Genomic DNA, 458848 nt, shown 5'->3' with positions numbered 1-458848 from the left:
ACATTTCAACAGACATTTATTGAACCTAGCCTCCTTTAGGCTAAGTTCTGTGTGCTCAATGGTTATCGATAGTGCTAATACTTTTGAACTCAGGTTTCTGGATTTCATTGTCTTTTTCGTTGCAGTGTGATTTATGTTTTCTGGAATAGTGGGAAGCATGAAACTATGAGCAGGATACTGCTTATACATAAGGACTACAACATTGTAGTTGGAAAGAACTACAACAAAAAAGAAAAATGATTGCTGTTTTTAATCTTTTAAAAACTTTTTTATTGATTATGTTTTTGTTTTTATACCATCTTCTCAAATATATCCTTCCTCTGTTCCCCACATAGCTATTACACCAAAACAAAGATATATATAGTAAAGATAAAACAGAAACAACCCAGTTCAATGACCCTGTGATAATAACAACAGGTGAAACATAAAACAGAGATGTATGATCGCTGAAGGTATTTACAACTGTTTTTTTTTTTTTGGTAGTATTTTATTTTAATTTCCAATTACCTATATAGATAGTTTTCAACATTCATTTTTGTAATATTTTGAGTTCCATTTTTTTCTCCCTCCTTCCCTCCTCCTGCAGACAGCAAGCAATGTGATATAGGTTATACAGTACAATCATCTTATGCATATTTCCACATTAGTCATGTTGTAAAAGAAGAATCAGAACAAAAGGGGAAAACTACAAGAAAGAAAAAATAACAACAAATAAAGTGAAAATAATATACTTTGATCTGCATTCAAACTCCATAGTTATTTTTCTGGATGTGTAGAGCATTTTCCATCATAAATCCTTTGGAATTTCTAAGAAGAGCCAAGTCCTTCACAGTTGATCATCACACAATGCTGCTGTTACTGTGTACAATGTTCTCCTGGTTCTGCTCACTTCACTCAGCATCAGTTCATGTAACTCTTTCCAGGTTTTTATGAAATCCACCTGCTCATCATTTCTTATAGCACAATAGTATTCCATCATATTCATATACTACAATTTGTTCAGCCATTTCCCAGTTGATGGGCATCCCCTCAATTTCCAATTCTTTGACACCACAAAAAGAGCTGCTATAAATATTTTTGTACATGTGGGTCCTTTTTTCCTTCTTTATGATTGCTTTGGGATACAGACCCAGCAGTGGTATTGCTGGATCAAAGGGTATGCACAGTTTTATAGCCCTTTGGGCATAGTTTCAAATTACCCTTCAGAATGGTTGGATCAGTTCACAACTCCACCAACAATGTATTAGTGTTTCAATTTTCCTACATCTCCTATATTTCTCATTTTCCTTTTTTTTTTTTTTTTTTTTGGTCAAATTAGCCAAGGTATTTACAATTGGGATGAAATAGATTCAGCAAAGAGTCCAGAGTAAAGAGGAATTCTCTACAGTTGTTGAGGTCCTCTAGGTATTCCTGTTTGTGAATGATGTTATGCTGATTGAATCAAACCTTTATAAATTGCAGAAGAATTGAAAGAAATCTGTAATCACTCAAAGTACTTCATCCTAGCCATCCATACAGGAAAGATCCGGTGTAGGAAGAATATCTAGTGCCCAAATTTCAACCTACATTTGGATTGACTCACTAAAGAGCTTGTCCAACAGGATGTACATCCGGTACAGTAGAGATGGACAATAAATTGTACCCAGAACTGAATAGGAGGAAGAAAGCCAAAACTTTGATTGCTTATGGGAAATTGCAAATCTCCTTTAATGAATCCAGGTTTCCCATGAAAGCAAAGGCCCACCTCTTTAGTAATACCATTTTGCTGATGTTAATTTATGTCAACAAGACATGGAATGCAACTCCCTTAAGCTAACCACCTCTATGCCATTCCCTATTTATATCCTTTTCCATTTCCATTTGTCTCTTCAACAGACTTCTTGACTCACATCTTCAACCTCAAGCAAAACTGCAAATGAAATTTCTCCCACTGCAGTGCAGTACCCCAGTTTGAAAAATCTCATCCTGAGCCTCCTCATTCAGCCCCTCCCACTTTTTGTGATGTTTCCCCTCTGATGTGAGGAGGGGGGAAAAAGCAATGTTGTCCATTTAATACTCAACTCTTCTTTAGTTCATAAACTGTGAAATACCAAATGATTCTATTCTATCAGCACAACTTTGTTCCTTAGTATGCCTTCCTTGTGTCTGACTAGTACTATAGGTTATACAAATATACATGATGCAGGTCTTGCTTTCAAGTGTCTTATAATCTAATGGGGAGGACAAGGACAAATATGGCCAAAATATAAGGGAGAATGTGATTAGTGTAAAGGAGAAAGTTAGTAAAGCTATAAAAAATTAAAGGAGATAGAGAATACCATCACATGTAGAGAAAATATTGTGATACCTTATAGGTGTCATGAAGTAAATATAAGAGAGTTGGACCTTGAAGAAAAGAAGGGACTTAATCAGAAAAACTCACTGAAGCAATTAACAACTTAAGCAAAATTGTAGGATGTAAAATAAAACCCCACATAAATAATCTGCATTTCTATATATTACCAACAAAATCTATCAGGAAGAGATAGAGAAATTCCATTCAAAATAACTATAGACAATATATAATACCTGCCAATACATCCACAGGAATTTTAAGAACACAATCACAAAGCACTCTTTACACAAAGGCATAATAGTAATAACGGGAGAAATATTAATTTCTTGTGGATAGGCTGAGCCAATATAATAAAAATGACACTACTACCTAAATTAATTTGTTTATTCAGTGCATATCAATCAAACTATCCAAGGACTACTTTATAGAGCTAGAAAATATAATAACAAAATTCATTTGGAAGAATAAAAGGTCATGAATATCAAGGGAATCAATGAAAAAAATTGGAAAGAAAGAGACTTAGAAGTACCTGATTTCAAATTATACTAAAAAGTCATAATTGTCAAAACAGCTTGGTAATGGATAAGAAATAGAGAGGCTGATCAGTGAAATAGACTAGGTACACAATATACAGGACCAAATGAGCATAATAACGTAGTGTTGATAAACCCAAAGATTTAAGTTACTAGAGCAAGAAAACACTATTTCATAAAAATTATTGGGAAACCCGGAAAACAATCTGGCAGAAATTAGGTGTAGACCAACATCTCACACCATATCATACTAAGATAAGCTCCAAATAGGTACATGATTTAGATATAAAGGGTGACATCATGAGCAAATTAGAAGAATATGGAAGAAATTATCTGTCAGATCTATGGATAAGAGAAAAGTTCATGATCACATATGAGGTAGAGAAGTTTACAGGCAGTAAAATGGGTGATTGTGATTATATAGAATTAAAAACATTTTTTTTTGTACAAATAAAACCAAACAGGAAATTATTTGCAGTAAGTTTCTCTGATAAACATTTCATTTCTAAGATATGTAGAAAACTGAGTAAAATTTATAAAAATAAGAGACATACCTCAAGTAATAAATAATCAGAGGCTATGAATAGGTAATTTTCAGAGGAAGAAATCAAATGCTATCAATGGCTATAAATAACCTAGTGATATCACTGCTAAATCTATATCCCAAAGAAATCAAGGAAAGGACCCATATGTACAAAAACATTTATAGCAGCTCTCTTTGTGGTAGCAAAGGATTGGAAACTATAGGTATGCTTGTCAATTAGACAATGCCTAGCCAAGATATAAGGGGATATAAATGTGAGGGAATATTGTGGTTTTACATGTATAACCTGTATCTGATTGATTGCCAGCTCAGGGAGGGGGGGAGTAGGGAGGGAATGAGGGATAGGATTTGGAACTCAAAACTTTAAATTAAAATGTTTATTACCAAAAAACAAATCAGGATGTTTTGCTTGCTTTGATCATATTTTCTTTTAATGTTATTATTTTTTGCTTTTCTTCTAGATTGTTGTTTGTTTCTGTATATTTGCATTCATTGTTTTTGCTTGTTTCTTTGGTGAGACTTGCTATCTCTTATTCCAGGTTTTCTACTCTACCCATTATTTTTGTTGTGCATACAGAAAATTCTGATTTCATATTTCCCATTTATTTTTTTAACCAATCAGGAACAGTGTGTGTTGGTATTCCATATTTCCAACACATTACTCAGGGTCCTTTGTCTCTTCTAGTGTTGGCTCATTTCCCTTTGTTTTGTAGTAACAAACTCATTTGCTAGATCTGGAAGCCATATTTCCTTCTTTTGTTAATGTTTCCCTGTTGCCTTATCAGCTCATGTTAAAGGTCTTTGCATTTTCTTCTTTCTAAGATCTTTTGTACTTTCAATCTTTTTTTCCTTTCTCCTGCTTTTCCCTTATTCACTTTTTAACTTTTTTGCCTCTGATGATGGTTTCCTTGGGAAGTGGATTTCAAAGTGTCTCAGCCTCCTCCCCCACTGGACAATTCATGTCTCAGTAGCATAGGCCTTTGCTCCTAATTGATTTTTGTTTGTTTGTTTGTTTGTGTTTTTTTGCAGGGCAATGGGGGTTAAGTGACTTGCCCAGGGTCACACAGCTAGTAAGTGTCAAGGGTCTGAGGTTGGATTTGGACTCAGGTACTCCTGAATCCAGGGCCCGTGCTTTATCCACTGCACCACCTAGCTGCCCCTTCCTAATTGATTTTTGAGTGGTCAGAACTAGCCAGAACTAACTGGATGCTCTGCTCTTTCCCTCAGGCTTAGTAGAGTGCTACACAGTTTCCCCTTCCCCATATAGTGTCCTGTCCTGGTGTTCTGTCCCACTCTTTCTGTTCCTTAGTTCTCTGGCCTGGCACTAGCAGTTCGGAAAGCTGCTGTGCTGGTGTTAGGGGGCTGTCTACCCTGGCAATCGGTAGTTCAAATCTTTGTAGTGCTGATGTAGCACTAGTGCTATGGGGTTGCAACCCCCAAAAGGTTATTGCTCCAGAAGATCTGCAGCTATGCTGGTTGTTTGTTGTGGCCCAGGTAAACTTCTGTGCCTTAGACCTGGAGGTTCTATGTCACTGGAAAGAGGAAGGAGAGGGCAAGACATAGGGGTGGGTTTTGTTATAAGTCTTTGTCAGGTCCTTGGGTTTCCTAGTGCAAAGAGGGGTGCTGAGTGAGCTTAAGGTCAGTGAGTATCAGTTCATGTTTTAGCTTTATTTAACCTTTTATTATTATTATTATTATTATTTTGTATTCTGCATTTCCCAGACCATGAAGACACCTGAAATTGTTTTATCTTTGGTGGATAATTTGTTCTGGAGAGATTCAAGAAGTCATGGGGATGTCAGCTTGATGAAACTGGCCTCTAACCTATGGATAGCTGGAGTTGAACAGAGCAAGCTTGAGACAGGAGAGTCAGGAATCAAACAGAAAGTTTAATTTCAAAGTGAAATTAAATTGAATTAATTAAAATTAAATTAAATTAACTAAATTAAACTTTCTCTCAAAGTGAGAGAAACAACTTTCAAGCAAGGAGGTACTATAGACACATGTCCTGGGACCCTGACTCTAATGGAGGAACCTGAGGAAGTGTGGGGAGATCTTGATACTTATACCAATGGCTACTCGGTGAGCTGTAGCCCTGACAATGAGGGGTAACAGCAATAATGAGACAAATTAGATATATAGCAGGACTTCATGACCAAAACATGGGTACTTGTTTGAACTTGTCTGATGCTTGTCTGAGCTCAGAGAACACCTGGTGCTGGTCAAAGCAACACAATAATTGTGTGATATTGTCATAGGGTGAGATCATCCAAAAGCACAAAGGATTGTTGTCATGCCAAGCTCTGGGCACTGCTTGCTTGATGATTTTTAGCTCTGGAAAACAGGATGTCTCCTAATAGCTTGATAAAGAGCAGAGAAACTGCCTAGCCCTCCATCTTGTTATTCATAGAATACAAAAGACTCTCGCTTTCTCAATGGGTGGAAGGTGGGGGAAGGGGAGGATATGGAAATGAAAAGAAAACATTGAAAGAAAAAGAAAAAAGAAAGGAAGGGACTTTAATAGATGGAGATGGTGTCTATAGGGAATGGCTAAGAAAATTGTGATACATGAGGGTAATTGATATTACTGAAACAGTGAATATGAAGAATACAGAGAAACATGGAAAGATTTACATAAATTGATGCAAAGTGAAAAAAAAAACAGGATCAGGAGAGGCTTTGAACCTTCTCCCCTTTGAGGCCTACATGTGGCCCCCTAAAACAGGCTTTGGTCTTTTGATTCAATGCTTGTTTTTTAAATTTGTTTTAGGTAAAGGGATTAGAGATTCCTATTTTGTGAATTTTAAAAGGGTAGAAGAGGAGCTTCCAAGTGTCTTAGTGCCTGGGTTTTATAACCAACTCAGCATCAATGCCTAGAGGAGCATGGAATGACCTTTAGGACGCAGCCCAGCAGTAGCTAAAACAAGGATATGAGCAACAATGCAGCATTTGTACATGAACTCAATGGAATCAATACTATGCAGGAACTGAACTCAGTCTTCCCAGAGACTAAGATGGTACAGGAATGGGTGTATCCTTCAGGTATTGGAGGGAATTATTTATATTTCTGTTTTTCCTATGTATTCTAATTAAATATTCCATATAAAAGCAAAACAAAAGCCAAAAACAAAAACGAAAAACAAATACCCACAGATCTTTACACGATATCAGAATGGTTTGTTGGTCTGATCAAATGAGATAATATATGTAGAGTACTTTGCAAACTTTATTTTTAAAAAATAATAAACATTTTTATTTATAGTTTTGAGTTTCAATTTTTATCCCTTCTCCCCTCCCTCTCCTTTGCCCTCCCTGAGGCAGTAAGCAATCAGATATGGGTTATGCATGTCTTTGCAAACTTTAAATAAATGCTCTACATTTCTGGTATCATTATCACCCAATCAAGAATTCAAACTTCTTGAATGTAGGGACTATGTCACTTTTATCTTTGAATCACTAGTACCTCGCATGCTGACTGGCACATTTCCATTAAATAAATGAATGATTTTGCCCAGCTATATCACCCTTTTCTAGACCTCTAGAGAGGTTTTATTTGTCTTCCAATGAGAGGCAGTGTGATGTGGTGGAAAGCACAAACCTAGGAACTAGAACACCCAGGTTCTACTGTTGGCAACTAGATGGCACAGTGGATAGAGCACTGGGTTTGGTATCAGGAAGACTCATCTTCCTGCGTTCAAATCTGGCCTCAGACACTTACTAGCTATGTGACCGTGGGCAAGTCACTTAACTCTATTTGCCTCAGTTTCCTCATCTATAAAATGAGCTGGAGAAAGAAATGGCAGACTACTTCAGTATCTTTGCCAAGAAAACTCCAAATGTGGTCACAAAGAGTTGCACGCAGCTGAAGCTGCTGAAGAACAACAACAATTAAGAGTCAGAGGATCTAGGTTCTAATTCTCGTTCTGCCTTATTATCTGTGTAACCTTGGGTAAGTTATCATGAAGAGTCTGACATAACTCAACAACAACAACAACAACAACAAAGCTTGTATGTTAGAAAAGTCTTTTTTGCTTTTTGGGTCTTAGTTTCCTTGTCCATAAAATGAAGAGGTTGGAGTAGGTGATCTTGAAGAGCCCTTCCAGCTATAACATTATATGGTTTTAAGGTACCTTTCAATTAATAAGATGATTATTTATTTACAGCATTCTTTTCTTTTTAAACTTTGAATTTCAAATTCTCTCCCTCCCTCCTTCCCACTCTTTTTCCACCAACTGTGAAAGCAAAAAATATAAAATCAATTTTACATATGAAATCATGCATAACATATTTAAATGTTAGGCATATTTCAAAAAAAGTAAGAAAGTGAGAAAATTATACTTCAATTTGCATTCAGAGTTCATCAGTTCTCACTGTGGAGGTGAAAAGCATTTTTTTTAGCATGAATCCTTTGAAATTGTTTTGGATCATTGTATCAATCAGAGTAGTCAAGTCTTTTATGGTTGATCATCATTATAACATTGCTGTTACTGTCCACAATGATCTCCTGGTTCTTCTGACTTCACTTTGCATCAGTTCATATAGACCTTTGAAACCACATCATCTTGTCATTTCTTATAGTAAAGTAGTACTCCGTCTCAATCTTGTTCAGCCATCTCCCAAATGATGAACATCCCCTTGATTTCCAGTTCTTTGCCACCACAAAAAGAGTTGATACAAATATTTTTGATGTCTTTGACCTATTGGGAATACAGACCTAGCAGTGGCATTGCTGGGTCAAAGGGTATGTATAGTTTTATAGCCCCCTGGGCATAGTTCTAACTTGTTCTCCAAAATAGTTGGGCTGGTTCATTATTCTACCAACAGTTCATTAGTGTGCCTATTTTCCCCTAATTCCTTTCAGCATTTGTCATTTCTGATATGTATGAGGTGGTACCTCAAAGTGGTTTTAATTTGCATTTCTCTCATCAATAGTGATTTAGAGCATTTTATATGATTATAGATAGTTTTTGATTTCTTCTTCTGAAAACTGCCTGCTTATATCCTTTGACCATTTATCAATTGGGGAATGGCTCTTATTTTTATACATTTTTATAAATTCAACTTAGTTCTATACTCAGTATATATTTGAGAAGTGAGGTCTTTATTAGAGAAACTTGATTTTTTGATATTACTTGTCTATGGTACTTTTTAGCAAAATGTAGTTTCCCTAATTATCTCTTTTAATTAAGCCTATTTTTGCTTTGTTTGAGATCATAGTGGCTACCCCCCTTTTTTACTTCAGTCAAAGCTTCTGCTCTAGCCCTTTATTTTAACTTTCTGTTGTATGTTTCTGTTTTAAGTGTTTCTCTTGTAAACAACATATTGTTGGAATCTGGTTTCTAATCTATTTTGCCAAGTTACATTTCTATATACAACTGAGTACACATACACACACACACACACACACACACACACATTCTTCTCCTTCCTTCTTTGAACCAATTCTGATGAGAGGGAGGTTCGAGCATTGCCCCCCCCCCAAACTTCCCTTCCCATTAAAAAACCTCTTCCTTGTCCTCTTTTATGTGAGGAAAAATTTCCCTATTCTGCCTCCCCCTTCCCAATTCTCCCAGTGCACCTCTCTTTCTCCCCACTTATTTTTTTTTTAGATCATTCCAACATATCAACAAATTTATGCTCTCTGTCTATGTAAACTTCTTTTAACTGCCCTAATAATGATAAAGCTCTTAGGAATTATATGTATCATTTTCCCACATAGGAATATAAACAGTTTAACTTTATTAAGTCTCTTATGATTAATCTTTCATGTTTACCTTTTTATGCTTTTCATGAGTCTTCTGTTTGAATGTCATATTTTCTATTCAGCTCTGGTCTTTTCATCAGGAATGCTTGAAAGCCCTCTATTTCATTACATATCCATTTCCCTCTGCAGGATTATGTTCAGTTTTGCTAGATAGATGATTCTTGGTTGTATTCCTAGTTCCTTTGCCTCCTGGAATATCATATTTTAAGTCTTTCACTTATTTAATGTGGAAACCACTAAATCTTTTGTGATCCTGACTGTGGCTCCACAAAATTTGAATTATTTCTTTTTGTATGATTGAAGTATTTTCTTTTTGACTTGGAGCTCTGTAATTTATAATATTCCTGGGAGTTTTCATTTTGGGATCTCTTTCAGAAGATGATCAATAGATTATTTCAATTTCTATTTTACCCTCTGGACCTAAGATATCAGGGCAATTTTCCCTAATATTTTTTTTTTTTTAGTGAGACAATTGGGGTTAAGTGACTTGCCCAGGGTCACACAGCTAGTAAGTGTTAAGTGTCTGAGGCAGGATTTGAATTCAGGTACTCCTGACTCCAGGGCTGGTGCTCTATCCACTGCGCCACCTAGCTGCCCCTTCCCTAATAATTTTGAGCAATATTATGTATAGGCTTTCTCTTTGATCATGGATTTTGGGTAGTCCAATAATTATTAAATTATCTCTCCTGGATCTATTTTCCAGATCAGTTTTTTTTTTCTGATATTTCACAGTTTCTTCTCTTTTTTCTTTTTTTGAATTTTTTTCTTTCTTGATGACACTTGGAGCCATTAACTTCCAGTTGTCCAATTCTAATTTTAAAGACATTTTCTTCAGTGAGATTTTGCACCTCTTTTTCCATGTGGCCAATTCTACTTTTTGAGTTCTTTTCTTCAACATTTTTGTGCCTCTTTTACCAGGCTGTCTACCCTCTTTTCATAATTTTCTTACATAACTATCATTTCTTTTCCCAATTTTCCCTCTATCACTCTTATCTCTTTCTTTAATGCTTCCAGGAATTCTTGTTGGGCTTGAACCCAATTAGCATTTTTATTTGAGGCTTTTGGGGTAGCTGTTTTAATATTTCATATTTCTTCTTCTGAGTTCATACCTTGGCCTTACCTGCCACCTTATTAGCTTGGGCGGGGGGGGATGTCAAATCACTTTTTTGTTGTTTGCTTATTTTCTAGCTTATTTCTTGACTTTTGACTTTATGTTAAAGTTGGACTCTGCTCACCTGGGGGTGGGGAGGCACTGTGCCAAACTTCAGGCATTTTTGTGCTACTGTTTTCAGAGCAGGTTCTGAAGGTTTGTAAGTTTTTGGGGATTCCAAGGTGATATGATCCTGGAGAGGTGTGATCACTGCTCTCCTGGTTTTTGCTCTGGTCTTTATTGAGGAAAGGCTCTTGGTCCCCTGCAGCTGCATGCATTAACACTTCTCTCTGCTTTGGGACTGTGACCAGGGCACGTGCTCCCTTGTGACCTACCCTCAGCACTCCTCTCTGCCCTGAAACTGCAGTGTGACTCAGAACTGTGTATGGGCAATAGAGTTGCCAATCAACACCAGCTATACTCAGTGCCAGGACAGGGTTCCCTGTAATCTCTTTCTGAGTAGTCTGATCTCCTCACCATCTCTTGGCTGAGACCTCCTGAAGCAGCTGCCACTGCAGCTTCTGCTACATTTGTGAGCTCTAGACACTCAGTACTAGACCTTAACCAGACCTCCACACCAGTATTATGGACTTCTGCTTACCTCTTAAACTTTCTTAGGCTGGAAATATATCTTATTCTGACTTTTTTTTGGCTCTGCCACTCCAAAAACTGATTTGAAGCATTTCTTGGGAGTATAAAAGTGCTTCAGAGGCCATTTCTGCCAGCTTCAGAGAGACAAGGCATGACAAGGAGAGGGAGGATTGCAGAACACATAGAGGGTGCTTTCCACAGTATATTATTTAAGGATGAATTGGTAGAAATGTAGAATCAAAATAAAAAGGCTTACAAGGTATCCTGCTCTTATGGGCAGGAGATATGTTTCATGAAGTGCTCTTGACTTCTGGAAAGAGCACTGGATTAGGAGTCATGACACTTGCGATCAAATCTTTCCCATGCCACTTATTATATAACCATAGGTAAGTCATTGCATTTTTCTGGACCTCATTTTTCTCCTTTATGAAATGGGGGACAGAAAATACTCTACATAGCTCACAGAGTTTTGAAGATCAAAGGTTGTCAAGGATCAAATGAAATAGCATACAGGAAGAACTTCAAAAATGTGCTATACTAATATTAGGGACTATTATTTTTATCCAGCAATGTTCTGCTAGAAGAAATCTGTAACCACTCAAAGGAGTTTAGCCTGTCCATCCATACAGGAAACCCCATGTGGATAAACAATGTTTTGTGCCTAGATTTCAACCTGTATTTAGATCTAGACAAATGTATTTTGATCTGCACAAATGAGCTAGGTCTAGAGTTGATAAGGAGGAGAAGAATTCTCTGGATTGCTTATGGAAAATTGCAAAGCTCTTTTTATTTTTGCAGGGCAATGAGAGTTAAGTAACTTGCCTAGGGTCACACAGCTAGTAAGTGTCAAGTGTCTGAGGCTGGATTTGAACTCAGGCCCTCTTGAATCCAGGACTGGTACTCTCTCCACTGTACCACCTAGCTGCCCCTTGCAAAGCTCTTTAACTCACTCTAAGCTTCCCACGGTGATAAAAGCCCATCTTTTCAATACTAACATTTGTTTATGTTGCTAAAGGTCAACCCCATTGCCAATGGAGAACCAACAATGAGAATCTTACATAGAACAGTGGAGAGGCTCATGGTGGGTGTGAGTATAACTAATGAAGAACCCCAAGGAAAAGTGGGAAGAAAGGACATCATCAAAGAATTGTATGGTAGGACTGGAAGATGGGGTGGTTAAATAGTAAGAACAAGGGGAGATGAGTGGGCAGCTAAAGTATTCTATTGGTACCCTTGCTATGTCAAGAGAGAGTGAGGAAGGCTTCCATAATATTAGATGGGTTTCCTTGTGGTGAATTTTTGGGAGGACAAGGATGTGGGACAACAGTCACACAGGATGGAGAGTCATAGATCAGTTTCAATTTGTATCATTGGAGGAACCTTCCAAATCAGTGGGATTACAGATCCAATTGAGTATTTGAATGATAGAATGGAAAGAGCTCTGGATTTGGAGTTAGAAGACCCCAGCATGCTTCTGCCACTCTCTGTGTATGTGAAAGGATCACAAGGAATGAATGAGAAGGGGCATTAATAACCAATTAGTCCAACTCTGTCATTTTAGATATGAGAAAATTGTGTCCCAGAGAAGTTGTGACTTGCTTAAGGTTGCATAATCAATCAACAAACATTTAATCAAGTGCCTACTATGTGCAAGGCACTGTGCTAGGTGCTGGGCTTACAAAGACAAGTCCTTCCCCTCGAGGAATCTGTGAATTTAGCTTGTTAGACAACACATAAGTAACAGATAGTAAGCGGCAGAACTGGAATTTGAACCCAGTGCCTCTGACTTTCAAGTTTAATTTTCATTCCAGAATATTCTGTCTCCCTCTTGCACAGAACACTAGGGTTCTAGTTCACAGTGTGAAGCACCCTAACATTTTTGCAGTAATTGTCTCATGCTCCACAGCACAATGGTTGACTTTAGGTCTATGCTTCATGTAACTCTGTTAACTGAAAGTAATGAGCCTTGGAAATGGATAGCCAAAGTTGACCTTTCTTCAGTCATAGACTAACTCTTTTATACCCTTAAAGGTATAAAAGTAGTCTCCTGAGGGAGATGTGGTCTCGATACTTTGAAGGATCTCTGATTTCATCTGTGTGGATCCTTAGATTTCCACAGAATCATGGGACTACAAAGGACCTTAGGGGCAGCTAGGTGGCACAGTGGATAGAGCACTGGCCCTGGAGTCAGCAGTACCTGAGTTCAAATCTGGCCTCAGACTCTTAACACTTACTAGCTGTGTGACCCTGGGCAAGTTACTTAACCCCAATTGCCTCGCTAAAAAAAATAAAAAATAAAAATTAATTTAAAAAAGGACCTTAGAGATCATTTCATCTAATGCTCTTGAAACCTTTTATTTAAAGCCACAATCGTTTCTAGATATGTCATTGCATTTCCCTCTCTCCAACCCCTCCCCCCCCCAAGTAGTCCCATACTTCAACAAAAGGAAAGTAGAACATTTTCTCTTCTTTCTGGATGAGATTGGTCTTTAGAATTACACATTTTTGGCCTGTATTTATTTTTAAAATTTCCATTATTGGGGGTCATACTATTTTCCTGATGCTGCTTACTTCACTTGGTATTAGTTCATGTAAATCTTCCCATGTTTTTCTGAATTCCTCAAGTTTGTCATTTATTATGGTTCAATACTTTCCCATTACATTCATATATCATAATTTTTTCAGTTTTTGCCCAATCAGTTGGCAACCCCTCCATTTTCTAGTTCTCTTCTACCATAAAACTTGCTGCTGTGAATATTTCAGTACATTTGCAACTCCCTTTTACAGAGCAGGAAACTGAGGCCCAGAGAAGGAAAGTGAATGATTCAAGGTCATAGAGTGGATCTGTATTTCAAATCATGACTCTCAAATTGAGAACTACTGCTCTTTTTCCTGCCTCAGGTGGCCTCCAAAGTATTTTATCACGTAGTGACTGTACTTGTGGTGTTGAGTCCCTCTGTTCATAGCTAGGCTGATCCTTGAAAGGCAGGAACACAGTCAGTTGACAGGGCCATTTTTGATGTTTTTCCATCTTGTTAGAACCTGCCAGAGCTTATACTTTGTTGATATGGACTTTGAGGACGGAGGGTCACCTCCAGAACATAATTAGCATGCCAGATCTTTACAGAGAAGGATTTTTAACCAGCTCAGATTCTTTACTCATGCCCCCTAATCTGGTAATTCTTCTAGAGTAGAGGGGATAGTCTCTATATAGAAGAGATAATGAGTAACTTTATGTTCTAGTTACCCTCTTCTAACCCTGAAAAGTAGAGACAGTTGGAACCTGTGGAGTTGGGGAGGGATCTGTGTACCTAATTTTCTCCCTGTAGCTGGAGATAAGGGGAGCAAACCTGAAGCTGGCTCTGGAAAGCCTTTTGAAATAGGCCATCTTGTACACACAACTCACTGAGGCTGGCTCTCTCCTCTTTAATATCATGAGATGGGCATTCATCTGTTGGCTCCCAGGGGAAGACTTTTGTGTGCTGCTAAGGTGAAGGGCAGTGATTGGTTTCAAAAGACTGGATTGTTTTCTCTGGATCCTTAACTTCTGAATTTTTTCTTCAACTCCATGATATTCTTTAATTTCCACTTCATTGGTGGTAACATCACCCTTTTCATTTTTGATACTGGTAATTTGGTTTTCTTCTTTCTTTTTTTTAATCAAATTAACCAATATTTTATCTATTTTATTGGTTTTTTCATAAAACCAGCTCTTAGTTTTATTGATTAATTCTATAGTTTTTTTGCTTTCAATCTTATTGATTTCTCCTTTAATTTTCAGGATCTCTAATTTAGTGTCTAATTGGGGATTTCTAATTTGTTCTTTTTCTAGCTTTTTAAGTTGCATGCCCAATTCATTAATCTCCTCTTTCTCTTTCTTATTCATGTAAGCATTTAGAGCTATAAATTTTCCCCTAAGCACTGCTTTGGCTGCATCCCATAGATTTTGGTATGTTGTCTCATTATTGTCATTCTCTTGGATAAAGTTATTGATTGTTTCTATGATTTCTTGTTTGGCCCATTCATTCTTTAGAATGAAATTATTTAGTTTCCAATTGATTTTCATTCTACTTTTCCCTGGCTCTTTCTTACATGTAATTTTTATTGCATCATGATCTGAGAAGGATGCATTTACTATTTCTGCCTTTCTACATTTGACTATGATGTTTTTGTGCCCTAATACATGGTCAATTTTTGAAAATGTGCCATGTACTGCTGAGAAAAAGGTATATTCCTTTCTATCCCCATTCAATTTTCTCCAGACATCTATCATGTCCAACTTTTCTAGTAATCTATTCACCTCTTTCACTTCTTTCTTATTTATTTTTTGGCTAGATTTATCTAATTCTGAGAGGGGGAGGTTCAGATCCCCCACTAGTATAGTATTACTATCTAATTCCTCTTGTAACTCATTTAACTTCTCCTCTAAGAACTTGGATGCTATACCACTTGGCGCATACATATTCAATATTGATATTACTTCATTATCTATAGTACCTTTAAGTAAGATGTAATTTCCTTCTTTATCTCTTTTAATGAGATCTATTTTTGCCTGCACTTTGTCTGAGATAAGGATTGCTACCCCTGCCTTTTTTACTTTCGCTGAGGCGTAATATATTCTGCTCCAGCCTTTTACCTTTACTCTGTGTGTATCTCTCTGCTTCAAATGTGTTTCTTGTAAACAGCATATTGTAGGGTTCTGTTTTTTAATCCACTCTGCAATTCGCTTCCGTTTTATAGCAGAGTTCATCCCATTCACATTCACAGTTATTATTACTGACTGTCTATTCCCCTCCATTCTATTTACCCCCTTTGTACTTTTCCCCCCTTCTTTCACCCTATTCCTCCTCACCGACGTTTTACTTCTTACCCCTGCCTCCCCTGATCTGCCCTCCCTTTTTATCACCCCCCTCTCTTTTCTTTAACCTTTTCTCCCTTGCTTTTGTCCTCCCTTCTATCAGTCCCCCCCCTTTCCCTCCCTTTTGTTTCCCTAAAGAATGAGTTAAGTTTCTTTATCCCAATGAATGTATATGTTATTCCCTCTTTGAGTCAAATCTAATGAGAATAGGGTTGAAACCATGTTCCCCCCTCCTTTCTTTCCCTCTATTATAATAGGTTTTTTCCCCCCTCTTCATATGATATAATTCATCCCATTCCACCTCCCCTTTCCTCTCCTCCCCATAGACTCCCTTTTTATCCCCTTAATTCTTTTGTATCATCACATCAAAGACAATTTATATTTATACCCTCTACATAAAGTCCTTCTCTCTGCCCAAATACATTTACAGTTCTTAAGAGTTATGAGTATTATCTTCCTGTGTAGGGATATAAACAGTTTAACCTAATAGGGTAACTTTTTTTTTCCCCCTCTGTTTACCTTTTTAAACTTCTCTTGAGTCTTGTATGTTGAGATCAAATTTTCTATTCAGTTCTGGTCTTTTCACCAGGAAAGATTGAAAGTCCCCAATGTCATTAAATGTCCATCTTTTCCCCTGAAAGAAAATGCACATTTTTGCTGGGTAATAGATTCTCGGCTGCAATCCAATCTCCTTTGCCTTCCGGAATATCATATTCCAAGCCTTGCGGTCCTTTAATGTTGAAGCTGCCAGGTCCTGAGCAATCCTGACTGTGGCTCCATGATATTTAAATTGCTTCTTTCTGGCTGCTTGGAGTATTTTCTCCTTCACCTGATAATTCTGGAATTTGGCTACAATATTCCTTGGAGTTTTCCTTTTGGGGTCTCTTTCAGGAGGTGATCGATGGATTCTTTCAATGATGATTTTATCCTCTGATTCTATGATATCAGGGCAGTTCTCCTTAATAATTTCCTGGAATATGGTATCTAGATTCTTTTTCTGGTCATGGCTTTCAGGCAGTCCAATGATTCTCAAATTGTCTCTCCTCGATCTGTTTTCCAGATCAGTTGTCTTTCCAATGAGGTATTTCACATTTTCTTCTATTTGTTCATTTTTTTTATTCTGCTTGACTGATTCTTGGTGTCTCATGGATTCCTTATCTTCCAACTGTCCCACTTTAATTTTTAAGGCATTGTTTTCTTCAGTGAGATTATGCACCTTTTTTTCCATTTGGCTAAGTGAATTTTTTAAGGTATTGTTTTCTTCAGTGAGATTATGCAGCTTTTTTTCCATTTGGCCAAATGAGTTTTTTAAGGCTTTGTTTTCTTCAGCTTCCTTTTCCAAGCTGCTGATTCTTTTTTCATAGTTTTTTTGTTTTGCTTTCATTTCTCTCCCCATTTTTTCTTCTACCTCTTGCAATTGATTTTTAAAATCCTTTTTGAGCTCTTCCAGGAAGGCTTTTTGTTCTTGCGACCAATTCACCTTCCCTTGTGAGGCTTCAGATGTAGACAATTTGAGGCTATTGTCCTCATCTGAGTTTGTGTTGGCTTCTTCCCTATTGATACAGAAGCTCTCAATGGAGAGGGCTCTTTTTTGCTTCTTACTCATTATTGCAGCTTATTTATTTATTCTTTAAGTTGAGGTCTGCTCTGGGGGCACCAGGGTCCCTGTTTTGGGCTTCTTGTGCAGATGTATAGGTGCTGTGTGACCGGGCTTTTACTCTGAGGCCTTTATGGTGTGTGGAGATGCCCCGCCCTGCACTTCCTGTATGATTGTGCTCGGCCAGCCAGGCGCCAGACCCCGGCGTCTGATCCCGCCGTTCGTGGCCCTCTCGGCCGGTGCAGGTACGTTTTTCCACTGTCCTTCTTGGCCACCAGATTTTTGAACCAGGTTCCGGGAGCCTCAGTTGTTCGGCTGTGGCCCACAGCTCCTGCTGACTTGCCCCGACCCCCTCGGCGCTGGGTTGCTGCCCTGTGCTGGGCCTCCCTTTTGCCCGAGTCAGACCGACCTTTTCCTGAAGTCTTCTAAATTATCTCTGGTTGGAGGACTGTGTCTCTCTGTCTCTTTGCAGGTTCTGTAGTTTCAGAATCCGTCCAGAGGCTTGATTTAATGTTCGTTTTGAGGGAACAGAAGGAGAGCTCAGGCAGCTTGCTGCTTCCTCTCCGCCATCTTGGCTCCGCCCTCCCATGATATTCTTCTAGTTTCCAAACTGAAATCCCAGCAGTGAGCTTAGAGTTACTTGTTCGAATATTTCTGTGATTTATGAGCTTGCAGAGAGTAGGAGATCATTATCTTTCCAAAATAAACCTCACAGGGAGCTTGGGAAACTCTTCCTGGGTTTGGAAAAGCTGACCTTAGGGGCAATTGTAGAAGTCTCTAAATCCTACCTTAGAACCTTTCCGCATGCCCAGGATGAAGGTCAAATAGTCAGTTAGTTAACAAGTCTTTATTAAGAGCTTACTATGTTCCAGGCACCTTGCTAGGTTTTTAGCTACAAAAGAAAGGCAAAACATTGTCCCTGCCCTATAGGAGCATATGTTCAAATGGGAGGAGATGACATATAAATAATTGGGACCATATAAGAATTGTTGCTTGCCCTTCATTCTCAGTTGAAATTTTTTTTTTGGGTGAGGCAATTGGGGTTAAGTGACTTGCCCAAGGTCACACAGCTGGTTAAGTGTCAGGTGTCTGAGGCCGGATTTGAACTCAGGCCCTCCTGAATCCAGGGCCAGTGCTTTACCCACTGTGCCACTTAGCTGCCCCTTGCCCTTCATCCTCAAAGAGGACCACGATGTTGGGGTGATGTCATGACTTGCACTCAATTGGATTTAAGTGAGGGAGGACTGTGTGAGATCACCAACCTCACTTTCTCCCCCAGAGCCATCTGGGTCCAATGCCAAGATATACATCAAGATGACTGGAAATGGCCCTGGATGTTTGAGGCAATTGGGGTTAAGTGACTTGCCCAGGGTCAGCCAGCTAGTGTCTGAGGTGAGATTTGAACTCAGGTGCTCCCAACTTCAGAGCCACTGCTCTGTACAATCTAACTTCCCTTTACTCATCTTTTAACCCAGGGTCCAAGGAGTCTGTGATTAGATTTCAGGATACCTATAAAGTTGTACTGGAAAGAAACGACATTTATTTTGACTAACCCCTACTGAAATTTGTCATTGCCTTCAAATATTTAAAAACATTATACTGAGAGAGGATTGATGGACTTCACCAGACCTCCATGGACACAAAACTTCTATGACACAGAAAAGGTGAAGAATCCCTCATGTAGGTAGCAGGTAATCTGAGAAGGCAAGATTAGTATTTGGGAGGAAGGCTTCCTACAGAAGGTGGCACTTGGGCTGAGTCCTGAAGGAAGCTTGGAAAACCAAGATTTGGCCATGAAGGGGTCAAACATTCCAGGCCTGGGTTCAGTCAGTGCAAAGCCATACAAAACAGTGCAAACAGACCAAGGTCACCACGAGTCTGAGGCTTTGCCTTTGTCTAACAGGATAGGGAGTGATTTTATAGCTGCTAGAACTCCCCTCCCCTAATATTTATCTCCTCCAGGAATTCCACTGATTCATGAAATTCTCCTAACTTGAGATTCATTCCTTTCTTTCAGGTCAAAGGAGAGTAGTGTACTGTAGTGGGAAAAATACTAGACTAGGAAATAGATGGTCAGGGAGAGAACCATAGAACCTCTGAACTGGAATGAACCCCAGTACAACCTGTGCTTGAGTAAAAATCTCCTCTGTTGGGCAGCTAGGCGGCGTGGTGGATTCAGGAGGACCTGAGTTCAAATCCAGCCTCAGACAATTGACACTTACTAGCTGTGTGACCCTGGGCAAGTCACTTAACCCTCATTGCCCTGCTCCCCCAAAATACTAAGAATCCCCTCTGTCATCCTTGATGAGTGGCTTTCTGATCATCTCTTTAAGACCTCCTATTAGGCTTCCGCAGAAACTCTCAGATATTTACAGTGTTAGTAAGTGTCTCTCCACTTTAAATCAAAATCAAACCTCACAACATTCTATCTCTGCTGTCTAGATCAAAGCTTCTGAAACTGTGGGTTGTGATCCCATGTGGGGGGGTTGCAAAATATTTGGCAATAGTAAAAGGTTATCCCTGGAGTCAGGAGGACCTGAGTTCAAATCCGGCCTCAGACATTTGACACTTACTAACTGTGTGACCCTGGGCAAGTCACTTAACCCCAATTGCCTCACCAAAAAAAAAAAAATAGTAAAAGGTTATGCATACCTATTTTATATAGCTATATCCTGGGGTTGCATAAACATTTCTTGGATGTAAAGGGGTTGCAAGTTGAAAAAGTTTAAGAAGCTCTGGTCCACATTTGTTCTCTGGAGTCAGATAGAAAAAGTCTAATCTTTCCTCTACATAAGAGGCCCCCAAATACCTGAAAGATTTGATGTCTGCCACCATTCTCTACTGAAAGCCAAATCTCTTCAGTTCCCTCCTTGGATCCTGGAATAATTCATAAGCTCTGGATCTCCTTTTAACTCACTCGCTAGATTAATATTTTGGTTCTCTCAGTAATAAGTAAGTCTCTTTGGATCACTTATGCCCCTATCCAAATTTAAAAGTCCCTGAGAAACATCTCTAGTTATCTTGCTTCTAGTGTCTAGCCCATCTTCTTCTTCCTAAAGTAATTTTAGGGACTCCAAAGGCACATGACTTGCATAGGAAAAACTTGGGCAAACCATCTCTGCAATCAGAGTTCGAGATGGGAAACTTCGCTAAAGGCATCTTCTGCATCTCTGCTTGGATGTAAGCATGTCTTGGCATCTCTTTGAAGATAAGAATGTGGCCTTGCTCTGTGGCCTGAGGGATGGAACTCTAGCATTCCATCTGGATCCACACATTTTTGTCTTTCTCGATTCCCATAACTCTATGTTTCCTCTATCAGTTAAAAGCTATGCCATGAACAAATGAGCTCATGGAAAATGTAGTTCTTGTTTTTTTGAGAGACAGCATTGAGTAATGAATGAATATTCATTGACATAGTGTCAAGAGGACTTGAGTGTAAATCCTGCTTCAGATTATTGTTGTCCTTCATTCTCAAAGAGGACCATGACATTGGGGTGATGTCATGACTTACAGTGGACTGGATTTAAGTGAGGGAGGACTGTGCAAAGTCACAAACCTCACTCTCTCCTCCAGAGCCATCAGACAAGATATACACCAGGACGACTGGAGGTGGCCCTGGATGTTCAAGGCAATTGGGGTTGACTTGTCTAGGGTCACCTAGTTAGTGTCTGAGGTGAGATTTGAACTCAGGTCCTCCCAGCTTCAGAGCAAGTGCTCTTCTGTGCAACCTAGCTGTGTAATCTTGCACAAGTCATTTAACTGCTCTCAGCCTTTGGTTCCTCATTTGTAAAATGGGGATAATAATAGCATATAACTCAAAGGATTGTTGTGAGGATAAAATGTGATAATTTATGTAAAGTTCTGTGAAAACCTCCAATCTCTATGTAAATGTGAGCAATTATTCTTATCTCTCAAACGAACACTTCTGCCATTGGGTCCAGGCATCCTGGGAGATGTAATCCTTCCCATATAAGACATATCTGCAGGGCTTTACTTGAGTTAGTTCATAGTACCATTACATCAGAAATCAACAAATGGCACACATCAGTTAGGACTTGATTTGTTGTTTTGTCCATTCTCTAAGCTTAAGAAAACAAGAAATTGTTAATAATACTGATTAAGCTTTAAAAAGCATCATGTGGGGCAGCTAGGTGGCGCAGTGGATAGAGCACTGGTCCTGGAGTCAGGAGTACCTGAGTTCAAATCCGGCCTCAGACACTTAACACTTGCTAGCTGTGTAACCCTGGGCAAGTCACTTAACCCCAATTGCCTTACTAAAAAAAAAAAAAGTAAAAAGTGTCGTGTAAGGGGCAGCTAGGTGGTGCAGTGGATAAAGCACTGGCCCTGGATTCAGGAGGACCTGAGTTCAAATCCGACCTGACACTTGACAATTACTAGCCATGTATCCTTGGGAAAGTCACTTAACCCTCATTGCCCCCCCCCCCTGCCCCACAAAAGAGTCATGAATACATTCCTCCCCCCACCCCCAGGCTTGTTGTTAAACATTTACTAGCATACCCCTGCATCTCTGTTACATCTATGTAATATAGTTGCTTTGGCCCCACTCAGAGGGACAGCGGTGTTACATGTTATCCTGCCTTAGGTTTCTTGTACACTGAAGGGGCCAGAGATTTTCTTTTCTCTGCTGTCAGCTCCAGCCCCCACCATTTGTGTTCCTTAAATTTTAGGGGCCCAGTAATAGCACAGTAGTTTCATTTAACCATTTCACATCAAATTACCTTTTACAATGGGAGGTTTACTTCAAAGATATATCAAGAACTGACATATAAACATTTTCCTCAATACTTTTGGTCTTATAATTTCCCTACCTCCGCCCCCCACCTCTGTTTCTGGGGATGAGAGGGCAGTGGGATCAGGCTCACAGCCCTGTCTTGGACTCTTTAAAATTTTTTTTTTTTTGGTGAGGCAGTTGGGGTTAAGTAATTTGCCCAGGGTCACACAGCTAGTGTCAAGTGTCTGAGACCAGATTTGAACTCAGGTCCTCCTGAATCCAGGGCTGGTGCTCTATCCACTGCGCCACCTAGCTGCCCCCTGTCTTGGACTTTTGATCTCTAGGGTTTTGTTGCTAGGTGGGCTGAATTGCCTGGCCTTGATTTCTGGACTCCTGGATCTCCACTACATGGAGACCCAATTCTGTGTACCTAGAATGGAAGGAATGAAGGAAAAGGACAAAATTCCAGACCCAAATAGCCTAAAGAGGCTGGAAGGAGGCAGATCTCCTTTCCTTACAACATGATATGAGTATCTGGGAGTAAAAGAGTCCTTTACCCTCAGACATGAATGTAGGAAAAATCTCTGATGGTGCTAAGTCAGGCAGTTTTAAAGACTCAGACAATTCTGGCTATGTAGCCAATGGAAAAAGTATGCTCCCAAGTACTTGGTAGGCCAACATAGACTGTCCACACAGGCACTAGACAAATTCAGTCTCCAGACATCAGATCACCCAGCATTTTCTATGTGGGTGATGCCATCTTAAGTAGTCCAGTTGTTACTGTTCAGTCATTTCAGTTGTGTCTGACTTCACGACTCTATTTGGGGTTTTCTTGGCAGAGATACTGGAATTGTTTGCCATTTCCTTCTCTGGCTCATTTTACAGATGAGGAAACAGGGTTAAGTGACTTGCCCAGGGTAACACGGCTAATTAGTGTCTGAGGCCAAATTTGAACTCATGAAGATGAGTCTTCCTGATTCCAAACCCAGTGCTTTATCCACTGTGTCACCTAGCTGCCTTAGATAGTCTAGGCAAGTGCCAAAATATGCTGTCCCTGTTAGAGTGAGAAGTAGTGGTGCCTTTTGCATACATTATCCATATGTCCCATCCAGAACAGTCCTCTGGGGGTGGGGCATAATTATCATCTGTTCACTTCCCTATTGCCAAAGAAGAAACCTCAAAACAGTCTGTGGTCTTAGTCCTACATATACAGGTGAAAACTACAACCATCTCCAAATACAAAATTTTGCAGATTCAATTAAAAAAATACATTTCACAAAGTTTACTAGAAGTTGCAGCTTGCTTAGTACTCAAAAGGTTCCTGACCTAGTGTTCTCATGGCCTTCCTCAAACCACAAGCAAAAAGAAAAGAAAAAAACCAACAAGAATACCCTCTACCCCCAAGGGCAGCTAGGTGGCACAGTGAATAGAATATGGGGCTTGGAGTCAGGATGATCTGAGTTCAAATTCAGACTCAGACACTTACTAGCTATATGACCCTGGACAAGTCACTTCATCTTGTTTGCCTCAATTTCCTTATGTGTAAAATGAGCTGGAGAAGGGAGCACTGTGATATCTTTCATGAAGAGTCAGACATGACTGAAAAGAACAACATCCCCCCCCACCCCAATTTCCTGTCTCAGACAAAAACCTGGTCCACAAAGAACCTTCCAAACCACATGGTGCTCTCTCCACAGATTTAGGACCTGGGGTCAAATAGACATCACACCTTCACTTTCAGATGAGAACATTTTCCTGAGTGAAGACTCTTCTATGACACACTCAGTAAGTACATTGGGCCATCTAGCTGGACAAAATATTATGAAGTGTCCCTATTCTATGCAATGAACATCACAATTTCTCTGAGGGTTCCTTCACATTTCTTCTGGATCTTTATTCCAAAGGCTACCTCAGAGTTTCCCCTAATGGATCTCTGCTACTGCAAAGGTAATCCAAATGGAATCACAAACTCACCTGAAAAGATAAATATGCTCAGTTAGAAAAATTTGTTGTTCAGTCGTGTCTGACTCTTCCTGATCCCGTTTAGGGTTTTCTTGGCAAAGATACTGGAGTGGGGGACAGGTAGGTGGCAGTGGATAAAGCACCGGCCCTGGATTCATGAGGACCTGAGTTCAAATCCGAACTCCAACACTTGATACTTACTAGCTGTGTGACCCTGGGCAAGTCACTTAACCCTCATTGCCCCCTCCCCCCCCCCCAAAACGTTACTGGAGTGATTTTCCATTTTCTTCTCCAGCTCAGATAAGGAACTAGGCAAATAGGATTAAGGGACTAGCCTAGGGTCACACAGTCACTTAGTGTCTGAGGTGACATTTGAACTCAGGAATGGAAGTCTACTGACTCCAGGACCAGCACTCCATCTACTCTGCCACCTAGTGCTTGTTAGAAAAATAGCAAGGGAAATAAAATATTTGGAGGCAAACCTTATCTTATGAAGTTTCAGGGCTTATTGTTCTTACAATAAGGCTAACAATCTAAATCTATTTAAATGTAAAAAAAGAGAACATTTCTCAGTAATGCAGTAGTGTTCCAGTGATGTAAACTCCATATTTTTAAATTTTAGACTAATATAGAAAGTATCAATATCTAAGCCTTCAAAGAATCAACAAATGCAAAGTTTGCATAATTGCCTCAAATGAGCTGACTTGTGAGGCAAAACACACTAAGAAACAAAAGTTGAATGTATAATTACAACCTTTTTTTTTGGGGGGGGGGAAGAGAATTTCTCTAGGATTTTGCAAAGTAGACTATCCAAAATGTCAAGTTCAATATAGAGACTCTCTCTAGGGGATCTCTGAAAATGTGAAGGGTATAATTTTATCCCAGACAAAACCCCACATGTAACATGGATTGCTCTGGCCTCATTCTCTGAGGGCTTGTGTTTGGGGATTCTCTTTTCTCTGTCTGCCAAAGCACCCAAAGACTGTATTCCCAATATTTTTAGGGGCCCAGGAAGTAGCACCTGACTTCCATTTAACCACTTAAAAATAAGATTAGCTTTTACAAAAGGATTTTTGCTTCAAAGATACAGCAAGAACATATACACAAACATTTCTCACAATAGCTCAGGGACATAATTGCCCTCTCCCAAACATTATCTTGGGTCTCTTCATTAACTAACATTAAGTCATGGCTTAGGTTAAGTTCCTACATAGCATTAGTTCCATCAAGTTCCAGTACAAAGCCTGAGTGGGCTAATGACTTAGACCCTTATTGCCAGGCCTTTGCTGCTGGGCTGGCTTCAATACCCTGCCTGAATTCTTGAACTCCTGGATCCCCATGGCTTTTGTTCCTTTGCTCCTAGAATTGAAAAGAATGATGGAAAAGGCTAAAACCCCAAGTCCATTTCTCAGAACCACATGACCTAAGTGTGGGGGAGAAGGTAGCCCTTAGCTCCCTTCCCCCTCCAAACCCCACCCCCCCAAAAAAACCCTGAGACCTGGGAAAGACATCAGTTTAAAAAGTCCAAGGTCTCTCAGTGCATCCTGGACCATCACCAGTCTTGTTGACTTTGCTCTTGCTAATGGACTTTGATGACTCTGGGGGAGAGAATAAGGCACAGCACTGCCTCACTTAAATACAATTTACTTGGGAATCACTCTTCTGATGTTATTGGCCCTCTTTGAGAAAGATGAACATCAACAATAATAATTAGCAATGGGTAAAAGTAGTTCTTTACCCTCAGATACAAAGACAGGAAAGAACCCTGATAATGTTCAGTCGATCAGTCAGTTTTCTTTTTCTTTTTTTTTTTGTGAGGCAATTGGGGTTAAGTGACTTGCCTAGGGTCACATAGCTAGTAAGTATTAAGTGTCTGAGGCCGGATTTGAACTCAGATCCTCCTGACTCCAGGGTCAGTGCTCTATCCACTGTGCCACCTAGCTGCCCCTCAATCAGTCAGTTTTAAAGATGCAGATAGTTCTGGCTATGCAGCTAATAGAAAAAAGACTGCTATCAACCATGTAGTAGGTCAGCAGAGAATTTACAGCAATTCTCCAAATTCCTATTACTTGGATGACATGATTTCCACTCCCCTTATTATCGTGGTTTCTTTCCTCTGGACAAACTCTAGTTGGTCAATGTTCTTCCTAAAATGTGGTACTCAGTATTGATAAGTCCATATGTGGTCTGACTGGGTAGGAACATGGCAGGATTATCACCTTTAACTTTGGATGTATGGAGATGAACCTGACAGCTGGGTAGCACCATGGCTAGAGTGCTAGGCTTGGAGTCAAGGATATTTAAATTCAAAGCTGGCCTCAGACACTTACTAGCTGTGTGACCCTGGGCAAAACACTTAACCACTATCTGCCTCAGTTTCCTCAACTGCAAAATGGGGATAATAATAGCACCTACCTCCTAGTGTTGTTGTGAGGATCAAATGAGATAATATTTGTAAAGTGCTTAGCAGAGGACCTGACACATAGTAGGTGCCATATAAATGTTATTACTATCATCATTATGATCATCATCAAAGTCTGTGCCAGCAGAATAAAAACTTGTAGGGATCCACCAAGCTAGAAAGCGTTCTGTTCCTTGTTCCTTGGGTAAGTCATTTAGCATTTCTGAAGTGAGTATAGTAATTCTTGTCTTATCTACTAAACAGGATTATTGTGAAGAACAGATAATACAATGTCTGTGAAACCATTTAAAAAACTGTGAAGTACTAAAAAAAAAAGTATAACAGGCCATGTACCAGGGTCTTGAGTCTATAGTCTTCCTAGCACTTCCTGTTTGTTACTTCAAATGGTAGTTGACTCTTGGCTTAGCCCCCACTCCCTATACCATTCTTCCTTTTAAGTTAGATTTATCTATTGGGGCAGCTAGGTGGCAAAGTGAATAGAGCACTGGCCCTGCAGTCAGGAGGATCTGAGTTCAAATTCGACCTCAGACACTTGACACTTACTAGCTGTATAACTCTGGGCAAGTCACTTAACTCTGATTGCCCTAAAACATGCAGGGCCATCTCTGGTCATCCTGATGTGTCTTGCAACTGGACCCCAATGGCTCTAGAGGAGAGAGCAAGGCTGGTAACTTTGCATAACCCTCCCTCACTTGAATCCAATTCACTGCAAGTCAAAACATCACTTCCCAATGTCATGGTTCTCTTCAACAACAAAGGATAAAGGACACACAACATCAACAAATTATTGTTGTTTGGTCATTTTTCAGTCATCTAACTCTTTATGACCCTGTTTGAGATTTCTTGACAAAGATACTAGAATGGTTTTCCATTACCTTCTCTATCTCATTTTACAGATAAGGAAACTGAAGCAAAAGGTCAAATGACTTTCCCAGGGTCATATAGTTAGTAAGTGTCTGAGGCCAAATTGGAACTCAGGAAGATGAATCTTCCTGACCTCAGGCCTGGCACTCTATCCACTGTACATGATACTGTAGTGAAATAAAACAGTTTAAATAGGAAAACCACACTATAATGCAAAGAAACTGACAAAGGTAGTATGAACTTCAGTAGACATAATTCCTTTCCCAAGATAAAAATTGTCAAGGGAGTCAGCACAGTTCATAACTTCTCATAAACTCCATTCTCAGCTTTCACATTAACTAACAATTGTAATCCTTTCCATTTCTTTCCTCCCCCATACCCTCTTCCCATGTGGAATCTGACCTTTTTACTCACCCGACTGCAACTCCTGGGTGGCAGGAGCAGAAATCAGGACTTTCTCTGCCTTCATAAACTTTGTGTCTGTCTCTCACTGCAATGGGATTTAATAATAAATACTCTTTAATTGAATCTCAGTCGCTTATAGCATGGTGGAAACACAGGAAGTGGGGGCTACACTGCAAAAGTTTCAGAGATTTTTCTGTGCTCAGCTAATGGCTGAATAAAGCATAAAGACTAGCTCTCTCCCCCTCTTCCTTCATGGTCTTAGAAACTTGGACTCTCCCCAGCATGCCCCAACCTTGAACCTTTGCAACACTAACAGGTGAGACCATTAGTGCCAGGGAAATAGGAGACTCAGAAAATATGCCTTGTTCTTAAGCTGAGGCTAAAGAAGACATTTTCCTGGCTTCCTGTGTCCATTTACTTCTCTCATTTCAAGTTTCTTTTCGGTTTCCACAGTTTAACCTTGGTGTGCCTTCCTCTGTCCTCTGCCTGACCAACCTTTCTAGGCCCTACCAACACTGATGCTTAATTGGCAACGTTCTCAGGAATGATAGTAACTGGAGAAATACCACCCACAGGCCCCAGGGCCACCTCTAAAAAAGACATTCCTCGTCCATAAACATGAAGCATTATGATTCTTATAATTTATAAACATTCTTTTCATCTGCAAAAAGAATGTCTAATTACGTAGTAAGCTTCTCAAAGTGCTTTCACATTGGGCTGGGAGATGGAAAACCTAGGTTTTTATGTAACTTCTGACATTTATTCTATAACCTTCGTTAAATTGTTTCCTGTCTGTGAGCCTCAGTTTCCTTATCTGTGAAGTGGGGATCATAATAATTGCATTATCTTGCAAGACTGTTGTAAACAAAATGTTTTGCAAAACTAAATACAGTTGTTTTTATTATCTCCACAAAACTGAGTTGGCTTAAATGCATATTGTTAATTCCCACTGTAACCCTTGTATCAGAGGCTCCTGCATGACATAAAGGGTCAAGTTACACTTCGGAGGATTTCTCACTCTTTTGCTTTGCTATCTCTCTCCCCCCAAACCCATATTCCCCCAAATCTGAGATCTTTTTCATCTGACACCCCCTAGTATGTCATTATCAATTCCCTTTGCAAGCACATAGTTTAAAAGACTCAAAGAAGGTGAGAAAGGTTTATTTGTAGGTCCAAAGAACCAAGTAGGGATCAAAACAAGAGTTGTGGGGGGCAGCTAGGTGGATCACTGGATAAAACTCCGGCCCTAGATTCAGGAGGACCTGAGTTCAAATCCGATCTCAGACACTTGACACTTACTAGCTGTGTGACCCTGGGCAAGTCATTTAGCCCTCATTGCCCTGCAAAAAACCCCCCCAAAACAAAAACAAAAATAAAACAAACAAAAAATCCAAAAAACAAGAATCAGGGAAAGTCACATCTATCTGTGAGGAACTCTCCCTCAGAGGCCTGTATAGTCTCAACAACTTGGAGTCATTCTCTGGGTAGGTATCCCAGCAGATGGGGTAGTTAGGTGGCACAGTGGATAGAGCATTGGCTCTGAAGTTGGGAGGACCTGAGTTCAAATCTCAACTCAGACAGTAGTAGTGTGAGCCTGGGCAAGTTATTTAACCCCAATCGCCTTAAACATCTTGCCAGTGGACTCAGCTGGTACCAGAGGAGAGAATGAGGCTGGTGACCTTGCACAGCCCTGCCTCACTTGAATCCAAATCCCTCTAAGTCATGACATCACATCTGATGTCATTGGTCCTTTTCAAGAATGAAGGACAAGGGGCAGCTAGATTGCGCAGTGGATAAAGCACTGGCCCTGGATTCAGGAGGACCTGAGTTCAAATTCAGCTTCAGACACTTGACACTTATTAGCTGTATGACCCTGGGCAAGTCACTTAACCCCCATTGCCCCACAAAAATCCCAAAACAAAACCCAAGAATGAAGGACAAACAATATCTCAGCAGATGTGATCTCAAGGGCAAGCAGGGTACCTTCTGTAGAGTCTCTCTGCAGCCCTAGTAGAGGCACTTGTGGTTGCTCCTTGCTGGCATTCTATTCCAGGCTTCTGGCTGGTTGTGTAGTACTTCGTCACTCTACCTGCTTTGCTTCAATCATCACTCCTGTTGTTGCCACCCCTTGCAGTTTCTTTAGCTGTTTGGGGAGTGTGATTTTGGAATGAAAGCCTTCCTGCCTCAGAAGTACCCCTGCTGGAGAGGTTACTCCAGATCTCCCTTGTCTTGACTGGAGATACTTAGCCTTTTGCTATCAAGCTCTAACTCAATGCCAAACAAGGGATTGCAATCTGGGTTTCTTTCTTGCACTCCTCTGCTGACCTCTGGCCTCACAGAAACTTTCCATGTGATAAGAAAGAGCCTTCCTCTCTTACCTTCTAAGAGAGTCTGTCAGAAATATGGCTTTCCTTTCTGGGCTCCACTCTTGATTCTCCAGACTTCTTTCTTCACCATGACCCAATATCTTGCTCCATTTGCCCTTGTTAACCCTTTTCTCTGATTGGTCTCTTTCTCTTGGAATCTTCACATGGAGGAGAGTGTCTAAACTAGGCCAAGTTTTCTCCTTCCTTCCTGTCTGGCCTACACTCCTGAATTCTTTCTCTACTCTTATCTAGCAGTCTTTTTATTTTGGAAGTTCACTGTGTCACAGAAGCCTTCCCCTCCCTACCTTTGAAGCTTCTTTTTATGTGTTGCCTTTTTGAAGGCAGGGAAAGTCTTTCTTTTTGCTTATATTTTGTATTCTAGTCCTTAGCATGTCTGGTAAATAGTAAGTGCTTAATAAATATTTATTGACTTGTCCATCTTTGGTCAGTGTGACTTTTATATTTGGATATCCTGTTGCCCCTAGTACCCAGGTGGTATACCTCTGCCCTATTTTCATGAGCTTAGAGACTAACAGCTATTGATTTCACCGTTCCTTCCAGCTATCTCTCAGGGTCTCAAGCTCCCTTGGGGCAAAATGGATGGGAATATGCAAATTACTTTCATAAGGAAGGAAGGAAGGAAGAAACTGGTTTCCTGGTACATTGGAACCAGAGAAGTCAAGCATAATATCTCTTGCACTTCTGTTCCAGAGAGAGAGAGAGAGAGAGAGAGAGAGAGAGAGAGAGAGAGAGAAATCGTTCTCTCCATACCATAAAGGCATAAAAGGGGTCTTCTATTCCAAAGCTTCTTAAATTGTAGGTTACAACACCATATGGCATTGTGTAACTGAACATGGGGATTGTGAAAATTTGGCAACAGTAAAAGGTTGTGTACAACCTGTTTTATACACCTATATACCCTGGTTCACATAAAAAATTCTTGGGTGAAAAGAGATCGCAAGTGGAAAAAGTTTAAGAAGCCCTTTTATATTCCACCATATTTCACCCATTGCTACTCTAATATTCAATGTGGTAGAAGAGAAATATAATAATAGTTTGAGCCTCCATACAGTGTAAACTACTCATAGACCTGGAAAATCATCAGATATCAAATAACCAAATAAATCTGTAATCTCATCTTTATGGATGTTACCTCCAACAATGCAAATAATAACTCATCTTGTTATTTCCGTCCATGTTTGCCTCTGTATTTATCATAGGGACTCCTCCCAATGTGCTAGGTATCCTTACTCACTTTTTCTTGATATCACAGAGTTATCAGTAGAACATGTAGGCCATCCAACAGTTATTCCTCATTCTTCCCATAGGACAAACTCATCTTTTTCAATAATACACCTTTTTACTTTGGTTCTTTTTCTTTTTCTTTTGTCAGGCAATTGGGGTTAAGTGACTTGCCCAGGGTCACACAGCTAGTAAGTGTTAAGTGTCTGAGGTCGGACCTGAACTCAGGTACTCCTGACTCCAGGGCCGGTGCTCTATCCACTGCGCCACCTAGCTGCCTCCTACTTTTTGGTTCTTTTTCAACACATATTTGTCATGTGTTGCAGTCTGCTCACATATGCCATAAGCATTTCCATTACCATGTGATTTATATTCAATCTTAATTCTTTAGAGGTTGTAGTATTTTACCACTTGTAATCATATAACAACACTGAAAGGATATTGGACTTCATTTAAGGTAGATATTTGGGGATCATTAAAGGAGCTTTACAATTCCCTATTAGCAATCTAACTGACTTTCCTCCTAGATCCAACTTTTGCCCATTTAACGCATTTATGCTGATGGATGATGAGCTCTATAGTTTATCCATCTAACTGCATGTCATGGCCTGTACAATAAGCATTCTCCATCCACTTTGATTTTCATCTGAGTGAGTGTCAAGGAAATCACAGATCCAACCTAAAAAATAAATTAAAAAAGGATCTTGTGTATTAGACTCTGCAATGTTCTGGGCTTGATGAAACCAGCTTTAGGTCATCCATATACAGGAACATTTGGAGAATTTTACCATCTAGGATTCTCCCTGCATTTCAGACTTTGCACTGAATTTCCTCATGGCTGTGGCAAACACTTTTGGACCTTTGGTGAATCTCTCTCTCTCTCTGTATACATACATACATATACATATACATATACATATACATATACATATACATATACATACATACATATATATATATACATACAAATACATACACACACACATGCACATTTCCATAGGAGTAAATGAAAGATGATTTTATTTTTTTTTTTTTACTGATTTTACTTCCTACTACTTACAGTAAATCTTTATCTAAAATGAGTGATTTTGTTGCAAACAGTATCCACATAACCAAATAAAATTTATGAAAGGATTAAAAAAAATATCTGGATGGGCTCACAGAAATGCCTGATATGGATTTTGTAATTTTTTAAGTCTGAGGTCCTTTCCAGTTTTAGATTTATTCTATTATGATTTTGATGTGACCATTTAGTAGCTGCCCATGGTGTCTGACCATATGGGGATAAGGAAAAGCCATGTGACAAAGAAAGATGGCTTCCAAGCTTTCTTTTTTTTTTTTTTTAGTGAGGCAATTGGGGTTAAGTGACTTGCCCAGGGTCACACAGCTAGTAAGTGTTAAGTGTCTGAGGCCGGATTTGAACTCAGGTACTCCTGACTCCAGGGCCAGTGCTCTATCCACTGCGCCACCTAGCCGCCCCTCTTATTTTTTTAAAAAAGGTCTTATTTCTTGATGAATGTCAATGGTTTAAAAAAAAATCTGTTTCCTGGGGCAGCTAGGTGGTGCAGTGGATAGAATACCAACAACTTGGAGTCATTCTCTGGGTAGGTATCCCAGCAGATGGGGTAGTTGGAGGACCTGAGTTCAAATCTGGCCTCAGGCACTTGATACTAGCTGTGTGACCCTGGGCAAGTCACTTAACCCCAATTGCCTCACCAAACAAACAAGCAAACAAACAAAAAAACCACCAAAAAAACAAACAAAAAAATCTGTTTCCTTGCTTCTCAAGATTTATTAGGCAGCAAATAATGGGAAAGCAAGGTGTTATTGTTATTATTATTATTTGCCCCCAGTTCCAAATTTTTACTTTGGAATCTTTGAGCATTGGAATAGTTTGAGGGGACCAAGGAGGGAGAAAAGGAGAAAAAGATTCACCTATGGTTAACGCTACAAATTTGTTGGGTCTGTTTTCATAGAAATAGGGCGTTGTTCTCATGGTTTTGGCTGGACTTTGTGAAACATTAATTTGTAAATTTCCCAGAGTCTAGAGACTTACACTGCCCCTCCTCCCCCACAATGGTGGCTGTTACCTCATAGAGGGCTTTATGGTAGCACAATGTACAAAGAATCTTTTCCTCTCTGTGATAAGAATTTGGAAACAGAATTTTCTAATCTGTTTAAAAATGTTCCAAATGAAGAGTTTCAGTGATTTTTGAACACATTTTTAGAAAACATAAAAATGTAACACCTGATTAGTTGGTAAGAACAATTGATTGACATGAAGGAAGATGGACATTTACTAGCTGAATTTCAAACAAAAACCTTTGCATAATTGGTGGATGTGAATGAAAAATGGATATCGAGATTTAATAAGTACAGCCAATTATACACTTTCCCCATTTGTAGCTATGTATTTTTGTTAAGGTATCTTTTTCAAGCTATGTTACAGCTATTAAGATCAAGCATGGCAATAAATTGAACCTTTGAATCACTGTATCACAAAATGTTAAATCAAGATTTCAAAAAATAATGAAGCATATTCAATTACATTGATGTCACTAAATTTTATTAATACACCTTATATAATCATTAATTACAAGCTATTAGTAATAAAATAGTGACATTAAAATATTTATACCATTACTAAATAAAATATCATGTTGAAAATATTATTTCATCTTTCTCTCTCTTTTAAATTTTCATTTTGTGTATGTTTTTTAATGTACATAGTTATTGGTATAGTGGTACATGTATATAATTTTAAAGTAAATATGCATATATTTGAGGTGTTTGCTATTTTTTTTTTTGGCAAGGCCATTGGGGTTAAGTGACTTGCCCAGGGTCACACAGCTAGTAAGTGTTAAGTGTCTGTGGCTGAATTTGAACTCAGGTCCTCCTGAATCCAGGGCCGGTGCTCTATCCACTGTTCCACCTAGCTGCCTTGCTAATTTTAAAAAACTGTGGTGTGTGATCAAAGCAAACTGGAGACCATTGCTCTAGACCCCCAAGTATTGCTATCTGATTTGCTAATATACTCTAAGGACTTCTGGCCTTGGTTATCCTCCCTGACAAAACACCATAAAGATCACCAATCTCACTTTTCTATGGAATGTCCCAAAAGCCTCTGTGCATTTTTAAACTTTAACAACTTCAGATGTATTAAAGGTACAAACTTACAAAAGATATTGGTTGAAATTTTTATTATTCAAGTTTTCTCTATATTTTATGTTGTGAATTTTGAATAATATAATTTAAATTTAATATTAACAAGGCTAGGTGTCCAGGAAGTTAAAACTGTTTTCATAACGATACTAAGACATTATTTGCCCATTAAAATATCCTTCCCTTCTCCAAGTACTCATCTGTGTGAGGCCAGATTTTTGTTATATACTTCAACCAAAACAGCATATCACAACAGACTGAAAACAGAAGCAGATGTGAGAATCCAGCTGTCTTCTCTTAAGCCAGACATTAAAGAGATTTGCGAAAATATGCAAAACAATATCACGCTTCTTACTAAATTTTTCTGTTTTGGAAACATTTCATAAAAATATGTTATTGATGTTAACAGGTTATGGGTTTGTTATTTTTAAATTAATAAATAAATATTTTAAAAATTATCTGTTTTAATTTTTAATGTGCTAAATTTTAATAGATAGTATTGTTCAGTCATTTTAGTCATGTCTAACTCTTTCCTGACTCTATTTGGGCTTTTCTTGACAGCGATACTGGAGTGGTTTGCCGTTTCCTTCTCCAGCTCATTTTACAGATGAGAAACTGAGGCAAATTGGGTTAAGTGACTTGTCCAGGATCACACAACTAGTAAGTATCTGAGGCCGGATTTGAATTCATGAACATGAGTCTTTCTGATTTCCAAGACCAGTGCTCTCTCCACTGCGCCACTTAGCTGCCCCAACAACAACATAGTCACAAAAACTTATTGGAATCCTCAATCATTTTTAAGAATATAAATGGGTCCTAAGACCAAAAAGTTTGAAAACTTTAGGGTATTCTTGAATTGTTCTCCCTCTTCATCTGAAACAGATATTGGTACATAAAGCTGCACTTGCTTTCACGTGATCTTTTTGCAAATACTTATCACAGGAACTACAATATAAGATAACCAAATGTCCCATGAAACATTGCTTTTTGCCTTTGGGTGCACTAGAAAACCAATGATGCCAACTCTTTTATTCGCATCTCCAAGAAGAATCTATGAACTATCTTTCTATTTAGTTACAATTTTTCTTGTGGTTTTGTTTAGAGTTAGAATGTTAAAATTGATACCATTTAGTTCCTCCAATAGTCTTTCAATTTGGTTATTCTTTGGACAAGGATTTCACATTTAGCATACATATAGCAAGATAGTCTAAAAAACTAGTGATACTTAGTACTCCCTGCCTGCTTTTCTATTACTCTGCCACCATTGTTGCAGATACAAAAGGGGTTCCACACAGGATGGACTGCAGGCCAGTTTGAGTTTTTGTCTCGTGGGTTGCCACAGCCAAAGAATTCATCATCAAATGTCCAGCCCACTGGCTTATTTATACTTAGCTAAGGTCCATTCTCAGAAAGCAGACTTAGTCTGTTGCTGGGATAACTGAAGCCTTCAGCATGGAAGAAACTACTAGGGCTTTTGATTGGCTGGAATAGCCTTTGAGAAACTAGGATCACTTCCATGCCATAATGAAGCATTGGGGCAGGAATCAGAGAATTGTGACAACTGAACCACGCTAAAAAACAAAAACAAAAAACAGAACCAAACCAAACCAAAATCAAAACAAACAAAATATATTCAAAAAAACCCTTATGAAATAAAATCATTCTTAAACCCTCATAGATGAAAGGAAAACAAGGTTCTCCACAGCCTTTCAGACCTGTAAGGGAAAAGTGAACAAATTCCAGAGATATGTTGGAAAACTGGGGGTCCTGGGGGTGGAGAGGAGAGAAAGAGGCAAAGTTTAATCTAGCATTTTAGGGCTGTTGCTCAGGGAGCTATATTTTCACAAACCACTAGGTGGTGATCAAAGCTTGGGCTTTGCCAGTCCAAATCTTGCTTAAATATGTGCAAGATGTAGGAATTCATGCATACTACTAGCCTTCTTCTCTTGGTGTCTTTCTGGATTCAATGTTCCAGTCTAGGGATAGGGATATTCCAATAATAACTCATAATTCACTCAGCTCTTTTGTTCCTTCTCCCATTTAGGGCCCCAGTTTTGAACTCCCTCCTCATTCAATGGGCATTTAAATTAAATTTGCATTTCCATAAGTGAGATTGAAAGGGTTTTTTGTTGTTGTTTTTTTAAAGTACAACTCTAGAGTGATAGAAACCCCTGCACCTGGTAAGGTTTGAACTCCTCATCCTATCTCTTGTTTTTGTGTTTGCAGACATACTCAAAGAACAATTTTACCAAGTATTGTTTAGTCTAAGAATCACAATAAAAGAAAGGGAAACTACCACAATCATTTTGGCAAGAATGGTATAATAAAATGATTTTCAAAAATTCTTCAGCTTAAAAAAATGAAAAAGACTTGAGAATGGTCATGGATAATTGCCTGAAATAATTTCAACAATTAAATTTAATTTTCTTAATTTTTGTCTTTAACATTAAAAAATATTCTTTGTTGATAGAAAAATATATAACTGCTCTGAAGAAAAAAATGTACTAGAGAAGCTGAAATTTGTAGAAAGATAATAGGGGCAGCTAGGTGGCACAGTAGATAAAGCACCGGTCCTAGATTCCAGAGGACCTGAGTTCAAATCTGGCCTCAGACACTTGACACTTACTAGCTGTGTGACCTGGGGCAAGTCACTTAACCCTCATCACCCCACAAAAAAATGTTTTTTTTTTAAAGAAAGATAATAGAGATAGTTTAAGTGGAGAAAATGGAAAGAATACAAAGTAAAAGATCCTGATCTAGAAAATATGATCCACTGAATTTATCACTGTGATTCACAAATACTATTGTTGATGGAAAGAAAAGATCATTTTATTCTTAGTTGCAATTAAGTGTACATGCAGAATATTTTGGCAGATGGTAGAATTTTTCAAAGGAAAAATTATGTGTTTTCAATAAGAAAAATACATCAAAAACTAGCTGTGACACCAAAAAGTTGGTTGCATCATATAAATTTTTCTTACAGAACGGAGATGTGTAAAAAGCTTTATTTGATAAAAGAAGTGCTGATGCTGCCTGCTGCTAATGATGTGGTTGAAATCATGCTTAGTGAATCATATACAAAGCAGTTTCAAGTGGTTCCATTGTAGTTAATATGGTAATAACGATAATTGTCCATGTCTGAAGACCTCTTGCAATTGACACAATATGAAACCAAGATGAGAAATGGGTCCACTTTTAATATGGAATATAACTAAGTAGTGCAAGGTGTCAGATTGAAGTACTACCTCCTTTCTCAGTTCAGAGAGAGTGAGTGTTGATAAACTATAGGACTAGTTCCCTTGTGAATTGTGAAAAGCAAACAGTGTTATTCGGTGCAGTGGTTTACAAATTTTATGTAGTTATATCCCCATCTTTTAGGGAGAAATTGTTGCACACACATTCTCCCTCACTCCAGGTACCACTTAGTCACCCAGAAATTGACATACTATAGTGGAAAAAACCACTGAATTTGGAGTCAGAGGACCTAGGTTTGAGTCCCAACTTTATTGCCTACTCTCTGTGTTGTTGCTAAGTTTATTGGATTCTTAAGGGTATTAGTTTCATTTTCTCCAAAATAAGTGTGTTGGGCAAATAATCTATATTTCTTTGAAGTTCTAACATCCTATTATCTTGTTAAGTGAAGACTGAATTTGAACCATTAATTCTTTGCATGCTCTTATTCTACTACCCACTTCCACATTAATGGAAGTGGTTACCCTCCAAGTTACATTAGTATTGAGAGGAGATGAGATTCTTTAATGCCAAATAGAGAAAGAATTATGCATTTATGTTGTAGAAATAGAAGTAGATTTTGAGTTAGGAGACTTACTATCAAGCTCTGTCTTTGCGACTTACCATTTGACTGCAAAGGCCCTTTCATTTTTCTTAGCCTCAGTTTCTTCATCTGTAAATTGAGGATATTTCCTACTTTACCCACCTCAAAGGAACATGGGGAGGATCAAAGCACTTTGCAAGCAATGAAATGCTTTCCCCATGTGAGCTATTCTTGTTGCTGCATATGGTGGGTCAGGCTGTGGGTTGTCAGACAGTGGCACATCTGAACCTGAGCTTGGCCAAAGTCTCTGCTCCATATAGCACCTTACCCATCACTGGCACTTAAGCAAACTTTAATAGTAGCAATAGAGCACACTCTGCTGCAAAGGACCAGGGCTTTTAAAACAAAGGCTTTCCTAAGTAAAGGAGATCATAAAAAACATCCTTCTCTTCTGGAGCCTCATAGTCAACTAAGTAAATAACCCTGTGGCTGGCCCACCAGGAAATCTAGAATTCCCTGGTTCACTCTCTTAGCTGATCTCCTCCAGCATCAAGGCTTGACATTTACAGTCTGAGCATCTAAAGCAATGAAGGCCACAGGTCTTGTAGGTGTGGTGGTGCATCTTAAAGGGCAAGAAATGCAGGAGGCAAGCAGCTAGGTCTAAGAGCCACAGTGGTCAGTTTCTCTGAATTTTGGTCTCTAGCAGGGCAGCTAGGTGGCACAGTGGATAGAGTGCTCTCCCTGAAGTTGGGAGGATCTGAGTTAAAATCTGACCTGAGACAGTTACTAGCTGTGTGACCCTGAGCAAGTCATTGCCTTAAAACATCCTGGACCATCTCCAGTTGTCTTTTTTTTTTTTTTTAGTGAGGCTGTTGGGGTTAAGTGACTGGCCCAAGGTCACACAGCTAGTAAGTGTTAAGTGTCTGAGGCCGGATTTTGAACTCAGGTCTTCCTGACTCCAGGGCCGGTGCTCTATCCACTGCGCCACCTAGCTGCCCCCTCCAGTTGTCTTGGTAACATCTTGCCACCAGACCCCGATGGCACTGGAGGAGAAAGTGAGGTTGGTGACTTTGCACAGTCCTTCCTCAATTAAATCCAATTCGTGGCAAGTCATAACATCTGCCATGGTCCTCTTTGGAATGAAGGACAAACAATGATTATGAATGAACAGTGTCTAGTAGAAGGGCCCCTTCCTTAATGGGGCAAGTATTCATCTACCTCAAGAGGGAGTATACCTAGTATTCACATTCCTCTAAAGCTTGAAAAAGGCTTTTCTCATAGCAATCCAGCAAAGAAGACTGCATCAGTGTTTTTATTTCCATTCTGGAGATTGGGGAATTGAAATTTATTGAGGTACAGTGATACACAGAAGGTCCCATAGATAGCGGATGCTAGAAACATGAACCCACTTCTCCTGATTTGAAATATAGCACTCTCTCTTTTTCCACCAAGAAAACAAGGGAAAACAATTGTTGCAAATTTACCCGTTAATCTCTCAATTTTCCCTAATCTACCTATATCTTCTCTATATAACCTATCTATACCCTCTTGTATTGGATATTATAAATGTGAATCTTCCAAAAGTAACCAAGTCCCACCGATGGAGCCTTTGGAGGAGGCCTGGAAAGGTTAGGGTTTGTGTTTTGAAAGTACATTCTGCAAAGATAAGAAAACTCATCCTGACTGGATAGGAATTGCAGCTGCCCCTTGGATAACCCAGACTTTGGAGGTGGGCATTTGAGAGAGGGAAACCCCTACTCAAGTCTTTCTTTTCCCTCCTTAGCTCCCAAGCACCAAACCATTGTACTTGAGGGACTGCTAGGGAGTCCAGTGGATAGAGTGCCTGCCCTCTAGAGTCAAGATCTGAATTAAAATTTAACCTCAGACATCAGCTGTGTGACCTTGGGCAAGTCACTTAATCTCTGTCTGCTTCAGTTTCCTCATCTGTAAAATGGGGATAATAATAGCACTGACCTCCCAAAGGTGGTTATGAAGATCAAATGAGATAACATTTGTAAAGCTTTTTTTTTTTTAGTACAGTCCCTGGTGCTATATAAATGTTAGCTATCATTATCATTAATGATGGGACAGGGATAGGCATCCTTATTCTCAGCTTGAAGTAAGCAGGGAAGTTTGCCCAACTTTCAAATGAATAAGCCTGAAATCAAATGCTAACAATCCCTGCAAGGATTTGGCTAAGCTACCTGAACTCCTGGATTTATAATTCTTTCCAGTTTAGGAAAAAAGGAAATTAACTAAGATGAAGGCAGGGAGAAGAGGGGTGGGGTATGGGGGTTTTCCCTGGTGGTGAGGAGAAGGAAAGGGTATCAGTTCTCCTATATGGCAGCAGCACAACTGTGGGAACCAGTGACCAAGATACCTGCATTTCCTTTCTCCAACATCATGAGAGGTGACCTCTACATGGACAAGCAGACAGGTGTGTTGACTTTTTTTTTTTAATATCAGACTCTTGAATGCTGAGAGAAAAACCAGTCTAGGGAAAAGGACAACCCCTACCCTGCTTCTTCCCTATTTCCACTTGTGTTTTTAAAAATTCTGTTAAAAGACTACATTTTCCAGATTTAATATCAATTTTCATGAACACAAATGACTGTGCCAGAGAGAGAGAGAGCGAGCGAGAGAGAGAGAGAAGGAGATCTGATGTAGCCCATGGTTAGGAAGTTTTGCTCTCTAATTGGGGGAATGAACAAAAACCATTTTACAATTATCCTTCTATGTGTAGAATTCCTATGAATAAAAACATGTTTTATAAATCTGCTTCAGAGTCCAGAGCTGAGGTTAAAAAAACCAACTGAATTTTGGTAGATTTAGAGCAGGTGTAGGCATGCAATACTTGGCTCATTTATATGACAGAGTTTAGACCTGGAAGGATTATTATAGGTTTCTTTAGTCTAATTTCCTCACTTTATAAATGAAGAAAGTAAGGGCTAGAGAGACAAATTGATCTAAGATCATGCAGATATTTTAAGTTGAAAAGTCAGGATTTAAATCCCATTCCTTTGCCTCCCTAATTAGCCCTCTTTCAACTACTTTAACTCTCTCTGGCTACTTGCTACTGTAGGACAGCTCAGTCAGGAGACTTGTTACCAGATTATCTATATCTATATCTATTACCAGATTATCTATATCTATATCTATATCTATATCTATCTATATCTATATCTATATCTATATCTATATCTATATCTATATCTATATCTATATCTATATCTATATCTATATCTATCTACCTGCCTAACCATCCATCCACCCATCCACCCATCCATCCATCCACCCATCCATGTATCCATCCATCCACCCATCCATGTATCCATCCATCCACCCATCTATCTATCCATGTGTCCATCCATCCATCCACCCATCTATCTATCCATCCATCCATCCATCCATCCATCCATCCATCCATCCATCCATCCATCCATCCTTCCCTCTATCTCTCCATCTATAGGAAAGAATTTAGAACAAAGGATAAGGTAGAAGACAACCACTCACTGTGGTTGCATCTTGCCTCCTTTCTTCATTGCCTTCCCTTTCATAAGCATGGATACCCAAAGAATCTTGAGGGATGAGCAAAAACAACAATCTCATGATCCAGACATGCAGGAAGCCTTTGAGATTTGTTGAAAGGCAGCAGATGTTGAGGGGGAGGTGGGCAATCAAAAATTGATGGAAGTTAAAAAAAAGACTTCCTATTTGACCTAAGTCAAATAGAGGCTTGGAAAGTGAGCAGGAAGGAGGTTCAAAAAAATGACTTCTTAGTTAATTGAGCTAAGCCAGCATATAAAATAGTCTTTCTCCTCAAGGAGCTAATATAAGAAGATGAGACATAGAAGACTCAGTGACTCAGTTTCCCAAGTTTCATTAAAATACTGTGAGGCTGCAGGGAGAATCACCCAAAGGTGTCTCGAATAAGGAGAGGAAAAATGATATATTTATAGTGAGAAAAGTAGGTTATCTCCTCATTGTCCTAATCTCCTCCTTCTAGGAGGTTCACATCCTATTTTGGAATTCCTGGGGTCCTAAGATGTCCTCCAAGGAAGGTACCTTTTTCACTAGGGGTGTATTTTGGGGGTTTAAACATTATAAGGTGAACCTAAGGACACATTTGGTCCTTCTGCACATGTTCCTAAAGACATATTTAAATTCACCAGACCCCAAGGGTCTCTCTGTTTATGATATCTCTTTACTTTAAGATCTAGTTTCTAGGTACAGTTTCCATTTCCTGTCATCTAGGAATATTAATGGCTATTAATGGTTAATGGTCCCTGGTTACCTTCCCTAAGCTTCTGTTGATAGTGTTGGTCGATAGGGACTCAGACCCTCTTGTTACTGTTAAAAACAAACCTTAGTTTCTCTGTTAACCCTTTTAGCTACTATTGATCAAGTCTTAGGTTGTCTGTTAACCCTTTTTAGCCTTGTATGAGATGATTATGGATTTGAGTCAGATTAAACTCTGAGAATGGGGTCTGGAAGATACCCAGCCCTGCCCCAGTATAGTTAGTTTAAAAGTTTATTGCTTGTCAAATTCTCACTATCTCCTTTAAGTTTTATTGCCAATTAACAGTATTTTTACTTCTGCTCAGTCTCCCCACTTGTCAGCTACATATTAGTTTTTTTCTGGAATCCATCATGTGTCAGAACTCCAGTCCCTGTTGAGTGGGTCGGGGAGTTTGCCCACCAATTCAATACTCAGGACTCAAGAAGAAAGGACAGGGCTTGGTACAGGATGCAGCAATTAAGTTGAGACCAGATGTTAGGTGACATGTCTCTTTTTCTCAGAGCAGAATCCCCTTGACCCTAGGGTCCCAACAATGGATTATAGGGGCTGGGAGAGGGGAGTCAGTGGGAACTGTGAGATCTGGAACATCTGACTGTCACTCCCCCATTCCCTCTTCCTTTGGTTTGACCTTGTTCCTCCTCCCCTTTTCCCCCTTGCTCCTGGAACATGTATGCATGTCTCCATACATAGATCATGAGCTAAATACGCACCCTGGGTGAGACAGGATTGGATGTTAGATTGTGAGCTCACCCTAGTGTGCGTGGGGACTTCCCCTCTGACCAACATTCCTATAAAAGGTCAAGGCATGTATTAGCTATTGCGACTCAGGCATTGAGTTTGCCCATTCCTGCGGGAATGTAATAAATCTGTCTCTGCTTGACTTGGTGGTCTCCTCAAGTTATTTTGGTAAACTGAGGCAGTTTGCCCCAAACAGCCTCTTCCATCACCCTGACCACATGTGATCTTTACATTTCTTTTCTGAGCACTCACAAGCCAGCCTTTTAATAATTATTTCTGGAATATTACAAGAAATTAATATCAAGCTCACCAGCTTTGAAATATTGCTTTCTTCCCTTTGTTGAAAATGTATAGATTATGAGAATTCACTTATTTCCTTAGTGGGTAAAAGCACTAGATTTGGAGTCAGGAAGACCTAAATTCAAATCCCACCTCAATCATGGGCTACTAGGTGACCGTGGGCAAGTCACTTAAACTGTTTCAGTCTCCATTTCATTATCTGTAAAATGAGAATAATAATAGCATCTACCTCACAAGGCTGTTGTGAGGATCAAATGAGAGAATTTTTGTAAAGCACTTTTTAAACCTTAAGGTGCTATGTAAATCCTAGCTATCATTATTCTCAGATCCACAGGAGTGAGCCACAGCCATAACTACTAGGTAGAGTAATGGGGCTGTGCCCTAGGATGTGGTAAATTAGAGGGTGAAAATTGCACCTGTATTCCTTCTTATCATTTCTTTTTTTAAATTGTTTTTTGGTTGGGCAATGGGGGTTAAGTGACTTGCCCAAGGTCACACAGCTAGTAAGTGGTAAGTGTCTGAGGCTAGTTTTGAACTCAAGTCCTTCTGAATCCAGGGCCAGTGCTTTATTCACTGCATCATCTAGCTGCCCAACCTGTATTCCTTCTTAACCAGATGGAAAAAACCTGAGCTAAGTCCTGTGAAAATGGATACTTTGATTTGCTTGAGTCCCCCAATTATCCAGGTAACCAGAACAACTGTATAAAGACTGGTTGCATTGGCTAGCATGCCAACAATCCTTTGGTGGGAATCAGTAACTCTGAAGCCAATCAAATTGACCTGACTGCAGGATATGCGACTATGGACATATCCTGTTTATGGTCTTTTTGGAGACAACCTTGTCCCTTAAATTTGAAATAACCTTTTTTTTTTTGGGAGATCTTCTTATCAAGACATCTAATAAGGCCTTGAACTGAATTGCTTTGTGTATCAAGGGCCACATCCTTGATGCCTGTAATTCCCCACTCCCTCTTCCTTCGGGAATGGGACCCATTGACATTCCCTTCTATGCCTACTTTTCCCTCCGAATTCCTTACCTGCCTTTGTTTAAACTGTATATAAACCCTTGTAATCTGTTACCTAGCATCCTATTTGGCAATAGGCTATGGATAGTACTGTGAGTGAGATTTTCCCCAACCCTTAGAGATAAGTGATTTAACTATGGTAATAACCAGTATTTAGACTATAACTTGTGATTTAATATGTTTAGGTATTCTTTGGTAGCTTAAGCAAATGATAATAGAATAAGTAAGACAGATATTAGTAGATCTTATTTACATGCTATATGGTAGATGAATGCAGAAACCACATAAATGAAACCATTAGCTTAATCCCTTGTGGTTAGATATTCACCAATTAGCTTAAAGGTCATTTACTAAAAATATACTTGGGACCAATCAGAACTTGCGGAAAGCCATCATCAAATGGAAGTTAGTAGTTTCCAATGGTTTTGATCAAAATAAATTACAGTGGAATTAAGCAGTTAATACTTTTGCATTATGATGGATCCACTAGTTGGATTATATAATTTTGCATGACTGAGGTTTCCAATATTCAATGAGGATTTGTTGTACATACATCACTTGAAATGTATAGTGTAAATGGTGTTTCTGGGAGGAGTCTGTCTAAAAATAGTATGTATAAATACTTTTGAGCCCTGATTTGAGTATAAATACCATCTCCTGGTACTGCTCGGGGTCTTGGGGTTCTAGACCTGAGACTGGCTTTATTGTGAGACAGGTTTCCTCTCTCAACAATAAACCTATTTACCTATGGCTTGGAGACTTCGCTTTTTCTTGTTCTTCCTTGGACTTATAAATTATCATGACAGTACGTATGATCATGTCAAATTTCCTTCCCTGCTTCATAAAGCCTTTCTTTATTTTTCACAGGCATTGTCTTTCTCTGGTTTCCCTTTCTGTTTTTTTTTCCTCTGGTCTTCTCTTTTAGGAAGAATGGATTTTAAATCTCCAGGACTGACCTTTGTGTTCTCCAGTCTTCTGGAGAAAGAGAGATCTAAATTCCATGAAGAGAGCGTTTGTCTTGGTTTACAGCACATAATTAGAAAGAATAATTAAAATAAATTCCTAGTGAATCATGTATGTTCTCCTTCATTCTGTACCCCAGGTAAACTTTTCCCATGTCTAACCCAGCCCTGCTCCCTCTCTTAGTGGCAGTTTGTCCAGCAGTGGCCTCAATGCATCTCAGAGACTGTATGTAGAGTCTTGTTTCTTTACCATGTTTCCCTACCCTCAGCAGAAACACTCTTAAAAAGTGGATTTAAGGGTTCCTTTTACACTAGTGCCCAGGGCATGTTTTGTAATACTTACTTGTGCCAGAATTGCTAGTGATGACTTGAAAGCCTGTTTTTATTGGCTTCCTTATTGATTCTAATCATTGTATGTACTCATCAGCCTTGTTCATAGTCAATGGATGAGAAATCTCTTCCTATAGATAGGTACATTATTGCTGTGTGTCCTGTTGCTATCGAAAGGAATCAAGTTTTTTGTCACTGTTCTTTTATCCAGTGGTACTGTAAGGGCTAAAATTCTAGTTAGTCTGTCTAAAATATCTACTTGGGGGCAGCTAGGCGGCACAGTGGATAAAGACCTGGCCCTGGATTCAAGAAGACCTGAGTTCAAATTCAGCCTCATACACTTGACACTAGCTGTGTGACCCTGGGCAAGTCACTTAACCCTCATTGCCCTGCCCCTCAAAAGTGCTTAACAAATGGTGTTTCCATTCATTCATTCATTTGTACATTTGGGCTTCCATGGCATGCCAGTAATAATGTAATAAAATACAGACTTTCTTAGCCTGGCATTTAAGGCCTTCGATAATCTGACTCATTCTACCTTTTCAACCTTATTTCCTGCTGGTGCCCTATGTGTTTTCTACTCATCAGCCAAACTGGTCTATTCACTTCTGTGCCTTTTATTCTGCTGTTCTAGCCCCTTCTCATTTTGGTTTGTTGAAATTCTAAACCACCTCTATAACTCAGCTCACTCACATGTTATCATTTCCCCAATCCTCTCAGCCAGCCATGGTCTTGTCTTCTAGATTCTGACAGCACTTTATTCCCACCTCTCTTTCTTGCACATTTGCTTTTTATTGTTACTGTTAGAAAATTCTCCTTTCCCTTGCTAGATTGGACATCCCTCTGGAAGTATGTTTTCTGTTTGGTTCCTTTGTGTGGTCTTTCCTGGGCCACTGCTTAGTTAGTATTGACTCTCCAAGTAAAAGGGTTCATCTCCAGGTGTATCCCAACTTTTTATCAGAGACACTCATTGTGTGATGGAGGACCACAGATTTCAAGATGTAGGTCCAACTCTTTAATTTCACAGATTAGGAGACCAAGGCTCTGATCAAATAAATGCCTTGCCATACTCATATGTGAAATAAGTGGATGGGCTAAGATTGGAGCACAGGTCATTTGGTTCCAAATCCAGTGTGTTTTGGAGTTCTGGTGGCTAAATAGGAGAAATGTAACTGGATTGGAAAGCAACCGAAGGAAAAGACTTTTGAACTTCACTAATTTCATTTAATTAACCAGGTGAGATGCACCTGGTTAACCCTTAGTCTGGCTATTGAACCCATTAGAGTTAGCATAAGGAAACATGAAGTTGTTGTTGTTGTTGTTGTTGTTTTTTTGGTGGGGCTATGGGGGTTAAGTGACTTGCCCAGGGCCACACAACTAGTAAATGTCAAGTGTCTGAGGCCGGATTTGAACTCAGGTACTCCTGAATCCAGGGCTGGTGCTTTATCCACTGCGCCACCTAGCTGCCCCAAAGTTGTTGTTTGTCCTTCATTCTCGAAGAGGACCTTGACGGATGTCATGACTTGCAATGAATTGGATTTAAGTGAGGAAGGGCTATGCAAAGTCACCAGCCTTATTCTCTCTTCCAGGACCATCTGGGTCTAGTGGCAAGATATATTATCAGGAAGACTGGAGATAGCCCTGGATGTTTAAAGCAATTGGTGTTAAGTGACTTGCCCAGGGTCACACAGTTAGTAAGTGTCCAGTGCTCTATCCACTATGTTATCTATCTGCCCAAGGAAGCATGAAGTGTGGTAGAAGTATTTCTTCCCATATCTCCTAAAATTATTTGGAAGAGCGCCTAAGAAACAATGAGAGGTATTGGATGCTGCAACAATTCAGTGTCAGAGCTTGAAGGGTCCTCAGAATATAGAATCTAGAATACCTGTGGGAAATAGGGGGGATGATCTTCTTAGAGAGAATTTATCCAGCCCCCTCATTTTACAGGGGAGGAAACTGAGGCCTAGAGAAGTAATGACTTGCCCAAGGTCACCCAGCTAGTTAGTGGCAGAGCCGGGACAAGAATTTGGGTATTTTCATTCTCAGCTTCTCAGAGATGTTTTTATACCACAAATGCCCCTCAGGGACATCTTAGAAATAGTATCGATGATCCAAAGGTGGAAAGGGAGAGGTTAGCATTCTAGGCACCATCAGAGTGGGATGGGAAAGTGCATTTGGTGCCGGCCCCCCTCTCTGAACTGAAGGTGAGTTCCCTCTCTGGGTCCTCTTCCCACTTCTCCACTACCAGCCCCCTGTGAATGAGGCAGCTTGGCTTATTATCCCTTTCCAAGGGTGGAAAAAGGGACTTCCTGTGACTCAGTCTAACATTCCCGATCGGTCACACATCTGTTGAAAAACCTCTGGGGCAGTTCTCCATGTGTATGACAGGAAAGTTCCTCAGCAGTCCTGTTACAGGGGTGTGAAGGGTGGGGGAGCTCCTTAGCTAGAGGCCAGCTTTCTCAAGGAAGGACCACATTGTCTTATGTCAGATTCACAGGACATCTGGTCAACATCATTCACCCTGGTTCAGGTAGGCTACTCTACTTTATTCATAGAATACTCTATGACTATTCATAGAGTACTCTTCTAATTATTTTACAAACTTATGAATCCCCAAAGGCAATCTTTTAAGGGAGGAGATTCTTGACAGGAAGGACCTATATTCTAATTTATTCTAATTATATATATATATATAATCCACATAGATATATAAAATCTATATACATTATATAAATATAAAATATATTATAAACTAATATGTAATATTTGATAATAAAGACATATAATTTATTATAATCAATAATATTCTAGATAATATAATTTATTATAATAAATAATATTCTAGTTTATAATATAGTAGATATGACATATGTTATATAACATATGACAAAAATGTTTACATTGGTATTGTAATTTATATTTTAGTGTGACACAGTGGATAGAGAGCCAATCTCGAAGGGAGGTATCATACCCTTCTGGGTGCTTTAGGAGATATAGAGGGAGATAGAATAATGGGTAAAAAGTTGGTCTTAAGCCAGCAAGACTTGGGTTCAAGTTTGCCCTGAAATGTACTAACAGTGTAACCCTGGGCAAGTTACTTCTCAGTGCTCTAGAGATAGAAGGAACCTGATGGGCCATGAGGTCTAACTCCTTCACTTGGGATGAAAGGACTTGCTAGTTAGGGGAGGTAGACTGTATTAGAAGCCAGGCCGCCCAAATCCTTTCCATTCCTGTCCTATACTGCTTTTCTGATTCCTTTTGCTGGAGCAGAAAGATGTTTTTACCCAAGACCGATTCCCCAATTTATTATTTTCCAGGAAAGCTGACTATTTTTTGGCTTTTGAGAGTCTTTCTTTAGGTATCCTAACTTGTTGACTTGTGCCAAGCTTTAGGAGGGTATGGAGATTTTATGCATCTTAAATTACTTGCTTGAGGCAAGGAAGGAAAGAGTTTTTGGACCTCCTGGTTCTTGGGTAGGTTCAGAGGCTTGAGGCAGGGAGCTTGCGGAGTGGGCAGTCTAATAGCAATTTCCACCTGGGGGACCGTTATTTTGCTTATAAGGGCTTCAGGAGGAGCTCGAGATGAAATCCTGTCTGTTAACTTCCTTTTGACTGGTCCTTGAATCTTCTGCGGGCAACTTAGTATGGGTTCCCCATTCCACAATATTCGAGATTCAGCTAAGTTTTTGGTCTTCATTTTATCCAACATAAATTCCTGGGAGTGAAAAAGAAAGATCTCTCTCATAGGATCTCATCCATGTATGGTTTTCTCTGTGAAATCTTCCCTAGTTACTCTAGCCTATGCTCCCTCTTCTTCCTTTCCCTTAGAACTAAAAAAAAAAATTATAGGGACAGCTAGGTGGTGCAGTGGATAAACCACTGGCCCTGGATTCAGGAGGACCTGAGCTCAAATCTGGCCTCAGACACTTGACACTTACTGGCTGTGTGACCCTGGGCAAGTGATAAAATGGTACCACTTTAGATTTAGAAGAGATCTTGGAACATAGAATGTTAAGGATAGCAGGGACCTTAGAATAAAGAATAAGGCACCTTAATATAGCATGTTAGTGTTGAAAGTGACTTTAGAATATAGAAAGTTGGAACATAGGATATAAGATAGTAGAATTGTAAGGGGTCTTAAAAAATTCTAGTCCAGACCTGATGCTTTGCAGATGAAGAAACTGAGGCTCAGAGAGGCAAAATAATTTTTCCAAGACTAGGAATAGAGCCTATCTTTTCTAAGTTTAATTTTAATGCTTTGACTTAGAAATTAATTCAGTTCAAATCATTGATATCAACTCAAGCCATTTAAAATTTGATGTTCAGGGGGCAGCTAGGTGGCACAGTGGATAAAGCACCGGCCCTGGATTCAGGAGGACCCGAGTTCAAAGCCGGCCTCAGACACTTGACTCTTACTAGCTGTGTGACCCTGGGCAAGTCACTTAACCCTCATTGCCCCGCCAAAAAAAAATTTGATGTTCAGCTCAAATGTTTACTTCTAAATTAAGATTTTGAGGTCCTGGCTCTTGCATTTCATTTCTTATCTCTGTCCTGGGCTAGGTGGCACAGTGGATAGAGTGCTGGGCCTAGAGTCAGGAAGACCTGACTTCAAATTTGACCTCAGACACTTTTACTAGCTGTGTGACCCTGGGCAAATCATTTAACCCTGTTTGCTTCAGTTTCCTCATCTGTAAAATGAGCTGGAGAAGGAAATTGCAAACTACTCCTGTATCTTTGCCAAGAAAACCCTAAATGGGTTAAGGAAGAGTCCGAAGTGATTGAACAACAACAAAAAAGCCTCAATTTCTTCATCCACAAAATGGAGAATCATAATACTTTCTCTGCCTCCCTCCAAGAGTTTTTGTGAAAATCAAATGAAATTAGGGCTACCAAATGCTTTTTTGCACACTGGAAGTTGTTATTATTGTTATTTTTATTAACATCATTACTTTTCATCTTTTTTATCTTTTTTATGGGATTCAGATAGAAATGGTCCAATGATGTCATTATCCTATTTTTATTCTTTTATATTATGATGTTTGGCAGAAGGATAAAATTACTGCTTTTTGCAATTGATTTAAGACCATTAAGGTGCAAGAGCATTACAAATTAACAAGTATTTATTAACTGGATACTATATTCCAGGCATTGTGATAAACATTGGCATCATCATCATCATTATGAATAACTTTATGTGACCTTGGGCAAGTCATTTAACCTCTCTGGGCTGTCAGTTTACTCATCTGTAAAATGAAGCAATTGGGCTAGATATATGCTCTGCTAGATGGTCCTATGATTTCCCCCAAATGGAAGAAATCTCTTCTACCTCTCAACTCTCAATAGTACCTCATTTATACCTCTTACATTAATATCTTATTTTATATGGTTCTTATTTATATCCATGCCTTAGCTTCCTTTCTAGATTATTTGGTTCTTGAAGGCACTTGGTCCTCAAGTCTTGTTTATCTTTCTGTCTCCCACAGGTTTAACAAAGTGTCTATCCTGCAGTAAATGTTTGTTGAATTGAAATGAGGTTGAATTACAAGGGGAGGTGAAGGTGGGGTGGGGAATATGGGTCCTCAGAGCCTTTTGCCCAAGCTGAACCAAACAGAGGGAGGAGAGAGAAAATATAACAATACCGTCTAGGTAATAATGTCTTGTGACTACAAAGCATTTTCTGTGTATTAGATCATTTGATGATCAGTTCTCCTATGAGGAAGCACCTGTGGTTCCTTAATGTCATTTGTGCTATGACATTCTATGTTTGATGGTTCCAGAGATTCTTCCCTTTGGTCTCCTCAGAGATTGTGAGAAGCACGAGTGGTTGTCAATCAGAGCATGCTAACTCTAGTGTTGGAAGGATTATAGATTACTTCTGGTCCAATCCTCCTCATTTTGCAAATGAGAAAACTGAGACCTAGGGAAGTTTGTTGACTTGCGCAAGGTCTCACATGGACTATGTGATGGAGGTGAGGTTTGCACTCTCTCTCTCTCTTTCTCTCTGTCAAGCTTGTGCTCTTTCCAATGTACCACTTTGCCTCCTTTTGGGGGTACCTATTATATATCCAAGGCCCTACTGACATCCTTAAGGGAAATACAAAGATAATAAATAAGATGTGATTTCTGTGCCCAGGAGCTTATTTTTGCATGTTAGATGTGAATTGATAAGGGGGTGCACCATCTGACTGAATGATGGATGGTGGGGAAGCAACTGCTGGTATACCTTGGGCACTTTGTCACAGTCTGAAGATAGTTGCAAAGCTCACCTTTATATATAACTTTCACATTTATTAATCTTGTGCTTCAGTCAAAACAAACTGATGAGATAGCAACATGAGCTTTTTAATCCTGATTTTACAAACAAGGAAACTGAGGTCCAGAGAGGAGAAGTGGCTGGTCCATGGTTATCCTGCTAGTGGGTGAGAGCTGGGATTCGAACCCAGGCCTTCTGAATCCATTATCCACTATTTTTATTTTGTTACTTTGCCTAAAGGCAGATTGTATCTCACTCACCTGAATCATTTCCAGTTTGCAGCCCAGGTCCAAATGCTTTAGAGGGCCATAGTGTTGCATCTGGCACTGCTCTGCTAGCTTGGTGATGGCGGTCAGCACGCTCCCTAGATCTTGGTCCTGTGAGGAGAAAAAAGAGATGTAATACCTGGGTGCAAAGGGTACCTTTCCTAAACTGTTCGTTTAAATGACCATATCAGAGTCACCTTTCTCTAGCACCTTATAGACTATAAAACTCTCATCAACGCAATTAAATCCATGGATTAGATGGTACAAGTATGGTTATCCCCATTTTACAGATGAAGAAACTGAGCCTGGGGAGATAAATGACTCACCAAGTAGAAGAGACGAATAACCTTTCCCCTCAGCTGTTTTTTGCATGTGCATCTTTTTTCTGCTCACTTACATGGCAAAATAGAAGAGGTTTACAGTTGGAACATGGGATATCTCAAACTCAGAGCTGTTTGGTAGTTATTAGGTAAGGTTGTTGCTGTTGTTATTCTTGTTATCCATCCTTCCTTCTTGACAGGACCAATGACATCATCAGGTTGATGACTTATGCGTGAATTGGATGAGTGGAACAGAGTTGCCCATAGTCATGGGCCTCACTCTCTCTGCCAGTTATTGAAGTCCAGTGGCAAGACAAAGGTCAAAATGACTGGTGATGGCCTGGGATGCAGTGGGTGACCTTGGTCTTTCTAAATTAAGGTCTTTCCTAGGTCCCAGTTTATCTGAGACCATGTCCATTCAATGACTAAAGGCTGGGTAAGGGTTGAGACAAAAGATGGTTTAATTTTCCATCACAAAGATCTTAACCTGGGAGAGGAAGACCCTCTGACTTTATGGACAGAACAGAAAACAAGTGCTATTTACACTAATTTTAAGTCATCAAAACCTAAATGATGAGCAACAGAGGCTTAGGCTGGGGCTATTTTTGACCATTCAATGGAAGCTGAGTGATTTGGGTTTTAAGGTGGAATCAAGTAACTATTTAAAACACAATGGGCAGGGGCAGCTAGGTGGCGCAGTGGATAGAGCACTGGCCCTGGAGTCAGGAGTACCTGAGTTCAAATCCAGCCTCAGACACTTAACACTTACTAGCTGTGTGACCCTGGGCAAGTTACTTAACCCCAATTGCCTCACTAAAACAAACAAACAAACAAACAAAAAACCACCACAATGGGTGGGAGCCAAGATGGAGGAGGAAAGGCTTTGGAGCTCCCTGTGATCCATCCACATACCTTTAAAAAATGCCATAAGATATTCTTAGAGCAGCAGAACCCACAAAAGAATGGAGTGAGATCATTTTTCAGGCAAAGACGGCTTCAAAGGGAGACAGAGAAAGTCTGCTGTACTGGGATGGGAGAAGAGCACAGCATGCAGCATAGATCCAGCCCCAAGCAGGCCATGCCTCCAGAGCCTCAGAATCATTAGCGTCAGCAGCTACTTCTGAAACTTGGTTCATGGACTGATGAGGGGGTCCAGAGGTTGGCCAGGAGGAAATAGTAGGGGGTCTCTGCAGGAGCAGAGGCAGAGTACTCAGGAATTGGACTTGAGTAGCAGCTGCCCAATGGGGGAGGGGCACAGGCATGCCATGCTTGCAGCTACAGAGGCTGCAATCAAATTTCAATCAGATTTCTGCTTCCAGGTTAAAGAGCAAGCTGGTCTGTGGCTACAGGACAGGCCAGCTGAGAATGAGCCTCTCCTTAAATTGTACCACCTGAGACCTCCTGAAGCTTGGGTTTCATCCTGGAAGCAGTGCCCCATGTTAAGAAGGAGTTAAAACCCAAGAAATAGGTGGGCAAGATGAGCAGGCAGAAAAATCAGTGGACCATTGAAATTTCTTTGGTGACAAGGTAGATCAAAATATGATCTCAGAAGAAAATAACAAAATCACAGCTCCTGCATCCAAAGCTTCCAAGAAAAATATGAATTGGTCTCAGGCCATGGAAGTACTCAAAAAGGACTTTGAAGATAAAGTAAGAAAGGTAGAGGAAAAAATGGAAAGAGAAATGAGAGTGATGCAGGAGGGTCATGAAAAAAAAAAAGTCAACTGCTTGAAAAGCCAAATTGGCCAAATGGAAAAGGAGGTTCAAAAGCTCTCTGAAGAAAATAATAGCTTAAGAATTAGGATAGAGCAACTAGAAACTAATGACTTTATGAGAAATAAAGACACAATAAAGCATAATAGAGGGCAATATGAAATATCTCCCTGGAAAATAGATCCAGGAGAGATAATTTGAAAATTATTAGACTACCTGAAAACCATGATCAAAAAAAGAGCTTAGACATCATCTTCCAAGAAATAGTCAGGGAAAATTACCCCGGTATTCTAGAAGCAGAAGGTAAAATAGAAATTGAAAGAATCTGCCAATCACCTCCTGAAAGAGATCCCCAAAGGAAAACTTCCTGGAATATTATAGTCAAATTCCAGAGCTCCCAGGTCAAGGAGAAAATATTGCAAGCAGCTATAAAGAAACAATTCAAATATTGTGGAGCTACAGTAAGGAAGCACAAGATCTAGCAGCTTCTACATTAAAGGACCAGAGGGCATGGAATGTGATATTCCAGAGGACAAAGGAACTGGAATTACAACCGAGAATCATCTACCCAGAAACACTGAGTATAATATTTCAGGGGGGAAAATGGAACTTCAATGAAAAAGAGGACTTTTAGGCATTTGTGATGAAAAGACCTGAACTGAATAGAAAATTTTACTTTCAAATACAAGACCCTAGAGAAGCATAAAAAGGTCAACAGGAAAAAGAAATCATAAGGGATGTTAAAAGGTTAAACTGTTTACATTCCTACATGGGAAGATGATACTTCTAACTCATCCAAACTCTCTCAGTATTAGGGCAGCTGAAAGGAATGTACTTAGAGGACACAGGTGTGAATTGAATATGAAGGGATGATATATGTAAAGCATTTGTTTTTTGTTTATCCTTTTTTTGTGGGGCAGGCAGGGTGGAGTGGCTTATATCTGGGGCCAAATTTGGGCTTGGGGCCTCTTGGGTCCAGGGCTGGTGCTTTGTCTTCTGTGTAACCTAGCTACCCTATGATGGCATCTTTTTTATGATGACATGTTTAAAATAAAATTAAGGGGTGAGAGGAATGCACTTGAAGAAAGGGAAAGGGAGAGATGGAATGGGGTAAAGTATCTCACATAAAAGAAACAACAAAAAGCTTATGGAGTGGAGGGGAAGATGGGGAAGGAGTGGGGGAGTGAGTGAGCCTTACTCTCATCAGAATTGGCTCTAAGAGGGAATAACATAAACACTCAAGTGGGTATAGTAATATATTTTGCCCTGCAGGAAAGGGGGAGGGGAAGGGGATGAGGGGGGAGAGGTGAAGGAAGGGAGGGCAGATTGGGGAATGGAGCAGTAAAAAGCAAAACACTTTTGAGGAGTGATAGGGTGAAAGAAGATAGAAAATAGAGTAAATATCAAGGGGAGGGAATAGGCTGGAGGGTAATACAGTTATTAATAGTAACTGTGAAAGAAATGATAAACTGGATGCTATCAGAAGGACTCATGAAAATGCAATCCATCTACAGAAAAAGAACTGATGTTATCTGAATATGGACTGAAGTATGATTTTTTTTGTTAGTTCCTCTTTCTAAAGTTATTTTGTCTTTTTTTCTTTCACAACCTGACTAATGTGGAGATGTTTTGCATGACTGAACATGTATAACTTATATTGAATTCCTTGATTTCTTAGGGAGGGGTGGAGAAGGCTGGAGGAAGCAAATTTGGAACACAAAGTTTAAAAAAAATCAATGTGAAAACATTTGTGGTTTTTTTTTTTACATGTAACTAGGGGAAAATGCTAAATAAATAAATAAATTAAAAAAAAACACAATGGGCTTTTAAAAGCCTGTCTTTTTAGATCTATATTTCAAGAAATCAAAAATGAAGAGCCCTGGCATGGATAATGATAGTCTTGGCTTCAGAGATTTAAAGCAAGAGACATAGAGAATGGTCACTACTAAGGGGAGTAAAGTCTCTGACAGACACTCAAGTCTCTGGCCAGGAAGTTGAGTCCAAAGAAAAGATTAATCCTGAGGGTGTTAGCTGGCATGAGGACCCTGCTCTCTGTCCTGATGAACTTTGCACCTGGGATGAAGAAACCCCCATTGGAGGTGAAATGCCTTCTGGTCAAGAGCCTAGAAATAGGCAGGTGCTTTCATAAAAGCAAAAGCAAGAAGGATTTTCCCCCCCTGAGGATTGTAGCTGGTCTTACAGTTGTGGGAAGTGTGTCTTTTTAAAAAGGAGTTATAAAAAATGTTCCTGACTTCGAAGGAAAAGAGTATCACAGAACTCATTCTTTTCACGAGGAAGAGACAGCTAACAACTTCAAATGAAGCCAGGGCTGGAAATCAAGAGATGCCCTATAACAATCCAGGGTCGGGGTGGAAGTGTCAATATGGCAGACATTGCTTGTCCAACAAAGCAGTTTTCAGTAAAAGTATGTGTAAAAATGATTGTGCAGCCAGTGGGGGCAGTGAACAGATAATCAGAGGAGATAAAATGGACAGTTTTGATCACATAAACTTAAAAAGTTTTGTACAAATAAGTGAATGTGGCTGGAATCAGAAGAAAAAAAATTGTTGCAAATTTATGTGATTAGGGTATAGTAGTAGGCCTCCACCAGTTGTGGACGACCATGGATCAGCACCTTGAAGAGCCACAGGCTACAGTGTGGCTATGCAGTCCAATACGGGAGGCACAGCTCCTGAGTGACTTATAACTGGTAACTGCTGCATCGTGTGTTGTATCTACCCCATGAGGAGTAGCTGGAGTGTCCTCTCCAGGGCGCTGGCCTGGGCGGATCAATATGGAAAACAAGCTGTTGCCCATGCAGCAGGTTTTCCTTCTCCACGACATTGGTGGACCCAAAGGAGAGGCAGAGCCAATACAGTTTGGCACCAGGGCTGCCGCAGGAATTGTCAGAGGGATGTGATGTCCAACATCCAACTGCCTAAGGGACTCCGACTCCTGATTTTTCCTTGGGGTTAACTCCCAAAGGATTTTATTAAAAATATATAGGAGTTAGTTCAAAGATATAATAACAAAATCATTCACCAACAGATAATTGGCCAAAGGATATGGATACTTAGTTCTCAAAAGAAGCAAGCTATAGAAAAGATGCACCAAATCCCTAATATGAGAGATATAAATGAAAACAGTTCAGAGGGCCCACTTTGTACACATCAGGTTGGCAAAGATGAGAAGAAGGGAAAATGACAATTGCTGGAGAATCTGTGGAAGGATAGACATGCTGATGGACTGACAGTGACACTGAATCATTCTGGAAAGCAGTTGGTATGACACTCAAAAAATGTTCAACTGTGCCTATTTTTTGATGCAGTGATATCACTGAGCTTATATCATAAAGAGCAAATAAAGAAGGAAAATAAAACATTTTTTGTTCAAGAAAAAAAGAAACTGGAACAGTATGAGTGCCTATCAAATTGGGTATATGAGTATAATGAAATGTTATTACACTGTAATAATGAAAAGAACAGATTCAAATAAACCCAAGGAGACTTGTATAGTGAGTGAAATGAGCAGAATCAAGAGGACAATTTATCAATGACTATAACATTGTCATGAAAGACCACTGTCTTCTTGATGGCCAATCATGACTCCAGAAAGACTGGTAAGAAATATGCTGTCTACTTCCTGTCAGAGAAGTGATAGATGAGTGGGACAGAATGAGACACACATTATAAACACAGCCAGTGCATGTGTTTGCTTTACCTTATTACATTTGTTTAAAGGGAGGCTTTTAATTTGGATTTATAAAGCAGGATTCGGGGAGTATTGAAAAAAGAAAGGAGCATCAGTGAAATATTTTTTTGTTTGTTTTGTTTTTTGTTTTTTGCGGAGCAATGGGGGTTAAATGACTTGCCCAGGGTCACACAGCTAGTAAGTGTCAAGTGTCTGAGGCCGGATTTGAACTCAGGTACTCCTGAATCCAGGGCCGGTGCTTTATCTACTGCACCACCTAGCTGCCCTAGTGAAATATTTAAAAAAAATATACAGAAGAAAGCAGAACATTCAGAAGGAGACCCTGACATGTAGGGCAATGTTGGAACTACCATGTTAAACTTGATATATACTTAAAAAAGCAAAACAAAACAGAAAAACAAATAAACAAACAAAAAAATCCAAACTCTATGCAACAGAGTTTCTTCATTCTTTTCATTCTTCTTTGCAAAAGAAAATAATCATGTTTGTCAAATTTATAATAATAAAAATTGTTGTTGTTTAGTTATTTCAGTCTTGTCTGAATCTTCATGACCCCATTTGGGGTTTCCTTGGCAAAGATACTGTAGTGGTTTGCCATTTCCTTTCCTTTTCTTTTTTCTTTTTTTGGTAAGGCAATCGGAATTAAGTGACTTGCCCAGGGTCAAAAAGCTAGTAAGTGTCCGAGGTCAGATTTGAATTCAGGTCTTTCTGACTCTAGGGCCAGTGCTCTATCCACTGTGCCACCTAGTTGCCCCCTGCCATTTCCTTTTCCAGCTCATTTTATAGATGAGGAAATTGAGGCAAATTGAGGCCCTGTGCTCTATCCTCTATCCTCTATACCACCTAGTTGCCTTATGTAATAAAAATACCTTTAAATTTTTTTTAAAAAAGAACTACTCTTGGGGCAGCTAGATGGCACAGTGGTGAAGCACCGGCCCTGGATTCAGGAGTACCTGAGTTCAAATCCGGCCTCAGACACTTGACACTTACTAGCTGTGTGACCCTGGGCAAGTCACTTAACCCTCATTGCCCTGCAAAAAAAAAAAAAAAAAAAAAAAAAAAAAAAAAAAAGAACTACTCTTGGCTAAGGAATTAGGAAACCAGAGTTGGAATTGTAGCTCTGCTGCTTCTTCTCTGTGTGATTTTTGAGCAAATTACTTAGTCTTCCTTGGACTCAGTTTATTCATTGGAAAAATGGGAATAATAGATCTTTACTCTGCCTTCCTTACAGAGTTATTATGAGGATAAAGATATGATAAGGCATATGGAATTGCTGTGAAAAGTTAAAAACACGAGGCAAATGTAAGGACTATTTTTATTTAACTTGCAATGGCAGTTTGATAGGGATTTCAGAGGACTATATGGAGGGAGAATGTTATAGTGGAAAATAATCCAGAGTCCAACACAGGAAACCAGTATTTGAATCCCATGAATCCTAGTTATATGAATATGAACAAGTTGTGCTGTTTCTTTGAGTCTCAGTTTCTTAAAATCTGAATAAAATTTGCACTATGTGCCTTATATGGAGTATCTCTGAGAAAAGTGATTTAGAATTGCAATCTATTTTATGGGTAACCCACAAACTGCATAGACTTACTTCATCTTTTGAGATACTTTTCTTCAACTGTATATCCATTTTCATCTGTTTGTTTTTTTCCTTGATTTCATCCAATTTCTTTTGCAAAGTTGAGAGCTCAGTAGTCAGGGCCTAGGAAATGCAAATGAGAATGGGTTCATCCCTAAGATGTCTAAAAGTTATACAAGGTGCTTAGCATCTAGCAAAAAAAAAAATCTTTAGTTCTCTCCTCTAGGAATCCCTTTTACCCATTTGTGCTTTATATCAAGGCCCAACTCATTTGCTTTTACATCCATTAAGCCTTTCCTGATTCTCTCCAGCCAGATACTGTAGAGTCAGACAGCTTCAGGGCTGGAAGGGACCTCAGATCATTTAGTCTAACCTGCATTTGAACAGGGATCCCTTCTCCAAATCCCCTGCAAGTCATGGCCTACCCTTTGCCTGAAGGTATTTTAGGTAGGTCACATGAGAAAGGTTTAAGTGTAAAACAGAAGATTTTGCTTATGTTGGGTTCAAATCTGCCTCTCTAATTTCCTCCTATTGGGCCTAATTTGGCCCTCTGGGACCACAGAACAAATTTAATCTGCCATCCATGTGATCTCTATACTTCCCTAGCCCTTTGGTTATATCCTTCTTCTTCTTCTTCTTCTTTTTTTTTTTTTGGTGAGGCAATTGGGGTTAATTGACTTGCCCAGGGTCACACAGCTAGTAAGTGTTAAGTGTCTGAGGCCGGATTTGAACTCAGGTCCTCCTGAATCCAAGGCCGGTGCTTTATCCACTGCGCCACCTAGCTGCCCCTGGTTATATCCTTCTAATGTTACTATCATCTATCTTTATCTATCTATCTATCTATCTATCTATCTATCTATCTATCTATCCATCTATCTATCTAGTTACCCATCATCTATCTGTATACCTATCACTATCATCTATCACCTATCCGGTTATCTATGATCTATCTATCTAGTTATCTGTCTATCATATATGTATATATATATATTTATCCATCATCTATCTATCTAGTTATCTATCATCCATCTATCATCTATCTAGTTTTATCTATCTATTTAGTTATCTATCATCTATCTATCTGGTTATCTGTCTGTCTGTCTGTCTATCTATCTACCTACCATCATCTCTCTCTACCTACCCATCTACCTATTTTATCTATTAATTCATCTATTTAGCTATTGTAAAGAATTAATTGTTATTTGAGGTTTTTATGACCCCATCTTTTGGCTAGAATTTAAAAAAACCCTGGCGGGCACACTGGCCTAGGGCTCAGGCACAGCGCCTCCACCCACTGGTTGTAGCCATCACCATGGCACTGGCACCTCACATCATCACCACTTGCTGACACTTACATGGGCATGGCAAAATTATAATGACTGGAAGCTCAGTGAGGGCAGTCATGTGACTGCTAGTCAGGGCTGCCAGCCAATTGGCTTGGGGCTGTGTGTGGTCAGCCTGGGGTCTGCTGGGAAGAAGAAGGGAGGAGTTTCACCATTCTAGCTTGAAGCTGGAAAGTGATAGGACACAGCCATGTGTTCTTAGCTGATCCCTGGGTGGTGGTGTTATTCAGGTCGTATCCTTTCCCTTCCACCATTTTCCCCCTTTCCCTTAATTCTACTGACCTTGCTTGTGTTTTTAAGTTCATTCTTGTTAATAAACCCTGTTCTGTTTTTGAGGGAGGCTGTTGGTCTCCTTCCTTGCCCCAATATTGTGGGGAGCTGCCTCGCTAACATTCCCCAATTAAAATTTGGTCCCTACACTATTTATCCATTCATTCATCTATTTATCTAGTGGTTCATTTATTTATTCATTTATCTATTTATCTATTAATTAATTCAGGGGTTTATCCATTCATTCTCTATCTATACCTGATTTAGCTATCCTATTAGGATCTTGGCCTAGTGGATAGAAAGCCAGTTTGGAATTAGGAAGATCCGAGTTCAAATGAGTCCTGTTTCTGACACCAAGTAAATTATTTAGTGCTCCAGGCAACATTCTAAGACTATAAACCACAGGGTTGATGCTGATCTGTATTTGTTAGAAGGAATCTCAGTAGAATAGAATTTTGTTGAAAAGAATTAAACTCTTAATTCCAGCCTGTGTATTGGGCAAATTCCCTCAACTTTTCTAGGGCTTCATATCTAGGCCAAGGCATGACAAATAGAAGTGGTCCTGGTCACTTATTTTCCCAAGGTCACCATTTAATGGCTGTCTGCTCCACAGGCTTGGCCATATTCATGGAAATTGCAGATAGCCACATAAATGGTCTCACTGAGTATGGGAGAACTCTTTCCAATCTTAAATTATCTCCCCCCCACCAACTTCTCCCATGACTGCAATACTCTCTGCTAGCATAAAACTGATGTGTAGAATTGTAGAAAGAGCCCTAGATTTGGAGTTAGAATTTTTTGTTGTTGTTCAGTCATGTCCAACTTTTTGTGACCCCATTGACTATAGCACACTTTCTATCCTCCATTATCTCCCAAAGTCTGTTCAAAGTTCATTTTTATTGCTTCTCTGACACTATCTATTCATCTCATCCTCTACCATCCCCTTTTGGAATTAGAATACTTGGACTCAAGTCCTGGCCTTGCAACTAACTCTCTTAATGATTTTGGGCAAATCACTGTCTTTTTGGCCTCGGTTCCCTCATTTGTAAAATGAGGGCACTGGCCTTAGATTCTTTCTAAGGTTGTTTTTGGCTCTGAGATTTAACAGACTGTTAAGCTTACTACTTAAACTAGCTTTGTGCCCACTGGCAAGTCACTTAACCTCTGTCAGTCTCAGTTTCCTCATCTGTAAAATGGGAATAATAACAGCACTTATTTCACAGGGTTGTTTCGAGGACCAACTGAGACAACACATGTAAAATGTTTAGCAAATCACAAAGCACTATGTTATCATTATAATAATTATTATTAACCTTAAATAAGATGAGAGGCCATTAGATTTAGTGGACGAAGACTTGGCCTTGGAGTCAGAAATAGCATATTTAAATACCCTTTGACACCTACTAGCTTTGTGAACCTGATCAAGTCATTTAATCTATGAGCATCCAGGGAACCTCCATAAGATGATACATTAAAGAGCAATCTGCCATTCTGCACCGGTAGAGGGAGTTTTCTCTCTTGGAATTCTCTGTACCAATAAAATCACTTCCCTGATGCAAGATATATACAAAGGGCTTTTCAAACTTTAAAGGACTATATAAATGAGAACCATTTTCACTTCTACTACTACTATCCATATTGATATTTTTAAACTTAATGGAGCCTGCATCCCTATGAACAGTTAGCATAAGCTCTGCAGGCATTTGTTTTTTTATCTATAAAATGAGAAGGTTAGGTTAAATACTTTTAAAGTACTCTTTCCAGGAGTGTACTGGTAAAAGTTTAACAACTGGCCATATGACATCCTTTTTTCTTTTTCTTTTTCTTTTTTTTTTGGCAGGGCAATGGGGGTTAAGTGACTTGCCCAGGGTCACAGAGCTAGTATGTGTCAAGTGTCTGAGGCTGGATTAGAACTCAGGTACTCCTGAATCCAGGGCCAGTGCTTTATCCACTGCACCACCTAGCTGCCCCCTTTTTTCTTTTTACTGTCTACTTTTCCATTTAATCTGAATTATTAATATTTTCTCCATTACCTTCTTAAGTCTAGGCAATTAACAAAACAATAGATCAAACTCTGATTTGTAGCATTTGCCCATTTCTGGGTATAAATGCTCACACTGAAGATTTAACGCTCAGCTCTTCAGCTGGTTTGAACTGGCCCCCAAACACTGTCTGACACTATTCCAACACATATTGTATATGATAACATTCCTTCTAGCCCTATTCCTCTAATTCTCTTATTTCAAGGACCCCCCTCTAGTCCTATATTCCATGATACCACTAAAGGTTGGTGATGATTATCATAATGTAGCCCAGGCTTCTTCTAGCAACTGAAATTCACACATTTCTTTTAAATACCCTGGCCTGGGGTGGGGGGTGGGAATAAATGGTCTCTGAAGGTCTCTTCTAGCTCTAGATGTAAGAAACTATGAAAACTTTCTGACATGAAATTCAAAGCATTCTGCACTCAATACTTCACATTTGCTCATGGTCAATGGCGGGGGGAGGGGGAGAAGAAGGGCACATATTGGGTCCCCATTTAAATACCCCAGCTCATTGGAAATAATATGCCCAGGCCCCTGCCTGTCATATCAGGATGGCATTACAAGTGAGCTGTTGGTATGTTCCAGCTTCAAAGCTTCAAGATTTTTCTGGGCTTTCTTGAGGGCTTCTGAGAGGCTGGACACTTGCTTTATTAAGCTAGTGTTGGTTTTGTAGAGCATCTCATAGTGGTCCATGATTTTCTTTATGGAAGAATTCAAATCCCAGCTTCTAAAACCTGCAATAGGACAGAGAATCAAAGGCTCTATCAGATAAAAGAATCATTTTCATGGTGAAGGAAATGCAAGCATTATTCTCTTTCCATAAAAAGGCCTGATATTTACCTGCCATGGTACCTTGTCTCAGTCTGTTCCTTCTGCCTAAAATACCCAACTTCCCTCTTTCCCTTCTCTATCTGTGTAAATCCAACCCATCTTTCAAGACCCTTGAATGCCATGCTAATTCTGGAAATTCTTCTGGTTTTCCATGAGTGGAAAGGAGACTGGAAAAATTCAGAAGCCCAGAGCTTAAATCCTAGTTTGGGTCTAACCCATCTTTCAAGACCCTTGAATGCCATGCTAATTCTGGAAATTCTTCTGGTTTTCCATGAGTGGAAAGGAGACTGGAAAAATTCAGAAGCCCAGAGCTTAAATCCTAGTTTGGGTCTAACCCATCTTTCAAGACCCTTGAATGCCATGTTAATTCTGGAAATTCTTCTGGTTTTCCATGAGTGGAAAGGAGACTGGAAAAATTCAGAAGCCCAGAGCTTAAATCCTAGTTTGGGTCTAACCCATCTTTCAAGACCCTTGAATGCCATGCTAATTCTGGAAATTCTTCTGGTTTTCCATGAGTGGAAAGGAGACTGGAAAAATTCAGAAGCCCAGAGCTTAAATCCTAGTTTGGGTCTAACCCATCTTTCAAGACCCTTGAATGCCATGCTAATTCTGGAAATTCTTCTGGTTTTCCATGAGTGGAAAGGAGACTGGAAAAATTCAGAAGCCCAGAGCTTAAATCCTAGTTTGGGTCTAATCCATCTTTCAAGACCCTTGAATGCCATGCTAATTCTGGAAATTCTTCTGGTTTTCCATGAGTGGAAAAGAGACTGGAAAAATTCAGAAGCCCAGAGCTTAAATCCTAGTTTGGGTCTAATCCATATTTCAAGACTCTTGAATGCCCTCTCAATTCTGAAATGTCTCCTGGTTTCCCACAAGTGGAAAGAACAATGGGGAAGAAGTCAGAAGCCCAGAGCTCAAATCCTGCCTTGGATGTTTTCCTATTGGGCAAGTCATTCAGCCTGCCTTAAGTATCACCAACTCCCAATTCCTCAAGAATTTTACCCTCCCCTTCCTCCTCATGAATTAGCACCAATCCTTTAACCTAGGTGCAGTTAGGTGACAGAGTGGATAGAGTACTAGACTTAGAGTTAGAGTTATCTCCCTGAGTTCAAATCCAGCTTCTGACACTTACTAGCAGTGTGACCCTGAGCAAGTTACTCGACCCTGTTTGCCTCAGTTTTCTCATCTGTAAAATGAGCTAGATAAAGAAATAGCAAACCACTTCGGTATCTTTGCCAAGAAAACCCCAAATGGGGTCACAAAGAATTGGAGACAACTGAACAACAAAATTCACCTACTTCATTTGCAGGGTTTATTGTGGAGCTCAAACAAGATAAATGTGCATAGAAGCATTATCAAGCTATACATAAATAAGTATCCCTGGGTAAAGCCATTATAATTTAAAAAACTTAGTGGAAAGTACATTTGATATACTAAGACTGTTCTAAAATTGTAGATGAAGTACCACAGAAAAGGAATTCAGTATTAGCATTTCTTTTACAAATAACCTAAGTATAATAATCAGACTTTGTAGTAGGTGTTTTCTGTTATCTGAAAGGAAGGGAGGAGAAAAATCTTCAGAAAGAAAAGGTGGAAACAGCATGACACCTCTTTAAATGTAATGATGCTAATGGGAAAAGAATGTAGGGGACAGACAGAATTTTTTCCTTATGTCCAGACTGTTTGTATAGTCCTGATTCCAATGATGGCATATATTACCATATGCATAGATATGTGGATGAAACATTTTAGAAGCAAATCTTACTGTGGATGCTTTGTTTGGATATTCTTCAGTGAATTCAATTGTTAGTTTAAAGATGACATCTTTAAACAGGGTCCCTTTGGCTTGAAAATGACCCTGTGCCGCACCATAATGTTATTCTCCAATGGGCCTCCACTGACCCTGGCCGGGGTGGGGTGGGAAGATTCATGGAGCTTCTTGAAGTCCTTCATGAAGCACCACTGGGCAGGGGTGGACTGTTGGGGGCTCAGGAGTGGCCCATAGATAGGAGGAGTAAGGGGGTGAAAGGGGGAGAGGGGGAGAGGGAAGATTGGAGGGGGAGAACAGGAGAAGAAGAGGGGGAGAAGAAGAGGGGGAGGAGGAAGGGGAGAAGGAGGAAGAGGAGAAGGAGGGAGAGGAGGGGAAGAAGGAAGAAGAGGGGAAGAAGAGGGGGAGAGGAAGGATGGGAGGAAGGAGAGGGGGAAAGGAAGAGGGTAGGGAGACAAGGAGGAGGAGAAGGGAGAGAGGGAGGGGAATGAATGACTGGATAGAGACACAGCTGCTCAGACTCCGACTTACCCGATGGGCTTTTACCATTTTACTCCTAGAGATTGTTTCTGCCTCCTTCATGAAAAAAATTCCCATTTAAGGAAAACTGTGAATCTCACAGTTACAAGCCAATACCACTAGGTGGCAGGGATTCCACTAAACTTTTTATTAGCTTCAGTATCATGGGCACAGTAACAGTAGTAAACTGACATTTAAATGCCTTATGATTACAGGGAACTTTTTACATACATTATCTCTTTTGATTTTAGCAGCAATCCCAAGGAGGAGAGGGATGTATTGGAAAGAACTTGCAGTCAGAAGACCATAGTTCTGGCTCCAGTTTTGCCATTTACTGGTGGTTTTTTTTTTTTTGCCACTTACTGTTAGCTTGATCATGTTACTTCCTCTCCCTCAGGATCAGTTTCCCCATCTGTAAAATGGGGATGATAACACTTATACCACCTGCCTCAAAAGGGTGTTGTGAGGAAGGCGAATTATAAACTTCAGAGCATTAAGTTAAATAATTTAAAATAGTTATTATTCATCTTTTTACGTAGATAGAGGTACAGTTCAAAAGCTTCCCTGATTAGAAATTATCCTGTAGCATCTTGATAGTAATTGTTGTATTCCTCCCTCTCTCCCTCCCTCCATATCTATATATCTGTCTATACCTATATATCTATATCTATATATCTGGGACAGCTTAGGTGGCTCAGTGGATAGAGGGCTGGGCTTGGAAGAGGGAAGACCTAAATTCAAATCTAGCCTCAGATACTATTTGTGTGACCCCGGGCAAGCCAAAGCCACTTAACACTGTTTGCCTCAGTTTCCTCATATGTAAGATGAGCTGGAGAAGGAAATGGCAAACCACTCTAGTATCTCTGCCAAGAAAATTGCAAGTTGGATCATGAAGAGTCAGATATGACTGGACAACAACAAAATATATCTACATATGTATATATTATATTTATATGCACACATGGTATAAGGTGATTTTGAGGGGAAGACAATTACAGCTGAGAAGATCAGTAAAAGCATCATGTAGGTGATACTTGAGCTGAGTCTTGTACTAAATTAAGAATTCTGAGAGATGGAGGGGAGGAGGAGATGCATTCCAAGGATGCTGGATGGCTAATACCAAAGTATGGAGGGAGGTGATAGAGTATTATGTATGAGCAATAGCAATAAAACCAGTTTACTTGAATTCCAGTGTATGGGGTAGAAAGATGCAGTAGATCTAGAAAGATGGGTTGTTAAACACCAAATGAAGAAATGAAGGAAGTATTTATTAAAGGCTTACTATGTTCCAAACATTGTGCTAAGTACTTTACAAATATTATTTCATTTAAGCCTCATAACAACCCTTGGAGGTGGGTGCTATTATTACCTGGATTTTATTGTTGAAGAAAAATGAGGCAGGCAGAGGTCAAATGATTTGCCCAGGGGCACACAACTTGTAAGTATCTAAGGCTGAATTTGAACTCAGATCTTCCGGTCTCCAGGTTCAGTACTCTAGCCACTGTAGCATGTAGATACCCAATGTACAGGGTAGTAATGTGTTGTATGTCTGGGAAATTAGGTTGGGGCCAGATTGTTAAATGCCATAGGAGTTTAAATTTGATTGTGAGGGTAATAGGAAATCACTGGAGTTTACAGTTACATCCTGATTAATGTGAATAATGAATCTCACGAATTGGTTGCCTATATTAGAATTTGAACTATTTGAGTTTATGTTGTTGTTGTTAAGTCGTTTCAGCAGTGTCTGATTCTTTGTCAGATCCATATTGGGAGTGGTTTGTCAATTCCTTCTCTGGCTCATTTTACAGATGAGGAAACTGAGGCAAACAGGGTTAAGTGACTTGCCCAGGCTTACACAGCTAGTAAGTATCTGAGGCTAGATTTGAACTTAGGGTCTTCCTGCCTCCAAGCCCAGCACTCTATCTACTACCTGGCTGCCCCTTATACTTATGTAAAATATAGTTATTTGTTCCAGCCCAATGGAAATAACCCATACAAATTCTAATACTTACTACTTCATGGGATTCATTAAATACTCTATTTGGGACCTAGCTGAAATTGAGTAGGGGAGTTACACAGTCAGATTTGTATTTTAGGAAAATCATTTTGGCAGCTGTGTTAAAGATAGATTGAAGAGGGGAGAGTCTTAGGGCAGGAAGACCAGTGAACAGGTTATTATAATAGTCCAGATGACAGGTGACTGATATCACCTGGCTGAGCCAAGGCTGTGTGAGTGGCAATGAGGGTGGTATTGTAGGGGCATATGTGAGAGTGAAGAGTTGAGGAAAACATGGTGGTTGCAAACCTGGGTGACTAGAAAAGACAGAGCCTCAGGGCACACTCATAGTTAGGGAATGGACAGTTAGGGCAACGCTCTGGACAAAACCAGGGAAGTTCAAAAAAGGGAATGGGTTCAGGGGGAAAGATACTGAATCCAGTTTTGAGATATCTGAGCCTCAGTTTCTTCATTTGTAAAATGAGAGTGCATTGGACTGGATATTCTCTAAGGTTCCTTCTTGCTCTATATCTGGGGTCCTCTAACTGTTGACTGCTTTTTTTTGTTTGTTGCTCCTTATTGTTCAGTAGTTTCAGTCATGACTGATTCTTCATGACCCCATTTGGGGTTTTCTTGGCAGAGCTAGGTTCTCACAGTTTCTAGTGCAAGCACACCTTTGCATCTGGGAAAAGGGAAATGCTTAGAAGGAATCTTCAAGGACATAGCTTTTACTGACCTTTTGACACATAGTCATCCTAGCCCAGCCCTTTGGTGTACTCTGTACCTAGAATTTTAGGTAGCCTCCTGGAAGTATGCTCCAAAACACAAGACTTTCCCAGAGATAACATCCAACAACAGGTACACAGAGAAAGCTAGCTAGGTAACTGGATTCCCAGGATCATAAGGCTCTGCCACAAAGAGGCTCACCTATACTCCCTCCTTCCAATGTAATTAGCTCTATCAACATGGGATAAAAGCCAGTTTGAGAAACTACCCAAGATACCTGGTTGCTCTCCATTGTGGTGGGAGAGAAGCTTATGCCATCCTTTCTTCTTGACATTAAAAATCTCCTAGAAAATGAGCCTTCACTAGCCCTCCTAGTACTTCTCAGTCCCCTTGAAATCTTGTTTCTGACTCATTCAACTGCAACTGTTCTCTCCAAGGTTACCCACCAAATCTGATAGATCCTTGACCTCTCTTCGACATTTTAAACTGACCACTTCTTCTTCTTCTTGGATACTTTCTCCTCTTTGGGTTTTCCCAAAGAGGACACTTTCCAAAGACACTGCTCTTTGTTCTCCTACTTGTTTTTGACTACCTTCTCAATCTCCTTAGCTGTATCATACCTCATACATGTTTCACCCCTTAATTATAAGTGTACCCAAGTGCTCTGTCCTGGATGTTCTTTTCTCTGCTCTCTATACCTTCTCTTTCAGTGATCTTGTCAGCTCCCATGAATTTGATTATCTCTTTCCAGATATTTACCATAAGTATATATCCTGCCCTAGTCTCTCTCCTGAGCTCCAGACCCACATTACTATCTATCTATTGGATATTTCCAATTGAATGTGCTATAGATTTAGAGGTATGAAACATGGGGCCTGTTGTTGTTCAGTTGTTTCAGTCCTTTTCAATTCTTCATGACTCCATTTGGGGCTTTCTTGGCAAAGATCCAGGAGCAGTTTGCCATTTCCTTCTCCAACTCATTTTACAGATGAGGAAACTGTGGGAAACAGAGTTAAATGACTTGCCCAAGGTCACACAGATGGTAATGTCTGAGGTCAGATTTGAACTCAGGAAGATGTTTTTCTGACTCCAGACCCAGCCCAGTACTCTATCCACTGCACCATCTAGCTGTCTCAGCATCTAGTGGGTACTTAGTACATCAGTGTTGATGGGTTGACTTGATTGATTAGTTGATTAGGGTTAGGGTAGTTGCTATTTTCCTTCTCCCTCAACTCAGCTGTTCTGACTTTAATAACAATGTGAGCCATAGTTTTCTTATCTAGGTAGCTAGGTGACATATGGTATAGATAGTATGAAGGCCTTGGTTTCAGGGAGACCTGAGTTCAAATCCTGCCTCAGACATTTACTAATTATGTGATTGTGGAGTAGTTAAGTAACTTCTCTGTGCCTCAGATTTCTCATCTGCAAAATGGAGATAATTATAATACCTACCTCTCAGGGTTATTGTGAGATAATATATGTAAAGCAGTTTGCAAACCTTAAAGGGATATTTAGATGTTAGTTGTTATTGTTTTTAGGCAGCTGGTTGGTACAGTGGATAGAGTGCTGGCACTGAAGTCAGGAAGTCAAATCCTGCCTTAGACACTTACTAACTGTGTGAACATGGGCAAGTCACTTAACCCTATTTGTCAGTTTCCTCATCTGTAAAATGAGTTGGAGGAGGAAATGGCAAACCACTCCAGTATCTCTGCCAAGAAAATCCCAAATGAGGTCATGTAGAATTAGACACAAGTAAATGATTAAACAACCACAACAAAATTATTATTACTATCTGCAAAATGAAGGCTCATATTTATACTTCTTCATCAGGCAGCTTTGTAAAGTAAAATGAATGTTTTTTAACCTCTCTCTATACATTGTCCAAATAAATATAAGCTACTTTTATTATACTTGTTTTTTGCTATTATTTCTTCCTAATAGTAAATTCTCTAGCCACTAATTCCAGGGTCTGTTATTGTTTAAGCAGCATAAATGCAAAATATTAGCCTGAGGTTAAAAAAGGCTGTGGTTTAGGGGGTACAATAACTTACAATTAGGTAATTTTTCAAGGACTTTGACCAGGAAGTCTTCAAATGGTCTGTACTTCTCCATCTTTTTCTTTATTTTCTGCTTCCTGCAGTAATAGGTCCAAGATCAGTCATCAGTCAATAAACTTTTTAAGGGCTTACTATGAGCCAGGCAGCGTGCTAAATGCTGAAGCTACAAAAAGAGGCAAAAGATAGTAACTCCAAGAATCTTAGAATCCTAAAGTTGAATGGGGCCTTAAAGTTCATTTTCTAGCTTAATCACAGATAGACAGACAGATATAGATGGCTAACAAAGCACTTATTAGTGATTACTATGTGCTAGGCACTATCAGCAGTGATGGGAATATACATACAAATGAATAAGACTGTTCTTACCTAAAAGTCTTATGATTTAATGGGGGAAGATAATACATTTTCAACATATGGCTATTCAGTCATAGTTTGAAGACCTCTACTGAGTTATTCAACAATAGAGCTTTAATCTCAGAAGGGAAGAAATGACTAAGTAATTTTTTGGCTCAAAAGCGAGTGAATGAGAATGTAATGCCTATGTGAAGGCATATCACTCTAATACCTAGCATCTTAAATTGTTGGTTGTAACTCCTTATAGGGTAATTGAATGTGGGGGGTCAAAAAAAAATTTGGCAACAGTAAAAGGTTATGTATACCTATTTTATAGACCTACACACCCAGGGTTGTATAAAAATTTCTCAGATGAAAAGGGGTCACAAGTGGAAAATGTTTAAGAAGTCCTGTTCTAATATATCTTTGCAGAGAAATCAAACACCAGCTCTTTTCAGGGACTCTTTTATCAGTATAGACTGGGGCATTGGAAATCCACGAACCAGCAGAGCTTCAATCTACCCCTATTTAGGAGATGATAATGATGACAATGATAACAACAACAGTAATAATAGCTACTGCTTAAACAGTACTTTTAGGATTGTAAAATAATTTGCCCATATAATGTTATTTGATCTTTCCAACAACTCTTTGAGGTAGGTGCTATTATTATGCCTAATTTACATATAAGAAAATTAAGGCAGAGAGAGAGAGAGAGAGAGAGAGAGAGAGAGAGAGAGAAAATGACTAGCCTAAGGTCACACAGTTGGTAAATATCTGAGGTAGGATTTGAACTCAGGTCTTCTTGACTCAATGCCCATCTGATTAAGCCAAGCTATTATGAGGATGAAATGAGATAAAATATTTGAAGTTCTTTGGAAACCTTGATGTCAGCTACTGCTGTAATAGTACTACACACTACTATTAATAATAGATACTTAAAGCATTTACATACTGCCAGAAAGCATTCATCTGGATTATTTTAGTTTGAGGTCTCCAATAGGTCATGACCAAGTGACAATAAGAGAGCTCCTTGTAGACAAGGACTGTATGATTTTATCTTCAAATATCTGGTTCCTAGCATAGTGCCTAATACATAGGTGCTTAATCAATGCTTCTTGGTCAAATATCTGTCAAGCTCAATATTTGTCAAGATTTGGCCACTGAGTGGCTATGTGGAACATGTGAAAGGGAGGATCACATTGAGTTACAAACCAGAGTGTCTTGGTCTTGAATCCTCAATCCACCATTGTGTGACCCTTAGTCAGGTCATTTAAATTTTCCAAGTCTCAGTTTCCTCATCTACAAAATGAGGCTAATAATAATTGCATGACATAGGTTCTTGACTTTACCATTCACTAGTTGGTGCAGACTTCAACAAAGCACTCAAATTCTATGAGCCTCCAGCTTCTTCATCTCTATGATAGGCATGATAAGGCTTACATTGCCTATTTCATGTGGTGGTTGTGAGGAAAGTGCTTTGTAAACTTTAAATTATTAAATCCCTGTGAGCTTTTGTTGCTTTCATCCAACTCATTATACACTAGTGTCCTTAATCTTCCCCATCCTCTCCTCTCTCACCTCCTCCCCTGCTATTGATAATCATAAAGTACTGTGGTTGTAAAGGACTTATGGGTAATATACACAGAAAGAACTTAGTTAATCTTTGCCCCCCCTCCCCAAAGCTCATGTCTTAGACCAGCCCTGCCAATGAAGCTTCAGAAAAAAATCCAAGAATAGATGTGCCTACTAAGCTTTAGCTGAGGTGGTTATCTCTCGCTAGAAATGATCTTAGATGTGACTAATGCAATATTGAAAAGGACCAAGGACAGAGATCATCAATCTGCTGTAGAGAAGTATTAGCAAAAAAACAATGCAAATAAAAATAGTATGTATTTACTTGGGCAACATATAGGGTTACAAAACATTTCACTCTATTTTATATAACTGCCCATTAAGAAGCCTTTGGAATCAATCAATCAATTAATCAAGTATTTATCAGGTATCTACTTTGTAACAGGTCTTATGCTAGACCCCAGAAATACAAGTACAAAGGATAATGAAACAGTTCCTACTTGCAAGGAATTTATATTCTAATAGGCCAAGACAGCAAGGGTGTGGGTCAGTAGGTATATGAAGCATATAAAAACAGGGAAGATATTGGGGGCAGGGGATCTCATTGAATGGCTTCATGCCGATAATAAGGTTTGAGGTGTGTCTTAAAGGAAAGAGAGGAAATCTACAAGACTCCTCAAACTTACTGGTGCTATGAGACAAGAGACAAGTCACTGCAGCCATCCCTGAACACAAACCTGGCTTGGAGCTCTCTGAGTTCTTGGAGCAGACGTTCTATCTCTTCCTGTTTGATTTTGTTTGTTTTTACATCTGCTTCCCACTTTTCCAGGGCCTGTTGCTTTTTGACTCTGCTGTCCTTCAAAAACTTGTTCATGAGTTGATTTCTCTGGAACCCCAAAGGAGACAAACTTTAGAAAAACAGTACTGCCCTTTTCAAAGGAAGAGAGATGCAGTATTAGCATCAGCTGTTGAAGACCCAAGTTGGCCCAGGGGAGAGAGCTACCTTTTCCTAATATGTGCCTATACTTGACATGGCAGTAGAGTTGGGGGAGAGGGGTGAAACTTTAAATGAGTGATCCTGGATTGGAATCAATGAGCAAGGCACATCAGAACACCTCAGTTGGGGGTCAGAAAATCTGGGTTCAAATTCTGACTTTGCCACTTACTAGGGGCCCTCAGGCAAGTTGTAGGATTATAGAGTTAGAACGGGAAGGTAGCTCAAAGATGATGGAGTCCAACTGATGTAATTCTACTTATGAGGACACTAAGATCCAGAGAGGTGAACACATCTCCACACATGAACAAAGGTACAGAAGCAAGATTTGACCTTGGGGTCCTCTGACTCCAAAAATCAGTGGGTTTTCCACTGTACCAAGTTATTTCGTCTTGATACTTCTCCTCCTGAACTCACAGAGTTACTGGTAAGTGGCCCAAAGGGATAATGTATATAAAGTGTTTTGTAAATTATTATAGAAACTTCTATTATTATTATCATCATTACTATCATTATTATTGCGTAACTCTAGGCAAGTCTAAGACTATAAGTTTCAAAGAAGGTGCCAACCTGCATTGGTAGATAGGGCTTTCTCATCTGGAAGGTCCTTATGAAATCACAGGTATAGTTCTGAACCCCTAAACTCCTATTACTACTTTTTCCCCTTTCAATATCAAAGGTTTGATATTTGTGATTTAAGTTTAATTAATGCCTTTTTAAACATTACAATCTTTTCTTTTAAAAAAGATTTTATTTCATTAAATATTTCCCAATTGCATGTAAAAAATTAACACTAATTTTTAAAAATATTGAGCTCCAAATTTTCTCCTTCTTGCCCCTCCCTCATCTTTGAGAAGGCAAGCAATTTTATATCGATTATACATGTGAAATCAAGCAAAACATATATGTTCATAGGAGCCATGTTACAATGAAAACAAACAAAAAAGCCCCAGTAAAAATGAAGAAAGTTAAAAAAATATGCTCCACTCTGCAGTCAGAGGTCCTTAGTTCTCTCTCTGGAAGCTGATAGCATCTTTCATGTTGGGTCCTTTGGAATTCTCTTGGATCATTGTCTTGTTCACAGTAGCTAAGTCTTTCACAGTTGACTATTCTTACAATATTGCCATTACTGTGTACAATGTTCTTGTTCTTATTACTTCAATTTGTATAAGTTCATATAAGTCTTCCCAGGTTTTTCCTATAACTATTTCCTAAAACTTAAAATAATTTTTTTCTTAATTTTATTTTTGTTTTGTTTTGTTTTTTTTTAGTGAGGCAATTGGGGTTAAGTGACTTGCCAAGGGTCACACAGCTAGTAAGTGTTAAGTGTCTGAGGCTGGATTTGAACTCAGGTACTCCTGACTCCAGGGCCGGTGCTCTATCCACTTAATTTTATTTTTAATTGGTAGAATAAAACAAGCACTTCCATAATCTAGTACAATAAAAAAGATAATTGCCCGTGAGTGCACAACTTGCTATTCAAATATACAATAAAATTATCATGTAAATTTCTTTTGTTTTCTTCACGTTCCCTGCTCCACCCTAGAGATGGTTACTATTAAACCCAAATAGATGTGTGTATAAGTGTATGTATATATACATACATATGTAAAATTATATATATTTCTATTTATCAGTTCTTTCTCTGAATGTAGATAGCATCTTTCTTTATATGTCCTTTATAGTTAATTTGGGTATTTATAATATTCAAAATAACTTATTCACTCAGTTTTTCTTTTTTTGTTTAGTTATCATAGGATTTTGAGTTCCAAATTTTTCTCCCACCCTTCCCTCCAAGAAGGAAAGCAATCTGATATAGGTTATATATGTAAAATCACATTAAACATATTTCTGCATTATTCATATTGTGAAAGAAGAATCAGAGCACAAGAGAAAAACCTCAAAAAAGAAGGAAAAACAACCCAGCCCCAAAGTAGAAACAATATGGTTCAATCTGCATTCATAATCCACAGTTCTTTTTTCTGGATGTTGAGAACATTTTCTATCATGAGTTCTTTGAAATTGTTTTGGATCATTGCACTGCTGAGAAGAGCCAAGTTTTTCACCATTGTTTATCACACAATGTTTCTGTTACTGTTTACATCGAAGTTGTTCTCAAAAAGATTTGATTAGTATTGCATGTACTTCTCCCACCAATTCCAGATTACAACCTTTATAATTCAATCAATAAACATGTTAAGTGCCTACTATGCACCAGGTCTGTGCTAAGTGCTTGGGATAAAAAAAGAGGCAAAAGCCAGTCCCTACCCTCAAGGATCTTACAATCGAACTAAATACTTGAGTTCATAGGTTTTTATATACAAAAACACCTCATTAACCAACTGGTGGCCAAGCTTCTGGTGATGAGCTCTTCACTGAGAGAGGCTCATTCTTAGGCAATAGACATATAATCCATCTTGGGGCTAATACCCAAAGTCTTTCCAGCTTGGTAAGACTTGTCAGCCTTGGTGTTCTGCTGGAATAGCTTCAAGAAACTATGGTGCACTTAAATTCATGATTGGGGAAGGACTTTAGTGGAAGTGGTTTTATTTTCATAAGGGGTTACTATCTCTCTCTGGCTTGACACTGTAATCATGGCCTAACCACTACAGCATACTGGCTCTCAATAAATATTTATCAATCTCATAGAACCATAGTTTTAGAATTGGAAGGAACCGGGGCAGCTAGATGGCGCAGTGGTTAAAGCACCGGCCTTGGATTCAGGAGGACCGGAGTTCAAATCCGGCCTCAGACATTTAACACTTACTAGCTGTGTGACCCTGGGCAAGTCACTTAACCCTCATTGCCCCGCCAAAAAAAAAAAAAAAAAGAATTGGAAGGAACCTCAGAGACTATTACAATTACAGAATAATCACATGTGGTGATTGAAGATCACTTCGGCCTCTGTCTTCTCTTTCACCATCTTAGACAAGCCCTTACAACAGCCTCTTTCCAAACCTTGCCTATTGCCATGCTGACAAGCCTCCTGGAGCCAGTTAAAAATAATCATGATAATAACAAATGGATCTTTTAAAAACCCCTGTGAGTTAGGCACCAATAAGTATTATCTTCCTGTTTTGCAGCTGAGAAAACCAAGGCTCAGAAAATTGAAGTAACTTACCCATGGTCATGAGGGTAGTAAGCAGCAGAGCCAGGCCATTGACTTTAGGAAAAAAAAAGAAAGTATTCTCTCCACCCCATTGGACTTCCTCTCTAAACTTTTATTTGTGGGTTCCTTGAACTAGAGAATCTTTTATATTACCTTTTGTCCTATTTGGAATCATGTAGGACATTTTTCATGGGTAAAAATTTTTTTTTTTTTTTTTAGTGAGGCAATTGGGGTTAAGTGACTTGCCCAGGGTCACACAGCTAGTAAGTGTTAAGTGTCTGAGGCCGGATTTGAACTCAGGTACTCCTGACTCCAGGGCTGGTGCTCTATCCACTGCGCCACCTAGCTGCCCCAGGTAAATAATTTTTTAAAAATTTAATTTGGGAAATAAAACAAGAATTTCCACAACATAGTATAAAAAGATGATTGATTTTACATGAAACTGCAAATCTACTATGCACAACTTGCTATTCCCTTCAAATATATAACAAATTTATTGTGTAAGTTTATTTTTTCTCTCCCCTCCCAGAGATGGTTACCATTAGACACAAATAGGTGTGTATATGTGTAAAATTATTCTATTCATACTTCTATTTATTAGGTTTTTTTCCTCTGGGTGAAGATAGTATCTTTCTTCATATGCCCTTTGTAGTTAATCTGGGTATTTATAATGGACAAAATAACTTATTTGCTCAAAGTCATTCTTAAAACAATATTGCTATTACTGTATATAATGTTCTCTTGGTTCTGCTTCTTTTGCTATTCATTATTTTGTGCAAATCTTTCCACATTTTTCTAAAATCATTAAGTTCATCATTTCTTATAGCACAGTAGTATTCTTTTTTTGGGGGGTGGGGTGGGGCAGTGAGGGTTAAGTGACTTGCCCAGGGTCACAGAGCTAGTAAGTGTCAAGAGTCTGAGGCCGGATTTGAACTCAGGTCCTCCTAAATCCAGGACTGGTTCTTTATCCACTACACCACCTAGCTGCCCCAGCACAGTAGTATTCTACCACAGTAATATTCATGGGTAATTTTTGATTAGCATTCACCTCTAGAACAAAGGTTTCTAAGTTTTTGTATCATAGACTCCTCTGGCAGTCTGGTTGAAACTCATGGGTTCTTTTTGAGAAAAATATTTTAAATGCATAAAATAAAATAACATAGGATGACAAAGAAAACCAATTATGTTGAAATTACAATTATAATTTTAAAAAGTTCACAAACCCTAGGTTAAGAACTCTTGCTATAGAGCAATATAAGAAAAAGCCAGCTACTTCTGGATGACGCATGCATAGTTGGTATTTTTTAGGAACAGGTTTTTATACTTATGAATCATTTGGAATTTGGGCACTGTCTGTATTTGTTCTAAGTTGATGCATTGGGAGTATGTGGGGGTTGGCACTGGGACAATAAAACTTTCAGTAAACCAAAGCCAGCTCTTCCTGACTTTTGTAAACCCACATGGGAGAGATGGAGCTTCCTAGGATGAAGGCAGGTTCATAGAGTGTCTGGGACATTCTGGGGGAAGGTGCTTACTCACATATTTTTGTCCTTTTAATAGTTCAGTCTTTCTTTTTACCACGATTTCCATCCGTTTTTTCCACTCTTGTCTCTTTGCCTCCAGCATCTTAGTCACTCGGACCCATTCGTCATCAGCCACAATCTGGGTGTTGAGGACCAGAGCATTTTGTAGTGTGCTCACACTATTCTGAGGGCTCCAGGTCCAACGATTCCCATGGATCTGGATGGGGCTGTTTTCATGTTTCTCTTCGGTAGTGCTGCTTTCACTACTGCTGCTGATGCTCTCTTGCTTCTTTTGCCTGGCACTGGTTTCATGCATCTGATAGGACTCCTGCAATCACATCATCATAGAATGTTAAACCTGGAGAGGAACTTAGAGCCCATCTAATCTTATCTTCATCATTTCCCATGTGATTTGTTTTATGCTAAGTGTGATTAAGAATTTTATACAAGTCAAATTTAGCTAAAAAAAAAAGGACCAGCAATATTCAGACCAACATAGTATTTTAGGATTTGATGAAGCATTCTTTGTTTACTTCCTCTATGCCATTGTGATGTTCATATCTTGTCTCAGTCTTTGCCTCTTCAAATTTAAAGTACAGCTAAGAGTTGCTGTGATTGAACAAATTCATCCCATGTGGCCAGCACTCTGGTGATGAATTCCCCTCACATTTAGCTAGGTTGATTCTCAGGTTCCCATCCCTGGGTGTACTTCAAGTATTTCCAGCTTGGTATCATCTGTCCAAGGTTTCATTCCACATTCATAGAACCTAAGGACACCACTCATGGGAGTAGATGCATATTAAATGAAGGGTTCCCCCCACCACCCCTTCCTCTTTCTCCTTGATTATAGAGAAAATTACAAAAGATGAAACAATTCTTGTTCCAAAGTGGATTGAGTTTCTGGGCAAGAAAACTAACATCCCCTGCCTGGCTGAAGAAGGCATAGCTCATTAAACAGTGATGAGTACTTCCATGGGAAGAGTGTCCTCTAATAAAACCCAGAGTCCTTGGAAAATGAGGAATAAGTAATAAATGAATGACCCGACCTCATTAATGTTGGGGAAATGCATGGAATCTTCATTATCTTCTTCTCTAGAAAAGAAAGACGAGAATGAGTCTGAGGAAATTAAGGAGTTTCTGTTTCCAAAGCATTCATCTAGATCCATTTGAGTTAAAAAACCAACAACACACCACCATATATTAAAAGTGCCTATTGTCTGTGATGTGAGAAGCAGCATGATTTGGTGGATCAAGGGTCAGATCTGAAGTCAGGAAAGGCCTAGGTTCAAGTTCTTCTTCTGACATGGAATTGCAAAATCATAGAATTTGAGAGTTGGATGGGATGTTAGTACCATTTTGTCCTTCCCACAGACAAAAGGAGTTCCCACTCCATACTAGCTAGCTGTGTGACCAAAGGCAAATTACTGAACTTCTCAATGACCTGGGCCACATTCTACAGATGACTGGCCGACCTGCATTTGTGGAGAGTTTCTACACTGGGAATTTACTATATTGATGAAATACCAGGTCTAAACAAAACAAACAAACAGTACCTGGCAATGTTTTAGTCTCTGGAAGGAAGGAAAGAAGCATATTATTATTATTATTATTATTATTATTATTATTATTATTATTATTTGGTGAGGCAATTGGGGTTAAGTGACTTTCCCAGGGTCACACAGCTAGTAAGTGTTAAGTGTCTGAGACTGGATTTGAACTCAGGTCCTCCTGAATCCAGGGCTGGTGCTTTATCCACTGTGCCACATAGCTGCCCCCATTTTATTTATTAAATGCCTACTATGTACCAGGACTGTGATGAGTGCTTTACAAATAAATATATCTCATTTAACCCTCACAACGACCTTATGAAAGAGATGCTATTATTATCCCCATCTTAGAGTTGAGGAAACTGAGGTAGACAATGGTGAAGTGACTTGCTCAGGGTCACATGGTTAGTAAGTGTCTGAGGCCAGATTTGAGCTCAGGTCTTCTTGACTCTAGGTCTGACGCTATTTACTATGTCACCACTGGGAAATGCAAGGGCTAAAGTAAAGCCATTTCTGCCATCAGACAGCTTAAATTCTCCAGGGTAGAGGGGGGAGGGGAGGAGGCAGGGTTGGTACATGTTTAGAGGCAAGTATTTAAATTCAAGGTAGTCTGAAGAGGGAGAGAGACTTAACAACCAAAGAGATCAGGGAAGGCTTCAGAGAGACCAAATCTGAGCTGATCCTTGAAGGAAGATGTGACAGCACATTGTATACGTAGGTGTAGGTATAGGTATATGTGTATGTATATATGTATGTGTGTAGTATATGTATATGTATATGTAGGTGTAGGTATAGGTATATGTGTATGTATATATGTATGTGTGTAGTATATGTATACATAGGTGTAGGTATAGGTATATGTGTATGTATATATGTATGTGTGTGTTTACAGAGATCGAGAGTGAGAGAGAGGATTTAGAACAGATGCTGTGGATGGTGTGATATAATAAGGAGTCTGCCAGATAATAATAGAAGGTTAGATAGCATGAATTTAGTGGACCCAATTAGCAGCATTTTAAGACTTTTTTCATCAGTGCTCAGAAGCTTCAGATTAGAAATAAAGAAAGCATGTGTAGGGTTGGCACAGAAATAGAAATTAGATAAGGACAAAAAGGACAAGGTGGCAAGAGATTTGATGTTGGGAGGTGTTACCTTGTTGAAATGACTTATATAGGATCATGACTGTATGGGGAAGGGAGCGAATATAGGATAGAGATGTTGGTCTGGAGTATAACCCCACCTCTGTCTAAGCCTAGGGTGGTTTTCTGGGGCGATAGACCTATGGTGGTTCATTCTGCATATAAGAAAGGAGACAAGACGCCTGATTGGCTGAAAGGCAGCTGAGCTTGATTAGAAGAATAGGAGAGAGAAAGTTGAGAAAGGCAAATGTGTGTTATTGAATAGTGGTCTGGAGATCTCAGAGTTGAAAACATGAGAGGAAGCTGGCCCCCAGAATGTTCCTTGACCCCCATCCCCTAGAGACTTTTAAAAAAATTCAAAGTTTTATTTATTTATTTTTGTGGGGCAATGAGGGTTAAGTGACTTGGCCACAGTCACACAGCTAGTAAGTGTCAAGTGTCTGAGGCCAGATTTGAATTCATGTCCTCCTAAATCCAGGGCCCGTGCTTTATCCAATGCACCCTAACTGCCCCCTCCCCCCAAGAGACTTTTAAAAATGTGCTTCCCTTGGTGTTCTCTTTCTGTGTTGGGGGATCTGAGATCTTTTCAAGAAAATGTGGAAAGGAAGGGAATAAAAAAGAGGGAAAGAGAGAGAGGGAATAAAGGTCACAGTGAGGTCAAAGAGTAGGTTCAGGAACAGTGAGGTGGTGGGGGAGGTGGAAGGGCAAGGTATAATCAAAGAGGGAAATTTTAGACTTCAGGATCTTGGAAATGGAGCAGTTTGAGGTGATAGTGAGGACTAAGCTTCATATGATCAGTCCTGTGAGTAAGTGAGATAGAGTGGAAATGGAAGACATGGTGTTGAAGGGATGGAGGAACTGAGAGACCTCGGTGTTAGAAGGAATGGTAAATATTTGGTAAGTATGGTAAGTATTGAAATTATTTGTTATTTATTATCAATTGCATCATGTAAATCCATAATATATTAATTTATAACATAACATCGTGTTAATGTAATATATAAACTATCCATTACAAATGAAAATTGATTAATTATTTAAATTATTATTGTAAATATTTAAAGTATTTAAACACTGTAAATATTGAAGTCACTGAGGAAGATGGCAGTAGCTGGGATAGAGAGGAAAAGTATAATACAGATGCTACAGTCATTGAAGAAGGTAGGGCAGTGTCTTGCAGGTGACAAGGCAACGGAAATGACTGGAACAGGATGATCTAATCAGATGGCATGAAGTCAATGGAGAAGTTGTTGAATAACAATGGCTAAAGGAGGATTCAGAGAACCAGTGGAGAGCAGGGAGCATACCACCTCTTCTTCTAGGCTCTGTGAGTTGGGCTGCATAGGAACCAGCTTTGGGTGGTAAAGGGATGGAGCGGATTTGAGAAAAGAGCCAGCTTTCTGAGCTGCTTCTAGGAAGCAAAAATGTTGTGGAGGAAGAGGTTTGAAGGTGCAAGGATGAAGAAGAATTTAACAACAGAGCCAGGGTTCAAGAGGACACAACAGAATTAGGGCTGAGGGGGACAGGGACAAGGGAGAGAAAAGGCTGAAGTGGAGGAGAATGGGGAGAAGCAGAGGTAGCAGGAGAAAGTGTTTTTTGTTTGCTTGTTTTTGGTATAAGCAGGAGGTGGCTCTGAATGATTGGTATTGGGGTAGTAGGAGGTTGGGGCTTGATAGTCACAGGGAAGTCTGAAGAAAAAAATCTACCTAAAGGCTGTAAATAGAATTGTGGTGTGTAGATTCTGCCTTTCTGGTAAATTTTGCTTCCTAGGTGAATCTTTTATGTTTGATAGTATCAGGGAAGTAAGAAATGATATGGGAAAGACTTAGGAAAGAGGCCTTTTCTATTTCCAAACTCCCTGATGACCTTGATGACATTGTTAGGGGTTAGGGATTTTGTCCTTTTTCATTATGTTATTATCCTAGTACTTAGTACATAGGAGATGCTGTGTACATGTTTGTGGAATTAAATTAAATAAAAAGCATCACTGTTTCATTTTACAGATGACAAGAGAGTCGCATGGAGATGAATTGGTCCAGATGGAAAATGTGTAGAGATAGAACTAAGGGATATGAGATGTTCTAGGCCCATTCCAATGGGTTATGTATTAGACCAATTTCCCCCCTTCTCTATCCTTCCTGGTGCTTAGTATATACAGTGAGCATGTACTCAATGAATGATGCTGGCTGACGCTATGTGGAAGCCTTTCTATATGGAAGGGCAGAATTTTTTTTAATCTAAAAACTTTCTTTTAATGTATTTCAATTTAGAGCTGGAAAGAGATCTTTAGAATCAAAGATTTGTAGAAAGACAGAGCTAGAGGAGATGTTAAAGTTAGAACGCAGAATGTTAGGGCTGAAAAGATTTTAGAATGTGAAGAATAGGTTATCATGTTCTCAGAGCTGGAAGGGACCTTAAAGGTAATTTATTCCAACTCTCTTATTTTTCAGTTGTGGAAACTGAGGCCCAGAGAAATGATTTGTCCAAAGTCACACAGATTTGTAAATGGTGGGTCCCTTGACTCCAAATCCAGCAGTCTTTAGAACCTAGAAGGCAAGAACTAGGAGAGACTTTTGAGGTGACCTCCTTTTCAGAGGTAGAAAATGAGGCCCCAGAGAGAGAAGGGATGTGGCTTTTCTTAAGTCTCGTGTACCTCTACTTACTGACGGAGACTGTATTAGAGGTTAGACTGCTTTATTCCCCCATCCACTGCTTCTTTCCACTCCACTATACCATACACCAAAAATATATTTGCTATTTTGTAGGGGAAAGACTAATTAAGATGGAATGACTGGTTCAGTGGATATAGCAATAAGTCATTGGTGAAAAGAACAGTCAGACTGAGTGTGTGTATATTGGGGAGGGAGGATGTGATGGACACTTACTTGAAGGAGGCCTGGTAGATTTATTTCCATACTGGGAAGCATATGATACCTGTAGGTGTTGAAGTCATGACCTCATAATGGTGGCAATTGTCAATACACTACTTGACAGCCAGCTCCACCCAAATCTTGCCCTTGTCATCTGGAGCCCCAACCTCTACCACAAACTTTCATTTGTTACTCTTCTGTGTAGGAGGAGCAGAAATCTAGGAGAAACTAATTGTTCAGGGGATTTGATCTGTGTACTCGTTTTTTGCAAGTCTGTTCCCCACTTCAATTCCAATAACAACAGTTTAAGGACCTATTAAGAATTCTGGCAGGCTTTTCTCAAGGCACATGGTCCTAAAACTATCTCTGCTCTTTCCAGGGCTGATCTCATGAATAGATGTGATTTCAGGAGCTCTGGAAAATGTCTTCTATCCTCAAAAAAAGGTTGTTCCTGATGTTGGTGCTATGAGAACACTATTCTCCAAGGGACTAAGGATCTCATTCCACATGAGACCAGGGCTTGTGTACCCTGAGCCCTAGTAGACTCACCTAAGTACATCACTTGAGAGAGATGATGATGGTGACTGTGACATGTTCAGTTGGCTGGGAGGGGATGGTAGAGAGCAGACCCCACCTGAGACTCCTTTCTCCCTGAGACACTGTGCAGTGTAGTGGCAAAAGTCATACTGGCATTATAGGAAACTTGTGTTTGAGTACTGGCACTGTACTTAACTAGCTCTGTGACCTTGGACACTTGGTCTGTTTAATTTATATTTAAAATACAGAGAGTAGGCCTAAAAGCTTTTTTTTTTTAAATTAGGCTTGTTGATATTTTTTTAGATGACAGTCATTTTTGATAGTTCCCCCCACCCCTAAAATGGAACCGATCTTGTAGCAAAGAAAACAGTTAAGCAGAATCAACCGATATGGTGACTTTGGTAATATATACAGCATTTTGTCCCCATGGTAATACATCTATCTCTCTGCTGAAGAAAATAATTATTTATTCTTCTTCTTCTTCTTCTTCTTATTCTTCTTATTATTCTTCTTCTTCTTATTATTCTTCTCCTAATACTCCTCCTCCTACTCCTCCTACTCCTCCTACTCCTCCTACTCCTCCTCCTTTCTTCTCCTTTTTCTCCTCCTTTCTTCTCTTCCTCCTCCTCTTTCTCCCCCTTCTCTCTGAGACCAATATTGGATTTTTACAATTGCTAAGAGACTAGTAGTGTTTTTTTCATTTACTTCTCTATAGTCATTGTGCATATAGTTCTTTGGGTTTTGCTTATTTAACTCTCAATCAGTTCATACAGACTTCTCATGTTTTTCTGAATTCCTCATATTTATCTTTTTAAAAATAAGTTTTATTAACAGATAAAGTAGAAAATTTTGATTATATGAGATTGAAAAGCTTTACACAAACAAAATTAGTGCATCTAGGATAAGAAGAGAAACAGTCAAATATGAAAAAAATAATCTAATTTCTCAAAGTTTGGCATTCAAGAAGACAACTAACATATATGTATGTATGAATATATGTATGTTTATATATTTATATAGATGTTTTATATATACAACCACATATACATATATATGCATACATACATATATGTATATCTATAACCAAAAGCCATTCTCCAATAGATAAGTTATCAAAGAATATGAACAAATAGTTCTCAAAAAAAAAAAAAGAATTGCAAACTATTAAGAACTACGTGAGAAGGAATGCTCCAAATCACTAATAAGAGAAACAAAAATCAAAGGATTCCAAGGTTTCACTTCATGCTTAGCAAATTGGCAAAGATGACAAAAGATGGGAATGGTTAGTGTTGGAGGGTTGTGGGAAGACCAGCAACCTATTGTGTTGTTTATGGAGCTATGTGTTAGTACAGTCATTTTGGAAAGCAATTTGGTATTATGCAAATGAGTTAAATATATCTTTGTTCTTTGACCTAGAGATTTTACTACTAGAGCTATATCCTAAGTGATCATTGATTTAAAAAAGTCTCCATTGACACCAAAATATATAATAGCAACAACTTTTTGTGGTAGCAAAGCTTTGTAAACAAAGTAGATACCCTTTGGGGAACGACTAAACAAACTGTGGTACATGAATGTGATGAAATATTACTGTGCTGTAAGAAATAACAAATACAGAATAGGACAGAATGACTTATATAAACTTATGGAGAGTGAAGTATGAAGAGCCTAGGAAACAATATACAAAATGACTACAACATTCTAAGTGGAAAGAGCAACTACTGCAAAACAAATGAAAGTGAATGTTGCAAAATTATAATAAATAATCATAGTCACAAAGAAGGGACATAAGAGTCTTGCCAGAGGTGGGAAGATCCATGGTTGTGGAATGTACCATAAAGTTTTAGATTTTTGGATAGATTAGTGTTGCTGATTGTTTTTTCTTTTTTCCTCCTCCCTTCCCCCTCCCCCCGCTCCCTTTCCTCCTCCTCCTCCCCCTCCTCTTTCTTCTTGTAATATTTTTGGTTTTCTGGAACAGTGGAAGAGTGAAGGACACAGTCAAGTCAACAAATTCACTAAGTGTCTACAGTGTGGCAAGTCCTGTGCTAAGCAAGCAACTGGGTGGAAAAAATTCTTACTGCATGGTAATATTCCAACGCATTCATATGCCAAGTTTGTTCAGATATTCCTTAAGTGATGGGCACCTACTTGGTTTCCAACTATTTGCTACCACAATTTTCATTAAATATAGGACCTTTCTTTTTGTCTTTGACTTCTTAGGAGTCCTAAAATGCTTTTTATTTTTAACTGATAGCTTGTAGTCTAATAATATTATACCCCTTTCATTCCTACTTTTTTATTATTTACCTTCAGGTTTTAGATCATCCAAATGAATTTGTTATTGTTTTTATTAAGTTATATTAAATTTTATTAAGTTTATTAAGTTCTATAAAATATCCTTTGGTAGTTGGGTATAGCACAAAGTCTATATATTAATTTTTCTAGGGTTAGTTTTGTTATATTGACATAGTCCAACCATGGGTTCTGTCTATCCAGTTATTTAAATCTTTTTATCTTTGTCAATATTATAGCAGTATTTACATAGATTGGTAGTTTTTTTTTTATAAATTAACCCTCAGATATTTTTGCATTTTATAATTTATTTTAATGGAATTTCTCATATAATTTCTTGCTTTTTGTATCTGTAGCTATATAGAAGATGACAACTAGGTGGTGCAGTGGATAGAATGTTTGGCCTAGAGTCAGGAATGTGAGTTTTCCTGAGTTCAAATCTGACCTCAGACATTTAAGAGCTGTGTGACCCTGGGCAAGTCACTTAACCCTGTTTGCCTCACTTTCTTCATTTGTAAAAAGAACTGGAGAAGAAAATGGTAAACCACTTCAGCATCTTTGCCAAGAATATCCTAAATGGGATCATGAAGAGTTGGATACAACTGGAAAACCACCGAACAACTGTACAGAAATGCTAATGACTATTATTTTTCTTTCCCTCTTGGCTTCTTTCATGACCTAGCTCAAATACTTGCCTTTTGCAGGAAGGTTTTACCTGTCTCTCTCAATGTTAATGCCTTCCCCTCTGAGACTATCTTCCATCTTGCAAATACCTAGTTATTGACATGTCTCCTTCATTAGAATGTTACCTCCTTGAGAGTAGGGACTCTTTTGTCTTTCTCTTTGTATCCCTAGAGTTTAGCTAAGTGTTTGACACATGGTAAGCACTTTTAAAATGTTTATTGAGCATGATGGTACACATCTGTAATCCCGGCTCTTGGGGAGACTGAGACTGGTGGATCACTTGAGTTCAGGAATTTTGTCCTGCAGAAAGGCTAAAGCTAATGGATGTACACACTAAATTAGGGGCCAGTATGCTAAGCCCCAAGGAGGAGAAGGGCTGTCAAGCTACCTAAGAAAGGGAGAATAAACCCAGAGGAGAAATAAAGCTTCCACACCAATTAGCACTGTGGTTGGTCCCATTAATGGTTGTTCTATTTCCAGCTTGGGTGAAATAGGGAAACCCAGTCTCAAATAAAAAAAGCTGATTTCCTCAGTGACTAACTGATTTATTTGTATACTGCTGTTTTTGTTTTTGTTTTTGTTTTTTTTGCGGGGCAATGGGGGTTAAGTGACTTGCCCAGGGTCACACAGCTAGTAAGTGTTAAGTGTCCGAGGTCGGATTTGAACTCAGGTCCTCCTGAATCCAGGGCTGGTGTTTTATCCACTGTGCCACCTAGCTGCCCCCTATCCTGCTGTTTTAATGGAGTTATTGATAGACTCATTTTGTTAATTCTCTGGGGTTTTATAAGTAAATCATCATGTCTACATTCGTTCCTTTTCAGTTCAAACATTTTAGGTCTGTTAAGGCTAAAATTCTAGCTAGTCTGTCTAAAATATCTAATGAGTGGTCACCAATAAATTATAAGCTTTAGCAAGAGTTAGGCTTTTAAGCATTTATTAAGGAGAATAAGAATTTGGTAAATAGAGAGAGAGAAAGGCCTACATTCATGTATCTATTAAAGGGAGAGCACATTTCTAGCTCCCCTCTCTGCCAGAGTCCCCAGGAAAGAGAGCGAGACAGAGCACCCGGCTCCCCCTTCCTCCTCCCACCAGCAAACGTCACTTCCTGACGCTAAAGAAAAGATGCATGGTCCTGCCCTCAGAGACCTTCCTTTCATGGCAGAACTTTCCTATAGTAAGTCTCCAGTAGGTGGCATCATTCTAATCATTACAGGTTCTTAGTCTTCTCTTGGGTCAAATGTTTTATGTTATATGTTTTAGTACTCTATTCCTTCCATCTGTATAAATCTGTTATAAGTTTCTTTCTAGCTCTAATATTCTATCATTGCCTATTCATTGGTTGGAGATTGGTTTGGTTTCATATTTGGAGTAGGAGGGTATCTCTAGGTTCAATTAGTTTATTTATTTATTTTTTGTTTTGTTTTTGGTGGGCAATGGGGGTTAAGTGACTTGCCCAGGGTCACACAGCTAGTAAGTGTCAAGTGTCTGAGGCCGGATTTGAACTCAGGTACTCCTGAATCCAGGACCAGTGCTTTATCCACTGCGCCACCTAGCTGCCCCTAATTGGTTTATTTTTATAGCTATCTTGACAAGGACACAAGCTTAGCTAAAAAATGAATCAACCTAATTTCTTTGCATGCCAGTTATCTGTTCGGAAGATCATTTGTAGTAAATCTATCCTCCTTTTTTCTTTCCCTAAGGTATTTTATGGACAAATTACTCTTTGGAATTATTCATACACCTGTCTACCATCCTTCATCAGCTTATGTAAGATGCTTGGAGAATACTAAATTAAGCTCATTTGGGGGTGGAGAGGGAGATTGGAGTTTTGTGGTGAACCATATATTCTGTAGGTTCTTAGCAGATAATAAAATGTTTAAGATTATTTATAGAACCTTCTTGGAAACTTCAAAGATGACAGCATTGCATAATCGTAAGAGCACTAGACTTAGCATCAGGAGACCTGGGAAAATCCTGGCTCCAATACAATTTTAAGCTTTAATAGCTTCAAACTGCACAAAGACATTTGGGACAACCTATAGTTATTAGCTGTATGATGTTGGTCAAGTCACTTAAAAACCTCTCTGAGCTTCTGTTTCCTTATATGTAAAAGGGGATAATGATATGTATGCTACTTAACTCACAGGATTGTAATGAGGACAGTGCTTTGTAAATCTCAAAGTACTATAGAAATGGAACCTATTATTTCTCTTTCATTTGAGTGGATAATTGAAAGGTGATTATATCTTTCTTTGTCTCAGGATCCAGGTAGCTCTAGGATAGCGTTTATGGGAAAAGCAAGAATTTGGCCAGAGACTGTTCTAATGTCAACAGATAAATGACCTGGTATCTTGGCATCTGTTTCTGGTCTTGTTCAACATAGTATTCTTCTTTCCAGCTCTGAACTGTGACACAGTTTTCTGTATCACACTTATGTGTATATGTCATGGTAGAATGGGGGATAAAAGAAAAGGGGAAATGAGTTTTTTTCAGATTCTGATTAACTAAATGGTCAATGTGTCACTTTCTTGCTCGGAAATCTTTTTTTTTAAATAAAATTTTATTTTTTCCTAATTGTGTGTAAAAACAACTTTTAACATTCATTTTTTAAACATTTGAGTTCAAAATTTTTTCCCTCCTTCCCTCCCCTCTTCCTGAGATGGTAAGCAATCTGATATAGGTTATTACATGTATAATCATGTAAAACATTTCCATATTACTCACTTTGTGGAAGAAAACTTAAACCAAAAAAAATTAAAGAAAGCAAAAAATAATATGATTTGCTTTGTTTTCAGACTCTATCAGTTCTTTTTCTGGAGGTGGATAGCATTTTTCCTCATGAGTTTTTTGGAATTGTCTTTCATTGTATTCATGAAAATAGCTAAGTCATTCACAGTTGGTCATCATACAATATTGCTGTTACCATGTACAATGTTCTCCTGGCTCTGCTCACTCCACTCAGCATCAGTTCATGTAGGTCTTTCTAGACTTTTCTGAAATCATCCTGCTTGTCATTTCTTATAGCATAATTGTATTTTATTACCAATTGATGGACATCCCCTCAATTTCCAATTCTTTGCCACCACAAAAGAACTACTATACATATATATATATATGTATGTATGTGTATATATATATTTGTACAAATAGTTTCCCCCCTTTAAAAATCACTTTGGGATATAGACCTAGTAGAGGTGTTGCTGGAAAAAAGAGTATACACAGTTTTATAGCCTACAGTTTTATAGGCATAGTTCCAAATTGCTCTCCAGAATGTTTGGATTCAGTTCACAACTGCACCAAAGGTACATTAGTGTTCCAATTTTCCCACATCTCCTCCAACATTTATCATTTTCCTTTTCTATCATATTAGTCAATCTGATAGGTGTGAGGTAGAATCTCAGAGTTGATTTAATTTGCATTTCTCTAATCAATAGTGTTTTAGAGCATTTTAATATGATTATAGATAGCTTTGATTTAATCTGAAAACTGCTTGTTTATATCCTTTGACCATTTACCAATTGAGGAATGAATTATATTTTTATAATTTTGACTCAGTTCTTTATATATTTGAGAAATGAAACCTTTATCAGAGGTACTTGCTTTAAAAATTCCCCCCAGTTTTCTGCTTTCCTTTTTATCTTGGTTGCATTGGTTTTGTTTGTTCAAAACTTAAAAAAAATTAATATAATCAAAATTATCCATTTTACTTCTCCTAGTGCTCTCTATCTCTTGTTTACTCATAAATTCTTTCTTTCTCCATAGATCTGATGGGTAAACTATTCCTTGCTCTTCTAATTTGTTTATGGTATCACTCTTTTTTTTTTTTTTTTTTTTGGAAGGCAATGGGGATTAAGTGACTTGCCCAGGGTCACACAGCTAGTAAGTGTCAAGTGTCTGAGGCCGGATTTGAACTCAGGTACTCCTGAATCCAGGGCCGGTGCTTTAACCACTGCGCCATCTAGCTGCCCCTATGGTATCACTCTTTATGTATGAATCATGTACTCATTTTGACCTTCTCTTTATATACAGTGTAAAATATAGTCTATTCCTAGTTTCTGCCAAACTATTTTCCAGTTTTATGAAAAGTTTTTGATAATAGCAAATTCTTATCCCAGAAGTGTGGATCTTTGGGTTTATCAAACATTAAATAAATATGGTTATTTACCACTGTGTCTTATGTACCTATTCCACTGATCCACCACTCTGTCTTAGTCAATACCAGATAGTTTTGATGATTGCTGCTTTATATAGTTCCAGATCTGGTATGGATAGACCATCTTCCTTTGCATTTTTCCCAGTAATTCCCTTGATATTGTTGACCTTTTGCTATTCCAGATGAATTTAAAAGTTATTTTTTCTAGTCTTACAAAATATTTTTAGTAGTTTTATTGGTATGGCATCCTATAAAGAAATTAATTTAGGTAGAATTGTCATTTTTAATATGTTGGCTTAGCCTACCAATAAGCAATTGATATTTTTCCAATTGTTTAGATTTGACTTTATTTTTGTGAAGTATTTTGTAGTTGTGTTCATATAGTTCTTGGGTTTGTCTTGGCAGGTAAAGCACCAAGTATTTCACATTGTCTTTTTAGTTATTTTAAATGGAATTTCTCTATCTCTTGTGCCTGGACTTTGTTGGTGAACTCCATGAGAGTTTACTGGGGAAACTTTGTATTCTCAGTGCCTAGAAAAATTCCTTTTTTAAAAAGCACAATATAGATTCTTTTTTTCTTTTTTTTTTTTTAGTGAGGCAATTGGGGTTAAGTGACTTGCCCAGGGTCACACAGCTAGTAAGTGTTATAGATTCTTAATAAATGCTTGTTAAATTGAATTAAGTTGGGAGGGAGATATCAGAGGACTACCAGAGTAATATTTCAGAACTTTAAAATATCTTTACTTTCATTGAAGTAGATGCTTCCTCCATGGACAGAGATCCTCAATTTTGCACTCCTTTTTAGACAGTTGAGTGTGTTGCAGTGATAACAAATTTTATTACCTGGTAGTCAAAGGTTGGATGATGAGGCTCTCCATACATTGCTTGGCAGATACTTGCATGACAGACATACAATCTTTTGCTGGACCACTACTTAGAAATGTAGAATTTCAGAGTTGGAAGGTACCTCCCTGGTAATCTAATTAAAGTCTTACTTGAATGAGAATCCTCTCCCCAATATCCTTATCAAGTGGTCATCTAGTCTTTGATAGAAGACTTTTTGGGGAGGGAGAACTACTTTCTATCATAGCCCAGGCATTTTCCTTCTATCCAGGATAAATCTGCCTTTCTGCAACTCCCAAATAATATTCTTAGTTCTGCTTTCTGGAATTAAGCAAACTGAGTCTAACTCCTCTTCCATATAACAGACCTTTGGATATTTGGTAAGAGCTATCATTGCCCCCATATAAGTCTTTTCTTTTTTAGGTTAAACATCCCTCATTATTTCTCTTCCTTCCTTCCTTCCTTCCTTCCTTCCTTCCTTCCTTCCTTCCTTCCTTCCTTCCTTCCTTCCTTCCTTCCTTCCTTCCTTCCTTCCTTCCTTCCTTCCTTCCTTCCTTCCTTCCTTCCTTCCTCCCTTCCTCCCTTCCTCCCTCCTTTCCTTTCTCTCTCTCTCTCTCAAGTGTCAAGTGTATGATACCAGGTTTGAACTCAGGTCCCCCTGACTCCCGGATCAGTGATCTATCTTCTACATGACATAGTTGCCCCATCCCTCATTATGTCAGCTGACTTTTGCCACCCTGGTCACCTTCCTCTTGACATTCTTCATTTTATCAATGGCTTTCCTAAAATGGGATATTTAGAAATCAAATATATTTCCAATTTCATAATAGATTTAGAACTGCAGGTCTACAGTTGAAAGAGGCCATCTAGTCAAATCTTCTCATTTTTCAAATAAGGAAAATGAAACCCTTGGAGATTAAGTGACTTGCCCAAGGTTACACAGGCAGTAAGCATCAGAGACAGCATTTGAACCCAGATTCTTTTGCTGCAAAGTTGGTGCTTTCCCTTCCACAGTACCACACTTAACCAGACAGAACTTGAGTTCTGTTGGTATAGCATCTTGAAAACTCATATTCATTTCCAGGCCTTGATGAAGCATTGGAGTAAGACTTTAGCAGAGAAATAACAAATAATAGAAGCTCATTTCTTTATATAAATAATGCAATGTCCTTTCCTCATTTCCTGAGAGAATGGTACAAGTATTATTATCCCCATTTTGCAGATGAGGAAACTAAGATTCAGTGAGATTAGTGATTGGGCCACAGTGACATAGTAAATTAGTATTAGGGTTAGAACTTGGACTCAGGTCTTCTGCCTCAAAGTCTGATACTTTTCTCCCTAGTGCATGATGATTCTTACTTCACAAATAGTGTTTGAGAGGACACTGGTAAGTGCTATAGTTGGGAGTAAGGGAGAGGAAAGAATACTCTCTAAGGTATAAGAGGGTCTTGAGTACTATTCATTCATTCATTTCATTTATCAAACACCAAGTACCCATTATCTTCTAGTGACTATGCTGAGAACTCAAGATAAAAAGACAGTTCTTGCTCTAAAGCGCTTATATTGTATTCTTGATATTTGGGGCCTTGTGCCACAGGTTAAAAACAGGGAGTTTTTCTTGTCCTCCCTTCCCCATCAATCCTCCTAAAACAGGCCATGATGACACTGTCATTTTTGGCTGTGGCCATTTACATCTTGGAGGTCAGGTCTCTTCTTGGGAGACATGAAGAAATCTGTTCCTCAAGCCAACATAGATTGATGCAGTAAGAGGAGAAATAAAAGACTGAGACTTTCAATGAGCCCAGTGTTTATGAAATGTAGTATGGGATAGTGTAAAGTACACTTTGAGCCACAGGTGACTGGGTTCTAGACCTTCCTGCCTTCACTAACTAGTCATATCCCTGGGCCATCATTAGCCAGTCATCTTGATTTTTGTCCTGCCACTGGACTCTGATAACTCTGGAGGAGCGAGTGACTGATGACTTGTGCAGCTCTGTCTCATTTAAATACAATTCATGAGCAAGTCAAGACATCACCCTTGTGATATCATTATTCCTCTTTCAAGAATGAAGGTTGAACAACAACAATTAGTCATGTCACTTCTGACAAGTCGCCTGGACTTTAAACTGAAATATGAGCATAATAACACCTAACCTGACTGTAGAAATGGAGGACCAGAGGGCATTTTAGAACACACATTTTTAGAGCTGGAAGGGAGAGACCAGCTAGCCCAGTTTGTTAGCCTGATCACAGATGAAGAAACTGAAGCATTGGGAGAAGAAGAGACTTTCTCTAAATTGCAGAACCAATAGACAGAAGAGCCAGGATTAGAAGCAGGTGTACCAACTGACCTTGTGCTTTTTCCATTATATTATGCTGCTTAATGTCAGGGAGTTAGATGAGAAGTCTTCTTGAGGTATCTTTCCAGCTTTAAGATGTATAAATATTTGCAGAAAAAGATATATAAATACTGTATAAGAAACTGCAGAAATTCAGCTCTTGCAAAGCTATGAAAACATCACCCAAAACAATCACATAAAAGAGGAGGGGTAGTGGAAAGTATTTGCATTCTGTAAGGATTTTATTCTTAGCTCAATGTGCTTTACTTAGTACCCAGATAACTCAGTGACAAGTCTCTGAGCTGGTCTGTGTGAAAGACAAGAAGAGGGGACATTTAAGAGATGGGGAAAATTGTTTGGAGAATGGCTAAATTAATTGTGATACATGGTAAATTCAGAGAAGCATGGGAAGACCCATGAACTGATTCAGAGTGAATAAATCAGAACTGGGAACAAAGTATAAACAATGACTGCAAAGTATAAAGCAAATTGTGTAATGATAATGACTGGATTTGGCTCTGGAAAAGAGATGAGAAAAATCACCTCCTTCCTTGCAAAGCTGGAGACTACTGATGTGGAACTTTGCCCACATTGTCAGACTCAGTTGGTGTATTGGTTAATTTTGTTCAACTGTTTTTTAAAAAAAATCTTTGGTACAAGGGATCACTTGATTTGGTTTGGATAGGGCAAAGAGAGATATATTCAGAAATTAAGATAGACATTAAGATGTAAAAGACATAAACTATAAAAATATGGATATAAAATATAAAAAAGATAAACTATAAAATCCTATCAGCAAAACTTTCAAAAGAGAAAGTGTCATTTCTGTTTTTGGGATTTTTTTTTTAGCTCTCTTCACATAATATTTGGATAATTGGGAAGCTATAAGAATCTGCTCTCCCTTCCTACCATTATTTCCTCTTCTGGTGTGCATTTATTTAGAAAATTCAAGTCGATGCTGAAACCTGGCTACTAAGTCTGACAACGGAGTCAATGTTTCTCTGGGGTAAGACTGTACCCAGGGAGGTCCACTTACCTTCAGAATCCTCTAGACTGCTCAATGGTTCAAAGCCTTGACAACTTAGCTAATGGAGTCAAAACCTCCCTCCAGAAAGAAAAGCAAAACAAAACAAAAGGAGTTTGTCTTCAGCACTTGTCTTTCTTATTTTTTATTTTATTTTTTAAAAATTTTAGTTATTTATTTAGAATTTCTCCCAAGTTACATGTAAAAAACAAATTTTCACATTGATTTTTAAAAATTTTGTGTTCCAAATTCTCTTCCTCCCTCCCTCCCCACCCCTCAAGCAATTCAATATGTTATAAATGCAGCACTTCCCTTTCTGTACTATCTTTCACTCCTGATGGTCCCATATAGCCCCATTCCTGCCTTCCCCATCCATGTCAAGATCTAGAAAAGGTCAAATATTCATTGGCCCTCAAATCTTTGTGTATGCATTTATTTCTTCACACATAGGATCCTCCATTTAAATTTTTTTTTTTTTTGCTGGGCAATGAGGGTTAAGTGACTGTCTCAGGGTCACACAGCTAGTAAGTGTCAAGTGTCTGAGGTCGGATTTGAACTCAGGTCCTCCTGAATCCAGGGCTGGTGTTTTATCCACTGCTCCACCTAACTGCCCCTGGATCCTCCATTTTTGTTTTTATTTCAGTGATTCTTCATCACCCCATTTGGAGTTTTCTTGGCAAAGATACTTGAGTGGTTCGCCATTTCCTTCTCCAGCTCATTTTACAGATGAGAAAACGGAAGCAAACAGGGTTAAATGACTTGTCCAGGATCACAGATCTAGTAAGTGTCAGAGGTTGGATTTGAACTCATGAAGATAAGTCTTCCCGACTCCAGGCCATGCACTCTCTGGCCACTGTGCCACCTAGCTGAATCCTTCATACTTACCTCTAATTGTGCATAAACTCCTTGAAGGCAAGAACTTTCTTTTGTTTTTGTTCCTTCAGAACCTAGCAAAGAGCCTTTGGTAAATACCTTTTCAAAAATGCCAGTGCTTTAAAAATAGGTGCTTAAAGATACCAAGGTCTTGCGTCATAGGCATTTGAAAACTGACTGGCATCTTGGGATTCGTAGTTCAAAGGGGCAAGCTTTCTCAACATTGGGAGTGATTTGGAACTATTAATATTTTATTTTAGCTCCAGAGGGCAGAATTGAATAACACTTTGGAGATCACACACACCCAGCCCCATCTCCCACATACATAATTTCTGAGAGACAGATTGAGAGGAAGAAGAGGGACCCAAAGAGCTAAGACAGAAAGAACTGGCAACAAAGGTGAGAGGGGGAAAGACAGAGTAGAGATGCATAACAGAGAAGGGAGAAATTCAGGAGGACTATAGATCCCTACAGGAATATAGGAGCAGAAGACTCAGGCAGAAGCTATCAATTTTACCCACTTCTTCAAGGACTAGAAGTCCCAAGAAAAGGTTTGCCCTTTCTTCGGGTTTCTCTCCCATTGCCTATCCAGTAACAAAGACAATATAACATACGTTGTTTGTTTCTTTACCCCAGTGTTTATGGTAACCTGAATTTTTGCTTCAAACACGAAGAGGTCAGGGGTTACTTAGAGGAAACATAAATTCACATTATGGCTGGGAGCCAAATCTCTGTATAAAATGTTAGGAATTTTACTAAGTGGGGGCTCTGAGCTATTGTGGTTGTAATGCTAACTTCATTGAATAAACTCCATAAAACAGTAGAGGACCGTGTGGACCAAAAGGGTCCCTACGTTACCTATAGGCTAAAAAAATGAGCTGATTGTTATAAGAGTATGGCTGATTAAGTCCCTAGAAACAAAGTGGGTAGGGAGGAGAAGGCTATGACAATGATCTGGCTGCCCAACTGCAGTCAACACAGCAACATAAACAATCACCAATCTTAGACCCGCATAGGACTAACGTGGCAAGAGCAAGACAGTAGGTTCATAGAATGGGCAGCTTTATTGTTGAGAGAAGCCCAGAGACCAGTATAAGTTTGAGAAGAAAGACAACACAGTAGTAGTACATATAAAATATTTGTAGAATTGGATTATATTTTTAAAATGAGCAAACATATTATGTACCTACTATGTACAATGGAAGAGAGGCTGCATGGTCTAGTAGATAGAGAGCTGGCCTTAGAGTCAGGAACACCTGGGTTAAAGTCTGACTATTGACACATATCTGCTGTGTGACTGCAGGTATGTTAATTAACCTCTCAGTTCTCTAGGCCCAAGATGTCAAACTCAAATAGAAACAGTCACCATCAAGCTGTATATAAGGATACCTGTGGGCTGCATATTGACTTAGAAAACCACATATTAACATTATGTTTTATTATATTTATCTTTTGGGTTAAATATTTCCCAATTAAATTTTTTTTGGTGAGGCAATTGGGGTTAAGTGACTTGCCCAGGGTCACACAGCTAGTAATTGTTAAGTGTCGGATTTGAACTCAGGTCCTCCTGACTCCAGGGCCGGTGCTCTATCCACTGTGCCACCTAGCTGCCCCTCCCAATTACATTTTAATTTGGTTCAGGCTGCACTTATGAATGCTATGAGCCTGCTTTGGGCTGCATGCAGCCTGCAGGCTGTGGGTTTGCACCCCTGCTCTAGATTATTAGTTTCAGAGAAGGTGTTGATATGCCTTGGAGAGGGGGTTGCCTCACCAGGGACTTCCCTACACAGTAAAATTACTACTCCTATGAACACCAAAGCATTTAAGTTCTGCCTTTGATATAAATTCTTTATGGAAACAAGTCACTTAACTTCTCAATGTACTACGCAATTCTGTAAGAATGTTATAATCGGGGCAGCTAGGTGGTGCAATGGATAAAGCACCGACCCTGGATTCAGGAGTACCTGAGTTCAAATCCGGCCTCAGACACTTGACACTTACTAGCTGTGTGACCCTGGGCAAGTCACTTAACCCCCATTGCCCTGCCAAAAAAAAAAAAATGTTATAATCAAGGTGTGGCATTGCATGGGGAAGGGGGTTTCCACATCAGGAATTCTCTACACCAATGAAATCACAGGTCTGGACCCTCTCTCTGTTCTTGGTAAATACCCCCCCAAACAAGCATACAATGTAGCTCTACTACAGTTCTCTTCTGACACCCATCATACCATTGGAGTTGACCCTGGGTTTTTAAAAGCTATACTAATAAATTCTGGAAGGTTCCAATGTTTTGGGAAAGCTTTAAGGACAAGCCTGTCAACACACTGTGTGTGTGTGTGTGTGTGTGTGTGTGTGTGTGTTTTCTAGGAGTCGTCTAGCTAAGCATCCAGAGGGTCATCAGAAGGGTGTTTGCCAGCTGATGATATTTTTTAGCTCAGCTCCTTGTGAAAGGAACAGAGGAGCTAGGATTTACATCCACAGAGAGAGTACCCACCATTCCTGACAAAATAACAGACCCTTGTGGAATAGATATATTGTTGTTTGTCCTTCATTCTTGAAGAGAACAATGGCATCAGAGGTGATGTCATGACTTGTAGTGAAGTGGATTTAAGTGAGGGAGGGCTGTGCAAGGTCACCAACATTACTCTCTCCTCCAGAACCATCTGGGTACAGTGGCAAGATATGGATCAGGATGACTGGAGATGGCCCTGGATGTTTTAGGCAATTGGGGTTAAGTGACTTGCCCAGGGTTGCACAACTACTAAATGTCTGAGGTGAGATAGATTAGAATAGAGAACTGGGAAGAACCAAGAGGTAATTTGTTCTAACTCTCCTTTAACAGGCAAGGAAACTGAGGCCCAGAGAAGATAACTGATCAAGAGTGAGTAAGAATTTCTGGAACAGAATCTAATTCTCTTGATTACCTTTTTTGCCTTTCTTTGGATTTCTAGCACTTGGCAAGGTGCCTGGCACACAGTAATTGGTTCTCCTATTTCTTTGATGTCAAGAAATGAAAACTTCTTCCCCAGAATTTACTTGGCAACATGGTGGAATGGGGAAAGAAAGAAAGAAAGAAAGAGAAAGAAGGAAAGAAAAAGGAAGGAAGGAAGGTCAACTGGCATTCATTAAATGCAGTAGGACTCCCTAAGGTCCAAGCTGCAATGACATAGTCACATGACTGGGAAGAAGACTAAACAGAGAAATTATGCAAGCCAATATTTTCATCCAGTCTTATAGTAAAAAGCAGCTCTGCTTTTAACTTGTCCTTGCATTTGCCGTTCCCAAAGGGAAGCTAGCCCTACCACATGGGTTCAGGTTGAATAACCAAAGTTATGATCCTGTGAACATTAATCAGATTTATTTTTGAATTTTATTTATTTTCCACCTCTTTCTCTGTTCCCCTCCTCCCATCCAAATACCCTCCCTAGATTCTACTTTAAATCCCTTTAAGAGGTGACAAAAACTTTCATTCCATAGAGTTGAGGCTTAAAATGTAAATAGTACTAATTAGAACTGCCATTTCTATAGTGCTTTAGGGTTTAAAAAGACCTTTTTTGCAAGGTGGTATGGTATAAAGTTTATTGACTTCTGTGTCAGAGAATCAGGATTTAAGTGCTTAATGCTTAATCTCTCTAGGTTCAGTTCCCTCAACTGTAAAATGAGAAGATTAAACTATATGACATTCAAGACTCTAAATCTATGTTATTATGATTCAATGAACAACATTGTGAAATAGGTAGTGAAAATATTATTCTCTTTGTTCACATAGAGAGAGAGCTGTAACTAAGGTAAGGTCATCTGTACTTTGCCCCAGGTGCTGAACTAAGAGGGCTTTTAGAGTGCTTATAATGTTTTATCTGGGTTGTAGGGTGTTCAGGGAAGAGTAGTAATTGGTGTGAGGTGAGAAATGTGAAATGTGCAAATTTAGAGACATCTCCACTCCAAATGTTTATACAGACTATTTGTGGCTGACCTGTGGTAGAGCCTCCTGAGTTTGTATTGATCTGATAGGCTAGTCAGACACTTGTGTCTGACCCCAACATAGTGCTGTCATTTCAGTCCTCTTTGAGAATGAAGGATAACAACCAACCAATATTTTATCAGTGTAGAAACAAAGGCACTTAGCACCTACTTATGAAAATAATTAGTAGAAATAAGAAACTACTAGGTATTGGGGCTGGAGTAAGTTCTTCACTTGCCACAATCCCAGACACTTCTGCGTAGCATCCTTGTGAGGTGTCTTGCAGTTTTTAAGTCTTGTATTGGGGTGATTTCCTGATATACCCTACTCCCATTGTGTTTCCTGCTGCTAGTTCCAGGGTATAGTCTGTCATACTTTCCCTGGGTGCAAAAATTCCTAGTTTTTGGCTCAGTAAAATGCCTTCAGATAAACTAGTAATGTCTTATATTAATATTCACATATAACTGACACCAAAGCCTTTCCTGAGAACATATTTGCATGGTGGTATGGGAAAAGACCATGAGTGTCTGAAGGGAATGAAGCAAAGAAAGGAAAATAAAGAAAGGAAGGTTAGAAGCCTGGAGACAAATTCTAAGAGCACAATTTTATTAAGGTGTCAGAAAAGTGAAGGGATTTTTTTACTCAAGATCACATGGCTATCAAACGGCTGAATCAGTGCTTCTAACACTATGTAGTGCTCTTTCTATATGATACAATTTCTCCTCCTCTAAGCTCATACTGGGCTGCAAAGTCAGCTAGAACAATTTTTGCTGGGTTCTATCACTTTCTATTTCTGAAGCTCTCTATAAAATTGTCTTTTCATGTTTACCCCTTCACTTAAATTGCTGCTAAGCTCTTTTGAAACTCATTTCTGGCTTGGGTCTAAGAAGGGAAGAGGGGCCTCTGTGGGGGCAGGGATGGTGGAAAATGGACTCTTTCCCCAGGAGGTTTGGAGGGAGCGTGGTGCCAGCCAGAATTTTCAAGGTTACAGGAAAAAGCTAGAGAGAACAGCTTGTTCCAGGTGGGATTTGGGACTTGAGTTTGTTCCTTTTCCTCTGCCTGGGACTCAGCAGCCCACTCTCTCTCACACATCCCAGCCAAAAACAATGGGACTGTTGGAGCTGTTACGTGAGAAAGCAACTTTAATTCCCCTGAGCTCTCATCAGGCCTTGGTATATCCTTGTAAGAATCCCAGCCTTGCACAGTTGTTCCTTCCATAATCTCAGATTTGAGTAGCCACACAGTGCTTACTTGTTGTCTGCTTTTGAGTTAACATAATCCTGTTTCAATGGCAAGGGGAGATCTTGGATCCAGAGCTTTGTGGGACCTTAAAGATAATTTCGTTCAATCCATTCACTTGAGGGAAGAGGAAACCCAGGCCTAGCATCGTTAGACAGTTGGTGGCACAGTGAATTAAGTCCAAGGGCCTGAATTCAAATCCTGCCTTTGATACTTACTAGCTATGTGATCCTGATCAAGTGACTTAACCTCTTTGCCTCCATTTCCTCATCTGTAAAATGGGGAGCAATAGTAGCACCTACCGCCCAGGGTTGTTGTGAGGATCAAATGAGATAAATACATGTAAAGTGCTTTTTGAATCTTAAAGCACTATGTAAATGCTAGCTATTAATAGGAAAGGTGAGGAAGCTAGGTGGTGAAGTGGATAGAGTACCTGCCCTGGAGTCAGGAGGATATGAGTTCAAATCTAACTTCAGACACTTATTTAGCTGTGTGACCTTGGGCAAGTCACTTAACTCTATTTGCCTCCCCCAAATAGTAGAAGAAACCTTCAATATGGAACCAGAAGAACCAGGTTCAAATCTTAGCTCTGCCATTTACTTCCTGTAAGACATTGGACAGATCAGATTGCTGCAGTTTCCATAAAGCCAATGGGTTGGACTGTATGATTTCTAAGGTCCTCCCCTAGTTCTAACTCTTATGACCTACCCCACATTAACTGAGCATTAGGAGAGAAAGCCAGGGTTTAAATCTACATCTCTTGATTTCAGATTTCTCTAAGACTGCCTTTTGATTTCCTTTCTTATCTCCGAAATTCATTGGTCTTTATTGCTCAATATCTTTGGCCTAGGTCCTATTTTGGGGCCTCTGCTTATAGCACTGTCTCCCCAGGAATGATAAGAGATAAGCCTGGGGCTGATTATGTTTTCTTGAGTGTCACACATGTCCGTCATCGCCCGGATGACTGCAGGACACTTTATCAGCATATGTCACTGTCTAAGGAGGAGGCATTCCAAGGGACACACACATAAGGTATAAGGAGGCCCACTTTCAGTTTGTGTTCTGGGCTGGGTGTGTTCCAAAGAGATTTGACACAGTTGCTACTCCTAGATACTAGGAAGTGAGTGGGCTAGGGATCCTCACAGTATGCAGGTCAAGTCCTGTGGATAATTCTGGGTGCTCTGAATTATTTTCAAAGACTCATGTATTTAGAGAATTTTAAAACTACAAGGGACCTTAGGGATCATCTAGTTACTTTAAAAGTCAGTTAGGTGATGCAGTGGATAGAGCGCTACAGCTAGAGTCAGGAAGACTCATCTCCCTGAGTTCAAATCTGCTCTCAGACACTTACACAGACCCTGGGCAAGTCACTTAACCCTGTTTGCCTCAGTTTTCTGAGCTGGATAAGGAAATGGCAAATCACTTCAGTCTCTTTGCCAAGAGAATCCCAACTGGGGTCATGAAGAGTCAGACATAACTGAAAAATGACTAAACAACAAGAGTCACTTTAAAGAAGATGCAATTGAGGACTCAACCACCTCCTGAGAGAGGCTGGACACAAGGCTTTTGGCCATTAAATGCTCATAATAAATCAGTTTAGAGACAAGAGTGATGTCATAATCATTGTACTTGATTTGAAGCCAGAACCTGGAATTAAATTACTAACAGGGGCACCGTGGAACAGTGGAAAGAGGGTTGGCATTTGGCATACAAGGACTCAGTTTCAAATCCCAGTTATGCCACTGTGTGTCCTTGGACAATTTGCTTAACTTCCCTGGGACTCCGTACCTTATGAAATTAGGGTGTTGGACCAGATCGTATCTGAGGTTCCCTTTAGGATCCACCCTATGATTTCTCAGTTCCTTCATCTGTAAAATGAGGTGAATGTGCTAGATGCACTGTAAGGTCCCTTTCAATTCTAAGTCTATGATGCTATGAAAGAGAGAGACAGAGACAGAGACTGACAAGGAGAAAGGTCGAGAACTGTCATCTCTTCATCAGAAATTGGAGTAAAGAAGGAGATAACGGGTGAATAAATGCCAAGAAATGGAGTAGGAAAGAGGAGAGAGGTCATGGCAAATGTCTTCTGTTTTCTCCATAAAGTAGGAGGCAAGGATATTGCTAAGAGAGGGGCTGGGGAAAAGTGTTGGGGTTTAAGTGAAGAGGAAAAATCTTGTAAGAGCTTCTGAGGAGAGTAGGATAGAAAATGAATCAAGGAAGAATATTTTTTTCTGGTCATCAACAAAGGCCTGGTTGAGATCAGATGATATGAATTTGTTGTACATATCGCTGCCATGATGCTGTGACTTTTTTCAGAACCACTTAGTAGTATGGGAGTATGAATAGTGAAGGTGGATGGGGAGAATTATTAAAGTTTGAATGATGGTAAGATAGTAAGATAAGAGAAAGGGCAGCTAGGTGATGGATAGAATGCCATACCCAGAGTGAGGAAGACTCTTCCTAAGTTCAAATTTGGCAGCAGACACTTACTTGCTGTGTGACCCCAGGAAAGTCACTTTACCCCGTTTGCCTCAGTTTCCTCATTTGTAAAATGAGCTCTAGCAGGATATGGCAAACCATTCCAGTATCTTTGCCAAGAAAAACCCAAACTGGGTGACAAAGAGTTGGATATGACTGAAAAATGACTGAAAAAAGATAAGGGAGCCAGAGAGTCAAGGGTGTAGGACAGTATATAGGTGAACTATAGGGTGAACATCGAAAAGAAGATTGGGAAGCCAGAGCAGGAAGTGATGGTCTGGGGAAAAACCCAAAAAACCAAAATACCTAAGGGTGGTAGGACTGAGGGGTGAGGATGAGGACAAAGATATAGGTTCAAGAGTGAGACAGGGAGAGAGAGAAGTATAGGAGATAATGGTCAGAAAGTAGAGTTTCAAAATTCAAAATCTCCCTGATGGTAAAATTACGGATGATTGCTTAATCTAAGAATAACCATTCCTGAAGATAGCTGAATCAGAGTAAATTAGTTGTAGGTCACAGGAATTGCTTCGCTTGATGAAGTAAAAAAACTATACATATATGGTCAGGGTTTGGTTTGGAGGAGATGTCTGTGAAGTCAGGCTCTGCAGTCCTTGAGAAAGGAGGAGCTGTGAAAAGATCCAACCATTCTGGAGAACAATTTGGAACTATGCCCAAAGGGCTATAGAACTGTGCAATACCATTGCTAGGTTTATATCCCAAAGACATCCCCCCGAAAAAGAAAAAGGCCTATTTGTACAAAAATATTTATAGCTCTTTTTATAGTGGCTATGAATTGGAAATCAAAGGAATGCCCATCAATTGGGGAATGACTAAACAAGCTGTGGTATATGATGGTATGGGAATATCATTGTGCTATAAGAAATAACAAGTAGTATGATTTCAGAAAGTCCTGGAAAAAGTTGTATGAATTGATGTATAGTGAAGTGAGGAGAAAAGGACGTGGAAGGGACCTGGAGTTCAATAGATGATAAAAACAGAAATTTGCTGTGTTGGGTGACGTGGAGTAGGGGTTCCTAAACTGAGGTTCACTGACTCCTAAAGGCTCCATGGACAGATTTCAGGCATCTGTGAACTAAAATGAGCAAAAATGACTTCTTTATTTTCAGTGATCTCTAGCTGAAGTCGAACATTTCCTGATCGTGGGCAACAAACATTATGTCCAGAAAGGGGTCATGGGCTCCATCAGACCACCAAAGGGGTCCATAACACACAAAAAAATTAAGAACTCCTAATATAGAATGTTAAGAACAAAAGAACATAGGATCATAGATTGAGAGCCAGAAGGAAACTTTGAGTTCATCTAGTCAAGGGTCTGAGAAAGAGGCATCTAGGTAGCAGTGGGTAGAGTGCCAGGCCTGGAGTCAGAAAGATCTGAGTTCGAATCTAGCCTTTGACACTTACTAGCTATGTAAGTCACTTAACTTCTGAGCTCCTCAGTTTCCTCATCTCTAAAATGGGAATAACAACAGCACCAACCTCCCTGGGTTGTTGAGAGGATCAAATGAGATAATAATTATAAAGCACTTAGCACAGTGACTGGCACATTGTTAAGTACTAAATAAATGTGAGCTCTATTATTATAGTGGTAGATCAGGAGTCAGGAAATTGTTATTGTTGAATCATTTTCAGTCCTGACCCTATTTGGGATTTTCTTGGGAAAGGCACTGGGGTGGTCTGACATTTCTTTCTCATTTTATAGTTGAGGAAGCTGAGGCAAACAGGGTTAAGTGATTTGCCCAGATAGTAAGTGCCTGAAGCCAGATTTGAACTCAGCAAAAGGAGTCTTCCTGATGCCAAGCTGGACACTCTGTCCTCTGTGCCATTTTTCTGACCCTATACCAAGTGTTACCATCTCATGTATTGCATTAATGTTGGGTGTTCATTTCAAGCTCTGTGTTGACCTTGATCTCCATTTATATTAGTGATATCAACTTTTTTTCAAGTTGTGAAATCTGTTCTTGGGTCACCAACATGGAACATTCTGGCCTTCATCAAGGATGATCTCTTTTCTTAATTGCTAAAGCATCTGCCTGGGTTCTTCCTTCTACTTATTATTTTTTTTTTAGGGGAAGGAAAATTAGAGAATATCTAGTTCAATCCTCTCATTTTACAGAGAAGGAACAGTAGCACAGGGGGGTTAAGTGTCTTGCCCAAAGTCCCACGGGCCTTAGAACTATCATTTGAACTCATATCTTCTGACTCTAACTCTGATTTTCTTTTCACTTTTCATTCCATCATTATGGGTAGGGAAATGAAAGAGGTATTTATTAAGCACCTATTACATGATCAGCACTGTGCTAAGCACTTTACAAATACCTTATTTGATCTTCATGACAACTCAGGGAGGTGGGTTCTGTTACTATCCTCATTTGACAGATGAGGAAATTGAGACAGAGTGAAGTGACTTGCCCAGGTTCACACAGCTAGTAAGTGTTTGAGGTAAGATTTGATCTCAGGAAGATTAGTATTCCTGACTCCAGGCTCAGCACTCTATCCACTGGGCCACCTAGCTGCCACTTTGTGATCCAGCAAGCCATTGTAGCTTTACACCAAGTCTTAGAGGATTTTCTGACTTTAGAAACTCCCATTGATGATGCAAATACCTTTAGGCTATATTAGGCCTTAAATGGCTTCCCCAACCCCTGGCATTTATATAGCACTTTAAGGTTAACAAAGCACTTTACAAATATTATTTCATTTTATCCTAACCTGGGAGGAAGATGTTACTATCACCCCCATTTTACAGATGATGAAATTGAGGCAGACAAAGTTGAAGTCAGACGCTAGTAAGGGAAGGGATTGTAGGAGATGATGGAGGTAGCAACCATATTCTTTTCCAAAGTCCTTCTTAGATGTCCCTCCTCCAAGTATCAGGACTCCCATTTATCCCCACCAGAGTCTCATCCATAGAGATGTGTTGGGGAAGCTGATAAAATGTTTAGACTTGATCAAACACTTCAATAATCAATTTTTGAACTTAATCTTTTGATTAGTCTGCTTAGTTAGGGACATTTTCCTCTCCCTTCACTTCTGTAGCCCTACCTTTTCTTGGTTCTACCTCTTTAACTACTCCTTCTCTATCACTCTCAATGGCTCCTCATCTTCTGCTCCACAGAAGTGGAAGCTAAGACTAAGGAATTGGCCATCTTCCCTTCTATCCTTGGATTCTCTCCCCTGGGAATCACATCACTTCCATGGCTTCAGTTTTGATTATCTACTAAAATGTCCAGATCACCCCCACCCCCAACCCAATTTCATTTTAGCTGATTAGATTATAACTCTCTGTTTTACAACAAAACTCCTAGAAAAGATCATTTGGGATCATTACAACAACATTTGCACTTTACACTCATTTCTCAGCTCAGTTTACAATGTGATTTCTGCTTCCAACATTTGATTGAAACTTCTCTCTTTGGCAGAGAACCAAGATGGCAGAATAGTAGGAAGAAAGGGTCAGCTTGGTGGCACAGTGGATAGTGCAACCGGAGTCAGGAGGACCTAAGTTCAAATCCGGCCAAAAAAAAAAAAAAGTGAAGGTGAAGCCAGACACTAGTAAGTGTCTGATGTTGGATTTAAACTCAGATCTTCCTGACCTCAGGCCCAACACTTTTAGCTACTGGGACACCTAGCTGCCTGTGTTGTTGTTGCTGCTGCTGTTGTTCAGCAGTTCAGTTGTATCTGACTCTTCATGATGCCACGAACCATACTGTCTATGGGGATTTCTTGACAAAGATATTGGAGTACTTTGCCATTTCCTTCTCTAGTAGATTAAGGCAAACAGAGGTTAAATGACTTACCCAGGGTCACAGAGCTAGGAAATATCTGAGGCGGGATTTGAACTCAGGTTTTCTTGACTCCAGGCCCAGCCCTCTATCCACCGAGCCACCTAGCTGCCTCTTCCTGCCTATACTTTAGCAGTTTATATCTTAGTGGACAGGGAACTAAAACAGTGTTTTTTTTATGCCAATCAGTTCACTATATATTCCCCTCTCCCCATCTCCAACACACCATTGAATCCTCTGGAGTAACAAAGAAAAATAGATAATGAAAACCAAACAATGTCAAGGTGTCAGTATCTGACAGCCCACACCCATCATCTTTTGTACTTCTTTACTAAGAGGAGGAAATAGTGCCTTGTTGTATCCTTTGTTCTCCAAGAATGAGTTTGTTCATTACAACTAATCTGAGTTAATCTGCCTTTAAGTGTTCTTTCTTTCACAGTCACAGTACCATAACTCTAGAGTTGGGAGGAACCTGAAAGGTCATTAGGTCCATATTACAGATGAGGAAATAGATGCCCACTAGGTGAATTGGCTTGTAACTTAATGCAGGGAGTAAGCATCAGCGCAAGGTTACCATCTAGTTCTTCTTATAGCAGTGACTCAGACTGTATACTCTTTATAAGACAATTAATAATGACAAGTGGAATAACACATACTTTCAAAGGAAAAATTCCCCAGTAATCTTGGTCAAACATTTAAAGTATGACCCTTAATTTTGTTGTTGTTCAGTCATTTCAATTGTATCTGAGTCTTTATGACCCCATTTGGGTTTTCTTGGCAAAAATACTGGAGTGGTTTGCCATGTCCTTCTCCAGCTCATTTTACAGATGAGGAAAGTGAGGAAAACAGGGTTAAGTGACTTGCCCAGGGTCACATAGCTAATAAGTGTATGAGGCCATATTTGAACTCAGGTCTTCCTGACTTTGGGCCTAATACTCTATCTACTATGGCACACAGCTGCCCTGTTAATATCAGGCCCCCTTCATTTCTACTTTTTTCATTATTTTCCTTTATACTCTATACTTATTCCTCTAAACACATTTTGTTATTATTTTGTCTAGTCCCTCAAAGTAACTTGGTGGCTTGATTAATAAAGTACTAATCTGTAAATTAATTAGTGTCATTTTTATTATATTAGCACAGCCTAAACATGAATAATGAATATGCCATCAATTATCTGTGTTTCTCTATTTCTGTAATGGGGGTTTGGTCCATGCCTAAACCACCTACGATTGCATCACCCATGGGGAAGACAGTCTGGGACTTACTTCCAGGAGATTTGAGAACTGGAGCATGCATAGACATTCTGTGTTGGCCTACAGGGCCATCTTCAGTCATTCTGATCTGTATCTTGCCATGGACTCAGATGAGTCTGGAGGAGAGAGTGAGGCTGGTGACTTTGCACAGCCCCGCCTTACTTAAATCCAATTTACTGAAAGTCATGACATCACCTTCCAATGTCATGGTCCTCTTTGAGAATGAAGGACCACTACCAACAACAACAATGAGGTTAGGAGCAGCCCTTTTCCACTGGCTATATGGCCAGAACTGTCTGCATCTTTAAACTGATTAAACACAGTTGGATTTTTTTCTCTTCATTCACACCCGAGGGTGAAGACTCCTTCACTCACAGCCAGGTACACCATGTAGAAAAGGGAGGGTGGGCCTAAGATTTGCCTCGTTCCCATCCCCCATCCCCTACTTCTCACCCCTCATCCCCCATCCCTTATCCCCCATCCCCCATGAGACCATGTGGTTCTGAGAAATAGGCCTGAAGCTTTGGGTTTTTTGTAATGCTTTTCTATTCTAGGTGTGGGGAGTGGAATGAGCTCTATGGAGATCTAGGAGATCCAGGCTAGATGTTGTAACCAGCTCTGCAGCAAAGCCTTGAGTAGGAGGGGATAGGGTTGTGAACTCAGAAGCACTGTGGTTTGGACTTGAACTTGGTGGGACAAAGGATAAATCAGAGAGGCAGGTGCTATAGGGAGAATTATGTCCTCAAAGACTTGAGGGGAGAATGTTTTTGATATATCTTTGAAGTAAATGTCCCTTTGTAACAGCTAATCTAAAAAAAGTAGTTAAATGGGTGTGGGGTGCTAGGGATGTATTTGGCCCCTAAAAATGGAGGGAACACAGTAGGTGGAGGCTCAAGTCAATAGCAGAGAGACTTCCCAACCCCTTCAGGGTACTAGAGAACTCTATAGATGGGAAAATTATAATAGGCCTGGCCCTTAGACAGCAGGGCCAGAGCAACTGGGTTACATTTATGAATTATTTTTTTCCTCTTTTTTCTTCCTTTAAGTCAGCACTTGGTCCCTGCAATTCATTTTGTTTACACTAATTGGATCCCATTCCCCTCTTAGAGGCTATACCCTAATCAGCCCCACTATCCCTCCTTATCCTAGTTAACTTTATTAATTGGTCTCTCTTAATTTTTTTCTTTTTCTTTTTTTTTATCCTCCTCTTTACCAACCCAGATAAAAATATGTTTCATCATTTCCCCAGTCTCCTCCCTACCCTATCCTCATCTATTCTCTTAACTTGAGTAACATTCATTTGTGGTACCCCTTTCTGAGAAATGCTAGTTTACTTCTCTCCCTTCCTTGTTCATTTCCTCTTCTAGGACATTCTGAAATCTATTCTTCCATTCATTGGCTTTACATGTATCCAGTTTTTCTTTCTCTTTGTTTCCCCCATACAAAGTAGGATTTGTTGAAGCCAGAAACTTTCCTTTCTCCCCTGTCCAATTGTCCTAAGAATGAAGTTACAGATTTCGACTACTTCTCCCTTTCTCCTCATTTTTTTTTGCAGGGCAACAGGGGTTAAGTGACTTGCCCAGGGTCACACAGCTAGTGTCGAATGTCTGAGGCCAAATTTGAACTCAGGTCTTCCTGAATCCAAGGCCAGTGCTTTATCCACTGTGCCACCTAGCTGCCCCCTTCCCAATTTTTAAAAACATATTCTCAGTATCTTTATTCCCAGAAATGATAATTAATAAAGAAAGTGGTGTGATATTCCTTGCCATGGGGCCTGGTAAGACAATGTGCCTACTTTTTCTTTCTTTCTTTTTTTTTTAGTGAGGCAATTGGGGTTAAGTGACTTGCCCAGGGTCACACAGCTAGTAAGTGTTAAGTGTCTGAGGCCGGATTTGAACTCAGGTACTCCTGACTCCAGGGCCGGTGCTTTATCCACTGCGCCACCTAGCTGCCCCCTGTGCTTACTTTTTCCATTCTTTACTGGCCCATCTTAAGGACATCACATTCTGTCCCTAGGTCTGTATTACCTGACCACTTCCTTTCCATGTGGGATGCCCTTCTAGGACCAGTAGTACCCTCTCTTGAAGTGGGATGATGTCTTGGGAAGAGGCAAGCAGTTGGTACGGTGAACAGAACACAGGGCCTGGAATAAGGAGAGATCTGAATTCAAATTTGACCTCAGATACAAGGTCACTGTGTGACCTAGGGCAAATAACATACTCTGTCTCAGTTTCCTCAACTATAAAGTGGAAATAATAATAACACCTCCCTCCTAGAGTTGTTGTGAGGAAGAAATTATTTAGTATAATGCCTGGCACTTAAGAGGTGCTCTATAAATGGTATATATTTTAAAAAATTATTATTAAAGTAATAAATATTTTTATTTAAAACTTTGAGTTCCAAATTTTATCCCTCCTTTCCTCCCTCCCCTCCCTTCTCCTTGAGGTGGTATACATGTGTAATTATGTAAAACATTACTGTATTAGCCATTTTGTATAAGAAAACTTATTGAAAGAAAAAAATGAAAGAAAGTGAAAAACAGCACATTTCAGTCTGTGTTCATTCAATATCAGTTTTTTCTTTGGAGGTGGATAGTATGCTTCATCATGAGTCCTTTGGGATTGTCTTGGATCATTGTATTGCTGAGAATAGTTAAGTCACTCATAGTTTTTCATCAAGCAATACTGCTGTCACTGTGTACAACGTTCTCCTGGTTCTGCTCACTTCATTACACATCAGTTCATATAAGTCTTTATAGGCTTTTCTGAAATCATCCTGCTTGTCATTTCTTATAACACAGCAATTTTCCATCACCATCATATGCCATAGTTTATTTAGCCATTCACCAATTGATGGGCATTCCCTTGATTTCCAATTCTTAGTCACTACAAAAAGAGCTGCAGCGATTACTTCTATCTTGGTCTTTCTGCTATTTGCCTTTCTCTTTTCATAGAGATAGTCTTGTATCAGCCCCCCCCCCATAATTTGCTCTTTTTCTCATTTATAAATGCATTTTCTCCCCTATTTTGACTTTGGGAGGGGGTGATTTGAATGATAGTGTCCTCTTGGAGCATTTGGGGATGTAAGGTTGAATCTCTATTATGTTGAATCTCCAAGGGGAGATAGCCAGATTAGGTTAATCTGTACAGCACCCCCCACACTCCCACCATGAACCTGAGGGTACTTTCCATTTGTAGTGAAGTTCCTTCTCTTCCAACCAGCTTTTTACTATTGGGTCTCTCTCCATTCCATAGTTGCTTATATTTTCTTCTGCTAGGATTAGGTGATTTCAGTGTCCTCCTCTGGTAAATAGTGGATTTGTCAGACTGGCTCACTGTTGAGAGACAACTTTGAGGTGATAAGACAAGTTACTAAAACCAGGGATCAAAATTTGGGTGGACCTGTATGTAAGAACAGTCACACTGGGGAAGGGAGTGGGTTAATCAAGCAGCTTTCTTTCTTTCTTTCTTTCTTTCTTTCTTTCTTTCTTTCTTTCTTTCTTTCTTTCTTTCTTTCTTTCTTTCTTTCTTTCCTTCTTTCTTTCTTTCTTTCTTTCTTTCTTTCTTTCTTTCTTTCTTTCTTTCTTTCTTTCTTTCTTTCTTTCTTTCTTTCTTTCTTTCTTTCTTTCTTTCTTTCTTTTTCTTTCCTTTCCTTCCTTCCTTCCTTCCTTCCTTCCTTCCTTCCTTCCTTCCTTCCTTCCTTCCTTCCTTCCTTCCTTCCTTCCTTCCTTCCTTCCTTCCTTCCTTCCTTCTTTCTTTCTTTTTTCTTTCATAAAGTTCTATATTTTGAGGTAGTTTTGTTTCATCTCCTAGGAATTTTAATGACATTATTTGGTGCATTTCTTATTGTTTTGAGATGGGTGGGGTTGGAATCAGAAGGAAAAGCAAACTCTTGTTCTACCACCTTGTTCAAGTATTGCCTGGACTATTGTGGTAGCCTTCTATTTGTTATCTCTGCCTTCAAGTCTTTCCTTCTTCTAAACTTTTTTTTTTTACTTGTCACTGCTAGATTTATTTTCATAATGCACAGTTCTAATCATGCCATTCCTCTATTTGAAAACATACAATGATTTTCTACTGTCTTGTAAATAACATTTGAAATCTTGAGCTTGTCATTTAACCCCCCCCCCATTGTTATTGTTCAATTGTTTCAGTCGTGTCCAACTCTTCATGACCCCATTTGGGGTTTTCTTGGCAAAGATACTGGAGTGGTTTGCCATTTCCTTCTCCAGAACATTTTACAGATGAGGAAATTGAGGTAAACAGGGTTAAGTGACTTGCTAGGGTCACACAACTAGTACATGTCTGAAGCTGGATTTGAACTCGGTCTTCTTGACTTCAGGCCCAGTACTTTATCCACTGTGTCACTTAGCTGCCCAAGACCCTCTGTAATCTGACTCAAATGTTTATTTCTGGCCTTATTTCACATTACTCCCTATTAAACTGGACACAAATGTACCTCTTGTTATTTTGACACTTTTAGCCTTCTTCCTACTGGAATATGTGTATTTCTTTTCTCTTTGATCCCGTTGAAATCCTACGCAACCTTGAATACCTAGACTAGGTGCCACCTCCTCCAGGCAGTCTTCCCTGATTGCCCCAGAATTGGCCAGCTATCAAAGAACCACAGGAAGTTTATCCAAGCATCCTCTATTGTTGGATAAAAGCACCAACGTTCAATGGATTCTAGCAAGTGACCAGTTCATCCTAATGATTAAAGGATAATAGCTTGAAGAGATATTTAAGGTGTTGGTTTTTATTTTTTGGGGGGTTATTTTTTAGGGTGGGAGAGACCTGAGTATGCATCTAGGCAGCAGGGATGAGCTAGTAAATGAGAGAAATCAGAAGATGGGAGCAAGGGGATAATCAAAGGGGCAAGCTCTGGGAGATGGAAGAGGATGAATACATAAAGAGAGAGAAGAGAAGGTATGGAATAGCCACTTTGGGAAATATAATAGAATCAAGCAAGAACAAAGGATTACTCTCCATTAGTGAAGGCTCAGTTCTGATTTGATGCCAGATTTGTTGCAAATCCAGTTAGCATGATTGTAGGATTTCTTCCCCTTGTGTGGGCAAGGTGTGTGATGGACATGGATTTGTGGAGATGTGAATGATTATAGGACATGGGGGTAGGGGATTCATATGCAGAATATAGCATATCATTGAATCAGTGGTCCAAAGGGTCAAGACCACAAAAGGAGTTAAAAGTGAACCAGAAAAAAAAAGAAAAATGGAAAGATACAAAAAACAAACAAAAAAAGAAAACCACACTAGTAACTTTGAACAATAAAATTATGATTTGTAAAAAAAAAAAAAAGTGAACCAGAGTGGGCAGCTAGATGGTGCAGTGGATAAAGCACTGGCCCTGGATTCAGGAGGATTCAGGAGTTCAAATCCAGCCCCAGATATTTGACACTTAGCAGCTGTGTGACCTTGGGCAAGTCACTTAACCCTCATTGCCCCGCCCCCCAAAAATTAAAAATTAAAAAAAATTAAAAGTGAGCCAGACCAGGGTCTGATGGATAAAGAGGTAGGGTAACAGGAGATACTATGAGGAAGAATAGGTTTTGAGGTTTCAGGTATAGGAAGAACAGAGGAAGACTAGTAGGTTGTGATCAGAGTAAGCAATTTCAGAATTCTACATTGTGGAGGCAGGATCCTCATGGATCATGAGATCACAGGGATGACAGAGCATAGATATGGAGCGCAAAGGAAACTTGAGAAGCCATCTAGTCCAACCCACTCATTTGACAGTTATGGAAACTGAAGCCTTGAGTGACTTGCCCAAGGTCACACAGGTAGCATCAGAGGTGAGTTTTAAACCCGGGACTTTGCTGTACCATGCTGCTGCTGCGATTGTTGATGGTGTGCGTGTGTGTGTGTGTGAAGTCGACTGAAGCTGTAGGTCGTGGAAGCTGAGGAGATAAAGACATAATTGAAGTCCCTGTGTATGAAGGCAGGAGTTGGGGAAGAGAAGGATATTATGATCCAAGTTCTCTTGTTGTTGCTTGTCCTTCATTCTCAAAGAGGACCCTTAAATCAGGGTGATTTCATGACTTGCACTGAATTGGATTGAAGTGAGGGAGGGCTGTGCAAGGTCACCCATCTTACTCTTTCCTCCAGAGTCATCTGGGTCCAAAGGGAAGATACACATCAGGACGACTGGAGATGGCTCCGGATATTTAAGGCAATTGGGATTGAGTGACTTGCCCAGGGTCATACAGCTAAGTGTCTGAGGTCAGATTTGAACTCAGGTCCTCTTGACTCCAAGGTCAGCGCTTTCTCCACTGTGCCACCTAGTTGTCCCTCCAAGTTCTGATCTTCTCAAGAAAGGAAGAGGAATAACCTAGTGGTTTAGTAGCTGATGGCAGCCAGGATCTGGCTTGGGTGTCATGGAAGGCTGGGGGGTAAACCTCAGAGAAGAGGTTGTTGAGTGATGGCAACAGATTTGGAAGTAGAACTGGCAAGCAAGTCATAGGCCTCTTCCACCTCCTGGCTCAGTGTGCCCTAGAGGAGAGAGGATGAGCTTAGTGCCCAGAGTTCAGCATATTAAACCCAAATCTGTGTCTTTGTAATGCCCACCCCATTATTCCTTGTTTTGCCTTCTTGGGCCAACAGAATACTTCTTCCACATGGCAACTTTTCCATTTAAATATTTGGGTTTTTTTGTTTGTTTGTTTGTTTTTTGTGGGGCAGTGAGGGTTAAGTGACTTGCCCAGGGTCACACAGCTAGTAAGTGTTAAGTGAGGCTGGATTTGAACTCAGGTACTCCTGAATCCAGGGCTGGTGCTTTATCCACTGTGCCATCTAGCTGCTCCTCCATTTAAATATTTGAATGTGCCTATTTGAATATCCCTGCTTCTTCCAGTTTTCTCTAAGAAGAACCTTTCTAGGTTTCCCTTTCTAGTTTTAATACTCTATGATTATTTTCCTTATTCTCCTGGACTTCATCATTATCTCCAGAAAATCATCTTTCTGAAAGATGGAATCAATTCTTACACCTCTTTGGTTCCCCCTACCTCTGGGGCCCCTCCTTTCTCTCTGATTGGAGAGGGTGGAAGGTGAACTTCAGAGAGCTCCTCTCAGATCCTCCCCTTAAGGAGGGGTCCCAAGGTACCATCTAGTTGCCAGACTTCAGTACGTGTCTGGATTGCCTGGATACTCACTGCTTCCCCACCCCCAGGAGCTTTTCAGATTCTCTTTGTGTGTTGTCTTCCACCCATTAGACTGTGAGCTTCTTGAGGGCAAGAGCTGGCTTTTGCCTTTCTTTGTATGCCTAGCACTTAGCACAATGTCTGTTACATAGTTGGAGCTTAATAAACATTTATTGATTTACTAGATGGTAAACAACTTGAGGGCAGGGGCTTCATTTTATTGATCTTTGTTTAGGTAATCTCTAGTACCTAATAGGTATTGATATGCAATAAATATCTATTGAATGAATGATGATCCCTAAAGTGGGTGTCACCATGATAGTGTTACGTCTCACATCTGTTCCCTACAGAGTTTTTTGTTTTTATTAAAAAAAAAACTTTCAAAAACCTTATTTCATTTGATCCTCAACATTATTCATTTCATCTTTATCTCATCCTTTTAAAATTTATATTTTATATGTCTATTTATAGAATTGCTTTCAAAGCCAAGCAGACAGAGTTTAAATCTTGCCTCTGACATTGGTTGTATTATTCTGGGCAATGACTTAACCTTTTAGTGTTTTAGTCAATTCTCTAAGACTATAGTTTTCAGAGAATGGTTGATAGATGACATTTCCTCACCAAGGAGTTCTCTGTGTTAATGGAATCTTAATTTTATAGTATATAAATTATATAAAATATTTTAGTATTTTATGAAGTATATATATAAATTTATGAAGTACATATAAAGTATATAATATGTAATTTATTGATATAATTTACAAAACAATCAATCCATGTTGATGCTCCATCAAACACTCTAACCTCCCAATTTTTCAATTTCCTTAAATATTATTATCTATTCTATCCCTTTATTCTGCCTCAGACACACGAAGTAATGATCACACCCCAGATCTCATGATCACAAACAAGTATTCCATTTCTTTAATAAAAAAGATTACATTTGACCATAATGTCTTATCATTCTATCTCTCTATACCTCACCTCCCTCCCAAACCTATTCTGTGACTTCATCGACACCTCCAATCCCTCTTGCTCTTAGTACTTTTTTAAAAAGCCATTACCCCTATTCTGATTTCACTTTTTTCCCTTTCCAATTATTAGCTTTTAGTTAAGCAATTCAATCTCATACCTTTTTTCCCCCCAAATTTGGAACCCCTCAACTCATGGTCAGTCAATAAGCATTTATTAAGGCACTATCTACTCATCCCTTGCCAAAACCCACCTTCTGCCTCCTCTGCTCCTACTTGCATTCTACTAAATGAAGATGGAGAAAGTAAAAAAAAAATGATGATGAGGAGATATACTATAAATTCACATTATAAACTCCAACTGATTGTGAGCAGCAAGGCAATCCATTTATTCCTTCCTATTTGATTCCCCAGCCCACTACCTTCAGAAGCTTTTCCTTCCCTTTCTTTCTCCCACCGTTTCAACAGAAAACCTTATTTTATTGTGAAAATTGAGGCCATTCACAGTGAGCTTCCGCTCCTTTCCTTCTCTGTTTTCATCTCAAAATCTTTTGATATAGTCTCCAACTCTCTCTGCCTTTTCTCCAGTCTCTGATAATAAAGTGGCCATTATCCTTGGCAAAGCTACCCCTCTGTATCTGTGCTTGATTAGATCCTCTCACATCTTCAGTAGATCCCAACTTCAGTCATCTCCCGTCTGTCTGTCTGTCTCTATATAATATAATATACTATATTGTGAAGGGAGGTCTATAGAAATTTCATTTCAGCTAAACTATACTCCATTATATTCAATGGTTCTCTATATTCTATAGAATAGAGAACCACAGAATATACATATATACACATACTCTCTCCCCTTCTCCCTCCTCTCTCTTCACATATATGTATACACACACATATACATATGCTGATTATATATGTGTGTGTGTGTGTATATATATAAAACTGCAATATGACCATATACAGAGAGGGAGAGAGTATATGTATGTCCATATATTTTGTGGTTCTCTATAGAATATATATTCTATATATGTATTCTATATATTCTATATATGTATTCTATATATTCTATGTATGTAGAATATATATTCTATGTATGTAGAATATATTTTCTATATATAGAGAGAGTTTATGTATATGTACAGAGAGAGGACTCTCTTTTTCTGTCTCTCTGTCTCTTTAATATTCAATCCCTCCATGTCTACTGGTTCCTTCTCAACTGATGTTAGGTGTGCTTGTCTCCCTTATCCTTAAAAAAATTCATTATGTTATCCTCAATCTATTGTTCTATATTTCTCCTCTTTTTCTCTAGTAAGCTCCCTGGAAAAAACTGTTTCATTGTCTCCATTTTCTCTCCTTTTACTCATCCCTTTGCAATTTGACTTCCAGCCTCAATATTCAACTGAAATGCTTTCTCCCAAGTTACCAATGATTTCTTCATTGCCAAATCTGATGTCCTCATCCTTCTTGACCTCTGTGCTCCATCTGACACTACTGACCACCCTCATAGATAGTCTCTCCTTTCTGGGTTTTTGTGATATTGTACTTCCTTGTTTTTTTCTTCTTCCTTGTTTTACAGCTTTTCAGTTTCATTTGATAGATTTATTATCCATATAACAAACCCTAAATGTTGAAGTTTTCCAAGACTCTGTTCTGGGTCATCATCTCTTCTCACTCTAGGAACTCTCTCAGGGACCTCGTCAGCTTCTCTGGGTTTAATTTCTATGCAGATGACTGACAGATCTGTAAATCTAGCCTCAAGCTCTCCTCTGAACTTCAGGTCCTATCACTAATTACTTATTAGATGTTTCAAACTTGATGGCCCAGAGACATCCCAAACTCAACATTCCTCCAGTGTTTAGCACAGTGATTGGCACACTCAATATCTATCTATCTATCTATCTATCTATCTATCTATCTATCTATCTATCTATCTATCTATCTATTTATCTATCTTCATTATCATTATCTGTCAAAGCAAAATATAACTCATTCTCTTCCTTCTAAACCCTACCTTTCTTTCAAATTTCCTTTTTTCTATCGAAGGAACAAAATCCAAAACCTTAGGATCGTTCTTGACGTCTCCCTCTCACCTACTGAATTTATTCTAATCAGTTGCCAAATCTCACCATTTCTATTTCTACAACATCTCTAGAATCCTACTCCTTATCTCTAATCATATAGTCACAACATTAGTTCAGAGCCTTTTCACCTTTTGCCTAGATAATTTTAAGTCTTCTCAAGCGGTTTTCATGCCTTGTCTCTCCTTACTCGAGTCCATCCTTCAAATAGCCGCCAAACTGATTTTCCTGAAGGACAGATGTGACCATGTCACTTTCCTAGTCAACAAACTCCACTGGTTCTCTTACCTCTAGTATAAAAAAATCATCTGTTTATATTTACAGGTTTTCACAGACTGGGCCCAACCCATCTTTCCCGTCTTATTAGGTGTTATTCCTCTTCCTGTATTCTGTGATCTAGCAAAAAGACATTATTTCCCTTCCAGCATTCCATGATCCAGCACCTTTCTATTTTCCACTAATAGCCACCCATCTCCCATCTCCATGCCTTTGCATGCACTTTCTGTCCCTCATATCTGGAAGGAATTCCCTTCTCATCCCTGTTTCACAGTATTCCTCTCTTTAAAATGCAACTTGAGCATAACCTCCTACATCAACGTCACTGATCTTCACAATTGCTAGTACACTCCCTCTGTAATGAATATTTATTGTTGAGTCAGGGGGATGTCTAGCCCAGGCATGCGAAGACTTTCCCTGTTAGAATATGCAAAAAGAAAAGGTCTCTAAGGTTCTGTCCAATTCTTATTTCTATGAAATCATTGCTCTCTTGCCTCTATCTTTGTACTTCGCTCTGAGTATGGTACATTGCACATTTTTGTTTACTATTTCATGGCCTGTCAATTTCATCTTTGGAACATCTCTTATATATGCCCCCTTCTTCCCTCTGACAATGTAGGACAGGTGCTCATCACCTCATGCCTGGACTATTGTAATCATCTGCTGGTGGGTCTGCCTGCCTCAGATCTCTCCCAACTACAGTCATCAGTTCAGTCACTAAAGTGATTTTCCTAAACACAGGTTCCATCATGTCATCTCCTCCACACCCTCACTCAATAAACTACAATGGCTCCCTATTGACTCCAGGAGCAAATACACCTCACTCCTTGACATGTGCTCTGTGACACTGGCTTCCTGCCTGTTCCATGAACAAGAAATTCCATCTCTCTCTTCTGGGCATTTTCTCTGGCTGTCTCCCATGCCTGGATCATTCTCCTACCTTTGCCACATATGCCAACCTCTCTGGCTTCCTCCAAGTTCCAATTAAAATCCTATCTCTTACCAGAAGCCTTCCTCAACCCCTCTTAATTCTAGCGCCTTCCCTCTGTTAATTATTTCCTATTTATCCTGTATGTACCTTGCTTTGTACATATATTTTGTTTGCGCATTGTCTCCTCTATTAGATTGTGAGCTCCTTGAGGGCGGGTTTTATCTTTTGCCACTTTTTATATCCCCAATGCCTAGTACAGTGCTTGGATATAGTAGGTATTTTGTAAATGTTTATTTATTGATTGAAATTAGTGATTTCTTTAATGTTGCCCTCCCTCCCAAGTGTGCAGATTGTGACTCAAATAGCCGGGAGGGAGCCTTCCTTTCGTTTTTGGTTTTTTTGGTTTTTTTTAGTGAGGCTATTGGGGTTAAGTGACTTGCCCAGGATCACACAGCTAGTTGGGTGTTTTTTTTTTTTGTTTGTTTGTTTTTTTAGTATTCTTCACTCTTACAATATGAGCTGTTTACCTCCTTTTGGAACCAGACATCTACTGGATGCCACTTATCACTCTTGTGGATTTCTTGTGTATAAGTCATCATCAGCAAGATATGGAAGAGTGGATAGAGTGCTGGGTCTGAACTCAGAAAACCTGAGGCCAGAAGATCTGGCCACAGACACAACTGTATAACTCTGGGCAAGTCACTCAACCTCTGTCTGCCTAAGTTTACTCAACTGTAAAATTGGATTAATAATCTCTCTCCCAGGATTGTTGTGAGAGTCAAATGAGATATTTTAAAAACTGAGCGCAAAGTCTAGGTGCTTGATATATGTTAATTCCCTTCCCCCATTGGTAATGTGCTACTGCTTATTCATATGCCTCTCCATTGACCCATAATTTCAATTCTTTGGAGACTGTGGCCTTTTATAATTGATAGCCTTTCTCCAGCAGATTTTAGAAAAAGCAGATGGTGGGGGCAACCCAGAACTGAGGTTAGATAGGGCTGGGGATGGGGCATAATGGAACTGAGCAGCCATAGGGTCAAGATTTTGTAGGAATTACATGATCACTTTATTATATATTTAAAAGGAATAGCAAGTTGTACATATTAGACTTGCAGTTTGATGTGCAATCATCTTTTTTATTATACTGTGTTATGGAATTGTTTTATTTCATAAATTAAAAACAAAACAAAATAGTTAATAAACACAGACACACAAATTGTGCAGGGATGAAAGCGAGATCAGAGCGTGAGTGATGAACTAGGACAAGTAGAGGGACACATTGTTGACACTATTCTAGATAGCCAGCTTATGAGTATCAGAGTTTTATGAATTCCATAAATTCAGGGAATGTGTCTTATGTAAACTTCATATCTCTATGAGTGCCAGTGCTCCAGACACAGAGGATGCTTAATAAATATTGTTTGAATTGAATATGTGCAAGAATTGCAGAAGCCCAGAAATTTAAAATTGGAAAGGACCTCAGGGGCCAATTGGTCTAATTCATGTCCACAAGGCACAACCACTGTGACAGATATGATAAGCTATCAACCAGCTTCCACTTGAAGTCCTCCAATGCAGGGGAACCCACCACCTTCTGAGGCAGCTCATGCACTTTGGACAGCTCTAATTATTAGGAATATATTTGGGTATCAGGCTTAAAATGTTCTCTTTGCATCTTCCATTCATTGCTTCTTGTTCTGTCCTCTAGGGTCAAACAGAACAAATCTTTGTTCTTCTTGATAACTTCAAAACTTGAAGACAGGGGGCAGCTAGGTAGCGTAGTAGATAAAGCACCAGCCCTGGATTCAGGAGGACCTGAGTTCAAATCCGGCCTCAGACACTTGACACTTACTAGCTGTGTGACCCTGGGCAAGTCACTTAACCCCCATTGCCCCACAAAACAAAAACAAAAACAAAATAAAACAACAAAACTTGAAGACAGCTATCATACCCCCACCTTGCATCGGTAAATATTCTCAGTTTCTTTAATTAATTCTCATATGACGTACACTAAAGGCCCTTTGCCATCCTAATCACTCTCCTCTGAACACTTTCCACATTATGAAAACCTTCCTTAAACTGTGGTGCCCAGAACAGGAGGTAATACTCCTGATGAGGTATGAAGAGGGCAGGATACAGTCACTATCATCTCTTCATTCCTGGAAGCTATGCCTCTCTTAATGTAGCCTGAGATTGCATTACCTATTTTGGCTGCCCTATTGCACTGCCCATGGTGCAGTGGATAGAGTGTCAGGCTTGGAGTCAGGAAGACTCGTTTTCTTGAGTTCAAATCTAGCCTCAGACACTTACTAGCTGTGTGAACCTTGGCAGATCACTTAACCTTATTTGTCTCAGTTTCTTTATCTGTAAAATGAGCTGGGGAAGGAGATGGCAAATCACTCCAGTGTCTTTGCCAAGAAACCCCCAAATGGGGTCACAAAGTCAGACATGACTGAAACAACTAATAACAAAAGAACCTCACTAAAAGACCCCAATCTTTCCCAAGACAAACTGCTATTTAACCATGCCTCCCCCTATGGTACTGATGAAGTCGATTTCTTGAACCTCAGTGTAAGACTTTCCATTTATTCCCATTGAATTTCATCTCATCTGATTTAGCCGAGTGCTTCAGTGTATTAATATCTTTCTGTGTCTTGTCTTTGTCAATCAATGTACTAGCTGTATCCAGTATATTTTGGATCTTGATTTTGTCATGCAGTCTATTTCTTCCAGCTTCATGTTATCTTCAAATTTGGTAAGTTACAAATGACTTTACCCATTATTGATAAAAAATATTAAATAGTTCAGATCCAAAGATAGATCTGTATGGCATGTTACTCCTGAGTTAACATTGAATCATTACAACTCTGAATCTCATGATTCGATCAGTTCCAAATCTATTCATCTATTACACATCTCTCAGTATTCTTCCATGAGAATGGCATGAAATACATTCATCAAATGCTTTGCTAAAATCTATGTAAACTCTAGCTATAACTTTCCACTGAGCTACCAGTTTAGTAACTGGTGAAAGGAAAGGAGAGATAATACATATATACACACAACATACATATGTGTGTATGTATATATGTATTATGTATACATGCATACCCACATACATATATGACAGGGTAGAGAGCCATGAAAGCAAAACAGATCCTGACAAAGCTCTCTAGGAAAATTTGTTTTTGTTTTTGTTTTTTTGTGGGGCAATGGGGGTTAAGTGACTTGCCCAGGGTCACACAGCTACTAAGTGTCAAGTGTCAGAGGCCAGATTTGAACTCAGGTACTCCTGAATCCAGGACTGGTGCTTTATCCACTGTGCCACCTAGCTGCCCCCTCTAGGAAAATTTGAAGAGGAAAAAAACACTTTTAACTGTTATTCTTCATACTTCATTCTCAAAGAGGACTAATGGCATCAGGAGGGTGGTGTCTTGACTTGGAGTAAATTGTATTTAAGTGAGGCAGGGCTGTACAAAGTCATCAGCCTCACTCCCTGCTCTGTCAGCGTCATCAGATTCCAGTAGCAAGTCATAGGTCAGGACGACTGGAGAGCGCCCAGGATGCAGTTGGAGACAATGGCCTTTTTAAGCTAAGGTCTCAGTTTGTCTGAGGCAAAGCCCATTCAGATAGATAGATAGATAATTGATAGATAGATTGATTGATTGATAGATATTAAATTTTATTTTAACAAATGTAGAAGGAAAGCAGAAAATTGGGGAAAATATTTATAGACTTTCTCAGATAAAGGTCTCAACTCAAATACATAAAGACCTTTGTAAAATCTATAAGGCAATCAGAACAATGTATAGTCATATGAAAAATGCTCTAGATCATTATTAATTAGAGAAATGCAAATTAAAAGAGCCTTGAGCTATCACTTTACCCCTCTTGGGTCCTTTGATTATGAAGCCAATGCTTTTTCCACTATACCATCTGCCTCTACATTATTTGACCTGTTAGAATGCAAGGTCTACATTAAAATATTTAGAGTCTCAAGATATCTTTTCCCTTTCAGGGAACAGAGCTGAATTTTCACTGTGCATTAAATACTAAAACTTCTCTTTTCAAAACATAGTAGTAAATGATGAAAAAGTGCATGCTCAGAAGACATATGGGGACAGAATGACATTGGAGACACCTGTGGCTCCAGGAAAGGTCAAGATGGAACACACACACCCTTCCTTCAACATATCAAAATGTTCAGGGATATTGGGGTCCAGTAAGGGTCTTCTAAAGGCCATATAATATCAGCTTTTCCTGTTGCTTCCAAGGAGTTCACTGCAGCTATTATATCAGCTTTTCCCCCTGGGGATAATATCGTTTCAATGAGATCATTAACATCATTCCAAGTGAGCTGATATCCTCTAAAAATGGTCCTAAACTGGCTGATAACTGCTGTGGAATCCTCATCAAATTTAGCAATTTCTCATCTCCATAAACTTAAATCTTTGGGGCCAAAAGGTATATAGCACCTGAGCTTCACTACAATACCCTTTTTATCTTGGGTTGGGATCTCTTGAAGGGGAAGAATTTTTATCCTCTCTGTCTCCTCTACAGGTGAATTTTCTCTTTTCTTTTTTATTTCCATGGTTGCCATTTCAGCCTGAGAGACAGGCTTGCATTCAAGTTCAGACTCGGATTCCCCCTCTTTCCTCCTCTTTTTGGTTAATTCCTTACTTGCTACATCCCAGAGGTTCCAATAAGTTAAATCTTTGGGGAAATCAAAGTGCAGGATCATTTGTAGAGTTTCCAGTGTTAAGTGGTCAAAAGATCATTCTCTAACCATTTGTTTTCTAGTAAGCTAAAATATTTTTTATGCCACATAAAACAGAATTTGATAAGCCTTGCTTTTTTTCATGCCTAGCTGAATCGGTAGCTTATGAGAGTCCCATGCTGCAATTATTTTCTCAAGAGGAGAACCCTGTATTATATGGTATGTAGTATCATCAGTCCCCTTTTGGTAATTCAAAAATTTCCTTGGTATAACACAAATAAAAGTAAGAATAAAATTAAAATTCATAAGGACTAAGCGGAAACATGAGGTCAATTCTGGCATGGGTGAACAACCAGGAAAAGAAGCTCACAAGGCTAAAACTCAGGAGGCTTTTTTGATCCATTGGAAAAGGTAAAGGGAGAGACACTGGAAATAGGAGGCTAAAATTAGAAAAAAGGGTACGTAAGAGGTAAAGTATATACTTAGCAGCTAATTTAAAACTTAAAGGGACAGCACATCGGAAAATAGGGGGAAATTCCTTACCTAACTGGAAGATCAGAAGATTGAAGGGTTCAGCATTCTCCTTTGTGGTCAGCCAAAACTGTAAAGCCTAAAATTCTAGCTGTGATGTTTAAAATCTAATGTGTGGTCACCTGATCTGACTCCAGTGTTGGGGAGAAACTAGCTAAGATTTACTGATCAATTCAGCAAGAGTTTAGGCTTTTAAGTATTTATTAAAATGTATTAGAAGTTAGTGGAGAGAGAGAGAGAGAGAGAGAGAGAGAGAGAGAGAGAGAGAGAGAGAGAGAGAGGAAAACCCTAGCTTAGATCTATGCAGGATAGCCAGAGAGCCAACCTCCCTTTACCTCACAGCCCAGTGAATTTCTGCCACCACAAGCCAGTTCCAGATGAAAAGAGGCCTCTTTTCAGCGGCTTCTCCCAGAAGCCCTCTCTGAAACAGGAAGCACAGCCGTCCACACACACAGCTCCAAGCTAATTGGCTGTTAGCACTGATTGACAATACTAACAGGCGGTAACTTCCGGACCCCAGGCCACTAAGTCACATGTTTTCTTTTCAGGTCTGGTTCTCACAATGTTCCTCTCAGCAGGGGGTAGTGTTCCAATTCTCACACTATGAAACATTGGGAAAATCGCTTGGCTTGGCTTGGGAGTCTCAGTTTTTTCACTTGTAAAATAAGGGGTTGGTTTAAATGAACTCTAGGTCTCTTATGGCCTTAAAGTCCCATGGTTTTATGATTCTATGACCTAAATTTGAGTTTTAAATATCTTAGTTACCCTTGAAGCAATCTTGGGCAATGTCACTTCTTTTAGCCTCAGGCTTCTCATCTGAAAAATTAAAGGGTTGAACTAGATGTCCTTGAAGGTCTGTTCCAACTCTAAAATCCTAGGACCTCAATTTGAATTCTAGTTCTGAATCTTGGGTAAGTTATTTATACTCTCTCAGCCTCAGTTTCATCATCTAAGGAGAAGGTTAAGCCAGACTACCACTTGAGAATATATTTAGTTGATAACGTTTGCTTTTACATCACTTTTATTTTCCAATATATTTTTCCCTCCTCCTCCCAGAAAACTGTCTCTTATGTCAAAGAATAAAAAAGTGGGAGCAGAACAGATCAGCAAAATTAACTGACCTACAGGAAAAAGTCTGACATTACCTGCAATGTTTCACATCCAGAGTCTTTACTTCTATAAAGGATCTTGGTGAGTGAGGCACCTCTTCATTTCTTCAAGGCCAGGCTTGATGAACACAATTTCACAGCCTTTGGTATTGATACTTCTGTTGTTCTTTCCATTTCCATTTCCAATCACTTTGTTTTCTTCGTTCTGCTTACTTCACTTTGCATCCGTTCATTTGTCCTCTCATACTTCATGGTATTCAGTTATATTTATTGTTTCTGAGAGTATATTAGTCATGTATTCTCTTCTTTCTTTTTTTTTTTTTGTGAGGCAATTGGGGTTAAGTGACTTGCCCAGGGTCACACAGCTAGTAAGTGTTAAATGTCTGAGGTCGGATTTGAACTCAGGTCCTCCTGAATCCAGGGCCGGTGCTCTCTATTCACTGTGCCACTTACCTGCCCCTATTCTCTTCTTTCTTGGCTCCACTCCTGACTGTCTGGACTGCCCCACCCCCCTACCAACAGCTTTGTCACCCTGGAGATTGCACTAACTCTGTGGTCCCCTCCTCCCACCTATAACTACTATTTTGGGAAGTGCCCATGCTATCAGTGCTCACTTCTCTTCTGGCTCCACTCCTGACTCCAGACTTTTCCACCTTGTTCCATTGTGCAATATACTGCCACTCCCCTTCTCTCTCCCCTTTTATGTATTGTTTCCCCTATTAGAATGTGCTATCTTTGAGAGCAGAGGTTGCCTTTCTTCCCTTGTGTTTGTATTTCTAGTGCTTAGCCACAGAGCCTGGCACATAGTAAGAACCTAATAGATTCAATCTTTCTCTGTCTGTCTCTCTGTGTCTGCTTCTCTGTCTCCCTCTCCCTCCCTCCCTCCCTCCCTCCCCCTCTCTCTCTCTCTCACACACACACACACACACACACACACACCTTTATCTAATATTGTATTATATTAATGTACTACAATTTATTTAGTCATTCCCCAGTTAATGGACATCTATTTTGTTTAAAGTTCTTTTTTACTTAAAAAAGTGCTGCTATAAATATTTTGGAACCTGTCTTTTGTCATTGACCTCCTTGGAGTACATGCCTTCAAACAGGATATCTCTGGGTCAAAAGCTAAGGACATTTGGGACTGGATGATCTTAGTGGCACCTCTCGCCTTTTACCCTTATACACTTGGTACCTGGGACTTGGTAAAGTTTTTTTGAGACATAATCAGGGCTTGGGTCTCTTCAACTTGACGGTTATTTTTGAGCACACTAATATTCCCCCTTCCTGTAACATGTTGTGCAATAGACAGACTCAGGGGACACATGTTCCTATTCTGCCTGGACACCTGGACTACATATATCTTCTTACCACCACAGGAGGGCCAAAGAATTAAATGTCAGTCCAATGGGGGCAAACTCTGGCCACTTATTCTTCAGGCTAAAAATAAAGAAAAATGTAATACTTGTTAGCTTGGGTACAAATTGGCTGAGGGATTGTGTCCACATGCCAAGTTAGCTGTACCAGGGGGACTTATCACTTGATCTGTCAGAGCCTCAGATGTGTTTACATTTGGTCACAGGATATTCTCCAGTGAGCCGAAACCTCATGACAGCGCAACTTGGGAGGGACACAGAGGCACAACTGTCCAGTGGATTTATGTTTCCCCTGGGACAATGGAGTCTTTTGTATGCATGCATATATGCATGCATGTATGTACATGTGTATACATGTGCACATGTGTATATGCACACATAAATCATACATACACACATACATAATTGCACACAAATACTTGGATCTGAAGCTCAACCAACCTCCCAGTTCACCCTGCATCTCTCATCTTACTTGTGCAAGGCAATGTCAGGTCAAGGATTTGGGGTCACAGGACCCTAGTTAGATTCCCAGCTCTGCAGCTGTAATTAGCAATTTTTGCATGGGGCAAATGGCATCAAATGAATCCCTAGGGGGGGTGGCATGACATACACTGGGAGATCATGTGGGGTGCAGCTGCTATGGGTAGAGGTAGGGAGCCTCTCCTGTCTAGGAGCTTCCTGTTTTAATTATTTTTGCTAACTAGGTGCTAAGTTTGCTCCACTGTGTTGTTGCTACTCCACCACTGAAGGACTTCAAGCACTGTCAACACCCTCTAAATTTCGGTGTTGAAGGACAGAGACCCCATCATCCCACCCTGGTCATCCAGGACTCCTCATTATATCTCACCCCACCTGTTGCAGAGGTCTGTTGATTTCACCTTTGCAGTATTTCTTAAATACTCCCCCTGCTCCTCCAGGACACTGCCACCACTCAGGTGCAGGCCCTCATCACCTCACGCCTTGATTTTTGCAGTCACTTGATGGGGGGTTGGCCTGCCTCACGTCTCTCCCTGCTGTAATCCATCCTCCATCCAGCCACTAAAGTGATTTCCCTAAAGCACAAGTACAAACATATCACACACACACACACACACCCTACCCCCAACTTAATAAACTCCAGTGGCTCCCTCTTGCTTCGAGGATCAAGTACAAAATTCTCTGTTTGGCGTTCAAGGCCCTTCATAACCCTGTCCCCTCCTACCTTTTCAGTCTTCTTACACCTTCCTCACTGATAAGTACCCTTCAATCCAATGACACTGGCTCCCTGCCTGTTCCACGAACAAGAAACTCCATTTCTTGGCCTGGACATTTTCTTTTTCTTTCTTTCTTTTCTTTTTTTTTGTGAGGCAATGGGGGTTAAGTGACTTGCCCAGGGTCACACAGCTGGTAAGTGTCAAGTGTCTGAGGCTGTATTTGAACTCAGGTACTCCTGAATCCAGGACTGGTGCTTTATCCACTGTGCCACCTAGTTACCTGCTCTGGGCTTGGACATTTTCTCTGGCTGTCCCCCATGCCTGGAATGTGCTCCCTCCTCTGTTCCAACTACTGATCTCCCTGACTTCCTTTAAATCCCACCTTCTACAGGAAGCCTTCCCGAATACCTCTTAATCCTAGTGCCTTCCCTTTGTTAAGTATTTCCTTTTTATCCTGTATATGGCTGGCTTTGTATATATTTGTTTCTTCTTGTATCCCTCATTGGATTGTAAACTTCTTGAGGAAAGGGGTGAATTTTTGCCTCTTTTTTGTATTCCTAATGTTTAGTACAGTGTCTGATAGGCAATTAATAAATGTTTACTGATTGATTGATAGTTACAGCTCTGCCCAACTCTGTTCTTTCCTTAATAATAATTATGACAATAATAGCTAACATTTATATGGCACTTACAGGTTTACAAAGTGTTTTGCAGATATTATCTCAGTTGATTCTCACTTCAATCCTGTGAGGTATAGGTGCTATTATTATTCCCATTTTATAGAAGAGGAAACTTGATGCCAAGAGAGGTGGTCTGCTCAGGATCACTTAGGTAGGAAGTGTTAGAGGCATAGGTCTTTATGATTTCTCATTCAGTGCTCTATCTGACATGCCACTTAAGATTAGTGTTCTCATATGTAAAATAAGGTGGTTGGACTAGAGTAGGGGTTCTTAACTTGGAATCCATGGAAATAATGCCTCCAAGGGGTCATGTATAATGTCAGGAGGTCCTTGATTTTTTTCAAACATTTTTTCTAACTATATTTTGATAAAATTGGATTCTTTGTAATCCAAAGTATTTTATTTTATGCACTAAGGAAAAAAGAATGATTCTGAGAAGTGGTCCATGGACTTTACCAGACTGCAAAAGGTGTCTGTGACACACAACATAATTAAGAATCCCTTGATCAGATGACTCTTTCCTGTTTCCAATTCTAGTTTGAAGTATCTAGAAATGTCATGAAAGAAAGGGAGTAAGAATGAGGAAAAGAGTGGATCTCTTAAGGTCCCACTCCCTCCCCTTCCTTCGAGAGAAAAGATAAATTGGGTCCTTGTCTACATATACAAAGATGTCACCATCTTCCTAGTTTCACTTATACTGAAAGCCTCCTGCTTTGGACCTCCAGTAACTCTTTCTGGGGCCACCGTCATAGGCTCCTAACTGATCTCTCCCCTCTGCACTCTATCCCTCATCATACTGTTGTCAAAATAATCTTCTTAATACAAGGCCTGATCATGTCATTCTTCAGATCAAAAGTCTTTGGTGACTACCTGTTGTCTGTAGGATCCGATATCAGTTCCTAGCCCCCTTCCCCAAGGCTCTCTGGTTCCTCCCAGCCTCATTTCACTCTGCTCTCTTTTGCACACTTGACATTCCTGCTAAGTGGTCTTCCTAGCTAACCCTCCATGTTGTCTGCCTGTCTTCTGCATCCGTGCATCTGTATAGCATGGGCTTGGAAAGGCTCCCTCTACCTCTTCTTTTGAGGAAATCTCTATTTTTATTTCCAGGCCCAGCTCCACTGAACGGTCCTCCCTGAATTCTCCCAAGTAAAAGTGATTTCTCTCTTCTCAAATTTCCTTGTGCTCCTTTGTCTGGATGATTCTCCTTTCCTTCTCCTCATGTGACTTTCTATCTTGAGCAATTGTGTACATTGTGTATAATCTCTATTCTTCTTGCTAAATTGTGTGCCCCATGAGGACAGGGACTGTGTCTTTTTTCATTGCTGTACCTATAGTGTCTTGCATCTTGTTATTCAGTCATTTCAGTCATGTCCAACTCTCCCATGACCCCATTTTGGGGGTTTTCTTGGCAAAGATGGTGGAGCAGTTTGCCATTTTCTTCTCCAGCTCATTTTACAGATAAGGAACCAAAGCAAACAGGGTTAAGTGACTTGTCCAGGGTCACACCACTAAAAGTATCTGAGGCTGAATTTGAAATCATGAAGATGAGTCTTCCTGATTCCCAACCCATTGCTCTAACCACTGTGCAAACTAGCTGACCTTCTTTTATGTAGATGGCATTAAATAAATGCTGATTGGGTCAAATTAAAACTGGACTAGTAGAAAAACAGGACAGCTGAATTCCATCACAGGAATGGCTATTTTGAAACTAAGGGTAAACCAGGATGAGAAATGCAATGGAAAGAAGATGGGAGTTGGGATCAGACAATATGGGTCCAATTCTAGCTCCATGAATTTCTAGCTCTAAAGCAGGGCTTCTTAAACTTTTTCCACTTGTGACCCCTTTTAGCCTGAGAAATTTTTATACTATCCCAGCTATTTAGGTATATAAAACAGGTATACATAACCTTTTATCACTGCCAAGTTTTTCAGTTTTGGGGTTTCTTTTTTTGGCGGGGGGGGGATAAGGCAATTAGGGTTAAGTGACTTGCCCAGGATCACAGAGCTGGTAAGTGTCAAGTGTCTGAGGCTGGATTTGAACTCAGGTCCTTCTGACTCCAGGGCCAGTGCTCTATCCACTGTGCCACCTAGCTGCCCCACCACTGCCAACATTTTCACAACTCCCACATTCAGTTACTTAAGAAGCTTTGCTCTAAAGGACCTTGGACAAATTATTTAACTTCTCTTTGCCCTGTTCTCCTCAACTGCAAAATGGGGATTATAACAGTGCTACCTTCCAGAGCTGTTGTGAGGATCAAATGAGACCATGTATATCAATAGCAATATAAGATGTGAAGTCATTGTATGTGTAGGGATCTGAATAATAATTTTCAGTAAAACAACTTAGAGTATATAGTACTTCTAATGGAATTATACTATGATGGATAATAATTATTCAAATATCAAAACAATATAATTTGAATAATATAGAAAACAATTAATAATGACAACTATCATTAACAATAGTTTATATCAATACTGTTGAACTCAAATAGAAAAGGATCATTGTGGGCTGCATGTTGACAGAAAATTACAAATTAGCATAATCTATTTTTTATTATATTTTAATTTATTTTCATAAACATTTCCCAATTACATTTTAATCTTATTCTGGGAGTTTTGCAGGCAGAACCTTATGAAGCTGACCAATGTGACACCTTTGGCTTACATTATGTAGTGCTTATATTGCAAAATAATTCAATTACAATGTATAAAATGAATGGCGATTATTTGACTAGTACTACGAATTGAATAGTATAACAAATAATGTATAAAGCTAATTATCAATAACAATAATATATAGCATTTTGGTGCTTATATTACAATAGAATGTTATCATTAGTAACTAATAGTAAGATGCTAATAAATATAATAATCAAAATAATAACATGGTGGATAATTATTAGATTTCATTATTTAGTGCTTACAGCATAATGTAATTATAGTATAACTAATAATATTAATAATGCTAATTATAAACATCTTAATAATAAATTAACAATTCATTATAATAACAATAAATAATTTATTATTAATAACATTATTATTGGGGGCAGCTAGGTGGAACAGTGGATAAAGCACTGGCCCTGGATTCAGGAGTACCTGAGTTCAAATCCAGCCTCAGACACTTGACGCTTACTAGCTGTGAGACCCCAGGCAAGTCACTTAACCCCCATTGACCCACAAAAAACAAAAAAACAAAAAACAAACAAAAAATTAAAAAATAACATTATTATTAACAATAATTTCCATTATGTAGTACTTACATGATAATATGATTATATTGAAATGTATAACATGTGAATCATAATTATTTGAGTAATCTTATAACATAATATAATAATAATAACATAATGAATACTAAATAATAATTAGTAATGGTAGAATACATTATATAGTGCCTTAAGGCTAGCATTGTATTTGAAATACATTTTCTCTTTTGATTCTCATAAGTACCATGAGGTAGGTACCACAGACCTTTTTTCCTCATTTTACAGGTAAGGAAAGATGACTCAGGTAGCAAATTACAGGATAGGGATCTGAACCTAGGGATTCTGAGTGATTTGATTTGGATACTCTTAGCCTATGCTGACTTTGTTTCTGTTACTCAGTAATTTTAGAAAAGATCTTTAATTTTTGAAAAAGTCAGACATGATTGAACAACATTAAGCTTAATTTATACCTTTGTGTGAATGAGTTTATTGGTTCCTTACAGAGAGCAAAAGAGAAAGCACACATTATAAAGAAGGAGAAAGGGCTTGAACTGCAAATGGCAGCTAGGTGGCACAGTGGATAAAGCACTGGCCCTGGATTCAGGAGGACCTGAGTTCAAATCTGACCTCAGACACTTGACATTTACTAGCTGTGTGACCTTGGGCAAGTCACTTAACCCTCATTGCCCTGCGTGCCCCTCCCCTCCCAAGACTGGAAAAAAAAAAGAGAGAAGATAGGATAGTCTGCATATTATAGTCTATTGTTTGGCAGAGTTCTAGAATTCATTATTAAAGGGATCAGTGAAAGCCAGGAAGGCTTCACAAGGACAAATCAGGCCAGAATTACCCCTTTTCCTTTTTGCATTTATTTTTCTATGTTTGTGTTGTATCACCTCAGTAGATTGTAAGCTTCTTGAGGATAGGGACCACTTTATAATTTTGTATTTATATCTCCATCACTTCACATATAGTAGGTTTGAGAAAAATATTCTTTGAAGAAAAAGTAAGTGGTTTTTATTTTTCCTTTAGACTAGTAGGTAAGGGGAATGTTATAATTATACAGGATGTCCTAAAAGTCTTAGTGTGGTTTTAAGCTTTAAAAGCAAAAATACTAATTATTAATATAATTTGAGTAATAATATAGTGAATAATGAATCATTATTAACAATAACTTCTATTACATAGTATTTATATGATAAGATAGTTATATAAAATAATTATTATGATTATTTCAATATCATAAATTGAATAATAGTAACATGTTCCTAACATACTATTACACAATGTATTATTATTTTGTAATATTTATAGTAGAATTATAATGTGCATTATAACATACATAATACATCATAGCAATACACATTGATATTAATTTGATACTTCTATAACAAAGGGTTATATGGGACATTATGGGGTATTCAGGGAGGACTAGCACTTCTGGTATGAGGGCTTGCTGAGCCCTTTTCAGGGCTGCTCATCCACCTTTGGTGTCCAGCAGTCACCCAGTTCTCACTTGTGGCTTCAAGAAGCTATAGCATACTCAATGGCCACATGCCATTAACTGTCTTGGCAGACAGGCTAAACCAGGTTGAAGGTAACCAATAGGCCTCAAACCCATTGGTGAGGTAGGGGGATATTTCCCATGAGCACGTGAAGACTTCCCTTTGTGTAATGGGTAAATGAGAACAATTTGTTCCAGCAGCCATTAAGGCAGCTAAAGCAGGCTCTGTGCAGTGCTTAGAGCTTGGGCATCCACTGCATCCTGGACCATTAACAGTCATCATGATTTTTGTCTTACTGCTGGACTTCGATGACTGGAAGAAAGAGTGAGGGTAATGACTTTGTGCAGCTCTGCCTCACTTAAATCCAATTCATGCCTAAGTCAAGACATTACCCATGATGTCATCGGTCCTCTTTGAAAATGAAGGAGGTGGGCAGCTAGGTGGCTCAGTGGATAGAGCACCGGCCCTCGATTTAGGAGGACCTGAGTTCAAATCTGGCCTCAGACACTTGACACTTAGTAGCTGTGTGACCCTGGGCAAGTCAACCCCCATTGCCCCACCAAAAAAAGAAAAAAAAGAAAAGAAAATGGAGGAACAAAATAATAGCAAGAGCAGAATCTTTTTTTTTTTTTTTTGGTGAGGCAATGGGGGTTGACTTGCCCAGGGTCACACAGCTAGTGTCAAGTGTCTGAGGCCAGATTTGAACTCAGGTCCTCTTAAATTGAGGGCCGGTGCTCTATCCACTGCACCACCTAGCTGCCCTGCAAGAGCAGAATCATAAAGACAGTTCCTTAATATGTCAGAGGCATACTTTTCCCCATTCCACCTCAGTCAGTCTTTGGGGAGAGCGGGCCCAAATTAGGTCAAGTTTCTACAGGGTATTGGTTCCACCAAGTTGACATCCAAATGTGTCACATGGGATATGATGAGTCCTTGTCTCAGCTACCATTGGCCTGGATCTTGAAGGTCACTCTCAAAAGTCACTCTTTGTTCCTGCATGCTGGGATACTGGGATTCCCAGAGGTTCATGCTCTTGACCTTTAGAGTCTTACAAGGTCAGAGGATCTAATCAATTCATTGAAAACTGAAAAGAATAAATTTGGAAGCCAAGGACAGAAGCTTCTTTCACAGGGCCATATGTTGGCCTCAGGAGGGAGGAAGCCTTTTCAGGCCTCTCTTCTTATATAGCACTGCTTCTTATTGGAGAAGCAAAGAGGTCAAACTAAGAGAGCACCTGAAGAGAAAACGGCCAAGTGCCTGATTGTTATTGTCTTTTGAAAGGCATCTCCTATTCTGGCTTCCCAGCAATTTAGAATGTTTCTTTGGTTAACAGACTGGAACTAGTTATAGCATATCTACGTATGCTATAGACCTCTTCAAGGCACCACTCTCCCAGAAGTAGGTACTTTAGCCTTTTCCACATGGTAAGTAGGTTTGAGTAGTTCTGTGCATGTGCCAGACCCCTGTTACATAAAATTCTAAAGCTTTTGCACAAACAAAATCAAAGCAGAAAGAATAAGAAGAGAAGCTGTTGACTGAAAAAAAAAAGTCAACTATTTGAGATGTTTAGTGAATTAATACAAATGTTTGAGAATAGGAGTTATTCCTCAATAGATAAGTGGCTAAAGCAGTTTACAAAGAAAAAACGCAAAGTATAAACACCTATTTGAAAGAATGCTTCAAAGCACTAATATAAATAAATGCAAGTTAAGATAACTGTGAAGTTTTACCTCATACTCATCACATTGGCAAAGATAAAAATGGTACGTGTTGGAAGGGGCTATGAGAAGACAGTTATTTAATTCACCTTTGGTAGGTGTAATTTGGTGAATTTTGCTTTAGAAAACAATCTGGAACTATAATAGAAAAGTCACCACAGAGAGTTCTTGCTTTATGTAAGTAGACCGTTCTATAGACTTCTACATAAAACGATTTTTATGTGATGCAAATTTGTCCCTACCCACCTACTTCATTTAGCCTATATAACAAAAGTATAAACAAAATAATACCAATGTGCAAGTCATAAAATGTAGTAAAATGCAGACATTAACTACAGTTCTATGATAATAGAATTATGAATTGAAAGGTAAAGTTAGTGATAAAGTGTGCTCAGTACTATATAGTAAAGTTAACATAAATGTGTAGTATGTTGTTCCTTTCCCACCCACTGCACCTAGATTTTATCACTAGTGGTTGGCTGTGCAACTTTTTAATGAAGCTACTGAGAGATGTTTGGACAATGGCTCTCTTTTTTCTTCATATATTTTACAATAGCAAGCAATATTATCCTCAAATAGTCTTTGAACTTTAAAAAATCTTGAAGTATTTGGATCCATCTTTTTACTACAAGAAAAAATATTCACTCATGATGAAATGCTTTTGACAATTAATTTCATTAGGAACCTTTTTGGTTCAATCTCTGGTTGCAAAGATTCTCTTCTTCTTCTACAATCTTTGCAGCTAACAGCTCAATCAGATTCTCATTCAGAATCCTCATTCATATTTCCATCAAGATTCTTTAAGTAAAGCCAGATTTACCTAATGTGAATTTATGTAAAATGAGAACTGTCTGTATTCTAGAAATGTCAAAGATGTATGCTAACCGATTGGGAGAATTAACTACTTATGTTGTATTTTATGTCTGATTTTACTCTGTAAATTATTTTATTTTGTAGTCCCTTCTCTGTCTCTAAGTGAAGAGGTTCATGAGTTCAAAAGTTCCATCTTTCTCTCCCAATGAGATGACAAAGGTTAGGCTTTCCCACAATCACTGTTAAAGAGAAACTCTGGCCTAGAGTTTAGAAATACAGTTCTCTCATAAAACATTCTACTTCTGTGGGAATTGTTATCTCAGAACCACCTGCAAAGTTTGTTGTCATCCCACATAACCTAAGCTGTTGAGACACTCCAAGCTTTTGTGTGTTATCCTTGAGAAGCAGACTAGTTGACCTTGCCCCATCTTTAGTCTCATCCTTGCCAGTTAAAAAAAGTGGTCTTATCTGATTCCCAGGGGCCAGTGAATCTACATTCCTGGTTTCCTATCAATGACCTTGGGATACAGCTGGGCCTCATAAATTTATAAAGTATTTCTTCAAGATAGGGAGGGGTGGTCTGGGGTCACATGTGTATAAACCCACTTTCCTTAATGTAACCAATTATAATCCCTCACCCTGGTGATGCCAGACAATTATGTGATTTCTGTGCTTTTTTCTATGCTTATAAATAATAATTTACATCTTCTCTTCTAGGTCTTTGGCTAGAAACAGAGGCAGTCATCGACCTCTTTATTAATAGCTGTGGAGTCCTACTAATAAACTGTTATCCTTTTCAGAGAAATGTGTCTCAGCTTACCTTTTTGTTAAATGTCATTCATGACACTATACATACCTTTGTTTCTGATGGTACAAAAATAGAGAGAAAGGTTCTATGTATAAAAAATGTGTATAGCAGTACTTTTTTGGTAGCAAAAAATTGGAAAAAATTACTCATCAGTTATGAAATAATCAAACAGATTGGTGCATATACATATAATGCAATATTATTGTCATAAGAAATAATGAATATGAAGACTTCAGATAAACTTGAGAAGACTTGAATTTATTGATACAGAGAAAAGTAAGTAGGCCCAAGAGAAAAAAAATTATAGCACATCCACAAAAAAATGTAAAGGAAAACAATATGGAAAAACTTCACACTTCTGATTAATTCAGTGGTCAATCTTTATTCCAAAGGAATGAGAGTAAAACACATCCTCCTCTTGACAGAGATGTGGTAGACTAAATAGGTGCAGCATGAAGCATACATTATCCTACTTGAAGGAAATATGGAATCAATCATTTATTAAGTACCTACTATGTTCCAGACACTGTGATAAGTATTTTACAAATATTATCTCATTAGCTTCACAACAACTTTGGGAGGTAGGTGCTACTCTTACATAGATTTTATAGTTGAGGAGACTGAGGCAACCAGTGGTTAAAGTGACTTTCCCAGAGTCACACAACTAGTATGTGTCTGAGGCAGAATTTGAACTCGGGTCTTCCTGACTCCAGCCCTAGTTCTTTATATATTATCACCTACCTGCCTCTTAACTGACACATTCAGTTTGTTTAACTAATTTTTTTTTACAATACAGGGTTCTGCTGGGGATGAAGCTAACCATTGTAGGGTACATGGAATTTTCAGGGAGGACTAGCATCTCTGGTGAGTGGGCTTGCTGAGCACACCCATCACCCAACTCTCATATGTGGTTCCAAGTAGTTTTAGCATGTGCAGTGGCCACATCCTGGTAAACAAGCCTTAAACCCATTGGTGGATTAGGGGGATGTCTACCCCAAGCATATGAAGACTTTCCCTTGTGGAATGGTGTGTGACAACTGTGGAGAACTTAGAGCTTGATCAGACATCAAAAATGCCAAGGTTATCCACTGCATCCCAGGTCATTACCAGCTGTCCTGACTTTTATCCTTCTATCAGACTTTGATGACTCTGGAAGAGAAAGCAAGGCTGATGACTTTATGCAACTCTCCCTCACTTCAACCCAACTCAAGGATATCACTCAATGTGATGTCATTGGCCTTCTTCAAATATGAAGGATGAACAAAAGCAATGACAACAGCTAACCAATGTAAGACCAGATTTGTTGCTGGAACTATTTTCTATAGGAATCAACTAGTTAAGTGCTTGGATAAGAGCATTTTATTTCCCTTTGTATTTTGGGAAACCTTCTCATGTTCTGGATCAGTGCTTTGGATCAATGCCCTTGCTTTAGCCAGCAGGAAAAACAAAACAACACAAAAGAAACCATAGGGATGTATATTAAACACCTTTCCCTTTGGGGATTACTCACTGCTTATTGTTTGACAGCATACATATTTGTATATGCAAGGCTCCTGATCTTTGGCCTCCAATGTATAATTATGGCCAATGCATTCTAGAATTCCCAGCCCTTTCCAGTTACAAGAAAAACAATAAATCATCCCAATCTATACTATGCCACAAAAGAACAGAATGTTAGAGCTGGAAGGGACTTTTTTCCAGGGCAATGAGGGTTAAGTGACTTGGCCAAGGTCACACAGCTAGTAAGTGTCAAGTGTCTGAGGTCACATTTGAACTCAGGTTCTCCTGAATCCAGGGCTGGTGCTTTATCCACTGTTCCACATACATGCCCCCTGGAAGGGACTTTATGACATAGAACACAGACTGTCAAAACTGAAAGGGACCCAAAAACCAAAAACAAAACCAAAAAAACCTGAAAGGGACCTTAGAACATGGACTATAGAATGTGAGAGCTGAAAGGGACTTTAGACAATAAAATATTAAAACAGAATGCTAATTATGGAAAAGACATAGAACATAAAATTAGAGTCAGAAAACTGTAGAACCTTATATCTCAGAAAGATCTTAGAGATTTAATCCAATCCTCTCATTTCACAGGGGAAAAACTAGGGACTGAGGGACAGAAAAGTGCTTGCCCAAGATTGCAAAGTCATGGTCCCATTCACATAGTCTAGTCTTATATATAGTTGGGACTAGAAATCAAGTCTCTCCCTCTACCTGCCTCTCTCCTCTCCTTTCTCCATTCCCTCTTCCATTTTGTCTGGGTTTATATCAGAGGGATGGCTTCCTCCAAAACCATAGCATATGTTGGCTATTTGGCAACTCTTTCTCGGATACATAAAAATAGTAGAAAGAAAGCAAGAATACTGATTGCAAACAGATCTTCGTTTGTAATCCTCATTGTGATCCAATGGTGTATGAAAAGATGGCAGCAGAGAGAAGTTGCTTAAACCAGTTGCGCATTGAAAACTTTGTTAAGAGTATTTTTCAGTTAAGGCTTGCTGTTTCTCCTTCATTCTCGAAAGGGACCATGACATTGGGGTGATGTCATAACTTGCACTGAACTGGATTGAAGTGAGGGAGGGCTGTGCAAGGTCACCAACTTCACTCTCTCCTTCAGAGCCATCTGGGTCCAGTGGAAAGATACACATCAGAACAACTGGAGATGGCCCTGGATGTTTTAAGGCAATTGGTGTTAAGTGATTTGCCCAGGGTCACATAGCTAGTTAATGTCTGAGGTGAGATTTGAACTCAAGTCCTCTTGATTCCAAGGCCAGGACTCTAACCACTGCACCACCTAGCTGCCCCAGTTAAGGCTTAGGGACAATAGAATATGGGGGTCTTAGATGTTTGGTTTGGATTGTGAATTTCCAACTTTTGCCCAGTGAGGAGCTGCCTTGCACCTCTTCCAAAGACTCAAGGTAACAGGGAAGGTAGGGGAAAAGAGAAGAGTTTGACTGGGATACTGGCTAATATCCAGAATTATACTCTTGGTTGTTTCTGGCAATGATCCCTCCAGGCAGCTGCAAGGAAGAAGACATGATCAGAGGTTTTAATTTTGTACCTCCTTAGATCAGATCTTACTTAGATCAGAGTCCCTGAAGCAATAGCTTGCTTGATTTAAATGTTCTGCTTGGGACCTTTTGTTTTTTATATATTTTTTTCCATTTTAAGAATATGTTCAGAAACCACTTGTAGATAGCACTAGTGACGAGTGATTAAAGAGGGTAAATAATTTGGTCATTCGCGAGTCCATTTCTTAGCCAATGATATCACTTCAAATTGATGAAGAGTACCATTTTAAGACTGCAGCTGAACCCACTGAGTTACTTAGGTGTATGAACTCAAAGAATTTCAGAGCTAGAAGGGACCTGAAAATATTGAATGTCGGAGTTGGAAGGGATCGTAAACACCATCCAATCTTAAAGATTAGGGTTATAGGTTTAGAGGTAGAAGAGATCTTTGAGATCATCTTGTCCAACTTTGCCATTTTGCAGATGAGGAAACAGCCCCATAGAAGTTAAATGACTTGACCCAAATCACACAATAAGTGGCAGTCAGAACTTGAACCCAGATCCTTTATAGCATCAGTACTCTTTGTTCTATTGTTATTGTTGTTTAGTCATTTTCAGTCATGTCTGACTCTTTGTGACTCCTCTTTGGGGTTTTCTTGGCAAAGATACTGGAATGGATCACATAGCTAGTAAGTATCTGAGGCTGGATTTGAATTCAGGTCTTTCTGACTCCAGACCTGGCGCTCCAGCCACTGTACTACCTCACTGCCCAATTTTCTACTCTTTATTATACTGATAAAAACCTCTCATTTTAAAGGCAATTGAGATCTAGTGCTGAGAGGTAGCTTGCTACAATTAATGGCAAGAGCCCTCTCTACATGCAGGGCAGAGCCTCTAATTTAGATAATTGTCAATTTCCTCCCCCCTCCCAAATCAATCAACTGTTCAAGTGTTCAACTGAAATGACCAATCAGTAGTCAAACACTTTCCTTAGCCCTGTGATTTAGTGAGAAGAGTGCTGGATTTGGAGTTAGAGGTAATTATTGTTCAGTCATTTCAGTCGTGTCTGACCCAGTTTGGGGTTTTCTTGACATAGATACTAGAGTATCTAACACTAGAGTGACTTGCTGTTTCCTTTTCCAGCTTATTTTACAGATAAGGAAACTGAAGCAAACAGGGTTATATGACTCACCCAGGGTCACACAGCTAATAAATCCTAACTGTCACTTAGCACCTTTGTGAGCTCAGGCAAGCTTCTGTAAAAGGAGGGGGTTGGACTATATTGACCTCTAGTGTGCTTCCTGCCTTTAAATCTCTGATCCCACGGCCCATTTGCTGTTCCTTGCCTATGGAACACAAAAGTCCGTCTCCATGCCTTCTCACTACCTGTCACCCCATTGCTAGAATGCTTTTCTTCTTTACCTTAGGGCTTCCTTGGCCTCCTTTAAGACTTGGGTCAAATTCCACCTTGTAAGAGGCTTTCTTGCTCCATCCTTACTAGTGTTTACCCTCTATTACTCTCTACTTACACTATAACATATCTTGAAAGTAGAGTTGTTTGAATATTGGCTCACCTGTTAGTGTGGAGCTTCTTGAGTGCAGGACCACATTCTTGCCTTTTTTACAAATATCCCTAACACTTAGTACAGTGTCTTATGCATGGCAAGCACTTAATAAAATGCTTTCCCACTAACTGGTTGAGTAGTTCAGAGATCTGGCCCCAGGATGTCAGGGGTATGCTAGAGCCAGCTCTTATTGGCTCAGGGAGCTGATTGTTAAATTTTCATTGTAAGCAATACCATCTTGGAAATTGACAAATGGTGCAAATCAGAGCTTGATTTGTTGTTTTATTGATTGTCTATAAGTAATAAAGTGAAGAAGAGAATATTAATAATGCAGAGAAGTATGTCCTGCATACATTACTCCCCCCCCCCCGCCCCCGAAGCTTGTTAAATGTTTACCGGTACAGCACAGGGATGTAGTAATATGTTAAAAAATCTTATATCACTATCGACACAAATAAATGTAACATCCCAGCCAACTTAACTAGCAGAATTCCTGGAAACAATGATTTAAGCTCATATTAATGCCTCAGGAACTCACATCTGCATTCAGCTTTGTACTTGGCATGGCACTTTCGTATCCTTTATTTCATCTGATCCCTACAACATTCCAGTGTGGGAGCTAGGGCAGCAATGCTTAGCTCTATTTTATTAATAATAGCTTATGATCATCATTTAGCATTTGATGGTTAAAAGGTGATTTTGCTTTCATTTTTTTTCATTTGTCACTACAACCCTGTGAGGGTGGTAATTTAAATCATATTACTCTCATTTGAAGGATGAGAAAACTGAGATGCCATAACTTGCATGATACTGCATGTCTAATCAGAAGCAGGGTCTAGACTTGAACCCAGGTCATGTAGTCATTAAGTACCTACTATATGCTAGGCTAGGGCAGCCAGGTGGCATGGCAGATAGGGTGCTAGGCCTGGAGTCAGGAAGACTCATCTTGAGTTCAAATCTGGCCTCAGACACTTACTAGTTCTAGGACCTTGGACAAGTCACTTAACCCTGTTTGCCTCACTTTCCTCATCTGTAAAAATGAGCTGGAGAAGGAAATGGCAAATCACTCCAGTATCTCTGCCAAGAAAACCCCAAATGGGGTCATGGAGAGTCAGACACGACTGACAAATGACTGAAAAACAACATATGCAGGCACGGCACTAAGCACGGGGATACAAAGAAAGGCAAAAGACAGTCTTGGCTCTTGAGCTCACAGTCTAAGGGGGAGGAGAAGCAAACAACTACATGACAAATTTATTGTATACTTTTTTAAAAAGCAAGAAATATGAAATGAAGAGTCACAATTTCATATGTAATCCTCTGTGTTCTGTTTTTTCATGTTTAAAGCCAGAATAAAAATTAATTTTTAAAAATTACAGTACAACATGGTCAAATACAGATGAGGAAATAGATGCTTAATAGTGATTTGCCTAACATTACAAAGTTTTGCTTTGAAGTTGAAATTTATTTATATTCAGGTTTTCTGATTCCAAGTCCAGGGCTCTTTCAGAAGATGTAGGTTCAAATGCTTACTACCTATGTGACTTTGGACAAGCTACTTATTCATTTGCCTCAGTTGCCTCATCTGTAAAATCAGATTAGCTTAGATGGCCTCTAAGATCCCTTTTAGCTATGGATCTGTGATCTTATGTGATCCATTATACCATGAAGTACAAGTGCAAACCCAACAAACACCCCATGGGTAGAGGTGGTTACCAGAAAAGAATGGTTTCATATGTCTTAAAGAAGAGTTATTCCAAATTGAGAGTGAACTAAGTAGTTTCATGACCTGAAGATCCTCACTTGATCTATTCATCCCTGCTTACTATTATGCCATGTCTCTTCTCCTTTTTGTGGTTAAACTTCTTGAGAGAGCCATCTACAATAGGGGGCTACACTTCCTTTCCTCTCATTCTCCTCTTAACTCTCTACAATCTTGTTTCAGACTTCATCATTCAGGTGAAACTCCTCTCTCCAAAGTTACCAGTGCTCTCTTAATTGCCATATACAATGGCCTTTTCTCAATATTCATCCTTTCTTGACCTCTCTACATCATTTAACACTGTCAAGCACCCCTTTTTCCTTGACATTCTCTTCTCTCTAGGTTTCTATGACATTACCCTATCCTGGTTCTCTTACATTTCTTTCTTTCTTTCTTTTTTTTTTTGTGAGGCAATTGGGGTTAAGCTACTTGCCCAGGGTCACACAGCTAGTAAGTGTCAAATGTCTGAGGCTGGATTTGAACTCAGGTCCTCCTGAATCCAGGGCCGGTGCTCTATCCATTGCACCACCTAGCTACCCCTCTCTTATGTTTCTAATGCCTCCTCACTTTCCTTTGCTGGATCTTCATTCAGGCTATGCCTCTTATTGGTAAGTGTTCCCTTAGTCTCTGTCCTCAGCCTTCTTTTCTCTATACTATTTCACTTGATGATCTCCTCAACTCCTACGGATTCAATTATGGTCTTTATGCTGATGCTACTTAGTTTAGTTATCTAACCCTAAACTAACTTACTTAATAACTAACTCTCTCTGTCTCTGTCTCTGTCTCTGTCTCTGTCTCTGTCTCTGTCTCTGTCTCTGCCTCTCTCTCTCTCTCTCTCTCTCTCTCTCTCTCCTCTTTCTCCATCCTTCCAGTCTCACATCTCCAATTACCTATTGGGCATTTTGAACTGGATGTATATAATTATCTTAAACTCACCCTGTCCAAAATTAAATTTATAATCTTTCAGCAAAAAAAAAGTCAAGCCAAAACAAAAAACCAGTCCCTATTTTCTAACTCCCATATTATTGTTCACCTATCTTCCCAGTCAATCAGGCTTAAAACCAAGGCCATCCTGGGGGCAGCTAGGTGGCGCAGTGGATAAAGCACTGGCCCTGGATTCAGGAGGACCTGAGTTCAAATCCAGTCTCAGACACTTGACACTTACTAGCTGTGTGACCCTGGGCAAGTCACTTAACCCTCATTGCCCCGCAAAACAAACAAACAAAAAACAAAACAAAATAAAAAACCCAAGGCCATCCTGTGTTACTTACTCTGTCCCCCCTGCATATCTAACCATTTACCAAGTTCTATCAATTTTACCTTCAAAGCATCTATTTTGTATGCCTTCTTCTCTCCTATGACACTGCTAACCCCATGGTACAGATTCTCATTACCTCATGTAGATTATTGATTGTCCTGTGTTCTCATTGAGGACCAATGGCATCAGGAGGGTGATGACTTGCAAGTGAATTGGATTTAAGTGAAGCAGAACTGTGCAAAGTCATCAGCCCCCCTCTCTCTCCAGAGTCATCAGGGTCCAGCAGCATGACATAGGTCAGGACAACTGGAAATGGCTCGAGATGCAGTGGGAGACCTTGGCCTTTTTAAGCTAAGGTCTTTCCCAGGTCTCAGTTTGTCTGAGGCAACACCCATTCAGTGATTAAAGGCTAGGTAAGAATGGGGGCAAAAGACGGCCTGGTGTGCCTTTACCAAAGAGTCAGTCTTGGAGGGGAAAACCCTCAGAATTTCTGGTCAGAACAGAAATAATTGCTATTTACACTCTGAGCCATCAAAACCAAAACAATAAGCCTGGGGCACCTGGGTGGTGCAGTGGATAGAGCACTAGCCCTGGATTCAGGAGGACCTGAGTTCAAATCCGACCTCAGACACATGACACTAGCTGTGTGACCCTGGGCAAGTCACTTAACCCTCATTGTCCTCCAAAAAAAAAAAAAACCAACAAAAACCAAAACAAGACAACCCCTCCCCCCCAAAATACCAAACTCAACAATGAGCCTTACCTTATGCCTGAACTATTTCAATGTCCTGCTGTTTGGTCTCCCTGCCTGAAGTCTCTTCCCTCTTCAATCCGTCATCATCTTAGTTGTTGAATGTCATCCCTCTATTCAACAAACACCAGATGCTTTTTTATTTAGCATTCAAAGCCCTTCATAATTCGGCCCCTATCTACATTTCCAGTGTTCTTATACCTTCCCCTGCCTTCTCTATACTCTGAAATCCAATGACAAGGTCTCCTAGATGTTCCTCAAACTGGACACTCTGACTCCCAACTGAACGTTTTCCTTGGCTGTCCTTCCATGCCTAAAACTCTCTCCCTCCTCACCTTTTCATCTCAGCTTCTCTGTCTTCTTTCAAGTCTCAGTTAAAGTGTCACCTTCTGCAAGAAATCTTTCTTGTTCTCCTTAACCTCAGTGCCTTTCCTTTGAGGTTCTATTTAACTTATCTTTTGTAGAATTTACTTGTACATGTTTTTTTTTTTTCATTATAAAATCTTCCATTATACAAAGAACTTCTTGAAAGCTTTTCTTTGTAGCCAGTGCTTAGCACGGTACCTGGAACATAATAGGTGCTTAATAAATAATTGTTGACTGATGTCATAAATCCAGATCTGGAAGGGAATTAAGAGGTTATCTAATCCAACCTAGGCATTTTTCACCTGAGCAAAGTGTGGTAAACGAGCTGAAGTGATTTGCACAAGATCAACTTTAGGGTCTACAGTTATCCCTTCCACATCAAGACTTTCCCCATCATGGTTTTGCTATATCATGAGTCAACATAAGAAATTAAATGGGAGGTTTTGGGGAGTTTGGCAGAAGCTGCAGACTACATGTGAAGGACAGCAGATGATGCAGAAAAAGTTTAGAAACTCAGAAATACATTAAATATAGGTATAGTATTGTACAATATCAACCTTTTATCTTTTAATACCATCATAATTCATACTTCTTCTCTGGTACCAAGGGAGGGCCAAAAAATTTTACACAGATTTTCCAGGTCTTGGGGGTGTCACTCTCCTAACCCCCACAATGTAGAATGGATAACCGGACTTGGTATTGTGGAGAAGATTACTGACTTCAGAATCAGAAAACTTGGGTTTGAATCCCAGCTCTGGTGCTTATTTCCTCTGTGACCTTGGGCAATCGTTAAAACAACAAGTATTTGTTAAGTACTTACTCCATGATAGGTACTATACTGCTGGTGGTAGCCAACCACTAACCTGGCTCTGGACCCCTACATTTCCCTGAGGCTTGTTCAGGCTTCTGTAGCCTGAGTTTGTAGCCAACATAGATTTCCTCTCTCCCTATACAAATTCGTTTCCAGGAGTGGCTCATGTTTCTACAGTTCTCTGCTGTTTATAAAGCATTAGCCTCACAACAATTTTTGTAAGATAGGTAGTGCATTATTGTCTCCATTTTTACCAATGAGACAGATAAATAATCCTTAGAGAGATCATAGGATCATGGAGAGAGAGCTGGAAGAGACCTCAGAGGTCACCTAATGTGAACTGCTCATTTTACAGATGGTAAGAATGAGGCCTAGAAAGATTAAGAGACATGTTTTGAGGCAACACTGGTAGGAAGTAGCAGAACAGAAATCTGAGCCCAGATCAATGATCCAGTTTCCATATGACTGCACCACACTGTTTCTATAAAAGTTAATTTGCATTGGGTAACAATAATATTGTATGAGAATGAAACAATCCCCTGCTACTTTGAATTTTTCTACATGAGAGGCAGACAATTGGGGTTCAAATTCTACATCTGCTATTACAATCCACATGATTTTTTGTTGTTATTCAGTCATATCTGACTCTTTGGGACCTCATTCTGGGGTTTTCTTGGCAAAGATACTAGTGTGACTATTACAAATTTGAGATACATGGTTTTGGGGTAATTTAATAATTTTATTAATGAGTTCAACAGGTTATTAATAAAAGCATGGTCATTTGGCCATCTGTCTCAGACCAAAGATAATCATGGTGGTGGGGCACAGAGCCTATATATCCTTGAAACAGTAGGTGGTCAATAGGGCCAAGAACTGACCCTTGCACAGAGAGATTATCCAGCTGTGGGCTAGTAACTCAAAGAATGTCCTCCTCTTCAATGGGGTGGGCTGAATGACACTTCCCTGGACCTGCCTCTATCAAAAGAGGATAAAAGCTGAGACCACAGAAGGCTCCTGGTTGTTGCCATCTTGGATCACACTCTTGGCTCCGATTGCTGTCTCGTGGTGCTCAATCTCTTCTTAGGACAGAGTAGGTAATGTAGGGCTTCTGAACCCTGTTTGTAGGCCATGTGCTCTCTATTTAGACAAACAGATCTGTCTGCACCCAAGCTTGAGTAGAACACAATAAGCTTCCCTAACCTAGATTCCTTGCAAGCTTGGGATGGGTCTGACCAATATGAAGAGATTCAATTCAATCTTATTATCAAGGAGAAATTGGATCTCTAAAAGTCAGGGCTTTGAAAGAAGAGGGGAAGCTCTGAATCTCCCCAAGATATCAGTTACTGATAGTCACTTTTCAAAATAGAATAGTTTGCCATTTCCTTCTATAGCTCATTTTATAGATGAGGGAATTGAGGCAAATGGGGTTCAATGACTTGCCCAGGGTCACACAGCTAAGTAAGCATCTGAGATCAGATTTGAATTCAGGTCTTCCTAACTTCAGGTTCCCTCTAGCCACTGTGCCACCTAGCTGCCCTATATGAATTTAGGCAACTCATTTAACTTCCCTGGGTCTCAGTCAGTGTTGTAGGGGCAAGTAGGTGGTACAGTGAATAGAACACCAGTGCTGGAGTCAGGACTTGAGTTCAAATCTAGTCTAAGACACTTATTAGCTGTGTGACCCTGGGCAAGTTACTTAATCCTGTTTGCCTCAAAAAATGCTTTTAAAATGAGAATGTTGAGGGGCAGCTAGGTGGCGCAGTGGATAAAGCACCAGCCCTGGATTCAGGAGGACCTGAGTTCAAATCCGGCCTCAGACACTTGACACTTACTAGCTGTGTGACCTTGGGCAAGTCACTTAACTCTCATTGCCCTGCCTTAAAAATCAAACTGAAAACAACATTAAATTAAAATGAGAATGTTGGACTGGACTAGATGGCCTCTTAGGACCCTTCCAACTCTAGCTCTATGATCCTAATCCATCCATATTCTTCTCTGTAAAACAAGCAAGTAGGCCCACATACCTCTGAGGTTCTTTCTAGTTCTAGTTCAATGATTCTAGGTGCCCCCTAAGCAAGAACTTATCTGTGTCCTGTGACCCCGGAGGGTAGTGTATTCTGGCTCCCAAAGAGAAAGGGATAGAAATGAAATTTTGCTCCTTCTTAACAGTGGAATATGAGAGAATAATTATTAATAATGGAGTTTTGGAGGGGACCCAGATCAGTTTTAGCCCTTTCCCCCTCCCCACCCCCCTACCTCCCACCCTTACTTCAGAGAATTCAATTATTAGGAGGAACTTTAACTGGTTTTGGGACCAGCCTAAGGGTAAAATAAAAATGGAGATTGATTCTTTTGTTTAGCTCTGTGAACCAATGGGATTATACCACACCTAAAGACTGGCCTTCACCCTTTGCCCAGGGTCCCTCCCCTTAGGTCATTACATCATGATGTCATCTGGGAGAGCTCATTTTAATTTGGGTCACCCTCAAGTCATGTCAACCAATGGAATTGAATGATGCTAGCCAATTAACTTTGATCAGTGTATAGTGACCCGCCTCTATCAAAAGAGGATAAAAGCTGAGACCACAGAAGGTTCCTGGTTGTTGCCATCTTGGATCACACTCTTGGCTCCGATTGCTGTCTTGTGGTGCTCAATTTCTTCTTAGGACAGAGTAGGTAATGTAGGGCTTCTGAACCCTGTTTGTAGGCCATGTGCTCTCTCTCTCTTAGAGACATGGTGCTGGGGTTTTTCTGCTTGTGTTAAATGCCACATGATCAATACTTTACTGATATTAATTATTTATTTAATTAATTGATTAATTATTTATTAATCAATTAATTATTACTTACTTACTTAATTAATTATTTAATAATGAATACTGCCAAAACGGGTAGACTAGCCATTTCTATATAAATAGCCATTAATATAGTAGCAAAAATAATTTAAAAAAACCCCAGCTTAGCCCCAATAATTCAAAAAACACAGGAATGAGAGCCCAGTTTTGTGTGGCCTTGCTCTTTCAGTCTTTAAGGAAAGTGTCCCAAGCCACGTAGCTCATAAATGAGTAAGCAAATAACTAAGACACAAACCTGGATCCTTTGACTCTGAGTCCTGACTTCCTTGGCCACCTTTGTTCCATGGCTACTCTGTTCCTGACCAACTGTTGGATAAATATACCCTGTTGGTTCAGGACCAGCCTCATTCAAATATAGAGTGGGCAGCTGCTTGCTTACATAATATTACTTGGGGGGGGGTACTGAAAAGATAAAGGCTGAAAGAAGGTGATTGCTGTCTGCTGTCTTCAAGTATTTGAAACACTAGCCTATGGAAGAAGATTCCTCTTCGTCTAGAGGGAACAGGACTGGGAGCAATGGATGGAAATTGTTGAGAGGAAAATTTTGGCTCCTCAGAAAAAGGGGGAAAAAATCCTAAATTCAAAGTAAAGTAAATATCCTGAAGTAAAATAAGTTGCCTTGAGAGGTAGTGAGTTTACCACCATCGGTAGTTTTCAAGTGAGGTCTAGATGACTAAAATGGCACAGTGGATAGATAGAATGCTGGACTTGGAGTCAGGAAGTGATGAGTTTGAATCCTTTCTTAGTTAGCTGTGTGACTCTGGGCAAGTCACTTCACCTCTCTGTATTTTATCTCTATAAAATGGAGATAATAATAGTACTTACTTCCCGGTAGTGAGAAACAAATGAGCTAACATACATAAAGGGCTTTACAAATCTTATTGTTGTTTCATCCTTCATTCTCAAAGATGACCATAACATCAGGAGGTACTGTCATGACTTACAGTGAATTGGATTTAAGTAAGGGAGTACTGTACAATCACCACCCTCACTCTCTTCTCTAGAGCCATCTGGGTCCAGGGGCATGATATATATCAGGACCACTAAAGATGACCCTGGATGTTTAAAGTACTTGAGATTAAGTGACTTGCCCAGGGTCATACAGCTAATAAGTGTATGAGGGCAGATTTGAACTCAGGGCCGGTGCTGTATCCACTGCACCACCTAGCTACCCTAAAAATCTTCAAGCATTATTATGAATGGTAGCTACAAGGGTGATGATGATAATGATGGTATCACAGATCCATTTTTATATTAGCTATTATTGCTGGTCAGGAACATTGTAGAGGGGATTCCTGCTTAGGCATGGTTTGAAATAGATGGCTTCTGAGGTTCCTTGCAGCTCTAAGTGTTTGTGATTTTATGCTTCATGTTCATCCTTTAATTTTCCCATTCTATAGAAAGTACAGAAATACTTCAGTTGTTTCAGTCATGTCTAACTCTTCATTACCCCATTTGGGGTTTTCTTGGCAGAGATACTGGAGTTTTTTGTTGTTGTTTTTGTTGTTGAGGCAAGGAGGGTTAAGTGACTTGCCCAGGGTCACACAACTAGTAAGTGTCATGTGTATGAATCTGGATTTGAACTCAGGTCCTCCTGACTCCAAGGCCAGTGCTTTATCAACTGCACCACCTAGCTGCCCAATACTGGGAGTTTTTGTCATTTTCTTCTCCAGCTCATTTTACAGATGAGGAAACTGAGACAGACAGTCTCAGTTGCCTAGGGTCACACAGCTAGTGAATTGAATTGGACTGAGGGCTTCCTGACACCAGGCCTGGTGCTCTATCTATTGCATCACCTAGCTGTCCCATGGTAGTAATAATAATAATAATAATAATAATAATAATAATAATAATAATAATAATAAACAACTATCATTTACATGGTGCTTTAATATCTGCCAAGCACTTTATATACAGGTTAACTTTTTTTATCCTCACAGCAACCCTGTGAGGTAGGTGCTCTTATTATCCTCATTTTCCAGGTGGGGAAACTAAGGCAGACAGAGGTTGAAATGACTTGCCCAAAGCTAGACCATTCCTTAAGCATCAGAGGCGGGATTCAACCCCAGGTAGAAGACAATTATGTCACTGCAGGTCTTCAGAAACATTCTCCGTCGCAGACTTTGCCACAACTCCCGCTAGACTGAAAGTGTGAGTTGTTTCCCGGCCATCAGTATTCATCTCACACTTTAATTAAACTCTTTGTGAACCCTGTGCTCAGAGTTTGGCCAGACCTGTTTATTTATTCTGGGAGTAAAAAAAAAGACAAAAGCGAGAGGTCTTGCAAAGCAAGCTTCAAATGGAAACAAATGCTCATTTTTGAGGAAATAGAGCAAAGGAACTAGGCCTCTGTGGGCTTGGTTTCTGTTTTCATGTTTGTTCCTTTCTTCCCCTTTATTTGAACTCGCTTTCCTCTTTACACTTGAATGTATATGATCTCAGGAGTTGGCAAGAGAGCCCGGGCCCATTTTCCCCGAGAATTGTACAGGGAGGTTTGGACGACTGTCTCTTTTGTTTCCTTATGTTTAAACTAAAACAAACTGAAATAACGACTCACATTTATGGAGTACTTTAAGGTTTGCTGAGTGATTGCTTTACTGTAATCCTGTGAGGTAGGGCAGTAAAATTAGCACTACTCCCCTTTTATAGATAAGCAAACAGGTTCAGAGAAATGAAAGGTCTTATATTTATATGGGGTTACAATGGGGCCTGACTTAAGGAAGAACCTGCCTTTGGATGCCAGATTTGATTCTCAATACCTGTGTGACTTTGGAGTTCACCTCTCTAGGCCTCAGGTTTCTCATCTCTAAAATGGGGGTATTAATAATTTCATCCTGAAGAACCATGACTCATAGCTCAGAGGATGAATACTGTGGTGTTATAATAACAGTTTACATTTCTAGAGTGCTTTTGTTGTTGCTTAGTCAATTAGTTGTTTGTGGCTCTTCCTGACCCCATCTGGGGGTTTCTTGGCAAAGATAACGGAGTGGTTTATCATTTCCTTCTCTGGCCTGTTTCACAGATGAGGAAACTGAGGCAAACAGGGTCAAATAGCTCGCCTAGGGTCAAACAACTAGTGTCTGAGGCTGGATTTGAACTCAGGTCTTCCTGACTAGGCACAACGCTCTACTGTATCAACTTGATCCCAATAGATAGATATTTACATACATAGATAAAAACATAGATAATGTATTTAAAAGTCACTATGCTAAGTGCTAGAAATACAATGATAAGTACCCAACACAACATATAGAGTGAGGAAGGAACCTTCCATGTTGGGACAAGGCAGTAGGTAAATGGAAGGAGAAGAAAGCCAGAGAAAAAATCCAGGTAGGAGTGAGGTCAAGCAAAGCTTGGGTCTTTCCTGAAAAATGGTGGTTCCTGTGAAGGAATCACCAATTAGGAGAGTGAGGTCTTGGGATAGAGATTTCTTCAAGGTGGCAAGAAAGCACATGAGGAATAGGGAGAGAAGTCCAGAGATTGAGTCCTTCTGAGATTACCTGTGTAGTTATAACTTTCAGAACTGTTTTGTGATGAAAATTAATTTTAATGTTGTATTGATTGATAATTAATATTAATTTATAATATTCCCTTCTCTGTCAAAAGGCCATCTCTTATACTAGCTTAAAGAGAAACCCCTCCCTGGTCAATTTTAGCTAAAGAATGCCATAGCAAGGTATCCTTAACTGGGTTGGGTTGGGCCCCAAATGACTGGGAACCTGAGTTTTGTTTACTCTATAAACAGGACCCAGCTTGAGCTAGATCCCTCCCCAGAGAGGATGAGCTTTCTGTCCTTGCTCCCTTCATTAGAGTTTGGAGCCGTCTGGCTCATGAAGAAGAAATAAAATCAGAGAGAACCTGATCAGGGTGGTCAGCTTTCTAGAGTGGGTTCAAAGCTCATGACCAAGCCTCATTCCTCAGCTGACCTTCCCTCCTTGACAATGAAGTAATAGGGAAGGGCTGAGTTCTCTTAGCCCACCTCCTCATTAAATGTCTACCAATCAGGGTTGCTTTTTGCTTATCAGGGGAGTTTCTCGTTATAAGGAAAACATCTGATTTAATGTGTTTCAGAGACTTCCTTTTTGTCTTTAGTCACTGAGAGAAGCCACTGACCATCAATTTGTTGTTTTGGGGCTAGACTAATAAATTGATTTTTAATACCCAGAAACTTTGTCTCTCGGAATATTATTCATGGCATTTGTTGGGGAGTGGCAAAATGCCCTTTTATACTTTGACCTACTTCCTCCCCAACATACATAGAGACACAGTATATTTGTATTCAGATGAACTTCTACTTCAATGCATCAAGGAATTTGTGATCTCATAAATATGGGAATTCTTTCCATTGTTGCAAATAACAAAGGGAATTTCACCTCTACAATTCCTGTCTATGTTCTTTCATAGATCTTCCACCAAATATCTACCTAGTATTCTGGAAGTCTTCCTCTAGGTCTTTATACATTTTGTGGTCATTTGTAGACAATCAATACACTGTCCATTCCTTGCTCTTGCTTCATGACTGGCTCTCCTCCTTCTCCAATCATACATATCTTGAATGATATCCTTTATGCCACTTGTACACACACAAATGATTTTTGGAAATGTGTTGCCTACCATTGCATCTTTCTATTGACCATTGCACCATTTATAACTTAGTGTTGTTGTTTTCTCAGGGAGTTCTGTGCTGCAAGATTCACAACCCCAAAGCATCACTAGGTAGATAGATAAAGCATTTATTAATACAAATCTACATAAGCAAGATAGTTCCTGCCCTCAAGGAACTTACATTCTTTCAGAAGATAATACATAAAGTGTATGGGTGGCAGCCTAGTTCAGAGAAGGATGGAAATGTGTTGGAGGCTTGATTTGGAGCAAAATAAGTTGAAAGTTCACTTCTCACAGACAACCCCAGGGGAGGGGTTTCCAGGTTCTTAATGGGGAGATTCATATGATGACCAGAATACAACAGGAAGCATGGACTTCTGATTAGGAGAACATGTGAGTTAAAAATCTAGAATTTTTCTCTCTCTTTCTCTTTCTCCATTCATTCATTTTTCCATTTATTCATTCATTTTTATTTATTTATCCATCCATCTATTCATTTGCTTATTCACCTATTTGTCTATTCATTCTTTTATTCATTGGTTTGTTTATTAACTAGTACATCAATCAATTAATTAATTACATTTTGACCAGGAACAGCTTGGAAACATTAAAAGCACTGCCATTTCCCAAATGCAATGCACTTAGCTCCCTCCTTCCAGTTCAGTTCTGGGCTAGGCCATTGTTCATATGCCATACCTACCTCACTTATCTATTACGAGCACAGTACCATCCATTAATAAGAAGATAAAAAGCATGCTGCCCAAAGGGAATCTAGGGAATCTTTCTTCTCTTTGGACTCTATGAAGGATATCATTCATGACAGTGACAAACACCTTTGGTCATATTACACTTCCTTGTTTTATTCTTCCCTTGGCATTGAAAATCTTGAATTTTCAAGACCATTCTGCCTCTCCTCACCCCACCCCAGCATGCCTAGCTGGCATTCCAGTTAAGTGTCTAGAAACTTGGAGTTTGCCTACTTTTGGACCTTCATGATGGAGAGACTTTTCTCCTTTCCTCCTCCCCCACTTTAGAGCAGGCACAGACAACCTCTTCCTGCCAGCCTTGACATAGGACAATTTTCTGAGCTCTGAGTGGGGTGGGGGGAATCCCCTTTCACCACCCCCTTCCTACCTAGCCTCAAGCCTTGAGCTAGAGCCTTTATCTTGGGGTTGGGACTGCTTCCCATTTGCATCTTCTTTCCTTTGGGTATGGAGCCTTGTGAAATATTGAAAGATAGCTGGTACATGCCCATTTCCAGGCATCAGGGTAGCAGCTAACAGAACAGCTGTGTAGACAGATCAACCAAAAGGGGTCGTCACTACCCTCCCTGCCCAGAAGGAGGGAGGGAGAAATGGAGAGAGACAGAGACAGAGAGAGACAGAGACACACAGACACACAGACACACAGACAGAGACAGAGAGACAGAGATACAGGGAGAGACAGAGACAGAAAGACAGAGAGACAGAGGGAGAGAGAGAACACTGAAATGAAAGAGTCCACTTGGTGCTGATTGGGCTGTGCCCAGAAGTGGTAAAATAAAATCGCAAATTAACAACCCTTGTAAAGAAGTTTTGTCAGTGTCCCAAAGAGGCCTATTAGCCTCTCAACTATAATCAATTTAGTATTCTTTATTGTTTACCGTTCCCTTTTTTCCATGGGAATAAAATTGCCCATTCTGTATTCCTTGTACCTTATGCCTCCCTCACATTCTTTGCCATCCAGTGACATTGGCCTCTTTGCAGTTGCTTGAAGAAGACAATGCATTTCTCTACTTTGGGCATTTGCACTGGCTGCCCTTCATGCCTGGAATGCTCTGCCCTTCCTGGTTTCTCTGGTTTTCTTTAAGTTCCAGAGAAAATCTCACCTTCTATAGGAAGCTTTTGTTGATTCCTCTTAATTCTAGTGCCTCCCCTCTGTTAATTATTTCAAATTTATACTAATTATATTATAATTATATTTAAACTATATTTGTTATTCGTTAGTCTGAACATAGTTATTTGCATGTTTTCTCCCCACTAGACTGTGAGCTCCTTGAGAACAGGGGCTACCTTTTCTCTTTCTTTATATCTCTGACACAAAGCATAATGTCTGGCACATAGTAGGAGCTTAATAAACATTAGTTGATTGATTGACTTTTCAACTTCTCCTACTCCCTACCCCTTTTCTGAGGAGGATTCCGTAGACTGGGATCAAAAGTAGAAGAGTTTCTCAGGAATTTGAGGTTGGGGGTTGAACTGGAGCATCTAAGAACCTAGTTAACCCTGTTGAGAAGACAGGCAACCCTGGAGCAATGAACTCAGGTTAACCCATAAGGACAGGAAAATGACATAAAGGGGTGAAGGTCACCAGCCTCTCTGTAGCTTTAGCCTACTGATGCCTAGCTAGCCCCCAGGGCTCTGGCTGAGTCATTGAACCCTGTGGTTGTATTGTATTAATCAAGTAACCTTATGTGGTCTTTACGTACACATAAGAGAGATTTGAAGGCTCTTTTTTATTCTATGAAATCAAGTATTTCCCTCTGCTCCACTAAACCATAAACTGAACGTACCTTTCTCTGCATTGCCCCTTCCAATAACTTGTGTGACTAGAAAGATGTGAAAAATGATTTTCAAAACCCTCCTTTGTTTTTATCTAATATTTTCATTCACACAGATCCTTCTCATAAAGGTTGCCTGAGGCATATCATTTGGTAGTAATTTATAGCTTCTCTATTGCCTTCTAGGGATAATAATATCATCTATAGCATTTTCTAATTATCAGTGTCTTCCTCTATGTGAGCTATCTCTAAGACAGACCCTCAGTGCTTTCAAAAGGGTGTTGTTGCCTCCAGCATGAATTTACATCCTCCCTGAATTCATCTTCTAAAGTGATAATTCTACTTCCCCATAAAACACACTGAAGAATGAGGTGCTAGGGACTACAAGTGGTGGTTCCACTGTCATTGTCATCGATTGTTTTAGAACTTAGCCATAAATGCGTTCTGTTTTCCATTTACTTGTGCTACTGCCAGCATAATTTATGAATACTCTTGGTGTGACTTAGTTGGTTCTGCCACTGACTTGTTTTCACCTCCAATGCTTTTCAGTGTTTTATGAATTGATTTTTCTCAAGATCTTCTGCCATCCTCTTCCATAGTGATTTTTTGTTTTCTTTTTTCAAATGAATTTGTATTCAAAACCATCATTTTCCTTGGCTGCCATCTTTCCCTGCTTGGCAAAGAGATGAAGTGTTTTTTGACTAAGGAGGCTTCTGAGCTTTGTTGGCTTCCTCATTGTGGTAACTGCTCTACATCAGTTAAAAATCTGCAGGAAATGGTGATAATCAAATGTTTGCCTTTTTCCATTTTTCATCATTGGCATCACTGAGCTGGGGAAAACCAGTTTGAATGGTATGATTCTATCCCCCAAGATGCATGTCTGTTAGGGCTTAACTGACCTGGAGACCAGGCATTGTCCCCTTTTCCAGCTCCTTGCTCAAGTTGTTTCCTGGATCCCTGCCCCTCATTCCTCCTTCTTTCTTCCTTATTAGGTAACTCAGAAAATACTCTGATTTTAGTGGTCCAGACTAGCCCCCCTGTCTTTGGGCCAATCTCCTTTTTGAGCCATGTCAGCTCTTTGTCTAAGAGCTTCTATAGGGGCAGCTAGGTGGTTCAGTGGATAGAGCCCTGGATTCAGGAGGAACTGAGTTCAAATCCGACCTCAGACGCATACTAGCTGTGTGACCCTGGGCAAGTTACTTAACCTGAATTGCCTCACCAAAAAAAAAAGTAAAAGTAAGAGCTTCTATAGAAATTGGACCCTTGATGACTTGAGGCCTTGTATAGGAGCGAGCAGCTTGTTGCATGTCTAAGCCAATAGCCTATCCATGGAGCTACAGACAGTAGGAGAGGGCATCCCCCTATGCTGTTCCTCATTGCCATCTTCCTCAGCTACTATCCATTTGGGGCAGTGTGATTCTTTGGGAACAATTCCCTACCCTCTTGCCTGGCAGAAAGCTTGTTTTAACAGATCATCCAATGCTTCAATTGTCTTCAGTATGTTCTCATTGTAATTCTTTTTCTAATAACCTGTTGGTTTGTGCCTTAACCAGCTGATGGTCTGACTGTGTAACTGACTCAGATATGAAGCCCATGTCAATAACTAGTCATTTCTATCCTCTTAAGCTATATTCATTTTTTCAACATAGCCAGTGCCAGCCAAGTCCATTGCCAATTGTGCCCAATGTCTCCTATTCTCTTCGTAAAGAAAGTACTCATTATCCATAGATATGAAGCCTTTGAATTATCTAAAAGCCTTTGATTGCTTTCATTTCTGAAACCTGAACCATATTTTCTATGCTTTTTGCCACCTTCCTCTGTGAATTCCTTTGCATTGAAGTCACTAAGTATTGAAACATTTGTTGATTTAGTTTGGAGGATCTTGTCATAACATTTCTTTACCTTTTCCTTTCTCTAGAGCAGACGTTGGTTTCTAAGCAGCAATTAGCTCACTCATACTCTTTAAAAAAAAACCAACAAAAACTTATGACCACCAGGAACACTACAAAAACAGATGACCACATATTCTATGAAATGATGTTTCTAATTGCTTTTTGGTACATAATGAAAATGATTCTGCAAACTCTTTTACCTCTCCAAGAGCATTTGAGCCATTGACTAAATGTGACAACTTGGGTAAGTCACTTCACCTCAGTTTGCTCCTCTGTAAAATGGCAGGTTGAGCTCAAACATCTCTTCCAGAGCTGTATTCTATGATCCTATGTAGTGCACATCAATTTCATAGTTGATGGGTATATGGTAGATCTACTCTTTGTATGGATGCTATATCTATTCATCTTATGGACGAATGAGTGAAAATGAACTTATATGCTTCTCCATGTACTAAGCACTATGCTAAGTAAATCTCAGGTATATAAATAGAAAAGTAAGACAGTCTCTGCTCTAAAGGAGATTACATTTTTTTTTTGCTGGGCAATGAGGGTCAAGTGACTTTCCCAGGGTCACACAGCTAGTAAGTGTCAAGTGTCTGAGGCTGAATTTGAACTCAGGTCCTCCTGAATCCATGATTGGTGCTTTATCCACTGTTCCACCTAGCTGCCCTGGGAGATTACATTCTAATAGAGAGAGGAAACCCCCATAGGAGGTTTCAGTTGCAAATTATATGAAAAAGCCCAATGGTCCTTAGGGTTGTAATGATTGGAATGATGCCACCTACTGGAGACTTACTGTAGCAAAGCTCCGGCATGAGGAGAAGGCGTCTGAGGGCAAGACCTCCAGCTCTTTGGCATCAGGAAGTGACGTTTGCTTGTGGGAGGAGGAAGAGGGGGCGAGGCTGGGGCTCTCGCTCTTTTTCGTCAGGACTCTGGTGAAGAAGGGAGCTAGAAATGTGCTCTCCCTTTGATAGATAGATAAATCTAGGCCTTTCTGTTTCTCTTTACCAAATTCTTATTCTCCTTAATAAATGCTTAAAAATCTAACTCTTGCTAAAGCATTTAATTTATTGGTGACCACTCATTAGATTTTTGGTAGTATAGCTAGAATTTTAGCCCCTTACAGGGCGTAGCAACAAGGCAGATGGGAAAGCACCTTTTTTTTAGTGTCATTTCCATCAATAAAACCATATCATTGTGGGCAGCTAGGTGGCGCAGTGAATAAAGCACCAGCCCTGGATTCAGGAGTACCTGAGTTCAAATCTGGCCTCAGACACTTGACACTTACTAGCTTTGTGACCCTGGGCAAGTCACTTAACCCTGATTGCCCTGCAAAAAAACAAACCAAACCAAAACAAAAGCATATCATTTTCTGATACTGAACCATATATCACATGGTATAAAGGACTTTTATATCCTAAAAGAGTTTATGGTCTTTTAAGAGTGGTCTCTGAGGCACTAAGGCTCAAAAATAAGGTGAGTGGAAATCAGTGCTGAGGATAATAAAAGAACTGGATTAAAAAAAAAAAAAGGGTATGATGAAGGAAAGAGAAGGACCAAAGCTCAGGGTGGATGGGATGCCAGTGAGAAGGTAAGAATCTTCAACTTTTATTTTGCTTCCCTTTTCTTACAAGGATAACTATCTTTGAACTGAGGAGAATAGAACAAAATGATTAGAGGATGTGGAAACTTAAGATAAGTGAAGAGATGCTCAGGCAACATGTAGCTGCTCAGAATAGTTATCACACTCTGTTGAGTTATAACCTAGATTACACTATTCAAAGAACAGGCAGATGTGACCACTGAGCCACAGTGGTCAGTGGTCATAGAAAGTAAAGGGAAATATTAAGAGGGTAGAATTTGCAGGCAGATCTTTATTCATGGTAAAATTTTAGAACATATGATTAAGTAAATCCTTTATTAATGTAGGGTATCCCAAAAGGCACAGGGGATAGAGCACCAAGCCTAGAGTCAGGAAGACCTGAGTTCAAATCTGGTCTCAGACACTTACTAACTGGGTGATCCTGAGTAAATCATTTAACCCTGTTTGCCTCAGTTGCCTCATCTGTAAAATGAGCTGGAGAAGGTAATGGCAAACTGCTCTAGTGTCTTTGCCAAGAAAACCTCAAATGGGGTCATGAAGAGTCGGATATGACTGAAAGTACTGAAAAAACAACAAGAAGTTTTTAGAGGTTAAAACCATAGTATTACTTTTGGGAAACCCAGTGTAAGTTGTTATTAATTATTAATTAATAACTTATTGATTTTACTAATTGAAGAGAGACATTTTCTTAAATAATACGTTCAGGAATTTTGTCTGGAAAAAAGGTCTGCTTGAAAACTCTTCCCTATTTTGAAATCTGGGGCAATAGTTACCCTTTTCTTTCTTTTTTTCCCATTTTTTTGGGGGGGGTTGGGCAATGAGGGTTAAGTGACTTGCCCAAGGTCACACAGCTAGTAAGTGTCAAGTGTCTGAGGCTGGATTTGAACTCAGGTCCTCCTGACTCTAGGGCCGGTGCTCTATCCACTATGCCACCTAGCTGCCCCCTCCTTTTTTTTCAAAGATCACTAATTACTATGGCTCAGTGGTCACATCTGCCCATTTTTTCAGTATTCTGTCCCAGGATGTAGGTCAATAGGGCCTGGTAACTTAGATCTGCAAGAACTTCAAAGAAGAAGCAATGATCACAGAAGCCCCAGGATTTCAGAGCTGGCAGGTACCTCAGAGACCCTCTAATATAACCTATTTCAGAACCAGAATTCCTCTCCAGTATACCAGATATGTGATGATAGAGCACTTGCTTGAAGATTTCTAGAGAGGGGAAAGGCTCACCACCCAGCAGAGGTAGCTCATTCCATTTTTGGACAACTAATTTTTAGGAAGTTTTTTTCCCCTTACATACAGCCCAAGTCTGCCTTACTACAAAGAGCTAGGACTAGGAAGGAACGATGTAGTTCATATTGTACCTGACTGTGAGCATCCATTAGACTGTGAGGTCTTTGAGTTCAGGGATTGTTTTTTTATCCCTACCTTTCTTTATCTCCTCAGCACTTAACACAGTGTCTAGCACAGTTTGTTGTTGTTGTTCAGTCATTTCAGTTGTATCTGATTTCTTCATGACCGCTTTTGGGGTTTTCTTGGGACAGATACTGTAATGGTTTGCCATGTCCTTCTCCAGCTCATTTTACAAATGGGGAAACTGAGGCACAGGGTTAACTTGCTGGTAACTTGTTAGTTAACTTGCTAGGGTCACGCTGCTAGTAAGTATCTGAGGTCAGAATTGAACTGAGGTCTTCCTGACTCCAGACCTGGAGCTCTATCCACTGTGCCAACAATAGGTCCTTAATAAATACTTTTGCTGGGGCTAGGTGGTACAGTGGATAGAGCACTGGCCCTGGATTCCCACACCAAAAACAAACACCCCCACACACACACACACAAACTTTTGCTGACTTGACTTGACAAAAATCCCCTTTATGCCGTCCCCAATGAGTCCTTGTTCTTCTTTTTTCGCTTGAAGCTCTCATATGAGAAGCCCATTATTTCCTGAGGCACCCCTCAAAAGGAAATGATTAGTCATGTCAAACTAACTTTGTTTCCGTTTTTGACAAGGTATCTAGACTGGTTATCAAGGAAATGTAGTTACAGCATAAGTAGATTTTGGTAAGCCATTTGACAGTCTCCTGAGCTATGCCTGTGGATAAAATAGACAGATATGAGCTAGATGACACAGTTCATTTGAGGGCAGTTGTACCTGGCTGGATGACCAAGTGAGAAGAGTGGTCATTCCTGAGTTAATGTCAACCTTGAGGGAGGTTTCATGGGTATGCTTTCATTCTCTTTTGCCTGGAGCCAGGTCTCCCCATCACTTCCTGCTCATCACCCCTGCTTTCTAGCTCCCTTTTATGTACTGTCTTCCTCCATCAGGATATAAATTCCTTGATGACAAGGCCTGTCTTCATTGTTTGTATTTGTATACCATATACTTAACAAAATAATTGTTGTTTTTGTTTAGTCATTTTCAGTCATGTCTGACTCTTTGTGACCTCACTGGGGTTTTCTTGGCAAAGGATGGTTTGCCATTTCCTTCTGCGGCTCATTTTGCAGATAAGGTAACTGAAGTAAACAGGGTGAAGTGACTTGCCCAGGGTCACACAGCTATTAAATGCCTGAATCCAGATTTGAATTCAGGGAGATGAATTTTCCTGACTCTAGGCCTGGCACTCCATCCACTGCATCACCTAGTTACTCCAGCAAAGTACCTAGCACATAGCAAGGGCTTAATAAATGTCTTTTCATTCATTTATTCTCTTTCTAGGAACAATAACATTGTTGATTTAATTATGACTCCAAAATTAGAAAGGTGTGTGTTGGGAGGGCAGGAGTATGAGTTCAATACAGCAACACATTAGCTAGTGAAATATCAGAGGCAAGGCATGAACCAAATTATGGCCAGAGCCAGGAACCTTGGGAAAAAGGGATTCCCATATTTTATGCCTTTTTTGTGGAGAGGAAAGCTATGGTCATAGCTAGTTTGACATGCTCCCCCTGGATTTGGGCAGAATGGATTTCATTGGCTCTCAGGTTTGTCACCTCCCAGAAGGATGTGGGAAGAGGTCCAGGCTCTCCTGTTAGACAGTTCTTCCTGGTCCAGAGCTGAGTTCCCTCAGTGAGGGATCTCACTCTTAAGGCAATCATCCAGTTGGATTGACTTTGTAGTCACAAAGTTCATGAGAGAGTCTATGCTCTGCATGTTCATTGTCTTTGCAATATATACAATTGAGTATTCAAAGCCTCAGGGCAATAACTTGGGTGTCCCCTTCCTCCTTTTCCCAAATGCCCACCATAGGTGGCCCTTAAACTGAGTTTTGAAGGAGATCAGGGATTTCAAGAAGTAGAAATTAAAGAGGGAGAGCATTCTCCATATGGGAGACAGTACAAAGGCATAGGCATGAGAGACTGAGAGTTACGTGTGAGGAACAATAAACAGGCCAGTGTGACTGTACTCCTGAGTGTGTGGAGTAATGTATGAGAAGACTAGAGAAGTATAAAGAGAACAGGTTGTGGAGAGCTTTAAATGTCATAGGACAATTATAAATGGAGGAATTTATATTTGCTCCTAGAGGCTATAAGTAACCTCTGGATTTTATTGAGTTGGAGGTGAGAATGGATGACATGGTCAGACCTAAGCTTTAGAGGAAAACATCTCTTCGTGGCCGAGTGGAGGTAAAACTGGAAGTAGGGAGAGTTTCAAGGTAGGAAGATCAACTAGGAGGCAATTGCAGAAGTCCAGGAAAGAGATTAGGTCCTGAAACAATGTACTGACTGGGAGCAGAGAAGATAGGATATATTTGAAAGATGTTATGGAGATAGAAATGACAAGATTTTGCAACAGTTTGTGGGGCAAATGAAAAATCAAGGATTACAACAACTAGACCCAAAGAGGGTTGACTAAAAGATCCATGTCAACTTAGAGGGAAATCTCTAGTAAAATTCTCTAAAGCTCTGTTCTGCTCAATATCTTTATTAATAACTTGAACGAAGGCAAAAGTAGCATGCTTATTAAATATACTTATAGTATAAAGCTGAAAGAATAGCTAATACATTGGATGACTGGAGTGAGATACAGAAAGAAATTGACTAGTTGAAACTATATCATTAATCTGTGATTTCTTCAGTGTGGGTACTCCCTTCACCAATTAAAATAACTTAGTAGACAAATCTTAGAGTTTCCTGATGCCCAAAGAAGTTAAATGATTTGTCAGTGGTCAAATTGCCCAATTATTATAGCTAGTACTTGTCAAGGGCCTTATTTGGTGTCTCAGCTGGACAAGTACTAGAATGAGGCAGCTAGGTGGCATAGTGGATACAGTGCTGGACCTCAAGTTAGGAAGACCTGAGTTCAAATTCAACCAATATAGAAGTTTTATCTGATAGTGTAAGTGGTATTTGGGACCTATAGACTCTACCACTCCACTGAGAGGAGGTAGGGTACTTTATCATCTTTCTCTTGGAACTGGTATTTATCATTCTCTTTAATCTGAATCCAGCTGAATTCTGATGTAATTTTCACTTATATTACTACAGTCATTGTGTATTTGGGTCTCTTGTTTCTACTTTCTTTGTTCGGTATCAGTTCATACAAAATTTCTCATGCTTTTCTGAATATCTCTCATTGTTCCAGAGTCCAGAGAGGTGAGGTGATTTGTTCAGAGAATTATATATCACTGAAATGACTGAATGATTTCTAAAGAAAAATGAGTTCAAATCTGGCCTCAGACACTTACTAGTTGTGTGGCCCTGGGCAAATTACTTAACTCTGTTTGCCTCAGTTTCCTCATCTATAAAATGGGCTGGAGAAGGAAATAGCAAAACCACTCCAGTATCCCTGCCAAAAAAACCCAAATGGGGTCACAAAAAATTGAACATGACTGAAAGGACTGAACAACAACAATAGCTAAAAAGACAAGGAAAACTGATAGAAAAATGGAGTAGGCACACTTTCCTTTTCCCACCCACCTACACTGTGCCATCCTCCATTCTTCAAATCATTAATTAAAAAAAACCTCCTTTAAACCAGACTCATTTATAGCCCCATCCTCCCTCCCCCATCTTCCCTCCCCCATCTTCCCCCCTCTTCCTCTCCTCTCCTCTCCTCTCCTCTCCCCTCCCCTCCCCTCCCCTCCTCTCCTCTCCTCTCTCTCTCTCTCTCTCTCTCTCTCTCTCTCTCTCTCTCTCTCTCTCTCTCTCTCTCCTTCTCTGTTCTTCCACCTCCTCCCTCTCCCCTCTCTCCCTCTCTCCCTCTCTCGCTTTTTTGGATACTTCCAGAAACATGCCCATATATGGCCTACATGTCAAGGATCACAAATGATGTTGTAACACGAGGCCAACGCCGTGCCATTTAGCTACAGGATACTTTATGAAGAGTTCAACAAATTAATGTAACCAAGGGGGACTGAAAGATGGATAAAAGCTTCTGTAGGGTAATCTTCAGACAGGAAATCTGAGATTCATAACGACTTATATTTTGGCTTGTCATCACTGGTCATGCGGTGGTCCCGAAATAAACTCAGCTTGAAAGAGAAGTGTTTCAAAGCTGCACTGTAATACATCAAGACACTCAGGGAAAGGAGAGAGATGAAAAATTAGGGTTTTGGGGAGGAGAGGGGAAGGGAAGGAAAGGGATGAATATCTGAAGACATAACCAAGGAAGTAATTCTTTCTGGGGGCATCATTTTCGTGTTTCAGAAACTACCAGGTAATGTATGTTTTTAGCTTTCTTTTCTAGAACTTGCAAAAAAGATTGTTTTGCTAATTACCAAAATCTGAACTGCTGGTGGTAAAGGGTGGGTGACTGAAGTATTTACCCCAAACTTCTTGCAAATCAAACCAGGTTATCTTTTCTTTTTCTCTCTTTTCTCCCCTCTCTCCTTCCCTGTGTCTTTAGTCCTAATGTTTGGGGGATGATTTAAATCTAATTTGGGGGAAAGTGGATGGAAGATGAAATGTTAAATGTAGTTACATGAATGCTTTTGCTCAGACTCTCACTTAAGTGATCAGCTTCTAAATCTGAAGAAGCAGGAGTAACTGTGATGCTTTGCCGACTCTTATTTAACTGCAGGTGTTAGTAGACAGTATACAGAGGACTTTAAGGAAAGGATTTTTATTCATTGAGCATAAAGGTTTGTTCATATAAATGTTGCCCATACAGAGAGACAACATGGCAATAAAAGGTAGAGGGTGGGCTTTGGAGGCAAGGGGATTTGAATTCAAGTTCTGCCACTGACACAAACTGGCTGAGTAACTCTGGTCAAACTATTTAACTTTTCAGTGCTCCAGCCAATTCTCGAGGATACCAATGTGTTGCTTATATTCATTAGTGGAGAGACTTTCCACATTGGGAATTCTCCACATCAGTGAAATCTCTCTCTGTCTCTTTTTCTCTTTGTCTCTCTGTTTCTCTCTGTCTCTGTCTCTGTCTCTGTCTCTGTCTCTGTCTCTCTCTCTCACACACACACACACACACACACACACACACACACACACACACACACACACACACACACACACACACACACGCGCGCGCCCGGCTCAAACAATGCTTTCTATACCTGGGTTAGATGATCTGGTCAAATACACTTATTTTATAGGCTAGGAAACGGGGGTGGGGGGGCTGGGGTAGCCACATGACCTGCCTAAGGTTGCACACAGCAAGTTAGTGGAGGAGCTGAAACTAGTTCCCAGAGATTCTTGATTTGTAGTCCTTCGTGCTTTTTTTTTTTGGGGGGGGAGTGGATATTGTTAAAAAGTCACATGGATTTAAGTTAGCAATTATATTTTTATAAGCACCTTTGAATTATGGTAAAAATGACTACAGCTCTATGCCCGGATAACCTTTCAAATCAGTGACTTGCTGCAGAATCCCAACTTGACAGTATTATTAGACGTTGCAAATGTACTTCCAGAACATTTGGATGAGTCTGGACAGCTGGGGCAAGGATGGAATTATTTACTTGCAGGAGGAGGGGGAGGGAAGGGGGTCTCCACTAGAGACCTCTTGCTTCTTCCTTGGGCACCAAGCCGGCTTGCATCATCTGTCATTGCACCATGATTCTGAGCCACAGGAACCCTGCTTAATTATCCTGCCCAATAGGTATCTGGAAATGACTTCTCCAGAAGGGCATTGCTATTAAAATTGATCATCTGGGGCTTTACTTTAATGTGAGGAGGATGGGTTAGTTGTTACAATTCGTTTTTCCTTTCCTTTTTTTTTTCCAATGGGGTGGGGGTGGTGGTGTCAGAGGGAGAGCAAATAGATTTCTGTTAAATTAAAAAAAATACATTTTAATTTTTAAAAGTGTGAGGTCACTAGTAGAAAGTAGGAACTTTTTTTTTCACATGAAATGTGGTGAAAGTGATCAGATACCATAAGGCGGAAGTAGAATGCCTATGCCTCTGGGTTGGGCACAGGTATTGGGAAGGGATAATATTACAGTGGTAAAATAACAGGAATTAAAGTCAGAGAATCCTGGGTTCAAGTCATATCTCTGCCACTCACTGTCTGTATGGCCCTAGTCAAATCATCTCACTGGGTCTGTTTCCTTATTTGTTTAATGAGGAGATTGAACTAGATCAGGGAAATGTGAACCTGTTTTAAAAAATATATTTTGAGGGGCAACTAGGTGGAGAAGTGGATAGAGTACTGGCCCTGGAGTCAGAAGGACCTGAGTTCAAATCCGGTCTCAGACACTTGACACTTACTAGCTATGTGACCCTGTGCAAGTCACTTAACCTCAATTGCCTCACCAAAAAATAATAATAATAATAAATCTATTTTGATAGCTGGATTTCAATATAATCAGTTTCCTTTGTAATCCTATTTATTTTGTTTTATGCATTTAGAATATCCTGAGAAGGGGCCCATAGGCTTCACCAGACTGCCCGAGGGGTTCATGACACAGAAAAAGTTAAGAACCCCTGGACCGAAAGGATTTCTAGGTCCTATGGTACTGCGAGCCAATGAAAACGCTTAACGCATTAGTTTCTATGCAGGGCTTCTAAATCTGGGTGCTTGAGTTTTTCCGTCTGGAGGCCAGAGGAGCATCACATCTGCCAGGTCCTTCCCACATTTGCCTACTTCTAGGAGTCTCCAGGACCCTTGTGCATGCCCCTACCTCCTAGACACAGCGAGTTAATTCCCCACATGTGTCTTTTGGGTACAGACTGCCAGATCACCGGGCTGGGGTTGGGGGTCAACAGCTGTTTGAGTGAATTCCTGGGGAGTATAGGAATCTACACAAAAACTGGGAAAAGCCAACTTTGTTTTTGCCCTGTGACCTCCTGAGTGCCTTGCAATAGGAACAAATGCTTTACTTTATGGAAAGCTCAACAGCAGAAACTGGGTCAAATGTTCCACTGATGCCTTGTACTTTCAATGGGGATTTCAGACAGATGCATGCATACTGGAACTTGTCCTGAAAGGACAGTGCAGGATGTCAGTCAAAGAGGTGTTAAAGGGCGGCTAGGTGGCGCAGTGGATAGAGCACTGGTCCTGGAGTCAGGAGTACCTGAGTTCAAATCTGGCCTCAGATACTTAACACTTACTAGCTGTGTGACCCTGGGCAAGTCACCTAACCCCAATTGCCTCACTAAAACAAAAACACAAAACACAAAGAGGTGTTAACTAGGATATGAGCCCTGTCCACAAATCAGGGAGATTGGGCAGATGACCTCCTAGAGATTCTTAGATATTCAAGAAGGCCAGGGTGAATGGTGATTGGATCCTTAAGGTTTAGAAGAAGTATTTTGTGACAAATTAATAATAATAATATCAATAATAATAATGAAAACAAGTTTACATTTTTAGAAAACTTAATGGCTACAATGGGAGGTAGGATGTTGTGGTACCATCTAGTGTACTGGGGTTTGGAATCAGGAAGATGTAAGTTTGAATCCTGCCCCAGACACATACTGGTTGTTAACCTTGGGCAGTCATTTAAACTTCTCTCAGCCTCAGTTTCTCTCATCTGTAAAATGCAGGTAATAATAACTCTTGTGAGGTTGTAAGGATCAAATAAGAGACTATGTGTAAAGTGCTATTCAAATGTTAACTATTGTTATTAATTTATTTTCACAACCATTTTCTAGTTGGATACTCATGACACCCTTGTGAGGTGGCAGGGTAAGGAGGAAACTGAGGTTATGGTGGGGTGGAGCAACTTGGCCAAGATATCTAAATTACTTTGTCTATTTCTCAGCATGTTTATAAGGTATATAATTATATAGATTGGGGATTTGTGCACATGGGATTTATCACACTGTGGCACCAAGTTTTCTATTAAATGCATGCAACTCTCTGTCCTTTTTGTATGCTTTTTCCTCATCTTGACACCCTTTTTCTTCCTTTTCTCTTGTTTTCTCTTCCTTCCTTCCTTCCTTCCCAACCACTAGGGTTTATTTGTTTTTGTTTTGGTGGGGGTGGGGCTCTTCTCTCCCCTTTCTGTAATTCTCTCTATTCCTTTCTTCTTTTTCCTTTTTCCAGTCTCTTCATCTGCCACCCCCCTCCGCCAATTTTTCCTCACAATATCCTTTCCTTATCAACCACTTACCCTCAAATATCTTTTCTTAATGACTTACTCTCCTTTGTTCCTTTACACAGTTGACCTACCCACTCACCTACCACCGCCACATAGGCTTCAGTCAATCACCTACAAATTCTTGGGTCATTGCTCAGTCTTTCCTCATATTCTCTTCTGTTTCAACAACAAGAAACATTTATTTCATGCCTACCATATGTATGATACTGCTATGGGTGCTAGGCTGCATAGTCTACTTAGGTAATATAACTATAACCATAGAAGTCAATGCAAGGTAATTTGAAGGGGGAGAGAGCTCTGACTGGTAGGAAAGATCCAGAAAGGCTTGCCATAGGATATGCAACTAGAGCTGAGCCTTGAGGGAAGCTAGACATTCTGAGATGGGAACCTAAGGAGGGAGCAGACATTGCAGGCATCGGGGAGGCATGTGAAAGTAAGTAATGTGAAGTATGTCTGGAGAGTTAGGTTGGAGACAGCATGTGAATGGCTTTAAAGGCCAAGAGGACGACTCTGTATTTTAGTCAGGCATCTAGGAACAACTGAAGATTTTTGAGCGGTGGAGTAATGTAGCCAGTTCTGTGCATTAAGAAGATTATTTTGGCTCTGTGGAGCCCAGAAACAAGGCGTTCAATTAGAATACTATTGCAAAAGCCCAGGAGAAGGAGACTAAGGCCTAGTTAGTTTTGTGACTGTGAGAGCAATAAGAAAGGAATGGGTATAGGAGAGGTACAATGACCGGCTAGATTCCACAAGGGGATAAAACACCTACTATGAATCACAGAGTATGCTAGGTGTGAGATTTACCAAAAAAAGAGTAAAATAGTCTCTACCCTTAAGGAGTTTACACTATATTTGAGTAAAAAACATATCTATATACTATGTGCATATATAGATATATTTGTATATATCTACAGATATATCTGCGTATGAATGTTTATAGATACATTTTACATGTTTACATATATTTACATTTATATACACACATATATGTATACCATACATACATATAAATATATATATATACTAGTGCCTTTCCCGAAGTTTTTCTGTATCTATTATGTATTTAGGTAGATTATATCTATGTATTAGTTATCATATCTAAAATTAGATCTAGATATATATTTTATATAACTATATATAACATGATTATCATATATAATAGAGATATCTATTATATATCACATATAAAGTATATATATATATATGTATGTATATATATATATATATATATATGATATATAATAGAAGGGCAGGTAGGTGGTGAAGTGGCAGGCCTGGAATAAGACTCATCTTCCTGACTTCAAATCTGGCCTCAGATATTTTCTAGCTGTATGACCTTGGGAAAGTCACTTAACCATGTTTGCCTCATTTCCTCATCTGTGAAATGAGCTGGAGAAGGAAATGGCAAATCACTCTAGTTATATTTGCCAAGAAAACCCCAAATAGGGTCAAGAAGAGTCAGACAAGATTGAACAACAATATATAATAGATATAATATGCCTATTATGTATTATATATAACAGTCTATTTAATTATATTTAATTAATCTAATTCTATAACAAATATTACACATACATTGAATATTAAATATAAGAGATATAAACCAAAGAAGGAAAAGGAAAACCACTCAAGTGTCTCTACCAAGAAAACCCAATGGACCACAGGGTCACAAAGAGTGGGACACAACTAAACAATAGATATATAGGTACTATGTAATGAACATATTATATATTATTAGATACAAACAGTTCTTGTTTACCATAAGTGGACTATTTTGCCCCACTTGGTCCTGCCCCCTCCCAGGCCAAGGGGCTTCAGTGCCTGGGGCTCCCCCACGGAGGGGGGGGTCCAGTGCCTAAAGCAGAGGACCCCGGGCTAGGGGCTGCACTGTGCGGCTCTACCACCGCCCCAGCCATTGCTCCAGCCATTGCTCCTGTTATCACCTTCCAAGAGCCTGCCTGGCTTCAAGGGGAGCCATATTTGCATAACTCATATTTATATGACTTGAGAACTGTTTGTATATGGTGTCTACATATCTATTTATTTTATATAATAGATATTTATCTATATAATAAATACAGGGAAACTGTGGAGGATGAAGACTACTAAGCAGGAAAAGCCTCATGTATAAGGTGGTACTTGAGTTGAGTATTAAAGGGAGCTAGGGATCCTAAGAGATGATTACACTAGTCATGGGACACAGCCAGTGCAAAGGCAGGGAAATAGAGGCCATGGGTCAGGTATGAAGAATGGTAAGAAGGCCATGGACTGGACTGTAGAATTTGTGAAAAGGAGTTCTATGTAATGAGTCTGGAAAGGTAAATTGGACTCAGGTGGCAAAGGACTTTAACTGCCCAGCAGAGCAGTTTATATTTGATTCTGGAAGGAAAAGCGACCTACTGAAACGTTGTGGCACCAGTGGGGAGGATTGATTGGAGAGGGGAGAGACTAAAGCAGGGAGGCCAGTTAGGAGGTTACTGCAAGAGTTCAAGCAAGAGGTGATGAGGGCTTGAATGAGGGAGGTGGCTGTGTCAGTGGAGAGAAGGTGTCACATGCAGAGCAAGTGGTGGGGTAGAAATGGCAAGATCTGTCAACTGACTAGTGTGTGGGATGATCAAGAGTGAGGAGTTTTGAGGATGATGCTGAGGTTAAGAACCTGGACAATACCTTGACCCTTGACAATATTAGAGAAGGTCAGAAGAGAAAGGAGTTTTTTGGCAAAGATAATGAGTTCTGTTTGAGGTATGTTGGATTTGAGAACCTTGTAGGCAGTGGATAGAGAGCAGGGCCAGGAGTCAGGAAGACCTGAGTTCAAATCCAGCTTCAGATACTTGCTAGCTGTGCGATATATAATATATACATATATAATTTATGTATATAATACACACATATTATTATATACATGCCTATACACACACACACACACACACACACACACGTGTGTGTGTGTGTATGGGAGTCATCAGCATAGCGATGGTCATTGAGACCAAGAAAGCATAGAGAGGGGCAGCTAGGTGGCACAGTGGATAGAGCACTGGTCCTGAAGTCAGGAGTACCTGAGTTCAAATCCGGCCTCAGACACTTACCACTTACTAGCTGTGTGACCCTGGGCCAGTCACTTAACCCCCATTGCCTCACTAAAAAAAAATAAAGAAAGCATAGAGAAAGGGCAAATAAAATGAAGGGCAGAACTTCTGGTATACCTACAGTTAGTGGGCATGCCATGGATAATGATGCACCAAAGGACACAGAAGAAACTGTTGGAAAAAATAGAACCAAGAAAGATGGGTGTCATGAAAACCCCAAAGGAAGAGATTATCTAGAAAGACAACAGTGTCAAATGCTGTAGAGAGGTGAAGAAGAATAAAGATCCAGAAAAGGCCATTTAGATTTGGTTAGTTGAGATCATTGGTAACTTTGGAGAAAGTAGTTTCAAGTGAGGAAGAAGGTTGGCACCCGGGCTGTGAAAGATTGAGAAATGAGTGAGAGGAGAGGAAGTGGAGACAACAAGTGTAGACAGCTTATTCTAGGAGTTTGGATGAAAAGGTGAGAAAAGATCCAAGATCTTGAGGGGAGAGTAGGATCTAGAGAGGATGAAGAAAGTTTGAAGGTATTTGTAGTCAGCAGAGAGTCACTAGATAGGGAGAGGGAAGGGTGGGTTTGAATCCTAGTTAATAGACTTACTAGCTTTGTGATTGTGGACAAATTACTTCACCTTTTTGAGCCTCAGTTACTTAGTTTGTAAAATGGGGTTAATAATCCTTATACCATTTACCTCCTGAGGTGAGTTTGAGGACAATGCTTTGTAAATCTTAAAGTGCTTAAAGAAATGTGTTGTTATTACTGACTCGTTCATTCAGCAAATATTTATTAGGCATTATGGGTCCATAAAAATTCTATTCTGATGCCCGCTTGATAATGGCAGGGACATGACCAGGGGCTCTCACATGTTGTGCCAGCAGAGCTCAAGCTCTGACAGGTCCTTTCTAGAACAAAGCTTTGGGTATGGTACTGGTGACATAAAGAGTCTGCTGTCCAAGCACTAGCCTAACTAAAGGAGAGGCTCATCATCAGATGGTTGGCCAGTTGAAGGGTTTCACACTGTTCTAGGAGCTATGAGAGACAAACAATACAAATCATTGCCCTCAAGGAGTGGGAGGAGATATGTGAGGCACAGACACAGACAAATATAATAAACATTGAAATATGATAAGTTCTTAAGAGGAGTGTAAAGCATTATGAGTTCTGGCAAGGTCAAAGGGGTCCAGTCCTACATTAGAGACTGGGGACTCTAGGGCACTAGTATTTAAGTGCTTGGTTGGAAGGGCCAAGGGAAGCTTTTTGAAAATCTTTGTACTGGGGAAGAGGCTTCAATACCCTGATGGGCTGATCCCCAAAGAGACCATGAAACTGGATACCTGAAGCAGTGAGTGGCCATGGGACCAGACAGTTTGTCAAAGCTCCCACGCTGAGAGCCACAGTCTGGGCATCTCAGCCAGAGAAAGGGAAGAATCTCTCCCATCCAATGAGGTCAAGAGTGACATGGATAGATTTAGAATGAATGACTTAGTGGCCTGCAGTGTCCTTTCCAAGCAGTAGGGGAGGCTGATGATATGATGTGACTTAAGAAGGGTCAAAAGCTCACTTTCCTCACATCAAAACATCCATCTCTCCCACCATGTTGTCTTCAAGGCTTTAATCTTTCCAAGTTTTTTGGAGCAAGATACTGAAACAACTTCTTCTTCTTCTTCTTTAGGGCAATGAGAGTTAAGCGACTTGCCCAGGGTCACACAGCTAATAAGTGTCAAGTGTCTGAGGCTGGATTTGAACTCAGGTCTTCCTGAATCCAGGGTTGGTGCTTTATCTACTGCGCCACCCAGCTGCCCCAACATTGTAACTTCTTGATCTAGGAAGAGTACCTCTCTAAGACCTGTTAGGAGACAGGATGGGTATAGTGGAAAGATCCCAGGACTTATAGTAAGGACACTTGGGTTCATATTTGTCTCTGACATTACCTCAAGCACATCACTAATCTCTCTGACCCTCGATTTTCTCATCTGTAAAATGGGGAGAATGGATAATGAGTTGGTGTACGTAGAGTCTTCGTAGACCTTGAAATGGTTGGAATGTGAGCTATGATGATAAATCGTTAAGAATAAAATGTAGGGGCAGCTAGGTGGCGCAGTGGATAGAGTACCAGCCCTGAAGTCAGGAGTACCTGAGTTCAAATCTGGCCTCAGACACTTAACACTTACTAGCTGTGTGACCCTGGGCAAGTCACTTAACCCCAATTGCCTCACTAAAAAAAAAAAAAGAATAAAATGTAATGGCTGGAAGTCATTAATATTTGAGCTTGAATCAATGGTTTAAAATATTTAGTCAGTCACCCAGCTATGCCCTGAGGGAATGGTTTTAAGACAATAGATGTTTGTGGGGAGGAAAGAAGTAGAAAAGTAAGAAGGAGAGGAAAGGTCCAATTTCCAAAGGACTTGCTGCCAAGGAACCTGGGGCAGCTTGTTGTACTGGATAATTAGGAGAGGGTATCTCTAATTTAGCAAGCCAATTGGCAATCACTAAACTGACTTTAGAACCATAGAATATCAAGGTTGGAAGGGATCTTAGATACCCTCTAGTCCAATTCCTTTATTTTACAAAGGAGGAAATTGAAAGTCTAAAGAGGTGAGGTGACTTGTCCAAGATCACTCAGCTACCAAGTGGCAGAGTTGGAACTAGAACTAAGGTCACCCAGTTCCCAGTCTAGCGTCCTGCGTACCCCACCAGGCTACCTTCTTGAAAACCAGTCATGCAAAATTTTTGGAAAATTTTGTGCAAAGTGTGATGGAGCGTACAAGTATGATAACATCTGGTTCTTCATAGAGGGAATCAGCATGATGTAGAGGAAAGGACACAATGCTGGCAATGAGGAAGCTTAGATTATGAATTCTTTAATTGATTCATCCCAGTTCTGACACCACCTAGGTGGGTAACTTTGGTCAAGCCATTTTCCTGTCTTGGTATCTGTTTCTTCCTATTTGAAATGAAGAGATTGAACATGCAAAAGAGTTCACCTTTTCTGTCCCATAGGCCCATTTTGGGGCAGTCTGGTGAAACTTATGCTCCCCTTCTTGGAATCAAGTTTTCAAACGCATAAAATAAAATCCACAGAATTACAAAGGAAACTGAGAATTAGTAAAAACAAAGACGTGATTGTTTTTCCCCTTTCAATATCACAGATACCCTGGAATCTCTCTAGGGATCCCTTGGAGGTCTCTGAAACCCAGGTTCAGAACCCCTGGACTAAGAGACCTATAAAGTACTTTCTGGATTTAATGTTCTGTGTTCTGCATTCTAAGATTATTTATTTCAAGATCCCCTTCAGCTCTATCATTTCATGTTCTCTATTCTCACATTGTATGTTCTGAGGACCTATAGTCTATGATTCTGATCTCATGGGAGAGGATACATGGTCAGTAATAATGGCACAGGAGGATTTTGGGGAAGGGGTGGAGAGGAAGACTTTCCTTGCATAGGTGAGGCTTGAACCGGGCTCTGAAGGAGAGAAAGAATTTGGATGGGGGTGGAGGAGAGGGCTAGAGGGAGGACAAAGGGTCCTGGGGAATAGAATGTTATCATTCTCCCAACCCACTTAGAGACTGTTGACAATATTTGGTGATGATTTGAACAATATCCAACCAGTCAGATTAGGAAAAATAATACTCCATTCCTACCCTACGGCAACCTGTGAGTGTATTATTGACATTTGAAAGCACTAAGTCAGGAGGTTGCCAAGATTTCATTCCAATGCCCCATGTGATTCCCATGTGTCATCATCCCGAGGGAGTCTAAGGGTGCTGAGAATCACAGTGTTATTTTTGACCGCAGCTGTACCAGCCAGCAGCCGAAATAAAGACAGGGCCAGGTCTGGCAGGGGGGAGATCAAAGTCCCTTAGGCTTTGTCATGTAATGATGAAGATCTGAATTGCTTCCAAGGAATGAGCCCTGTCAGGACTTTTGTGACATGTGACCTTGGTCAAGTCAATTGATTTCTCTGGATCTCAGTTTCTCAATCTGTAAAGTGGATGCAGTGATGGCTGTTGTGTCTACTATGTCTAGTGTGGTAATATAGACGAAGCAAATTTTCCACATATAAAGTTCGGGGCTATTAGTTAGTGACAGACTCCTTTCCTCTCAACCCTTCTCTAAAGATCTTCCTGGGGTCCTCTCAAGATTTCACCCAAATGTTAATTCTCAGTTTTATGGCCCTCCCTTTGGGGCCTGGTTTTCATTGTCCATAGTTGATGAGAGGAAACAGGTGATAGAAAACAAGTAAGGGAATGCTATTGTAGGATTGCTTAGGCTCAGTCTCTAGCCTTCACCCACCACAACAAACATCCATATGCTCAAATGCACACATAGACAATTAATTAATCAATGAATCATTTATAATGAGCTTACCATGTCCCATGTGCTAAATGCTGGGGATACAAAACAAGACAAAAACCAATCCTGGCCCTTAATAGGCTTACATTCTTTTTTTTTTGGTGAGGCAATTGGGGTTAAGTGACTTGCCCAGGGTCACACAGCTAGTAAAGTGTCAAGTGTCTGAGGCCAGATTTGAACTCAGGTCCTCCTGAATCCAGGGCTGGTGCTTTATCTACTGCGCCACCTAGCTGCCTCTCTCATCTAGCTGCCCCTCAATGGGCTTACATTCTAATAGAGGAGACAACATGAGGATGAATGAATGAATGAATGAATGAATGAATATACACACAAAATAGAGAGTAGATAGAAGGTAATCCTAGAAGGGAAGACTTTAGCTGCTGGAGGAATTGGGGAAGGTCTTCTTCAGTTGGTAGGGTTTGGGTTTTTTGTTTGTTTGTTTGTTTTGCAGGGCAATGAGGGTTAAATGACCTGCCTAGGGTCACACAGCTAGTAAGTGTCAAGTTTCTAAGGCCAGGTTTGAACTCGGGTCCTCCTGACTCCAGGGCCAGTGCTTTATCCACTGTGCCACCTAGGTTACCCCCAGTTTGCAGGGTTTGAGTCGAATATTGAAGGAAGAGAGAAAGATTCTAAGAGAAGGAGATGAAGGGAAAGAACATTTTATAAGAGGGAGACAGCCTGTGCAGAGGCTCTACATATCTATATGCCAATATGGAGACCCCCATATATATATATATGTGTGTGTGTATATATGTATGTATATGTACATATATGTATGTGTGTGTATATATATATATACACATATACACAGCCATACATACACAGATATCTGTGTATATACATATATACATACAGAAACACACATACTTTGTTGTTGTTCAGTGATTTTAGTCATATTCAATTTTTGTGACCCCATTTGGGGTTTTCTTTTTTTCTTTTTTTGGTGAGGCAATTGGGGTTAAGTGACTTGCCCAGGGTCACACAACTAGTAAGTGTTAAGTGTCTGAGGCTGGATTTGAATTCAGGTCCTCCTGACTCCAGGGCCAGTGCTCTATCCACTTCGCCACCTAGCTGCCCCTATTTGGGGTTTTCTTAGCAAAGATACTGGATTGGTTTGCCATTTCCTTCTCCAGCTCATTTTACAGATGAAGAAACTGAGGCAAACATGGCAAAGTGATTTGCCAAGGGTCACCCAGCTATTAAGTATCTGAGGCCAGATTTGAACTCAGGAATATATATTCCTGACTCTAGGCCCAGCCCTCCATCCACTGCTATCCTTAGTCAGCTCTCGCTCTCACACACTGCTTGCCCAACTGTTGGAACTTCACGCCACCTGGAGGACAGCCAGGTTGTCCAGGGTATGCTTTTTCAAGTGTGTATTAGTTCATGGGGTCTCCCCAGAGATGAAACTTCCATGTTAGTGAAGGCATTTTGCAACCTTCCTGAGCAAATGTCAAGAGGACTGGTGGTGGCCCTGGATGCAGTGCATGACCTTGGCCTTTCTAAATTAAGGTCTTTCCCAGGTTTCAGTTTGTCTGAGGACATACATACCCATTCAATAACTAAGGGCCAGGTAAGAATTGAGACAAAAGATGGCCCAATTTATCATCACAAAGATACCAGTCTGGGGGGGGGGAAGACCCTCCAAAGTTTCTATTTTCTAGTAGCAAAGAACTGAAAATTAAGGGGATGTCCATCAGCTTGGGGAAATAACTAAATAAGTTTGTGGTATATGACTGTGATAGAATACTATTGTGCTATGAGAAACAATAAGAGGGATGGGTTCAGAAAAACCTGGGAAGACTAAGATGAACTAATGAAAAGAGAACATTGTATACAATAACAGCAATATTGTAATGATAATCAATTGTGAAAGATGGAGAAAGGGAGGGTAGGAGGAAACAAAGAGACAAAGGGAGAAAGAAAGGGAATATTAAGTGTGGTGCTTTGGAAAATGTGATGGATTTTGACTCAGGGAATCTGGATTCAAATCCTGCCTCTATTGTCATTATTCAGTTATGTTCGATTCTTTGTGACCCCCATTTAGAGGGACTTTTTTTGTTCAGTCATGTCTGACTCTTTACGACCCCATTTGGGGTTTTCTTGGCAAAGATATTGGAGTGGTTTGCCATTTCCTTCTCCAACTCATTTTACAGATGAAGAAATTGAGGCAGATGGTGTTCAGTGACTTGCTCAAGGCCACATAATTAGTAAGTGCCTGAGGCCTGATTTAAGGTAGGATTTGAACCCAGGTCCTCTGATTCAGACTTGGTGCCTTTTCAACTCCCTCACTTTATCTCTCAGCAGACTTGCCTTCACATCCTCATTAGTAGAGTGGCTAAATATCCCTGCCTGTGACAAGGAAGGCCTTAAATTTACGGGAGGCAGCATGGCACAACAACACTGGTTCTAGAGTTACAGCACCTGGGTTCAAATTCTTCCTCTATGACCTTGGAAAGTCACAACCTCTCTGGGCTTCATTTTCCTGATTTGTTAAATGAAGAAGTTGAACTAGATATCCCCTGAGGTCTCTACCACCTCTTAGGTCCTAAGTCTTCCCTCCCATGCTTCCTAAGCAAGTCACAAACTCTCTGAGTCTCAATTTTTTTGTGTGTGTATAAAATGAGGATAATAATAATTGTCCTGCCTACCTTGTGAGGTAAGTGCTTATATAAATATGAGTTCTTATTATTTCTTGGACTTAATCCTCTCCCCTTCCCGGGAGTTCTTGAGAAAGTTGTCCTTAAATTAGATACTTAATACACTCTAGCCTCTTTGCAATGCTCTCTTCCCGATTGACATACTATTATAGGCCCTCTAGTGCTGTGGTAAACAAACCAGTCTGGATGGGATCCAAGATGGGCTGACTTCCTTTCACATTCAGCCCTTTGGCTGAGGGCTCCAATGAGCTGCCTGTGTAGGCTTGTTGAGCCTCTCTATGACTGAGATATGGGGCATGGATATCTTGCTCTACAAGTGAGGTCAGGGAAATTCCCATGATCTGTGGACCACTACATCAGGCAGAGGGGTTTTTTTCTGGCTTGGTTGGCCACTTATTTTCCTTTCTCATCCCTGAAAAGGACTAGGTTTCCTCAGGGGGAATCTCATGTATCTCCATCCCCACAGGCCTTTGTGAGGGAGAGTCAGAGGATCTGGGTTTGAGTCCCGGTTCTATTAATGTTAGTCATCTGCCCTTCTCTGTGCCTCAGTTTCCTCCTTTCTAAAATGAGGAGGTTGGAAGAGTTGATCTGTAAGGTTCCTTCCAGCTTTAAATCCAATGAGTGCATTCATGTGAGGGCAAAAAAAAACCCCCATCCAATCCCAAAACCTCACATAAAATCTTCCAATCTTGCTGCCAGCCTGTAAATATGACAGTCTTTGGCCGCAGTCCCACTGGCAGGGAGTCTCAATCTGAGGATTAGCTCTGGATAATTCATCTTAATGTGAGAAGGATCTTTTAAAAAAAAGACTCTGTTTGTTTGGTTCCCTTCCACCTCTCCTTATTAACTTGTAAGTGACTTGAAGTGGTCTTCCTTCTCCTCTCTTAACTTTTCCCCCACTTTTTTTGTAAATACAATCCATTCCTCTGATCTATTATCATCTCAGACTTGGGCGGGGGAGACCAGACATCCCAAGAAATCAGGCTGGTTTCTAATGACCAATGTCTTTTTCTATCTGGGTGTCTTAAAAGGAAGAGGTCACTGGCTTAGTGGACAGAGAACAATCCTCGATGTCAGTAAGACTTGGGTTCAAGATCCACTTCTCACACATCCTGGCTCAGTGTCTCAGGCCATCTCTTAAGACTGCTTTTTTTCCATTCTAGTTACAAATCTAAGAGAAAGGGATTGGACCTCTGATTTTCTACAGTATAGGGATCTCCCAAGTGAGGGAATGCCATCTACCGAGGAAAGTTATCACCTTCTCTGCCTCTTATAGTCATCTACTGCCTCCTGGGCCATCTCCAGTCATCCAGATTTTTTGTCCTGTCACTGGACCTGGATGACTCTGGAAGAGAGATTGAGACTGATCACTCTGTATAACTCTTCCTCACTTAAATCCAATTCACACACAAGTCAAAATGTCACCTCATGATGTCATTGGTGTCCTCTTCAAAAATGAAGGACAAACAACAACAGAATTCAGGCATTGATGCCTGCATTGGTAGAGGGAGTTTCCTCACTGGGAGCATCCTATATTAATGAAATCATGTATCTAGGTTCAATTTTTTTTTTTTTTGGTGAGGCAATTGGGGTTAAGTGACCTGCCCAAGGTCACACAGCTAGTAAGTGTTAAGTGTCTGAGGCCGGATCTGAACTAGGTTCAATTTTAAAAAGGGAGCAGGGGAGAAGGACAGAAACTCAAAGCTTTTATTCTTTATTTTATAGGTGTGGGAGAAAGAACATATTAAATCACAGGATTTAGAACTGGAAGGGAACTTAAAGTGAAATGATCTAGTTTTAACTTCTTTATCTCAGCCAGGAAGAGACCTCAGAGATCATCTGGTTTAAAGGCAGCTAAGCGGCACCATAGTGCACAGAGTACTGGGCCTGGAGTCAGTAAGACTCACCTTCCTGAGTTCAAATCTGGCCTCAGACACTCAGTAGCTGGGTGACCCTGGGCAAGTCACTTAACCCTATTTGTCTCAGTTTCCTCATCTGTAAAATGAGCTGGAGAAGGAAATGGCAAACCACTCTAGTATCTTGTGTGTGTGTGTGTGTGGGGGGGGGGACAATGAGGGTTAAGTGACTTGCCCAGGGTCACACAGTTCATAAGTGTCAAGTGTCTGAGGCTAGATTTGAACTCATGTCCTCCTGAATCCAGGGCCAGCGCTTTATCCACTGTGCCACCTAGCTGCCCCTCTAAATATTTCTTAGTTACATTTTAATCTGGTTTGGGCTTACTCATAAGTTTTATGGGGGGAGGATTGGGCCATGTGTTTGATGCCTCTGACTCAGACTGTAGTCTTCCTTAAGGGAAATCCATCACCAAGTTAGGCCCCTTATTCTATATTGTCACATCTTCAGTTGTTAAGCAGTGTCTCCATTCGGACAGCCAAGGACCAGATCACCAGGTCAGTACTTGGTAGCCCTTCCTAAACATCTTCAGCTAGAAGAAGCATCAATATTTGAAAATCTGTCCTTTTCATTATTCAAACCCAATGCTTCATTAAATTGTAATATAGGAGACGGCTTCTACATACCTGGATGGACTCGATAGTCCTTCCCTAATGCTGCCAGGTGTGGTAACACACAAGGCCAGAGGGTCAGAGCTAGAAAGGAGCTTTCACAAGAGAGGATCCAGTCCTGGGGTTCTTGAAGGTTTTGTCTGAGGACCCCTTTACACTCCTAGAAATTATTGAGGTGCCCTTAAAGAGCTTTTGATTTTTACTATATTAGAAATTTTAAAATCTTAGTAATATTATGAAAATGGTTTTGACCTCACAGACGCCCTGACAGGGTCTTAAAGACCCCCCCGGGCATCTCTGTCCCACCCTTTGAGAACCACTAATTTAACATTCAGTTTATAGATAGGAAAATGAAAGTCTAGGGAATTAAAGTGCTTTGCTTAATGTCACATACTTAATAAATGGCAGATCTGGGGCTTTAACTGAAGTCTTCTTATGTCCCCTCTCCCTCCTTCCCATCTTAGTACCTCAAGCTTTGCTCCCCCTCTGCCTCCCAAAGTATAAATAACTGAGAACAGCTTGAAATGTGCCTCCCTTCTTTTGCCTAACAGGATTTGCATTTAGTAGGGAGTTAATATCTTAAACTAAAGGTATGAATTAGTCTAAAGTAATTAATTAGGAGGCAGTTAGGTGGTTCAGCAGATAAACCTCTGGGCTTGGAGTCAGGAAGACCTGAGTTCAAATTAGTCCTCAGACATGCTCTAGTTGTGTGACCCTGGGCAAGTCACTTACTCTCTGTTTGCTTAATCCCCTAGATAAGGCAAATGGCAAACTACTCCAGTATCTTTGCCAAGAAAACCCCATACAGGGTCATGAGTTGGACCTCACTGAACGACAACATTAGTCTCTGATGGAATGAAATTACAGACACCAGCAATCAGATTGCAGAAGATATTTGAGGGAGGAGGAGTATGGATTCCTGTAGCCCCTGAAATTCCCTCCCCATAGACTACACCCAGACTAGCAGTAAGGAGTAAGACTGGCCTTGTCACTGCCAGCAGGTGGTGAGGGGAGACAGAGACAAAGGCATCCCAGCAGACCCTTGTGGGCACCGCAAGGCTGATTCCATATGGTCAGCACTTCAGAGGGTTAGAGAAATCTCACTTTCCCATGAACTTAATGGAGTTCTCTTTTGTAGTTACCATTCTGTGCCAAAAAACCAGCCCATTACGTTCAGTGCTGCCCACTGGCAAAAGGACATTTCTCTCCCAGGGTACAGGGAGGTGGGGCAGACTGTTCCATGAGGAGATGATACGGAGAGAGCAGCTGCAGGGTAGGCTGCTCCATCTGGAGGGAGCTAGGGGCTCCCAACCCCCTGACACCACCCTTCCCCTCTCCCATCACAAGTCCTTAGCCGTGTTTAGTCAGGCCTTCCATATAAACCTCATCCCATCTGGGCCTGTATTTTTTTCCCCCTTAAAATACAATTTCTCCCTCTCTAGTCTCCCTGGGGTATTATTATGTATAGAAAAGCCTTGGTGTGTTGACTTGGGAAATATTCATTATTCATCACAATCCACTCTTCTACAGGGTCACTTTCTCCATGGAGTCTGTTGATACATTTTTTCCCCTGCTGCCCTAGGGTAGAACAGCTGTGAGATCAGGGGACCCTGGGGAGAGACTCCACAGAGAGGCTCAGCTAGACAGCTAGTGTTTGTGGGGTACAGGAAGGCGGGGGAAGCTTTAGAGGGACTTTTAAGTTCCTCTACAACCTCTGCCTCAATTTTTCAGATAAACTGAAAGCCAAAACAATTGAAGTGATTTGTCTATGGTCCCATTGCTGGTGGTAGCATTTGTGACTCAGGTCTGGGTCATCTTGGTCCTTTGACACTTTGTTATTGTTTAGTCGTTTCAGTCATGATGTGTTGGCAAAGATACTGGAGAGGTTTGCCATTTTCCTCTCCAGCTCATTTGACAGATGAGGAAACTGAGGCAAACAGGGTTAAGTGACTTGCCCAGGGTCACCCAGCTAGTAAGTATCTGAGTCCAGATTTGAACTCAGGAAGATGAGTATTCCAGACTCTAGGCCCAGCACTCTATTTACTGTGCCACCTAACTGCCCCTTTCGACACTTCTGACTCCAAAATTCAGTTTTCTTTCTTTCTTTCTTTCTTTCTTTCTTTCTTTCTTTCTTTCTTTCTTTCTTTCTTTCTTTCTTTCTTTCTTTCTTTCTTTCTTTCTTTCTTTCTTTCTTGGCGGGGCAATGAGGGTTAAGTGACTTGCCCAGGGTCACACAGCTAGTAAGTGTCAAGTGTCTGAGGCTGGATTTGAACTCAGATCATCCTGAATCCAGGGCCGGTGCTTTATCCACTGTGCCACCCGGCTGCCCCCTTCAGTATTATTTCTACCTGAGACCAGATGACCTAAGTTTCAGTCTTTTCCTCCACAACTTACTATTTCCGTGTCTCTGGACAATTCACTTTTATGAGCCTCACTTTCTTCACCTGAAAAATGAGATTAGACTAGACTAGATGGCCACTAAGATCCCTTTAATTTTATGGTCCAATGAGCTCAAAGGTCCCTTTCTGAGTCTATGATTCACTGATTTAGGATCTTTTTTCACCTTTTCCATGAAATTCTTCTTTTTTTGGGTGTGGGGTGTGGTAGGGCAATGAGGGTTAAGTGACTTGTCCAGGGTCACACAGCTATTAAGTGTCAAGTGTCTGAGGCCGGATTTGAACTCGGGTCCTCCTGAATCCAGGGCCCATTCTTTATCCACTGCACCACCTAACTGCCCCAGCCATGAAATTCTTCTTTGTGTTTGGGCAAACTATTAAGTGCTGAGCTAAAATTTTAATTCTACTGCCAACAAGCTCTTTGACCTTGGGCAAGTCAAGCCCTCTCTCTGGGCCTGTTTTCATCTGTAAAATGAAGGAATTTGACAAATGATATTGAGAATCTCTTCTGGATATGGTGATCTATTGTTGAAAGTTCTCCCTTGGGGCAGCTAGGTGGCACAGTGGATAGAGCACTGGCCCTGGATTCAAGAGTACCTGAGTTCAAATCCAGCCTCAGACACTTGACACTTACTAGCTGTGTGACCCTGGGCAAGTCACTTAACCCCCATTGCCCCACAAAAAAAAGAAAGAAAGAAAGAAAGTTCTCCCTCATCTCCAATATTCTATATTCTATGATCCCTTCCAATGCTAACATTCTATGGTCTAAGGTCTCTTCAAGTTGTAACATTTTATAATATATATATATAAATATATTTGATATATATGTGTGTATACATACATACATACATATATACACATATACATATATACATGCACGTACAAATGCACGTACATACACATGTGTGTATATATGTACATGGTGTTAGAATAGCCATTCTTAGGCATAGTATCTAATGCCCCAGAAGCTTTTGGATCAACCATGGGGTGTATGTGTCGGGGCAGTAGTGGTAGTAATAGTATGAAAAAGGTGTGGTTTCCCTCTCAGTTGAAGATCTGTTTCTTGGGTAACTGGAGAAAAATGGGCAGAGATTAAAGTTTACATTGCTGAAAATTTTATATATACTGAAAATACATATAGCTATTACACAATTCAAAGATCAGGACAGTGACCCACATCCATGTATGTGTTTGGTTAGAGACTGGGAGAGGAAAGGAGAGGAGAGGAATTATGAGGAGTAAAGATGGGAGGTCAATCTTTTAAAAACATTGGCTCCTATTTTCTAGGTCTGTTTGTAAGTTCTTTCCAAAGCTAATTCCTTCTATTGTTTTCTAATTTTGTTTCCTCTCATGTGTTCAGTTCATCTCCCCATTGGGGTTTAAGTACATTGAAGGCAGAGACCAAGTCTTGTGTTGTGATGTATGTTCTTACAGTGCTAAGCACAGGTCACAGAATAAGGCTTAAAATATGTAGGAAAGGGAAGGGAAAAGGAGGAAGGAGAGAAGGAAAACATTTTTGGTGATGATATAGGATCAGAACCTGACAGCCAGAGAAATTCAGTCTTCCCTGGTCCCTGGCTCAGCCACCAGCTAATGTCTTACTTTCATAAGTCTTTGTTTTATCTTCCCAGAGAGATCATAAATAAGAGGGTCAATTCTACCACATACTAGCTGTGTGACCCCGTGCAAGTCCTTTAATATCTCTGAGCCTCAGTTTCCCTATTAATGAAAGAATGAAAAAGCGTTTGTTAGTCTCTTACTGTATACAAGTATTGTGCTAGGCACTGGAAATATAAAGTGAGATAGCTCCTACCCTTGAATAGTGAGAATTTGTATAGTACTTTATGATTTGCAAGCACTTCGCAAATCTTTAGAGCACTTTACAAATATTGGATTTTGACCCTTCCAACAACTTTGTGAGGTAGGTACCATTATTATTCCCATTTTACAGATGAGAAAACTGAGGGATTGGTGGTGGTTGTGCAGACATTTCAGTCCTATCTGACTCTTTGTGACTCCATTTGGGGTTTTTGTGTCAAAGATATTGGAGTGGTTTGTCATTTCCTTCTCCAGCCACGGAGGTAAAATGCTTACCCAGGATCATACAGTAAATGTCTGAAGGATTTGAACTCAAGTCTTTCTCCCTCTAAGCCCAGTCATCTATCCACTGTACCACTGAGCCATTGGCCTAGTGGTAGCTACAGAAGGATGTTTTGGTCTGGGAATTTACCAGGAGAGTGAGTAGAATAATAAGCAATCCATTGGTGTGACCTTTCCTGAGCCAATGGTGGTATTACCTTGATTGCAATTCTTAAAGCAAGATATAGAAAGCAGGGATGAAACAGGGAGGAATGTGGCAGCCCAGGCTGAATGTAAAGCCTCATTGGCCCAGGGAATTCGTATCAAAGTTTCATAGTTCCTACAGGCTTGGCATCTAGAGGCCTCTCTTTTTTGTTTTCTGTTTTTGGTGAGGCAATTGGGGTTAAGTGACTTGCCCAGGGTCGCACAGCTAGTAAGTGTTAAGTGTCTGAGGCTGGATTTGAACTCAGGTCCTCCTGACTCCAGGGCTGGTGCTCTATCCACTGTACCACCCAGCTGCCCCATTTCTTTCTTTCTTTCTTTCCTTCTTTCTTTTTTTGTAGAGGTCTCTTTGGAGGGTAGAACAACAGTAGTAATCAGGGTGGGAGGAAGATGAGCATTCATGGACTTAGAAAGTTTGAAGCATCTATAAATGGAGGTAATAACACCTGCAGTACCTACATTGTAAGGCTGAGGTGAGATCCAAATGAGATTATAAACAATATGTATATATATTTATGAGATTGTGTATATATACAGATATTATTATATAAATGAGATTATATACATATAAAAGTATGTTTGTATATATTATATACTATATAATGTGTGTATGCATGTATGTATGAATTCATGTGTGTATGCATGTATGTATGAATTCATGTGTGTATGCATGCATGCATAGATGGATGTGTGTAATGTGTGACAGTTAGGTGGGTGCAGGGTGCTGGGCCTGGAGTTAAGAAGACATCTTCCCGAGTTAAAATATGGCCTCAGATACTTACTAGCTGTGTGACCCTGGGCAAGTCACTTAATCCCGTTTGCCTCAGTTTCCTCATCTGTAAAATGAGCTGGAGAAGGAAATGGTGAACCACTCTAGTATCTTTGCCGAGAAAAATCCCAAATGGGGTCACAGAGTGTTGGACATAGCAATGTGGAGGATAGATTGAAGAGAGGGAGGCTGGCAGCAGGGAGGGTACTCAGGAGGCCATTGAAATAGCCCAGGTTTGGAGTGGTAGGGGTGGTGGAAGGTAGGTAGAGAAAGGGAAAGGAATAAACATTTATATAGTACCTACTGTATTCCAGGTACTGTGCTAAGTGGTTTACAATTATTATCTTATTTGATTCTCACAACAACCCTGTGAAGAAAGTGCTGTTTTTAAGTTTTATAGTTAAGGAAACTGAGACTCAGAGTAGTTAAATGCTTTACCCAGGGTCACATAGCTAGTCTTTGTCTGAGGCTGGCTTTGAACTCAGGTCTTCCTAATTCCAGACCCAGCACTCTTTATTGAATTACCAGCTCCCTGGTGAGAGGGAAATGTCGTAGGAAAAGAACTGACAAGACATGGCTGCAGGAAATAAGGAAGAATGAAGAATCAGGAATAACTCCGAAGTTACCTACTTGAGTGACTGAAAGGATGGTGGTTGCCTCAACAGGGAGAATTTTGGAGGAGGGGAAAGATTTACTCTAACAGCCCAATTCCTCTGTGTGTGTGTGTGTGTGTGTGTGTGTGTGTGTGTGTGTGTGAGAGAGAGAGAGAGAGAGAGAGAGAGAGAGAGAGAGAGAGAGAGAGAGAGAGAGAGAGAGAGATTCTATTTTGGATATATTGAACTTGAGGTGGTAATAGGATCATAGATTTAGTGCTAGAAGGGATCTTAGAGGACATGGATTCCAACTCCTTCATTTTATATATCAGGAAACCAAGGCCACAGTTAAGTGACTTGCCCACTAGTGTCTGTGGCTGGATTTGAACCTAGGTCTTGCTGGCCTGAAAGTCCACTTGGCCACAATACTTCCTCATACAGGTAATGTCCAATAGGCACTTGGTAACATTGGACTGGAGCTTAGAAGAGAGATTTAGGCTATATATATATATATATATATACACATACATATATATAGATATACACATACATATATATAGATATACACACATATATATGCATATAATCACCATATATATATATATATATATATATTTGGTGATTACATGCATAGTTGTGGTCATTGAACCCACAGGAGCTGATGAGATCATTAAGAGAGAAAATATATCAAGGGAAGAGGGTCCAGGACAGAGCCTTAAGTGGGGGTTGGAGGACACACAGTTGGAAGGTGGAAGATGGATGATGATTCAGCAAAGGAATGTAGGAAGAAGGTGGTCAGATAGAAGGAGAACCAGGAGAGAGTCTATCATGGGAACCAGGGGAAAAGAGTATCTCAGAGGAGTAATTGCTCAAAACCTGAAGAAAGGTCAAGAAGGATGAGGCCTGAGAAAAAGGCCACTGGCTTTTGCAATTGAGAGATGGTTGATAACCTTAAAAAGGGAAATTTCAGCCTAGTGGGGCCACAAACCAGTTTACAAGGGGGTAAGGAGTAGGAGGCGAGAATGTGGAGATAATAAGAGTACATGTCTTCGGGGAATTTGACAGTGAAAGGGAAGGCAAATACAGGCTGATAGCTTGAGGGGATGGTAAGGTCAAGTGACAGGGTTTACAAATGATTTACTCATAACAATCCTCTAAGGTAGGGTAGCTCAAGTATTATTATTGTTATCATCATCATACCCATTTCACAGATGAGGAAACAGAAGCCCAAGGAGGATAAAGTGACACATAGCTAATAAACGTTAGATTAAAATTTGAACTCAGTAATAATAATAATTAATAATAATAATAGGAATTGAAATTGGAATTTATATACAACGTGCCAAACACTTTACAAACCACCCTGGGAAGGAGGTACTATTGTCACCATTCCCATTTTATAGATGCGGAAACTGAAGCAAATAGAGGTTAGATGACTTGCCCAAGGTCATATAGATATAGTGTCTAAGGTTGGATTTGAATTCACATCTTCCTGACTCTCTGTCTTCTCCATTACCTAGCTGCCTTGAGTACCCACCTTCCTTCATTTTCTACTATAACCTACAACTCTAAGTTATCTATGTATTGTCCATCCTCCCATACTATAAGAATCTTGAGGGCATGAGCTGTTTCCTACAAATTCCCATATCCTCTTAGAACCTAGTGTATGCATACACAAAAACTGACCATGTATTAGGGCATAAAAACGTCACAGATACAGAAAGGCAGAAATAGTAAATGCATCCTTTTCAGATCATGATACAAGAAAAATTATGTGTAATAAAGGGTCATGGAAAGATAGACCAAAAATGAATTGGAAACTAAATAATCTCATCCTAAAAAATGAGTGGGTCAAACAACAAATCATAGAAACAATCAATAACTTCATCCAAGAGAATGACAATAATGAGACAACATACCAAAACTTATGGGATGCAGCCAAAGCAATTCTTAGGGGAAACTTTAAGAACCTAGTGCATGACCTTGTAAATAAATGGGCTCAGTATTTTTCTTTTAGTTGAAAAGATATTTTCCTATGGATGAAATATCACTGTTTAGTTCATCCTCACAAGGGCCCTGCAGAAGCCACACTAGCGATTAAGGGACTTTTCTTTTCCACAAAGCTTTTCAAAGTTTCTTTTCTTTACCCCCTCATTGAACTCTCTCTTCTTAGTCTAGGATAACAGCTGGGGGAGGATGGCCATGGAGATCACCACACCGAGTGCCCAGAGAGCTATTGGGCACGAAGAGTACAGTCTGTATAGCAGTATGAGTGAGGATGAGCTTATCCAAATGGCCATTGAGCAGAGCCTGACGGACAGCTCCCCTGGGCAGCCAGCTGCCCCAGGCTGTCAGAAAGTTCGGTCAGCAGGGAGAGAAACAGCTGCGGCCAATCGCTCCAACAGGCCACCTGCTCATTTTTACCCATGGACCAGGTAAGAGAGTGGAAAACTGTGCGTGTGCACGTAGGGGTGGGGTTGGGTGGGGGTGGGGACTTGGGGAATAGTTGGAAGGGTGAGAGGAGAGGGGGTGGTTAAAAAACCAAGCCCTGCTTTGCCTGCCAAGAGTTTGGCCAAGCACAAAGGGAGGCAATGTGAGGAAAATCTGCTGGATTTGAAGTCAAGGCGGCCTTGGTCAAATCCACACTGATATTTATGAGTTGTGTAATCATGGTAAATGACATAATTTTTCAGAGCCTCAGTTTACTCATTTGGAACATGGCAATAATGCTTACCTTGCTTACCCCACAGGGGTGTTACGGGGAAGGTGTTTGTAAAGTGTAGAAATGTGAGCAATTCTATATTACTAATTTTCAATTTTCTTTACAAATGGTGGTGGAGCAGGGATGAGTGGTGTGGACAGTCTAAAATGCTGGTTAATCCAAGAAAGAATTTGCATTTATCTTCATAATGCTTTTGGGTGATTTGACTTTGGATATGAGAGATCGAACAATGCAATGAGGAAAGGGCCAGCCATGCAGTCAGGAAGATATGTCTAACTCACAATTCTATAGCTCCTTAAGATTGATGTGTTTTCTCATGATAATCCTATGGTGGTATTGTAATCCCCATATTACATTTCAATTTGATTCAACAAACATTTATTAGATTCCCACTACATGCCAGTCACTAGGTTAGGCCCTTGGAATGCCAAAGCCAAATCAAAGCCTTCCCTGATGTCAAGATACATACATTCCACTGAGTTCAAATCCTGGATTCAAGATCTATCTTTGGAACATATTAGCTGTGTGAGCCTGAGCAAGTCTTGAAACTTTTCTGTGACCCAAAGAACTCTGTAATACAGACTATAAAATAGAATGTAACTGTTTCTTTTCCTTTCTTTGGTCTTTGTGTATATGAGTGTGTGTGTGTATGTATGCATGCATGTGTATACATATGCACACAAAGACATACTCATGCACACACATGCAGTCACATACATATAGGTATATATGCATAAACATACACATGTGTGTATCCTGTGTGTATGTGTGCTGTATATAGGTATATATGTACATGTGTATGTGTATGTATACATGCACATGACTTAGCAAGGTGGCCGGCACATCAGTCTTTAAAATAAACCATTGTTTAATTAAATTGAATGAAATACAGTTATAGATGACTTGCTTATTCTGAGTTGCTGGAGGGAATGTATAGGCTTAGTCTTCCCTAAATAGGAGGGTTTTATACATTTAACATTTCTTCATAGATGTGATGAAAATGTATTCTTGAACAGGGTGTCCCAAAAGTTTTAGTGCATGGTTAAGGTTTTTTTTTTTTTTTTAAACAGCACAAAGGGAGGTCCTTTTCTCAAGAATAATATCTAGCATACATTTTGACTTTAATAGTTTAAAAATACACTAGAACTTTTGGGACATACTGTCTATGTGTCATAACTGTCTATATTTATATATGCATATATTATACATACATATTCATGTTTGTATTATATATTATTATGCATAGTCTTAAACACCCAGTCTAATGTGTATGTGTGTATATATATATATATATACACACACATGGGTGAATGTATATAGATAGAATACACACACACACACACACAGACAATTATATAACATATAATATAATCACAGGCAGCTAGGTCACACAGTGGATAGAATGCCAGGTCTGGAGTCAGGAAGTCTCATCTTCCTGAGTTCAAATCTGGCCTCAGACACTTACTAGCTGTGTGGCCCTGGGCAAGTCACTTCACCCTGTTTGCCTCAGTTTCCTCATCTGTAAAATGAACTGGAGAAGGAAATGGCAAATCACTCCAGTATCTCTGCCGAGAAAACCCCAAATGAGGTCATGAAGAGTCAAACAAGACTGAAATAAACGAACAAAATAATCTCACACACACACACACACACACACATACACACATATATAATTAGACCTTTTGTTTCATTGGTATAGGGAGCTCTCAGGGAAAAAATTTCTTCTACCAATACAGATTGTCACCTTCTTTTAAACAGATAATTTTAGAAAATTATTTGAATCACTAAGAACTTAAGTGATTTTCCTGAGGTCACATAGGCAGTATATGTCAGAGGAGATTTGAACCCATGTGTTCCTGACTGAAAGCAGCTCTCTATTCACTGTCATATTTCCTCTCTTTCTCCCAGGCACATAGATACACACATTCATATGCATATGAATATATTCATGTATTTCTGTGTGTATACTGGAGATTTTGTGTATTCACCCCACTTACAAATAAAACAAATTAAACTATACTCTGGAAAATCTGATTTAAGAGTCATTGGAAAGCTACCTAGTTTTCCCATCCTCATTTCTCCAGTTTCAGCAGCAACCTGGTCCATGCTAGAAAAAAGTAGCAGCATCTGTTAGTGATATAATAGTAATTGGTTATCTGGGTGACTCGTTTTTACTACAGTGTGGATGCTTCAGGAGTGATTAAGTATTTTGACTTACAAATACTTATCTAAGGGACAGCTAGGTGGTGCAGTGGATAGAGCACTGGCCCTGGATTCAGGATGATCTGAGTTCAAATCCGGCCTCAGATACTTAACACTTACTAGCTGTGTGACCTTGGGCAAGTCACTTAACCCCAATTGCCTCACTTACAAAAACAAAAACAAAAACAAAAAAACAAAAAACCGAATACTTATCTATATGGTCAAACCAAGTTGGAGGAGGGGAAAATTGCTTCAGTAACTGAAATGATTTGAGATGCACACCTCCCACTCCATCAAGACCATAGTTCAGGTGTGGAATCAGCTAGAAGAAAGGTGAGAGAATGAGGAAGATTCCAAATCCCAGTGGTTGGGCCCACAGGTAAAAATAAAGAGAATGACTATTTAAATACTCTGTGCTTTTAGATGTAAAGGTAATATTCATTGCATTAAAAGCTAAAAAGAGACTTTAAAAATCAGCTAGTTCGGGGCAGCTAGGTGGCGCAGTGGATAAAGCACTGGCCCTGGATTCAGGAGGACCTGAGTTCAAATCCAGCCTCAGACACTTAACACTTACTAGCTGTGTAACCGTGGGCAAGTCACTTAACCCTCATTGCCCTAAAAAACAAAACAAAACAAACAAACCAAAACAAAACAAAACCCAGCTAGTTCAAGGGGTTCTTAACCGATTTGCGTGTGTGTGTGTGTGTGTGTGTGTGTTGTCATGCTGCTGCTTTGATGAAATCTATGGCCCTATCGATTGAATAATATTTTTAAATGACTTAAGGAAATGCTAAATTTCATTTAGATCAGGGATTCTTAACCTGGGCTTCACAGATTGATTTCAGGAAGATCCATGAATATGGATGGGAAAAATTACATCTTTATTTTCACTAACCTTTGGCTCTTGTTTTGTAATTTTTTATTTTATGCTTTTGAAAACATTAAACTAAAAAGGGTTCCATGAGCTTCATCGGACTACGAAAGGGGTTCCATGACATTGAAAAGGTAAAATGGGGGCAGCTTGGTGGGGCAGTGGATAAAGCACCGGCCCTGGATTCAGGAGGACCTGAGTTCAAATCCAGCCTCAGACACTTGATACTTACTAGCCGTGTGACCCTGGGCAAGTCACTTAACCCTCATTGCCCCACATCAAAGAAAGAAAGAAAGAAAGAAAGAAAGAAAGAAAGAAAGAAAGAAAGAAAGAAAGAAAGAAAGAAAGAAAAGAAAAGGTAAAGAAAAATCCCCTGTGTTAGAAGTTAATGCAAATAACAATGTGATTTTCCCCCCATTCAACTTCATGGACCTCCTGAAATCTCTCCTCACACCCTTTAGGGCCCAAGGAAAAGAAGCCCTGACATTCTATCCCAACCCCTTCATTTAAGAGAGAAGGAAATGGAGGCTTAGAGGAAGGAAGTAATTTGTTCAAAGTCAATTAAGTAAAATAAGTGGTAGAGGCAGGATTCAAACACAGGTTCTCTCATATAAAATCTGACACCCTGAGCTGTCATCATTTCTTTCCTTGCTCAGCCCCTAGATGGGAAAGTTTATAGAGTGCTAGACATGGAATCGGGGAGACATGAGTTCAAATCCAGCCTCAGATACTTACTAATTATGTAACACTGGATAAGTCATTTGACTTCACCTGCCTCAGTTTCCTTAGCGGTAAAATGCAGGTAAGGGTTCGTTGTGAGGATCAAAGAGATGCTATTTGTAAAGTGCTTCCCATCGTGCCTGGCACATAGTAGGTACTTAACTGAAGCTTGTTTCCTTCTTCCTTCCTTGCTCCTCATTGTAGAACATTAGCAGATCCATAGTTTTAGACTTTTTTTCTAGTCCAGGAGACTGAACCCATATTTTGTTCCTCCCCTGATCGATACTTTCTGAAGTCCTGACAAAAATAAAAACAGAATAAGATAGTAACATCTACACATTAGTTTTCTTTGACCTAAAATAAAGTTTTTGCTTTTCAATTCCCACCTGGGGGTGGAGGGGAAAGCTTCCTTACAGTTCTTTTCCCTATTATAGTCCTTCTTTTCTATGACAGACTTATTTGAACCTCATGACAATGCATGAGGAATTATTCTCCTTATTTGACAGAGAAGGAAACTGAGGCTCAGAGAAGTTAAATAACTTGCCCTCGCTCATACAGATATTAAATATTAGCAGTGGGATTTAAATCCAGCTCATCCTAATTCCAAGATCATTTCTCCATTATGGTGTCTCTCAAGAACTCTCAAATCTGAGAGTAGGAAAATTCTGGGGATTCGGGTTAGAGTCACAGGGCTTGCGAGGGAGTTAGACAAGACAATTTTATAGGTCCCTCCCGGCTCATATGTTCTGGAGATCAGCACCAGATTTAGAGAATGTTTTTGCAAGCACACCAGATCAGAAGCAACATGGCAGAGTGGGGAGAGGCTGGGGTCAGGCTCTGCTTGTGTGACTAGGCCAGGGTTTCTTAAACTTCTTCCACTCTCAACCCCTTTTTGCCAGAGAAGTTTTTATGTGACCCCAGGTATATAGGTATATAAAATAGATATACATAACCTTTCACTGTAGCTGAATTTTTCACGACCCCAACATTCAGTTGTACAACCCCATTTGGGGTCACAACCCACAGTTTAAGAAGCTTTGCTCTAGGGGAAAATCTAAGACAAAAGGTGCCCACCAGCATTGGTAGAAGGAGTTTTCTCACTTGAGAATTCGATATGAAATCTTAGGTCTAATCTCAATTCCTAAATAAACTCTCTCTCTCTCTCTCTCTCTCTCTCTCTCTCTCTCTCTCTCTCTCTCTCTCTCTCTCTCTCTCTCTCTCTCCCTCTCTTTCTCTCTCTCTCCCTCCCTCCCTCCCTCCCTCCCTCTTCCCTTCTTCCTTCCCTTTTCTCTCTTCCTCTCTCTCTCCCCTCTCTTCCCCCCTCTCTTCCTCTTTCCCCTCCCCCCTCTCTCACTTTCCTTCCCTCCCCTCTCCCTCCTCTTTCTCCCTCTCTCCCCCTCTCTCTTCCTTTCTCCCTTTTTCTTTCTCTCTCCTCCCTCTCCTTCTTCCTATTCCTCTCTTTCTACCTCTTTCTCTTCCTCCCTCCCTCTCCCCCTCCCTTTTCCCTCCCTCCCTCTCTCTCTGTCTTTGACTCTCTCTTGTGTGTATGTTCTGATCCAGGGAGCAAAATAAATGAAACAAAACAGCGTGAGCTTTATCAAAAGATGGGACATCAGAAAGCTTGTTCTTCGACTCTTTATCTTTTTTCAATTTGGATTATAGGTTCAGACTACCACAGGAGTCCAGTCAGAGGCATTGTGGCACAGCAGAAAAAGCATTACTTCTGAGTTGTCATTTAGTCGTTTTTCAGTTGTGTCAGACACTTTGTGACCCCTTTTGGGGGTTTTCTTGGCAAAGATACTGGAGTGGTTTGCCATTTCCTTCTGCAGCTCATTTTACAGATGAAGAAACTGAGGCAAACAGGTTTAAGTTACTTGCTCTGGGTCACACAGCAAGTAAGTGTCTGAGACGACAGGTTTCACCTTGGGCAATTTGTACAACTTCTCTGGGTCTTAATTTCCTCACGGGTAAACTGAGAAGGTTGGACTAGCTGGACACTAAGGTCATTCCTTCCAGTTCTAGCTTTGTGATCCATGAAATTTTCCCATCCATAGGAGGGCTTAATCTGCACCGTCAACAATTTTGTGAGGGGATAGTCACATATTCCTTCTTTGCTTGCAAACACCACCCCAACCTGAGAATGTCCTCACTGGACCAGCCCTAACAGGCTACAAAGTAATTTGGTGAAAACAGTATTGGGAATGTGGGTGTACACTTTGTAATGTAGTTTCAAGGACTTCCCCCTCCCATTCTGTGCAAATAGCATCTTTGTACACAGATGATGTAATAGTCACCCTGGCAAAGTTCCCGAGTATTTCATGAGTCACCTCTCCAATATCCGTGCCTTGGATCAGAAGAAGAGGATCATATACACACTTAGGCCCTGAAATAAATCCATGTGGCCTTTAAACCTTTACTAATAGGTTGTGTTTAAAAGCTCAATTATTAATGTTAGGATGATCACAGTATATGGGTCTTCAGATTGCATTCTTCTTGTATATGAGAAGATAAGCTGGGTCCTATAGCGTGTAAACTTGAACTCATAGAATCATAGAATCTTAAAGGGGGAGAGTCTTAGGAAAATATTTGATCTAACCCCTTCCAGTCTCCACAATATTCTCAACATAGGATTATCCATTTGTCACATATGCCTGAATACTTGCAGCGAGAGTTCATTATGGATGAAGGATAGAGGTGACATAGTGGATGGAGTCCTAAGGGACTGGGAATTTGGAAAATATAGGTCCAAATATTCCCTCAGATTCCTACTAAACTGTGACACTTTTCTCATCTGTGAAATAGGGATAATAATAGCATTCACTTCACAAAACTATGGCAAAGATCAGGTAGGATAATGTAGTTAAAGCATTTTGCAAACCATAAAGTACTATTTTTTTAAATTATAAAAGTATTTTATTATTTTCCAGTTATGTGTAGAGATAGTTTTCAACATTTTTTATAAGATTTTTAGTTTCAAATTTTTCTCCCTCCCTCCCCAAGACAGCAAGTAATCTGATATAGGTTATATATGTACAATAACATTAAACACATTTCTGCATTAGTCATGTTATAAGAGAAAAATCAGAGCAAAAAGTAAAAACCTCAAAAAAGAAAAACAACAGCACCAAAACCAAAAGAAATAGTATGGTTCAATCTGCATCCATATTCCACAGTTCTTTTTTTTTCTGGATTTGGAGAGCTTTTTCCATCATGAGGCCTTTGGAACTATCTTGCATAAAGTACTATTTTTGTTGTTTAATTGTTTCAGTCATGTCTGACTCTTTGTGACTCCATTTGGGGTTTTCTTGGCAAAGACACTGAAGTGGCTACACCATTCCCTTGTGTAACTCACTTTACAGATGAGGAAACTGAGGCAAACAGCATTAAGTAACCAGATTTGAACTCAGGTCCTGCTGACTCCAAGACCAGCACACTAACTTCTGTACCACCTAGCTGCTCCAAAGTATTATATAAATACTTATTGCTGTTGTTACTTCATGAATCAGCCTATATCATTAGTGAATTACTTGAATTGTGAGGACATTTTTTTCCTTGTATTGAATTGAAATCCACCTCCTTGTAGCTTCCACAGATTGATCCTTGTCCTGCCCGTTGAGGCCAAGCAGAATAAAGCTAATCCTTTTTACACGTGAGCCAAGGAAAACAAGTTTGTACATATGACTTGTTTTGTTTGAAGACAGTGACAACATTCCTCCCAAGAACCCTCCATCACTTCTCAATGGATAGTACCTTAGACATAGTAATAGATGTTTGCTGACTTGAATTGAAGGTTCTACCTATTGCCATTGCCTCTCTGAGCTCTCTTCAAGTGACTCTGATCAAGCTTGGGAGAAGAAAATTCAATTTGTCTTTTGTGGATTTTTCCCATAATACTTCCAACCTAAATTTAACCTAAAAACCAAAAAAACTTAAAATACACCAGAATATTATGAACAAATGTATAGGGAAGATGACATGTAGTTTTGTTTTTATTTTCAAAAACATTTATAAGCCATTCTGCAGCAGTAAGGATTTAAGTGGTAGCAAACCACAAACTAACAGAGCTGAAAGGAACCTGAGAGATCATCTCTTCCAATCTGTACTACCTACGAATGATGGGGAAGCTTGCTACCTCGTGAGGAATCCTATTTCATTTTTGGACCCAGCTAGGTGGTGCAAGAATACCCCAAATGGGATCATGAAAAGTTGGATATGACTGAAAAAAACTGAACAACAAACCTTATTCAGTGAGCAAATTCCATTCCCAGTCAGGTACCCAGGTATTTAACATTTGGGCCTTTGTTTTCTCCAAAGACTTCTTTACTCATTTCTGGTGATACTGAGGTAATTTGCTAACAGGACTATTTATGGATCCTGGGAAAGATGCAACTGAGAACTTTCAAATTTACCACTGACAATCATCATGATCCCATAAAAAGAACACTAGATTTAGGGTCATATCACCTAGTTTGAATTCCTACACTCATGCTTACTACTTGTATGTGTTAAGGCTAAAATTCTAGCTAGTCTGTCTAAAATATCTAATGAGTGATCGCCAATAAATTATAAGCTTTATCAAGAGTTAGACTTTTAAGCATTTATTAAGGAGAATAAGAATTTGGTAAAGAGAGAGAGAAAGGCCTAGATTCATCTCTCTATTAAAGGGAGAGCACATTTCTAGCTCCACTCTCCGCCAGAGTCCACAGGAAAGAGAGTGCGTCAGAGCGCCAGGCTCCCCCCTTCTTCTTCCCACAAGCAAAGGTCACTTCCTGACGCCAAAGAAAAGACTCATGGTCTGGCCCTCAGAGACCTTCACCTAGGGGCAGAGCTTTTCTACAGTAAGTCTCCAGCAGGTGGCATCATTCCAATATTTACATGTGACAATGCAAAAAATCACTTAAGTAACTTGCCTATTCACTTAATTAGGTCATTCAACTAAGAAATATTTGTGGTAGGCAAAAGGGAGGTTGCCAGTGGAAAAAGTTTAAGAAGCCCTGGTATAGTGGATAGAGGACTCTATGGGCCTTGATTTCCTAATCTATAAAAAAGAAGAGACTGGACTAGATATGAGCTAGAGAAGGAAATGGAAAACCACTCTAGTATCTTAGACAAGACAACCCCAAATAGGGTCATGAAGAGTCAGACTAAAACAATTGAACAACAACAACAATGATAAAATACTTAATATATGTTTGCACTTAACATATATTTGTTGGGATCCGCTGGACTGTATGTTAAAATATAGAACACCTGAAAGGTATTCTAAAAACCTGAAAAGGGCCTTAGACCATAGAATTAGATATCCAAACTAGACTACGAAAGCCAGAAGTTTTCAGAGGAGTATAGATTCAGAGCTTAATAGGATCTTAGAAAATACTCCTTGGTGCAGTGATGTGTTGGTAAATGTTTAAAAACTGGATCTCTGGGGGAAAAAAGAAAGCACAACACACTTTTAAGTTAAATTTGCATTATTCATATTTTCTTCATAACTTTCTTAAGTCTAGATAATCAATAGAATAATAAATCAAGAATAATAAATCACTATTTGTAGCATTTGCCAATGTCCACGGTTTAAATGGTCATACTGAAAATTTAAAACTGGCTCTCAAGAGTCAGTATAAACTGGCTCTAGCAGACTGGTACAGCCCATTCACTTGATCATGGGAGAAACTGAGACCTGAACAGGGAAATTGACTTATTTGAAGTCATGCTAATAATCAATTTTGTTCTTTTAAAGTCCATCTACTTGCATTGCTGATAAGAGAGCAGATGAGAATAATGTTTGAGGATCAGGGTCAGGCGTGTATCAGGGCTTGAAGTCAAAGGTAAAATGAAAAGCAAAAGGAAAACATTTTCTCATCTATTTCTACTATCTCCCCTACCTCATCTACCTATCTTAATTACTCTCAACCTTTCTTTCTTTCTTTCTTTCTTTCTTTCTTTCTTTCTTTCTTTCTTTCTTTCTTTCTTTCTTTCTTTCTTTCTTTCTTTCTGTGCAGAGCAATGAGGGTTAAGTGACTTGTCCAGGGTCACACAGCTAGTAAGTGTCAAATGTCTGAATCCGGATTTGAACTCAGGTCCTCCTGAATCTAGGGCTGGTGCTTTATCCACTGTGCCACCTAGCTTCCCCCTCAACCTTTCTTTAAATGGGAATGGATATTAAAGCACAGGAAATTGTAAAATGACTTTCACCCACTCAAAGTCATGTGAAAATAGTTCAGGAACAAAAGTGCCATTCTCCACATCCCATCCTACTTTAAATCTGGGTCAGTTCTGAGCACCAAGGTAGCTTAGTGGGTAGAGTGCTGAACCTGTAGTCAGAAAGACCTGAGTTCAATTCCTGCCCCTGACACTTATCTCTGTCAACACTTATCCCTGACACTTGACCTCTGTTGACATCAGTTTCCTCATTTGTAAAGTCAGATAATAATCTCTTCCTCACAGGATTCTTGTGAGGATCAAATGAGGTGATGTATGCAAAGTACTTTTTCAGAACTGAAGGCAGTAAATAAATGCTTGTTGTTCAGTTGTGTCCAACTCTTGGTGACCCCATTTGGGGTTTACTTAAAAAAATTAAATAGTATTTTATTTTTTCCAACTATATATAAAGATAGTTTTCAACATTCATTTTTGTAAGAATTTGAATTCCAAACTTTTCTCTCTTCCTCCCTTCCCTCCCCCCTCACCAAGACAGCACGCAATCTGATCTAGGTCATACATGTACAATCATGTTAAACATATATCCACATTAGTCATGTTGTGAAAGGAGAATCAGAACCAAAGGGAAAAACCACGAGAAAGAAGAAACAATAAAACAACCCAAGAAAGTGAAAATAGTATGCTTTGATCTGCATTCAGATGCCATAGTTCTTTTTCTGATGTGGAGAACATTTTCCATTATGAATCCTTTGGAATTGTCTTGGATCATTGTACGGATATTTCTGAGAAGAGCTAAGTCTATCACAGTTGATCATCACACAATGTTGTTTATACTGTTTACAGTGTTCTCCTGGTTCTGCTCACTTGACTTAGCATCAGTTCATGTGAGTCTTTCCAGGTTTCTCTGAAATCTGCCTGCTCATCATTTCTTACAGCACAATAGTATTCCATTACATTCATATACCACTACTTGTTCAGACATTCCCCCATTGATGGGCATGCTCTCAACTTCCAATTCTTTGCTATTACAAAAAGAACCACTATAAATATTTTTGTACATGTGAGTCCTTTTCCCTTTTTATGATCTCTTTGGCATATAGACCTAGTAATAGTATTACTGGGTCAAAGAGTATGCACAGTTTTATAACCCTTTGGACATGGTTCATTTGGGGTTTCTTGGCAAAGATACTGGAGTGGTTTGCCATTTCTCCAGCTCATTTTGTAGATGAGGAAACTGGGGCAAACAGAGTTAAGGGACTTGTTGAGGTTCACACAGCTAGTAAGTGTCTGAGGTTAGATGCTTCTTCCTGATTCTAGCCCAGTGCTCTATCCATTATACCACCTAGCTGCCCAAATCAAAGCTAGCCACCTATTATATATAAGAGCAACGACGATAAATATTTTTTCAGTGCCTACCTGGTGTAAAGAACTATGCTAAGTACTGAAAATACAAAGACCACCCCCCAAAAAAACCCCAAAACCCCAAAACCCAATCTGCTCCTACTAGGTAAGGGGTGATAACAATTCCGCTGGGGGAATGTAAGATATACTCTGACCAGTAAATATAAGATAATCTGAGACCAAGGGCTCTAACAACTAAGGGGATCAGGAAAATCTTCCCCCTACTAGGTGCCATCTGAGTTGAATCTTGAAGGAAGTTAAGAATTTTTAAAAGGTAGAGGTGAGGAAGAAGGGGAACAGCCAGAAAGCTTGTTTGGCTTGTATACAGAATGTGTGAAAGGAAGTTGTACAAAATATGTCTGGCAAGTCACAATCTTGTGAAGGGCTTAAAATGGCAAGTTGAGGACTTTGTATTTTATGGCAGAAACTTTTAGGAAGACATTACAAATTCCTGAGCAGGGCTGTGGTACGATCGGACCCATGTTTCAGGAAGATTATTTTGGCAGTTTTGTGAAAGAGACTGAGGAGGCGAGACAGTGGAAGTGGAGAGACCAATTAGGAGGTGATTTCAATGATCCAGGTATGAGGTTAGGAGGGCCTGAACTAGGGTGGCAGCTCTGTGATTAGGGAGGAGGGGACAGATGGGAGAGATGTTGTGGAAGTAGAATTGATGAGACTATGAAACTGATCTCAAAATGGAAGTTGGGTGGGGAAGAGTCAGGGATGACTCCAAGGGTATGACCTGAGTGACTGGGACAGTTTAGAAGGTCGTAGATTATGAGTTCCATTGTAGACATGTTGAGTTGCTGCTGAGTCATGTAGGGAGAGATGGACGATTGGAATTCTGGAGGAAGCTAATATGCATATGTAGATTTGACAGTCATGTAGAAAGATGAGAAACTCTTGAGAAGACCACCAAGAGAGAAAGGGTGTAGAGAGAGAAGGGAGCACAAGACAGACCCTTGAAGAATACCAGCAGTTAGTGGGTAGCACACAGATGATGGTTCAGCAAGAGAGACTGAGAAGTGGTTAGATGGGTCGGAGAACCAGGTGTCTGGAAAACCCAGGAAGTTGGTTAATGGTGTTAAAAGCTGCAGAAAGGTCAAGAGGACTAGAGACTGAGAAAAACTATCAGATTTAACATTTTATATATTGTTGAAAATCATTGAATGGTAGTGTTTGAAGCCAAATCACAGGGGTTGAAAAATGAGTGTGAGATTAGGAAATGGATGCAATAAGTGTAGACAGATTTTTTTTCTAGGAGTTAGATTAAGAAAGGGAAAAGAGACATAGGATGCTATCTTGAGGAGATGGTAGAGCCAAATGAAGGTTTGTTATTTTTAAGGATGGAGGAGAGTTGCCTTCTTTGTAGGAAACTGGGAAGGATTCAGCAGATAAAGAGAGCTAGAAGAAGAGTGAAGTAGAGAAAGGATGATCAAAGGTGGCAAACTCCCTGAGGAGAAAGAAGTACATGGGATCAAGGGAACAAGTAGAGGGGTTGGCTTTGCCAAGTAGAAGGATTGTCTCTTCATCATAAACTGTAGTAAAGAAGGACATAATGGGATATGATGTAAAAGGGTTTTGAGATTTAGAAGAGGGGAGAAGAGCAGGTACTTAGGGGCAGCTAGGTGGCACATAGATAGAATGCCCATCCTGAAGTCAGGAAGACCTGAGTTCAAATCTGGATTTAGATGCTTATTAGCTGTAAGACCCTGGGCAAGTCACTTAACCTCTATTTGCCTCAGTTTCTTTATCTCTAAAATGGGGATAATAATAACTTCTTCCCAGAGTCATTGTGAGAGTCACATGAGGTGATAATTGTATAAATGTCAGTTACTATTACTTAGATTTTTCTCATTAAAATATGTTTGAGGTCCTTTACTGAGAAGGTGGTGGGAAGGGTTGGCATAGGGGGCTTGAGGAAGGAAGAGAAATTTTGGACCAGCCACTGTGGAGGATGTGGTAAAGGGACACAGACATCATTCATATATTCACAAAATGTTATAACTAAACTTAACCTTCTAGTCTAACCCTCTCATTTCACAGATGAGGAAACCAAGGGTGAGGCAGATTAAGCAACTTTTCCCAAGTTCACAATCTGTTTCATCCAGGAGTTATTAACCCTTTTACACAACAAGGCATGGAACCCTTTGGCAGTCTGGGCAAAACCCATGATTAAATATCAGAATAATGTTTTTCAATGCATAAAATAAAATACACAGGAGTACAAAAGAAACAGATTATATTGAAATGCAGTTGTCAAAATATTTTTTAAAACAACACAATAATAACAAGAAATTCATGGACCCCCCCAGTTAAGAACCCCTAGTTCTGGGGTTTGGAATTAGGCCTCCTGATCCTCAGGGCTTTCAATTATACAAAACAATCTCTACTGGCATAGGATTGAGCAGGAGGTGGAAGCCAAATGCACTTTTTTTGTCTTTTGGAAACTCTGAGCACCAGTTAGATCTCAGTCAGCTTCAATTTTAACCCCAAAATGATGGGTAAAGGAGAAGATATCATCACCATATGCCTTTCTCCACACACTCTGTACTCCACTTCTGTCCCTTAGCCTGAGCACGTCCTGAGTTATCTTGTCTTTCTTTGCTCAGGCAAAGCTCTCCCTGCCTGAAAGACTCACTCCCTTCTCCTGCTGAATTGCTACCTATCATTTAAAGTCTAACAAAAGTGCCACCTCCAGTGGGAGGGCTTCCATGATTCATAGTGAATCAGTCAATAAAAATTTATCAAGCACCTACTATGTGCTTGATCCCCAGGCTAAGGGGGTACAGCTATACATAGAAATAGAAAGACAGTCTTTACTTCTCAAGGAGCACCCTACTTCTACCCCTTGCTTTTTTTGTGGGGTAATGAGGGTTAAGTGACTTGCCCAGGGTCACACAGCTAGTAAGTGTCAAGTGTCTGAATCCAGATTTGAACTCAGGTCCTCCTGAATCCAGGGCCAGTGCTTTATCCACTGCACCACCTAACTGCCCCACCCCCTTGCTTTTAAAAAATGTTTGGTCTTTTGCCATAATGTCAGTGGATAGGTTTCTTTTCATTTTTGACTTTATTATCATTTACTGTTGAGTCATTTTTTTCAGTCCTGTTCAACTCTTTCTGACCCTATCCATTTCCTTCTCCAGCTCATTTTACAGTTAAGGAAACAGAGGCAAAGAAGGTTAAGTGACTTGCCCAAGGTCACACAGCTAGTAAGTATATAAGGCTAGATTTGAACTCAGGAAAAAAGAGTCTTCCTGACCCCACGTCTGGTGTTCTATCCACTGCAACACCTAGCTGCCCTGTTCTAAATCCTTCCATCTATGTTGTCTGTCCTTCATTCTTGAAGAGGACCAATGACATCATGAGTGATGTCTGAATTTGCGCATGAATTGGATTTAAGTGAGGCAGAGTTGTGCAAAGTTGTCAGCCTCACTCTCTTTTCCTGAGTAATTGAAGTCCAGCGGCAAGACAAAAGTTAAGACAATCGGTGATGGCCTCAGTTGTAGTCAATGACCTTGGTTTCCTCAATGTTTGACCAATCTCTAAGTGCTCCACAGCACCTGCTTCAACCACCTTCAGGGCCATTGGGAATGAATTGTTCTTATCCACCCATTCCACCAGGGAAAGACTTACATGCTTGGGGTAGACACCCCCCTCCCAACTACCACTGGGTTTGAGGCCTGTTGGTTATCTTCAACCTGGTTTAGCTCAAGATGCTTTATTGGAGATGTCACCACTTGCACATGCTACAGCTTCTTGGAGCCACTAGTGAGAACTGGGTGAATAAGGTGGACACCAAAAGTGGATAAATAGCTCTGAAAAGGGCTTGGCAAGTCCTTGCATAAGAGGTGCTAGCCATCGAGTTTCAGAAGCTAGCTAACAAGTTCCAAGAAAATATTGGGTTTTTTTTTTGTTTGTTTTTTGTTTGTTTGGGTTTTTTTGCAGGGCAATGGGGGTTAAGTGACTTGCTCAGGGTCACACAGCTAGTAAGTGTTAAGTGTCTGAGGCCGGATTTGAGCTCAGGTACTCCTGAATCCAGGGCTGGTGCTTTTATCCACTGTGCCACCTAGTTGCCCACCAGGAAAATATTGTAAATAATTCTGATGAATCACAACAAAAACAAACTTCATTCTCCCATTGACTACCATGTACATGTGGATACCTGCATTCCAACCCAAGAAACTGTCCCTTTCAAATGGTTTTCAACATGATTTAAAGACCACGTCAGTGGACTAAAAGACACTGGTTCTCAGAGTACAATTGCTCATATAAACAAACTTATGGTTTTGGGGGACTTCAGAGACTACCTGGGCCAAATCCCCAGTTTTCTAGTTGAGGAAACTGAGGCCAGAGAGGTTAAGCAGTTTTCCCAAGGTCACACAGATGGTAAGCATCAGAAGCAGGGTTTAAATGCTGGTCCTTTGATCCTGCTCATTTCTCTTTCCACTATACATGCTGCCTCCCTGAAAATAATTTCCTTCTCTCTAGACCAGATATGTCAAACACAAAGCTGAGGCAACCACATGTAGCCGATGACACTCCAGAGTTAGGTCTGAGCTACATTAAAATGAAATTGGGAGTGGATAAAGCACTGGCCCTGGATTCAGGAGGACCTGAGTTCAAATCTGGCCTCAGACACTTGACACTTACTAACTGTGTGACCCTGGGCAAGTCACTTAACCCTCATTGCCCCCCCCAAAAGAAATTGGGAAATATTTAACAAAACAAACAAAAATATAGTAAAACAGGGAAAAGGTGACTAGGCTTTCTAAATAACATGTGTCTGCAAGGATTCTTATGTATCATTTAGTGATCCTTCCCTTTTCTATCTGAATTTGACCCTGCTGGCCTAAGCTTTTATAGGACAATTTATTTCTAACTCTTTCATGCACTTATTGTGTATTAAAATCTTTTCTGTTTGTGTCCTATCTTAATACCAAAAGTACTACTGGAATTTGTATAGCTGGTAAAGGTTTGCAAAGCACTGAATAAGTTTTCTCTCATTTTATTCTTAAAACAACTTTGTGAGGTGGATACTATTATAATCCCCATTATTTTACAAATGAGTATCTGTAGGAAAAGCTTGGGCAGCTAGGTGGCACCGTAGATGGAAGGCAGGGCCTGGAGTTTGAACGTGGCCTCAGACCCTTAGTTAGCTGTGTGACCCTGGCCAAGTCACTTAACTCTGTTTCCCTCAGTTTCTTCATCTGTAAAGTGAGCAGAAGGAGGAATTGGGAGAAAGCTCCAGTGTCTTTGCCAAGAAAACCCCAAACAGGATCACAAAGACTGGGACATGACAAAAAAAACTGAACAACAAATGGAAATATTTAGGATAACATGATTTCAAAGCAGGGACCATGAGGACAGGGTCTCAAACTCTATGTCCCCTAGAGCAGGTGCTTAAATAAAAGCTTGTCGAATTAAATAAAGTTGTCAAAGAACAGGGGAGGAAAGTTTGGAGGACTCAGCATTCCTAGAGGAGGCACTTCTCAGCCCAGATGGGACCTGGCTAGGCGGGCACCAAAAGGTTGGGACAATTTCATGACCTCAGCTTGCAGCTAACCACTCTAACCACTTTTTCAAATCTTCCTTGGAGGTGGAGAATATCATGTCACTTCATATCTTCCTTCTGTGTGGTTAAGGTTTTTTTTTTTTTAAGGGGGGGTGTGAACCTCATTGTTGTCTTATATGGTCATTCAAATCCCTTGGTGCTTCCTCAGAAGGCCAAAAATAATCCAGAGCTGAGAACAGCTGAGTCCAGCCCAGAGCAAGCTGTGGCCATCTGCTTTCATTCAAAGTCCCAGTGCCCAGTGTCAGCCTCTCTCTCTCTCTCTCTCTCTCTCTCTCTCTCTCTCTCTCTCTCTCTCTCTCTCTCTCTCTCTCTCCTTTCTTTCCTCCCCCTTTCCTTTCTCTTTCCTTCCCCACCCTCCCTCACATCCCCTCTTTGATCCTGCCTCCAACAATCCCTGGATATGACCCGATTCTCTTACTCTGAGTATTTTTCCTTGTTTCACTCATGCCATCACCCCTCCAGGTCTGCAGCTCCTTCGGGGACCCAGCCTCCGCCTTCCAATGTGGGCTTGTTTCAAGGGGTCAGGCAAAGATACAACGGCAGCCTGTTCAAGACCCCCCAGCCTGTGTAAGTGACTCCTTATATCCCCTCGTCCCAGGCTCCCAGTCACCTTGTTGTCTGTCCGAACTAACCCAAATGGCATTTGTGGCATAGAGGGTGGGCAGGGGCTATGTCAGAGCAATAAGGAAGGCGACTTGGAAGGAATTCTTGCCTCCCCTCACTTCTTTCCTTACTCCCTCTACCTTGTGGTACCTTACACACAAATAGTCATTTCAAGGGTTGGACCCAGACCAGAAGGTCCAGTCTCTCCTGATTCCTCTGAACTCATGAATCACCCAATGGGGAGGCAAACAGGTCCTTGCTCATGTTTGACTGCTAATTCACTTGTCAGGACTCTAACCGAATTAGCCTCATGCTGTTTTTAACTCTGAGTGTATTAAGATGCTCCTCACATCCAGGAGAACAAACAGTAAATGAAGGTGAAGAGACAGAGGTAGAAATGCACTGAGAGATACATAGGGAGATGCAGTGGGAGGAACAGGAGAGAGAGAAAGAGGTGAATGGGAAACAGGGAAAGGCAGAGAGAGAAACACAGACAGACAGAAGGCAATGCTAGAATCAGGGAATCATTATTTAATGCCAGTGTGTCTGGGAATAGCTACCAAATAGGAATGCCTTTTTTCCCCAACCCAAATTAGGTTAATATTTGATTTCTCAAAATTTTCTTACTTTTTTCCCTTTTGAAATGAGGAATGATTTCCACGTCTGCAATGAATTGATAGTCAGTGCAAACTCCTCTGGGTAAAGGGAACTACCTTCTTGATGAGTGGGTCAGCTGGATCCCCAAATCCCCAGCCATGGTGCAAGTTCAAAAGACATTCGATGATGTAATTAGATGATTCTGTGAGTTCATTGGAGTGGGAGTTTCTTTCATAACCATCATTCATCCATGCCTTCCCATGCCGAATGGGTTGTATCCATGGTCCCTCCTCTCACCCCCCCTTTACCCCTTTAGAAAGTCATGAGACTATAGACTCAAAGCCGGACGAGATCTTGGAGACCAACCTCCACCATTTTATAAATGAAGAAATTAAATACAGAGGGCTTAAGTGACTTGCTCTAAATTACAGAGGTATGAGGTGGAATTTGAACCTTGGTCCTTTGATTCCAGATTGAACACGAATTCTGCAGTAGCCTAGAAGATTCTTTCTCTGGTGCTTTTTAACATCTCTGGAGAATATCACTGTGTCAGCCCATCTGTTGTCTCTTAAACCCCATTTCCGATCATCTTTGTCCTCGATGATGTCTTTTATACCAGTCTTCTCTGGTGACATGCCTGCTTACAGCCAGCATGCGTATCTCTTTGGGTTTCTTGTCATTTTGATCTATGTGAGACTGTGATGGTCCTTGAGTTATAACTGTTTAGCATTACCTAGAGACTATAGGTTTTAAAGAAAATCAATACTTTCAAAAAACTGATCATTAAGCCTCAGAGATAATAACTATGTAGAGAAGGATTCTGGTTTTCAAAAATCAAAAAGTTTTGCTCCTGTTTGAATGTTTAAAATGAGTTGTTTCTAATCATTCATCTCTAGACTTGCATTTAGAGGCCCTGGAGGTCAGGTCAGCTTACAGGATCTCTTGCAGCTCCATTATATCTTTTCTTCTCAGTCCATGCAACTATACTTTGGAGAAACAATCCCATATGGTTCAAAAAAAAGAAAGAAAGAAAGGAAGAAAGAAAGGAAGGAAGAAAAAGAAAAAAGAAAGCAAGCTACGAGGTGGAAATTGAGAGATCCTGGGTTCTTGTCTCTGTCTTGCCAGTGACTCACCTTGTGACCTTAAGGGAGTCACTTCTCTCTCTCTCTCTAAACCTCAATTTCCTCTGTAAATTGAGTGGTTAGGTGATCTCCAACATTGTGTGTTCTGTATTCTGACTTGCTCTGTTTTTAAAGGTCCCTTTCAATTTTAGCATAATACGGTTCTATGATTTTAAAGTCCCTCAAAGCTTTGATGGTCTTTCGCTCTTGTTTTAAGGTCTCCTCTCATCCCTGATATTTTATATTCTAAGGTCCCTTTTAGAAAAAATATTTTCCAGTCTGTGGTTCTAAGATACCTTCCAGGAGCAGCATCCCATGTACTAGGATTCTGAGAGCCCTTCCTGCTTTCATGTTCTTTGTTCTACATTGTAATTCTCTCCTTCCAGGTCTAGAATGCTCTATTATTTTATGATACTAGGAAAAATTGATTGAGGGTGAGAGAAAGAGGAAGTAGGAGGATGAATGAAATTCTGATTCACTTTGTGAGCTTTCCTTTTTCTTGTCAGTGATTTCCTAAGGATAGTCCTGGGGTGGGGGGGGAATACTTATCTCACTTTCCCCAGCAACCCTTGGAATGAGGCAGTAGGACCAAGGACACCCCCTAGCCCAGGGAAGACTCAGCAAAAGGCCAAATGAACAACCACGTTCTGTTTACATCAACAACTACTCCAAAGTGCCAGTGCTTGGTTAACTAAGATTGAGCTGGACCATCCCGGGAAAGTAAATCTTCTCAAATCTGCCCCATTTTACAAAGAAAGAAATAATAATAGCTAGTCATGTATATAGCGCTATAAAGTTATTTCATTTGATTCTCACAACAGTCCTATGGTGTAGAGGCCCTTATCATTTTTATTTTACAGATGAAGAAACTGAGGCTGAGAGGGATTAAGCCACTTGCCTAGAGTCACCTAGCAAACAAGTATGGGAGACAGAATTTGACCTCAGGTCTCCCTGACTCAAAGGCCAATGCTCTACTGAGCACATTCAGACGGTTTCACCAGAGTCAACGGCAGATTCCTGATGAGAATGGAGAGTTCTCAGACCCTGCTTCTCCCAAGACCACAGTTTCCTCTGTTCTCAGCCTTCCTGGGTTTTATTCTCAAGGAAGAGGGGAGAATGGGGAAGATCAGGAGGGGCCATGTAAATTGGATACCCTGGGGAAAAGATGTTTCCTTTCCTTTTGGCTAGTGCTGTGTGCATGTGTGTGTGTGTGTGTGTGTGTGTGAGAGAGAGAGAGAGAGAGAGAGAGAGAGAGAGAGAGAGAGAGAGAGAGAGAGATGCCTGTTTCTTAACATAGAATTTCTGCTTTCTACCCCAGCTGGAGTTCAGCAGCACACTCAGCAAGGTTAACCAAAAGGAAGAAGCGTGAGGGGAAGAGAGGAGACGGGAAATGTACACTGTGGTTTTAGTCCTTCTGAATTTGAGAAATATTCTGATGAAGGATTTGAGCAAAACTCATCCTGGTAGAGGTGGGTGGGTGGGAGCAGTTTCTAGTTTGCCTGACTCAGTTCCCCCTGGCCTCATCCACATTTAATTCTATATGCATCTCATATGTATACAAAGTTATTAACACAAGCCTAAGAGACTGAAACAGGAGGAAATAGCCAGGTGGGTTTATGGGCACATTTGAGAACTCTTCATTTTGATCCTGGCCCTGCCATTGAACTCTGGTCTTATTGTGGCTCATTTTCTACATCTCAAAAATGGGGACATTCATGTAACTGCATCAAGTAATTAATTAATCAATTCACTCATTCATTATCAATGAATGCCAACTGTGTGCAAAGGACTCTACTAGACATTGTAATATGGTGGAAAGATCACTGAAGTTGTAATCAGAAGCCCTCAGCCTTGACTTTGGGCAAGTCATCGAACCTCTCTTGACCTCAGTTTCCTAATCTATAAAATGGGGGAATTGGAGTAATTGACCTCTAAGATTTTTTTTTTTTTTAACTTCTTGTTCTGTGTATATATGTGAGGGACACATTGGGGAAATAATTCAGCAGTACTGGGATCATCCTCCTTTTTCCCTTCTCTTTTTTTCCTTCATAACTACCCCCCACCAGCAGCTGCCAGGTCTTAGAAATTCTATTTCTATAACATCTCTCTTATCCATTCCTGTCATTTACTCAAACAACCTCAACCCTGCTTCAGGCCTTCATCATTTCTTGCTTGGTTTATTGCCTCCTAACTGTTTTTTCTGCTTCCAGTCTTTCCTCTCTCCAATTCATACTACCCACAGCTATAAAATTGACATTCCTAAAGTCCACATATGATCATGCCACTCTCCTGTTCAAGAAACTTCAGTAGCTCCCTGTTGCCTCTAAGATAAAATAGGAATACCTCTTTTTGGCTATTAAAGCCCTTCACAGTGAAACCCTATCTTATGTTTCTAGACTCACTTTTAATACAAGTACGTGATAGAATATAAATGCCTCAAAGTATCGAAGTCAGGGACTGTTTGTTTTTTGTCTCTATATTCCCCAGTACCTTGGATCATACTTGGCACATAGTAGAGCCTCAATAAATGTTTGCTGAATTTAATTATTTGCTAGGGTCCCTGGCCTTCTGGAGCTCCTGGTCTAGAAAAGGCATAAGGCATAAATAGAGGTAACTATAATAAACATTGGAGGAATTGCTCTGGAGGCTTTCCAAAAATGATGAACATATGATTGCTAATCAATGTTAGTTTTGTGTAGTTGTGTAGAGAACAGAGTCAGCAGTGGCAAATGGCTGCCTCTCTTTGGACCTCAGTGTCTTCCTCTATAATATAGTGGTATAGGACCATTAGATTAAAACAGGATGTAAGAATTGGGGCAGCTAGGTCTGGAGTCAGGAAGACTCATCTTCCTGTGTTCATATCCGGCCTAAGATATTTCCTAGCTGAGTGGCCCTGGGCAAGTCACTTAACCCCGTTTGCCTAAGTTTTCTCATCTTGTAAAATGAAGTTGGGAAGGGGGCAGCTAGGTGGCACAGTGGATAGAACACTGGCCCTGGATTCAGGAAGATCTGAGTTCAAATCCGGTCTCAGACACTTAACACTTACTAGCTGTGTGACCCTGGGTAAGTCACTTAACCCCAATTGCCTCACCCAAAAAAAAAAAAAAAACCAAAAACCAAAAACCAAACAAAACAAAAATTGAAGTTGTGAAGGAAATGGTGAACCACTCCAGTATCTCTGCCAAGAAAACCCCAAATGGAGTCATGAAGAGGCAGAAATGACTGAAATGACTGAACAACAACCAAAAGAATTGGGTATGTTAAGAAGCACCATGTAAGAAATGTTGGAAACGGGGAGAATGGTCTCTTCCAGCCATATAATACTTTATTTTGATTTAATATTTGCTGGTTTAATGTCCCTTCCAGTTTTTTTGGTGATCTTTTTAAAGGTAAGGTACATGGGAAGTAAGGATGATAAGAGTAGCCATATAACCTTAATTTCCTAGAGGTAGAGAAAAACCGGTGAAGTGATTCAAAGAGGAACATAGTCTGAGGTGTAGAATTGCTTGTTCCAATATTCCCAAATAACTTGCATTATAACATTCAATGAGAGGCAGTCTGGTGGTAGACAGAGAGCCAACTTTAAAGCCAGGGAGACCTGAGTTCAAGTCTTGCTTGTGACAGCTACTACCCTTTCCTGAACTGCTGAAAGGGCACTAACCTGCATTTGTAGAGGGAATTTACCTATCTGGAAGCTCCTTAGAACATGGGTCACCCAAGTCTCACCCAAACCAGAGCCATTTCATTCTATCAGCTTAAAAATGTACTCCTACGTTTCTCAGAGTGAAGTAGAGACAGATAGAGTTTAATTTTAATGTCCAAATGATCTTTTTTTTTTTTTTGCAGGGCAATGAGGGTTAAGTGACTTGCCCAGGGTCACACAGCTAGTAAGTGTCAAGTGTCAGAGGCCAGATTTGAACTCAGGTCCTCCTGAATCCAGGGCTGGTGCTTTATCCACTGTGCCACCTAGCTGCCCCTAAATAACCTTTTAAAAAAATATACTACACCCTTCTTGAAAATCCAAAGAAACAAGTATTTCTTTGAAATAACACTGGTTTATTAGTCATGAGACCTGGCCTTGAATCTGAACTCTCACCCTAAGCTGGTTAACTTTGGGCTTATAATCTTTAACATCCTCATTAGAATATAAGCTCTATGTTAGAGAGGAATATTTAATTCTTTGTACTTATATCCCCAGTACCTAGCACATAGTAGGTGCTTAATTGAAAAGCATAGTAGGTGCTGATTGAAAAGACTCTGGTGTTGGGAAAGATTGAAGGCAAAAAGAGAAGAGAATGGCAGAGGATGAGATGGACAGATAGTGTCATGGGAACAATGAATATGAACTTGGACAGACTTTGAGAGATGGTGGAGGACAGAAGGGCCAGGTATGCTCTGGTGCACAAGTGAAGCGTCAGACACTACTAAACGATGAAAAAGAAATCGATTTATTTCTTTGTTAGAGGAGGAGGTTGGGCAGGATAATGTACAAGTTCTTTTCTACTTTAACATTTTATGTTCCATCATCCAACCTATTTTCTAAGGATTCTTCTAATTCTAACATTCTCTGTTCTGTGTTCTAAGACCTTTCTCCACCTTTAACATTGTATTAATGTCATGGACTGTCTCACATTTGCATTTTGTATGTCTGACACTTAGCACAGTGAGTCACATACTAGGTACTTAATAAAGCAGGAATTCATAACCTAAGCTCCATAAACTTAAAAAAATGTTGTTAGCTGTATTTTAATAAAATTATGTTTCTTTATATTCTTATAGATTTTATTCTATGCATTTAAAAATAATAATCTGAGGGGCAGCTAGGTGGCATGGTGGATAGAGCACCGGCCCTGTAGTCAGGAAGAACTGAGTTCAAATAAAGCCTCAGACACTTGACACTTACTAGCTGTGTGACCCTGGGCAAGTCACTTAACACCTATTTCTTCACTAAAAAAAATTTTTTTAAAATAATAATCTGAAAAGGGGTCCACAAGCTTCACCACATTGCCAAAGGGTTCCAAACCCCTATAATTTTTTTATATCATAGTTAATGATCTTTCCATCTCTGATATCCCATTCTTTCTTCTAACAATGCCACCACCCTGGTGCAGGCCCTCATCACTCAAGCCTTGACTTGTCAATCTCTTTGCCTCAAGTGGCTTCTAGCTACTCAGCTGTCAAATTGACCTTTCTAAAGTGTAGGTCTGATCATATTATCTGCACCCCCCTCCCCTGAGCTCCACTTCTCCTATTAAGTAAACACTAGTGGTTCTCTATTATCTCCAGGATCAAATATAAAATCCATTGTCTAGTGTTCAAAGCCCTTCATAACCTGGGTCTTTCTTACCTTTCCATTATTTCTTTAATTTTTGGTGGGGCAGTGAGGTATAAGTGACTTGCCCAGGGTCACACAGCTAGTGTCAAGTGTCTGAGGCCAGATTTGAATTCAGGTCCTCCTGAATCCAGGGCTGGTGCTTTATCCACTGTGCCACCTAGCTGCCCCCCTTTCCATTATTTTTATACTTTACTCCCCACCCAACCCCACCTTGGATGATCCAATGACACCAGTCCTTTTCTTGTTTCTTGTATGATACATTTCATCTCCCAACTCCAGGAATTTTGGCTGACTCTCCCTGATGCCTGGGATTCTCTTTCTCCTCTTCTCCACCTCCCACCCTTCCTGTTTTCCTTCAAGTTCCAGCTAAAATGTCACCTCTACACAAACCCTTTCCTGATCTCCCTTTATACTACTTCCTTCCCTCTGTTAATTATCATTAATTTATCATGGATAGAGCTTGTCTGTGCATAGTCGTTTGCATTGTCTCCCTCATTAGACTGTGAACTCCTTGAGAGCAGGGACTGATTTTTCCCTTCCTTTGTACTCCCCACATGGTGCCTGGATCACAGGAGATGCTTAATGAAAACTTGTTGACCAATTGACCAACCATTGAGACAAGCCAATATTAACTAGCATTCCTTATTCTTAAAGAGTCATAGATCCTGTGGTGAAGGCCATCAAGGATGGTGATGAGAATACCTTAACTTCCATGATCCAGTCAGGCAAAAACCTCTCAGAGCCCAACAAGGATGGATGGCTCCCTCTGCATGAAGCTGCCTATTATGGCCAGTTGGGTTGTCTGAAAATATTGCAGAAAGGTAAGTTGGAAAGAATGATGGGGGCAGCTTGGTGGGGCAGGGGATAAAGCACAGGCTCTGGATTCAGGAGGACCTGAATTCAAATCTGACCTCAGACACTTGACACTTACTAGTTGTGTGACCTTGGGCAAGTCACTTAACCCTCATTATCCCACAAGAAAAGAAAAGAAAAAGAATGATAAATATGCATTAGGTAAGGGTGTGGGAAGATAGCAGAAAATGGAAGGAAGAAAAAGAAAGGTTGGAATATGTGACAAGGAAAAATCTGTTTCGTAATTTCATAATCCTACATTAGGCGGTGCAGTATATAGAGCACTGGACTTGGAATTTGGAAGACTCATCTTCATGAGTTCAACTATGGCCTCAGATACAGATTAGGTGTGTGAACCTGGGCAAGTCACTTAACCCTGTTTGCCTCAGTTTCCTCATCTGTCAAATGAGCTGGAGAAAGAAATGAAAAACCACAAACCACACAAAATGACAAAGTTAGTAAAGCTTAAAGCTGCAGTAAGATTTTTGGACATCCTGAAAATATGTGTTGTTGTTCAGTCATGTTCGACTCTTTGTGACTCCATTTGGGGTCTTCTTGGCAAATGTACTGGAGCAGTTTGCTATCTCCTTCTCCAGATAATTTTTACTGATGAGGAAACTGAGGCAAACACACAGTTAAGTGACTTGCCCAGGGTCACAGAGCTAGTAAGTGTCTGAGGCCAGATTTGAACTCAGGAAGTTGAATCCTTCTTTGCCAAGAAAACCCCAAATGGGGTCATGAAGAGTCAGACATAACTGAAAAACAACTGAACAAAATATATAGAGATCTGATGCATAGCAAATTAACATTTGTTACCTTTTTACTATATATATTTATACACATGTGTATGAATGTCCATATAGAAATATATATTAAACATACATACATGCATGCATGTATACATATATGGAATTTGCATGTGAAGGAACTCACTCTACCAATGTAGGTTGGCAATTTCTCTGCAATTTGTAGTCTTAGAGCAGGCATTTGTAAATTTTTGGGGGGGATCATGGACGCCTTTGACAGTCTGGTGAAGTCTGTGGATCCCTTCTCAGAAGAATGTTATTTGTTTTTTTAATTAATTAAGATAAGTGATGTGGTGCTTGTAACCCCAGACACTAGAGAAGCTAAGACGGATGGAGATTTTGAACTTGTGAGTTCTGAGCTGCCAAGAAGGTGTCAGCACTGTTTGTCACTAATATGGTGAGCCTGGAGAGAGTAAGGACACCAGGTTACCAAAGGAGGGACAAACTGACCCAGGCTGAAAGTAGAGCAGGTCAATGCTTCCCTTTCAATCAGTCAAGGGATTGTCTGGTCATTAGCTCTTGTGCTTTCAACCTGGAGGAGATAGGGAGATCTAGTATGTTTTTGTTTTTAAATTAAGCTTTTTTAATGGAAGGAAGTGCTAAATTTCAGTTAGAGGTTGGTGAAGGTAAAGTTTTGTGAAAATAAAGTTGTATTCACTATATTCACTGACCTCTTTTAGGCCCCAGGTGAAGAACCCACATCTTAGATATTTACCTAGACCATTAATGGATTAAATAACTTTCCCACAGTCAGAAGACTTAAGCAAAAGTCTTCCTGACTTTGAGGGGCATCTCTATCCACTACACTGTGTCTTGTTTTAGGAAGAAAGCAAACATTTATTAAGCACCTACTATGTGCCAGGTGCTGTATAATTATTACCTTATTTGATTCTTGAAACTATCCTCAAAAGTAAGTATTATATTATTTTTATCCTTATTTTAACAGCTGAGGCAGATAGAGGCTAAGTGACTTTCCCAAGGTCACACAGCTAATAAAAATCTAAGGGTGAATTTGAACTCAGTTCTTCCTGATTCCAGGCCCAGTGCTCTATCCATTTTGCCACCTAGATGCCTCTGCTTTAGCAATATGAGTTATTATTATTATTAATTTAATTCTCTTATTTGTCAAATTCAGGATGATTGCATTACCTTCCTCTAGGGACTAGTATGAGACGATATCAAACAATCTATATGAAAACATTTGAATTGTTAGAAGCATCAGACAAATATTAATATAATATGTTGGTTCATTTCATGCAGTTTTATAAATGTTCTTTCTTGAAATCCAAGTCATTAATTGATAAGTAGCATGCACTGTTTTCCAGACATTCAGTTTAGAGTGCCCCAAAATTCTTAATGCAGTTTAAAGTTAATAAAGCTTAAAGCTGCACTAAGATTTTTGGACATCCTGTAAATATGCATGTGTGTGACATTGTTCGGTCATGTTTGACTCTTTGTGATTCCATTTGGGGCTTTCTTGGCAAAGATACTGGAGTGTTTTGCCATTTCCTTCTCCATCTCATTTCACAGATGAGGAAACTGAGGTAAACAGAGTTAAGTGACTTGCCCAGCGTCACACAGCTAGTCAGTGTCTGAGGCTGGATTTGAACTCAAGAGGTTGAATCCACCTGGTTCCAAGCCCTGTGCTCTATCCACTGTGCCACATAGGGTGAGTTTATTAATAATGATCTTTCAAATGGTCTTTCCTCTAGCGTATCCTGCTGTTATTGATCAACGCACCCTTCAGGAGGAAACAGCCCTTTACATAGCAACCTGTAGGGGAAACCTAGATTGCTTACTTACACTTTTACAATGTGGAGCTGAACCAGATATTTCTAACAAGTCCCGAGAGACTCCACTCTATAAAGGTGAGTACCTAAAGTACTATAAAGCAATGAAAATGATGTTACAATGAACACCCCAGAAATCGAACTTCCAAATACATGTTGTTCCCTTCAAAGAATGACTCAGTTTAATAGTGGCTCTCATTGCTTAAGGACATCCTGTGCTCCTTAGGAATAATTAACTTTTACATGTATTGATCCAGGAATTCCTTTTGCAACATCTCCCCCAAGTGGCCATCCAGTCTTTGCAGAAACACTTCCAATGACAGGCAGCTCACTCTCTCACAAAATACTTTCAGCTTTATCATTTGTTCTGAACAATTTGATCCAAATTTTGCGTTCTAGGAATTTTCTACCCTTCGGTTCTGCTGCTGCCCTCTGAAGCTACACTGGGTACATATAATCCTTTCTCCAGTGATAATGGCCCCATAGATAACTACCATGTTACACTAAGTTTTTAGGGTTAAACATTCAACTGCTAGGTGGTAGATTAGCTAGATCGTTAGATCTGGAGTCAGAAAGATCTGAGTTAAAATCTAGCTTTATACACTTACTAAGCTGTATTAACCAGGACAAGTCATTTAACCTCTCTCAGCCTCAGTTTCCTCATCAGTAAAATAGGGTGAATTCTAACACCTAACACTTTTTTGTGTGAAGAATAAATAAGATAGCAAAGGAAGGTCTTGGCAAACCTTAAAGCACTCTGGCAATTATTATTCAAGTTCCATCATCACTTTGAGACCCTTTACCGTCCCGGTCATGCTCCTCTGGACATGTTATAGCCTGACAATGTTCATGCTAACATCTGATGACCAGAAATGAATGCAATCCTCCAGATGTGGTCTCACTTTCCTCATTTTGTACACTACACATCTACTAGTGCAGGGTAAGGTCACTTCACTTTTTTGCCTTCAAAGCCACACTGTTTACTTTTATTGACATTTCAGTGCTCAGTCACGTATACCCCCATCCTGAAGTTGGATTTTTGGAGCCCAAGTATAGGTCTTTAACTTTATCCTTATTGAATTTCATCTTGTTAACCCTAGCCAGTCATGTAAAACCATCAAGCATTTTAGGCTTGCAATTTTATTATTTTATTTCTAAGCAATTTTATAGAATAATATTATCAATAAAATTAATAACCATACAATATATAATATCAATGATATTAACATGAGGTGATATTAATCATGATTCTTAAAATAATTACAATGTGATTAACAGTATTAATTATAATAACTAATCATATTGATATTGTTCATATGAATATTATTGAACATAAGATTATAATGATAGATACTATTATTTTCTAAGCTTCATGATTATGTCATCTATATCCATATCATTGATACAGATGTTGAATAGAATATGGCTATTGATGGATGCTTGCAACATGCCATTAGAGATCTTTCTTTAGGTTGAAATCAATACCCTTTGATTAAATTGTGCACTACCTATGAACCCAGCCCACATCTCTTCTCCTTGTTCACAAGTATACTGATATTTTAGTCCCCATCTGCCAAATGCCTTAAAGAAATCAAATTATACTATCTTTCAGTATGTCTCTGGTTCATTTGCTCATTTATGCTTTCATACACATATTCCTTCATGAGACATTCATTAAATGGCTGTGTTTGATATAAAGTGGTGGTGGTGGGGCAGCTAGGTGGTGCAGTGGATTCAGGAGGACCTGAGTTCAAATCCTGCCTCAGACACTTGACATGTACTACTTGTGTGACCCTGGGCAAGTCACTTTACCCTCATTGCCCTGCAAAAAAATTTTTTTTTTAAATTTAAATTAAATGGGGGCAGCTAGATGGCGCAGTGGTTAAAGCACCAGCCCTGGATTCAGGAGGACCTGAGTTCAAATCCGGCCTCAGACACTTGACACTTACTAGCTGTGTGACCCTGGGCAAGTCACTTTACCCTCATTGCCCTGCAAAAAATTTTTTTTTAAAATTTAAATTAAATGGGGGCAGCTAGATGGCGCAGTGGTTAAAGCACCAGCCCTGGATTCAGGAGGACCTGAGTTCAAATCCGGCCTCAGACACTTGACACTTACTAGCTGTGTGACCCTGGGCAAGTCACTTAACCCCCATTGCCTAAAAAAAAAAAAATTTAAATTAAATGATGGGGACTATTCAAAGAAAACATAGTGTGGTCTCTGCTTTTAGGAACTTGATTTCTAATTAAGGTGATAAAACAGGGAAATGAGTAAACACAATAAAGCAGCAGGACAACGTGTATAGGGTGCTGGATTTGGAGTCTGGAAGACCTGGGTTCAGATGCCATCTCAGTAATTGTGTGATCCTGAGGAAATCCCTTGATCTTTGGGCCTTAGTGGCTGATGTTTAAAGTGAAGGGGTTGGGATTAGATGGCCTCTGAGGTCCCTCCAGCTCTAAATTTAGGGTTTTATGATGCTCAAAGGAAGGGAGGAAATAGGAATTGATTAATCACCTACTGTGCTGGGCACTGTGCCAGGTGCTTCACAATTATGATCTCATTTGATCCTTACAATAACCCTGGGAGGAAGGTGCTATTATTATTCCCACTTTACAACTGAGGAAATTTAGGCAGGCAGAAGTCAGGTGACTTGCCCAGGGTCACACAGCTACTAAGAGTCTGACATCAGATTTGAAACTAGGTGTTCCTGACTCCAGGCCCAGCATTCTATCTACTGTGCCTTCTAGCTACCTCTGGGAAGAACAAGAAATTCCTTCTACTTGTGCAGGATGGTGAAAATCAAGCAGGCTGGTAGCATTGCCTCCCGCACCAGCCACTCCACCTTCTGGAATTATAGAATGTTAGAGCTAGGAGGGACACGAGAAGTTCTCTTGTGCAACATCATTTTACTAAGGTCCAGAGGGGAAGTGCCTTGCCTAATGTCACAGAGTGAGTTAATGTCAAAATCAGGATCTCCTCACTCCTAGGCCAGTGCTCTGTTCTTGAGGCCAGTCCAAAACTTGCCTATCACAGGGGGCAGCAAGGTGGTGTAGTAGATAAAGTACCAGCCCTGGATTCAGGAGGACCTGGGTTCAAATCCGGCCTCAGACACTTGACACTTACTAGCTGCGTGATCCTGGGCAAGTCACTTAACCCCCATTGCCCTGCAAAAAACAACAAAAAAAACCCTTTCCCATCATTTGAGATCCAACTTAAATCCCATCCCCCTCCACAAAGTCATTAAGTGTTTATTAACACTGGGGAATATAATATTATTATAATATAATATTAACACCTGGGGAATATAATGAAAGGGAAAAAATAATTCCTGCCCTCAAAGGGCTTACAATCTAGTATGGGAGACAACATGAAAACAACCGTGTATAAACAAGACATATACAGGATAAACTGGAGATAATTAACAGAGGAGAGGCATTAGTGTTGAGGGATATTGGGAAAGGTTTCTTATAGAAGGCAGGACTTTAGCTGAGTCTTGAAGGAGCCCAGGAAGCCTGGAAGTAGGGATGAGAGAACAGATTCTAGGCATGGGGGACAGTGAGTAAAAATATACAATCGAGGGCAGCTAGGGGGCACAGTTGATAAAGCACTGGCCCTGGATTCAGAAGAACCTGAGTTCAAATCAGCCTCAGACACTTGACACTTACTAGCTGTGTAACCCTGGGCAAGTCACTTAACCCTCATTGCCCCACCCCAAAAAAATACACAATGGAGAGACAGAGTGTCTGTGATGCCTATTGGCTCACAGTTGTTCTCTGATTTCTTTGCACTTTGGTAATTATGTACTTTTTTGTGATTTCTCTTGAACTTTTATCTAGTATTATTTAAAAAAAAGAACCTCTTGAATTGTTACTTTCCTTTTCACACATTTACATCTGTCTTCCCAAGTAGATCATAAACTAATCAGAGTTGAGGACCACAGTGTCATGCTTCTGCAAATATTGATCCTAGTACCTGCACAATAGACTTAATTAACAATAAAACATTTGTTGGGAGCAGCTAGGTGGCATAGTGGATAGAGCACCAGCCTTGGATTCAGGAGTACCTAAGTTCAAATCCGGCCTCAGACACTTAACACTTACTAGCTGTGTGACCGTGGGCAAGTCACTTAACCCCAATTGCCCCTCAAAAAAGCCCCAAAATAGAAAAAAGAAATAAAAGAAAAAAGAATAAAACATTTGTTGAATGAAATGGAATAAATACTTTTTAGAGCTTCTGTTTTAGTGAAACTTGTAATTGTGTTAGGCAGCCATAATGGTAGGGGTAGGGATGCTCCATAGATACTTAATTCTACTAGATTATAACCTTCATGAGGGCAAGGAGAGTGCCTTTTTTGGGGGGGAGGGCAGGGCAATGAGGGTTAAGTGACTTGCCCAGGGTCACACAGCTAGTAAGTGTCAAGTGTCTAAGGCCAAACTTGAAGTCAGGTCCTCCTGAATCCAGGGCTGCTGTTTTATCTACTGCGCCACCTAGCTGCCCCCAGAGAGTGTCTTATCCAAAAATCTCTTTCTCTCCCAGCACATAGAGCAGTGCTCTTCACACATTAAGTGCTTAATAAATGTTATTAATTTGAGAAAATGTATGAACAGGATGAAATTAATCCCAGGGCTAAATCTAGCCCCAGAGCCAGTGGTTCCCAAGTTCTATAATTATATAGATAGTATTAGAATATAAACATTAAGATTATTGGAGACTATCGTTTAGATCACTGGGAGGACTCTCCTGGACACCTTGTGGCCTCAAGTTACCTTATGAAATTAATTTCCTCAGGTGACTAATCCTTTCCCATCAGACTTTGTTTCCAGGTGACAGGCCCCTATCCTATGTTCATCACTCTGCTGAATGACTTGCATTTTTCCTGGTACAGCTTGTGAGCGGAAGAATGTAGAAGCTGTCAGGATGCTGGTGCAGTACAATGCTGATACTAACCATCGATGCAACCGAGGCTGGACTGCTCTCCATGAATCTGTGGCCCGGAATGACCTGGAAGTCATGGAAATTCTGGTGAATGGAGGTGCCAAGGTGGAATCCAAGAATGCATACGGCATAACCCCTCTATTTGTGGCTGCCCAGAGTGGACAGTTGGAGGCACTGAGATTTCTGGCTAAGCATGGTGAGTGGAGGCATGACCTGAAATAAGAGAATCAGATCATTTCAGAAATGAGAGGGACATTAGAACAAAGAAAGTTAGAACTGGAAGAGGTCTTCAAGTCATAGAATTTGAGACATGGAAGTCACTTAGGTTGCATGGTGGATAGAGTGCTGGGTCCGGAGTCAGGAAGATCTGAGTTCAAATCTGACCTCAGACTCTTCCTAGCTATGTGACCCTGGGCAAGTCATTTTACTTCAGAATGCATGAGTTTCCTCAACTGTAAAATAATAAAATAATATAATATAATAAATAAAATAAAATAAAACAATAGCACCCACCTCTCAGGGTTGTTGTGAGGATCAGATGAGATAACATTTGTAAAGTACTTTGCACGGTGCCTGGCACATAATAGGTGCTTAACTCATGTTGGTTTCCTTTCTTCTTGAAAGTAACAACCTTTTAAAGCTTTTGTAACCAGCAGGTGTTGCTATCTGGCAAGGTTTGGAGGTTTGGAGTAGGAAGCAAAAATAAAAGTAAGAGACCTAGGGGCAGCTAGGTGGAACAGTGGATAAAGCACTGGCCCTGGATTCAGGAGGACCTGAGTTCAAATCCAGCCTCAGACACTTGACACTTATTAGCTGTGTGACCCTGGGCATGTCACTTAACCGTCATTGCCCCACAAAAAAACGTAAGTGGTCTGGGCAGATTCTTTCCAGACCATACCTTTCTCTGTCCACTAGGTAGCGTGACTTCTCTGTCCACTTTGGAAGCGTGACTTTCCTTTGGGCTATACATCTACTCCACTCCTTGGTGATGGATAGTAGATTTCATGAAGTGGCTGCATTCAAAGCCACATCTGAATCAGGTTCAACAATGAGCTGGAGAAGAAAATGGCAAACCTTACCAGTGTCTTTGACCCCAAGTGGGGTTGCAAAGCGTTGGACACAACTGAAAAATGACTGAACCAATGTAATAAAGTTAGGTCAAAAGAAACCTAGTACTATTAGAATGTAATCTTCATGAGAACAGGGATGATGTTTTATCCAAAATATCTTGGTGGACTAGATCTTTTCGGTCCTAATTATTCTAAAGTCTATGAAACTAAGAATCTTGGGAGATAGGAAAGAAACTAACAAACGAGGAAATTAAATTATAGGAACACAAGAAACTTGCTCAATCTCATATGACTAGTAAGTGGTGGAGCTAAGATTTGAACATGGATTTCCTGGATTCTTGAGTTCAGGGTTCTAAGTTTCCAATGGTGGAAAAACAAAGCAAAACAAAACCTCAACATGGGCACAAATGAATTCTCAGAGGTTAGGTTTTCAGTCCAGTATTCCATAAATCATCAATTCTATGATTTTCCTTCTTAATAAAATAGCTTTCTCTTCTCATTGCCATCCCCATACTATTTCTAGCTATGACATTTTAAAATTGCCAAACATGGCCCGGGCATTTTGGGTCAAGGGAATGCAAAAGTTGGCAGGAAGCTTTTATGCTCAGATAAACATCTGATGGGTTTAGCAAACATCTGAGCAGAGAAGAGAGATTTGTTCACTGGTTTAGGACAAATATGTACTGGCCAGCCAGAGACAGAGGCTCAGGAGTGGGTTCCCAGAGCTAAGGAGATAGGATTGTGGAGGACAGAGACACATGTTAGATGATATCAAAAGTCAGGTCTATTCCAGACATACTGCCTGTCGATCCTATATGTGTTTCTCTCCCCTCCCCGCCCCCATGCCTTCATTTTCTATGTTCATTTATAAATAAAAGTGTTTTTCTTGGGTGTGTGAACAGCTTGTCTGACACGGATGATGCTTTTAAGGGAAGCTGATAGAGAGCCTTTAACATTGTGTTTTCAGTTTTAAAGTTGGACGGGCCATCGAATTAAATTCAAATTCAATAAGTATTTATTAAGTGCCTATTAATCATGTTGTTCAATTATTTTTTCAGTCATGTCTGACTTTTTGTGACTCCATTTGGGGTTTTCTTGGCAAAGATACTGGAGGGGTTTGCCATCTCCTTCTTCAGCTCATTTTAAAGAGGGGGAAACTGAGGCAAACAGGGTAAGTGACTTGCCCAAGGTCACACTTTCACTAGTAAGTATCTGAGGTTGAATTTCAGCTCAGGTCTTAGTGACTCCTGGTCCAGGGCTGTATCCATGGAAACAGCTATTAAAAGACCCAGAGACAGGAGATTGAATGTTGTGTTCTAGGAACGGTAAGTGGATTTGATCACAGAGTATATGGAAATGGGATGGGACTATGTTGTGAAGTGTATTAAATGTCAAAGAACTTTATATTTGATTCTGAAGGTAGCAGAAAAACATTGGATTTATTGAGTAGAAGGATGAGTTGCTGAGATCTACTCTTTGGAAAAGTCACTTTGGCAAATGAGTAGAGATTGGAGGGTGGGGGGGGGACTCAAAGCAGGAAGATCATTTAGAAAGTTATTGCTAGAACCCAGGGGGTAGGGACAGCTAGGTAGTACAGTGGGTAGAGCACTTGAGTTTAAATTTGGCCTCAGACACTTACTAGCTGTGTGACTCCAGGCAAGTCACTTAACCTAGATTGCTGACAAACAAATGAACATATAAATAAATAAATGATTGAAGGATTAAATAAATAAATAAACCGATCTGGCCTCAGACGGGACACTTGCTAGCTGTGTGACCCTGGACAAATCACTTAATCCTGATTGCCTCCCCCAAACCCCCAAAACAAAAAAGTCCAGGGGATAAGACTTGAGAGTCTCAACTAAGATAGTGGCAGTTTGAATCAAGGGGGCTTATTTGAAACAAAAAGATTGGGCAATTTATGGCATAGGTGGGGTGAATGACAGTGAGGAACTAAAGGGGACGCTAAGCAGAACTGTGATCTGAACCTTGGTTTTGTGGGTTCAAATTCAGTGTACTTCTAGTTCAAAGGCCAACATCCCAGGGGAACTCCCAGTAAAGTAAGAATGTGGGGCTGTAAGTTGCTAGCATTATAATGTCCATGCATTCATCAGATGGGAGGGACCTGGGAGAATAAGGAAACCCTGGGAACCTGGCAGAGAGAAAAAGCTACTGAGATAAGGGGAACAACCAAGTGCAGTACCCCCAAAAGACTTCCCCCCCCTCCACAATTTTGCTGAGGTCTTCAGAGCACTAGACTGATCCTTTTGTTCTTGGCTAGGTGCGGACATCAATACTCAGGCCAGTGATAGCGCCTCAGCTCTCTACGAAGCTTGTAAAAATGAGCACGAAGATGTGGTGGAGTTCCTCTTGTCTCAAGGAGCGGATGCCAACAAATCCAATAAGGACGGCTTGTTACCTCTTCATGTTGCCTCCAAACGAGGCAATTACAAGTGAGTTTACCTCCCCCACACCCCTATCCCTACCCTCCATCTCCCTTTCTGCAGTTCTGCCTTTAGAGAGCTGGTCATTGATCTGACAGAGAAATAGAATTCTCTCTCAAGTCCGAATAAGGGGGAATTATTGTTACTGATTCTGTTATGCCCTAAATTTCACATACATGAGAACCCTCTCCCTAGGGAACAAAATAGTACTGAGTGTCCTATGTGGGTAGGTTGGCAAGGATCATTTGGAAGATCATGGGATCTTAAGAGAGAGAAGAAACCTTAAAAATCTCAGGGGCTCTTAACATTTTGTGTGTTGTGGACCCCTTTGACAGTCTGATGAAGGCTGCGGACCCCTTCTCAGAATAATGGTTTTAAATACATAAAATAAAATGTATAAGATGACAAAGGAAATTAATTATATTGAAATACTGTTATTAAAATTTTTTTAAAATGACTTCATGAACCCCAGGTTAAGAACCCCTGATCCTGGGGCCAGGCCCCCACATTAGCCTGCCACTACTGGGGACCTAAGCCAACACTTCCCAGACATCCTGGTCTCCCACTGTGGAGGGATTCCCCAGGTACTAAGATGGGTGGCTCTGTTCAAGAGCCCAGGAGGAAGGACGTGGTGGCCCAGGAGTTGCGGAGGTTGGGAGATGGTGTGTATAATACCTTCATGATATTAGGTGAAACTAAATGTGCACCTGGATCAAATATAGTCTATAACCCTTTTGAACTGGCTCTTCCCAGAGATGTTGTTGTTGCTGTTCAATCATTCAGTCAGGTCCAACTCTTTGTGACCCCGTCGACCATAGCACACCAGGCCCTTTCGTCCCCGCTCTCTTGAAGATCATCCAAGTTCATGTTCATCATTTCCATGACACTACACCATCCATCCATCCTCTGCCATCCCCTTTTCTTTTTGGCTTCAATAGTACTACTAAAAAACTAAGAACAAAAGATCATATTCAGCCAGTCCCAGATGGAGGTAACATTAAGGTGGAACTGCTATTTCAGGAATTTGACAACAGGAGGGCCAATACCCTTCATTCCACAGGAGCAAATGTCTCTGAAAAGTATCCTCTCACTGTTTCTCACTCTTTTAAAAGTTCAGACACTTTGAACGCTAGCATATCTAGTAATTCATAAAAAGTGGTACCTCTGACTTCCTAAACAAATACTAAAGTATAAGTGTCAACTGACTCCTTATGAGAAGCTAAAAATCATCAATTATCTTGAAGTTTATGTGAAGAAAAGGCATAGCATTATTGAGTTGCTAAGTGGGGCTATATTCATGTACCTGGAGACCACTTGGCATATGGATATGAGGTGCTGAAAATCATTGGCAAAGGCAGCTTTGGGCAGGTAGCCTGAGTGTATGGCCACAAACGTCCCCTGAAGCTGGTTCACAATGAAAAGTGCTTTCATGAACAAGCAGCTGAGGAAATGAAGAAACAGGAGAAAACAGGCAGCATGAAGGTTATTCACATGCTAGAAAGCTTTCTATTCCAGCACCAAGTCTGTATGACCTTCAGACTGCTAAACATAGACCTCTATGAGTTGATTAATAAAGCAAGTTTCAAGGGTTCAGTGTGCAGAAGGGGCACAAATTTACTCAATCGCTCTTGCAATCCCTGGATGCTCTCCACAAAAGCAAGATTTTTTACTGTGGATAGAGCACCGGCCCTGGAGTCAGGAGGACCTGAGTTCAAATCCGGCCTCAGACACTTAACACTTACTAGCTGTGTGACCCTGGGCAAGTCACTTAACCCCAATTGCCTCACTAAAAAAAAAATTAAAAAAAAAATTAAGATTATTTACTGTGACCCGAAGCCAGAATACCTTCTAAAACAGCCTGGCCTCAGTGTAACCAAGGTTATTGACTTTGAGTCCAGCTGTTTTGAGTACCTGAAACTCTATACATGCATCATTTTTCCTATAGAGCACCAGATATCATCTTGGGAAGTCTGTACAGTACACCCATTGTTGTCTGGAGTTTTGGCTGCATCCTCACATAACTTTTGACTGGGTAGCCTCTCTTATCTTTAGAGGATGAGGGAGACTAATTAGCTTATATAATGGAGCTTCTAGAGATGGTGTCTTCTTGAACTTCTTGAACAAGCTAAGTGTGTCAGGTACTTTATCAGCTGCAAGGGATCTACCCATGGTAAGAAATGAGGTCCTTTACCCAGCAAGGGCTGGGTGACAGCACTAAAAGGGTGTGATGACTATTCCTTCATAGCATTCTTGAAAAGATGTCTTCGGTGGGACCCCTCCAACCTCTTGACCCCAGCTTGGGCTTTAAGGCACTCTTGGATAAGTGACCTGTGCACAGATCTTTCACTATAGGCAAAATGTCAGAAGAATGGATAGTAAATCCTGTGAATTCTTTAGGGATCATATTCCAAATTGCTTCCAGTCACTGGAATAGCCAACAAACTTAAAGCTAAGTTAATGTCAAAAACTAATGTCAGTTTACCTCTATGTCATGTGCTGCCCAGATGCTGTAGTGGATAGAGTTCTGGCTATGGAATCAGGAAGACTCACTCATCTTCTTGAGTTCAAATTTGGCCTCAAATACTTCCTAACTGGGTAAACCTGGGCAAGTCATTAACCCTGTTTGTCTCAGTTTCTTTATTTGTAAAGTGAGCTGGAGGAGGAAATGACAAAACACTCTACTATCTTTGCCAAGAAAACTTCAAATGGGGTCATTGAAGAGTCAGGCACAATTGAAAAATGACTGAACAAGGATGCTGCCCAAATTTATTGGAACATACAGAGTCCTTGGGTTTTTTTTTAAATCAGACAAGATTTTTTTAAAGGCAAAACTTTTTATATGTATGGAAATGAACTTTTCAAGGGCTAATTACCTAACTACATTGTTTCAGCCACATTGGAGTACCTATTAAATTATTTTTATAGGTTAAAAAAAATAAAGAGCCCCTGATACTAAGGCCCAAAGAGATTAAGTGAGTTCAAAGGATCATAGATTTTAGATCAGGAATGGGTTTATATAGTGCTTACTATGCCAGGCACTATGCTAAGCACTTAATAAATATTATTTCATTTGATCCTCCCAACAACCCTAGGAAGTAGGTGTTATTGTCCCCATTTTGCAGATGAGGAAACTGAGGGAAAAAAGCAGTTGCCTAGGGTCAGAACACTGCTACTACTGTTTCTGAGGTCAAATTTGAACTCAGCTCTTTCTGACTCGAGGCCCAGCACTCTATCCACTCCATCACCTGGCTACCTATCTTTATAGATAAAGAAACATCCCTCTATCAGTGCTGGTTGGCACTCTCTCTGCTCCTTACTGTCTTAAAAGAATTTTCTGCTTATCCATAAGCCTGTCCTTACTCTCCATAAATACTTTTGAAGACATCAAAGCTCTGTATAAATATATTAGTAATAACAAAATTAATACTCATCTAGTCAGATCTGCTCATTTTGTAGATGAGGAAATTGAAGGCCAAATGAATTAAATGACTAGGCCAAGGTCACACAGCAAGTTAGTGGTAGAGCTAGCTAGATGCTCTTTCTGCTATCCCTATTCTAAGCCCCTGGACTACTTATGATACTTGGGTTTAAATGGTCATTAGCTGTGCAACCCTGGGAAAGTCTGAGCCTTGGTTTTCCCATCAGCAAAATAGGGATAACAATACTCATACTAACTACTTGTTACAAAAAGCATTTTGTAGACCTCAGAGTGTTACAGAAATAGGAGTTAACACTGGTCAGCAGAGGTTCCTGGGGGAAAATTGTAGATATTACTCACTTTTTCCAATTGTTCTATTACCTAGCCTCTCATTTTTGTAGAGAAATAAATGCATTGCATCATATCTCAATTATCTGTGTTACTGAAGGCAGGGATGGTGGGATGGTGCAAAACAAGAGATGATGCACAAGGTTTTGAAATGCTTTCAGTGACAGATTTGTAAATTCATTCCTGCATTCCTTCAGACTCTATGTTGCAAAGCAGATTATATTCTGTTTTGGCAGAAGGAATCCCTCCCTACCCTAATGAAGTTACAGATCCATTAAAAAATAATAATAACAACAACAACAACACAAACAATTCAAAAGTGCAGAACATCTTGCTGAATACTGAGGGATATACCATGTTCAGATAAGACAGGTTCCTTATTCCTCATGCACCTTTGAGCATGGCCTCAAATACCTTCTAATTTGACCCCTATGCTGATCCCCTGACAACACACAGAGGCTTTTTAAAAAAAAATAATTTGCAAAATGAATGATGGACTCAGATTTTATTCTATGGTATCTCAGTTTCCACCTATAAGTTTTCTTTACTTTAAACAAATTGGATACATAAAAATCCACATACACACAAAATATATGGTCAGGGGCACAATTCTTTACATGTGTGCCCTCTGCAGGGTTCTTTTAAATTTCAAGATCACTTAGTGTGTTCATGATCTGATTCAACTTATAAATACTTGTTTCACAAAGAACTTTGGGGACATTTCAGTTATGTAGAGTTGACTGTATTGGGCTGGATGGAGGTGGCATGGCTTAGTGGATGGACTGCTGGACTTGAAATCAGGTCTGATCTGCCTCATAGACTTGCTAGTTGTGTGACCTTGGGCAAGTCACTTAACCACTCTGAGCCTCAGTTTCTAGTTCTGTAAAATTAAAGGGTTGGATTCAAGGCCCTCTAAGGTCCCTTCCAACTCTAAATATATGAGCCTATGAATCAACAGACAAGCGTGACTTATGTGTTCTTCTTAGACTCATTCTTGGTTCGAAGCTCTTTCTATAGCTATAATTGATATAATTAATGACAAGGTCCTATTTCTATCACAGCCCAGAGGTCACGTACAGACCTGACTTTTTTCCAGTGGTGTGAAATGAAGCATTAACACACTGTATCCCCTGAGCAGCCAGAACCACATGGTTTTAGAAATGACTGGTCCTTATGCCAAATGGACAATCATTATTAACAGCTCTGGTATTTGGAAGGATATCCTTCATGGTGACCCCTCAGGAGTCACGCAAATTTAGTGTGTAATTTTATAGGAATGTCCCATTCGGACTTTGAGCATGAAGGCCCTATAACATGAAAATGATGACAGTATGTTTGCTGAGGTCAGCGTTCTTTTGATTTCTATGGTGTCAGCTGCTTTGTACGCACCCTCCCTGATCATGGTGTGGGATAATGACTGAACCTGGATTTCATTGGTCCAGGGAACTCCTGTGATGAGGAAACTCCTTCCACTGGCACAGGTTCAGCCAGTCAGTCAATCAAGTGAGTCAATAAACATTTGACAGTAGCAGCATTGGGGATACAAAAAGAAGCAAAAGACATCCCCTGCCTTCAAGGAGTTCACATTCTAATGTGGGGAAAACAAGCAAACAAAATACAAACAAACAAGCTAGAGAAAGGAAAAAGATGGAAAGATGAAAAGAAAGGATTTTCAAAGTTGTTAAGTGGTTTCAGTCATATCTCCATTTGGGGTTTTCTTGGCAAAGATAGTAGAGTAGTTTGCCAGTTCCTTCTCCAACTCATTTTGATGTAAAGAATTACTTGTTATTTGAGGTTTTTATGGCCCTATCTTTTGGCTGGAGTTTGAGAAGACTTCAGTGGGCACACTGGCCTGGGGGCTCCGCGGGAGGCACGGTGCTCCACCCACTGGTTGTAGCCGTTACCATGGTGCTGGCACCTCACATCATCACCACTCGACAATGCCTACATGGATCTGGCATAATTATAATGATTGGAAGCCTAGTGAGGGCAGTCATGTGACTATCAGAGTGGCCAGTCAATTGGCTGGGGGCTGTGTGTTCTCAGCTGATTCCTGGGCGGTGGTGTTGTTCAGGTTGTATAATTTCCCTTTTCCCATTTTATTTCCTTTCCCTTAATCCTACTGATCCTGCGTGTTTTTTTTTTTAAGTTCATTCTTGTTAAATAAATCCTGCTCTGTTTTGAGGGAGGCTGTCTCCTTCCTTGCCCCAATATTGTGGCAAGCTGCTTAGCTAACACTCCCCAATTAAAAATTGGTCCCCACATTACAAAGGAGGAAACTGAGGCAAAAAGCATTATAAGTGACTTGCCCAGGGTCACAAAGCTACTAAGTGTGTGAGGCTGGATTTGAACTCAGGAAGATGAGTCTTCTGATTCCAGTCCTGACACTCTATCCACTAAGCCACCTAGCTACAGGTATTTCTGCAACTTTTAGTCTTAGAAAGTTGCTCCCCAAAGTGAGAGATTAAGGAATTCACCCAAGTTTGTGTCAGAGGCAGGACTCAAACTCAGGTCTTCCTGATTCTAAGGTGCTTTGTCGATCCATTAGGCTACACTGCTTCCCACTGAGTGTGGGTCCTGTGGATAACACTGACAAAGAAGCCTTGTCATTTCAAAATTCCCAGTGCCTTTGACATCACCCACACCTTTGTATTCCAACAAGTAAATTCTTTCCCTTCTCTAGATCTGTTTCCTCATCTATAAAAAGAAGTTAGACTTGTATCAGGATCTTAACGTTTTTTGTTGGTGAAACCCATGAACCCTTCCTCAGAATGTCTTTAAATAATTGAAAGAAATGCTCAATTTCAGCTAGCAGTTAGTGAAAATGAAGATGTAATTTTTGGTTTTAGCATTCAAATTCACGGGCCCCCTGAAATCCATCCATGAACCACAAATTAAGCACCCGTGGACTAAATAATATTGAAGACCCCTCTCAGTCTTGACATTCTTTTTTCTACATTCTGTAGGGCCCTTCCAGTCCCAACCTCTGTTCTCATCTTAGCAGAGATCAAATGAGATATTTGTAAAGCTCTTAGCACAGTGTATGATGCTTTGTAGGTGCTTAATAAATGCCTTTTGAGCCTTCCCTTGTTCTAAGGTCTCTTCCCATTCTAACTTTCTATATATGGTTCTATTTTCCCACATTCTATCTACAGGTGCTTTTTCCTCGAAGCCAACTGATTTATGAAAATCCATATTCGCACAAAAGATTCATTAGGGTCATTCTTTCTATGTTTTCCCACAGGGTTTCTTTAAATCTCCATGGTGCTCCTCCAGTATGCTTGCAAAATGAATCGTTTTATAAAAATTTAATTTATACACAGCTTCCTTCATCTATTGCTGTCCAGTGAGGTCCTTCCATACGTGCAAAACAAAGACAAGAGCATTACTTACTGTCAAGTACTCCAAATAGCTAACAGTGAATGGAGACCTAGAAAAAAGAGAGAGAAAGCATGGGTCCTCCCTGCTCATATCTCCAGAGGTTAAGAGAAGGCCAGGCAATATTTACTTGGGAGAATGCTTAAGGACTAATTATTCTATGTATACAGATAAGCTTCTAATGGGAAACTGTGTTTTTGTTTTATTTTCCCTAGAGGGGAAAAATGCTGAAGGTTTGCAGGGGGTATACCATGTCATTCTCCCATTTAAGGCACTGAAAACCCTAGCAACATCCCCTCCCTCTCTCCAAAGAAGAGAAAGGAGATGAGGGAAATGTTTCCTCTTCTGAAGAAAGTTTCTACATCTACATAATGGGGAGAATAATACTTGTCCTATGTACTTAATATTTATATATATATATATGTGTGTGTGTGTGTGTGTGTACACACATACACATATGTATATATACATACATGTATACACACACACACATATAAATTCTGAGAATTCTAAAAGACCTTAGAGGACCAGTCTCCCATAAATTCCCACAAATGTGGAAATGAAGGTTCAGATAGGCAGAAATGACTTGCCCACGGTCATACACATATTAAGTGGGATAACCAGGATTAGACCTCGGGTCTGTTGAATAATCCTTTGAATATGAGATGTTGTGGATATAGCAGGGCACTTGAAGTCAAATAGACTTTGGAGCAGCCAGGTGTCACAGTAGGTGGAGCACTGGACTTGGAATCAGGAAGACTTCTCTGACTCATAAGTTCAAATCCAGCCTCAGATACTTATTAGCTGTATGACCCTGGGCAAGTCACTTAACACTGCTTGCCTCAGTTTCTTAATCTGTAAAATGAGCTGGAGAAGGAAATGGCTAAACTGCTCCAGTATTTTTGCCAAGAAAACTCTAAATGGGGTCATGAAGAATTGGCCGAGAGAAAAACTCCTCAACAATGAGTGATAATAAACTCACAACTGAACAGTAACAACAAAGGCCTTGGTTTATATTCAACCTCTGATATTTGACCCATGGCAAGTCATTTTGTCCTCGGGTTCCTCATCTACAAAGTGAGGGAGTTTTCTGTGTTGGTCTCTAAGGTGCTTTCCAGCTTTGTCTCTATAATCCTCTGATCCTTGCTAACCCCTGCCTGGGTAGAGAGAGAGCCCTTTGGCCCCTGAGCAGTAGGTTTTTGGGGAATGTTATGGCTATGACAAAGTATTTGTTAGGGATGGCTGAGGGCCAGGCCCACAGCACCCAGCCCTCCCTCCTTTGACCGCCACCTTTGCGGGTCTAGAACAAACCTCCTGAGCTTGCACAAACAGAAATTATAAGGCAATGAGTCCCCCTGGGTGTGTAAATTTCCTTTGTAGGTTTTAAAGATTGATTTGTAAAACAACAGCCCGAGATCCCAATAATAATACTTTCTGCTGGTGTCATAGTGGGAGGCTTCGTGGTGTAAGATTTCAAGGGGACCATAGAAAATTCAGTTTGCTAGGACTTGGGTAAGCCGGGAAATTGTTTGCATGGGCATCTGCTCTGTGAACTGTTCCTGCCCTCCACTGAAATGTGTGAAAGGATGTGGTCACCTGTGAAGATTAGGGTCTGCAACTGAATCTGCGTTCCTCAGTTGGCCCCCTGTCTGTGGGCTGAGGGCATAGAATCTAGAATTATAGAATTTGATTGCTAGAGTCATATAATCTAATAATCATGGAGTTTTTAAAAATTGGATTGATAATCTTATCTTTAAATCAACCTTCTTTTCTCAGTTTATTCCTTTCTCCCTCCCCTTCCCTATCCAGAAAGCTATACTTTTAAAATGAAATAAAAACATCAGGTGATGCAGTGGATAGAGTGCTAGCCCTGGAGTCAGGAAGACTCATCTTTCTGAGTTCAAATCTGGCCTCAGATACTGACTAGCTGTGTGATCCCGGCCAAGTCACTTCACCTTGTTTGCTTCAGTTTCTTCATCTGTAAAATGAGCTAGAGAAGGAAATGGCAAAGTAGTCCAGTATCTTTGCCAAGAAAACCCCAAACGAGGTTAAAAAAAGAGTTAGTTTCACAACTGAACAACAAATAAACATAGAGAGTGACTCTGTAATTCCAGTGGTATAGAGAACTCTATCAATGTAAGTCAACACTTTCTCTGCAACTTATAGCCTTAGAGAGTTATCTAAAACACTGAGAAGTTAAATGACTACAGCAGGGTCACACATCCATGAGGTCTCAGAGGTGGGATGTAAACTCAATTTGTCCTGGCCTGAAGGTTAGCTTTCTTATCTACTCTATCACACTGCCTTTAACTAAGCATAAAAAGAGTGGGGAGAAAAACAGTCCATTAAAACTAATCAACTTAATAACCAATTTATATACCCAACAGTCCTCCACTTCTGCAAAGGAGGTCAGGAAGACTCATTTTTCTGAGTTTAAATCTGGCCTCAGACACTTACTAGCTTGTGTGACCCTGGGCAAGTCACTTCAGGTCTGGTGCTCTAGCCACTATACTATCTAGCCACCTCTATTTTTACAGACAAGGAAACTTGTGGGTCAGATAGATTATGTGACATTGCATAAAGTCACTGGGTGAATTAGTTGCAGAATTGGGACTAGAAACCAGGTTTTCTAACTATGACTCCATTGCTTTTTCTTCTATACCAGAATAATACGACTCTAGAATCAATGCTACTGCATCTTCCCTATTCTGAGTAAAACAGTCTCTGCGATGCCAGGTAACTTATTTCTATCTTGTTTCACAGGATTGTTCAGATGCTGCTTCCTGTGACCAGCCGCACGCGTGTCAAGCGAAGTGGTATAAGCCCCCTTCACCTGGCTGCTGAGAGGAATAATGATGATGTGTTGGGGGAACTCTTGGATGCTGGCTATGATGTCAATGCCACCCTGTCCCCTGAGAGGTCCCGATTGTACGAGGACAGACGGAGCACTCCCCTCTACTTTGCTGTTATCAATAACAACATCTATGCTACAGAAATGCTCCTGCACGCTGGGGCCAGCCCCAACCTGGACATCATCAACCCTCTGCTCATCTCCATCCGCCATGGCTGCCTCAAGACTATAGAACTCCTGCTGGACCACGGGGCCAACATCGATGCCTACATCTCCAGCCATCCCACCACCTTCCCAGCCACTATCATGTTCTCCATGAAGTGTCTTTCGCTTCTGAAATTCCTCATGGACCTAGGCTGTAATGGTGACTCCTGCTTCACGTGTCAGTATGGCAACGCCCCCCACCCAATCACACAGACTACATCAAACAGGTTCAATGAGATGCCCTTGGACAAATCACCTTCTGTTGTCCAGGTAAGTAAAGAAACCCAAGTGTGAGGGTTGGAATAACACCCCCTGCTGGGAGGAACATTTTGTGAGCTCTGGCCTGAGGACATAGCCCTGTGGCCTTGGCGCCAGGAAGTGATGTTTGCTCGTGGGTATTGTCCATCAAAGCTATCAGCCAATTAGCTTGGAGCTGTGTGTGTGTGGACAGCCCTTTTTCCTGTTTCATGAGAGGCTTCTGGGAAGAGGAAAGGCGCATTGGCCTTTTCGGTTCCTGATCTCGCTATGGCAGGTTGGATGTTGGGGTCTCTTAGAAATAGTTAGATTTTTACCTTTCTATCTGATCATTAAATTCTTATGCTCCTTAATAAATACTTAAAAGTCTAAACTTTTGCTAAAGCTTATAATTTATGGTGACCACTCATTAGATTTTTAGACAATCTAGCTAGAATTTTAGCCCATTACAGATAGCAACTTTACACAAGACTAGTGAAAAAAATCATAGAATCCCAGATCTGGAAAGGATCTCAGGTGTCATTGAGTCTAGCTTCTACCCAAATAATGAATCTCATATATAATATTCCCAAAGAATGGTTATCCAGCCTCTACTTGTTGGAAAGTTTTTCCTTATATATAATCAACGAATAGGCATTTATTAAGAACCTACTATGTGCCAAACACTGTGCTAAGTGCTAGAAATAGAAACATAGAATATAAAAATAGAAAGAAATAGAAAGACTGTATGCAGAGTGCCAGTGATACTAGATCCTGAGGAAGCTGTGAAGATAAAACAAGATACATACCTTGTACTCTTGGAATTTCAACTCTAGTACAGGGGAAAATTCACACAGTTCTTGTCCTCATTGGGCTTATGTTCTAATAGAGATAATGCATAAATATATACATCTAGACATAACATATGCAAAATGAATATAAGGAAGTTTGTGGAAGATAGCATTAGCAACTAGGATGAAGGGGGATATATCAGAAAATGTTTCAGGTAGAATGGGGCACTTTACTTGAACCTTGCGGGAAGCCAGGAATTCTGAGAGACAGAGGTAAAATTACAGGCATGGGGAACAGTGAGGACAAAGACATGGAGATGGGAAATGGAATGTCATGTATGTAGACCAGCAAGTAAACCAACATGACTTAATTGCAAAGTGGCAAGGCATAATGTGTAAGAAGTCTAGAAAGGCAGAAAAGGGACAGGTTGTGAAGAGATCTAAATGCCTAATATTCTTTTCTGTGATTTTTATCCATGTCTCCTTATTCTGTCTCTTGGGATCAAGAAGAACAAATCTAATCCTTCCCTATAAAAATGTTATATATCCAAAGACAGTAATTATGGTTCTCTACCCATCTCCACTAAAAAACAAACAAAACAAACAAACAAACAAAAAACCACAAGCAAACCCAACCCAAACAAGTCTTCTCTTATTTGGGTTAAGAATTCACAATCAGGAGGTGGCTAGGTGGCACAGTGGATAGAGCACCAGCCCTGGAGTCAGGAGTACCTGAGTTCAAATCTGGCCTCAGACACTTGACACTAGCTGTGTGACCCTGGGCAAGTCACTTAACCCCCATTGCCCTGCAAAAAGACAAAAAAAAAAAGTTCACAATCCTTTCATGTGATTCTCACTTCATAGTCTCTAGTACCCTTCCCACACCAATCGAGCTGCTCTGGATAGGATCTAAATTGTCAATATCTTTCCTAAGATGTGATGCTCAGCATGGAGCATGGAACAGTAGATATGGCTTCATCGGGGCAGAGGCCAACAGAACTATGACGTTTCCCTGTCTGGACTCTGTTCTGGTCAACCCTACATTGGTCACATATGGGTTATTAATTGCAAAGTTTTTGATCAATTCAATTCAACTTAATAAACATTTATTAAATTCCTACTATATGTAGAGCACTAGTGATATCAGATACTGAGGAAGCTGTGAAGATGAAACAAGATACATACATACTGTAAGGGGCTAAAATTCTAGCTATGATGTCTAAAATCTAATGAGTGGTTGCCCCAAATTAGAAGCTTTAGCAAGAGGTTAGACTTTTAAGAATTTATTAAAGAGCATTCAGAAGTTGGTGAGGAGAGAGAGAGGTAAAAAATCTAACTATCTTTAAGAGACCCCAGCATCCAACCCGCCATACTGAGGTCAGGAACCCAAAAGACCCCAACACTTCCTTTCTCTTCCCAGAAACCTTCTCTCCAACAGGAAACAGAACCATCCACACACACACACAGCTCCAAGCTGGTAGCTCTGGTTGACAAGTCCCACAGGTGGTTTCTATAGATATAAGTTCCGGACGCCAGACTGACCTTCGAAACCCTAGAAAAGGTCACTCCTGGATGCTAAAGTCACATGGCTTCTCTTCACATGCTCTCTCCTCATGGTGGAGCTTCCCTGCAGTATCTCTCCAGCAGGGGTGCCATTCCAATTCTCACAATGCACTCATGGAATTTTAAATCTAATGCAGAGGAAAAGATCTGTGTTTGGGCAAATCACTTTATCCCTTTGGGAATTTGTTACTTTATCTGAAAAATGAAGGGGCTAGGCTATGTGGTCTCTAAGCTCTATTTAAATTCCAAACACTATGGCTCACTTTACTTCAAAGACAGAATTATTCTATGGTTAAATCAGCTTGGGAAATATTGACTAGATCTTGGGGCTTTCTTCTCCCTAACCTCTAATATACCATCAATTACCAAGTCCTATTAATTCACTTCACCAACATGTCTTATATCTGTCGCCTCCTTTCTATTCCCACAGCTACCATGCTATTATAAGTACACATTACAAGCTACCTAAACCACAGCAATAATCAATCAATCCATAAACATTTATTAAGTGCCTACTATGTGCCAGGCATTGTGCTAAGCGCTGGAGCTTCAAAAAGAGGGAAAGAGTCCCTGCCCTCATGGAGTTTACAGTTGAATAGGGGAGACAACAAGCAAACAAATATATTCAAAGCAAGCTGTGATATACAGGGTAAATAGGAAATAATGAACAGAATGAAGGCACTAGAATTAAGTTAATAGCCTTCCTCTTCAAGGGAGATGAGGAACATACATTTGCAGGATATGATGAGGACTCATCAACTTTTGCAGGGTTGCCTCCCGAGCTTTCTCCAGAGGGCTGGCTTTTAAATCACCCAGATCATGGACCAAGGAAATAATTGAATGAGCTCTGGTTATCTCTGCCTTAAAGCTTTTCCTATTTAAATCCATCTTGAATATACAAGATAATCTTAATTATGCATAGATCCAGTCATATCACTTCCTTTTCAAAATAATTCATTGTTCAATATTGTCTACTCAGTAAAGTTCAAAATCCTCTCTGCCTGGCATTTAAGGCTTTCTATACTTTGACATCAGCCTACTTCAAATGAGATCATTCTCTACTTCTTGCAAAAGTATAGTCTTGGTGCTTTTGTTTACACAGTTCTCTATACCTGGAGTACCTTTTTTGTTTTTTGGCAGGGCAATGGGGGTTAAGTGACTTGCCCAGGGTCACACAGCTAGTAAGTGTCAAGTGTCTGAGGCCAGATGTGAACTCAGGTATTCCTGAATCCAAGGCTGGTGCTTTATCCACTGAGCCACCTAGCTGCCCCCTGAAGTACCCTTTTTAACTGGTTTAATTCTTGCTTATTCTTTCAAACCTACCTTAAAATGCTACTTCCTCAAGGAAGCCTTCCTGGATTCCCCTTGGAACTCACATAGTACTTCGCTTTGCACCTTTCTTATGTACTTGTCATATCATATTCTGCATTCTCTTCATGTATATTTAACCCTCTACTAGACCAGGACTTCTTAAGCTTTCTACACTCATGATCCCTTTTTGCCCAAGAATTTTTTACACTACCCTGGGCATATAGGTATATAAAATAGGTATACATGACCTTTTACTGTTGCCAATTTTTTGCGACCCCTCCATTGTTCCTTGATCCCATATGGGGTTGCAAACCACAGTTTATTTGGTATTAGATTATGAGTTCACCAAGGGATTCTATTTTATCTAATCTGTGTTCTGCACATAGATTAGTGAATTTCTAGGGCAGGAATTCTTGACTTTTTTGTGTTATGGGCACCTTTGATTGTCTGTTGAAGCCTAGGAGGCTAGATGATTCAGTAGATAGAGAAATGGACCTGGAGTCAAGACGACCTAAATACAAGTCCAGCCTCAAACACTGAGTGACCTTGGACAGGTCCCTTAACTTCTGCCTCAATTTCTTTATTGGTAAAATGGGGATAATAATAACACTTACCTCTCAGGATCGTTGTGAGGATAAGTTAAGATAATATTTGTAAAGTACTATTAAATACAAGCTATGATGATGATTGAGCAGCTAGGTGGTGAAGTGAATAGAGCACTGGGCTTGGAATCAGGAAGACTCAACTTCCCAAGTTCAAATGTGGCCTTGGACATTTACTAGCCATATGACCCTGGGCAAGTCACTTAACCCTGTTTACCTCAATTTCCTCATCTATAAAACAAACTGGAGAAGGAAATGACAAAACCGTCCAGTATCTTTGCCAAGAAAACTCCAAATGAGGTCACAGAGAGTCAGACACAACTGAAAAACAACTCAACAACAATGCAATGATGATAGACTTTTTCTCAGAATGTTTTTAAACACAGAAAATAAGATATGTAGAACTATAAAGAAAACTAATTATATTGAAACAAATTTATCAAGCTATTTTTAAAAGCACACGTTTATAAGGGGGCAGCTGGTGGCACAGTGGATAAAGCACCAGCTCTGGATTCAGGAGGACCTGAGTTCAAATCCAGCCTCAGACACTTGACATTTACTAGCTGTGTGACCCTGGGCAAGTCACTTAACCCTCATTGCCCTGCAAAAAAAGATTATTAAAAGCACACGTTTATGGATCCCAGGTTAAGAAGCCCCTGTTCTAGGGCTTCCCTCAATTCGCCAAGTCTCTAATTCCAGAAATAGGACTAAACTGTAATTAATCTTTGTGCCACTAGAGGGCAGTAATGTCAGCACCAAAATGAAGTAAGGAGATCCGCTTAGGCCAGGGAAGTCTCTGAATGAGAAAAGGGCTGCCCTTGAAAATACTTTTAGAACATTGCCAGGCTGAGAAATTTGACTAATAACTTGAAAGGGAAAAAAAAATCAAGTTTCTGTAGCTCTGTTTAGTGTACTGTAGAGATTGATGTCCCCATTTAAAATGTCTTTTAACTCATTAAATTATTTCCCTGGTCCATCATCTTGGGTGATTTAAAAGTCTCCCCCCAGGGGCAGCTAGATGGCGTAGTAGATAGAGCACTGGCCCTGGAGTCAGGAGGACCTGAGTTCAAATCTGACCTCAGACACTTAACACTTACTAGCTGTGTGACCCTGGGCAAGTCACTTAACCCCAATTGCCTCACTAAAAAAAATAAAAAATAAAAGTCTCCCTCCAGGGAGAAAGATTGGCAGGCAATTCTCTAAAAATTGATGAGGTTCATCATATCCTGCAAATGTACATTCCTGATCTCTCTTGAGCAAAACCATTGACTTAATGGGATCGTTTATTTTTGTGTGTACCTGGAAGGGAGCCACCTGGTGGTGTATGATCATATAGAGATGTCCAGGTAAAGTAGTAATGCTTCTGACACAAGGGTGAGATGCTTTGATAGGTAATGAGCTGCCTGTCCCTGGAAGTATTTAAACAGAGGTTAGAATATTGTTAAGAAGATTACTGCTTGGGGCAGCTAGATGGCGCAGTGGTTAAAGCACTGGCCCTGGATTCAGGAGTACCTTAGTTCAAAGCCGGCCTCAGACACTTGACACTTACTAGCTGTATGACCCTGGGCAAGTCACTTAACCCCCATTGCCCTGCAAAAAAAAAAAAAAGAAGAAGAAGAAGAAGAAGATTACTGCTTTAGGTGGTAGTTTGAACCAAATGACTCTAAGCTTGGAGAGCCCAGTGACAGAGAGAAGTTACTAGGTTCTCTCACAACATCTCCTAAGGGGAATACTATTAAACACAGGAAAGAAATAAGGAAGAAGGGAAAGAAAACAATCATTTGTTAAGCACCTACTATGTTCCAGGCACTGCCTGAGCACTTTATACAACAACATTATGAGGGAGGTGCTATTATGATACCATTTTACAATTGAGCAAACTGAGGCAGGCAGTGTTCAGATTTTGTGCCTAGGGTCACAGAGTTAGGAAGTATCTGAGGCAGGATTTGAACTCAGGTCTGCCTGAGGCCTAGCACTCTATCCACTGTGCCACCTAGCTGTCTCTAGAATCCTGGATTGGTTGGAGCAGAGTTAGATATTGGACTTGGTGTGGCATTTTTTATTATTGTTAAGTCATGTCTGACTCTTCATGACCCCACTTATGGGTTGTTGGTTTTTTTCAGGACAATGAGGGTTAAATGACTTGCCCAGGGTCACACAGCTAGTGTCAAGTGTCTGGGGCTAGATTTGAACTCAGGTCCTCCTGAATCCAGGGCCAGTGCTTTATCTACTGTGCCACCTAGCTGCCCCCAACTTGGGGTTTTCTTAGCAAAGTGGTTTGCCATTTCCTTGTCCAGCTCATTTTATAGATAGGAAAATTGAGTTAAATAGGGTTAAGTGACTTACCCAAGGTCACACAGTAAGTGCCTGGGGCTGGATTTGAACTCTTAAAGAGGAGTCTTCCTGATTCCAAGCATAGTGCTCTATCCACTGTGCCACCTAGTTGCCCAAGAATTACATTATGTTAGTTAGCACATTTGATTTCCACAATGAATCTGAGTTAAGTATTACAATGGCATGCCCGTTTTACAGAAGAAACAGGTAGGCAATGGGGAAGTAACTTGGCTAGGAAATTGCATAGTCCAGACCTGACTCCAGGTCTTTGAACTTCAAGTCCCAAGGTCTTTCCACTATATTATACTTCCTTTCTCATAGCCCAATGGGCTTTGAGCAGGAACCTTGATCTAAGGATATTTCCTCCTAGCATCTGCAGACTATAATAGGGAGATAGTAATAAATTGTCAATTGATCAATGGATTGATTGGTTGAAATCCTGAATTGCCTCTGTTCTTTCTCTCAGTTCTGTGAAATCATCTCTGCCCCTGAGGTCAGCCGTTGGGCAGGGCCCATCATTGATGTTCTCCTGGATTACGTTGGGAATGTGCAACTGTGTGCCAGGCTGAAGGAACACATTGAGAGCTATGAAGACTGGGCCATCATCAAAGAAAAAGCAGGTGTTTATGGGTGATGGGTATAATCTACTCCTGGCAGGGTATTTGCCCACTCAGTCTTTTTGCACTTGATCCCCTTCATGTACAGTGCAATCTAGCTATGCTGGCTTACATGCTGTTCTTCTTAGAGGGCACTTCATCCCCTGCCCCAATCAATGGCTATCTGCCATGTCTGGAATGCTCTCCCCTCACCTCCATCTCTTAGTTCCTTAGAAGCTAGCATAAGTCGCATGTGAGGAGGAGTTAGGATATTGCTCCCACCTCCCCTCCCCCACTCCCCATTAGTATGTGAGTTCCTTGAGAGCTTGGTCATCTCTTACCTAGGTGACCCTGATGTTATCTAACTTTTTTGAGTATTAGTTGCCTCATTTAGCTGGTGGGGATAATAATAAATTCACTACCTGTTCATAGGGTTGCAAAGAAAAGTGTGTGTGTGTGTGTGTGTGTAGATAGATAGTGTGATGATTAAAATCTAATGTGTATGTCCTTACCGCCCCCCCACCCCATATGTGTGTGGGGAAACTAGCTAGGAATTACTTATAAATTAGGAGTTTCAGCAAAAGTTTAGGCTTTTAAGCATTTATTAAAGTATATTAGAAATTAATAAAGAGAGAGAGCACGTCTCTGAAAGAATGGAAAAACCCTATCTTCGATCTCTGCTTAGAGAGAGATTAAAAAGTTCCTTCCCCTAGCTGCCCACGTTTCCAAAAGAGAGAGTCCCACTCAGTTCCCCTGGAAGCCCCCCTGTCAAACAGAAAGAGGGACAGTCCCCACACACAGTTCCAAGCAAATTGAGTTGTTGCATTCAAGTCCATTGATTGACATGACTTAAAGGTGGTCTATTATGAATAGAGGCAACTTCTGGGACGCCAATCTGACCTTCAAAACCTAAGAAAGGTCACCTCATACTTTCTCACCAGGGGGTAGCACCCTGGTTTCTTCATGAAGAAACATCGTTTCCTTACATGAAGCAATAACACTACAGATACTTATGACTAACAAAGTAAAGGGAATGAAAAGAGAGAAAAGAAATTGAGCGACACATTGACAAAAGCTAAAGGGGGCAGTCCCCTTTAGCACGCGGACATTATAAATAGTGTATGTAATGGGGACAAAGAAAAACAGGAAAATGTCCTTTTAAGTCTTTGAAAGTATTATCTCAGATGGTTCTTGGGATGTCCTCTGGGTGTAGTTGTGGGGTAAAAGTCAGGTGTGGATGCTGATGACCAACTAACAAGTCTCAGCTGTAGAGTTTCGGGTGCGATTGTAAAGTCTCTCAGGTGTTTCAGATATTGGTAATCAGCTGGAAAGTTTCCTACAAAATTGATCTTAATACAACTTTAAATAGCTTTACCAATGATCAAATTAAACAATGAGAGTTCTCAAAAATATGTCTAAGAAAATTCAGAATCTTTTAGAGATTTTTCAATCATTGTCCAGTTGTTACACAAGAAACATATAATAAAAACAAAAATTGAAATATTCTCTAAAACTTAATATTTCTACAATAGATAGATGATAGATATAGATACATACATACATATATTTATATTTATGTTAATATATACACAAACTCACATATACATATAAAATAGTTTGTATATATACACATACATATGTATATACATATATACATATATACACACACATATATGTATATATATATATATATATATATAGTATTATTACAAGATTATTGACCCTTGTTCCACTAAAGTTCTAAATCAGACCTGATGTTTTTCTCTGATAAGTCCCTGACTAGATTTACTTTCCAGGCAAAGAAGGTATGGATGGGTGTCTCTGCATAGTATGAATTGAACTGGAGATCTGAACCCAGTCTGTAGCATTGAAGATCCCCAGAGTTGGAAGGAACCGTAGAGAAAATTTAGTTTGGCCCTTACTGAAAATAGGAATTTTTCTGTAATATCTCTGAGAAGCAGTTATTCAGTCCCTGCTTAAAGATCTCCAAAGGGAGAGAGCTCATTCTTTTCTATGGGCATTCTGGAGCAAGAATAGCCACTAGAATGTTTTTCCAGATGTTGAGTCAACATCTACTTCGATGTAGAAGGATCTAGTGGCACAGTAGATTGAGTACTAGGCCTGGAGTCAGGAGGATTTGAGTTCAAATCCAGAATCAGACATTCACTAGCTATATGACCAGGGGTAAGTCATTTCATCTCTGTCTGCCTCAGTTTTCTCAACTGTAAACTGTGGATAATAACCCTACCTACCTCCAGAATTGTCGTGAGGATCCAGTGAGATAATATTTGTAAAGTGCTTACTTAGCACAATAACTGATGCTTAATGGCACTATATAAAAGTTATTATTATGATGATGATTATTATTATTCCCTCCTGGATCATTGCCTTATGGTGGTAGAGGGGCTTGTGTAGCTCAATAAAACTATGAGCTATGCTATACAGGGTTACCCAAGAGAGACAGGTGATAGTGGAGAATTCTGACAAAGGGTCGTTCATTGGTGAATGAAATAGCAAACCACTCCAGCATGTTTGCCAAGAAAATCCCATGGGCCCTTGGTCCACAGGGTCCTGAAGAGTTGGACACATAAATGAACAACAAATTACTATTATTAAAACTATCATCCTTTCAGATCCTTTCATTCTATTTCTGTAATAGTTATGGTAATGAAGAGAAAGCATCTCTGGGCGACCCTCTGCCCAAGCTCAGTTTGACTCATATCTCTATTAAAAAACCGTTTTTTGTTTAGTTCCTATTATGTGCTGGATACATCTTTAGGCACTAGGAGAGATGGAAACACAAGACTGAATCATAGATTATTAGACTTTCAGAGCTGGAAAGGGACCTTAGGACATAGAATAAAGAATGTTAGAACTACAAGGCTCCTTAGTTTTATCCAAATCCTTCATTTTACCAAAGAGAAAACTTTCTTTATTGAAGAAAAGTGACTTGCCCATATCACGTAGCATATCTCTAATAATAACACGTTTACAGAGAACCTTAGTGTTTATAAAGTTCTTTCCTTCAAAATAAGCTCAGGAGGGGGGTAGCTAGGTGGTGCAGTGGATAAAGCACTGGCCCTGGATTCAAGAGGACCTGAGTTCAAATCTGTCTTCAGATGCTTGACACTTACTAGCTGTGTGATCCTGGGCAAGTCACTTAACCCTCATTGCCCTGAAAAAATAAATTTAATTCAAAATAAGCCCAGGAGTTCGCTAATGTAAGTATCTTTATAACCCCTTTTATAGATGAGAAAATGAGGCTCACCAGGTTAAATGACTTGTATAGTATCACACACATACAAGCGTCAGAGCCAACATTTAAACCTTGGATTTCTACTTCCAAATTCTTTCCACTTTACTGCCCAGTTTTTATCCTTTACATATACTCTTCCTCTATCACTTAATCATTCTAAGAGACATCAAGGTAAGGTTGGGTTGATCACAGAGGTCAAGATATATCCATGAAGGTCAGTTCAACAATTATAAAGTGTTTGCTCTTTACAAGATGTCTGATTTAACTGAGTTCAGAACGCACTATCCCCCTGCCCTTAATCTTTGGTACTCCATTGCTATGGCTAGAATCTCCAGGTGGGGCTAAGGGGTTGAGTCTGTCTGAGCTTCTCAAGCCTTCAAATAATAAATCCTTGATTTCAGTCTTTTTCCTTCTGTTCTAGAGCCGCCAAGGCCCCTGGCTCACCTCTGCCGTCTGAGGGTTCGAAAGGCCATTGGGAAATACCGCATCAAACTCATAGACACTTTGCCACTTCCTGGCCGGTTGATCAGATATCTACAGTATGACAATTCTCAGTAATTTGGCACACATTTGGAGGAAGGTGGAGCCTCCTCCTGAGGTTTTACACAGCACAATGATAAATACCAGGATGATGAAGGCTTCCCAGTGATGATAGTCATCTGACAGGACAGCCCTCAGACTCACGAGACTTACAGCACTGTGGCATTGATGGAGCCACAGTCCAAGAGCAAAGAGGGAAAAGAAAAAGCTAGGTGGGCTGGGGGAGGGGAAAAGGGGAGGGAGCAAAAGAGACTTACACAAACGCCTCCATGACTGAATTTCCAGATTAGAAGACAGGTTTATTGAGTTATCACTAATTCCAGACCTTGTTGGCACAAGTGGAAACTAGTATGAAAGAAAACCTATTTCTTCACAGGGTTTTCAGGCCTTTGAGGTGCAATCAAGATGAAAGGAGTCTCAAGAAGTCCAAGAAAGGTAGAAAATACAAATGCAACATTTGCCTGGTATGCCGTGACATAGTTGCTAAAGATTAGAACAACCCATTAGTCTCTCACAGTATCTCAGCAGATTTCCTTAGATTAATTTAGCTTCATTTTCCCCCTTTCCCCAATTCCCCAATTCTTTGTTAAATATTTTACTTTACTTCAAGAATCATCAGATCTCAGAGAAGGAAAAAGATACCAGAAGGTATCTGATCTAACCTCATAAGCTGTGCACTAATTCTTTCTGCAAGGTCCCTGATAAGTCCTCAGGTGATAGAGATATAGATATGGCCCCAGAATGGAAATGAGAGCATGGGCAAGTCATTCCCTGCTCTGAGTCTCAGTAACCTCCTTTGTAAAATCAGGGGTTGGCCTTAATGCTCTGTGAGGTTCCTTCCAATCTTTGCATCATATACTTCTCTTTTAAATTTAGCACATTTTTTTCCCTCCAATCCAAAACCAATGATCACCTCTACTTTCATTTTGATCACCACCTAGTGGTTCCTTGTTGTGGTGCAGGCATGTCTGACCCTCTTAAAAGATCCAAGAGCATTGGAAAAGAGGACTCCTCCCTAACAGGACTTAATCCCTCCACCTCATATTCTGTGCCCACTGTTTCTTCCTTTTCTATACTCATCTTTTTCTCCTTCTCAGCTTTCTTCCAAACATATTGTGATTGGAGATTGATGACTATGGTGGGATTTTTTTTTATCTAAAAGTTTTGGTAAATACAATGCATGCCTCCTAGGTGAGACCTGAAACCTTCTGTCAGCAATTCTCCCCCCTGCCGAACATTATATATATACATATATATACATGTATATATATATATATGTATATATATGTGTATATATGTATATATATATATATAAAATGTGTTATAGATAAATATTTTATTGATGTTCTTCATCACTGTCCCTTACCAATGATTCACTCATCTTACCCCTCAGAACTCCCCTTTATATAAAAGAAGCATTAGATATTAGGTACTAAAGAACTCAACTTCTGGATCAGAGTGGAGCTAGATGGTGGGAGTCCAGATTTACTTCAGGAAGCATCATGATCACTGTTTGATTTCTGTTTGTAAGAAAACCAAGGACACACAACAAACCCATCAAAAGGCAACTCTGGACACACAAATCACACCCATTTTCTACTCCTGATACAGGGATTTATCCTTTTGACTTGTTTCCCACAGTCTACAGACCAGCCAAATATGATAATGCATCATAGACAGAGTCTATGGGGGTCACATTGTGTACTGAGGTCACCTCTGGGATCCTCTTAAACACTTATTCTTAGAGACACTCAGTCTTCATACCCACACATCTGTTTTTCTACAGGAGTCAAGACACTGGAAAAAAATAAGACATACACTTAACACTTAGTGTGTGTTATTAGCAAACGTACTGTGATGATGACAGCTTTCCTAGAGCTTTAACAATGATAAAAATTCTTCAAGGTTTACAAAGAGTTTTCTATATGTTAACTCATTTGATCTTCACAACAATTTTGTGAAGTAGTTACTATTACTACCCCGTTTTACAAATGGGGAAACTGAGGCTGGGGGAAGTTAAAGTAACTTGCCCAGGGTCACACAGTTTTTAAGCATCTGAGACTGAAATCGAACTCAGTTCTTTCTCACTCCAATGCCAGCACTTTATCCACTGTCCCCTAGATTCCTAATCTCACGCAACACATATACTGGTTGGTGAGGCCCATGTCCATTGCAGTTATGTCTCCTTATCAACCCTGCCTTTGCTCATTCTCACAATGAATGAATGAGCCCAATTAATCCACTCCTTGTGCTGTTTGCTCTGTTTTGTCCTAAAATTGCTTGTATTTGCATAGATCTTTCTTTAATTTATCAGAGAGATAAATACTTGTTTTATTTGTATGAGACTCTTCCAAGTTGTCAGGGGAAAGGAAATGGGGTCATCACAGTGTCATGAGGGGCAGTGTGACATTGTAGAAAGGGCACTTGCCTGGAAATCAAGAAATTCCAGGTTTGGGTTCCAGTGCTGCCTGACACTAGAGATTCGTGCCTGTCTTCTGTCTGGTCCTTTCTTTCCTCAACAGTAAAATGAAGAAGTTGGAGGAGATGATTTATCTCTAAGATTTCTTCTATCTCTGATATATTAGCAGTCTCTGAAGTCTAGTGTCTCTCTGGGAAGAGAAAGAAACTTTGATTCTGTGATAGGTTAGTAATATTTGCTATTAAACCATAAGTTGAAACGCATGTATAAAGTATTTGTTTTGAATCTTTTAGTGGGAAGGGACTTTAGAGGTCATCTAGCTCAGCTCTCTTATTTTACAGATGAAGAAACTGAGACCTAGGGGGGAGATGACTTGCCAAAGGTCCCACAAAAGAGTTGAAGCAGAAGCTACAGTCTAAGTAATAGATTTTTTTTGGTGAAGCAATTGGGGTTAAGTGACTTACCCAGGGTCACACAGCTAGTAAGTGTTAACTGTCTGAGGCCGGATTTGAACTCAGGTCCTCCTGAATCCAGGGCCGGTGCTCTATCCACTGTGCCACCTAGCTGCCCCAGTAATAGATTTTTTAAAAATTAACTTCCAAACCAACTTTTTAAAATGGTAACATTTAGTTCACAGGACTCTATTAGATTATCACCTGTCTAGTGACTGTCATCAGCTTGTAGGTGAGAAAACAGTGCCTATAAAACATCCTTTATCAACATCGTATCTTGAAGGAATTAACTTCCCTGCTATACAGAAAAGCGACAACAACAATTAGGAAGGTAAAAAGTTCTGACACCAGAACCCAGGAAGGATAACTCAAGAATTGTCTTATGGGATATATTGTTTGGTGGGGAGGGAGAAAGAAGGCCTTGTTGAATCATGCAACTCATTTAGAACTATGGAATTTCTCAGAATAGAAACCTTTTGTAGCATCTTTACTTTAAAATCCTGAGAGACTGTCATGTTCCATATCTTACACCAACAATATTGTTATTAAAAAAGACAGACTTTTGTTTTGAGGAAAAGTTTGGACTCATTAAAAAAGTTTTGTAATTTCCTGAAAGTAATCCACTCTCCTCCTTCTGTTTAATTCTGGACTCATTATCTATTTGTATTCTTTGTCCTAGGTACATTAGTAAACACTATAGGTTGTCTATCCAACTGCATATCATAATTTGAACAATAGACATTTTTCATCCATTTGGTTTTTCCCATGTAAATTGTTAGACAATTCAAATCCGAGAGAGTTTTAGTATTAGATTTTGTATATTGAGTTAGGTAAAAGTTGCATTTTTTCAAAATTAAGAAATAGAAACAGATTAGAAAATAAAGAGCCTCTCCAATCTGAAGGCAAGAATCCCACTTCCCAGTGTTTCTTCACACATATGTCTGTGCCCTCAGGGAGATAGACACAAGGGAAGATGATGATGGTGGTGGTGGTAGTGGTAGTGGTCTTGAAATTTTTCTTGCCTTCTGATCACTTTCTTCTGCTCATGTGATCATTAAAAATTAGAATGAAAGGAATTTCTTTTTTTTTTTTTTTTAGTGAGGCAATTGGGGTTAAGTGACTTGCCCAGGGTCACACAGCTAGTAAGTGTTAAGTGTCTGAGGTCAGATTTGAACTCAGGTACTCCTGACTTCAGGGCCGGTGTTCTATCCACTGCACCACCTAGCTGCCCCTGAAAGGAATTTCTTTTCCAGTGGTTTCATTTGACAAATGAGGAAACCCAGCATGCTTCTTTCATACACCTACTTTAAGCTCATCTTTCCTGGAGATACAGGAAGAGCTCTTCATGAATTCTTCCTAACATCCTGAGATTTATAACTGGAAGATACATTAGGTATTACAAAAGCCTACCTTTCCATTTGTCAGATAAATAAACTGAGGCACAGGGCAATTAAATGACTTGCCCAAGACCACAGGAGATCTAGGATTTGAACCTATGTCTCCTCACCCCAAAGTTGGCCCTCTTTCCATTACAACACATTGGCACTTGCTGTTACCAGTTATGAGAGGTAGTTTTCTTCCACAAAGACATGATGACAGGTAAGTCCCATGCTCACTAAAGTTCCAGGGGATCAGCAGGACTCTCTTTGTGGAGGGTTCATTTCCCTTTCCAAGCTATATGAAGCCTTGAAAAGGCTATTGCGAGTAGCAATTTCATTGTATTCTAAAGATCAGGGATTTAATTAGTGGTAGCTATGCAAACCTGTGAGTATGCAATGATTCATTAGCCATGCTAATATTAGAACTGCTGTATTTTTTATATACCAAAGAGATGCACTCACTTTTGGGGTGGGAGAGGTGCCTGGGGGCTTTGGCAGATACAAAATCTCTTCTAAATTGCTTTTCATAACTTTCTCTCATATGATTTATACGTGTGTTCTGTAATGTTGTAAATTTGTACAATGGGCTAATAAATAGTACTGCTTTAAAACACTATTATTCTTTTGGTCTTTGTATTAATTGATCATAGAGTTGTTGAGTCATTTTTTTTAGCCGTGTCCGACTCTCTGTAATCCCATTTGGGTTTTTCTTGGTAGAGATACTGGGAGTGGTTTGCTATTTCCTTTCCAAGCTCATTTTACAAATTAGGAAACTGAGGCAAACAGGGTTAAGTGACTTGCCCAGGGTCACACAGCTAGGAAGTGTGTAAGGCCAAATTGAACTCAGGTCTTCCTGACTCCATAGTCTGCACTCTATCCCCTATGCCACCTAATGGCATTGATCATAAAGTATCATATAATAAGATTTACAGCATGGGGAATTTAAACATAATCCAGTACAACATTTTTAGGAAGAAAATTAGGGTCAAAGAGGTTAAGTAATTTATTTGAAGTCTCAGAGTTGATACTTAGCAGAGCTTGTATTCAATTCTGACATCCATGAATCAGAATCCACTGTTCTTGCCACTATATCAAATATTCCTCAGAAAAAGAAGAACCTTAAATAGTAACAACTCTTTTTTTTTTTTTTTAGTGAGGCAATGGGGGTTAAGTGACTTGCCCAGGGTCACACAGCTAGTAAGTGTCAAGTGTCTGAGGCCGGATTTGAACTCAGGTACTCCTGACTCCAGGGCCGGTGCTCTATCCACTGTGCCACCTAACTGCCCCACAACTCTTTTTTACTATACTAGTAACTATGTGGTACAGCGCACTGGACTTGGAGTCAAGAAGGCCTGAGTTCAAATCCTGTCTCAGGATACTTATTAGTTATCAGGGCAAGTCATTTAACCTCTGTCTGCCATAGTTCCTTCATCTGTAAAATGGTAATAATAACATCTATACTCCAGGTTTGTTGATATTTATAAAGTTTTTTGCACACTTTAAAGAGCTATATAAATGCTAGCTCTCCTCCTCCTCCATTTTCTTGATGGTAACTGCCAAGGGACCACATAAGACATTCTAGAACAAATATCCTTAGAGTTAGGCACGATTGCTACTACTCTTAGCTAATATTTCTATAACTTCTTGAGATTTTAAAAGTGAGTGTTTCGGAGGCAGCTAGGTGGCACAGTGGATAAAGCACCAGCCCTGGATTCAGGAGGACCTGAGTTCAAATCTGACCCAGACACTTGACACTTACTAGCTGTGTGACCCTGGGCAAGTCACTTAACCCTTATTGCCCCACAAAAAAGTGAGTATTTTCCTGACGACTGGACTATAAGCTAACCAGTACAAATGCCATTTTCGCCATTTTATAGATGAATCAATGAATCAATAAGCATATATTAAGAGCCTATTATGTGCCAGGTGCCAGAAATATAAAGACAAAAGTGGAACAGACCCTGCATCTTAGAGGAGCCTTATAATCTTTCAGGAAAACAACATGTATATGTGTAAGTACAAAAATATAGGGTGTCCCAAAAATTTCAGAGCAGTCTTAAGCCATTAAAACTTTAAAAACACACTAAGATCTTTAGCATATCCTGTATATACACGATATTTCCAGGTGGGGAGAAGCTAACAGAGGCAAAGCGAGGGGAGCAAGAGAGGCCTCAGGTAGGAAGTGGAGCTTAGACTGAACTTCCATGGAAGCTCAGGATATTCAAATTCAGCTGGTCCTGGTAGAATCTTAAGGCCTTACACTATACTGGTAACTATGTCCTTCCTAAAATGTGATGCCCAGATGGAACACAACATTCAGAGATTGTCTCACAACGGCAGGGTAGAGAGGTACTGTCACCTACCTCTTTTTTAATTTGATTGCTGCTCTCTGTGAAGCTTAAACTGCATTATCTTGGAGGGGAAAGCAGCATTGTTGTGAAATTTGGCGGGGGGGGGGGGGGGCAATGAGGGTCAAGTGACTTGCCCAGGGTCACACAGTTAGTAAGCGTCAAGTGTCTGAGGTTGGATTGGAACTCAGGTCCTCCTGAATCCAGGGCTGGTGCTCTATCCACTGTGTCACCCAGCTGCCCAGATTATGGATGTGAATTTTTTTTTTTTAGCAGCATTGTTGAATCTGCATTCTGTAGTGAACCTAATGGTGTTGTGGTAGAAATCCTGAGAGACAAAGTTCTGAGCATGATCAATCAATTTATTAGTTAGCCTAGCTTGTTTTTGAGTCGTTTCAGTCTTTTCTGACTCTCCATGCATCCATTTGGCAAAGATACTGGAGTGGTTGGCGTATTTCCTTCTCTAGCTCATTTTACAGATGAAGAAATTGAGACAACCAGGGTGAAGTGACTTACCCAAACTCACACAACTTGGTGACTGAGGTCACATTTGAACTCAGATACTCCAAACTTCAGGACCATTGCTCTATCCACTGCACCACCTAGCTGCCCCTAGTTAGTCTAGCAGTAACCAACACATTGGATCATTCATTGGCCTTGATCGATTACCTGGAGTGAGGGCCAACAGGGCCTTTTAAACCTAGTGTGTGTTCCCTCTGTTGGCCTACAGTCATTTAGTTGGACCTCCTCTGGCAAAGTTAAGGCAATCCCAAGTTATATATATTTTAATGGAAGGGGGGTTAAGAATTCTCAGCGCTTCCTTATTACTTCATCATATCCCCTCTCACTCCTCTCCCACTAATACCAGGTGTGATAGGAGCAATTTGCAGCTGGGGGATAGTGGGGCTGGCCTTCAGATATTCTTGATTACCCTCTCTCTGATGCTTAAGGAATGCTAGCTGTTTTTATGAGACCCAGCTTCCTCTAGCAATCTTGGCTAGAAAAACAAAAGCCATCTCGATGAGGTTCCCCCCAGTTTGGTTTACCCCATGTAGACGGTCACCCTAACTTTTGACTTGAAAGTAAGGGCAGGAGACTTGTCTCCTAGGGAGGGCCTAGTTCAAACTGGATTTTTGTCTACAAAGTAAAAAAATTGAGAGTCCATGAGCAGATGTTTTGGGGGCCGGGATTGATCACATCACTGGATCAGGCCCTTCAGAAACTTCTCACCCTTTTGACAAAATGAGGAAAAGAATGGATCACGGAGTAGTATTGATTATTAAATAATGCAGCATATTAATTTTCTTCAATGGCCAGTGTATTTGCGCTATATATGGTTTTAGCTTTGCTGACTAATCCAGTTTGCCCTTATGGAATGCAAAACACCTGAATCAGATCAAATAAAATGGATTCCCTTGTTTGCAATGTAAGGTGTTTTTTTTTAATGCCAAATGATTTATTCTTAGTATTGAGAGGAAAGAGGTATAAGGACATATGTTCACCGAATATATCTCAACTATACAACTCTGTTAAAAAGAAAGGGCTGAGAAAATGTTTGATAATTATTAGAGGCAATAATAATGATGATGAAGAGGGTTATTACTCATTCACAATTTAGTCCTAGAGAGGCAGATTTATTTGTTATGACATTTGGAAAATCATAAATCTTGGAAAGAACTATAAATGATAAAAAGTATTATGGGGCAGCTAGGTGGCGCAGTGGATACGGCACCAGACCTGGATTCAGGAGGACTTGAGTTCAAATCCGGCTTCAGACATTCTATAGGTACTAGCTGTTTGACCCTGGGCTAGTCACTAACCCCCATTGCACCACCAAAAAAAAAGTTTAATTTGAAAGCCATTTGATGAAAGGTTAATTGAAGTAGATATCCAGATCAATAAAGCATAATTTCCGAGCCTGATGAAGCACAAGCATTGTTGTTGTTCATACCCTTCAGTCATGTCTGATTCTTTGTGACCCCATTTGGGGTTTTCTTGGCAAAGATATTCTCTGGCTCATTTTATAAATGAGAAAACTAAGACAAAGAAGAAGAGTCTCTCTGACTCCAGACCTGAAACCTATCCACTACGTCACCTAACTGCGCTAAGCATGACCATTATCAAATCATATCTTTGGGCATTATTCTTGGCAGGCAAGAGGCCATGAAGGCCTAAACTTGATTGGTGGTCATTTGAATGGAGAGAAGGGACATATATGAGAGGTGGGTAATAGTAGAATTGATAAGACTTGGCAAATGGTTGCATATGGGTAAACTGAGGCTGGGTCTCTATATTACCCAACCATATTATCCATTATGGGTCATCATCCAAGGCTATCCCCTCAGTCAACAGCTCATTTAGCTGATATAGCAGACTGGGCAGATCATTGTTATGAAGGATCCCATCCAAGAGACTGAAAGCAACTATGCAGACACTAACCCTTTGGTATGTTAAGAAAAGAATTGAGAGGCATTGTGATACAGTGGATAGGGTAGGGCAGTGGACTTGGAATTAGGAACATCTGGGTTCAAATGCTACCTCATGCTCCATGATACTAGGTAAGTCACTTAAATCATCTCTGCCTCCGTTTTCTCATCTGTAAAATGGGAGAGGTTGGATGTGATGGCCTCTAAGGTCCCTACCAGCACTAAATTTGTGGCCTCATGATCCTTTGAAAGGAGGGCTGTGTGCCATATTATCTCCTCGAAGCAGCTGCTCATCACAGCCCCACCAGAGTTGTACTCATTAGTTGTCGGAGTCAATATTTGGAGATAGAGGGGACTTAAGGATTATGTAGTACAGCCTCCTTGTTATACTGATGAGGAAAATGATAATCAGAGAGGAAAAATAACTTGCCCAAAGTTACAGAGAGAGTGAACAGCAGAACCAGGCCTCAACCCCAGCTCCTCTGTCTTCAAATCCATTTCCCTTTCAGCAACACCATACTCATTCTTAGTATTAACCATAATTTTCCTGATGGCGACAGAGGCAGCTAGGTAGTGAAATGGATAGGCCCTTGGATCTGGACTCAGGAAAACCAGAGTTTAAATCTGGGCTCAGATAGTTATTAGCCCTGTGACCCTTGTTAAGTCACTTCCTCTCCTCCTACCTCAGTTTTCTCATCTGAAAAATGGGGATGATAATAGCACCCACCTCACAGGGTTGTTTCAAGTCTCAAATGAGATGATAATTTTAAAAGCATTTAGCAGAGTGCCTGGTACATAGCAGGTTCTTGTTCCCTCTTCTGGCAATGGAAACTGCCAAGGACTTCACATAAGACAAATGGGCCTCCTACAGGCATTCCTTATGTGCAAACATTTCCCCTAACAGCCCACAGACTCCTTTGGGTTCATCTGGAGTCAGGTTCTAACCAATAATAATAATAATAACTCATCAGGGGCAGCACAGTGTAGTGGATAGACAGAGTCAAGAAATGGATTCAAACCCTGTCTCTGATGCATGTCAACCAATCACAACCCTCTACCCAAGCCATTCTCTAAACCCGCAAGTTGGAGAGAAGGTGCCAATCTATCTGCATTGGCAACAGGAGTTTCCACACTGAGAGTTCTATATCCTAGTGAAATTGTGGGACCAGTCCAAAGACAACAATCTCTCTCATTTCTACAGTGATGTAAGGTTCACAAAATGTTTTTTTTTATATCACAACCTCTGTGAGGAAATGAATACAAGTATTATTAGCCTCTCTTTTCAGATGGGGAAACTGAGGGCCAAGAGGGGCAAGTATTTTATAATAGCTAAGATTTATATAGTATCTACTATGTGTTGGGTACAGGGCTGTGTTTTGCAATTAGTATCTCATTTTTATCCTCACAACCACCTTGGGACAGGGTAGGTGCTATCATTATCATCCTTTTGCAGATGAGGAAACTGAGGCAAACAGGTGATAGGAGCTGCCCAGGATCACACAGTAAGCATCTGAGGTCATATTTAAACTCAGGTCTTCCTGACTGCATGCCTAGCACTCAATCTACTTTGCCACTTGGCTGCCCCAATCACACAGCTAGTATGTGGTAGAGGTGACACTTGAATCCAGAGACTAAATCACATACGAGGGCTCATACAGTAGTAGTGGTGCTGGTGGTAGCAGTAGCAGCAACAGCAGCAGCAGTAGCAGTAGCAGTAGCGGCAGTAATAGTAGTAGTATTGGTGCTAATGCTAGTGCTGGTGGTAGCAGCAGTAAGAGCAGCAGCTCTAAGGTTGCAAAGTGTTTTACATGTTATTTGTACCTATGGCTAAGAATGACTTTTTTACATTTGCAAATTAAGTTTTAATGCATTTACAAATATAAACAAATATTCTTCGCCTCCTAGACATTCTAGTCAATCAACAAAAGATCAAATTAAGTCCTGATTTGTAGAATTGTTGATTTCTAAGGTGTAAAGTTTACACTGAAAATTTAACAATTGACTCTCCCTAGCAGGTAGGTAGGTGCTAACTTCAGCACACCCCTGGACCTATCTTTTCCTTCTTGGAAACTTTTATCCATTGTCCCCTAGTTCTGTGCTCTGGGATCAAGAAGAACAAGTCTCACCATTCTTCCACAAGATAACCCTATGAATACTTGAAGACAGTGATCAATGAACCAACCCATCTCCACCCTTGCTTCTCTTCTCCAGGTTATTGTTCGTTGATGGTTATTTTTAAGCATAGCCTCTAATTCCCTGATACATCTGATTCTTCTGAAAGCACACAGTCTTATCAATGGCATTCCTAAATGCATTGCCCAGGATGAATACAATATTGTAGATGTAATGTGACCAGATCAGAGTAGAGCAGGAGAATCAGCAAACTGGCCCTGAATCCCCATCACTTCTTTAAAGAAATAATAATCCTCTTGATGCAGTCTATAACCTTTTTGGGCATTATGTCCCACTATTGACTCATATTAAGTCAAACACAATCCATAATCCCAACTCTTTTTCACAGGAACAGTCATCCAGATATATCTCCCTGCCATTTACTTTTTACTTGAGACTTGAATTTTAAAAAAATTAGCCTTTATGTTTATTGCTATTGAATATTGCCTTGTTCAATTATGGTCTGTCATCCTCGACTTTTTTACACTCCTGACTAAAAGTGTCAGCTACCCATCCCTGCTTTGGGCATCACTTCTGCATTCCACTGTCCTTAAGTTTACTCCCCTTTCAGCCTTCCCTTCATCCCAGTCCATATCACTCATCCCCCAAAAATTTCAATCCATTTCCTTCTCCAACAGAATCACTTCATTTTCAAATCTTGACCATCTTGTCCAACCCCCTCTCTCTTTGACAGAAGAGGAAACTGAGCCCCAGAGAAAGGAAATGTCTCGCTCAAAGTCATATGGCGAGTTAGTGGCAATGGTGGGATGGACCCCAGGCATACCAATTCCTAGTCTGACGTTCCTTCTACGGTTGATGCTTTGTCCCCTGTACAGACCAGGACATGGACAGTATCTGCCATTGGTTTTTACAATTACATTTTTGTTTGATGACATTTTAGCCATCTCTGCAATGAAATTAAGACCCCATATTCAACAAATGTCTTAATAAATTATCTGAATATTTTAAGCTAAAACTAATTTGGGACCTTAATTAATCTAGGTCATTGTATCATTCTCTACTTCATTTTGCAAAGGGAGGCACAGCCAAAGGCTACTTGTCACTTCAAAAGATGAAAAGTTAATTGACCAAAAATAATTATTTTATCTTCATGTGCTAACTCCTGGTGGACTGTTTCGTTTTGTCCCCAACCTGGCAAGATGCATAGTCCACAATAGTGTGGATACAGCCTACCTCAGTCCTGAGTATCTTTTCAAAGACAGAACACATCATTCTCTAGAGCTTTTTCAAATAACTAAGCTCATACTAAGGCACCATAGAACAGGCTGAGTGCTGCTTTTCTTTTTCCATTCTCAAACTCAACAGGGACTATACGTACCTAAATTGCTTAACATTTCCCATTCTTTTCTACTGAAATAGCTAACTCATCAGTGACTATACTTACCTAGATTTGCCTACCTTATGGCCCGTGCTCTGACCTTTGACCCTTTTGTTCAGTCGATAAACTGACCTGCTTCCAGACTTCTGAAGGATGAGATCGTTTGTGACTGGCCTTTGGTTTTTTGTTTTGATTAGGCTTCTCTGATGATGAAGCAACCAAACTTAAGCATGTGAAGCCAGAACTGAACCTTGAGAATCGCCTAGTTAAATCTAATCATTTTAAAAGTAAGGTCTAGGGAAGGAAACAAGTATATAACAGAATAGGGTATTCAATTTAAAGAGATCTGAGAAATAGAAACTAAAAAATTACTTTGCTTTATTCTTTAAACCCTTGATATTTTACAAGGAAGAAAAAAAAATGAGACTGGCTTACAAATTCTTGGCAAACGAAGAGGATATTGCTTCCATGAGCAATCTATCAGATAAAAGTTAGCTGCCCTCCCACCCCAGCTGCTAGAACGGCTGTTTACAGTACAGATGGAGTTATCTGGTTCACAATTGTCTTCTGACTTGCTGACTGGTTGATCAACCTTGGCTCCAGATCTCATTGATGCTGACTGGGAAAATAGCCTTCAACCCCTCCCTTCCCCTCCCCATTCCCTCGCATGACAATAATTACTTAAATACCACCATTGAGCCTCTGAATGTGCTTTTCTGTAATATGCAGAAGTCAATCCTTTCAGTGTTTCTCCTGGCCTTTCTAGGCCATCTCCCCTACAGGGGATGGGGTGGGAAGCTTTCCTCTCCAAGAATCCAGAGATCTGGTAGAAGGTACCTTCACTAAATAGGGGTCCAGTGCTTTCCAAGGGTCACTCACCTGGGGCTAGATATAGCTGAAAACATTAAAAATGGGAGGAGGAACCCCTGGCTTTGGTGGGGATGGGCTTCAAGACCACTGGTCTGTAAACTTTCTGGCTCGGGCCTGCCAGGCTCCTTGCAGAAATGGGCCCATTTCCCCTGGGTAAGATGGCCTTTTTCGCTCCAAGCCCCAGGCCTGGCACAGGAGACTGAGGCAGACCTCCTGGGCTCTGGTAGATGGGTTGTCCATGGTACTGGAATGGACAACAGACTCCAGGCACTCATTCGGCCCATGAGGGAGGCTGAAGGGACCTTGGGGGATTCCTTCTCTGCCCTGGGAGAAGCAGATACAGTGCAGTCCTCTGAACCCAAGGTCTCAGTTCCTCTTTTTTGCTTTTTTTCCCCGCATAAGCAGGAACCTCCCTACGGCTTTGAAAAGCCCATCTAGCCCTCCAGAGTAGCTTTGGCAGGGCCGGGTTCTTCCCAGAAGGAAGCAGGCAGCTGTCTTTTTCGCATGGGTTACTTGTCTGGCCTTGAGGCCTCTGGGATTTGTTCTTTGCAGGACTTGCTCTTCAAGAAAATTCTCTTCCATCCCCGGGGAATTCCTGGGCCCTTCTCTGTGCTGCCATTAGAGGGGGTGCGACAACGGCTATCCTCAGGCCACCCTTTTTGGGTGAGATTCCCCGATCTATTGGGATAGCATCTTGGCAGCCGGGAATATTTCTGAGAAAACCGCTTGAGCTGTTTCTGCAGGTACTTTCTGTGGTCCACGGAGCGGCGGCAAGGGGCAGACTTGTCCAGGGCAGCTTTGATGTCACTGGAGGCCAGGTTCACGAAATTGAGCAACATCTTCACCTCACTGTCGGATGCCATCTCCCCGGGTGCACCTCCCGGAGATTTCCATGAAGAGCCGATATTCCCTGGTCTACAATTTAGCAGATGGACAAGGGGCAGACCTAAGAAGAAGACGATAATACCAATAATAATAGCGATAAGCAGTAGCTGGCATTTCTATAGCTCTTAAAAGTTTGCAAAGTACTTTACACGTATTGTCTCCTTTTATAAACAAACAAAAAAACAAAAAAACCAACACCAAGGACATTGATAACTAGGGGAAACATATGACAAACCAGTCCCGGGAGATGCATTTGCCACCTCTAGCAGGAGCCCACCCACCATACACACTTGCTGACTTCCCTGGTGGGCTAGCACCTAAAAGCCTAACCAGCAAACTTTTTTTTTTTTTCAGTAGCGTTAGCATCTGCAACATTCACAATTTGTCTTGGCATTTGAAAGCAGTGCACCTCACCCCCCACCCTCCACCCCCGCCATTCTCCTTTCACTCCCCTTTCAAACCGCAACCTCATCCCCCCTCCGAAACCCCACCTCTTATTCTCACTCCCCCCATTCGCATCTCCCTCTTACAGTACACCAATTAATTTCTTCCACTCCACAACAGTCCTCCATCTTCCTCCAATTCTCTCATCACAGCCCCAGACTTAGATCCGCATTCACAACACCCTCTTATTCTTCCTGTCTCCCCTTCATTTCTTTATTTTTTCCACCCAACTCCCTACATCCCTATTCTCTCGCCTCTCCCAGACCCCATTCCTTCTCACTTGCCCTACTCTCTACAACCCCAATTATTCTTTCTCCATCCTCTCACGACACCCTTCTCACTTCTATTATAACCGCCCCCTCCCGTCCCCCCCCCCCAACCACCCAGTCCTCCTCCCTGTCCTCTACTGTCCTGAAAAGGTGCCTCAACTTCTATTGCCTCTGAGTTAGGGGAGGGGACTGCCCTGTTCTTAGCTCATCTGGTTACATAGGTAACAGTGAACTCGGTAAAACATCTGCAGCAATTTCATGCCTTCACAAGCGCCCAAATCCCCTGCATCCCCAACACACGCATGCAGGCACTCATCCCCCTCCCCTCTCTCCTTTCCTCCCTCCCTCCTTCCTTCCCTCCCTCTCCTTCACCCAGCCCACTGTGGGCCAAGCTACCTCCCAAATATTGACTGTTACTGTATGCGGCTGAGGAGGGACCCGGCGGCGGGCTAATCTTGTTATGCAGGTTATACACGACCAACCTTTGGAGGAGCTACCAGCGGCTAGGAGTGTTTAGAAGCAGTTTAGCGGCACTTGAGTAGTCTGAATGAATATCAACTCCTTCGAGCTGGGGGACTTCTCCGGCCAATCAGGAGCCACTCTGCAAATACAAAGACTCCCAATCAGGCGTCGGGCCCCCTGTTCCCACATTCTTTGCCATCACAAATTGTTACCATGGGGACCATCACAAAAAAGACAGCTAATAAAATACCATCATTTCCCGGCAAATTTCTGCCCCCTCATTCTCCCCCCTCCCGTCCTCTGCCCCCCCCCCCACTTTTCCTTCCCTCCATCCTTTCTGTGTCGGGGATGGGTAGGGGGTGCATGGGGACGGTTGAGGGCGGGGAGCGGGGAGGGCGGTTCTCAAGCGCCCAGGACGCGGGCTCTGCTGATGCTGAGTGAGTGGGGAAGAGAAACTTGAAACTCCGTATTGAAGACAGCCCAGTGAGGCCTGGAGACGTGGGCGGCCATGCTCCAGTGCGGCGGGACAATTAGGGAGGGGGTAAGCTGATGAGGCTGTCTCCTTTTAAGAGAGGCAGAGGAGCTGGTCTCGAACCTCGCCACTGACGCTTAGTAGCGGTGCGATCCTGGGCAAGTCACTTCATCTCCTTGTGTATCTCAGTTTCCTCACTTGTAACACAGGGGATAATAATAACACATACCATACTGGATTGTTGTGGGGATTAAATGAGATAGCACGGGTAAAGTGAAGCGCCACACCAATGTTAGTTGTTATTATTTACTAAGTGATCCTGGGCAGTCACCTCATCTCTCTGCTCTCCGATTTCCTTATCTCTAAACTGAGGCTAACAAATCATTTCGCTTATCCGTGCCTCAGCTTCCTCTTCTGTAAAATGAGGTTAATAAATAGGTCTTGTCTGAATTTTTCATTTTTCTTAATGCTTCTCTGCATTTAATAAATGTTTGTTGAATTGAATTTGATGTTGAACCTGGGCAAGTCACTTCGCGGGCCTCTCGGGTCTAAGGGTGCCTTATCTGTGAAATGGGGATTGTGGTTCTCGTGAAGAAAGTACTTTGGAACCTCGATGTGCTCCAGAAATGTTTACTTTCGTTATTATTATTATTTTTATTCTTAAAAGCTCCCCCCCCCATCTTTTTTCTTCTTCTTCCTTAAAGATGATTGGGGGGGGGGAGGAGAGGAGGAATGATGTCAGAAGAGCTAGGTAGGAAAGGACCCGGCGCTCTAAAGAGTTGCGGGGATAGATATCCATGGAAAGGCCGGCCTGAGCGTTGAAGAATCTTGTCTTTTATGTTTGCCCCTCAATTGAGGCGCACAAAGGCTGAATTACCCCATTCAAACTGGCCGGACAAAGGGATGGAGTTGGATAGCCCTCTTGCATTGTAGTCAAACAGTTAGAGACTTAAATCGAGTCGTCATGATGGAGAAAGAGTTAGACAAAGCCCTAGAATTACCATCAGCAAACATTTTCCTGTGTCATATTAGCGAGTCGCCATGGCTCCCCCTGGCCCGGAGACAATAGCAGCAAGTTTGCACCTTGGTCACAATCACCCTGCCAACGCTGGCGAGGAGCGAAAACAGGGCGATCTTTGAGGGGAGCGAGCATGCCCACTGCGGGGCCGGGACCGTGAGGGGGAAGAAAAGCGTGTGAAATGCTAATTGAGCTGCTTCCTTTATTAACCCGGAGCTCTGGGAGGGAGGCTTCCCCCGCGGCTGTGGCCTCCTCCTCCTCCTTCTCGTCCCCCTCCTGGTCCTCTCCCCGGCTGTCCGAAGCCGGTGGCAATAACTCAATAGCCCGAGAACCCAGGCATCTCACCGAGCGCCCGCCCTTTGGGAGAGGCCAGGAGAAATCCTGACCCAGTAAATTCAGAAAGCCGGCAATTCCTGTAGGTGGTGGCTCATCCCCACACTCGAGGGAGGGCAGGTGGAAATGCTGAAGGCAGGGCCCTCCCAACTGTTTCACGTGGCTTCTTTCTCTGACCTTATGGGAATTCCCTTTCAGGCATGGTGGCTGGTCTTCAGTTAAAGAGAGGGTCCCCTTCTGCTCAAACTGTGTGAACTTGGTAGTCACTTCCTTTCTTTGGGACTCAGTTTCTCTATCTGAAAATCGAGAGAAGTTGAACTAGATAGATCTCTGGGGACCCTTCCATCTCTAAATCTATGATCCTATGATCGGGATTTCTTAACCTGGGGTCCATAAACTTTAAAAAATTAATAACTATTTCAACATAATGAATTTCCTAATAATAGTTTGAGGATAAGGTGACCAGTCTGTGTGCTCTCTAAGGTTCCTTCCAATTCTAAAATACCTTCTGTGTTCTTATATTCCATGTCCTAAGGTTTCTTATTGCTCCCTCATTCCGTGCTCTAATACTGTGTTCCAAAATTCCTCCCCGTTGCAATATCCTATGATCGTCCAATCAGTTCCTTTCAATTAAATTCAAAAGGAAACATCTTTAGGCCAATTAGTTATTGAAAGCCAACAGGTGTGAGACTAGGGGGTCCTTTCCCCTTCACTACAGTAAGGGAACTCGAGGCTGAAGACTTGTCAGTAGGATCAAATAAGTTGGGGGGGGCGGAATGAAAACACTTGTTTCTTCAGACAAAGGCCAGCTAAAATCTCCAGACGGTGAGTCTTTCCAGAGGGGAATCTTTACTGTTAATCACTGCGGGAATAATAATGATTCTGAGCGATTAAAGGATACCTAAGTAGCAATGTAGTACCATACGATGGAAAATTCGCTGGATTTTGGAGATGGAGGAACTGTGTAGATGGAAGAACGGTGTAGACAGAAGAACTGTGTTCAAATACTTCCTTTTGCAACATTCTACCTGTGACCTTGGTCTCACTAAACTTCTAAAGAGACTTCATCTGTACCCTCACGGGATTGCCCTAGGTCATTTATAAGGTTCTTTCCAGTTCTTAATCTATGACGCTGTGATGATGAGGGGATTCCTATTCTGGGGAATGTGAACTTTAAAAAAAAGTTGACAACTGTATTCTGGTATATGGTGCTCCAAATTCTTAATGCGATTTAGCTTTAATAGCTTAAAACTACACTGACTTTGGGGATAGCCTGTGTGATTTTTAAATCCTTTGTAATCCTATCGATTTTATTTTATGCATTTAAAAATAATATTGGAGGGTTTCATAGGCTTCTCCAGATTTCCAAAGGGGTCAGTGACAAAAACAAGGTTAAGAATCCTGATCTAATGAACATTTAAATATTATTAGCCCTTATTCCCAGCTTGTCTCCAGACTACCAGTATATTCAGAGAACCAAAAGGCCTTTATAAAATTCCTATCATGTTCTAAACATAGCACTAGATGTAGGGATACAAATATTAAAATGAAGCTATGGGGAGGGCAGCTGGGTGGTGAAATGGATAAAGCACCAGCCCTGGATTCAGGAGGACCTGAGTTCAAATCCAGCTTCAGACACTTGACACTTACTAGCTTGTGTGACCCTGGGCAAGTGACTTAACTCTTATTGCCCCACAAAACAAATGAGTGAATGTATGAACAAATAAAAGAATGAAGCTATCCTTGTCCATTCTGAATACAGTGACATACAACCCTAATATTTTTAGGATAATGCTTTCATCACAGAGTGACAATTTGATATACAAGAAAGAGAAGCAGATGGGGAATGCCATTTAGAATCATAGAATATTTGGAACTGGAGTCCTAAGCTTTGTGTCCTTGTGCCTTATTCACTTTGAATCTCAGGGTCCTTAATATGTAAAATGTGGATGATAACACACAAGGTACAGAATAATGTCAAAGCTGGGAGGGACCATTTAGTCCAGTTGCCTCATTTTATAGATGAGCAAACTGAGGCCTGGACATGTGCCTAGAATCACACAGCTAAGTAATTGGAAGATTTAGGTCTTGAACCTGCCTCTCTTGACTCCTAATCTACTGTCCTACCTACTACATTTCTGTTTGAAAAGTGTTGTTTGGGGGCAGCTAGGTGGCGCAGTGGATAAAGCACTGGCCCTTGGCCCTTGATCCGGGAGGATCTGAGTTCAAATCCGGCCTCAGACACTTAATACTTACTAGCTGTGTGACCCTGGGCAAGTCACTTAACCCTCATTGCCCTGCAGAAGGGAGGAAGGAAGGAAGGAAGGAAGGGAGGGAGGGAGGGAGGGAGGGAAGGAAGGAAGAAAGGGAAGGAAGGAAGGGAAGGAAGGGAAGGAAGGGAAGGAATATTTACTTGGTTGTGGTATTTCCACAGAAGCTGGGGGAAGGTAAATGGTACAGTGGATAGAGCCAGGCCTGGAGTCAGGAAGACTTTTCTTCCTGACCTCAAACACTTACCAGCTGTGTGACCCTGGGTAAATTTCTTCACCCTGTTTGCCTCAGTTTCCTTATCTGTAAAAATGAGCTGGAGAAGGAAATGGCAAACTATTCCAGTATCTTTCCTGAGAAAACCCCTAATGGGGATCACAAAGAGTCAACTACACACGAAATGACTGAACAACAACAAAGTGAAGGTTTTTCCACTGCGTCACAACCAACTCTACAGGGTCTCTGGGAAGATCAAATAAATATATAAATTCAATTAAATCCAACAAACTTTCATTAAATGTTAATTTTGTGCAACACCCTGGGCTAGGTAGAAGGAATACAAAATAAAAAAACAACACAGTCAAAGCCAGGTGTAGTGGGATGCTGAAGCTGGTGGATTACTTGTGTTCAGGAGTTCTGAGCTGCAGTTTGTCTGCATCAAGTTCTTCACTAAGTCTTGCACCAATACAGTGAACCCTTAGGAGTAGAGGGTCACCAAGCCACCTTGGGAGGGGGTGAACTGATCCAGGTCAGAAAAATTTAAAAAAAAGGAAAATAGTCCTTAGGTTCAAGGGATTTAAAATATGATTAGGTAGACAAGATCTCTGCACAATTCAGCATGATAGAAAGTAGCCTATAATGGCAACAGAGGAGGGATATAAGACCAATGAGAAAAGGGAGAGAACTTTGAGGAGGCAGTTGGGAAAATGAAGGACAATTTCAAAGAAGAGAGAGAGCCAAATACGGGCATTATAGAAGGGAATGATTTCAACAGGGAGAAGACATTTCAGACAGGGAGGACAGATCACAAATCCATGGAGGCACAAGAGGACAAGACATAATTAGAGCTCAGTTTGACTGCAGTATAAAATGTAGGAAGGAAGAATGTGTAAAATTAGATAATAAAGGCAGGTTTTAACTAGATATTCAAAAGTCTTGAATGTCAGGTTAAAGAATTGCAGTGTTAGTGCTTTGTAACCACGAAGCAGTAGATAGGTGGAACAGCTAAGTGGCAGGGTGTCGAGAGCCATTTCTGGAATTGGGAAGACCCAAGTTCAAATTCAGCTTCAAGCACTAGCTATGTGATCTTGGGCAAATCACCTAACCCCGTTTGCCTCACTTTCCTCATCAGTAAAATGAACTGGAGAAGGAAATGACAAACCTTTCCAGTATCTTTGCCAAGAAAACCCTAAATGGGGTCACAAGGAGTTGGACATGACGGAACAACAACACCATTATCATGGAATCTCTACTCAAGGACCTGAAATGACTTCATTTTTCCTATTTTCGCAATGCCACGTTCTGTGGTCTTGCATTCCAGCTCTCCAAAGAGCACTGGGTTTAAGAGGCAGGAATGATGGCTTTGAATCTCGGCTCTGCTACTTAATTACCTGTCTGACCTTGGACAAGCACTTTAACTTGTCTAGGCCACAGTTTTCTCATTTGTAAAATGAGTAGGTTGGAATAATCTGTCTTGAAGCTAAGGTTCTATTCAGATCAGATTAGGTCCTATGATCCTTCTCTCTGACATGAACCCAGGACTCAACAGTTCATTCTCTTTGCTGCCCCCACATCACATCACATTCATGTCCACCTGTACCCTTTGGTGCATCCTCTGGCCTTTCTTTGGAATGTCTTCTTGGAAGATACAAATACTTCCTGACCGCCTTTGGTGCTGCCTCCTCCAGGAGGCTCTACTCTTTCTCCAGGTCACTCTACTCTCCCCCTTTTTTTCACCTAAATTACAGGCTTCTGTGGTATGCTGAGGAAGAATATGAGCTCTGGAGTTAGGCAGCTGGGGTTTAGATCTTGTATCTCACCCTGACTGTGTCACCTTGGGGCAAGTTAATTCTCCTCTCTGAGCTTCAATTCCCTCATTTGAAAAGGAAGGGTTATGTTGTTGTTTGGTTGTGTACGACTCTTCATGACCCCATTTGGAGTTTTCTTGGCAAAAAAAATACTGGAATGGTTTGTCATGTCCTCCTCTAGCCCATTTTACAGATGAGGAAACTGAGGCAAACGGGTGAAGCGATTTGCCCAAGGTCACACAGCTAGTAAGTATCTGAGGTCAGTCTTCCTGACTCCAGACTGGGCACTCCATCCACTTTGCCACTTAACTGCCCAAGGGTTAGGATGCCTATTAACAGATTTATTGGGATCACCAATAAAGTCAAAATTGTCAGCCAAGTATCCCATAATTCAGTGCTTGATTATTTTACTCCTTGTATTAGGTTTCTACTTATTCTTCTCCATAAGTCATCTCCCTGGATATATCATACATTTCCCTGGCCACAGGGACCATGCCTTACACCTTTCATACTTCCCTACTCTGGCTCTCAGTTCCTCCTTTGTTTTTTGTTTTTGTTTTTGTTTTGTTTTTTGCAGGGCAATTGGGGTTAAGTGACTTGCCCAGGGTCACACAGCTAGTAAGTGTCAAGTGTCTGAGGCTGGATTTGAACTCAGGTCCTCCTGACTCCAGGACCAGTGCTCTATCCACTTCGCCACCTAGCTTCCCCTCAGTTTCCTCCTTTGTAAAGGATACAAGTTCATGCTTCATAGGAAACATTAAGTACCTACTATGTACCAGGCACTGTGCTAAGCGCATTACAAATATTTTCTCATTTAATATTCATGATAACCCTGAGAAGAAAGTGATATTAGTATCATCATATTACAAGTTGAGTTAATTGGGGAAGACAGAGGTTACATGACTTTAAGTGAATTGTCCAGCACCACTTAACTACTAAGTATCTGAGATGAGATTTGAACTCTGACTCTAGTCCCAGGAATCTATCTGCAATGCTACCTACCTGTCTATGATCATAAGATTGTAGACCCAGACACAAAAGAAACCTGGGTCATTTATTCCAGTTCTCTCACTTTACAATTGAGGAAACCAAGATAGTTTAAATGACTTGCCCAATGTAGTTAGTGTCAGAGTGAAGATTTGATCCCAGGGACCTTGATTCCAAATCTAGCACTATTTCAACTGTACTTTCTTGTACTTCTCACTTCCCGACATAACATTCTTAGATTTACACGGCACTTTTTAAAAAACGACACAGGATGGTCTTCTAAACCTTACTATTTCTACTTCAAGATGAAGTTTTGGCCCAAAGCCATACAGGTAGTAAGCAATGGAGCCTGGGACCGAGAACCAAAGCCCAAACCCAGATGGCTGGATTCCTAGTCCCATCTTCTTTGCGTTAAACCACAGCTATTATTAGGTAATGTGACAGTTTTCATAAGAAGATATAAAGTGTTATGAGAGTAGAGTAGGGACATAGACTTGAACTGGAAGGGATTTTTACAGGTGAGGAAATTGAGGCCAAATGAAGTTAAATGACTTACCCAGGTCATACAAGTAGTAGGGAGGGACCCTTTCTGATTGGTGGAAGGATAATAGGGGTAGTGCTTAAGCGGGGCCTTAAAGGATATGGAAGGGATTTTGAAAGGAGCAGCATGAGGCGAGGATGGAGTGGCAAGACAGGGCAGAATATGTTCATGGATGGTGAGTAATCCTATTTGGTTGGACAATAGAGGAGAGCACTGTGAAATAACCACTAAATCTGATGTCCTTTTCTCAATGTTCATCCTACTTGACCTCTGTGCACCTTTTAACCCTGTTCACTACCCCCCTCTTCCTGGATGATCTCTCCTTTGGATTCCATGACACCACACTTGGGGTTCTTCTCTCACCTGTTCCTCATTGCTCCTCATTCTGTTTAGTTGGATTAACTTCTATCTACTGTCATCTGAACTTGTGAGTTTTTTTTTTTGGGGGGGTGAGGCAATTGGGGTTAAGTGACTTGCCCAGGGTCACACAGCTAGTGTTAAATGTCTGAGGCCGGATTCGAACTCAGGTATTCCTGAATCCAGGGCCGGTGCTCTATCCACTGCGCCATCTAGCTGCCCCTGAACTTGTGAGTTTTAAGAAGATTCTGTCCTGAATCCCATGTTTCTTTTTTCTCTCTTCTTCCTTGGTGATCTCATCTGCTCCCTATTAGATTATCATAAAGAATTCATAAATTTAACTTTAGTATTTGTCCTAAATTCCAATTCCTTGTTGTCAGTTTGCCTGCTTGAACGCCTACTCTTGAATGTCCCTTTGGAATTTCATTTGTTGTTGTTGAATTGTTTCAGTTGCAGCTGACTCTTTGTGACTCCATTTGGGGTTTTCTTGGCAACGATACTGGAGTGGTTTGCCATTTCCTTCTCCGTCTCATTTTACATATGAGGAAACTGAGGCAAATAGGGTTAATTTATTTGCCCAGGGTCACACAGCTAGGAAGTGTCTGAGACTGGATTTGAACTTAGGAAGATGAGTCTTCCTGACTCTAAGCCCAGAACTCTATCCATTGTGCCATCATCCAATGCTCCATTGGTATATCATAGAATTTTGAAGTGGAAGAGTCACCAGAAGCCATCTAGTGTAACTATGATCAAAAAATCCCTCTAAAACATTGCTAGTGGGTTGACATCACTTGAAACCCCTTAGTGAAAGATTTCTTAAAAGGTCATCACCCACCAACCTGATTTCACTTTTGGATAGCTCTAATTATCAGGAAGTTTTTCTTTGTATTGGCCCCTAGTCTGCTTCTCTGCAATTGCATTCAGTGATTGTAGTTCTGTCCTCTAGGGCCCAGCACATGATAATCCTTCAAATACTTGAAAAATAGATCACCTCTCAATCTTCTCTTCTCCAGACTAAATATTCCCAATTCTTTCAAATAAATCTTCACATCATAGGGACTCAGGGCTCCTCGCTGTCTACAGTGCTTAACTTTAGACATTCTCCATGTTATCAGTGGTCCTTTCTAAAAGAGGATGCTTAGAACTGAACTCAATACTACAGTTGTGGTTTGACCTGAGACAAGTACAGTGGATTATGATCTTCCTTATTTTTTGTCATTTTTATTTTAAAGAGAGGAATATAGAAACATTATGTCAATTAAAAGGGAGTTCTGCTATTGACTCATTCACATCAAATCTTTTTCAGATGAACTACTTGTAGAATTCAGTGACTATCTCATGAAGCTGATTTCTTTAACTTAAGTGTGAGACTTTTACATTTATCCCCATTAGATTTATCTCAGTGAATCTGGTCCAATGTTCTAGACTTTCAAACTCCATATGTCCAAAATCGGTATTCCTTATCTTTACCTCTAAACACACCAGTCCATAAAACTCTTCTGTTTTTGTGGCGGGTACTCATCTTCCCAGTCATCTTGGTTTGCAAACTTGGAATTGTCCAAGCTTCTATAGTGGATAGAGCACTAGACCTGGAATCAGGAAGGCCTCTATCTTCCTACAGGCCAATCCATCAATTTACTGAGTGCTTACTATGTGCCAAGTCACATACTTACCAAGGCATACAAATGGGGGGGGGGCAGAATTTGGTCCTTGCACCCAATAAGTGTATAGTCTAATGGGAAAGACAACATACAAAAGGAAGCTGAAAAGGTACCAGGTTATGAGCCTGGAGAAGTTCAGAGAGTTCAAATCTAGCCTTAGACCCTTACTAGCTAAGGAAGTCACTAAATTTCTGTTTGCCTCAGTTTCCTCATCTGTAAAACGTGGACAAAAATAGCTCTTATCTCCCAGGGATGTTGTGAGGGTCAAATGAGATAATTGTAAAGTGCTTAGCACAGTGTTTGGCTCATGGCAAGCCCTATATAAATGTTAGTTTTATTATTATCATCATATCTTGACTCTTCCATCTGTCTCACAACCCTCTCCCATCTAATTAGTAGTCAAGTCTAATTGATTCTACTTCTACAACCATTCATATCTGTCCCTTTCTCTCCACTCATATGATCTCTAGCATAGTTTAACATCTTTTGTTTGAGCACTTTAATAGTTCCCCAATTAGTCTCCCTGTCTCAAGTCCCTCCCCTTTCCAATCCAGCCTCCAGACAGCTGCCAAAATTGTTTTCCTAAGGGACAAACCTAACCGTGTCATTTCTCTGCTTAGTGGCTACCCATGCTTTTGGGGAAAATATACAAATTTCTCATCCTGGTAATTAAAGTCCTTTGAAATCGACTCCAAAGACTTTAAAAGCCTAAATTCATATTGCTTCCATTCATTTCCTGGCTATATTGGATTTTCCCAAATTTGACATCAATCCCCTTTCTCTCACCCCCATCACGCCCATGGCTGTCCTCCATGTCTGTAAAGAATGCCCTCCTGCCCCTTCCCTTCAGAATCTTTATCTTCCTTCAAAGCTGAGCTTTTGTGATACTTCCTTTCTTGTCCCCCCCATTGTTACTGTTTTCTCCCTCCTCAAATTGTGTTGCATTTATTTATCAATATCCATATTGTTCTCCCCTGGTGGAATATAAGTTTCTTAAGGACAGAGACTATTTATTTATATCCCCCAATATATAGCATAGCGCCTTGTACCTAGTAGATGCTTAGTAAATATTAAATGAATTTAATCCAATGGACTGAATTGGAACAGGTTGCAGGAAAATAAGTTAGAATCAAATTGTGAACAGTCTTGTCAGGCACTGGGGAGCCACTGAGGATATTGAGCAGAAGACTATCATTGGTACTATTCATCCTGAAAGTCCTGAACTCACATTCCATTAGAACTCTCTGCCTCTGGAGCTTCTCCCTCTGATTAGAGGGTAGAAAGCCTCTTCCAGGGCCAGCTATCTCTTCATTTCCTGCCTGGCTACATTATCTGAACTTCTCCAGCCTCCAGAGCCTGGTACCTTTTCCGCTTCCTTTTGCATGTTGTCTTTCTCATTAGAATGTAAGTTTGGGGGCGGCTAGGTGGCACAGCGGATAGAGCACCGGCCCTGGAATCAGGAGTACCTGAGTTCAAAATCCAGGCCTCAGACACTTAACACTTACTAGCTGTGTGACCCTGAGCAAGTCACTTAACCCCAATTGCCTCACTAAAAAAAAAAAAAAAAAAAAGAATGTAAGTTTATTGGGTGCAAGGACTGAATTCTGCCCCCTCTCCATTTGTATGCCTTGGTATGTATGTGACTTGGCACATAGTAAGCACTTAATAAATGTTTATTGATGGATTGGCTGTAGGAAGATAAACCTGTTGGCATGTGAAGGTGTGGGGAGAGAAAAAAAAGAACAAAAATGGAAAGTTAATTAGGGTTTACTGCAATTATTTAGGACTAGCAGAGTGTTACTGGAAATAGAAAGGAATGGCTGTAGATGGATGTGATTGGAAGTGGAAGAAATCCTGGGAAAATAGATTTAAGACTTTTCAGTTGATTGAAATAGGGATGGTGGTGAGGAAGGGGGAAAGAAACCAAAGTTTCTGTAACTATGAGATTTCAAGTCCTGGGTGATAGGAAGGATAGCATTTCTATTTTTATTTTATTTTATTTTTCCTATTGCATGTAAAATAAATTTTAACAAATTTAACATTTAAAAAATTTTGAGTTCTAAATTCCTCTCCCTCCACTCCCTCCTTCCCTGAATGGTAAGCAATTTGATATAGGTTATACATATGCAATCGTGCAAAACATATTTCCGTATTAGTCCATGTTGTGAAAGAAAGCGCAGGCAATAAAAAAAAAACCATGAAAAAAATAAGATGAAAAAATAGTATGCTTCGATATGCATTCAGACTCCATAAGTACTTTCTCTGGAGGTAGATAGCAATGTTCATTATCAGTCCTTTGGAATTGTCCTTGGATCATTGTATTGTATTGCTGAGAATAGGGATTGTAGTTCTATCATCAAAGTTAGGAGGAGGGGGTGGTTTGAGAAAGCTAGACCTTCCTAGCTCAGATGACTTTCCCAAGTCACACAATGAACAGCAGAGCAAGGTCCTGTGACTCCAGAGCCACTGCTGTTGACATTACAATGCCACTGAATCATTTCATGTCTTGTTTCCTTCTCTGCAAAATGAGAGCTGGATTAGATGATCCCTAGACCCCCCAGCTCCAAATTATCTTTCTTCCCCTGGCATTTCAAACATGAGCATTTAGTCCAAAGTAATATTTGGAATTATCCCTCATTGAATTCTGCAAATTCCACCCTGGGCAGCAGCCTATCTCCCCTGCCCCTACGTCCCAGCGCTGCTTTCCATCCTGCATCTGCTGAAGCATCTATAGTAGGAAAAGCCACAACCTTACGGCTCCAGCTAGTTACGTTTGCTGTCCCTCACACCGAGTATTTCATCTTTTAGCTCCATCCATGCATGCTTTTCCTCATGCTGGGAATGTGCTCCCTCCTCATCTCTGCCCCTTAGAATCCCTAGCTTCTATCAAAGCTCAGCTTAATTTCCTCTACCCTGCAGTTGCTGGCCTCTCCTGAAATTACCTTGTATTTATTTTGTCTATATTTTTTGTATTACTTTTTTTTTTTTGCACAGGGCAATGAGGGTTTAAGTGACTTGCCCAGGGCCACACAGCTAGTAAGTTGTCAAGTGTCTGAGGCCGAATTTGAACTCAGGTCCTCCCGAATCCAGGGCTGGTGCTTTATCCACTGAGGCCACCTAGCTGCCCTTGTATTACTTACTCAACACTCATATGTGTGCTTATGTATGTTCCTATGCCCCTCCCCTCCCCATACACACACACAGAGCCCTCTTACTGCTGAATGTAGCTCTTTTAGGGAGAGATGATTTCATTGTTGTCCTCACCGGCTCTAGGATCATGGGGACATAGCTGGAAAGGACCTTAGAGGTCATCGAGTACAAACCCTTTCATTTTACAAATGAGGACATTGATGTTCAGAGAGCGTTAAGAGACTTGCCCACGGTCCACACAGTTATTAAATAAGTCGGGATTCAAACCTAGATTTTTGAGTCCAAGAACCTGGGATAAGTACCTGGGCACATAGTTGATACTTAATAAATCCTGTCGACCAATTATGTTCTAATACCCTCTATTCTAGGTCCCTTCCAACTCCATGTTCTGTTTTCTAATATCATGTATTCCAATATACTTTATTATTTTTTGTTTGTCTGTTTGTTTTTGCAGGGCAATGAGGGTTAAGTGACTTGCCCAGGGTCATACAGGTAGTAAGTGTCAAGTGTCTGAGCCTGGATTTGGACTCAGGTCCTCCTGAATCCAGGGCTGGTGCTTTATCCACTGGGCCACCTAGCTGCCCCCCCAATATACTTTATTTATTTATTTATTTTGAAGAGAATTTTATTTTCCAAAATATATGTAAAAACAAAATTTTAACATCAATTTTTAAAACATTTTGTGTTCCAGTTTCTCTTTTCCTCTCCATTGCCACCCCCACCCACAAGAACTCAAGCAATTCAAAATAAGTTATACATGAGTAGTCATGGAAAAATTCCCATATTAGCTAGTTGTGAGAGAAAACAGTAAAAAAAAACAACAACACAAAACTTCAGATTAAGGAATTGTCAAAGAGGAAAAGAAAAAAAATTAAAATTGTGTTTCCATCTGTTTTCAGATACTATCAGTTCTTTCTCTGCAGATGGGCTGCAATCTTCATAAGTCCTTCAGGGTTATATTGGATCATTGCCTTGCTGAAAGTAACCACATGCTTCCCAGCAGATCATCCCCCACTATTGCTATTATTTTGTATACAGTACATTTCACTCTGCTTCAGTTCATGTAGGTCTTTCCAGGTTTTTCTGATAGTATCCTGTTCATCATAACCTGTATATAGTACCTTAAGCTTGACAGAGAATTTTCTTCATAAAAGCCCAGCAAAGTAGATAGCATATGTTTTGCCATTATAATCAATCATCATAACTATTTCCCTCCATCCCACTCCCTTCCCATGACATTTACTCTATCTTCTTTTTACCTATTCCTACTCAAAAGTGTTTTACTTCTGACTATCCTCTCCCTCACCCTGCACTTCCTTTTTTCACCCTTCCTTCCTTATCCTCTTCCCCTCCTACTTTCCTGCAGGTTTAAATAGATTACTCCTCCCAATTGGGTATGAAATCTATTTCCTCCATGAGCTTTAAATAGCTAACAGACTATGGTTCTGTGAAATTCTAGTGCCAAGTAGGTTATATTTTTCAGATCATATACTAGGATCTGTTTGTTTGGGGTTTTTTGTTTTTGGCAGGGCAATGAGGGTTAAGTGACTTTCCCAGGGTCACACAGTATCAAGTGTCTGAGGCCAGGTTTGAACTCAGGTCCTCCTGACTCCAGGGTTGGTGCTCTTTCCATTGCGCCACCTAGCTGCCCCTAGGATCTGCTTTTCACAGGCTGTGAAAAGGATCCAGAACCAAGATTCAGCCTAGATTTGAACCACTTACAAGCCCTCCATGGCCAATGAAAGGTGCAGCAATAATCTTTGGGACCCGTTCTACATGGGAGCTAGCACTCCTGTATATCCAGAGAAAGAGAGAATCCTTTTCACAGCTGGATGAGTTTTCTGTCCCTCTGCTTCCAAGCCAGGCCCACAGGTCCTAATAGAAATAGCAGCAAAGCAGAAAATGCTTCTCAGACTCTAAATTCAATGTTCTCAATCGAGAGTCACTTCATCTGCTCCTGTTCCCTTCTCTATCAAATAAGGGGATTGGCCTTGTTGAGCTGTAAGGTCCTTTCTAAGGTTGGACTTCTAACCTTCTGAGGTTTCTTCTAGCTCTAACACTCAGTGTCATCAAGTCTCTTCCAACTTCAGCATTTTGTGTTGCTTTGTCAATTATCTCAGTTCTCTTTATTCTGCTACAAAGACCTGAACATTTGGTTAACTTCAGGGAGTGGGAGGAAAAAGAAACTTTCGTCCATGTTTGGGAAAAAGAAAGCTTTTAAAAATGGGATGATGGTGCAGAAATGACAAAAGGGGTGGCTTCAAAGAAGACTGGGAAGACTTGTAAAAACCGACGCAAAGTTAAATGAGCAGAAAAGGGAGAATAACTTATATAGGGTGGACCAAAAGTCACAAATATTTAATAACTCTTTTGTTTTTTGCTTTTAATTTATAATACCTATGCCATAGCATCATATATGGTATATATAGGACATGAATTTGCATTATGTGTGAAAAATCAAATCTCATAAATGGTGAAAAATAAGAAAACAATAATTTTCAAAAAGTTATTAAAACATCAGACCCCTTCATGACTTCGGGCCCACCCTGTACAGAAGCAACATTGTAGAGACAGACAAGTTTGAAGACTTAAGAACTCTGATCAAAGTAATTACCAATCAAAATTCCAGGCGACTCATGATGAGGCACACTACCTGACTCCTGACAGAAAGGTAGTGGACTCAGGGAGCAGAAGAAAACATATGTTTTTGGACATGACCAATGCAGGAATTTGTTTTGTTAGTCTATGCAAATTTGTTACAAGGGTTCTCTCCCTCTCCCTCTCTCCCTTCTACCTGCCTTCCTCCCTCTTTCATTCCTCTTTTCTTCCCTCCTTTTTTCTTTCCTTCCTCCCTCCCTCACTTCCCCTCTTCTTCTTAACTTCCCTCTCTTCCTTCCTCCTTCCCTCCCTCCCTCTTTTCCTTCCTTCTTCCCTCCCTCCCTCCCTTTCTTCTTTCTTTCAATGGGGTTGGAGAAATTGGAGGAAAAGCACATGCTTATTAATTGAAAAAATAAATAATAAAAAAGAAAAACAGGCCTATTGCATTTGGTGATAGATTTTTTCCCCCTGAATCTAGCAATGTACAGAAGATAGCTGCTCTTGTTTTCTTGTGATACGGTCAAGGATATCTGCCTTGGTGCAGACACCATTCCACAAAAGGTGTTTCTCTTTAAGATAAGGAGGTGACAATATGAAATCTCTCTCCTGTTAAGATTTCAAAATGGAACAAGTCAGATTGGGAAATTCCCTCCACATTAATGTATGTAACCTGGAATCTACTACTATCGATTTATACATGGGATACTGTATGATATTGCCCTCTCAATGGTTCTTGTCAACCTATAGAATCTTTGAGCTGGACAAGGCTATCAGTATTTGGATGGGAATCCTCACTATGGTTTACACCTTTCTGAACACCTCTAGTGAGAGAGGATCCATCACTTCCACAGGCAGCTCATTCCACTGTTGGTTAAGTCCGTTCTTATTGTTAGGACAGTTTTTGATTCTGTTGGCTCAAAAATGTCTCCAGGTGCCTCCCCATTGGTTTTGTCTTCTGTCTTCTGCAGTCAAGAAGAACAAAATCAATATATCTCTATTATATGACAGCTTGCAGACAACTCTCATGTTTCCCCCAAAATTTTCTCTTTTCTGAGCAAAACATTTCCAGTTCCTTAACCAATCCTTACTTAGTATGATTTTGATGTACCCTCTCCCATCCTAATACTATCCTTTGAATTACCTCCAACTTGTCGATATATTTCCTAAATGTGACTTTCAACACTGAACGTAAGACCCAGATGATGTCTGGACCATGGCAGATGCTAGCAGGGGTGTCTCCTCCTTTATTCTTAACACTTTATCAATAATTTATTTAATAATAAATAATAGAGAACATTTTTATAGCACTTTAAGGTTTGTAAAACACTATATTATTATTAAATATATGATCTCATTTGCATAAGTATAAAAGGAGAAGAAATGATGGGTGGGAAAGGTCGCGATAGTTGTCTTCACAATAGCCCTGTGACAACGACATCATCATCATCGTTATCCCCATTTTGTAGAACAGGATACTGAGGTGAAGAGAAGTTAAGTGACTTGCCCACAGATAAAAGGGAAAGGAATAAGCATTTCCAAAGAGCCTACTGTGTGCCAGATATTGTGCTAATTATTTTACAAATATTATTTTTATATTATTAATACAATATATAATAAGTAATACTTAATATATACAACAAGTAAAAGCAATACTAATAAATATCTGAGTCAGGATTTGAACCCAGGTCTTCCTGACTCAAAGTCCAGAGCTCTATTCAGTATATTACACTGCCTCTGATTATATTTTGTTTGTATTTGTCCAGACCCATTTTTTTTTCAGACCCATTATTTCATTAGTGTGGAGAACTCCTTGCATGGAAATTCTCTCCAAAGATGTAGAGCGGCAAGTCATCTGTAGCTTATAGCCACAAAGGGCACTGAGAGGATAAGAGACTTACCCTAGGGTCACAGGTAGAATTGGACAGAGGCAAGACTAGATAGAACCCAAGCCTTCTTGACTCCGGCCTATTCCACCTTTGGAAAGCTCTAAACATTAAGAAGCTTTTATAAATAAAGATTGCTTTATTTTTCTATTATAAATAATAATTTATTTTAAAACAATTTTATTTAATAATAAAATTTTAAGAATAGAAAGTGTCATCAAACTGAAATTGGGGCCTTTGCCACTTCCTCCCATTGTTCCAGGTTTTGTTCTCTGGAGGAGTGGTGTCAAACTCAAATAGAAATGAGGCCACTAGACATTACATAAGGATCCCTGACAGCTACATAGTGACTTAGAAAAACACATATTAACATTTTCTATGTTGTATTCCATTTTTATTTATTTTGTTAAATATTCCCCTATTACATTGTAATCTGATTCCAGTAGCACTCTGGAATGTTGTGGACTGTATGTGGCCCATGAATCTTGAGTTTGATGCCTGTGCCAAGTAGAACAAGTATAGTACCTCTTCTATATGTTATTATTGTCGGTCAGTTGTTTTAGTTGTAGCTGACTCTTTGTGACCCCATTTGGAGTTTTCTTGGCAAAGATACTGGAGTATTTTGCCTTTTCCTTCTCCAGCTCATTTTACAGATGAGAAAACTGAGGCAAACTGGGTTAAGTGACTTGCCCAAGGTCACACAGCTACTAAGTGTTTAAGGAAGGATTTGAACTCAAACTGGTGTCTTCCTGACCCCAGGTCTGGTGCTCTAACCACTGTGTGACCTAGCTGCCTCCTCCATATGACAGCTGTTCAAATACTTGAGAATAGCTATCATATACCCTAATCTCTTCTCTCCAGGTTTATCACGGATTTGTTTTTGGTGAGGCAATGAGGGTTAAGTGACTTGCCCAGGGTCACACAGCTAGTAAGTGTTAAAGTGTCTGAGGCCGGGATATTGAACTCAGGTCCTCCTGAATCCAGGGCCAGTGCTTTATTCACTGTTCCACCTAGCTTCCCCTACCACTGATTTTAAAGCTAAATGTAGGATCTCAGATTCTTTCAGTAAATAAAGATTCTTTCCTCTCTCTCATGTCACCTTTTTATCATGCACTTATGTATTATTGTGTTATTCATATTTCTGTCCTCTTCTTCATTTGACTGGGTAGACTCCATGAAGGTAGACACTGGGTCTCATTTAAGTTTTGTATCCCCTCTGGTTCCTAGCACCATGGACTTCTTAAACTTTTTCCATTCATGACCCATTTTTCCCTGGGAAATTTTATGTGACATATTTTATATAAGTATATAAAATAGTTATACATAACCTTTTAATGTTGCCAAATTTTTCATGGCCCCCACATTCAATTATGTGACCCCATATGGGGTGGAAACCTAGAGTTAAAGAAGCTAAGCTCTATACAATAGTAGGTGTATACAATAGTGGTGTTTGGGGTATTCAAGGAGGACTAGCACCTTTGATGAGAAGGCTTGCTGAGCCCTTTTCAGTGTTGCTCACCCACCTTTGGCATCCACCTATCCCCTAACTCTCACCTGTGCCCTCAAGGAGCTATAACTCGTGCAGTGGCCACACCCTGGTAAAACTATCTTGGCAGACAGGCTAAACCAAGATGAGGGTAGTTGACAGGTTTTAAACCCACTTATGAGTTAGGGGGAATGCCTACCCTAAGCATGGGAAGACTTTCCCTGGGAGAATGGGTGTATGAGAACAATTTGTTCCAATGGCCATGAAGGTGACTGAAGGTAGGCACTGTGGAGGGCTTAGAGCTTGTTCAGACATCAGCCAAGGTTATCCACTTCATCCCAGGCCATTGCCAGTCACTCTGACTTTTGTCTTACCACTGGACTTTAATGACTCTGGAGGAGACAGGTGAGGCTGATGAATTTGTGCAACTCCATCTCCCTTAAATCCAAGTCAAGACATCACCTGTGAAGTCATTGGTCCTCTCAAAAAACAAAGACAAACAACAACAACATTAAGGATTTAATTAATGTTGATTAAAGTCTAATGCTGATTCCTATTTGATTTCATCTTATTAGATTCATCTCAATTTTCTAGTTTACAGAGATCTTTGTGGATCCTCTTACATGCTCCTTGACATATCTACTAACATCAAGACGTTGCTTTTTTTTTTAATTTAAATTTTATTTTAGTGAGGCAATTGGGGTTAAGTGACTTGCCCAGGGCCACACATCTAGTAAGTGTCAAGTGTCTGAGGCTGGATTTAAACTCAGGTCATCCTGAATCCAGGGCCAGTGCTCTATCCCCTGCACCACCTAGCTGCCCCCAAGACATTGTGGTTTTTTAAAAAATGTAATGAACATTTTTATTTATAGTTTTGGGTTCTAATTTTTATCCCTTTGTCCCTCTCTCCCCGCCCCCCCCAAGTGACAAGCAATTAGAAATGGGTTATACATGTATAATTATGTAAAACATTACTATATTTGTCATTTTGTACAAGAAAACTTGATTTAAAAAATGAAAGAAAGTGAAAAATAGAATGCTTCAGTCTGTTCCATCAATATTAGTTCTTTCTTTGGAGGTGGATAGTATGTTTCATCAATAGTCCTTTGGGATTGTCTTGGATCTGAAAAACTTGAGCTGGACCCAGACTAATAAGAAAAAGATTTAAAAACCTTTCAATAAAAGCAAAAAAACAGGGTTTATTGATGTGGAACAAACTTAGAAATAAGGACAAAGAAAAGAAAACTATATGACCTATCTATCCCCTGCATCTTCTCCTCCTCTGATAGCTGCTCTGTGGGTGTGGCTAGCTGCTGCCGCCACCAGCACTCCCCATCTGCCCTCTGCTCTACCACCGGCCACTCTGTTCTCCTCTTCACCCTTCTCTGGTCACCCCTGTAGCTCCTTCACTCTATGTCCCCCCTCTCACTACTCCCGCTGCTTTTTAAAAACCCTTCTCTATCAGAAACCTTGGGCCGACTGACCACACACACCAAGCTAATTTGCTGGCACCCCCAGGGGCCATGCCCAAGGCCAGCCGAGGGCACGGAGATTCTGTGCACACCCTCACCTACCGGCCTGGGGCCTCGATGTGGCCCGCATGCTCAGGCTTGCGTGCCAGGGGGCAGAGGGATTCATGGGGAGCTTTCTAATTTTAGCCTTTTACAGATCATTGTATTGTTGAGAATAGTCAAGTCATTCACAGTTCTTCATCAAACAATATTGCTTTCTCTGTGCACAATATTCTCTTGGTTCTGCTCACTTGACAAGTCTTTCCAGGCCTTTCTGAAGTCATCCTGCTTATCATTTCTTATAGCACAGTAATATTCCATCACCATCATGTACCACAGCTTGTTTAGCCATTCCCCAATTGATGGGCATTCCTTTGATTTACAGTTCTTAGCTACCAGAAAAAGAGCTGCTATGAATATTTTGTACAGATAAGTCTTTTTCTCTTTTGGGGGAAGGACATTGCTTTTCTGATGAACATAACATATATAACTTCACCCAAATCCTTGATGAACATTTTGAACTAACCATAGAATTCTGTAGCTGACTCACCTTGAGACTACCTATTACTAGGGAGAGAATACTGACTGGAGTCAGAGCACCTGGGTTTGAATCGTATCTCTGATGCTTATTATCTCTGTGACCTTAAGCTCCCTGGCCTCAGTTTTCTGATCTGTAAAATATCCTCCTTACAGTCCCAAACTGCATCTAGGATGATAGAGAAGTTCTCCCTCCTTTGTCCAGCATTCTACAGTGTCTGGTTCCTTGCTGTTCCTTGAGGGAGAGAATCCATCTCCAGGTGTTTTCGTTGGCTGTACCCCATGTCTAAAATGTTTTCTCTGCTCGTCTCAGTTTCCTGGCTCCCTGGTTTCCTTTGAGTTTCAGCTAAAATTCCAACTTCTTCAGGAAACCTTTTCTGATCTCTCTTAATTCTAGTACCTTCTCTCTGTTGATTATTTCCATTTTAACTGGTCTGGACCTTGTCTGTTACATAGATTTTTGCTTGTTGTCTTCCTCATTAGACTGTAAGCTCCCTGAGAGCAAGGACTGTCTTTCACCTTTTCTGTATCCTCAGAAATTAGCACAATGCCTGGTGCATAGTAGATGCTTAATTAATGTTTACTGACTGGACGACTGACTTGCAGAGTCCTTGGCTGATACCTTTCCTTTTTACCCTTATAGGAATATGAGTGGGTTCCCAAACCTGTAACCTATTCAGTCTGCTCCTTGTCTATCTGGGAAATGTGTATGGGGTGGGGGCAGGTAGAGCAGGGAAGGGAGGTGAGACAAACCTTTTTAGCCTTCTGATAACTCTTATTGTTGTTCAGTCATTTTAGTCGTTGCTGACTTTTTTTTCAGGGCAATGGGGGTTAAGTGACTTGCCCAGGGTCACACAGCTACTAAGTGTCAAGTGTCTGAGGCCGGAATTAAACTCAGGTCCTCCTGAATCCAGGGCCGGTGCTTTATACACTGTTCCACCTAGCTGCCCCTTTGCTGACTTTTTAAGACCCCATTTGGAGTTTTCTTGGCAAAAATACTGAAGTGGTTTGCCATTTCCTTCTTCAGCTCATTTTACAGATGAGGAAACTAAGGCAAACAAGTTAAGTGACTTGCCCAGGGTCACATAGCTAGGGACTGTCTAAGGTCATATTTGACCTCATAAAAATGAGTCTTCCTGACTCTAGGCATGGCACACTCTCTATCCACTGAACCACATAGCTGCCTTCTGATAACTCTAGGTGCATAATAAAAGCATGCTAAATCATAGTCCAAGAATTACAGAAGATTAGGGCTATAAGAGTCCTACCTGAAGCAGCAGGAACTGCTAGTAAATGGAATAGGACAGTGGGAAGAGCAAGTTCTGGTTTTGGAGGCAGAGGACCCAAATTAAAATCCTAGCTCTGCCACTACCTGCATGAACTTGGGTACATCACAACTTCTCTAGACCTCAGCTGTCTGCAAATAAAAAGTATAATAGAAATGCTGCCTCAAAGATAGAAGGAATCCTTCCCTTCAGAATAATAAGCATCACTCACTTCTCTATTCTTCTACAATTAGAAAACTTTTTCTCTCCATTCTCTCACTTGATTCTCCCATCAGCTTTGTGAGAGTTGAAGTTCCTCTTTGAGGAAAGATGTATTTTTATTCTAATTTTGTCCCTGAAGAAAATGAGGCTCAGATAGTTTTGTGACCTATTCAAGGTAGCAGCTTTCACTGAACCCCTTTCAATGGCCTTTCAAGGGCCACTGGGCCTGAACAACAGGACCTCCCATCATAAAAAGGCTTTCTTACCTTTAGGAAGTGAGATTTCTGAAAGAAAAATGGTAGCCAGTAGGTATTTGCTTCTCTTTTGTTCCCTTGCACTGAAAATTTCATTAGAAATGATGCAGTTAATGGGGCAGTGGATAAAACACCAGCCCTGGATTCAGGAGGACCTGAGTTCAAATCCAGCCTCAGACACTTGACACTTACTAGCTGTGTGACCCTGGGTTAGTCACTTAACCCTCATTGCCCAGCAAAAAAAGAAAAAAAAGAAATTATGCAGTTGGGTGTCACTGATTTTGGCTTCCTAAGAATCCTTTCAATTTTACTTGTGGCTTCACTACTACAAAAAATAACTGGAGGTTTACAAAGTGTTTTCCTTACAACTTTGTGAGGTGGGGATTATGAATATCAGTCACCCCATTTTACAGAAAAGGAAACTGAGGCTAAGAGAAGTAGCTTTCCAGGGTCATACAGCTGTGTTAGTGTTAGATGGAGGATTTGAACCTAACTCCTCTGTCTATTTGGCATGCTACTTCTCTTTCTTATCCTCAAGAGAAACATCCAGTTTTGGGAGTTATGACATTTCACTTTTCCATATTTTCTAATTCTTATGAACAACTATCCTTTTAAGACCATGGCCCCAATATTTATTTTGATCATTTACCAGAGACTTAAGATCTCTCCTTTTTAAATGTTTCGTGACCTCAGATTCCAACTTGATGCATAGTACAGACTTTTTTTTTTAACCCCATGAAAATATTGTCTGGAACCTTTTCCCTTTGGTGGGGACCATTTACATAATCAGCAAATGGCCCATTCAGCCATTGTTTATGCAGTTTCCCAGCTTCTCAAAACATCTTTCCCTTGTCAGGTAGGGAGGACTATTGGCTTGCAATATGAAGAGTTATTACACCTAATTAATTCTCTCCCCCTCCCCCTTCCCATTCCTTGCCCTCAACTTAGGTTATTTAAGGGGTGAACTTCTAAGACAACTACCTATCCCCTTGGATATTGGTCAGGTTGCCCTGAAATTAGGAAGCAGCTTCATAGCTATTTGATTAGTTGCCTGGCTACAAAAATGCATCTTCAGAAACAATTTCAGAACAATTCAGCACTGAGGGCTAGTTTGGGGCTTCTGATGAAGAGTTGGATAAAGAGACAGATTAAAATTCAGGGATGAATCGTTCTAGTGTAAGGAGAGTCTGCTGACTCCAGGGGCTCTGTACTAAGGAACCCTTGGCGCTGGGCCGGACTAGTTGCTAGTGGAAAGTCATCAACAGGAAAGTGAATTCTCTACCTTATGCAAACAAAAGAAGAGAGCTCGAGACAAACAAGTTTATGAACAAGCAGATTTGAGAGAAAGCTGTCACCAGTGTTTCAATGTATCCCCCTTCCCCCTCCCAAAGAGATGGAAGGAGACTAAAACAATGATATGCAGACTATGTGTAACCTTCCCAACATGACAGAATCCCACAATGGAAGAATGTTAGAGTTTGATGGAACTTTGGAACAAAGAATGTTAGAGCATAGGCTCCTGCCATCAGACATTTTCACTGGTGGTCCCCTGTGTCTCCTCATCTCTGCCTCCTAGCTTTCCTTCAAGTCTCAGCTAAAATTCCAGCCCCTACAAGAAGCCTTTCTCAAACTCTCTTAATTCTAGCTCCTTCCCTCCATTGATTATCTTCAATTTGAGAAACTGAGGGTCTTCCCCTCCTAGACTGACTCTTGTGTGAAGACAAACTAGGTCATCTTTTGTCTCAATTTTTACCTAGCCTTTAACTATTGAATGGGCTTTGCCTCAGATAAACTGAGACCTGGGAAAGACCTTAGCCTTTTAAAAAGACCAAGGTCTCCCACTGCATCCAGGGCCATTTCCAGTTGTCCTGACCCATGTCTTGCCACTGGAGCCCATTGACTTTGGAGCAGAGAGTGGGGTTGATGAGTTTGCACAGTCTTGCCTGACTTAAATCCAATTCACTTGCAAGTCAAGACATCGTCCTCTTTGAGATGAAGAATGAACAACAGTCTTCAATTTATCCTATATTTGGCTTGTTTATATGTGATTGTTTGCATATTGTCTCCCGCGTTAAGATTCTTGAGAGTAAAGACAATCTTTTCCCTTCCTTCTTTCCTTCCTTCCTTCCTTCCTTCTTTCCTTCCTTCCTTCCTTCCTTCCTTCCTTCCTTCCTTCCTTCCTTCCTTCCTTCCTTCCTTCCTTCCATCCATCCATCCATCCATCCATCCATCCATCCATCCTTCCTTTCTTCCTCTCTATCTCCTAGGACTTAGCTTGTTGTCATTGTTGTTCAGTCACTTCTGACTCTTCATGAGCCCATTTGGAATACTGGAGTGGTTTGCCATTTCGTCCTCCAGCTCATTTTACAGATGAGGAACCAAGGTAAACAGGGTTAAATGACTTGTCCAGGGTCCCACAGCCAGTAGGTGTCAGGTCAGAATCTTTCTGATTCCAAGCCCAGTGTCTTATCCACCTTGCCACCTAGCTGGCCTGTCTGGCATGTAATAGGTCCTTAATACATTTTTACTGATTGACTAACTCTCCAGCCAGATTGTCTCCTGTATATATCTAGTATTTTATTTCCTTGCCTTTACTCACTTTGCTTCCCACATCTGATATGTTTTCTTTCTTCTTCTTCTTTTCATGTTAAATTCCTACCTATACTCCAAGGTTCATCTCAGATGCTACCTTCTCCAGAAAGTCTTCCCTAATATTCCTGATAGATAATGGTCTTTCACATTAGACTTCACTAAGAACTTTCCAGTTTTCTTTCTTTTAAAAAATAAACTTGTGTGGATTTCCAGGGCAGAGCCAAGATGGCAGAGGAAAGGCAGTAAGCTCTCAGAACTCACAACATGATTGCTCCAAAAAACCGTCCAAATAATGTCATAGGATAATTCGTGGAGCAGTGGAACCCACAAAAGAATGGACCTGAGAACATTTTCCAGCCAAGGACAGCTTAGAAGGTTGGAAGGAGGGGGCTGCTGTGCTGGGGCATGAGTGGAGCCCAACCCTGAGGTCATGCTGACACAGATCCAGTCCCAGGCAGGCCTCGCCAGAGAAAGATACCCCCAGAGCCTCTGAATCAGCTGCAGCACCAGTGTCTTCTGGAACTAAGCTCACTGTCTGGTGAGAGGGCTGAGGCCCTTGACTGGGGGGAGATTACAGAGGTTCTATTGGCACTGAGGCAGAACTTGGGTGTTTCACCCCTGCTGGGAACCAGGAAGTAGGCTTGAGTGGTGGTGGCCCAGGTAGGGAGGTGTGCAGGCTCTTTGGAGCTATAACCACAGCACACAAAGTTTTGCAATTGATCGGGGTTATCTATGGACCAGAGAACAGGCCAAGTTAGTGAAAAACCTGCCCCTCCTTAAATTGTACCCCCTGGGACCCCCCTGAAGCTTGGGACAGTGAAGCCTGGAAACAGTGCTGAACCTTAAGAAGGAGTTAAAAGTCAAGTAAAAGACAGGCAAGATGAGCAGACAGAGAAAAATGAGGACCATAGAAAGTTTCTTTAGTGACAAGGAAGATCAAAGTGTACCCTCCAAAGAGGATAGCAATGTCAGGGCTCCTACATCCAAAGCTTCCAAGAAAAATATGAATTGGTCTCAGGCCATGGAGGCACTCAAAAAGGACATTGAAGATAAAGTAAGAGAGGTAGGGGAAAAAATGGAAAGAGAAATGAGAGTGATGCAGGAAGGTCATGAAAAAAAAGCCAACAGCTTAAAAAGCCAAATTGGTCAAATGGAAAAGTAGGTACAAAAGCTCTCTGAAGAAAATAATAGCTTAAGAATTAGGATAGAGCAACTAGAAACTAATGACTTTATGAGAAATCAAGACACAATAAAGCAAATCCAAATGAATTAAAAATAGAAGGCAAAGTGAAATATCTACTTGGAAAAACAGATGACCTGGAAAATAGATCTAGGAGAGATAACTTGAAAATTACTGTACTACCTGAAAACCATGATCAAAAAAAGAGCGTAGACATCATCTTCCAGGAAATTGACAGGGAAAATTACCCTGATATTCTAGAAGCAGAAGGTAAAATAGAAACTGAAAAAATCTATTGATCACCTCCTAAAAGAGATCCCAAAATGAAAACTCCCAGGAATTTTATAGCCAAATTCCAGAGCTCCCAGATCAAGGAGAAAATAATGTAAGGAGCCAAAAAGAAACAATCCAAGACCTGTGGAGCCACAGTCAGGATAGCACAAGATCTAGCAGCTTCTACATTAAAGTATTAGAGGGCATATGGAATATGCTATTCCAGAGGACAAAGGAATTGGGATTACAACCAAGAATCATATATCCAGCAAAGCTGAGTATAATCTTTCAGGGGAAAAATGGGACTTCAATGAAAAAGAGGACTTTTAGGTATTCATGATAAAAAGACCTGAACTAAATAGAAAATTTGACTTTCAAATACAAGACCCCAAAGAAGCATAAAAATGTAGACAGGAAAAAGACATTAAGAGGGATGTTAAAAGGTTAAACTCTTTACATTCCTAAGTGGGAAGATGATATGTCTAACTTACAAGAACTTTCTCAGCATTAGGACAAAGTGAAATGTACTGTATACAAAATAACAGCAATACTATAAAATGATCTTCTGTGAATGACTTGCTTATTTTCAGCAATGCAATGATCCAAGACCATTCTGAAGGTCCTATGAAAAATTCAGTCCATCTACAGAGAGAGAACTGATAGTGTCTGAATACAGATTGAAGCATATTTTTTTGTTAGTTCCTTTATCTGAAGTTTTATTTTTGTCTGTTTTCTTTCACAACCTGGCTAATGTGGAAATGTTTTGCATGACTGATCACATATAGCTTATATTGAATTGCTTGAGTTCTTGGGGTGGGGGGAGAAGGGAAGAAGAGAATTTGGAACACAAAGTTTTAAAAAATTGATGTCAAAATTTGTATTTACATGAAATTTGGGAAAATAAAACTTAATGGGAGGAGTGATTGACAAAATAAATTTAAAAAAAACAAAATAAGATCTTAAAAATAAACTTGTATTAATATCTGTTGCTTATCCCCCAAAAGAGAAAAATATTTATTTGCACAAAGGTATTTCTAGGAGCTCTTTTGTGATGGCTAAGAATTGGAAATCAAAGGAATGCTCATCAACTGGGGAATGACTAAACAAAATGTGGTATATGATTGCAATATTTTAATATGTAATATTGTAATGTGATTGTAAAATGGGATACTATTGTGCTATAAGAAATGATAAGCAGGACAATTTCAGAAAGGCCTGGAAAGACTTATATGAACGGATGTATAGTGAAGTGAGCAGAACCAGGAGAATGTTGTACATAGTGACAGCTGTATTATTTGATCAAAACCTGTGAAGGACTTAACTATTCTCAGCAATATGATGATTCAAGACAATCCCAAAGGACTAATGATGCAACATACTATCCACCTCCAAAGAAAGAACTGATATTAAAGGAACACAGACTGAAGCATGCTATTTTTCACTTTCATTTTTTCCTTTTATTCAAGTTTTTTATACAAAATGACTAATATGGAAATGTTTTACATAATTACACATGTGTAACCTATATCTGATTGCTTACCACAGTGAGGGGGAAGGGAGGGAATGATAGAATTTGGAACTCAAAAATTTAAATAAAAATATATTTTGTTTATACATCACCTACATTTTTCTTTTCCCTCTAAGAAAGCTTATCTTGAAGAATTTAAAAAAGGGAGAGAGATAGGGGAGGGACCAAGGAGAAGTTCAGCAAATCTAATCAGCATTTGAAAAAGTGACATTTTTATACAGTGTTTCATACCCATGACTCCCCCCACCTTTGTAAAGAAGTAGGGGGTGGTACCTTCTCATACTTCTTCAGGGCCAAGCTTAGTCACTATAAATTTCAAGCATTTTTTGTTCCTTCCATTTACATTGTTGTAACCATTGTTCACATTGTTTGGTTCTATTTACTTCATGTCCTTTGTGACCCCATTTGGGGTTTTCTTGGCAAAGATATTGGAAAGATTTGCTATTTCCTTCTCCAGTGGATTAAGGTAAACAGAAGTTAAATTACTTGTCCATGGTCACACAGTAAGTGCAGGATGCCAAATTTGAACTCAGGGCTTCCTGACTTATGGCTTGATGCTCTATCTACTGTAGCACTAACCCTATGACCCAATATAATTAGAGTTATAGTACTTGTAATTGAGTTTTAGATCTGTCCTTTTTGTGTAGTGGGCAGATACAGGACCATGTACTCATCTGGAAAGAGGAGCATCCAAGCTCTTGGATAAGCTGATATCTGATAAAGAGGACATTGGTGACTAAATAAATTACCTTGGGCATATCACTTCACCTATAAGTCTCTGCTCATCTGAAAAACACGAGTAATAATGCCCGTCATGTTCACTTCAGGATGCAATGATGGGCAAGTTACATGAACAACATAATGGTTTTTGTAATGGTAAAGTATAATATAAATAGAAATTTGCTATTAACCAATAGTGGGCATCGGTGTGCATAATTCTGCACAGCCTGATGAATTTATGAGAAAGAGGGAAGGAAAGGTGTTAATCCTTATTTCTATGGCATTTCATGCATTTCAAAGCTTTTGTAAATTGTAGGATTTCACTTTATCTTTTTAAAAACATTTAAATTTAATTTAATGTAATTTAATTTTTTATCATAAAAGTATTTTATGATTCTCTAGTTACATGTAGGGATAGCTTCCAACATTTGTTTTTATAAGATTTCTAGTTTCAAATTTTTCTCCCTCCCTCCCCTCCCCAAGACCACATGCAATCTGGTATAGGTTATATATGTACAATTACACTAAACATATCTCTGCATTAGTCATGCTGTGAAAGAAAAATCAGAGAAAAAGTGAAAAGCCTCAAAAAAGAAAAACAAAAAAGTAGAAATAGTATGGTTCAATCTGCATCTAGATTCCACAGTTCTTTTTTTCTGGATTTGGAGAGCATGAGTCCTTTGGAACTATCTTGGACCATCATATTGCTGCAGAGTCAAGTCTATCACAAGTTGATCAACACACAATGTTGTTGATACTGTGCACAGTGTTCTCCTGGTTCTGCTCATCTCACTCAGCATCAGTTTGTGTAAGTTCTTCCAGGTTTCTCTGAAATCTGCCTACTCATGATTTCTTACAGCACAATAATATTCCATTACATTAATATACCACAACTTGCTCAGCCATTACCCAATTGATGGGCATCCCCTCAATTTCTAATTCCTTGCCACCACAAAAAGAACAGCTATAAACATTTTTGTATATGTAGATCATATTCCCTTTTTTATGATCTCTTTTTGTGAAAAAGACCTAATAGTGGTATTGCCGGGTCAAAGGGTATACACAGCTTTATAGCCTTTGGGCATAGCTCCAAATTGCTCTCCAGAATGGTTGGATCAGTTCACAGTTCCACTAACAAGGCATTAGTGTTCCAGTTTTTCCACAGCTTCTCCAACATTTATTATTTTTGTTTTTTGTCATATTAGTCAATCTGATAGGTGTGAGGTGGTACCTCAGAGTTGTTTAAATTTGTGTTTCTCTAATCAATAGTAATTTAGAGCATTTTTTCATATGGCAATAGATAGCTTTGATTTCTTCATCAGAAAACTGCCTGTTCACATCCTTTGACCATTTCTCAATTGGGGAATAACTTGGATTCTTATAAATTTTGATTTAGTTCCTGATATATTTTAGAAATGAGGCATTTATCAGAAATACTGACTATAAAAATTCTTTCCCAGCTTTCTGACTCCCTTCTAATTTTGGCTGCATTGCTTCTGTTTATACGAAAACTTTTTTTTTTTTTGGTGTGTGGTTTTTTTGTTTGTTTGTTTTGTTTTGTTTTTTGTGGGGCAATGGGGGTTAAGTGACTTGCCCAGGGTCACACAGCTAGTAAGTGTCAAGTGTCTGAGGCCGGATTTGAACTCAGGTACTCCTGAATCCAGGGCCGGTGCTTTATCCACTGCACCACCTAGCTGCCCCTGTACTAAACCTTTTTAATTTAATGTAATCAAGATCATCCATTTTACATTTCATAATATTCTCTATCTCTTGTTTGGTCATAAACTATTCTCCTTTCTATAAATCTGAGAGATAAACGATTCCTTCCTCTCCTAATTTACCTGGATTTCATTTTATCTTTACAATAGTCCTATGAATTGAGCTATATGGATACAGAGTCACATATCTTAAAGTTAGATAAGAAGTCAGAGGTCTGAGGTCATTGGCTCCAAGCTTAAGAAGAGTCATTCCCAAATGGTTATCTACTCTCTGTTTGAATACCTTCAACAAAGATAAATCACTTCATCACAACACATCCTATTCCATTACTGGACAACTCTAATGGTTGGGAAGTTATCCTCCATATCAAGCTGAAATTGACTTTCCTGTAACTTTGACCAACATCTCTTAGTTTTATCTTCTGGGGCCAAGTGGAACAAGCCTAATCCCTTCCTCCACCTTCTACCTTCTTCTTACAGACCTTTTAATAGCTAATGTTGCTGTTATTGTTTTATGTTCAATTGTGTCTGACTCTGTGACCCCATTAAGGGTTTTCTTGGCAAAGATACTGGAGTGGTTAACCATTTCCTTCTCCAGCTCAGTTTCAACAGATGAGGAAATTGAAGCAAACAGGGTTTAGTGACTTGTCCAGGGTCACATAGCTAGTTGGTGTCTGAGGCCAGATTTGAATTTAGGAAGATGAGTCTTCCTGACTCCAGGTCTGGTGCTCTGTGCACTATGGCGCCACCTAGCTGCCCCAATATGGCCTACTATAGAATATAATTTGTAAAAGATAGTCTTTCTTCTCATATTTTCATCAAGGAGGACTTTGATTATATGTTGATTGTTTTCATTCATAGAGATGAAAATGAAGACATGGGTTCCAAGTAAACTAGTTGTTTATATCTCTTTTAAATTTCATCTTATGGGATTCCATCCATTCCCTTGGCAAAATTAAGATAATCCCCATTGGTAGACATTTTAATGAGGAGGTGGGTTAAATTTTGACAAGACAGAAGGACAGGAGAGTTGTCCCCTGTGGAGGGCTTAGCTCAAGGGGGATCTCTGTTAATAGAGACAAGGATCCCAGTGATCACATTACTCCTGAGCTAGACTAAGTGATGGGATTTTGTTTGTTTGGGGTTTTTTTTGGTGAGGCAATTGGGGTTAAGTGACTTGCCCAGGGTCACACAGCTAGTAAGTGTCAAGTGTCTGAGGTCGGATTTGATAAGTGATGGGATTTTGATAAAATGGGGGGGAGATTATAAAGTAACATATGATACAACTTAATATTAATTTTCCTCTTGTGTTCTTAGCCAATTAACATTAATTTTTAGTCTTTAAAAATATCACAAGAGATGCCATTCTTGTTATCCTTTATTTTAATAATCCTGTTAAGAAAGGAAAGCTTACTTTGGAATGAGCTTTTCCTGTTGAGCCCATGTGGGCTCTTGGTGATCACTGCTTTACTTTCAAAATGCTCACAAACAATCTCTTTATTGGCAGGGATTGAGGTCAAGCTGACCATTTTCTAATTTGAAGAATCTGGTTCCTTTTCCATCTTGAAAATTGCAACATTAGCCTATCTCCAGTCCCTTGTCCTATAGCAACTCTGTTATTCTCCATGATTTATAAAAAGATCACTGGCAGCTACCCAGTAATCACACACACACACACACACACACACACACACACACACACACACACACACACATTCTTTTTTTGGCGGGGGGGGGGGGGGGGGGGGGCAATGAGGGTTAAGTGACTTTTCCAGAGTCACACAGCTAGTAAGTGTCAGGTGTCTGAAGTTGGATTTGAACTCAGGTCCTCCTGAATCCAGAGCCTGTGCTTTATCCACTGTGCCGCCTAGCTGCCCCTCACACATTCTTTTAGTACTCTGGGATACAGTTCAGTCTGGTCTAATGACCTGAACTCATTGAGGACAACTAGGTGCTCTCTGATCATCTCTTCATTTATTTTGTTAGAAATTGTTTGTTATTTCTGTTAGAAATGTTTGTTCTAACAAGTCTGAGGATCGTTCTCCATGGTAGAGAAAACAAAAGCAAATTAGGAATTGAATAGTTCTTTCCTCTTTCTGTCATCTATTATTATTTTGTCTCCCTCTTATTTTTCATCAGTGCTCATTTCCCCCTCATTCTATCCATCTGCCCTGGGGCTTGCTCTCCTGATTGCTGGATCCCTAGCTGCTCCTGCCATCCCATGAGGGCCCCAAGTCATGCTCGTATCACTCCCAGCTCAACTCACTCTCCAAACTGTTCAACTTTCTCACCAGCAGCCTTGCTTCCATGCGGATACCTCCCACCACCCCCCTTTTCAGTTCTTTATGTTTTATCTTTCTATAGTAGATCGATGAGAACAGGGACTGTCCTGTTTTCTTGTTTTTTCAGTACTTACCAAAGTACTTGGCACATTTTGTTGTTGTTCACTTGTTTTTGCTTGTGTCCAGCTCTTCATGATCCCATTTGAAATTTCCTTGGCAGAGTATTGGTGGGGTTTGCTATTTCCTTCTCCAGCTCATTTTTTTTTTCTTTTTTTGCGGGGCAATGGGGGTTAAATGACTTGCCCAGGGTCACACAGCTACTAAGTGTCAAGTGTCTGAGACCGGATTTGAACTCAGGTACTCCTGAATCCAGGGCCGGTGCTTTATCCACTGCGCCACCTAGCTGCCCCCCTCCAGCTCATTTTACAGATAAGGAAACTGAGGCAAGCAGGGTTAAGTGACTTGCCCAGGGTCACAGGGCTAGTAAGTGTCTGAGGTGGGATTTGAACTCAGGAAGATGAATCTTCTTGATTCCACGTCCACATAGTAAACATTTAATAACACTCTATCCATCTTTCATGAAGAAAACAAGGCACAGTTCCAGGCATATAGTAAATACTTGATAAATGCTCCTTGACTGTGTGATTGAGAGATTAAATTATTTTCCTTAGGCTACTCAATGATTCATGGGTGCAGGTGAATTAGAACCCAGGTCTCCTAACTGTTATTTCATTCATTTATTCTTAAACTTTTTTTAGGGGGCAGGGCAATGAGGGTTAAGTGACTTGCCCAGGGTCATACAGTTAGTAAGTGTCAAGTGTCTGAGGCTGGATTTGAACTCAGGTCCTCCTGAATCCAGAGCTGGTGCTTTATCCACTAGCTGCCCCAGCTCCAGATGATTTTATATGCATGTGTATGTATATATGTGTGTATAGATATGCAGATATACATTTCCCCTAAAGTTATATATTTATTAGTTCATCCATTTATTTATTTGTTTGTTTATTTGTTCATTCATTCATTTGTTTATGTGGGCTCAATCTCTCACCCAGGCTGGAGAAACAGGAGCTACTCACAGGCCAAAGATACTGGAGTGGTTTGTATTTTATAGATAAGGAAATTGAGGTAAACAGGATTAAGCAACTTGCACAGGGTCACATAGCTATTAAGTGTTCGAGGTCAAATTTGAAATTAGTAAGATGAGTTTTCCTGACTCTGGGTCTGGTGTTGTAACCACTGAACCTCCTAGCTGCCTTATTTACTACTCCCTTTTTATCCAGTCTCCGGCATAGTCAAATCGTCCTTCTTTCTTTTTCCAGTTCATAACATTCTGTCCATTTCCCTGCCTTAGCACAAGCAGTCCCCCCCAGGCCTGGAAGATGCCCCCTCCTCACATAGAATCCCTAGCTTCCTTAGAGCCTATTATGATTCCTTTAGTAGTTAGGGCTCTCCTTACTAGATATTTCTTTGTACTGTATGTATTTTATAATTAATTTATAGTGTACATTCTGTTTTCTCTGATACAATGTGAGCTCCTTGAGGGCAGGGGACTATTTTGTTTTAAATTTTGAATTCTCAGGCCTGGCACAGTACTTGGTACATAATGGGCATCTAATTAGTGCTTGTTGAATGGATGGATAGATCAGTAAGATACACTCTCTGCCTTTAATGACCATATAATCCAGTGGGGAGTTAAATTAGCAAATGAGAGTGGTTGTACCAATTTTTTGGCTCATGGTTTCTTTGGGTTTCTGAAGGGAAATACACAGATGTTCTCCCATCCTTTTGCCCAGTGTAATGTAGTGGGAAAAGGATTAGATTTTCAGTTAGAGGAATGAGGATAAAATCTTGGCACCCTCATTACCAATCTCTGTTACCTTGCATGAGTCTCTTTCCCTCATAAGATGCACTTTCCTCATCTGTAATGAGGGATGTTTGGGCTAAATGACCTCCAAGTGCCCTTCTAATTCTAAACCTTTCCTTTCCCCTGGTTTCTCTTCCACTGACTCCTTCCTCTCTCTTTCCACTATACCAAGGAAGTGACAGGAGAGTAGTATCAGAAATAAAAAGGAGGAAAAAGTTAGAGAAGGGAGAGAGAAAAACAAATGTTTCATTATCTGATAAGCAGTAGAGGGCTGCTAGCAATGGTCCCCAGGCTATAAATCATGATTGCATAACCAAGCACCTAATTACCAACACACTAGATTTATCTAAAGAAAAGTAAACTCCTCTGGCCCAGAGACGAGAGAGAATGAGATTAGGGGTACAAGTAACAGGGGTGGTGTTGCCTAGAATGACCATCTTTTCCTCCAAGACTGAACCAAATGGAGAAGAGATTAGAAGAGTGATGTCAGTGGTGATCTGGAGTGTAGAATTAAGGAGAAGGAACTCATGATGTGTGGCCTCAATTTTTCAGTGAAGTATGAGGTAAGGTAGTCTACTGGAAGAGAGAGGGAAGAGAATAAGCACCTACTATGTGCCAGACACTGTGCTAACTATATATTTTTTTGGTGAGGCAATTGGGGTTAAGTGACTTGCCCAAGGTCACACAGCTAGTAAGTTGTCAAGTGTCTGAGGCCAGATTTGAACTCAGGTCCTCCTGACTCCAGGGCTGGTGCTCTATCCACTGCGCCACCTAGCTGCCCCCTGCTAACTACTTTTTAAAAAAAAATTATGGAAAATTTTATTTTTGCTAGGGAGACAGGAATAGAGAATGACATTTAATTTTTCATATATGATTTTCATTAACCATTGACTTGAAATTTAGTTCAGTATTATTAATAATTCAATTTAGTGAATCATAGGATCATACTCCTTTGAGAGAAATGACTTTGTACTATCCTCAAGGAACTAACAATGTAGTTTAAAAGAATATCTGTGTTCAGCATTATAGGTGACCAAAGGTTGCTAACCACTTTTTTTGTTTGTTTGTTTTTTTGTTTTCTGCAGGGCAATTAGGGTTAAGTGACTTGCCCAGGGTCATATGGCTAGTAAGTGTCAAGTGTCTGAGCCTGGATTTGGACTCAGGTCCTCCTGAATCCAGGGCTGGTGCTCTATCCACTGTGCCACCTAGCTGCCCCACTTTTTACAAATATTATTTAATTTGATCTGGAGGTGGATGGACATGAGCAGAAAGGCATGGTGTAGGTGGTTTAGGGAGGGAAGGTTTGAAATAAACATAGCACAGTACCTTGGACATGATAGAGGCTTAATAAGTATTTGTTGAAAGAATGAATCAAGGAATTATTGAGTAAATCAGTGAATGTACTAACAGCTAGAAGGCTTGGATTTTATCCCACCTGTGGTCATGAATCTTTGTATAGTTTTATCACTCGACAGAGCATTGCAGAGTTGAAAGGATCATCAAATCCAATCCCCACCTAAAGCATGAATTAATTCACTCCTATGAGGTAAATTCATTGAAAGAAGGGATTATTTTATTCATCATATTTGTGTCCTTTACCCTTAACACACTAACCAGCACAAAAATTCATCACTTAGTAGTCTACCTAGTGATGAACATCTCCAGCCTTACCCAGGCTGGTCTATAGATGTTAGGCATAACATTTCTAGTGGGCCTATTCTTGAAGCCTTTCCAATATGTTAAGTCCTGTTGGAGCTTGGAATCAACTGGAATAAGCTTTGAAATCCAAAGGTCACCTCTACATCATGATGAGGCATTGAAGTAGGACTTTTGAAGAGTCTTTTCCCTCATAACTATAGAATAACCTTCTAATAAAATCAAAAGCACACTAATCCCTTTTTCTGTTAGTCCATATACTTCCTTTAATGTGGGAATTATTGGACAGGTGGAGATCAAGATGTCTAAGAAATGAACTAGTAGTCAGAGATGTCACATAGTGGACAGGAAGATATTCAGAAGGTAATAGGTAGGCTGGGATCTGTCCTCTTATGGACAAGAAGTAAGAGTGTAACAAGAAAGCTAAGGATCTATCCCCTAATGCTCATGAAGTAATAGAGGGATATCCAGAGGGTTCAGGAAAGATCATGGTGGAGATTAAGGGGATTGGAATTGGCATTGCAGTCTCATTATCTGCAAAGAGGTATAGATACTTTGGTCAGGAAATTCAACATCTCATATAACTTATTCGTGATCAGTTGGTTGGTTAATCAAAATCAGGGAATCCCATACTTTTAGCTTATAATCTGGCAAAATTCTTCAAAAATAAACTATCTTTTTTTCTTTCTTTTTAAAATAAACTATCAAAAAAAAAAAATAAAAAGGGGCGGCTAAGTGGCACAGTGGATAAAGCACTGGCCCTGGATTCAGGAGTACCTGAGTTCATATCCGGCCTCAGACACTTGACACTTACTAGCTGTGTGACCCTGAGTAAGTCACTTAACCCCCATTTTCCCACTAAAAAAAAAAATAAAAAAAAAATAAAATAAACTATCTTTTAAAAGAATTACATTAATAATAGCAGCACCATAGATTTTCTTCTAGTCCAACAAGCACTTAGGTGACTTGGAACATTCGGTAAAAATTGCAAAGAGGTCAATCTCCACACCAGCTGAGAAACAAAACAAGAAAACAACCTTCCTAACATTTAGAACCATACAAAAGTAGAATTGGTTGCCTTAGGAAACAGTGGGTTCCCACTTGCTCAAGGTCTTCAAGGGGGATGTCCTCTTGTTGGGGATATTGTAGAGGGGATCCTTTCTCGTTTTAGTGGTGGGACTAGGGGGCCTTTGAAGGTCCCTTCCAAAGTTGAGATGCCTCAATTGGGGGACATCTAGGTGGTATAGTGAATAGAGCACTGGGCTTGGAATCAGGAAGGCTTGAGTTCAAACCTGGCCTCAGACACTTACTAACTGTGACCATGGGCAAGTCACTTAATGCTATTTGTCTCAGTTTCCTCATCTGTAAAATGAGCTGGAGAAAGAAATAGCAAACCGCTCCAGTATCTTTGCTAAGAAAATCCCAAACAGGGTAACGAAGTGTCCAACGTGACTGAAACGACTGAACAATGACAACAGTCCCAAAAGATTGCCCAAGAAATCTGTGGATAAATATTAGCACGCAGCGAAGAGAGAAAATGATGTCTCTGAACTCTGAATATTAGTTGCTTCCGAAGGCAAATGTTTCCTAGTGGAGTGGCTCCTCTCTCTTCTCTCTTCTGCTCTCCATCTCTTATATTTTCTGTCTCCTTCCTCCCTCTTTTCCCTGTCTTCCTCTCCGCTCTCCTTTCTTTCCCTTGCTGCTGGGGCTCAGCAGGGAACAGGAGAGATTCCAAGAGGAAAAGAGCACCAATAGGAGGAGGTTTACAGCTTAGCCCCTCCTTCCCCTACCTCCAACCCTCTTCAAGGTCAGGGCCAGGTTGTGCTGCCCCTGGGGGCCTTTGTCTCTCTCTGCTCGAAGCTTGTTCATCCCTATGTACATGTGAAAGGGAGCATTAACAATAGGGCCTTCCGCCTGTCCTCCTCCAGTGCTCCAAGCCACTGGGAAGTGGTCTAAGAGGAAAGGCCCCAGGAATGATATATCATTTTCTACTGTGAGCATGTCAAACCGGGACAGCCACTGAAAACTTGTCTCCGCATGATTTCCCAGCATGCAGACAGGGACCAGCTGGGGGACCACTCAGCTTAGGATGGCTCAGCCCCTGACAGCTCTCTCTGGGAAAATCCATGATAACAGGTCTGCCTATGATGGGTTTGTCCCCTAGAATGAGGGGACATGGAAAGAGTTTAAAACCAGAGACAAACAAATACAAAAGGTTCTCTAAGCTTTCCTTGATTCCCAAGAAGAACAATACAATTTATACCTAAATTATAGAGCTTGAAGGCCCTTAGTCTACTATTCAGTCAATCAATAAGCATTTATTAGGGGGCAGCTAGGTGGCGCAGTGGATAGAGTACTGGCCCTGGAGTCAGGAGTACCTGAGTTCAAATCCGGCCTCAGACACTTAACACACACTTACTAGCTGTGTGACCCTGGGCAAGTCACTTGACCCCAATTGTCTCACTAAAAAAAAAACAAAACATTTATTAGGAGCTTACTCTGTGCCAGACATTTTGCTGGGTTCTGGGAATACACAGAAGGGCAAAAACAGTCCCTGCCCTTTAGGAGCTTGCATTCTTATAGGGGAGACAACTTACAACAGTTGTTTCAGTAGTGTCTGACTCTTTGTGACCCCATTTGGGGTTTTCTTGGCAAAGATATTGGAGTGGTTTTCCATTTTCTTCTCATTTTACAGAAGAGAAAATTGGGTTAAGTGACTTGCCCAGGGTCACACAGCTAGTAATCCTCTGAGGCTGATGTGGGATGGAATTTGGGGTCAAATTGATTGTGAGTCGTCCCAAAAGAATTACAAGACTCAGTGACTCAGTTTTCCAAGTTTTATTGCAATACTGTGAGTAAAGATAGGGAGAAAACCAGAAAAGTGGAAAGGTATCTCTTGAATAGTGAAAGAAAATACAGTCATATTTATAGTATGGATAAATTTTTTTTTTTTAGAATTTTTTTTTGGGGGTGCAATGAGGGTTAAGTGACTTGCCCAGGGTCACACAGCCAGTAAGTGTCAAGTGTCTGAGGCCAAATTTGAACTCAGGTCCTCCTGACTCCAGGGCCGGTGCTTTATCCACCGTGCCACCTAGCTGCCCCCAGTATGGATAAATTGATTATCAGTCTCATAATAATCTCCACCTTTGGGAGCTACAGGGGAGAGTTTATCCTAATTTGGAGTTCCTGGGGTCCTGAGCCAACCCCCAAGGTGGGTACCTTTTTCTGTGGAGGTGTGTTTTGGGGGTTTACACATTATAAGGTGAATCTGGGGACAAATTTGGCCTTTTCTGCACATCTCTTTCTGATTCCCATGGCTAGTTTCAAAACATTTTCATTTATCATTTATTCCTGGTTTAAATTTCTAAAGTCTGTCATTTTATCATTGTTATATGACTTGCCCCTTTATGTTCCTGTTAAGGGTACTGATTACTGTGGGTAAGAGAACTTAGCATCCTGACTTGTAAGTTATACATTAACTGGGGTCTGAATCCCTCTTAGAGCTCATATCTGAATTAGACCTTGGATCTTAGGTTTTTCTGTTAACCCCTTTTTTGCCTCCTACATCAAGGCCGGATTTGAACTCAGGAAAAGGAGTCTTCCTGACTTCAGCCTCTGCACTCTATTCAAGGCCACCTAGTTGTCCCTATAGAGTGTGGGATGGGGAGTAAATTATCCAGTCAGGCTGGAACGATAGGTTGGGGTCAGGTTATAAAGGGCTTGAAAACCTAAACAGAATTGTTATTTTATCCCAGAGGCAATAAGAAGTCACTAAAATCAGTTTGAATAGGGGATCTGTATGGCCAGAGCTCTACTTAAAGAAAATTATTTTGGCAACAATGCATAGGGTGGGAGAAGCTAGGTGGCGCAGTGGATAAAGCACTGGCCCTGGATTCAGGAAGACCTGAGTTCAAATCCGGCCTCAGACACTTGACACTTACTAGCTGTATGACCCTGGGCAAGTCGCTTAACCTTCATTGCCTTACCAAAAAAAAAAAAAAAGAAAGGAAAGGAAAGGAAAGGAAAGGAAAGGAAAGGAAAGGAAAGGAAAGGAAAGGAAAGGAAAGGAAAGGAAAGGAAAGGAAAGGAAAAAGAAAAAAACAATGTATAGGGTGGACTAGAGTGGTGAGAGATTTGCAAACATCCAGGTGAAAGGTGAAGAGGGACTGAACTAAAGCAGTACCGATTTGAGTGGAAAATAGTTGGCTGTGTTGTGAAGGTAGAAACAGCAAGATTTGGTTACTGAATGGATATTCGGAGTGAGAACGAGGAGTTCAAGGTAAAGTCAAGGTTACAGCCTGATGTGTGGAAGGACAATGATGCCTTTGACAGAATTAGGGAAATTTGGAAAATAAGAGGAAGAAAGATAAAGATTTAAGTTTTAGACATTCAGAATTTAAGATGTCTCTAGGATATCCAGTTTGGAATCTTCAATAGGCAGTTGGTGATATAGTACTGAAGCTCAGGGGAGAGACTGGGGCTGGACATGACAACCTGGGAGTTATTTGCAAAGAGGTGATAGTTAAACCCATGGGAGCTAATGAGGGGTGTGTGTGTGGGGGGGAGACAGAGACTGAAAGGGGCGGGGGGAGGAGAGACAGAGAGAAGTCAGAATAGTCCCTTCACTCAGGTTGGTCCAAAATGGTTATGGTTCAGGACTGAAATTTAATGAGATACTCATAGCTAGACTAATATTTAACAAAAGAAGGTTTATTTAAAGGTAGCATAAAAAAGATATTCAGCAAGGATTGGTTCAGGTGGGCCAGCATGGGCCCAGGAGGATGCAGCTCCCTTCACTTCTGAATTTGCCATCATGGTGTGTAATTTAAGATTCTAAATGTGGATTCTAATGTGTTCCCTCAGTTTGGGGGAAACGGACTAAAAATCACTGATAAAACGAGTTTAGGGTTTTAAGGGTTTATTGGAAAATAGAAAGAAAAAGATTGAGAACAGAATTCTAACAGCCTGGCATTCCTATCTTTCCTCAAATTTCCTGTGAAGTCCTCTGCCGCCACCACCATCAAGTCAGGAACCCAAAAAGCCCAAGAGCTCCACGCGCAGGCTCCCTCTCCTCCTTCCTGTCTCCTCCCAGACCATAGGAGGTTCCTCAAGTTGATTGGCTGGTAGCCTTGATAGACAGCACCCATGAGCAAATGTCATTTCCTGACGCCAAGGAAAAGCCACAAAGCCTCTGAGGCATTTTCCTCATGGTGGAGCTTTCCCACAGCAAGTCTCCAGTAGGTGGCGTCATTCCAATCATTACAATGGCCTACCTAATCAGAAGACTTTGTCAAACCTAAGAAACACCAGCTTTATCTGAGCTGGACTTTTTACACTTATAGTAACCAGGAAGTTACACCAATGATTTGAACCTTAGTCCCCTAGACCAATTAAATCTTTTTTTTTTTTTTTTTTTTGCGGGACAATGAGGGTTAAGTGACTTGCCCAGAGTCACACAGCTAGTAAGTATCAAGTGTCTGAGGTCGAATTTGAACTCAGGTCCTCTTGAATCCAGGGCCGGTGCTTTATCCACTGTGCCACCTAGCTGCCCCTAGACTGATTAAATCTTGAGAATAAGCCTTTTTAGAGGGAGAGACTAGCCTGGCCAATGGGAGGTATATATAGCTCCTACCATACCATTTGTCAGGGTTCTGTAAAGTAGATGCCTGCCCTGGTTGGAAAGTCTGGCTAGTCCTCTGAGGCCTTTTTACCAGATTATGATTCTATGAAGTTCTGGAACAGGGCTGCCTAGTATCAGACAGCTCCTAGAAATTGCTTAAAGTCTGGTTTTTCACAGGCAAATGCCTGTTCTGTTTTGGGGGAGGTTCTATGTTCCACTGCATCATGATTTCCTCCTCAATTTTTTTTCCACTATGAATTATTTGCTCTTTTTCTAGAAGGCCACCAAGAATGAGGAAGGTATGTGGGGCCTCTCCCGCAAAGTGTCAGCCAACAAATCTAAACCCGACATGCTTTCCATGAAGCCTTTCCTGATTTATTAGTTACTAATAACCTTCCCCTCTGACCTCACATAACATTTCCTTAATTACTTAACGCATATAAATTTATAATGATATTCAGGTCATATGCTCTATTTCCCTTGAGTTTCTGGGGGTGGGGTGGGGAGGGGAGACTGTCCTCTAATTTAATTTTTTTTTTTTAGTGAGGCAATTGGGGTTAAGTGACTTGCCCAGGGTCATACAGCTAGTAAGTGGAAAGTGTCTGAGGCCACATTTGAACTCCGGTACTCCTGATTCCAGGGCTGGTGCTCTATCCACTGCACCACCTAGCTGCCCCTTAATTTAATCTTTGTATTTATCCCAGAGCTCTATACAGAGTATGAATCATAGAATTTGAGGATTTCAGAATTGGAAGGGGCATCAGAGATCACCTGGCCCAGTCTATGGAGACAGCTGCAGTAGAGTAGCAGGAACCACGGCTTTACAAGCAGATTACCTGGGTCTTAGACTAAATGATCTCCAAGGCTTTGTTCATCTCTAACCCTCATGATTTCTTCCTACCCAAAGCATGAATCTCCTTTACAATATTTCTGACAAATGGCCACCAAGCCCTTGTTGAAAGACCTCTAGCATAAGGAACTCAGTGAATTTGGGGAGACCTTTCTTTTTTTTTTCTTTAAATGAAAGCACTGTGCCTTTATTTATTTATTTGTTTGTTTGTTTGTTTGTTGAGGCAATTGGGGTTAAGTGAATTGCCCAAGGTCACATGGCTAGAAAGTGTCAAGTGTCTGAGGCCAGATTTGAACTCAGGTCCTCCTGAATCCAGGGCCAGTGCACTGGCCCACTGTACCACCTAGCTGCCCCTGGGAGACCTTTCAACGTAGAAAGTACTTGGGATCATAGTTTTAGGGCTGGAAAAGACCTCAGGGGTCATCTAGTCTTTCTGTCCTTGTCATGTCCAAAGTTGAATGGGCCCATCATCTCAGATAGGTGCTATATCAAAGATACAGAAAGTCTTTATTATCACAGGTTCACATCCTAGAAGGTTAACCCATTTCATCAAAGGAGACATATCAAACACAAAATATTGGAAGCAGGAGGAGGGGAACACAAACACACACGTACTTGGCTCCCCAGGCCACCTTTCCACAGGTTATATACTAGTAGAGACACACAAAGACCTGCCCATATATCCAGGGGACCCCTCAGTTTATAGATGACGACATGGAGACCCAGGGAAGTTAAGCGACTTGTCTAAAATCACACAGCTAGTAAGAGTTGGTGGACATAGGATTTGAACTCTGAATCCAGAATCAATGATCTTCTACAGGGTCCAAAAGCAAATTTTTATTGAGGTTTATTGTTGAAATTAAGCTTCCTTACTCGAAATAATTCTGGGGCTATGAATGATCTTTGAATCCAAGTCAGGTTTGTTCCTAAGGTAACCTAGAGAAGCCAGGTAGATCTGTATGCCTTCTTACAATCACATCACCCAGGGAATCGATTCTCCCTTCAGCTTGGCTACTGTTGCTTTGTCATCCTGAGTGTCTCTTCACCAAGGTAGCTAAGGCTGGGCCAATGAAAGCGGTGGGATGCTTCTCTTTTCCTTTCTGTAGTGTGATCACCTCCCCACCTATGGTGCATGATTTAGCTTAAGTTGTTCATTATCCCCCAGCCTTGGGAGCTGGTGGGTTCTCCATCTCTAGAAGTCTTTATTTTTTTATTTAAAAAAAAATTTTTGCAGGGCAATGAGGATTAAGTGACTTGCCCTAGTAAGTGTCAAGTGTCTGAGGCCAGATTTGAATTCAGGTCCTTCTGAATCCAGGGCCAGTGCTTTTATCCACTGCACCACCTAGCTGCCCCCTCTAGAAGTTTTTAAACGGAGGCTAAGTGATTGTTCATTGGGATCATTGTAGAAGAATTTAGGTTGATGCTCAGATAAGTGTTGAACTACATTACTCAGAAACACTTTCCAACAATGAAATTCTCTCGACCCCGGCTAACATAGGTTTCAAAAGACTGTTCAATTCCCAAGTAGTGCAAAGGGAAATGTATCTTTAATTGGTTATGGCAATTTGCCCAGTGAGTGAGGGGCTTATTCAGGTTCCAGCTTCTAAAGTTCCACCTTCAGCCTTTTTGTCCCCATCTGAGAATTCTAGTGTTTCCCTCCCATCCCAGGTGGTCTCCTTCCTTTAGGCCCAAACCTACAGAGTCCCTTAAACAATCACCTGGCAGCCTCAACAGCCCTGCTTTTGTCACTTGTGGGTTGCTCAGACTTTGACCATTTACTAAGCACAGAGGCCTGTGAGTGAAGAGGGGAGAGGGGGATCTGCCTCAAGGAAGCCTGCCATTCAGGCAGATGGCGGAATGATTGACTATGAATAGACGCTGTCAGTCTCAGAGAAGGCCTTTCACAATGGGACTACGTGTCAGCCAGCACGTGACACAGGCCATTCTTCTGCAGGCTGCAAACACCACCCAGCTGTTTCTTCAAGAGTAGATTGGATGGCATTTTTATCTGGATTGGGTGGGAACTCCTACACTGGTTAAAATATTCTAAGGGACCAGAGCCCTTTCTAGTTTTGAATTGTGGCAAATTGAACCCAGTGATGTTCTTTTTCACTAACTCAATAAAAAATATACTGAAGACGGCCCCCCAGCCCATTCTCTCTCTCTCTCTCTCTCTCTCTCTCTCTCTCTCTCTCTCTCTCTCTCTCTCTCTCTGTGTCCATCTCCACTTCTATTTTTGTCTCTGTGTCCATCTCAGTTTCTCCCTTATCTATCTCTCTGTCTCTTTCTCTCTCAACTTTCCCATACTTTGTATCTCTTTGTCCATGCCTCTCTCTCTCTCTGCCCATTCATTTTCTCACTAACTGCAGTCCCCCTCCTCCCCTTCCATATTGGGAGAGGGCTTAGATTAAAAAAAATTACAAAATAAACTGATGAAGAACTAGACTTAGTTTAAGGTCCAACAAATCTGCTAGAGAGTTCATGCTTAGCTCCCCTTTCTAGCATGAGCTGTTCCCAGAAATATTTAATGTTACCATTTAATGATTATAACTCATAAAGTATTATTACACATAATCAAATTATTGTTAATAACGATGGCAACAACAACCTTGGAGAGTGACTAAGCAGCAGCCTGATAGATTTTCTGTGCCTCCCTAGGGCTGAGGGAGGAGATGGCACCAGTGAGCTGATTCTTTTACCATCTTTACCTACTTATCTGCTATTTGTCTGGATGACTTTAGAGAAGCTTTCCCACACTCATTAAGATGAGATCCCTGTTGGGATGGGGGCAGGATTAGGTTTTGTTGAGGAGGACATACTTTAAAACCATAGGATGCCATACTTGTAAGGGCATTACTGTCCTTGTCATGTCCAAAGTTGAATGGGCCCATCATCTCAGATAGGTGCTATATCAAAGATACAGAAAGTCTTTATTATCACAGGTTCACATCCTAGAAGGTTAACCCATTTCATCAAAGGAGACATATCAAACACAAAATATTGGAAGCAGGAGGAGGGGAACACAAACACACACATACTTAGCTCCCCAGGCCACCTTTCCACAGGTTATATACTAGTAGAGACACACAAAGACATGCCCATATATCCAGGGGACCCCAAACAATGCAACTATGATGTTCTTGAAAAGCGAAGACTCACCTGATCTGAATCTCTTCAAAATTATGCAATCACAACCAGTCAATAACTATTGGCAAGATGACTTATATTTCCTCTTCCTTAAATTCCCCTCCTCCAGGCTTTCCCAATACACTTATTTTTTTTTAATTATTTTTTGGGGGGGGTGAGGCAATTGAGGTTAAGTGACTTGCCTAGGGTCACACAGCTAGTAAGTGTTAAGTGTCTGAGGCCAGATTTGAACTCGGGTCCTCCTGACTTCAGGGCCAGTACTCTATCCACTGCGCCACCTAGCTGCCCCCAATACACTTATAATGGCAGTACAGTGAGGTTCAGCTTCCATTGGTTCACTGCTCTCTCTCCCTTGGGCTTACTACTCACCTCTTCTAGCTTTTCTGAGACCCCTGGCCATGGTCCTGACACTTATGAAGATAGAATGTCAAAGCTAGATGGAATCTTGGAGGTCACATCCCTTTTTCTTCATTTTATAGTTTAGGAAAACCGAGGCTTAGAAAAATGACATATTTAAGATTACAAAGCTCATTGGTGGTGGAATAATATTATAATCCTGATCCTTTTCCTCTGAATCTAGTGCCTAGCATCTGGCTTCAGTAGGTTCTGTGACTTCCTACCTGTGTGACCTTGGACAAGTCACTTAACCTTTTCCCCAGGATCTTATGGTGATTTCCGGAATACTGAAAATACTACTCTATCCTTCCAGGTCTAAATTTATTATCCTATAATCTTATGCTTCCATCTGTCCCCTTTTCCCCAGTCTGGTACATTGATTGGTCTTCCAGGTTGTGGAATAATAGATATTCTCAGGGGCAGCTAGATGGCGCAGTAGATAAAGCACCGACCCTGGATTCAGGAAGACCTCAGTTCAAATCTGGCCTCAGACACTTAACACTTACTAGCTGTGTGACCCTGGGCAAGTTACTTAACCCCAATTACCTCACAAAAAAAAAATAGATATTCTCACATGATGGATAGGGCAATGTCTAGCACCCTATCTTCAAGGTTTGGGTGACCAGCATTTTCCCCTTCCCTCAGCTAGCCCATCTTTTATAATCTGCAACCTCTCTCCCTCCTTCTGCCCTGGGGATAATTGCCCCAAAGCAGTCTGAAACTCAACAGAAATCCAATTATTTTCTATTTCAATGCGCGACACAATTCTACAAGCATAGATTAAGTATTTATTTTCTTGGCCAGGCTCTAGGGACACTGGGATTACACTGGGGATTTTGTAGAGCAGATTCTTGCTCAGAAAGAAGTTAGACTTGGTGGCCTCTGAGATCCTGAGATTCATTGAACTTAAATTCATTAAATTTAAAGAGATTCATTAAATGAAATTCATTAATTGCCCAAGCGATCCTGACTCTGGGCTATGGTGGGTGGAGCTACATAGGAGCACAGCGCTATAGTTGGTATGGCATCAGAAACCGTCCAGTCCAACCTCTGATTTGACAGATGAGGAAACTGAGACCCAGGAAGTTTTGTAAGGTAGTAAATATTAGAGATGGGATATGAAATGAGGTCCTCTAATTCAGGAGCCAGGGCACTTTCCATTATATACCAATACTTACCATCTCTAACCAAGACTAGAATTCCCACATTTTGAATCCCCACCCCTCTGTTTCCTTGAGATTATCCCTTTCACTTGTCTCAAACACAAGCATTAACAGCTGAGATCTAGTGTTCTCAGGGCTGGCTTATCTTGTTATAGCCTAAAGAGGAGAACTTTGTTAGAAATGTTCAGAGAGTTCTGAGACAGTTACTGAATCATCTACTACCTCTGAGGGACTTTTAAAGAAAGTAAATCAAACATCTAGAACAACCTTGATAGATCATTCTTTCTGTGAGATTTAAAATTGGATATTAGATCATAAATCTCCCCTCTTTAACCTTTCCCTTAATTTATCTCCCAGACTAGTAAATGGAAGAAGCTTCTGGTTTTCTAGTTAGAGCTTTTATTGTACGGTAGTCACAAGGTGATGTTGATTAGAAGGATAGGAAAGTAGAAATACAATACAAATCGTCTTAAGTCTAAGCTTAGTCTATATTCCGTATAAAACTCACCTAAGCCGAAGGCCACCTTTGGGGAGAGAGAGAGAGACCGCGTCAAGCGCGTGCTGCTGCTAACTGCGAGCCGGGCCGAGTCGAACTCCAGTCCGCGTCTGTCTGTGCAGCGCAGTCAGGAGACCAGCAGAGCAGGAAAAAGAGGCCCCACTTCCGTTCTCTCCTTGCCTTTTAAGCTCGCACCCTGGAAGTTGAGTGCCTAGCAGGCAGTCTGACGTGCGCAGCAGGCGCACTGGTGTGCGTAGCTCATGCCGTTGGTCTCCTCCCCGAAACGGTGGTCCTTCAAAAACTGGCGTCTTTCAGTTATCCTAACCGACTGTTAAAAAAACTTTCATTTTTTTTTACCACATTTCTGACTAGAAATCAGTCACAGAGGATTTTCTTCCTAGAAAGATCATATGGGGCAACAGTGGAATCTGGGTGGGTAGCACCATATTTGTCTAGCCCTTCCTGGCTCTTCTCAGGGTGGGGAAGAAGCAGCCTTTTGTCTGCCTATTAACACTATTAGATATCATCTTGCAACCTTTTGTAAACCATCCCAGAGCCTTCCCTCAGGGATGATGTATGCTACCCTCCAGGCTACCCTGAAGAGTGGGCTTGATTTTTGTTGTCTGTCTTCACATTGATTCTTCATGACTGTCCCCACTTGAAACTGAGGCTAAGAATTATACAACATAGTAAAGTGCCAGAAGACCACCTGTGGTAAGAGTTTATTAGATACTCGAAGCACTAACACCCCACCCCACCCCCCACCAAAGTACCTCCCATCCAATTCCAAATTCCATTTTGAATTTTGGAGAAGACATTCTCATATCTACCATGTATAACTTGCTTTTCCCTCCAAGTATACAACACTTATCATGTAAATTTCCTTTTTTCTGCCTTTATTTCTTCCCTCCCCTTCCCCTACTCTAGAGATGGCTGCCATTAGACACAAATAGTGTGTGTATGTATATACACACATATATGTCCATCTATATGTTTATATATATATATACACACACACATATACACAGGTATACATGAAAATCATTTTATACTTACTACTATTTATCAGTTCTTTTTCTGGATTCAAATAGCATATTTCTTCACAGGTCTTTTATGTTTAATTTGTTGTTTGTTTTGTTTTTTTTGTGGGGCGATGTGGGTTAAGTGACTTGCCCAGGGTCACACAGCTAGTAAGTGTCATGTGTCTGAGGCCAGATTTGAACTCAAGTACTCCTGAATCCAGGGCTGGTGCTTTATCCACTGAGCTATCTAGCTGCCCCCTAATTTGTGTATTTTTAACAGTCAAAATGACTTAGTTGCTCAAAGTCATTCTTTTTAAGAAAAATAATTTATTTATTTATGCAGGGCAATGAGGGTTAAGTGACTTGCCCAAGGTCACATAGCTAATTAGTGCCAAGTGTCTGAGTCCAGATTTGAACTCAGGTCTTCCTGAATTCAGGGCCAGTGCTTTATCCACTGTGCCACCTTGCTGCCCCCTCAAAGTCATTCTTAAAACAATATTGCTGTTAAGTGTACACATTATTTTCTTGGTTCTACTTACTTTACTTTTCAGTGTTTCATGCAAGTCTATCCATGCCTTTTTTGTGTGTGTGTGTGGGGGGGGGCAATGAGGATTAAGTGACTTGCCCAGAGCCACACAGCTAGTAAGTATCAATTGTCTGAGGTTGGATTTGAACTCAGATCATCCTGAATCCAGGGCAGGTGCTCTATCCACTGTGCCACCTAGCTGCCCTCTATCCATGCCTTTTTAAGATCATCAAGTTCATCACTTCTGATAGCACAGTAGTATTCCATCATAACCCTCTATTCTTTAACTTATGGGAAGCAACATGGTCCAGTAGAGAACTTGACTTGGAAAGAGAGGCCCTGAGTTCTAATGCTAGCTCTACTGCTTAGTACCTATGTGACACTGGGTGAGTGAATTAGGCTCTTGGAGCCTCATATCATCATGTGTAAAATGACTGAGTCGGACAAGGTAGCCTCTAAAGTACCTTCTGACTCTAAATCAGGACTTCCTGACTTTAACATAAGCAAACAAGACAGCCCGAGCCCTATAGGAGCTTATACTCTAATAGGTGAAAATAATACATAAAGAGGAGCCTGAAAGGGCTAGGAATGGGGAATGATAGAATATTGGCATTTCATTTCCAATGGATCTTTAATGCAGATCAAAATTCCTTTTGCCACAAAATTCCCAGTGTTCTTTTTTGTTCTCTCCAAGAAAAGAGTCTTTCCCTATTACAACTGGCACCACTAACCCAGGATCAGTAGAAATGAGTACTGAGTATAGAGAAAAGTACACTCATCATGATACCCAGAGGGTGTTTTTGGCCGTGATTTCCATAAACCCAACATTCTTTCATTCCACCATTCATTTAAACGACAGTAGGAGAGGACTCCAATCCACCCAAGGCAGAAAAAAATAAGGCTAAGATCTTACTAGGACATGCCAGGCCTTTGAAAAACCTCCAAAATATTTCAATTTGTTTTGTAAATAGCTCTAGGATAATGTTAAATATTCTCCAGATCATGGAGCTGGAGAGAGGCTTTTGCAAATTAATCTTGTCTTTCTACAAAATGAGTAATGTGATTACAGAGTTGCTTCTATTTTTAGTGGCAGGCTGAGAAATACTCCTTCTGAGGCAGGCGGCCCTTGGCCTCTGGGTGGGTCTGGGGATGCCATGGGCTCACTCTCCTTGCCCTCATAAATAAAGAGACAGAACAAACACAGTCCACAGAACCTTAGAATCTAAATATAGTCTTCATGTTTGTTGAATTGATTAAAGTACAGTTCTGACAATGTTACTCCGGGCTTCACAAACCTTTGAAGACTCCTATCTGCAAAAGGGTATAAAAGACGAACTCCTGAGTTTGCTATTTAGGGTCTTTCAGTCTGTCTCCAACCTGTCTTTACAGACTCACTAAATACTTGTCCCTTCATATAGTCCATATTTTACCCAAACTAGACTATTAGCTGTTTGCCAATATTGTTCTGTTCTGTCCCTCCCTCCCTCCCTCCCCACTCCCCTCTCTCTCCTGGCCCCTCCACCTCTCCAGTGCCTGAAAAACAATCCTCTTCATCTGTGATAGATCCTTTCATTCCTTCAGGTGCTAATTCCTCTATCAAGCCTTGTATGACCCTGCCTAGCTAAAAATGATCTCTTTATTCTAAAATTTCATCATCATCATCATCATCATCATTGTTGAGTTGTTTTAGTCATGTCTGACTCTTCATGGCCCCACTTAGGGTTTTCTTGGCAAAGATACTGTAGTGGTTTGCTATTTCCTTCTCTAGCTCATCCGTGAAATCTGTGAAATCACAAATGGGGAACCTGAAGAAAACAGGGTTTAAATGACTTACAGTAAGTGTCTGAGCCAGTGAACTATGCTGTGAAATTTTTTGCTTCAGTTTCAGTTAGGGGAGAGTGAGGAAGAATCAATGTGATGAAATCAGTGAGATGAATCTGCCTGACTCCACGCCTGGCGCTCTATCCACTGTGCCACCTAGCTGCCTCATAAAACAAATCTAGACACTATGTCTGATGGTATTGCCTCATGTTGTTGCTTGGTTGTTCACTCATGTCTGACTCTTTGTGACCCCATTTGGGATTTTCTTGTCAATGATACCGGAGAGGCTTGCCATTTCCATCTCCAGTAGATGAAAGCAAACAGAGGTTAAGTGACTTACCCAGGGTCACACAGATAGTGGATATCTGAGGCAATATTTGAATTCAGGTCTTCCTGAATCCAGACCCAGAGCTCTTTTCACTGAGCCATCAAATTTCTTATGGTACTTTAAAAATTATTGCCATCTTCTCTTAAATGTTTTTCCTTTCACCATATTTGTGTAACCTTTGCATTAGAGATTAGCACATGACATAACGAGCCCAGGTATACTTTAGGAGATTTGTTCTCTGACTTGTTAACTCAAGTGGAAAAAATTGAAGACTACACAGAGAAAAAAATAGTCATTTTTGTTGTCACCAACTCTTGTAAACAAACAGTTTCATAAAGCTCAAGGAAGGAAAAAGGCTATTTAGGTTCATTGATTTAGAACTGAAGGGAACTTAGACACTACCTCGTCCAATCTCCTCTGTTTACAGTTGAGGAAAGTCGGGCCAAAAGACATTAAAGAAATTACCCACGGTCAGATTGATTCAAGCTTCGAGTTCACCTTCTATCCCTTGAACCACACTTCCAAGAGAGCAAAAAGAACTCTTACTGTAGTTCATGAATAATATCCCTACCTGCCAATGAGCCACCCTTTTCCAGAGACCTGAATGATTGCCTCAGTCATTTGTAGGCATGCAAATGTAGGTAGGCATTACTTCTTTTTTTTATTTATTTCTTTTTTGGTGAGGCAATTGGGTTAAGTGACTTGCCCAGGGTCACACATCTAGTAAGTGTTAAGTGTCTGAGTTCATATTTGAACTCAGGTCCTCCTGAATCCAGGGCCAGTGCTCTATCCACTGTGCCACCTAGCTGCCCCAGGCATTACTTCTTATAGTGCTATAGTATATGGCACCAAGTATAACTTTTTTTTTCTGAGTTCGTGTTTTATTTCAAGAACTATAGATCACATGTTAAGTTGACAGCAGGTCCTTCAGCCAGGGAACTTGATGATGGACAAAATATACACATACATACACACACATACTGGACTCCATTTATGTTGCTTTCACAGCTGTAATTTTTTTAGACCTTGCCTTGAAGTAAAGTATGAGCAATGCAATTCCTTTGTAAGTGGCCAGCACATAATTCTTTCTGCCATTAAGGGTATATGAATTGAAGTATTTCTTGTTCTTTTCTTTCTTTCTTTTTTTTTTGGCAGGGCAATGAGGGTTAAGTGACTTGCCCAGGGTCACACAGCTAGTATGTGTAAAGTGTCTGAGGCCGGATTTGAACTCAGGTCCTTTTGAATCCAGGGCCAGTGCTTTATCCACTATACCACCTAACTGCCCCCCAATTGAAGTATTTCTTAAAACCAGTGAATTGATACTGATTGACAGATTATGGACCTGCCATAATTGAAATCCTGACTGTAGAATCCCAAGTGTAACTTTTGACTGCTTTTAGCAGATGTCTTTTATCTTTCTTCTTCCAGAAGCTCTCTACAATTCCTAGCCAACACAAGTGGTATCATTCTTGTTACTCTTCCAGAGAAGAAATCCCACAATTCTCTGAAGTGTCCAGAAGGTGGCATAATTAAGCCTTTCTCTGGAGGAAAAGCCTCTTTTCTTCCTCTGATAATAGTCTGGTATTGCAGAGGAGAGGACTTCAGAGTTTCCTTGTCAGATGGAGTGTCACGGGTGTAGTTCAAATGCATGACTGCATCTCTTCCATAGTTGGCTCCTAATCATTGGATGTTTTTGAGGAGAGGCAAAATGGCCACTTGTCAGGGATGGTGTATATGGTATTCTGTTCAGGTGAGAGAGGTGACCTCTGAAGTTCCTTCCTTACTGACTGAGAGTCTGTGGTTTTTACCTGCACATTCAATTCAACTTAGTAAACATATATTAAATACTTTCTCTGTGAAAGCACTATCCTAGGTGCTGGGGATACCAAGACAGATACAAAACAGTACCTCTTCTCAAAGAGTTGCATTCTTTGGGGGGTGGGAGGTGGGGGAGGAAGAGAACATGAAGCATACACCAATATGTAAACACAAGAGAATTTGAGGACACAGAGAGATAGCTCTTTCTCGCCTTGTGTTCTTCCAATAACTTCCCAGGCACAATGAGAGCATCTGGATAAACTAGCCCCACCACAATTTGGATAGCCCATTCATGAGCTGATCAAAAGGGCTTGTGCCCCAGGAGTCCCTTTTATGTACACAAATTGGTTGATCTCCACTGGATAAATGAAGGCTGTTTTTTTCATTATCTTTCTCTGCTGTGGAGATTTGGTAATAGCTATTGTGGGGCTCTAACATAGCAAACCATCAACTGTCCAGAAGCTAGACTAAAACACTCTGAACTCAGAATGTTTTATTAGTGTACATTGTTTTTTCTTTTATTCAACATTAATTAGTTGACTTGAATTCCATTTTCCCCAGTCTTCTTTTCCACTACTACCAAAGGTGATACTCTATTAAATTTTGGGTATTTGCACTGGGATTAAACTGCCCTGATTGGTGGGTGACTGAATGAAAATTCACCTAATTCTTTATATTTCACCAACTGCAGAACATTCTTCTAGTTTCACCTATTCATCCACCAAGACACCAAGTGCTACCCATTGTAAGTATCTTACCATCAGTACACATAACCTCTGCCCCAACCCTTCCCTTCCCATATTTTGCTCTTGTTCTGGAAACCATAAGCAGATCAGTACTACTATGATCGAAGGAAAGGACATGGCAAACTACCATTTTGTGGGTCCCCATTCAATGCCTGTGACTACCTAGACCAAAAACTCTTTCCTTGCCACCACTTTCCCATATGCATTGGATGCCCCATTAGAATGTAAGCTTCCTAGGGGCAGCTAGGTGGCACAGTGGATAAAGCACCGGCGCTGGATTCAGAAGGACCTGAGTTCAAATCCAGTCTCAGACATTTGACACTTACTGTCTGTGTGATCCTGGGCAAGTCACTTAACCCTCATTGCCCTTCCCTCCCCCAAAAGAATGTAAGCTTCCTGAAGGCAGGGACTGTCTTCCTTTTGTATTTGTACTCCCAGTCCCTAAGTCCCTAGCACCTGGTAGACACTAAATAAATATTTGGGCTTTTTACATAAAATGTTTTATATCTTTTGTTTTTATACCACTTTTAATATATCCCTCCTCTCCTGCATAGTCACTTCTCATTTTAAAAAATGAGAGAAAACTTATTTCAACAACACATCAGTGGAATCTAATAGTGTATGTGATATTCCATAGTCGTAATTCTCCACCTTGGCAAAGAAAGGAGGGAAGTGCATTTTCTCTTTTTTTTTCCCCGTGGGCAAGCTTGGTCGTTACAATTAACCAGTGTTCTATTTCATTTTATTGTGGTTGTTATCCTTTTCATTGACATTATTATAGTGACTGCATAGATTCTTTTGCTGGTTTTGCCTGCTTCACTCTGCATCAGATCCTATACATGCTTCTCCATATTCCTTATATTCATTAATTTTTCTAGGGAAATAACGTTTCATTATATCTGTATACTATAATTTGCTTATCTAGTCTGCAATCAGTGGGCATCTATTTTCTTTCCAGCCTTTTTCTACTTGAAAAATGCTGCTATAAACATTTTAGTGAATGTGGGACCCTTTTTCCCTATCTTTGACCTACCTGGGGATATATGCCAAGAAGCAGGATCTCTTATGGTAAATGATTGTTGATTGATGGATTAACTAGTTAACGCATAAGGGTTACTGAGACTCAGTGAACACCATCATCATAACTAATATTTATATCATGCTTACTATGTGCCAAGCTCTATGCTAAACCACTTTACAAACGTTGTGATCCTCACAACAACCTTGGGAGTTAGATGCTATTATTATTTTCACTTAACAGATGAAAAAACCGAGGCAAATGGAGGTTAAGTAACTTGCCCAAGGTCATATAGATAATTGGCATCTGAGGCTGGATTTGAACTCAGATATTCCCGACTCCAGAACTGGCACTCTATCCACTGTGCCACCCAGCGGATATCATAATATCATTATTAGAGGCTCTCTAGATCCTCCATCTCAAAGGAGATGATTTTCCAGGACAATTCTTAAATGTTCAGTTATCAAAGAGATGAGCAGTGTATGTCCTCCTACATGCCACTCATGAAATAAAAATTCCTCAGAACTAGTGTTGAGTTTCTTACTTAAATGTTCCTTCCATTTCTCATGTTCAAATAGACTCCACCCTTTGATCTCAAACATTTTCCGATTTCTGGGTGGATTAGGTGTCCTTGGGCACTCTCACTTCCCTTTGAACACTATGGGATAGCATACAAATCACCATCCCGGCCTATTAACAATCTGAGATTGCTCTGTGGGAGATTAATATTAGGACTTAACATGCAAACCCTCTCCAAGTCTGTTCTGGTACTCACTTTTTCCATGTTCCAGGACATATCACGGATCCATGCCCCAAATCAACTCCAGTCAATTTATCACGAATTTATAATATTCATTCATTCATGTTTTCTACTTTCATTCTCTTTGTTCTGAACTCTTCTCCAGGGCTAAATTTGGTCACGATAATGATATAATATTCCATTTCATTTTTTCCCTTTCTGTCTGCATTATTATAGTTATTATATATATTGCTTACTTGGTTCTGCTTACTACTATATGATATCATTTCATGTCTTCCCATGCTTCTCTGAATCCGTCACATATGTTCATTCTTTATAATACTATAATATTTCATTAATATATAATGATTTGTCAACTATTCCTCCTCCAATGTTTTCTTCTTTTCAAAGTACTTCCTTATCTATTATTTGATCCTCAAATAATAATAATGAGGATCAAATAATAGATACTCAAATAATAGATATGGTGCAGTGGATAGAGAAATGGCCGTGGAGTCGGGACACCTGAGTTCAAATCCAGCCTCAGACACTTACTAGCTGTGTGACCCTGGGCAAGTCACTTAACCCTGCTTGACTAAGTTTCCTCATCTGTAAAATAATCTAAAGAAGTAAATGGCAAACCACAGTGTCTTTGCTAAGAAAACTCCAAATAGGGTCATGAAGAGTCAAAGATGACTGAACCATGACAACAGTAACTGATAGAACTAGAAGCAATGAGTAGAAGTTATTGAAATTCACATTTTGAATTCATAAAAAGAAAAATGTCTTAAAAGTTGTCTCAAGGTGGGACGGGTTTCTTCTTAAAGTAGCAAGTTCTGATCACTGAAAGTTACCAGACAGAGGCTTGCACGAATACACAGCAGTGGAAGATAGCAAATTCTGTACTCTTCCCTATTACTCTATGGGTAATAGAATATTTACATTCCATGAAATCTAACCCATTGGACTTTCTTCTTATACTGTTGCGCTATCAATAGGGCCACTAGAGGGCACTGTGAGCACCTCTTTAGATTCTGAGGGTGCTTTTGAATTCCCGGTCTTAATGAAATGTGTAATCAGTGATTGTTCTGTGTTTAGCTACTTTTCCCCTTACCAACGCTTCCCTCTTGCTCCCTGCTCTGTGCTCTTGAGGCTAGAATATAGGATTCCCATAATCAGGCCTTCTTCCTTCTCCCACTGTCAGACCTTGCTCCTTCGCCTTTGGACTCTCATAGATACAGGGCATTGGGACTTGGAAAGCATCCCTCAAACATAGACTGTTAGACTTTAAAAGGACTTTAGAACACATAACACAGGATACTGGGGCTAGAAAGCTACTAGAGGATAACTAGTTCGACCTCTATTTGAAAAAAAAATTCTTTTTTTCTTAGAAACATAATCAACAACCACATTCTAAGTGAACCAAAAATATTCTATATAAAACGAATCCTCTGTGATGTAATTTGTTTTTAATGTATATTAAATGTAACAGGATTAACAAAATTGTCCTATTTGTCTCTTTTTGAATTATTTTCTTCTGTGTATTTTTTGTTTCATTGATGAGCTTTCTCTTAAAAAAAATTATTTCCCAATAATTCACCCCTATGAAAAAATATCTCCTGCAGCAAAATATTCAAACAAAATGTGTCAGCACATTGACCATGTATGAAAATGTAGAGTATTATCTCATTTTGTACCTTTAGTCCATTGTTGTTATTCAGTTGTATTTCAGCTGTGTGTGACTCTTCCTGATCCCATTTGGGGTTTTCTTGGCAAAAATACTGGACTTACATCCAATCTTACAGCTGAGGAAACTGAGTCAAATGGGATTAAGTAACTTGCCCAGGGTCACACAGCTAGTAAATGTCTGAGGGTAAATTTGAACTCAGAAAGATGAATCTTCCTGACTCCAGGCTCAGGACTCTATCTACTGCACCACCTACCTGCCCCTTTAGTTCATTACCTGTCTGCCAAGAAGTGAGAAGTATGCTCTATCCTCCTCCTCCTCCTCCTCCTCCTTCTTCTTCCTCTTCTTCCTCTTCTTCTTCCTCTTCTTGTTTCTCTTGTTTTTGTTCTTGTTCCTCCTCCTCTTCTTCATAACATACTTCTTCTTGGCAATGGGAGTTAAGTGACTTGCCCAGGGTCACACAGCTAGTAGCTGTCAAGTGACTGAGGCCAGATTTGAACTCAGGTATTCCTGAATCCAGGGCTGGTGCTTTATCCACTGTGCCACCTAGCTGCCCCTATCATCATTCTTCTAATCATAACTCATCAATGTTTAACCCCCTTGTTTTATAGACAGGGAAACTAAGGCTCAAGTGAAGTGATTTGCCCAAAGTCACATGGTTGGTGGTAGAATAAGCATTAGTACCTAAGTCTCAGTACCTCTTTCTGTGCTTTTTCTACTAAACCTTGCCACTTTTCTTCAAATCTTTAGTCTTTCTGATATCAGAAGTTCTGGGTTTGAGTTCCAGTTTCACCATTTACTGGATGTATGACCTCTGGAAAATCACTTCCTCACTATGAGCTTCAATTTCCTCACATATGAAATAGGAATAATAATCCTGGTACTATTGCTGTACAGGGTTGTTACAAGGGTTGAATGAAATGATGGATAGGAAAGTGCTCTGGAAATATAAAATGATTACATAAAAAGATAATGATTAGATGATAAGATATTATTATATCCTTCCTCCTAGGAGTTAGCTGGTTATATGAAGGGACCAGATAAGATACAGTCTAAGGTCTCTTCCAACTCTAATATTCAATGCTTTTATCTCTAAGTATTCAAAGCCTCTAATTCTTCTTCTGCGCAGATATGTATGAAAGATCACACTGTCCAACACTTCCTTAACGAAAAGCGAAAGAAGAGGGATTAGATTTGTTCTGGTTGGTCTCAGGTGGTAGAAGGAGGAGCAATAGTTTCAGACATTCAGAATTTGTCCTAATAACTATGTAGAAGACATGCTCTGAGATTACTATCCTATGCCCTATTCACCATGGTAGGTCAGATCCATAGAAGATACCTGGCAACTTCTCTTTTCAATGTTCTAGGGGTCACCCTGAGAGGTTGGGAAAAATCTTTAGTATTCCTGAGACCTTATTAGTGTGCTACCTTTATTGATTATATATTGCCATAAATTACTCAGCCAAACTTAGCTTTTAAAAATATTAATTTACTAAGGTGGTATAGTAAGAACATTGGGTACAAAACATCTCCCCAGATGAGAGTCACACTCTCTCACAAGTTCATATAGAGTCCAGGGGAGAGAAGACTCGCTCACATGTCATGGAAGTCATTTTGCTAAAAAAAAGTTCTGTTCTTTTCCTGGGGTCATCAAGATCCCCTGAGGTTTAGCTTTCTGCTGGACTCCTTGTAATTATGATTCTCGGATCTATCTATTTAGCTCTAACCTCTCTCTTTGACCTCCCTTCTCAAATCTCTATCTTAAACTGAATTACTATAGACATCTTAAACTCAACATGTCCAAAACTGAACTCATTATATTTCCTCCCAAACCCTCCTCTCTAGCTGTTACTATCAAGAGCACCACCAACCTCTCAGTCACCCAGGATTGACATATAGTTGTTATCCATAACTACTCACTCTCCCTCATCCCCCATATACAATCTATTGCCAAATCCTGTCAATTCTACATCTACATGTAACATCTCTTATATATGTCCACTTAATACCTATGTTGTTGTTGTTGTTCAGTCATCTGACCCTTTGTGACCCTGTGGACCATAGCATGCCAATTGTTTATGACCTCATTTGGGGTTTTCTTGGCAAAGATACTGAAGTGGTTTGCCATTTCCTTCTCCAGATCATTTTACAGATGAGGAAACTGAGGCAAACAGGGTTAAGTGACTTGCCCAGGGTTATACAGCTAGTAAGTGTATGAGGTACTCAGATCTTCTCGACTTCAGGCCCAGGGCTCTCTCCACTAGCTGCCTCCAGAAAAGGAAGCACATGAGCCACCAAAAACTACTTCTTTCTTTCTTTCTTTCTTTCTTTCTTTCTTTCTTTCTTTCTTTCTTTCTTTCTTTCTTTCTTTCTTTCTTTCTTTCTTTCTTTCTTTCTTTCTTTCTTTCTTTCTTTCTTTCTTTCTTTCCTTCTTTCCTTCTTTCCTTCTTTCCTTCTTTCCTTCTTTCCTTCTTTCCTTCTTCCTTCCTTCCTTCCTTCCTTCCTTCCTTCCTTCCTTCCTTCCTTCCTTCCTTCCTTCCTTCCTTCCTTCCTTCCTTCCTTCCTTCCTTCCTTCCTTCCTTCTTTCCTTCTTTCCTTCTTTCTTTCCTTCTTTCTTTCTCTTTCTCTCTCCCTTCCTTCCTTCCTCAGCACTTAGCCCAGTGCCTGACACATAGCAGTAGCTTAATAAGTGGCTACTGATTTTACTTGACACTTAAAGTCCTGAAGCTCCCTTTCCTTAATGTATATAGTATGTGCTCAACATAAGCTGCTGATATTTTGAGTATACTGCTAGGATGCCAATCAGAAGTCCACATCTTTTGGACCATTCAAAATTTGTAAGGTCTTCCCTTTTTCAAAGGATGAGGGGAGAGACTCTTTTTTTTCCCAACCTCCCCCATTCCTGAGAGGTCCCCTCTCAGGGGACCTCAGCTAGAACTACTCTCTCTTGGATCACTCCTGAATGAAAGAATCCAAACTAACTTGCTATTTTTATAAAATCTACAGGAAATGATGGGGTACCCTCAACCAATTCTAACATAATCCCTCTGTGGCATCATTTCATTTCATCTAATGGATAGAAGTATGCTTTTCCTTCCCAACTTGCACTTAGTTCAATGCCCTTTGACAGACAAATTGATTGATGGAATGATCTAATCTATATGTTCTCAGTTGATAAAGGTATTAATTTAGTTGAAGAAGGGGTAATTGAATGACTGATTGATTGCATCAAACCCCACGCTTTTATAAGGAAAAAAGTTCCTAAATGCTACTCCAAAATGGAGGAGGCTGCCTATCATGATAGAATTCTCTATTATTGGAGGGATTCCAATAGAGGCTTTATGAACTGGCTGTTGGAAATACTTTACAGAGGACTCTTTCTTCAAGCTGGAGTAGGTATAGTGGGAAAAAGGACTGGATAAAGAACTAGAGGACCTAGGTTAAAATCCTGACTGCCACTAACTTATGTGTATGACCTTGGGCAAGTCACCTCCCTAGGCCTTAGTTTATTTAGCTCTAAGGTTAGATTAGATGATTTGGAAAGTACCTTCCAGTTCTAAATATATGATTCTATGATTCTGGCTAAATGGCTTAGTGGCTAAAGTACTGAGCCTGGGGTCAGGAAGACCTGAGTTCAAATACAGCCTTGGACACTTACTAGCTATGTGAACCTGGGTAAGTCATGTAATTTCTGTTTGCCTTAATCCACTGGAGAAGGAAATAGCAAACCACTCTAGTATCTTTATCAAGATAACATCATGGAGGGGCAGCTAGGTGGCACAGTGGATATAGCACCAGCCTTGGATTCAGGAGGACCTGAGTTCAAATCTGGTTTTAGACACTTGACACTTACTAGCTGTGTGACCCTCATTGCCTTGCCAAAAAAAAAAAAAAAAAGATAACATCATAGACAGTATGGACCATGTGGGTCACAAAGAGTCAGACACAACTGATATGATTAAACAACAAAATGATTCTAAGACCTTTCAGGTCCCTCCCAACTCTGAGATTCCGTGATTTGATGAATGGGTCTTTTGAGAAGGAAGGCTCTTTCCTTTCCTTTTCTTTCTTCTTTTCTTTTTTTGCAGGGCAATGAGGGTTAAGTGACTTGCCCAGGATCACACAGCTAGTAAGTTTTAAGTGTCTGAGGCCAGATTTGAATTCAGGTCCTCCTGAATCCAGAGCCAGTGCTTTATCCACTGTGCTACCTAGTTGCCCCCTCTCCTTCCTTTTCTATGCCAACTGGGCAGCTGGTCCTGAGAAAGAGCCTTTCTTCTTTTTTTCCCTTTTCCTTCACTTTGGATGTCTCTGAGTCACTTTGAATCCTTAAATACCAAGGAGAGGTATGTTTTTATCATGTCTAATAGAATAAAAATAGAAAGGAAAGCTAGTGAAATATGAAGACAATTGCCACGCTCCAAGAAGAGTTAATGCTGAAAGAATGCCTCCCATTCTACTGTTGCCAATGTTTTCCCTTGGTATCTAATGCAGTGACCAGAAAGATTATTTCACTATTGGGTTAATAAAGCATAATCTTATCATAATGGCCAAGATAATGCTTTTTCAGAATCATAACAATAGACAAGCTGCTTCTGATGATGAAATACTGTTCTCCAAATGAGCTCACTACATCACAGGTATACAGGGTAACCAGTAATGCCCAATCACATTCATTTGCTCCTCATTCTCAGAGGTATTCTGATATACAGTAAAAAGAATATTGTACTGGGTGCTAGGAGACATCAGGTCAAATCCTGGCTCTGTCAATAAGGTATTTCATCTAATTTACTAATAAGTTACTTCTCCCAGTCCCCCCTCTGCCACCCAGAACTTTGGTTTCTTTCTGTAAAATGAGAAGTTTGGAATAGATCATTTCTCTTGTACAGCATATAATGTACATGATCATAGGAACCTAAGTGAGGACAGAGAAAGGAATATACAAACTCAGAGAAGAGAACCAGAGAGAATCATCCAGGTAATAAGATTCTCCAATCGGGGGGTGATTCTCTCTTCTTTGTTGTTGTTGAGTCATTTTCAGTCATGCCCAACTCTTTTTGACCCTATTTTGGGAGTTTTCCTGGCAAAGATACTGCAGTGGTTTGCTTTTTCCTTCTCCAGTTCATTTTACAGATGAGAAAACTGAGTCAAATGGGGTTAAGTGACTTACCCAGGGTCACTCAGTCAATAAGCTTCCTCTTAGGACTAGTAATCTGACTAGTCAGTCAGTGAACATATATTAAGTGCTTACCACGTACAAGACACTGCTAAGTGCTGGGGAGACAAAGAAAGGCAAAAGATAGTCCTCTCAAGGGCTCATAGTCTAAAAATCAGCCAGTTAATAAACATTTATTAAATGCTTACTATGTGCCAGGCACTGTTCTGAGTGCTGAGGATATAAAAAGAAGCAAAAGACAATCCCTGCCCTCAAGGAGCTTACAGTCTAATAGGCGGAACAACATGCAAACAACTATGTACAACTAAGCTATATACAGGTTAAATAAAAAATAACCGAGTGATGGCACTAGCATTAAAAGGGGGTCTGGGAAAGACTTCCTGTAGAAGATGGGATTTTTGGCTGAAACCCGAAGGAAGCCAGGATATAGCTATGAGGAGGGAGAACATCATATGGGTTGGCTACAGAAGCCCTTTCCAGTGATCATGTTCTGTGTTTTTTTCAATCTGACCTGGCCACTTGTCCTCTGTTCACTCCACTTAAGGGAATATTAAGGGAATAGGATGAGTTGCTCAAGAGGAACACTTGCAGGACTGAGAGAGCCTGGGACTTCCTTGCATGCAACACTGGGAATCCTCCCCCTCAAGTCAGCTTGTATGAGTCAGGGTTATTCCCACAGAAGCTGACCCTTCTTGTACAGGGCCCCAGAAGGAAGTCTTTCATCTCCGGGTTCCTAGAGAGCAGAGATCTTGGGTCAGGACCCTCTTTATTTGTGTCTCTCAATGGGTATAGATGGGAGGAAATAGGGTCTCAGGTCTGCGAGACAAACTATAACTCATGAGAACTTGCTGCAGGCTGGATTACTTTTTTTCTTGTCTTGAGAGGGAAGCTTTAAACGTCTCATTTTTTTTGATCCAGACCTGCAATTCCATCAGTAGAGAGAATCCTTGGTGTATTCCCATGTGGAAAGAGTTATCTGTCATTGGCTTAGTGTCACTGCTAGTATACTTCAGCATCAAGACTTGACCCTGGGTCTTTCTGACTCTAAGGCTGTCTCTTTGTCCACCACACCATGATGAGGGGAAAGAGTCAGCACTGTAACACTGGTAATAAAAGAGGCTTGAGGTTCTCCTAAATACAACTCATAAATATCCCAATTTGCCAAGGTCAACTCAGTGAGATAATTCCTCCATTCTTGAACGTAGACACATCAAGCTATCTTTCCTTATTTGAGTATTTATTTTATTTATTACATTATTTATTATTTTATTTTAATCTGTTTATTGAGGATGTAAGTGTTGAAAGGAAATAGCTACTGTTCCCAAGCCCACAGTCCCCTAAAGTGAAAGACTACCTTGATGTCATGCCCACCCCCTGCCCACCATACTCCTGCAGTATATTATCAAAGTAGTGTACATTTTTGTATTGCTCACAGGATTGACAATCATTGTCCTTAATGGCATTGAAGTACTAGGAGGCTGGTAGTACCAAGTTTTATCAGAGAAGGAAACTGAGGCCCCTAGAAATTAAACAACTTGACAAATCTCACAACTAGTAAATGAAAGAGCCCACACTTGAACCTAGAACTCCTGAATCAAGGTCTCGCCTTTGTGATACCTTGCCCCCTGCTTCTATGTGAGGCCAACTGCAAGGATCATTTCTGATGACTTTTCCCACAAAATTTTCCTCTAAAAGTTCCTGAATCTGGATAGAAGCCAGTAGGGGGCACCATGAGCTTTCCCTTTCTCAGTCCCTCAAAGAGGTTTAACCAACCATTGAAATATACAACTAATTGAAATATACAACTGCAGCCTGGAAAGAGAGGGTTTGTCAGATGAATGAGCTGGAAGAGATCTTGAAGATCATTTAATCTACCCCTGTTCATCTTCCTGGAGTCAAACCTATAAAATGTAAAAGATGGAAGGCACCTAGGTCACACAGGTAGTTGGTAGCAAAGATGGAATTTGAACCTTTGTCCAATGCTCTTTCCACTAACCAGAGTAAACCAATACCAGCTCAGCTCATAAGAACCAACTGAGAGCTGATTGGGGCTAGATGGATTGTTTTGATTGTCTAAGCTTAAGAAAGTGATGGAGAATGTGTTGATTCAGATTTAACTTAAAAGTGCGTTCTGTGTACATTTCCCCAGAAAGCTGATTTTTAAATATTTACTTCTGCTATCAACTCCAAAATTCTGCAATTCTATGAAATAAATGTGTTAATATCAAAGAAAAAGGGAAAAACCAAACCAAACCAAGAACCAGTTGTTCAGTTTTTTGTTATTGTCATTGTTGTTTTGTGATCATTTACACCTTGGAAATTGACAAAAGCCACAAATCAAAATTTGATTGTTTTGTTGATTGTCTCAACTTATGAAGCAGATGAAGAAAACATTCATAATGTGGATTAAAAACTTAAAAGTTTGTCATGGTTTCAGAGAACTGCTTGTTAAACATTTACCAGCACACTCCTGCAACTAACCTCATGGTACTATCTCACCCAAGAACTAGTTGTTGAATTTTAGCAACTTATCTATGCACCAGTTAGAGGTTTGGGATTTTGTGAATAATTATTACAGTTCAAGTCAGAGAAAAAGTTAGATTGACTCAGCAATCAACTGTTCTTCTCTCTCTCTCTCTCTCTCTCTCTCTCTCTCTCTCTCTCTCTCTCTCTCTCTCTCTCTGTGTTGATCAATCAAGTATCAACAAGTATTTATTAAGGACTACTATGTGACCAGCACTGTACTAGGATATTAAAGATAATAATCAGAATCCCTACCATCCAAGGACATTATTATTAATCTAAAGCATAATTCATAGATTTAGAGCTGAAAGGGGCCTTAAAAGTTATCCAGGCTAGCCCTTTATTTTTTTAATATTTTATTTTTTAATTACATGTAAAAACAATTTTTAACATGTATTTTTTTAAATTTTGAATTCTAAATCCTCTTCTTTCCCCCCTTATTGAGAAAGAAAGCAATTTGATATAGGCTATACATGTGCAGATTACAAAACATATTTCCATATTGTGAAAGAAAATAACTGCCCCCACCAAAAAAAAAAAGACCAACCCAAGAAAAATAAGGAAAGTTAAAAAGGAATACTTTGATCTGCTTTCAGTCTCTATCAGTCCTTTCTATGGAGGTGGATAGCATTTTTCATCATAAGTGCTTTGGAATTATCTCAGATCATTGCATTGCTGAGAATAGCTATGTCATTCATGGCTGATCATCATACAATAGTGATGTTCCTGTGTACAGTACACTCTTCTCCCGGTTCTGCTTACTTTGCTTTGCAATTGATTTCTGTAAGTCTTTTCAGGTTTTTCTGAAAGCATCTGGCTTGCCATTTCTTATAGCACAATAATATTCTACCACTTGTTCATCCACTTCTCAATTGATGGGCATCCCCTCCATTTTCTATTCTTTTAGGCCAGCCTTTCAAACATTCAGATACATAAACTGAGGCCCAGAGAGGTGACATGCCTAAAGTACACAGGTAATAAGCTGCAGAGATAGGATTCGGGCCCAGGATTCTTTCCATAGCCTCAATCTGCCTCTTGATCTTTCTCTATTTCCTGTTCCTTGCCTTCCCATGTTCCTACTTTAGCATCTAGGTATCTTTTCCAGAGGTTCCTGGACCTTTGAGAATCAACAAAGTGTAAGAAAAGTGGACCCAACTTAAGAGTTAAATGACACAGAGTGTCACTTATTGGCAGAGTTATGGAGAGCAAATAACTTCATCTCTGTGCCTGTTTGTTCATGTGTAAAGGAGGACAATCCCACTCATACTGTCTACTTCATAGGGTTATTGTGAAGAAGGCGCTGTGAATATCTTAAAGTCTTATAGAAATGAAAGTTCTAATATTGCCATTTTCATTTTTGATACTTACTTGAGAATATCTCCCTTCATGTTCCAAGAGTGGGACTTCTGGCACCCATTAAATTTTCTAGACTGGATTTACAAATAAGTAATAACAACAACAATGATGACACTTAGTACTTATATAATGCTTTAAGATTTGCAAATTTTAGCTTATTTCATCCTTACGACAATCCTGGGAATTAGCTATTAGTATTGCTGTTTATTTGATTACTTTGTTTTGTTTTTTTGGCAAGGATAGTGGAGTGGTTTGCCATTTCCTTCTCCAGTTCATTTCACAGATGAGGAAACTAAGGCAAGAGGGTGAAGTGACTTGTTTAGGGTCATACAGTAAGTGTCTGGGGCTGGAAATGAACTTAGGTACTCCTGACTCCAGGTTGGTAACTCTATCCACTGTGCCACCCTAATTCCCTCCAGTAATTAAAAAAAGCCAGCTAAAATGTGCTCTCACCTTGGATTTGTGTTATGATTCAATAACATGGGAAATATCCTAAAAAGAACAGCCTTTGTCATTTACACAATGCCCAAATGGTGCCCCAAGGCCTTGGCTGGGCCTAAGGTGAGGGAGTGGGGTATAGTGAAAAGAGCCTTGCTCTCTGAGTCACATGCTAGGTTTAAAGCCCAACTCTGCCTCTTATTAGCAGTATGAACCTGGGTAAGTCATTTCCAAAGGTGTGATAATAGAGGAGATCATGCTGGACGTCAAAGTTAAAAAGACTTGGCTTCAAATTCCAACTCACATACTTCCTAGCTGGGTTATCTTGGACAAGCCATTCACTCTCGGAACATGTTTCTCCATCTGACAAACGTGGATGACAATAGCAGGCACCCACCTCATCAGTTTGTCGTGAGGATCAGATGAACCAATGTGTGTAAAGTGGGTGGCACACCTGAAAGTGCTAAATAAAGTCTGCCTATTAGAATTTCCCCTTCTCTGGCCTGAGCTTCCTTGTCCATAAAATGTGGGGGTTGGACCAGATGGTCTTGGTGATGCCTTGCAATTCTGACATTGTGGTCCTCTAGCCTTTGCTAGGATATTCTCAGTTCCATTTTGCTGCTGGATAGGATCTGAAGACAGTGTCTCATAATAATTGGACAAAGAATAGAGAAGGGAAAGAGGGGTGTGGCTCAGAAGATGTTAACAGGAAGATAGCTTTGTGATAATGTAAGGAGCTCTATGGTTAAAGCCTAGTAAGAGTCAGAGTCAGAATACTGCCTGTGCTTTTTGGAAGGAAGGAAGTGAGAGAGGAAGAAAGGGAGGAAGGAAGAAAAGGAGAGAGGGAGAAAGGAAGGAGGGAGGGAGGAAAGGAGGAAGGAAAGAAGAATAAAAGGAAGGAATGAAGGAGGGAGGGAGGAAAGAAGAAAGTGAGGGGAAAAGGAAGGAAGGAGGGAAGAAAGAAGAAAGTGAAGGAAAAAGGAAGGAAGGAGAGAGGGAGGAAAAGAGGAAGGAAGGAGGGAAGGAAGAAGTACTTGTTAAGTGTTTACCATGTGCCATGCACTGTGCAAAGCTCTTGGCATAACAATATATGAAAAAGGAAGACAGTCCCTCACCTCTAGGAACTTACATTCAATTGGGGTAGACAACACACAAGAAGGAGCTGAAAAGCATGTTTGTGGAGAGGCAAGGTGCTCTCAGCTTGGGATATGGCTTTGAAATCTGGAAACCAGGAACAGAGCAGGCAGGGCAATGGAAAAGGAACCGAAAACGGAGTCTCCAGGAAGAACTCACCAGTGGGAGAAGGGAGTGTGTGCATATGTGTGTGTGTGTGTGTGTGTGTGTGTGTGTGTGTGTGTGTGTGTGTGTGTGTAGGATGTCATTTTAGAAGGCCCTAGGTTCTGAGGGAAGTTCCAGGATGAGAAAGTGACATAGGAGAGCCAGGAACAGGACTGGGAAGAGAACGATTAGCTGTATGGCTGTGCATTAAATCCTCACCCCTTTGCCAGCTTCCATGGTGTCATGGTTGTGCACAGCACCCAGCATGTTGTGGATGTCCAGAAAATGTTTAAGCACCAAGAATGATACTTACTTGCATTTTAATAACATTTTAAATTGAATTGAATAAAACAACATTTTAATAACTGATAAGTTCTAAAATCCCAGTTCTACAGATGGAAACTGAGTAGCATGGAGATTAAATGACTTGCCTGTTTGTCACATAGCTGGTCAATTTTAAACATGGGATTCCAACTGAGGTCCAATGGTCTTTTTGACTATTATACTGCTATATTGGGGTTTTGTCTAAGAATTACTTCATACCATAGGATTATAGATTTAGGGCTGGAAGGCACCTCAGAATCTATCTAGTCCATCTGCCTCACTTTACAAGTGAGGAAATTGAGTTCCAGAGAGGTTAAATGGACTGTCCAGGGTCACACTGGTAAGAAGTGAAAGAGGCTGAACTTGAATCCAAGTTGTATTAACATGATGCTGTTCAATTGTCTCAGTTATGTCTGACTCTTCATGACCCCATTTGGGGTTTTCTTGGTAGATAAATTTCAATGGTTTGCCATTTCCTTCTCCAGCTAATTTTCCAGTTGAGGAAACTGAGGCAAAGAGGGTTAAGTGATTTTCTTAGGGTCACACAGCTAGTCTGAGGTCTGAGATTTGAACTCAGGCCCAATATCTACTCTGTCATTGAACTGCTCTGATGCTATACTACAGCTGTGAAATTAAAGAAACCTTGATCACAGGATGTCAAAATTGGAAGTTGTTAGTATGTTAAAATTGTTAGTCAGTCAATTAGCATTTATTGAACAACTACTATGTATCTGGCTTTGTGCTAAGCACTAGAGATACAAAGAAAGGCAAACCCCTCTCCCCAAACCCCAAAACAAACAAACAAATGTCATGGGAGGATTATGGGCCCCGGTCACCCCAACAATTCTCTGGAGGGTTCAAGGAACCTTTTCCTTGAAACCTCAGGGATTTTCCCTTGAAATCAAGTAGGCCTCTCCTTGAACACAATCAAGGACACACACACTCACCTAACGGAGATAAGCGGCACAGATTGAACTGAGCATGCTCCAGGACCATCACCCCACATTCCAGTCCTCCTAAGCATCTGGATGAGGTAATCCAGGAGAAGACCACCTGGAACGGCCCATCAGCAGACTGCTTAGACCCATCAGGACAAAGTTGACACCCACCACCAGATCTCTCACGAGGGATTCTTCCTACCACAGCGCAACGCGGGAAGACCACCAGCCCCTCACCCAATAAGAGACTCTTACCCACCCCTCATCGAAACCCTATAAAATGGCACCCCACAAGTCAGTTGGGGGGAAGCGTTTTGTTCTGGCAAACCCTTCCTCCCGGCCGGTTTCTCTTGTACCCCAATAAACCTGTTCTCTTATTCCTGATTAGGTCTTGTGCGAGAGTGTAATTCTTTACAGAGGAATCCTAAGGACCCACGTGCTTTCTCCTATCGGCTCTCCCCATATCATTTGGCGCCCCACGTTGGGCGCCAGATGTTATAGTGGGAAATGGGGTACGGGTTGGGGTTCTTAGGAATTCCTCTTTAAAGAATTACACCCTCTTGCACACAAAACTTAGTTAGAACAAGGTGATAGTTTATTTAGGAGCAAGGGAAGGGAAGGGTGGGGGGAGGGAAACCATGAAAGAAATCCTTAGACTTTTCATGGGGAGATTTGGCATAAAGCACATGGCTCAGAGGTACCAAATCTCCTCGAACAGGAGACCGGAAGGTACTTTTATAGAGGACTGATGGGGGTGGACCATCTGCCCGTGAAAAGTTCCTTTAGTGAGAGAGGACCATCCCCCACTGGTGGTAGCTGGGGGAATTGGGTGAGCAGTGGAGGACCATCCCCCACTGGTAGTGACTAAAGGAATTGGGTGAGGGGTGGCTATGGATCCCTCTTCAGAACACAAAGGCCGAAGCCACACCCAAACTTATCTCTCCAGAGTAAGGGAGACCAGAATGAAGGGTAGGAATCCGAAGCTAGCTCAGTCCGGTTTGGTTCAGCTTATCTCTCTAGGCGTTATCTGTTCTCTGGTTTAGTTTCTCAAGGAGAAGATTCCTCGGTGTGCCCCAGAGAAATTCTGGGGTGCTCTGCGCCCCATGACACAAACAAAAAACAACTCCCTGCTCTTAGACATGGGGAAAAATAATTGCCCAAATCTTTGAGGGAGAGTGGGGAAGACTTGATAATTCATATTGCTAAAGTAAGTTAAGATATAGATACCCAATCCTATAAATAATTCTAAAGCATCATGGCAAGCGCAGCTAGGTGGCACAGTGGATAAATCACCGGCCCTGATTTTAGGAGTACCTGAGTTCAAATCCTGCCTCAGACACTTGACACTTACTAGCTGTGAGACCCTGGGCAAGTCACTTAACCCCCATTGCCCTGCAAAAAAAAAAAAAAATCTAAAGCATCATGGCTTAGAATCCTTTCCTTAATTGTTGGATCATTCCAACAACTTCCTGTGAATTGATTTGTAATTTATTGCAATTGCAAGAATAATCCATGGAACTTTCAGGTTAGAAGGGACTTTGAGGCAATCTACTCCAATCTTTATCTAGAGAAGTATCCCCATTCAAAGAGTCTCTGATAGGTGGTAGTCATTAAGCTTTCCCTGGAAGAAGTTCAGGGACAGTGATTGTTCCTTCCTGAGGCAACCATTTTTGGAAAGCTTTTCCCAGGAAGTTCCTAGTTATTTTAATCCCCAATCTCCCCCTCTGTAGCTTCTACCCTCTTTTCCCAATTAGACCAGAGGATTTTAGGATTCTAGATTCAAACTCAGGTCTTCCTGGCTCCAAGTCCAGTTCTTTATTCATTTACTAAACTAATGAGAAATGATAATGTCATCCAGGGAGTGTAGAGAGAGGAGAATGCCCAGAATAGAAACTTGGGGGTGCACCCATTTGGTGCACAGAGACTGAGAGAGGTGGAATGAAAACCCAAAGGGGAGAGTGTACACAAGAGGAGAGGGTAGTCAGAGTGTCAAATGCTGCAGAGAGAATGAGAAGGATGGAAAAAGCCACTGCATTTGGCAATTAAATAGTCATTGATATCTTTAGATAGAGTAGTTAGAATTGAGTGATGAGACGAGTTAATCAATACTCTTAGGGGGTCTGTAACGGTATGACTTCATTTTAGAAGATAGGTAATTGTTGCTTACTGATCTACTAGCCTTGACTGTATGTTTTTGTTTTATTTTGTTTTTTGGGCGGGGAGGTAATATCTATTCTTGGAAGGGAGGATGGTGCATGGCCACAAGGCAAAAACTCTAGTTGAGCTCAGCTCAATAAACAGTTTCTGCTCTCAACACCCAACACACACACACATGCACATGCACACTCTTTGCAACCCTTAATTCAAAGACCATTTATTTGCCTGGGACTCTCCTTCTTGGTGGAGATTGATTATTTGATGTTCTGTGCCTGCATGAGGGGCAGAGTTGGTGCCAGCTTGAAAGAAGAGATCTTGGTTTTCTGACTTCTGACTTTGAGAGAGAAGACATATAGTTCTCTTTAGGTCCCTGAAGAGGGATAAAGAGTCTAGGAAGAAGCCTACATGTAGAAGAGCAAACACCTTAATCACGTTCCTATCCTCAGCTTATGACTTTGGGGAATTTCCCCAGTTAAGATATAAGGTTGATTCTCTGTCTCTGTCTCTATCTCTGTTTCTCTGTCTCTTCCTGTCTCCTTCTCTGTCTCTGTCTCTGACTCTCTGTCTCTTTCTGTCTCTCTCTCTCTCTCTCTCTCTTTCTCTCCCCAGCTGAGTTATCTTGCTCCCAAACAGGGAGCTCACTCACTCTGCATATTTTCTGGTATATTCTCTTTTATATATCTTATCTGATTTCTGTTTGCCATTGGAATGGATAAATGAGTTTATTTGCTATTTGCCATGTGTATTCATTGTGGAACTGTCATTTGTTGGGAAAGGGACCAAACCTTGGATATGTAGCCTAGGGCACTCCTTCCCCATTAAGAGGAAATGGGCAAGAGTTCAGCTTGAACCTAAAAATTGTTTCCCCTAGACTTACAATATTTAGGTGGACAGATAAATATAATTCTAGTCTTTTACCCTTTCTCTGAGGAAAGCACAGTGGCCAGTCTCTGGTGCTAACCTCCTGACTCCCCTCCTGGCAGGAATAAAAGTCTTCCTTGGAGAAGTGTGGGTGGGGGAGAGTCTGGAGATATCTATCTATTCTTGTCTCCTTGTGAGCCACATCTATACAGACCCATCTGGATGCATAATCTACACAGGCAGAACACATACAACATACTATTTATGTTTGAGAGAAATCCCTTCTTCTGCAAAGCTCTCACTGTTTACCACCACACAGATGCCCCCTTGGAAATGGGTAGCTTGTAGAGTCATGATATTTATTGCTTTGATTCACTCTGGGCTTGTTTCCTCCCAGAAGAGAAAGTGGAACCTCGATCAAGGTGGTTTTTCCTGCCCGTTGTCTTTTCACAATTATCCTGCTACCACAATCAGGGAAGCAGGGCAGTCGATTTGTTAGGGCAAGAAGAGAACAGTTGTAACTTCCTGTATTCTGAAGGAAGGCACCAGCCACTCTCTCTGCCTCCATTGTGACTTGAAGTCAATTTACAAAAGCAGAGAAAGGCCAAATCTTATATTGCAACTGCAGGGGATGCTATTTTGTTGAGAGAGGGGGAAGGAGAGCCAAGGGAAAAGTCGCTGGCATAGCAGAGCATCTCTGGGGAGTCTGGTTACCTCGCTAGATTTCCCTGTGTGTCTGCAGTGGGGATTCTTTGGGATTTGTGTGAGTGTCCCTGGGGAAAGCTCTTCATTCAGTTGTGCTCCAAGTCACTTGATGGCTTAAGCACAGACTATACCAAATGGCCAAGCAGTAATGACTATCACAATATCAGAGATATATGTGTCTTTGATGATACTTTCTGAACCAAATCCTTCCCATTTCTCTTGGGTGTACCCCTGATAGAACTTGAGGTACCCTGGCATTCAGAGGCCTCAGGCCCATGACATAACCTATTCATAACAACACATTACATGGTGACTAGATACAAATGCATGTAAAATTCAATCATACCTCTTTACCTTTGCTCATTACTAATAGGCCTATCTCATGGCATGTATATACAGAAATTATAATAAATTGTCATAATTTCCAGCAAACACCTGAACCTTGTGACCCCCTTCACTCTGTACACATTTGCAAAGCTGATGATTCCCATGTATCTCCCTTATTGTCTGTTATCCATGACAACCTGGTCTTTTAGCCTAGATAGGCTTCTTTTTTGTGGGGCAATGAGAGTTAAGTGACTTGCCCAGGGTCACACAGCTAGAAAGTGTCAAGTATCTGAGGCTGGATTTGAACTCAGGTACTCCTGACTCCAGGGCTGGTGCTTTATCCACTGTGCCCTAGATAGGCTTCTTTATCACTCTCTCTCTCTCTCTGTTGGGTTTTGTGGCTCTTTATTCCTGTTGCCCAACTCCCAAAGTCCTTTGGCTTGGGACCTTCTCCTCACTGGTAGATCAACTTCCCTTGCCCCTCACACAGGCATGTGTGACCACCACTAATGAGGAGAAAGTTCTATGCTAAAGGACCTTGGGTTTAGGCTTACATTCTTCTGCCATTTTCCACAGCTAGTTTTCTTTCAAAATACCAGTATGCTGACTGGGAAGCAACCTTTGGTCAGCTGTTTAGAAGGTAACAACATACTGCATGTGTACAAGTTGGAGGACTTTTATGAAATAGACCTAGAGGCTTAAGGGGACAGAAAACTCAGTTATAGTTATCATTTTTTTTTCTTTTTTTTTCTTTTTCTTTTTGGGCAGGGCAAGGGGGGTTAAGTGACTTGCCCAGGGTCACACAGCTAGTAAGTATTAAGTGTCTGAGGCCGAATTTGAACTCAGGTCCTCCTGAATCCAGGGCCGGTGCTCTATCCACTGCGCCACCTAGCTGCCCCTCTAGTTATCATTTTGAAGTGACTGCCACAGCCCCCCAAATAAACAAAAACCCTATCTAACATGATTTTTAGATTTAATCATAGAAGCAAGATGTCCAGAATGAGGGTAGCAATAGTTCTGCTGTTCATTGCCCTGGCTAGACAACATTTACAATATCGTGTTTGATGCTGGGTAACATATTTGAGGATGTACATTGACCAGCTGGAGCATGTCCATAAGAGGGCAATCAAGATGGTGAGACAACTCAAAATCCTGCCATATGAGGACTGCCTGGAGAACATGGGAACATTTAGCCTGGAAAAGTGAAGACTAATTCACATGACAGATGTCAGTCAGCAAGCATTTATAAAGTGCTTACTATGGGCCAGGCACTATGCTAAGCTTGAAGATCGCCTCAAGTATTTGAAGGATCCTATATTTAGAACTGGAAGATATCTCAGATTATGGAATCCAATCCTTTCATTTTATAAATGAGGAAACCGAGGAGCAGAAATGTTAAGTGGTTTGTCTAGTATCACACAGAGTGCACGTACTAGAGACTGGACTTAAACCCCCAGGTGTAAGTCCTTTGACTCTAGATCCATGATCTTCTTTTATGCTATGCTAGGATTCAAGTCAATTCAACAAACTTTTAATAATTCCTAGTATTTACATTGAGAGTACAGAGACAAAAATGAAACTGCCCCTGTTGTCAAGGAGATAAAGATTAGTTTTGATCCAACTTGGTCCCAAAAGGCAAAGGCGGGAAAAATGGATAGAAATTGAAGAGAGGGAGACGTCAATTTCATTCAAGGACTATAATGATGATGATAAGAGGTAAAATTTACAAGTGCTTTAATATTTTCAAAGCACTTTTATCAATATTACTCCACTTAATAAGAACACTTTCCTAATAATTTGCATTGTCTAACAGTATAATGAACTGCCTCGTGGGGCCAGTGAGTTCTTCATCAGTGGAAGTATTCAAGGGCATCCATTTTTGAGAATGTTGCATTGGGTATTCCTGATTTGAGTAGCTTTTGCAGATAGTGACTTATGAGTTTCTTTTCAACTATGTCTATGATCTGATTACTATCAACCAGGGTCTCCATTAGATCCTGTTGTTCCAACATTTAGTGGTCTCTCCCAGAATCATGATGGGTGGTAGACACTGCTCAGTTTCTGAGAAGGGAAAGATGAAAAGGAAAAATTTAAATGGAAAAATAAATGACTAGACAAATTATAACAATTGAAGGAGAAGCTCTAGGACAATCAACAATGTCCTGGTCCTGGAATGGGACAAGAGGGGGAATATCCATTTCAAGTTTGTAATCTCTGGTGATTCAGTGGCTCTCATGATATCATCCATGTGGTTACTCTCTCCCCTAACTTCCATGAGTGTTGGTTTTTTTTGGGGGGGGGTTGGTGGGTTTTTTGCAGGGCAATGGGGGTTAAGTGACTCACCCAGGGTCACACAGCTACTAAGTGTCAAGTGTCTGAGGCCAGATTTGAACTCAGGTACTCCTGAATCCAGGGCTGGTACTTTATCCACTGCGCCACCTAGCCACTCCTTTATGTGTGTTGCTTTTTACTATTCCATTTTTTTTTTTATCCTATAAGAACCTTGTCAATGACTTTCCTGAACATTTCACATAATAATTAATGTTAGCATTGCCCTATTGACTGTGTTCTGCTAGGAAGGAGGGCTAGACTGTGGCTTGGTTTTCCTTTGGTGGTGATCTTGGTCCAAGCACTCACAGTCACACTCTTCATTAGCTAACTGGTTGGAAGATAGAATGAGGAAGAGGAGCAGGCCAAGGAGAGGTCTATTAAGGAGGTGATCTAGATGAAATATATGAGTTGTAGAATTCATCCAGAATCTCCTTTTAGATTTTATATTTATTTACATGGGTACAAGTTGCTAGAATGTAAGATCTTTGAAGTCAAGAACTATCTCCTTATCTCCACTCTGTAGCACAGTGCCTAGCCCTTAGTAAGCACTCAATACATGCTTGTTGAATGAGTGATTGAGAATCCAGGTGATAGGCAGTCCAGCTTTTTATATTTGCAAGCAGTCAGTATTTGCTGAGGTTGTATGAAATTAAAAAATGGTTGCCTTTGCCAAATTTCAGAGGAGGTCTCATCATAATTTCATTATATATTTTAGATTCTTTAGCTACCTGCCAAAAATGAACTAAGCAGGAACTGATGAATCTTGTTTCCTAGGTTCTCCAAAAGACTGTACTGTTCCCCTTGGTCTTGGCCAGGAATGGGACCAAGGGGAAGATCTGCCAGGAACTACAGCCAGGAATCCTATACTGAGTGAGGTGAGGTGAGTGTGGGGAGGAGGTGACAATTTCAAGTCATTTGGTCTTTGTAGTCCCAATACATAGCACAATGCCTTTGTATATAATAGTTATTTAATAAATGCTCTTCATTTTCTCTCACTTCACAGATTCATTCAGTCACCAAATCTTTCTGATTCTACCATCACAATATCTCTTGCATTCATCCTTTTCTCTTTTCACATAGCTGAACCTAATTAAGGTTTTCATTGCCCTTTATCTGCAATATTTCAATATACTTTGGGGGAGTGGGGCAATGAGGGTTAAGTGACTTGCCCAGGGTCACACAGCTAGTAAGTGTCAAGTGTTTGAGGCTGGATTTGAACTCAGGTCCTCCTGACTCCAGGGCCATTATCCACTGTGCCATCTAGCTGCCCCTACTTTTAAAAGATAGTTATTTTGAGCTAAAAATCATCAATAAGCATAGACATTTTCATATCTAAGGAATTTCAGAGTAATAAATAAGTAATATTTATTCAAAACTATATATAATTAATATAGATATATACTCCATTACATACTTTAATGTAATTTAATATATAATTAAAGCTATGTTATATACATGTACACATATAATATACATACCCACACAATAGTGTGTACATATATTATTATATCTTGTTAATTATTCTATTATATTAATATATCACTGAGGTTGCAGCAAATATTAAGAAGGTGATCTAGCTAGATGAAATTGAAGAGTTGTAAAATTCATCCAGAATCTCCTTTAAGATTTTATATTTGTTTATATGGGTAAAAATTGCTTTCCTAATAGAATGTAAGATCTTTGAAGTCAAGAAGTATCTTCTTATCTCCACTCTGTAGCACAGTGCCTAGCCCTTAGTAGGGATACATACATACACACACACACACACACACACACACACACACACACATGTTTATATATATGGATGGATAGATGGATGGATGGAAGGAAGGAAAAGCCATTGTGGTGAGTGGATATTAAGAGATTGTATAGCTACAATGTAGGCCCAGTTGAGATAATATAACTTAAATTTATAGTAGACCCAGTTGGTATGGTTTTGTGATTTTCTCCAGCACTTTTGCAGCTTATGAGTAAGAGTGAAAGCAGCAAAAGATAGTGAGAATAAAGTATGTATTTAATGTTTCTATGTTTAATGTATTTTTGCTTATGAGATTTTAATGAACTGAGAGATATGTATATTCCCTTAATTTCCATTCAGTAATTGCCAAATATATAGCATCTCTAACTTCTATACAATTGTATTTAGGTCCTTAATTTTTTTCTTGTTTATATTTTTGTTAATTTTTTCTAGTTCTGAAAAGGGCTTACTGAGTATCCCTAATATTATAATTTTGTTGTCAATTTCTCTTTCTAATTTTATTAATCTTTCCTTTAAGTACTTAGGTACTTAGATTAGTGTTGGTATTATTTCATCATCTAAAGTTTCATTATGCCTTCAAAATTAATGTGGCTCCTCTATTTGTCTCTCTTTTTAATAACATTTCTATTTGTATGTTGTCTTATCTGAAAATCACATTTTCTATTGTTGCTCTCTTGAAGAATGAGATTCTAAAGGTGTCCTCTCTCCTTATCCCCTACTCCATGTTTTTATATTCTTCTCACACAAGTCCCCATTTTAAATTATGTTAAAATATTAAATACTCCCCCAAAATATTAAATATGAATACATCTAATTCTTCCTCATTTCATCCTTTTTTCTACATTTTTGTTCCCTTCTAAAAGCGTATGTGAAAGCCATCCCCAGACCCTCAGTTTGTTTTATTTTCTCTCTGTGATCCTAGAAGACAGTAGAATCCTGAATCTATATTTGTTTATTCTCCCCCACATGCACTTCAATATTATTTAGCTCTTTCAAATTGCTCAATTGTATTCTAGGTTTCTCTTTTCTCCTGTTTGAATTTTCTCTTCTTTGGATACTCTGTGTCTGTATTTCAAAGACTCTACCTAGCTCTGAATTTCAATTTTCTATTCCAATATATTTCTACTTCATTAGAAATATTGTAAAATCCTAATCCTGTTAAAAGTCCATTCTCCCCCTCCCCTTTAAGGATTATCCTTATCCTCATTTTTTTGGCAGGGTAAGTTATTTTTGGGGTGTAGATCTTTCTTTTTGCCTTTTGGAATACTGTAAAGATGTTCTCTTCTTTATGGTAGTTGCAGCAGAGCTTTGTATGGTCTTGACTGTGGTTCTTTCTTGCTTGAACTCTTTCTGACTGCTGGCAGCATTTTTTTTTTTTTTTTGCCTTGGACGCACCATATTTTAGCTATGACATTCACAGAGATTTTCAATGTGCAATTTTAGGCAGTGATCAGTTGATTCTTTATATTTTCGTATTGCCCTCTGGTTGTAATGTTGTTATTGATTTTTGTCCTTCACTCTTGTAGAGGACCATAACATCAGGGTGATGTCATGACTGGCAGTGAGTTGGATTTCAATGAGGTAGGGCTGTACAAAGTCACTAACCTGACTCTCTCCTCCAGAGCCGTCTATGTCCAGTGGCAAGACATACATTAGGATGACTAGAGATGACCCCGGAAGTTTTAAGGCAATTGGGATTAAGTGACTTGCCCAGGGTCACACAGCTAGTAAGTGTTAAGTGTCTGAGGCTGGATTTGAACTCAGGTACTCCTGAATCCAGGGCCAGTGCTCTATCCACTGTGCCACCTAGCTGCCCCCGAGATCAGTTGTTTTTAATATAGTATTTTTTCCTATTCTATTCTTTCAGTCACTTAATTTTGTTCTAGTATTTCCTATTTTCTCCTGGCATAAATGAGTTTTGTTTGCACCAGTCTTTTTGTCAGGGACTCCATTATTTGCATAAGATTTTCCAACTTCCATTCTGAACTGTTTATTTTCCTTCTAATTGTTTCCACAAGAGCACTATTTTCATGTATTGTTTAATTTTTTAACAAAATATCTTGCTTCATTTCTTCTAGCCACTTTTGGGGTGGCCTAGTCATTCTTTTCTCTGAGGTTCCTCTCTTCTTATTACTCTCTTCTTTTGGGTTTACCTCGTGAACTTGTCAACCAAAAACATTTCTTCAATACATTTGGCATTTTCTTCTGTTTCCTTGTTGTCTTCAGCCTTAGTTTCTGAGTTTGTAGTTTTGCTACGGCTGTTCTCCACTCTCTCCCACACTTTTGGGGTAGACAGGCCTTGCTTGGTTCTGTTCCCCTTTGTGGTCTGGATGCCAATGGCAGTATAATTCTGACTTGACTGCTAGGATTAGGCCCAACTCCTCTATAATCCCTGGCTACTGAGACTGTCTCTTGCTAGCCCAGTATCAGTTTTGGCCTTGGCCTTTTTCTGTTTCTTTCTTCTTGACAACCCCCAAACTAAGAGCCGGCCCCATCCTGTGCTATGGCCCTGATAGGCCCCAACCAGATTCATAAATTACATTGACCACAGGCCTCCTTTGGGGTTCCTGTGTTAGGGCCATCTAGTTGCTATTAGAGCCCTGTATCTTACTCCTCCTCCTGCATAGGTTTCCTGGGCACTGAGATGCCCCTCTCTCTGGCTAGACCTTTCTCCCACTGTGGTTCTGGCATTGGTTCCATTTTGGTTTTGTCTTTTGCTTTGGCTCCAGGGAAGACTTCTCAGGTGCTGCAGTGACCCCGTCATAGGTTTTGGCTCTCCTACAGGTTGTTGAGAAACTGTCTTCAGGCACTATATGTTGCCTGGGTACACTGCCTGGCCCTGTCTCCCTATGCAGTTGACAGGGGGACAGGCTCTTTCCTTTATTGCAACAACAGGCCAGGGCTGAGATCCTGCCATCTTCAAGCCCTAACTGGAGTTGTCTCCTCTGAGAATACCTGCAGGCTTCTAGCAGCCTTCTTACACAACACTGGATTAGCATGCCTCTTTGGTTTTCCTTTTGGTACATTTTTAGAACTTTGCCAGAGTGTTTGTGGAAGACCTGAGATCCCCCAGTGCCTTTCAGGTTGACGTCTTAACTGGAAGTCACCCCAACCCCTTTACAATGGCTCTCTTTGACTTTGACTTCAGTCTGTTCCCTCTACAATGTTTTAGACAGCCGCCAAAGTGATATTCCTAAATTACCATGCCACACACCTACTCAGCAAGTTCTGCTGGCTCCCTCTCATCTCTAGGATCAAATACCAACCTCCCTGTTTGGCATTTGCAGTCATTCACAACACATCTTACAATCTTAGTACGCATTACTTCCCCACTGTCAATGATCCCTCCAAACTGGCCTTCTTGCTATTTCTCCCACGTGCTATTTCATCCACCGCCTCCGTGCTTTTGCTCAGACTTTGTCATGTCTGACACATAATTCTTCATTTCAATCTCTTAGAATCCCTAGCTTCTTTCAAGATTCTCAGTTCCTATATAAGGCTTTTCTCAATTCATCATCCTCCTACCTCAAGGTGCTAGTGTCTCTCCCTCCTCCTCCCCAGCCCCCACTTTGTTGTTAGGATTGTTGTTGTTTGTCCTTCATGCTCGAAGAAGACCATGACATCAGGCGGTGATATCATGACTTGCAATGAATTAGATTTAAGTGAGGGAGTGCAAAGCTATGCAAAGTCATCAGCCTCTCTCTCCTTCAAAGCCATCTGGGTCCAGTGGCAAAATATACATCAGGACGACTGGAGATGGCTCTGGGTATTTGGGGCAATTGGGGCTAAATGACTTGTCCAGATTCACACAGCTAGTAAATGTCAAGTGTCTAGGGGTGGATTTGAACTTGGATCCTCCTATCTCCAGAGCCAGTACTCTATCTACTGCACCACCTAGCTGACCCACCAGCCCCCAGTAAAATCATCCTATATATGTTTTACTTAGTCTATGTTTTGAATATAGTGATGTATGTACAAATTGCCTTCCCCTAAATAGTAAATAATAAATAATAAATAAATAATTCCTTGAGGGAAGTGACTTTTTCCAATTTTGTTTTCATATCCCCATTGTTTAGTACAGTGGGTAGCATTGATAAATGCTTATCAATCGATTACTAAATCACATTGCATTGAAGGAGCAAAAAAGCAGGAGTCTGAGTAGCAGACCAAAGCCCAAGGTAAATACTACCAAGCAGCAAGCAGCCAGAGGTGGGAATCCAAGGGTGAAGAGAAGAGACAAAAACTATATGAGAAAGGAGCTGGATTCAGAAATAATCTCCTCACACACACTGAAAACATGAAAATGAGAAATTTCACAGAAACACCTAAAACCCAACCCCACACCTAAAATCCCTGAGGAATCTGAGCCAGCTTCTCTTTGGAAAACCTTGCTTTAAGACAGCAACACCTCTAAGTAAATGATAAATATTCATTTTATCTAGCTTTCATATTTGCAATTTTTTCCTGTTTCTAACAGAAGCATTTTTTCTTAAGGGAATGATATTGATTAAGAGGAAATCAGGTAGGGGCAGCTAGGTGGCACAGTGGATAGAGCACTGGCCCTGGAGACAGGAGTACCTGAGTTCAAATCCGGCCTCAGACACTTAACACTTACTAGCTGTGTGACCCTGGACAAGTCACTTAACTGCAATTGTCTCACTAAAACAAACAAACAAACAAACAAAAAACAAAAAGAGGAAATCAGGTAATTCTTGGACTTTAGGTTAGATCATGTCATACCCCCCCCCCACTCAACAAACTCTATGGGGCAGCTAGGTGGTGCAGTGGATAGAGCACCGGCCCTGGATTCAGGAGGACCTGAGTTCAAATTCGGCCTCAGACACTTAACACTTACTAGCTGTGTGACGTTGGGCAAGTCACTTAACCCTCATTGCCCAACCCCCAAAAAACCAAACCGAAACCAAAAACCCAAAACAAACTCTATTGGCTCCTGGTTGCCTGAAGGATTAAATATAAACCCCTCAGCTTAACATTTAAATTTCTTCAAAACTTGTTCTCCTATTACCTTCCTAGATCTTCTTACACTTTCCTCTCCTCCTTGACACACTGCCCTATTTGATGATCCATCTCTCATCTCTGTGCCTTTTTCTTTGTCTGTCCTCCATGCATTCCTTCCATGTCACTTCCAATTCTTGGAATTCCTGGTTTCCTTCAAAGCTCAGTTCAAGTGCCTCTTTCCTGAGGCCCTCTTCTAGAGTTTCTAGTGTTCCCCCTCCCCAAACTCCCTTGTCTTCATTTTGTATATACCCCTATGTGCACATGTAGTCTCCTCAGTTAGAATGTAAGCTCCTTGAAGCCAGGAATTATTTTCCTATTGTCCTTGTATCTTCAGGATTTAACACAGTATCTGGTATATAGTATGTACTTAATAAATAATTGTCAATTTATTGGTCACAGACTTAAAAGGAAATTTGAGGAATCATTGTATTAAACTATCTCCCCCGGACCTGAAAACCTATGGGAGCAAGATAGCCTTCCACCATCAAGGTCTATCTCTGATGACTTTGATCTAGAATGAGAAGTCAGTGGGATAGCTGAATTCAACTGTTTTGACACAGTGTCACTGACCTAAAAATACATAAGAGGCCTTCTGAGACATCATGAGTTGGAATGTAGAGACCCAAAGGGCATGTTCTGATTATTCACCACCAGAGTTAAGCTAGTGCATTTAGAGCTAGAAAAAACATTAGAGGTCACCTCAAGTAATCCCTTCAGTTTTACAGATAAAGAACCGAGACCCAGAGAATTTAAGTGAATTGCCCAAGGTCACATGGGAAGTGAATGACAGAACTAGGAGGTGAATTAAGATTCTTTGACTCCAAATTCCTCACCATCAACTTCAATCCTCCATAATATTATTGATTTAAAATGAACATTTTCTGATGACTCACACCAAACTATTTTCCATCTGGATAATTTAATCCCCAGAAAATATATAAATTTGTAGAGTTTATATCTGCAGGTACAATGGAAAGAGAAGAAGAATTGTAATCAAGGGCCTATATCTACATCCTAGATAGGCTAATTGCCTGACCTTGGGCAAGTCACTTAACCTTTAACCAGTAAAAACCTTCAGTGTCTGCTTATTGGATTCTTTGTGACCCCAGTTGGCAGAGATGCTGGAATGATTTGTCATTTCCTTTGCCAGCTTATGTTACAGATAAGGAAACTGGGGCAAACAGGGTTAAGTGACTTGCCCTGGGTCACACATCTATTAAGGGTCAGAGGTCAGATTTGAATTCATGAAGAGTCTTCCTGATTTTAGGCCTGGCACTCTATCCACTGTGCCACCTAGCTGCCCCTAATATTTAAGTCCTTTTACAATCTGTCTTGTACCTACCTTTCTGGCTTTATTTCATACTAGACTCCTTCCTGAACTCTGTTTCAAACTGCACGGTCGCCAAATTTCCTCCTTTTCATTTCCATGCAGTCCCATAAACTGCCTCCCTCCTCATCCATGTCTCTCAAAACCTTGTCTTTCTTCAAAGATCAGATTAGGTGCCCCTTACTAGATGAAACTTCCCTAATTTTTCAAGACCTTCTCTCTCCCTTCTCAATTCTTCTTCCACAGATGTCTTATTCTACAGTTTTGTTCCTCTCTTATAGAATATAAACTCCCCGAGGGTAGGAATTGTTTCATTTTGACTTTTTGTAGTCTCAGTGCTTACCACAGTGCCTTAATAAATACTTGTGGTTGAATTAAATTGATCACAAAGTTAAACAATTGAATTCTAGTCTTGATTCTACACTAACTATAATTTTGATGTCTCTTCAGTAGCTCATCTGTATCACTATAGTTTATCGATGCTAAATTGTGATACCCAGAACAGAACAAAGTACTTCAGAAGTCTTACCAGGCCAAAATACAACAGGGTTATAATATCCTTAGTTCTAGGTACAATGAATTTCTTTTTTTTTTCTCCTGGGGCAACGAGGGTTAAGTGACTTGCCCAAGGTCACACAGATAGTAAGTGTCAAGTGTCTGAGGCCGGATTTGAATTCAAGTCCTCCTGAATTCAGGGCCAGTGCTTTATCTACTGCGCCACCTAGCTGCCCTACAATGCATTTCTTAATGCCAGCTAAGATTTTTTTTTTTTTGGTCTGGACCTGTAATTTCATTGATGTAGAGAATTTCTGGGGTGGCAACGGTGGCATAGTAGATAGAGGGCTAGGCTTGGAGATAGGAAGACACATCTTCCTGAGCTCAAATCTGTCCTTAGACACTTACTAGCTGTGTGACCCTGGGCAAGTCACTTCACCCTGTTTGCCTCAGTTTCCTAATCTGTAAAATGAACTGAAGAAGAAATGGCAAACTGCTCCAGTATCTTTTCCAAGAAAAGCCTGAATGGGGTCATGAAGAGTTGGACATGACTGAAAAATGACTCAACGAAAGGGAATTTGGATGTGGAAACTTTCCATACAAAGGAGATTAACTCATCTATATCTGATAGCCATAGGAAATTGCCCAAAGCATTTAGAGGTTTAGTGATTTGCTCACTGTCATACAACTGGTAAAATGCCAGAGAGAGGACTTGAACCCAGATCTTTTTGATTATAAGACAAACCTTCTTTCTACTTCTTTATGGCATAATTTGGGAAAAGCTGCTTTAGAGGCTTTGCTGTTAACTACTCAGAGGCAAGATTTCATGTAACACTTATGCAAGCTACTTCATACCTGTGTTACCTTAGGCAAATTATTTCTCTTTGGACCTCAGTTTCCTCATCTCTACAATGATGGGTTTGGAACTAGATCAGTGGTGTCAAACTGAAATAGAAATAGAACTCTATGGGCCTGATATTGACTTAGAAAATCACAAACTAACATTATTTATGTTTTATTGTATTTTTTGCTAAACATTTCCCAATTACATTTTAATCTGTTTCTGGTGGAACTCAGGTGTTTTGTAGACCACAGTTGCCTTGAGTTTGACATCTTTGGACTAGATGACCTGTAAGGTCCCTTTCATCTCTAAATACTTTGATCCCATGCATGGGATAGAAATTTGCCTAGATGATAAATCTTCATGAACAACTCTTCTCCCAATCTTAAACACCAAACCCCTCTCTAATCTTCTCTGAATCTTTTCCGTTAAAGGTCTTTCACTCTAGGCAAGTCATAACTAAGTTGTATAACTAAGTCATGGAGCTATATAGAACAAGTTTAAGCCTTTTTCACACAACAGGCCTTTGTCATCCATCCATTCATCCATCCATCCATCTAACAGAACACTGTGCTAGGTACTGGGTGATATATACAGTTTCAATAAGACACAGTGCCTGCCCTCCACACAGCTTACAGTTTAGTTTGAGGATAAGATACAAACACAAATACTTATAATGCACATTATGTAATAATACATTGCAGATCACAGAACAAATTGCTTCATAAGATCTAGAAATTATAATTCCTCACTACTCCCCCCTCTATTTTTAAAAGTGGGCTAAACAAGCACAGTTCCCTAAAATATTCCTCATTCATGATTTCCAGTCATTTCCTCCTGCGTTGCCACCTCTCGACCTACTCTGGCTTGCTAATGTTTCTTCTAGAATGTGGTGTCAAGGAATGTACACAATATTCCAGAGGCAGCATGATCCGGGCAGAGTACAGGAGCCCTATCCTCTCTGTTGTTCTGGGCACTTGGCTTCTATCAATGCAGCCCAAGATTGCATTAAGGTTGTCTTTTTTTGTTTTTTGTTTTTTTGGCAGCCACATCACACTGCTGCCTCATATTGACCTTGCAAGTCAGTAAATTCCCCCGATCTTTCTCATGCGACCCTCTGGAAAACCAGGTCCCTCATCCTGGATGGGCACCATTAAGAAAAATTAAATGCAAGATGTGCAGGAAAGTACAGATTTATTCAAGAGGACTGAACAAACCACAGAATCTCCTTTTCTTAAGCCAGAATGGAACTCCCTGTGGTCAAACTAGTACTTACCCCTGCCTCCAGTAAAACTCACAGTGAACCTATCTTGGAAAGTTGTGTTATCTCCTTTCTTCTTTAAAAGAAACAAAGAAAGAGACATCTTGCCTAGGAATAGAACTCCAGGGCGATGATCTAGAGAGAAACCTGAGGAATCTGACATCTACTTCTCCCATTCCTTACCCCGCACATCTTCCTGAAGGCTCTTGCTAACCGAGGGCTAAACTTGTACTGTATATAAACATTCTGCTGGGCCACAAGGTATTTATATCTCAGGTCATGAGTCATGACAGCTATTTTTAGCTTTCTTATTGAGGACATTTGTGTTTTCCTTTCCATCTCCTGTCTGGTCGGGAGCCAATATCTCCCTGCCCCTGACAGAATGAGTGACCATCTATTTGAAGCTAACTACACATGATAGCATGAGGCAGGTGCTCCACCAATCCATTGTCTGGGTGTCTATGATGTGGGGGGGGGGCAGCCCACAGAGCAGCCAGATCTGGCCAATCCCAAATCACAGAGACACCCTCTCTCCTTAGGTTTCCCACATTTCCCATCTTGGTTGTTTTTTAAGTCTCTAGCGGTATTGCAACCCTCCCTGCTCCCTGTATTTCCCTAGTCATTCAATTGAATACAATGTCAATCCTATTTTTATGACAGCTTCTATGTGCTGGCATACAGAAGCACTAGAATCATAGAATGCAGAATTAGTTAGATGGGACCATAGAGCAAAGAATGTTTGAATATAGAACATAGAATGTTAGGGCTATAAGCAGAGGTATGTTAGAACTACCTCGAGCCAGCTCCTGAGAGCTGATGGTTAAATTTATGTTGTGAGTATTTATACCTCAGAAATTGGCAAAATCTACCCGTCAGCTGATTGTTAAAACTTAAGAAAGTGATGGTACATGATTGCACATGTATAACCGATATCAGATTACTTACTGTTTCAGGGAGCGGATAGGGGAAGGAGGTAGGGATAGAATTTGAAACTTAAAACTTTTTAAAAATTGTTTTTACATGTAATTGGGGAAGGATTATATATATATATATACATATATGTAATGTAAAAGTGATGAGAAAAAATGTTAATGTTGCTGATTAAACTTAAAAGTGTATCAAGGGTTTAGCTCCCCGCCTCCTCTGCCGAGAGCTGGTTGTTAAACATTTACTGTCAGGGCAGCTAGGTGGTGCAGTGGATAAAGTACTGGCCCTGGAGTCAGGAGTACCTGAGTTCAAATCCGGCCTCAGACACTTAACACTTACTAGCTGTGTGACCCTGGGCAAGTCACTTAACCCCAAATGCCTCAGTAAATAAATAAATAAACATTTACTGTCATACCACTAATTGGAAGGAACCTTAGATGAAAGATCATAGAACATGTTACAACCAGAAGAGAATTTTGAGTAAAGAATTTTAGAACATAAAACATAGAATGTTAGAGCTGGAAGGTCTCTTAGAGAGCCTTTATTGCAGCACCTTAATTTTACATGAAACATGCCAAGATCATCACTGCATCCTGGGTTATCGCTGGTTGTCTTGACTTTTGTCCTGCCACTGGAATCTGATAACTCTAGAAGAGAGAAGGAGGCTGACAACTTTGCAAAGTTCTGCCTCACCTAAATCCAGTTCATGAGTGAGTCACTACATCACCCTATGTTGTCATTGGTCTGCTTTGAAAACAAAGGACAAACAACAACATGCATGGACTCAATTCAACATTCATTTGCCTACTACAAAAATAGCAGAGATGCCCCAATAAATTCCCAGACCCTGCTTTCAAGCATCTTAACATCACAGTAGGAAAAGATCTCAATACTTCAATGGATTAGTGAACACAGAGTGGGGAACTTGAATCAGTGAGGGTAGTATTATAGGTAGGTAAAGATTGCAAGGGGGTAGTAATGTAGTGAAGTGGTCAAAGCCCTGGGGCCTGGAGCCAGGAACATCTGAGTTCAAACCCAGTCTCAGATACTTCCTAGATGTGTGACCCTGGGCAAGTCACTGAGCCCTTTTTGCCTCAGTTTCCTCATCTGTAAAATTAGCTGGGGAAGAATATGGTGAACCATTCCAGTATCTTTGCCAAGAAAGGCCCAAATGGGGTCACAAAGAATTAGACACAACTGACCAACAAAATAAAAAAAATTACAACTCTTCCACTCTTTCTCATCATCCTCTATGATCCCTGCCAAAGTCATTATATTATAAATCTTCCATAAGAGAACTACACCGAGGGACTTCCTTTATGTCTTATGATGTTTCGTGGTTACTAGTATAATTTTAGTGTTAATAATTAGTATTCATTACCTCTTTTTTCCATACATTGGATTAAAAGATCATAGCTATAGATCTAGAGGAAGTGATGTATAGTAGAAAGAACACTGGATTTTCTATCCGAGCATCTGGGTTCACCTCCTCCTTTTGCTATTTACTCTCCATATGACTTTGGGTAAACATTTCACCCATATGGGCTTTGGTTTCCCAAACTGTAAAATGAGAGAGTTGGTTTAGATGACCTCTAAGGTTCTTTCCAGTTCTAAATCAACAACGTTCTCCTAGTCCAATTCCTTCATTTTTCTTGTGTCTGACTCTTTGTAACCCTATGAACCATAGCTCACCAGACCCTTCTATTTTCCACTATATCTCGAAGTCTGTTCACACTCATGTACATTACTTCCATGATGGATGCTATCTCTACTTCTGCTATTCCCTTTTCCTTTTGCCTTCAATCTTTCCTAGCATCAGGTTCTTTTCCAATGAGTCCTGTCTTCTCATTATGTGGCCAAGGTATTTAAGCTTCAGGATTAGCATTTGACCTTCCAGTGAATAGACTGAATAAATTTCTTTTAGTGACTGATTTGATGTCCTTGTTCAAGGAACTCTCAAAAGACTTCTCCAGCACAATTCAAAAGCACTGATTCTGTAGCACTCAGCTTTCCTTATAGCCCAACTCTCACAGCCATACATTGCTACTGGAAAAATCATAGCTTTGACTATATGGACCTTTGTCAACAAGGTGGTGCCTCTGCTTTTTAAGTATGCTTTCCAGATTTCCCATAGCTTTCTTTCCAAGGAGCAAGCAACTTTTAATTTCATGGCTTCAGTCACCATCTGCAAAATATAAAATCTGTCACTGTTTCCATTTCTTCTCCTTCCATTTTCCAGGAAGTGATGGGGCCAGTTACCAAGATCTTAGTTTTTTTATGTTAACCTTCAAGTTAGATTTTATACTCTCCTCTTTCACCCTCATCAAGAGACTTTTTTTTTTTGGCAGGACAATGAGGGTTAAGTGACTTGCCCAGGATCACACAGCTAGTAAGTGTGAAGTGTCTGAAGTCGGGTTTGAACTCAAGTCCTCCTGAATCCAGAGCTAGTGCTTTATCCACTGTGCCACCTAGCTGCCCCCATCAAGAGACTTCTTAATCCCTCTTTCGTTTTTGCTTCAAAGTGGTATCAGCTGAATATTTGGAAGTGTTGATATTTCTCCCAGCAACTTTAATTTGATTTATCCAGCCTGGCATTTTAATGATGTTCTCTACATATAAGTTAAGTAAGTTGACAATATACAGCTTTTTCATATTCCTTTTCCAATCTTAAACCCATCAGTTGTTCCATATTCAATTCTAACTGTTGCTTCTTGGCCTGCATACAGGTTCCTCAGGGGACAAGCAAGATGACCTGGTACTTCTATCTCCTTAATGACTTGCCATATTTTGTGGTGATCCACACAGTCAGTGGCCTTAGTGTAGTTAATGAAACAGAAATAGATGTTTCTCTGGAACTCCTTTGCTTTCTCCACAATCCAGTGAATCCTGGCAATTTGGTTTCTAGTTCCTCTGCTTGTTCGAAAACCAGCCTGATCTTCTAGTAATTCTCAATACACATATTGCTGAAGTCTAACTTGCAGAATTGTAAGCATAACCTGGTTGATGTCTTAAATGAATTCAATTGTTTGGAAATTTGAACATTCCTTGGTATTGCCCTTCTTTAGGATTGAGACATAAATGATTTTTTTCCAATTCAGTGACCACTGTTGAGTTTTCCAAATTTTCTGGCATATTGAGTGCAGCATTTTAACAGCATCATCTTTTAGGATTTTAAACAGCTGAGCTGGAATCCAATCGCCTCCACTAGCCTTATTGTTAGCAAGGCTTCCTAAGGCCCACTTAACTTCATTCTCCAGGGTGTCTGGCTCTAGATCAGTAAACCATATCATTTTTGGCTGTCATTGATATTAAGATCTTTCTTGTATAGTTCTTTTGTGTATTATTGCCACCTCTTCTTAATCTCTTCTTTTTTCTGTTAAGTCCCTACCATTTTGGGGGTTTTTATCATGCCTGTTTTTGCATGAAACATTCCCTTGAATTCTCTAATTTTCTTGAAGAGCTCTCTTGTCTTTTCCATTCTATTGCTTTCTTCTATTTCTTTGCATTATTATTTAAGAAAATCTTATCTTTCCTTGCTATTCTCTGGAATTCTGCTTTCCTTTCCTTTGAAGAAGAGGAGAATGAGTTCCAGTGAAGTGATTTATTCAAGATGATAAAACAATATATGAGAGTCATTTATAAGGAATCCTTTTAAAATTCCTACTCTGTTCTAGGCATCCTCCAAAACACCTGTTTTATGCCTCTCGGGCAGCCAGGTGGTACAGTGGATAGAGTGCTGGAATAAGAAAGACCTGAATTCAAATCCAGACCCAGACACTTACTAACTATGTAAACCTAGGAAAAGTGCTTAACCTCTGCTTCTATTATTTCCTCAACTATAAAAGGGCGATAATAATAGCACCCACCTTGCAGAGTTATTACAAAGATCAAATGAGATAATATTTATAAAATGCTTAGTACAGTGCCTGGCACATAGTAGGTACCATATCAATGCCATTCCCTTCCCTCCCCTCCCATTTCAATCAATGTTATTAAGTGCCTACTCTGCATTAGGCACTGTGCTAAGTACTGGGGATACAAAAAGAATCAAAAGACAGGCCCCTGCCCTGCAGGAATTTATAATATAATGGGTATAGATTATCAGAAAATATTGAACCACATTATTTCCTTAATGTATGATCTTAAGCTATGCCATCTTTTTAGAAGAAGCTAGGTGGTGCAGGAGACAGAGCATTGGGCTTAGAGTCAGGAAAACCTGAGTTCAGCTTCAGACTCAGACACAGACCCTAGCTGTGTGATACCCCCCACCCCAGTCAAGTCACTGAACCTCTGCTTGCCTCAGTTTCCTTAACTGTAAAATGAGGATAATAACAGCATACACCTCCCAGGACTGTTGTGGAGATCAAATGAGATATTTATAAAGTACTTAACCCAGTGCTTACCACATAGTATGTCCTTAATAAATGCTTCTTCTCTGTCCTTCCTTTTTTGGAATAGATGCTTTAAGATCCCCTTTTCATTTGCTGAGTCAAATATGATTTTTATTTCTTTAATTTTTAGGGATTTCTTTTGTTAATCAACAAACCATAAGCATAGTGTAATCAACAGGGACAGTTTTGTTCCTGTCTCCCAGAGCTGCTGTGAAGAAACCACTTTGTCAACAGAACAGCACTAGAAGGGAGACCTTGAAGCTGTGCTTGAAGTAATAAAAGCATCACAAATAGGCAATGGGTTGCCCATGGTCACTTTTTTATGCCTTTGCCTACTGATAGCTTTTAGGTAAAGAAGAAAAATCTTTTTTTTCCCCTTAAATGTTTAAATCACTACAGGGAGTTGTCTGAATGCAGGAATGAGCCTAAACAGCAGTCATTTACCATGAAAAAAAAAGTAGGCTGGAAAGTGTCAGAGCTACAATGAATGAACTTCTCTTGCTAATGGCTGACTGGTCTTGTTATTAATACAGATGTAATGCTATTAAGCTTCCCTTATTAAGTCAGCAGCTCTGGATCCCTGTTACCCTTTATGCCTTAGTTACAGGCTCATTTTTCAATTATATTTTAATTCACAACATCTTCAAAAAATGCCTGGTGTACACAAGGGAACACAAGGGAAGGCTGCTGAGTTTCATCTGAATTGAAACACAAGAAGAATCAAGGATCTCAAACCTCTTGTTTGAGTTCCAGGAACTTTCAGCTTTCAGGGAAGGATGGAAAAGTGATCAAGCCATGATATGTCCAAATAACCTAGATCTTCTCACCTGTCCTGGAACCAAGTCTTCTAAAAAAAAGTATTGGGTTTATAAATATAGAATTCTAGAGTTGCAGAAAAGGAGGCAGAGTAAAATGGGAGAACTAAATACAAAATAGGGAAGGCTGGAGTTGTCTTGTCTCAGGCTCCCTTTCCTTTAGCTTTTACAATATACAGCAAAAATATACAGCAAATATACAGCAAAATATACAGCAAAAATAAAAGTACAGACTTTCCCCCTCCCAAACACGTAGGGACAACACTCTCCCCTTTACCGCCTCAGTTACTGGGGTTAGTGAGTTCAAACTCAGAACACTTACTAGAAAGCATTAGCTTCAGCTAGTTCTGAAAGCAGCATGGCCAATGGACAGAGTTATGTAAGACCCAACATCTTGGTTGCAGGGTCAGTCTGCTGCCGGCCTGAGTCCTGGCCATTCAGGCATGGAAGCCGGGTCCTGGACCTCTGCTTCATCTCCTACCCTTTTGAAACTCACAGGGTTGCAGCTCAGCCTGTTCCAGATCCAAAACTCCTTCACCTCAGGTATAGTCACAACTGGGGCAGAAACATCGACAAGGATATGAGCTCATGGCCCCATATTGACATGAGAGGGGAGAAAAGACTACTGCACTAACTCTATCTTCACATCCAGAGGCTTCCACTTTGTCTCTTCACTAAAGCACAGACACCTGCCTCAGATTACTTTTAGTTGTGATACTGGGGAAGTCATTAAAGCTGAATCTCAAGTTCCTCAATGAGAAAATGAGGGGGGTTAACTTGATGGACTCTAAGGTCCCTCCCAGCTCTAAATCTATGATCCTATAAAACTAGAGGAAAATGAAATGGATCAGTTCAACAAGATGTACAAGACACTGTTCTAGGTCCTAGGGACATGAAAACAAAATAAAACAAAAAAACTTCCTGCTTCAAAAGAGATTACATTCTTCTGGCTAATACAACATTACACAGAGAATTATCTTTAGATAATCTGAGAAAGGAAAGGGTGCTGGCAAATAAGTGGATTAAGAAAGGCTTCACAGAAAAGGTGCTAACTTACTTGGACCTCTAAGGAAGCTCCTAAGAGTCAGAAGGGCAGAGGGGATACATTCTAGAACTGCATGAAAACCTATGTAAAGGCATGAAGGCATGTTACAGTGTCCAAGCTAAGTCTGCCACCAACATGGTGAGCCAGGGGCAGTGGAGGGGGTGGAGTGCCAAGGTGAGGGTAGGGAATGACCAAATTCCCCAAGGAGTGAACTGGCAAGATTGGAAGTGGAGCAGGTCAAAGCTTTTATATTGATCAGCAGTAGGGTCACTATACTTCCAGGAAGGAAGGAAGGAACGAACGCACAAGGAAGGAAGGAGAGCAAGGAGGCATGAAGGAAAGGAAAGGAAGAAAGGAAGAGAAGGAAGGAAGAGAGGGGAAGAAGAAAAAGAAGGAAGGAAGGAAGGAGAAGTAGTAGGAATCGGTAAAGCTGAGCTCCTCTCCACAAAACTCTAAACAGATCTAGAAAATATGTCAGACCAAATTCTGATGGGGAAATCCAGAAAAATTTACAGTGAGTCATTTTTCTAGCCTTTCTAGGCATAGGGATATAGACAGGGAGGCCTTCAGACACTGAAGACTGGCATAAGGGCTGGAGGATCACTCAAGTGCCCAGGACTATACACCAGAACAAGAGAAGTTTCCACCCATACTTGGGCCCCATCAGACCCACCATACTAGGGCACTGTGACAGGGATAGCTGTGGACTGGCATCTTTGCCACTCATTACATAGTTCAGGGGCCAAAGGCCCAAGGTAGACTGAGGAACAGTGTGCTTTCCCCTGTAGGAAGATCCTGGGTGGTGTATCAAGAAAGGAGTATGTTCAAAGCAAGCAGCAGTCGTGAAAACAGTCAGTCCCCAGGCAGAGCAGGGTCTCATTTCCAGCATCTAGCCTAGCCAGCAGAAGAATGTTGTTGTTCATCTTTGGAGGGTGATGACTTGCACATGAATTGGATTTAAGTGAGGCAGTGCTGTGCAAGTCATCAGCCTTACTCTCTCCTCCAGAGTCATCAGAATCCAATGGCAAGACAAAGATCAAGATGACTGGTGATGGCCCAGGAAGCCGTGGGTGACCTTGGCCTTTCTAAAGTAAGAGCAGAAGAATAATATAGGATGGGAATCCCAGATTGAAGAGGAGCCTACTATTTTGCAACTCTGAAACAACAGAGCTTTCTGGCTGATACAGGCTGAGTCCAGTCGAAATCTATTCCTGCTCAGACCCAAACCCAGGTCAGGAACTTGCAGAGCTCAGAGCAGGGAGGTAGTGAACAGACTTTGCCCTGCATCAGACCACTCTGGGAACCCTGAAAGACTGCAGATCCCCAGATTGCCCCTGCCATCCTGGAGTAAAACTGGACTTAATACCTCAAGAAAGCAGCAACAGGATCATCTCAACCCAATCCTGAAATCAAGTCCAAGTCAGGATGTAGGCCAGAAGAATGACAAACACATATAACAGAAGAATCCGAACAAAAAGAGAAAATCAATGGAACTAATCCTACATCCAAAAAAAACAAAAGACATATGAAATGCTCCACACCCAGGGATGCCCTCACTCACTCTGCAGGGGGTTGGAGGAGATATCTTCTCATCTCTCTTTGGACCAAGCTTGTTCTTCACAATTTGCAAAATTAATTTTTGATTATTTTATAGGGTTATGATGAACTTCCAGTGAGGATGCTTGTCAAACACCCAGTAGGCAATTTGTAGTCTCTAAGAGCTGCCTGAAGTACAGAGGGATCAAATGACTTACCCGGGGATCACACAAATATTGGCGTCAGAGTCGGAAGTAGAACCACATTTCCTAACTCTGGGGTCTCTTCTCAGCCCACAATGGCATACCACCTCTTGCTCATGATAAATGTTTATTCAGTGGAACTGAGTCATAGACCTTCACAGTGAGAAGGGATCTTAAAAGTCATCTAGTCCAGCCACAACGTTTTGTTTTGGTTTTTGTTTGTTTGTTTGTTTTAGTGAGGTAATTGGGGTTAAGTGACTTGCCCAGGGTCACACAGCTAGTAAGTGGTTAAGTGTCTGAGGCTGGATTTGAACTCAGGTCTTTCCGACTCCAGGGCCAGTGCTTATCCACTGCCCACCTAGCCCACAACGTTTTAAAGGACAATGAGGCCCAGAGGGTGAATGTGACTTGCCAAGGTCGCACAGTTGGTAGGACAGTTGTGAAGAGAGCCCAAGTGCCTCAGATTCCCAGGCCAGGGTCATGTTCTATCTCCAGAGAAAGAACACCTACATATTTCTTGCTGGAAGCAAAAGAAGCCTGTTTTATGGAATTAAATCTCTGATGTCCCTGAGGCAATAACTGACCTTCTTGTCTAGAGTTTATGCCAAAATCCAATCACAAAGAAAATAATTGAGTGTCAGGGTGCCCTGACTTGCGATGGTCCTTACAACCATTTGCAACTGTGTCCCCAACCTTCTCTGGGTCACCACAAACCCAGTGTATGCTTTAGGTTGAAATTCTGTGATGCTAAGGTCCTACCTTTAGCCCTGAATCAAAAATTACCCCCCTCAAGCCCAGGAGATTTGCTCCTGTACCGGAAGCTTTTCTCTTACTTAAAGAGATTTCTTCGACCTAAGTGAGAACTGACTACACAAGTCCAGCATTTCCTCTGTCTGCCAATGGAACATTAAGTTGCCAGATTAAATGGATGGTTTTAAGTGGTGCCTGATATCCAGGTAGCTAGGAGGAAGTTTCTTTTATTTTTCTTTCTTTCTTTTTTAAAGAAAGACTTTTTTACTACCATCATCCCATGCACTTATTCAGTTGAGTACTTGGATTGACTGGTACCCCATCTTATGGCTTCTGAATTCTGGCCTCCTTTTCCCTTATTGTTTTGATCTTAAGTAAAATCTACATTCCCTTGCTGCCTTTCCTCTAACACTCATCACTTTCCATCTTATTGCTTGCCATCCTCATTTTATCAACCCACATTATTGCCATCTCAATAGTCTCATCAGGATGGTGAGAGTACTATAATGAATCCAGGGGTCTCCCCACTCAGCTAAAGAAAAAAAAATCCCGAGAGAAATTCAAAAATCTCCAAGTGGCCTCGTCAGGGTAAGATCAGCCCTAATGGCTCAGAACCCATGTTAGAATATCAACTAACCACCAATTCCCCAGGAGTCTTTCTCTACCCTTGCCAGGTGATCTGCTGAATCTTCCTAAGACAATTCAAATGGAATGGAGTGATTCAGTTTCATTGCACGGCTCTGGTATCCTGTCCAGGTTTCACAGGCTTACAAAATGAGGTCATCACAACAACTCTGTAGACCTTCACCTTGGGAAATTCACTTACTTCAGCAGTATTCTTTCCAGGATGTCCACATAGATGATGAGTTTGATGCATGCATTGCCAGAACTAGTTTCGTTTTAGAAGGCTGGGAAGGAAAAGTGTGAGAGAGAAGAAGTATTCAAGCATCCAAAGTGCTGTTGTACCAAGGAAGGATGAGGGCTTGTATTGTTGGGCTCCAGTGAGTGGAACCAGAAGTAAGACTAAATGCTACAGAATGGCAGACTTAGCCTTGATGTAAAGAAAAAATCCTAACCATTATGAGCTCTTTTCAAGGCTTCCTTGGGAAGTAGTGAGTTGCCCATCTCTGGAGGATTTTGAGGGGAACCTAGATGGCTATCTGTTGAGTGTGTTTAGATGGGATTATTTTTATGTTAGAGCAGATGACTCAAATTCTGTGATCTCATTTTTTTCTCCAAAGGATTTCACATTGTATATGTCTGACCTTCCAGGGAAGGGTTGTTAAGTAATGATCAGGGCTCTGAATTACATGGGTCTCTAGGAGAATAGGAATGAGACAGATAGACTTTTGTTTGTTCTTGCTGTCCAAAGACTTTAAAACAATATCCATAAATCAGTAGTGTTGTCTAGATGTAGCAGGGACTGGGAGAAATGAATCTCTTTTTTCCAAATGAAAGCTTGGTGCTAAACAGACCCAGGGATTAACTTCAGGGACAAAGAGGATAGTAGAAGTCTGTCTGCTTAGGCACTCTTGTAAATTATAATTACAGATAACGCTCTTACTTTTCAGTTGTTTAGAATAAGTCACAGGGGCAGGTAGGTAGCACAGTGGATAAAACACCCGCCCTATATTCAGGAGGACCTGAGTTCAAATCCAGTGTCAGACACTTGACACTTACTAGCTGTGTGACCCTGGGCAAGTCACCTAACCCTTCATTTCCCACAAAACAACAAACAAAAAAAACCCCAAAGAATAGGTCATAGAGAATGGGTAGACTAACCCCATCCCTACCTCCCATCAATTCCAGCTAGAACAATAGGTCTCAGGACAGTAGATACCAAAAATTAGTAATGAGGCTGAATTGAAGAGATGGCTTTTGGTTCAACAAGTCATGACTTCCTTGATTAAAACTGACTTATTCTGTTAGAGAACAAGGTCAGATACCTTTCACAATTATGGCTTGGGGGAGAGTTCATAACTAAACAAAGATAGATGTGACCATAAAAGTTAAAGATAATTTCAATTACATGAAATTGAATAGCTCTTGTACCAACAGAGTCAGTGCAATAGGACAAAAAGAGAAGCTGTTGATTGGGGTTAAAAAAAAAAAAAAAACCTCTCTGTGTCAACTATCTCTGACAGGGGCAAGATATGTAAGATATGTAGGTAATTAATGTACACATATAAGACCAAGAACCATTCCTGATAGATAAATGATACAAAACTATAAACAGTTCTAAAAAAAAAAAGAATTGCAAGCTTTTAACAATTGTATGAAGAGAATCACTAATAACAAGAAAAATGCAAATTAAAACATCTCTGAGGTTTTGACTCATACTCAACAAATTGGCAAAGATGGTAAAAAATGGAAATTCTCAGTGTGGAGGGATTGCGGGAAGAGAGGCACATTAATAATATGTGTATTATTGGTAGAGTTGGGAATTGGTCTAATTATTCTGGAAAAATTGGAAATTATGCCCCCCAAACTGATTTTAATGTCCATAGAAATACAAGATTTACACTGGTAGTCATATGTCCTAAGGAGGTTAACATAGAGATTAAGATCTTATCTATAATACGACATTCCCATCAGAAGCAAATTCATCAATTGTGGAAGAGTGAAACAAGGTATGGTCTGGGAAGGTAATGAAATATTTCTGTGCTATAAGAAACCATGAACATGAAGAATACAGAGAAATATGAGAAGATCTATATGGACTAATGCAGAATGAAGTGAGAACCAGGGAAACAATATATACAATGACTTCTAAAAATGGAAATGGAAAGAAAAACAATCAAAGCCCAACTGAACCCTCTGCAAATATGATAACTAAACTGGGCCTCAGAAAATAGATGAAAAAAATGTACCTCCCTACCGTCTTTTTTTTCCCTATTATTTATTAACTATTCTTTGCCTTAGGCACATTGTTCTAAGCACTGGGAATACAAATACAAATGAAAAGAGATACAATTCTTGCCCTCAAAATGCTTACAATCTAACATACGAAGACAACTTACAAAAGGAAGCTAAAAATGGAAGGGTGGGGAAGGTACCTGGCTATGGAGTGTGATGGAGAACTTTAAAGAATTCTAAATATAATGCATCTGATAACCTTCCTACCTTATTTGCAGAGGCAGGGAACATGACTGTGGAGCATTGCATTTACTATCAGACTAGTTTGATGCAATGGTGACTTTGTTGAATTATCTTTTTCCTCTTTCTTTTTTTTATTCTTTGTTTTAAAGTTTGTCACTGGGTGGGGAAGGGAGGGATATATTTGGAAATTAAAGTGATGTAAAAACAAAAGTTATGAGAAGATTTTTAGGGAAACTGGCTTGTCCTTAAAAAGAGACACCACCACTGACCTTCAGATCCAGAACAACACTAGGGATTCTGCTACATGGGGAAAATTTAGTTGAGCTGGGGGATGAATTGGGGAGAGCCTAAGGGGGAGGTACAAAGTATAATCATGCCTGAGAGTAGTTGAGTAGTTGATTGGTGGATTACAGAAAGAGAGAGAGACAGAGCCAGAGACAGAGACAGAGACACACAGAGAGAGACACAGAGAGAAACAGAGAGACCGGACAGAGAGAGTGCGAGTGAGTCTTCTTGCAATTAAGGAGGTCAAGGAACTGAGAAGGCAAGATGTTCAAAATATGCAAGAGGTTGGGGTGGAGAAGACTCATATGGACCTTAGTGGTGAAGAGGGACATGGGGATCGATAGATGACAGCAACAAAGATCTAAACTAGTCAAGTCAACTTTAAAGGATGAGAGGTGGTTGCTGAGTGATGGGGGCAGAAAGAGGGTCTGAAAGTACCAATGGATAGGAAAGAGTATTTATTATGACTACTTTTCAATCCATTGACTGCTTCCCCACTGCCTACAAACATACCCATGTTGGGAGGCAGCTAGGTGGTACAGTGGATAAAGCAACAGCCCTGGATTCAGGAGAACCTGAGTTCTAATCGGTCCTCAGACACTTGACACTTACTGGCTGTGTACTCTGGGCAAGTCACGTTAACCCCCCATTCTCCTGAAAAAAACCCCAACATACCCATGTCTCCCCTGTCCCCCCAAAACCCTAACTTCTTGTGTTCATCCCCACTAACTATAGTTCTATATTTCTCTCCCTTTCCTGGCCACCATCTACAATAGGGGATCCCATTTCCTTTTTCCTCACTGTCTTCCAAACTCTCTTGCAGTTTGGCTCTGACCTTACCATTAAATTAAAATTGCCCACTCCAAAGTTTCTGATGATCTCTTTCTTAGTTGCCAAAACAAATCATCTTCTCAGTCTTTATCCTCAATCTCTCTTCATCCTTTGACTCAGTGAATTACCTTCTTATCTTTGATCCTCTCTTCTCTCTAGGTTTCATAACACTGCATTCTCCTGGTTCTCTTTCTACATATATAACCACTTTTTTCTGTCTCCTTTACTGGATCTTCATCAATGATCTTTCAGTTCCTATGGCTTCAAAAATCATCTCTACACAGATGATTGCTACCTCTACTTGTCTAGTCTTAATTCCTCTCCGGACCTCATCTTATATTTCCAACTACATTTAGATTTCTCAAACTGGATGTGCAATAGACATCTTAAACTCAATGTATTCAAAACGACTCATTATCTTTCTTCCCCAAATTCTCCCCTCCTCCTAACTTCGTTCCTACTGTTGGTGATACCACTATTCCCAGCTAGAAACCTAGATGTCATTGTAGACTTCTCATTTTCATTTCTCCTCCCCCATATCCACCAGTAGTCAAATACTATCATTTCACCCTTCTAGGAATCTTTCCTGCTAGAATCTACATCTCTCATATATGTTCTGCCATGTTCTTTTGATTCTGCCATCACCTGGTGTAGTTCTCATTACCTCATACCTGGAATGTTGCAATATTCTTCTGGTTGGCCCTACTTCCTCGAGCCTCTTCCCTGTGCCACTCCATCTCCATTTAGCTGTCAAGTCAATCTTCCTAAAATACAGATCTGTACATATCACCCCTTTTCCTCATTCATAATCTCCAGTTCTCCATTTGGCTTCCAAAGAGCCCTTCACCAAACCTGCCCCCTTCCTACCTTTCTAGTTTTCCTTGCATTTTTTTTAGTGAGGCAATTGTGGTTTAAGTGACTTGCCCAGGGTCACACAGCTTGTAAGTGTTAAGTGTCTGTGGCCAAATTTGAACTCAGGTACTCCTGACTCCAGGGCTGGTGCTCTATCCACTGTGCCACCTAGCTGCCCCATTTTCTTGCATCTTACTTCCTTTTAGCTACTCTTCCATCTTGTATCCCTCACCTCCTCTGCTGTTCCTTGCACCTGACACTCCATCTCCTGACTACATTTTTATTGACTCTCCTATGCCTGGAATTCTTTCCCTCCTCATCTCTGCCTTCTTTCCTTAGTTCATCCCACTTCCTGCAGGAAACCTTTCTCAGTCCTCCTTAATCATCTCTTTGAAACTACCCCTCCCCATCTTTTAAGTACATAGTTGTTTGCATGTCTCTGCCTTGTTAGACCATGATCTCCTCCAGACAGGAATTGATTTTTGCCTTTCTGTGTATCCCCAGAGTTTGGCATGAGTAAGTGTTTAATAATAGCTAGTTGTCTGAGCTACCAGGTGTATTATCCCTGGCAAGTACATAGTCCCTGGCGAGAGTGCTTAAAGGACAAACGGTTGTGAGGCATACTAGTAGAAGGACATGTGGCCAACATTGGGCGCCTCCAACTCCTGCTCTTGAAAGTCCTTCATGATAGAGTTTGATGTGGCCTGAGACACTTCTCGCTCTTGCTCTCTCTCTCTCTCTCAGGCAATGAGGGTTAAGTGACTTGCCCAGGATCACACATCTAGTAAATATCAAGTGTCTGAGGCTCCTGAATCCAGTGCTCCATCCACCTAGCTGCCCCTACCGATTCTCTTCTGGGCTGGGTTGCTCTGCTTCCTTATGCTTGAGTGTCAGAGAAGGGGAAGGTGCCAGCTGTTGTTGCTGCCAGGTGGCTGTGCTGATTCTTCTTCAGAGTGTGCAATGTCCATGAGGTCATTCTGGTCATGTCCATCTCAAGGTTGCTGCTCAGTCACCTTTTGATTGCTGTGGCTGCTGATGCTGCTATCACCTCCATGGGTCTCTGTTCATGACTGACCCTGGTTGCTGAGGAGATCCCTGAAGAGGACTCCGTGGCTCTCTTAAGCTCCCCAAGCCAATGCCTGGACACTCCCATTCCAAAGTATTCAGTTTGTATTCAGTTCTGGCTCAGCAACTTCTGACTCTGAAGTCGATTAGTTGACTTTTGGTCATCACACAATGAAAACCCCCTAAGTTGCTTATAGACAGAAATCAGCGCTCCAAAATTCTCATGTGGTTGGACTGGAAGCAGGCAGAGAATATCTTTGTGTGTTTCAAGGACTGCCTCCACCTCACATTTGCTTAGTCTACCCAGGCTACACGTGTAACTGCTCTTTTGGTGTCCTAGGTCCACCTTCATTTCTCAGAAGGCAGAATAACAGCTCTCTGTCTAATTGCATAATTAATTTAGACCTGCAGAAGACCTTAGTTAGAGATTTTCCCTCATTTTATAATTGAGGTGGCTGAATCTCAGAGAGGTTGTGACTAACCCAAGGTCACACTGAAAATAAGTAACAGAGCCAGAATTCAAACCAAGTTTCTCTGAACCTAAATTCAATGCTCTTTGATTTTGTCTTTAAGTTCTACTTCCAGTGATTGGATCACACACTGGTCTTTACTGTTACCCTTCTCCCTCCCTCCCTCCTTCCCTTATTCTCTGCCTCCCTCCCTCTCCCTTTCCTCCCTCTCTCTCTCCCCCTCTCCTTCTCACTCTCCTTCTCCCTTTCCCTCTACCTCTCCCTTTCTCTCTCCCTCTCCCTCTTCTTCTCTCTTTTCTTCTCCTTCTCCCCCCTTTCCCTCTCCTTCTTCCTCTCCTTTTCCCTCTCCCTCTCCCCACTTCCCTCTCCTCCTCTCTATTCCACACAATGGAGTTTTTTGGTTCTTTCAGTCAGAGGCCTTCCTGTAAATACAGTGAAAGTAGTCATTCATTCAGTCAGTCAGCCAACAAAAATTTATTAAGCTCCTATTATATTCTAGGCACTGTAAGCACCGGAGATACAAATAAAGTCAAAAGACAGCCTCTTCTCTCAGGAAGTATACAATTAAACTGGGGATATAGCATACAAATAACTACTTACAAACAAGACAGAGACAGGATAAATTAGAGATAATCTCACAGGGAAGGCACTAGCATTAAGTGGGATCAGTAAAGGCTTCTTGCAAAAGGTGAGACTTTAGCTAAAACTAGAAAGAAACCAGAAGATGGAGATGGGGGTGGGGGAAGAATTCCAAGCATGATGGGAGGGGGGGCAGCCAGTGAGAATGCATGGCATTGGAAGATGGAATATTTTGTATGGAGAACAGCAAAGAGTCCAGTAGGTAGATGAGATGTTAGCCCTATTTGGTGGGTAGAAAAGCCATCACCTCTCTGTCTTAGTCTCTTTCTGTTCTTCCTCTTTCCCTCTTCCCTCCTCCTTGCCTCTATCTGTTTCCCCTGCCTCTCTTCCCTCTTGGCCCTTCCTCTTTCCCCCTCACTCCAGGCAAGCCCCAAAGAGTACACCCCCACCCTTCTTTTAGGAACCTATACATGTCTTGTCTCCTCTGGGTTTCAGTTAAGAATTATATTCTCAACTCAGTGAAATCATTTTAATGGATTTGTATGTTTGTATTGTGCTGGAAATATCCCTGAAAATCCAGGGACTTGATAGTTCTTATTAAATCTCTCTCTCAAACAAAATTGTTTGTTTATTCAGTATGGTTCAGCCTGCCAAGTATTCTATTGTTGATTGCTCAAAAGATTCTGAGGTCAAGAGAGCCCTGCCTGGGAACATTTTCTAGTGGAAGAAATTCTGCAATAGAGCTCATCTTTTACAGGTGGTTTTTGCATTGTTTTTTCAAAATGTTTTGCTTTATTTGGTTTGGATGCTATGGACGCTTTTCAACAAACACCACAATAGATCCCATTCAGAAGTATATTCAGAACCCACTAAAATCACTGATTCCTCATAGCCCATAATTAGAAAGGAACTCAACAATTTGCCATGATCTGGAATCCCCACAAAAATATCCTCGACAAGAGGGCATCTTGTCAATCAGTCAGTTATCTAGCATTTTTTTTAGTGAGGCAATTGGGGTTAAGTGACTTGCCCAGGGTCACACAGCTAGTAAGTGTTAAGTGTCTGAGGTTGGATTTGAACTCAGGTACTCCTGACTCCAGGGCTGGTGCTCTATCCACTGCACCACCTAGCTGCCCCTAGTTATCTAGCATTTGTTAAGCATCTACTATGTCCCAGTCTCTGTGCTTAAACTCAAGGGAAACAATGAAAGGCAAAAAGCAAGTCCCAGCCTAATGGGAGAGGGCATGTCAAGGAGGCCTAGAAAGGATAAATTGGAATTTATCAACAGAAGGAAGGCACTACCAATAAGGAGGATTGGGAGAGAATTCTTCTTCTAAGTCTAAGCTTCTAGGATATGGGAGAACCTGGTCTGGGGGCATAAAAGTTTCCAGCCTTGGATAGTCAGGGTCTCTCAGACTTGGTATGTGCCTGAGTCCAAGTGAGTTGCCATATCCTGATGACTGACTGATCAGATGGGTTTCCAAATGGAGACAAGATGGCGATGGTGGTGAAATCCAGAAAAGACAAGTGGATCCTTGTTGCATAGCCTTGCCCTGTTGGAGAAAAGTCAAGCTTCTCCTTTGTTAAATGTTCAGTGACTTGCGAGTGCCTCATTTCATCTCAACATCAGACCTGAACTTAGAGAGTGCTGATATTAGAGCCACATCTACAACATTGGGGATGCCATAATACTAATACCTAGTGTTTATACAGTGCTTTAAGGTTTGCAAAATATTTTCTTTGTTATTTTGTTTGATACAACAACCCTGGGAGGTATGAGCTATTATTAACCCCACTTTTACAGATGAGGAAACTGTGGTATCTAGGTGGTGAAGTGCATAGAGTGCCAGGACTGGAGTTAAGAAAAATGATCTTCCTAAGTTCAAATCTGGCCTCAGACACTTACTTGCTGTGTCACCCTGGAGAAGTCACTTCACCCTGTTTGCCTCCAGTTTCTTCATCTTAAAAATGAGCTGGAGAAGGAAATGCCAAACCAATTAAGTATTTTTTCCAAGAAAACCCCAAATGTAGTTATGAAGAGTTGGACATGACTGGAAAATGACTAAACAACAACAAAAACTGAGGCAGACAGAGGCTACATGACTTGCCTAGGGTCACAAAGCTAGTGTTTTGAGGCTGGATTTGAACTCAGTTCTTACTGACTTGAGTTCTAGTGTTCCCTCCAAGTATCAACTTGGCTGCTTTTCTTTGATGTTTCTGTTGGCAGGAAACTTAGTGCTTCCTGACTTTATGTACTTTATGTACTCCCATTTTGAGAACTGCTGTCATTGTTTGTTGGCAAACAAGTTCTTTGTTTTTTATATTCAGATGAAATATTCTTTCCTGTATCTGTAAACCACTGGTCCTGGTTCTTCCCTTTGGGAACAAGCACATGACCGCCCTTCAAATGTTTAATGATCGCCCTCGTGTTCTTCCATGTTTTTTCTCTTCTCTGTCTAAACACTTACATTTCCTTTGATCTAATATCAGGGTCAATCACATCACAAGCATGTATCAAACATTTACTATGTTCCTAGCACTGTAGAAAGGATTATCCCTCCCCCCAATCCAATTCATTTTCTCAAAAAGGTTGCGTGGTAAGATATTGAAGACAATGAGGTCATCTGCTGAATCCTGGGCCATTGCCAGTCTTGTGGACTTTTGTCTTGCCACGGGACTTCAACGACCCTGGAGGGGAAAGAGTGAGGCTGATGACTTTTTTGCAGCTCTACCTCACTTCAATCCAATTCATGATCAAGTCAAGACATCATCCTCTTCATGTCCCTGTTCCTCTTTGCAAAGGAAGCATCAACAGCAACAGAACAGCAACAAGAAGAAGCGAGCCAGCCTTAGAACTAGGAAGGACCTGAGTTCAAAGCTCTCCTGACTGTGATTCTGGTCAAGTCAATTAACATCTATAGTGCTCTAGGTCCTAGCTTTCTAAATTGTGGGGGCACTGTCCCATATGGGATCTCGTAACTGAATGTGAGGGTCACAAGAAATTTGGCAACAGTAAAAGGTTATACCCTATTTTATATACTTTTATACCCCAGGGTCGCATAAAAATGTCTGGGATGAAAAAGGAGTCACAGATGGACAAAGTTTAAGAAGTCCTGCTCTAGGCCACTCTCTGAGATTAGAAGTTTTAGGGGCAGCTAGATGGTGCAGTGGATAAAGCACAGCCCTGGATTCAGGAGTACCTGAGTTCAAATCCGGCCTCAGACACTTACTAGCTGTGTGACCCAGGTAAGTCACTTAACCCCCAATTGCCTCACCAAAAAAAAAAAAAAAAAAAGAAGAAGTTTTAGAGAAAGTGTCCAGCTACATTGGTAGAGAGAGTTTCTTTGCCTGAGAATTTTTTCCCTACCAGAGTAAGACACAGAAAATTGCAGGACCCTTCTGATTACTAGACACGTGGTAATGTGTTCAGTTTCTTGGTGGTCCTATGTTTTGAGAAAATGTAAGGGGCCTCAAGTAGATACAAAACAGAGGCCCTCCAAGCAGGGACTTTCAGAAATGGGGAGGGGTGGGGATTTCTTCTAAAGTTCAAAATCAAGTACAGAAATCCCGGAAAGGGAGTTCAGGTAAAAAGAGCCAAACTTGACAGTAAATGCTTAACAAACTTCCTCCTGCTGGAGTGTTCACTTAAAACATTTTAGCAGCAGCTGGCAGTCTGCAACGATTCAGAGTAATCTCTATGTAAATGATTTATTTACACGTAAAAATGAGACATTTCCAATAGCTAGACGACAGCCCCTGGAGTGGGGCTCTCTTTGGATAGCAAATACCACTGAGGCTTGGAAGCCGTCACAGCTCCATGCTCTTGGTAGCTCCACAGGGGGTGATTACCCCTCTATAATGGCAATGTTGCCAATGTTATTGCTCAGAAATAAATGGTCTAGGAGACTTTCAATGTGAGAGTGAACTTGAAGTACAGTAAACAATTTTGATTTCAGGAATGCCATGAGCCCCTGCTGGAACACGAGAGTCAAAATGGCAGCAGAGAGGCAAGGGGGGGAGGGGGTCCCCGCTGTGCCCTGCCACTTAGGGTTCTCTTCTATGCTGTCTCACACTCTAATTGGCTTTAATTCTTTTTTTTTTCTCCCTGACAAGTTAATAAGCTCAAAGAGGAAGAGAAGTGTGTTCAGTGGGAAGAACACCAAACAAGGAGTCAGAAATCTTGGCCATGCCTTAATATACCCATTAATTCATCATAAGATCCTTGGAGAGAAATCTCTCTGAGTCTCTAGTTCCATCTTCTTGAAATGAGGGGGTTAGGATGAACTGACCTCTCTGCCTCTTTTAGGGCAAACATTCTGCATGGTCTGTGTGCTACACTCTGGATTTTAGGTTCCATCTATCTTTTTGTTTGTTTTCTTTGGCAGGGTAATGAGGGTTAAGTGACTTGCCCAGGGTCACACAGCTAGGGTCAAGTGTCTGAGGCTGGATTTGAACTCAGGTCCTCCTGAATCCAGGGCCGTTGCTGTATCTACTGTACCACCTAGCTGCCCCAGGTTCCTTCCTCGGTCCTTCCATCTTGAACATTCTATGTTCTTATATTCATTATTTTCTGTAGGCTCATAGGATTTTAAATATATTTATTTTGAACTTAGCAATTATTGACAAACATAAGCATTTCAATATATAAGGAACAAAAAAGGAGGAATGTATATGAAAGCAAGAACTTTTGATATGTATTTTAAAGTGTACATTGGGTTTGTACAAAGTAGTGACAAAATTGCTGTTTGTGAAGTTTTTTGTTCTTCCATTTAAAAATATTTTGTGTCTTCTTTCTTTCCTTCCTCCCTGTCTTCCTCCTTCCTCCCTCCCTTCTCTCCTTCCTCCCTCCCCTTTTGCTCTATCTTTCCTTCCCTCCTTCCTCCTTCCCTCCCTTCTTTCCTTCCCTCTCTTTTCTTCCATCTTTCCTTCACACCCCTCCTTCCTTCTCTCTTCCTTCCTCCCTCCCTTTTTCATCCTTTCCTTCCTTCTCTCTCCTTTTCTTTCCTATTCCCTTCCTTCCCTCCCTTCCCTTCTTCTCTTTCTTTCTTTTTGTTTCCCTCTGTGCCTCCCTTCTCTCATTTCTTCTTCCCTCCCTCCCTCCTTTTCTTTATTTCTTCCTTCCTTCAACTCCCATTAAGTCTCCCACCTCATCTTCCTTTATAACAATATAGACAAGAAACAGAAATCAAAACACTGGTCACTGTCTGAAAATCTCAGTCCAATTCTGTCTCTCTTGTCCTTCACGTCTCTGCCAAGAGGTGGAAGACATGCTTCATAGTCATTCCTCTGAAAGGATTGGTTTACTGCTGTTGATCAGAATTCTAAAGTCTTAGAGAATGTTCAGAACTAAGAAAGATCTTAGGACATAGAATATTAGAGCTAGCAATGAACTTGGAACCTAGAAAAAAGAACTACTAGAACTAGAGAAATCTAGAATGGCCTTCTCAATGTACATGTAAGGAAGCAGAAGCCCACAGGGAGAGGGGAAGTGACTTATATAAAGTTACATAGCTAAGTAGAGACTGAGCCAGAACTGTAATCCAGGTCTCTTCATTCCCAGGCTTTATCATATTTCTTGGCATCCCCCTTGCATCTCCCTGCCAAGGGCATTAAGCACATAGTAGGTTTCCAATCAGTTCTTTCCAATGGAGAAGAGATACCTGCCAACCATAAATGATCATCCTTTAGGCATCAATTCCATTATGCCATTAGGACTTCCAAGGCAGATGCTTCTCAGCAGGGTGCCAGATAACAGAGTAGAAAACATTTTGGAAGAACAAGACAATCAATTACTAGGTTTCTTGTGTACACAAAAATACCTTGCTTACCATTCTCTGAAAAAAAAATAGCAACTTGCTTAGAACAAATAAGTGGCTGATATGAAAGTTTGATTCCCAGCCTAGCCCTTTTATGCCATAGTTTATAAATCAACATCATCAGACCTTCCACAGAGAGGCAAAGTCACTGCTCCTCCTAATCCCCCCCCCAAAAAAAACCCCTTTTATTTCTGGAAATGCCCAATTCTTGGCCAATGCCAAGGCACAAACTTCATCTAGCAACATATCTTCACATAGACAGTATGTTCCAAAAGTTTTAGTTCAGTAAGACTTTGAAATATATTGCTTTATCGTTTGCTTTGCAACCCACAATCTTCCTTCAAACCTGAGCTCAAATATCAACTCCTACATGACAGCTTTTCTGATCTCTCCTTTAGTTCCTAGTTTAGGAGTGATCTCTGCCTCCCAAAATGTCACAAAACACATTTGCATGAGCCTCAGACATATAGTAGCTGTGTGACCCTGGGCAAGTCACTTAACCCTGATTGCCTCAAAAAACCAACAACCCTAAAAAACTCATTTATAAGTGCTTTATAACCCATTATTTCAACTCATTCTCACTACAAATCCTATGAGACAATAACAGTAATAATTCATAATTCTCAAAGCCTTAATGTTTACAAAGTCTTTCCTCTTAAGCCTGTATGGTAGGCCTAAGATTATAAAATATATGAAAGTCTATCATTATATATTCAAATACATGAATTTATGCAAATATGATTCTATTTTGCAGATGAGGAAATAATGACAACAAAATATGACTGATAATAACAAATGACTAGTCATGACTTAATGAAAGAGCATTTATTGTGAGCTTATGATATGCTAAGCTCAGTGATAACAAATAGAAAAAGTGACAGTCCCTGCCTCTCAAAGAGCTTACGCTCTAATCTGGAGAGATATCCCATAAAGGATCATTCAGCTGTAAGGTGGCTAGAAAGACCTAGAAGTCCTAAGGGGACATTAGTGGGACAGATGACAAGGCTTTAGGGTACAACAGCAGGATGAATGGCTGATGGTAAAGGCCTAGGAATGCCTTAAGATGGAGACAGATGCAAAGGTATGATGATCCACCATAGTAGTTAGTGATTCCCAGGGCTCTTTGCTTTGGAAATCATGCCTCCAGTAGCAATGCTTCCCTCCTGATGGCTGCCTGGGTAGCTGGGGTCAGGGAGGAGTCGAAGGGAAGGCAAGGAGAAGCCCACCTCCACTTGAGTTTCCTTATGGAGGAAAATGGAGATTTCCTGGTATATTGGCTAGAGAATCAAAGTCACCTTCAGAATCACTGTGACTTGGGTTCTAGCCCTTCCTCAAACTGAAAAACTCTTAGTGTCACAGGCTATAAATTGCAAAAATAGTCATGGATCTATATTTCTAGGGGGCATTTCCTCACTGGAAACTCCTTTTTGCTGTTAAGTAGTTTTTCTATTGTTTGCCCAACTGTTTAATGACCCCATTTGGGATTTTCTTGGCAAAGATACTGGAGTGGTTGGCCATTTCCTTCTACAGTTCATTTTATAGATGAGGAAACTGAGACAAATAGGGTTAAGTGACTTGTCCAAGGTCAGACAGCTAGTAGTGTTTGAGGCCAGATTTGAACTCACAAAGATGAGTTTTCCTGACTCTAGGCTGGGCATTATCCACTGTGCCACCTAGCTGCCCAGAAACTCCCTAATGCAGTGAAATTACAGTTTCAACTCCACCCCCCCCCAAAATGTCTCTAGTACTGGCCTTATAATGTCATGATGAGAGACACAATGATTTTTTAAAGCACTTTACAAACCTAGAAAATGTTAGTAAATGCCATTTATTCCTCCCATCCCCCAATGCAATTCAATGTACAGGGATTTGAAATCAGGGAATGTTTCATTTTGTCTGTATTTCCAATGCCTCATACAGCCCTTTGCACATAGTAAGTGCTAAATTAATGTGATAAGCTAAAAATAGTTTGAAATTCATTTTCCCAGTTCTATCCTACCTGTCATATCTCTTGATCCTCACATCTTTGGTGATGTATTAACATTACATATTACCATTTCCATTTTACAGATGAGGAAACTGAGTCTCAGACAGGCTAAGGAACTTTCTTGGGAGCTGTGACTCCAATGGAAGTTTTCAGAATTAGAAAGAGAGAACATGTTAGAAATAGAAAGTACCTTGGAGATCAGACTTACAGTAGTTCTCTTTCCAGCACACATGCTTCTTCTAGCTTTTTTTTTAAAACCACCTTGTTCTTTCCACCCCTCACCTCCCCGCAAAATGATGGGTGGAATTGCCAAAGCCAAAGGCCTTTTCACAGTGGCTGGTGACTGTGACAATAGGGTCAATTCTAATAGTCACAAAGTACTACTGACCCACCACCAGTAATGATGATGATGATGATGACGACGACCCATATTTATAGAGCATTCAAAGGTTTACAAAGCCTCATGAAGTAAAGTAGTGCAAGTGTTATTATCCTCATTTTACAGATGAAGAAACTGAGGCTCATGAAGAAGTTCTGGCCACCAAGTTCTTGTATTGTCAAAACAGTCCATTGTCAGAAATAGATATAGTTTCATTGATTGCGATGGCACTGAAGAAGATGTATTTGCACATCGACCTTATCTCCCCCTCTAAATTCCAGCCAAACTGGATTACTTGTCATCTGGATTACTAGGCTTTATCATTCACTGTCCTACTGCTCCCTAAAGGTCACTGGATCTTCCCTGCCGCTACAACCTAAGGACCCCCAAATGTTAACCATATATCACCAGCCCTTTCCCATGACACTGTAGCCAAACCCTTCCCTTTATTAGGACGTGAGCTCCTTCAGAATGGGGACTTTCTTGCTTGTCTTTTGAATCTCCAGCTCTTGGCACCACACATTGTACAGGGTGAGGCAAAAGTCACAGTGTTTTAATAACTTTTTGAAAATTACTTTTTCTTTATTTTTCCCCATTTACGAGATTTGATTTTTCACATGTGATATAAATTCATTTCCTCTATATACTGTATATGATGCTATGGTATTAGAAATTAAAAGCGGGGGCAGCTAGGTGGCGCAGTGGATAGAGCACTGGCCTTGGATTCAGGAGGACTTGAGTTCAAATTTGGCCTCAGACACTTGACACTTACTAGCTGTGTGACTCTGGGCAAGTCACTTAACCCCAATTGCCTCACCAAAAAAAAAAAAAAAAGAAAAGAAATTAAAAGCAAAAAAATAAGCGTGTTATTAACTATTGAAACCCCTTTGTGACTTTTGACCCACCATGTGCATAGTAAGTTATTCATAAATACTTTTTCTTTTATTTATTCATTTAGTCATAGAACTGAAGTGGCTTGCCTGTGGTCACATATATACATGTCTGAGACAGGTTGGTAACCACATCTTTTGAGATTGCAATCTCATTCCTCTTTCCTCTTCAACACTCTATAGCACACTGTACCTTCATAGTATGCCACACACTCTGAGATGTTTTTCCTCCTAGTGATGGAACGTCTTTGTCCCTAGCTCACCATCTTTCCTTGTCTGACCTTGTGATCAAGGACAGGTAGTTATGAAACATTTGGCCATGGCAAGGGAACTATAGTCTATGACTGGGAGGCAGCAGCCAAGTGGACTTCAAGAGCTCAGACCTTTATCTTTGGCTTCAGTCCCATGATACTCTTATTTTTTAGCACGGTTATTGAGTTCTTTTTTTTTTAAGTGAGGCAATTGGGGTTAAGTGACTTGCCCAGGGTCACACAGCTAGTAAGTGTTAAGTGTCTGAGGTCGGATTTGAACTCAGGTCCTCCTCAATCCAGGGCCAGTGCTCTATCCACTGTGCACCTAGCTGCCCCCAGTTATTGAGTTCTAAGGGATAATTCAGACAGGTAAGAGGTGCAGCAGATAGCTCGCAGGCGTGGAGTCAGGAAGACCTGAGTTTCCATCTGGCCTCAGTCACTTAGCCTGTTTAACTCAGTTTCCTCATCTGTAAAAACATGAGCTGGAGAACGAAATGGCAATTACTTCAGTATTTTTGCCAAAAAAAAAAACCCAAATGGAGTCACAAAGAGTCAGACATGAGTGAAAATGACTGAACGACAGCAACAAAAGTGATGATTCAGCAATAGTACATCTACATTACTTAGATGGATCTGGCACTGTGAATACCAAGACACAGTGTATGATTTTAGCAAAGATACCACCCCAGAGTCTTAGCCATTGAATAAAATTAAATCTCAAGAATCCCCATGCAACTATAGAGACTGTTGATAGTAGGTATCTATCATTCTAATGTATTCCATAGGGAAGTAAAGGTCAGCCTCAATGACTTAGGACAAGATAGGGTCAGAATGAGCTGCCTGTCCCACTAGCTAAACATTTCAAAGATTTGGAGGTAATATGGGATGCTAAAGAGGAGGAGGAGGAAGATACAGATACAGCTACAGATATAGAAAGGTTATTCTTAATCAACCAAGACTTACTGATCTATGTAGATTAAGCAAAGAAATGGTAGAAACTATACAACATTACTGCAGGTTGAAAAAATTTAGTGCCTACTGAATACCTAGGAAGACACAGCTTGGTGGCTAGAATTATACTTCAGAAGCTTAATATCTTTCCTAAATAATGCTACAATAAATCCCCATAATATGAATATAGAATTCAAATTTTTTTCTTGAAAATCCAACCAAAAAATTATATGGAAACCAGACAAATATCCCAGATAAACTTGTTATGCCCAATTAATTGCCTGGGCTTAAAAGTGACTGATAATAATTTTAAAACTATGTTTTTAAAATATGTTGTCACACCAAATACTTATTGTATAGAGGGCATGAAAAGTTTTCAAAATATAGAGACCTAAGAGAAGAAAATAAAACCATGTGGGAATAGGATGAGATACATATCATATTCATAAGACTTTAAAATCCATATAAAGAATTTCATTCTCATCTTTTTCAGTGGAATTCAGATAGAAATATCCTGGGACATGTGACTATCCTGCTATTATTCTTTTATATTTATGTGGCTTTTAAAGTCTAATGAAACACTTTCCTCACAAATAATAGCAGCTTACACTTAAATAGCACTTTTATCACTAAAAAAAAAGTATTTGGCATTGATTCCATTGTTCCTCAATAACAGCTTGAGGTAGGTTATTATTTCAATGAGGATGACTCCTAAATCTATATATTCGGTGTCTTTCTCTTAAGCTTGAATTCTTACAAATTGTCAAATGGAGATCCCACAGGCACTTCACATTCAAAATAGAATTCAACATCTTTGTCCCTCTTCCCTCCTTCTTCCAAATGTCCTTATTACACAAACTCAGAACCATCCAAGACTATTTACCCTCCTTCAACACACATGTCCAATCAATTCCCTTGTCTTGTCAGTTTTACCTTCATGATATTTCTTGCATTGGTCTCCATCTCTCCACTCATATAGCCACCATCCCAATTCAAGACTCATTGCCTGTCTACCTAGTTTATTGCAATAGCATTCTAAATGGTCTCATTGCTTCAAGTCTTTTCTCCCCTCCAATCCATCTTCATATAGCTACCGATGTGATATACACAAAGGACAGTTCCAACAGTGTCACTCCCCCATGCACAAACTCTAACAGTTTTCTTTTGCCTCTAAGATCAAATAAAAATTTCTTTGTTTGGAATGTGCAACCTGTCACAGCCTGGCTCTAAACCATTGAGGAAGAGGTGGGAGCAATGTCCATAAATGACAGCGATGTAAAAGCAGAAGGCGTCAATAATTTTAAAATGCAAATTCATGTTATTTCCTCCATTAATTCTTCCTTGCTCTTCTCTCTTTTTTTTTTGTTTTACTAATGTCTTTTGCCTCTACATCACATTGATTTCCAAACACATAGGTACTACTTCTTCTGCACAGAGAATCTTTTCTTATTACAAAGATTAAACACACTGAAAAGTATTTCAGCAAACCCAAGCAACCAACACATCTACTCAGTTTGACATCATGATCTTTCTCCAGTTTTGAAATGATCTCTTCCCTTCTCACGCAACTCATTTTGGCTATCTGTTCATCACTGCCTAGTCACACTCCCTGATGTTTAGAGGAACTAACTTTCTATAATTTGGTAAACTGTGCAACAAATGTCTGTTACTTTAAAGTGAATTTAAGAAGATTCAAAGAGTGAGACACTGCAAATTGCCTCTGGTGAGACAATGCAAAGAAGAAATACCCTGAGCTGTTTTCATTTCATTTTATACTCTCCCCTTGGGAGCTGTGCTTTTGATAGGATTCATTTTCTGCCTATAATTGGAGGCATAGTGTGTAATATACCACATACCTATAGCTGAATATGTTTTCTCTAAATTTCCTGTCACACAGGGTAACTGCTTTCAATTTACAAGCATTAATTAAGCCTTAAAACACCTCTGGGAAATATGTTTGATAATCGTGTTGCAAGTCAGCAAGCCAACTCCTAGGCAGTTTAATATAAGGCTTATTTTAACAAAGTAACAGAGTTAAATTTGTGTCTACTACAAAGAAAAAAGTGGAGATTTGCAAACTATCAAAAAAGTTTTATTGTTATTAAAATAAGTACTCAAATCCCTCAATGCTTCAGTGATCTTACCAATGTAGGCATTCACTCCATTGCTACAGTTGGCAGCCCATGTATGCCTATCTATCCTGTATGATATTTATCCATGACCTCTCACAAGTTTATTATAGGTAGTTTACACAACATGGAAGAGAACTTCCTTGAATTCTGTTGAATCACAAGGATGTCAATAGAACCACTGGACAACCCATATGTGGTTTAGTTATTCCTTGCTCTCTTTCTGTGACCAGCCCTTCTTCATTTATGATCAAAAATTTCTTTTGTGATGGCCTTTCCTGTACCCTTTCTTTATAATTCCATATTTCTAATAAGTAGTCTGCTCTTGGCAGCCATAGGCTTATTTTTGTGGGGCAATGAGGGTTAAGTCACTTGCCCAAGGTTACACAGCTAGTAAGTGTCAAGTGTCTGGGGCTGGATTTGAACTCAGGTCCTCCTGAATCTAGGGCCAGTGCTTTATCTACTGCACCACCTAGCTGTCCCAGATATAGACATTTTTTTCCAGTGCAACAAATATATTTTATTTTTTCCACTTATATGTAAGGATAGTTTTCAACATTCATTTTCCTAAGATTTAGAGTTCCAAATTTTTCTCCCTCCCTCCCTTTCCTCCACCCTCCACAAGACATCAACCAATCTGATATAGGTTATATATGTACAATCCACAAGTGCTCTTTTTTTTCAGTTCTTTCTATGGGGGTAGATAGTATGTTTCATCATTAGTCCCTTGGGATTGTCTTGGATCATTGTATTGCTGAGAGTAGTTAATCCATTCGCAATTGCTCATTAAACAATATTGCTATCACTATGCACAATGTCCTCCCGTTCTGCTCACTTCACTATAATCAGTTCAAATAAGTCTTTCTAAGTTTTTCTGGTATCATCCCGTTTGTCATTTCCTAGAGCACAATACCATTCCATTACAATCATATACCACAGCTTCTTCAGTCATTCCTCAATTGATAGACATTCCCTTGATTCCCAATTCTTAGCCACCACAAAGAGTTGCCATAAATATTTTTTGTACAATTTCCCCCCCTTTTCTCTTTTTCAGGATTACTATTGTTAACTGTTTCCCTCCATCCTATTCCCTTCCCCGTGATATTTACTCTATTATCTATCTCCTTTCACCCTATCCCTCTTCCAAAGGGATTTGCTTCTGTCTGTCCCCTCCCCCAATCTGCCCTCCCTTCTTTTGCCCCTCTCTCTTTGTCCCCTTCCACTCCTATTTTCCTGCAGGGTTAGAGAGATTACTCCACCCTACGGAGTGTGTGTGTTATTCCCTCCTTGAGCCAATTCTGATGAGTGTTAGGATCATTTACTACCCAGATTAAATATATTACTCCACCCAGTTGTGTGTGTGTGTGTGTGTGTGTGTGTGTGTGTGTGTGTGTGTGTGTTAGTCCCTCCTTATGTCAACTCTGATGAGTTTAAGGTCTTTGAGCCTTTTCTGATAAGTGTAAAATTCATTTACTGCCCTGCTCCTCTTCCATCTCTTTCCCCACTCCATAAACCTTTTCCTATTTCTTTCATGTAGGATTTCACCTCTGTCCTTCCCCCTCCCCCAGTGCATTCCCCTCACTCCTCAATTTAACCCTAAGGATGTCATCATGGGGCAGCTAGGTGACACAGTGGACAAGCACCACCCTGGATCCAGGGTGATCAGAGCTAAAACCAGGCCTCAGACACAAGACAGTCACCCACTACACAACCCCAGGTATGTCCCCAACTCCAATTTTTTATGCTTCTCTAGGGTCTTGTATTTGAAGTCAAATTTGCCATTTAATTCAGGTCTTTTCATCATGAATACCTGAAAGTCCTCTTTTTCATTGAAGTCTATTTTTCCTCTGAACGATTATACTCAGTGGATGTGTGATTCTTGGTTGTAATCCCAATTCCTTTGCCCTCAGGAATATCATTTTCCATGCCTTCCAATCCTTTAATGTGGAAGCTGCTAGATCTAGTTCTATTCTGACTGGGGCTCCACAGTACTTGAATTCTTTCTTTTTGGCAGCTTGAAATATTTTCTCCTTGACCTGAGAGCTCTGGAATTTGGATAAAATATTCCTAGGAGTTTTCCTTTGGGGATCTCTTTCAGGAGGTGAGGTGATTGGTGATTCTTTCGATTTCTATTTTGCCTTCTGCTTCTAGACTATCAGGGCAATTTTCCCTGACAATTTCTTAGAAGATGATGTCTAAGTTCTTTCCTTGATCATGGTTTTCAGGTAGACCCAATAATTTTCAAATTATCTCTCCTGGACCTATTTTCCAGGTCAGCAGTTTTTCCCAGAAAATATTTCACATTGCCCTCTATTTTGTTATTCATTTGAATTTGCTTTATTGTGTCTTGGTTTCTCATAAAGTCACTAGCTTCCATTTGTTCAATCCTAATTCTTAGGCAATTATTTTCATCAGAGAGCTTTTTTTTTTTTTTTAGTGAGGCAATTGGGGTCAAGTGACTTGCCCAGGGTCACACAGCTAGTAAGTGTTAAGTGTCTGAGGCCGGATTTGAACCCAGGTACTCCTGACTCCAGGGCCGGTGCTCTATCCACTGCGCCACCTAGCTGCTCCATCAGAGAGCTTTTGTACCTCCTTTTCCATTTGGCCAATTTGACTTTTCAAGCTGTTGGCTTTTTTCTCATGTCTTTCCTGCATCACCCTCATTTCTCTTTCCATTTTTTCCTCTACTTCTCTAACTTTATCTTAAAGTCCTTTTTGAGCACCTCTGTTTTTCTTGGAAGCTTTAGATATAGGGGCCCTGATGTTGACATCTTCTCTGAGGGTGCACCTTGATTTTCCTGTCACTAAAGAAACTTTCTATGGTCCTCACCTTTCTCTGTCTGCTCATCTTGCCTTTCTTTTACTTGACTTTTAGTTCCTTAAGGTGGGGCACTGTTTCCAGGCTGCAGTATCCCAAGCTTCAGTAGTCCCAGGTGATATGATTTAAGGAGGATCAGGTTCTTCACTTTCCTGGCCTGTTCCCTGGTCTGTAGATGACCCCAGACCAACTTGATATCAACCAGCCTTTGTGTGTTCTTGGTTGTAGCTCTGACAAGCCTGTGCCCCTCCCCAACCTGGGCCACTGCTACTCAAGCCTACCTCCTGGTTTGCAACAGGGGTGAAAAATCCAAGTTCTGCCTCAGCACCAGCATAGACCCCTGTAGTCTCCCCCCTGCCCAGGGCTCAGCCCTCTCACTATACTGTGAGCTTAGTTCTAGATGACACTGGCACTGCTGCTGATTCAGAGGCTCTGGGGGGGGGGGGGTCTCCTTTTCTGGTGAGGCTTTCCTGGGACTGGATCTGTGTCATGGTGACTGTGGGGTTGGGCTCCACTTAAGGCTCAGCAAAGCAGCTTCCTCCTTCCAACCTTCCAAGCTGTCCTTGGTTGGAAGATGATTTCAGCACATTCTTCTATGGATTTTGCTGCTCCAGGAATTGTCCTATGTCTGTATTTGGATGTTTTTTGGAGCAATCGTGTCATGATTTTGAGAGTTCACTGCCTTTCCTCCACCATCTTGGCTCTGCCCCGGAAGTCTTCCTCCAGATATAGGCTTTTTAATTAATCCTTGGATACCTTCAAATTTAATTTTAGCAAAACTGGAGTGTTTCATTATTCATAGCTATACAAAACAAAATAGTATTTAAAAAATGAGCCTTTAAGTTAGGAATTAAACTGGGGCTCTATTATACATTTGAATAATAGTTAAAATAATATAATTTGGGGGCAGTTAGTTGATGCAGTGGGTAGAATGCTGGACCTGGAGTCAGGAAGACTTATCTTTGTGAGTTCAAATATGGCCCCAGACACTTACTAGCTACATGGCACTGGGCAAGTCACTTACCCTGCTTGCCTCAGTTTCCTCATCTGTAAAATGAGCTGGAGAAGGAAATGGCAAACCACTCCAGAATCTTTGACAAGAAAATCCCAAATGGGGTCAAAGTCAGACACGACTGAAACAATTCAACAATACCCCTACCCACATTATACACACATTCTATTGTATATGTGTATATGTATATGTGTGTATACATATACATGTAAATTCATACAATATATGTGTGTTTATTATACATGTTATATTTATTTATATGTGTGTATATATGTATTAACAGATATAGATACAGATACAGATACATTCCATTTAATTCTTGCAACAACCCTTTGAGTAGATAGTAAAGTAGAAAGAGGATCTAATTGGAATTCAGGACACTAATTCATGTCCCCAAATCCTGGATCCCTTTACTACTTGTTTGATCTTGTAAGTCATATTTGTCAGTTCAGACCAAGAAGGGTCATCAGATGGCTTCTAGTACATCCCCGCACCTAAACAGAAATTCTTTTTTCAATATTCTTGACAAGTGCTCATTCAGGCTCTGTCTGCAACCCTCTAGTGATAGAGAATCCTTACCTCTGGCAACAGCTCATTCTAATTCACTGAACTTTTTGTATAGTTTCTCATATGTAACATGGAGATAACAGTGATTCCATAGGTGGGGGTTGGGTATGATGATGTGTCCCCACTAGCCCCAGATACCTCCATACTTACATGATTACCTGTTCACTGGAATTATCATAAGAAAATCTCTTTATAAAGCATGCATTATAACAAATGTAGTGGTGGTGGTGGTGATGATGATATACAACACCAATTTTACAGTTGAAGTGTAAAGCCCAGAGAATCTCAAGGTAACTTACCCAGTATCGCACAGAGAGTAAATCCTGACCTAGAATGCTATGAATCCAAATTCAATGCTCTTTCCATTACACTAACTCTGTCCCTCATATATCCTTATTCAGTGCCTCTTATTAGAGGATCCAAAGATATTAAAGGATCTGGATTCAAATCGCAAGTCAGGTAATCTATCAAGTTCTCAATTTCTTCACCTGTGAAATGAGGGTTTTACTAGATGCCCATTACATTCTTGAGTGTCGCACAAACCAGATTAAATTATAATTGGGAAACGTTTAACAATATAAATGAAAGCACACTAAACACAAATAACATTACATTTTTAAACTGTCAACACATGGACCACAGGTATCCTTTGTGTGGATTTGTGGCCCCTGTTTTAATTTTAGTTTGTCCACTGGACCAGATGACCTCTGAAGTCATTTAGAGCTCTATATCTATGATCCTGTGATCTCTATGGCACTTCCTATATCTCCTTGAAATTTTATAATTCCTATGACTAAGACCCCGTCCCTGCCCTTAAGGATGTATATAGTTTCTTTTTAGACAAATAAGACATGAAAAAAACAGCTATAACAATATTATGGTTGATGTTGTTCAGTCATTTCTAGTCATGTTCAATTCTTTGTGATGCCATTTTGGGATTTTCTTGGCAGAGACACTGGAGTGGTTTCCCATTTCCTTCTCAGCTCTTTTTACAGATGAGGAAAGTGAGGTAAACAGGGTTCAGTGACTTGCCAAGGGTCACACAGCTAGCCTAAGTATCTTAGGCCAGATTTGAACTCAGGATAGATGAGTCTATCCATCTGCACCATCTAACTGCTCTATCATGGTTGGTACATATGGGAAAATTAGATATGTCTAAATATACCTTGGAGCCAGATTGGCTCCAATTGGCCATCAACACTGATCTCTAGTAAGTTAGATAATCACCAGAATCTGCCCCTTCCTTCTCCGTATGGTGGGCCATGGCCATAGTCAAACAGGGAGATCTAAAGTCATGCTGGGATGGCCGGGCCGTTTTGCCATCTGCCTCTGTAACAATGTGACAGTTCTGAGTGACAGATGGATTTTCAACATACCAGTAGTGACAATGATCTGAGTGTCTTGCTGACCCTAGAGATGGCACTGGAGGCCACGAGACCTCATCAGTCATGTAGCAAAACAGGAGGAGAATCCCTAATAATCATGTTGCTGCTGCTTTCAAAGCTGGGAGTACCTCTGGATAAAAACATTTTTTTTCTCTAAAAATATATGCAACAAACACCAAACTTTGGTGGGGGAAAAAAGCCACAGACAACACATTAGTATTTGAAGGTGAGATACCAGTCTTTGCTAAGCACAGAATTTTTTATGGGTCCCAGGGATGTTTTGCTGCTCATCTGACCACATTTCCCCTGGGACTGTTCCCAAGAACTAACATATAACATAAGATATGTGAAGGCACTTAAATGATTTTTCATTTAGCCATCCATCGATTCATTCATTCAAAAGGTGATAAGAGCAAAGGAAAGATCCAGAAAAAGATGCTCTAAGAAATTTGATGAGAGAAGAGATTACTTTCAGTTAAATGATGATAGTGTTCAGGGGCAGCCTAGGTGGTGCAGTGTATAAAGCACTTGCCCGGCTTTCAGGAGGACCTTAGTTCAAATCGCATCAGACACTTGACACTCAGCTGTGTGACCTCGGGCAAGTCACTTAACCCTCATTGCCCCCACCAAAAAAAATATTTATGGCAGTGGTTTGCTTGGTAATGTTTAACAACCAGCTCTCAAAAAATTACTTTCTTAAATCTAGACAATCAATCAAACAACAAAATCAAGTCCTAATTGGTATCTTTTGCTGATTTCCAGGGTATAAATTCCCCACCAATTAAAGTTTAACAATCAAGCACTATAGGAGCTGCTCCAGCATAAGCATAGTGGGAGATCAAAAAAGACAACATTAAAGAAATGGTACCTGAACTGGAAAGTCAATACAATCTAACTCAATTTATCAGGTTTGATGCTGCTGCTTTGTGGTAATGGTGGTGATAAATAACTCCCATTTATAAGAACTTTAAAGTTTGCAAAAGGATTTATATACATTATATCATTTGATCCTATATTACTTATCAAATGCGTTATGGATACTGGAGTGGATGGCCATTTCCTTTTCCAGATCATTTTACAGATGAGGAAACCGAGGTAACTGAGGTCACACAGCCAGTAAGTATCTAGGGCTAGATTTGAACTCATGAAGGTGAGGCTTCCTGACTTCAAGCCTGGTACTGTATACAATGTGTCAATCTAATTGCCCACCAGATAAATATTAAGTGATTAATAATGCTTGTTGCTGATGGTATTTTCAACATTTCCCAAGCTGAGTTCATTCTTTTCAGCATTCAACAAATATTTACCTAAGTCCCTAAAGTGTACCAGGAAGTTTAGATGAGAAACAAGCCCCTGCCCTCATGGTGTTTACAATGTAGTAGATTAAGGCTAATACGCACATATATGTACAGTATATAAGTGCATCAAAGAAGTATAACAAAAAATTATTTTTGAGGTTCAAACAGTAGGTTGTTAAGGACAAGGTAGATCAAGGAAAGCATATTGGAGGAAAATGGAATTTTAGTTGAACTTAAAAGAACAGATAAAAATTTAAGGGGGGCAGAGAGGGAGGAAGGGAAATATTCCAGGCCTGAGGTACAGTATGAACAAAGGCTGTAAGGTGTGCTGGGGGCATGGAGGGCTGGGGTTAAAGAATACTCTGATTTAGCTGCAGGGTAGATTATATGGAAGGAAACAAGATGAGAGAGATAAGACTGACAATGACGAAGCAGAAGTTCTCAAATGCCAGGTAGAAGAATCTGAACCTAATTGTCCATCAGAATATTACCTCCTTGAGGACAAGGGAACTTTCATTTTGGTTAATTTCTCACCCGCTGAACAACACAGTGCCTGATTTATAGTAGCTATTTAGTAATACTTGTTGATCGATTGTTCAAATTCAACCCAATTCAAATCAATTCAACAAGCACTTAATGAATTCCTACTGTGTGCCAAGCATTTGTGCTAGGGATACAAAAACAAAAATAAAAAAATTCTTACCCTCAAGGAGCTTACATTTTACCCAGTAAGCAATAGGAAGCCAGTGAAGATTTTTGAGTAGAGGCATGCCAGAACGTGCTCTATCTATGCATAAGAAAGGTTATTTTTTCGTGTCTTTGAAGGATGGATGGGATGAGGAAGGGGAAAGAGTAAAAGTGGAAAGACCTGTTAGAAGGTTACTTGCATAGTCCATTCTGCTGGTAATGAAAGCCTGTTGTTGTTCAGTCATTTCCAGATATGTCTGACTCTTCATGATCCCATTTGAGGTTTTCTTGGCAGAGATACTAGAGTGGTTTGCCATTTCCTTCTCCAGCTCATTTTAGGTGAGAAAACTGAGGCAAACAGGGTTAAGTGACTTGCCCAAGGTTGCACAGTGAGTAAGTTTATGAGGACAGATTTGTATCAGGAAGATAAGTCTTCCTGACTTCAGGCCCTGCCACTTTATCCACTGTGCCACCTAGCTATCCCAATGAAAGTCTATATGATAGTAATTATAACAGAAATAAAGATCTTCACCCCCAACTTGCTCCTCTTCCCCACTTTCTTTTTATTCTTCATGCAACCACCATTTCCTCAGGCTTGAAACTTCAGTTACCTCACATCAGTTGCCAATATCATCTGCTATTACCTCTACAAATTCTCTTGCATTGATCCCCTTGCCTCCATTTCCATGGCCACATTGTAGTTCAGGTTCTCATTACCTTTCACCTAGACCATTGTAACAATCTCTCCTACTTAATTTTCCTGCCTAAAGTATCTCCCTTCTCTGAGCCATCCTTCACACCATTGCTAAAATTATTTCCAAACATACAGGTTGGGCCATGTTAATATTCTTCTCAAAAACATTCAGGGTTTCCCTATTGCTTATATAGAGGACTGTTGCTTATATAAATTCAAACTTCTTAGAGCCTGGCTTTTAATGTAATAGCCCTCCCATATGGCCAGGGGGTGTTGCATTTACGACAGCCCTTGCCAAATTGAGAACCTCAATAATATGACTCCTATCTTTCCAGATTTATTTCATATAGCTTCATTTTCTCTATTCATTGGACTACTAACTGATCCCTTATTTTATCCAATCTTTTTTCATCTCCATGTATCTGACCAGGCTGAATCCCATCTCTCAAATGCATACTCCCTTGCCAACTTGACTAATGAATATTATACTGCATATTTAGTGGAATATCTTTCTCCTTTGCTCTTCATTCTATCACTACATACTTGTTATATGATTAATGGGATGGGAATATGCCCCAGATCTAACAATCTAGAGAAGGGAAGGGGCATGTGAAAGGGAAGAAATAATCAGACTAAATGAAAAGAGCTGGGGGAAAGGGTATAGCAGAGAGACTAGAGGAGTTCACTGAAGAGAGGGAAGAGTAACATTAGCTAGAAGAGTTACTAGGATCCCATAGAATCCAGCAGCTAGGCTAAAAGGTTCTTGCCTGCCATGGAGAAGTGAATGAAGAGAAGCATCTGGAAGAGGAATCATTAACCTGGGTCTTAACTTCTCTCACTGTCTAGACAATGACCTTCTATAAAGCTGTGAGGAGAACCCTACTGGAAACATTTGCTACCTCCCAATGGAAGCAACTGTTGGGGTGGTCTGAGACTCTTGATTGTGTTTCTACAACTCTGATAACCTACTTAAGTCCTGAGAAGGATTGGGGGAACACTTGTAGGATGCTTGTTTTTCAATGTGTTATTGTTGCTGATTCTTTATGACCGCATGGACCATAGCACACCAGGCCCTTCTATCTTCCACTATCTCTTGAAGACTGTCCAAGTTCATATTCCTTGTTTCCATGACACTATTCATCCATCTCATTCTCTGCTGTTCCTTCAATCCTTCATTTGCCTTCAGTCTTTCCCAACATCAGTCTTTTCCAATGAGTACCATCTTCTCATTATATGGCTAAAGTATTTAAACTTTAACTTCAGCATTTGACCTTCTAGTGAATAGCCTCGATTAATTTCTTTAATTATTGACTGGTTTGATCTCCTTGCTGTCCAAGGTACTCTCAAAAGTTTTCTCTAGCACCACAATTCGAAAGCATTGATTCTGCAGTGCTCAGCTTTCTTTAGAGTCCAACTCTCACAGTCATACATTGCAATGCGAAAAATTGTAGCTTTGACTAAATGGCCCTTTGTCAACAAGGTGATGTTTCTGCTTTTTAGTGTGCTATCCATATTGGCTATCATGTTCCTTTCAAGAAGCATCATTTAATTTATTTGGTTTTATTCCTTTAGCTTTCAGGTATATAAGTGTAAGTGGAAGATAAATGCATATATTTATCTATGTGTATATATGTGTATATATGTGTGTGTGTGTGTATATATATACACAGACAGAATAGAATACCATATACAGTGATATTGTGTGGGTTTGTGATCTACTCCATTACGCTATGTTAGTGTGAATTTAAAAAAAAAACGTAGCAAGAATGGAAGACATAGATTTTGGGTTTTTGTTGTTGTTGGGGATTTTTTGGTGGGGAGTAGACCACACATGGACTAGAATCATAGACATAGAACTGGAAGAGACTTTAGAAGTCATCAAGTCTAGCCTTTCATTTTAAAAGTGAGAAATTGAAGCCCAGAGAGGTTAAATGTCTTAAGATAATACAGGTACAAGCATACCTCATTTTATCATACTTCTCTTTATTGATTTTTATGCATATTGCATTGTTTTAAAAAAATTTTTTTTAACAAATTGAATGTTTGTGGCAACCCTGTGTCAAGCAAGTCTATCTGTGCCTTTTCCAACAGAATGTGCTCATATCATCTCTCTGTGTCACATTTTGGTAATTCTCACAATATTTCAAACTTTTCATTATTATTATTATTATCTCTGTTATGGTGATTCGTGATCAGTGGTCTTTGATTTTACTACTGTAAAACTATCCCTTCCTTATATTGAATTTCCCTATTGCAATTTCAATATATTGTGGCTTAGCATAAGAGACTAAATGGGAATGTTTGGGGAGTTTTGTGGAAGCCATAGACTACATATAAAGGCCAGCAGATGACATATAGGACAAGTTTAGAAACTTAGAAATGCATAAAATATGTGTATAGTTTTATATAATATCAATCCAAATTTTACAATAAAATACAGTAAACACCCCATAAAATAAAAAGAAAAAATTCAGACTTCTTCTCTTGTATGAAGGGATGGCCAAAATTTTTACTTGAATTTTCCAGATCACAGTGGCACTATGTCCCTAACCCCTGAGATGTAGGTGAGATAACTGTAACTGTTTTAAATACCATGAATCATGACCATATAATATGGTAAAATTAATTGATAAAAGCTGTATGTGTTCTGACTGTTCCACTGACCAGCCCTTACCCATATTTCTCCCTCTCCCCAGACCCTTCTATTCCCTGAGATACAACAATATTGAAATTAGTCCAATTAATAATCCTACAATAGCCCCTAAGTGTTCAACTAAAAGGAAGAGTCCATCTAAGCAGCAAATTTCATTGTTGTCTTATTTTAAGAAATTGTCTGGCGCAGTGGATAAAGCACCGGCCCTGGAGTCAGGAGTACCTGAGTTCAAATCCAGCCTCAGACACTTAACACTTACTGGCTGTGTGACCCTGGGCAAGTCACTTAACCCCAATTGCCTTACTAAAAAAAAAAAACCAACAAAAAAACCCAAAACCAAAACAAAACAAAACAAAAAAAGAAATTGTTCATACCTACCCTAGCCTTCAGCAACCACCACCCCTGTCAGTCAGCAGCCAACAATATTGAGGCAAGATCCTCCCACCCAACAAAAGATCTTGATTTGGAGCAGCTAGGTGGTGCAGTGGATGGAGCACCAGCCTGGATTCAGGAGGACCTGTGTTCAAATCCGGCCCTCAGACACTTAACCCCAATTGCCTCATCAAAAAAAAAAAAAAAGATTATGATTTGCTGAATGCTCAGATGATGATTAGCATTTTTAAAGCAACAAAATATTTTTAAATTAAGGTATGTAGGGGGCTGCTATTTGGCACAGTAGATAAAGCACCAGCCCTGGATTTAGGAGGACCTGAGTTCAGATCTGGCCTCAGACACTTGACACTTACTAGCTGTGTGACCCTGGGCAAGTCACTTAACCCTCATTGCCCTGCAAAAAAAAAAATTAAAATAAGGTATATACATTTTAGATATACTATTACATATTTAATAGACTATAGTATAGTATAAACATAATTTTTATATGCAATGGGAAATGAAAAAATTTGTATGACTCACCTGATTGCAATATTTGCTTTATTGCAGTGGTCTGGGACCAAACCCAAAATATCTCTGAGGTATATCTGTAGTAAGCAGAAGAGCCAGAATTTGAACTCAAGTATTCTTAATGGGCATCTAGGTGGTAGAGTGGATAGAGTGCCAGGCCTGGAGTCAGGAGGCCCTGAGTCCAAATCTGGCCTCAAGACACTTAACTAGCTGTGTGACCCTAGGCAAGTCACTTAACTCTCTTCATTTCAGTTTCCTCATCTGTAAAATGATCTGGAGAAGGAAATGGCAAATCACTGTAGTATCTTTGCTAAGAAAAACCCAAATAGGCTCATGAAGAATCACACACAACTCAACAACAACAACAACAATGCTCTTTCCAAATTTAGCATTCTTTCTATTCTAAAATGCTCCTTATAAGAAAAGTACTGCTGCCTACATACGGGATAGAACTAGAGAATCCAGAGGCAACCTACTCTTTGAGAACCATGGACAGCTTGGCATTGTCCCCCAGGGATCCCCCTGGTATCAGGCGACAGTAGAAATATGGAATTGCCACAATAGTTGACCTTCATCAAAGAATGGGGTCCAGAAGTGCCCCCAGGTGGCTAAATTAGGTTTGTTGTTTCACATACACACATATGTATATTTATTTCCTCAGGTTATAGATGCTATTTTCAATGATATTTACATAAAATGTCCATGAGTTCCTCCCTATTCCTTTTGGTCCAGTGATTTATTAAATTTTACTATCTTTCACATGGTATATGTATGGGGGAGACAGACAAAGACACAAAGACAGAAAAAGAGACAGCTTTCATCCTGTTGGCCAACTTCAAATTCAAGGATTTGAGCAGTGGGGCTGCAAGATGAGGGGAGGGAGTTTATAGGTTGTCCAGGGTATCTTCCTTCCTTTCCCAAATCTCAGTAATCCTGATAAACAGAAACAAGATAAACCTGCAATGTTCCAAATCCCTAAATTAACAGCATTAGCCTCTAAGTAATTATATACACTTCAAGTGCATGTAATATCTCAATTAATTTTTATTAATAAAATCATCTTGATTCCAAGCTAAGTTCAGAGGCATAAACACAGTCTCTTGAATAATGATACATTTTAAGCCATTAATTAAAAATGTGAACAAGAACCAACATTTTGGAGTCCATATCAAGAATGTTTGTTTTCATTTCTTTGAAATACATTTTATTGATCTTTTGTTTTTATGAGGCCTAAATATCCCCTAACTATATTGGGGAAAGATTTCATGTAAAGCATTTTTTAAAAATGTTTATGATGGGGCAGCTAGGTGGCGCAGTGGATAGAGCACTGGCCCTGGAGTCAGGAGGACCTGAGTTCAAATCCGGCCTCAGACACCTAACACTCACTAGCTGTGTGACCCTGGGCAAGTCACTTAACCCCCAATTGCCTCACCAAAAAAAAAAAAGTGTTTACCATGGCTTGGTGCTAAGCCCTAGGAAATACAAAAATAAGCAAAAGACAAGCCTCAAGAAGCTTTCTTTCTAATGGGGGAAAACAATCATAAAAAGGAGCAAAAGGTGGGTGGAAGATAGAAAAAGGAGTTTTGAGAATTGGGAGCTGAGTCTGTGAGTATAATTGACATCAGTACTTCTTTAAGTGGATGTTATTGTGAGGAACTCACTAATGGAGGCGGAGGCTGGGGGGTTACATCCCCATTATGAGGAGGGTGAAAAGTTACATGAGATGGGATAGAAAGTAGCAGGGATGTAGAAAGGAGACTGAGGAGAGAAAGGAAACCAGGTGTGGAAAGTAGTCCTGGAGTGCAAAATAATACACAGTGTCAGGAACTGAGCCTGGTTGGTGGTATCCCTCCCTATCCCCTTTCTCAGAGGACTGTTTCATATAACATATAATATGAAAAGGGGAAAAGAAAGGGGAAAAAAAGGAATGAAATAGAAAAAAAATCAGCAAAACCAGTAAGTATACACATTAATCTATACATATAGATGTATGTGTATATATATATATACACACACACATATACACACAGACATATGTGTGTATAAAAATTTGACAATTATATGCAGTGTTCCACATTTATGAACCATTTTCCTCACTCCCACCCCCAACAACACACCACACACACACACCGAATTTTACAAAAGAGTGGGGAGGGAGTGTTTTCTCATATCTCTTCTTTGGAGACAAGCTTGCTCTTTATAATTTTGAGACATTAATTTTGAATTGTTTTTTTTGTTTTCTTTCCATTTACATTATTGTAGTCATTATGTTATTATGTATATTGCTTTCTTGGCTCTACTTTATTTTGCAACAGTTCTTATGAGTCTTTCCAAATTTCTCTATTTTCATCATATTTGTCATTTCTTACAGCACTGTAGTGTTCTATTATATTCACATACCACAGTTTATTTAGTCATTCCCAATTGATGGGCATCTATTTTGTCTCTAGTCTTTGCTACCACAAAGAGTGCTGCTATAAATATTTTGATTTCTTTTTATCAGTGATCTATTTGAGGTAATAGTGGAATCTCTAGGCAATGCATTTTAGCCATCTTATTTGCATAATTCCAAATTGCTCTAAAAATGGTTTTTTACTAGTTCACATTTTCACCAACATGAGTGTGCCTATCTTCCCACAACCCCTCCAACATTGACTATTCCTGTCTTTTTGTCATCTTTGCCAATTTGCTAGATGTGAGGTAAAGTCTCAGGATTGTTTGGCTTTGTGTTTCTCTCATTAGTAATTTGAAGCATTTTTTCAAATGTTTGTTAGTAGTTTGCCATTATTTTTTAAGAATCATTTGTTCATATCCTTTGACCACTTATTTATTGGGAAATGGTTTCTGGTCTTATATATTTCAGTCATTTCTCTATATATCTTACATACCAACTCCTATTTGAGAAATTTGATACAGATTGTTTTGCTCATTTGATTACTTACTTACCCTAGATACATAAAAATTTTGTTTGTGCAGAAGCTTTTGAATTCACTTTTAAAAATGCTTTCAAAGCTTACTTCTTCTTTGCAAGAAAACAAAAAATCGAATTTGAGATAAAGCACTTACTAATGTATATATCATGCTATAATGATTGGAATGATGCCACCTGCTGGAGACTTACTGCAGGACGCTCCGCCGTGAGGAGAAGGCATCTGAGGGCAAGACATGCGGCTCTTTAGCGTCAGGAAGTGACGTTTGCTGGTGGGAGGAAGAAAGGGGAGCCTGGCGTTCTTGCTCTCTTTTCGTCAGGACTCTGGTTGAGAGTGGAGCTAGGAATGCTCTCTCCCTTTAATAGATAGATGAATCTAGGCCTTTCTCTCTCCTCTTTACCAAATTCTTATTCTCCTTAATAAATGCTTAAAAGTCTAACTCTTGCTAAAGCTTATAATTTATTGGCGACCACTCATTAGATATTTTAGACAGACTAGCTAGAATTTTAGCCCCTTACAATGCATATATATACACATAATAAAGGAAACAAATATTTCTCTCATATTAATAACCAATTAATATGGGGGGAGGGAGAATCCAGGATTTTTTTCCTTTCTATTTCCTCATCTAAAGTCTAGCCTCTCGAGAGTATTTCTGACCCTGCCCAAAAAATTCACCCCACCCAGACTATTTTATCTAGGTGAAATTCTTACCCCACAATTGTTCATTGTTCATTGACTCACCATTATTCAGTGATCATTGATTGGATGGAGGAGAAATCCTTTCATACAGATTGCAAAGAAGGAGTGGTCCGGCTTGAGATAAGTCTCTTTTTGTCCATTAGTGACATGATTATAGTCATAGTCTCAGTCCCCCATCAGAATAAGTTCATCTCTCATTATAATATTCATTCTCTCATTAATTATTAACCAAATCAGAATTGATTTGTCTGTAGGGAATACCCATCCTTCCAGGGGATATAAGCATTGAGCGGCCTCCATGATTTGTCTTTGATTCCCAAGTATGGCACTGACCTCTTTTATTAATTATATAATAGCCATAATGATTAAAATGATTGTTAATTACCCTAAAATCATGTCACTCGGACTTTTCGTAAGTCATAAGATTATACATATATACATATGTGGTCCTGTGTTAGCCACTGGGGATATAAGGATACAAGAAAGCATTGCACTTCCCTCAGTGAACTTACAATCTAGTAGAGGAGATAAAACATGCACATGAATAAATATAATGTAAATTAGAATATAAAGAAAAGGGAAAGGTAAAAAATACTATGAGAAATCTGAGGAGAAAGGAACCACTTCTAACTCAGGGATTCAACAAAAACTGCATGAAGGAAATTATTCTATCAGCACTGGGTTTTAAAGGATATGAAAATCTTTAAAGAAGTGGAAATAGGAAAATGGTAGAGAATTATGTGCAAAGATATTGAAACAGGAGAGGGCAACACCAGATTAAGGACCAATTTGACTAGTATCTTGAGTGAGTGAAGAGCCTGTAGTGAGATAAGAGATAGGAAGAAATGGGCCCAAGAATATGATATGAGAAGAGTTACCTTCTCCTCAAAGGTTGAGTAAAGGAAGATGATAGATCTAGAGTTGGAAGGGACCTCATAATGAGTCATCAAGGCTCACCCCTTAAGTTAGGTGAAGCAATGAATAGATCTGGGGACCCAGAGTTAGGAAGATCTGAGTGCAAATACAGCCTCAGACACTTATCAGCTGTGTGACCACTGGGCTCTATCTGATTTAGTTTCCTGGTCTGTAAAATGGTGAGACTATTAGCACTCCCCATCCAGGGTTTTTGTGAGGAGAAAATGAGATGGCTTTTGTAAAGTGCTTTACAAGCTTAAAGCTCTATAGAAATGTTAGTTATTTTTTTATTCTTTTTGTTGTTATTATTATATGGAAACTTAGGGCTTGGGAGTCTAGAAGATAAGTGAAGATGTACAACAATATGTAATGACCCATTAGGGTTGGACCCACCCACTCCACTAACAATTTACCATAAAATAATCATTGTTCACATTGTGATAGAATGGAAGTTCTTTGAGGGAAGAGACAATTTCATTTTTGTCTTTTTAGGTCTAGAACTTACACATACAATTCTTGACACATAGTAGATGCTTTTATTTTTGTCTTTATCCTTGACTAATCCTAAAATGGACTTAACTAGATGGCGGAGGAAAGGCAGTAAGCTCTTGGAGCTCCTGACACAATCACTCCAAAAAACTCCAAATAATGCCATAAGACAATTCCTGGAGCAGCAGAAGCCACAAAAGAACAGGCTGAGACCATTTTCTAGCCAAAAATGGCTTAGAAGTTCAGCAGGAGGGGTCTGCTGTACCAGGGTGGGAGTGGAGCCCAACCCTGTGGCCTTACTGACTCAGATCCAGCCTCAGGCCATGCCAGAGAAAGAGACTTCTGGAGCTTCTGAATCAGCTGCTGCTGCTGCTAACTCAACTCACAGTCTGGTGAGAGGGTAGAGCGGTTTGCTGGGGGGAGATTATAGGGCTCTCTGCTGGCACTGAGGTGGAACTCTGACATTTTGCCCTGGTTTATATATAGGATGTAGTCTTGGGTGGAGGTCCCAGGTTGGGGAGAGGCACAGGCATAGCCACACTTGCAACCAAAGTGAACCAGATCTGTTTCTGGATTAAAGAGCAAGTAACCTATGGTTACTTACAGACCACAACACAGGCCAGGTGAGCTGAGAACGTGCCTCTCATTAAATCTTACCACCTTGGACTCCCTGAAGCTTGGGATAGTGCATCCCAGAGGCAGTGCTCCACTTTAAGAAGGAGTCAAAAGTCAAGAAATAGGCCAGAAAGATGAGCAGGCAGAAAAAGGTGTGAACCATAGAAAGTTTCTTTGGTGACAAGGAAGATGGAGGTACACCCTCAGAAGAGGATAGCAATGTCAGGGCTTCTACATCTAAAGCTACCAAGAAAAATATGAATTGGTCTCAAGCCTAGAAGCACTCAAAAAGGACTTTGAAGATAAAGTAAAAGAGGTAGAGGAAAAAATGAGAGTGATGTAGGAAAGTCATGTAAAAAAAAAGTTAACAGCTTGAAAATCCAAATGGAAAAGCTCTCTGGAGAAAATAATTGCCTAAGAATTAGGATTGAAAATGGACCTAACTAAAACAAACAAACAAACAAAAAGAAAATGGACCTAACTAGTAGGCACTTAATAATTGCTTGTTGCTTAATTGTGGAGGTCCATACTTACACAGACAATGAGTTCAGATTTTACTCTATAGACCAAAGGCATTGAAATTTCTTGAACAGAGAGTGAAAGGGTCTCACCTATGCCTTGGGAAGACTACTTTGTTATTATATGCACAGTGTATTAGGGGCCATCACTAGTCATCCTGACATATGTCTTACTGCTGGACTCCAGTGACTCTGGAGGAGAGAATGAATCTGATGATTTTGCACAGCCTGCCTCACTTAAATCCAATTCACTTGCAAGTCAAGATATCAGCCTTCTGGTGTTATTGGTCCTCTTTGAGAACAACAAACAACAACAATGGGTTGGAGAATGAAAGGACTGGAGGCAGGAAGACCTATGAGGATGTTACTACAATAGCCCAGGTGAGAGATAAGTTTCTCAATGAGAGGGGTATGTCAAGAGAAGAATTTAGATTATATAGAGATTAAGAAGAGAGGGAAGAACTAATGATCATGCTTCCCTCATCTTGCTCAGTACACCTCTACATAGTGAAACAGACAGAACAGATATGAGGGATTAGTAATTGCATATATAACAGAGAATAGGGATTAACCACATTTGCTTATAACATTATACAAGATGGTCACTGCTCAGTCTGAAAAAGTGAATTATTACTGTATTCATTTTCATTGTCCCTGAGTTGTTGGGTGATCCAAGAATATATTTGGATGTTTTCTAACTATTGTTAAAATTGCAACATTATTCTCATTAATGAATCAACTAACTTGGAGCCCCCTATTGTAGTTTATTAAATTATTTATTTAATTAATTGGAGAAATATCTTTTTCCATAATGAGTTACCCATGTTTCTGGTTTGCAAACTAGTCTTCTGACTCTAAATCCAATGCTTTTTTCCATTTTGCCTTCCTAGAACTCTATGCTCTCAATATACACTTATTTTCTAATTTATGTTCTATTTATATATGTATATGTCTAGAACAAGTTCCATGGCAGTGGGGACCATATCTTATTTATTTTTGTGGCTTATGTAGAACCTAAAAGGGGTTTTATACATATAGAGGATATTTTATAACTGTTTGTTGAATTAACACATCACACCCAGAACCTACTACTATAACATTGGTTCACAAATTGTTCATCTTCATTTAAAAAAAAAAATCTTGTTGACATTTCCCTTCCCTTCTCCCCCCACCCAATCCACATATTCACAGTCTGGCCAATGAACACAGAAAATCTGTGTCCAGGCAGTTCTATTAGTGAAAATGCCATTCTAATGGAGCCAAAGATAAAGTTTGGGTCCCCAAGGGGGCTAGAGACCTTTCTGAAATTCTATAGACAGATTAAATGAACCTTTGATCTATGTGACTTGTGTCTTACATGTGTATCTTTGGTCTCAAGGTAGACTGGATGACAGATGGTTAACTTTAATAGTATCTATTGCCAAGTGCTACTATATAATCACCTCAAAGCTTATACCCTACTGAACTGCCAAGCATTCAAACTTTATTGCAGAGAGTGCAACTCTGAGGAGCTGGCCATGTTGTTCCAGTGCCAAAGGTATGTTTGCCTAAAATACTATTTTACAGAGAAATCACATGAAGCAGGTGCTCACATGGTGGTTAGAAGAAGAGATACAAGGATACTCTCAAGGTCTGTCTGAAGAACTTTGGTATCAATTGTGAGACATGGGAGACCCTGGCATTGTCTGGATTGTCTACTGTGTCATGTCTACATCAAAGAAGGTGCCATGCTCTGTGAGTAATATAGAATTCTGATAGCTCAAAAGAATCATGAGATGCACAAATTTGGAGAATCCCTCCCCACAAAATACTCACATATACTATTTGTGTCCAACCTTTGGTAGAACCTTCCAAGTTTGTATTGGTATGATCAACCATAATCAGACACACTGGAAATTAACCCTAACATTGTGAAATCATTTTGGTCCTCTTTGAGCTCAATGGAAAAGCAACAGCAACAACCCTATTAATAATGTGTGGGGGGTGGTTTCCCCTAAGTGTCATATACAGGATGCCCTAAAAGTCTTAGGGCTGTTCCAAGCTTTGTAAAACTCACTAAGCTATTAATTATTATGTCAACTAACCTATCAGTAATATTAATAAAACTCTGTAATAGCTTATGAAGCTTAAGCTTAAAACTGCACTAAAATGATTAAAAACAACAATAACCCAGAATGCATACATGGATACTTTGAGCTATAATTTTCTGAATTTCTTATTGTGCTTTTTAGCCCTTTAATTTATTAATACTATTTAGTTCTTTAATAGTTTTAAACAATTATTTATCAACAATTATTTATGAATTTAACAATTCATAAAAGTAAACTTTTAAGCATAAGAAAAATGTGATAGGAAGTTAACTTGTTTAAAAAAAGCCTATTGGGGCAGCTAGGTGGCGCAGTGGATAAAGCACTGGCTCTGGATTCCGGAGGACCTGAGTTCAGATCCAGCCTCAGACACTTGACACTTACTAGCTGTGTGACCCTGGGCAAGTCACTTAACCCTCATTGCCCTGCGCAAAAAAGACTGTTGAAAATCAGTACTCTACAAAATAAAGTTTACTTAGGAATAATGTCATTTTCAAATAGAATAATAAGGTAAATAGTAAAGGAATTCTCCCACAGATTCCAGTGCCACTGGTGGGAGAGAGAGCATGCATAGGGATCACACATCGCCTACAAACTCATGCTTCTTGGGCTTTGTCCCACCTAACTCAGCTCTTTGCCTCAGAGCTTCCATTTGCTGGTTCTTGGCAAAGCTGTTGATGTCATCTGTTGGTCTGCTGCTATCATCTGCTGGACTGCTTGCTCCTTACTACACCTGTGCTGCCACCTTCTGTTTTTCCAGAGGATGAATCTTGCAAGAAGTTTTTTACTAACAGCCTGATGATTGAAAAAAATCACTTCTTAGAACATTCATTTTCTTATTTACTCTGAATGGTGTTCAGTAGGACTGTCTTGATTTGATCACTGCTCAACCTGTTTTGTAGATCTCTAGTTTGCATTGCCATGGCTTAATTCTCACTATTGGCATTATACCATGCCATGCCGTGCCATATTAAACTTGGCAGCTTGCCTCCAATCTAGTATCAGTGACTTGTTCTTCATCCTCTCTTAATTTTGTCTTTCAAATAGATGGATAAATACTTGGTTGCTACATTTGTTTTGATTTTCTGACTCATGTATAATAAATATTGGCCAGGTTTTTTTTTTCTTTAGCATCCCCATGTATTTTTTTCCCTCCAAGAACAAAACAAAGTGGGGAAGCATCTATAGCTTATTCAATGTCAAGAGATGAACATGAATGGGAGTTATGTAAGGATTTTGTTGCATGATAGTGTGACTTATAAACAAAAGACTGGGCCATTAAGGTCCCTCAGTGGGACCATACCAGAGAGAGAAGCTGGATAACACAGCACATTGGTGTTGGATGAAGGCTGTTGGGCTCCCTGAGTAAGAGGTTCTCTTCCTCTCTCCCTTTCTTTCTCCTTTTCCATCCTTCCCTCCTTTCTCCCTCTCTTTATTTGTCTTGTATGTCTTGCTCTATCTCTCTGTTATGCTCTCCGAGTCTGTCTCCCTATTTCTGTCTTTGTCTATCTGTCTCTGTTTGTCTTTTTCTCCTCTCCCTCCCTTCTTCCCTTTGTCTTCCCTCCTGGAGATCCCCAGGCATCAGAAGTTGCAGCCTGGGAACTGCCAAAAATTGCTAGGACCACAGCCACCACTTGGAAGGGAAAATCATCAGAAGAGACCCTGAGAAGGATGTGTGGAAAACAAATGCCAGACAGACACAGAAGGGACAACTTGCAATGTGATTTCATAAGACCAGAAATGTTGGATGATGGGACCTTTGTGATCTTCTGGCTCCAAAGATCTCCTGGCAATCAACCAAGGAACTTGGCTGCTTCTTCAGGATTTGGGATGCAATGAGATAGTATACTTCTCCATTTTAGCAGAGAATCAATAGTGACTTTCTTCTATCAATATACTTGAGAGCATTCATTCCCTTGATCAAAATGAAGTCGTGAACTAGGTTGGGAATTCAGAGCTAGCTAGTAACATTGGATGCCCAGACACTTGGGAAATTATTTTCAATTGTATCTTTCATTCTGATTTCATAAAGGAAATATCCTTTAAACTACAAAGTAAATGCATTTTCCCTTTGAGTCATGACAAAGTTGGAAAATTGACAAGAAACTTAATGGAAAATGGAGCCAACATCTAATTCATATATTTCTCCCAAATTTTAGCATTGGGCTGGAGCAAATAAACCAATTTGTAAAATATTGTATGAAAATGTTTTTTCTTTTACATTTTAAACTTTAAAGTGAAATGAAAAGACCCTGGACCATGACACTAGGGAAACAAGGAAGGATTGTCGGGCATTAATACTCACCTACCTACCTTTCCTTTTCTGTGTCTACATAGGGCATAAGTACTTCTGCATATAGTAGAACTAACTAAAACAACTCTAACAACAGCATAAATTCCTTACACATGTTGGAGGTGGGGAGGGTATTTATCCTCCCTACATATAACATTAAAGTAAAAATTTTCCCTCTGTCTCCTAACCTTTGATATCCTGAAAAGGTAAGTTGATATCCTGAGACGCTGAAATGTGATATAAAGATTTGGAAGGCCTTTCCTCAACCAGCAATAAAAGAATCTATATTGTCTAATTCTTGATTTTTAAGAAATTCCCCAAGTGTGAATTTCCAAATCTTCCTTGCCCTAACTGGTAAGCTAAAAGGAGATGGGGAGTGCTGGGGAGGGGAGGAGCCAACTTATTTTATCTATTTCCAATATACAAAGTTTGATCTCATTGAAGTTCATATTGATTATGAAATTCAGAGCCTAAGAGATTTGAGCCTATCCTGAAGTTGGACTAATCAGTCATTTCCATTCAACTGAGACTCCTCTCTACAAGGTTACCAATGACCTCATAATTGGTGAATTTAATGCCCTTTTCTTAATCTTCATCCTTCTTGATGTTTCTGCAGCTTTTGATGCTATCACCCTCTTTTCCTTAATGCTCTTTTCTTTCTAGGTTTTTGTGACACTGCTTTCTCCTGGTTCTCCTTCTCCCTATCTGACCCCTCCTTGTCAGTCTCCTTTGCTGAATCTTCACCTAGGTTATACCCACTAACCTTGGGTGTTCCCCAAGATCCTGTCCTGGCTCTTCTTTTCTTCTCCCTCTATACTATTTTGCTTGGTGATCTCATCTGCTCCCATGGATTCAATCAACATCTCTATGAAGATGATTCTTAGATCTATTTATCCAGCCTTAATCTCTCTCCTGACCTTCACTTTCACAATCTCCAAGAGTCTATTAGAAATATTGAACAGGGGGCAGCTAGGTGGCGCAGTGGATAAAGCTCCGGCCCTGGATTCAGGAGTACCTGAGTTCAAATCCGGCCTCAGACACTTGATACTTACTGGCTGTGTGACCCTGGGCAAGTCACTTAACCCCCATTGCCCCGCAAAAAAAAAAGAAAAGAAAAGAAATATTGAACAGAATGTCCCATAGACATCTTAAACACAACATTGATATATTTTCACAGTAAATCCTTCCTTGGTTCCTAGAGCCATAGCCCATGTTCTTTTTAATTCACTCTAAACACAATATCCAAAACTGAACTCAACTTTTCTCCAAAATCTTCCCCTCTTCCAGACCTCCTTATGACTGTCAAGGGAACCATCAAAGGGGCAATTCTCCAAGCTTGTAACCTAGATGTCATCTTTTACTCCTCTCCCCCTTTATCCAATCTGTTGCTAAGTGCTATCAATACTCCCTTTGCAATGTCTCTCATATACCCATTCTATCTTCTGATAATGTTACCTCATGCCTAGATTATTGCAATAGTCTGATAATCGGTCTCCTCATTTCACATCTTACCCTTCTCCACTCAGCTGTCAAATTTATCTTCCTAAAATGCAGGTCTGACCATATTAACCCTTTATTCAATAAACTTTAATTGTTCCCTATTACCTCCAAGATTAAATGTCCTTTAAAATCATCTATTTGGCTTTCGAAGCCTTTCCTAACCTGGCCCTTTCTATTATTCTTATACCTTATTCCCCGCTACAAATTCCATGATCTAGTGACATTGGCCTCCTTGCTGTTCCTGGAACAAGACACTGTCTACTGCATGTATTTTCCCTGGGTGTCTCCCACTCCTATTATTCTTTTTCTGGATCCTGGACCATTACCAGTGATCTTAACTGGTCCTACCACTGGACTTCAATGACTCTGGAAGAGAGAATGAAGCTGATGACCTTGTGCAACTCTGCCTCATTTAAATCCAATTCACTAGCAAATCAAGTCATCACCCCATGATGTCACTAGTTTTCCTTGAAAGCAAAGGACCACCAACAACAACAACCTCATTTCTATTTCCTGGTTTTCCTTCTTTCATGTCTCAACAAAAAATCCTACTCTCTGCAAGAAACTTTATCCAGTTCTGCTTAATGCTAGTGCCTTCTTGCTAAGATTATCTCCATTTTATCTTGTCCATATCTTGTTTGTACATAGTTGTTTGCATGTTGTCTCTCTCATTAGAATGTAAGCTCTTGGGGGCAGCTAGGTGGTGCAATGGATAAAGCACCGGCCCTGGATTCAGGAGTACCTGAGTTCAAATCCAGCCTCAGACACTTGACACTTACTAGCTGTGTGACCCTGGGCAAGTCACTTAACTCCCATTGCCCTGAAAAAAAAAAAGAATGTAAGCTCTTAGGATAGGAATTATATTTCCTTCCTTTCTTCTTTCTTTCCTTCCTTCATTTTCTTTGTTCCCTTCCTTTCCTTCCTTCCTTTTCTTTTTTCCTTTCCTTTCTGATGTAGGAGGCAAAAAGGGGTTAATAGAAAAACGTAAGACCCAAGCTCTAATTCAGAAATGAACTCTAAAAGGGATTCAGACCCCAGTTAATGGATAACTTACAAGTTAGGATGCTAAATTCTCTTACCCACAGTACCCATAACGGGAACAGAGAGGGCTAGGCTGTGAAGACCTTAACTAAAATGACAGGCTATAGAAATTCAGACTAGAAATAAATGATAAATGAAGATGTTTTGAAACTAAGCATGGGAACCAGAAAGAGACATGAGCAGAAAAGGCCAAATTTGTCCCCAGATACATCTTATGGTGCAAACCCCTAAAACATACCTCCACTGAAAAAGGTACCAGCCTCATGGATTGGCTTAGGACCTCAGGAACTCCAAATTAGGATAAGCCCTCCCCTGTACCTCCCTAAGGTGGAGATTATTATAATGAGACTGATAATCAGTTTATCCATACTATAAATATAACTGTCTTTCCTTTCCTTATTCTAGAGATACCGTTCCACTATTCTGGTTCTCTCCCTGTGGTCACCCACAGTATTTCAATAAAACTTGGGAAACTGAGTCACTGAGTCTTGTAATTCTTTTGGGACATTCCATCCCACATCATTTGGCCCCCAGTTTGACCCTAAATTCTATCCCACATCACTTTCCTTCCTTCCATCTTTCCTTCCTTTGTTTTTTCTTTCATGCTTGGCACAGTTCCTAGCACACATTAAGTGATTAATAAATACTTAATCAACAAATATTATTAACTTACTATGTGATGGGATTAAAGAATTATTGATCTAGAGCTATTAGGGATCTCAGACCCACCTGATTTGATAGATGAATAAAATGAGGCTCCAAGAAGTAGTAACTTGCTCAGGATGACACAGATAATGTCAGAAATGAGATTTGAACCCACATCATCTGTGCCAGGCATTTTGCTAGGTGCTAGGTATACAAAGCATAAATGGAAATAGCCCATGCCCTCAAGTCCTATTGATGTAGGAGGTGAAAAAAGGGTTAACAGAAAAACCTAAGACCCAAGCATTAATTCAGATATTAGCTCTAAAAGGGAGTCAGATCCCAGTTAATGGATAACTTGCAATTCAGGATGCTAGGTTCTCATACTGACATAAATCAGTACCCATAACAGGAACAGGGAGCTAGGCCGAGGAGACCTGAAAACTATAACAATGATAAAATTGACAACCTATAGAAACTTAGATCAGAAATAAAAGAAAAATGAATATGTTTTGAAACTAGTCATGGGAACCAGAAAGAGACATGTGCAGAAAAGGCCAAATTTGTCCCCAGATTCACCTTATGACTTGTAAAACCCCAAAACACACTTCCACTGAAAAAGGTACCCGCCTCAGGGGTTGTCTTAAGCCCCCAGGAACTCCAAATTAGGATAAATCCTCCCCTGTACCTCCCTAAGGTAGAAAATATTATAATGAGTAGGACAGGCCCTCCCTTGTACCTCCCCAAGGTGGAGATTATTATAATGAGACTGATAAATCAATTTATCTATACTATAAATATAACTGTCTTTTCTTTCACTATTCAAGAGATACCTTTCTACTTTTCTGGTTCTCTCCCTGTGATCACTCACAGCATTGCAATAAAACTTGGTAAACTGAGTCACTGAGTCTTGTAATTCTTTTGGGACGACTCACAATCAATTTGACTCCAAATTTCTGCCCACATCACTATGGTAGTGCCTGCTAAGACAGTGTCTTGTCTCTCTTGGAATCCCAATGTCTGCCAAAGTAAGAGGACAGACTCACTAAGAAAAGACGTCTAATATATAACAACAATAAATTAAGTAGCTCCCAGAAATAAGTCTAACACATTTATCAGCTGAGAACCAGACCAGCAGCTAGGATTAAAAGCAATGCTTTTGAATTGCTCCTGGCTACTAGGATAAAAACAAACCTATCAATAGAATGCTGTCATAGTTAAATAATGCCTGGAGGCCAAGGTTAAAATTATAATGTGAAAGATATCACAAGGTTAAAATGGCTTGCTATTCATTTTGATGTTTGGAAGTTACTTTCAAGATCTGAAAGGAAAAGAGGTGATTGAGTAAGAACATTATGACTTGCAAGACTATATTTCATGGAGGTCAGCACTGGTTTAACCCAACAGTCTCTCTTATTTCCAATGACCTCAGTTCCCTTGCATTTTGAAAGGTGTACAGGATCATGTCTGTGGAACAGAGCTGAAACACACAAATTACTACTGTATTGGCTCATGCTACTTCTTGTTCCTGGAATCTTCTTTCTATATTACTGCTGCATGTTATCATCTGACACCTCCTTCAAAATCCAGCTCAAGTGTTGCTTTCTTAATCCAGTAAACATTAATTCAATGGATGTTATGTATAGAACACTGTATGAAACCTTGGGAGCATAGAGAAGTTTAGATAAAACACAGCTCCTGGCTCTTACTGTGTGAGGTTTGTCTACTTCCTTCATTAAGTTAGAAAGTGCTTCCTTCTTTAAGTTAGGAAGTGCACTCAAAATACTGGAAGCCTTCCTTGATTATTCCTGACATCATGAAGATAGAACCTGGCACATGGTAGGCACTTATTAAATGCTTATTGACTGACTGGCTGAAACATTCAGGCTGTCTACTTGTTATCTTTATCCTCATCATATTGTTCTGGGCCCAAAGTCCCCTAGAAGTTCTCTGGGGCGCATTGAGGAATCTTCTTGAGAAACTAAACCAGAGGACAGATATGCCTAGAGAGATAAGCAGACTGAGTTGGCTTCTGGACATCCACCCTTCATTCTGATCTCTCTTACCCCTGGGAAGATAACTTTGGGTGTGGCTGTGGCCTCTTTATCCTGAAGAGAGAGATGGCTTGAGAGATCTGTAGCCACCCCTCACCCAATTCCTCTAGCCACCACCAGTGGGGGATGATCCTCCCTCACTAAAGGAACTTTCCACAGGCAGATGGTCACACCCCCATCAGTCCCCTATAAAAGTACCTGCCAGTCTCCTGCTTGAGGAGATTGGTACCTCAGAGCCACATGCTTTGTTCCATACCTATCTCCCCATGAGAAGCCCAAGGATTTCTTTCATGGTTTCCCTTGCCTCCCCCCTTCCCTTCCCTTGCCCCTTAATAAACTACCATCTTATTCTAATTGCTTTTGTGTGCAAGAGGGTGTAATTCTTTAAAGACAAATTCATAAGAACCCCTATCCCTAACCCAAACCCATACCCCATTTTCCCCATAACAATATGATCATCTCGTCTTCTTTTCCCAACACACATCTTTTAAAAATTAATGTATTTCATTTTCCCCCAATTACATGTATTTATCTTTAAAATTTTGAGTTCCAAATTTTTTCCTCTCTCCCCATCCCCCTCAATGAGAAGGTAAGCAATTTGATATGTTTACATGTGTAGTCATGTAAAACATATTTCTATATTAGTTGTGTTGTAAAACATAGACCAAAAAAAAACAAGAAAAAAAAGTTTTTTTAAAAAAGTATGTTCTGATCTGTATTTGTACTCCATCAGTTCTTTCTCTGGGAATGGATAGCATTTTTCATCATAAGTCCTTCAAAGTTGTCTTGGATCATTGTATTGCTGAGAATAGCTAAGTCATTCACAGCTGATCATCTTAAAATATTGCAGTTTACTCATTTCACTTTGCATCAGTTCATGTAAATCTTTCCAGGTTTTTCTGAGAGTATCCTGCTTGTTATTTCTTATAGCACGATAGTATTCCGTCATAATCACATACTACCACTTTTTCAGCCATTCCCTAATTGATGGGTATCCCCTCAATTTTCAATTCTTTGCCACCAGAAAAGAGCTGCTATAAATATTTTATATGCATAAGTTATTTTCCTTTTTTAAAAAATTTCTTGGGGGCGGCTAGGTGGCGCAGTGGATAAAGCATCGGCCCTGGATTCAGGAGTACCTGAGTTCAAATCTGGCCTCAGACACTTGACACTTACTAGCTGTGTGACCCTGGGCAAGTCACTTAACCTCCATTGCCCTGCAAAAACAAAACAAAACAAAACAAAATTTCTTTTGGGATATAGACCTAGTAGTGGTATTGCTGGATCAAAGGGTATGCATGATTTTATAACCCTTTGGGCAAAGTTCCAAATTCAACCATTCTACCGAATGGTTGAATCAATTTATCACATATTATCTTGATGGTATCTCCTCCTTCCTCAAAGATCCTCCTTGGTTACATTCTGCTCATACCCATCATGCATTTCTCTGCAGTTTGCTAAGTGATTTTCATTTTTAATTCATCAGAGACCACTGTGTTCCATATCTTGTAGCAATACAACAGTGCATTGGAGAGATGCAGAATGAAGTAGTTTATGAGGGAAAGGTTATTATCCACTTGGAAAATTTCATAGAGAAGACATTTCAATTGGTCTTTTAATGATATATAGGAATTATGGGGGCAGCTAGATGGCGCAGTGGTTAAAGCGCCGGCCCTGGATTCAGGAGTACCTGAGTTCAAATCCGGCCTCAGACACTTGACACTTACTAGCTGTGTGACTCTGGGCAAGTCACTTAACCCCCATTGCCTAAAAAAAAAAAAAAATGATATATAGGAATTCAATAAGCCAAAAGGGATAAATATTTCAAACATTGAGAATAGTGTCAACAAAGACACAGTGGTGTCAAGAGCATAAGACATGATGGGAAAGCAAGGTACGGGGTATGGTGGAAAGAGCACAGAAATGAAAATCAGACAACCCTAAGTCAAATCCTCTTTCTGATGACTATGGGACCTTGGGGGTAGAAAAAAAAGATATAACCTCTCTAAGCTTGTTTCCTCATATGTAAAATAAGAGGGCTGGACTTGGTATCCTCATTGTTCCCTTCTGTATCTAATTCCTATAAACATATGATTTTAGACTTTGCAGAAAGATTATATTGGGAAAAGAAATAAGAAAAAAAAAAGATAGCAGCTAGGTGGCATGGTGGATAAAGCACTGGCCCTGGATTCAGGAGGACCTGAGTTTAAATCTTACCTCAAACACTTGACACTCACGAGCTGTGTGACCCTAGGCAAGTCACTTAATGTTGCCCCCCCTAAAAAGACTATTTGGTGGGGGGCACTGTGCTAAGATCTGGGGATACAAAAAGAAGCATAAAAGAAACTTAAAGGTTACCTCATCTAACCCCCTCATTTTGCTGTTTTACATAAGGATAAGTTTAGAAAAGAGGAATGATTTGCTCTAGGTCACACAGTGAGTTTAGAGGGAGAAAAAGGATCAGAACCTAAGTTTCCTGACTTTCAGTCTAATGTTCTTTCCCTACACCACAGTGAATCATGCTATGCCTAGCATGTGGATACAAAACATGACTTCTAATTCCTTTTATAGCTCATCACAGCCTTTCATTGGGCATTAATTTCCTCAAGCAAAGCATTTAGTGCATTTCAGACATTCAGGGGAAGGAAGGATAAAGCCCTAGACTTAGAATCTTCTAGGTATGGTGACAACCACTCCCTCATGGATTTCATCCTTGATCTCGGGGACTTAAAAGTCAAGCCTCCTTCTTCCAAGGAATTTGGAGAAACAGAGACCAACGTCACTATTTTCAAACTGAAGTTAACTATGCTGTCCAGAGGATTTTCCACTCCTTCATAAGCAATGAGGCTGAGCAGTGTTTTGGCTTTAGACCGACAAATTTCTTAAAGTGGAAATTTTGAGATCTCAAGAAGAAGAAAAAAATAGGAAAAGTTACAATTTGGGTCTGAATAGGTCATTTGAAGATATTAATTATTTCTGAGTACTGTTGGTCAAAGCCAGCACAGAAGGCAATGAATTATAAGGATCATTAAAGGTGATGGCAGGATTTAGATAGAGCTCAAGAGGACCTGAGAGCTGGACATCCATAGTTCAAACCCCTCATTTTACAGAGGAGAAAATTGAAGGTCAGAGAGGTCAAACAAGTGGTCAAGATCATGTAGTTTAATCACTTGAAAAACTAGAATTCTGATCACAGAATCTGAGAGTTAGTAGAGGTATCAGAGGTTCATCTACTTCAAGCCATTCTTTTTTTTTTTTTTTTTTAGTGAGGCAATTAGGGTTAAGTGACTTGCCCAGGGTCACACAGCTAGTAAGTATGTGTTAAGTGTCTGAGGCCGGATTTGAACTCAGGTACTCCTGAATCCAGGGCCGGTGCTCTATCCACGGTGCCACCTAGCTGCCCCTACTTCAAGCCATTCTTGATCAAGAATCTTCCAACCATCCTTAACAACTCTGCTCAAAGACCTCCAAGGAAGAGGCTCTATCTCCCCAAGGTAACCTACTCTACATGGAGATAGCTCTGATTGTTAGGAAGTTTTTCCTTACATGGTTTCTACCCATTGTACCTTGTCTTACCCTCTTACACCAAGCAAAAACTAATCTAAACTCTCTTTCATGTGAACCTCGCCCTGCCCCCCATCCAATAGTCTAAGAGAGCTATCTACATCAGTCAAATTCATCTCCTTTCTATTCATCTAAGACAACATTCTATCACCCCTCTCTGGCCCTTTCCTCCACCTCTTAAAATGCCTGTCTTCTATCAAGGCTTAGCTCAAGGACTCCTGCTTCTTGTGAGTGAAACCTATCTTGATCCTTTCCAGTTGTAACTGCCCTCTCCACCCAAAATACTCTGCTTTTACCGTGTCTATACTTTACAGTCAGAGTGATTTGGAATTAAGGCATGGTCAAGTACCTACCCTTAAATCACTGAATGGGTATTGCCACAAACTGAGACCTGGGGAAGGCTTTAGCATAAATAGGATCAAGGTCTCCTACTGCATCAGGGGTCATTTCCAGTTGTCCTGACTGATGTCTTGCCACTGGACTCAGATGACTCTGAGGGAAAGAGTGAGGCTAGTGACTTTGCACAGCACTACCTCACTTAAATCAAATTTCATTTGCAAGTCAAGACATCACCCTCTGACATCATTGGTTTTCTTCAAGAAAGAAGTACAAACAACAACTTTGGAGTCACTTAGCTGGGTACATGTTATTACCCCTCCCCCCAATAGAATGTCAAGTCTTTGAGCACATGGACTATTTGGTTATTGTCTTTTTTCTCTCCAATATTTAGCACAAATACCTGCACTTGATGGGTGCTTAATATATATTCTTTTTTGTTATTGAATGAATTGATGAGAAAGGGAGAAAAATGATCACAAAATGAATTTAACAAAAAATGAGGTATTCCCTATGTTCTCTTCTTTGCCTGCTGAATTTGTACCATTCCTTTAAAGTACAAGTCAAATACCATCTCTTTCAGGAATATCCCCCATAGCTCCTTGCCACTCTAAATCTTTCCCAACCTTGATAACTATGTCTTCCCCCTTATATCTCACACAGCACTTTACTCACACCTTCCTAGTGCATGTGTGCATTATTTTTTATAGTTTTTAGGGGTTTGTGTGTTGGTATATTTTCCTCCAAATGTCCTTGAGAGCAGGGACCATGTGATATTCAAGATATGTATCTCCCCCAGCACCTAACCAACACAGTACTCTGCATACAGTAGACAACAAAATATTGGTTGATTTGAAGGGTGTGAACTTCAGGGAGCCAAAAAAAGCCCTGGAATTCAGGGAAAAGAAGGTTGGAAGCCACACTTTATAAAAACTGCTTCTTAAAAGTCAACACAACACAGTGGCTTGAGTCACCTTAGTGCTGGTTTTATTTATGATTTTTAAAAATAAAAATTCTGAAGTTATCTTCGTTTTCCTTAAAACAATCAAGTAAGTATTAATAAGCTACCAGGTGGAGCTGCTGAGGCTCCCATTGAGTTAGTGAATGGAAACACAGTGTGCTAAAAATATTAGAAGAGATTTATTTGGTTTCTCCACATGACATCTTTTATAATTCATTGTGGCTGCTCACACTTACTCTGTTTTCTCTCCTAAGTGCCTTTTTCTATCTGCTTTTACAGACACTACAATCATATTGTATAGAGGTACACCAAAAAGAGGGAAGGTATTCTCTTTGCCATATTAATATGTGTTCTTTCTGCATTTGCTAGGATGAAATGCATTTGGCCAGATCCTTCTCTCAGGGGGAATGAGAGATGTGTTGAGTAGCAAGAATACATGGGAGCAGACCTGCCATAATTCAGTGGCCCACAGGCTTAAACTTCACCCCTTGTGCAGACGGTAATATTCGTTCAGGAGTCCAAAAAGCAAATCAAATAGGAAATGTTGAGGAATTCATCAAGCATGGATGATTAAACTTAGATGCCAGAAGGTAAACAGTAATATGTCATCCATATTCAAGAAGGAAGATGAGACAGGGTTTAGGAAATTAGAAGCCCATAAGGTTTCTATCATATCCTGGAGTCAATGAAAGTGATCAACAGCCCCTTCAACTTTCATTTTAAAGATTAAATAGGAAGCCAGATGACTCCATGAAAATTCCAGGAAGCATTTAATTTGGAGCCGTAGGAGATGCTGCTCCGCGGCCCAAAAGACCTGTATGCATGATGCCTTAAGAGCTTTAGAAATTGAAGGTACCCTTCTCCCTTATCTTTCCCTCTTCTCCTCTTTCTCTCTTCTCTTCCTCCTCCTCCTCTTCTCCTCCTCCTCCTCCTGTTTCTTCTCTTCATCCTCCTTCTCCTTCTCATCTTCTTCCTCCTCCTCTTTCTTTTCCGCTTCCTTCTCCTTCTCCTCTTCCTCCTCTTCTTTCTCCTTTTCCCCACCTCCTCTTCAAGTAAAGTTCTTCTGTAAATTGTAAAGTCCTGTGTGGATGTGACTTTATTGTTGCTGCTTGAATCCTTTTTATTATGTGTTTTAGCATTCAGTTGAGGACATCCAATATCTATTCATTCATCTACTCTATTTTTAACCTCAAAGTCAGTCAGTCAATCAGTCTCTCTCTCTCTCTCTCTCTCTCTCTCTCTCTCTCTCTCTCTCTCTCTCTCTCTCTCTCTCTCTCCTTCCTGCCTTCCCCCATCTTCCCCCCTTTCTTTCCTTCTCTATCCTTTCTTTCAATTCCCAAGGAAGTCTGCCAACCTCAAAAGTGTTCCACACTATTGTGCTGTAAGAAATGATGAGTAGGATGCTATCAGAAGGACTTATGAAAAATGCAATCCATCTACAGGGAAAGAAGTGATGGTATCTGAATACAGATTGAAGTATAATTTTTTTGTTCCTTTTTCTAAAGTTTTGTATGCCTGTTTTCTTTCACAACCTGACTAATGTGGAAATGTTTTGCATGACTGCAGTGTATAACTTAGGTTGAATTGTATGAGTTCTTAAGGGGTGGTGGGGAGAGAGGGAGGAAAAGAATTTGGAATACAAAGTTTTAAAAATCAATGTGAAAATTTGTTTTTACATGTGACTTGGGGAAGATTCTAAATTTTAAAAATATACTCAATAAATATTGGCTAAATGGGGGGAAAAAAAGTGTTCCAAAGTTCTCTTAGTTCCCTTCCCCCTCTCACCTAGACACCTTACTCTCTTGTGTTCTCTTCTAGGATCTTCAATTTTTCTATCTCATTACTTTTCTTCTAGACTTCAAGCATGGACATATCTGCTTATCTCAAAGAGAACCTTGGACTGATCTGCTACAATATCTATTTCTTGTCTTCCTCTCAGAAATAAATTCTTGAATGTGTGGCTTCTGTTTTCACCATTCTAACTACTCAGTCAACAAGCATTTATTAAACCTCTATTTTGTGCCAGGCATTGTCCTAAGTTATGGGGAGACAAAGAAAAGCCAAAATAAAACAAAACAAATCCAATCCATGACTGAAGGAGCTCATGGTATAAAAAGTCTACAAAAGCTTTAGAGAGGATAGATTGGAGTGAAAAGAAACTTAAGACAGGAAAAACCAATTAGAAGGCCATTTTGCAATAGTCCAAGTGAGAAGGGACAGGTATCCAAACCAGGGTAGCAGTTGTATGAGAATAAAGGGGAAGGCTGCAAATGATGTTGTGGAAGCAGACACAACAAATCATGATTCTCAAAAGAAAAAAAGTGGCCTTTTTACTGACTAATCCAAAGGCCACTTTTCTGCCTTTAACTCCTTTGACCTAAGAATGAATAACTCAGCTACAGCCCACCTCTTAAAATTCTTTCCCCTCCTTGGCTTCTCTGACATTGCACTATGCCCCCCTCATTCTTTGCCCATCCCTTATGGATTTCCTGTATGGGGTACTTCTTATCCAGAGTCATCCAAGGTTCTATTCTTGACCTTTTCTTCTTTTTATAGAATTCCTCTATCAAAGAAATAATTACCTAATAGGAAGGATGTTGTACTTGAGTCAGAAGTCCTGGGCTCAAATCCTGCTTCTGACACTAGCTATATAACCCTGAGCAAATTACTCATCTCAGTTTCCTCACCTGTAAAAAGATGGGATTTGACCCTAGAGCCTTGAAGCTCCCATCCAGCTCTAAATATATAACTATGATCCTGGCAATTTTAGTCTGACGACTACCACCTTTGTCTTTCCAACCTCAGATTGAAATTGTCTCATTTGCACTGATATTTCAATAGGCCTTTGATCTCATCTCAACCCCACCCAAAAGCACTACAGACTTTCTGTTAAGACTTTTAAAAAAAACTCTTTTTTTTTATTCTGAACTTAAATACCAAAATAAAAGTTTATTTTCCTATACACGAGAGAACACAAAAACAGGATCGTATATGAAACAATGAATTTCCATTCTATGTTGGTTGCTTTAAAAAAAAAAAGGCGTGTAACAAATCCTACACATGACTTGCAAAACAATCTTGCAATCTTGCTTGTCTATGCTTTCTTCTGAATTACTTTCTATTATCTCCTATGTGTTGGAAAATGTGTTTCAATGGCCTTCTTTTTGGGGAGGGGACAATACTATTGTTAATCCTTCCCCTCTTCTGAGACTCCTCCAATTAAAAAACTAAGAAATAAGAAAAAAATCTTTAACAAATAGGCATAGCTAAACAAAATGTGCATAATAGTCACATTCAAAATTATATCTCTTTCTTCACTCCTGAGTCTATCAACTCTCTGTCAGGAATTGGGTGATATGGTTCATCATAGGTCCTCTAGAGGCCATTTGTCCTCTGGTTGGTCATTTCATTGGTCAGAGTTCTTAAGTCTTTCCCAGTTGTTTTTCTTTACAAAGTTGTTGTCCTTATATAAATTCATCTCCTGCTTTTTCACACTTCCCTCCGGATCAGTCCATGCTACCCAAGATATTCTGAGATTGCCTTTTAAAAATTATTTTATATGTTATAACAATATTCCATTACATTTATATTCCACAATTTATTCAGCCAATCTCTATTTAATGGGCGTGTACTTTGATTTTAGTTATTTTCTTTTTAATTATTTTCTTTTTCTCCTCCTTCCTCTCCCTCTCCTTCTCCTCCCTCTTGTTCATACTTGCCCTCTCCCTTCTACCTCTCCCTCTCTCCATCCATCCCTCTTTTTCTCTCTCCTCTTACTCTCTCTCCTCTTCAATATCTCCTTAACTATTGGCTCCTTTCCCTCTACCAATTGCCTGGGTTATACTTAAGATGTGCCTATCTTTATGACCTTAGGAAAGTCACTTAACCTATCTGGGCCTCTGGAAAATGAAGAAATTGAACTAAATCATCTCTAAGTTCCCATTTCCCCACCCCTACCCCCACATCACCATGCAAGAAAGAATGACAGGCACAGAAAATAGTGATTCTATTTGCCTTACCTGGAATGACCCATCTCTATCTTTACCCATAAAGAAGTAGGTTTGGCCTCTTTACAACTTCTTGACAATGAGAACTGTCCCACAAAAGAAATGGCTGCTTTACCAAGGTGGTATTCCATGTCACCATTATACAGAATGTGATGACCATCAGGGATCATATAAAGAACTTTTTGTTTCGGTATGGACTGGATTAGATGGCTTCTGAGGGCTCTCAGACTTGAGATTCTGGAACCCTACAAGAACAAAAAAGGAGCATTGATTAATGGCATATCTAAGGGGAGAGGCCTCCTGACAGAGAGGTGATAGACCCAGGGTGAAGATTGAGACAAAAACTTTGTAGCCACGGCAAATATGGGAAGTTGCTTTACCTAATTCTGCATATTTGTTATATTTATCAATGGGGAGATGGAAGAGAGAAAAAATAGTTTTTTGTTCATTGTAAATTTAAGTATTAATTAATAATTAAATTGTAAATGTAATTTTGGGGGGGGCAATGAGGGTTAAGTGACTTGCACAGGGTCACACAGCTAATAAGTGTCAAGTGTCTGAAGCCAGATTTTGAACTCAGCTCCTCCTGAATCCTGAATCCAGGCCTGGGGCTTTATCTACTGTGCCACCTAGCTGCCCCAATATTTAAAATTTTTAAATAAAATTAATGAGATGAGAGGTTGAAAGATGGCTGATCATTCTGGCCAATGGATGTACCAATGACCTTACTGGTAACATTCATGCTGTAATTTTGTTCATAGCATTTCTAAAGTTCTCATCTTCTCTGACTTGGACAGCTCTTGTGTTACAGTCAGCATGGAGGGGAGTGTTGTAGATCCTATCTTGGACAAGACTCACAAAATCTGCTTCCTGTCCTGGTTCTGCCACTTGCAGGATATATGATCCAGAACAAGTCACTTCCCCTTTCAGAGGTTCAATGTCCCCAGTGAGGCCATATGCTATCACCTTTAAAATACTGGATTTGGAGTCTGAAAGACCTAGAATCTAATCCTGCCTATGATACCTACCACAATAGCATCCATTGTGTGACTACAGACAAGTCACTCAGTTATTCTCAGCCTCAGTCTTCTCATCTGCAAAATTCGAATATCTGAAGCATTTGCTGCTCAGAGGTGTTGTGAAAGTCAAATGTGATAGCGTATCTAAAATGTAATCAAATTTGTAAGGGGCTTTGTAACCATAAAGTTGTATATGAATATGTTATTATTTTTCTATGTGATGACTCTTCGCAAGGCAAACGTCCTGGGATCTGTAGGTCTTCCCAGTTTGGGAAGAGAGGAAATTAATGTGAGATCAGCCCTCAAATGGGGGTTGGGGGAGGGTTGGCAGGGAGAGGAAGGTTTTTCCACCACACAGTTTAGCACAACTATAGTAGTTTTTAGGGGCCACTCTTGAAGAGAATGAGGAAGGAAGAAGGTGAAGGTAGCAGTCATCCCACATCATGGCACAACACCTGGGCAGCAGCAGGTACCTGACACATCCATGACTGTGTGTGTTTTATTATAGGATCTTGCCCTAGTATGAGGAGCCAGATGGGGCCCCTACTCCACCACAACCTTACTTCAGTAAGACATAAATTGCCACATTTAATATTATTTCTTTTATTTTCTTTTTTCTTTTTCTTTTTTTTTTTTGTGGGGCAATGAGGGTTAAGTGACTTGCCCAAGATCACACAGCTAGTAAATGTCAAGTGTCTAAGGCCGGATTTGAACTCAGGTCCTCCTGAATCCAGGGCTGGTGCTTTATCCACTGCACCACCTAGCTGCCCAATATTATTTCTTATAAACACTATGACTTTATGTTGCTGGGCAGTCCTTTGTTTGCAGCATGAGAGTATGTTGGGAGCCACAAAGGAGAGAGGAATCTTTCCAAGTACAGGACTGGGAGGTCCACACCCCAGTCCTTTGTTAGACTTTTGATCTAAGTGGGGGCAGAATCAGTGCAGAATTGCTATGAATGTCTACCCAATTACACAAATCCACCTTTTAGACGCAAGTCAGGTTACATCTATATGTTTGAATCATGAAAAACCAATCTGTTAAATGATTGTGATGCTTCCTCTGGCCTGATAGGAGCTGGGAATGGCTTGGGAGTGTCTGTGATTTCTCAAACTCTATGGAATTGACAGAATCGTCTCCAGAGTGGGGGAGATTGAGGGAGATGTTTTAGCACAAGTGATGGGGGCAGCAGGAGAGAAGGGGACATGGGATGATAGTGAGTAAGTAATGGTCAGTGGCCAGAGATACAGGTCAATAAATCAATAAGCATTTATTAAACATGTACTATCTGAGAGGTACTTTGATAAGTGTTGGAGATCCAAAGAAAGACAGAAACTATCCCTGCCCTCAATAAGCTTATATTCTTTTCTTTTTCTTTTTCTTTTTTTTTTCTTGGTGAGGCAATTGGGGTTAAGTGACTTGCCCAGGGTCACACAGCTAGTAAGTGGTTTGGGGTTCGTTTTGTTTTGTTTTGGTGAGGCAATTGGGGTCACACAGCTAGTAATTGTCAAGTGTCTGAGGCCGAATTTGAACTCAGGTCCTCCTGAATCCAGGGCCAGTGCTTTTTCCACTGCGCCACCTAGCTGCCCCTTTAAGTTTTGTTTTGTTTTGTTTTGGTTTTTTTGCAGGGCAAGGAGGGTTAAGTGACTTGCTCAGGGTCACACAGCTAGTACATGTCAAGTGTCTGAGGCTGGATTTGACCTCAGGTCATCCTGAATCCAGGGCTGGTGCTCTATCTACTGTGCCACTTAGCTGCTCCCCGAGAAACTTATATTCTAATGACACTGTACAATTAACTGTATAAATAAAAGACAAATAAATGGTAAATTGGAGATAATCTCTGAGGGAAGATTGTTTCTCCTTCATTCTTTTTTGTTTGTTTGTTTGTTTTTGCAGGGCAATGAGGGTTAAGTGACTTGCCCGGGGTCACACAGCTAGTAAGTGTTAAGTATCTGAGGCTGGTTTTGAACTCAGGTCCTCTTGAATCCAGGGCTGGTGCTCTATCCACTGCGCCACCTAGCTGCCTCCCTCTCCTTCATTTTTTTTTTTGTTTTGAGGGACAATGGGGGTTAAGTGACTTGCCCAGGGTCACACAGCTAGTAAGTACCAAGTGTCTGAGGTCAGATTTGAACTCAGGTACTCCTGAATCCAGGGCCGGTGCTTTATCCACTGCACCACCTAGCTGCCCTCTCCTTCATTCTTAAAGAGGACCATGACATCAGGGTGAAGTCATGACTTGTACTGAATTGGATTTAAGTGAGGGCTGTGCAAGATCTCTCCTCCAGAGAGATCTGGGTCCAGTGGCAAGATAAACATCGGGGGGCAGCTAGGTTGCACAGTGGATAGAGCACCAGCCCTGGATTCAGAAGGACCTGAGTTCAAATTTGGCCTCAGATGCTTGACAGTTACTAGCTGTGTGACCGTGGACAAGTCACTTAACCCCAGTTGCCTCACCAAAAACCCCCCACAAAAAACAAAGATAAACATCAGGATGACTAGAGATGGAGCTGGATGTTTAAGGCAATTGGGGTTAAGTGACTTGTCCAGGGTCACACAGCTAGTATGTCTGAGGTGAACTGTGCCACCTAGCTGACAAGGATGACTGAGAAAGGTTTCTTGCACAAGGGAATTGAAGTGGATCTTTTAGAAAATCAGGGAAGTCAGGAGATAAGAGGAATAGCAAGAAGATGCTGAATTTAGAATACATGAAAAAAAGAAGAATGTAAGAAAGCTTAGAATTTCAAGGGTCAGGTATTAAGTTGCAAGGTCTAAATTGGAAGCCAAAGTTGGTTGTTATTGTTTACTTTGGAGCTAAATGAGCTTGACATAGCAGCTAAATTATATGCCAAGGCCAGGGCAAAACAATAATCGTAAGTTGGGGTGGGAGTGAGGCATGGGGGCAGGTAGATAGAGAAAGATGGAACCAATGTTTGCTATTAGGTGGATTTAGTACTTTGGCAGGTCAGCTAGGTGGTACAGTGAATAGAATCAGGAGAACCTGAGTTCAAATTCTACCTTAGACACTTACTAGCTGTGTGACCCTGGGCAATTTGAGAGTTGGAAGGGACCACAGTAGCCATTTAATCCAACCTATACACCGAAAGAACCTCCACAATAGGGTCCTCAATCACCAGCCGTCTACCCTTTGTTTGAAGAGCTCACAGAGAGGGAAGGGAGCCAATCATCTCTCAGGGCACTTTTGGACTACTCTGGTTGTTAAGAGGCAGTTAGATATGGGGCAGCTAGGTGGTGCAGTGGATAAAGCACCGGCCCTGGATTCAGGGGGACCTGAGTTCAAATCCAGCCTCAGACACTTGACACTTACTAGCTGTGTGACACTGGGCAAGTCACTTAACCCTCATTGCCCTGCAAAAAAAAAAAAAAAAAAAAAAAAGACGCAGTTAGATAGTGCCACGGTGCATAGAGCTCTGGGCATGGAGTCAGGAGGATGAATCTTCCTGAGTTCAAATCTGGCCTCAGACACTTATTAACTGTGTGACCCTGGGCAAGTCATTTAACCCTATTTTCCTCAGTTTCCTCATCTATAAAATGATCTGGAGAAGGAAATGGCAAACCACACTAGTATCCTTGCCAAGAAAACCCCAAATGGAATCACAAAGAGTCAGACATGACTGAACAACAGGTTAAGAAATTTTCTTCCTGAAATCAAACCTAAGTAGACTCCAGCTGGGCATGGTAGAGCAAGCCTCTAATCCCTGCTGCTGGGGAGGCTGCAACTGGTGAATCCTCTTAGCCTGGGAGTGCTGAGCTGTAATATGACTAAAGCTGATTTGATGTCAGCACCAAATCTGATACCAGTGTGTCTGCCTATTGAGCCAGACTGCCTAAAAAATGTCAAAGCCTCCAAACTGATCTGGAATGGGGTCAGGCCCATGAGTTCATCTCTGTACTGCCTGGATGACACAGGGAGACCTAGTCTCAAAAGAAAAAACAACAACTAAAGAGACTTGAGTAGGACTTATTCCAATACTTTTTGGTTCAATTCAACTAACATTTATTAAGCATTTACTATATGCTCAGCACTGTGCTAGGCACTAAGAATACAATGACAAAAATGAAACAGTTCCTGCCCACAGGGAGCTTCTTGTCTATTGGGAAGAAACAGCATATATACAGATTAACAAATAGAAGCTATATACGAAGTAATTTCATGATGGCAAAGGGGAAGCACTACCAACTGGGAAGATCAGAAAAGACCCACCTAAAGCTTTACAGAAGGAAATAAGCATTTATTAAGTACCTACTAGTTACAAGGCACTGTGCTAAGCCCTTTGCAAATACCATCCAATTTGATCCTCAGAACAACACTGTGAGGCAGGTGCTACTCTTATCCCCATTTCGCAAGTTGAGAAACAGAGGCAGACAGACAGTAGTGAAATGACTTTGCCCAGTGTCAGAAAGCCAGTATCGGAGGCCTGATTTGAGCACGTGTCTTCCTGACTCTAAGCCCTCTGTGCCATCTAGAAAACTAAGGAACTAGATATTCTAAGATGGAAGCAAACTGAGGCTGGAAGAACCTCAGGGGCTTTTGAAGGGTAACAGAACTAATGAGTATCTTGAGGCAGGATTTGAACTCAGGTCTTCCTGACTCCAAGCCCAGGGCTCTATCATACCACTGTACCAACTAGCTGCTGCCTGTACTTAGTGATTCTAAAAGGAGGAAATGGTAACAATAACAACAGCTGACATGTTAAAAATCACTTTGGTGGGGCAGCTAGGTGGCGCAGTGGATAAGGCACCGGCCCTAGATTCAAGAGTACTTGAGTTCAAATCCAACCTCAGACACTTGACACTTACTAGCTGTGTGACCCTGGGCAAGTCACTTAACCCTCATTGCCATGGGGAAAAAATCACTTAAAAATTTGTAAAACATCTTGTGTGTGTATCTGATTTGTTCTTACTTATGCACCTGATCCCTCAGAGGATATACGGAGCAAGAGACTCTGGTCCGCAAATGGCAGCCAACGAGAGGCTTTTCTGAAAGTTCTGAGAAAGCCATACTTGGCTTGACATTTGACAGTGATGAAATCCCATAGAGGATCGTTATTCAGGAGCCATGAGAGGGTTTTCTTTTTTTCCTTTTTGCTCTTATTAATAGCTGTGGTGGGGGCCTGCGACAATTGATATGTCAGATCGTGTTCCCTCAGGGATTGTGCTGTGGAGACTGAATGCACAAATGAGAACAGTCCCCAGATGGTGGCATGACAAATCCTTCTCACAAGAAATGAACCGCTTTATGCTGCTGGCTGACCCAAATGCCTCAGACTCCTCCCCAGCCATGACAGACTATGTTAAAATAACTCATAGTAAAGAACAAGATTTTGCTTGGAGGAAGAGGAAGAGAGGGTTAATGTGGATAGCAGGAGTTAGAGGAACCTGAACGAGCAAAACCTGTACAAAGTTGGAAAGACAGGTCTTTTCCAAAAACGGTGTGTGTGTGTGTGTGTGTGTGTGTGTGTGTGTGTGTGTGTGTAGCTAGGTGGCACACTGGATAAAGCACCAGCCCTGGATTCAAGAGGATCTGAGTTCAAATCCGGCCTCAGACACTTGACACTTACTAGCTGTGTGACCCTGGGCAAGTCACTTAACTCTCATTGCCCCCAAAACAAACAAACAAAAAATTGGAACCCAAAACTACAAAAAAAAAAGTTTATAAAAAAATTAAATAAAATGAAGTAGGATTTCCTGCATGATGAATGTCTTCTCTGGCGCCACCCTGGTTTAGGGCAACAAGGTGATGCAGTGGATAGAGTGCTGGGCCTGAAATCAGGAAGACCCCACTTGAAATCCAGCCTTACACACTTAACTAGCTATGTGATCCTGTGCAAGTCACTTAACCTATTTGCCTCAGTTTCCTCATCTGTCAAATGTGGATAATCATAATTACCTATTTCCTAGGGTTGTTGTGAGGATCAAATGAGATAAAATCATATGCCAAGGTCAGGTCAAAACCACCATAATTAAGTTGAGGTGGGAGTGGGCATGGTTGCAGGTGGATAAAGAAAGATGGAATCAAGGTTTGCTATTGGGTGGATTTAGGACTTTGGAACTGTAAAGCACTTGGCGCAATGCCTGGTGCATAGTAGGTGCTATATAAATGTTAGCTGTTATGGGGGGGATGACTAATAATACTGTAATTTAGCCAGAACAAGTCAGCTTCCTCTCTTATGCCTACCCCGCTCCTGCTCACTTCCCATGCTCCTAGAGGATGGGGCATTCTTTTTGGCTTTCTTTGTAACCTGAGGGCTTGGTACAGTTCCTGGTACATAGTAAGCACTTAATCAACTCTTGATGACTGGCTGATTGACTCTCTGGCTACTGGCACCATTCAAGTTCAAGCTCTCGTCTCTTAGGTGATAGAGTCAGGAAGACTTGAGTTCAAATTTGGCCTCAGACCCTTACTACCTGTTTTCCCCTGGGCAAGTCACTTGACCTCTGCCTCAGTTTCCTCAACTATAAAACTGAGATAATAATAGGGACTTTTCCAGGGCAACAGAGCTCACAGGGTTATTGTGAAGATCCAATGAGATAATGTGTATAAAGCCCTTAGCACAGTGCCTAGTACACAATTAGTACTTTTTTTGGGGGGGGGCAATGAGGGTTAAGTGACTTTCCCAGAGTCACACAGCTAGTAAGTATCAAGTGTCTGAGGCTGAATTTTAACTCAGGTCCTCCTGAATCCAGGGCTGGTGCTTTATCCACTGTGCCACCTAGCTGCCCCATAATTAGTACTTAATAAATGCTTGTTCCCCCTCTTACTTGGACTTTGATAATAGCCTCCCTGCTTCCTTTCTCAATCTACCTTCTAATGTATGTATGAGAACGACCCATGTGACTTCAGTGACTCCCCTTATGCTATTTATTAAAGCCTGTACTTGACCTGGAATTCAAGGTCTCCCCAGTATGTTCACAACCTCCCTTTCCATCCTTCAGTCACGTTACTTCCCTCCGTACGCTCAATGGTCCAGCCAACTTCCCATCTCCCATAGACATCCTACCCTTTTCTACCTCCACACCTGGGTGCAGACCATCCCATCACACCTAGAATTCACTTTCTACCATCTCTGCCTGTCGATACCCCAGTTCAAAAGTCTCCTATTCTCTGAAGCCTTCACTGGCCCCACCCTCCCACATGACACCGCAAAAGGATCTTCCCTTTTCTGAACTTCACACAGCACTGTGCACTTCTCACAGGCAGGTAGAGTCTATTTTAAAATGTAATATATATCTCTGTACTTCTTATATCCTCCCACATAAGCTCCTTAAGAACTATAGAAATGGGAGTTATATAAATATGAGTTATTATTATGAGGGCAGGGAGAGTATCTTTATTTGTTTGTGTATCTTCCCCAGCAACAGCTCTACATGAAGAAAATTCTTAATTTTCTGACTTCTATGATTAATATTTTATTTCCTTAGGGGAGTAGAGGGGGAAAGAAGGGAAGGGGAGGGGAGGGGAGGGAAGGAAAGGTCACCAGCTCAATTTATTTTTTTTTCCAGGTCAATGAGGGTTAAGTGACTTGCCCAGGGTCTCATAGCTAGTAAGTGTCAAGTGTCTGAGACCAAATTTGAACTCAGGTCCTCCTGAATCCAGGGTTGGTGCTTTATCCACTGTGCACCTAGCTTCCCCAACCAGTTCAATTTCAAACTACAGATATCTAACCATTGGTTTATTATTCTTAACACAGCAGGGTACACATCACAGAGAAGCAAACTTTGCCTCACTTGCAGCAAAATCTTCCCAGAAATTAAAGCTGTCCTAAAGTAGCAAGGTCTGTTGTGGGTGTGCATCAAGTTTCTTCTTACTAGATGCCTTTAAGTCTGGATGATCACTCATAGGAAAATCTTTGGGGAGGGTTCTTATTCAGGTACAGGTTGGAGCAGATGCCCTCTCAGACCATGTAATACCAGGGTCCTCTAAGTACCAGACTATATCCCTGAGGGACACAGAGAGCTTTATCTGAGAAGACTTTGTTTTATGACAAAAGGTCATTCATTAGGATGGCCAGCTGTTACTTTCAGAATGGAATGTATTTTCAAAGCCCAGGACCATACTAACAAAATGTAAAGCAGCTGCAAAAAAAGAAAGAAAGAAAGAAAGAAAGAAAGAAAGAAAGAAAGAAAGAAAGAAAGAAAGAAAGAAAGAAATACAGGGAAGAAGAAAAATGCAAATAAATGCTATATGTGGACAGTGTTCTATTAGTCATGATTGACAGGTGTGCATGCACACACACGTGCAAACACACACACACATACACACCACTATTACTTTAATTCCAAAGCTTGTAAAATCGATCTGGAGTGATGTACATATGAAAACAAAGGCAAACTCTACCTACAGAGGGGGGTTAGCTCAGGCCTGTAGGCCCTTTGGTTATCAATAATATTGATTGATTTGAGTTATCCAGGTTAGTACTGGGTATAATACTAATCTCCAAGAATTCAGCAATCTACAATATGCTACAATACAAATATCTATTAAGCACCTACTATGTACAGAGCACTGTGCTAGGTGTTGAGGGAGAGACACTTGAAGGGACATAGTCCATGCTCCACTCAGCTGTCAATTTGATCTTCCTAAAGCTTAGGTAAGGGCCAGCTAGGTGGTGCAGTGGATACAGCACTGGCCCTGGAGACAGGAGGACAGAGTTCAAATTTGACCTCAGACAATTACTAGATGTGTGACCTTGGACAAGTCACTTAGCCCTATTTGCCTCAGTTCATGTTGCCCTGCTATTCACTAAACTCCAGTGGCTCCCTGTCACCTCAGGATAAAATATAAAATCCTTTTGGGGGGGCATTCGAAGCCCTTTGTAACCTGGTCTACTCCTACTGTTCCAATTTTTCTTACAACTTACCTCACATACTCTGAGGTTCAGTGGCACTGAACTCCTGGCTGTTTTTGGCATAAAACTCTTCATTTTCTCATTTCATCCATTTTTCACTGGCTATCCCCAGACAACCCTGGAGGAAAGAGTGAGGCTGGTGACCTTGTACAGCCCTGTCTCACTTAAATCCAATTCACTGCAAGTCATGACATCACTTTCCAATGTCATGGTCCTTTTCAAGAACAGAAGATAAAGAACAACAACAATATTGGGAGGAGTCACTTAGCACCCCACTCCAGCCTTAATTTTCTCATTTTTAAAGTGGGAATAAGAATACTTTCTATTTACCTTAGAAGTATATTGGGGGGGTTTTGGGGGAGGGGGGCAATTGGGGTTAAGTGACTTGTCCAAGCTCACACAACTGGTAAGTATCTGAGGCTGAATTTGAACTCAGGTCCTTCTGACTCCAAGGCCAATGCTCTATCCACAGTACCACCTAGCTGCCTCTTAGAGGTATATTGGGAGGAATGCATATGTCTAGCAATAATAAGTGAATAGCTCTTACTAACAATAATAATAACCCGAACCACCTATTAATTTCACTTCTATTTCTCAAATTATTTCAATATCTGAATATTGGGGGATGGGGCTGACTCCTCCCAACATACCTCTAAGGTATATAATTTAAGTGTTCATTTTCCTATTTTAAAGATGAGAAAATTGATGCTGAGAGGGACTAAGTGACTTGTCCCCACATAGTGTTGGTGAGAGCCAAAACTTGATTCAGGTCATCACGTGGGAAAGGGGAGGAAGAGCATTTCAGGAATAGGAAAGAGCAACAGCAAAGGCTTGGGGGCCTGAGAGGACAGCGCTTGTTTGGGACAAGGAGGGGAGGGGAGGGTTTTGGGGAAGGATGAATTGTCCAGTTGGGACAGGAAGTAAGATGCATGGAAGGAAGTAATATGATATAAGCCTGGGAAGGTAGGTGTTGGAGGTCTTGAATGCATAGCAGAGGAGTTTGGGATGGACTCAATAGACACTATGGTACTGCTGAAGACTTTGGAATGTGGGGATCACATGACCTGTGTCATGTCCATGTATAATGGTTCTTCTGGTGGCAGCCAGAAGGATGCATTGGAAGAAAGAAGGAGCTATATGTTCTGATGTTACTTTGGAATTTAGATGTGGTAGACAAACTGATGAAAGGAGCACTGGATGTTTGACAGAAGACCTGGATCAAGTTTTGGTCACTTAGCCCCTGTGAGCCTCAGTTTTCTCATCTTTAAAATGGGAATAAGAACACTTACATTATTTACCTTAGAGTTATACTGGGAGGAATGCATTTGGCTAATTATAAAGCAATAACAAGTGAGCAGCTCTTATTAACAATAACAATAATCCAAAACCATATGTTACATTTACTTCTATTTCTCAAATTATTTCAATATCTGAAGGTCCAATTGATCCAGGGTCCTTCAACTTCTCTCTTCCTAGGGATATGGACAAAAGAAGGCCTATGAGAGGGAAGGGAAAAGAATAATCATTTATTAAACACCTACTATGTACAATAACTTCGCCAAGTGCTCGAGACTAGAAGAGGGTTCAGAGGTTATCATCCAAAATGCAGCTGCTCTTGACCTTGTGCTATCAAGTCATCATGGCTGAGCTCTTTGATAGATTCCCTGCCTAACATCTCAAGCAAATTAGACCAGAGTCCAAAGTAGAAAGCTTTGTTGGGATCAAAGGATTTAGAGTTAGAAGAGGTCTTAGCAATCTTAAGCCTTTTCACTATCATGGACCCCTTTTGCTGACTGGTGAAGCCCATGGATCCCTTCTCAGAATAAGGTTTTTAAATGCATGGATTATGAAGGAAATCAATTATACTGAAATATATTTATCCAAAAATAATTTAAGTTCACAGAATCTCAGCTTTCATATAATTCTCCCACTTTACAGAAGAAGAAACTGAGGCTCAGAGGGGTTTAATGAGTTAACCATGGCCACATACCTAGTAAATATTAGAGCTGAGATTTGAACTCAGGTCTTCTGATTCCAAATCCTAGTGTACTTTTCACTATGCCACACTGCCAGCTCCCCAGGGACACACACTTCATAGAAGAAAACCAACTTTCAAGGCAGATCTTCCTAGTAAATGGAATTCCCTAAAGATGTACTGTTGTGCCACAAAAATATTCTCACCTGGCTCTCAACCTCTATTTCCTTCCAAAACAAAAGTTCAGGCGACACCATATAAGAAACCAGGCTGCCATTAGCCCTGAGAAGTCTAGCTCTTCCTCAGAGTGAAGGACCAGTGCCTTCTGAGAGGCTATTGGCAACAATCACTCCCTTCCAGTGCAGAGGGCTCAGTTGCTCTGCTAATCTAATTGCAGTAACACCAAAAAAAAAAAAAAAAAAAAAGCTTGAAGATCAGTTTGATGAGCATTTTAATTAAGAGATTTCATGCTTCAGGTGAGGGTTGCTCTGGAACTCCAAGACCCCTTGCAAGCTCTCTAAACCTATAATTAAGTATGGATGTATCTTTTTTAAAAAAATAATATTTTATTTTTCTCCCAGGTACATGTAAATGTAATTCCTAACATTTTTTTAAGTCTCAAGTTCCAAATTCTATCCCTCCCTCCCCCTTCCCTGAAACATTAAATAACCTGATATGTTATACATGTAAAACATTTCCATATTAGTCATTTTGCGCAAGAAGACTGGAACAAAAAGAAAGAAAGAAAAAACAGTAAAGCATTAAGTGTATCTTTTTAAAATTAATTTGCTTATTTTAAAAATTATTTAGTGTTTTATTTTTTCCCCAATTACATGTAAAAATTTTTAACATTCATTTTTGAGTTCCAAGTTCTCTCCCTCTCTCCCTCCCCATTCTCTTCATTGAGAAGGCAAGCAATTTAATATAGGTTATACATGTGTAGTCATGCAAAACTTATTTCTATATTGATCATGTTGCAAAAGAAGACACAGACCAAAAAAAATAAACAAAACCCAAAACACAACCCCAAGAAAAATAAAGGTAAAAAAGTAAGCACAGGTATATCTTAAGAGAAACTTCTTATCATGCATATTTTGCTGAGATTAGATTGCAATAATCAGAAAAGCATTTCTTAACAGATCCTGATGCTCCCAAAGTCATTTGAACTTCCTTCAGAAGGCTCTTCTTAGAATTTACAAACAGTGAGGCCAGCTCCACCACACACCCCTCAAAATTAGATTAGTCCATTCACTTCTCATATGGCATCAGATTAAGCCCATCTCTCAATTTGGAAAAATCTGTCCTACTACCCCTCCAAGGTATGTATCATCTAAAGAAATTCCCAAACATGACCAGAGCCCCCCCTATATTATGGCGGAATTTCACTTGCTGTGATCCACCTACTTAAACAGAAATTATCCAGCAACTTAGAAAAAATTTAGTACTTTCTGAGAGCTCACATTATTAACACCTGAGAAAGCAGATGCTCTCTTTCACACTGTAACCTCAACTCATGCAACGGAATACTCTTAATCTAGTTACTATGTAATCATAAATCATTAACATAGGTCCAGTCAGTCAATAAACATTTTTATTAAGTACCTACTATGTGCCAGGAGCCATACTAAACTCCACCTGGGGATAATGATGAAATCATACATTTTGGTTTAAAAAATCAACTTTACAAATAAAGATGTTACCAGGTAGCAGTTTATCTGGGAAAAGTTGTGGGGGTTTTGGTGGACTACTTTTTCAATATTACTCAACAGTCTGCCATGGAAGTTTGGGGAGAGAGAGAGAGAGAAAAGGAAGGAAGGAAGGGAGGAAGGAAGGAAGGAAGGGAGGGAGGAAGGAAGGAAGGAAGGAAGGAAGGAAGGAAGGAAGGAAGGAAGGAAGGAAGGAAGGAAGGAAGGAAGGAAGGAAGGAAGGAAGGGAGGGAGGGAGGGAGGGAGGAAGGAAGGAAGGAAGGAAGGAAGGAAGGAAGGAAGGAAGGAAGGAAGGAAGGAAGGAAGGAAGGGAGGGAGGAAGGGAGGGAGGGAGGGAGGGAGGGAGGAAGGAAGGGAGGAAGGAAGGAAGGAAGGAAGGAAGGAAGGAAAAAAGGAAAAAAGGAAAAAAGGAAAAAAGGAAGGAAAGAGGAAGGAAAAGGGAGAAAGAAAATTTAATCTTGAGCTATAGTAAGACAGGTAACACTTCCATGAATAAGGAGATTATAGTACTTCTGAACTCTGTCCTGATCAAATCACTTCTTAGTGTTGTGTTCATTTCTGGATACCATAATTTAAGAAAGACACTGATGGGGCGGCTAGGTGGCACAGTGGATAAAGCACCGGCCCTGGATTCAGGAGGACCTGAGTTCAAATCCGGCCTCAGACACTTGACACTTACTAGCTGTGTGACCCTGGGCAAGTCACTTAACCCCAATTGCCTCACCAAAAAAAAAAAAAAAAAAAGAAAGACACTGATAAACTAGAAAGCATTCATAGGAGGAAGGAAGGAGGGAAATAAACATTTATTAAGTCCTTATTAAATTACGGCACTTTACAAATATCTTATCTGATCCTCATGACAACCCTGGGAGGTAGGTGCTATTATTACCCCCATTTTATTATTAAGGAAACTAAGGCAGGTAGAGGTTAAATGACTTGCCCAAAGTAGCACAAAGTAGATGTCTGAGGCAAGATCTGAACTCATGTCTTCCTGACTCTAAGCCTAGTTAGTACTCTATCCACTGTACCACCTGAGAGGGAAAACAAGATACTGAAGGATCTTGAGTCATATCAGGATTCGTTGAAAGAACTGTGAACGTTTAGCTTGTAGAAAAGAAGATTCAGAGAGAATATAAAAGCAATCTTAAAATATGTGAATGCTGGTCATATAGAAGAGAGATTAAATTTGTTCTGTTTGGTCCCTGAGGGCAGAACCAGGGACAATGGGCCTAAGTTTCCAAATGGCAAATTTAGACCTGAGGTCAGGAAAAATTGCCTAATAATTAGAGATGGTTGAAAATTGAGTGGGCTGACTTGAGAGGGTTACCCCTCTTTGAATATTTTGAAACAGAAGCTGAATGACTAAGGGTCAGGGGTCAGATGGCCACTGAAGTCCCTTCCGCCCCTAAATGTCTGTGAAACCCAGGTCCTCTGACTTCACATTCAGCCATTCCCACTGTGCCATACTGACTTATTGTTGTTTGTCCTTCCTTCTTGAAGAGCGCCATGATATTGGGATGATGTCATGACTTGCACTGAATTGGCTTTAAGTGAGGAAGGGCCAAAGAGCCCATTATTCAGACACATTTCATTTGATATTCTTTTCTTCTCATCCTCATTAACACTGTGATGAATTCTTTCATGGAGGTAGGGGGAGGTTGTACCCACCAAATCATTTCCTAGCACAAGCCAGAAATCTCAAGCTCATACTCTCATGCACAGAACCATTCTCTCTTACTCACCTTCATACACTATAAGAAAATTGAATGGGAAGTTTTGGGAAGTTTTGCAGAAGCCTCAGATGATATGTGAAGGCTAGCAGATAATATAGAAAAGGTTTAGAAACTCAGAAATGCATAAAATATATGTATATTATTTTATAATAACATATATTATCTCTTAATACCATAGATTTAAACTCAGATCTTCCTGACTCCAGACCCAGCAGTCTATCCATTGAACCACTTAGCTGTTACAACATCTAGTTGTGGTCAGATAGCATATTCTTTATATATATATATATATATTTTCTTTTCTTTCCTTTTCTATTCTTTTATTTTTTTGGTGAGGCAATTGGGGTTAAGTGACATGCCCAGGGTCACACAGCTAGTAAGTATCAAGTGTCTGAGGCCGGATTTGAACTCAGATCCAGGACTGGTGCTTTATCCACTGTGCCACCTAGCTGCCCCAGATAGCATATTCTTACTGACCTACTGACCACAGTCATATTACTTTATCCAGTTCACTTAAGTAACACACAAGTCAGAAAAGAGAATGTGGGTAGTGGGGGTAGATCAGGGTTGGGATTTGGTGAGAGTAACAATAGTAAAAAGGGATAAAATATTCAAGGCTCGGAGAGAGCATAGTCATGCTGGTTACTTATAGGTGTGAGAACCAGGGGCCCTGCCCTCTGCCGAGAAAGCACGAGGTGACCTTTCTGAGGTTTCTAAGATGAAATTGGCGCCCTAGAAGTTCATGGACTGTCTTTAAATCATGTCAATCAATGGACTTGAATGCAACTAGCCAATTATCTTGGAGCTGTGTGTGGACTGCCCCACTTCCTGTTCCATGGAGAGCTTCTGATTGAACTGACTGGGATTTGGTCTCTTTAGATGCGTGAGCAGCTAGATGAAAGAGCTCTCTCTCTCTCTCTCTCTCTCTCTCTCTCTCTCTCTCTCTCTCTCTCTCTCTCTCTCAGATCTGAGCTAGGGTTTTTCCATTCTTTCAGAGACATGTGCTCTCCCTCTCTCTTTACTAACTTCTAATATACTTTAATAAATGCTTAAAAGCCTAAACTGTTGCTGAATTTATAAGTAAATCCTAACTAGTTTCCCCCCACACTGGGGGCAGGTAAGGACACACACGTTAGATTTTAAACATGACATAGTGAAGCTAGAAAAGTGAGGTAGTAGACTAAGACCACAGGATGAAAAACTAAAGCTAGAAGGACCTCAGGACATTCAACGCAGACATTTGGGGCCTAGAGAGTTTAACTGACTTGTATGAGGTGATATAGGTGCTAAGTAACAGAGCCCAGGTTTGAATCCAGGTCCTTTAGTTCTTACAACAAGGTTTTGTCCCATTGTACCATCATGCCTCATGGAATAGGAGACCAGGAAAGAATGTGTAATGTTCAAGAAGAATAAAGATGGCTAGAGGAACTGGCAGTGGTTATGAGCATGAGGAATAGGCTAGGAAGAATGAACTATAATAAACGATTGATGTACAAGAGACCATGATCAAAATGGGGAATTATATAACTTGCGATCATAGAAGTGTCAGGAGTTACGGGTAAAAGTGAAATCCTAAAATAAGCTACCCTGGGGCAGCTAGGTGGCAGTGGATAAAGCACCAGCTCTGAATTCAGGAAGATTTGAGTTCAAATCTAGCCTCAAACACTTGACACCATCTGTGTGACCCTGGGCAAGTCACTTAACCCTCACTGCCCTGCCCACCCCTCAAAAAAGATAAGCCACCCTGAAGATGATTGATATGGAGTAATGGTATGATATGGGAGTGGAGAAGGTTAATAAACAGATCAGTCAGTCAGCATCTATCAAGTACCTACTATGTGCCAGGAACGTACAAAGAAAAGCAACTAAACATCCCAGAAGCCTTTCCAATGGTTTGGGGGAAATAGAAGGGGAGGGCTACATTGGCACCCTGTGCTCCAACTGTAGGGCCTCCCTCATTCTCCCTGACTCCACAGCTGTGGAGAGGCTCTTTCCCAAGGGTCTTTCCCTGTAGCAACATAAGGGACATATAAAGGAAATTGCTGCCTTTCCTGGCACTGTTCTTTGGAATAGAGATCCTCTTTCAAACTACAATTAAGATGCCCAGCACCTAGGACAGGGCCTGATGCATAGTAGGTACTCAATAAATATTTGCTGACTTATTAGCAGCTAAGGGGATCAGGAAAGGCCTCATGTGGTTGGGAGCATTTGAGTCTTCTTATTTTCCACAGTCTGTTTCAAACCTATCCTTTTTACCCTTATTAAATACTGGTCACCTTCAATTACTCTGCTCCCCCCAAATGCCACATTTTCCCCTGTCCTCTCTGTGTGTCTTCAATTTCTTCTTTCCAAATCTCTGACTATTAAAATCCTCCAATTCCTTCAAGAATCTCCTCCATGAAAGTCTTCCTAGGCCCTCTAACCCAAGCTAAAAGTGATCTTTCCTTTCTCAAAATTTTCCTAGGGCACTTTGCATTTTTCATTTCCACCATTATACTCTATAATGTTTGTGTTCACATCTTTCTTTTATGTTTGATTATAACATCCTTGCTTTGGAGGATTTATCAGTTTTTATCTTAGCATTTCTGACACTTAGCATAGTTCCTTGCATATAGCAATGTATATTGTGTTGAACTGAGCTAAAATGAACTAAACTGAGTCGAATTGAAGACAATTGACCGATCAGCATAGAGGTATCTTGTTAACAATGTATTTCCATGATAGTCTCCAGCAGCTGTGAAAACAACAAACCTGTAAACTGAGTCACCACCACATACCATAGCTTTTAAAGCTGATTTAGACCTTGAGACCTAATTTCATCTCCTCCCCCAAAAATTCTCACCCCCAATACACAGGTATGTACATATCTGTGGGCATACCCTTAAGGAATTATTTACAGGGATATAGTTCAACTGAGGTTTTGTGATGACTTTTATTAATTATTGAATAATTTGATGAATTATTCAAAATTCTCCTGCTATTTAAAGCATCCTCCAAAATGTTTTTGTAGCTAGATTAAACCAGCATATTGTTTTCCTAAAACTGGTATAGATGCATGTTGATTGTGTTTGGGAGCATATCTGTATTGGTGGGTCTGTGTGTTTGCTGAATGAATGGTATGTGTAGAAGTGTGCCAAGGTACCCTAGATGGGAGCTCCCATGTGTTGCTACTTTCTACTGTGCTGCCAATTTTATTTCCTTTTATCTCCAGTACTCTGAACAGCAATTCTTACTCAATAATCTGCATTATTCCTTCTTAGCAGACAATATATCACTAATACATTAAGTGCAACATGGAAATCATGATAAAAACAAAAACAAACAAAAAAATAACAACACTCCCCTTGGAAATCTTCCTAAAGACAGAATTAGCTTTCAATTGCTTTCAGTGATGGTGTACCCTGAACAGGCCAGCTTGTCCTTTCTATGATTCACAGTACCATGCTCAGGAAGGTGTGGAAGTGAGTGATATTGATTCAACTAGGGTGACCCAGGCTTTCTCTTTATGAGTCCTTTTGTCTTGTTGTGAATGAATTTGGCTGCTATATTACTAGGAAAGGCAATTAGGAACTCATATGACATCACTTGGTAGTTGAAACTAAAAATATTAAATAGGGGCTAGGAAATTCACATTGCATTCCATATATCTTATTTTAATTGTAATTTTTTGGGAGGGGGGCAGGGCAATGAGGGTTGAGTGACTTGCCCAGGGTCACACAGCTAGTAAGTGTCAAGTGTCTGAGGCTGGATTTTTGAACTCAGGTCCTCCTGAATCCAGAACTGGTGCTTTATCCACTGTGTCACCTAACTGCCCCTACATACCCTCCCAAATCCCACAACAACAATAGGAACAATTAGCGCTCGTTCATTTTGTATCACAAGAAGCATATGAAATAGAGGACCCTGATAGATTATGTTATAGCAGAGAAAGGGGATAGTTATGAGAAATGGACATGGCAATGGGTAGGAGAATATGACCGTGCGTGTGTTTGTGTTGTGTATGTGTGGAAGTATTTGTATCTGTACTTCTGTCTGTGCCTCGGTACTTAATTAGGTATTTTTAAAATATCCAGAAAAGTTGATACACTTGCCTTGTAAGGCCTGAAATCCTAGACTATAGGCAGATGTCCAGAGGACCACAAGCTTGCTATCCAAGCTCCTACCTACCCTCCCAGGAGGAAGAGCAGCCCAGGTCACATATAATAACACTAAGGAAGATTAGAGGGGAAATTCAGACTACCACAGCTGAACTGCTGCAAGTGTCTTTATCTACTGTTCTCTTCTATATTTTCCCACTCACTGCACTATAATTTTTGCCAGCTTAGATGCGACTTCAATAATAAAGAAGCATTGGCGGTTGTTGTTGTCTAGTCATATCTGATTTCATGACCCCATTTAGGGTTTTCTTGGCAGAGATACTGGCATGGTCTGCTGTTTCTTTCTCCAGCTCATTTTATAAATGAGGAAACTTAGGCAAACAGGGTTAAGTGACTTGTCCAGGGTCACACAGCTAGTAAGTATCTGAAGCCAGATTTGAACTCAGGAAGGTGAGTTGTTATAAAAGAATCTATTCCTTCCTCCACTTTCAACCACAGGCTAAGTGAGTTTCCATCCTTATACTGTACCACTTTCTGCCCTTTTCCTAGTAAAGAGATAAGTTATATTATTTATGAATGAGTCAAGTCCTAATTACCCTATTCTTAGTTTTATTGACATATACCCAGGAGCTGCCATTAGTAACTGAGGGTTGAGTATGACAAGCTGGGAGGTTTTGGTGGATAATAGGTTAACCTTGAAAAGGGGAAATGTTTATTTCCTTTGGTTCAGACTCAGGCTAAGAGTTTATTTTTGAAGAGGAATATGAGAGGGAAGAAGAAGAAGAAAAGGACTTTAATGTGCCTAGATACCCTATTTATAAAATTTGTCTCAACAAATCCAGTAAATTTAACCTCTGGGTCATGTAATCAATACACCCTAAATATTAGTCTTAGAGTTGAAGCAATGTTGATATCATTAGTAATTACCACAAAACATCATTATACTAGTTAATATGTTGGGCATTCTGTATTTTTGATTCCTTGGAGAGGGACTGGACTGAGTTTTACTTTTCTATTAAAAAGAAATGCTTTGTTAAGCAAATTAAAATAGTATTTCAGAGAGGGTGGGAGAAAACAGAGATCTTAAGAGAATAAAATATTTTTATGCAATTAAAAGCATTTTAGAGGCAAACAACTCTGAAAGTTACAAAAATTAAGATCAATACAATGATCATTCAGGATTCCAGCAGTAGATGGTGATTAAACATGCCATCTGTGACAGAGAGATGACCCTCCTGGGCTTGCATCCTGGCTCCCTAGCTTCTCACAGCTTCCCCGGAGACTGGCAGCAACATCTGTCCTAGAATTCTTCCACCAAGGTCACTATGACTCCTTGATTGCTTACATTTCTGTCCCCAATTCTTACCACAGTTCCTGGCACAAAGTAAGAGTTTAATAAATTCTCTTTCACTCATTCATTCATTCATTACCAGTGATCAGCTGGCATGTTCCATTGGTATTTACAAAAGGTGTGGATCCCACTTTGGTGGGTCTGTTTAAGGATATATATATATAAGAATATAGGGTAGGCAGGAATGGCTATCCTGTGAAATAGATTGTGGGAGTCCAAACATTAAAAAGATCACATTTCTGTTAGAGTATCTATCACACATATTTCAAATTATTATTTTCCCCATATAAAATTATGCCCCCTAAGAATATTTATTATGATACGATCCATTAATCCAGTTGAATTTGCCGTAATTAAAATTATTATACTCATACTGTGTGACTTTAGCTTTGGGAAAGTTGCCTCTCTCTCTTTTTTTTTTTTTTGCAGGGCAATGGGAGTTAAATGACTTGCCCAGGGTCACACAGCTAGTAAGTGTCAAGTGTCTGAGGTCGGATTTGAACTCAGGTACTCCTGATTCCAGGGCCAGTGCTTTATCCACTGCGCCACCTAGCCGCCCCCAGTTGCCTCTCATTTTTATGCCTCAGTTTCCTTATTTATAAAAATATGAGGCTTTGACTAAGAGTATTGCTTCCACACCTGACATCCTATAACTGCTTTTCTTTAAAGAAAAGTCTAAATTTCATAATACAGTTATCCCTTCCACGTTGTGACTTTCCCCATCATGATTTTAATATATCATGGATCAGCATAAGAAATTATATGGGAAATTTGGGGGAATTTTGCAGAAGTCACAGATGACACAGGCCAACAGACAACACAGAAAAAAGTTTGGAAACTCAGAAATTATATATATATATATATATATATATACACATATATATTATTATATAACATCAACATATTTTTTCCTTTTAAAACTATAATAATTCAGACTTTTTCTCTGGTACAAAGGGAGGACCAAAAAATTTTACGTGGACTTTCCAGATTGCAGGAGCGCCGCACCCCTCACCCCCATGATATGGAAGGAATAACTGTATGTTTAATTCTTTAGCTGTTCATTTAGCCTGAATATGTCAAGTGTTTCTATAGTTTTCTTTCCAAAGTAACTCTGAATAAACATAATGAAAGGTGTTAGTACTGAGCTCTATTGTTTTAGTCCCAGGTCATAAAAGGAGCTCCTTGGCATAAAGTCCAAGCTCAATTGAACTTAGTTGATCCTTTGTGGAACCTATGTAGTATGAAATACCACCTACAAGTGTGCCCACTTCATCCTTCCCTCCAGCCTATTCCCTTTCTACTAGATAAATTCCTTTGCAAATGTGCACTTGTCACCCTTAGTGCATGCTTCTCTATTTGCCTTCCTTCAAGTTTTCCTTAGGTAGCTAAAGCATGAGTTCTTAATCCAGTCCTTTCACACAACTTCTTATCTTATTATTATAGAACATTATTATTTATAGAACTTATTATTATTATTTATCCAACTTATTACCTTTCATATACTTTCTTGAGAAAACCTCATTTGTCTGGTATAGTCTGTGGTCCTAGTTCCATCCAAACAAAAGTTTCCACAATTCTACTATTTGGCTGCGTCTAAATGACACCAATATGTGTGGATAAAAATGAAAAATCCAACCATTTATGCAGCTGATTTGTCTTTGGTGATCTGCTAAATATTCAGGTGCATAAACTGCTCTCTCTGCTAGGCATTGTAGCAGTTAACAAAGCAGAAAAAAAGGAGGTAGTATGTGTCTTCAAGAAAGAGTTTAAAGGTACCACTATGGACCCTGGAGTCAGAAGGACCTGAGTTTAAATCTGGCCTCAGACACTTACTAGTTGTGTGACCCTGGGCAAGTCAGTTAACCCTCATTGCCCTGCAAAAAAAAAAAAAAAAGAATGAGTTGTTAAGGAGGCAACTAGGTGGCATAGTGAATAAAACACCGGCCCTGGATTTAGGAGGACCTGAGTCACTTACTATCTGTGTGACCCTCAGCAAGTCATTTAACCCCCATTGCCCCACAAAAAAAATTAAAAATGAATTGTTGAGTCATTTTATTAATTGTCTAGTCTTAAGAAGGTGATAAAGAATATGCTAAAATACAGATTAACATAAGTGTGCAGTGTCTTTTTTTTGGAGAGCTATTTATTAAACATTTACTAGCACATCTCTATGTGGTTCAAATTCTACTTCTAACACATATTGGCTATGTGACCCTAGGCAACCATGTAACCCTATAAGTGCCTCAGTCAATGCTTCAAGAATTATTATTCTTATAATAATTAATATATAATATAATAATTATTAATTATTAATAATTATAATATCATTACAATAACCCTGTCTGCTCAGCATCAGTCCTGCCCACCATGCTAATGGTTTATTGGACATTTCAAACTGGATATACCATCTCAAACTCAACATGTCCAAAACAGAACTCATTTTTCCCCCTCTACAATCCCTCCCACATCCCCTGCCAAAACTTTCCTTCATTCAAACTTCTTTATTTCTGGGCAAGGCACTAATCACTAGTATTTGATAGCTAGTATTTACATAGTATTCTTTAAGGTTTGCAAAATACCATATAAATGTTATCTCATTTGATCCTTTCACATTACCATCCTTTTAGGCATCTAGTTTCATCATTTCACCATCATCATCCTCTACTCCTTAGTCTCTTCCACTACACTTAGCCAGTCACTTGACCAATCTTAGCATTTCTACCTCTACAACATCTCTCACTCAACCTACACCTTCATTCTGACCCTCAATACCTCTCTCCTGGATAAGTTCAATACCCTACTATTTGCACTCTCTGCCTAGAGTTTTTCACCACACTGGTCATTCTGCCCATTGCTGCCAAAGTAAGTTTCTGTCAGCTCATATCTAACCATGGGGCTCCTCTACTCCATCAACTCCACTGGCTTCCTATTGCCTCTAGGATAAAATATATACTCCTCTTTTTATCTTTTTAAGTCCTTTGTAAAGACTCTCCAACCCATCTTTCTAGCCTCATTAAGCATGACTTCCCCTACTGAACTCTATGATCCATCCAAATTGCCCTTCTCTCTGTTTCTCACACATGACACTCCATCTGGTTTCTATACCTTTCCTCTGAAGCTTCTGTGTTTGGAATGTACTTCCCTTCTTACCTCTGCTTTATAGAGACTTCTAAATTATAATTTTGGGGGGCAGCTACATGATGCAGTGGGTAGAGCTCTTGGCCTTTAATTAGGAAGACTCATCTTCCCAAATTCAAATCTGACATCAGGCACTTATAAACTATGTGACCCTGGGCAAATCACTTAATCCTGTGTGCCTCAGTTTCCTAATCTGTAAAATGAGCTGGAGAAGGACGTGGCAAACCACTCCACTATCTTTTCCAAATGGGGTCACAAAGAATTGGAAACAACTACAAAAATGACTAAATGACAAAGATACAACTTTAAGATAATTCGGTAAGATATAATTCTTGCCTTTAAGATACAACTCGAGTATCATCTTCTGCATGAAGCCTTTCCTGAGACCATTCCAATGATTAGTGTTCTCAGTCCCAAACTATCTTGCATTTAACTACTTTGTATAAATTTATACTTACACACTTTATATTTATGCTATCTGAATGTAACAGTGACTACTCTGGCTCTCACTTCCTGAATTCTGAGCATGCTATATTTCACCTCCTCCAGATTTCTCCAATACCCTTAAGGTTTAGTGGTGTCTTATCTCTCTGCCATTGAATCAAGCCCCCACCAATGATGTTATCTCCAATTTTAAGGGTCCCTATACTCCAGTTCTATTTAACTCCTTTACAATCAGATTAGCTCTTACAAAAGAATACTTCCTTCAAAGGCATAGCAAGAAGAAATATACAAATACCACCCTCAAAACCTGGGAGGTTACCTTATACTAGCTCAGTGTCTGGGGAGGGGAAGAGGTTAATTCTACAAGTTAACTCAGATCCCATCTTACCAAGTTCCAAGTCCAAGACCCTCCTGAGCTTGCATCCTGGCTCCCTGGCTTCTCAGGGCTTCCCTGGAGATTGGCATGAATATCTGTCTCAGAACTCCTTCTCCAAGGTCACTATGCTGCCTTTAGTTTTCAAAGGAAGAAATCTAAGCTGTCCATAGCCATAGGGGAAAAATGCTACAAATTACCAAAAATTAGAGAAATGTAAATTAAAGTAATTCTAAGGTTCTACCTCATACCCAACCGATTGACAGAGTTGACAAATGTTGGATGACAATAAGAAAATGTACACATTAAGGCATTTTTTATCTATGATTTGGCATAGCCATTTTGGAAAGCAATTTGTAGTTATGCCCCCAAAGTTGCCAGATTATATATACCCTTTAACACAGTAATACTGCTACCAGGCCTATATGACTAAAAAGATCAAAGAAAGAGTAAAAGAGCACATGGGTACGCAAATACTTATAGCAACTGTTTTTGTTACGGAAACTATAGAGGTGTCTATCAATTAGGAACTGGCTGAACAAATAATAGTATATTAATGTAATAGTACCATAAAAATGATGAAAGGGACAGTTTCAAAGAAATGTGTTACGGTTTGAATGAAATTATGCAAAATAAAGTGAGTAGAACCAGGAGAACCATTTGTACTATAATAATAATAATGTAAAAATTAACAATTATGAAATTTCTTATTACTCTTATCAATGTGGTAATCAACAATGACTCCAGAGGACCAATAATGAAGCTTGCTACTCACCTCCTGACAGAGAAAACGGACTCAGGACTATGGGTATTTGTTACAAGGGTTTCAGCTTTTCTTTTTCTTTCAATGGTTAGGGGAAAATGGGAAGGAGAGAAAATGAGTTTTTGTCAATCAAAGAAATAAATACAACTTTAAGAATGAATTGCCTCGTGGTGGATTCTTTAATTTATTTTGGGTTTTTTGTGTTGTTATTGTTGTTGTTGTTGTTGTTGCTTTTGGGGGTATATGAAAGGGATTTTTACTTGTGCTATGTGGTGGGGTGAAGGGTAAACTACTCTTCGGAAATTTCTTACGTCGCCACCTTCCCAGGATTCCCTAGTAGTCACTTACATTGCCACCTTCCCAGGATTCCCTAGTAGTCTGTCCAAAGGAACAACTTCAAGAAAAATGTTATCTTAGGAAGATCAATATGGCAGCACTGAGTTACTGAGACCAGTGTCAAGGAGACAACTGAGGAAGCTGTTGAAGTCATTTAATCATGAAGTGATAAGGGCCTGAACTAGGGTCCTGGCAATGAGAATGGAAAGAAAAGGAAAGTGAAGAGAGATGTGAATTGACAGGATGTAGTAACTCACTGAATGTGGGGATGGGAGTAGAAGAAGGACCCAATCTGAGGCTTTGAGCCTGAATGATTGGGAAAATAAAAGAAACAATTCAGAAATGAATGTGAGCCAATATTTGATGGAAGTGTGGGGGTGGGACTCAATTTGATCTTAAATATGCTGAAGTTGAAGTGATGGCAGAACATATAAATGGAACTGGATATTTTACAAACACTTCAAATTTAGTACCCAGGAAGTGTCCAGTCAACAGCTAAAGATATGGGACTGGGATTTGGCAGACAGATAAGGGCTTGAGAAATAGATTTTAGGATCAGCTGTGTAGAGGTGTTAGTGGAAGTCATGAAAGTAGCTGAGCTCTTCAAAATAGAGCAAGAAAATATAGAGGGAATGAATGGCCGAGAGCCAGTGCCTGGAATTTGGGAACCATTAAGACGATTGACTGACTTCTCTAAGTTTCATTTCTCTTGGAGAAAGCAGTTTTTTGTCATTAATGGAATCATTCTTAATCGTTCTCCAGGTAAATTTCCCACCAAAGAATCATTTCGATTTAGTGATGATTTGAACAGGCTATTTTTAAAAAGTGATTTGATAGCATTTTTCTGAATGAGAATGTGATTTCTATAAAGTTTCTATTTTCAGAAATATAGATTAGTATTTTCCAGATGTGGAGGGAAAGGGTACCATAAATTAAATGACTTATCTGGGTTTTCTCTGCACATGGTTCCCTCCTAGATACTGGGCCAAGTAAGTAGGGGAGTTAGGGTATAGAGTATAGAGTGCTATACTTGGAGTCAGAAAGACCTGGGTTCAGATCCTGCCAGAAATACTTAGCAGTTGTATAGCTATGGGGAGGTCACTTATCCTCTTAAAACCAGTTTCCTCATCTATAAAATGAGGATAATAGTAGCTTAGGTAGCTAGGTAACAGAGTAGATAGAATGCTGGGCCTGGAATCAGGAAGACCTAAGTTCAAATTTGGCCTCAGATACTTACTAGCTGTGTGACCTTAGGCAAGTCACTTAACTTTGCCTCAGTTTCCTCATCTGTAGAAGGAGCTGGAGAAGGAAATGGCAAACCACTCCAGTATCTGCCAAGAAAACCCCAAATGAAGTCACAAAGAGTCAGACACAACTGAAAAGACTGAACAATAATAGGAGCTCTAGTACCATAGTTCTCAAAGAGTATGCTATTAAGTGTGCTCAAAAATTTTGGATGTTATGTTGCTGAAAGCATCATGTCACAGTGGGGAAAATGTTGGATTTTGAGTGAAAGGACTTGACTTTGTACCCTGCCACTGACACCTACTAACTATGTGACCTTGGACATGTTACTTAACTTCCTTGGTCCTCAGTTTCCTCCTCTGTAAAATGAGAAGTTGGACAATAAGACTTTGAAGGTCCCTTCCAACTCTATTACTCTATGACTCTTGCAGATGTAACCTGGGGCTCAAGCTGAGGCATTTTCTTTTTTCTTTTTCTTTTTTCTTTTTTTTTTTTTTGCGGGGCAATGGGGGTTAAGTGACTTGCCCAGGGTCACACTGAGGCCGGATTTAAACTCAGGTACTCCTGAATCCAGGGCTGGTGCTTTATCCACTGCACCACCTAGCCGCCCCCTAGGCATTTTCATTAGACATTCTCTCTTCATTGGCGGAGAGAACGATTACTAAATGCTCAGCACCTGCATAAAGAAAGATGTTGGAGACAGCTTGAAAGGAGGATTCTTCTCTTGGCTTCTGGATTTGAGAGAAGATATGTAGTTCCAGGATCTCTTTGGGGTAAGGCCCCCTGGAGGGATAGAAAGACTCAGAAAAGAAGCTAACATGTAGAGGAGCTGGGGTATCCCTATTCCCAGTTTGCCTCACTAGAGACTTTGGGGATATTTCCCCATAGGTAAGATCGGGGATCCTCTCTTTCTGATTGAATCTAAGATATCCCACTTGCAGAAGGAGAGCTCATTCACTCTGTGTATTGTCTGGTATGTTCTGATCTATATAACTTCTGACTTCTGCTTATCCTCAGCTCAGTAAATGGTTTTGTTTACTAACTGGCATTTGGTGAGAAAGGAGACAAGCACACCTTTTTTGGTTACAAAACAGTGACAAGAAAAAAGTGGCTTGAACCTAAAAAACTTTTCCCCATGTGGTAAATGAGGGATCAGTCATATGGAGGAGTGGCAAATATATATAATTCTAGTCCATTATCCCCTCTCTGAGGAGATCAGAATAGCCAGACTCTTGGTCTAATTTCCTGCTCTCCTTCTGGCAGAGTTCAGTCTCCCTTGGAGATAGTAGGAAACACTCTCAAGATTCGTGCCTCCCTGGGAATTACATGTTGATAAATCCATGTGAACATACCCATAACTTGTATGTGCAACATACACAAAACTTAGACAAAGGACAATGCAGAAATAATTTTGCTCAATACAAATTCTACTTACCCAGCATATATAATAACACAAGTATAGAATTTACAAAATAAACAAAACTTACTGATTGTACATAAACCATAACATCAGAACATTAGACTATAACCTTTCAAAGCACTCAACAAAAACAGCTGTTGATATTAAAAGGAAATTGTATATGCAGAACCTTTTGCCTCTCACATGGAGGCAACAGTTTAATGTTCAGAGTGCTATAATTCCTCATGACAAAGAATAACTATCCTGTGAGAACAAGAATAACAAAAAAGTTTGAGGACCAATAAGATAATGTATGGAAAGTACTTTGTAAACATTAAAAAGCCATATTCTAATGTCAATTGTTACAATTACAGTTAATTAAAATTTGATACATACTCTAAGGGTAATATAAAAACTTAGTCAATATTATAATGGTGAGTTGGAACACAAAATTTAAAATATTGATGTGAAAATTTCTTTATACATGTAATGGGGAAAATTCTAAATAAATTAATTAATTAAAATCTAAAAGAATGGTGAAGTAGGTAACTGAAGGAATTATCCATATTATAATCTTTCTCATTTACTGAACACTTCAGGTAAAGTCATCTTATTTATTTTTAAATTAAATTTTATTTCAAAAATAACAAGCATTTATTTTCTCCCCCTCCCACATTCACTCCACCACCACTGGAAAAAAAAGAAAGGAAAAGAAAACCCTAGTAACGAATATGCATAGTCAAGCAAAACAAACTCCCACATTGGCCAGGTGCAAAAATGTGTGTCTCATTCTGCATATGTAGTCCATGACTTCTCTGTCAGGAAACTGGTAACATATTTCATAACTGGTCCTCTGAAATCATGGTTGCCAGTTGCATTCATCAAAATCTTTAGCCTTTCAAAATTGTTCATTTTTACAATGTTTTTTATTATAGCACATATTGATCATCAGTTCTCTGCTCTTTTTCTCTTCTACCTACCTAAACCCCAATCAAAAGTTCTTACTTTTGGTGGGGGGTTAGGCAACTGGGGTTAAGTGACTTGCCCAGGGTTGCACAGCTAGTAAGTTTCAAGGGTCTGAGCTGGATTTGAATCCAGGGCCAGTGCCTTATCCACTGCACCACCTTGCTGCCCCAAATTCTTACTTTTTTAACCCCTCCTCACAATCCCTCCTCTAAGTTTGGGGTTTGTTTTGCTTATAAATAATCTCTCCCTGCCTCTCCCTTTTCCCTCCTGTTTTCCAGTAGAGTTGAATGTATTTCTATTCCAAAATCTTGATGAGTGCCTACTGGACCCTCTTTTGATCAGTTCAAATGAAAATGAGGTTCAAATGACTCTCCATACTCCTACCCTTTCCTTGTTTGTATAGACTACACCTCCAATTATGAGTTAAATTCTCCTTTATTGCTCTTCTTTTTTTCCTTTTGTATACTCCCACCCCTTGCATTTCCCTTCTTCATTTAGTAGCACCAAAACATAGTAAAAATCATTCCCAGACTCTCTGTCTCATTAGACTCTTCTATGACCCTTGATAGCATTAGGGACTCTTGCACTATTGCGCCTCCCCCTCACCCCATTAGAATATAAGCAACTCACTGGTATTTCTCATTTTGTATTTCCCTTTACTTTGGGGTTTATATTTCAAAATTCTACTCGGCTTTGGTCTTTTCAGCAGGAAAGCTTTAAAGTCCTCTTTCATTAAGGTCTATTTTTCCTCTGTAAGATTATATTCAGTTTCGCTAGGTAAATTATTCTTGGTTATAAGCCTATATCTTTTGCTTTTTTTGGATTATTGTATTCCACAGTCTCCACTCTTTTTAATTAGTAGCTGCTAAATCTTGTGTGATTCTAACTGTGGTTCCACAGCACTTGACCTCTTTCTTGTGACTTTCAGTATTTTTCCCCTTTATACACACATGTATACATACATATGTGTATGTGTCTGCAATTGAGGAAATAGGCGGTGGGGGTCCTTAGATATTCCCCTGTAGGGAATTACACTCTTGCATACAGTCCAGTTAGAACTAAAATGGTCTTTTATTTGGTGCTGGAGAAAGTGACCATGAGGGAAGTCAAAGACTTAGCATCAAGGGGAAGAGATGGCTTAGAAAAATCTTCCTCCCAGAACAGAAAGAAGGCCAAAGTTTTATAGAGGATAAATGGGGTGACCACCTGACAATGGAGAGTTTCTTTTGCAGGTGTAGTGGGGAAAGATTCCTGAGAGTCAGGGGGATTTTTCTTTTGGAATGATAGTCCTGACTTTTGGAGTAATCCCTGTCTCCTAGCTCAGGTACGTAGTCATGCCAAATTGACTTTCCTGCTATAGAATTTTATCTCCCCTTACTTCTTAGGTATGTCTGTCCTGATAAGTAGTTGGTCAAGCTAAACTTTAATAGTCCCTTAATCCCTTGATATGTCTGTCCAGTACTAAACCCCATGTCTCTCATATATATAAAAATATCATACATACATACATATACACGTGCATGTATACATACATATATGTATGTATACATGTATGTATGAATGTATACACACATATACACACCCATGTATATGTATATATGTGTATATGTGGTGTATATGTGTATGCATATATATATTTCTACTTTTCCCTCTTCTAATATGTTAAGGTAGTTTTCTTTCATGTTTTATTGAAAAACTATATTCAGGTTCGTTTTTTTGTTGTTGTTAGTTATACCTTTCAGATAGTTCAATGGTTCTTAATTTATATCTCCTTAAACTGTTTTCTAGGATAGTTATTTTTGACAAGGGATACTTTACATTTTTTCTTTAAAATTTTTTTTACTTTATTTTAATATTTCTTTTTCTCTTGGGGAGACATTGACTTCTGTTTGGTCTATTAGAATTTTCAGTAAGGCTTTATACCACTTGTACTCATTTGTTCAATTCTTTCCAAGTCTTTCCTCCAAATCTCTCTTTTCTTTTCCATTTCTTTCCTTCATCACTTTTGTTACATTTATAATATAATTTTAAAACATTTTTTAAACTCTTGCTTTATTTTTTCTAGGATTTCTAGTTGATCTCACAGTCAAGCTGAATTTTTCCTGGAGACTTTGCTCATGGGTGTTTTGGAGCTAGTCTTCTCTTCTGAGTTGTGTCTTACACATTCTTGGCATCATAATAGCTCTTTATCCTTTTTTGCTTACTCATTCTTCCGGCTTTACTTTTCTTATTAGGGCTTTGGTTAGGGTTAGGCTTTTCATACTGTCATGGCTTTGTATAGTCTTGGCCTGTCTCATACTCAGCTCTTATTATAAAAGCACATCTCACAGGCTCAACAATTTTGAACTACAAAGAACCTTGAAAATCATTCAGCTCAACCTCCTAATTGTTCATAGGAGGAAACTGAGATCCAAGAAAGCTACATGACCTTCCCAGAAGTCCCTTCTAGCTCTAGATCTATGATCTTATAATCCTATGTTCACACTGACAGAGATTCTTAACTTTTCTTGTATTAGAGACCCCTTGGTAGTCTGACCACCATCTTCAGTGGTTTCTGAAAATCATCTTTTAAAATTCAAATAAATGGAGCACATTCATCGTTTCTTAACTTCCTATAGCTTGTGTAGACTTGGTTATTCTGTTTGAAGCCAAGATCTATTTATAGAGATAGTGCAATGTATTATGTTCCATAATGTGTGACCAAGTGCTAAAATCCCTCCAGGAAATCACTAGCAGTAGGCCTGAAAACTTTACAGTCCCTTGTGATTCCAGCTCTGTAAAGCCATAATCGAGCAATCACACTGTATTAAGCACTATGTGTGTTAAGTTGCATGGAAACCGAGTTAAGTTTATTTCTAATTCTGTGGTACCCTTTCATTTACAGAACATCAATATTTCATGATTACAACTTACTGCACTCAACTTACCATCTCTCCCACTTTCCATCTCTCCTTCTATCAGGGGAAACAGCAATGTACTTGGAGTCAGAGGACCCACATACAAATGCTACTTCTGAGATTTACTATCTTATTGAGAATCAGGGATTCTTATTCTGGAATCCAAGAACTTAATTTTTTTGATAACTGTATTTCAATATAGTTTTCTGTCATAATTCTATGTATTTATTTTATGCATTTAAAAACATTATTCTGAGAAGAGATCCCTAGGCTTCATCAGAATTACAAAGGAGTCTATGATGTAAGAAAGGTTATGAATCCCAATCAGTGTGAACATGGGATCATAAGTCTCGGGTCTAGAGGTGGAAGGCTGTCTAGTCCAATCTTGGGCAAGTCACATGACCTCTCTGGGCCTCAGTTTCCTTATCTCTAAAGTGATAGGATTGAGTTAAATGACCCTGAAGACTCCTTAAAGGATATTTTAAAAAGTGATGAGTCGGGGCAGCTAGGTGGCGCAGTGGATAGATCACCGGCCCTGGAGTCAGGAGTACCTGAGTTCAAATCCGGCCTCAGACACTTAACACTTACTAGCTGTGTGACCCTGGGCAAGTCACTTAATCCCAATTGCCTCACTTAAAAAAAAAAGTGATGAGTCTATATATTCTTTCATGATAACAGTTGTTCTGAGGGAAAGTATTTCAGCTTGAGGTATAATTCGAGGGTCAGAACATGAAGGTGATTAAGGAATTTTAGAGCCTGACTTTAATTTTGAATTCTGCTACTGTAATTGGGACTTTTTCTACCTCCTGTCAGAGAAATAGATTACAGAACAATCCATTTACTAATCTTGATTATATCCAAAATCATAAGATGTTAGAGCTGAAAGGAACCATAGAACAGAAAATATTGTCACTTGGAACATAAAATGTGAGAAACAGAAAGGTGAATTAGGTGCTGATTTTTTTTACACTTGGGGCCTGCTTAAAAGGACTCCAGAATCCTAGGCAGAAAAATCCTAGGCCAGGGGCAGGAGGCAGGGTATAGGGATGAATTACCGCTCTGGAATACAGGATATTACACTTATGCCCAACCTTTACTCCTTCCTCCCAAAGTTATACCTTCATGTTCATTACACTCAATGGGCCTGGGTCCTTTCTCTTCCTCTGCCTCCTCCCCCCTTTTCCAGTCACAGCAGAATGAGGTAATTGGGTTGTGATTATGACATCATAATAAACTCAGCTCTTCCTCTCCCCATCTCCCATATTTGAGAGGAGGTGCCTGCAAGGCTTCTGTCTCTATCAAGCCCCCTTTTCATTCTTTGTGTAGAAGAGGTCAGACCCAGCAAAGACCTTTCTCCTGCAAGTCAGTCTTCTTTGTCCATAAAGCAGCAGTGGTCAGGGAGAGAAAAAGGCTATTCTTTTACCAAAGCCACAGGATTTCTGATTCTGAAATAAAGGGGCAGGTTAAGACTACGACTCAGCACCCCCTAAGAAAGGCCAAGATGAAAGGAGCCAAAATAGAGGAAAAGGACAGGGACCAAGACTTGAGACTGCCAAGGCAAAAAAAAAAAAAAAAAAAAGAATCCATAGACATGCCATGTGATCATAATGACGGCATTCTGAATTCTAGGAGTTTTTACGTGAGAAGGAAATTTGATCAGATTCTCTAATTCATTTCAACTCCTACATTTGGCAGCAAAGCTTTCTCCAAATGAATGATTATGTGGTAACTCAAGATACACTTTACAAAAAATGTGGAATCAGGACTGTGAGCCTCTCTATTTTATTGTGCTCCTAAGAATATTGACAGTGCAAAGTCCTGTGGGTACAGTAGATATTGCTAACATGAAGAAAATATGGAGAAATGTTTTTCTTTAAGAAAGAACACTATCCCTAAGTAATATAATGGAAAGTATCTGTTCATCTTGGAGCACTTTTTCCTAGATTTATCCAATCACAACTCAGTCTCCATGCCTTTTTATTAATGTCTTGATTTTGTACTTCTCAGTGTCAGCATTGTACTACCCTCCTATTCACCTTTCAGGTCTGTAACACCCATAATGTATTCTCTGTCTCAGGACTTCAGTTGTAAGACCATAAATTGGCCACCTATACTCCATCAGGTGAAAGAACATGACTGCGAGACCTATGTCCATGATCTGATTCTTTCCTTGTACACATAAGTAATAAAAATGATTGGACTACCTCAGGAAAATACAGGAAACTGAATTAATTCTGAAACAAAAGGAAAATATGAAAATCCACTAATAATAAGATTTACATGTCCATATAAGATGAAAAGCATAGGATTGGAATGTACTACCATCCCCCAACCCTACCTTAGCTAACAAGGGGATTGGAAAGGGTATTACCTATGATCCCAGATGTCATGCAGTAATTTGGGCTCAAGTGGATATTTATCCATAAAGTTCTAATTGGGGAGTAGGAGAGACCTAGAATTTTTTTAGGGGTGAGAACAAAAGAGAGTGAGAAGTAACTGAAATTATATAGGCATATAGAATAGTACCCCATTAATAAGGATCTGAATCTTTCTGAGGTTTTGTTGTCATGTGTGATTCTTCATGACCCCATTTGGGATTTTCTTGGCAAAGATACTAACGTAGTTTGCCATTTCTGTCTCTGATTCATTTTATAGATGAGAAATCAAGGCAAACAGGTTTAAGTGACTTACCCACAGTCACACATCTAGCTACTAAGTGTCTAAGACCAGATTTGAACTCAGGAAAATGAGTCTTCCTGACTTCAGGCCCAGCACTCCATCCACTGGGCCACCTAGCTGCCCTAAAATAACTGCTCATTGTCAGAGGGATGGCCTTAGGTTGGATTTCCAAAGGAATTCTCCTCTGCATACCTGGTAATGAGGTCATACAAAGAATAGAGGTGCCAAACTTTGACTATGGCCTGCATTTCTGATTGAATTCACTTCTCCTTAATCCATATCCTACCTTCAAATTATGCTATAGTTAGAGGGAACAAGTTAGCATTCACCTAGGATCATTTGATTAATTCTTCATGATCCCTACAGCTATAGATGGGCTAGCAGGTAATTAATTGCCTGGGGTTATTATGGACCCTCCCACAAAAGTGCCTTCTATATAACCTGATGCCATCTCTTCATTTTCAGATGAAGAGCACTGGACTTAGAAGCAAGGAGACCTGACAATTAACAGCTGCGTGATCCTGGAAAGTCAACTTTTTGGAGCCTGCTTCCTAGTCTGTCCAATCAAGGAGTTGGACTTGATCACATCTAAGTTCCCTTCTGGCTCTAAATCTATGGTCCTAATATAAGTAACTGAGACCCCAAAAAGTTAAGTGACTTTCCCAAGGTCACAGATCTACTAAGTCACAGACCTGGCACTAGAATTCAGGTTTCTTGTCTCTTAGTTCCGCATTACCCTAGTCAATCCCAATTGTCCTAGCTGATATGATTGAGCAGAAATCCCCCTTAGGTGCTGAAATGGCTGCAATGATTGGGTCGGTTATGCTGTTGGCACAGACCTAGCATGTCTCTAAATAAGACAAGAAGAGAGACAAGGCAGTCACTAGGACACTTCAACTGATTGCTACCAAGATCACCCAACTATTGCAAGGAGACTATTAAAGAAGAAGAAGGAGAGGAGGAGGAGGAGGAGGAAGAGATAGAGATGTTTTTTGTGGGACAATGAGGGTTAGTGACTTGTCCAGGGTCACACAGCCAGTAAGTGTCAAGTGTCTGGGGTAGGATTTGCACTCAGGTCCTCCTGAATTCGGGGCCGATGGTTTATCCACTGCACCACCTAGCTGCCCTTCATTTGTGCATTCTTAATAGAGTCAGAGGGGCTTTTTGAGACATTTTTACTTAGGGGGCCCAGAATATCAATTCCTGATGCTTTCCTTCAGGAAAAAGCAGGGATCTGCAGCATGAGTTCTCCAATTCGACCCTTGGCACCAGTTAAATCCACAAGATAACCACTTAGCATCCATTTTACTTTGCCTATTGTACTTCCAAGCTAAATCACCCACCAACAATCCAGTTTTTCTTCTTTCATTTCCTTTTTTTTTTTTTTTTTGAAACCAAAAGAAAGCCTTCAGTAATGCATGGGTCTCATGAATTTCTAGAAGGGTGTGAAGGATTGGAACAGGATAGGAAGGTGTGAATGAGCTGCAATCTGCACTGGTAGAGAGGGTATTCGCACCACTGAGATCACGGACCCCTCAAAGTATGAAGTGTTTATTTTTCATTTCAAAATTCTCAGCTGTTCCCGTTAAAAAAATAATGAGCAAACCCTGATGAACTAAAAAGGCTGCAGGGCACAAAATTGTTCACGATTATTATTTTGACTCATAATGCTCTTTTGGAACAATTTTTAATTAAGTGGGATGTGCCAGTAACTTCAAATGAGTTTACCAACTTCCTCTCAAAGTCCTCTGATTAAAGGAGGCCCAAATGTGTAACCACAAACAGAGTACATGACATTATAATACAAATGACTGTCTGTTGCTATTTTTAAATAATGTTTATTAGAATCTGTTGGCATGCAATAAATGTACTTTATAGTCGCCTGTAGTCTGACTTACACAAGACCTCCTATGGTTTTGCTCATTAACACACACAGGGAAGAAAAAGGGTTTCCTTTTAATACTTTCTTTCTATTTCTCCTTTCTAATGAGATCAGATTGTGAAACTCTAACTAGGTAGAATTTTTTATCCACTTCAACACAGATAATCCTAAATGTTCAGAACCTTTTAATTATTACACAATACAAATAGATATAAGAAAGAACTGGGCTCATACCAGGAAGCAAACAAATTAATATGTCCGAATTTGGTGGGGTGGAGGTAGAATACCTCACATAGCAGGTTCAGATGTACCTCTGGGTAAAAATTAAGGTTCTAGCTCAAAATTTCAAAGTCTCATTTAATATGCAAATGTTCATTGGTATCTCTACGATCCTATGTTGGTCCCAGTTTTAGCTGTGTGTAACTCACTGCATGACTTTGAACAAGGAAGGTACTTCTCAGATTATTTTCCTTCTATGAAGAATTAGTAAATTAACCTAGAAATGATCCTTTCATTCTTTTTCCAGTTATAACTTTTTTTTTTTTGGTGAGGCAATTGGGGCTAACTTACTTGCCTAGAGTCACACAGTTAGTAAGTGTTAAATGTCTGAGTTCAGATTTGAACTCAGGTCCTCCTGATTCCAGGGCCAGTGCTCTATCCACTGCACCACCTAGCTGCCCCAGTTACAACATTTTACAAACCCATTCCTACTTTCACAATCAGAAAAATTAAATCTAAGTCCAAGCATCCCAATCTAATGATTCTCAGGTGAACTCATGGAGTTCTTGCTGAGGCATTTAGGTGGTATCAGGAAGATCTGAGTTCAAATCTAGTCTCAGACACTAGCTGTATGATCTTGGGCAAGTCATTTAAACCTCTGCTTGCCTCAGTTTCCTCGACTATAAAATGGGGATAATAATAGCACATGCCAGGGTTATTGTGAAGATCGAATGAAATAATGTTTGTAAAGTGGAAAGCACAGTGCTTGGCACATAGTAGTTCTAATTCCGGCTTCATTGATTTTATTTGTATAAAAGCTTTTTATTACTTTATGGGGACAAAAGTAAAAATTTTTTATGGTTTTCTCTATCTCTTATTGACTAGTAAATCTCTCTATATTCATAGTTATGAAAGATATGTGATTTTGTTATTTTTAAATTTTTTTTTAAAATGAAATAACTTTTTATAGGCTATATATTCCTTTTGAGCTTGTTGTGGCATATGCTATGAGATACTGATCTAAGCCTCATTCTTACAAGCTCCTTTCTTGTTTTCACACTGATTCTTGTCAAAAACAAAAGGTTTTTTCCCCCCAAGTAACTTATATTCTTGGATTTGTTAAGAACTGGACTACTACTCTTAATGATTTGTTCTTCTTGTTTATTGAAGCTGTTCTATTGAACTACTTTTCTCTTGGTTTTGTTTTTTTCACCAATATGGAATAGTTCTTATGTCTATTGCTTTTTATGTAGTTCTGAGGCCTGATAATACTATGACACCTTCATTCATACTTTTTTCTCACTATTTCCCTTAAGATACTAAACCTTTTATCCTTCCAAAATAATTTTGTTATTCTTTTGTGAAGTACAAAATTTACTTCCTTGGTAATTTGATCGGTAGAGCACTAAATCTGTAAGTTGATTGAATAGTCATTTTTATTATGTTGGTATGACCCAACCATGGGCAGTGACTGTCTCTCTGATTACTTATGTATCTTTGTATTTCTTTAAAGAATATTCCATAGTTATATTCCTTCAGTAGGGAATGGGGCTGAGGGTGGTGGTGATTAGAAAGTAGATCTTGTAGTGCTTTAGTAGGTTAACATATGGATATTTTATGCATTTCTAATTATTTTGATTAGAATTTCATATATAACCATCCCCCGTTTTTTATTTCTCTGGGCTGATTAACCAACCCAACTTACAAACATAATAACAGGTCTGGGAGGTTTTTCTTGGAGAGGAGAATGGTCATGAGCAGATACATTTCTACAATTCAATCTCAGATTCATAGAGGTAATTTTGACATGGGGTGACATTCATATCTGTCTATACCTCATGACTCCCCACCAATGTACTTCCCATTTATACAAATCAGTCACAATGATACTAACTCTCTTTTTAAAAAACACATTAATTATTTTAACACTCATCTAAAAAGATTGAGTTCCAAATTATTTCCCTTCTTCCTGCCCCTCTCTCACCCATTGAGAAGGCAAGCAATAAAATATCAATTATACATGTGAAATTACTCAAAACATATTTTATATATTAGTTATGTTGTAAAAATAAAAGCAAGAAAAATTTAAAAAGTGAAAAAATTATGCTTCAATCTTCACTAAGACTTCATCAGTTCTCTCTCTGGATGTGGATAACATGCTTCATCATGAGTGTTTTGGAATTGTCTTGGATCGTTGCACTGATCAAAGTAGCCAAGTCTTTCACAGTTGATCATCATTATAATATTGCTGTTACTATGTACAACATCCTGGTTCTGCTCACATTACTTTGCCTTGGTTCATATAAGTCTTCCTAAATTTTTCTGAAACCATCCTGTTCATCATTTCTTATAACACAACAGTATCCCATCACAATTATATTATATACCACAACTTGTTCAGCCATTCCCTAATCTGATGGGTATCCCTTCAATTTCCAATTCTTTGCCACTATAAAAAGAACTCATATAAATATTATATACATATAGGTTCTTTTCCTTTTTCTTTGATATAGGTACTCTTCCTTTTTCTTTGGGATCCAGATCTAATAGTGGTCACTGGGTCAAAGTGTAGGCATAGTTTTATAGTCCTTTGAGCAGAGTTCCAAATCATTCTCCAGAATGTTTGGAACAGTTCACAACTCCACCAGAAAACACTATTAACTCTTAA

At 40.2% G+C, this 458848-nt stretch overlaps 2 protein-coding genes, 1 long non-coding RNA gene and 1 pseudogene across 5 annotated transcripts; 3 read left to right on the top strand and 1 right to left on the bottom strand.

The window, feature by feature from the left end:
• Nucleotides 1-167352: 167352 nt before the first annotated feature.
• Nucleotides 167353-255695, top strand: ASB2 (ankyrin repeat and SOCS box containing 2). Of its 3 annotated transcripts, none has more exons than XM_043988863.1 (10): nt 167353-167682; nt 192383-192639; nt 210317-210421; nt 218165-218331; nt 220881-221036; nt 225842-226087; nt 229243-229414; nt 239313-239874; nt 246906-247059; nt 250713-255695. In XM_043988863.1, exons 2-10 carry the CDS (start codon nt 192401-192403, stop codon nt 250847-250849), a joined length of 1938 nt encoding a protein of 645 aa, XP_043844798.1. In that variant the 5' UTR covers nt 167353-167682; nt 192383-192400; the 3' UTR covers nt 250850-255695. The 3 variants fall into 3 exon arrangements, with proteins under 3 accessions (XP_043844798.1, XP_043844797.1, XP_043844799.1); XM_043988862.1 differs by having other exon boundaries at nt 192378-192639; XM_043988864.1 differs by lacking the exon at nt 210317-210421 and having other exon boundaries at nt 192378-192639.
• On the top strand, nt 229998-231925 carry LOC122741697 (annotated as a pseudogene).
• Nucleotides 255696-263720: 8025 nt separating the features above from the next.
• On the bottom strand, nt 263721-266344 carry FAM181A (family with sequence similarity 181 member A). Its single transcript, XM_043986455.1, is given in 4 exon segments — nt 263721-264299; nt 264301-264495; nt 264497-265182; nt 266231-266344. Coding segments are annotated over 3 exon segments (846 nt in total). The 5' UTR covers nt 265100-265182; nt 266231-266344; the 3' UTR covers nt 263721-264251.
• Nucleotides 266345-266705: 361 nt separating this feature from the next.
• Nucleotides 266706-455959, top strand: LOC122743261. Its single transcript, XR_006354982.1, has 3 exons — nt 266706-266837; nt 343242-343347; nt 454545-455959. It is a non-coding gene; the product is annotated as an uncharacterized LOC122743261 (long non-coding RNA).
• Nucleotides 455960-458848: the final 2889 nt, after the last annotated feature.

Source organism: Dromiciops gliroides, chromosome 2 (assembly GCF_019393635.1).
Source record: "Dromiciops gliroides isolate mDroGli1 chromosome 2, mDroGli1.pri, whole genome shotgun sequence".
Taxonomy (NCBI): Eukaryota; Metazoa; Chordata; class Mammalia; order Microbiotheria; family Microbiotheriidae; genus Dromiciops; species Dromiciops gliroides.
This window is presented reverse-complemented; position numbering and strand designations above follow the sequence as displayed.

What these genes read in the sequence shown, in the direction of transcription:
- ASB2 (XM_043988863.1), top strand. Translation starts at nt 192,401, where the DNA reads ATGGCCATGGAGATCACCACACCGAGTGCCCAGAGAGCTATTGGGCAC. An exon ending in AGAGACTCCACTCTATAAAG is followed by an intron (nt 221,037 to 225,841) that starts GTGAGTACCTAA and finishes TTCCTGGTACAG; the next exon opens with CTTGTGAGCGGAAGAATGTA. An exon ending in TCCAAACGAGGCAATTACAA is followed by an intron (nt 229,415 to 239,312) that starts GTGAGTTTACCT and finishes CTTGTTTCACAG; the next exon opens with GATTGTTCAGATGCTGCTTC.